The sequence below is a fragment of the Phyllobates terribilis genome, unplaced genomic scaffold, assembly GCF_046119375.1.
Source record: "Phyllobates terribilis strain yellow unplaced genomic scaffold, ASM4611937v1 Scaffold_2__4_contigs__length_985480577, whole genome shotgun sequence".
NCBI classification, from domain to species: Eukaryota; Metazoa; Chordata; class Amphibia; order Anura; family Dendrobatidae; genus Phyllobates; species Phyllobates terribilis.
In genome coordinates, this window is record NW_027362762.1 from 638,415,054 (window position 1) to 638,991,769 (window position 576,716).

Here is a 576,716-nt window from a genome sequence, read left to right on the forward strand (position 1 = left end):
TCCTCTAGGGACAATCTTCTGATAAAACACTGATATTATTGACACTACAATAAGCAGCCTAGTCAGTGACACGTCACTGGAATCAAGGTCTCTACTATTATATTATCTTCTGCTATCATGCTGTTCTCAGGATAAATAGCAAAAAAATCTGCTGACAGATTCCTTTTAACAAAAATTTGAATACATAATTTGTATGTTTTAGCATGTAGAAAAAACATTGTACCCCATCTGCTTCCTTTATTCTTTCAGCAGTTGCTATTGCTTTTAACGTGGTTGTCTGGCCTAGAATGATAAGTTTGCAGTCACTCTGTGTGATTGCAGACTTGTGAATCCTCCCAGCGTATGCACTGTGCACTTTGAGGATTCGCCATTGTCTGCACCGGGAATGGCAGTCAAGTATGCAATATGCATACTCCAGGGCAGAACCCGTTTAGTGGGCGCAGCCTCGCTCAATACACTTGTATTGAGCCAGGCCGCGGCCAATAGGTGGCCGCAACCACTAGACTACATGGGGCGCGGCCTGGCTCAATATAAGTGTATTGAGCGAGGCTGCACCCACTAGACGGGGCCTTTAAGCTATTACAAAGCTTTTGCTATGCTACTGTAGAAATAAATAAATCACAAAGCCATGCAGTTTTAATGATTACTTATCTTTATATTCTTTAAGGAAAATTCAAATACACATTAAATAGAAATTGTGCTTTAAATAAAAGTATTTCAAACTGTACAAAGCAGGTTCAGTTAACTTTGCTGGTACAATCTAAACTAGTAAAGTAGTTTAGAGACTAAAATGTGCTTCATCCATAAGTAGGCCTTTAATAGTAAGTGGGTTTATAAGCAGAAGATTTTGTTGCAGAAATCTCCATCTATCTGTGAAGGGTTGTTAAGGCAGCAAGAACATACTTTTCTGCAAACTTTATGAATAGAACAGTCACTGAAATTTCTCCAACTAAATCTACCACGTGTGAATCTATCCTGAGGTAGAAACTTGCCCCTGGAGAATAGCTAAAACATATTTTGTTGTCTGACATCAGGATAGGAGCGTGCTTTTGCGGTGACTTATGAAAAACATGAAGAACATACTGGCAAATAGAAAGGTAAAGTATATAATACAGAAGTTTGGCAACAAAAAAAAACTTTTATGACAGAATGGTTCAAGAAACTTGACATAAGGAAAGTTATTATTTAAACACGATAGTTGTTTCAGAGTTCTCTTTTTTTCCATTTTTTTAAACATCATTTTTATGTTTTTGTATCAGCTTACTTTACATAACATTTCACAGGCAAATATAATGAAAATGATCTAGGTAAGCATTATTGTACTACAAAGACAGTGTGAGACACTACAAAATGTAATACCAGTGATAAAGTTCTTAATACCTTCATAAAAACAATACAATAAAAACGGTATTCAGCACTATGCTCTTAGTTCTGTTTTGATCAGGACTACATTTCTTGGGTCTTTTATGTCACCTGATCCTGAAATAGCCACCTCTTAAACTCCTCATCTTCACTGAGAGGTTGCTGCAGTGGCAGAGGTCATGGAAGTCCTCATATTTTCTTCACATAATAGATGCCAAGTTTATTGTATACATAATAAGAAACTCATCCATCGATACACTCCAGGGAGTGGCCCATACATTAGATGAAAGGGGGAGGGATAATGGAAATGAGAAGGACAGTTGGAAGAGGGACCAGGAATTAAAAGATAGAGGACACATTATGGAAGGCTAGTTGCTCGACCCTTGATTGCTAAAACACGACGTGGAAGACATGGAGTAAGACCAGGAACATAGACCCAAAGCTTGACCCGGCAGTCACTGAAAAAGAAAAGGGGTATTGTCATTATAACTCGGAGAGAAGAAAAATCAGTGCAGAGATATCCTGGTGTAAGTTTGGTCATATTAGTCTGAGAAGATCATGATAGGTACCCGTGATTAAGTGTGACTTTCTTTCTGAAAGATTAAGGGAATAGTTGACTCGGCTGCTATCATAAAGCCCACACACTTCAGCTGAGAAGGCAATGCAAATACTTGACCAACTCCCCAAGGCTGAGTTAACACGATGCGGTTTTAATGCATTTCCGCAGCCTTTTTTCCGCTGCGAAAACGCATTAAAACCGCTTGGTAATAGGTCTGCCATGTTCCCCAATGATAATCCGCATGTGCTGTGCACATGATGCAGAAATTTCCGCTGCGAATTATCATTGCGGCACAAACCGCAGCACAACCAATTCAGGTGCGATTTTGTGGCGAAATCGTGCCCATTGAGTTGCATTTAATCGCAGCAAACCCGCATGTATAATAACTATACATGCGGATTTGCGGCTTTTCAATGTAAATTGGCTGGTACCCGAATTGGGAGAGGAGACAGCTACTCCTCTCATCCGACCGCTGCTCTGGCTGATAACAGCGAGAGCACCGTGGGTGGGAGAAGCAGCATGTGCCACCGCCAGTGAAAATAAGAATAAAAAAGTGAAAATGAAATAAAAAAATCCTTATACTCACCTGTCCGGTGGCCCCCGGTGTCCTCCTTTGCGATGTTGTCCCGTCGGTGATTCACTGTACACTACTGGGCGCAGGCTTGCGCCCCACAGTGTACTTACAGGACCTCCGGTGACATCACTGATCACCTGATGGTCACGTGACCATGAGCTGATCGGTGATGTCAGCGATCACCTGATGGTCATGCGACCATCAGGTGATTGCTGATGTCACCGATCAGTTGATGGTCATGTGACCATCAGGTGATCAGTGGCGGCAGCAATCAGCTGATGGTAACATGACCGATCAGCTGATGCTTAGCATGGGAACATTCACAAGAATGTTCCCACGCTCTCTAGCTCACCGGGGCTCATCAGCTGATCTTCAGCTGATGAACCCTAGTGAGCCCTTGCAGCACTGTATACTGACAGGGGGTGATTTTACACCCCTGTCAGTATACAGTGCTGTATTCTACAGCAGTGACATCAGTGATGGCTGATGTCACTTCTGTAGAAGTGACACAGATCGTCGTGGGACACTCGCCGCTGATCGTGGACTACGTCGTTGACGGTGGACAGGTGAGGAATATTGTTTGTTTTTTTATGTTTTTTTCAGGAGATCGAGGGCTTCGCGGGGGCATGTAATAAAAAAATGTAGAACCGTGTTTTTTTTATTTCATTAAAATATTTTATTCTGGTCGTGTCTTTTATTGAAAAAGCAGCGACCACTTAACCACGCGGTTAGTAATGGAGGCGTCTTATAGAAACGCACATACCCTTATTAGAAACTGTGATAGTGGATCGGGGAATGATCTGTGATGCAAGAAACCAACAAACCAACAAACCAAATTCAGTCAGAAATATATACATAAAAATTTTACACCAATCAGCTGATGATAGAAAGAATATGGAAGATAGGAAATCATGATTACAAGGCTAAAAATAAGTTACATAAAAAATATATTCATGTATCCAATACATTTTCTTAAGGGGGTTTTTCACTACTTGGACTTCCCCTTCAAAAATGCTGTATTCTCCACTGTAAAATAAGCTCCTACATTACTGGGCTCAGTATAATTGTTGATTAGCTCACTTCACTTTATCCCTCCTACCCCCTTCCTTATGTCTTTGTCCATTGTCGATTTGTCTGTTTTTTTTTTGTTAATAAGCATTGTTTTCTTTAATCACTTGGAAAGGTTTTGTAACAATAAATGGAAAGCCTTGAAACAAAGGTGGGAGAAGAGACTGGTGCTAGGGCCCATTTGTCCCCTCAACTTCTCGAGCTTATTACTTCATTGTCAACCAGTCATAGGATAAAGAAAGTCTTCCCAGCTATAGGAATGTTGGTTTCCATTCAATTATCAGGCTACAATGTAACGTGTTATTTGTATTATTGTATTGTATCATTCTATTTTATAATTCAATAAAAATTACTGTTAAAAAAAAAAGCTCATGCATTGGCACAGTTGCAGTAATATTGGCACCGGATCTACCGGCGCTTGCGTGACATTATTATGCCACTTGAGTGCTGCAACTACCGATCTCTCCGTCATTCGAGCAAAGCAGGCCATTTGTGGCCGCAGCACTCACCACACATAACAATGTCCCAGCACCGACATCACAGCAGGTGACTATCGGTTTTTGTTTATTTTATCCTGGGAAATATACTATATAAGGTGGAGTTGTTCATGTAGTGTACAACAGCTTTTAATATTTCCCTTCTCACCTGGATGCTGTATATATATGACGGGAATTGTTACACATTGCATTAATAGGGCTGTCATGACCTTTAACTTCTCCAATAGAAGTGAAGTTGTCCATATTCCATACTTTGAGAAAACCTGCTCGGCATCCACTGAGCATCATGGGCCGTCCTGTTACAAAGCCCAAAGCACAGACCCAATCTCTATGTGCATTAGGAACTTGCTGTTGAAAAAAAACAAGGCTTCATGACTTCAACTTGTCTAACAGTAGTGCAGCAGCTGATAATGCTTCTTTACAGTGAGAAACATTTTTTACATAAAACAGGTAAATTCATAGTACACATGACAATAATACACTTTTTTATTCTATCTTATTTATTCTGGGGACAGAAATGAAAATGTCTGTAAAGTGCTGTGGAATATGGTGGCGCCATATAAGTGAGTAAAATAAATAAATAAATAATAATAATAAATATATATAAATAATAATAAATCTCAGAATTTGGGAAAATCTGTCTTCACTGAATACAGATCTTACCCATGAATTGAGAATGAAAGATCGATCCAAGAGGAGAAAGAAGCAGATATATCTGATAAAATATCATACAAAGTTGCTTCTTTTCATCTGTACTCTTGAATAATAATAGTAAAAATTGAAGCAACAGTTACTATTTAAGGCACAAAGTGAAGGAAACATTCAGCACAAACTAAAGGTCCATTTATATTTACCAATCGGCGGTTGTTAACAAAGGCAGACCGCTTCTGTAGTGAACCGTTTCATGTGCATAGGCTGCCATTGCTCTTGGCTGCACAGGTCCTGCTTAAAGGGGATATCTGGGACTTTAACAAAAATGGCATGTTGTTGCTAACAGAGGCAACTACCAGCCTGTTGTACCCGATGCCGGTCATTGACCGCTCCTGCCAGAGATTCAGCTGCTCCCTGTTAACAGACCAGTGGTTTCTCTTCCGGTTGACAGGACGGGACTACCGTCAAGCATGACACCAGAAGTCCCGCCCTGTCAACCGGAAAAGAAACTGATGCTCTTGGATCCAACTGAGGCTGTTAATCGGTTAAATGCCACTGTCAATTAAGGTCATAGAGTCCATGTTTTAGCATTAAAATGAGAAGTAGCCATTGAAGGGAATTTATTACCAGATCTTTGCTATCACTCTGAGAGCAATATGATGTAGGGGAAGAGACCCTGATTCCAGGGATGTGTCAGTTACTGGTTTGCTTGTTTTAGTTTTGATATAATTCTTATTATTTATTATTATAGCACCATTTATTCCATGGCGCTTTACATGTGAAAAAGGGGTATACATAGCAGAAACAATTACAAAAATCTTGAACAATAACGCAACGGCAAACTGGTACAGGAGGAGAGAGGACCCTGCCCGTGAACGCTCACAGTCTACAAGGGATACTCACTGTTTTATCAACAGGAGATCATAATTAGAAGACTGGTAAGCTTGCTGCTCATATTTATGAGTTCTTTATAACCTTGTCTCCACCACTGATTATACACTATGAATAGGTAGAAAGCTGCCAAAGATGGTGGTGTTGGCAGGGTTATACAGCACTTAGCATTCAGAGAACTGGTAAACATGCAGCAGACAAAACACTGATTTTATCAAAACAGCAGCAATCAGCTCAGTAAGTAATACATTGCTGAAATCAGCGTCTCTGTCTCTTCATCATGCTACTTTCAAATGGGTAAGCAAAAAATCTGGTAAGAGATTCTTTTTAATAACTGCTTCTCATTTGAATGCTAAAAACAAAACTAGTCCTGTGTTGGACACAATGACCTCAATTCATCACACTTCGAAATGTCTCAAAAGTTTTGTGCAACTCGAAGTTGTGCAAAAATGTTGCGAATTTTTGTGTTTTCATCATTTAATGAATAAGATGCATGTTAAGAATCTCATCTCTCAAGCAGGTTCATCAGGTAGTAATCTGTAATGGCTTCCAATTAATGACTGTGTCTCATCAAGAATTTATTTGTGGAATCACCTGCCCTTCAGAAAGTGTTTGTGACCCTCAGATTAGATATGTTTTGCAGAAGCAGTGTAGACAGTTTCATACAATGCTGAGACCTACTCTACAACTGTTCTAAACCAGAATCACTCAAATAAGTTAAGAGAAAGAACAGTCCATCATTACTTTAAGACATGAATGTCAGTCAGTCTGGGAAATTTTTTAAAACCTTGAATGTATTCTTAAGGACTGCCCATCGAAAAGAAGACCAAGAATTACCTCTGTTGCAGAGGATAAATTAGCAAACCGAAAACTGATGGCACCTAAAAAACTGATGCCCAGACATCAAGCAGCTGGCACATCTCAACATCAACTACAACCAGAGGAGCCTGTGAAAAGTAGGCTTTTATGGTCAAATTGCTTGAAAGAAGCCACTACTGAGGACCACAAACTAGAAGAGCCTTGTTTGGACCAAGCAACACAAAGACTGCACATTGCATTAGTGGAAATCTGTAGTGTGGTTTGATGAGTCATAATTGTAGACTTTTGGTACCAAACACCATGTCTTTGTTAGATGCAAAAGTTGAGTGGAAAGTTTCTGCATGTGTGTGTGAGGGGATTGTTAGTGACACTGTTGGTGATTTATTTCGTATTAAAAGGCAGTCTTACCCAGTATGGGTACCACAGCATTCTGCAATGACATGTCTTCCCATCTGGTTTGTGCTTTGTGAAAACATAATTTGTGTTGCAACAGGATAATGACCAAAAACACACCACCAGGCTATGAAAGGGCTATGTGACCAAGAAGGAGAGGGATAGAGTGCGTCAGATGAAATGGCCTCCAGAGTCAACTGACCTAATTGAGATGGTATAGGAGGAGTTGGACCGCAGAGCAAAGCCAAAGCAGCTAACAAGGGATGAACACCTGAGAACTCCTTCAAGATTGTTGGAAAGCTATCTGATGAAGTTGCTTGAGAGAATGCTGTGGGTGTGTAAAGCTCTCATCAAAGTAAAAGGCAGTTACTTTGCAGAAGTATGATACATTCTGGTTTGTTTCTTAACTCCTTGTTTCCATAAGTTTCTTCATGGTTTTACTTTTTTTTACTTCTTTCAGTCTGAATCTACAATGTGCACATTTTAATAAGAACAAGGAAAACCACTGCATGAACAGGTGTGTTCAAACTTTTTACCTCACACATCTGTTTTCATGAAAAAAACTACAGTATGTCCATAAAGGAAAAATATACTGTACATACAGTTAGGTCCATATATATTTGGACAGAGACAACATTTTTCTAATTTTGGTTCTAGACATTACCACAATGAATTTTAAACAAAACAATTCAGATGCAGTTGAAGTTCAGACTTTCAGCTTTCATTTGAGGGTATCCACATTAAAATTGGATGAAGGGTTTAGGAATTTAGGAAGTCTGAACTTCAACTGCATCTGAATTGTTTTGTTTAAAATTCATTGTGGTAATGTCTAGAACCAAACTTAGAAAAATGTTGTCTCTGTCCAAATATATATGGACCTAACTGTATTTGTACTCTGCAAGCCAGTAGATAGAAAATTATTAAAATTTGAGAGTCCTCAGTGGTTGATACCTTTTAATGGTCAATTGAAATGATGGTGACAAATAGCAGCTTTCAAGACTACTTAGGTCTCTTCATCAGGCTGGTATAACACAAAATCTAAAGATAGGAATCTCAGCACCACAGAAAGGGTAAGAGACTATAGGTCTTGCTGCAAGTGATATTTATTTTGATCTGGCAAGGAGTCAAAACAGATATGGTCCAACGTTTCTATGTGGTGCTGAGGTTCCTATTTTGATGAGTCTGGACCATGAGTTCCTTTCTTGAGGACACTACATTCAACAACAGTGCTGCCGATCTTCCTCCTCCTATCACAAAACCTGAAGAGTCACATATTTATACTCAACAGGACACAGGAATAATGCAGCAAATAAGACAAATGAGGTGAAGTAGAACTATTAATATAGGAAGGGGAGAAAATGGCAGTAAATATTGGAGCCGTTCATAGGTAAGGAGTGTGAAATTTTATTGTCCTCTGATTGAGGTCTGGTCCAGGGTTGTGATGCCTCCAAATGGCTTGAGGAGCACATTTCTTAATTGATGTAGAAAGACAAAAATCCATGCAACATTCTCATTCCTGCTCTGAATGTTTCAAAGGTCATCATAAGTTTGTACTCCCAGACTCTTCTGTCTCTCTGAGATGTGGAGTTACCTTTCAATACCAGCAATTTCATGTCCATGATGCTCTGATCAGAGCTACAAAAATGTTGCGAGGGTGCCGATGGGCGGTTTTAACGGCCAACCTCCCTGCTGGTGCACTGTAAACGCTGCTGTCACAAATTGATAGCGACATTTAACAGGTCACGCAAGGAGCTTTACTCCGTGTGCAGATGTTAGAGGCAGATGATGGCTTAATATAATAGCCATCATCTGCCAGTAGAGATTCAGGCTCAGTTTCTGAGCTCGTATCAATGTTAGGGAGATGACATATGATGTACAGTTAGGTCCAGAAATATTTGGACATTGACCGTATCTTCATGATTTGGGCTTTGCATGCCACTACTTTTGATTTAAAATTAAACAACTGATATGCAACTCAATTGTAGAATTTCTAGTTTAATTAAAGAGGTTGCACAAAAATATTCTGTGAAACATTTAGAAATTGCAATCATTTTTCTACAAAGCCTCCTTATTTTAGGAGCTCAAAAAGCAATTGGACAAATTATCTTTACCATAAATAAAATGTTCATTTTTAATACTTTGTTGAGGATCCTTTGCAGGCAATGACTGCCTGAAGTCTGGAAACCATGGACGTCACCAAATGTGGGGTTTTGACCTTTGTGATGATTTGCCAAGCCTTTACTCCAGCTGACTTCTGTTGTTTGTTTATGGGTTTTTCTGTGATTGACTCGACCATTGCAGAATATTCCAATTCTTTGCCTTAAAAATCCCCTGGGCTGCTTTTGCAGTATGTTTTGGGTCACAGTCCATCTGTACTGTGAAGCACCGTCCAATCAACTTTGCTGCATTTGGTTGAATCTGAGCAGAGAGTATAGTCCTGTAAATTTCAGAATTCATCTGGCTGCTTATGTCTTCGGTTACATCATCAATAAACACTAGTAACCCAGTGTTATGCACACGCCCGGGCTGAGCGGCGTGTGCGTGTGATTGTAGTGATTCCACTGGACCGTGCCGGAGAGTGAATGCCTGGAGGGGCGTGACTAAGTATTCACCCGATCCGACCAGGGTCGCACGACGGCATACGACGCCAGTGCACCAAGGAGGAACCGAGCAGAGGGACCAGGTGCTACTCCAGGACAGACCCCGGACACGGCTGTTGACCCACACAGGGGAATACAGGAACAGGCTGGTAGGCTGGCACACAGACTGGAGGGTATAGGCAGGCACGACTGGTATGCAGGCAGGCGGGTATGCAGGCAGGGGGGTAAAGGCAAGCACAGCTAGAGTGCAGACAGGGAGGCACTAGCAGGTAGGAACACAGGCGGGATAGGACCCAGTACACACCGGGACTCAGAAACAATACAGGCAGAGGGTTACAGGCAAGCACAGCTAGAGTGCAGACAAGGCTGAGCAGGGAGGACAGGGCTCTGTTCACACGGAACAGACAGGAAGGGAAAGACAGAGCCAGATACTCACACAGTACTTGCAGAGACAACAAGCAGGAGTTAGGTACGAGTTCAGACTCTGCAGAAAAAGGAAGGGAACGGACATAGAGGCAAAACAGGTAAAGGACAGGAGAGAGTTCAGACTGGAACTGAGTGTACGGAGGAGACCGACACTGCAGAGGGATACAGGAGCGGGTCTGGGAATACGGCCCCCAGAGAGGCGGAACGAACAGGCAAGGAGCGTGTTAAGACAGGACAGACCAGACACAGGAGCGGGTCTAGGAAATCGGCCACTAGAAGGCGAGAGGAACAGGCTAGGAGCGAGTACAGACAGGTCAGACAAGATACAGGAACGGGTCTAGGTAATCGGCCCCTAGAAGGCAGGAGGAACAGGCTAGGAGCGTGTTCAGACAGGACAGACAAGAGAACACAGAAAGGACTCAGTTCAGACACGGGAGCTGATACCGCAAAGCAGGAGACATACAGGACTCAGTTCAGACACGGGAACTGATACAAAAAGCAGGAGACAAGAGACGGGACCTGGCACCTTCAGAGTGCAAGCACACACTGAAGGAAAACACTATGCTCAGGCAGGGATAGAAGGGAGCTGCTGAGCTATATACCAAGTGTCAGACAGCAATAGGCTGAGGACGCACAAGGGGTGTGACCCACAGCAGGTACAAAAAGCAGGAAGTGATCGGGCGCCGCCCTTAAGCAGCAGAGACAGACACAAACAGACAGCATGGAGGGAAGCCAGAGAGACATTCCGGACAGGAGATCAAGTGCGCGCTCCTGCACAGTGGGAAATGGACCACTATGCAAGGACGCCGCCAGGTATGTTACAGTACCTCCCCCCTTACGCCCCCTCTTCTTCAGACCTGCCAGAATCTTCCGCAGGGAATTCGAGGACCAGTCGTTCACTGGGTTGGAGGGGGACAGAGACTTGAGGGTAATCTCTGCTTCGAGGTACATCTTGTCAAGCTCACAGGAAAAAATAGACGGGTTATCAGGTACATAATGAGGAAAAGTCACTGTCTCTTTGTTATCTGGTGGTACCCCGGAGGATTCAGGAAACAACTGGAGGTCCTCCGCCGGGTCAGAAGAGTGCAGAGGCTCAGAGAAAACAACTGCTTCAGAGTACACTAGGTCGGACTTACTGGAGGAAGCAGGCGAGGTATCGGGTACCGAGTATAGGAAAGTCTCTGTCCATTCACCACCAGGTGGCACCCCGAAGGGTTCTGAACACAACTGGAGGTCCTCCGCCTGGTCGGAGGGGTGTAGAGACACGGGAGTAACCTCTGCTTCGGAGTACACTAGGTTGGACTCACTGGAGGAAGCAGGCGAGGTATCGGGTACCGAGTATAAGAAAGTCTCTGTCCATTCACCACCAGGTGGCACCCCGAAGGGTTCTGAACACAACTGGAGGTCCTCCGCCTGGTCGGAGGGGTGTAGAGACTCGGGAGTAACTTCTGCTTCGGAGTACACTAGGTTGGACTCACTGGACGAAGCGAGCGAGGTATCAGGTACAGAGTATAGGAGAGTCTCTGTCCTTTCGTTACCAGGTAGCACCCCGAAGGGTTCAGGAGACAACTGGAGATCCTCCGCCTGGTCGGAGGGGTGTAGAGACTCGGAGGTAACTACCACTTTGGGGTACCCATTGTCAGGCTCACAGGACGAAGCGGACAAAGTATTGAGTACCGGGTGTAGAGAAGTCTCTCTCCATTTGTCATCGAGTGGTATCCCGGAGGGTTCAGGAGGCAACAGGGGATCCTCCGCCAGGTAGTAGAGGTGCACAGACTCTGAGGTAACCACAGCTTTGGAGCATCCTTGGACATGCACACCGGTTAAAGAGAAAGAAGCATCTGATGCCGGGTGCAGGAAGTTCTCCTGTGTGGAGTCTGGATGGGCAGAAGTCTCTTCGGCCAGGAGAACTGGTGCACTACCCACGCACATTACCCATTGGGGTTTCTCCGGGATACAGGGAGATGAAGCTTCAGTAGGGACTTCAAGGTTGGGGTCAGGAGGTCTCAGGGAGGACAGACCCTGGCGTGACGGCTTGCCTCTACGTCTAGCACGTCTGGACTGCCTCTTGAGGTTGAGAGAAGTATTCCGGAAAGCGTAGTCACCCTGTGAGGATTCTGGGTGGGCAGTAGTCTCATTGGGCTGGAGGACTATTGCGCTACCCACACACATTACCCGTCGGGGCTGCTCCGGGATATTGGGAAGTGAAGCTTCAGCAGGGGCTTCAGAGTTAGGGTCCTCGAAGACCATACGAAAGGCCACCAGGAAGGCCTGCAGGTCAAGGATGACAGGATCCCATGCTTCCCATAGGGGGGTGACCCATTTCAAGGCATCACCCGCTAGGTAGTCAATCATAAAGGCCACTTTAGCCCAATCGGAAGGAAAATAGAGAGGGTAGGCCTTAAAGTGTAGCATGCATTGCTCCACAAATGCACGACACTGTCTTGGATCCCCATAGTAACGTGGCGGATCCGCAGGAACGAGGGCTGATAGATCCATCTGGACGGGTGCGTAACTCGCCTGGAACTCAGCTAAAGGGGGAAAAAAATTTATTTATTTTATTTTAATGCATGTATTCGCTGGAAAAACTTCTCAAAGAGCGAAGGCCGTGGGGCTCAACGGGAACCATGGCCTGAGCATGCTGTTATGCACACGCCCGGGCTGAGCGGCGTGTGCGTGTGATTGTAGTGATTCCACTGGACCGTGCCGGAGAGTGAATGCCTGGAGGGGCGTGACTAAGTATTCACCCGATCCGACCAGGGTCGCACGACGGCATACGACGCCAGTGCACCAAGGAGGAACCGAGCAGAGGGACCAGGTGCTACTCCAGGACAGACCCCGGACACGGCTGTTGACCCACACAGGGGAATACAGGAACAGGCTGGTAGGCTGGCACACAGACTGGAGGGTATAGGCAGGCACGACTGGTATGCAGGCAGGCGGGTATGCAGGCAGGGGGGTAAAGGCAAGCACAGCTAGAGTGCAGACAGGGAGGCACTAGCAGGTAGGAACACAGGCGGGATAGGACCCAGTACACACCGGGACTCAGAAACAATACAGGCAGAGGGTTACAGGCAAGCACAGCTAGAGTGCAGACAAGGCTGAGCAGGGAGGACAGGGCTCTGTTCACACGGAACAGACAGGAAGGGAAAGACAGAGCCAGATACTCACACAGTACTTGCAGAGACAACAAGCAGGAGTTAGGTACGAGTTCAGACTCTGCAGAAAAAGGAAGGGAACGGACATAGAGGCAAAACAGGTAAAGGACAGGAGAGAGTTCAGACTGGAACTGAGTGTACGGAGGAGACCGACACTGCAGAGGGATACAGGAGCGGGTCTGGGAATACGGCCCCCAGAGAGGCGGAACGAACAGGCAAGGAGCGTGTTAAGACAGGACAGACCAGACACAGGAGCGGGTCTAGGAAATCGGCCACTAGAAGGCGAGAGGAACAGGCTAGGAGCGAGTACAGACAGGTCAGACAAGATACAGGAACGGGTCTAGGTAATCGGCCCCTAGAAGGCAGGAGGAACAGGCTAGGAGCGTGTTCAGACAGGACAGACAAGAGAACACAGAAAGGACTCAGTTCAGACACGGGAGCTGATACCGCAAAGCAGGAGACATACAGGACTCAGTTCAGACACGGGAACTGATACAAAAAGCAGGAGACAAGAGACGGGACCTGGCACCTTCAGAGTGCAAGCACACACTGAAGGAAAACACTATGCTCAGGCAGGGATAGAAGGGAGCTGCTGAGCTATATACCAAGTGTCAGACAGCAATAGGCTGAGGACGCACAAGGGGTGTGACCCACAGCAGGTACAAAAAGCAGGAAGTGATCGGGCGCCGCCCTTAAGCAGCAGAGACAGACACAAACAGACAGCATGGAGGGAAGCCAGAGAGACATTCCGGACAGGAGATCAAGTGCGCGCTCCTGCACAGTGGGAAATGGACCACTATGCAAGGACGCCGCCAGGTATGTTACACCCAGCGCCATTGGAAGCCATGCATGCCCATTCTATCACACTGTCTCCACCATGTTTTACAGAGGATGTGGTGTGCTTTGGATCTTGAGCCGTTACAAGTCTTCTCCACACTTTCTTCTTCCCATCATTCTGGTACAGGTTGATCTTAGTTTCATCTGTCCAAAAAATGCTTTACCAACCTGGGCTGGCTTCTTTAGATGTTTTTTTTTATAACATCTAATTTGGCCTTTCTATTTATAAGGCTGATTAATGGTTTGCACCTTGTGATGAACCCTTTATATTTGCTCTCATGAAGACATCTCTTTATGGTAGACTTAGATACTGAAACACCTACTTCCAGGACAGTATTCTTCACTTGGGTGGATGTAGTGAAAGGGTTTTCTTCACCATGGAAAGGATTTTGCGATCATCCACCACTGTTGTCTTCTGTGGATGTCCAGGCCTTTTGGAGTTGCAAGTAAACAATGGTGCAGCGGTCTCAGGGAGCGCCAAAGGAATACTGGACAATTTAATAGATGGCAACCGACTTTTATTCTTCCTCCAATACCACTGCCACAACGCGTTTCAACGGTCTAAGCCGTCTTCATCAGGTGGGGTAAAAGGAAGAATAAAAGTCGGTTGCCATCTATTAAATTGTCCAGTATTCCTTTGGCGCTCCCTGAGACCGCTGCACCATTGTTTACTTGTGAAATATCTCCATACGGAGCCAAAGCGGCAGGAGCAGCCTGGTCTATTTGGATGTTTGAGGACCTGCGGTTATCCAGCCACCGGGTTAAACTACTGAGGACCTGCGGTGACGTAGTATCTGGTCCAGCAGGATCGTGTGACCACTTGAGGAGCACGGAGTTGCGAGGCAAACACCGACAGGACGGTACTACAAATTGAGGCGACCCGGAGCCTCATTAATCACACGCTTAATCTTGGTTGTGTAGACGTACACAACCATCACAGGTGAGTGTACTGGCACTTTTTAAATTAATTAAATAGCCCTGTGAGTCTACACATGCGCCCTTTCTTTTCTTTTTATTTTGGAGTTCCCAAGCTCACCAGTGGCCTCTTTTTTGCAGAGTGTACCAAACCATTGATTTGGTTACTCCTTAGATTCCTGCGATCTCCCTGATTGATTTCTTCAGCCTTATGATGTTCTATTTTTCTTTTATTGAGAGTTCTTTTGACCGCATGTTGTGGATTCACAGCATCATCTGCCCAATGCAGATACAACACCTAGAATCAGCTCTAGACATTTTACCTGCTTAACTGATGATGGATTAATGAGGGAATAACCCATGCAGCCCATTAAGGAACTTTTGGGATTATTGTCCAATTACTTTTGGTCCTTTTAAAAAGAGGCAACTACATATTAAAAAGCTGTAATTCCTAAATCCTTTTCCCGCACTCCAATTAGGATGTGAATACCCTCAAATACCCAGTGTGAGATATGTAAAGATTGACACTTTGCTCTCATAATCACACACAGCTTTGCAGTGAGATGCAAAAAGTAACACCTTTGCAAAAATAAATGAATGCAAAAGATGTCACTTATGGCTAGTTATTTTCTCAAGCCAGGAAACACACTTTCTCAGACTAGCCTTCATTTCAGTATTTTTTTTTAGAAGGAAAAATAGAACTCGGGAGACTTAAGCTGCCCTCCTGGTTTGTAGCGCGTCAAGAATGCAAAAAATAAAACGTATAATTACATTTACAGGCAGCTGGAAAGTGTACCTAGAAGAATTGAATCTGATTTGAAGGAAAAGGGTGATCACACCAAAAATTTATGTGATTTAGATTTCTGTTTTGTTAGTTGATAAATAAACTAACACTATATCTATTTTTGAAAGCACTTTCACTTTGCAGCAATGTTTCCACATCCACCTTAAATCTTTTGCACAGTACTGTAAATATTCAGTGCCTTGAAAAAGTATTCATACTCTGTGAATTTTTCCACATTTTTTCATGTTAAACCCACGAACTTAAATGTATTTTATTGGGATTTTATGAGATATATCAACGCACAGTAGCAAGTATTTGTGAAGTGTAAAGTAAATGATACGATTTTATAAATATTTTAAAAATCTAAACCTGAAAATTATGATGTGCATTTGTATTCAGCCCCCTGTATTCTGATGCCCCTAAATAAAATCCTGAGTGACCAATTGCCTCCAGAAGTCACATAATTAATTAATTGCACACAGGTGGACTCAATTTACTTTCAGTATAACTACAGCTGTTCTGTAGGGCAGAACAGCTGTCCTGGGGCAGGATGGAGACACATGGGGCCAGGATGGGAGAACATATGTGGCCTGGGGGCAGTATGGAGACACATGAGGCCAGGATGGGAGAACATATGGGGCCTGGGGGAAGGATGGAGACACATGGGGCCACGAAGGGAGAATACATGGGGTCTAGGGGCAGGATGGAGACATGACGCGCCCCTGGGCCTGTGTCGCGCTGCGTTGCGCACGCGGGAGCTTACCCGGAGCCGGATCTCTTGAGGGTTGTAGTCTCGTGGCGGTGATCCGGTCCGTGCCCAGGGAGTCAGACTAAGTGGCGCTGTATCAGCGGTAGATGTAGGACGACTACGCCACCCGTTGAATGCAGCTATGGAGCTGCCGCTGCAGGGCAGACCGCTGAGGCCGGTGGTAGGATAGTGCAGCGTAGATGGTATAACCCCCAACGGGAGGGGTATGGCCTCAGGGCAGCCGACGTGGATGATGGGGGTAGCAGGAATCACTCAGAGACGATGCGGTGTGATTCAGGGTCTTTACTGGTAACAAAGATAGACCCTCCCGGAGTACTGGCTAGCGATCGGGGCCTGGTCAGTCCTTGAGCAGATGGGATCTCCCCTGGCCAGGCGGAGTTGTAGGCCTCCCAAACTGACTGTACTCTTCTGGCTACCTTGCTAGAGGCGGGTATAAGTAGCCCACGTCCCTGAGTGTACTGTGTGGTGCTCACCCGTATGGCCGGTGACTCGGGGCCTTCTAGTAGCTTCCGCTCCATGACGGCGGTGCTGGTCCCATGCGTGTGACCGTGCCTTCGGGTTTCTTGGCCAGAGGACCTGAAATCCCCTGCCTGACGGATTCTGCTGCTGGGTAGGAGTTAGTCCCCACAGCCTCGGACTCCGGGTCCGGTAAGAAATCTTCTCAGTCAGGGCGAGCTCTGCAGCTGCCAGCCCCTGACTCCTTGTAACACTGCTCCCACAGAGCTCCTGTTGTTTCTTCCTATGCTGCTTCTCTTCTCGACTTCTGGCATGGCCCAGGAGCTGGGCCCAGCCGGAGCCACAGCTCCCTGTCAGCCCTCCTGGCTGCACTCTCCCTCTGAACTCTCTCACCGTGCCTCAGCCCCAGGTTTTCATAGGGGAAGTTCTTCCCCTCCCAGGACTGGGCAGGAGGTGTGGCATGCATAGGATTCCTGACCAAGAGACCTCCCACCTGCTCTCAGACATAACATTGCCGTTACTGTGGAAACCAGACCCCTGGGGTGCCACAGACACATGGGGCAAAGATAGGAAGACATATAGGGCCAGGATGGAAGAAGATATTGGGGCGGGATGGAGACACATGGGGCCAGGATGGGAGAATATATGGGGACAGGAATGAGACATATGGAGGCAGGATGAGGACATATGGGGCTAGGATGGGGACACATGGGGTCAGGATGGAGACAGATGGGGCCAGGAATGAGACACATGGGGCCAGGATGGGGGATCTTATTACAAGAAGAGACCAGGATGTGGAACATTATTATTACAGGGACTAATTAAGGGATATTATTACTGCTGTGATGTATTTTATTTTTGAGGATTCTGTTTTCAGTGGGGATCCTGTTACAGTGCAGAGCAATATTATATCGCTTTTTTTCTTCATCTGGTGTAGTGGAGAAGTTAGGGAAAAATTGGGAAATGTGCTCTGAAAGCGGTGCTTTAGATAACTGTGTGTTATTTTCTGCAAAGATGAGTTCTGGCTGGAAGAAATGATGGCGGTCTGCGCTGGATGAAGAAATGCGAAGATGAGTATCTTCAACTAGAGACGTCACTGGTGAGTCAATGTTACCTGTACACTTACACTATACACCACATACTATATCCAGGGTCCTATGTATAATGTCACGGGTGATCGCTTTATTAACTGTACACTGAGACTATATACCGAGCTCCTGTGTAAAATGTCACTGGTGATCACTGTATTACCTGTACACTTACACTATATACAGGGCTCCTGTGTATAATGTCACTGGTGATCACTGTATTACCTGTACACTATATATTACATACAGAGCTCCTGTGTATAATGTCACTGGTGATCACTGTATTACCTGTACACTATATACTATACACTGAGCTCCTGTCTATAATGTCACTGGTGAGTTACTGTATTACCAGTACACTATACACTATATACAGAGCTCCTGTGTATAATGTCACTGGTGAGTCGCTGTATTACCTATATATTTACACTATACACTTTATACTATTCACAGAGCTCCTGTGTATAATGGCACTTATGATAATATTAGTATTGTGTTTTTTTATTAATGATCAATATTGTAGTATTCGGTCACTATGTTGTGGTAATATATGATCTGGTCATTGTGTGGTGGTATTTGTTCCTTGAAAGTGGTATTCTTCGGTCACTATGGTGGTAATATGTGGTCTGGTCATGGTGTGGTGGTATTTGTTCCTTGTATTTCGTATTATTCGGTCACTATGTGATGGTAATATGTGGTCCAGCCATGGTGTGATGGTATTTGTCCCGGTATGTGGTATTATTGGGCATTTTATAAATGTATGTGGCTCAATCTCATAAATAAAAATAAGGAAAACTATACCTAAAAAGAGTATTGGGTATTTTAAGACATTTTTAATAGGTTAGAGTAGAGTATGGCCCTGCCAAAAGAGTCTACCTTGTCGTGGTGGCAGGCTTAAAAAATCTTTTGGCCAAAGCAAAAGCTTATGGCTATGTACAGTACAGACCAAAAGTTTGGACACACCTTCTCATTTAAAGATTTTTCTGTATTTTCATGACTATGAAAATTGTACATTCACACTGAAGGCATCAAAACTATGAATTGACACATGTGGAATTATATACTTAGCAAAAAAGTGTGAAACAACTGAAAATATGTCTTATATTCTAGGTTCTTCAAAGTAGCCACCTTTTGCTTTGATGACTGCTTTGCACACTCTTGGCTTTCTCTTGATGAGCTTCAAGAGGTAGTCACCGGAAATGGTTTTCACTTCACATGTGTGCCCTGTCAGGTTTAATAAGTGGGATTTCTTGCCTTATAAATGGGGTTGGGACCATCAGTTGTGTTGTGCAGAAGTCAGGTGGATACACAGCTGATAGTCCTACTGAATAGACTGTTAGAATTTGTATTATGGCAAGTAAAAAGCAGCTAAGTACAGAAAAACGAGTGGCCATCATTATTTTAAGAAATGAAGGTCAGTCAGTGCGAAAAATTGGGAAAACTTTGAAAGTGTCCCCAAGTGCAGTTGCAAAAACCATCAATCACTACAAAGAAACTGGCTCACATGAGGACCGCTTCAGGAAAGGAAAACCAAGAGCCACCTCTTCTTCTGAGGATAAGTTTATCCGAGTCACCAGCCTCAGAAATCGCAGGTTAACAGCAGCTCAGATTAGAGACCAGGTCAATGCCACACAGAGTTCTAGCAGCAGACACATCTCTACAACAACTGTTAAGAGGAGACTTTGTGCAGCAGGCCTTCATGGTAAAATAGCTGCTAGGAAACCATTGCTAAGGACAGGCAACAAGCAGAAGAGACTTGTTTGAGCTAAAGAACACAAGGAATGGACATTAGACCAGTGGAAATCTGTGCTTTGGTCTGATGAGTCCAAATTTGAGATCTTTGGTTCCAACCACCATGTCTTTGTGCAGCGCAGAAAAGATGAACGGATGGACTCTACATGCCTGGTTCCCACCGTGAAGCATGGAGGAGGAGGTGTGATGGTGTGGGGGTGCTTTGCTGGTGACACTGTTGGGGATTTATTCAAAATTGAAGGCATACTGAACCAGCATGGCTACCACAGCATCTTGCAGCGTCATGCTATTCCATCCGGTTTGCGTTTAGTTGGACCATCATTTATTTTTCAACAGGACAATGACCCCAAACACACCTCCAGGCTGTGTAAGGGCTATTTGACCAAGAAGGAGAGTGATGGGGTGCTACACCAGATGACCTGGCCTCCACAGTCACCAGACCTGAACCCAATCGAGATGGTTTGGGGTGAAGTGGACCGCAGAGTGAAGGCAAAAGGGCCAACAAGTGCCAAGCATCTCTGGGAACTCCTTCAAGATTGCTGGAAGACCATTTCCGGTGACTACCTCTTGAAGCTCATCAAGAGAATGGCAAGAGTGTGCAAAGCAAAAGGTGGCTACTTTGAAGAACCTAGAATATAAGACATATTTTCAGTTGTTTCACACTTTTTTGTTAAGTATGTAATTCCACAAGAGTTAATTCATAGTTTTGATGCCTTCAGTGTGAATGTGCAATTTTCATAGTCATGAAAATACAGAAAAATCTTTAAATGAGAAGGTGTGTCCAAACTTTTGGTCTGTACTGTATGTGATATGGTGTTTGATGGGAACTACACTGCTCAAAAAAATAAAGGGAACGCTCAAATAACACATCCTAGATCTGAATGAATGAAATACTCTCATTGAATACTTTGTTCTGTACAAAGTTGAATGTGCTGACAACAAAATCACACAAAAATCATCAATGGAAATCAAATTTATTAACCAATGGAGGCCTGAATTTGGAGTCACCCCCAAAATTAAAGTGGAAAAACACACTACAGGCTGATCCAACTTTGATGTAATGTCCTTAAAACAAGTCAAAATGAGGCTCAGTATTGTGTGTGGCTTCCATGTGCCTGCATGACCTCCCTAGAACACCTGGGCATGCTCCTGATGAGGTTGCGGATGGTCTCCTGTGGGATCTCCTCCCAGACCTGCACTAAAGCATCCGCCAACTCCTGGACAGTCTGTGGTGCAACGTGACGTTGGTGGATGGAGCGAGACATGATGTGCTCAATCGGATTTAGGTCTGGGGAACGGGCGGGCCAGTCCATAGCTTCAATGCCTTCATCTTGCAGGAACTGCTGACACACTCCAGCCACATGAGGTCTGGCATTGTCCTTCTTTAGGAGGAACCCAGGCCAACCGCACCAGCACATGGTCTCACAAGGGGTCTGAGGATCTTATCTCGGTGCCTAATGGCAGTCAAGATACCTCTGGAGAGCACATGGAGGGCTGTGCGGCATTCAAAGAAATGCCACCTGACACCATTAATGACTGTTAGAACCCTCCTGTTAGTTTTTTCTATCTTGTGTTTTGCGGTCACGTGTCCATCTGCCTTTATATTCCAGCTCCGCCCTTCTGGCTGTGCTGGACTTCAGTGTTGTTTGACTGTTCTGCTAGCCTGGTGCTTCGGTGCCTATCTCTGTCAGTTTGCTTGGTCCTCTGGGACCTCTAGTACTTTTTGTCAGTTTGTCTTTTGTGTTCTGCAACAACTTCTGTTTAGGAGGTGTCCCATTTTTGTCCCAGTCTTTAGTACTTTTAGGGACTCCTCCCTTATTTCTATAGGTCTTCGTTCAGACTAACCGAGGACAAAGGCGGGTCTGTTCACAAGGAACAGGCAGCCCACTACATCGTAGGGATTCAGCTTAGTCTTACTGTAGGGACAGCTTTCCCCTATCTTTCCTTAGTACTTGTTGCAGATCATAACACTACCCACTGCCAAACCGGTCATACTGAAGGATGTTGCAGGCAGCGGATCGGTCTCCACGGCATCTCCAGACTCTCTCATGTCTGTCACATGTGCTCAGTGTGAACCTGCTTTCATCTGTGAAAAGCACAGGGCGCCAGTGGTGACTTTGCCAATCCTGGTGTTCTGTGGCAAATGCCAAGCGTCCGGCACGGTGTTGGGCTGTGAGCACAACCCCCATCTGTGGACGTCGGGCCCTCATACCACCCTCATGAAGTCGGTTTCTAACCGTTTGTGCAGACACATGCACATTTGTGGCCTGCTGGAGGTCATTTTGCAGGGCTCTGGCAGTGCTCCTCCTGTTCCTCCGTGCACAAAGGCAGAGGTAGTGGTCCTGCTGCTGGGTTGTTGCCCTCCTACGGCCCCCTCCACGTCTCCTGGTGTATTGGTCTGTCTCCTGGTAGCGCCTCCAGCCTCTGGACACTACGCTGACAGACACAGCAAACCTTCTTGCCACAGCTCGCATTGATGTGCTATCCTGGATGAACTGCACTACCTGAGCAACTTCTGTGGGTTGTAGAGTCCATCTCATGCTACTACGAGTGTGAAAGCACAACCAACATTCAAAAGTGACCAAAACATCAGCCAGAAAGCATTGGTACTGAGATGTGGTCTGTGGTCCCCACCTGCAGAACCACTCCTTTAATGAGGGTGTCTTGATAATTGCCAATAATTTCCATCTATTGTCTATTCCATTTGCACAACAGCATGTGAAATTGATTGTCAATCAGTGTTGCTTCCTAAGTGGACAGTTTGATTTCACAGAAATTAGATTTACTTGGAGTTATATTCTGTTGTTTAAGTGTTCCCTTTATTTTTTTGAGCAGCGTATTAATGTGTGATTGGTGAGGATGTGGTGCGGAAGTGGAATTTTCCAAAAGTGGGAGGTGGGACTGTGGAATGTTCGAGGGGTGGAGGCGGAGCTAGGGTGAAGCCTGGGCAGAGTCTCAAGGGGGCCCGAAAATTTTGCCAGTATGGGCCCCTGAAATTCCTGGTGGAATCCTGGATCCACAGCTAAGGTGGGAGAATCTGTCCACAGAGCAACTATTAGTTGTATACTCAGTGTCGGACTGGCGTGTCTGGGGCCCACAGGGTAAATTGACCCTAGGGGCCCACCCTACACCCTATATGCAAATATCTGTAAGCAGTTATCCCTGTTATAGTGGAGCATCGACTGGAAAACACAGGCGGCTCCTGCACATCTAACGTGCGCCATCATATCTGGGATGTACAATTACGGTAGTTTGCATTAAAGGGGTTCTTTTGTTAATACAAGTTATCACCCATCCATGGGCTCCACAGATTAGGTAGGTGATAACTAGAGATGAGCGTTGTTCTACTCGAACTGTTCGCCAATCTCAAATTCGAGCTGTTTTGGGCGGTGTTCGAGCCGTTCGGCGAACACGAACAATTTGAGAAAAATTCGGCTGTTCGAGGTTATGTTCGATAACTGTTCGTGCACCAAAATCATAACTGGATTTTTTCTCAGTAATGATGAAAATTAATGTTAATATGCAGTTTGAGTGTACAGCGGGGTGGGGGGAGGGGCAGGGGATGGATCTCTGCAGGAACAATGAAGATCTCCATTTTTTTTTCTCTTTCCCGCATTTACAGTGGGGAGGTGCAATCTGTCAGCCTATCAGCAGCGCACACACGGAGCGAAGTGCTTTTTTTCACACAAGCAAGGGCATGTGTTATTGGCAGTGTATGTCACATGTCCTTGCCCTATAAGACCAAGCCATTTTCCCCGTTGCCACCATTTTCTCACTGCTGCAGCTGCGTGTTAGACGGCACCGCTGTTGCTGTGTGCGCTATACCTTGTTAATTTCAAGCCAATTTTCGCACAAATATACAGATAGCTTGGGAGTAGGGAATAGTTGTGATTGCAGTCCTTTTAAGGACTAGGTTACAGCATTTCCTACGACTTTTATCAGGGAGGTCTGTGCTCTTAAATAGATCGGTTGTGGGAGTAAAGACTAATTGTAATTGCAGTCCTTTTCAGGACCAGGTTACATGAGTTCCTATCAGTTTTTGCCAGGCAGGTCTGTGCCAGTGCTGTGCAAGTTTTTTTCACAGCATTTGGTTGAATCTAGCAAAGCTAATCCTTTTTGGCCTATTGCAGAGTGTGTTAGTCAGTGGAGTAGCCTATCTGTGTTGCAAGATATACCACCTGTGTATAGAATACCAATTTTTTTACTGCACCTAGTGAAGTAAAATCTTTTGGGCATAGCATCATTCTATTAGTCCATCTATACTGACCTCCATCAGGTTGCAAATTAAAACTAATTTTTATCTGCATATACAGTACCTCTGAAAAAATATTTGGGCTTCTAGCAGTGTGTGGGACTTGTTCTATTAGTCCATCTATACTGACCTCCATCAGGTTGCAAACTGAATATATTTTTTTCTGCATCTACCTCTGAAAAAATATTGGGCTTCTAGCTGTGTGTGGGTCTTGTTCTATTAATCCATCTATACTGACCTCCATCAGGTTGCAAATTGAATATATTTTTTTCTGCATCTACCTCTGAAAAAATATTTGGCCTTCTAGTAGTGTGTCGGACTTTCTCTATTAGTCCATCTATACTGACCTCTATCAGGTTGCAAACTGAATATAATTTTTTTCTGCATCTAGCTCTGAAAAAATATTTGGCCTTCTAGTAGTGTGTCGGACTTTCTCTATTAGTCCATCTATACTGACCTCCATCAGGTTGCAAATTAAAACTAATTTTTATCTGCATCTACAGTACCTCTGAAAAAATATTTGGGCTTCTAGCAGTGTGTGGGACTTGTTCTATTAGTCCATCTATACTGACCTCCATCAGGTTGCAAACTGAATATATTTTTTTCTGCATCTACCTCTGAAAAAATATTGGGTTTCTAGCTGTGTGTGGGTCTTGTTCTATTAGTCCATCTATACTGACCTCCATCAGGTTGCAAACTGAATATATTTTTTTCTGCATCTACCTCTGAAAAAATATTTGGCCTTCTAGTAGTGTGTCGGACTTTCTCTATTAGTCCATCTATACTGACCTCCATCAGGTTGCAAATTAAAAATAATTTTTATCTGCATCTACAGTACCTCTGAAAAAATATTTGGGCTTCTAGCTGTGTGCGGGTCTTGTTCTATTAATCCATCTATACTGACCTCCATCAGGTTGCAAACTGAATATATTTTTTTCTGCATCTACCTCTGAAAAAATATTTGGCCTTCTAGTAGTGTGTCGGACTTTCTCTATTAGTCCATCTATACTGACCTCCATCAGGTTGCAAACTGAATATAATTTTTTTCTGCATCTAGCTCTGAAAAAATATTTGGCCTTCTAGTAGTGTGTCGGACTTTCTCTATTAGTCCATCTATACTGACCTCCATCAGGTTGCAAATTAAAACTAATTTTTATCTGCATCTACAGTACCTCTGAAAAAATATTTGGGCTTCTAGCAGTGTGTGGGACTTGTTCTATTAGTCCATCTATACTGACCTCCATCAGGTTGCAAACTGAATATATTTTTTTCTGCATCTACCTCTGAAAAAATATTGGGCTTCTAGCTGTGTGTGGGTCTTGTTCTATTAGTCCATCTATACTGACCTCCATCAGGTTGCAAACTGAATATATTTTTTTCTGCATCTACCTCTGAAAAAATATTTGGCCTTCTAGTAGTGTGTCGGACTTTCTCTATTAGTCCATCTATACTGACCTCCATCAGGTTGCAAATTAAAAATAATTTTTATCTGCATCTACAGTACCTCTGAAAAAATATTTGGGCTTCTAGCTGTGTGCGGGACTAGTTGTATTAGTCCATCTATACTGACCTCCATCAGGTTGCAAACTGAATATATTTTTTTCTGCATCTACCTCTGAAAAAATATTTGGCCTTCTAGTAGTGTGTCGGACTTTCTCTATTAGTCCATCTATACTGACCTCCATCAGGTTGCAAATTAAAACTAATTTTTATCTGCATCTACAGTACCTCTGAAAAAATATTTGGGCTTCTAGCAGTGTGTGGGACTTGTTCTATTAGTCCATCTATACTGACCTCCATCAGGTTGCAAACTGAATATATTTTTTTCTGCATCTACCTCTGAAAAAATATTGGGCTTCTAGCTGTGTGTGGGTCTTGTTCTATTAGTCCATCTATACTGACCTCCATCAGGTTGCAAACTGAATATATTTTTTTCTGCATCTACCTCTGAAAAAATATTTGGCCTTCTAGTAGTGTGTCGGACTTTCTCTATTAGTCCATCTATACTGACCTCCATCAGGTTGCAAATTAAAAATAATTTTTATCTGCATCTACAGTACCTCTGAAAAAATATTTGGGCTTCTAGCTGTGTGCGGGACTTGTTGTATTAGTCCATCTATACTGACCTCCATCAGGTTGCAAACTGAATATATTTTTTTCTGCATCTACCTCTGAAAAAATATTTGGCCTTCTAGTAGTGTGTCGGACTTTCTCTATTAGTCCATCTATACTGACCTCCATCAGGTTGCAAATTAAAACTAATTTTTATCTGCATCTACAGTACCTCTGAAAAAATATTTGGGCTTCTAGCTGTGTGTGGGACTTGTTGTATTAGTCCATCTATACTGACCTCCATCAGGTTGCAAACTGAATATATTTTTTTCTGCATCTACCTCTGAAAAAATATTTGGCCTTCTAGTAGTGTGTCGGACTTTCTCTATTAGTCCATCTATACTGACCTCCATCAGGTTGCAAATTAAAACTAATTTTTATCTGCATCTACAGTACCTCTGAAAAAATATTTGGGCTTCTAGCTGTGTGTGGGACTTGTTGTATTAGTCCATCTATACTGACCTCCATCAGGTTGCAAACTGAATATATTTTTTTCTGCATCTACCTCTGAAAAAATATTTGGCCTTCTAGTAGTGTGTCGGACTTTCTCTATTAGTCCATCTATACTGACCTCCATCAGGTTGCAAATTAAAAATAATTTTTATCTGCATCTACAGTACCTCTGAAAAAATATTTGGGCTTCTAGCTGTGTGCGGGACTTGTTGTATTAGTCCATCTATATTGACCTCCATCAGGTTGCAAACTGAATATATTTTTTTCTGCATCTACCTCTGAAAAAATATTTGGCCTTCTAGTAGTGTGTCGGACTTTCTCTATTAGTCCATCTATACTGACCTCCATCAGGTTGCAAATTAAAACTAATTTTTATCTGCATCTACAGTACCTCTGAAAAAATATTTGGGCTTCTAGCAGTGTGTGGGACTTGTTCTATTAGTCCATCTATACTGACCTCCATCAGGTTGCAAACTGAATATATTTTTTTCTGCATCTACCTCTGAAAAAATATTGGGCTTCTAGCTGTGTGTGGGTCTTGTTCTATTAATCCATCTATACTGACCTCCATCAGGTTGCAAACTGAATATATTTTTTTCTGCATCTACCTCTGAAAAAATATTTGGCCTTCTAGTAGTGTGTGGGACTTGTTCTATTAGTCCATCTATACTGACCTCCATCAGGTTGCAAACTGAATATATTTTTTTCTGCATCTACCTCTGAAAAAATATTTGGCCTTCTAGTAGTGTGTCGGACTTTCTCTATTAGTCCATCTATACTGACCTCCATCAGGTTGCAAATTAAAACTAATTTTTATCTGCATCTACAGTACCTCTGAAAAAATATTTGGGCTTCTAGCAGTGTGTGGGACTTGTTCTATTAGTCCATCTATACTGACCTCCATCAGGTTGCAAACTGAATATATTTTTTTCTGCATCTACCTCTGAAAAAATATTTGGCCTTCTAGTAGTGTGTCGGACTTTCTCTATTAGTCCATCTATACTGACCTCCATCAGGTTGCAAATTAAAACTAATTTTTATCTGCATCTACAGTACCTCTGAAAAAATATTTGGGCTTCTAGCAGTGTGTGGGACTTGTTCTATTAGTCCATCTATACTGACCTCCATCAGGTTGCAAACTGAATATATTTTTTTCTGCATCTACCTCTGAAAAAATATTGGGCTTCTAGCTGTGTGTGGGTCTTGTTCTATTAATCCATCTATACTGACCTCCATCAGGTTGCAAACTGAATATATTTTTTTCTGCATCTACCTCTGAAAAAATATTTGGCCTTCTAGTAGTGTGTCGGACTTTCTCTATTAGTCCATCTATACTGACCTCCATCAGGTTGCAAATTAAAACTAATTTTTATCTGCATCTACAGTACCTCTGAAAAAATATTTGGGCTTCTAGCAGTGTGTGGGACTTGTTCTATTAGTCCATCTATACTGACCTCCATCAGGTTGCAAACTGAATATATTTTTTTCTGCATCTACCTCTGAAAAAATATTTGGCCTTCTAGTAGTGTGTCGGACTTTCTCTATTAGTCCATCTATACTGACCTCCATCAGGTTGCAAACTGAATATAATTTTTTTCTGCATCTAGCTCTGAAAAAATATTTGGCCTTCTAGTAGTGTGTCGGACTTTCTCTATTAGTCCATCTATACTGACCTCCATCAGGTTGCAAATTAAAACTAATTTTTATCTGCATCTACAGTACCTCTGAAAAAATATTTGGGCTTCTAGCAGTGTGTGGGACTTGTTCTATTTGTCCATCTATACTGACCTCCATCAGGTTGCAAACTGAATATATTTTTTTCTGCATCTACCTCTGAAAAAATATTGGGCTTCTAGCTGTGTGTGGGTCTTGTTCTATTAATCCATCTATACTGACCTCCATCAGGTTGCAAACTGAATATATTTTTTTCTGCATCTACCTCTGAAAAAATATTTGGCCTTCTAGTAGTGTGTCGGACTTTCTCTATTAGTCCATCTATACTGACCTCCATCAGGTTGCAAATTAAAACTAATTTTTATCTGCATCTACAGTACCTCTGAAAAAATATTTGGGCTTCTAGCTGTGTGTGGGACTTGTTGTATTAGTCCATCTATACTGACCTCCATCAGGTTGCAAACTGAATATATTTTTTTCTGCATCTACCTCTGAAAAAATATTTGGCCTTCTAGTAGTGTGTCGGACTTTCTCTATTAGTCCATCTATACTGACCTCCATCAGGTTGCAAATTAAAAATAATTTTTATCTGCATCTACAGTACCTCTGAAAAAATATTTGGGCTTCTAGCAGTGTGTGGGACTTGTTCTATTAGTCCATCTATACTGACCTCCATCAGGTTGCAAACTGAATATATTTTTTTCTGCATCTACCTCTGAAAAAATATTTGGCCTTCTAGTAGTGTGTCGGACTTTCTCTATTAGTCCATCTATACTGACCTCCATCAGGTTGCAAATTAAAAATAATTTTTATCTGCATCTACAGTACCTCTGAAAAAATATTTGGGCTTCTAGCTGTGTGCGGGACTTGTTGTATTAGTCCATCTATACTGACCTCCATCAGGTTGCAAACTGAATATATTTTTTTCTGCATCTACCTCTGAAAAAATATTTGGCCTTCTAGTAGTGTGTCGGACTTTCTCTATTAGTCCATCTATACTGACCTCCATCAGGTTGCAAATTAAAACTAATTTTTATCTGCATCTACAGTACCTCTGAAAAAATATTTGGGCTTCTAGCAGTGTGTGGGACTTGTTCTATTAGTCCATCTATACTGACCTCCATCAGGTTGCAAACTGAATATATTTTTTTCTGCATCTACCTCTGAAAAAATATTGGGCTTCTAGCTGTGTGTGGGTCTTGTTCTATTAACCCATCTATACTGACCTCCATCAGGTTGCAAACTGAATATATTTTTTTCTGCATCTACCTCTGAAAAAATATTTGGCCTTCTAGTAGTGTGTCGGACTTTCTCTATTAGTCCATCTATACTGACCTCCATCAAGTTGCAAATTAAAACTAATTTTTATCTGCATCTACAGTACCTCTGAAAAAATATTTGGGCTTCTAGCTGTGTGTGGGACTTGTTGTATTAGTCCATCTATACTGACCTCCATCAGGTTGCAAACTGAATATATTTTTTTCTGCATCTACCTCTGAAAAAATATTTGGCCTTCTAGTAGTGTGTCGGACTTTCTCTATTAGTCCATCTATACTGACCTCCATCAGGTTGCAAATTAAAAATAATTTTTATCTGCATCTACAGTACCTCTGAAAAAATATTTGGGCTTCTAGCTGTGTGCGGGACTTGTTGTATTAGTCCATCTATACTGACCTCCATCAGGTTGCAAACTGAATATATTTTTTTCTGCATCTACCTCTGAAAAAATATTTGGCCTTCTAGTAGTGTGTCGGACTTTCTCTATTAGTCCATCTATACTGACCTCCATCAGGTTGCAAATTAAAACTAATTTTTATCTGCATCTACAGTACCTCTGAAAAAATATTTGGACTTCTAGCAGTGTGTGGGACTTGTTCTATTAGTCCATCTATACTGACCTCCATCAGGTTGCAAACTGAATATATTTTTTTCTGCATCTACCTCTGAAAAAATATTGGGCTTCTAGCTGTGTGTGGGTCTTGTTCTATTAATCCATCTATACTGACCTCCATCAGGTTGCAAACTGAATATATTTTTTTCTGCATCTACCTCTGAAAAAATATTTGGCCTTCTAGTAGTGTGTCGGACTTTCTCTATTAGTCCATCTATACTGACCTCCATCAGGTTGCAAACTGAATATAATTTTTTTCTGCATCTAGCTCTGAAAAAATATTTGGCCTTCTAGTAGTGTGTCGGACTTTCTCTATTAGTCCATCTATACTGACCTCCATCAGGTTGCAAATTAAAACTAATTTTTATCTGCATCTACAGTACCTCTGAAAAAATATTTGGGCTTCTAGCAGTGTGTGGGTCTTGTTCTATTAGTCCATCTATACTGACCTCCATCAGGTTGCAAACTGAATATATTTTTTTCTGCATCTACCTCTGAAAAAATATTGGGCTTCTAGCTGTGTGTGGGTCTTGTTCTATTAATCCATCTATACTGACCTCCATCAGGTTGCAAACTGAATATATTTTTTTCTGCATCTACCTCTGAAAAAATATTTGGCCTTCTAGTAGTGTGTCGGACTTTCTCTATTAGTCCATCTATACTGACCTCCATCAGGTTGCAAACTGAATATAATTTTTTTCTGCATCTAGTTCTGAAAAAATATTTGGCCTTCTAGTAGTGTGTCGGACTTTCTCTATTAGTCCATCTATACTGACCTCCATCAGGTTGCAAATTAAAACTAATTTTTATCTGCATCTACAGTACCTCTGAAAAAATATTTGGGCTTCTAGCAGTGTGTGGGACTTGTTCTATTAGTCCATCTATACTGACCTCCATCAGGTTGCAAACTGAATATATTTTTTTCTGCATCTACCTCTGAAAAAATATTGGGCTTCTAGCTGTGTGTGGGTCTTGTTCTATTAATCCATCTATACTGACCTCCATCAGGTTGCAAACTGAATATATTTTTTTCTGCATCTACCTCTGAAAAAATATTTGGCCTTCTAGTAGTGTGTCGGACTTTCTCTATTAGTCCATCTATACTGACCTCCATCAGGTTGCAAACTGAATATAATTTTTTTCTGCATCTAGCTCTGAAAAAATATTTGGCCTTCTAGTAGTGTGTCGGACTTTCTCTATTAGTCCATCTATACTGACCTCCATCAGGTTGCAAATTAAAACTAATTTTTATCTGCATCTACAGTACCTCTGAAAAAATATTTGGGCTTCTAGCAGTGTGTGGGACTTGTTCTATTTGTCCATCTATACTGACCTCCATCAGGTTGCAAACTGAATATATTTTTTTCTGCATCTACCTCTGAAAAAATATTGGGCTTCTAGCTGTGTGTGGGTCTTGTTCTATTAATCCATCTATACTGACCTCCATCAGGTTGCAAACTGAATATAATTTTTTTCTGCATCTAGCTCTGAAAAAATATTTGGCCTTCTAGTAGTGTGTCGGACTTTCTCTATTAGTCCATCTATACTGACCTCCATCAGGTTGCAAATTAAAAATAATTTTTATCTGCATCTACAGTACCTCTGAAAAAATATTTGGGCTTCTAGCTGTGTGCGGGACTTGTTGTATTAGTCCATCTATACTGACCTCCATCAGGTTGCAAACTGAATATATTTTTTTCTGCATCTACCTCTGAAAAAATATTTGGCCTTCTAGTAGTGTGTCGGACTTTCTCTATTAGTCCATCTATACTGACCTCCATCAGGTTGCAAATTAAAAATAATTTTTATCTGCATCTACAGTACCTCTGAAAAAATATTTGGGCTTCTAGCTGTGTGCGGGACTTGTTGTATTAGTCCATCTATACTGACCTCCATCAGGTTGCAAACTGAATATATTTTTTTCTGCATCTACCTCTGAAAAAATATTTGGCCTTTTAGTAGTGTGTCGGACTTTCTCTATTAGTCCATCTATACTGACCTCCATCAGGTTGCAAATTAAAACTAATTTTTATCTGCATCTACAGTACCTCTGAAAAAATATTTGGGCTTCTAGCAGTGTGTGGGACTTGTTCTATTAGTCCATCTATACTGACCTCCATCAGGTTGCAAACTGAATATATTTTTTTCTGCATCTACCTCTGAAAAAATATTGGGCTTCTAGCTGTGTGTGGGTCTTGTTCTATTAACCCATCTATACTGACCTCCATCAGGTTGCAAACTGAATATATTTTTTTCTGCATCTACCTCTGAAAAAATATTTGGCCTTCTAGTAGTGTGTCGGACTTTCTCTATTAGTCCATCTATACTGACCTCCATCAGGTTGCAAATTAAAACTAATTTTTATCTGCATCTACAGTACCTCTGAAAAAATATTTGGGCTTCTAGCTGTGTGTGGGACTTGTTGTATTAGTCCATCTATACTGACCTCCATCAGGTTGCAAACTGAATATATTTTTTTCTGCATCTACCTCTGAAAAAATATTTGGCCTTCTAGTAGTGTGTCGGACTTTCTCTATTAGTCCATCTATACTGACCTCCATCAGGTTGCAAATTAAAAATAATTTTTATCTGCATCTACAGTACCTCTGAAAAAATATTTGGGCTTCTAGCTGTGTGCGGGACTTGTTGTATTAGTCCATCTATACTGACCTCCATCAGGTTGCAAACTGAATATATTTTTTTCTGCATCTACCTCTGAAAAAATATTTGGCCTTCTAGTAGTGTGTCGGACTTTCTCTATTAGTCCATCTATACTGACCTCCATCAGGTTGCAAATTAAAACTAATTTTTATCTGCATCTACAGTACCTCTGAAAAAAATATTTGGACTTCTAGCAGTGTGTGGGACTTGTTCTATTAGTCCATCTACACTGACCTCCATCAGGTTGCAAACTGAATATATTTTTTTCTGCATCTACCTCTGAAAAAATATTGGGCTTCTAGCTGTGTGTGGGTCTTGTTCTATTAATCCATCTATACTGACCTCCATCAGGTTGCAAACTGAATATATTTTTTTCTGCATCTACCTCTGAAAAAATATTTGGCCTTCTAGTAGTGTGTCGGACTTTCTCTATTAGTCCATCTATACTGACCTCCATCAGGTTGCAAACTGAATATAATTTTTTTCTGCATCTAGCTCTGAAAAAATATTTGGCCTTCTAGTAGTGTGTCGGACTTTCTCTATTAGTCCATCTATACTGACCTCCATCAGGTTGCAAATTAAAACTAATTTTTATCTGCATCTACAGTACCTCTGAAAAAATATTTGGGCTTCTAGCAGTGTGTGGGACTTGTTCTATTAGTCCATCTATACTGACCTCCATCAGGTTGCAAACTGAATATAGTTTTTTCTGCATCTACCTCTGAAAAAATATTGGGCTTCTAGCTGTGTGTGGGTCTTGTTCTATTAATCCATCTATACTGACCTCCATCAGGTTGCAAACTGAATATATTTTTTTCTGCATCTACCTCTGAAAAAATATTTGGCCTTCTAGTAGTGTGTCGGACTTTCTCTATTAGTCCATCTATACTGACCTCCATCAGGTTGCAAATTCAAAATAATTTTTTTCTGCATCTAACCCAGCCAATAGTTTTGGCCTAATACCACAGTTTGGCCACTCAGCTCTGCTCGGTTACCATCCATTGTTTTTATGTGCAAACAACTCCAGAGTTGTGAATTAGTTAACCACCAAAATGAGTGGAAAAAGGCCTGCTGCTGGTGGAAAGGGGAATCGGCGTGTTGGGAAGGGGAAAAAAGGTTGTGTCCGTGGGGTAGGTGTTAAAGCAACAGTAACATCTGCAGAAGAAAGACCATCTTCCAGCCAAACTAAAATGTCTACTTCTTTTAGCGGACAATGTGATAAGATCCCTTTCTTACGGCCACGCCAATCGCTACAAATTCCAGATGAGGCACAAAAACAGCAGGTGCTTCAACGGATATCAAGTGCTCCTTTAAGTGGGCTCTCCTCCACATCAACTTCAACATCACAAATACTCCAGTCCTCAAAGGTGTCACCCAAATCGCACTTGCTTCCTCACAGCTCCCAAATCTCCAGCTGCCCGTCTGAGTATGAGGTAGAACAGATGGTTGAGTCTGCAGAGCTGTTTACTCATACTATAGCCTGGGAATCAGAGGTCGACTCCAGCGCTTCTGTGAATCCAGACGAGGAAATGATCTGCACTGATGCCCAGAATCTTTATGAGTCGGATCCAGGACCAGACGCAGAAGGTTCTGACCATAATGTAGACCCTCATTCCCAAACTGTAACTCCTGTTGGTGGAGACAATGAGGAAGACGATGATAAGACTCAAATACCTGATTGGAGCGACAACTTTAGTTTTTTGTCAGGGCAGGAACAGGTTGGCTCTGAGGACGACGGGTGTGATAACGCACAGGGTGATGATGATGAGGTCGGAGATCCCACTTACTGTCAACCCACAGTCAGCCAAGAGATGAGGTCAGCAGAGGAGGTGGAGGAAGATGCTAGTGACGACGAGGTCAGGTTGCGCCTTCCTGGACAGAGACGTAGTACTGGAAGCACGTCAACAACTGCATCCTCAAACACAACTCTGCCTCTCACCACAAGTCGTGGTGGCTCTTCAGGTCGCATGGGTGCTAAGCCTTGCATAGCCTGGGCATTTTTTCAGATCGATAAAGATGACCCAACTCGTGTTATCTGTAACATTTGTCAGCAAAAGCTAAGTAGAGGCCAAAAAATACATAGTTTGAGTACTTCATGCATGAACCGGCACATGGACATGAAGCATAAGTTGCAGTGGGAAGCTCAGTGTGCTACAATGCGGCCTAGCCGGCCGGGCCAACCACCGTCTGCCATATCTTGTGCATCCGCGGCCTCTTCATCCTCTGTGACTGGGGGGACAGCAGTCACACCTGTTTTGGGGCGCAGACCTGCCACCTCTTTACCCGCAACAGCCAGCGTGATTGGCAGGTCATCATTTTCTTTGGAGGTGGTAACACCAGCTGGTGTTGAGCGCTGTCCGACATCGATAGCACCACCTTTGGATCAAGGCAACCTAACATGTCCGCCTGCATCTTCCTCACAGACCGGCAGTTTGCCGGGGACACCCTTATCAACCCCGTCTAAGCACAATAGCCAGCCCTCGGTCCCTCAGATGTGGACAAGTAAAAGACCATTTCCTCCTAGCCATGAGAAAGCTAAGAGGTTGAATTTCACCATCTGCAAGCTCTTGGCTACAGAAATGCTGCCTTTCCGCCTGGTGGACACAGAGGATTTTCGAGACCTTATGTCCGTCGCAGTGCCCCAGTACCAGATGCCCAGTCGGCACTACTTCTCAAAGAAAGGTGTGCCTGCGCTCCACCAGCATGTCGCACACAACATCACCGCTTCTTTGAGAAACTCTGTGTGTGACAGGGTGCATTTCACCACAGACACTTGGACGAGTAGGCATGGACAGGGGCGTTACATGTCGCTGACTGGGCACTGGGTAACTATGGTGACAGCAGGACAAGGGGCTGCTGTCCAAGTCTTGCCGTCCCCACGAGTTGTGCATCAATCCTCTTTATGTCAAAGTTCCTCCACTGCTTCTGCCTCCTCAACCTCCTCTCGGTCTTCCACCTGCACCCAAAGCCTGTCTGGTCATGCCACAAGCTTTCTAACTGCGCAGAAGGGATCCTGCACACCTCCTTACTATGCTGGCAGTAGGGCTCAACGTCATCAGGCGGTTTTTACATTGAAATGTCTGGGAAATGTGAGTCACACAGCTGAGGAGTTGTGGTCAGCTCTGGAGAACCAATTTCATGAATGGTTGTCTCCACTGGACCTGAAACCAGGGAAGGCCGTGTGCGACAATGCTGCAAACCTGGGTGCGGCCCTTCGCCGGGGCAATGTCACACACGTGCCTTGTATAGCTCACGTGTTGAACCTGGTTGTCCAGCAATTTTTAGCCCACTATCCCAGACTAGATGGCCTTCTGCAGAGGGCACGGTCGCTGTGTGCTCACTTCCGCCGTTCGCATCCCGCAGCTCAGCGACTTACATCTCTACAGAAGTCGTTGGGCCTGCCACTTCACCGGCTAAAATGCGATGTGCCTACCCGGTGGAATTCAACTCTGCACATGTTGCAGCGACTGTGGCAGCACCGACAAGCCCTGGTGCAATACGTTCTGACGTATAGCCTGGGCCAACGAGATTCAGAGGTGGGGCAAATCACGCTGGAGGAGTGGTCTCAGATCAGGGACCTATGCACCCTTCTGCACAGTTTTGAAATGGCGACGAAGATGTTTAGTGCTGACGATGCCATTATCAGCATGACTATTCCGGTGATTTACATGCTGGAGCACATGTTAAACAGAATTCGGAGTCAGGTGGTGGCACAAGAGGAGGTGAAGGAAGTAGAGGAGGAGGAGTTGTATGCGGAAGGGCTAACATCTGCAAGGTCCAGAAGGTCGGCAGCACCAAGGCGGCAGGCATGTGAGGGTGGGGGAGATGGTTTTACCAGGGCGCATGGTAGCAGCCAAACTAGTGAGGAAGGTGCAGGAGCCCAGGAAGAAGTGGAGGACGAACTGATGGAAGACTCATCAGATGAGGGAGACCTTGATCACATTTCTGTTGTGCGAGGTTGGGGGGAGAGGACAGAGGAAGGAAGCATGATTGTTACCTCGCCACCAACACAACAGGGACTTGGTGCTCCTGGATGCGCAACACACATGAGTGCCTTCTTGCTGCACTACCTGCAACATGACCCTCGAATTGTGAGAATTAGAAATAATCCTGACTACTGGGTTGCCACACTGTTAGATCCCCGGTACAAAAGTAAATTTGCAGAAATTATTCCTGCCATAGAAAGGGATGCACGCATGCAGGAGTATCAGCAGAGACTGTTGCAGAATCTTACATGTGCTTTTCCACAAAATACCAGTGGTGCACGTAGTGAATCTCACAGTTCCAACTTGCCAACCGTGGGACCGTCAAGTGTTCAGCACTCAAACCGTAACAGAACCACAGTATCTGCTGGTAACATCAATTTTGCGGAATCATTTCACCACTTTTTTAGCCCATCCTTTGCAAGGCCACAGGAGACAAGAAGTCTGACACATAGTCAACGCCTAGAGACGATGGTACAGGAGTATCTCCAAGTAAACATTGAAGCCACGACTGTGTCACTGGACCCTTGCTCTTTTTGGGCTTCCAATCTGGATAAATGGCCGGAGCTAGCCACTTACGCCTTGGAGATCTTGTCATGCCCCGCAGCCAGCGTTCTGTCTGAACGTGTGTTCAGCGCTGCTGGTGGTGTGCTGACAGATAAGTGCACGCGGCTCTCCACTGATAATGTAGACAGACTCACGTTCATAAAGATGAACAAATCATGGATCCGAAACGACTTTTCTACCCCTGTGTCATCCTGGGGAGAGTAAAAGCTTGATGATTGGTTAAAATCACCCTACCAAACGTTTTAAGCTTTCAAATTACTAATCATGTTTATCTGTATCTTGACTGGAAAATAATTTGGGCTTTGTAGCAGTGTGCAGCACTGATCCTATTAGGCCATCTATAATAAGCTCCACCAGATTTAAAATTAAAAATAATTTTTAGCTGCATCTAGCCCGGAAAATAATTTTGGGGCTCCGAGATGCGCAAGACACATAAGTGCCTTCTTGCTGCACTACCTGCAGCATGACCCTCATATTGTCAGAATTCGAAGTAATCATGACTACTGGGTTGCCACACTCTTAGATCCCCCAAACTTTTCGATCAACCTTTTCATTTTAATAAAGACCAAAAAAATGGTCATTTTTGAAATTATAAGCATTAGCAGGTTGTTAGAAACTGAAATCAAACAGTTTTCAACTCAAAACTTTATTCTAGGTGATGTTACATTTTCACATAGGACCCCTTGTTCGAAAGGAGCTTCTGAACTCTCTCGTCCATTGAATTTGTCAGGTTTTGGATGGTTTCTGCTTCAATTGTTTTGCATGAGGACAGAATACCCTCCCAGAGCTGTTGCTTAGATGTGAACTGCCTCCCGCCATCATAGACACTCCTTTTAATGATGCTCCAAAGGTTCTGAATGGGGTAGAGGTCAGGGGAGCATGGGGGTCACACCATAAGTTTGTCCCCTTTTATGCCCATATCAGCCAGAGATGCAGATGTTTTATGTGCAGCATGAGATGGTGCATTATCATGCAGAAAAATGATCTTGCTGTGAAATACACGGTTCTTCTTCTTGAACCATGGCAGGAAGTGCTGTTTGAGAAAATCCACATACATTATGGAGTTCATCTTTAGCGCCTTCAGGGATCCTAAAGGGGCCGACAATCTCTCTCCCCATGATTCCAGCCCAAAACATTACTCCACCTCCTCCTTGTTGGCGCTGTAGCCGTGTTTGCGTGGGGTGTCCATCAACCAGCCATCCTCCACTCCATCCATCTGGACCATCGAGCGCTGCACGGCACTCATCCGTGAACAAAACAGTTTTGAAATCAGTCTTCATGTAATGTTTGGCCCACTGGAGCCGTTTCTGCTTGTGTGAAGTGGATAGAGGAGGTCGACAGGATGGCGTATGCACAGCTGCAAACCTCTGAAGGACCCTGCATCTTGTTGTTCGGGGGACGTTGGAGGCACAAGCAGCTTCAAAAACTTGTCTGCTGCTATGACAAGGCTTTTTTGCCGCTGCTCTTTCAACCTGACGTAATTGCCTGTAGGAAAGAGTCCTCAATTTGCCCTTATCAGCACGCACACGTGTGTACTGTGAATCAGCTATATACTTCTTGATTGCCAAGACACTTCATCCTGATCATCGCACAATGTTGATTGTAGTCATGCCTTGACCTAAACACTCCACAATTTGTTGCTTCTCAGCAGCCGACACATCCTTTTTCTTTCCCATTTTGGCAGAAAATGTAGGCTGCTTAATAATGTGAGAGAGCCTTCTTAAGTAGTCTTGCCTTTCATTGGACACACCTGCCAAACTAATTAGCACAGGTGTCTGCAATTGCTTACAGTGATATAAAGAGCCCTGACACACATCACCATCAATGAGTTTAACTGACAAACAAACAAATTCTTCCCTTATCACTCCTAAACACTTTTTGCATAATAATTTGGAACGCGGTGTACATGTGCTTTTCCACAAAACACCAGCGGTTCACGTAGTGAATCTTACAGTTCTAACTTGCCAACCGTGGTCTGTATGGAATTGTTCAATAAAGGGCCCAAAATTAAGATAACATAGATGGGAGAGGTCTCTATGAATAGGAATTCCTAAGTATTTGATACCCTGTGAGGGCCAGGCAAAGGGAAAGTTGGACTGGATGGAATCCTATATGGATTTGGGGAGGGAGACATCGAGGGCCTCAGACTTCGCTGCATTGATTTTAAAATTTTACCATGTAACAAAGTGATCTATTTCAGCCATAACAGCAGGGATGGATATATGTGATTGAGTGATATATACTAGGACATCATCAGCAAATAGAGAGCACTTGTACTCGGTGCCTCCCACCTCAATCCACCTAATATTGGGGTTATGGCGAATTGATGAGAGCAGGTGCTCCGTCACTAGGATGTATAAGAGAGGGGACAGAGGACATCCCTGCCTTGTCCCATTGGTGATTGTGAAAGGTGATGAAAATGTTCTGACGCACCCCCTGGGCCTTGGGATACCCGGAGCCGGACCCTTTTTGGTGGATGCTGGTGGTTGTAGTCTTCGTGGCGGCGACCCGGTTCCGTGGCTCAGGGCGGTCAAACCACTATTTATGTGGTTTTGATGTTTAAATGTCCGACTACGCCACAAGTGGATTGCGGTCAGAGTGAACCGCCGCTACAGGGCAGACCGCTGAGGCTGGTGTTGTGGGTGCAGCAGAGCGTAGCATAACTCCCCACGGGGGGAGTATAGCCTCAGGGCAGTGTATGCGGAGGATGGGGGTGATGGTGCAGGGCAGCAGCAGTAACGACACGGAGTCAGTGATGCAGTCCAGGGCCTTTACTCACAGTTCTTATTATCCAGACCACGTCTGCAGGTAACGGCTGCCCACGTCGTACTGTGCTCACCAGGTGAGGGGCTCAGACAACTCCCAGATAACTTTGGAGCACTTCACAGGACCCCCTTTGTGTGTCCTTTGTCTGGCCTTTCTTACCAACACTTCTGTCCGGCTGCCTCGGGCCTCCTCTTGGTAAACTTGGCGCCAGTTTCCCTGACCCTATGTGGTGCCTTCCTAGCGGGTGTAGCGAGGGGCTGCGCCACATAAAATGTCAGAGCCTCCGGTTTCTAGCTGAGGGTCGTTTCCTGCCTCCACTAGTTCGGGGACCGGTCTCCCCCTTTGGCCTGACCCCTCCACGCAGGTGGATTCGGGCGTGCGGTGGCGACTCGCCCGTCCGCACCCCTGGGATCCCTTCATTCCTCGTTCCTGGAGCCTTCTCCGCTCCTCTTCCTTCCTTCTCCCTCTTCCAGGCCTGGGCCTCTGTTACTAGGCCCGCCTCCGGAGCAGAGCTCATGCAGAGCCCCTGCTCCCTGCCACTTCTGCTCAGACTTCTCTGCACTGAACTAAGATGGTGCCCACCTTTTATACTCCCTTCTCAATGCACCCAGGAACTGCTTCCTCCCTGCTCCTGCACTACAGGGTTCCCCTTCCTCAGTGTTCCCTCCCCCCACTCCAGCCAGGGACAGGGACTGTCGTGCCCATCTCAGGGGCATATTGGTCGCCCTGCCCCACGGCAATGTGGTGTAATGCATGCAGGTGTCGGGTCCTGATCCACACTCCATCCTTACCTGAGAGTGAGATATCACACCTCTGGGTGAGGTGCAATACGTCTGTAGCAACCGAGCCCTCAGGGTGCTACAGTTCCATTTATCTTCAGCCTAGGTGACGTATTGCGATACAGGGCCGTGATTTTGGCTATAAAAGGGTCCCCTAGACCCCTACCCCAAGCTTTTTAAGAGAATCATATATGGCGTGCCAGGAGACTCTATGGAATGCTTTCTCAGCATCCAACGAGAGTATCTAATTACAAATTTTTAACTGCATCTAGCCCAGGAAATACTTTGTGCCTAGTAGCAGTGTCTGCTAGTCAGCGGATTATCCCGGCTGTTAAGCAAGCTACACCACCTGTAGTTTAGACACTTAATTTTTTCAAAGGAAATGCTTCGGGACCATGGGATACTCAGTGAAGAGCATCAGGAGGCACCCCAAGGCATAGGGGCTGGGACTGGCAGTAGGATGCCTTGCGGTGGACAGCTGAGCTCGATCCTTATAAAAGCTTTTTAACTGCAGCAGCTTTAGTGGACGCTACTGGAGCTGGAATTACGCGGCTGCTGGCATGAGACTTGCCCTCCAATAGATCCTTGTAAATGGATTTAAAGTGTATTCATTCAAATTAGAGAGACAATTTAAATTAAAAAGCTTAGAGCTGCCTCCACCACAGGGGGGCTCGCTCGACCCACCAGCGAACAGGCACCAGTATTGGGAGAGGGGGGCTGGCCATCAGGGTTCACCGCGGCTCTGGCACAAACCCGGCGACACGGAGGTGGCACGGGCAGGAGCGGACTGGCCGTGTCGGCTTCTCACTTTTTGGATTTTAGAAGGGCATGACATGCCTATATCTGTGTCTCCCCCTCCTTTTACTCCTCCACCTCTTTTATTTTCGCATGACTATATGTACTTGTCACTTTTCCATGTGTTAGTTGTGTCTTCTGAGCAGTTTGTCAGCTTTTGGACACCTTTGAAGGTGTTTTCTATGTGTTTCTATGTGTTTTTGTTTGCCTGCCATTGGTTTTAACGGTGTTCGAAGGTGTTCGACGAACAGTTCGATGAACAGTTCGGCGAACACACGGGTGTTCGACGAACCGAACCGAACTCGAACACTACGGGGGTGGCTCAACACTACTCAACACTAGTGATAACTTGATCATTTAGGTCCAACCTTTGGAAAGCACATGATTGGAACTATGGGGAAGTTTTAACCCTGACAAGTCACTTTTATCCTCATTTTAAAATGCAGCGACAGGTGGGACGTCTAACGGCAGCTGCATTCATCCTCTTAGGCTTCCAGAAAAAAACAAGAACAGCACTCGCAGCTACTGAGGGAATGAATGGATCAGTGGTCAAGTCGCACATGCCGCTCCATGCTAATTGGGATAAAAGTCACATTCGGCCGATCTGTGCAGGTCCCAGCAGTCAGACCCTTGCCAATCAATAACTTATCACTTATCCTGTGGAAAGGTGATTACTTGTTTTCACCGGAGAACCCCTGTAAGTGCATCTCTGTCGCTGTGTTCCAAGTATTTAATCTTTAATGGAAATAAAAAATCTTCCCATATATAAGGGAGAAATACCACCACACCATGAACAGACCACATATTACCACCACATAGTGACCGAACAATACCACATACAAGGGACAAATACTGCCACACCATGACTAGACCACATATCTCCACCACATAGTGACTGAATAATACCACATACAAGGAAGAAATATCGCCACACCATGACCAGATTACATATTACTACCAAATAGTGACCAAATACTACAATACTGATCATGAATACAAACCACAATACTAACAACACTGTTATTACAACCAGTGACATTATACATAAGAGCTCTGTTTATAGTATACAGTGCACAGGTAATACAGTGATCACCAGTGACATTATACGCCTGTATATAGTGTCAGTGTACAGGTAACGCAGTGATCATCAATGAAATTGTACACAGGAGCTCTGTGTATAGTGTCAGTGTACAGGTAATACAATGATCACCAGTGACATTATACACAGTAGCTCTCTGTATAATGTACAGGTAATACAATGATCACCAGTGACATTATACACAGTAGCACTGTGTATAGTGTACAGGTAATACAGTGATCACCAGTGACATAATACACAGGAGCTCTATATATAGTGTCAGCGTAGAGGTCATACAGCGATCACCAGTGACATTATACACAGGAGCTCTGTATATACTGTCAATGTACAGGTAATACAGTGATCACCAGTGACATTATACACAGGAGCTCTGTATATAGTGTCAGTGTACAGGTAATACAGGGATCACCCGTCACATTATACACAGGAGCTCTGTATAAAGTACAGGTAATACAGTGGTCACTAGTTACATACAGAGGAGCTGTGTATATACTGTATAGTGTAAGTGTACATGTAATACACTGACTCACGAGTAAAGTCTCTAGGTGGAGTCCTTCAGCTTTTCTTCTTCAACTGGCACAGACTGCTATCACTTCTTCCAGCAAGGACTCGTCTCTGCAGAAAATAACATACAGTTATCAATAGCTGATCGCTCCTAGATCACATTCCCCACTTTTTCCCCGACTTCCACACTACACCAGATGAAGAATAAAAGCGACATAATGCCGCCCTGCACAGTAACAGGACCTCCCTTTTGTCCCACCCCCATAGAAAACAGTTTCCTAAAATGTAAATTATATTACAGAAGTAATAATGTCCCTAATTGGACCCTAAAGTAATTATATTCCCAACTTGTCACCATAAACTATGTATGTTCCTCAATCAATCCCCCAAACAGTAATTAAGTCCCCCAGCCTGACCCCCCCATGTCCCTTGTCCAACCACGTGGCCCCCCATGTCCCTTGTCCAGCCTGGCCCCCCATATATCCCTCCTGGCCCCCATGTGTCCAGCCTGCTCCCTATATATCCATACTGGCCCCCATGTATCCTGTCTGCACTCCCCCATATATCCATCCTGGCCCCCATGTGTCCAGCCTGCCCCTCCCCCCATATATCCAGCCTGCCCCCCATATATCCATCCTGGCCCCCATGTGTCCAGCCTGCCCCTGTATATCCATCCTGGCTTCCATGTGTCCAGCCTACCCCCCCCATATATCCATCCTGGCTACCATATGTCCATCTTGCCCCCCATATATCTATACTGGCCCCCATGTATCCAGCCTCCCCCCATATATCCATCCTGGCTCCCATGTATCCAGCCTGCACTCCCCTATATATCCATTCTGGCCCCCATGTGTCCAGCCTTCCCCTCCCCCCATATATCCAACCTGCCCCCCCCATATATCCACCCTGGCCCCCATGTGTCCAACCTGCCCCCTGTATATCCATCCTGGCCCTCATGTGTCTAGCCTGCCCCCCATATATCTATACTGGCCCCCATGTATCCAGTCTCCCCCCATATATCAATCCTGGCTCCCATGTATCCAGCCTGTACTCCCCTATATATCCATCCTGGCCCCCATGTGTCCAGCCTGCCCCTCCCCCCATATATCCAGCCTGCCCCCCATATATTCATCCTGGCCCCCATGTGTCCAGCCTGCCCCTTGTATATCCATCCTGGCTTTCATGTGTCCAGCCTGCCCCCCATATATCCATCCTGGCCACAATATGTCCATCTTGCCCCCCATGTATCCATCATGGCCTCTATGTGTCCATCCTGGCCCCCATGTGTCTATCCTGGCCCCCATGTGTCCAGCCTGCCCCCATATTTCCATACAGGCCCCCATGTATCCAGCCTCCCCCCATATATCCATCCTGGCTCCCATGCATCCAGCCTGCACTCCCCCATATATCCATCCTGGCCCCCATGTGTCCAGTCTGCCCCCTGTATATCCATCCTGGCACCCATGTGTCCAGCCTGCCCCCCCATATCCATCCTGGCCCCCATGCATCAAGCCTGCACCCCATATATCCATCCTGGACCCCTTGTGTCCAGCCTGTCCCCCCATATATCCATGCTGGCCCCCATGTGTCCATGCTGACCCACATGTGTCTAATCTGGCCCCCATATATCCATGCTGCCCCCCATGTGTCCAGCCTGCCCCCCATATATCCATGCTGGGTCCCATATATCCATGCTGGCCCCCATGTGTCCAGCCTGCCCCTCATATATCCATACTGGCCCCCATGTGTCCAGCCTGCCCCCCATATATCCACCCTGGCCCCCATGTGTCCAGCCTGCCCTCTGTATATTCATCCTGGCCCTCATGTGTCCAGCCTGCCCCCCATATATCCATACTGGCCCCCATGTATCCAGTCTCCCCCCCATATATCAATCCTGGCTCCCATGTATCCAGCCTGCACTCCCCCATGTATCCATCCTGGCCCCCATGTGTCCAGCCTGCCCCTCCCCCCATATATCCAGCCTGCCCCCCATATATCCATCCTAGCCCCCATGTGTCCAGCCTGTCCCTTGTATATCCATCCTGGCTTTGATGTGTCCAGCCTGCCCCCCCATATATCCATCCTGGCCACCATATGTCCATCCAGCCCCCCATGTATCCATCCTGGCCTCTATGTGTCCATCCTGGCCCCCATGTGTCTATCCTGGCCCCCATGTGTCCAGCCTGCCCCCCATATATCCATACAGGCCCCCATGTATCCAGCGCCCCCCCATATATCCATCCTGGCTCCCATGTATCCAGCCTGCACTCCCCCATATATCCATCCTGGCCCCCATGTGTCCAGCCTGCCCCCCCATATATCCATCCTGGCCCCCATGCATCCAGTCTGCCCCCCATATATCCATCCTGGCCCAGCATGTGTTCAGCCTGTCCCCCCATATATCCATCCTGGACCCCTTTTGTCCAGCCTGTCCCCCCATATATCCATGCTGGCCCCTATGTGTCCATGCTGACCCCCATGTGTCCAATCTGCCCCCCATATATCCATGCTGGCCCCCATGTGTCCAGCCTGCCCCCCATATATCCATTCTGGCCCCCATGTGTCCAGCCTGCCCCCCATATATCCAGGCTGGCCCCCATGTGTCCAACCTGCCCCAACATATATCCATGCTGGCCCCCATGTGTCCAGCCTGCCCATCCCATATATCCACGCTGGCCCCCATGTGTCCAGCCTGCCCACCCCATATATCCATGCTGGCCCCCATGTGTACAGCCTCCCCCCCATATATCCATGCTGACCCCCATGTGTCCATCCTGGCCCCTCCATATAACCATGCTGGCCACCCCCATATATCCATGCTGGCCCCCATGTGTCCAGCCTGCCTTCCCCTCTATATATTCATGCTGGCCTCCAAGTGTCCAGCCTACCCCCCATATATCCATGCTGGCCCCCATCCCATTCTGCATCTACACAAAAAAAAAAAAAGATTCCAATTACCCTTCTGCGCTACCGGCGACGTGCAGTGTCCTCTTCTTCTTAGATCCGGTGTGCTTGTCTTAAAATGGCTGCCGACCTAGCAGAGGCCAGCGGCTGACTTGAGTGCGCACATTGCAGCCGGCGCTTTACAGTGACGTCATACGCTGGCGACGTCAGCTTCATTGAGACGTGCGTCGCGGCGGTACAGGTAATGAATGCTGCATGCGCACGTCCCTACATATGCTCTGTCTGTGCTTTTAAAGGGCCTGTGCCCTTAAAAAACGCAAGTTTTTTTAAAAAATTCTTCGTCCCCCTCTTGTCTGCAGCAAGGGCCTACCAGGGATTTCCCCGATACCCCGCCAGGCCAGTCTGACCCTGTGTATACTCTGCAAATCTGGCCTTTATGAAAGAGTGATAGGAAGAAAGCCATTTTTGAAAGCAAGCCATGAGAAGTCCTGTTTGCAATTTGCAAAAAGCCATGTAGGAGACACAGCTGCCATTTGGAAGAAGGTGATCTGGTTATATGGAGACTAAAGTAGAACTTTTTAGGCTAAATGCAAAATGCTATGTGTGGTGGAAAACTAACACAGCACATCACTCTGAAAACACCACCCTCACCTTCAAACATGGTGATGGCAGCAGCATGCTGTGGGGATGCTTTTTCCAGTAGGGACAGGTAAGCTGGTCAGAGTTGATGGGAAGAAGGAAGGAGCGATATACAAGGAAATCCCAGAGGGAAATCTCTTAGATTCTGCCAAAGACTTGAGACTGGGGTGTGGGTTCACCTTCCAGAAGGACAACGACTCTAAAATTACTGCCAGAGTTACAATGGAATGGTTTGAAGCATAGCTTATTCGGTTTGAAGCATAGCTTATTCATGCGTTTGAATGGTCAAGTCAAAGTCTAGACCGAAATCCCATTTAGAATCTGTGGCAAGACTTGACAATTGCTGTTCACAAATCCTCTTCGTCCAATGTCACTGAGCTAGAGCTTCTTAAAAGAAGAATGGCCAAAGAAATTCAGCCTCCAGATGTGCAAAGCTGGTAGAGACATACCCCAAAAGAATTGCAGCAGTAATTGCAGCGCAATGTGGTCCTATAAAGAATTGACTCAGGGGGGCCAAATACAAATGCAAGTCACAATTTTCAGATTCCTATTTTTAAAATACCGCATTTTTCGGACTATAAGACGCACTCCCCCCAAAAAAATTTTGGAGGAAAGCGGGGGGTGCGTCTTATAGTCCGATATACATAAATACTGTGGCTGTGGGTGGTGGGGAATGTGGGGGAAGTGACAGTGGCGGAGTAGCGGTGCACAGGAGGCAGCAGCCGCCTGCGGCAGCCTACATTGTGCCCGCTACTAAAGAAAATGACTATTCACTGCTCCCCACCATATGGACCCTATGGGCGTGGGGAGCAGTGAATATTAATTTTCCTTAATAACCGGCACACTGTGCCCATAGCGCGGCTCCTGGTATGTATGGCATCCTTCATCCCTCATCCCAGTATGTATGGCATCCTTCATCCCTGTATGTATGGCCCCCCTCATCCAGGTATGCTTGGCACCCCATGATCCCCATCACACTGTACAGAAATAAAATAAAATTTCATACTCACCTCCTCTCTCCCCTCATGCCTCATCCCTGTATGTATGGCCCCCCTCATCCTTGTATGCATGGCCCATGGGTGTGGTGAATATTCATAACCTTTAATAGCGGGCACACTGACAGCCAAGCGCAGCAGGAGCCGTGCTGCGGCTACAGTGTGCGTGCTATTAGGGAGATGAATGGTCACTGCTCCTCACGCATGCAGTCCCAGCGCGGGGAGCAGTGACTATTCTGGCATAGAGCTGGACACAGCACTAAAGGAGAGAGGAGGTGAGGATGAAAGTTTCTTATTTTTCTGTGCAGCGTGACGGGGATCAGGGGGTGCCAAGCATACCAGGATGAGGTGGCCATACATACAAGGATGAAGGGGGCCATGCATACAAGGATGAGGGAGTCCATATATACAGGGATGAGGCATGAGGGAGGGCATACATACAGGGATGAGGCATGAAGGGGCTATACATACAGGGATAAAGGAGGCCATACATACAGAGATGAAGGGGGCCCTACATACCAGGATGAGGTGGCCATACATACAAGGATGAAGGGGGCCATGCATACAAGGATGAGGGAGTCCATATATACAGGGATGAGGCATGAGGGAGGCCATACATACAGGGATGAAGGATGAGGGGGGCTATACATACAGGGATGAAGGGGGCCATACATAACAGGATGATGGGGCCATACATACAGGGATGAAGAGTGCCATACATACCAGGAAGAGGAATGAAGGTACCATACATACCAGGAAGAGGGATGAAGGTGCCATACATACCAGGATGGGTGTAAGGGGGGCCATACAAAACAGGATGAAGGGTGCCATACATACCAGGAAGAGGGATGAGGGGGCCCTGCATACCAGAATGGGGGATTGGGGTGCCATGCATACCAGGATGGTGGATTGGGGTGCCATGCATATCAGGATGGGGATGAGGGCCTTGTATAACAGGAAAGAGGGGACCATATATACCAGGATGGGGGATATTAACAGAATTGGGGGACATTACCCCTATAACAGTGTCAGCAGCCGACCCCCTCCTCCTTAACAGGGCATCATGACCACATTTTTTGCTTAAATATTTTTTTTCTATTTTCCTCCTCTAAAACCTAGGTGCATCTTATGGTCCGGTGCGTCTTATGGTCCGAAAAATACGGTAATTAGAAAACTATAATTTCCTTTACACTTTACAAACACTTGCTAATTTGGGTTGGTATATCAAATAAAATCCCAATACAATATGTTGAAGTTTGTGGGTGTAAAGTGAAAAAATGTGGAAAAGTTCACGGGGTATTAATACTTTTTCACAGCACTGAATATGTATAGATTGTGTGAATGCTTCTTGTTCTATCAACAAGAAGCATGTTTTTTTTCTTGTAATTTTTCCTTGCTTTTTTTCCTTCAACATCGGGCTGCTAAGCTCTTTTTTGCAGATTTATCCATGAAGTTGTTACAACAGCTAATTAACTATAATTCTGTCACAGTTCTATGATAGCACTGGAATATAAAGCAAGGAGAGGTAAGTATGCAGCTGTGGAATTTGCATTTACCCAAGGCATGGGCTGTGTTCCTGTTCACCATGCCAGCATAGGCAACAAGTTTTAAAGGGAATTTGTCAGCAGGTTTTGCTATGTAATCTGAGGATATCATGAGGTAGGGGTTGAGACACAGATTTCAGCGATGTGTCACTTACTAGGCTGTGTGTTGTTGTTCACATGCAATGAAGGTTTTATCACCAGGACATTATCACTGGTGGTCATGTGAGCCTCCTCCTTTGATATGCAGCTTACTGTCCATTCACAATGTACACAGAAAACAATGGTGCGGGTGGGGGCAGCTTTCTGAGCTCCGCAACATCTAAGAACTCTGATTGTATCACAACTGCTGCACCCAGTAAACTAAGTTACAAATCACTGGAATCAGGGTCTCTTTTTCCACATTTTCTACATTATATTGCTCTCAAGTGAGGTAGCAAAAACTTGGTGACAGATTCCCTTTAAATTCCGCAACATGAATTAAAAACAACGAGATTGCACTTTATTTTTCAAACAGCCATGAAAATAAATATCTACAATAAATTTGCCACATGTGAATTTTCCCAAAGACAAATCAAACTGTACACCATAAATTGCAGTATAATTCGTGTTACTTTGCAGCATGAGTTTTTTTCTATGTGGTGTTTAGTCACACACAAAGTTTTTACAGATGAAACTCATTCTGCTTCACGTATACCAGCTTTGGAACTACAGTTGAAACCAGAAGTTTACATGCACTATATAAAAAGACACATCTGCATGTTTTTCTCTATCTGACATGAAATCAGAATAAACCTTTCCCGTTTTAGGTCAATTAGGATTACCATCATTTTTAATATTTCCAAAATGCCAGAATAATGAGAGAGAGAGAGAGAATGTTTTAAGGCATTTTCATTACTTACTGCAAAGTCAAAAGTTTACATACATTTCATTAGTATTTTAATTCATTGCCCTTAAACCGAATGACTTGGGTCAAACATTTGGGATATCGTTCAACATGTTTCTCACAATAGTTGGTCGGAATCTTGGCCCATTCCTCATGACACAACTGGTGTAACTGATCCAGATTTGTAGGTCGCCTTGCTCGCACCTGCCTTTTCAGCTTTGCACATACATTTTCAATAGGATTGAGATCAGTGCTTTCTGATGGCCACTCCAAACATTGACTTTGTTATCCTTAAGCCACTTTGTTACCATTTTGGCAGTTTGCTTCGGGTCATTGTCCATTTGGAAGACCCATTTCCGCCCAAGCTGTAACTTTCTCGCTGATGTCTTGAGATGTTGCTTCAGTATTGCCACATAATCTTCTTTTCTCATGATGCCATCTATTTTGTGAAGTGCACCAGTCCCTCCGGCAGCAAAACAACCCCACAACATGATGCTGCCACCCCCGTGTTTCACAGTTGGGATAGTGTTTTTAGGCTTCCAAGCTTTTCCCCTTTTCCTCTAAAAGTAATGATGGTCATTATGCCCAAAAAGTTCAATTTTAGTTTCATCAGACCACAGGACATGTCTCCAAAAATTAAGGTTTGTTCCTGTGTGAACTTGTAAACATTAATCTGTTTTTTTTATGTTTCTTTTGGCATAATGGCTTCTTCCTGGCAGAGTGGCCTTTCAGCCCATGTTGATACTGTACTCGTTTCACTGTGGATATCGATGCAATCTTACCAGCTTCCGCCATCATCTTCACAAGGTCTTTTGCTTTTGTCCTTGGGTTGATATGCACATGTCGGACCAAAGCACGTTCATCTCTGGGACACAGAACCCGTCTCCTTCCTGAGCGGTATGATGGCTGGACATTCCCATCTTGCTTGTACTTGCATATAATTGCTTGTAAAGATGAACGAGGCACCTTCAGGTATCTTGAAATTGTACCCAAGGATGAGCCAGACTTGTGCAAGTCCACAAGTCTCTTCCTGATATCTTGGCTGATTTCTTTAGACTTTCCCATGATGCTACACAAAGAAGCAGTGTGTTTCAGATGTGCATTAAAATACATCCACAGGTGTGTCTCTAATTAACTCAGATGTTGCCAAAAAACCTATCAGAAGCTTCCAAACACGTGACATCATCATATGGGCAGTCCAGAATTGTTTAAAGGCATAGTGTATGTAAACTTTTGACTTTGCAGTAAGTAATAAAAATGCCTTAAAAGATTCTCTCTCATTATTCCGGCATTTGGCAAATATTAAAAATTATGGTAATCCTAATTGACCTAAAACGGGAAAGGTTTATTCTGATTTCATGTCAAATATCAAGAAAAACATGCATATGTGTCTTTTTATATAGTGTATGTAAACTTCTGGTTTCAACTGTATAAACTGCACTGAAGTACTGCAGCAATTTATGCTTACGCTGTTGTATAGGTTTGTCATGCAACAAAGCCTAGATATTTGTAGAAGTTAGTTGATTACAAAACTTACCTGTATGAGCTCATGACGTTGAATATCCCATTTCTTAACACCATTGTCTCTGGAACCACTGCATAAGATGTTATCCTGCACTGCTAAGCACTCAATGCCATCATAATGCGGAGGTTCCAAATTATAAGTAGGAGATATGCTGCCACCCCATGCAGACGGTATGACAAACATCTGAATAAAAAAAAATATTGTGTCAGCAAATCAAAGCTACATATCACAGCAAGAAGTGAACATGTTCATACTGTATGTAATCCTAAAGTAAATGGAGACATTACAAAAGAAAATATGTTCTTTGGAAAAAGAGGAAAAGCTGGATTAAATAGAACTGGAACCGCTTAATAAACTGGATATATATACGAGTTAGCTATCTCTCCTGACTTCCCCCCGGCTGCTCATGTGTATGGGGTTATTCGGGAAAATATGGGGGGTCTATTCATCTATTCAAGAGAGATAGTAAGCCATTGACAGACGCCTATGCAGCTACTTATCTTCCTTGAAAACAAAAGGATCAGGTTTTGAAGTTACAGCTTCTCAATCATTCTTTCCCCCTACATCCTCTGTCAGGGGAGAATTAGGAGACCGTTATACATATCAGATGGTCAGCGAATCCTGTTGAAATTAAGAGCTTTGGAAGGCTTTCATCTAAACTGTATGAGGGTCATAAGCTCTGAAGATGAGTAGATATAATCATAGAAGTGACGCTGAGTCACTTCTCACGGACAAACCGTGAGTCAGGGTAGTAAAGGAGTCCAAGGTCAAGAGCCAGGAGGGTACGCCATAAACAGAGGAAAGAGACAAAGGCATAGTCAGGTAACGGTCTGAGGTCAGAATATCAGGAGGATAATAGATCAGAGCAAAGGGACTAGGCAAAATGGATGGTAAGAACGAGGTCCAAGGCCAGGCAGCAAAAAAGATCCACAAGCAAAGCAGAAGGCACAGAGAAACAAACCACACAGAGCTGAATCTACATTTGGCAAAGATCAGGGACTGAAGCCCAGATCGCTGGAATTGGGACAGGGAACCCCAGAAGGCTGCACCGAACCTCCCAGTCTTAGATTGGAAGGCCAAGCTGTCAATCAAAACAGACAGCTCAGTACGTCCCTGCACCAGACTGGATGACTGAGCTATCAATCAAAGTACTGACAGCTCCTGCACGCCCTGCACCAGAATGGACAACTGAGCTGTCAGTAACTGCATCCCAGACACACTGAGGGGTGGAATCAATAAGATTATCAGTCATCCAATGTAAATAAAGAAAGATAACATCATTCACTGACAGTATGTACAGATAAAAATAATAATGAGGAATTGTATCATAAAGTCAATAAAATGGTAGTCCCAAAAATAACATTCATTACCTATGCGCAGGATATATATGACAACTGGGACTGATTGCTCAGAACTCCAACAATGCTAACAATAGTGGTCAAAAGTAGTAACTTTTTATGGAACAACGCCTTTAAGAAGCTTTTTCATAAAACGGGAAGCTAAGAGGACATACTATTTAGGAATGTTCTAATTGGAAAACATTCATTTGTTTGACTCAAATTTTTATGTTATATTGCATTTAAAAAGAATCTGACACATGATCCATGCTGCCCGAACTGCAGGCAACTAGAATCAGAGAACGGTTTCCTTCATTACAAACATTTATGACGTCCCGGGAAAGAGGTGAATAGGGAGACTTGTTATAGAGGCAGGTCCTCACTGGCTTCTTCCACCCCACTCAGCTACACAGACACCCTCCATTTACACATATAAGAGATCTGTCAATCAAGTAAAATAGTGTGGGGCGAAGCCAGCGGGGACCTGCCTCAGTGACATGACTTTCTAGTCACCCTGTCCCCGATCCCCATTTTCAGTTATGTTTTCACTGAAATTAGAAAATAAAGAGAAAAAAATAGATGTCTTGCAATAAGGATGTCGTTCCATGTTACTATACTGTATATTTAAAAAAATAACAACATGCTGTTTTTTTCACACAGAGACCTCGTAATTGGATATCACTTCCTGTGGTGTAGAGATCAAAATGAACACATTTGATAAATATGTTGCTTTAAGATATTACTTTAAAGTTTGTAACAAATTACTAAGAATTTTATATAAAAGGCAAGTCCAGTTTTGTTGTTCCTATAGTGTTTTTTTCTGGTCAGTAGCATTTTTTTCCAGATATTTTCTGAATCATTGACCAGATGCCAAAAAAGGAAAAATACAAGGATAATGAACAATTGGTCACCAAAAAAACTTGCAAGAGAAGTTATTAAAATTATTTGAAACACCTAGGTTTTTACGTGCATTTTAAAATGCTGAAAAACAGTTGAAAAGACCCTTTTAGGATTATATACACATTTTGAAGAAACTCGTAGATAATGTTTCCTTACACTTTCGTTTAATTAGTAATAGACTTCCCTGGTTCATAGAACATAGCAAGGCCGTTAGATGTTTCACCATATTCCCCCAAATGTTTGTTGCTCAGTACGCTATCAGTCATTAACACTGTTAGGCTAGGGTAACAGCAGTGTATATTCTCTCATCCAATTATGCTAGTCACACTCTGTGCAAATGCTGATCATAGCTTGACCAGAGTGTGAGCTTAGTGTGCTTCAATTTTCTCGGATGAGCCAAAGATGGAAAAATAATTTCTTCATCTTCTCCATTCTGTCAGTTCGTGAAAATCAGACTGCACTCAGACTCATTGACTTGCATGGCCAAGTGTGATCCGAATATCAGATCAAACTTGGGCATGCAACAATAATTTTCTCATTGCGTGAATTGAATTAACTTTTTGTAGACCAGGTAATAGTTAATTAGTGTCTGGAGAAATTGCATAAGTTGGATTGTTGCACATTTTAAAGACTGTAACGTTCAGATGTGAAATTTGGATGATAAAGAAACAAGACAGAAAAAGAATCAATGCCTTCGAAATGTGGTGCTGGAGAAGGATATAATCAATACCATGGATGGCAAGAAGAACAAATAAATTAATTTTGGAACAAATGAGGCCAGACATATCATTTGAAGTTGAAGCAAGAATCACAAAGCTATGACTTTCCTACTTTGGACACATCATACGAAGAGAACAATAACTGGAGAAGGACATCATGGTTGGAAGAATAAAAGGAACAAGGTGGAAAGGAAGACCAGCTACCTGATGAATTGATACTATCAAGATAGCAACGGAGAAGACCCTGGTGGACCTATATTGGCTTGAACAAGATCGATCTTCATACAGAGCCTTCATTCATGAAGTTGCATTGGCTCAAGACTAAGCCGAAGACCGTTAAACAATATATTATTTTACATGTAACTTGATGAACAGTTTGGCGCTTGATCTGGCATTCATGTACTGATTTGGTCTCAACTAAACTGTGATGTGTAAAATGTGTCATAAAGGGTTTTGCTACTTTCTAATTATTCTTACATATGTGCAGCAATCTTTTTACTGATATAATGGAATTACTACAGCAGCTCCGATGTCCTGGTTTGAAAGATGCTGCTTCCATTCAGGTTGACGCTTTGGTCCAGGACATGGTCTTTGATAGAGGACTATGAGACCAGACCCATTTGTCCAATAAAACTGCACACGGAAATAGGAACTAGCGATGGCGTACTGCCATACAATGTTATTAAATGACTACCAACATAAAGAGCATAAATTCCTAAATAATGATCTCCGGAGAAACACCTGAGTTATAGAAACCATCAATAAAAAAAAAAATAATAGATGTATATAGCCTCTAAAATTTTTAGACTTTATTGAAAATTACCAATAAAAACAGAATATTACCTCAACAGAGTATCATAATGGAGGACCACATAATGCATTTATATAATTATGTCTAGTTTCCATAAAATAAATCACAAACAGTCCATGTACCTATTTTATATAGTATTCAACAACATTCAAAGATCAACGCCTCAGTGGCTACCTTATGTATATACAATGATTAAAAAATAAGGCTCATTTAAACTGATAGTACTTTATATATTTATTTAATGCAGGAAAATAACAATGAAAAGCTTACATATGTTGCAGACTGGTGTGATATGTGGTCCCTGTGCCCCGACGTATGTTTCACCCTTGCTTCATCAGTGGGCGTGATTTTTTCATCTTTGTATATACATAAGTTAGCCATTGAGGGGTTGATCTTTGAATGTTGTTGAATACTATATCAAAACAGGTCCTTGGACTGTTTGTAATTTAATATTATGGAAACAAGACATAACTATATAAATGCATTATGTGGTCCTCCATTACGATACTCTGTCAAGCTTATATTCTGTTTTTATTGGTAATTTTCAATAAAGTCTAAAGATTTTACAAACTATACACCTATTGTTTTGTTTTTTTGGTGGTTTCTAATATTATTAAATGAGTCTCATCACATGTCCGTCCATTGATCCAGACCGAAAAATACTGAAACAACAATTTTTGAAATGAGGACATTGCCACTGCTCTAATAATTTGTAAAAATAATTAAAAAGTGGCTAATTATTTCAGCTACCTTTAATCAGGGTAGGGCTACATGGCGAATTATTCTGCCATTGAAGTTCGCTTAGTGTCACTGCTACATTGCAGTGTTATAGAAGTGAGTGGGGTAGTACTGAAACACCTATACTACTGTGCCCGCAACAAGCAAATAATCAGACTTGGTTGAATTTTTGGTGACTTGCTTGTCGTGGTAGTCTAAGTGTCATAATGCGACGCCATCCACTTCTATAGTGACAGTGACTCCCCGGCGCCTGCGCAATAGAAACCTGCAGCACAGTGCACAGGCAGACGGGGCCGGGATGAAGCAAAGTGCACTCTATGTGAGCAGCACTTTGTGCATGCCCGGCAAAAGAGGGAGCGCAGTGCACGTCACAGGGTCTGTCACAGGGTCCTGCAGGGGAGGGGGGGATATGATAATTAAGCATATAGGCATGGATTTGGGGAAATAATAAGCACATAGGCGGTGATTGCTTGGCATCCCTTGGACGCCAAGAATGTACAAAATAGAATTGATTAAACCACTTTTCTTTGCAATCAGACCTCTACTATGGACCATACAGGTATGTATAGATTTACTTTCCTATACCCTGTATGACCATAGTAGGGGTCTGATAACTCCAAAGTGGTGACAGATTCCCTTTAATGCTTCCCTTGATGCACTGCCTTGATCAATTCCCAGGCTTTCCAGTAGCAGAGGAAGAGACTGATTGGCTGAGGAAGCTGGGCAATAAGGGAAGAGCTAACTGGCCACAGAGATGTGTAGGCTACTCCATTGAAGGCTGCAGAGAGCCTGACATTTGAGAGAACTGAAAAGTGGCACAGAGTGAGTGCTGACAGCCCAGCAGCTCTCTGTGTGAGGAGAGGAGATAACCCTGGTGCAGTATCCCAACTGCAAACCAGCCAAGTTACCAGGAGATATCCACATCTTCCTGGTCTTCCACAGAAAAGGACCTGCCACCCCCACTCCCAGTTATTTAGCTGCAGCCCCAAGCTGGATCTGGGGTTGATCACAGAGTTGCTGCATCAAGGAATAAGTAGACATTGCTGGGATTTGCAGTTCTATTACTGAGGGATTCATGAGAGAACTGTTGCAGAGGGTTGTGTAATGGTATATTGCACCAACAATTCCAAGTGTGCCAACCTCTGTGACAGTTAGAGGCACCAAGGGATGGCACAATGCAGAAGGGCATGCATGAAGGAATGATGAGTAAGTAAATGAAGTATATATATAAATAAAAAGAAGATGCAATAGTCAAAGGTGAATGATACCAGTAATAACAATAAGGTACAAATATATACAGTATATAGTGGCACCAGCTATAATTATATAGCTTATTGATTATAAGCAATATGCATAAATGAAGATAGTAATGCAAGACATCCAACATATATAAAGTAGTGACTGGAATCACATACAGCAGAGAAAAGCACCCAAACTATACAGGTGCATTTCACAAAATTAGAATATCATCAAAAAGTTAATTTATTTCAGTTTTTCAATACAAAAAGTGAAACTCATATATTATATAGAGTTATTACAAACAGAGTGATCTATTTCAAGTGTTTATTTCTGTTAATGTTTATGATTATGGCTTACTGCCAATGAAAACACAAAAAGTCACAAGGTCCCAGAGTTTCAATTTTCATTTGGAAATCAAGGTCCCAGAGTTTGGAGGAAGACTCGAGAGGCCACAATCCAAGCTGCTTGAGGTCTAGTATGAAGTTTCCACAATCAGTAATGGTTTGGGCAGCCATGTCATCTGCTGGTGAAGGTCCACTGTGTTTTATCAAGACCAAAGTCAGCGCAGCCGTGTGCCAGGAAATTTTAGAATCCCTTTGCTTCCCTCTGCCGACAAGCTGTTTTTGGAGATGGAAATTTCATTCTCCAGCAGGACTTGGCACCTGTCCACACTGCTAAAAGGACCAATACCTGGCTTAAAAACAACAGTATCACTGTGCTTGATTGGCCAGCAAACTCGCCTGACCTTAACCCAAAGAGAATCTATGGGGTATTGTCAAAAGGAAGATGAGAGACATCAGACCCAACAATGCAGATGAGCTGAAGGCTGCTATCAAAGCAACCTGGGCTTCCATAACACCTCAGCAGTGCCACAGGCTGATCGCCTCCATGCCACGCCGCATTGATGCAGTAATTGTTACAAAAGGATTCCCGGCCAAGTATTGAGTGCATTTACTGAACATACATTTCAGTAAGCCAACATTTTGGATTTTAAAAACATTTTTCAAGCTGTTGTTATAAAGTATTATAATTTACTGAGATAATGACTTGTGTTTTCATTGGCTGTAAGCCATAATCATCAACATTAACAGAAATAAACACTTGAAATAGATCACTCCGTTTGTAATGACTCTATATAATATACGAGTTTCACTTTTCGTATTGAAGAACTGAAATAAATTAACATTTTGATGATATTCTAATTTAGTGAGATGCAACTGTAATTTAATCAATGTTACAGCATGGTCAAATGCATGGTGTTACGGGTCCGGGTGGTGGAAACTCTGTGCTTCGGTGCAAGGAGGGACCAGAGGGGCGTAACTAAGTGCCTACTCGGACCGACCCAGGTCACACGGCGCCTTAGTCGACTCCGTGAACCAGGGAGGGACCGGGAAGGTGAACCAGGTGCTACTCTGGGACCGACCTTGTGTGAGAGCAGGTGACTCCCATGGGTCAGATGACAGGAGCTAACCAGTACAGCGGATGAGCACGGCAGGAAGGCTGGCGGGTGATCCGGGTAGATAAGCAGGCGGGTACGGCGGATAGCCAGACAGGTGCTCCGGGTAGGCAGGCTGGTGGGCACGGCAGGTAACTGGCAGGTGCTCCAGGTAGGCAGACTGGTGGGCACGGCAGGTAACTGGTGGTGCTCCGGGTAGGTAGGCTGGCGGGCACGGCAGGTAACTGGCGGTGCTCCGGGTAGGCAGGCTGGCGGGCACGGCAGGTAACTGGCAGGTGCTCTGGGTAGGCAGGCTGGCGGGCACGGCAGGTAACTGGCAGGTGCTCCGGGTAGGCAGGCTGGCGGGCATGGCTGATAGACAGACTGGCGGGCAAAGCTGACAGGCAGCGGGACCTAAGGGCTGAAGAAAGTATTAGCACACAAAACAACAACTTTGCACAGGCACCTCCATTTTGGAGGAGGTGCCTTATAAAGGGGAAGTCCTCGGCCATTGGCAGGGGACTCTTTAGGACTGCGCGCGCGGCTCCTTTAAGAGGGAGGGAGCGCGTGTGCGCCCGAAGCAAGGTGCCCAGGAAGTGCGCGCCACAGCAGCAGCAGGAAGACGCCGGACCGGGACCGCGGCGGTGAGGGGAACGGCGTCTCTGCCCGGCAGGAGGCAGAGACGCTGATGCTACAGTACCCCCCCCCTTTACGCCCCCTTTTCTTTAGGCCCGCAAGATATTTTTTAAGAAGATGAAGGGCATGAATGTTCTCCCTGGGTTCCCAAGACCTCTCCTCTGGGCCAAACCCCTTCCAATCCACAAGAAAGAAAGTCTTTCCTCTTACCCTCTTGGTGGCCAAAATGTTCTCTACCTCAAAGACGTCCTCAGCGGAGACTGGAGCTGGGGTGGTACCTGGATCGTCAGAGAAAGAATTAAGAACAACTGGTTTGAGTAGAGATACATGAAAGGAGTTGGGAATCCGTAAGGTGACCGGGAGTTTCAGCTTGTAAGCCACGGGATTAATTTGGTTCAGAACCTCGAACGGACCGATGAACCGCGGACCCAACTTATAAGAAGGTATCTTGAGATGGACATATTTGGAGGAAAGTCAGACCTTGTCTCCCGGATGGAATAGAGACGGATGCAGACGTCTCTTATCAGCATGTTTCTTCATCCGCTCGGAGGACAGAAGAAGCGCAGATATAGTGTCTTCCCAAATAGCGGAAAATTCGCTGACGAGAGACACTGCGTGGCAGGATTGTCCACTGAAGAGGAGACGGGGGTGTTGACCGTAGACCACAAAAAACGGGGATTTAGTAGAAGACTCGCTCTCATGGTTGTTATAGGAGAACTCGGTCCAGGGCAGGAGCTCAACCCAATCACTATGGTGAGCGTTGACAAAGTGCCGAAGAAAGTTGGTAAGGATCTGATTGATACGTTCCACTTAACCAGTGGACTGAGGATGATAAACAGAAGAGAAATCCAAAGAGACATCCAGCAGCTTGCACGTGGCTCTCCAGAAGTGAGAGGTGAGTGAACAGCGCGATCCGAGACAATGTGGAGGGGTAGGCCATGAAAACGGAAGATGTGATGGATGAAGTCCTTAGCCAGCACAGACGCAGACAGAAGACCAGGCAGAGGGATGAAGTGGACCATCTTAGAAAAGCGGTCGGGGGCCACCAAAATGACAGTACAACCGGCAGAAACAGGGAGATCCGTAATGAAGTCCATTGCAATGTGTTGCCACGGAGCGGAAGGCACGGGAAGAGGAAGGAGACGGCCGGCTGGAAGGTGCCTGGGAACCTTGTTAGGGGCACAAGAGGAACAAGCCGCGACAAAGTCCGCAACATCCTTGCGCAGGGAAGGCCACCAGTAATGTCGGGCAACGAGCAGAAAGGTCTTCCTCTGGCCAGCATGACCGGCTAGTTTGGATGAATGGCCCCAGAGTAGAACCGTCTTCCGATCCGGAACCGATACAAAGGTCTTACCGGGTGGAAGATGAGACAGGTCAAACGGAGCAACAGTCATTACTTTGGAGGGGTCAATGATATGTAGAGGCTCCTCCTCTTGGTTGGAAGACAGGAATGAGCGGGATAGAGCGTCAGCTTTAATGTTCTTGTCCGCCAGGCGGTAGTGTAGAGTGAAGCAGAATCGGGCAAAGAATAGAGACCACCTGGCCTGACGTGGATTTAGTCTTTGGGTGTTCTGCAAAGAATCGAGGTTCTTATGGTCAGTGTAGATGACCACCGGTTGCAAATCCCCCTCAAGCAAATAGCGTCACTCCTCCAGTACTAACTTCATGGCCAGCAGTTCTCGATCTCCTATAGAGTAGTTGCGTTCGGACGAGGAGAAGAGCTTGGAGAAGAATCTGCAGGTCACCATATGCCCGGCCGAGGATTTCTGGGTGAGCACTGCTCCGGCCCCAGAGGAGGAGGCATCAACCTCCAGGAAGAACTGCTTGTTGCAATCCGGACGGTGTAGCACAGGAGCGGAGGAGAAGGCTTGTTTAAGGGAGACAAAGGCCCTCTCCGCTTCGGAAGTCCATTCCCTGGGTTTTGCTCCTTTACGGGTGAGCGCAGAGATGGGAGCAGTCCGGGAGGAGAAATGAGGAATGAAGAGCCGGTAATAGTTTGCGAAGCCCAGGAATCGTTGAATCGCCTTCAACCGCTCCGGTCTGGGCCACTTTAAGATGGCAGAAACCTTCTTGGGATCCATCCGCAGATCAGTCTTGGAGATAATATAACCCAGGAACGGCAGAGAGGTCTGCTCAAAGAGGCATTTCTCGTATTTAGCATAAAGGCGATTCCTCCGGAGCCTCAGCAGAACCTGATGAACATCCCTCCGGTGTGAGGGCAGATCCGGAGAGAAAACCAAGATTTCGTCCAGGTACACCACCACGCAGGAATACAGGAGATCTCAGAAGATGTCGTTCAGCAGCTCCTGGAAGACGGCTGGAGCATTACAGATACCAAAGGGCATCACGCGGCATTCGTAGTGACTGTCCCGGGTGTTGAATGCCGTCTTTCACTCGTCTCCCTGGCGAATCCGGACCAAATTGTATGCCCCACGAAGATCTTCGCACCTTTAAGGCGGTCAAACAGCTCCGAGATGAGAGGCAGGTGGTACTTATTTTTGATGGTAATCTGGTTTAGGCCCCTGCAATCGATACAGGGACTTGGAGAGCCATCTTTCTTCTTGACGAAGAAGAATCCTGCTCCAGCCGGGGAGGTAGATTTCTGGATAAATCCCCTAGCAAGATTCTCCTCTATGTACTCAGACATGGCACGGGTCTCGGCCAGCGACAAAGGGTAGATTCGCCCGCGGGGAGGAGTAGCACCAGGTACCAGGTCGATGGAGCAATCATACGTCCTATGAGGTGGTAGTGTCTCCGCTTTCTTTTTGTCAAAGACGTCCGCATAGGACCAGTAGGGCACCGGTAGACCAGGTAGATTAGCCGGAGTAGATAGGGGTCGAGCAGGACGAACCAGAACCCGACAGGACTCATGGCATTCCTGACCCCAACGGAGCACTTCACCAGATCTCCAATTCAGGATGGGCTCATGTCTTTGTAACCAGGGTAGACAAAGTAAGAGGGAGTGAGAGAGACCGGACAGCACATGAAAGGAGATCTTCTCCGAGTGCAGCATTCCCACCTGAAGGGTTACAGGCTCAGTGACAAGCAAGATGGTTTCTGGGAGAAGCTTCCCATCCACAGAGGCAACCACCAACGGTTCAGCCAGACATACGGTAGGAATCTGATAACGCTCCACAACGGCCTGTTGAATGAGGTTCCCAGCGGCTCCAGAATGCAGATGGGCAGTCTCGAAGAAGCGGGTCTCACCACTGGAAATGGAAACAGACAGAGTCAAGGATGGAGAGGATTTACTCTTGCCTAGGACGACCTCTCCGAGCGGTCCTAGACACTGGATTTTCCCGGCCTCACTGGGCAGGAACGGATCAAATGCTCGATACTGCCACAGTAGAAGCAACTCCCCTCGGCTCGGCGTGTCTCCAGGCGAGACTTGACCATCTTGGTTTGGTCAATATGGATAGGCTCTGGTGAACATGCCCGGGGGATTGCTGGTTGGGAGGCTGGCCTTTGGAATGTTGGAGAGAGACGCGGAAATCTTCTCTCCCGAGTCGGCTCCTTAGCACGTTCTAGAAAAAGAATGTCAATCCGAGTAGCTAATGACACCAGGTCGTCCAGAGTGGAAGGGATGTCACGACTGCCAAGCTCATCCTTGATCCGTCCAGAAAGGCCCTCCAAAAAGGTGGACACCAGGGTCTCATTGTTCCAAGCAAGTTCAGATGCGAGGGTTCGGAAACGTACGGCATACTGGCCCACAGTGAGACTCCCTTGGCAGAGACGGAGACGTTAGGAGGCAGTAGAAGATTTTCATCCGGGCTCATTGAAGACCTTCCAGAAGGCAGCGAGGAAAGCCAGAAGATCAGACACCAGGGGATCCCCTCTCTCCCACAGAGGGTTAAGCCATGCCAATGCCTCTCTGGTGAGGTGAGACATGATGAACGCCACCTTGGCCTGGTCGGAGGTGAACTAGTGTGCCAGGAGTTCAAAGTGCAGCGTGCACTGATTTATGAAGCCCTGAAATAGGACGGGGTCACCACCAAAATGTGGAGGTGCAGAGAGCCGGGATCCAAAGCCAGGTGCCACATCGCCACTGGGTTGTGGTGCCGCTGGAGCGGGTGCTGCTCGGTTAGAGACGGACACAGTCGGGGTGGACAGAGCGTCCAGGCGGGAGTTGACTGTCCGCAGATAGGACAGGATAGTATCCTGTTGGGATCTCTGGCGAGAGACCTCTTGGTACAGGTCTGAGAGCAAAGGAGCCTGGGGGCCACCGGGTTCCATGGCCTGTGCAAACTGTTACGGGTCCGGGTGGTGGAACCTCTGTGATTCGGTGCAAGGAGGGACCAGAGGGGCATAACTAAGTGCCTACTCAGACCGACCCAGGTCATACGGAGGCTTAGTCGACTCCGTGAACCAGGGAGGGACCGGGCAGGTGAACCAGGTGCCACTCTGAGACCAACCATGTGTGAGAGCAGCTGACTCCCACGAGTCAGATGACAGAAGCTGACCGGTACAGCAGATGAGCACAGCAGGAAGGCTGGCGGGTGATCCGGGTAGATAAGCAGGCGGGTACGGCGGATAACCAGGCAGGTACTCCGGGTAGGCAAGCTGGCAGGTAACTGGCAGGTGCTCCAGGTAGGCAGACTGGTGGGCATGGCAGGTAACTGGCAGTGCTCCGGGTAGGCAGGCTGGTGGGCACGGCAGGTAACTGGCGGTGCTCCGGGTAGGAAGGCTGGTGGGCACGGCAGGTAACTGGCAGTGCTCCGGGTAGGCAGACTGGCGGGCATGGCAGGTGCTCCGGGTAGGCAGGCTGGCGGGCAGGACTGTTAGACAGACTGGCGGGCAAGGCTGACAGGCAGCGGGACCTGAGGGCTGAAGAAAGTGTTTGCACACAAAACAACAACCTTGCACAGGCACCTCCATTTTGGAGGAGGTGCCTTATAAAGGAGAAGTCCTCCGGCCCCTTTAAGAGGGAGGGAGCATGCGTGCGCCCTACGCACAGTGCATGGGAAGCTGCGCACGGTGCGCACCACAGAAGCAGCAGGAGGGGAGCAGGAAGACGCCAGGCCGGGCCTGCGGCGGTGAGGGGAACGGCGTCTGCCCGGCAGAAGGCAGAGACGCCGATGCTACACATGGTACCAACCAAAGGGAGACTCTTAGTGCCTGGCCGACTCAATGCATATTTCACACAGCGTGCTTCATCAGGAGTGATTAATGTTGTATTACAACAAACAACACTGTTCCTTTTTCATTTCCCTGGATTTTTTTACAATTTAACCTTGGTACAATAAACCTGTTAAGTTGTTTTGATCCTATCTCTTGTGATTGCGTAAGCAGTCTGAACTGGAGTTTCCCTAGTTGATCCCTGGCAGAAGGGGGAAAACCTCATGGAACCTATAGAGCTCCCAGCAAGATTCAGGTGGAGGCAGTGCACCATATTCAGGTGAGACATATCACACACATTGCCTACACAGTCAGCTTAAAAGGGTGTTAAAGTGGAGGCACTGTTCAAGACAGGAACAATTGTCATGGAGAATTTAACTGAAGTACAAGCATCCACATGAGATGGGAGAGCATAATAGAGGAATACAGTTTTGCAGTATGTGGTGAACTCACTGATGGTTACGATTAAGACGTACTGCAGATCGGGAACCAACTTCTTGAAGTTGTCTATTTCAGAGTGGTAGACAGACAGCAGGGTGAAGGGAGTCAATTCTCAGCAAGCCTGATAACTACTGAAAGTATCTTGAAGAAGGAGTACTTCCCATCAATCATAACTGTACTATTAAAACATGGGTGGCAATAGAAGATCACCTGACATGTGAGGCCTACAGCAAAGATTTTGTCTTTACAGTCTTGCACACAGACTAGGAGGCTTAGTGGGTGTTTACCTCCTCTCCCAACTCAGGATGAACATGAAGTAACTGCAACGATTATTCATGCTGTGGTGGCAGCCATGGAGCTACCATCATCTGAGAACCTTCCCAAGTGTCACCCCTGCTCCAGATGGTGAACAAGAGCATGACACTTGGAGGGATGTTGCCCTGCAGTATCTAGAAGAATGGCAGTGCAGCAATGCCTTGAAGAAGCTGAGAATTGTGTAGTCTAAAAGGTCCTGCTATGGAAGTGGTACAGGTTCCTTGGCGAAGTCAGCCATATGCGACTTATCATGATTAATTGACTGCACTAGAAGATGCTTTTGGGTCCACAAAGGACGCCACAGACCTCCGATATAAATTCAACACCACCTACACACGTATTTTTAGGATTTAGAATCACTACATCTGACCACCATTCTGGTGGGGACTCAGGTCCAAATTTTTGCATCGGGGCTCATAGGATTCTAGTTATACCACTGTCAGCAACACAACTATCCAACCAATTATTCTATTAGATCACATGCCCATGACCACAACATTCCTAGGTCTACTAATACACAAACATACAGTACAGACCAAAAGTTTGGACACACCTTCTCATTTAAAGATTTTTCTGTATTTTCATGACTTTGAAAATTGTACATTCACACTGAAGGCATCAAAACTATGAATTAACACATGTGGAATTAGATACTTAACAAAAAAGTGTGAAACAACTGAAAATATGTCTTATATTCTAGGTTCTTCAAAGTAGCCACCTTTTGCTTTGACGACTGCTTTGCACACTCTTGGCATTCTCTTGATGAGCTTCATGAGGTAGTCACCAGAAATGGTCTTCCAACAATCTTGAAGGAGTTCCCAGAGATGCTTAGCACTTTTTGGCCCTTTTGCCTTCACTCTGCGGTCCAGCTCACCCCAAACCATCTCGATTGGGTTCAGGTCTGGTGACTGTGGAGGCCAGGTCATCTGGCGTAGCACCCCATCAATCTCCTTCTTGGTCAAATAGCTCTTACACAGCCTGGAGGTGTGTTTGGGGTCATTGTCCTGTTGAAAAATAAATGATGGTCCAACTAAACACAAACCGGATGGAATAGCATGCCGTTGCAAGATGCTGTGGTAGCCATGCTGGTTCAGTATGCCTTCAAATTTGAATAAATCCCCAACAGTGTCACCAGCAAAGCACCATCACACCTCCTCCTCCATGCTTCACGGTGGGAACCAGGCATGTAGAGTCCATCCGTTCACCTTTTCTGCGTCACACAAAGACATGGTGCTTGGAACCAAAGATCTCAAATTTGGACTCATCAGACCAAAGCACAGATTTCCACTGGTCTAATGTCCATTCCTTGTGTTCGTTAGCCCAAACAAGTCTCTTCTGCTTGCTGCCTGTCCTTAGCAGTGGTTTCCTAGCAGCTATTTTACCATGAAGGCCTGCTGCACAAAGTCTCCTCTTAACAGTTGTTGTAGAGATGTGTCTTCTGCTAGAACGCTGTGTGGCATTGACCTGGTCTCTAATCTGAGATGCTGTTAACCTGCGATTTCTGAGGCTGGTGACTTGGATAAACTTATCCTCAGAAGCAGAGGTGACTCTTGGTCTTCCTTTCCTGGGGCAGTCCTCATGTGAGCCAGTTTCTTTGTAGCGCTTGATGGTTTTTGCAACTGCACTTGGGCACACTTTCAAAGTTTGCCCAATTTTTCGCACTGACTGACCTTCATTTCTTAAAGTAATGATGGCCACTCGTTTTTCTTTACTTAGCTGCTTTTTTCTTGCCATAATACAAATTCTGACAGTCTATTCAGTAGGACTATCAGCTGTGTATCCACCAGACTTCTGCACAACACAACTGATGGTCCCAACCCCATTTATAAGGCAAGAAATCCCACTTATTAAACCTGACAGGGCACACCTGTGAAGTGAAAACCATTTCCGGTGACTACCTCTTGAAGCTCATCAAGAGAATGCCAAGAGTGCGCAAAGCAGTCATCAAAGCAAAAGGTGGCTACTTTGAAGAACCTAGAATATAAGACATATTTTCAGTTGCTTCACACTTTTTTGTTAAGTATATAATTCCACATGTGTTAATTCATAGTTTTGATGCCTTCAGTGTGAATTTACAATTTTGAAAGTCATGAAAATACAGAAAAATCTTTAAATGAGAAGGTGTGTCCAAACTTTTGGTCTGTACTGTACATCAAAGAAACCATGATTTGTAAGGATGGGGTCACAAAACCTGTGAGGGATGAAGACAAGTGTGTGTCCCATCTGGGGTGCCAAATGTAGAATCTGCAGAGTTTTGGGATGCCAGTTAATATTAATTAACAAGAGCTACTGGATCTTTTTTTTTTTTTTTTTTTGTTCTATACCTTACTTATACTTATACTCCTGTATATCTATCACAAATTGTATAACTGCTGAAGTATAAAAGTATAAAATGCATCTGGATAGGTGTGAATGAGAGTGACTGTTGTGAGTGCGGCAGATTCTATGCCTTGTTACCTTGGATTGATGTTGCCCTGATTCAGTTACATGTGGAGTAAATGGAAGATAATCCTGGAGCAGAGTGCTATTTTGACATGACCTGGTCATAAGTTTGTGTATCATTCAGACACAAAGGGGCATATGTTGAAAGCCAACATGGAAAGACGGATTTTGGTAAGACCTTACCTGTAAAATCCTTTTCAGCGAAGGAAGGAAGGGAGACACAGATCCATTACTAGTGGGTAGGCAGAGCCCCACAGGATAGTTCACCTCAGATTAGAAAAAGTGACGACCGGCCCCTCCAGCTTAGGCTCCTCCTACTCCCATGTCCTTCAGTCCGTACACAAGCTAAGGAAGAGCAGACAACACCAGCGGAACAACACAACCCCTTCCGAAAATTCAGAAATGCGAGAGAACAGGTTATGCATATAACAGAAAAAACACACAGTCCCAGGCACTTGCTCACTGGACCTGACAACTGCGATGAGCTGGCAAATGCTGGAACAGAGCCCTAGTGCGCCGACCCCCGCCCAGATGACCACCATCAGAGAGGAGTCGCGCAGCATCTGGAAAGGCAATAATACACTTCTGCCATGGGAGGGTGCTGTGTCTCCCTTCCTTCCTTCGCTGAAAAGGATTTTACAGGTAAGGTCTTACCAAAATCCATCTTTCAGCAGCAGAAGGGAAGGAAGGGAGACACAGATCCATTACTAGTGGGACGTCCCAAAGCAGTCCAGAACTCAAGGGTGGGAAACAGTGGCAGAATCGCCAACACCCCAACAACTTAGGCAAGCGCGCAACAAGCGCCAAAACTAGATAAAGAGATAACCTAAACCACCGCCGCCTGCAGGACCCTGCGTCCCAAGGCCACATCGGCGGAAGCACTCACGTCCACTTTATACATTTTAGTAAAAGTGTGAACGGAGCGCCAGGTAGCTGCCCGGCAGAGCTGCGCTGCCGAGGCCCCCTGACGAAGAGCCCATGATGAACCAACAGCTCTCGTGGAATGAGCTCGAACCTTAACCGGACAAGGCTCGCCCTTGAGCCGGTACGCCTCCAGGATAGCAGAACGTATCCACCGAGCTATAGTATCCTTGGAAGCCCGCTGACCACGCCGACGACCAGCAGGAATCACAAAAAGAGAGTCCGACTTCCGAAACCCTTGCGTGATAGCAAGATAGAACTTCAATGCCCGCACCAAATCCAACGAGTGCAAGGCCCGCTCCTTTGGATTCTTCGGATTCGGACAGAGAGAGGGCAACACGATGTCCTGATTGACGTGGAAACGCGACACCACGTTAGGCAGAAAATCGCCACGGGTACGAAGCACCACGCGATCCGAGAGGAACTCCAGAAAAGGGGGCGAGCAAGACAGTGCCGCCAACTCAGAAACCCTTCTCAAAGAGGTGACTGCCACCAAGAAGGCCACCTTCCAAGAAAGCAAGTAGAGCGTAGCTGAATCCATTGGCTCAAACGGCCCATGCTGAAGAGCCTCCAAGACTAGATTGAGCCACCAAGGAGCCACAAACGCCCTCCGAGGCGGAAACTGACGTGCAACTCCGCGAAAAAACGAACGCACATCCCTGCGCGAGGCAATAGCCTTCCGAAAAAGCACGGATAGTGCAGATACTTGACCCCGCAAGGTACCAACCACCAGACCCTTAGCCAAACCACATTGCAGAAAAGCCAAGAAGTTGGGAATGGAAAAAACCCTCGGGTTCCTTGACGATTCAGAACACCATGAATAGAAGGCCTCCCAAGTTCTGTGATAAATCCTAGTCGTAGCTGGACCTCTGGCCGCCCGGAGGGTGGCAATGACCTCGGCCGAAAACCCACGACGGGTCAAGATCTCGGTCTCAAGTGCCACGCCGTCAAACGAAGCGACTTCAGGTCCGGATGGTGAATGGGCCCTTGGGTTAACAGGTCCGGGAGAAGAGGCAGTGGAAACGGAGGCGCCGCCAGAAGAGATACCAGCGTTGAATACCACACCCTCTGCGGCCAATCCGGCGCCATCAAAATCGCCGGAATTCGTTCGAGTTTGATCCGCCGGATCACCAGAGCAAGTAAGGATACCGGCGGGAACACGTAGATCAGCTCGAACTGGTCCCACGGGGCCACTAGAGCATCTACCGCCACAGCCTCCGGGTCCCTGTACCTGGACATGAACGTCGGAATCCTGGCGTTCAGCCTGGATGCCATCAAGTCCACCTGGGGAGTCCCCTAACGGGAGCACAGCAGTGTAAAAACTTCTGGATGAAGACTCCATTCTCTGGGATCCACCTGCTTGCGACTGAGGAAGTCCGCCGTGATATTCAGCACTCCTGGGATGTGAATCGCGGAGATGGCTGGAACCCTGGACTCGGCCCATACCAGGATCCGAGAGACCTCCATCATGAGTCTGGAACTCCTCGTCCCGCCCTGATGATTGATATACGCTGTCACATTGTCCGTCTGAATCCGGACCGGCAGGCCGCTCAAGGGGACCGTCCAATGTCGGAGGCAGAGAAATATCGCTCTCAACTCCAGGATGTTGATCGGCAGAGACGACTCCTCTGATGACCAGACCCCCTGAACCCAGAGATCGTTCCAAACCCCCCCCAGCCAGTCAGGCTGGCATCGGTGGTAATGACCGACCACCGTGGGAGGAGGAAGGATTTCCCCAGGGATAAAGCCTTCGGACATAACTACCATCCAAGAGACTCTCGCACCCTGCGGGAGATACCGACACAGCGATCTAGCGAAGCCGGCGATCGGTACCAACGGGTCAGAATAAGATTTTGGAGACCCCGGGAATGAAATTGTGCAAACGGTACCGCTTCCATTGCTGCCACCATCAGACCCAGAAGGCGCATACACTTCCGAAAGGACATCGCCATCGCCGACCTCATATCCTGGACATGGTGACGAAGGTTCGCTTGTTTGTCCGGAGGCAGGGATACCACTGCTCATACCGTGTCGAAATGCATCCCCAAGAACAGGATTGACTGCGACGGCTCCAATGACGACTTCTTCCAATTGACCAGCCACCCGAAGTCCTCCAGGTGCTGAAGGGAGAGATCGCGAGCTGTCACCGCTTCCTCCGCTGTGGGTGACACAATTAACAGGTCGTCCAGGTATGGCAGAATCGTAACTCCTTGCCTTCGAAGGAGCGCCATGAGCGGCGCCAGAATTTTTGTAAAAACCCTGGGCGCCGAGGCCAACCCGAATGGTAGGGCCACAAACTGGTAATGGGCCTGACCTATGGCGAAACGCAGGAAGCGCTGGTGAGCCCTGCCGATAGGGACATGCAAATAGGCGTCGCGGATGTCGATTGACACCAAGAAATCGTACTGCGACAGGGCCGCCACGACAGAGCGAAGAAACTCCATACGGAATTTCCGGGTCCGGACATGAACATTCAAATCTTTGAGGTCCAGAATGGGGTGAAACTTGTCCTCCTTTTTGGGAACCACAAAAAGGTTGGAGTAAAACCCCCTTCCCCGGTCCTCCGGCGGAACCGGAACCACCACACCCTGCTGCAGAAGAGAGTCGACCTCCCGCAGCAGTGCAGCAGCCAGCTTGGGCTCGGACGGGATGCATGACTGACGAAATCTGTCTGGGGGTCGAGAATGAAACTCTATGAAATAGCCTGCCGACATAACCCGCGTCACCCAGGCGTCCGATACGTTGAATGCCAAAATCGACCCGAATTGAAGCAGACGACCTCCCACCCGAGAGCCCTCGAGAGGGTTCCTGGCGTCAGTCCGCCTTAGCGGGCTTTTTGTCAACCTCTCGTTTGTCCTGACGGAAATGTTGTTTCCAGGGTGTACGGGATTTCTGGGTGGTCTTCTTTCCGGAAGATGAGGGACAACCCGATCTCCAAGAGGGCTGACCGAACCGTCCCCTGGGCCGAAAGGACCGACGACCACTACCGGCACTTGACTTGCCAGACGTAGAAGCCGCTGCTTTCCGCTGCGGCAAAGCCGAATCCTTGGCCTTGGCCTTAGCAATCAGCTCCGTGAGGTCCGAACCAAAAAGCTGACCGCCCTTGTACACCAGACTCAGCAAACCTTGTTTGGATACCGCGTCTCCAGTTCACTGTTTAATCCACAGTGCTCTCCTGACTGTGACGGCCGAGGATTGAGCCCTGGACAGAACCGAAGTAGTATCCTGCACTGCGTCCCTGCCATATCGGGCCGCCTCTTCCAACAGCTGGAAAAGCCTTTCCACCTGAGACAGCGGAGTCCCATCTTGCCACGCTGTCCGCAGCTGATCCAATCGGTTGGGACTTAGCTGATACCCAATGACCCAGGAGGTCAGTCAGACTGTCAATGGAGCGTGTGAGCGCTTCCACTTTAACATCACTGAGGCCCCCGACCAGTGTCGAACGTGACGCCGTCGAAGACCCCGGTGTATCAGATACGCGTGACCGATCCTGAAGCGGACCAGGAGAGAGGTCTGCGCCCCCTGGTCCCTGATCCGACATGACCCCACACAGTTGCGAGCGTCGCGGATAAGGCGGTAATAACCCATTACAATGGGTAAAGTAACCGAGGATGTGTGATTCCGCTACCACAGCCTGTTCCTTCACAAAAGCACTGAAGGGTTAAAGCTCCTCCATAGAGGGAGAGAGCTACCCCAGCTGCCTGCAGAGCAAAAGTTAACCTAACAGACTAGGGAGATGCAGGAGGCGCTGCACGTGGTAATGGACGCCGGACGAAGGACCCGGAAGAAGAAGAAGAAGGGGCCGGACAGCTCCAGCGCGCGCTTTCCAGGCGCTTCCTGCCTGAGGATTAGATGACAGGCAGCAGAGAAGCACGAAGCCACGCCCCCCCGCCGTCGCACACCAACGGAGCCCGCGCTCCCCCGTCCCTGCTCCCCTGCTAGCAGAGAGATCTTCAAACGCCGAATGCAGCGGTGATATCCCCTGTAACGGACAAAACAGCAGTCACCACTTGTACAGTAACAGCGGCTGCCGCAGCAGCCGCTGAAGCACTCAGAACTTGATGAGCACTTACCCAGCTGAGCGCCACAGGGACCCCCAGGGATGTGTGGCGCCGTGGCCCTTTGCTCCCCCCCACGGCGGAGCGCGCAGGGACCCCACAGAAGGGGTGTGCGTCTCCGCCAGGGAGCGCCCTGTATCCCCCGGGGCCGGCAGGCTTCTGCGGGGACCTCCTTAGGGGGTACGCAGATCCGCCAGGGGAGGGTCAGGGGTCCCAGCAGCGCCGAGACCCCCTGAGACCTCTAGACCACGGGGGGTCCAGGTCTCCGGAAATGTAAAATAAAAAATTCTTCTGAGGAGCTGCAAAGGCAGCGACTATCCTCTGCGACCTCAAATTTTAAACTGAAGGACATGGGAGTAGGAGGAGCCTAAGCTGGAGGGGCCGGTCGTCACTTTTTCTAATCTGAGGTGAACTATCCTGTGGGGCTGAGCCTACCCACTAGTAATGGATCTGTGTCTCCCTTCCTTCCCTTCTGCTGCTGAAAATGTATATATCAAAAGTACACTGAGCTCACAATTGAATCCATAAATTCTGGTTAACACCAAAGACCTACATCTAAGAGACCATGAGCTGTAAGGATGAGGTCATAAAACCTGTGAGGGATGAAGACAAGTGTGTGTCCTGTAGTGTGGTGCCTTTTGTTCTGTTGATAGAGTAAAGAGACCACCTACATGCGAGATGGACATCTTGTCTGGCCTCTTGGAAGGTACATAATCCATTGTGATGTTTGGATCACAAACCATTGTTCTTGATGGACATCTTGACTGCAGCCTAAGGCTATGTGCCCACGATGCAGAAATGAAGCAGAAAATTTCTGCAGCGTTTCTGCATCTCCCTTGCCAGAAAAAACGCATGCGTTTTTCCTGCAGAATACATGAGTATTCACATGCGTATTCACATGCGTTTATGCATGCGTTTACGCATGAGGACTACAAGCACTTTCCAGGCGATAGCATCACTTGGAAAGTGCTTGACAACTAGGTCACACTATATAAATCCATGCAAACCGTAAAAAATAAAGCTATACTTACCGATCCCCCGCCGCGTGTGCTGCCGCGTGTGTTGTCGCGCTCCTTCTGGGTTGCCGGCATATCGCGAGACAGCCTGCGGTCACATGACCGCGACGTCATCTCAGGTCCTGGAAGGAGAAGCGCTGCAGGGGCCGTCGGACAGGTGAATATAAACTTTATTTATTATTTTATTCTTTTTTTCACAGGTACAATGGTACCCAGGTCTGGATGAGAGTCTCCTCTCCTCCAGAACTGGGTACCATCCTCACATAGAGACGCATGATATCCGCGTGTACAAATGTACAGACACGGATATTATGCGTCTCAATGCAAGTCAATGGCGGCAATTCCGCTGTGCTTTCACAAAATTAATGAACATGCTGCGGATTTATGAGCGCTGCAGAAACGCTGCGCAAAAATCCGCAGCATGAGCATTGACATTGCGGAATGCCATTGGGGACCATGGGGTGCGGATTACCATGCGTTTTTGATGCGCTTCCGCTGTGGAATTTCCGCAGCGGAAACGCATGAAAAACGCATCGTGGGCACGCAGCCTAAATGGAATTTGAACCTGTCATCATGCCTTTTTAACACAATGACCTTTTGGCTATATACAAGGACGCCATCTGCAGGAAGATGAAGACCACTACCATCACGTTTGACCCTTGAGACTCTATCTCATCCATTCTGGACCTAAGAACGCCACCTATAGACAATACTCCCGAGTGGATCTTTTCATAGATTTCAAAACAATTTTACTCCCAAAATCAGATCACACCCAACTGTGTCCCCAATCTCCCTACTCAACAGTGGTTATAGGTTTCTTACAAAATGTTTAGCCTTTTTTACATGCTCACTGGGACACTGAGAATTCAGAATTTTTTTATATCACAGTCTCATTGACATAAGCACCAGAATTGTGATGAATGGTCATAACACTCCAAATCTGCACAAGCCAGGGATGTCCATTATCACCCATATAATTTAACTAATCCATGAACCATTTTTGTACCATGTGCAACCTCTTCTCAATAGCTAGAATCCACAAATACACCTACCAAATACCACGTTAACAGCATTTGCATGTAATGTATTATTGTCAAAAACCCATGGGTTTCATTACCCTCTTTGCTACAGACACTGGTACACTTTAAGGCTAGTGCCATACATTAGACAATAGGGGCCTCATTGATGAGATGACAGGACCTTCCACAATGTGGGAGGACCTATCTTTAAAAATGGCGGAGTTTGCTAATCTCTTATAACTCTAGCAACCTCTTCCGGTCTACAATACGTCAAATAGATTGGAAAAATGAGTCAACTTTCTCTACTATTCGTTTATATGGAAGAGGGCACCTACGAATACTATACACATTTTGCAACAAGCTAAATTAAATGTGGGACTCAACTTTTCCAACATTTGGAAGTTTAATATAGCAGCACTAATGAGCGTAGACACTAACACCTTTCCAATTTATTTTTGTTCTTAATATTCGTAGCACATTCAATGAACTGGAATCAGTTTATAAAAATAAAAAAAAACATTTAAAATAAACTTTTACACTTTCTTACAATAGGCTCCTAGTGTGACAGATGCCACCACTGTGTGCATCTGAAGCATTTGTTTAACATATATTTCTAAGTGTAAAAGATATGGGGTTAGTCTGCAGGTTAATAGCATTATTACGCTGGCCAGAGCCGGCACGTAGCCTAAAGCTGCAGGGAGAAAAAGAACTTTATTCCCCAGCAGCGTTCCCGTTTCAGTCACGGGGACGTCAGCGGCGCAAAATCAGTCACCGCTCTGAAATTCAGAGAAGCGGCTGTAACCATGCCCCCAATTGGCACTGGCTCTGCATTAGGGCCGACTATCAGTCAGGGCTGGGGGCACGGTTACAGCCGCTGCACTGTATTCTCAGAGTCATGACTGAATTTGCGCCAGCGCCGCCCTTGTGACTGAAACGGGAATGCTGCTGGGGAGAATAAAGTTCATTTTCTACACGCAGCATTAGGCTATGTTCACACATGTTGGGTTTTTCAGCGTTTTTTGCTGCAGATTTTTATGCAAATTTTCAGCTGCGTTTTGTAGTACCAGCAAAGTCTATGAGAAACCAGAATTCTCTGTTCACACATCTTGTTATTTTTTTCCTGCATATTTTGTGCCTTGGTTGGGTTTTTTGAAAATAAGCATATCACTTCTTTCAGCGTTTTTCCAGAGTTTTTTCAGCATTTTTTCACCCATAGGAAGTAATGGGTGGTGAAAAAAACACTGAAAATACACATCAAAAACGCAGAAGAGTTTAGTGTTTTTTCAGCGTTTTTGATGGAAAAATAGAATGGGGTTCTTTTTTTTCACAGAACTTTATGTACATGCATAAATAGAGACAGAAGGACACTGTAAAAAAACGCTGAAAAAACCCACAAAAAATGCGGCAAAACATGCGTTTTGACGCAGCTGATTTCCTGCCAGAGATAAGTTTTGCTGCAGATTTGTGAAGTAAAAAAACCCCAACATGTGTGAACATTGCCTTAGGCTAAGTGCTCCACTCCCACTAGTTAATTTTAAAGCAAATCATGAGTTTTAAGTTAAAAAAGTCACCATTTTTGTATTTTTAGAGGTCTTTGCAGTATCTGGATTATCAACGGAGTTATGACAATGAGAAAAGGTTTTTGTTTTCCAGCAAAAAAAACAACCACATACCGGCATGTGGGAATCAGTGGTACAGTTCACGCTTATCCCTGGTGCCAGGCTGCTGGAGGAGACCCTCATCATTGTTCCCTGCTCATGCTGAGATCAGCGCAAGCAGGGGACAATGTTGAGAGTAGTATTCAGCCCCCGCTGTCTACATCAAGTGTAAAAAGAATTAAATTTAAAAAAAGCACTTATACTCACCTTAACACCTAATCTACTGAAGCCCTTGTTCCCTGTAAAAAAAAAAAAAATAAACAACAATATCGCTCACCTGTCCGAAGTGGCAAGATTCCATAATGTCCCACGCCGCAATCCATCACTGCGATATTTGGTTTACACCCTGATTAGGTGTAAGGTGAGTATTTTCATTGTTTATTTTTTTCCGCATTTTACAGGGGACACAGACTTCAGAGGATTAGGCGTTAGGCTGCGCGCCCACTATGCGTTTTTTAAGCATTTCCGCAGTGTAATTTCCACTGCGGAAACGCTTAAAAAACGCTTGGTAATAGGTCTGCAATGGTTCCCAATGATAATCAGCATGTGCTGTGCACATGCTTTGGAAATTTCCGCTGCGGAATATCATTGCGAAAAAATCCGCAGCACATCCATTAATTTTGCGAAATCGCGGCGTTTTAGCCACCATTGACTTGCATTGGACAGCATAACATACGCATGACTACACGTACACATGCGGATATTATGCGATTCAATGCGTGGATGGTATCCGGGTCTGGAGAAGAGGAGACTCTGATGCACCCCCTGGGCCGTGGGGTACTCGGTGACGGGCTGCTCGTGGCTAGGGGAGATGTCACAGTGGCGGTGACCCGGTCCGTGACCCAGGGCGGTCATTCAAAAGGGGTTTATTTATAGGGGATTTTTAGTTTATATATAAAGTTTGTGACGCCACCTGTAGTATGCGGCAAAAGGGAGCCGCCGCTGCGGAGCGGATCCTCTGGAGCTGAAGTTAGTGCAGCAAAGCTGGTGTGGCTCTCCACAGGTAGAGCTTAGCTCCAGGTCAGTGTAGATGTTATAGGTGGTGCTGGGCGTTGTAGTGCAGGGGTGATGGCGCAGATAATAATCACAGAGACAGTGGGGTGCAGTCTTCCGAGTTTACTCACAGTTGTTAAGTTCCTCAGGTTGCACTGTCCAGCTTACAGCCTCCCACGTCGCGCTGCGTTCACCAGGCGGGGGTTCAGCAATCTCCCAGGTGTTTCAAAAGTGCCTGACAGGACCCCGTTCTATGTGCCTTCCTCACTCGTCTTCCTGCGCTGGCTCTCGCCCTCCTGCCCTGCGCCTCACAATCAGTGTCCCAATCCGGTAGCCTCGGGTCTTGTCGGACGACCTGCAGTCCCCTGGACCCTCTGTGGCCACCTTTTCGGCGATCTAATTGTGGTTGTGGCCACTGCACCCTGCAAGTACAGCAGCCTCCGGTTTTTAGCTGAGCCTTGTAGTTCTCCACTAGTTTAGGGGCCGGTCCCCTCTGTGGCTCGATCCCTCCACACCAGGTAGATTTGGGCGTACTTGTGGCCTCCAGCACTGCCTGTACCCCTAGGATCCCTTCCTCCTCTTGGAGCCTTTCTTCCTTCTCCTTTCCTCTCTTCTTTCCTTCTCCTCCTGGGCCTCTCTGCTAGGCCCGCTCTGGGGCAGAGCTCGTGCAGAGCCCCTGCTCCCCTCAGACTGATCTCTCTGACTCCTCTGTACTCCCAAGATGGTTCCCCTTTTATACAACTTCCTTTCCTGTGCTCCCCTGATCTACATCCTCCACCCACACCCACTACATGGTTCCCCCTCACTCGGTTCCCCTCCACTCCAGCCAGGGACCAGGGACTGTGCTCTCCCTTAGGAGCAATCTCGCCCTGCCCTACTGAAGTGGACGTGTTGGATGCAGGTGTTAGGGTCCCGGGCAGCACTCTATCCTTACCTGAGAGTGGGATACCACACCTCTGGGTGAGATGCAGTACCTCTGTGGCAACTGAACCCTCAGGGGCGCCACAACTCTCCTCCAGACCCGGGTACCATAGTACCTGTAGTTAAAAAAGAATTAAAATAAAAAATAAACATATATTCACCTTCTGATGGCCCCCTGTCTGCTCCCGGCGGCGCTGCTGGTTCTTCGGCTGCTTGCGGTGGTAAAAGGACCCTCCATGGCGTCATTTAGTCATGTGACAGGTCACGCGACTGCTGACGTCGGCGGTCGCGTGACCTGTCACATGACTAAATGACGTCATGGAAGGTCCTTTTACACCACCGCGAGCCGCCGAAGACACCGGACGCATTGGAGAAGGGGGGCCATCGGAAGGTGAGTATAATGTTTTCTTTTTCTTTTTCACCATTTTTTTTTTTTTTTTTACTATTGATGCTGCATTTGCAGCATCGTAACTTGGTCACACTATATAAATCCATGCCGGTTGCATGGATTTATATAGTGTTAACAAGTTGTCAAGCACTTTTCCAAGTGATGCTAAAATCGCTTGGAAAAGCGTTTGACAACCATCATGCGAAATCACATGTTCAAAATGCTTCACAAACTCTTCTACCTGGCAGAAAAAACGCATTTAAAATCCGCATGCCTTTTTTATGCCAGGGAGATGCAGAAACGCTCAGGAAAAATCCGGAGCATTTCTGCTTCGTGGGCACATAGCCTTAGGTGAGTATAAATTAGTTTTTTATTTTTAAATAAATGTGTTAAACAGTGTGGACTTTTATTTCAAATAAATGATTTTATTCAGGCTCTGTGTTTATTTACAAACTTTTACTATGGGGTTAGTAATGGGGCGTCTTATGGACGCCTCTCCATTTCTAACTACTGGGCTTAATGTCAGCTGCAAATACAAGGCTAACATGATCCCCATCCCTATTACCCCACTTGTCACTGCACCAGGGCAAGTGGGATGATCCAAGGCTAAGCGTCAGATTTGGTGCATCTTATTGATGTGCCATTTCTGGGGCCACTAAGGTCTGATGTTATTAGCCTCAGGGGGGGCCAGGATCCATGGCCCCCTCCCTGGTTATTAACAGCAGCCTGAAGCTGTCTGTTTAGCCTTTGCTGGTTGTCTTTGTGTGGAGTATGTCTAGTGTAAGGTCTGTGTGAAGTTTCTTTACAGTTTGTGTGTAGTATTGGTATGAGTTATGTAAATGGTGAGCAGAAGGGTCTGGTCTGTGTCTTAATTTTTGGGGGGTCTGATCTGGGGGCCAAATTTATTAATAGGTCTTTTCTAATGCTGGAACTCATTTAAATATCTCATTATGATTCTGAATACTTTAAGGAGATGATTTTATTAAGGGATTTGGTCTGGGCTATCAATTAAATTAGTAGAGTCTGGGGTCTGAATTAATATAGTGGTCTAGTCTAAAGTCAGAATTATTTTTGGAGCCAGATCTGATGTCATTTTATAACTGCAATATTGACTCAAAAGCGAAGAATTGACTTCACATAATTTACACAGAGCAATATTAATTTTGTCGAATAAGAAACCATAAGAAAAAAATAATTACCTTCACATAATGATCTTTGGATCCTGTGATAACTAAATCCTGTTTATTGGCTGTGCTACTGATTGTCAAGCACATAACTGGTGCCATGTGTCCAGATAGTTTCCCTACGAATTGCAACCTACAAAAGTGTGAGAAGAAAATACAAAGATTTAAGTTGATTCTTCTGCTTTTCTATAGCCGTATGGCCTATTTAGATAGACCGATTGCTCTTAAGAACCGTCGTTCAAGATTATCGATTTGTCTAAACAGACTGGCAAACACCCGATGAACAAGCAATATGTTTGTTCACCGGATGCGATTATTTTTTAAGCAAAATGATTTTTAACCCCTTAGTGACAGAGACAATTTTGACCAAGCCTCATTTTTCAAATATGACACATGTAACTTAATATGGTAATAAATCTGTAACACTTCAACATATTCCGGTAATTCTGAGAAAGATTTATTGACACATTGTAATTGTATAATAATGGTAAATTTAGGTGAATACGTTTTTCTTTGTCAAAATATCTGGAATTTAACAAAAAAATTAGCAAGTTCCAAATTTGAATGCTTATACCTTTAAAGCAGGTAGTCATTCCACACAAACTAGTTAACAACCAATATTTCTCATACTTTGGGTCAGCATCATTTATCAAGCTAACTTTTATTTTGTTAGAGTGTTAAAAGTGTTAAAATTAAGCAGAAATTTTTCATTTTTTCAAGGAAATTTACAAATCCTATTTTTTTTTATGTACCTTTTCAGTTGTGAAGTAATTTAGAGTGGTCTATATATTTCAAAACCCCCTTAAATGAGACCATTTTAAAAACGGCTATTTTCAAAATATTCAAAACTAAGCTGTCAGGAAATGTGTTAATTCTTCAGGTGTTTCACGGAAATTAATGCAAAGTGGAATGAAAAAATGTAAACTTATATTTTTTGCAGTAAGATATTGTTTGGACACACCAGGGCTCAGAAGGGAATTAGCACTATTTGATATTTGGAATGCAAATTTGGCTGAAATAGATTGTGGACGCCATGTCACATTCCCAGAGCCCCTGAAGTGCCAAAACAGCAGAACCTCCACACACACACTTTTTGATACAACACTCCTCAAGAAATTCATCTAGGATTGTAATGAGCATTTTGAGCGCACAAGTTCTTCCTAGAACTTTATAATAGTGGTGCTTGAAAATGAAAAATTATATTCTTCCAGTAAAATTTGTTTTAGCCCAAACCTGTAATTTTCACTAGGGGTAATAAAATAAAATTTACTCCAAAATTTCACCTGATTTGAGAATACTGTTTGCACACATGCTGGGACTCGGAAGGGAAGGAGCGCCATTTGGGTTTTGATTCGCAGATTTTGTTTGAATTGATTGTTGGCACCATTAGCAGAGTTCGCTGATGTGCTAGAACAGCAAAAAAACAAACAAAGAAAACCAACAAGTGACTCCATTTTGGAAACTGCACTGCTCAATTAATTCACCTAGGGGTGTAGAGATCATTTTGAACTCTCAGGAGCTTCACAGAAATTTAGAACGCGGAAATAAAAAAAATTACAATTACGACTAAAATAATATTAGCTGCAAATTTTTCATTTTCACGATAGGTAATAGGTAAAAATGCACCCCACTATTTGATACGCAATTTCTATGGTGATACCCCATATATAATTGGAAACTACTGTTTGGCCAATGCAGGGTTTAGAAGAAATTAGCGCTATTTGAGTTTTTCAGCGAAGGTTTTGCTGGAATTGTTTGTATGTGCCATTCTCAGAACCCGTAACATTAGAAAATTCCCAAAAGTGAACCCACGTTGGAAATTACATTCTTCAATTGATGCATCTACGGTACACTGACTATTTTGACCAAACAGTTGTTATAACTCTCCAGTATCCACTCTATACTTTTTTTATAGAAAATTGCAAATATGCCATTTTAGTGTCCTATACATTGTGTACAGGTGTTTCTGGAGGCAATCCCCCTCTAAATTGTTAAGTGGGTTTCTCACAATAGAAATTCCATACATGTGGGTGCTAATGCAGTTTAGGCACACTGATGTGCTCAAAAGGCGGATGGCATTTGAATTTGGGAGCATATATTCCATAGAATTTTATTTGGGGGAGGAACCAAGTCACCTTTCCAAAGACTTTGAGCTATGTGTGATCTGGAACCCCTCATAGTTATGTAGACATCTTGCAGGATCAGTTAAAGATTGTATTGATAATATTTTGATCTAAATAATACATTTGATCATTTAACAAAACCATTCACTATAAGGAGGCAGATGGAAACACTTTGGACTCCATCTGGCCTCTGTTCTGGCGTCTGCATCTTTTTAGGCATGAAAAAACTGTGAACGACTGCACTTTTGTGCACTGCAAACACATCACGGAACAGAGTCCAGACAGAGTTCAAAGTGTCTAAATCTGCCTTATTACAGTGAATGGTTCCATCAGGGTTTAGCCTGAATCTAATTTTTTGGCGACTGAGATAAAAACCCCAAGGTAAGTGCTCAGCATAAAGCACAGAGTAAATGTGAACCGAGCCTTAGGCTATGTGCCCACGATGCAGAAATCAGATTTTTTTCCCAAGAGTTTCTGCATCTCCCTGGCAGAAAAAACGCATGCGGATTTTACATGCGTTTTTCTGCCAGGGACAAGCGTATGTCCCGCGTTTTTGACATGCGATTTGGCATGCGGGTTGTCAAGCGCTTTTCCAAGTGATTTTAGCTCCATTTGGAAAAGTGCTTGACAACTTGGTCACACTATATAAATCCATATAGTGTGACCAAGTTAATAGTTAAAAAGAATGGTAAAAAATAAAAAATAAACATTATATTCACCTTCTGATGGCCCCCGGTCTCCTTCTCCGGTGCATCCGGTATGTTGGGCGGCTCGCGGTGGTCTAAAAGGACCTTCCATGAAGTCATTTAGTCATGTGACAGGTCACGCGACCGCCGACGTCATGGAAGGTCCTTTTAGACCATCGCGAGCCGCCGGGGAGCCAGGTTGCATCGCTAAGGAGACCGGGGCCATCAGAAGGTGAGTATCATGTTTATTTTTTTTATTTTAAATTCTTTTTTTATTACAGGTACTATGGCACCGGCGTCTGGAGGAGAGCCGCTGCGGAAACGCTTAAAAAACGCATCGTGGGCACACAGCCTTATACTGATTTTCAGTAGGCAGAATAAACAAATAAACAGCAGTTGAAGAATTATTCTGAGACATAGCTTTGTAGTTTTTTTTTCCAACAGGAAGTATGAGAGCTTGTTTTTTTTTTGCAGCATTACTTGAAGTTTTTATTGATGCGATTTAGGGCTACATAACATTTTTTGATCGCATATTCAGATTTTTCAGATGCTGAGTAAGAAAAAACTGAAAAAGGACAGAAATAAAAAACAATGTCACAGAAAAAAGCAGCTGTGCTTACCAATAGAAGCTCACAATATTAATGCACTGCAGAACGCAGTGTAGGACCCCATGATAAAAGGCAGAGATAGCACACATGCAGTATACTGATAAAATGACAACTCACACATCTACCATTCATGGGGGAAGTAGTATTCTAGTATTCTAAATACAGAAGGATAGGGCTTGTATAGGATACCAGTCACACAGATAAATGTAGGCCACTATACTGGCTTACTGGCTAATAGTGACGACCATACTATCAGATCAGCCGGGCTGCCCAGCATTATATACAGTGCCTACAAGTAGTATTCAACCCCCTGCAGATTTAGCTGGTTGACACATGCGGAATTAACTTGGCATTGTGACATTTGTACTGTAGATCAGCCTGGAAGTGGGAAATGCACTGTAGCAAATTTTGTTTTTGTTTTTTTTTGTTTTTGTTTTTTTTAAACGTTAAAAGTTAATTCAGAGTGTCATTTATTATTCAACCCCTCAAACCACAAGAATTCTGTTTTGTCCCCCTAAAGTATTAAGAAGTAGTTCAGGCACCAAGAATAATGAGCTTCACATGTGTGGATTAAAGATCTCTTTTGCCAGCCTTTTCTGACTATTTAAGACCCTCCCCAAGCTTGTGAACAGCACTCAGACATGGTCAACATGGGAAAGACAAAGGAGCATTCCAAGGCCATCAGAGACAAGATCGTGGGGGGTCACAAGGCTGGCAAGGGGTACAAAACCCTTTCCAAGGAGTTGGGCCTACCTGTCTCCACTGTTGGGAGCATCATCCGTAAGTGGAAGGCTTATGGAACTACTGTTAGCCTTCCACGGCCTGGACAGCCTTTGAAAGTGTCCTCCCGTGCAGAGGCCAGGCTTGTCCGAAGAGTCAAGGCTAACCCAAGGACAACAAGGAAGGAGCTCCCGGAAGATCTCATGGCAGTGGGGACATTGGTTTCAGTCAATACCATAAGTAACATACTCCACCGCAATGGTCTCTGTTCTAGACGAGCCCGTAAGGTACCTTTACTATCAAAGCGTCATGTCAAGGCTCGTCTACAGTTTGCTCATGATCACTTGGAGGACTCTGAGACCGACTGGTTCAAGGTTCTATGGTCTGATGAGACCAAGATCGAGATCTTTGGTGCCAATCACACACGTGACGTTTGGAGACTGGATGGCACTGCATACGACCCCAAGAATACCATCCCTACAGTCAAGCATGGTGGTGGCAGCATCATGCTGTGGGGCTGTTTCTCAGCCAAGGGGCCTGGCCATCTGGTCCGCATCCATGGGAAGATGGATAGCACGGCCTACCTGGAGATTTTGGCCAAGAACCTCCGCTCCTCCATCAAGGATCTTAAGATGGGTCATAATTTCATCTTCCAACAAGACAACGACCCAAAGCACACAGCCAAGAAAACCAAGGCCTGGTTCAAGAGGGAAAAAGTCAAGGTGTTGGAGTGGCCTAGTCAGTCTCCTGACCTTAACCCAATTGAAAACTTGTGGAAGGAGCTCAAGAATAAAGTCCACATGAGACACCCAAAGAACCTAGATAACTTGGAGAAGATCTGCATGGAGGAGTGGGCCAAGATAACTCCACAGACCTGTGCCGGCCTGATCAGGTCTTATAAAAGACGATTATTAGCTGTAATTGCAAACAAGGGTTATTCCACAAAATATTAAACATAGGGGTTGTATAATAATTGACCCACACTTTTATGGTTAAAATTTAATAAAATTCAACTGAGCAACATAACTTTTTGGTTTGTAAGATTTATGCTTCTGTTCATAAAACCTACTCTCGTTTGCAGTTTGAAGGCTCTAACTTATTTGCATCTTATCAAACCAGCTAAATCTGCAGGGGGTTGAATACTACTTGTAGGCACTGTAACTGCACCCCACAGGGAACTACTACACATGCCTGTGTGACTGTCAACCGATACAAGCATTATCCGTGTGCATTTAGAATACTAATAAACAAAGCAGCACACTGTAACGCTAGGTATGCAAACATGAAATATATGAAATTTGAATAGCATTATTGCTCTAGAAAATAGAAATAAATGAGAAATCTTAGTGCATAAATCGGCCAATTCATGTGTACCGGTAGCCACGTTAAGGCGTTTCTTATCATACCGGGAACCTGCCTGGGTGAACTCCTCTCTAAGAGACAAAAGTCTGCTTGTGTGTGGGAAAGCATGATCCTGCTGCAATTATAACCGCCTGTGGCATAGAGGTGGAGTGACCAGTCAAAGCCTAGACATATAAACAGAAAAGACTGACCGGCACTTCCAAAACAAAAAATAGGTGTGTACAGGGGCTTACTAGGAGCAGCTACCTTCATATATAATTATAATAATATATATTTTTCTGTTTTAGTTAGAATACTAGGCAGCCCACTCTCCATAAATCATAGATGTGTGGAAGGCTGCTTTATCAGTAATTTGCACCAGTGCTATCTATGGGAGCCTGCTGCACCCTGCAATACATTAGTATTGTGACTTGTTAACAAATCAAGGCAACAAGTATTGAGACAGAAACTCATTGCGAAGGAAGGAAAGAAGAATCCAAAAATATTATTTACAGTGCATTGAAAAAGTATCCATAACCCTTTCATTTTTACAGATTTTTTTTTACGTTACATCCAAAAACTTAAATGTATTTTATTGGGATTTTATGTGACATGCATTTGTATGCAGCCCCTTGTAGTCTGATACCCCAAAATAAAATTGTGAGTGATCAATTGCCTCCAGATGTCACATAATTAGTAAATTGCGTTCAACTGTGTGGATCTGTCTAATTTATTCTCAGTATAACTACAGCTGTTCTGTGAAGACCTCAGAGGTTTGTTTGAGAACATTAGGGATCAAACGACACCATGAAAGTCAAGGAGCACACCAGACAGGTCAGGGATAAAGTTGTGAAGACGAGTAAAGCAAGGTTAAGTTATAAAACAATAGCCCAATCTCTGAACATCTCATGGAGCACTGTTCAAGCCATCATCCATGTTTCCCTTTTATTTTTTTCTGTGGTGCTCTATTGGATATTTCACAAAATGTGACACCCACAACTTGTCTGATTGATGCTTCATTGATCCAACATTCTATCCCTTATGGAAATTGGTCACTTTACAATATGTCTTAAATAAGCATTGTAACCTTCAGTGTGCATTTGAATACTTTATTGACCAAATCCTATACTGAAATGGTAGTGGATATTGATATATGCTAGATTAGATATTCTTTATTGAACAAAGCATTATGTATTACTAATTTAGGAAGATTTTGTTTACTACTTGTGACATGATAATAGGATGATTTATCCATATTATACAGAAGTATATATAATTAATTTTTTTCTTTTTTTCTTTATTTCTTATACTATGTTTGTATTTTATGTCAGAAAGTTTGAGAAAGACCCGTAATGTAGGGTTGAAACGTCACATTGTATGGATTGCCTTATAAATAAAATTTCATCTGTTTGAAATCTAAGCGTGCCGAGTACTTTACACCATTGTTTGTACGGAGTGGAACTCTTACTCGAACACCACACCCTGAGAGTGCCATATATTCATTTCCAAGAATTGCAATGTACTGATAAGAATCGGATGCAATAAGGATGATTCGTATGGAATACAAATGCACAAAGCATGGGCAACAAACAAAGAGAATTGGAACTACTAACGCAGGAAAAGGAATATGATGTCATTGGAATCACTGAAACTTGGTGGGACGATACACATGATTGGAATACAAGGCTAAAAGGATACAACTTATTTGCAAGAAGCAGACTTGATAAACGAGGAGTAGGTGTTGCATTGTATGTTAGAAAAGCGTATATCTGCAGAGAGATTGAAGCAGAGACTGGGAGTTCTGTGGAAACTGTTTTGGTAAGAATACAAGGAGAGAACAACGGAAAGGACACCATTGTAGGCATTTACTACAGGCCACCTGGGCAAGCTGAAGATATGGATGAACTCTTTATGTATCAAATGACCAAGTTCTCCAAAAAATATGACGTAGTGGTCATGGGAGATTTCAACTATCCAGACATTTGTTGGGAATCTCTCTCAAGTAAAACTAACAGGTCAAGCAAATTCTTATCCTCTCTTGCTGACAACTTTATCTTCCAAAAGGTAAGGGAGAAAACAAGGGGATCTGCTACTTTGGATCTAATCCTTATAAACAGGGATGAAATGGTTGAGGAGGTAAAAGTGGCTGGGACCCTAGGAGGCAGCGATCATGCTATTATAGAATTTTGGATAACTAGAGGAGGAAGACATGTGAAGACTCAAACTTCAAGGTTAGATTTCAGAAAGGCTGATTTTAAGCGACTCAGAAAGAGAATAGGAGGGATCCAATGGCTGGATGTCCTTAAGGACAAAAATGTCCAGGAAGGATGGGAAATTTTTAAAAATGAGATTCTCAAAGCACAATCGTTAACAATCCCGAAAAGTAGGAAGAATTAGAAGCATTTAAGGAAACCAGGATGGATGAACACAGAACTTAAACACATGCTAAAAAGAAAGAAAGAAATGTTTATCAAATGGAAAGAGGGAGGCATATCTAAAGAAGATTATAATGCAGTTTGCAGAAACTGCAGGGCATGTATCAGGTTAGCTAAAGCTGACAATGAATTAAGGCTTGAAAGAGATGTCAAAAGCAATAAAAAAGGATTTTGGGGGTATGTCAAAAGTAAAAGAAAAGTCAAAGATGCTATAGGATTTTTACAGGATGAAAATGGTGAAATGGTAAGAAAGGATGTTGAGAAGGCCAAACTTTTTAATTCCTATTTTGCATCTGTTTTCTCTCAGAAAGAAAATGTAACATCAACTGAACTTCACTGTCCTATTAAAGGAATAGAAGAATCCAGGTTATCTGTAAACAGAAAGACTGTGAGGGAATATTTAGCTAACATAAATGAGTTCAATTCTCCAGGTCCAGATGAATTACACCCCAGAGTACTGAAGGAGATCATAGAAGAAATTTTAGAACCACTCTCCATAATCTTTGAAAATTCTTGGAGAACAGGAGAAGTCCCAGAAGACTGGAGAAGAGCAAATGTTGTTCCTATCTTCAAAAAGGGGAAGAAGGTGGACCCAGGGAACTATAGGCCAGTGAGTCTGACTTCTATACCAGGAAAGATCTTTGAACAAATTATTAAACAACATGTATGTAAGTACCTGGATAAGAATGAAGTGATTAACCAGAGTCAGCATGGGTTTGTAACTAACAAGTCATGTCAGACTAACTTAATTTCCTTCTATGACAGAATCACTGACTGTGTGGATCAGGGAAATGCTGTAGATATAGTATATCTTGACTTTAGCAAAGCATTTGACAAAGTATCTCACACCATCCTTATTGAAAAAATTACCAAGTATGGAATGGACAAGGCAACTGTTAGGTGGATTCATAACTGGCTTAGTGATCGGACTCAAAGAGAGGTCGTAAATGGCTTCACATCCAGTTGGATGAATGTCTCAAGTGGGGTAACACAGGGCTCTGTCCTGGGACCTGCATTGTTCAACATCTTTATCAATGATTTAGATGAAGGAATTGAGGGTAAACTGATTAAATTTTCTGATGACACAAAGCTAGGAGGGATAGCTAACACTAGAAAAGAGAGAGGATTCAAAAAGACCTAAATAAACTGGAGCAGTGGGCAGTAACTAACAGAATGTTTTTTAACAGGGAAAAATGCAAAGTATTACATCTGGGCAATAAAAATGAAAAAAGCATATACAAAATGGGAGGAATAGATCTAAGCAACAGTACATGAGAAAAAGACTTAGGTATACTAATAGATCATAGACTAAACATAAGTCAACAGCGTGATGCAGCAGCAAAAAATGCAAATACAATTCTGGGATGTATTAACAGAAGCATACAGTCTAGATCACGTGAAGTCATTATCGGACTTTACTCCTCATCTGGAATACTGCGTCCAGTTTTGGGCACCACATTTTAAAAAAGACATCGACAAACTGGAGAAAGTTCAGAGAAGAGCGACCAGAATGGTAACCGGTCTGCAAACCATGTCCTATAAGGAACGGTTACAGGATTCGGGAATGTTTAGCTTGCAAAAAAGAAGACTGAGAGGAGACTTAATAGCTGTCTACAAATATCTCAAGGGCTGTTACATTGAAGAAGGATCATCTTTATTCTCATTTGCACAAGGAAAGTCTAGAAGCAATGGGATGAAACTGAATGGGAGGAGACACAGATTAGATATTAGAAAAAACTTTTTGACAGAGTGATCAATGAGTGGAACAGGCTGCCACGAGAGGTGGTGAGTTCCCCTTCAATGGACGTCATCAAACAGAGGCTGGACAGATATCTGTCTGAAATGATTTAGTGAATCCTGCTTTGAGCAGGGGTTTGGACCAGATGACCCAGGAGGTCCCACTCCCCTCCAACTCTACCATTCTATGATTCTATAAATCCATTTTTTTGCACACTAATACACTTTAATAGGCAAATCTCATCCAAAATAAGGTAAAGAATAGTGCGTGCTGCAATTTTTTTTTACATGGACACTTAGCATGTGTGAAAAATTGTCGTCTGAACAGCCCTATTGAATTACATTGGTTAGCGTGACGCCGGATTACTATTCGATTATAACACAGAAAACAGGCGTCCGTATAATACGGTCGCCTGAACAAGCCCTTAAAACGTAAATTTTACCACATAGTTTACTTTCATTGCAGCATTTTGCATTGGTATTTGTGGACCAAAACTAGGAGTAGGAGTTGGTTTATATTAAGTTGTATTCATGGTTTTGACTAACAAATATTAATGCAAAATACTGGCCAAATGTGCATGCATGAAAATGGCTTAATACTGAAATTAACCTCTTTGTGATCCGCCTTTAAAGGTGGTCATTTGAAGATGTTATTCTTCCATGCTGTTTTGTAAACGGCACTGAGGAATAAGTGTAAAGTGCGCCAGATGGGTGGCTAACACCTTGTGGCATTGGTCCTGATTGGTTTTAAATGCCACTGTCAATTGCGATAGAAGAATCTAGATGGTTAAAAGAGGGAGAAGGTTCCCTCTTTATCCTTATCGCACCTACACAAAAACAATAAAATATGTAGAAATATAAAAAAAAAAAAAAAAAACACAACACAAAAAATACAACAAAAAATCATGCAAAACTGCTTTGCCACTAAAAACACAGCTTTTGTGAAAAAACAAAAATAAAAAGTACACACAATTGGTATTACTACATCCTGAACAACCTGGACTACAAATCTACCAAATTATTTATTCTGTACAGTGAACATACCAAAAAAGTAGCTTTGTCATCATACCGACACATAAAAATAGAATAAAAAGTCATATGTAAAAAATGGTACCAATGAAAACATCAACTCGTTCTACAAGAACACTTTCAAAGTTTTCCCAATTTTTCGGACTGACTGACCTTCATTTCTTAAAGTAATGATGGCCACTCGTTTTTCTTTACTTAGCTTCTTTTTTCTTGCCATAATACAAATTCTAACAGTCTATTCAGTAGGACTATCAGCTGTGTATCCACCTGACTTCTGCACAACACGACTGATGGTCCCAACCCCATTTATAAGGCAAGAAATCCCACTTATTAAACCTGACAGGGCACACCTGTGAAGTGAAAACCATTTCCGGTGACTACCTCTTGAAGCTCATCAAGAGAATGCCAAGAGTGTGCAAAGCAGTCATCAAAGCAAAAGGTGGCTACTTTGAAGAACCTAGAATATAAGACATATTTTCAGTGGTTTCACACTTTTTTGTTAAGTATATAATTCCACATGTGTTAATTCATAGTTTTGATGCCTTCAGTGTGAATGTACAATTTTCAAAGTCATGAAAATACAGAAAAATCTTTAAATGGGAAGGTGTGTCCAAACTTTTGGTCTGTACTGTACGTATCAAGGGGAAAACAGGGTACCCAGAATCTATTGTAACTAAGGCGGGAAGCGGGTGTAAGATTGTATTCCTGAGAGGACCACCTGTCACGGTCACGGTAGAATTATGGGTAGGCCCTGCTCCTTACTGTGAAGCTGGCACTTAGGATCTCTCAGGCTGTATAAATTGTATTTTGTGGTTGTTGGCTGTTGTGGCCCATATCTTGTTTTAGAAGTGTAATACTGTCATTTATAGTAAGTTATAATAAGAGAAGTTCGATTGGTATCATATCGGAGTCGGAGTCAATTCATAGCAGCGCCGTATCTCACTCACTTCCACATATGACTGGCGTTACAGTCATTACACAGTCGCCCCCGGCAACGGTTGTTGTTGTATTGACTATTGTGGACAACCCGGCTGCGATCCGGAGGATAAAGCTACCTTTACTGTGTGAGTTTTTGCTAAATAAAGCAGTTTAAGTTGGACTTTCCTTGGGTCACTGCCTCATTACAGCACAGTGCGAACACCGCCGCACTACAATACTTAACAATTGCTCATTTTGCCTTTCTACCCAGCTACCCTTCTTGGAGTGTGACTGTTTGAGGTTGCGGACAGGTGTCTTTTATACTGATAACAAGTTCAAACAGGTGCCAGTACTACAGGTAATGAGTGGAGGACAGAGGAGCCTCTTAAAGAAGAAGTTACAGGTCTGTGAGAGCCAGAAATCTTGCTGGTTTTCAATTGACCAAATACTTATTTTCCACCAAGATTTGAAAAAAATTTTTTTCCAAATCAGACAATGTGATTTTCAGAATTTGTTTTCTCATTTTGTCTCTCATAGTTGAGGTCGACCTATGATGTCAATTACAGGCCTCTCTCATCTTTTTAAGTGGGAGAACTTGCACAATTGGTGGCTAACTAAATACTTTTTTCCCCACTGTAGTTCAATGAAACACCTGTGGCATCAAAATACTCAACACACCCCCATATGAATTTCTTGAGGGGTTTAGCTTCCAAAATAGAGTCACTTGTGGGAAGCAGATGCTGTTCTGGCATGTCTGGGTCGCTGCAAATGCGAAATGGCATCCACAATATATTCCACTCACATTTGCGCTACAAAAAATTAATAGCGCTATTTCCTCTCTGCCATGAGCCCAAACAATAGATTTTGACCATGTATTGTTTATCTTTACTTTCGGAAGAAATTGATTAACAAATTATGTGGACAATATTTTCCTTTTACCTCTAGTAAAAATTTCAAATTTGAGGCTAAAACATGTCACTGGGAAAAATGTAGTTCTTCACATTCACGTTCAAATGCTATAAAGTTTTGTGAAGCATCTAAGGGTACTAAATAGAGATGAGCGGTGTTCGACTAGAACTGTTCGCCAATCTCAAATTCGAGCTGTTTTGGGCGGTGTTCGAGTTGTTCGACGAACCCGAACGATTTGCAAAAAATTCGGCTGTTCGAGGTTATGTTCGATAACTGTTCGTGCACCAAAAGCGTGTCCTGCATGTCTGGCGCTATTTAGAGCACCAATCATGCAGGGATTGTCTGCCACTCACTGTAATGCCACAGCCATGGTGGTTGTGGCATTACAGTGATTGCCCAAATCGATGGGAACAGTGCCAACAGTGAAACATGAAAAGCCGGCAATTCAGCAGCGGCATACACCTGTACCCGACAATTTAGAACCGAAAGAATAGAGCTTCACACATAGATTAGATAGATATAAACATGTCAGCCACATATATACGAAGTACAGTGAAAGTGCTGCTTACTGTACTTGTCATTTAGCGTAAAGAATTTATCAAAAAAAATAATAGTGTTTTCATGCACCGTCTCTTTAAAAAAGCCGGCCGGCAATTCAGCAGCGGTACCCGACAATTTATAACAGACAGAATAGAGCTTCACACATAGATTAGATAGATAGAAACATGTCAGTCACATATATATGAAGTACAGTGATAGTGTTGGTTACTGTACTTGTCATTTAGTATTAAAATAAAGGATTTATTATTAAAAAAATTGGCGTGGGGTTCCCCTTAATTTTAGGCTCTAGCGGAGGTGAAGCAGACGGCTGGGGCAGATGTTTGAAGCCTGGGAAGGGGGTAATACCCACGGAGCTTCCCAGGCTACTAATATCAGCCCCCAGCTGAATACATAGCCTTTACTAGCTATTAAAATGGGGGACCCCCCAAAAAAAATGACGTGGGGTCCCCCCTAATTTAATAGCTAGCAAAGGCTAGGCAGACAGCTGGGGGCTGATATTAATAGCCCAGGAAGGGAGCCATGAATATTGGCCCCCTCCCAGGCTAGAAACACCAGCCGTCAGCCGCCCCAGAAATGGCGCATTCATAGGATGCGCCAATTCTGGCACTTAGCCTCGCTCTTCCACGCTGCCCTGGTGCGGTGGCAGGGGGTAATAGGGTTGGGGTTGATGTCAGCTTATAATGCCAGCTGACATCAAGCCCAGGTTAGTAATGGAGAGGCATCTATAAGACACCCCCATTACTAACCCCATAGTCAAAGTTAAAAAAAACACAAACACCCAGAATAAAGTCCTTTAATTGAAATAAAGACACAATCCTTTATTGTTCTAAATTAAACCATACTTACCGTCACGCCCATTCCAGCTGAAGCCAACGATCTCCTGCAATAAAAGAAAAATAATAAAGCAACCTCATCCTTACCTTTCCATGGTTCCCACGACAGCTTCAGCTCTGCTACATCGAGATGACAGGCTGGACCGCAGCAGAACGCTGCCATCCAGCCTCTCATCCCGCAGACACTGAGAAGCGCAGGCTTGCTTGCGCTGCTCAGCGTCTCTCTGTGACGACATCCAGATGAGCCGAGTTCATGTCCAATGAACTCGGCTCACCTCATGCACGTCACTGACAGCGTGGGAAAATTCTCACGCTGAAGCGGTGAGTGCAGGAGAATTCTCCCACGCTGTCAGTGACGTGCATAAGGTGAGCTCATGTCCAATGAACTCAGCTCACCTCCTGCACGTCACTGACAGCGTGGGAGAATTCTCCTGCACTCAGCGCTTCAGCGTGAGAATTCTCCCACGCTGAAGCGCTGAGTGCAGGAGAATTTTCCCACGCTGTCAGTGACGTGCATAAGGTGAGCTCATGTCCAATGAACTCAGCTCACCTCCTGCACGTCACTGACAGCGTGGGAGAATTCTCCTGCACTCAGCGCTTCAGTGTGAGAATTCTCCCACGCTGAAGCGCTGAGTGCAGGAGAATTTTCCCACGCTGTCAGTGACATGCATGAGGTGAGCCGAGTTCATTGGACATTAACTCGGCTCATCTGGATGCCCTCACAGAGAGACACTGTGGAGCGCAAGCAAGCCTGCGCTTCTCAGTGTCTGCGGGATGACAGGCTGGATGGCAGCGTTCTGCTGCGGTCCAGCCTGTCATCTCGATGTAGCAGAGCTGAAGCTGTCATGGGAACCATGGAAAGGTAAGGATGATGTTGCTTTATTATTTTTCTTTTATTTCAGGAGATCGTTGGCTTCAGCTGGAATTGGCGTGATGGTAAGTATGGTTTAATTTAGAACAATAAAGAATTGTGTGTTTATTTCAATTAAAGGACTTTTTTCTGGGTGTTGTGTTTTTTTTAAATACTTTACTAGAAATTCATGGTGGTCATGTCTAATATTGGCGTGACCCCATGAATTTCGGGCTTAGGGCCAGCTGATAATGCCAAGCTGGCCCTAAGCCCTTTATTACCCAGTGAGCCACCGCATCAGGGCCCTGGATGAGTTGGGTACAGCGCCAGAAGATGGCGCTTCTATGAACGCGCCATTTTCCGGGGTGGCTGCGGACTGCAATTTGCAGCGGGGGTGGCCCAGAAAGCTTGGGCCTCCCTGCGCTGCGGATTCCAGCCCCCAGCTGCCTAGTTGTACCTGGCTGGACACAAAAACAGGGCGAAGCCCCACGTCAATTTTCTTTAAATTATTTCATGAAATAATTAAGAAAAAAAGGGCTTCCCTATATTGTTGTGTCCGGCCAGGTACAAATAGGCAGCTGGTGGTTGGGGGCAGCCCGTTCCTGCCTGCTGTACCTGGCTGGACACAAACATAGTGCGAAGCCCCACGTCAATTTTTTTTAAATTATTTCATGAATTTCCTGAAATAATTTAAAAAAATTGAAGTGGGGCTTCGCACTATATTTGTGTCCAGCCAGGTACAGCAGGCAGGAACGGGCTGCCCCCAACCACCAGCTGACTATTTGTACCTGGCCGGACACAACAATATAGGGAAGCCCTTTTTTTCTTAATTATTTCATGAATTTCATGAAATAATTAAAAAAAATTGACGTGGGGCTTCGCACTATATTTGTGTCCAGCCAGGTACAGCAGGCAGGAACGGGCTGCCCCCAACCACCAGCTGCCTATTTGTACCTGGCCGGACACAACAATATAGGGAAGCCCTTTTTTTCTTAATTATTTCATGAATTTCATGAAATAATTAAAAAAAATTGAAGTGGGGCTTCGCACTATATTTGTGTCCAGCCAGGTACAGCAGGCAGGAACGGGCTGCCCCCAACCACCAGCTGCCTATTTGTACCTGGCCGGACACAACAATATAGGGAAGGCCTTTTTTTTTAATTATTTCATGAATTTCATGAAATAATTAAAAAAAAAGTACGTGGGGCTTCGCCCTATTTTTGTGTCCAGCCAGGTACAACTAGGCAGCTGGGGGCTGGAATCTGCAGCGCAGGGAGGCCCAAGCTTTCTGGGCCCCCCCCCGCTACAAATTGCAGTCCGCAGCCACCCCGGAAAATGGCGCGTTCATAGAAGCGCCATCTTCTGGCGCTGTACCCAACTCATCCAGGGCCCTGGTGCGGTGGCTCACTGGGTAATAAAGGGGTTAGGGCCAGCTTGGTATTATCAGCTGGCCCCAAGCCCAAAATTCATGGGGTCACGCCAGTATTAGACATGACCGCCATGAATTTCTAGTAAAGTATTTAAAAAAAACACAACACCCAGAATAAAGTCCTTTAATTGAAATAAAGACACAATTCTTTATTGTTCTAAATTAAACCATACTTACCATCACACCCATTCCAGCTGAAGCCAACGATCTCCTGCAATAAAAGAAAAATAATAAACCAACCTCATCCTTACCTTTCCATGGTTCCCACGACAGCTTCAGCTCTGCTACATCGAGATGACTGGCTGGACCGCAGCAGAACGCTGCCATCCAGTCTGTCATCCCGCAGACACTGAGAAGCGCAGGCATGCTTGCGCTCCTCACTGTCTCGCTGTGACGGCATCCAGATGAGCCGAGGTCATGTCCAATGAACTCGGCTCACCTCATGCACGTCACTGACAGCGTGGGAAAATTCTCACGCTGAAGTGCTGAGTGCAGGAGAATTCTCCCACGCTGTCAGTGATGTACATGAGGTGAGCTCATGTCCAATGAACTCAGCTCACCTCCTGCACGTCACTGACAGCGTGGGAAAATTCTCCTGCAATCAGCGCTTCAGCGTGAGAATTTTCCCACGCTGTCAGTGACGTGCATGAGGTGAGCCGAGTTCATTGGACATGAACTCGGCTCATCTGGATGTCGTCACAGAGAGACGCTGAGCAGCGCAAGCAAGCCTGCGCTTCTCAGTGTCTGCGGGATGACAGGCTGGATGGCAGCGTTCTGCTGCGGTCCAGCCTGTCATCTCGATGTAGCAGAGCTGAAGCTGTCGTGGGAACCATGGAAAGGTAAGGATGAGGTTGCTTTATTATTTTTCTTTTATTGCAGGAGATCGTTGGCTTCAGCTGGAATGGGCGTGATGGTAAGTATGGTTTAATTTAGAACAATAAAGGATTGTGTCTTTATTTCAATTAAAGGACTTTATTCTGGGTGTTTGTGTTTTTTTTAACTTTGACTATGGGGTTAGTAATGGGGGTGTCTTATAGACGCCTCTCCATTACTAACCTGGGCTTGATGTCAGCTGGCATTATAAGCTGACATCAACCCCAACCCTATTACCCCCTGCCACCGCACCAGGGCAGCGTGGAAGAGCGAGGCTAAGTGCCAGAATTGGCGCATCCTATGAATGCGCCATTTCTGGGGCGGCTGACGGCTGGTGTTTCTAGCCTGGGAGGGGGCCAATATTCATGGCTCCCTTCCTGGGCTATTAATATCAGCCCCCAGCTGTCTGCCTAGCCTTTGCTAGCTATTAAATTAGGGGGGACCCCACGTCATTTTTTGGGGGGGGTCCCCCATTTTAATAGCTAGTAAAGGCTATGTATTCAGCTGGGGGCTGATATTAGTAGCCTGGGAAGCTCCGTGGGTATTACCCCCTTCCCAGGCTTCAAACATCTGCCCCAGCCGTCTGCTTAACCTCCGCTAGAGCCTAAAATTAAGGGGAACCCCACACCAATTTTTTTAATAATAAATCCTTTATTTTAATACTAAATGACAAGTACAGTAACCAACACTATCACTGTACTTCATATATATGTGACTGACATGTTTCTATCTATCTAATCTATGTGTGATGCTCTATCTTTCTGTTATAAATTGTCGGGTACCGCTGCTGAATTGCCGGCCGGCATTTTTAAAGAGACAGTGCATGAAAACACTATTATTTTTTTAAATAAATCCTTTACACTAAATGACAAGTACAGTAAGCAACACTATCACTGTACTTATTATATATGTGACTGACATGTTTCTATCTATCTAATCTATGTGTGAAGCTCTATTCTTTCTGTTCTAAATTGTCGGGTACAGATGCTGAATTGCCGGCCGGCTTTTTTAAAGAGACGGTGCATGAAAACACTAATATTTTTTTTAATAAATCCTTTACACTAAATGACAAGTGCAGTAACCAACACTGTCACTGTGCTTCTTATATGTGTGACTGACATGTTTCTATCTATCTAATCTATGTGTGATGCTCTATTCCTTCTTGTCTAAATTGTCGGGTACCGGTGTATGCCGCTGCTGAATTTGCCGGCCGGCTTTTTTAAAGAGAGTGTCTTCTGAGCAGTTTGTCAGCTTTTGGACACCTTTGCAGGTGTTTTCTATGTGTTTCTATGTGTTTTTGTTTGCCTGCCATTGGTTTTAACGGTGTTCGACGGTGTTCTAAGGTGTTCGACGAACAGTTCGACGAACAGTTCCTCGAACATCCCGGTGTTCGACGAACCGAACCGAACCCGAACACTACGGGGGTGGCTCAACACTAGTACTAAATAGGTACCAACCAAACCCCTGGATAAATCCTTAAGGAGGTCAGTTTCCAAAATAGGGTTACTTGTGGTGGTTTCTACTGTTTTGGTACCTCAGGGCTCTGTAAGTGCGGCGTAGTATCTGCTCTTTATATTCTAGTCAAATTTATGCTCCAGAAATCAAATAGCACTGTTTCCCTACTGAACTCTGTGCCATGTGCCCAAAGAGGAGTTTTTTTTTACCATATATGGGATATTGCCAAGTTTGGGAAAAATTGCGTTTTACATTTTTGGGTCCATTTTCTCCTATTACCTTTTGTGAAAATTAACTATTTGCGGCTAAAGCAATAGTTAAGTATAAAAAATGTAATTTTAAATTTTTTCATTCAACTTTGCCCCAATACCTGCGTAGCACCTGAAGGGTTAACAAATTTCCTGACAGCAGCTTTCAATAATTTGCGTAATGAATTTTTTAAAATGGAATCACTTTTCAGGGTTTTCCAATATCCAGGCCTCTCAAAGTCAATTAAAAACTGAATAGATGTATACAAAATAGAATTTATAAATTCAATTGAAAAAAAAAATTTAAATTGCTGCTACATTTTAACCCTTCTAACATTGTTACAAAGTAAAAGAACATTTAAAAATGATGTTGACATACAGTAGATATATGAGAAATGTTATTTATTAACTATTTTGTGTCGTATGACTATCTGGTTTAAAGATATAAGCTTTCAAAAGTTTGAAAATAACTAATTTTTCTACATTTTCATCAAATTTCAGACATGTTCATAAAAAAACCTCAAAAAACATATTAACCTAAATTTACTGCTTAACATGAGGTACAATTTGTCACAAAATCACTGCGCTATGTTTAGACATAATGTCAAAGTTATTACCACCTATAATTAATATATTATTATTATTATAATTACCACACACGACAGATTTGAAAAATAGGGCCACGTCATTATAGTCAAAATTAACTCCATCACTAAAGGCTTAAAATACTGTATATAATTTTCTCAATCAAATTTTGATCATGTGCACTTCAATAAAACATAAGCGTACAATACAAGAATTATACATTTATATAAGCAATAGGCTTTGGAAAGCAATTAATCTGTGAACAAGCTTTCTATTCATTACAAAACTATTAATGTTAGAGTAGACTTACCTTCCCAGGTCCCAAGCTCTCACTGCATTTCCAGCTGCTACATATAATGTCGTCCCCCCAGGATTCAGAGCGATCTGATTAATTTGTAGCTCAGCCTGACTGCTAACAGAACGTAGACTTAAGCCTGAACATGGGTCTCCAGAGACCACCTGTCCCGAAGACCTGTTGAATGGCACAAAGTCATTATTATTATTTCTTCTTTTTTGTCCTCTAATTTTTATTAAGAGCTTATAAGAACTACATTAGCAGGGAAAATGAACAGAAATTCAATATAAAAAAAAAACTAATAACAAGAACCAGCAGAATAGCTAGGAGAAACAAAATGCAGTAGCCAAACTGAAGTTTAAAGGGAAAAGGTTGAGGGAGAAAAAGAAAAAAAAAGAAAGATATACACCAAGTATCAGACAGTAATAAACAAAACATCTCCTTGTAGTGCACTCAAATATCAGGGGAACAGGTGAACTGCATCCAGTAAAGTCTTTTCTTGTTTGACTACACAGAGCAACTTGTAGCAAAGGTCTGCATAAAGTTCTCCATACACACAATTTTACGAAACACCTGTTTTTTCTTTAGGGCCGAGCTCTACTTCCCTCCCTTGCGGCTGTCACCCTTTATTGTGCTCCGCGTTGGGTCTTACAAATGGCCAGGCGTTCCTCAGTGACATAATCTCCCACGGCCTTTTAAGGCCCCCTTGGACAAACTCCTTTGTGTGAGAATTGAGACTGTAATGTGTTTGGTTTCTATCTTTTCGAGTTTGCTACCATCCAGTGTCTTCTGTTGCTGTCATCTACTCAGACTCATGTGATTTCTACAATTAGCACCTACTTCTCCTGAAGACTTGTTGGTTAACTTACAGTGGCTTGCAAAAGTATTCACCCCCCTTGGCTTTTTACCTATTTTTTTTATTTTACAACCTGTGTTTAAATATTTTTGTAATCCAACTTGTTGTGATATATCAGTACTAAGTAGTTTAAGTTGGTGAAGTGAAATGTGAAAAATATAGGCAAAAATTACATTTATGGGATAAAATAAATAAAAATATCTATTCACCCCTTTTGCTATGAAGCCCCTAAAATTTTTTGGTGCAAGCAATTACCGTTATAAGTCATATGCTTAGTAAAAGGAAGTTCACCTGTGTGCAATCTAAGTTTCTCATCGTCTGTCAGCACATACACACCTTTTCTGAAAGGCCACAGAGACTGAAACACCATAAAGAGACACCACTAATGAAACAACACCATGCAGATCAAGCAGATCTCCAAACAAGTCAGGGACACATTTGTTGAGAAGTACAAGTCAGGGTTGGGTTATAAAAAAAAAAATAACCCGATCTCTGATGATCACCCCGGAGCACCATCAAATCCATTATCATCAAATGGAAAGAACATGGTACCACAACAAACCTGCCATAAGAGGGCCGCCCACCAAAACTCTCAGCCCGAACAAAAAGGGCATTAATTCAAGTGGCAGCACAGAGACCAAAGGTAACCCTGAAGGAGCTGCACAGTTCCCAAGCAGAATCTGGAGTATCTGTCCATATGCCCACAATAAGCCATATAGGAGGCCTTTAATGGAAGAGTGGGCAGAAAAAAGCCTTTACTTACACGCAAAAATTGTAAGGCTCGTTCTGAGTTTGCCAAAAGACATATAGGAGACTCCCCAAATGTATGTAGGAAGGTGATGTGGTTAGATAAAACCAAAATTTAACTCTTTGGCCACCAAGGTAAACACGATTTCTGACGCCAAATCAACACAGCTCATCAACCCAAGAACACCATCCCCACAGTGATACATGGTGGTGTCAGTATCATGCTATGGGGATGTTTTTTGACAGCAAGGACAGGGAAAATGGTCCAAGTTAAGGGGAAGATGAATGGTGCAAAATACAGTGATATTCTTGAGCAAAACCTATTTCCGTTTGTCAGTGAGACTGGAACGGTGGTTTACCTGCCAACAAGACAATGATCCTAAGCATATTGCTAAAGCAACACTCCAGTGGTTTAAGGGGAAATGTGTAAATGTTTTGGAGTGGCCTAGTCAAAGCCCAGACCTTAATCCAATTGAGAAACTGTGGTCAGACTTTAATTTTGCTGTTCACCATAAGAAACCATCTAACTTGAAGGAGCTGGAGCAATTTTGCCTTGAGGAATGGGAAAAATCCCAGTGGCCAGATGTGGAAAGCTCATAGAGACTTATGCAAAGGGACTTGCAGCTGTAATTGCCGCAAAAGGAGGCTCTAAAAAGTAGTGACTTTAGGAGAGTGAATAATGCACAGTGAAGTCTTCAGTTATTTTGTCCTATTTGTTGTTTGCTTCACAATAAAAAGAAAGTTGTAGGCATGTTCTTTACATGAACTGATGCAAACCCTAAAAAAACAGTGAAATTCCAGGTTGTGAGATAGCAAAACATGAAAAATGCCAAGGGGGTGAATACTTTCACAAGTCACTATAACTATTGCAGTAAAAATTATGAACTGATATTTAGAGACAAATTACTATGCTGAATTCAACTATGCAACCACATGTATTTCTTCAAATATTCAGAGCAGTTAGTTAACTCTCCACTTACTACCTGCTAGATAATCCATAGTTTGCAGCAAGTAAATTGTGCCATTGCATCATCCCTGACAGACCTCCCAATGGATCTGCTGTGGTTTCACGGATCAGTTCTTCAATTCCAGAAAATAGTGAAATAGCAAATAACCACAACATTGGATAGAGATGAAATGATGGCTTACCACCTAATACAAATGCGAGATATGTGAATAGAGTCATTATCTTCTGAATAATCAGTCCAATAGAAAATCTGTAAGAGCAGGGAAACACTGCCATATAATTCATGCGAGGATCATCTCTCACTGCACGGACAGGCCTGCACTTCTCCTGATCTGAACATGACAGCATGATGGATTTCTATGCAGCTGTCAAGGTAAGGTCAGCAGAGGTGCCGGCCAGTACGTGTTTTATGATGCGATCCTCCCACGAGAAATACGGCAGTGTGTCTCTGCCCTAACAAAGTAACTGGTGTCTTTGTAAACATCACAGTTTACATGGAGTAGAGTGGATAAAGCTGATCGACAAGGTACCTATGTTGATAAGAATGGAATAGAAAATAGATTCACTAGACTGAATCTGGAGAAAGCTGTCGTTTGTAGGGCGAAACCCTGGGTCAGGCTGCAAACTCTGCATCTGCCACGAGGTGGATTGATCCATGCCTTTGTTTTTATTATATAAAGAGCTGTTTTTAATCACTTTTGTAAGAGTATAAAAAATACAATTTATACTGTTCATTCAGTTTAGTGGATCTGTCAATTGGATTTATTCACTCTATTTAAGCTGAACTATGCCGTTTATGATGATACCGGCTGCTATGTTAATGATTTTCTACTGGACTGATGATTCAGAAGATAAGGACTCTGTTTGCATTGTCTCTCATTTGCATTAGGTGATGAGCCTTTATTTCATCTCTCCTAATGTTGTAGTGTGGTGGTTGTTATGAAATTATATTTAGAAACTAATAGCTACACTGCATTCATCTTTGCAAACTCTTGTGATTTCTACAAACCCTCACACATGCTGGTTAACCCTTTATTTGCTACCTGCTGGTTAACCAATCATTTGCGGTAAGCATCGCTAAATGTTATTGGAGACTGATCACATTAAGCTATTATCTTCTGTGGCTTTTACTACCAAGATCTATGTACTGCTTCAGATCTGCCATTTTCTGCTTTATCAGTCCTCCTAGTTCTGTACGTTCTGTTATGTCCTGTGTGTTTGCCTGCCATCCAGCATAGCCTTCTGTCCAGGTCCTTATTGTTCTACATGCCTGCTGTGCCAACACCCGTAGTCCACTTGTTCACCCTGGCTTGTGGCTAAATGAATTCTCCTCACTAGGTGAGCCTAACAAATTTTAGTACCTTTTTGGAATATTATTTCTATGATGGTGGCTCAGATGATCTCCAGCTTGCTAGGGGCAAATATTATATACATTAAGAAGAAAAGAATTGGTAATACATTTTTGGATGAAATTATGTGAGGGGTTAAGGTATAGAAGTTAAATTAATTCATTTTTCTGTATTGCATTTACCCATGAAAATTGATTAACATTTTCAACTCTTTCCTACCAATAATTTTTTGCTTTTTGATTTATTCTTCCCCACCATTCAAGAGTCATTTTATTATTCAATCTGCATAGCCGAATGAGGTCTTGTTTTCTGCAGCAAGAGTTGTATCTGTTTTAATATCACTATTTTGTATATATACTCCACTACATCAAAATTGCAACACCAAGAAGTCGAGGAATTTTGGAAATCACATGATCAATGGACATCTTAACGATATGCAATTGATGAGAAATGGAAACAACATTTTCCAAACATCTTGATTCATTTAGTAACGTGCATGATTGCCATGTGCTGAAAGATGTGCACTCACACGCCTTGGCACACTATCAATGATGTTACTAATGGTTGCTGTCCTCACTTTGTACTTTATTATTTATATATATATTGATTGTAATTTTTATGATATTTATATTTTTTCCAATAAAGAATATTTTCTCTATTTTCCATTATATGTGTCTGTTTGGAGAATATTTATCAATAGATTTTATTATCACCTATTTTGGAGGGAAAGGCTTCTCCTCTCCCCCATTGCAACTTCTTTCTCCAGAATAGATCTTTTTGGTTTTGTTGTTACTAATGGTTGTCTGGAGAATATTCTGCCATGCCAAATGCATGTGGGCACAAAAAATCATCAAGATCTGCTGTTGGCAGCTCCATGTGCAATTGCCAACCAATGACATCCCAGATGTGCTTGATGGGAGACAAGTCCGGGGAAGCTGCATGTCCTGTTAGCATGTTATGATATGCAGGCTGCTTACAGTAGCCCAAGCGACATGCACCCTGGCATTGTAGTGTTGAAAAACAGCTCCTGGGACATCTTGGGGAAATGGTCACACCATTGTTTACATGATTTATCCATTCTGCACTGCAAATGAAATTGGATGTTACATATCAAAGCTAAGGCATCAAACAGTATTTACACAAACCATTAGAAGAAATTTGTAAGACATGAGGCTATGGGCCAGACATCGATCTGTAGGTGTTATATCGACCTCACGACGATGCTCTCAAAGGCTATCATTGCAGAGACAGCAATGAAGGCTGGAATGGAGGCCTGTCCTCTTCAGTCTCTCTTTTGTCTTTGACACAATAATAGTTGGACACTGATCCGGAGACCACGTGGGCACAGCCACAAAGAGGTCTTTTTGAGGGAGCGACACACCGGTGCTACTCCTGGGATTATGGTCTAGAGTGGTATAAAGTACAGTAACCAGACCCCTCTAGTTTTCATTCAAGGTATGTTAACAGCTCGGTATGTTAATCAGCATTAATTTGCCCGTGGAAATAGTATTATTGCCATTTCACCAAAGTGTCCCAAGGACCATCTTTCAACATGTGTTTTTCACATGGCTCCTGTGAGCAGCCTACATGGCCTAAACATGGTACTATGGCCTACAGCATCTCCAAATTTGTCTACCACTGAGCACATATAGAATGTCATTGGTTGGCAATAGTAAAGGGGATCTGCCAGAAGATCTTGATAATTTTAAATATACATATTTATATGCACATTGTATAAAATGGTCTCTAACTTGCCACAAATCAGGAAAAAACAGGTTGTTTGTTTGACCTACAGCCGTTATTGTATGCTTGAATAGTATATAAGGTAATATAAGGTAATAATAACAGTTTTCAAGTAAGTTTGCACGACTCACATCAATGTCCGCACACAACGTGCAGAGTCACGAATATCCCATACGCGTACACAGGAAGCAGATGCTGTGAGCACCAATCCAGAGTTTGCACAGTGCTTCACAGATACCACATTGTGAGGATGGCCACGGAGAGAGCTAATCTCTTGACCTGTCACCAGGTTCCATAGCTTGCAAGTACGATCTAAAAAAACAATAATAGAGGAAAGAGATATCAAAAAGGTTTGTTTTATTAATATTATAAGAAAATGAAAGAAAAAGTAACATGGTTGATTGCAATAGGTCTTCATTTTTATAAACAGAAATCGCTCCATAATGCAGTACATCCACATGCAGCTGTTAGAGGCAGACCATGGCTTAGCCATTATCTGCTGGGTAGGAGGCGAGCTCAGCCCAAGAGCCTGCTCCATACAGCCACTCCCGACTTGCGGCATACATTTATGGTGGATGTCAGTAAGGGGTTAAAAAAAAGAACCTATGTGTAACTACATAGCAATGTAGCATTTTAGGGTTGTATTTTTTTCAGAGGTGAATAATTACGAAAAATCCCCAAAAATCCAAAAAAAGATATGGTTTTGCAAGTGTTTTACTAAGGGTGTTAGCCAAGTGCCCTGTGTTCTTTACATGCATTGATGCTTGTTTACTTGCCGCAGGGTGCATGCGCATTATGTTTTACTAGATTAATGTAATAAGTGCACACTTTCAGGTTACAGAATATTAGTTAAAGAGGTAGGGGGTGTATTAAACCTTTAAAAAAGGTTAATTTTTAGAATAACTGTTTTACTAGTACAATTTTAACAATTTTACAATTTAAGTAGAATTCATGCCACACAATTACTGCTGTCTATTGCCGCAAGTTATTTTCCACATGTATTCGTGCCAACCAATGTAGCATTCTTGGTAATGTTTTTTTTCGCCAAGAATGATACTGTTTTACAACAAACATACATTTTTTTAACATTATACACACATTTTTACTTTTTGCATACTGTTTTAATACTCAAATTTGGGAACCATACACACTACACATATACTGTTACAGCATTTTTATGCCATGTTCCTTATTTCTAGCATTTGTTGTTATGTGGTCTTTTTTCGGCAGAGTGCAGGGAACAACATATCATTGGTACAACCTAAGAAGTCGCACAGGGGCCCAAGAGGTAAGGGGGGCCACTTACACTTCCAAAGCAGGTGTAACTGTGCATTATGATGAGCTATTGAACTGCAAAGGGTCCATGTATTGTTCTTCCACAATGGCCTTCTTCTGTCTCTGTCACCACTGGCAGATTAATTAATGTGCTTTAATGAAAAATGTGCAAACAATACTAACATTTTAAGGTATGTGCACATGACCTCTTTATCAGGCAGGTCCGCTTCATTAAATCACCTGAAAAAAAACAAACTAAAATGCTAAAAAAATGAACATATGCTTTTATAAGGAAAAATGACTTGCTGTTCATACATTCAGTCTTTTGTGCAGATAACTGCTTCAAAGACAAAAAGTGGTTAAAGAAGTGATCTGACTATTCTTCAGGCATTTTCCACTTGGAAGATTCTCTATACTTTACAATACAAGTTAATGAGAAGTCTCAGAAGATGCTCAGACATAATTTTGAGCGTTTTGTCTGTTTTTGTTAGCAGCTTTCACATTGTTGAATCAGGTTTAAAAAGATGTCCAGAAAACAGCGTTAAAAAAGACGTCAAAAATGCTCTTAGGAAACAATCTAAAAAGTGCTAAAAAGACAGTTCAGGACAAACCTCCAACATTTCCTTAAGAGTCTTTCTCTTAAGACGCTGGTTCAGCTGGTTCGCATGCCTTGAAAAGACGTTTTGTGCATGTAGCCTTAACCACTTAACGACTGCTGATACAGCTTTTAACGGCGGCAGTTAAGGGGCCTTATTCCTCAGCGATGCTTTTAAACAGCGCTGAGAAATAAGTCAATAGCACCCCCAGCTTCGGAAAATCTCTGAGGTCTCAGCTAACGGGAGTAGCGGAGACCCTGGAAACATGATCAGAGCCGGTTTTTCGGGTCCGCTGTCACATGATTCCATGGCGATTATTGGAAAAAAAAGGCAGTTTGATTTTAAAAATAATTTCTCTCTTCTTTGACATGATCTAACATGTCAGAAGAGAGAGAACTGATGTCCCCAAAGTACCTTAGTACCCGTGACGCCATCCCCCGGCCATCCTTCTGTTACCAAAGCAACATGGCAGGAGCATGTGCAGTGCAACCGGCAACAACAGGGATTTTTTCTATTGGTCCCTGACTTTTGTTCACTGTGACAGAATCTATCAGAGATCAAAAGCCCCATATTTGTCACTCCCCTAGTCAGATTAAATTTTTTTGCATTTAGGTAGGGTTCACGCTTAGGGATAGGGTTGGGCTCAGGCTTTAGGGCTGGGCTTAGGCTTTAGGGTTGGGCCTAGGCTTTAGAATTGGGTTTTAGGGTTGGGCTTTAGGGCAAGGTTTCAGGGTTAGCGTTTGTTCAAAGTAAAAAAGAAATTGAAATAAAAAAATAAAATAAAAAAATTACTAATGTTACATTAGGTGTTAGATTAGGTTTTTTTTTTTGTTAGGCATTCGTATAAAGTAAAATAATGGCCTGCAGAATGTTTACCGCGGAGCAGGCGTAAACCCTGATTTGCTCCAGCAGTTCCAGAAGTGAATCCGAATTTGCTTCTGAAGCAGATCATTTTTCAGACAGTGACGACTCCTCTTCCTCCATGGGATCCCATAGCCCAATGGTAGTGGAATCAGTCGTCACTGCTGAAGTATCAGAGGAAGGGCCAAATTCCGCAGTCCCTCCTCCATTGTATCCCGACAATGCATTTTCCACTCAATTTTTTCAGCAACCCCTGGAATAAAATTAGATGTCACCAATTTTACGCCCTACAATTAATTGCCCACCAAACAATTTATATGCCTGACAATATATTTCCCAAAAACCCACATTCTTTCATTCCCGTTCATGGATCCCCACAAATGTCCCTTAAATAAAAAATCTTTTGGGTTTTACCCTCAACATGGGTTTAGGGCAACAAATTCTGTCTACTTGACCCCTGTATTTGCAGCTGTCATGTCTCGAGCCCGTTATGATAAAGCCCTAATGAGATTCCTTCATTTTAATGACAATTCCCAAGCCACTCCAAGAACTGACCCCAACTGCGATCGCCTCGACAAATTGAGACCCCTAATTTCCCTCCTAACAGTTTAATTTCTAAATTCCTATACCCCAGAGCAAAATGTTGCAGTCGACAAGTCCCTCATGAGTGTCAAGGACCATATGTCATTCCACCAATTCATCCTCTCCAAGCGCGCCAAATATGGTGTAAAATTGTACAAAATGTGCGAGAGCTCAACAGAGTACACGTGAACCTTTCTAATATATGAAGGTAGGGACCGCCAAATAAATCCACCAAACTGCCCCCAGACAATTGGAATCCCAGGTAAAATTGTCTGGGAACTAATGATGCTATTTCTTCACCAAGGGTATCACATGTACACCGACAATTACTACAAAAACTACTGCAATAACATTTCAAGTGTGTTCCTCAGAACGTATAAAAAAGATTCAAATGCAAATTGTAATTTTTCAAACTTTTGTTGCATCAACTGCATAAAAAATGCACTCACTTCCTCCCTAGATAAACGCAGGAGGGTACAATTTACAAAAAAGACATTTATGGGGGGTTTTCTATTGCTCTTGAACCACACAGGCTCAATAATATGACAATGTATTCCAAATAGAGACAAATTTGTGTTCCAAAATTCACATTGTGCCCCTTCTGTTCTGAGCCCGGTCGTTTGTCCAAACAGAACTTTTTGACTACATGTGGGGCATTTCCACACTCCTAAGAACATGGGCAACAAACTGTGGGATTCACTTTTTGGTATTACCTGTTGAAAAAAGTGAGAAATTTGGGGACAAAGCAAGATTTTTTGTGAAAAAAAAGAACTTTTTCAATATGAAGACCTAATGTCATCAAATTCTGTGTAGTGCTCACTATACCTCTGGATAAAATCTTTGAGGGGTGTAGTTTCCAAAATGGTATCACTTGTGGGGGGTTTCTGCAGTTTAGGCATCTTAGGGGCCCTGCAAATGCGACATAGTGTCCGCCATCTCTTTCAGCCAAATTTGTGTTCCTAAATTCAAATATTACTCCTTCCGTTCCGAGCCCTGCCGTTTGTCCAAACAGAACTTTTTGACTACATGTGGGGTAGTGGTATCACCTTGCTCGTAAGAATGTGGGTAACAAACTGTGGGGTCCACTTTTTGGTGTTACCTTTTGAAAAATTGAGAGAGTTGGGGCTAAAGCAAGATTTTTGTGAAAAATATGAAGACCTAATAGTTAGTAAATTCTGTGTAGAACCTCTGGGTTAAAATGCTCACTGTACCCCTGGATGAAATCCTTGATGGGTGTAGTTTCCAAAACAGGGTCACTTTGGGGGATTTCCACTGTTTAGGCATATCAGGGGCTCTCCAAACGCGACATGACGTCCACTCTGGATTCCAGCCAATTTTGCATTCAAAATGTCAAATGGTGCTCCTTTCTTTCCAAGTCCTGCCATGCGCCAAAACAGTAGTTTCCCCCCACATATAAGGTATCGGTGTGCTCAGGAGAAATTGCATATCCAATTTTGGGGTCCATTTTCTCTTGTTAACTTTGTGAAAATAAAATAAGTTGGGTCTAAAGTAAGATTTTTTGCGAAAAAAAAAAATGTTCAAACGTTCATTTTTTCCTTCTACACTGCTTCAGTTCCTGTGAAGCACCTGAAGGGTTAATAAACTTCTTTAATGTGGCTTTGAGCACCTTGAGGGGAGCAGTTTTTAGAATGGTGTCACTTTGGGTATTTTCTGTCATAAAGGCCCCTCAAAGTCACTTCAAATGTGATGTGGTCCCTAAAAAAATGGTTTTGCAAATTTTGTTGTAAAAATGAGAAGTCGCTGGTCAACTTTTAAGCCTTCTAACTTCCTAACGAAAAAAAAATATGTTTCAAAAATTGTGCTCATGTAAAGTAGACATGTGGTAAATGTTATGTATTAACTATTTTACGTAATATAACTCTCTGATTTAAGATCATAAAAATCAAAAGTTTGAAAATTGCGAAAAATTTCCAAATGTTTGCCAAATTTCCGATTTTTCCACAAATAAATGCAAGCTGTATCAAACAAATTTTACCACTGTCATGAAGTACAATATGTCACAAAAAACAGTCTCTGGAATGCTTGAACGGATCCCACTGATACTGATTTATTACCTCACAAAGTGACACTGGTCAGAATTGTAAAATTTGGCTTGGTCATTAAGGTCAAAATTGGCTCTGTCATTAAGAGGTTAAGTGTGTAGGTCTGCTTTGGCACACCTGTTTAAATTGTCAATGCAGACACATATATGCTACATCAACTTTACGGGTTTTGCCTTTCACATGAACTCTAGCTAGCATTTCTGGTTGATTTCATATTTCTCTAGAACTTTCTAAGTGTATTAACCCCTTAGTGACGAATCAATTTTGACCTTAATGACCAGGCAAAATTTTTTAAATCTGATCAGTGTCATTTTATGTGGTAATAACTCTCAAATGCTTCAACGTAACACAGTAATTCTGAGATTTTTTTTCGTGACACATTGTACTGTATGGTAGTGCTCAATTTAGGTTGAAGATATGTATTTATATGTGAAAATATCAGAATTTCGGAGAACATTTTTAAAAATTCGCAATTTTAAAACTTTCAATTTTTATATCCTTAAATCAGTCAGTCATGCTGTACAAAATAATTAATAAGTAACATTTCCCATATGTCTACTTTATATCTGCATCATTTTTCAAGCGTCATTTTATTTTGTTAGGATGTTAGGCTACGTTTCCACGATGAGCTTTTGGGTGAGTTTTTGCTGTTGCAGATTTTCTGCTGCATTTTTGTACCTATTAAGTAAGATAAGTTACTTGCAAGAACTCACCAAAAACTCATAGCTGGTACATAGCCTTAGAAGGGTTAAACGTTAAGCAGCAATTTTTCAAGACAATTACAAAACCTATTTCTTTAGGGACCTATTCAAATTTAAATTGACTTTGAGGGGCCTAAATGTTCCAAACTCCCTAAAGTTGATACCATTTTAAAAATTGCACCCCTCAAATACTTCAGAACTGTTGACAGGAAATGTTTCAACCTTTCAAGTGCTACACAGGAAATAATGCAAAGTGGAATGAAAAAAAAATAATTTTTTCCTCAAAAATGTTGCTTTAACTGAAATTTTTTAACTTTTACAAGGGATAGCACATGTAGTCAGAAACCTCTTTTTGGACAAACGGCAGGGCTCAGAAAAGGAGGAGTACTATTTGAATTTTGGAACACACATTTGGCTGAAATAGATGGCGGGAACCATGTTGCATTTACAGGGCCACCAAAGTGCCTAAACAGCAGAAACCCCTCATATGTGACCACATTTTGTAAACTACACCCCTCAAGGATTTTATCAAGTGGCATAGGGAGCATTTTGAACCTACAGGTACTACACAGAATTTTATAACATTAGGTCATCATATAATAATAATTTTATTTACATAGCGCCAACATATTCCATAGCACTTTACAGTTAAGCGGGAACATGTACAGATATAAATAAAATACAAAGTAACACATAGTTCAACAGTTACAGGAGGAGTGAGGGCTCTGCGCGCAAGCTTACAATCTATAAGGATGTAGGGGGGGCACAATAGATATAAGTGCTTCTCACTAAATTAGAATATCAAAAAGTTAATTTATTTCAGTTCTTCAATACAAAAAGTGAAACTCATATATTATATAGAGTCATTACAAACAGAGTGATCTATTTCAAGTGTTTATTTCTGTTAATGTTGATGATTATGACTTATAGCCAATGAAAACACAAAAGTCATTATCTCAGTAAATTAGAATAATTAACAAAAAACACCTGCGAAGGCTTCCTAAGCATTAAAAAGGTCCCTTAGTCTGTTTCAGTAGGCTCCACAATCATGGGGAAGACAGCTGACTTGACAGATGTCCAGAAGGCATTCATTGACACACTCCACAAGTAAGCCACAAAACATCATTGCTAAAGAAGCTGACTGTTCACAGAGTGCTGTATCCAAGCATATTAATGGAAAGTTGAGTGGAAGGAAAAAGTGTTCTAAGAAAAGGTGCACAAGCAACCGGGATAACCACAGCCTTGAAAGAATTGTTAAGAAAAAGCCATTCAAAAATTTGGGGGAGATTCACAAGGAGTGGACTGCTGCTGGAGTCATTGCTTCTAGAGCCACCACACAAAGATGTATCCAGGACATGGGCTACAAGTGTCGCATTCCTTGTGTCAACCCACTCATGACCAATAGACAATGCCAGAAGCGTCTTACTTGGGCCAAGGAGAAAAAGACATGGACTGTTGCTCAGTGGTCCAAGGTGTTGTTTTCAGATGAAAGTAAATTTTGCATTTAATTTGGAAATCAAGGTCCCAGAGTCTGGAGGAAGAGTGGAGAGGCAAAAAAATTCAAGCTGCTTGAGGTCTAGTGTGAAGTTTCCACAATCAGTGATGGTTTGGGGAGCCATGTCATCTGCTGGTTTAGGTCCACTGTGTTTTACCAAGACCAAAGTCAGTGCAGCCATCTACCAGGATATTTAACAGCACTTCATGCTTCCCTCTGCCAACAAGCTTTTTGGAGATGGAAATTTCATTCTCCAGCAGGACTTGGTACCTGTCCACACTGCCAAAAGTACCAATACCAGGTTTAAAAACAACAGTATCACTGTGCTTGATGCCACCAGACCCAACAATGCTGACGAGCTGAAGGCTGCTATCAAAGCAACCTGGACTTCCATATCACCTTAGCAGTGCCACTGATCGCCTCCATGCCACGCCACATTGATGCAAAAAGAGCCATGACCAAGTATTGAGTGCATTTACTGAACATACATTTCAGCAGGTCAACTGAGTATGTAATAGCACAGTATAAATGTGAGCCAAGCCTTATTCTGATTTTTGGGAGGTAGAATGAATAAAAAAAGAGAAGTACGAGAATATTCCTTATTTTTGTTTTTTCGTGGTTCACCGTGCAGCATTAGTGATATGACGGCTTCATTCTTCGGGTCATTGCGATTACAGTGATACCAGATGTATATATATTTTTTTATGTTTTGCTGCTATCACACAGTAAAATTGCTTTCCTATAAAAAATACAGTTTTTTTCATCGCCATATTCTGAGAGCTGTAACTTTTTTGGCAAACAGAGCTGTATGAGGGCTTATTTTTTTGCGCAATGAGTTGGAGATTTGTTTGGCACCATTTTGGGGTTAATAACATTTTTTATTGCTGTTTATTTAGATTTTTTTCAGATGCAGAATGAACAAAAGAAAAGCAATTCACTTATTGTTTATAGATTTTTTTTTTTGCCCGGTTCACTGTGCCCAAAAGTGATGACTAATTAGATTTTTGGGTCAGTACGATTACAGATTTTTATAGTTTTTTTTTGCTATTTTCTATGGCTTTGCTATTTTTACACACTAAAAACAATATTTTCCAAAAATGAATTTCTTTTTGCATCGCCATATTCTGAGAGCTGTAACATTTTTTTTTCCCGAATGAGCTATTTAGAGCTTGATTTTTGTGGGACAATTTGGCATTTTCATTTTTACCAATTTTTTTAACTTATGACTTTTTGATTGCATTTTATTCAATTTTTTGTTTGGCGGTATACACTGTGTTCCAAATTATTATGCAAATAATATTTTCTCAGATTTTCCCAAATTACCTATATGAATTGCAGTCATTGTAATTTTCCAGTCAAATAACTATTAGAGTACAATTGAAAGGTTTTTGTACAAACTGCCTATGATAATAGCATATTTTTAAAAAAATAAAAAACTCAAACTGCACTCAAAATGCATGTTCCAAATTATTATGCACAGCAGAGTTTTCAACCTTTTCATTTTAATAAAGAACAAAAAAATTGTCATTTTTGAAATTATAAGCATTAGCAGGTTATTACAAACTGAAATCAAACAGTTTTCAACACAAAACTTTATTCTAGGTGATGTTACATTTGCACATAGGACCCCTTGTTCGAAAGGAGCTTCTGAACTCTCTTGTCCATTGAATTTGTCAGGTTTTGTATGGTTTCTGCTTTAATTTTTTTGCATGAGGACAGAATACCCTCCCAGAGCTGTTGCTTAGATGTGAACTGCCTCCCGCCATCATAGACACTCCTTTTGATGATGCTCCTGAGGTTCTCAATGGGGTTGAGGTCAGGGGAGCATGGGGGCCACACCATAAGTTTGTCCCCTTTTATGCCCACAGCAGCCAGAGATGCAGATGTGTTATGTGCAGTATGAGACGGGGCATTATCATGCATGAAAATGATCTTGCTGCGGAATGCACGGTTCTTCTTCTTGAACCATGGAAGGAAGTGCTGTTTGAGAAACTCAACATACATTATGGAGTTCATCTTTACCCCTTCAGGAATCCTAAAAGGGCCGACAATCTTGTTAGCGCCGTAGCCGTGTTTGCATGGGGTGTCCATCAACCAGCCATCCTCCACTCCATCCATCTGGACCATCGAGATCATTTCATGCATGATAATGCCCCGTCTCATGCTGCACATAACACATCTGCATCTCTGGCTGCTATGGGCATAAAAGGGGACAAACTTATGGTGTGGCACCCATGCTCCCCTAACCTCAACCCCATGGAGAACCTCTGGAGCATCATCAAAAGGAGTGTATGATGGCGGGACGCAGTTCACATCTAAGCAACAGCTCTGGGAGGGTATTCTGTCCTCATGCAAAACAATTAAAGCAGAAACCATCCAAAACCTGACAAATTCAATGGACGAGAGAGTTCAGAAGCTCCTTTCGAACAAGGGGTCCTATGTAGAGATGAGCGTTGTTCTACTCGAACTGTTCGCCAATCTCAAATTCGAGCTGTTTTGGGCGGTGTTCGAGCCGTTCGGCGAACACGAACAATTTGAGAAAAATTCGGCTGTTCGAGGTTATGTTCGATAATTGTTCGTGCACCAAAATCATAACTGGATTTTTTCTCAGTAATGATGAAAATTAATGTTAATACGCAGTTTGAGTGTACAGCGGGGTTTCGGGGAGGGGCAGGGGATGGATCTCTGCAGGAACAATGAAGATCTCCATTTTTTTTTCTCTTTCCCGCATTTACAGTGGGGAGGTGCAATCTGTCAGCCTATCAGCAGCGCACACACGGAGCGAAGTGCTTTTTTTCACACAAGCAAGGGCATGTGTCATTGGCAGTGTATGTCACATGTCCTTGCCCTATAAGACCAAGCCATTTTCCCCGTCGCCACCATTTTCTCACTGCTGCAGCTGCGTGTTAGACGGCACCGCTGTTGCTGTGTGCGCTATACCTTGTTAATTTCAAGCCAATTTTCGCACAAATCTACAGATAGCTTGGGAGTAGGGAATAGTTGTGATTGCAGTCCTTTTAAGGACTAGGTTACAGCATTTCCTACGACTTTTATCAGGCAGGTCTGTGCTCTTAAATAGATAGATTGTGGGAGTAAAGACTAATTGTAATTGGAGTCCTTTTCAGGACTAGGTTACATCAGTTCCTATCAGTTTTTGCCAGGCAGGTCTGTGCCAGTGCTGTGCAAGTTTTTTTCACAGCATTTGGCTGAATCTAGCAAAGCTAATCCTTTTTGGCCTATTGCAGAGTGTGTTAGTCAGTGGAGTAGCCTATCTGTGTTGCAAGATATACCACCTGTGTATAGAATACCAATTTTTTTACTGCACCTAGTGAAGTAAAATCTTTTGGGCATAGCATCATTCTATTAGTCCATCTATACTGACCTCCATCAGGTTGCAAATTGAATATAATTTTTTTCTGCATCTAGCTCTGAAAAAATATTGGGCTTCTAGCTGTGTGTGGGACTTGTTCTATTAATCCATCTATACAGACCTCCATCAGGTTGCAAACTGAATATATTTTTTTCTGCATCTACCTCTGAAAAAATATTGGGCTTCTAGCTGTGTGTGGGACTTGTTCTATTAATCCATCTATACAGACCTCCATCAGGTTGCAAACTGAATATATTTTTTTCTGCATCTACCTCTGAAAAAATATTGGGCTTCTAGCTGTGTGTGGGACTTGTTGTATTAGTCCATCTATACTGACCTCCATCAGGTTGCAAACTGAATATATTTTTTTCTGCATCTACCTCTGAAAAAATATTGGGCTTCTAGCTGTGTGTGGGACTTGTTCTATTAATCCATCTATACAGACCTCCATCAGGTTGCAAACTGAATATATTTTTTTCTGCATCTACCTCTGAAAAAATATTGGGCTTCTAGCTGTGTGTGGGACTTGTTCTATTAATCCATCTATACAGACCTCCATCAGGTTGCAAAGTGAATATATTTTTTTCTGCATCTACCTCTGAAAAAATATTGGGCTTCTAGCTGTGTGTGGGACTTGTTGTATTAGTCCATCTATACTGACCTCCATCAGGTTGCAAACTGAATATATTTTTTTCTGCATCTACCTCTGAAAAAATATTGGGCTTCTAGCTGTGTGTGGGACTTGTTCTATTAATCCATCTATACAGACCTCCATCAGGTTGCAAACTGAATATATTTTTTTCTGCATCTACCTCTGAAAAAATATTGGGCTTCTAGCTGTGTGTGGGACTTGTTCTATTAATCCATCTATACAGACCTCCATCAGGCTGCAAACTGAATATATTTTTTTCTGCATCTACCTCTGAAAAAATATTGGGCTTCTAGCTGTGTGTGGGACTTGTTCTATTAATCCATCTATACAGACCTCCATCAGGTTGCAAACTGAATATATTTTTTTCTGCATCTACCTCTGAAAAAATATTGGGCTTCTAGCTGTGTGTGGGACTTGTTCTATTAATCCATCTATACAGACCTCCATCAGGTTGCAAACTGAATATATTTTTTTCTGCATCTACCTCTGAAAAAATATTGGGCTTCTAGCTGTGTGTGGGACTTGTTTTATTAGTCCATCTATACTGACCTCCATCAGGTTGCAAACTGAATATATTTTTTTCTGCATCTACCTCTGAAAAAATATTGGGCTTCTAGCTGTGTGTGGGACTTGTTCTATTAATCCATCTATACAGACCTCCATCAGGTTGCAAACTGAATATATTTTTGTCTGCATCTAGCTCTAAAAAAATATTTGGCCTTCTATCTGTGTGTGGGACTTGTTCTATTAGTCCATCTCTACTGACCTCCATCAGGTTGCAAACTGAATATAATTTTTTTCTGCATCTACCTCTGAAAAAATATTTGGCCTTCTAGCTGTGTGTGGGACTTGTTCTATTAGTCCATCTATACTGACCTCCATCAGGTTGCAAATTGAATATAATTTTTTTCTGCATCTAGCTCTGAAAAAATGTTGGCCTTCTAGCAGTGTGTGGGACTTGTTCTATTAGTCCATCTATACTGACCTCCATCAGGTTGCAAATTCAAAATAATTTTTTGTCTGCATCTACCTCTGAAAAAATATTTGGCCTTCTAGCTGTGTGTGGGACTTGTTCTATTAGTCCATCTATACTGACCTCCATCAGGTTGCAAATTGAATATAATTTTTTTCTGCATCTAGCTCTGAAAAAATGTTTGGCCTTCTAGCAGTGTGTGGGACTTGTTCTATTAGTCCATCTATACTAACCTCCATCAGGTTGCAAATTCAAAATAATTTTTTGTCTGCATCTACCTCTGAAAAAATATTTGGCCTTCTAGCAGTGTGTGGGTCTCATTGTATTAGGCCATCTATACCAAGCTCCACCAGCTTTTCAATTAATAATAATTTTTCGCTGCATCTAGCCCTGAAAATAATTTTTCTTCCCAATAGTGGTAGCAATAGAAATATGGGGCGCGCTCCTGGCTTACAAAAATATACGCTTCATAACAAAAAACACCAGCTTAGCGCACTGCATTAATAAGATGGCATCATCGTCTCTCCCAGTGCTAGGCCTACTACCCAGGCTAGCATTCCTGTGCCTAAAACACAATGTATGGGTCCGCGCTAGCCACTATGCTGAGGGGTCTAAAGCTGCTGCTAACGCTTTATAACAATTCAATTGGCAGATTTTCACAGAGCTCTTCCACAATGCCCACCCATCGGGACAACAGTTGCCCACCTTCCCTATGGGATCTAGTGGCGAATAGTTGATGCCATTAATCAGAGCGTCAGTTGCCCCGTCGACGTGGCAAGCATACGGTAAGGCATGGGAAGAGTGGACACGACTAGTAGCAGGCAGACGGGTTGACCAATGTGAACAAGCCAGAACACAAGTCACCATAGAATTTCTCCACCAGCTAATGATGAGGGGCATATCAGGGGCGTCAGCGCAGCGGTGTCTGACCGGAGTAGCATTTCACTTCCAACTACTGAATTGGGGAGATGTGACAAAGATTCATCATCAGACAATCCATAAAAGGGTGGAAAAGGGGTCAGCCAAGTCAGGAGTGTAGACGTCCCGTCCCGTGTCACTAAAACTGATTTCTCACATCATATCCCTAACACCATTAACATGACACTCACAATTTGAAGCAACACTACTGTCTACTGCATTTGTGATCGCCTTCTTCGGGGCGCTATGCATAAGCGAATTAGTCCCTCAATCCAAAATTAGCACCAGTGGAGGCTTATTACACCAGGACGTAGTCATAGGCAATAATGCAATACGTCTACGCATACACAAATCGAAAATGGTGCCAGCGGGCAGGGGCACTTGGGTACTTCTACAACCCACAAACGGTACACTGAGTCGGGTAACAATAGTAAAACCATATCTAACCATCAGATCACAAAGTAATTTGTTCCTATCACACATTGATGGGACGCCATTATCAAGATACCAGTTTCAAGCTATATTTAATAAATGCATAACATCGGCAGGGAACCACCCCAAAGATTACGGGACACACTCATTCCGCATAGGCGCGGCCACAGAAGCAGCAAGAGCAGGACTGTCAGAAACGGAAGTTCAGAGGATAGAGAGATGGTGATCCACGTGTTTGGCAAGATACATAAGACCGGACTTGTTATCCTAACGTGGTTTGTTTCTTTTACAGGTGACGCTAAGCCAACAGTGTGGGTGATAGGCCACTCGTATATATATTGGGCAGATTAAAGGGCGAAAGTCCGCCCAGGCGGGAGGAAATTAGAGTTTCATAACACATATTTCAACTGGAGAGGTATTAGAGGCCTGCTATGGCCACAGGTACTAATGGAGGTAATCAAGGTAGGGAGAGAGGCAAGATGTCTGGTCATCTTAGTTATACAGGCCGGGGGAAACAACCTAGGTCATCACAAGAGCGCATAACTAATGGCAATAATGAAACTAGACACTGAGCGCTTCAGAGAATTTTTCACAAAACTAGCTATAGTATGGTCAGAGATTGTGCCGATAGCGGTATGGCAAGGTGCGCGAGACATCACGGCCATCGAACGGACAAGGCGGGTAATAAATATTCGGATGGCAAAATTTACAAGAGACAGAGGCGGTGTAGTGGTACGACACCGACAACTGGAAGGAGATAAAGCAGGCCTCATACGGCCCGACGGTGTTCACTTAATGGATATTGGACTGGACATATTCCTGTCAGGACTCCAGGACGGAGTGGAACAAGCGTTAAGAGTGATGGGTGGGGGTCAGAGTCCTGCATACGAGTATGCAGGATCCTCCGTGGCCTGGAAATAGAAAGGACATGTTGGAGAGTTACACTTGTTGGCCAAGTTGCCGGAGTGGAGACCCAGGGCATGCTGCAACAAGCTGAATTATTTTAGAAATAAAATGTCTTTCTAATGGAATGAGTATAAAGAGTTAATAAAGCTGTGACCGATCCTCACCCATCCAGTTGTAAGAGTTACATTATTGTATTGTCAAGGAAAGGGGGGCGGTAGGGGGGCTGAGCGTCTGGGTTTGGTTGGGGGTCCCCACAGTCTGCCTAGGCTAGATGCATTTAAAAATTCTTATTAGATACACAGGCGGTGCAGCTTGCTTCGCAGCTGGGCTACTACGCCCAAAGTATTGCCTAGGCTAGATGCAGTTAAAAATTCTACGCTGACTAGCAGACACTGAAGATTTGGAGCAGACCTCTGAGTAAACAGCTCTTCAGACTCAATCATCTGTGTTACCCCAAGCCATAGTGTATGTAGTTTCTTACAGTTAAAAGGGGGGGGGGAGCGACCCAACCCACCTGGAATTGACGATGCCAACGTCACGTAAGACACAGCAAGGGGACTCCAAAAAGAGTTTCCATTTTTTCCCAAAATTGTGGCACAGACACCACTTAACCCTAGAACGCATACCTGGGGCCTCGCAGTCCCGCCCTGTTAATTGTTTTCTATTTTTCTGCAAGATTACTTTAGTTAGAATTTTGAAACTCTAGGTATTCTTCATGTATATAGTTGTTTGTCATTTGAGTTTGAGTTATTCAATGTTATTTGCACACGGGCCTAAAAGGCCCCAGGTATATGAAAGTGTAGATTTTTATGGTCATGCGTTCTAGGGTTAAGTGGCATCAATTGCCCCACAGTTGCTTAAAACGGTTGGTGAGGTGATATTACCAAATCCTCAAGCTTTTAGCCTCCTAAGGATAACACAGGATTAGAAAAGTCCTTGCGAATCCATGATTTGTTCATCTTTATGAACGTGAGTCTGTCTACATTCTCAGTGGACAGCCGCGTGCGCTTATCTGTCAGCACACCATCAGCAGCGCTGAACACACGTTCAGAGAGAACACTGGCTGCAGGGCATGACAAGATCTCCAAGGCGTGAGTGGCGAGCTCCGGCCATTTTTCCAGATTGGAATACCAAAATGAGCAAGGGTCCAGTGACACAGTCATGGCTTCGATGTTCACTTGGAGATACTCCTGCACCATCCTCTCTAGGCATTGACTATGTGTCAGACTTCTTGTCTCCTGTGGCCTTGCAAAGGATGGTCTAAAAAAGTGGTGAAACGATTTCACAAAATTGCTGTTACCAGCAGATACTGTGTTACTGTTACGGTTTGAGTGATGAAGACTCGACAGTCCCGCGGTTGGCAAGTTAGAACTGTGAGATTCACTTCGTGCACCACTGGTGTTTTGTGGAAAAGCACATGTAAGATTCTGCAACAGCGTCTGCAGATACTCCTGCATGCGTCAATCCCTTTTTATGGCAGGAATTATTTCGGCAAATTTACTTTTGTACCGGGGATCTAAGAGTGTGGCAACCCAGTAGTCGAGATTACTTCGAATTCTGCAATCTGAGGGTCATGTTGCAGGTAGTGCAGCAAGAAGACACTTATGTGTCTTGCGCATCCAGGAGGACCAAGTCCTTGTTGTGTTGGTAGCGAGGTAAGAATCATGCTTCTTTCCTCTGCCCTCTCCCCCCAACCTCGCACAACAGAAATGTGATCAAGGTCTCCCTCATCTGATGAGTCTTCCATGCCCATCGCCAGTTCATCCTCCACTTCTTCCTCGGCTCCTGCACCTTCCTCAACAGTTTGGCTGCTACCATGCGCCCTGTTTAATCCCTCTCCCCCACCCTCCCATGCCTGCCTCCTTGGCGCTGCCAACCGTCTGGACCTTGGAGATGTTATCCCTTCCGCATACGACTCCTCCTCTACTTCCTCCACCTCCTCTTGTCCGACCACCTGACTCTGAATTCTGTTTAATGTGTGCTCCAGCATGTAAATCACCGGAATAGTTATGCTGATAATGGCATCGTCGTCAGCACTAAACATCTTCGTCGCCATTTCAAAACTGTGCAGAAAGGTGTGTGGCGCCCCTGAGGGTGCAGTCACCACAGAGTTACTGCATCTCACCCAGAGGTGTGGTATCTCACCCTCAGGTAAGGAAGGCGTATGGCTCGGGACCCTAACACCTGCATCCAACACATACCCGCAGTGGGGTTAGGGCGAGATTGCTCCTAAGGGAGAGCACAGTCCCAGGTCCCTTGCTGGTAGGAGGATCCTATGTAGTGGGTGCTTAGGGGAGCAGCTTAGGGGAGCACATGACAGGGAGAGTATAAATAGGAAGCCATCTTAGAAAGAGCAAGCCAGTCAGAGGAGGAAAAGTGACAGGAGCAGAGGCTCGGCATGAGCTCTGCTCCGGAGGCGGGCCTAGCCTGGGAGGCCCAGGAATGAAGGAGAGAAGAGAGGAGTGGGAGCAGGAAGGCTCCAGGAACCGAAGGGACCCTAGGGCTACGGGCCGTGCAGAAGGCCACCTGTACTCCCGCTGCTACCAGGAGGTAGAGGGGTCAGGCCAGATAAGGGGAACCGGTCCCTCAACTAGAGGAGAAACAGCAAGGCTCAACTAGAAACCAGAGGCTGCAGCATTTCATGTACTGCAGGCAAAAGTCCACACCAGTCTCACTAAGAAGGTAGCCACATAGGACCCAGGGGACGGAACACAAGTCGCCCGCCAAGGCCCGAGGATACCGGATAGAAGTGTCACTGGGTGTGAGGTGCAGGGAGAAGGCCAGAGAAAGGACACACAGAAGGGGGTCCTGCTAAGTACTCCGGAGCTATCTGGGGGTGGACTGAGCCCCTCACTGAGTACGCACAGCACGACGGGTGAGATAGCTCTGGTACCTGTAATCTGGACTGCAACAACTGTGAGTAAAGATCTTGGGACTGCATCACACGGACTCTGTGTTCATTACTGACTCCCTGCACTACAACCACCATCATCCACCCACACTGCCCTGAAGCTACACTCTTCCTGTGGTGAGTAATAATACCATTGCAGCAAAACCACCAGCTTCAGAGGACTGTTCCGCAGCGGCGGCCCCTTTGGCCGCACTCCACAGGTGGCGTAGTCGGACATTATAAAATCCATATATACAAATTACCGTTGGATTGACCGCCCTGGGTCACGGACCGGGTCACCGCCACAGTGACTACAACCCCCAGCGTCTACCGGCCCGGCTCCGGGTACCCCACGGCCCAGGGGGCGCGTCAACTTCATAGGTCCCTGATCTGAGACCACTCCTGCTGTGTGATTTGCCCCACCTCTGGATCTCGTTGGCCCAGGCTATACGTCAGAAACTATTGCACCAGGGCTTGTCGGTGCTGCCACAGTCGCTGCAACATGTGCAGAGTTGAATTCCACCGTGTCGGCACATCGCATTTCAGCCGGTGAACTGGCAGGCCCAACGACTTCTGTAGAGATGTAAGTCGTTGAGCTGCGGGATGCGAACGGCGGAAGTGAGCACACAGCGACCGTGCCCTCTGCAGAAGGCCATCTAGTCCGGGATAGTGGGCTAAAAATTTATGGACAACCAGGTTCAACACGTGAGCCATACAAGGCACGTGTGTAACATTGCCCCGGCGAAGGGCCGCACCCAGGTTTGCAGCATTGTCGCACACGGCCTTCCCTGGTTGCAGGTCCAGTGGAGACAACCATTCATGAAACTGGGTCTCCAGAGCTGACCACAAGTCCTCAGCTGTGTGACTCACATTTCCCAGACATTTCAAAGTAAACACTGATGCCGTTGAGCCCTGCTGCCAGCATAGTAAGGAGGTGCGCAGTTAGAAAGCAGGTGGCATTACCAGACAGGCTTTGGGTGCAGGTGGAGGACCGAGAGGAGGTTGAGGAGGCAGAAGCAGTGGAGGAACTTCTAGATAAAGAGGATTGACGTACAACTCGCGGGGACGGCAAGACTTGGACAGCAGCCCCTTGTCCTGCTGTCACCATAGTTACCCAGTGCCCTGTCAGCGACATGTAACGCCCCTGTCCATGCCTATTCGTCCAAGTGTCTGTGGTGAAATGCACCCTGTCACACACAGAGTTTCTCAAAGAAGCGGTGATGTTGTGTGCGACATGCTGGTGGAGCGCAGGCATACCTTTCTTTGAGAAGTAGTGCCGACTGGGCATCTGGTACTGGGGCACTGTGACGGACATAAGGTCTCAAAAATCCACTGTGTCCTCCAGGCGGAAAGGCAGCATTTCTGTAGCCAACAGCTTGCAGATGGTGAAATTCAACCTCTTAGCTTTCTCATGGCTAGGAGGAAATGGTCTTTTACTTGTCCACATCTGAGGGACCGAGTGCTGGCTGTTGTGCTTTGACGGGGTTGAGTAGGGTGTCCCTGGCAAACTGCCGGTCTGTGAGGAAGATGCAGGCGGACATGTTAGGTTGCCTTGATCCAAAGGTGGTGCTCTCGATGTCAGAGAGCTCTCAACACCAGCAGGTGTTTCCACTTCCCAATGAACTGACGACCTGCCAATCACACTGGCTGTTGCAGGTAAAGAGGTGGCAGGTCTGCGTCCAAAAACATGTGTGACTGCTGTCCCCCCAGTCACAGAGGATGAAGAGGCCGCGGATGCACAAGATGGGGCAGACGGTGGTTGGCCCAGCCTGCTAGGCCGCATTGTAGCACAGTGAGCTTCCCACTGCAACTTATGCTTCATATCCATGTGACGGTACATGCATGAAGTACTCAAACTATGGATTTTTTGGCCTCTACTTAGCTTTTGGTGACAGATATTACAGATAACACGAGTTGGGTCATCCTTATCGATCTGAATAAATGCCCAGGCTATGCAAGGCTTAGAGCCCATGCGACCTGAAGAGCCACTATGACTTGTGGTCAGAGGTGGAGTTGTGGTTGAGGATGCAGTTGTTGACGTGCTTCCAGTACTCCGTCTCTGTCCAGGAAGGCGCAACCTAACCTCGTCGTCAATAGCATCTGTGACGCCCCGCTGCGCTTGGTATCACAGATCCTAGAAGAGTGTATTGATGGAATCCTCCACAAGAGGCCCCCATAAACATTCACACATCTCCACCTTCCACCTCAGACCAGCAGAGGGAGCCCGTTAGGGATATAAATAGGGAAGGTGGAGCTAGGCAGTTCAGTTCCTCTGAAGAGTTCCTGCAGTAGAGAAGCCTAAGAGAGGTCAGTCTGCAGTGGAGCTCAGTCTAGTCTAGAGAACTCAGTTAATAGTTCAGCAGTGGAGCACGAGGCTCCTGCTAGCTAGATTCAGGGAGCCCAGATAGAGCTTAAGGTGTGCCGGCGTCATAAGATCGGTGAAGCGCGGCAAGCTGCCGTTAGTGTGTATAGCCTATTGAGGGCCCGAGTAGGCCGAAGGCGAGTGGCGAGTTAGTACATAAGGGGCAGAGGAGCTTAACCAGCTCACCCCGAAGCATTTACCGGACACCGGATCCGAGCTTACCGGGATCTCTATGACCCAGTAAGGCATAACCGGAATCCCTGGAGAACTACAAGTCCCAGGATCGCTAAGGTGCTGATACGTAACAGAGCCAGGAGACGCTTAGGCCCCGCATACTGGGAGCGTGAACTTCAAGAGAAGGCCCTACCACAAGGTCAGCCAGCGCAGGACAGAGACAAAGTTAGGCCTAGCTCCAGGCAGGTCAGAAACTTACTGCGCAGAGGCAAGAAACAGGAGGCCCTACACCCGCTCATTGGGGAGGATCCTGATATGCACCCTTCACTCTACAGTGCTCCAGGATGTGCCTGAATTTCCTCCAGTAAAAGGTACGGAAGTGACTACCGTGTCCGTTTCCGTTCTTGCTCTGACCCAGCTGGGTCTCGCCTGTCCTGCATTCCCCCTGCATACGCTGCCCTGAGACCTAGCTCCACCTGTGGGGAGCTATACCATCGAGCTGCCTTATCACGGGCCTCAGTGGACTGCTGCAGCGCTGGTGCTTCTCACCAGATACCACAGGTGGTGTCACAAACTCTTATAAAATTAACAATTATCCACCCTTTTAAAGAGTGACCCCAGGGTACGGGCCAGGGAGCCGACCACCGCGACATCCCAAAGGCCAGGCAAAGGCCCGGGTGACCTCATCGACTGGCTGACTGTGGGTTGACAGTAAGTGGGATCTCCAACCTTGTCATCATCACCCTGTGTGTTATCACACCCGTCGTCCTCAAAGCCAACCTCTTCCTGCCCTGACCGAAAAGTCAAGTTGTCGCTCCAATCAGGTATTTGAGTCTCATCATCGTCTTCATCATTGTCTCCACCAACAGGAGTTACAGTTTGGGAACGAGGGTCTACATTATGCTCAGAACCTTCTTCATCTGGTCCTGGATCCGACTTATAAAGATTCTGGGCATCAGTGCAGATCATTTCCTCGTCTGGATTAACAGAAGCTCTGGAGCAGACCTCCGTTTCCCAGGCTATAGTATGAGTAAACAGCTGTGCAGACTCAACCATCTGTGTTACCCCATACTCAGACGGGCAGCTGGAGACTTGGGAGCTGTGAGGAAGCAAGTGCGATTGGGGTGACACCTCTGAGGACTGGAGTATTTGTGATGTTGAAGTTGAGGTGGAGGAGAGCCCACTTAAAGGAGCACTTCATATCCGCTGAAGCACCTGCTGTTTTTGTGCCTCATCTGGAATTTGTAGCGATGGGCGTGTCCGTAACAAAGGGATCGTATCACATTGTCCACGAAAAGAAGTCGACATGTTAGTTTGGCTGGAAGATGGTCTTTCTTCTGCAGATGTTACTCCCCCCCCCACCGCGGGGGGCTCGACCCACCAGCGGACAGGCACCAGTATTAGGAGAGGGGGGCTGGCCGTCAGGGTCCACCGCGGCTCTGGCACATACCCGGCGACACGGAGGTGGCACGGGCAGGAACGGACTGGCCGTGTCGGCTTCTCACTTTTTGGATTTTAGAAGGGCATGACATGCCTATATCTGTGTCTCCCCCTCCTTTTACTCCTCCACCTCTTTTATTTTCGCATGACTATATGTACTTGTCACTTTTCCATGTGTTAGTTATGTCTTCTGAGCAGTTTGTCAGCTTTTGGACACCTTTGAAGGTGTTTTCTATGTGTTTCTATTTGTTTTTGTTTGCCTGCCATTGGTTTTAACGGTGTTCGAAGGTGTTCGACGAACAGTTCGACAAACAGTTCGGCGAACACACGGGTGTTCGACGAACCGAACCGAACTCGAACACTACGGGGGTGGCTCAACACTAGTCCTATGTGCAAATGTAACATCACTTAGAATAAAGTTTTGAGTTGAAAACTGTTTGATTTCAGTTTGTAATAACCTGCTAATGCTTATAATTTCAAAAATGTCCATTTTTTTGTTCTTTATTAAAATGAAAAGGTTGAAAACTCTGCTGTGCATAATAATTTGGAACATGCATTTTGAGTGCAGTTTGAGTTTTTTATTTTTTTAAAAATAAACTGTTATCATAGGCAGTTTGTACAAAAACCTTTCAATTGTACTCTAATAGTTATTTGACTGGAAAATTACAATGACTGCAATTCATATAGGTAATTTGGGAAAATCTGAGAAAATATTATTTGCATAATAATTTGGAACACAGTGTAATGAAAAAGCGACTTTTTTGGCGTGTTTCTTAATAATTTTTTATGGTGTTCACCATACAGAATAAATAACATAACAGGTTTATAGTTTGGGCTATACCAATTAAGTATAAGTTTTTGTTTATTTTTTGTTTTAATGCAAGTGCTGTGTTTATAGTGGTGAAACGAGTTTTCATCATTTTTGTGTGCTTTTTTTGTATGTTTCTTTACTTTTTTACACATTTTATGTAACTTTTTTTTACTTTTTCACTTAGTCCCACTGTGAAAAATGATGAGGGAATAAGGCCCCTGAATGAGCTTCGATACGCATTAGAACATTTTTGCAAGGCTATGCGCCCACGATGCGTTTTTTAAGCGTTTCCGCAGCGGCAAAAACGCTGCAGAAACGCTTAAAAAAAGCATGGTAGAAGGCCTGCCATGATCCTTAATGATAATCCGCATGTGCTGTGCATATGCAGCGGAAATTTCCGCTGTGGATTATCATTGCGGAAAAAACGCAGCACTACCAATTATTTTGTGGAAGTGCTGCGTTTTCGCCACCATTGACTTGCATTGGAACGTTTGGATTCCGCATCACTGCATCTGTAGATGCGCATTCCATGCGTTTCAATGTGCGGATGGTACCCGGGTGTGGAGGACAGGAGTCTCTCTTCCGGACCCGGGTACCATAGAACCTGTAAAAAAAAGAATAAAATAAAAAATAAATATTACCTTCTGATGGCCCCCGCTGAGCTTATCTTCACTTGCTGGCAGCTCGCGATGGACTGAAGGACCTGTGCTGACGTCATAGTCATGTGACGGCAGGTCCTTCAGTGTACCGCGAGCTGCCGGAAAGCCAGGACGGAGCGAAGCAAGACTCCGGGGGCCATCAGAAGGTAAGTATAGATTTATTTTTTTTATTTTTTTTACCATTCTTTACGGTCCACTATATAAATCCATGCCGTTTTCATGGATTTATATAGTGTGACCAAGTTGACAAGCACTTTCCAAGTGATGCTAAAATCGCTTGGAAAGGGCTTGACATCTCGCATGCGGAAATGCATGTGAAGAACGCTTCACTTCCGCATGTCCCTGGCAGGAAAACACATGTACAATCTGCATGTACAATCCGCATGTACAATCTGCATGTACAATCCGCATGTACAATCCGCATGCGTTTTTTCTGCCAGGGAGATGCAGAAACGCTCAGGAAAAATCCGGAACATTTCTGCATGGTGGGCACATAGCCTTAAGGACAAAAACATTATACTTGCATCCAAAATGTATGATAAACAAATACTTGCCATCGGTATGGTAGCATGAGAGACAGAAAACCCGCACCATGACTAAAAATGTAGGAGCCACATTGAGCAGCATCATTGACACTTCTGGCACCAGCTGTTTCAGCAGTGCTAGTACCAAACACAAGTCACAATTGGCCTCCTTTTCCTCTTGCAAGCGAATCAGTGGGGATGAAGCAAGAAGTGTAATGGAATATATACTCATCTCATTCACAGCAAGATGCTGTAGCCTCTGACAGTGAAAGCATTGACTTGAATCATTGTTTTACACAGTCCACCTCTTCCACTGCCATAACATTCAATGTTGTGCATAGCAGTATTTCCATTCCGTTAATTACTGTTTTTGTTCGGCCCCTTAATTCCCTCTAATGCACAGCCCCCTGGTGGCTACTGAATATATTTAATCAGAACAGCTTCACAGTTGATTTATTGGAAGAGATGACCAGTCAGCCTTTAAACTCGGATGACATGGGGCGGGAGGAGATGGAGGACATGATTCTAATGCTAAGTATTGTTGCTGACTCTGTAAGTTATTGTGATATGGGCACTGTCAGTGGTAGTAGCATTCTGAGACATGATGTCTCTGTGGGAATCAGGTGGGTTGGCAAAGAGATCTGGCCATTTTTCACATAGAAACATCTGTGAGCTAAGTCATGGATAATGCTGATGATAATTGGTAATCAAATCGATGTGCCAAAGAGGTGATGTCATCAGAGGGGGAGGGTAGTGGAATCAGCATTAAAGAGAAAAGCCAACGTCCAGCCAACAGATCTTCAGGGGAAAGGTTTCCTTATTCTGTAGTAAGCAGGGGATGGGATTGTAGCGACAGTTGTTGGTGTAGGAGGCTCAACAGTGCTTGAAAGCTCTGGTAGTAGCAATTCCTATGTGCAGACATCTCAGGAGTGGGATTTTTTTTCTACGTTGCTGGATGACAAATCTATTGCAGTGTGCAGGTCATGTTGTTGAAACATAAGCAGGGTACATCCTGGCACACATCAACTATGAACTACATTATTACTTCAGCACATGAAACGACAGTTTAATTCCTCTGGGTCAACCTCAGCTGAGTTTTCGTTATCTTCCACGACATTCTGGATATCCCAATGGACCAATTCCTGGATCAAATCCGACCAAGTGTCGGTGGCCCGGTATTCGATCCGTTGAAGCTGGCACAGCTCCTGTAGTTGCAATTTCCTGTTGAGGCAGTATATCCACTGTGGTCCTCTTCCCAAGGCTGAGCTGGCGGGGTTGGACATGGTCGCGTCCGAAACCTGCTGTGTATGCCTCACCTATGGTCTGCTGGGTCTGCCTATATGTCTCCCTGGTTGTGGAGCCCTTGGACAGTCTCTACGAACACCAGTCTGCTGCAGTTACCCCAGATCAGCTGGGCTGAGTAGTATCCCACTGCTGCCACCAAGTGTGGACACATGAGGGTCAGTGGGTGCTCTCATTCGCTGGCCTGACTGTCTTTAGAAAGACCACACATGCCAGGGCTCATCCCACTGAATGCCCGTAATCCTTCCTCATGGGCAGAATACTACTCAGACAACATAGGGTGAGGGTAACACACTGCAGTAATACTTTATTGGATCCCCAAGAGTCAATAACATATATTACATTCCCAGCAAGTACACAAGACGGTGCAAATGACCGTGGAGTCTCACCCTTTCGCTGGCTCCCGGGGATTAGAACCTCTATGACTTCAGGGCATCCAGGACCCACTACCCCAACCAATAGCACCCCGCTTTTGGCAGGCACCCACAGAGAGGAGGTAGCAGCAAGCTTAGGAAGCTGACCGAGTACAGTGAGGTATATGGCCAGGTGAGGTTATTGTCCCATCCTAGGTTCTCCAAACGTCTTCATGGGTTCAGTGATGGGCAGTAGAGCAGATCAGTATTCCACCAGCTGGAGCCATGGTTCCTCGACTGATGACTTGTGGAGTCTGTCTGGAGACAGAGGCAGGCCCCTTTTATATCCCACAGCTCTCATATAGGGTATTCTTCCACAGGATTGAGGGAGGGTGAGGGAGGTAATCTCCCATTGTTCGATTAGACTGCATATTTGTCCTCCAAGTTGTGCAGACTAGTACACTGCAAAGGGGCTGATGCAATATGTAATCAGCAGGCATTCCACAAATTAACATACAACAAGGGTCATGACAGTCTCACATGAAACAATGGCTCATGTCCCTTGACCTACTGAACAAAGTAACAGTACACAAGGTTCAATGAACAGTCTCACATGAAATAATGGCTCATGTCCCTTGACCCACTGAACAAAGTAACAGTACATTTGGCATAATTAAGAATAATTTACCCGTGCAACTGTAGCCAGATTGACACTGTGTTGTCACAGCATTAAATTAAAAATAACACAATATCAGTACTTAAATGCACATATAGCTAATTCATACGTCAAAAAGACCAGAAAAGATACAATCTATTAATCTATTCTGGTCTTTTTTTCCTTAAGGGTTAGTTTTTTTATGTGCATTGAGGCATTGATATTTCATTTATTAACTTCATCCACTGTAGCATCTTATTGTTTTACTATTTTCCACTTTATATTCTCTTATCAGAGACTGGGATTCTTTTCCGTATTAAATGTTTTATACTGATAGATTTAAAAGGACTCTGTCAGCCCAAATTGTCAGTATAAGTTAAGCACTAAGCCTTGTAGGGGATACAGCATATATACATTTATTTTTAGTGTTCTAATTGCTGCCTCTGTTCTGCAGAAACTGACATTTAATCAAATATGCTAATTAGGGTGCTCGCTCAGTGCACCCTTGGTTTGACCAAAAGGCTCAGCACACTGTTCCGCCCAGAGGCTTTGCATTTCTCCACCTCCCTCACTGTTAAATGACGTGGTTTGCCTGAGCTTTGCTTGCAGACAGTGCTCCCTCCAGGCAAGCCAGTGCTGTCAATCACCAGCGAGAAATCCGCGGGAATGCAAAATTAGTGGCTTCTGCCAGCATCTGCCTTTGTGGAGCGGGCTCAGCTTCTGATTCTACACTACATACCCTAAAAAGCTCTATTACTTATATATTCATGTTGGAGAATTACGGGGCTAAACATTTTTAACTGTTGTGTTTATTTTAAATATTTGTGTTTTATTTTTTTACAGTTTTTTAGTCTTCTTAGAAACTAGGGCCGGGCTTGATAGGAGTAGTAACATGGCAGACAAAGGGGCTTTCAGAAGGCCCCTGGCTGCCATGATTACCCATCAGCACCACACTGGGTTGCAGGGACCAATGGGAGTCGGAAAGAGATCAACTCACCTACCTCTTCCTAACGCCTAAATGCCACTGTCATGATTGGAGGTGACATCTTTGAATTGACCATATGGCCACGGCCCCACTATCAGTATTTGGTCACTATTCGGTCATTTCGGTATTTTTTCTCAGGAGTGGGAGTCAAAATCAGATGAGGAACAATCAGAGAAAAGGTATAACAGAAACAAGTCACCAATTCTGCATTTATCACCCACTCCTGGTTTTGGCTCCCACTCCGGAGAACAAATACTGACCGAATACTGACCAAATACTGATAGTGGGAGTGTGGCCTTATACTAAACCTTGGTCAATACCGGTATTAACCTTTGATCATGTGACCTTTTGGTCACATGGTCCGAGACTTTATGCACGCCAACAGATACACGTCTGTGTACTGTGGTGTTCGTGACCGCGAGACCTGAGGTCATGTGACCTTCCATTCCAGGACCTTTCTGATGTACATAGGGCATGCGCACTACCATCTAGCGCTTACTCAATGGGCTGAAACTTTCACACACGTGAGCGTCCACACTACTAATGAATATATTGAGATGCTGCATCTCACTCCTCGCAGCTGCAAATATTTTGGGAAATTGTTTCCCTATTTATAGGCTTGGATAAACCATTTGCAACAACACCCCTGATGAAGCCACAACTCTAGTGGTGATATGCATGGGGATTTCCCTCCCCACTGTCCTCTTTGACACCCACATACAGGTGAGTATCTTTTGATGCCAACAATAGGTGCTTATTTACCTTCATGTGCCATTATTTTTCTTGACACCCACATATAGTGTCTATCTTTTTATGCCAACAATAGGTGCTCATTTGCTATTATATATACAGTATATATCACTATTTTCTAATGTTGTGCTTATGACTATTGCTTCTATGTGTCTTGACTGCAGTTCAGACAGTCTAACTTTTCTATTGAGTACCTATATGAATTTATATGTGACATGTGGTATCTTAGGGGGTGTCTTTTATTAACCCCTTCCTGACAATTGAAGTATATATACATCATCATCTGGAAGAACTTCCTGACCAATGCAGTATATATATGCCATGGTGATCGCCCACGCACAGGGGGGTGATCACCACTTTGTGTCAGCTGATTCTGACAGCTGCCATCCAGGACTCAGTGCCTGCACCACTCCCAGCACTTTAACCAGATAAATGCAGCGATCGCAGCATTTAGCGTGCAGGCAGAGGGGCTGGCAAAGGTAAGAAAGCCCCTCTGCCCTTGGATAGGAGACTCCGCGACGCCATCGCTGGGCCCGATCGTTGCCATGGTGACCCAATGTCATGAAGACATCTGGGTCACCAGAGCTAGCAAAGGTGCTAGATCATGCACAGTGCATGATCTAACAAGTTTGCCTGTGCAGCACTGACAGTTTATGAGGCATAGGAATGCTGCTGCATCCCTATGTTTTATAAGCGATCTGGCTGAAAAAAGTGAAAGTTCCATATATACTGTATATGTGTATGTATGTATGTATATATATACATATATATATATATATATATATATGTGTATATATATATATATATATATATATATATATATATATATATATATATATATATATATATTATAGTAAAAACCACAGTCTCCTATGAAGCTCAGCCTGTGGCTAGGCTTCACAGTAGAACCAACATGGCAACTGCAACCCACAAAGGTGCCGAAGGGTGGCTGGAATGAATGATCAAACAGGATGGGGGTGTGAACATTTAGTGGGGTATCAGCAGCAGTCGGTGCTAGCTTCAGTCGCTGCAGTTAGAGGAGGACCCCAGCACGGGGGTCCCAAGGAAGCACTGCACAGATCATACAAATGCCAAACAAATGTTGCCCTTGGTTTGATTAAAGTCCAGAAACATTGTTTTGCAAGGCACCACTTGCTAACCACTAATCAACTGTGCTGCCCAATAATACAAAAGTATCAGATAATTCATTCAATATCAGGTTTGACATTTTATCAGTCTCTTTTCTCACCTTTTGAACCAGTAAATAATAATTCTTCAGTAGCATCTACGCAGAGTACAGGTTTTGTATGCCCTTCCGCAACAGCTATACATTGGAGCGGGGCTGTTCTGGACCCTTTAACACCGCCTACAGGTGTAATCATTCCCCTGTATGGCAGAAAATATAAAATATTATTATACCTAGAGCAATTAAATAAAAAAATCAACTCTATCTTTAGCAACATTTTTAGGCTAATGCTACATAGCAATTTGTTTCACTTGACACTGAAAACCAGTGACACTTTGCAACATTTGAGCTAATGAATAACTAGGGTGTCACACTGCTACTTGCGACACATATGTTTCACACAACACATCTGCCACAGATGTCAATACAACTCACATTAGACTTATAACTTCTTGGAAACTTGGCGGTTTTATTAGGCCTCCTTGACAAGTCTGTCTTTAACACCTTCGCGACCTTGGGATTTTCCGTTTTTGCTTTTTCGTTTTTTGCTCCCCTTGTTCCCAGAGCCATAGCGTTTTTATTTTTTGGTCAATATGGCCATGTGGGGGCTTATGTTTTGCAGGAAGAGTAGTACTTTTAAACGCCATTACTGGTTTTACCATATCGTGTACGGGAAAACGGGAAAAAAATTCCAAGTGCAGTGAAATAGCAAAAAAAATGCAGTTCCACAGTTGTTTTTTTTTTTTTCTTTCCACGTTCACTGGATGCTAAAACTGACCTGCCATTATTATTCTCCATGTCATTACGAGTTCGTAGACACCAAACATGTATAGGTTCTTTTTTATTTAAGTGGTGAAAAAAAAATAAAAAGTTTGCTAAAAAAAATTTAAGAAAATGGCGCCATTTTCCGAGACCCGTAGCGTCTCCATTTTTCTGGATCTGGGGCCGGGTGAGGGCTTATTTTTTGTGCGCCAAGCTGACGTTTTTATTAATACCATTTTGGGGTAGATACGATGTTTTGATCGACCGTTATTGTATTTTATTGCAATGAAGCGACGACCAAAAAAAGTAATTCTGGCGTTTGGAATTTTTTTCTCGTTACGCCGTTTACCGATCGGATTAATTCTTTTTTTATATTGATAGATCAGGTGATTCTGAACGCGACGATACCAAATATGTGTATGTGGGGTTTATTTTTTATTATTTTATTTTGAATGGGGCAAAAGGGGGGTGATTTAAACTTTTATATTTTTTTAATATTTTTAAAAACATTTTTTTAAGCTTTTTGCATGCTTCAATAGTCTCCATAGGAGACTAGAAGCAGCAATTACCTGATCGCCTCTGCTACATAGAGGCGATGAGCAGATCACCTCTATGTAGCAGAAATGCTCCTGTACTATGAGCGCCGACCACTAGGTGGAGCTCATAGTAATCTTTACATGACAACCACTGGAATCTGCTGCAGACCCCGGGTTGTCAAGATCACCCATCGGTGACCTGCGATCACGTGACGGGATCACCGATGGGCCGGGCTAATGCCGCGCTTCCGGCGCGGCGATGTTAAATGCCGCTGTCAGAGATTGACAGCGGCATTTAACATGTTAACAGCCGCGGGTGGATCGCGATTCCACCCACGTCTGTTGCGGACACTTGTCAGCTGTAGTAATCAGCTGACATGTGCCTGGTTCAGTGCGGGCTCAGCGCCGGAGCCCTCACTGAACCGGGGGTGATGGCCTGGGGCGTACTAATACGGGCCAGTAAGGGGTTAAACATATATGTGTAAGAAATGCTACCTGTGTCATCGTGTGTTTGTTTTTACCATCAGTGTGCCATCTGTGTTTTTTACGGATGGGTCAATAAATAAAAAAATTACAAAGGTTCTCTTACACTTTGCAATTTTATACACGTTCAGCACATTGATGCCATCTATGTGGTATTTGTGTTTTTCACGGACCCATAGACTTGTATTGTCCCTTGTCATCCATGCTGCTGGAAAAAAAATGGACATGTCTCCATTTGGTTTGCACGGACACACGGTCCATGTAAAAACAGCATAGGTTATAATGGGTATATGTAGTATGCGTGAAATTAACAGATACCACACGTACTGGAAACACGGATATGTGAAGGAGGTCTAACTTACAGCAAAATCAGAGCTCTAAAATAGCGACTTGTCAGAGAATTGCTGTCGCACCACACATATCGCCATATAACCTTAGCCTAGGCATCAGCTCCCTCCTGATCTCTCAAAAACAAGATCTGGAAGCCGGGACCCAATACACAAAATATATATCTAACATCTGCATTTTTACAGTTCGGAATATTGGATCTTAGTTTTAATAGGTCAGGAGGGAGCTGATACCTATCGATGATTGCTCAACACAATTTTTTTTTTCAATGTGTACATTTCTTTGAAATAAAAGTCTCTGAAATATAATTTTAAACATTTTCTGGTCTGCCTTAAATTATTTAAGGTTATTATAGAGGAGCTTTTGTTGTATTTTTTTTCAATTGGTACTGCTTCACTAATTCTGCAACAGATTAATTAGAGAGATTAGGCTTCTTAACAATTTTGAGCTTTATATTTTTAAAACATTTAGAGAACCATGTATCATTTCCTTTACACTTTACAAATACTTGCTACTTTGTGTTGGTATATCACATAAAAGCCCAATAAAATACATTTAAGTTTGTAGGTGTAACATTAAACAATGTGGAAAAGTTCATGGGGTATGAATACTTTTTCAAGGCACTGTAGTGTAAATGTAAGGCAGGGAGCTAGCCAGGGAAAGAGGGAAGAGGACAGAGATGTATTTTTTTAAATGTCAGGATTGCTCATGTAATATAATCATCTGGGCGGTCCCTGTTTTATTCTTCTGTGACGTTGTAAAACATCACTGCATAGTAGAGCTCCTGCACACATTGAGGAGCCAGGGAGCCATTTGTCAGGGAGTCAGACACAGCTTGCACCTGGCACACAAGGAAGACTTAATTCATGTCTACCTTCTCAATCACAGTATACACAGCGCTGAACAAGAGCTGTGTATACAGGTTAGGAAGCAAAGTGCTGTGTATACAGGTTAGGAAGCACTGGTCCTTCTTCCTCCTTTGGATCCAGAGATCATGTTATCTCTAGATGTAGGGAGCGAACATGAGCTGCTGCATTCTAAGAAGCCCAGACAGCTCTTCTGTGCAGAGAAGAAACTGATTTTCTCCTGCAACTGGGGTTAATATACCAGCCCAGCTACAGGGGAAATGAGCAATAAAAGAAATGTGTTCAAATACTCCCCACAAAGTAAATGAAAAAATAAATAAATAAAAAAACATGATGAAAAATAAATTAATAATAATAAAAAAAGACAATCGCGGTTTCTAGCTACACCCTTATTGAGAAAAAAAATATGTGTAATATATAAAAATTATTTTCAGGTATTAAATATTCTTGGTATAATTCAGCAGTTCTCCAGGTTCATGAGGGGGTAAGAACATTGTCTATTTCCTCTCTGGAGGATGGCCCATCTCTACTGCAACAATTAAATATGTTATGCTCTAACTCTCAAGCTCCTTCTTCTATCAGTTGGGAAAAAGTATATGACAATGATTATTATTGACATTCTGCAATGTTTGGTTTAAATATGGGATTATATACTTGAGTCTTCCTTACAAGATCATATAAGGATATTCTTGGTTCTTTTGTTCTATATGGGCATACGGATTACAAAATGGTTCCTAACTGGATTACTCCCTACTTTTTTAAGCATTACAACTGTCGCTGAGCGTGATATTTCTTCATCGTTTAAGGATTATTATAAAAACTAAAAGCTTCAAGATTAGTTCCTCTTCAAGGTTTCGACCTGGGATCTTGTCTTTATTCCTGGATTAACATCTATCCATTCTAAAAACATTCAAGCTAATTCAAACCGAACTTTCTCCCCCCTATAGGGTCTGGATTGTATTCCAGACCAAGACACGGGTACAATAAGCGACTAGTTGAAACAAGGTCTATTGTGTCTACTAATATGCCTTTTTTTTCTTTTTTTAACTGGACTTTTACATGATGCTACTATATCTTTGGTTTTATTACTCTTACATTTTATTAATAATAAGGTTTAAGCGTCATCATATTTTATTGTTAAGCAATTCCAAGGCAATATTTTGCATGATTGTCTTTATTTTTTCCCCTATCTTTATAGGGGGAATCCTTTCCCTCCTCACTTCCTACCCTTTTATCCCCTTTTAATAAAAATGTTTTTCTTACCCCCCCCATCCAAATTCCCTACCCCGTTTTCCTTTTCCCATTCATGTTCCCTTAATATTGTGTTAATTATTGTGCTTTAGTCTAATCCAGTTTAAAATGTGTTTAGCAGAATACCGTGGTCATAAAAAATATAAAATTTAAAAAGATGTAAAAAAGAATTTTGCATTTTCTTAATATTTCCCCACAATATCAGCAAAAAAGGCAATAAAAAAGGACACAAAAAAGGGTATAAAAATTACATAAAAATTAAGCCTGAAATATTGGAAAAAAAAAAAGAGTCAAAAATGTTTTTTACATCCAAGCGAGAATGTTTTTTTTTTAGAGCCATTAAAAGAGTATGTACAATATAACTTGTAAATGTACCTGATAGGAACTGGGGAAAATAGCCCGGTCATGAACTAGTTAAGTAATATAGTGAAAAGCACTGTGGAGGCATACCTCCGTAACCATATAAAAGGGCTGTATAAATGTATGGGGGCCATATAGGCGGCAGTTTTAATATATGGAGGCCACATAAGGGAGCAATATTAGTGCATGGGGGTCACGGCCAACTGGGAGGACATGCTTAGACAATAGGTGTATAATAGAATTTTATGCAGATATTGTATGTTTTCTAAATATTGAAATATGTAACAGAAAACATTTGAAAACATTTTTCCTTATACAGTAGTTACATTACACTGAAAGCACAAATGGCTTTTGTCTGTTGTAATGGAGATAATGAGTACAGATGTCATTTAAGGCTAAATCAATACTCTTGCACAAAGGACAACCTAAAAAAATGTTTTGATCGTCTTAAATATGATTATATGAAATACCTGGACATATCTGAAAAAAATGAGTCACCTTCCTCAGACCTGTAGAGAAAGAGCAATTTAAAAAGAAAGTTAATATATGATATAAAGAGAGGTCAAATGTAAATAGGTAACGACAGTATAAAGTGTGTGGACCTCAGTTTCTTACTTATCCAATACATTCCCAGTAGACTGACTGCTTGTTAGACGGGAGAAGACATTCTTGTCATTACGTAGACGCATTGGAGGTGATGAAGGAGGTATCAAAGGGGAGTCCGGACATCTAAAAAGTAAAATAGCAGGATATCAATAGAGAAAATGTAACTGGACTTGAGTAAATAATTGCGTCAAGTTTAATTAGATGAAACATAAGCATGTTTAAAGGGAATCTGTCAGCAGGTTTTTGACATGTAATCTGAGGACAGCAAGATGTTGGAGTTAAAACTGAATTCAGTGATGTAATCTGTAATTCAATGATCTGTTCAGTGAACAGAATTCAGTGATGTGTCACTTATCAGGCTGTGTGCTGTTGTTTACTAACAATGAAGGTTTTATCACTAGGACATTACCATTCTTGTGACTAGCTGCCACATGCCAAATTGTCTGACTCCGCCCTTCCTGTGATAAGCAGCTCGCTGACCATAGACAATGTACATAAAGAACCAGGTGTGGGCGGAGTTAGCTTTCTCAGCTCTGCTGCATTCTACATGGTGGGCCATTTATATGGATACAACTTTATTTTTTTCAAGGGAAGAGGGTCATGTGACACATCAAACTTAATGAGAATTTCATAAGAAAAACAATGGTGTGCTTGGTTTTAACGTAACTTTATTCTTTCATGAGTTTTTTACAAGTTTATGACCACTTATAAAATGTGTTCAAAGTGCTGCCCATTGTGTTGGATTGTCAATGCAACCCTCTTCTCCCACTCTTGACACACTAATAGCAACACCGCAGAAGAAATGCTAGCACAGGCTTCCAGTATCCGTTGTTTCCCCCTCCCATATACTAATGTGCCACAAACAGGAAGGTGATATCACCAACCATTCCCATTTAATATAGGTGTATCCATATAAATGGCGCACCCTGTACATCTAAGAACTCTGTTTCAGAACTGCTGCACCCAGTAAACTAAGTGATACCTCACTGGAATCAGGGTCTTTTTTTCTACATTATGCTGCTCTGAGATGAGGTAGCAAAAACCTGGTGACAGATTCCCTTTAATGAACACCAATATACTGTATAACATAGAACGCCTACAAAAATATACATATATTAAAAAATATTGAGAAATTTCCATATTAGTAAGCACCTTATACTAATATGTGTAGAGTGAATAAGCGATACTTTTTACAAGCTAGATAACTCCTTAATCTTTATAACTATACTAAACTTATTAAGTTATAGTAAAACAGGCAAATACAGAACAAATTTTTACCACACAGCAAAGTAACATTTATAATACCATAAATATTGTTAATACTTTATGCCAAATCAATAAAAGTTTGAGACAAGAATAGGGCTACTAAAGTGTGAGTCTCAGCAATAGTATTGGTATGTACAGTAGGGCACAGATTCAGGGGTCAAAAAGAGCATGCAAGATTACAGAGCAATATTGTATGTTGAGATCGCTGGAGGGTTTGACCTAGGCTTGTCCAACTCTTGTAGATAACTTGTAAATTCTTTATTGTTACGTCTGTCAAAGGCCACAGGCTCAGAAAGGCTACATTGGACAGACTTAGGCACAAGCCACTCTGTCTGGCCGATTTCAGAGAAACCTCAACCTTCAACCCTTGCACCCCTGTACAGGGATCTGATCTTACAACCAGGTACAGTGCAGGAAGGGTCAACAAGCAGGGTCGTAGCCAAGAAGTCACGTCAAGGACAAAATCAGGAGGCAAGCAGGTAGTCAAAATTCAAGCTCGAGTCAGAACACGGGAAATACAAATCAGTGCACAGGAGCCAAGCTAAAGAAACTAATAACTGGCAGCTAGAAACTGCTGGGGTTTATATAGAAGGGAACACTGCCCGAAGCTCACAGCAGACAGCTAACTACCTATCAGCTCACTGCAGCAAGACACAAGTGTATAGCAAAGGGAGAACCTAAACACCTGCCAGAATCCAGCAGTGACTATAGTGTTTGTGCGGTGCTGTGTAGTGATCAGGGCAGGGGATACAGCTGGGTGTTTGGACACAGATGTGACATTTATATTACAGCAACAGCCTGGACAACATAATCACTTCCGCTGTCATATATCAAATAAAACATAATTTAAGGTAGGTAATGGATAAACACCCAGGAGTCAGGTTATTGGGCACCTTCAGAATGGACACCCTAATACCAGCAAGATTAGTCCGTTAATACACAAAATGACTATAGACGAAACCAGAGGTGTACAACCTACATGTCACTCAGGGGCGAGGTGCTCAGGGCTACATGTCACTAAGGGGCGAGGTGCACAGGGCTATATGTCACTCAGGTGTGAGGTGCACAAGGCTACTTGTCACTCAGGTGTGAGATGCACAGGGCTACATGTCACTCAGGGGCGAGGTGCACAAGGCTACATGTCACTCAGGGGCGAGGTGCTCAGGGCTACATGTCTCTAAGGGGTGAGGTGTTCAGGGCTACATGTCACTCAGGGGCGAGGTGCACAAGGCTACATGTCACTCAGGGGCGAGGTGCTCAGGGCTACATGTCACTCAGGTGTGAGGTGCTCAGGGCTACATGTAATCAGGGGCGAGGTGCACAGGGCTACATGTCACTCAGGTGTGAGGTGCACAGGGCTACATGTCACTCAGGAGTGAGCTGCAAAGGGCTACATGTTACTCAGGGGCGAGGTGCTCAGGGCTACATGTCACTCAGGTGCGAGGTGCACAGGGCTACATGTCACTCAGGGGCGAGGTGCACAGGGCTACATGTCACTCAGGGGCGAGGTGCACAGGGCTACATGTCACTCAGGTGTGAGGTGCTCAGGGCTACATGTCTCTAAGGGGTGAGGTGCTCAGGGCTACATGTCACTCAGGGGCGAGGTGCACAGGGCTACATGTCACTCAGGTGTGAGGTGCACAGGGCTACATGTCACTCAGGAGTGAGGTGCAAAGGGCTACATGTTACTCAGGGGCGAGGTGCTCAGGGCTACATGTCACTCAGGTGCGAGGTGCACAGGGCTACATGTCACTCAGGTGTGAGGTGAACAGGGCTACATGTCACTCAGGGGCGAGGTGCACAGGGCTACATGTCACTCAGGTGTGAGGTGAACAGGGCTACATGTCACTCAGGGGCGAGGTGCACAGGGCTACATGTCACTCAGGGGCGAGGTGCACAGGGCTACATGTCACTCAGGTGTGAGGTGCTCAGGGCTACATGTCTCTAAGGGGTGAGGTGCTCAGGGCTACATGTCACTCAGGGGCGAGGTGCACAGGGCTACATGTCACTAAGGGGCGAGATGCACAGGGCTACATGTCACTCTAGGGCAAGGTGCACAGGGCTACATGTCACTCTAGGGAGAGATGTACAGGGCTACATGTCACTCAGTAGTGAGGTGCACAGGGCTACATTTGCTCAGGGGCGACATGTAGCCCGCAACACCATTTTGAGAGGCCCCAACCATTTGGTCATTGACTGTTGGGGTCTTGTAATTCTCATGTATTTTCCATGTAAGAAAGAAGTATAAAGCCAAGTAAGCACTAATAGTGTAATGTGTGGTGGCTAGTGTTGAGCGATACCTTCCGATATCAGGAAATATCGTATCGGATTGGATCGGACCGATACTCAAAAAGTATCGGATATCGCCGATTCCGATACCGGAAACCAATGCAAGTCAATGGGACACTAATATCGGAATGAAAATAAACCCTTTCTTTCCTTGTAGGTTAATTCTACATGAAGTAAAACAACTAAGAATAATGTAGAATGTATGCGAAAAGCCGGCAATTCATCAGCGCATACACCGGTACCCGACAATTTACAACAGAAAGAATAGAGCTTCACACATAGATTAGATAGATAGAAACATGTCAGTCACATATATATGAAGTACAGTGACAGTGTTGGTTACTGTACTTGTCATTTAGTGTAAAGGATTTATATAAAAAAATAATAGTGTTTTCATGCACCGTCTCTTTAAGAAAGCCGGCTGGCAATTCAGCATCTGTACCCGACAATTTAGAATAGAAGGAATAGAGAATCATACATAGATTAGATAGATAGAAACATGTCAGTCACATATATATGAAGTACAGTGATAGTGTTGATTACTGTACTTGTCATTTAGTGTTAAAATAAAGGATTTATTTAAAAAAAAATTGGCGTGGGGTTCCCCTTAATTTTAGTCTCTAGCGGAGGTTAAGCAGACAGCTGGGGCAGATGTTTGAAGCCTGGGAAGGGGGTAATACCCACGGAGCTTCCCAGGCTACTAATATCAGCCCCCAGCTGAATACCTAGCCTTTACTAGCTATTAAAATGGGGGACCCCCCCAAAAAAATGACGTGGGGTCCCCCCTATTTTAATAGCTAGCAAAGGCTAGGCAGACAGCTGGGGGCTGATATTAATAGCCCAGGAAGGGAGCCATGAATATTGGCCCCCTCCCAGGCTAGAAACACCAGCCGTCAGCCGCCCCAGAAATGGCGCATCCATAGGATGCGTCAATTCTGGCACTTAGCCTCGCTCTTCCCACTGCCCTGTAGCGGTGGCAGTGGGGTAATAGGGCTGGGGTTGATGTCAGCTTATAATGCCAGCTGACATCAAGCCCAGGTTAGTAATGGAGAGGCGTCTATAAGACACCCCCATTACTAACCCCATAGTGAAAGTTAAAAAAAAAACACAAACACCCAGAATAAAGTCCTTTAATTGAAATAAACACACAATTCTTTATTGTTCTAAATTAAACCATACTTACCATCACGCCCATTCCAGCTGAAGCCAACGATCTCCTGCAATAAAAGAAAAATAATAAAGCAACCTCATCCTTACCTTTCCATGGTTCCCACGACGGCTCCAGCTCTGCTACATCGAGATGACAAGCTGGACCGCAGCAGAACGCTGCCATCCAGCCTGTCAACCCGCAGACACTGAGAAGCGCAGGCTTGCTTGCGCTCCTCAGTGTCTCTCTGTGACGGCATCCAGATGAGCCGACAATGAACTCGGCTCACCTCATGCACGTCACTGACAGCGTGGGAGAATTCTCACGCTGAAGCGCTGAGTGCAGGAGAATTTTCCCACGCTGTCAGTGACGTGCATGAGGTGAGCCGAGTTCATTGGACATGACCTCACCTCATGCACGTCACTGACAGCGTGGGAAAATTCTCCTGCACTCAGCGCTTCAGCGTGAGAATTTCCCCACGCTGTCAGTGACGTGCATGAGGTGAGCTCATGTCCAATGAACTCAGCTCACTTCATGTACGTCACTGACAGCGTGGGAGAATTCTCACGCTGAAGCGCTGAGTACAGGAGAATTTTCCCACGCTGTCAGTGACGTGCATGAGGTGAGCTGAGTTCATTGGACATGAACTCGGCTCATCTGGATGCCGTCACAGAGAGACACTGAGGAGCGCAAGCATGCCTGCGCTTCTCAGTGTCTGCGGGATGACAGGCTGGATGCCAGCGTTCTGCTGCGGTCCAGCCTGTCATCTCGATGTAGCAGAGCTGAAGCTGTCGTGGGATCCATGGGAAGGTAAGGATGAGGTTGGTTTATTATTTTTCTTTTATTGCAGGAGATCGTTGGCTTCAGCTGGAATGGGCGTGATGGTAAGTATAGTTTAATTTAGAACAATAAAGAATTGTGTCTTTAGGACTTTATTCTGGATGTTGTGTTTTTTTTAAATACTTTACTAGAAATTCATGGTGGTCATGTCTAATATTGGCGTGACCCCATGAATTTCGGGCTTAGGGCCAGCTGATAATGCCAAGCTGGCCTTAACCCCTTTATTACCCAGTGAGCCACCGCACCAGGGCCCTGGATGAGTTGGGTACAGCGCCAGAAGATGGCGCTTCTATGAACGCGCCATTTTCCGGGGCGGCTGCGGATTGCAATTTGCAGCGGGTGGGGCCCAGAAAGCTTGGGCCTCCCTGCGCTGCAGATTCCAGCCCCCAGCTGCCTAGTTGTACCTGGCTGGACACAAAAATAGGGCGAAGCCCCACGTATTTTTTTTTTAAATTATTTCATGAAATTCATGAAATAATTAAGAAAAAAAGGGCTTCCCTATATTGTTGTGTCCGGCCAGGTACAAATAGGCAGCTGGTGGTTGGGGGCAGCCCGTTCCTGCCTGCTGTACCTGGCTGGACACAAAAATAGGGCGAAGCCCCACGTATTTTTTTTTTTAATTATGCGCCAATGGATGCGCCAATTCTGGCACTTAGCCTCGCTCTTCCACGCTGCCCTGGTGCGGTGGCAGGGGGTAATAGGGCTGGGGTTCATGTCAGCGCCAGCTGCCATGAAGCCCAGGTTAGTAATGATGGGCGTCTATAAGACACCCCCATTACTAACCTACAAAGTGTTAAAAAGAAAAAACACACTACACCCAGAAAAAAATTATTTATTTGAAATAAAACACACAATTTTATTAAATTCTTAGTTTACTAAAAAAAAATAGTTACCTGTCCACGTTCCTGCGCTGATCTCCCATGCACAGCTGTCACATCTGGAGATGGTGACAGCTGTGCATGGCTGCTGTAAGCTCACGCTGCCGGGAACACGTCCGCTCCCGGCAGCGGGAGCCACTGACTGAGGTCACCGGAGTGCATTCAGGCAGCGCAGCTCCGGAGACCTCCTTTACGGCACTGCTGTACCGTGGGAATTTCTCACGATACAGCAGGGCCGTAAAGGAGTTGACCGGAGCAGCGCTGCCTGAACTCCGGTGAACCCGCTTATGCAATGACGGGGCTGCTTTACGGCCCCGTCACTCTAGCGGCGGCAGCGGTTCAGAGCGGTCACATTCTATGTGGCTGCTCTGAACTGGAGATCTTCGTGGGACACTCGTGGACTACTACGGAGGGGTAAGGATAAGGTTGTGGTTTATTATTTTATATTTTATTACAGGAGATCGATGGCTTCGGGGAATTAGGTGTCTAGGTGAGTATAGGTGTAGTTTTTTATTTTTTACTTTATTTTAGGTGGCGATCAGCGGGGACAGGTAATGTATAAACTAATTTATTGTAGGCAACCACTGGCCACCAATGACATGTATTTAACATTTATTGGGGACACAGTAGGGCAATTTAAATAGCAGGATCAGGCTGATGGGAACTGCTGCTCCCATCAAGCTGATCCTGCTGGCACGAGTGGACGGGGGACAGACATAGGCCGATGGGAGTAGTAGTGTCACATCGGCCTATGTCTGCCTGCACGCACACACCCGCACACATCACACAGACACCGTGCACACCCGCGCACATCGCACAGGCACCGCGCACACCCGCACACATCGCACAGACACCGCACACACCCGCAGACATCGCACAGACAACGCACACACCCGCACACATCGCACAGACACCCACACACACCAATCATGACGGGTCTGGGAGGTGAGGCTGACCTGTGCGACCGTGGGAAAGTTCATGTGAGTTCATGCAATGCAGTCAAGCATGAACTCACATGAACCCTCTGAGGGCACCGCGGCGACTTCAAATGAACAGCTGATCGGCATCACCTGATACCGCAGTTGTTCATTTGAAATAACCGGCGGGAAAGCGCAGCACAGAACGGGAAAGCCGGCGGTGAAGTCTTTTCACTGCCGGCTTCCCCGCCCAGGTCCTTCGCTCCCCGCTCCTTGGTGCTGCGCTCCCCGCCCGGTCCTAACTTACGATCGGGATGGGAGGTGGCGAGGGGAGCGGAGGATCGGGGTGGGAGGCTGCGGGGAAGTAGTATGGGGTTGTGTGATTGTTTAAAAGCCGGCGGCTTTTTACCGCGCGCCGGCTTTTAAACAATCAGGAGAATTCTCCCACGCTGGGATGGCATTCTGATGACAGGCTGGATCGCAGCTGAGCGCTGCCATCCAGCTTGTCATCCTTCAGAGAAACGGCAGAGCACAGGCATTATGGGAACTTCCGATTCCGGTATTCGATATTGTAAAAGTATCGGAATTAAGTATCGGAATTCCGATACCGCGAATATCGGCCGATACCCGATATTTCAGTATCGGAATGCTCAACACTAGTGGTGGCATATCTGGAACCTCCTAATACTGTTATAATGAGAGTCTCATGACCCATGTGTGACATTCCAGAAAAGAATAGTTGAGGTGGAAAGGTGGCCATACATGTGCATGACTTTTTTTCAATGTAGCTTAGGAGTGGTGTCACACTGAGTTGTTTCAGCAACTCACATTACCTTCAATGGACAGAGATTTATTTGTGGTCTCTTCCTTTCTGGAGTACAAAAAAGAGAGTGCTCCTCTTCTCTGCTTCTCAGGTTCACCTACTTACCAGAATGCGCTTCAATCTTGATGATTGGTCTGAACTGTCCCAAGTTCTCTCAGATGCTGCAAGCAGAGGCACCGTTGAATCTACAGCATCGGAAATGAAGTTGTCTGTATCAAGCTAAAGAGCAGCGCTTGCAAGCTATACTGTAAAGAGCTTGCAAGCTCTGCCCTTCATGCCTAGGTGTCCGGCAACCATTCACAGACTGCAGAGATAACTTAGGGAACTAACTGTACTCTATAGAATTAAAAATCCCTCCATTCTTTAGAATGGAGATGATTTTTAATAACATGCAAATTGCAAAGTTGCTTTTTGCAATTTTATTTATCAAGCTACACTGCCCCCATAACGTTGTTAGTGATGCAATGTGCATCACTATCACGCTTTTTTCACTAAAATTGGTGCTAATATAATGAGTATATAGCATTTTAAATACTTATATCCTACCTGTTCGTTTTAGTCATAGGGGTGTGATCCTGGTATTCAGTCAGGGGCGGCGCCCACGTATTTGAATTTTGCTCCTGGCTAGCACTGATATAAGTGGGGCACTTGCGCAGTTTTACATCACCAGCCTCGGCTCCCTGTGCATGTGCGGTGAGGCTGTGTAGTTCACAGCTGCACTGCGCATACACTGTGACGAGCGACTTCCTGCGTATGCACAGTGAAGTTCCCAGCTTCACTGTGTGTGGTCGGAGCCGATCGTCACAGTGCATGCGCAGTGAAGCTGGAAACTACACAGCCTCACAAAGCACGCAAAATTCAAATACGTGGGCGGTGGCAGCCCTGACTGAATACCAGGCTGGTGCACGAGGTACGGGCCTTCCCAGGCCGCCTGAAGCTTGTCCTGGTGTATGGGGACCAGTACCCACACCCTTTGACCCACTTGGTAGGTCCTCTCACAAGCATTCTTGTCGTACCATTGCTTCTGGTCGTCCTGGGCTTGCGTCATATTGTCGTGAACCAGCTGAGCCAAGGTCTGCATTTTGTCACGGAAGCACACGACATATTCGATGACCGACACTCCAGAGGTAGCAAAATCCCCTTCCCAGACCTCCTTCACCAGAGCCAGTGGGCCCCGCGCACGCCGGACGTACAGGAGCTCAAAGGGGGTGAATCCCCATCCTCCCAGTCGCGCCCGTGGGAGTCAACCCACATCTTAAGCACCTGCTTCAGGGTGCCATTGAACTGATCGCACAGGCCGTTGGTCTGTGGATGGTACGGGCTGGTCACCAGATATTGCACCTGTATTTGCTTACAGAGGGGCTCCATTAGCTGCGACATGAACTGGGTCCCCCGGACGGTGAGCATTTCCTGGGGAAAACCCACTCGGGAGAAAATCTCCAGTAAGGCGGTGGCCACCTTGTCGGCCCGAATGGATGATAAGGCTACCGCTTCCGGGTAACGGGTGGCATAGTCTACTACCATCAGTATGAAGCGTTTACCAATCCACAGACACCTTCCTTCAATGATGGGCAGAGTTACAAATGGGGCTTTGTGGCACCGCCCTGCCTTCCCCATCCTCTGACAGGTGTCACACAACCGGCAGTAAGCAGTCACCTCGTTCCCCATCCTTGGCCAGTAGAAATGCTAGGCTAAACTGGCCTTGGTCTTAGTGATCCGTAGAAGTCCGGCCATCGGAATCTTGTGCACCATCCACAACAACTCCAAACTGAACGGATAGGGTACCTCTAACTGTCGGTCCCTGGGCCACACCTCCGGTGAATCTCGCTGGACCATTACCCGGTACAGCCATCCTTGGTCCCAGACCACCCCCTCGAGGTATGAGTCTGAGGGAGACTGTGTGCCGCCTGCTCCTTAAGACCTTTAAGGCTGTCATCAGTCTCTAACACCGCCTGAAACCCCTGACTGAATAGACGAAACTGCCACGTCTTCTGTTAGTTCCTCGGGACATGTCTCCTGGCCTCCGTCTGACCCGGCAGACGCTTGGTCGGAAGGGGAGAAGCCGTGGGACTACTGTGAGGCACCTGGGGCCCGGGTGCCCCCACTGCACGTTACAGCGGCCATGGCCGCTGGGAATGCAGGTTGCGCCCGCTTCTCCTCCGCTTCTGACCAAGCCTCCAGTCTAAACAGACTACTCTGGCCCTCTGACATCCCGGTTGTGGGGGAACCCTGCCATGCAGCCTTATCTGGGAGCTCTACCTCTACTGGGACTGCCCCACCCTCCATGGCATGCTCCTCTTCCGCAGCTGTTTGCCCCCTGTCTGTCCCCTCTGTGACGACCTCACAGGACAAACTGTTCCAGCCTGCCGGCTGGCCACACTCTAATGCCTTATCACAGCCGACTTGATTAATCTCCTCCCCCCTGAGGGGAGAGGGACACAGTACGTCACCCACCCCCACATCCCCATCAGTAAGCAGGTTAATAACCTTAGCAGCAATAGGGGTGGACATGACGTTGTCTGGAGAGTTAGGATGTGAGGGTTCAGTGGCCACATAGTGGGACAAAAGCCGCCCAAGTCTCTCCCAAGTAAAACACTTGTGGAAATGTTCAGAGTTACTCCCACTTCCCGCACTGGGAGGTCCTCCGGGCAGTTCCACAGAAACTGCTCAGTCGCGATGAGCTCCTTCAGCTGCTGGACGGTGGTGAGCTCCAGTCCTGTGGTCCATTGATCAATGTCTCTCAGTAGCATGTGATCGACCCAGCTGTCTGCAGGACCCCCCTGCAGACTCCAGAGCTTCTTCTGGTATGACTCAGGGGTCAAGTTATACTGCCAGACCAAATCCTGCTTGATGTCCTCATAGCTCTGGGTGGTCTCACTGGGCAGGTACCCAAAGATTTCCAAGGCCTTACCCCTAAGGTGAGGGGTTAAAAACTTGACCCACTGGTCCTCAGGCAGATGGTACTGACAGCGGGTTTTTTCAAATGCCAGCAACAAAGTGTCCAAGTCCCCTCCTTTGTCCATCAGGTGTTATTATCTGCTACAAGAACTAAGGAAAGAAAGGGAATCTGTCCCTACAATAAGACTGAGCTGATTCCCTACGTTGCAGCGTGCGACCTGTTCCTTGTGAACAGACCCGCCTTCGTCCTCCACTAGTCTGAACGCAGACCTATAGAATAAAGGGAGGGGTCCCTAAAAGAACTAAGGACTGGGACAAAATTGGACACCTCCTAGCAGATGTTGTAGCGGAGCAAAAAGACAAACAGACAAAAAGTACTTAGAGGTCCAAAGTACCAAACGAACTAGAGAGATAGGTACAAAAGCACCTGGCTAGATAGAGAGTAAAATAACACTGAAGTCCAGCAAAGCCAGAAGGGTGGAGCTGGAATAAATAGGCAGCAGGTCACGTGACCAAAATAGAAAAAAAGCTAACAGGAGAGTTCTAACAGCAGGGGGAAGTACTCCGCCCGTAGCTTCGGGACTCAGATTTCAGGGGACTCGGGAGTGCCTGCGACCAGCAGCCGGAACTGGAGCCGAAGTATATTTAACTGGTGCTCGCACTCCAGCTGACGTTCTGCTGCAGCTGTTGCCTCGCGATGTTCCACTGCAGCTGTGAGGGTCTTATAGGTGGCCTTGTCTCCAGCCATGAGTCTGGCCAGGGCAGCTTGCACAAGGTCATCCAAGCCTGCCTGTCTGGGGGGATGGTCAGGTGGTGGGCGGTCCACTGCGGGACAGTCCGCCCGAGACTCTCTCTCTGGGGGGCCTGAGTTGGACTCCCCTTCTCTTAGAGCGACATCGTCTTCCACCTCCTCAACACCATCCGTAGTATTGGCCATCTCTTTGATTTTGGCCCTGGTGCCACTAGCCTTCCTTGCACTCTATGGTCACTGACAAGGAACTGCAACCTGATGCACCCACACACCTTACAGTATTTGCACCTTACAGTACCTTACAGCACCTTACAGTATTTGACTGTCTAGTGCTGAGCTGATCTTAAGTCCCCAGCAGCAAAAGCTAATACTGGCAGTCTGTAGTGTCCGTGAGTATGAATTCGACACTCACACACACTATTATCTCGATCTCAATTCTACACGGACATCCCCTGTCCACACAGGTACAGGAAGGCAACAGGGAGTGAGAAGAGGAGGCCCACACAGTCACTGACATGGCACCACAGTCAGCCACAACCCTGAGAGGCTCCATCACTAGCTTCAGTGAAGCAGAGCCTGGTTGGCCTGGGAGAGCTGCCACCAGTTTCTATTAGACATAACGGACTTATATCGGGCTAGAAACCTGCCGTAGTGTGTTCGTTGGACCGAACAATGGACGAGGTATGTGGATCGAGATAAAAGAGCAGCCCAAGGTTAAATTATATATTTAATTGCCTTAGGGGTGCACTAGACAAACACTATATACATAAGGGTTATACATACACAATGGTCAGAGTTGCAAGTACAATAGTAGTGGTACAACAAGTATAAGCAGAACTTAAGAGTCAATTACCAGTCAGATGAAAAGGCCTGGCTTGTGGGGGAGGGCTGCCACATGGGAGGCTGTGGGCCCTCTCTTGATGAAAGGACTCCTTCCTCACGACGTGACGTCACGGCCTCCCCAGGAAGGAAAAAGACAATGGAACCAGGCCAGCCGGAGCTTTAACCCCTCTGGATCACTCCCACTCCTGCCTCCTGGCTGGACTCAAATCTCCTTCCCCTGGTCTCTCTCAACTACAAACTCTAAAAACTAAATTGGGCTATACCTCTTTAATGGGCGGTCCTAGAGAGTCGGTTCTGGTCTCATCGGATTCAGCCGGGCCCCTGCTACACATGGATACCAAGCACTGGGGCCCTAAGGCTGTGCCGGGTATCTCCTTTTCCCTACACGCTAGACTGTGTTGAAAGCCTGGACTATATTCTCCCGGTTCGCGTGTTTCCAAAAATCTAGTTTGTTTGTTACTGGGGTATATCGTATTCCCATAAATCGATGTTGAATTATAGTACCTTACACAAAAGAAGCACATGGCCAGGGGAGGGGCCGCCCTGTGCCACTCACAGCTGCTGCAAGGTAATTGTCACTCACTGTCACTCAGCCCCCTCTGTTCTGCTTGCTGCAAAAGGTGTCGAATTACACTGTGCATTGGAGTTCTCTATAAAACCCACCAAACAGTGCACAGTGATTGACATATTGAATATTCTTCACAACCTGCACCTGTTCTGCCCCTTATTCCTCTAATCCCCAGCATTCTGGGGGCTAAGGAAGGTATTGCATCATAACTACTTCTTCTAGTTAATTTATTGGAAGAGCTGAATAGCTAACTTTTGTAATCGGATGACTTGGGGCTGGAGGAGAGGATTCTTGGCACTAATGGCTTTGTAAGACATGGTAGCAGGGGCACTGGCAGTGATAACAGAAAATCTCTGTGCCTGGGCAAGTCTCAAGGTGGGAATCGGGCCAGTGGGTAAGGAGCTCAGAACAATTTACACACAACTGTTGAGTCAGAGGAGAGGATGACAATGATAATGAGGTTTCTGTGGTGGACAAGACCTGTGAATCAGATTGGGGTGCTGAGGAGGTGATGTTATCAGAGGAGGATGGTATTGGCCTATGCAAGTAGTGTACTTGGTTGGTGTCATCACCATAATTATCAATCACTAATACTGCTTGTTCTACTCTGAATATTCCTCATAATCCGTTGCACTGCCAGATAAGTATCAAAGTTTGTGACTCGAGGAAACAGGAGGATGCTCTTAGGCAATTGAGTGCTAACTCAACTTCCACATATTCAAGTTGCTTTGATGCAGTCACTGCCGCTGCCTTTCAAGAAATGATGGAATGCAGTCAGCCTTAGTTGAAAATACCCAATGTGACATGCAGAAGTAGTGCTGTTGCTTCAAAAGCATATAGCAACTATTAGAAGTAACACAAGCACAGGAGACAAGAAGTGTTGTGCTCCGGAAGCATCCAGCAACTAGAGGGGTTAACACAGTCACAGGAGACAGCGAGTGTTTAGCAGAGCCCCAGGGGGATTGTGGGGAAGTTGCGTACTGTCTGGCTGGAGCGTAAGAGAAAGGTGATATGTGATTTGTATGTCACAGAAGGCAAGGGAACAGAATTCAGGTCAGTAGGGAAGCTAAACACAGGTCAGATAGACTCCCTGAGCTAACAATGCGGAGTATTATCGGGCAAAAAGATAAGGACTGCAAGGAATCTGTCATAGGGATCATCTCACTCATCAAACCCCCCCCCTCCATCTCCATGCAGGATAAAGAATGCTGTGTACTATTGAATCCTTGTGAAGGAAAAGCCTGTGGTTGAGTATGCATAGAAGTGTGCTGCTAAGAGATCTAATCTATGCTGAATTATGCTGCTGAAGAGACTGTAATACTGTGCCTTGTGAAGAAACTACTGTATTGTTACTGGAGCCGGTTGCTAAAGAAACTCAGACTGTACTGTAATGAAGATTGCTGCTGTAATATCCCAGAATTGCACTGGTCATGCTTCAGATTAAATTCCACTGTTAAACTGTTGAAAAAGACTCTTGTCTGATCTGTCTGGTCAGCAATTGAATCTATCGTGTGCCTGAGAGAAGCTGCAGCCTATGGTCGCCCTGAGTAACGGTTCCCCCAGGATTCCAAAGAATTCATGAAACCCGTCTCGCCCTATCTGAACCTAGCAGTGTGCGTGTAACATTGGTGGCCCGTATAGGGAATCCTGAGCGGAAATTAGCGTGTAGAGGGAGAAGAGGAAAAGTGTCTGGAAAAACACAGCAGCACAGCACCTCAATTCAACTCTGCTATACCAGTTAAAGGGGACTAGCCCTAAAGAAAACTCACTAGCAGCAATGGATGTGGAAATACAAATGGACAGAATTAGTGAGCTGCTTCTTCAGTTAACCTGTGAAGAATTGAGAACAGTAGCAGAACATATAAAGATGTCAGAAGAACAGATTTCTAAAACACAAAACTGCAGGCAACTGTTAGCTGCATTAATGCAAAAATAGATGAGCTGGGGGAGAAAGAAGCTGAAGACATCATGGGGATGTTCCTCCAGGAGCTAACACAGTTTCTAACCAGGATGAAGTTGGAACGATTGAGGGACGATATCTGCCAGCTCTACTTGGATGACAATGTGGCACACAGTAAAACCTTCTGGGAACACGTTCAACACGTGAGGACCTTATTACAGCGGTATCAACAACACAGAGTTAAGTTGACCCCCAAGAAGTGTGAAATGTTCAAAAGGTAAGTCCGATTTCTAGGGAAAATTGTGTCTGGAGAAGGATATACCATGGACCCAGCAGAAATCGCTCCAGTACTGGCCTTAAAAGACAAGCGGCCCTCTACTGTCGGGGAGTTGAGGCAGATCTTCGGATTCCTCTCCTACTATTGTACTTACCTTCGGAACTTCTCCAGGATTGCCGCCCCGCTATACCTCCTCTTGGGGGGTGACGACAAAGTCAACAACACCCATGGAGAAAAAGAAGAACGCGGGTAGGACTGGGCTTAAAAGAAACAACGTCGTTTCGTTCCAACAGCCCATTCTTTGGACAGCAGACCACCAGGTGATATTGGAAGAACTAGTACACTACCTGGTAAAACCACCCATTTTGGGACATCTTGATTTCAACTTACCATTTGTTGTTCATTGTGACTCTTCTCAAGTTGGACTGGGAGCTGCCCTGTATCTGCACCAAGATGGAAAATTGAGAGTCATCGGTTACGGTTCTAATACGTTGACAGATGCCGAGAAGAATTACCATCTACATTCCAGAAAATTGGAGTTCCTGGCATTGAAATGGGCTATCTGTGAACGATTTAGAGATTATCTCTACTACAGCAAAGAGTTTGAGGTATACACTGACAGCAACCCTTTGATCTAGGTCCTCACTACAGCCAAACTGAATGCAACGGGTCAGAGATGGGTCGCTGAACTAGCTGACTTCAATTTCAGCATCAAGTACAGGCCAGGAAAATGCAATACGGGTGCTGGCGGATTGTCAAGAATGTTACTAGAGCCTGAGGAGTTCATGCAAGAATGCTCAGAGGAAGTCAGTCTGGAAACAATTAAGAGCACTACCCAAGCAGTACAAGCTTATCAAGAAGAAGACACACCATTGTGGTGTCCGTTGACGGTGGAAACCACCATAAAAGAGCGAGAACAAGATCACTCCCTGTCCATTCAACAACTACCAAAAGGAAAAATCTGTAGAGCACAACGGGAAGATCAGATATTTGGTAGAATATTACTTTATGTGGACCAAAATCAGTGTCTAAGTAAACGGGAGAGAGATAATGAGTCACCAGCAGTATCTGTTTTAATTAAAGAATGGACGAGGCTCTACCTCAGTGAAGATGGTATCCTGTATCGTAAAGGAGGACAAAACCGGCAGTTGGTACTATCCAGAGTATTCCGTAGGTTGGTCTTCAAAGAACTCCATGAAAACATGGGACACCTGGGAGTGGAAAAGACAACCAACTTGATCCGTGAACGTTTCTTCTGGCCGTACATGCAGAGAGATATTGAGAGGTACGTGACCAGGGAGTGTGGGTGTCTGAAAGATAAACGTCCCAACACATCAACCCGGGCACCTATGGGCAACATCCAAACTACGTATCCATTTGAGATGGTCTCAATAGACTTTCTACATCTCGAGACGTGCAAGGGTGGTTACGAATACATATTGGTGGTGGTGGACCATTTTACTCGATTTGCCCAAGCATATGCCACCACCAATAAAGCTGGTCGAACAGCGGCAGAGAAGAGCTTCAATGAGTTTGCTTTGAGGTTTGGGTTCCCTATGAGGTTACACCACGACCAAGGAAGATAATTTGAGAACCAGCTCTTTGCCAAGCTAGGAAAGTACTGTAGAATTCAGAGATCCCACACAACGCCATATCACCCTGAGGGTAATGGACAAGTGGAACGATTTAACCGGACATTATTGTCGATGTTGTGCACTTTAACAGCTGATGAGAAGAAAGACTGGAAGAGTTCTCTGTCAAAAGTGGTGCATGCCTATAACTGTACAAAGAGCGATGCAACAGGTTACTCACCCTTCTTCCTATTGTATGGACGATCGCCAAGACTGTCAATCGACATCATGTTCAATACTCCAGTGTCAGAGACTTACAGAACGTATCTGGAGTACATTCGGAAATGGAAGGAACAGATGGCACAGGCATACAGTATAGTGTTCAAAGTGGTTACGCAAGGACAGAGCAAGAGTAAGGAGTACTATGATCGAAAATGTTATGGAGCAGAATTGGCACCGGGAAGCCGGGTGCTAGTGAAAACGTACGTGAGAAAGGTGGTCCAGGAAAACTTCGTTCGTACTGGGTGTATGTGGTCGTAAAGAGGAAAGCCGATGACAGTCCAGTGTATGAAATCTGATTGGAAAGAGGGGACAAGAAAACCAGAATAGTCCATAGGAATTTATTACTACCCTGTGATTATCTCCCACCACAACAAGACTTCCCAGAAGCTGACCGACATCGACCGAGATCGACTAAGGGACCACCACAGACTGAAGCTCCGGAGGTGGATAGTGACCTTGAAAGTTCCGATGAGGAAAAGCACACCTTGTATTTCTCGGACAGGCAATGAGAGGGACATACCATCCTCAAGAGTGTGACCTAAGTCCCGAGGCTCCAGAGTTTGTACCAAGGAGTACAGATGAAGTCCAATTCAGATCTGATGATCGAACACCGGTCACTGAAGAGAACGATCGACACTTAGGAGTAGCAGAATTACCAGACCAGGTAGAAACGGACGATTCAAGGGAAGTACAGGAACTTACAGAGGCAGTTCCAAGATCATCTGAGGAAGTATGAGAAATGAGAGCGGCAAAAGAAACTCCTGTAACTGAAGAACCCGTGGTACTGAGGAACAACCCACCAGGAGGATGTCGACTTGAGAAGTGAGGAGGCCCGTGATGCTGATGTACGAAACACTTGGAGAACCGAATCAAGTGCCAAGGACTGTCGACTGGAAACAGGTATCTCTGCCTGCGAACCAGGTAAGCCCACTTGAGTGGTATTCACCACCGAGAGACAGTATGGACAGTGTTACCTGGTGGAAAGACTTGTTTTGGCCTAGTGAGAGAGAGTGCTGATTGAAGACATACGAAAAGCTCCAGTGGAAGAGATGCTGATTGTTTTAATTGTGTTAATTGTTTATTTCTTACAGGAGTCCTACAAAAAAAGGTCATAAGATTAGGTTATCAATGTTTATAAATGTTATACCAATTTGACAATGACAAATTTATATATATAGTTACTAAGCTTTCACCATTGTCTCAGAATTGGTCAGATTGACCAATTAAGACGAAAGGAGGGAAGAGTGTGACATGCAGAAGTAGTGCTGTTGTTTCAAAAGCATCCAGCAACTATTAGAAGTAACACATGCACAGGAGACAGGAAGTGTTGTGCTCCAGAAGCATTCAGCAACTAGAGGGGTTAACACAGTCACAGGAGATAAGGAGTGTTTAGCAGAGCCCCAGAGGGATTGTGGGGAAGTTGTGTACTCTCTGGCTGGAGCGTAAGAGAAAGGTGGTGTGTGATCTGTATCTCACAGAAGGCAAGGGTACAGAATTCAGGTCAGGAGGGAAGCTAAACACAGGTCAGATAGACTCCCTGAGCTAACAGTGCAGAGTATTATCAGGCAGAAAGATAAGGGCTGGAAGGAATCTGTCATAGGGATCATCTCACTCATCAAACACTCCCCCCTCCATCTCCATGCAGGATAAAGAATGCTGTGTACTATTGAGTCCTTGTGAAGGAAAAGCCTGTGGTTGAGTATGCATAGAAGTGTGCTGCTAAGAGATCTAATCTATGCTGAATTATGCTACTGAAGAGACTGTAATACTGTGCCTTTTGAAGAAACTACTGTATTGTTACTGGAGCCGGTTGCTCAAGAAACTCAGACTGTACTGTGATGAAGTTTGTTGCTGTAATGTCCCTGAATTGCACTGGCCGTGCTTCAGATTAAATTCCACTGTTAAACTGTTGAAAAAGACTCTTGTCAGATCTGTCTGGTCAGCAATCGAATCTATCGTGTGCCTGAGAGAAGCTGCAGCCTATGGTCGCCCTGAGTAACGGTTCCCCCAGGATTCCAAAGAATTCATGAAACGCACCTCGCCCTATCTGAACCTAGTGGCGTGCGTGTAACACCAACCACCATTATTTCTCACAGAAATATGTACTCAGTGCACTCACTTGCAGGAAAACTTGGACTGCTCTCTCTACTGGTCTTTGAACTTCAAAGTGCACTGCACTGTAGACACCTGGAGTAGCAACTATGGGCGGGGGCAATACATGAGTTTTATGGCAATTATGGCAATTTAAAAATTATGAGTTTTTAAGGCAATTAACATATTTAATTTAATCCCAGAGGATTATTGCAAGGTTTATAAGGTTGTAAGTATTAGAGTTGGACCGTCCCAAATAAGGTCACCATGAAGTGATGGGATGGCTTTTACAATTTTATTTTTTTTATCAAAATTATGTTAACTAAGCACCCTATATTATTTTCATGCAGTATTGGTGTTTATTTGCTTATTATATTTTTATCTTGGGTTTTTTCATTAACATAAAGTGCCTAAAGGTTCTTCCATGCTGCTGCTTGTATGCTACAGAGAAATAAGAGCAACAATAAATCTCCCTGCGTAGTGTGCAATGTGTAAGAGACATCTTAGCAGCTATTCTCCTCTACCATATCAGAAAAAATGAAAAAGTAGAGAATTAGAGTTGGAGTTGCAAATGTGAAAATTGGTGATAAATACAGAATACAAGTTAAATAATGTGCATAAATGGTGCTATTCCTCATGTACACACAAGCTAGCCTATTTTGAAAAGTTCCCTGAAATGACAGATACACTTTAATACGCAGATTCCACACCCCATTCCATTGTAAACTTTGAATCATTTATTTCACTTTATTTTTGTTTTGTGCCATTACCTGAGCTGTACTCTGTCATAAGATTTTCTGCGTGTCAAAGGTGATGTGTTAGAGCCTCGGGACTGTCTTGGGCTGCGGGAAAAACAAAACATAATGTTACATGTCAAATGCTTGAAATAAAGGCAAAAGTTGTCTATAAACAATTATTTGATGAAAAAAGGTGTAAGAATGATAAAACCTGACAGTTCAGTCTCTGTACTGTTGAATCGTGTAGGTGACAAAAGTATAAGATTGGGGTGCCAAGGGCCCACAGGTAAATTTGATTCTGAGGATTCACTCTCCAGCTACAAACGAATAATGCAGGACCCTTTAAGATAGTGCACCACATCACCTGTGATACGGAGGCAGTCTTTTATCACGCTAGCTGCCCATGTGACCTTATTTATATAGGCATGACCACAAGACCCTTTAAAATACGTGTCCAAGAACACATTAGAGGTATTAAGAATGCGACTAGTTCTCAAGACCCTCATCCGTTACTCCACACCGGGATGACGCGGGCCGTGTCGTGTTGCTGTAGTGATGGGAGGTGACGGCGTTGTCATCTCTCCCATCATGCGATTTGCTGTGTGTGACATCCAACAATCACTTAAATAGTACCTACCTATTAAACACCTCCTGACGAAGCCAAACAGCTGAAACGCGCGTCGAGATGCTCGTATATCCCCTCCTGCACTCCCATTTACTTTCGCTCATATACCATGTCTCAAGGTATTGCTTTTCATTCATATACCATTTTGTATTCTATACTCCTTATATCCTTGTACAGTGATGGCTGTATGGTCTTTTTTGCTATCTTATACATATACTTGGCACATATTTTCTTATTGCTGATGCATCCACCTGAGCACTGTCATATCTATTCTAATTCTAATTTTTTTTATTGTATCCTGAACTAGTTTGCATGTACCCAACCTATATATCTTGTCTAGATTTTGTAGGTATATTGATTCTGCCTATATAGGCCTGATTGTACCTTTCTACAGTTATTATTCAATATTGCATTGCATATATTTATATACCTAAATAACTTCTTCTTAGGTCTATATATGTTATCTATTAGTGGAGCATAGTGTTATGGGGATGTTTGTCTCCTTCTTATAGGGACTATTAGATCTTTTTCGCTATAAATTTTAGCCGTACTTCTCCCTTTCTTCCAAGATTGTATTATATTATTGTTATTATTATATATATATGTAATAAACTTTATTATTGTATTTAATTCCCCCTTGTCTTTGGGTTCTTCTACTGTCCCCCATATGAGACTTCCAGAATCATTTTTCCTGATATTTCCTCTGTCTGGACTTTGGAGAAACTTCTGTCTAAATACAGGACCTTTGTTCACAAGTTGAAGGTTGACCATTCTCTATACATGGGAAGAGTTAGGTGGCTGCATCTACTTGCAGTCACATCTTAGCCAAAGTATAAGGAGAAGGCAATGAGGGGGGAATTGGTTGACTCCTACTTATATGATAGGCGAGCATACTAAAAATGGCATTTACAGTGGCTTGCAAAAGTATTCACCCCCCTTGTCATTTCTCGTGTTTTGCTACCTCAGAACCTGGAATTTTCATTTTTTTAGGGTTTGCATCAGCTCATGTAAGGAACATGCCTACAACTGTGAGCATTTGGTTTTCTTTTTATTGTGAAGCAAACAGCAAACAGGACAAAATAACAACAAAGAGACTGTAAAAGCCAAATGATGCAAAACTTTTAATGAAACCCAATTGCAAAAATTATTTTTAGCACCAAAATATATGCATTTACCAGTGCATGTACCAATGGACAACGATTTCAGCAGGGCTGTTCCACTTTGTAGACCTTTTTATCCTTACGTATTACAAATTTATTGAGTGGTAAACGTTATTCAGACTGTGACCACTTTTTTGTGTGATGTGAACAACAGTAGTACTTACTTGAACTTTTTCCACATTTAAGGGATTATGGACTTTCCTTTGGTTTTTCTGTTGATGCTCATTGTAATTGTAATTTTTGGCTTGTAATACTCTCCCAATTAACATCAATATTGTTATATATTGGTTTTCAAAATGATAAGATGTATAATTTCCTACTTTTTATGTAAGGCCCTATTCTTCAATATTTCTAGCTGCCATTCTTACATTTTCCCTAACCTAGAGAAGTTCTGTTGTGTGCGTCTGGCCATTGACCTTTGTATAGGGAGGGCGATTATCATAAATCTGATAAACAGCTTTGATAAATAACACTTACAAGGTATTTCCACGTGCTGGGAGGGTAAAACTGTGTGAGCCTCTGCCCCGCAGAGAAGTAGTAGAAAATCCTCCAATGTCCTCTAGGATATCAGTCAATGATGCCAAAGACTTGGTAATGTTTTTGGAAGAGGCTTCTAACAATGGGCTTATTGACTCTGCAGACACAGCCTTCAATTGCCATGAAAGGCGAGGTTCTCCCTTAAAACACAATGAAAGAAAATAGAGACAAAATACATTTCAAAATTCCAAGACAATGTTATGCATAACTAATCAAGAAAACTTGGCACCGAGAACATTCAGAAGCTGATCATTTTTTAACATGTTTCCATGAACAGAATGAAAAATCCTAAAACCCTAAAATCAAAAAGTTTCATCCACACTTCCTCAGAGGCTGAGGGATGCAGGACGGACACCAGCACATTGTTCAGACCAGTAAGTTTCTAAATAGATTAGATTCTCCTACCTTCCCACTATATAAGTGATGATTTCTTGTTTGCATATAATTGGTGCTATCCTTCAATATAGTGGTAGTGGCATGGTTGATCATATAAGAGCAATACTCCAATTTATTTCAGTAGCTATGGAATGTCATTATGCATAAGCACTTTAGCAAATTATTATTATATTTATACTAGCTATTGAACCCGTTCTATGCCTGGGTGGCGAGCATTTTTATTGGTATATGGTGTCCCATGCTGGTGTGTGCTGCCCTCCTCCTGGTATTTGTGCTGCCCCCATCCTGTCCCCACCATCCTATCCTGGTACGCATGGCACCCCTCATCTCCAATCCTGGTATGCATGGCACACCTCATCCCCATCCTGGTATGCATGGTACCCTTCATCCCTAATCCTGGTATGCATGGCACCTCTCACCCCCAATCCTTTTATTCATGGCACCCCTCACCCCCAATCCTGGTATGCATGGCACCCCTTATCCCCAATCCTGGTATACGTGGCACCCCTCACCCCCAATCCTGGTATGAGTGGCACCCCTCATCCCCAATCCTGGTATGCATGGCACCCCTCATCCCCAATCCTGGTATGCATGGTACCCCATCCCTCATCCCTATCCTGGTATGTATGGTATCCCTCATCCTGGTATGCATGGTACCCCATCCCTCATCCCCATCTTGGTATGCATGGCTCCTAACCGAATCCAGGTATGCATGGCACTCCTCATCCCTATTCTAGTATGCATGGCCCCTCATCCGAATCCTGGTATGCATGGCCCCTCATCCCCAATCCCGGCATGCATGTCACCCCTCATCCCCAATCCCGGTATGCATGTCACCCCTCATCCCCAATCCCGGTATGCATGGCACCCCTCATCCCCAATCCCGGTATGCATGGCACCCCTCATCCCCAATCCCGGTATGCATGGCACCCCTCATCCCCAATCCCGGTATGCATGGCACCCCTCATCCCCAATCCTGGTATGCATGGCACCCCTCATCCCCAATCCTGGTATGCATGGCTCCCCTCATCCCCAATCCTGGTATGCATGGCTCCCTCATCCCCAATCCTGGTATGCATGGCTCCCTCATCCCCAATCCTGGTATGCATGGCACCCCTCATCCCCAATCCTGGTAGGCATGGCACCCCTCATCCCCAATCCTGGTATGCATGGCATCCCTCATCCTCAATCCTGGTATGCATGGCACCCTCATCCCCAATGTTGGTATGCATGATACCCCTCATCCCCAATCCTGGTATATATGGCACCCCTCATCCCCAATCCTGGTATGCATGGCTCCCTCATCCCCAATCCTGGTATGCATGATAACCCTCATCCCCAATCCTGGTATGCATGGCACCCCTCATCCCCAATCCTGGTATGCATGGCTCCCTCATCCCCAATCCTGATATGCATGGCACCCTTCATCCCCAATCCTGGTATACATGGCTCCCTCATCCCCAATCCCGGTATGCATGGCACCCCTCATCCCCAATCCTGGTATGCATGGCACCCCTCATCCCCAATCCTGGTATGCATGGCTCCCTCATCCCCAATCCTGGTATGCATGATACCCCTCATCCCCAATCCTGGTATGCATGGCACCCCTCATCCCCAATCCTGGTATGCATGGCTCCCTCATCCCCAATCCTGATATGCATGGCACCCCTCATCCCCAATCCTGGTATGCATGGCTCCCTCATCCCCAATCCTGATAGGCATGGCTCTCTCATCCCCAATCCTGGTATGCATGATACCCCTTATCCCCAATCCTGGTATGCATGGCACCCCTCATCCCCAATCCTGGTATGCATGGCTCCCTCATCCCCAATCCTGGTAAGCGTGGTACCCCTCACCCCCCAATCCTGGTATGTATGGTCTCCTCACCCCCAATCCTGGTATGTGTGGTACCCCTCACCCCCCAATCCTTGTATGCATGGTCCCCTCACCCACCAATCCTGGTATGCATGGTCCCCTCACCCCCCAATCCTGGTATGTGTGGTACCCCTCACCCCCTAATCCTTGTATGCATGGTCCCCTCACCCCCCAATCCTGGTATGTGTGGTACCCCTCACCCCCCAATCCTGGTATGCGTGGTACCCCTCACCGACAATCCTGGTATGCATGGTCCCCTCACCCCCCAATCCTGGTATGCATGGTCCCCTCACCCCCCAATCCTGGTATGTGTGGTACCCCTCACCCCCCAATCGTGGTATGTGTGGTACCCCTCACCCCCCAACCAATCCTGGTATGCATGGTCCCCTCACCCCACAATCCTGGTATATGCATGGTCCCCTCACCCAACAATCCTGGTATGTGTGGTACCCCTCACCCCCCAATCCTGGTATGCATGGTACCCCTCATCCCTTTCACACTGTACACACATACAAAAAAAATAAACAGTTATACTCACCTTTCTTCTCTGTACTCCAGCGCTGCTGCGTCCTGTTCTGCCAGAGGCCGGGGGAGGAGTGCAGTGACGGAGCACCGTGATGTCCGGCGCCATTTTGCTGAAGACACACTGTAAATGTGACTTCAGTAAAATGGCGCCGGATAGCGCTATGCGCACGCGCCGATCCAATGCCTCACTCCTGCCCCGGTCTCCGGCAAAGAGAGGCGCCCGGCAACGCTCCTCCCGGTCAGGTAAGTATGCAAGTATGGCGCCGGAGATCGCGGTATGCGTTCAGTGCCTACGCATACCGCAATCTCCAGCGCCATACACCTTCTCTTACCTGTAACGGCTGGATGCCTGCTTCTGTCTGGAGCCAGACTGCGCGACACGCATGCGCAGTCTATCGAGGCTTCAGACAGAGGGAAGCATCCCCGGTTATATTACAGATTGATTGATCCATAAGCAAGATATATTGTATAATTGGATTGTATTCCTCTTATTCTCCCCTTTTGAACGTGCACATACACTTTAGCAGCACAATTAATTTTCTGTGGAGTTGAATCATCTCTTGATTAGTATTAGTGTTGAGCGAGCACTAAAATGCTCGGGTGCTCGAAGCTCGGGCCGAGCTCACTGTGATACTCGGGTGCTCGACCCGAGCAACGAGCCCAATGTTAGTCTATGGGAGACCCGAACATTTTTGCGGCGGCTCCCCCGGCAGTCTGTAGAAAGCCTAAAAAGTGCCCAAAAAGATAGTGACAGTGCTCAAAAGACATGGGGACAGCATGGGGATCGCCCCTGGAAGCATTTCTGACCCCCAGGTCACTGCTGTCAACAACGTGGTCAGAGGTATTAAGCCACTTTTACAGGCTCACAATAAAATGTTCAAAAACGAAAGTGAAAGTGCTTTCCTGTGAAATATGTTAACTCCTTAACGACCATGGGTCTTTCTGTTTTTGTGTTTTCCTTTCTTGCTCCCCTTCTTCCCAGAGCCAGAACTTTTTTAATTTTCGTTCAATATGGCCATGTGAGGGCTTATTTTTTGCGGGACGAGTTGTACTTTTAAACACCATCACTGGTTTTACCATATCGTGTGCTGGAAAATGGGAAAAAAATTCCAAGTGCAGTGAAACTGCAAAAAAAATGCAATTCCAAAAAGTTGTTTTTTGGGTCCTTTTTTTACCACGTTCACAGATTGCTAAAACTGACCTGCCATCATTATTTTCCAGGTCGTTACGAGTTCATAGACACCAAACATGTATAGGTTCTTTTTTATTTAAGTGGTGAAAAAAAAATCCAAAGCTTGCTAAAAAAAAACAAAAAAATGACGCCATTTTCCGAGACCCTTAGCTTCTCCATTTTTCGAGATCTGGGGCCAGGTGAGGGCTTATTTTTTGCGTGCCGGGCTGACGTTTTTATTGATACCATTTTGGGGTAGATCCGATGTTTTGATCGCCCGTTATTGCATTTTATTGCAAAGTTGTAGCGACCAAAAAAACTTAATTCTGGCGTTTAAAATTTTTTTCTCGTTACGCCGTTTACGGATTGTATTAATTCTTCTTTTATATTGATAGATCGGGCGATTCTGAACGCGGCGATACCAAATATGTGTATGTGGGTTTTTTTTTAGATATATATATATTTTATTTTGAATGGGGCGAAAGGGGGGTGATTTAAACTTTTATATATTTTTTATTTTTTTTCTTTTTTTAAAAACTTTTTTTTTACACTTTCTGCTTGCTTCTATAGTCTCCAGAGGAGACTAGAAGCAGCAGTTGTCTGATTGCTTCTACTGCATACAAGCGATGAGCAGATCGCTTGTATGCAGGAGAAATGCTCACTTGCTATGAGCGCTGACCACTAGGTGGCGCTCATAGCAATTGAGACATGACAACCACAGGCGTCTGCTGCAGACTCTGAGTTGTCATGCCCACCCATTGGTGTCCCGCGATCACGTGACGGGGTCACTGATGGGCGGGGCTTAGGACTCCCGGAAGCCCGAGTTAAATGCCACTGTCAGAGATTTAACATGTTAACAGCCGCGGGTGGATTGGATTCCAATAATCAGCTGACATGTGCTCGCTTCAGTGCGGGCTCACCGCCGGAGCCCCCGCTGAACCGGCCTTCCCGACCTGGTGCGTACTATTACTGACCAGGTCGGAAAGGGGTTAAGGAACATCCTTTCCAGGGTAAAGACTTGTGTATAAGGTAAAATAAATAACCAAAAACAAAAATACTCCTCCACACCTTGGGCTATGTTCACAAGTAGCATTTTTTATGCGTTTTTGCACGTTTGTATTGCTTTCAACCGTGACAAATGCATTCACCGGGAAATGTCATTTTAACATTTTACAACCTTATCTGGCCATGTGCTGTGTGACACATGCATACAGTGCTAAAAAGACATGGGAACAGCATGGGGAAGACCCCTGGAAGCATCTCTGACACCCAGGTCACTGCCTAAAAGTGTGCCCATCAGAAGTGATCCTTGCCGCATCAGAAGATGCAGACTTGCAACTATCCCAGTGCAAGTCCTTGTCCCAGGGCCGTGTTCAATTGTACCTCCCCCATAACTTGCAATACAAGCGCAAGTATGCAGCCTGCCACCCACTCACCCCCAGGCTGCAATACCATACTGCTAGCTTGCTTGCACTTGAAATTGGGCCTTTTAGGCATGTGGAGGTGGAATCTGGCCACCACGTCATGGCTGTGTCGGTAGCCTGGTATTCATACTCAGTCTCCAGCCGCCCGGCGGCTGGGTGTCCACGCTTGGTCCCCAGCCACCAGGGGGCGGCCAGGTGTCCATACTCAGTCCCCAGCCGCCCCGCTGCCGGGTGCCCACACACAGTCCCCAGCCGCGTGGGGGTGGCCGGGTGTCCATAAACGGTCCCCAGCCGCCCCTATTTGTCCCGGTGCGCCTTATACACAAGCACGCATACCAAAACATTACCTGTGCCCTCCCCAGTGCATTTAGTGGGAAGGACAGCCTAACCACAAACACGTGGACAAGTGAATGTGGCCAGGAATGGTCCATCTCACTGACGCCTTCACACTGGGTTAATATTGTGGAAGCCGGGACACAGTTGGACACTGGGATGCAACACGTCCTCCAGACATAGAGGATTGCGGGTTCTGGGTCAATCAGGCTTCAACACAAAATTCAGAAGGTAGACAGCAGCAGTGGTCGGCCTCCTACACAACGAGTAAATTATTCATGATCATGAGGCCATCCACCTCCTTAGCTTTCTGTTCCTTGGAATGCAAGCGCATGTATGTAGTAGCAGCTAGGCCTGAGGTGGTCAGCGTTTTGGCGCATATTCTACCTCCTTCGAGGATTGCTGGATGTTTTCCTGCTACTATCCCAGTTCTATGACTCCCGTTAAAACAAAGCTTCAGGTGATGAATGATGGATGAGGTGGTGGCAAAGGAGAAAGAGCAGGAGGAACAGGGACCATTCACATCAATATCAGGCCAGCCAACCACACATGTCTTGTAGGATATGTTTCTGTATCAAAAGGAGCGGTTCAGCTACACAGTTATAAGGCATACAGTGAATGCAATGCCTACCAAAAATTTCGAGGCACTCCAATGCCCCTTGGAAGTGACATGGAGGTCAGAGGGCCTTAACTAAACCGTTTTTTCCATTTATAGCAACTGGGTCTCCTGTACACTGTTGGCCTAAGCAGGGAATGGAAGGCTTTCCAAAAATTATTAGGCACTGCAATGCCCCTTGAAACACACGTGGATTACAGTGTATTAAAAACCTTCTACTCATTATTGGGGAGTGGGTCTCCCTTAGTGTTCGCCTATGCTTTGAAAAGCAAAAGCTGACAAAAATTAGGAGGAAATGCAATGCCCGTTGCAAGAGTCGTGGAGGTTAGAGGTAATTAAAAACAACATGTCAATGCCCCTTGGAAGAGCTGTGGAGTTCAGAGTGGTTTAACAAGACGGTTTTAATGCCCCTTAGAAAAGACGTGGAGTTCAGAGTGGTTTAACAAGACAGTTTTAATGCCCCTTGGAAGAGATGTGGAGGTCACAGTAGCTTAACAAGATGGTTTGAATGCCCCTTGGAAGAGACGTGGAGTTCAGAGTGGTTTAACAAGACAGTTTTAATGCCCCTTGGAAGAGTGGTGGAGGTTACAGTGGAATAAAAAGACAATATCAATGCCCCGTGGAAGAGACGTGGAGGTCACAGTAGCTTAACAAGACGGTTTTAATGCCCCTTGGAAGAGTGGTGGAGGTCGCAGTGGAATAAAAAGACAATATCAATGCCCCTTGGAAGAGTGGTGGAGGTTACAATGGAATAAAAAGACAATATCAACGCCCTGTGGAAGAGACGTGGAGGTCACAGTAGCTTAACAAGACGCTTTTAATGCCCCTTGGAAGAGTGGTGGAGGTCGCAGTGGAATAAAAAGACAATATTAACGACCCTTGGAAGAGACGTGGAAGTCACAGTAGCTTAACAAGACGATTTTAATGCCCCTTACAAGAGCCATGCAGTACAGCATATTAAAAACATTATTCCCATTATTGGGGAGTGGGTCTCCAATAGTCTTTGCCTATGCCTTCCAAGCAAAAGCTGCCAAAAATTAGGAAGGGGGAACTTGCAATGTCCCTTACAAGAGCCATGCAGTACAGCATATTAAAAACATTATTCCCATTATTGGGGAGTGGGTCTCCCATAGTCTTTGCCTATGCCTTCCAAGCAAAAGCTGCCAAAAATTAGGACAGAGGAACTTGCAATGCTGGCAACATGGACCACGGTCACCCTGGTGGTATAGTGGTCGTGGAGGCTGAGGATAAGGAGAAGAGCAAAAAACAGCCAAAATGAGGAAGCGTATACCCATGTGTGGGTGTGAAGCGATGCATGGGAATACACCTCCCGAAATAACACAGTGGATTTGACTTTATGTTACTCTGCTGTCATTTGGTGGTGATGAGAAGTCTGGCCCAATCCAGCCCTTGTTCATTTTGATAAGGGTCAGCTTGTCAGCATTGTCAGTTGACAGGCGAGTGCGCTTATCAGTTATAATTCCCCCAGCGGCACTAAAAACACGCTCCGATAACACGCTAGCGGCAGGGCAGGCCAGGACCTCCAAGGCATACAGAGTGAGTTCATTCCAAGTGTCCAGCTTGGATACCCAATAATTAAAAGGCACAGAGGAATCACGGAGGACGCTGGTACTCCCTCACCATCTTTTGAAACTTTCCACTCCTTGTGAGAGTACCCTGCGCCTCAGGGCCTGTAAGCTGGGCAGGTCTCAGAAAACTGTCCTAGAACATTGACAGTGTTCCCCTGCCTCTGCTGGATTAGAGTTGCGTCTCTCTCGCCTGTATGCCTTAGTTGGGCAGCGAACTGTGACCTCTGCCGCTACCGTGTTCAGATGGGAATTTTTTTAATAGTTCTGCAGCAAGGGCCTTCTGGTACTGCCCCATTTTTGTAGACCTCTCCAACTCAGGAATAAGAGAGTGAAAGTTCTCCTTGTAGAGGGGGTCTAAAAGTGTCATCAACCAGTAATGACTGTCACCCAACATTTTGACAATGCGAGGGTCACGGTTAAGGCAGCGTAACATAAAGTCAGCCATGGGTGCCAGACTGGTAACGGGCAAGACTTCCGTGTCCTCACCAAGATGACGACTGATAGTGTTGAGCAATCACTAAAATGCTCGGGTGCTCGAAGCTCGGGCCGAGCTTACCGTGATACTCGGGTGCTCGACCCGAGCAATGAGCCAAATGTTAGTCTATGAGAGACCCGAGCATTTTTGCGGCAGCACCCCCGGCAGTCTGTAGAAAGCCTAAAAAGTGCCCAAAACGATAGTGACAGTGCTCAAAAGACATGGGGGCAGCATGGGGATCGCCCCTGGAAGCATTTCTGACCCCCAGGTCACTGCTGTCAACAACATGGTCAGAGGTATTAAGCCACTTTTGCGGACTTACAATAAAACGTTCAAAAACGAAACTGAAACGGTTTTCCTGTGAAATATGTTAAGGAATTTCCTTTCCAGGGTAAAAACTTGAGTATAAGGTAAAATAAATAACCAAAAACAAAAATACTCCTCCACACCTTGGGCTATGTTCACAAGTAGCATTTTTCATGCGTTTTTGCACTTTTGTATTGCTTTCAACCGTGACAAATGCGTTCACCGGGAAATGTCATTTTAACATTTTACAACCTTATCTGGCCATGTGCTGTGTGACACATGCATACAGTGCTGAAAAGACAAGGGATCAGCATGGGGAAGACCCCTGGAAGCATCTCTGACCCCCAGGTCACTGTCTAAAAGTGTGCCCATCAGAAGTGATCCTTGCCGCATCAGAAGATGCAGACTTGCAACTATCCCCGTGCAAGTCCTTGTCCCAGGGCCGTGTTCAATTGTACCTCCCCCATTCCTTGCAATGCAAGCGAAAATATGCAGCCAACCACCCACCCACCCGCAGGCTGCAATACCATACTGCTAGCTTTCATTTGAAATGGGGCCTTTTAGTTTGGAGGAGGCCGAAGCTGGCCACTACCTCATGGCCGCTTCGGCAGCGAGGTATCCATACTCTGTCCCCAGCCGCCCGGCGGCCGGGTGTCCACGCTCGGTCCCCAGCCGCCAGGTGGCGGCCAGGTGTCCATACTCGGTCCCCAGCCGCCCTGATTTCTCCTGTCACCTTCCCCCACACTTTTCTTAGCCTGGCCTGCTTTAGGGCAGCATTGGACGAGCCCACCAGAGAACCAGACTCCTCCGGTGGGCCCTGGCTTCTCCATCAGGGGAGTTGAGAGTGCCTAGGTGAGGAGCATGATGATGATGATAGAAGTTAGCATCTGCTTTGTTTTCTTGGAATGCAAGCGCATGTATGTAGTAGCGGCTAGGCCTGAGGTGGTCCGCGTTTTGGCGCATATCCTACCTCCTCCGAGGATTGCTGGATGTTTTCCTGCTACTATCCCAGTTCTATGACTCCCGTTAAAACAAAGCTTCAGGTGATAAATGATGGATGAGGTGGTGGCAAAGGAGAAAGAGCAGGAGGAACAGGGACCATTCACATCAATATCAGGCTAGTCAACCAGATATGTCTTGTAGGATATGTTTCTGTACCAAAAGGAGCGGTTCGGCTACACAGTTATAGGGCATACAGTGAGTGCAATGCCTACCAAAAATTTTGAGCCACTCCAATGCCCCTTGGAAATGACATGGAGGTCAGAGGGCGTTAACTAAACCTTTTTTTCGATTTATAGCAACTGGGTCTCCCGTGCACTGTTGGCCTAAGCAGTGAATGGAAGGCTTTCCAAAAATTATGAGGAACTGCAATGCCCCTTACAAGAGCCATGTGTGGCACCCCAGGGGTCTGGTCACCACAGTAATAGAGATATTACGTCGGAGAGCAAGTGGGAGGTTTCCTGGTCAGGATCCCTTAAACATGCAACATCCTCCTGCCCCAGTCCTGGGAGGGGAGAATTCTGCCCTTATAAACTGGATCTGGGGCGGGGTTGAGTGAGTCAGAGAACAGTCAGAGTCAGAGTGAGAGCAAGGGAAAGTAACAGCAAGGAGCTCTGTAGGAGCTAGGAGCTAAAGACCAGGGGCTGGAAACTGAGCAAAGCTCGCCCTGGCAGAAGACAATAGGAACCGGACACAGGAGTCCGAAGCTGTGAGGACTTATATATCCAGCAGCAGAAACCAGCCAGCAGGGGATTTCAGGTCCTCTGGCCATAGAAGCCCGGAGGCTCAGTCACAAACAAGGGACCAGCACCGCCGTCGTGGAGCGGAGGCTAACAGAAGGCCCCAAGTCACCAGCCATACGGGTGAGCACTACACGGTACACTCAGGGACGTGGGCTACTTCTACCCGCTTACAGCAAGGTAGCCAGGAAGAGTGCAGACAGACGGGGAGGCCTACAACTTCACCTGGCCAGGGGAACTCCTGCTTGCTCACAGACTGACCAGGCCTCTTATGCTAGCCAGTACTCCCGGGAGGGTCTACCTTATAATCATCAGTAAAGACCCTGAACTGCACTGCAAAGACTCTGAGTCGTTCCTGTTGCGCTCGTGCACCATCACCCCCATCATCCACACTCACTGCCGTGAGGCTATACTCCTCCCGAGGGGAGTTATCCCATTCTATGCTGCGCACACAACACCAGCCTCAGCGGTCTGCCTCGCAGCGGTGGTACTCCCTGACCGCAATCCACGGGTGGCGCAGTCGGACAATTAACCTCAAAACCTAAGAAAGACTGCCACTGGTTTGACCAGCCTGAGCCACGGGACCGGGTCACCGCCACGGAGACTACAGACCCCAGAGACCCGGCACCGGGTATCCCACACACATGTACACACGGCCCAGGGGGCGCGTCACATGCAGTACAGCATATTACAAACATAAGTCCCATTATTGGGGAGTGGGTGTCCCATAGTATTTGCTTATGCCTTGCAAGCAAAAGCTGCCAAAAATTAGGACGGAGCAACTTGCAATGCCCCTTACAAGAGCCATGCAGCACAGCATATTACAAACATAAGTCCCATTATTGGGGAGTGGGTCTCCCATAGTATTTGATTATGCTTTCCCAGAAAAAGCTGCCAAAAATTAGGATGGAGCAACTTGCAATGCCCCTTACAAGAGCCATGCAGTACAGCATATTACAAACATAAGTCCCATTATTGGGGAGTGGGTCTCCCATAGTATTTGCTTATGCTTTCCCAGCAAAAGCTGCCAAAAATTAGGACGGAGCAACTTGCAATGCCCCTTACAAGAGCCATGCATACAGCATATTACAAACATAAGTCCCATTATTGGGGAGTGGGTGTCCCATGGTATTTGCTTATGCTTTCCCCGCATAAGCTGCCAAAAATTAGGACGGAGCAACTTGCAATGCCCCTTACAAGAGCCATGCAGTACAGCATATTACAAACATAAGTCCCATTATTGGGGAGTGGGTGTCCCATGGTATTTGCTTATGCTTTCCCAGCAAAAGCTGCCAAAAATTAGGACAGAGGAACTTGCAATGCTGGCTCCCTGGTGGTATAGTGGTAGTGGAGGCTGAGGATAAGGAGAAGAAGATTAAACAGCCGAAACGGGGAAGCGTATACCCATGTGTGGGTGTGAAGCGGTGCATGTGAATACACCTCCCGAAATAACACAGTGGATTTGACTTTATGTTACTCTGCTGTCATTTGGTGGTGATGAGAAGTCTGGCCCAATCCAGCCCTTGTTCATTTTGATAAGGGTCAGCTTGTCAGCATTGTCAGTTGACAGGCGAGTGCGCTTATCAGTTATAATTCCCCCAGCGGCACTAAAAACACGCTCCGATAACACGCTAGCGGCAGGGCAGGCCAGGACCTCCAAGGTGTACAGAGCGAGTTCATTCCAAGTGTCCAGCTTGGATACCCAATAATTAAAAGGCACAGAGGAATCACGGAGGACGCTGGTACGATCGGCAAGGTACTCCCTCACCATCTTTTGAAACTTTCCACTCCTTGTGAGAGTACCCCGCGCCTCAGGGCCTGTAAGCTGGGCGGGTGTCAGAAAACTGTCCCTGAACATTGACAGTGTTCCCCTGCCTCTGCTGGATTGGAGTTGCATCTCTCTCGCCTGTACGCCTTGGTTGGGCAACGAACTGTGACCTCTGCCGCTAGCGTGTTCAGATGGGAATTTTTTTAAGAGTTCTGCAGCAAGGGCCTTCTGGTATTGCCCCATTTTTGTAGACCTCTCCACCTCAGAAATAAGAGAGTGAAAGTTCTCCTTGTAGCGGGGGTCTACAAGTGTCACCAACCAGTAATGACTGTCACCCAACATTTTGACAACGCGAGGGTCACGGTTAAGGCAGCGTAACATAAAGTCAGCCATGCGTGCCAGACTGGTAACGGGCAAGATTCCGTGTCCTCACCAAGATGACGACTGACCATGCTCTCCTCCTCCTCCCCCCTGTCCTCAGGCCACCCACGGTGAACCGACGGTATGACACTTGTACAGGTACTACCGTCTACAACGCATGATATCAGCTCCTGTTCTTCCTCCTCCTCCTCTCCCTCATTGTCCCCTAATGCACGTTGGGATGAGATGAGGCTGGGCTGTGTGTAATCGCCCGCTACGGCTTCTTGATCCATCTCATCATACTCTGGCTGCAATGCCTCCTCTTTAATTCTCTGCAGAGAGCGTTGCAAAAGACAGACAAGTGGGATGCTGACACTAATGATGGCGTCATCGCCACTCACCATCTTGGTGGCCTCCTCAAAGTTTGTCAGGATGGTACATATGTCAGACATCCAGGTCCACTCCTGAGGTCTTATGTGTGGAGTCTGACCTGAATATCGACGGCCTTGTTACAGCTGGTACTCCACAACTTCTCTCTTCTGCTCACAAATCCTTTGCAACATGTGGAGGGTAGAGTTCCAACATGTAAGGACATCACACACCAGTCGGTGTGCCGGAAGCTGCAAACGCTGCTGCAACACAGCAAGGGCGGCGGAAGCTGTAGCCGACTTGCGAAAATGAGCTGACAGGCGGCGTACTTTCACGAGCAGATCTGGCAACTCGGGGTATGATTTAAGAAGCCACTGAACCACGAGGTTAAGCACATGAGCCAGGCATGGTACGTGTGTGATCTCACCTCGCCTCAGAGCCGCCACCAGGTTACGGCCATTGTCACACACGACCATGCCGGGATGTAGGTTCAGCGGTCTCAGCCACAGATCTGCCTGCTCTTTCACAGCTGTCCACAAACTCACAAGCAGTGTGAGGTTTATCACCTAAGCTTATGAGTTTCAGCACAGCCTGTTGCCGCTTGGCGGAGGCAGTACTGCAATGCTTCCAGCTTGTAACTGATGTGGTGATATCTGAGATGGAGGCTGAACATGAGGAGGAGGAGGAGGAGGATGCGCAGGAGCTGTACACTGTGGGGGCAACTCTGACTGACATAGGGCCCGCAATCCTCGGTGTGGGGAGGATGTGTTCCGTCCCAAGGTCCGACTGGGTCCCGGCTTTCACTATGTTTACCCAGTGTGCCGTCAGAGAGATGTACCGTCCCTGGCCACAAACAATTGTCCACGTGTCCGTTGTCAGGTGGACTCTCCCAGTAACTGCGTTGTTGAGGGCACGGCAGATGCTTTGGGACACGTGCTTGTGTAGTGCGGGGATGGCACACCGGGCAAAATAGTGTCGGCTGGGGACCGAGTACCGAGGGACGGCCACCGCCATAAGATTGCGGAAGGATTCCGTCTCCACCAGCCTAAAAGGCAGCATTTCCAATGCAAGCAGTCGTGAAATGTGCGAATTTAGGACTGTGGCCTGTGGGGCGTTAGCTGCGAATTTCCGCTTTTGTTCAAAGGTCTGGGATATGGACAATTGAACGCTGCGGTGGGACGTGGACGTGGACGTTGATGCTGTTTCTTGAGAAACTGCCATAACAAGTGAAGACTGAGAGGAGGGGGCATCTTTACATACACAACAGTGGAAGAAGCAGTGGTGACACACGCTGACACTGGTCGTGGACCCTGGGTTTCGCCCCACAAAGTCGGGTGCTTTGCTGCCATGTGCCTGATCATGCTGGTGGTGGTCAGGCTGGTAGTTTTGTCACCCCTGCTGATGCTGGCATGGCAGGTGGAACATATGGCCTTTTTGGGGTTATCAGCAGAGTCTTTAAAAAAATTCCAGACTCTGGAAGACCTACCGCTTGTACTGGCAACGTCCCTCGTGTTGGTGTTACGGGGAACGGTTGCCTGCCTTCTGTCTGCGGCCACCACACTGCTTCTTCCTGCCTGTTGGGGTACTCTGCCTCCCTCCCCCTGTGTGCTGCTGGCCTCACTCTGCATGTCCTCCTTCCACGTTGGATCAGTTACTAGATCATCCACCACCTCCTCCTCTTCCACTTGCGCACCACGATCCTCCTCCTCACTTCCTGGCAATTGTGTCTCGTCATCGTCCACCTCTTGTGAAAGATTGCCAACGTCGACTTCCTGTGGCCATGGCTGTTCAAATATTTGGGCATCGCAACATGGGATTTCCTCTTCCACCACTTCAAGCGTATCAGGCGAGGGGCCCAAATATGGAAATGGACCAGTGAACAGCTCTTCAGAGTGTCCAAGTGTGGGATCACTTGCTGTCTGATGACACTCGGCATGGTGGGAGGAAGGAGCATCAGGGTGAGGAGGATATGCGGTCGAGACTCACGGCTACTAAGAGTTGACCGTGTGGAAGACAGACTGGAGGTGGTGGTGCCCAGGTAACTGGAAGTATTGTCTGCTATCCAATTAATAACCTGTTCACACTGATCAGTTCTTAATACTGGTGTTGTTCTGTGCTTCCCTAGTAATTCGGTCAAGAAGTGGGAGCGAGAAGATGTGGCTGTTGGTTGTGGCACATTTTCACCTTGGCCACGGCCCCGTCCTCTGCACGAACCATCACCAGAACGTCCACTTCCACGTCCCCTGCCACGCGCCTTGCCCATTGTAAATGAAGTAAAATAGCTTACACTTGCACTATCAATGGAAAAAGGGTAATAAAGAGTAGATTAGAACCGTGGAAGAGGAAAACCACAGTTATTGTTTACTGGGGTAATACCACGCTTTTTTAAATAGAGATATTTGCGGCTGAACAGTGAGCGACACACTCAAACTGCTTTTTTTTTAGATACCAAAGGCCCAAAACTGGATAGTACAGCGATTTGACCCGTGGAACTGCGAAACCACACTGGGATGTCGGGCCTACACAAGACTATTTTCAACAAATATATTTTTGTGTCACAACAGTCAGGAGACACTACTGTTTTTCTTTACGGAAAAAACTACCAAAACCTGAATAATAGAGATTTTTTACCGTGGGATGGCAAAACCACAGTTATTGTTTACTGGGGTATACCACACTTTTTTAAATAGAGATATTTGCGGCTGAACAGTGAGCGACACACTCAAACTGCTTTTTTTTAAGATACCAAAGGCCCAAAACTGGATAGTACAGCGATTTGACCCGTGGAACTGCGAAACCACACTGGGATGTCGGGCCTACACAAGACTATTTTCAACAGATATATTTTTGTGTCACAACAGTCAGGAGACACTACTGTTTTTCTTTACGGAAAAAACTACCAAAACCTGAATAATAGAGATTTTTTACCGTGGGATGGCAAAACCACAGTTATTGTTTACTGGGGTATACCACACTTTTTTAAATAGAGATATTTGCGGCTGAACAGTGAGCGACACACTCAAACTGCTTTTTTTTTTAGATACCAAAGGCCCAAAACTGGATAGTACAGCGATTTGACCCGTGGAACTGCGAAACCACACTGGGATGTCGGGTCTACACAAGACTATTTTCAACAGATATATTTTTGTGTCACAACAGTCAGGAGACACTACTGTTTTTCTTTACGGAAAAAACTACCAAAACCTGAATAATAGAGATTTTTTACCGTGGGATGGCAAAACCACAGTTATTGTTTACTGGGGTATACCACACTTTTTTAAATAGAGATATTTGCGGCTGAACAGTGAGCGACACACTCAAACTGTTTTTTTTAGATACAAATGGCCCAAAAGTGGATAATACAGAGGTTTGAACTGTGGAACTGCAAAACCACACTTGTATTTCTCGGGCCTACACCAGACTATTTTCAACAGATATATTTGTGTCTGAACAATCAGGAGACACTATTTATTTTTTACGGCAAAAAATGCCAAAAGCAGGATAATAGAGATTTTTTACTGTGGAACAGCAAAACTACAGTTATAATTTACTGGTGTATACCAGGCTTTTTAAAATATATATATATTTGCGGCTGAACAGTGAGCGACACACTCAAACTGTTTTTTTTAGATACAAATGGCCCAAAAGTGGATAATACAGAGGTTTGAACCGTGGAACTGCAAAACCACACTTGTATTTCTCGGGCCTACACCAGACTATTTTCAACAGATATATTTGTGTCTGAACAATCAGGGAGACACTATTATTTTTTTTTTACAGCAAAAAATGCAAAAAGCAGGATAATAGAGATTTTTTACCGTGGAACAGCAAAAGCACACTTCTGTCTCTCTGGCCTACACCAGACTATTTTCAACAGATATATTTGTGTCTGAAAAATCAGGGAGACACTATTATTATTTTTATACAGCAAAAAATGCCAAAAACAGGATAATAGAGATGTTTTACCGTGGAACATCAAAACCACAGTAATAATTTACTGGTGTATACCAGACTTTTTTAAATATATATATTTGCGGCTGAACAGTGAGCGACACACTCAAATTGTTTTTTTTAGATACAAATGGCCCATAGAACTGCAAAACCACACTTCTATTTCTCTGGCCTACACCAGACTATTTTCAACAGATATATTTGTGCCTGAAAAATCAGAGGCACACTTTTTTTTTTTGGGGGGGGGGGACACCAAAAGGTTAATAAGATGGGTATTTATACATTGTGAAGGAGGAAAAAAAAACACTGTCTGATCCGGAGCGACTGTGTCCAAGATGGCGGCGCCCGGTTTTAAATACTCGAGGTGACGCTGTGCGGCCAGCCAATCACTGTAATGCCCACAAACAACATGGCTGTGGCATTACAGTGACTGGCTGGCAATCCCTGCATGTTCATTGGCTCTGTAAAGAGCGCCAAACATGCAGGGCGGAGACCCGAGCTCCCGCCCGAGTAACCCGGAAATGCTCGGTGCTCGCCGAACATCCCGAGTAGCGTGATGCTCGGGCGAGTACCGAGCAGTGTCGAGCATGTTCGCTCAACACTAATTAGTATCATTTGGTGGGTCATCAATTTCTGATATATATGGTCAGTGTAACCTCTTGTACTGGGTCTGTAGCCCATAGCGTCCCTCACACAAGAGGCATCTGTTTTTATTTTATTGTTCGTATGTTGATTCTATGTTCAATAAAGGATACATTTTTGTACCAATATCTTTAAGTGTCGGTGACTGACTACTTAGCCCCTGTTGGTTTGATACTATACTGAGTGGTACAACTTTGACATATGACTACCTGTGAGTTGATTATTATTTTGGACAACCACTATAATTCAATTCATGAGAAATCTTGAGGTTTCCTAGGATTTTAATATGTCATAGGTTTGTTATTACTTATATTAGGTACTAGATAAAGAAAAAAACTGGGCTATAAAGTAAAATAGCCTCAAAGTCATTGAGTAATTGGTCAAACAATGCAAAACAATAAATAGATGTCATGTATTTCAACCTCAAACTGTGGTCTTCATCAAACATTTTAAAAGTGGGTTTTTGCTAGTCATATTGCTTGTAATATGAGTATACAAAAAGGGTTATTCAGCCTTTTCAAAATGATGGTTTATTCACAGGCTATGGCATCAATATTAGACCAATGGTGGTGCGACCACTGATCAGCTATTTGAGGATGCTATGACATTCGTGCAAGCATCACTTAAACATATAAAGACATCAGGAATTATTACAACTCTGATGCACAATACCTTCTGATCTCTTGAATAGTGTTGAGCCACCCCCGTAGTGTTCGAGTTCGGTTCGGTTCGTCGAACACCCGTGTGTTCGCCGAACTGTTCGTCGAACTGTTCGTCGAACACCTTCGAACACCGTTAAAACCAATGGCAGGCAAACAAAAACACATAGAAACACATAGAAAACACCTTCAAAGGTGTCAAAAAGCTGACAAACTGCTCAGAAGACACAACTAACACATGGAAAAGTGACAAGTACATATAGTCATGCGAAAAGAAAAGAGGTGGAGGAGTAAAAGGAGGGGGAGACACAGATATAGGCATGTCATGCCCTTCTAAAATCCAAAAAGTGAGAAGCCGAGACGGCCAGTCCGCTCCTGCCCGTGCCACCTCCGTGTCGCCGGGTTTGTGCCAGAGCCGCGGTGAACCCTGACGGCCAGCCCCCCTCTCCCAATACTGGTGCCTGTCCGCTGGTGGGTCGAGAGAGCCCCCCTGTGGTGGAGGCAGCTCTAAGCTTTTTAATTTAAATTGTCCCTCTAATTTGAATGAATACACTTTAAATCCATTTACAAGGATCTATTGGAGGGCAAGTCTCATGCCAGCAGCCGCGTAATTCCAGCTCCAGTAGCGTCCACTAAAGCTGCTGCAGTTAAAAAGCTTTTATAAGGATCGAGCTCGGCTGTCCACCGCAAGGCATCCTAGTGCCAGTCCCAGCCCCTATGCCTTGGGGTGCCTCCTGATGCTCTTCACTAAGTATCCCGTGGTCCCGAAGCATTTCCTTTGAAAAAATTAAGTGTCCAAACTACAGGTGGTGTAGCTTGCTTAACAGCCGGGATAATCCGCTGACTAGCAGACACTGCTACTAGGCACAAAGTATTTCCTGGGCTAGATGCAGTTAAAAATTTGTAAGTAGATACTCTCGTTGGATGCTGAGAAAGCATTCCATAGAGTCTCCTGGCACGCCATATATGATTCTCTTAAAAAGCTTGGGGTAGGGGTCTAGGGGACCCTTTTATAGCCAAAATCACGGCCCTGTATCACAATACGTCACCTAGGCTGAAGATAAATGGAACTGTAGCACCGAGGGCCCGGTTGCTACAGACGTATTGCACCTCACCCAGAGGTGTGATATCTCACTCTCAGATAAGGATGGAGTGTGGATCAGGACCCGACACCTGCATGCATTACACCACATTGCCGTGGGGCAGGGCGACCAATATGCCCCTGAGATGGGCACGACAGTCCCTGTCCCTGGCTGGAGTGGGGGGAGGGAACACTGAGGAAGGGGAACCCTGCAGTGCAGGAGCAGGGAGGAAGCAGTTCCTGGGTGCATTGAGAAGGGAGTTTAAAAGGTGGGCACCATCTTAGTTCAGTGCAGAGAAGTCTGAGCAGAAGTGGCAGGGAGCAGGGGCTCTGCATGAGCTCTGCTCCGGAGGCGGGCCTAGTAACAGAGGCCCAGGCCTGCAAGAGGGAGAAGGAAGAGGAGCGGAGAAGGCTCCAGGAACGAGGAATGAAGGGATCCCAGGGGTGCGGACGGGCGAGTCGCCACCGCACGCCCGAATCCACCTGCGTGGAGGGGTCAGGCCAAAGGGGGAGACCGGTCCCCGAACTAGTGGAGGCAGGAAACGACCCTCAGCTAGAAACCGGAGGCTCTGACATTTTATGTGGCGCAGCCCCTTGCTCCACCCGCTAGGAAGGCACCACATAGGGTCAGGGAAACTGGCGCCAAGTTTACCAAGAGGAGGCCCGAGGCAGCCGGACAGAAGTGTTGGTAAGAAAGGCCAGACAAAGGACACACAAAGGGGGTCCTGTGAAGCGCTCCAAAGTAATCTGGGAGTTGTCTGAGCCCCTCACCTGGTGAGCACAGTACGACGTGGGCAGCCGTTACCTGCAGACGTGGTCTGGATAATAAGAACTGTGAGTAAAGGCCCTGAACTGCATCACTGACTCCGTGTCGTTACTGCTGCTGCCCTGCACCATCACCCCCATCCTCCGCATACACTGCCCTGAGGCTATACTCCTCCCGTGGGGAGTTATGCTACGCTCTGCTGCACCCACAACACCAGCCTCAGCGGTCTGCCCTGTAGCGGCGGTTCACTCTGACCGCAATCCACGGGTGGCGTAGTCGGACATTTAAACATCAAAACCACATAAATAGTTCCGCCACTGGTTTGACCGCCCTGAGCCACGGAACCGGATCGCCGCCACGAAGACTACAACCACCAGCATCCACCAAAAAGGGTCCGGCTCCGGGTGTCCCAAGGCCCAGGGGGTGCGTCAGAACATTTTCATCACCTTTCACAATCACCAATGGGACAAGGCAGGGATGTCCTCTGTCCCCTCTCTTATACATCCTAGTGACGGAGCACCTGCTCTCATCAATTCGCCATAACCCCAATATTAGGTGGATTGAGGTGGGAGGCACCGAGTACAAGTGCTCTCTATTTGCTGATGATGTCCTAGTATATATCACTCAATCACATATATCCATCCCTGCTGTTATGGCTGAAATAGATCACTTTGTTACATGGTAAAATTTTAAAATCAATGCAGCGAAGTCTGAGGCCCTCGATGTCTCCCTCCCTAAATCCATATAGGATTCCATCCAGTCCAACTTTCCCTTTGCCTGGCCCTCACAGGGTATCAAATACTTAGGAATTCCTATTCATAGAGACCTCTCCCATCTATGTTATCTTAATTTTGGGCCCTTTATTGAACAATTCCATACAGACCACGGTTGGCAAGTTAGAACTGTAAGATTCACTACGTGAACCACTGGTGTTTTGTGGAAAAGCACATGTACACCGCGTTCCAAATTATTATGCAAAAAGTGTTTAGGAGTGATAAGGGAAGAATTTGTTTGTTTGTCAGTTAAACTCATTGATGGTGATGTGTGTCAGGGCTCTTTATATCACTGTAAGCAATTGCAGACACCTGTGCTAATTAGTTTGGCAGGTGTGTCCAATGAAAGGCAAGACTACTTAAGAAGGCTCTCTCACATTATTAAGCAGCCTACATTTTCTGCCAAAATGGGAAAGAAAAAGGATGTGTCGGCTGCTGAGAAGCAACAAATTGTGGAGTGTTTAGGTCAAGGCATGACTACAATCAACATTGTGCGATGATCAGGATGAAGTGTCTTGGCAATCAAGAAGTATGTAGCTGATTCACAGTACACACGTGTGCGTGCTGATAAGGGCAAATTGAGGACTCTTTCCTACAGGCAATTACGTCAGGTTGAAACAGCAGCGGCAAAAAAGCCTTGTCATAGCAGCAGACAAGTTTTTGAAGCTGCTTGTGCCTCCAACGTCCCCCGAACAACAAGATGCAGGGTCCTTCAGAGGTTTGCAGCTGTGCATATGCCATCCTGTCGACCTCCTCTATCCACTTCACACAAGCAGAAACGGCTCCAGTGGGCCAAACATTACATGAAGACTGATTTCAAAACTGTTTTGTTCACGGATGAGTGCCGTGCAGCGCTCGATGGTCCAGATGAATGGACTGGAGGATGGCTGGTTGATGGACACCCCACGCAAACACGGCTACAGCGCCAACAAGGAGGAGGTGGAGTAATGTTTTGGGCTGGAATCATGGGGAGAGAGATTGTCGGCCCCTTTAGGATCCCTGAAGGCGCTAAAGATGAACTCCATAATGTATGTGGATTTTCTCAAACAGCACTTCCTGCCATGGTTCAAGAAGAAGAACCGTGTATTTCACAGCAAGATCATTTTTCTGCATGATAATGCACCATCTCATGCTGCACATAAAACATCTGCATCTCTGGCTGATATGGGCATAAAAGGGGACAAACTTATGGTGTGACCCCCATGCTCCCCTGACCTCTACCCCATTCAGAACCTTTGGAGCATCATTAAAAGGAGTGTCTATGATGGCGGGAGGCAGTTCACATCTAAGCAACAGCTCTGGGAGGGTATTCTGTCCTCATGCAAAACAATTGAAGCAGAAACCATCCAAAACCTGACAAATTCAATGGACGAGAGAGTTCAGAAGCTCCTTTCGAACAAGGGGTCCTATGTGAAAATGTAACATCACCTAGAATAAAGTTTTGAGTTGAAAACTGTTTGATTTCAGTTTCTAACAACCTGCTAATGCTTATAATTTCAAAAATGACCATTTTTTTGGTCTTTATTAAAATGAAAAGGTTGATCGAAAAGTTTGGGGGATCTAAGAGTGTGGCAACCCAGTAGTCATGATTACTTCGAATTCTGACAATATGAGGGTCATGCTGCAGGTAGTGCAGCAAGAAGGCACTTATGTGTCTTGCGCATCTCGGAGCCCCAAAATTATTTTCCGGGCTAGATGCAGCTAAAAATTATTTTTAATTTTAAATCTGGTGAAGCTTATTATAGATGGCCTAATAGGATCAGTGCTGCACACTGCTACAAAGCCCAAATTATTTTCCAGTCAAGATACAGATAAACATGATTAGTAATTTGAAAGCTTAAAACGGTTGGTAGGGTGATTTTAACCAATCATCAAGCTTTTACTCTCCCCAGGATGACACAGGGGTAGAAAAGTCGTTTCGGATCCATGATTTGTTCATCTTTATGAACGTGAGTCTGTCTACATTATCAGTGGAGAGCCGCGTGCGCTTATCTGTCAGCACACCACCAGCAGCGCTGAACACACGTTCAGACAGAACGCTGGCTGCGGGGCATGACAAGATCTCCAAGGCGTAAGTGGCTAGCTCCGGCCATTTATCCAGATTGGAAGCCCAAAAAGAGCAAGGGTCCAGTGACACAGTCGTGGCTTCAATGTTTACTTGGAGATACTCCTGTACCATCGTCTCTAGGCGTTGACTATGTGTCAGACTTCTTGTCTACTGTGGCCTTGCAAAGGATGGGCTAAAAAAGTGGTGAAATGATTCCGCAAAATTGATGTTACCAGCAGATACTGTGGTTCTGTTACGGTTTAAGTGCTGAACACTTGACGGTCCCACGGTTGGCAAGTTGGAACTGTGAGATTCACTACGTGCACCACTGGTATTTTGTGGAAAAGCACATGTAAGATTCTGCAACAGTCTCTGCTGATACTCCTGCATGCGTGCATCCCTTTCTATGGCAGGAATAATTTCTGCAAATTTACTTTTGTACCGGGGATCTAACAGTGTGGCAACCCAGTAGTCAGGATTATTTCTAATTCTCACAATTCGAGGGTCATGTTGCAGGTAGTGCAGCAAGAAGGCACTCATGTGTGTTGCGCATCCAGGAGCACCAAGTCCCTGTTGTGTTGGTGGCGAGGTAGCAATCATGCTTCCTTCCTCTGTCCTCTCCCCCCAACCTCGCACAACAGAAATGTGATCAAGGTCTCCCTCATCTGATGAGTCTTCCATCAGTTCGTCCTCCACTTCTTCCTGGGCTCCTGCACCTTCCTCACTAGTTTGGCTGCTACCATGCGCCCTGGTAAAATCATCTCCCCCACCCTCACATGCCTGCCGCCTTGGTGCTGCCGACCGTCTGGACCTTGCAGATGTTAGCCCTTCCGCATACAACTCCTCCTCCTCTACTTCCTCCACCTCCTCTTGTGCCACCACCTGACTCCGAATTCTGTTTAACATGTGCTCCAGCATGTAAATCACCGGAATAGTCATGCTGATAATGGCATCGTCAGCACTAAACATCTTCGTCGCCATTTCAAAACTGTGCAGAAGGGTGCATAGGTCCCTGATCTGAGACCACTCCTCCAGCGTGATTTGCCCCACCTCTGAATCTCGTTGGCCCAGGCTATACGTCAGAACGTATTGCACCAGGGCTTGTCGGTGCTGCCACAGTCGCTGCAACATGTGCAGAGTTGAATTCCACCGGGTAGGCACATCGCATTTTAGCCGGTGAAGTGGCAGGCCCAACGACTTCTGTAGAGATGTAAGTCGCTGAGCTGCGGGATGCGAACGGCGGAAGTGAGCACACAGCGACCGTGCCCTCTGCAGAAGGCCATCTAGTCTGGGATAGTGGGCTAAAAATTGCTGGACAACCAGGTTCAACACGTGAGCCATACAAGGCACGTGTGTGACATTGCCCCGGCGAAGGGCCGCACCCAGGTTTGCAGCATTGTCGCACACGGCCTTCCCTGGTTTCAGGTCCAGTGGAGACAACCATTCATGAAATTGGTTCTCCAGAGCTGACCACAACTCCTCAGCTGTGTGACTCACATTTCCCAGACATTTCAATGTAAAAACCGCCTGATGACGTTGAGCCCTACTGCCAGCATAGTAAGGATGTGTGCAGGATCCCTTCTGCGCAGTTAGAAAGCTTGTGGCATGACCAGACAGGCTTTGGGTGCAGGTGGAAGACCGAGAGGAGGTTGAGGAGGCAGAAGCAGTGGAGGAAAAATGACATAAAGAGGATTGACGCACAACTCGTGGGGACGGCAAGACTTGGACAGCAGCCCCTTGTCCTGCTGTCACCATAGTTACCCAGTGCCCAGTCAGCGACATGTAACGCCCCTGTCCATGCCTACTCGTCCAAGTGTCTGTGGTGAAATGCACCCTGTCACACACAGAGTTTCTCAAAGAAGCGGTGATGTTGTGTGCGACATGCTGGTGGAGCGCAGGCACACCTTTCTTTGAGAAGTAGTGCCGACTGGGCATCTGGTACTGGGGCACTGCGACGGACATAAGGTCTCGAAAATCCTCTGTGTCCACCAGGCGGAAAGGCAGCATTTCTGTAGCCAAGAGCTTGCAGATGGTGAAATTCAACCTCTTAGCTTTCTCATGGCTAGGAGGAAATGGTCTTTTACTTGTCCACATCTGAGGGACCGAGGGCTGGCTATTGTGCTTAGACGGGGTTGATAAGGGTGTCCCCGGCAAACTGCCGGTCTGTGAGGAAGATGCAGGCGGACATGTTAGGTTGCCTTGATCCAAAGGTGGTGCTATCGATGTCGGACAGCGCTCAAGACCAGCTGGTGTTACCACCTCCAAAGAAAATGATGACCTGCCAATCACGCTGGCTGTTGCGGGTAAAGAGGTGGCAGGTCTGCGCCCCAAAACAGGTGTGACTGCTGTCCCCCCAGTCACAGAGGATGAAGAGGCCGCGGATGCACAAGATATGGCAGACGGTGGTTGGCCCGGCCGGCTAGACCGCATTGTAGCACACTGAGCTTCCCACTGCAACTTATGCTTCATGTCCATGTGCCGGTTCATGCATGAAGTACTCAAACTATGTATTTTTTGGCTTCTACTTAGCTTTTGCTGACAAATGTTACAGATAACACGAGTTGGGTCATCTTTATCGATCTGAAAAAATGCCCAGGCTATGCAAGGCTTAGCACCCATGCGACCTGAAGAGCCACCACGACTTGTGGTGAGAGGCAGAGTTGTGTTTGAGGATGCAGTTGTTGACGTGCTTCCAGTACTACGTCTCTGTCCAGGAAGGCGCAACCTGACCTCGTCGTCACTAGCATCTTCCTCCACCTCCTCTGCTGACCTCATCTCTTGGCTGACTGTGGGTTGACAGTAAGTGGGATCTCCGACCTCATCATCATCACCCTGTGCGTTATCACACCCGTCGTCCTCAGAGCCAACCTGTTCCTGCCCTGACAAAAAACTAAAGTTGTCGCTCCAATCAGGTATTTGAGTCTTATCATCGTCTTCCTCATTGTCTCCACCAACAGGAGTTACAGTTTGGGAATGAGGGTCTACATTATGGTCAGAACCTTCTGCGTCTGGTCCTGGATCCGACTCATAAAGATTCTGGGCATCAGTGCAGATCATTTCCTCGTCTGGATTCACAGAAGCGCTGGAGTCGACCTCTGATTCCCAGGCTATAGTATGAGTAAACAGCTCTGCAGACTCAACCATCTGTTCTACCTCATACTCAGACGGGCAGCTGGAGATTTGGGAGCTGTGAGGAAGCAAGTGCGATTTGGGTGACACCTTTGAGGACTGGAGTATTTGTGATGTTGAAGTTGATGTGGAGGAGAGCCCACTTAAAGGAGCACTTGATATCCGTTGAAGCACCTGCTGTTTTTGTGCCTCATCTGGAATTTGTAGCGATTGGCGTGGCCGTAAGAAAGGGATCTTATCACATTGTCCGCTAAAAGAAGTAGACATTTTAGTTTGGCTGGAAGATGGTCTTTCTTCTGCACCTACCCCACGGACACAACCTTTTTTCCCCTTCCCAACACGCCTATTCCCCTTTCCACCAGCAGCAGGCCTTTTTCCACTCATTTTGGTGGTTAACTAATTCACAACTCTGGAGTTGTTTGCACAAAAAAACAATGGATGGTAACCGAGCAGAGCTGAGTGGCCAAACTGTGGTATTAGGCCAAAACTATTGGCTGGGTTAGATGCAGAAAAAAATTATTTTTAATTTGCAACCTGATGGAGGTCAGTATAGATGGACTAATAGACCAAGTCCCACACACCGCTAGAAGCCCAAATATTTTTTCAGAGCTAGATGCAGAAATTTTTTTTATTCAATTTGCAACCTGATGGAGGTCAGTATAGATGGACTAATAGACCAAGTCCCACACACTGCTAGAAGCCCAAATATTTTTTCAGAGCTAGATGCAGAAAAAAATTATTTTTAATTTGCAACCTGATGGAGGTCAGTATAGATGGACTAATAGACCAAGTCCCACACACCGCTAGAAGCCCAAATATTTTTTCAGAGCTAGATGCAGAAAAAAATTATTTTTAATTTGCAACCTGATGGAGGTCAGTATAGATGGACTAAAAGACCAAGTCCCACACACCGCTAGAAGCCCAAATATTTTTTCAGAGCTAGATGCAGAAAAAAATTATTTTTAATTTGCAACCTGATGGAGGTCAGTATAGATGGACTAATAGACCAAGTCCCACACACCGCTAGAAGCCCAAATATTTTTTCAGAGCTAGATGCAGAAAAAAATTATATTCAATTTGCAACCTGCTGGACGTCAGTATAGAAGGACTAATAGAACAAGTCCCACACACTGCTAGAAGCCCAAATATTTTTTTCAGAGCTAAATGAAGAAAAAAATTATTTTTAATTTGCAACCTGATGGAGGTCAGTATAGATGGACTAATAGACCAAGTCCCACACACTGCTAGAAGCCCAAATATTTTTTCAGAGCTAGATGCAGAAAAAAATTATTTTTAATTTGCAACCTGATGGAGGTCAGTATAGATGGACTAATAGACCAAGTCCCACACACCGCTAGAAGCCCAAATATTTTTTCAGAGCTAGATGCAGAAAATTTTTTTATTCAATTTGCAACCTGATGGAGGTCAGTATAGATGGACTAATAGACCAAGTCCCACACACTGCTAGAAGCCCAAATATTTTTTCAGAGCTAGATGCAGAAAAAAATTATTTTTAATTTGCAACCTGATGGAGGTCAGTATAGATGGACTAATAGAACAAGTCCCACACGCTGCTAGAAGCCCAAATATTTTTTCAGAGATAAATGAAGAAAAAAATTATTTTTAATTTGCAACCTGATGGAGGTCAGTATAGATGGACTAATAGACCAAGTCCCACACACTGCTAGAAGCCCAAATATTTTTTCAGAGCTAGATGCAGAAAAAAATTATTTTTAATTTGCAACCTGATGGAGGTCAGTATAGATGGACTAATAGACCAAGTCCCACACACCGCTAGAAGCCCAAATATTTTTTCAGAGCTAGATGCAGAAAAAAATTATATTCAATTTGCAACCTGCTGGAGGTCAGTATAGAAGGACTAATAGAACAAGTCCCACACACTGCTAGAAGCCCAAATATTTTTTCAGAGCTAAATGAAGAAAAAAATTATTTTTAATTTGCAACCTGATGGAGGTCAGTATGGATGGACTAATAGACCAAGTCCCACACACTGCTAGAAGCCCAAATATTTTTTCAGAGCTAGATGCAGAAAAAAATTATATTCAGTTTGCAACCTGATGGAGGTCAGTATAGATGGACTAATAGAATGATGCTATGCCCAAAAGATTTTACTTCACTAGGTGCAGTAAAAAAATTGGTATTCTATACACAGGTGGTATATCTTGCAACACAGATAGGCTACTCCACTGACTAACACACTCTGCAATAGGCCAAAAAGGATTAGCTTTGCTAGATTCAGCCAAATGCTGTGAAAAAAACTTGCACAGCACTGGCACAGACCTGCCTGGCAAAAACTGATAGGAACTGATGTAACCTAGTCCTGAAAAGGACTCCAATTACAATTAGTCTTTACTCCCACAATCTATCTATTTAAGAGCACAGACCTGCCTGATAAAAGTCGTAGGAAATGCTGTAACCTAGTCCTTAAAAGGACTGCAATCACAACTATTCCCTACTCCCAAGCTATCTGTATATTTGTGCGAAAATTGGCTTGAAATTAACAAGGTATAGCGCACACAGCAACAGCGGTGCCGTCTAACACGCAGCTGCAGCAGTGAGAAAATGGTGGCGACGGGGAAAATGGCTTGGTCTTATAGGGCAAGGACATGTGACATACACTGCCAATCACACATGCCCTTGCTTGTGTGAAAAAAAGCACTTCGCTCCGTGTGTGCGCTGCTGATAGGCTGACAGATTGCACCTCCCCACTGCAAATGCGGGAAAGAGAAAAAAAAATGGAGATCTTCATTGTTCCTGCAGAGATCCATCCCCTGCCCCTCCCCCCGCCCCGCTGTACACTCAAACTGCGTATTAACATTAATTTTCATCATTACTGAGAAAAAATCCAGTTATGATTTTGGTGCACGAACAGTTATCGAACATAACCTCGAACAGCCGAATTTTTCTCAAATTGTTCGTGTTCGCCGACCGGCTCGAACACCGCCCAAAACAGCTCGAATTTGAGATTGGCGAACAGTTCGAGTAGAACAACGCTCATCTCTACTCTTGAACTTTTGCCTGACAACCATTTGAAAGAGTTAGGATAAGTCATCAGTATAAGATTTGTGGGGGTCTAACACCTGACACCAATATTAATCAGGTCTGGAGGCCAGATATAAACAGTGAATGAAACTTAACCGCCCAGCTCTTCACTGTGTTGTAGCCGTTGCCAAGAATTGAAGCTAAGTTCCATTTCTATTCAATAGTGAACATTTTGTGCTGTTCAGCTCCATTCACTGCTTGTATACAGAGCTGATAACAGCTGATCTGATATTGATGACCTATCCTAATAATAGGTCATCAATATTGTAAACCCAGAAAACCCATGTAACAATCTATTGTCCTAAAGCACGAAGGACTGCACAAAGGCACCTTCTCTAGCTAGCTGTCTTTCAGCCAGACAAAGGATAGTGAGGAGGAGGGGAGCAATGGATGATCTTGGGAAACAAATATTTCTTTATACATTTCTCAGTTTTTAATTGTAATATTGTAATTGTAACATATTGGACCTGCAGTTTTAGGATGGACAGGAGTCCACATTGGGAAGTAAAGTCAAAGTTTAATATATACAACAAATGCAAGACACATAAGTGCAAATCACCCCCCTCTCTCCATTCACCAGTTAAAAATATACTTAAAGAAGACCTAAAGGTGGACTCAGCTTCCTGAACAATAAGGGTATGTGCACACGATGCAGAAATGAAGCAGAAAATTTCTGCAGCATTTCTGCATCTCCCTGGCAGAAAAAACGCATGCAGATTGTACATGCGTTTTTCCTGCAGAATACATGCGGATAAACATGCGGATTCACATGCGTTTCCGCATGTGGATTGACAAGCGCTTTCCAGGCGATTTTAGCATCACTTGGAAAGTGCTTGACAACTAGGTCACACTGTATAAATCCATGCAACCGGCATTCACTCCATTCTCCCTCGCCGGCAACTTTGAATTGAAAGACCTGCCGACGTCAGCGTCACATGACCCGGCACATGATTCTGACGTCAGCGCAGGTCCTTCAACTCACTGCAAAGTGCTGGGAACCAAGCAGGAACGTTGCGCGGGCCGACAGAAGGTAAGTATATATTTATTTTTTATTTTATTCTTGTTTTACAGCTATTTTAATGGTACCTGGGTGTGGATGAGAGTCTCCTCTCCTCTACACCCGGGTACCATCCGCACTTTAGAACGCGCCAATAGAGCAAGTACAAATGCAGTCTTGCGGAATTGGCGCGTTCTAATGCAAGTCAATGGCGGCGAAAACGCAGCGTTTACGCAAAATTAATTGACATGCTGCGGATTTTTGAGCGCAGCGTTTACGCTGCGGAAAAATCCGCATCATGGGCACAGCACTTGCGGATTTCAATTTGGTAACATTGCTGCCCTTCTACCATGCTTTTTTAATGCGTTTCCGCGGCGTTTACGCAACTGCAAAACCGCCGCGGAAACGCATTAAAAACGCATCGTGTGAACTCCGCCTAAAGCTTATAACCTGGTAGGCCTGTTTTGTCTCTTTGGAAGGGAGAGCTGGATTCCCTTTGGAGAGACTCCCCACGTGACCCTGATGAATCTCTGGCATGGCAAATGAATTTTGCCCTAGAATAAAGAAATGATGGGACAGTTATGTATCAACTCTATGGGAGATCCCTTTATACTGCTTTTTCATTCAGTCTTTCCTCTCCCTCCTCTATTACATGTTATAACTTTGATACAAATGAGATGTACATTTTTCATTGGTTAGTATTATAGATGATGAAATCGATCTACGGTTAAGTGACTTACAATAGAATTTCTTGAAATTTGCATGAGCTGGCAAATTAAAAAAATTGCAATTGGATTGGAGCAGATCACAAAAAAAATACCTGGTGCTATTGCACACATTGCAACAGCCAGAAAATGGTCTTACACAACCTCAGCAGTAGCTACGGGCTTCCACATAATGCCTTGCAGCTATTACTTCACATGGATTACATGGTTTAGCGCAACCAATCAGGCGAAATTATTAATGCTATTATAAAAGACAAGGCTCGAAAAGCAGAAGCAATTTTATGGTTTTACAGACTAGGGTTAGGAGCTCAGAGCATGCAGCACATCATTGGAGAAAGGGTTAGAACTGATTAAAGAGAGCATGTCATCAGGATTTAGCAGTATAAACGAAAGGCATAGCTATAATGGCGCTGTGATGCTGATTAATATGATACCTGTTGTGAATGGATCCGCTGAGTGGTAGTTTACTACTCACCGTATGAAGTTTTCAGGAAATGATGTCTTGTGTGCTTCGGGGGGCGGGATGCGTGGGCAGGGCCTTCTTGCCCGTCCCCCCACCAGTCCCCTCTGTTTCTTAGGCAGATCCCTGATTATTCAGTGACCTGCCTCCTTTTTAAAATTCAGCACCGCCTCCATCATTGTGTGGGAGCTGGTGTCCTGTGTGCCGAACTTCAATAAAATGGCGCCAGAGGCGGTGTATGCGCAGATCGAGATTTTGGCTCAACTGAAGTGTGGGGACCATTAAACAGTGTGGGAGCTTCTGGGGGGCCATTATACAGTGTGAGGACTACTGTGGGGTTTACAGTGGCATGTAAAAGTTTGGGTACCCCTGGCCAAAAGTACTGTTATTGTGACTTTAACCCCATAGAGAATCTATGGGGTATTGTCAAGAGGAAGATGAGAGACACCAGACCCAACAATACAGACGAGCTGAAGGCTGCTATCAAAGCAACCTGGGCTTCCATAACACCTCAGCAGTGCCACAGGCTGATCGCCTCCATGCCACGCCACATTGATGCAGTAATTGATGCAAAAGGAGCCCCGGCCAAGTATTCAGTGCATTTACTGAACATACTTTTATGTTTTAAGTATTCTAATTTACTGAGATAATGACTTTTGTGCTATCATTGGCTGTAAGCCATAATCATCAACATTTACAGAAATAAACACTTGAAATAGATCTTTGTAATGACTCTATATAATATACGAGTTTCATTTTTTGTATTGAAGAACTGAAATAAATTAACGTTTTGATGATATTCTAATTTAGTGAGATGAACCTGTACTTTCAAAAGGGGGTGCTACTAGGAACTAATCACGCAGGGTGCCAAAAATTTTGCATAGATCCAGTTTCCTTATTGTAATTTTCAAAATGTAAAAGATGAAGATATATATATATATATATATATATATATATATATATATATATATTGCCTAAAATACAAAGGAAATGTGTCATCTTTAACTTGCTTTTTAGAGATCATTTAATCTTGAACCAAACTTTTACTTGCCACTGTATTATACTCTGTATAGCGGGAGCAGTGGGGACATCACACTGTGTATAGGAAGCAGTGGGCCCATCATACTGTGTATAGGGGTGCTGTTGGCCTATCATACTGTGCATAGGGGAGCTGTTGGCCCATCATACTGTGTATAGCGGAGCTGTGGGCCCATGATATTGTGTATAGGGCAGCTGTAGTCCCGTCATACTGTGTAAAGGGGAGCTGTAGTCTCGTCATACTATGTATAGGGAATCTGTGGGCCCATCATACTGTATATAAGGGAGCTGTAATCCCATCATACTGTGTATGGCGAAGCTGTGGACCCATCATACTGTGTATAGGGCAGTTGTAGTCCCATCATACTGTGTAGAGGGGAGCTGTAGTCTTATCATATTGTGTATAGTGGAGATGTGGGCCCCTCATACTGTGTAGAGGGGAGCTGTAGTCTTATCATACTGTATATAAGGAAGCTGTGGACCCACCATACTGTGTATAAAGGAGCTGTGTGGGCATTATCCTGCGTATAGGGGAGCTGTGGGCCCATCATACTGTGTATAGAAGAGCTGAGGGGGTATCATAGTGTGTACAGGGGAGCTGTAGGCCCATCATACTGTGTATAGGGGAACTGTGGGGGCATTATTATGTGTATAGCAGAGTTGTGGGCCCATTGTAATGAGTATAGAGAAGCTGTGGATGACGGGTCCATCATACTGTGTATAGGTGAGCTGTGGGCACTTCAAACTGTGTATAGGGGAGCTGTGGGCCCATCATACTGTGTATAAAGGAGCGGTACATGGGGGTGCTCAGGGAACATTATTAAATGTTAAATAGGCACTTAAGAAGCATTAAAGGTGCACATTATCACTTTCTAGGGGCAAAATGTGGAGACTGTTTTCAAGCGCATTCGCATAGGGCATTAATATTTTCTAAGAAACTATTTTACCATCTAGAGTACACAAAGGAGATATTTTACTTTCTAAGAGGCACAATGGTGGGCATTATTACGCAGGGCAGTAAGAGGAGCGCTATTATTGTGCGAAACAGCAGGTGCAGTAATAGGGTCAGATACGGCAGCAGCTCAGTATTGGGGTGACAGCGGGATGAAGAGTTTGTGCAGGTGAGGAATAGATGGGGATGGTGCTGGAAATGTAAGAAGTCAATTGTGTCTATTTTGTAATCTCTGTAGACAAATTGTGGTTGGAAGAAGATGTTATTGTGGTGTGGGCAAGATGGAAAAGATGGGAAAAGTGAACGACTCCATAAGAACGAACATCAGCTGTAAGTCACTATCTGTAACTGTGCTGTAATCACTTAAATGTTCTGCAGGACCGGTATCTACCACTATATGGTAATATCAGTGTTGGTCTTTGTATAGAGATTTATTTTCAGTAGTATCATGGTGATCGGCTAATGTTCCGATTATGGTGTGCCACTGTAGTTATAATCAGGGTTACCTGGTTAGGGGCCTACTCAGATGTTTCACCTCCTTTGAGCTGTACATCTAGTTACACCTTTGCATGATACACTCCTTTATGGCACCTTTTCCGGGTGCCTGTCATTTTAAGTGTACAATTTTTATCATTCTTGATGCTCTACAAATCAGAATGGCAATTTACGATAAGTCCCCTCACTTTCAGTAATATTTTTCCTATTGAAGAAAAATATTGAATCCAAGACTAGTCGGTCAGACAATGTGTGTTTCCTGACTTATGAGACTGACAAGGCATACATAAGTGACATCTTTTGGCATTTCTATTTGTAAACGTTTTTTCGTATCTTATAATGATCTATAAAAAATTACAAAAAATGTTTAACCTTTTGCATAACTGTTTTTACTAATTCAATTTAACAACTAAACATCCCATAGCAATACTGTTACTGTATGTTCCTTCCTTTGTAGGCATGTACCTAAACAGCAATTTGGATTTTTAGGGTTAAGGACTTTTTTGTCAGTTGGTGGGGAGAATTAAGAAAATTAAAATAAATAACATGTAAAAAAAAACTATAAAAAAAGTTTACATTTTTGCTAAACTATTTTAATAATCCAATATGGCAACCATAAACCTCATGACTACACTGTTTGCTGTTGCCACAATTGCGAGCTGTGTACCCATGTGGCATTTATTCATTTTGAGTAGGGGGAGTTAATCTGCTTAATCAAAAATCCTTAAATAAATTGAAACAGTTAACTGTGCATGTCTGTTTTGGCACACCAGCTAATGTTAGCAAATTGGAGACACGTACAAGCCACATTGATACTTTTGGATTTTGTAGGGTCATTGTTGCATTATACTTTTTGGCTGTCATGTACACCCTATTCTACATTTCAGGTTGGTAACAAATTTTATCAGCGTTGGATAATTATGGTTAAATAATATTTATATTTGTGGCCAAAATTTATAGTAAATGAAAAAGCAACAGGACAATGGAAATGGTAGTCATTAGGCTACGTTTGCATGATGAACTTTTGGTGAGTTTTTGATGCTGCAGATTTTCTTCACCCATTAAGTAAATAGGTTACTTTCATTTTTTTTTCGAAAATACGCAGCATACAAAACTAACAAAAAGCTCATTGTGGGATTGTAGACTGAGAGGAAAAAAAAAAAAGATAAAATATCTGAAAATGTATGACCAGCTAGCAGCAGCACCACTGGCACTTGCAATCTCGGCTGTAGAAGTAACAAAGAAAGGTCAAAACTTTGTCTCCATTGTGACTCTCAAGTACATTAGTGAGAGACAGAAACACAGATGCAAACAACACAGTGAAGATAAATCTAATCCCAATGGACCCATGTTATTGCATATAGGACTAATAAAGAGAACGGGCCATCATCTTGTAACAGTAAAGGAAAGGGGGGATTGCTCCTCTGTGAAGCAGAGAAACAAAAAGATGGCCACACTGTTATGCACACGCCCGGACTGACTGGCGTGTGCGGGTGTTGTGGTTCCACTGGACCATGGACCGGAGAGTGCCTGGAGGGGCGTGACTAAGTATCTGGCCGATCCGACCAAGGTGGCACGACGGCATACGACGCCAGTGCACCAGGGAGAAACCGGGCAGAGGGACCAGGTGCTACTCCAGGTCAAACTCCGGACACGGGGGTTGACCCACACTGGGATTACTGGAACAGGCAGGTTAGGCTGGCACAGACTGGTGGATGTAAGCAAACACGGCAGGTATGCAGATGGGTGGATACAGGCGAGTATGCAGGCAGGGAGGTACTGGCCGAAAGGACGGGCTGGAGCACAGAAAGGTTAAGACCCAGTACAGACTGGGTCACAGAACCGCAGATGCGGTAGACAACCACAGCAGAGAGGGAACGCCCGAAGCGGTGGGCAAGAACAGAGCAGGACGGGGCTGCCGGAGCAGCGGGCACAAGCAGGGCAGGACAGGACTGCCGGAGCAGCGGGCACAAGCAGGGCAGGACAGGACTGCCGGAGCAGCGGGCACAAGCAGGGCAGGACAGGACTGCCGGAGCAGCGGGCACAAGCAGGGCAGGACAGGACAGGACTGCCGGAGCAGTGAGCAAAAGGGTCAGAGCGGAGCAAGGCTGCCGGAGCAGTGAGCAAAAGGGTCAGAGCGGAGCAAGGCTGCGGAGCGGTAAGCAAAGGAGTCAGAGCAGACTAGAACCGCCGGAGCGGTGAGCAAAGGAGTCAGAGCAGGCTAGAACCGCCGGAGCGGTGAGCAAAGGAGTCAGAGCAGGCTAGAACCGCCGGAGCGGTGAGCAAAGGAGTCAGAGCAGGCTAGAACCGCCGGAGCGGTGAGCAAAGGAGTCAGAGCAGGCTAGAACCGCCGGAGCGGTGAGCAAAGGAGTCAGAGCAGGCTAGAACCGCCGGAGCGGTGAGCAAAGGAGTCAGAGCAGGCTAGAACCGCCGGAGCGGTGAGCAAAGGAGTCAGAGCAGGCTAGAACCGCCGGAGCGGTGAGCAAAGGAGTCAGAGCAGGCTAGAACCGCCGGAGCGGTGAGCAAAGGAGTCAGAGCAGGCTAGAACCGCCGGAGCGGTGAGCAAAGGAGTCAGAGCAGGCTAGAACCGCCGGAGCGGTGAGCAAAGGAGTCAGAGCAGGCTAGAACCGCCGGAGCGGTGAGCAAAGGAGTCAGAGCAGGCTAGAACCGCCGGAGCGGTGAGCAAAGGAGTCAGAGCAGGCTAGAACCGCCGGAGCGGTGAGCAAAGGAGTCAGAGCAGGCTAGACTGAGTAGGGGGGACAGGGCTCTGTTCACACGGAACAGACAGGAAGGGAAAGGCAGAGCCAGACACCCACAGGGTACTTGCAGAGAAGTAGCGAGTGGACCACAAACTCACAAACGGGAGTACAGAGACAACAAGCAGGAGTTAGGTACGAGTTCAGACTCTGCAGAAAAAGGAAGGGAACGGACATAGAGGCAAAACAGGTAAAGGATAGGAGAGAGTTCAGACTGGAACTGAGTGTACGGAGGAGACCGACACTGCAGCGGAATACAGGAGTGGGTCTGGGAATACGGCCCCCAGAGAGGCAGGACGAACAGGCAAGGAGCGTGTTCAGACAGGACAGACAAGATACAGGAGCGGGTCTAGGTAATCGGCCCCTAGAAGGCGGGAGGAACAGGCTAGGAGCGTGTTCAGACAGGTCAGACAAGATACAGGAACGGGTCTAGGTAATCGGCCCCTAGAAGGCAGGAGGAACAGGCTAGGAGCATGTTCAGACAGGCCTGGAAATACAGCCTCCAGGATAGGCAGACAAGAGAACACAGAACAGGACCTGGCACCTTCAGAGTGCAAGCACACACTGAATGAAACACTATGCTCAGGCAGGGATAGATGGGAGCAGCTGAGCTATATACCAGGTGACAGACAGCAATAGGCTGAGGACGCACAAGGGGTGTGACCCACAGCAGGTACAAAAAGCAGGAAGTGATCGGGCGCCGCCCTTAAGCAGCAGAAACAGACACAAACAGACAGCATGGAGGTAAGCCAGAGAGACATTCTGGACTGGAGATCAAGTGCGCGCTCTTGCACAGTGGGAGATGGACCACCATGCAAGGACGCCGCCAGGTATGTTACAGTACCCCCCCCCCTTACGCCCCCTCTTCTTCAGGCCTGCCAGAATCTTCCGCAGGGAATTCGAGGACCAGTCGTTCACTTCAAGGAGATCACTTCCACTGTCCACAGGAAAAACTGATCTCATCTGGTTAGCTAGGATGCTACCTCCTATCCAGCCGTCCTCAGCAACAGACGAAACGGGTGGAGTACCAGGAACAGCACACAAGGAAGTCTCTCTCCACATATTTTCAGGTGGCACCCCAGAGGGTACAGGAGACAACTGGAAGTCCTTCACCGGGTTGGAGGGGGACAGAGACTTGGGGGTAATCTCTGCTTCGAGGTACATCTTGTCAAGCTCACAGGAAGAAATAGACGGGTTATCAGGTACATAATGAGGAAAAGTCACTGTCTCTTTGTTATCTGGTGGTACCCCGGAGAATTCAGGAAACAACTGGAGGTCCTCCGCCGGGTCAGAAGAGTGCAGAGGCTCAGAGAAAACATCTGCTTCAGAGTACACTAGGTCGGACTCACTGGAGGAAGCAGGCGAGGTATCGGGTACCGAGTATAGGAAAGTCTCTGTCCATTCACCACCAGGTGGCACCCCAAAGGGTTCTGGAGACAACTGGAGGTCCTCCGCCTGGTCAGAGGAGTGTAGAGACTCATGGGTAACCTCTGCTTCAGAGTACACTAGGTCGAACTCACTGAACGAAGCAAGCGAGGTATCAGATCCAGGATATAGGAAAGTCTCTGTCCATTCACCACCAGGTGGCACCCCGAAGGGTTCTGGAGACAACTGGAGGTCCTCCGCCTGGTCAGAGGGGTGTAGAGACTCATGGGTAACCTCTGCTTCAGAGTACACAAGGTCGGACTCACTGGACGAAGCAAGGGAGGTATCAGATCCAGGATATAGGAAAGTCTCTGACCATTCACCACCAGGTGGCACCCCGAAGGGTTCTGGAGACAACTGGAGGTCCTCCGCCTGGTCGGAGGGGTGTAGAGACTCGGGAGTAACCTCTGCTTCGGTGTACACTAGGTTGGACTCACTGGACAAAGCGAGTGAGGTATCAGGTACAGAGTATAGGAGGGTCTCTGTCCTTCCGCTACCAGGTAGCACCCCGAAGGGTTCTGGAGACAACTGGAGGTCCTCCGCCTGGTCGGAGGGGTGTAGAGACTCGGGGGTAACTACCACTTTGGGGTACCCATTGTCAGGCTCACAGGACGAAGCGGACAAAGTATCGAGTACCGGGTGTAGAGAAGTCTCTCTCCATTTGTCATCGAGTGGTATCCCGGAGGATTCAGGAGGCAACAGGGGGTCCTCCGCCAGGTAGTAGAGGTGCACAGACTCTGAGGTAACCACAGCTTTGGAGCATCCTTGGACATGCACACCGGTTAAAGTGGGTGAAGCATCTGATGCCGGGTGCAGGAAGTTCTCCTGTGTGGAGTCTGGATGGGCAGAAGTCTCTTCGGGCAGGAGAACCGGTGCACTACCCACGCACATTACCCGTTGGGGCTTCTCCGGGATACAGGGAGATGAAGCTTCAGTAGGGACTTCAAGGTTGGGGTCAGGAGGTCTCAGGGAGGACAGACCCTGGCGTGACGGCTTGCCTCTACGTCTAGCACGTCTGGACTGCCTCTTGAGGTTGGGAGAAGTATTCCGGAAAGCGTAATCACCCTGTGAGGATTCTGGGTGGGCAGTAGTCTCATTGGGCTGGAGGACTATTGCGCTACCCACACACATTACCCATCGGGGTTGCTCCGGGATATTGGGAAGTGAAGCTTCAGCAGGAGCCTCCGGGTTAGGATCATCAAAGACCATTAGAAAGGCCACCAGGAAGGCCATTAGGTCCAGGAGGATCGGATCCTGTGTTTCATATAGGGGGTTGATCCATTCCAAGGCATCACCCGCCAGGTAAGACATAATGAATGCCACCTTAACCCGATCGGTGGGAAAACATAGAGGGTAGAACTTGAAGTGTAGCATGCATTGCTCCACAAATGCACGACTTTGTCTTGGATCCCCATAGTAACGTAGCGGATCCGCAGGAACGAGAGCAGATAGATCCATCTGGACGGGTGCGTAATTCGCCTGGAACTCAGCTAAGAAAAAAAAAATTTTTTATTTATTTATTTTAATGCATGTATTCGCTGGAAAACTTCTCAGAGAGCGAAGGCCGTGGGGCTCAACGGGAACCATGGCCTGAGCATGCTGTTATGCACACGCCCGGACTGACTGGCGTGTGCGGGTGTTGTGGTTCCACTGGACCATGGACCGGAGAGTGCCTGGAGGGGCGTGACTAAGTATCTGGCCGATCCGACCAAGGTGGCACGACGGCATACGACGCCAGTGCACCAGGGAGAAACCGGGCAGAGGGACCAGGTGCTACTCCAGGTCAAACTCCGGACACGGGGGTTGACCCACACTGGGATTACTGGAACAGGCAGGTTAGGCTGGCACAGACTGGTGGATGTAAGCAAACACGGCAGGTATGCAGATGGGTGGATACAGGCGAGTATGCAGGCAGGGAGGTACTGGCCGAAAGGACGGGCTGGAGCACAGAAAGGTTAAGACCCAGTACAGACTGGGTCACAGAACCGCAGATGCGGTAGACAACCACAGCAGAGAGGGAACGCCCAAAGCGGTGGGCAAGAACAGAGCAGGACGGGGCTGCCGGAGCAGCGGGCACAAGCAGGACAGGACAGGACTGCCGGAGCAGCGGGCACAAGCAGGGCAGGACAGGACTGCCGGAGCAGCGGGCACAAGCAGGGCAGGACAGGACTGCCGGAGCAGCGGGCACAAGCAGGGCAGGACAGGACAGGACTGCCGGAGCAGTGAGCAAAAGGGTCAGAGCGGAGCAAGGCTGCCGGAGCAGTGAGCAAAAGGGTCAGAGCGGAGCAAGGCTGCGGAGCGGTAAGCAAAGGAGTCAGAGCAGACTAGAACCGCCGGAGCGGTGAGCAAAGGAGTCAGAGCAGGCTAGAACCGCCGGAGCGGTGAGCAAAGGAGTCAGAGCAGGCTAGAACCGCCGGAGCGGTGAGCAAAGGAGTCAGAGCAGGCTAGAACCGCCGGAGCGGTGAGCAAAGGAGTCAGAGCAGGCTAGAACCGCCGGAGCGGTGAGCAAAGGAGTCAGAGCAGGCTAGAACCGCCGGAGCGGTGAGCAAAGGAGTCAGAGCAGGCTAGAACCGCCGGAGCGGTGAGCAAAGGAGTCAGAGCAGGCTAGAACCGCCGGAGCGGTGAGCAAAGGAGTCAGAGCAGGCTAGAACCGCCGGAGCGGTGAGCAAAGGAGTCAGAGCAGGCTAGAACCGCCGGAGCGGTGAGCAAAGGAGTCAGAGCAGGCTAGAACCGCCGGAGCGGTGAGCAAAGGAGTCAGAGCAGGCTAGAACCGCCGGAGCGGTGAGCAAAGGAGTCAGAGCAGGCTAGAACCGCCGGAGCGGTGAGCAAAGGAGTCAGAGCAGGCTAGAACCGCCGGAGCGGTGAGCAAAGGAGTCAGAGCAGGCTAGACTGAGTAGGGGGGACAGGGCTCTGTTCACACGGAACAGACAGGAAGGGAAAGGCAGAGCCAGACACCCACAGGGTACTTGCAGAGAAGTAGCGAGTGGACCACAAACTCACAAACGGGAGTACAGAGACAACAAGCAGGAGTTAGGTACGAGTTCAGACTCTGCAGAAAAAGGAAGGGAACGGACATAGAGGCAAAACAGGTAAAGGATAGGAGAGAGTTCAGACTGGAACTGAGTGTACGGAGGAGACCGACACTGCAGCGGAATACAGGAGTGGGTCTGGGAATACGGCCCCCAGAGAGGCAGGACGAACAGGCAAGGAGCGTGTTCAGACAAGATACAGGAGCGGGTCTAGGTAATCGGCCCCTAGAAGGCGGGAGGAACAGGCTAGGAGCGTGTTCAGACAGGTCAGACAAGATACAGGAACGGGTCTAGGTAATCGGCCCCTAGAAGGCAGGAGGAACAGGCTAGGAGCGTGTTCAGACAGGCCTGGAAATACAGCCTCCAGGATAGGCAGACAAGAGAACACAGAACAGGACCTGGCACCTTCAGAGTGCAAGCACACACTGAATGAAACACTATGCTCAGGCAGGGATAGATGGGAGCAGCTGAGCTATATACCAGGTGACAGACAGCAATAGGCTGAGGACGCACAAGGGGTGTGACCCACAGCAGGTACAAAAAGCAGGAAGTGATCGGGCGCCGCCCTTAAGCAGCAGAAACAGACACAAACAGACAGCATGGAGGTAAGCCAGAGAGACATTCTGGACTGGAGATCAAGTGCGCGCTCTTGCACAGTGGGAGATGGACCACCATGCAAGGACGCCGCCAGGTATGTTACACACACAAGTTCAAAATTGTAAAGAAGTAAGAAAATTCCTTTATTAACACATGTAGTAAACACAAATTACAAAGATAAATGCGGACGACAGAGTAGACACAGAGTGCTGGATCCACATGAATAAAACAATGTTAAAAACTGTGACACAGCGCCCGAAAGGTCAGCCTATATAGCAAGTGGAAATATAAGGGGGACAGCAACAGGGTCACATGTATTAATAAATATATACCACCCATCAAGAATACCTTTTCCAAATTGTACCCCCAAAACAATAATATCCCATCACAATCAAAATACCCAGAAACAAAAGGGTTAAAACCCTTATACAGATGGAAGTAATACAAACAATTGGTCATAAATAAGCTAAAATAGCTATGTACCTGGGTAAGGCCACCAGACAGGCTCTGCTACCGTCACCCCGACGCACGTTTCGGTAGGAAAACCTTTTTCAAGTACATTAGTGGGATGGAAATAGAGGACGTACTGGAATAAGAGTCACAACACTTGTCTCAGTCACAGCAAAGTGATGTTACTACTGACAGCAACACTATCAGCTTGAGTTAGTGTTCTGCCGCATGCCTGCGCTCCTCAGTGTCTCTGAAGGATGGCATGATGGATGGCAGCGTTCTGCTACCATCCAGCCTACCATCTCAATGCCGTCCCAGCGTGGGAGAATTCTCCTGCTCAAGCGGTGACGTCATTTGCCGACACCGTATGCGCAGGAGAATTCTCCCACGCTGTCAGTGACGTGCATGAGGTGAGCTGAGTTCATTGGACATGAACTCGGCTCATCTGGATGCTGTCACAGCGAGACACTGAGGAGCTTCACTGAGGAGCTTCTCAGTGTCTGCGGCATGGCAAGCTGGATGGCAGCGTTCTGCTGCGATCCAGCCTGTCATGTCAATGTAGCAGAGCTGAAGCCGTCCTGGGAACCATGGAAAGGTAAGGATGAGGTTGGTTTATTATTTTACTTTTATTGCAGGAGATCGTTGGCTTCACTTGGAATGGGCGATACGGTAAGTAGAGTTTAATTTAGAACATTAAAGAATTGTGTCTTTATTTCAATTAAAGGACTTTATTCTGGGTGTTTGTGTTTTTTTTAACTTTCACTATGGGGTTAGTAATGGAGGTGTCTTATAGACGCCTCTCCATTACTAACCTGGGCTTGATGTCAGCTGGCATTATAAGCTGACATCAACCCCAGCCCTATTACCCCACTGGCACCGCTACAGGGCAGTGGGAAGACCGAGGCTAAGTGCCAGAATTGGCGCATCCTATGGATGCGCCATTTCTGGGGCGGCTGACGGCTGGTGTTTCTAGCCTGGGAGGGGGCCAATATTCATGCTATTAGTAGCCTGGGAACCTCCGTGGGTATTACCCCCTTCCCAGAAAATGCCTGGAATTTAATGAAAAACAAGGTTCAAGAGACACGACCCAGCAACATCAACAATCTAAAGGAGGTGCTGAAGACACTGTGGGTAAACATGGACTCCACATACTTAGCCAGCCTTGATGAATCCATGCCTAAACGACTGCAGATGGTGATAAAATGTAAGGGTGACATGACAAAATACTAATTGTAATAAAATATCCACAATAGAACACTTGAATCCACTTGAATATTAAGATTTTGTGGTTTCATTGAACTTGTAAAGATTTTTTTTGCCGGCACTGTAGATACACGTTTCTGCTTATGTATCCACAGTGAGTCCATCCAATTTACCCCTGGCTCACTGTCTTTGTCTCCCCACCTATGTGTTTTATAAATTATTTTATGATCTTTTAATCAATTCCATTTCTGATAATAATGAGTTTCAAAAATACATGTATCTTTATGGAAAAGACAGCAATAAAAGAAAGACATGGATAAATAAAAGACATGGATATTTCGTTCTTACCTTCCACTTAAAGTCATCATGGCTATTGGAGCCTTTCATTGAGAAAGATTGAGATGCACTAAAATAAAGAAAGTTTAGATTAATAATAATATGATAATATTTGCAGTAATAAAAGGACATTATTCCCAAATGAAAAAATGACTTGTAAAACATTATAATTTGTTGCATACTTTAATTTTCCATTTATAAGGTAATACAATTACTTTAACCTAAAAATGTTGTAGCATAACAATGTAGAGCAAAAACAAAGATGTGTACTTTATATATCGCTGAGAATATGCAGCTCGTTATGAAAATTGAAGACAGACACATGTGTATCAAGTATACCCTACAAACCAAACCAAAGAATACAGCAGAACTCTGAATGCGCGAAGATACGGCAAACATTAAATGTGTAACATTGAAAGTGCATTACTGCTATACAGAGTATATGAATAAATAAATGAAGGTACCTAGTGCAAAAATTGGCCAATTCCTGTGTGCCCACATTTCTCTAGAAGGACCCCAAACCAAATATTTATCAAACATGCCTCTTCCGGGCTAAATGCCTAATCAACTCATCAAGTATAACCTATAATCCTAACGTGTTAATCCTGTTAATGCTTTAGGGAAAGGTAATTACACAATTTTAACATATTTCGAATTCAGAAATAACAAGTATGTTCATTTTCTTAAAAAAATGTTAACATATTTTCTTTGGGGCGGGGGGTGGTAGAATAGGAGTCATTTAAACTGTATTTTTATATATATATATTTTAATTTTTTATTAATTTTTAGCTTTCTCGGGATTTGAACCCATGATTTCTTAACCACATATGCAATACACCAGTCATTACGGCGGCGATACCAATGATGTGCATTTTTGTTTTAAATTTATATTTTTACATTATAATACATCTTTAATAGGAAAATATGTTTATTGTAGGATATTTTTTTCTCTTTTTTTTATATTTTATCATTATTTTTACTTTTTTATTTGGTCACAGGGGAACCAAACTTCTATGAGCTTAATCATTGAAGTTTGATGATATTAAATACTATAATACTCCTCTGCATTATAGTATATAATACTATAATGCGCGCCCCCGGACATGACTGCTGGGTGAGTGGTGCGTGACGTGGCTCGCGATGTGCACATGTGCCGCTCCCGCAGTGCTACTGGCTGATCGCTGGTCACGTGTTAGACCACGTGCCTGATCACCAGGTCTATTAAAAGGTCCTGTCTGCACAATGATGTACCTTCCCTTGAGAAAGCCTTGTATGCTCAATGCGAGACGCGCGTTGGGAAGCGAGGTACGCCTACCACCACTACCTTTTGGGGCGCCTGTTTTATTCCGGGTAAGCAGTATACTATTATAATATTGCCAACATTGAGACTTGCCACTCAGGTCTTTTTTTCGGTCATATACCAAGTGTGGTGAACCACTAGGTTTATTTGGCTATTTAGTATACACAAGTCGGCCCTGTATAAGCACAAAGCAAAGAAACTTGCTGAAAGACTAGACACTGCCAGAATCAGCTGCAATATACCAACTCCAGAAGTATAATCAAACAAAGAGAAACAGAGGAGCTAAATGGTAGAAAACAGTGAATAATTTTGTTATATCAAAAAGTTTAACATCACATCATAAATAATTGGATCATAGCATAGATGAACAGAGGTGCATGATGTCAGAAACACACAGCACCCATTAGCACGCAAAACCATACCCACTGCATGGAGATGTAACCAGTGGGATTAGGAAACCATATGGATGGTTAACTTGGACACAGTGAGCCCACGGGGCCTGAATGAGGCTTTGGGCTTTGCCTCGTTTTGTAATTTGTACGTTCAGTTCTCCTGCTGACTCTGTGTTACATTTCTGTGGCATTGTTATTTTATTTTATTATATTTTTTTAACAGCTTTTCTTCCTCTTACAGAATATTTTTTTTTAATATATATCTTCCATTTAGCATACACTATTGAGGAATTGATGTACGCTCTTACATGGGCCTCTATTTGGAATTTTATCTACCTTCATTATTCTACTATGATACCTTGGGATGAATTTCCTTATACACACCCGGAAAATCAATATCTACCATTGTGATGTGGACTACATATCAGACTTATATGGTTGTCATTCTCCGTTTTGTTTTTAATATATGTAATATGTACAGATCTAGATTAATGCTGGCTGTGATGACACTTATTCCTGTTTTGGCCACTACCTCTGCTCCTGGCGCTGTGCGCATGCGTTCCGGCGGACTCCCTCGCTTGCCGCATGCCCGGCTATCTTCTGCCTCCCGCTCTGTGCGCAACGCGCATGCGGCGGGACGGCCCGGGCGTGCGTGCCAGTGACCAAGCACCGACTGCGCATGCGCCACTTATAGCGATATATTCATGCTTTTTGCTGCTATACTTTACCTGTGGTCATGTGCTGTGTCACATGACCACACCGGGGATGTATTTAAAGGTCCTTGTATGCATGATTAGACCAGCCTCTTGAGAAAGCCAATAATCCTCAGGCGAAATGTGCGTTGAGGCTTTTCTACCACAGATCTCTGTCTTCCAGCACCCTTTGGCCCTTTCAATTTAATTCCTGGTAAGGTTTCTGATATTTTATTTGACTATGGGCACATTCTAATGTTGCCGCAGACTGCTGCTTATAAATGCATACTATTCTTGCTCATAGCCTGTATTTATTTACTCTGTTCACCTTACTCAGGTTTCCTAATCCCACTGGTTACATCTCCATGCAGTGGGTATGGTTTTGCGGGCCAATGCGTGCTGTGTGTTTCTGACATCATGCACCTCTGTTCTTCTATGCTATGATCCAACTATTTATGATGTGATGTTAAACTTTTTGATATAATAAAATAATTCACTGTTTTCTACCATATAGCTCCTCTATTCCTCTTTGTTTGATTATTTGGCTATTTGCCCACCTTTAATCCCTGTGCCTGGCCTTTCTTTGTATGGTACTTGCTATTTGGGTTCCAGATATCATGACGCCCCACCTGTCTCTGTACTCTTATATCTTTGCACATGTCTGGTATTTATAATCTTTATGTATGTATTACCTTATATGTATTTAATAAAGATTTACATGTTTTTAGTCTTAAAGCTTAAACTCCTTTTTTTTTCTTCTGCTGTCTCCCATGTATTTTGGAGTGGTTCAATTGCGGTGACACACACACGTTTTCTCGTGTGGATGTATTCACTAGCAGTATGTTCTTTGGGATTTTGATTAATAATAGAACCATGCAGTGGTCACTTGACATCTGGACATAATATATGATATGACGAATTGACACATGAAGTATTATTTATTAGACTATATGCACTAGTCACTTTTTCTGTCTAGAATTATACTATATACAGGTGCATCTCACTAAATTAGAATATCATCAAAAAGTTAATTTATTTCAGTTCTTCAATCCAAAAAGTGAAACTCCTATATTATATAGAGTCATTACAAACAGAGTTATCTATTTCAAGTGTTTATTTCTGTTAATGTGGATGATTATGGCTTACAGCCAATGAAAACACAAAAGTTATTATCTCAGTAAATTAGAATGATTAACAAAAAACACCTGCAAAGACTTCCTACGCGTTTAAAAAGGTCCCTTTGTCTGTTTCAGTAGGCTTCACAATCATGGGGAAGACTGCTGACTTGACAGATGCCCAGAAGGCAGTCATTGACACACTCCACAATGAGGGTAAGCTACAAAAGGTGATTGCTAAAGAAGCTGGCTGTACACAGAGTGCTGTATCCAAGCATATTAATGGAAAGTTGAGTGGAAGTAAAAAGTGTGGCAGAAATAGGTGCACAAGCAACCAGGATAACCGAAGCCTTGATAGGATTGTTAAGAAAAGGCCATTCAAAAATTTTGGGGAAATTCACAAGAAGTGGACTGCTGCTGGAGTCATTGCTTCAAGAGCCACCACACACAGACGTATCCAGGACATGGGCCACAAGTGTCGCATTCCTTGTGTCAAGCCACTCATGACCAATAGACGACGCCAGAAGCGTCTTACCTGGACCAAGGAGAAAAAGACCTGGCCTGTTGCTCAGTGGTCCATGGTGTTGTTTTCAGATGAAAGTAAATTTGCATTTCATTTGGAAATCAAGGACCTAGAGTCTGGACAAAGAGTGGAGAGACCACAATCCAAGCTGCTTGAGGTCTACACTGTGTTCAGAATTATTAGGCAAATGAGTATTTTGATCACATGATACTTTTTATACATGTTGTCCTACTCCAAGCTGCATAGGCTTTAGAGCCAACTACCAATTAAGTAAATCTGGTGATGTGCATCTCTGTAATGAGGAGGGGTGTTGACTAATGACATCAACACCCTATATAAGGTGTGCTTAATTATTAGGCAACTTCCTTTCCTTTGGCAAAATGGGTCAGAAGAGAGATTTGACGGGCTCTGAAAAGTCCAAAATTGTGAGATGTCTTGCAGAGGGATGCAGCAGTCTTGAAATTTCCAAACTTTTGAAGCGTGATCACCGAACAATCAAGCGTTTCATGGCAAATAGCCAACAGGGTCGCAAGAAGCGTGTTGGCCAAAAAAGGCACAAAATAACTGCCCATGAATTGAGGAAAATCAAGCGTGAAGCTGCCAAGATGCCATTCGTAACCAGTTTCGCCATATTTCAGAGCTGCAACGTTACTGGAGTATCAAAAAGCACAAGGTGTGCAATACTCAGGGACATGGCCAAGGTAAGAAAGGCTGAAAAACGACCACCTTTGAACAAGAAACATAAGATAAAACTTCAAGAATGGTTCAAGAAATATCTTAAGACTGATTTCTGAAAGGTTTTATGGACTGATGAAATGAGAGTGACTCGTGATGGGCCAGAGGCTGGATCAGTAAAGGGCAGAGAGCTCCACTCCGACTCAGAAGCCAGCGAGGTGGAGGTGGGGTACTGGTATGAGCTGGTATCATAAAAGATGAACTTGTGGGACCTTTTCGGGTTGAGGATGGAGTGAAGCTCAACTCCCAGACCTACTGCCAGTTTCTGGAAGACAACTTCTTCAAGCAGTGATACAGGAAGAAGTCAGTATCGTTCAAGAAAAACATGATTTTCATGCAGGATAATGCACCATCACATGCATCCAACTACTCCACAGTGTGGCTGGCCAGTAAAGGTCTAAAAGAATAAAAAATAATGACATGGGCCCCTTGTTCACCTGATCTGAACCCCATAGAGAATCTATGGTCCATCATAAAATGTGAGATCTACAGGGAGGGAAAACAGTACACCTCTCGGAACAGTGTCTGGGAGGCTGTGGTGGCTGCTGCACGCAATGTTGATCAAAAACAGATCAAGCAACTGACAGAATCTATGGATGAGTGTCATCATAAAGAAAGGTGGCTATATTGATCACTAATTATTTTGGTTTTTGTTTTTGCATGTCAGAAATGATTATTTCTAAATTTTGTGCACTGATATTGGTTTACCTGGTGAAAATAAACAAGTGAGATGGGATTATATTTGGTTTTTATTAAGTTGCCTAATAATTCGGGACAGTAATAGTTACCTGCACAAACAGATATCCTCCTAAGATAGCCAAATCTAAAAAAAACCCACTCCAACTTCCAAAAATATTAAGCTTGGATATTTATGAGTCTTTTGGGTTGATTGAGAACATAGTTGTTGATCAATAATAAAAATAATCCTCTAAAATACAACTTGCCTAATAATTCTGCACACAGTGAAGTGTGAAGTTTCCACAATCAGTGATGGTTTGAGGAGCCATGTCATCTGCTGGTGTAGGTCCAGTGTGTTTTATCAAGACCAAAGTCAGTGCAGCCATCTACCAGGAAATTTTAGAACACTTTATTCATGCTTCCCTCTGCCGACAAGCTTTTTGGAGATGGAAATTTCATTCTCCAGCAGGACTTGACACCTGTCCACGCTGCCAAAAGTACCAATAGCTGGTTTAAAAACAACAGTGTCACTGTGCTTGATTGGCCAGCAAACTCGGTATTGTCAAGAGGAATATGAGACACCAGACCCAACAATGCAGACAAGCTGAAGGCTGCTATCAAAGCAACCTGGGCTTCCATAACACCTCAGCAGTGCCACAGGCTGATCGCCTCCATGCCACGCCGCTTTGATGCAGTAATTGATGCAAAATGAGCCCCGACAAAGTATTGAGGGCATTTACTGAACATACATTTCAGTAGGCTAACATTTGGGATTTTAAAAACAATTTTCAAGCTGTTGTTATAAAGTATTCTAATTTACTGAGATAATGACTTCTGTGTTTTCATTGGTTGCAAGCCATAATCATCAACATTAACAGAAATAAACACTTGAAATAGATCACTCAGTTTGTAATGACTCTATATAATATATGAGTTTCACTTTTTATATTGAAGAACTGAAATAAATTAACTTTTTGATGATATTCTAATTTAGTGAGATGCACCTGTATATAATGCTGCTAACATACAGTATCTATGCACTGGTCACTTGACAATTTGATACAATAAATGTTTTGATGAATGATGCATGAGGTATTATTTATTGGACCATATGCACTAGTCACTTTATTTATCTATAATTATACTGTATATATAATTAGTAACTTAGAGTCCTACCTCAGCATTTGGTCTTTGATAGAGTTTAATCCAGAGATTAATAAATACCTCAAGAATTAGGTGATTTATGACGGAAGAATCATGGATATAGTGTATTGATTAAGTGGAGGTATCTGTAAGACATCTAGAATCGGGTGCTGATCTGATCGAGGATATATTTTACATATATTTTTACATTTTAATATAACTAATAAAAGAATATATTGTTAAATATTATACGTGTGTGTGCCATTTATAGGATTGTATAGATTGTACAGATTGTATAATCTGAAGGCTCTGCAAGATGGAAACAAGCCATGGATGTCCTAGCTTCTACTGACTATAAACTGCTCATTTAGCACATGAAGTGACATCTCCTGCTCATTTGCGAAAAATAAGTCATCAAGTTGCCTTCCTCCCCTTTCTTTTCAAGCTCATATTTCTGTCATCCAGGACACATTCTCAAATAGTACCTGGTTGGTTTCATCATCATCATTATTATCATTGTCCACCACTACTGTCTGTCGTAATTCGAGTACTCTTCCTCTTCTTCTCTATCGCACTGTCAGGTAACCATCCCTGATTTTGCATAGAGGAAACAGGCACACATTCTCAGTAATCCACCTAATTGCCAAATAAACTCTACTTGGTCAAATTGCTGGTGGTATAGTCCGTTCCGTACTCTCTAGTGGAATCTGCTATATTTCGAGAAATGATGGTGTGCGCTGAGCCATGCTGAAAGATATCCATTATTTCTCGTAGAAAGGGTGCCTGCTCTGTGCTCTGACATGCAGGAAAACATAAGTCACTCTCTTGACTTAAAGGGGTTTTCCCAGGAACAAAAGTTCATTTTAAAAATTGGCTGTCTCTGACCGTGTACGGAACATACCACATCTCCTGGGCAGGGGAGGAAACAAAAGAGTATACAGACATTACAGCAGGGGTCACAGAGGATTCATATTGTGGGGTAAAATATTGTTTAAAAATAGGCAATGAAATATTTTACCTCACTAAATGAATCCTCTGTGATCCCCTGCCGTAATGTTTCTATTGTCTTTTGTTTCCTTCTCTGCCCAGGAACTGTGGTGTAGCATACCTGGCGGCGTTCTTGCATGGTGTTCCATCTCTCATCATGCAAGATCGCAAACTTCATCTCCCGCCCAGCTTCCTGGTCTGGCTTCTTTCCTTGTGCTCTGCTCTGCTCCACTTTGGCTGCATAGGGCGACGCCCGCTGAACTTCCTGTTTCTTGTACCTGCTGCGGACACGCCCCTGTTGCACCTTCAGCCTATTGCTGTCCATCTTTGGGTATTTATACCACCTTCTTCCTCAAGATGGCGCCTGAGCATTGTTTCTTGTCAGTTGGCTTTTTGTCTCTGACATGCCAGGTCCTATCCTGTTTTCCTGCCTGTTTTCCAGTTCTGTGTCTGAACTGTGGTCTGTTCTTGTGAACACCCTTCTTGCCTGTTCTTTCGCCTTCTAGGGGCCGTATTCCTAGATCTGCCTGTCTGTGCCTTGCGGTATCTGTTCCCGTCTGAACAGAGTCCTGTTTGTGTCTCTGCCTTGCGGTATCTGTTCCCGTCTGAACAGAGTCCTGTTTGTGTTCCTGCCTTGCGGTATCTGTTCCCATCTGAACAGAGTACTGTTTGTGTTCCTGCCTTGCTGTCTCTGTTCCCGTTCCTCTGTTCCCTGTTGTCTGTGCCTCGTTTCTACTTTAACCTTGTCTCCCTTTTCCCTCTATGTCTGTTTTCTGCGTCTTTCTGCAGAGTCTGAACCCGCTCCTAAATTCCTTCTCGTCGTCTCTGTACCTCTGTTGTGAATTTAGTGTACGCTCGCTACTTCTATGTAAGTACTGTGCGTGCTTCTGGTTCTGCCTTTCCTTCTCTGTCTGTTCTTTGTGAACAGAGTCCTATCCCCTTGCCTTGTTTACCGCTCTGCGGTGTCCGCTCTGCTCCTGCTTAGCTTGCCGCTCTTGCGGTTTCTGCTCTGCTCCTGCCTTGTTTACCGCTCTGCGGTGTCCGCTCTGCTCCTGCTTAGCTTGCCGCTCTTGCGGTTTCTGCTCTGCTCCTGCCTTGTTTACCGCTCTGCGGTGTCCGCTCTGCTCCTGCTTAGCTTGCCGCTCTTGCGGTTTCTGCTCTGCTCCTGCCTTGTTTACTGCTCTCTGGGTCCGCTCTGCTCCTGCTTAGCTTGCCGCTCTTGCGGTTTCTGCTCTGCTCCTGCCTTGTTTACCGCTCTGCGGTGTCCGCTCTGCTCCTGCTTAGCTTGCCGCTCTTGTGGTTACTACTCTGCTCCTGCCTTGTTTACTGCTCTGCGGTGTCCGCTCTGCTCCTGCTTAGCTTGCCGCTCTTGCGGTTTCTGCTCTGCTCCTGCCTTGTTTACCGCTCTGCGGTGTCCGCTCTGCTCCTGCTTAGCTTGCCGCTCTTGCGGTTTCTGCTCTGCTCCTGCCTTGTTTACCACTCTGCGGTGTCCGCTCTGCTCCTGCTTAGCTTGCCGCTCTTGCGGTTTTCACTCTGCTCTTGCCTTGCTTGCCGCTCCTGCGGTTTCTGCTCTGCTCTTATCTTGCTTACTGCTTCTGCGGTTTCCGCCCTGCCCTGCTTCTGCCCGCTGCTCCGGCAGTCCTGTCCTGCCCTGCTTGTGCTCGCTGCTCCTGCAGCCCCGTCCTGCTCTGTTCTTGCCCACCGCTTCGGGCGTTCCCTCTCTGCTGTGGTTGTCTACCGCATCTGCGGTTCTGTGACCCAGTCTGTACTGGGTCTTAACCTCTCTGTGCTCCAGCCCGTCCTTTCGGCCAGTACCTCCCTGCCTGCATACTCGCCTGTATCCACCCATCTGCATACCTGCCGTGTTTGCTTACATCCACCAGTCTGTGCCAGCCTAACCTGCCTGTTCCAGTAATCCTAGTGTGGGTCAACCCCCGTGTCCGGAGTTTGACCTGGAGTAGCACCTGGTCCCTCTGCCCAGTTTCTCCCTGGTGCACTGGCGTCGTATGCCGTCGTGCCACCTTGGTCGGATCGGCCAGATACTTAGTCACGCCCCTCCAGGCACTCTCCGGTCCATGGTCCAGTGGAACCACAACACCCGCACACGCCAGTCAGTCCGGGCGTGTGTATAACAGCATGCTCAGGCCATGGTTCCCGTTGAGCCCCACGGCCTTCGCTCTCTGAGACGTTTTCCAGCTAATACGTGCATTAAAAATAAATAAATAATTTTTTTTTTTCTCTAGCTGAGTTCCAGGCTATTTTCGCACCCATCCAGATGGAGCTTTCTGCACCCGTTCCTGCGGATCCGCCCCAGTACTATGGGGATCCAAAACAAAGTCGTGCATTTGTGGAGCAATGCATGCTGCACTTCAAGTTCTACCCTCTTTCTTTTCCTTCTGATTGGTCTAAAGTGTCATTTATAATTGACTACCTAGCGGGGGATGCCTTGAAGTGGGTCACCCCCCTATGGGAAGCTTGGGATCCTATCGTCCTTGACCTGCAGGCCTTCCTGGTGGCCTTCCTAATGGTCTTCGATGACCCCAACCCTGGAGACCCTGCTGAAGCTGCACCTGCTCCCGCGGATCCACCACGGTACTACGGTGATCCAAAACAATGCCGTGCGTTTGTGTGGCAATGCTTGCTGCAGTTCCGGTTCTATGCTAATGCCTATTCTTCTGATCGGGTTAAGGTGGGATTTATAATGTCCAACCTAGCGGGTGATGCCTTGGAATGGATCAACCCCCTATGGGAAGCACAGGATCCTATCGTTCTTGACCTACAGGCCTTCCTGGTGGCCTTCCTTTTGGCTTTCGATGAGCCTAACCCTGAAGCCCCTGCTGAAGCTTCACTTCCCTGTATCCCGGAGCAGCCCCGACGGGTAATGTGCATAGGTAGCGCACAAGTTCTCCTGCCCGAAAAGACTGTTGCTTGCCCTGAATCCACTCAGGGTGACTACACTCTCCGGAATACTGCTCCCAACCTCAAGAGGCAGTCCAGACGTGCTAGACGCAGAGGCAAGCCGTCACGCCAGGGTCTGTCCTCCCTGAGACCTCCTGACCCCAACCTTGAAGTCCCTACTGAAGCTTCATCTTCCTGTATCCCGGAGAAGCCCCAGCGGGTGATGTGCGTGGGTGGTGCACCAGTTCTCCAGCCAGAAGAGACTGCTACCCATTCAGAGTCCACACAGGAGAGCTTCCTGCACCTGGCATCAGATTCTACACCTACTTTAACCAGTGTGCATGTCCAAGGATGCTCCGAAGCTGTGTTTACCTCCGAGTCTGTACACCTCTACTACCTGGCGGAGGACCCCTTGTTGCCTCCTGAATCCTCCGGGATACCACTCGATGACAATTGGAGAGAGACTTCCCTACACCCGGTACCCGATACTTCGTCCGCTCAGTCCTGTGGGCCTGACAATGGGTGCCTCAAAGTGGTAGTTACTCCCGAGTCTCTACACCCCTCTGACCAGGCAGAGGACCTCCAGTTGTCTCCAGAACCCTTCGGGGTGCTACCTGGTAGCGAAAGGACAGAGACTCTCCTATTCTCTGTACCTGATACCTCGCCCGCTTCTTCCAGTGAGTCCGACCTAGTGTACTCCGAAGCAGAGGTTACCCCCGAGTCTCTACACCCCTCCGACCAGGCGAAGGACCTCCAGTCATCTCCTGAACCATCCGGGATGCTACCTGATAGCGAATGGACAGAGACTCTCCTTTACTCGGTACCTGATACCTCGCCCGCTTCTTCCAGTGAGTCTGACCTTGTGTACTCCGAAGCAGAGGTTACCCTCGAGTCTCGGTATCCCTCCAACCTGGCGGAGGACCCCCAGTTGTTTCCTGAATCCTCCGGGGTACCACCACATAACAAAGAGGCAGTGTCTTCTCTACACCTTGTACCTGATACTTTGCCCATTTCATCCTGTGAGCTTGACAAGATGTACCCCAAAGCAGAGGCTACCCCCGAGTCTCTGCACCCCTCCAACCCGGCAGAGGACCTCCAGTTGTCTCCTGAACTTTTTGGGGTGCTGCCTAAAAATAAATGTAGAGAGACTTTTTTGTGTGCTGTTTCTGGTACTTCACCCGTTTCATCTGTTGCTGAAGATGGCTGGATGGGAAGTCGCATCCTAGCCATCCAGATTATAAGACCAGTTTTGTCTCCTCCTGTGGACAATAGAAGTATTCTCCTTGAAGAGAGGGATTGGCCCCCAAATTCCCTGCGGAAGATCCTTGCAGGCCTGAAGAAGAGGGGGCGTAAGGGGGGGGGGGTACTGTAGCATACCTGGCGGCGTTCTTGCATGGTGTTCCATCTCTCATCATGCAAGATCGCAAACTTCATCTCCCGCCCAGCTTCCTGGTCTGGCTTCTTTCCTTGTGCTCTGCTCTGCGCCACTTTGGCTGCATAGGGCGACGCCCGCTGAACTTCCTGTTTCTTGTACCTGCTGCGGACACGCCCCTGTTGCACCTTCAGCCTATTGCTGTCCATCTTTGGGTATTTATACCACCTTCTTCCTCAAGATGGCGCCTGAGCATTGTTTCTTGTCAGTTGGCTTTTTGTCTCTGACATGCCAGGTCCTATCCTGTTTTCCTGCCTGTTTTCCAGTTCTGTGTCTGAACTGTGGTCTGTTCTTGTGAACACGCCTCTTGCCTGTTCTTTCGCCTTCTAGGGGCCGTATTCCTAGATCTGCCTGTCTGTGCCTTGCGGTATCTGTTCCCGTCTGAACAGAGTCCTGTTTGTGTCTCTGCCTTGCGGTATCTGTTCCCGTCTGAACAGAGTCCTGTTTGTGCCCCTGCCTTGCGGTATCTGTTCCCGTCTGAACAGAGTACTGTTTGTGTTCCTGCCTTGCTGTCTCTGTTCCCGTTCCTCTGTTCCCTGTTGTCTGTGCCTCGTTTCTACTTTAACCTTGTCTCCCTTTTCCCTCTATGTCTGTTTTCTGCGTCTTTCTGCAGAGTCTGAACCCGCTCCTAAATTCCTTCTCGTCGTCTCTGTACCTCTATTGTGAATTTAGTGTACGCTCGCTACTTCTATGTAAGTACTGTGCGTGCTTCTGGTTCTGCCTTTCCTTCTCCGTCTGTTCTTTGTGAACAGAGTCCTATCCCCTTGCCTTGTTTACCGCTCTGCGGTGTCCGCTCTGCTCCTGCTTAGCTTGCCGCTCTTGCGGTTTCTGCTCTGCTCCTGCCTTGTTTACCGCTCTGCGGTGTCCGCTCTGCTCCTGCTTAGCTTGCCGCTCTTGCGGTTTCTGCTCTGCTCCTGCCTTGTTTACCGCTCTGCGGTGTCCGCTCTGCTCCTGCTTAGCTTGCCGCTCTTGCGGTTTCTGCTCTGCTCCTGCCTTGTTTACCGCTCTGCGGTGTCCGCTCTGCTCCTGCTTAGCTTGCCGCTCTTGCGGTTTCTGCTCTGCTCCTGCCTTGTTTACCGCTCTGCGGTGTCCGCTCTGCTCCTGCTTAGCTTGCCGCTCTTGCGGTTTCTACTCTGCTCCTGCCTTGTTTACCGCTCTGCGGTGTCCGCTCTGCTCCTGCTTAGCTTGCCGCTCTTGCGGTTTCTGCTCTGCTCCTGCCTTGTTTACCGCTCTGCGGTGTCCGCTCTGCTTCTGCTTAGCTTGCCGCTCTTGCGGTTTTCACTCTGCTCTTGCCTTGCTTGCCGCTCCTGCGGTTTCTGCTCTGCTCTTATCTTGCTTACTGCTTCTGCGGTTTCCGCCCTGCCCTGCTTCTGCCCACTGCTCCGGCAGTCCTGTCCTGCCCTGCTTGTGCTCGCTGCTCCTGCAGCCCCGTCCTGCTCTGTTCTTGCCCACCGCTTCGGGCGTTCCCTCTCTGCTGTGGTTGTCTACCGCATCTGCGGTTCTGTGACCCAGTCTGTACTGGGTCTTAACCTCTCTGTGCTCCAGCCCGTCCTTTCGGCCAGTACCTCCCTGCCTGCATACTCGCCTGTATCCACCCATCTGCATACCTGCCGTGTTTGCTTACATCCACCAGTCTGTGCCAGCCTAACCTGCCTGTTCCAGTAATCCTAGTGTGGGTCAACCCCCGTGTCCGGAGTTTGACCTGGAGTAGCACCTGGTCCCTCTGCCCAGTTTCTCCCTGGTGCACTGGCGTCGTATGCCGTCGTGCCACCTTGGTCGGATCGGCCAGATACTTAGTCACGCCCCTCCAGGCACTCTCCGGTCCATGGTCCAGTGGAACCACAACACCCGCACACGCCAGTCAGTCCGGGCGTGTGCATAACATGTGGTATGTTCCATACACGGTCAGACACAGACAATTCTTTTAAAATTAACTTTTGTTCGTGGGAAAACCACTTTAACTATGAGGTCTATAGTGCAATGCACTGTAGACACCTGGAGTAGCTAGTATAGGCAGGGACAATACATGAGTTTCATAACCCACTGGTTGAATGTTTTCAGAGACAGTGATGCACCACCACAACCAGTACAAGTGACAATATCTCTGCAACCACAGGCAGTGGTTATCTGTCTCCTTCTACAGCTCTTCCGCATCCTAATATACAGACATGGCCAATCCCCATCAGACACAGGGCACCATTTTAATTCCATACACCAACCTAATTGTTTTGTTTTACAGCTTAAAAGCATGGGTGACAAAAGACATACAGCGGATGAATTGCTGCTATACGCAGCTGCATTAACGAGTTACAACGTCCAGAAAATCCTGGCTTCCTCATGGTCAGGCGAAGTAACTCACACTCCCTGCATGGCACACATCTTGAAACTAACACATCTTGAAAGTGTCAGCCCATTGAAACCATTCTCATGTGACGAGGTATGCCCTCTTGGCTTTGCAACAACAAAATGGTCTTCCATAGTACCACCTGATTTGAAATGTTGCAACCTGCTGAAATTTGATGCTGCATATATTGAAGCGTCTGTCTGAGAAGTATAAAGGGGTGACATACTACATCATTCAGCAGCTAAACTGGTACATGGGTCATTTTGAGATCTGCCATAGGCAGCTGATGGGGGACACAGCTGATGAAGTCCTTCATGGAGGTCAAAAAATTTGTCAGTAGGGACAAGTGTTGAGTCAAGGATGTCACCTCCTTAGATTTATCCTAGAAAAAACATTTACCAGAATACAATAGGGAATGGAGGACGAGCAGCAACTTTCTCATGTTCATCACTGCTCTGTGTCAGTTGGGGACCCTCAAGGTCTATGAGTCATGTTGCGGGATTTAGAACCAGAGGAGAAGCATGCCGGTGTAGACGTGTAATAGTGGGGAGGACGTAGCCTTCCTTTGGCACTGATGTAGTTAAAAGAGAATGTTCCCGGAGTTAGACCTCTCTGAACTGTTGTTAGTCCAAGCCAAGGGGTTAGCTGCAGTGGTCCAGTTAGTAGTTTAGGGGGGAACTTAGTGCCATGATCAGACATTGAGTGTGTCTGGAGCATAGTTTAACATAATGCCTTGTGGGCTGCAGTACTTTTAACCAGCCACAAGATGCCACTGTCCCGAGCACAGTTGATAGTGCAAGTCTGCTAGCAGGATTGCAGACATGTATGACAGTGAAGAGTCAAGTGTGTGTGAGGGCAGCCCATAGAGGCTGGGCACTTTAGGAAATCTGTGGTGAGTTTCCAGAAAGAACTCAGTGAGAATTTGGACAGTGAACCTTACGGACAGCCTAATATAGTGGCTACTAGGGTAGACGGGAGCTCCGTACCCTCAGACAGTGGGATCACCAGTGTGAAGATCTCCCTACACAAGAGTCCTGTTAGCCGGCCAGAGAAATTCAACGGAGGTATTGAGGACCAGGGGCACTTTCAGTCTGCAGGCAGCAGAGGAATATAGGACTCCAGGCTAAGACATGGGGGAGATATGGGATCCAGCTATACTGTCGCTGGTGAGGAAGATTCTCTTGGGTTAGAGAATAGAGTCATAGAGATGCTTCACTTAAAGAGGGAACCAGGGCTGAAGATGTTCCCAGCGCCTGTGAGGGTGATGGCAACCTGTCGGGCCTTATCCATTGTATCAGTAAATACTGTATATATTCCTCTTCCTCAAGTAAAGTCCCAGTTATGGTTAAGAACCTCTGAATTTATTGCTGCCCTGGTCCCAGAAGAGAAATGCCTGGAGACAGCCGATATCGGATGGTCTGAAGTAAGTGGAGAGCACCACATACACAGCCACACATCAGAGGGAGGACACGTATTGTTTGTAGGGTGCCAGAGCGAGCAGGGGCTACAGCTCTGGCACCCTACATTTGGCGTAGTCAGCAGGATGCGAGCTCCTCGCATAAAGAAAACGGGGAAGAGCCGACCCAGAACACTGATGAGAAAGTGTTGGAAGACATGCGGCCCAAGATGGCGGCCAGAAGCATGGATTCCAAGATGGCGACAAAGGCAGTAAAGTACAGAAGAAGAACCACCTATCATGAGAGTGGACGGCGCCGGAGACCACAAAAAGATGCCTAGCCCCTACGCGTTCCGGCCAAGAGAAGGATGGGCCCAGCAGTGAAGATGCGTCCCAGGATGGGACGTTCAGTGAAGAAGATGGCACGGCGCAGAGCACAGTCCGGCCCAGTGAGTATCAGCTCGTCAAGAGAAGGGGCGTGGCTGAAGGCGGAGCTGCCGGGAGTGATGTGTGATACGACGGTCGTGTCAGAAGCCCGGCCCAGAAAGAGGAGGAGTCGGACGCGCAGGAAGCGCATCACCGGTAAGCAACCAGCGCCATTTTCTGTCCAGCGCACAAGGAGAAGGAGGTGTAGAAGTGGACGCTTCAGAAGGATGGCAGCCGAAGGATCCAAAAGCTTGATGGGGATGAGGGATGAGGAGGATATCCTTGAGATCGCTACCCCAGGGGCCGCAGCCGGAAGCCACCCACCCACGGGCGCTGCCCGTGAACCCATGCCACTACCACTGGTGGCCGTCCAATGGTCCACCAGGCCTCAGCCCGAGGTAGGCCTGCTCGTCCACGAGTTTCGAGTGTGGTGCTGGAGCCAGATGCCGGAAGATGCTCCCCCCTCGGTGGAGGATGAGACACATACCGGCGGAGCCGAAGAAGCAGCCGCAGCATGGCCTGGTGAAGGTGAGCAGTGTATACCCTTGTGGCTGGACCAGCGCGCGACGCCCATAGCAACAACCCCCAGGGTGACGGGAGATACTTCCAAGCCCGAAGGTGGCGCGATGGAGGCGAGGCCCCCAAAGAGAAAATTCCCATGCATCAACAACTGGTGGCAGATGGCGATGGAGGCCCTAAACACACTTCCACCGAAGCGCCACTCCGAGCCTAGTCGCATACAGTTGACAACGAGCAATCCCCCAATGATGCCACGGGAGCACTGGCAGTGGACTGATACTTTCTTGCGAAGCTGGCTGGAAGGGTCCAACGCGGTGCAGAGGGAGTTGGTGGATGCTTCCCAGACCTGGGGGAGGGTGACGGAGTTCAACCTGATAAAAGGCTACGGGTTCCTGGAAGAAGAGTGGACCGGTGACGAGGTATTCTTTAGTCAAGACATCGTCAAACGAAGCTACCTGCCTGCTCATCTCCACAACCTGCACGTGGGAGACATAGCTTACTTCGTAAAGTGCGAGTGTACCCGGGGGTGGTACGCGGCTGCTCTTACTCGGTACTACGAGTGGGAAGATATCATCAAAAGAGATGAGGAGGTCTTCCAACGAAGAGCCAGGAGAGAGGCTCTACAGCGTTGGGCTAGGGAAGCCCCCAAGGGATTCCTACCCCCGCCCAAAGCACGTAGTCCTCAGGAGGAGGAACAGAGGAGACACCCATGGGAGGAGTCTGAAAGTGAAGAGGAAGACTTCACGAGCTGGGGGGCAGCTGACTCTCCTAGCGAGGTGCACACTGCCAGCTTCCCACCAAAATACCCGAGGAGGCTGAGGGATCTGGTCAGAGGACTGCTGGGAGCTCACAAGCTGCTACCAGTCACGTGGTCCACAATTTCAAGGTCACCAGCTATGGCTCTACTTAAGTCAGCTGCGGCAGCGCTACGTCCTTGGATGAGGACCCTGGGCCCAGCATGTACCCTTACCAGCCTTGGAGGTGGAAGAAACAGCCTTCATCTACAGCATGGGCCGCCTTCATAAAGGCGCGGAACGAGGCCCAGAAGAAGTGAGCATTTCTGCCAAAAGGTCCGTTGACCTTCCTGTTTCTTTAAAAATAGGACCCACTGGTGGTGGTTCTGTTAGAATCTATGTTGTTTTACTATCGGCCATCTTGTTGTGGTTTGCTGGCTTCTAGTCATTTCCTTTGGTGCTGGGTTTCTTGGTCACGTGATCTCTGCACCCTTTATTACTCATCACCTGGTTCTCATTCCCCGCTGGACATCAGTGTTGTAACGCTTGTGCTCTGGCTAAGTAGCCTTGTTTAGTTCTTCTAGCTTTGGACTATTGTTATCCTGGGACTTCTTGTTCCACTAGTTTTGTTTCATTTAATTTTCGTTTCTGCAACTAACTTTTCTGTTAGGAGGTCTCCTGCTTTTGCTCCCAGTCCTTAGATCTTTTAGGGACCCCTTTCCCCTTCCTACAGATCTTCGTTTGAGTTCAGTGCAGGAGTTTCGGTGGGGCTATTCATAAGGAATAGGGCACCCACCCCAGCATAGGGTAAAGCTGAGTCTCAGTGCAGGGACAGCTTTTCCCTCCTATTCCTTAGTTCTAAGTTGCAGTACATAACAGTATGTCCAGCTGTGTTTAAAAAAAAAAAAAAAAGATTTTTTTTTTTCTTTTTCTTCTCCTCTCCTCTTCCTGGATTTTCTTCAGTATGGTTACCATCAAGGAGCTTGCTCAACGCTTGCAAGGGTTGACTCTGGAGGTTGCCGATCTTCAGTAGTACGTGAGTAAATACCCTGCAGAACGCTATGAAGAACCTAAGGTAGGATTACCTGAGTGTTTCTCTGGGAAACGACAGGATATTTTTCATTTAAAAATGCTTGTTTGTTGTATTTTCGGCTCAGACCTAGATCTTCTGGTAGTGAACTACAGCGTGTAGGAATTATTATGTCTCTATTGCGTAAGGAACCTCATATCTGGGCGTTTTCCTTGTCTCCTGATGATCATTGTCTGAGGTCTGTGGAGGCATTTTTTGATGACATGGGTTTTCTATATGATGATCCTGATCGGGTTACATCAGCTAAGGCAGAGCTCAGACGTCTCAAACAGGGTTCTCTTGATGCTGAGAATTATTACACCCTGTTCAGACGAGGGCCGCAGAGGTCAGGTGGAACGACCCTGCACTCAAGTTTCAGTTTCTGGCAGGCTTGATTGAAAGGGTTAAAGATTTGCTCATTGTATTCCCTGCACCTGATACTATGCAAGTTGCCATGCAGTTAGCTATCCGTGCGGATAGAAGGTTGAGGGCTAGACAAAATGAGAAGTTTCCTGTATTGCTGGATTCTGTTTCTCACCATATTCCTGCCGATACTGGGGAACCTATGCAGGCCGGGGCAATGTCATACCGTTCCAAGGAGAGGGACAGGAGGTTCTCTGAAGGACTTTGCTTGTATTGCGGTAAGGCTGATCATTTTTTAAAACAATGTGAGGTTCGCTTAAGGAAAGAAAAAAAAATGGTCAGTAGAAATAACACTCCCGTTCGCATTGCGCTTTGACGTTCTTCTGGGGTGTTTTTTTCTGGTAATAGCACCGGTCAGGGTCGTTTGATTGAGTTTCAGGTTATGGTGGATTGTGGTTCTGCACTTAATTTGATAGATCAACAATTTCTTGAAAAGTATAAGTTTGATTCTGAACCTTTGTCATCTCCTTTTCCTGTGGTGGCGATTGATAATACTCCCCTGGAGCATGGGAGCATTCTTCGAAAGGTCACTGGGTTTCCGCTTACTATGAATATGGAACATGAGGAGCAGATTGACTTATTTGTACTTGCTAAGTTGCCTTCCCCGGTCATCCTGGGGTTGCCCTGGTTTAAAGTGCATAATCCTTTGCTGGACTGGTCGTCTGGTTCCATAAGATCCTGAGGTCAGGGGTGTTATGGTAAGTGTTGTAATGTTCACATTGCGGCTGTTGTGAAGGGGGAGTTACCTGAACCCATTCAGGATTTTTGGAGGTTTTTTTCGGAGGTGGAGTCAAAGCTTTACCACCTCATAGAGATTACGATTGCGCTATTGACTTCGTCCCTGATGCTAAACTCCCAAAGAGTCGGTTATTTAATCTGATAATTCCCGAGAGGGAGGCTTTGAAGGAGTACCTTCAGACTAGTTTAGCTGCAGGTCACATAAGACCCTCTAAGTCTCCTGTTGCGGTTGGGTTCTTTTTTGTCAAAAAGAAGGATGGGGGTCTTAGGCCATGTCTGGATTTTCGGGAGATTAATAAAATCACTATGCGCAATCCTTACCCATTACCACTTATTCCGGATTTGTTTAACCAATTGACTGGAGCTAAATGGTTTTCTAAGATTGACCTTCTTGGGGCATATAATTTGCTGCGGGTGAAGGACGTAGATGAATGGAAGACAGCTTTTAACACCCCGGAAGGTCATTTTGAGTGTTTGGTGATGCCTTTTGGGCTTACTAACGCTCCTGAATTTTTTCAAAATATCATCAATGACATTCTGAGACCCTTGATCGGTAGGAGCGTTATTGTTTATCTGGATGAAATTTTGATTTATTCATCGGATCTTGAGTCTCATTGGCAGAGAGTCGGCAAAGTTCTTCAGATTCTGAGAGATAACACTCTTTGCTAAATTGCAGAAGTGTCAGTTTGCTGTCCAGAAAATTAGTTTTTTGGGTTACTTTGTCTCTTGTGATGGTTTTGAGATGGACCCGGTGAAAGTTCAAGCTGTGCTAGAGTGGCCGAGGCCTGAGGGTTTAAAGTCCGTACAGAGGTTTTTGGGGGTTGCCAATTATTACAGGAAATTCATAAAGAATTTCTCTGTCATCGCTAAACCCATTACTGATCTCACCAAGAAGGGTGCTAATACAGTCCAATGGTCCACTGAGGCTATTGAAGCATTTGAATATCTCAAGGAGAGGTTCAGCTCTGCTCCTGTTCTTATCCAGACGGATGAGACCAAGCCATTTTTTGGTTGAGGTGGATGCCTCATCTATAGGCGTAGGGGCAGTTCTGTCCCAGGAGGGTGAGGATGGGGTGCATCCCTGTGCTTTCTTTTCAAAAAAAATTTCTGAGACAGAGCTCAACTATGATGTTGGGAATTGTGAGTTGTTGGCTATTAAACTCGCGTTCGAGCATTGCCGACATTTTTTGGAGGGGGCTCGACATCTTATACAGGTTTTCACTGATCATAAGAATTTGATCTATCTGAATGCCCGTCAGGCTAGGTCGGCACTGTTTTTTGCCCGGTTCAATTTTACCCTAACCTTTGTCCCGGGGACAAGGAATGCTAAGGCTGACACTTTGTCTCGTAGTTTCTCTCCAGCAGTGAATGCCGAGAGGGTGGAGTGTATTTTACAGAAAGGGGTGGTGGTGGCCGCATTGGATTCTGAGTTGGAGAATAGCATCCTAGGTGCTCAGAGTGCGGCACCAACTAACACTCCGTGTGGTAAATTGTTCGTGCCTAGAGCCTTGAGGAGAGCGTTGTTTGTTGAATGTCATGAGTCTTGGTTGGCGGGTCACCCAGGGATTTCGGAAACTAGGAAGTCTATCGGTCGGAGTTTCTGGTGGCCAGGGTGGCAAAGGGAAGTCATTAAGTGGGTGCGTCAGTGTTCTGTGTGCGCTAGGTCGAAGGCCTCTCACGCTCCGGCTGCGGGGTTGCTATGCCCCTTGGAAGTTTCTAGTTCGCTATGGACGCACCTTGCCATGGATTTTATCACCGATCTGCCTTTATCGGAGGGTTTTTCTGTCATCTAGGTTGTTGTGAACCGGTTTAGTAAAATGTGTCCTCTGGTTCCGTTCAACAAGTTACCTTGCGCCAAGACTCTTGCTAAGGCTTTTGTGAAGGAGATTGTTAGGCTCCATGGTATTCACATGGACATTGTTTCCGATAGAGGACCACAGTTTGTTTCTCGCCTTTGGCGTGCTTTTTGTCATGGGCCTAAGACAGATTGAAAATTCATTTGCCATTTTCGTCGGGGTATCATCCAGAGTCCAATGGACAGACTGAAAGGAAGAACCAGGATGTCGAGAAGTTTTTGAGATGTTTTGTGGCAGACAATGAGGTCAGAATTTCTGCCACTTGCGGAGTTTGCCCTTAATAATCATACTTCTTCCTTGGCTGGTTGTTCTCATTTTTTTTGTTGTACTGTCAGGTATCCATCTTTTGGTCCAGTTTACAAAGTTGGGGCTGCTGTACGGGAGGAGGACAATTTTTCTGGTGATTTGGAGAGGGTTTAGACCAGTGTATGTCTGAACCTTAAAGAAGCTAACAGGAGATCAAAAAGGTATTTTGACAAAAAAAGAAAGGAGTCCTTGCTTGCTGTTGGGGATATGGTTTGATTGTCCTCTAGGAATCTTCGTTTGAAAATTCCTTCTAAAAAACTGGGGCCTAAATTTGTGGGTCCTTTCAAAGTGGTTCAGATTGTCAACTTGGCAGCGGTGAGGTTGGGCATTCCCTCATCCTGGAGGATTAATTCTGTGTTTCATGTGTCGTTACTTAAGAAGGCGGACACGCCTGATAAGCAGGTGAAGCCTACTGTTCCTCCTGTTGATGAGGACGGTGAATTTGAGATTTCTCGCATTTTGGATTCCAGGTGGCGTAGAGGAAGATTACAGTATCTTGTGTCCTGGAGAGGTTTCGGCTCCGAGGATAATTCCTGGGTGAAGGCCGAGGATGTCTCAGCCTCAAGGCTAATTAAGGCTTTTCACAGGAGATTTCCCGGTAAGGCTCAGCCTAGAGGATCCAGAGGATCCTCGTTAGAGGGGAGGTACTGTTAGAATCTATGTTGTTTTACTATCGGCCATCTTGTTGTGGTTTGCTGGCTTCTAGTCTTTTCCTCTGGTGCGGGGTTTCTTGGTCACGTGATCTCTGCACCCTTTATTACTCAGCATCTGGCTCTCATTCCCCTCTGGACATCAGTGTTGTAACGCTCGTGCTCTGGCTAAGTAGCCTTGTTTAGTTCTTCTTGCTTTGGACTATTATTATCCTGGGACTTCTTGTTCCACAAGTTTTGTTTCCTTTAATTTTCGTTTCTGCGACTAACTTTTCTGTTAGGAGGTCTCCTGCTTTTGCTCCCAGTCCTTAGATATTTTAGGGACCCCTCTCCCCTTCCTACAGATCTTCGTTTGAGTTCAGTGCAGGAGTTTCGGTGGGGTTATTCATAAGGAATAGGGCACCCACTCCATCGTAGGGTAAAGCTGAGTCTCAGTGTAGGGACAGCTTTTCCCTCCTATTCCTTAGTTCTAAGTTGCAGTACATAACAGGTTCTTACCAGGGACTGCTTCCCAATGAGAGCGGATCAAGCTATGTTAGCCTAAGGGCCAGAAAAGTAAGAGGACTGTTTCCCTACCTCCCAGGCCAAGGAGGCCTCAAGCAGCATTGAGTTGTGTGCCTATGTGAGCTGCTCTCTTTTAGTTTTACTTTCATTTTTATTGCGCCTTTTTTTGCTGGAATTTGCAGCGCTGAGGCACACCTTGAGGATGGATATCCTCTAATCATAAGAGACTTGCGGCCTAGCGGGAAGGACCGGTGACCCACGCTAGGGCCAAGAAGGAAGAGACTCATGGGGTGTTCCCTGTGACTGTGTGCCTCAGAATGCAGCCCTCGAAGGAGATTGAGGGCTATTGGTGTGTTGACCTGTCTTAATACTATGGACATGGACACTGTGTTTCCAGGGTCCTTACCAAGAAGGACCGGTACTTCTGAGAAAAGTTGAATGTTATGACAATGGACTGTCTGAATTGCTGTTCCGGGGCCCTTAACCGAGAAGGGCCAGTCTCCCACACAAGAAGAAGACTTCAGGACCAGTCTTATGCTAAAATGTTTTAGTAATGTGATATATGCTATGAGTGTTAATGTGTGATTTATTGCCTGGTATGGTCGAGGTCGACTATCATTAAAGTATGGGGCAATGTAATAGTGGGGAAGGACGTAGCCTTCCTTTGGCACTGATGTAGTAAAAAAGAATGTTCCCAGAATTAGCCCTCTCTGAACTGTTGTTAGGCCAAGCTAAGGGGTTAGCCGCATTGGTCCAGTTAGTAGAGTAGGGGGGAACTTAGTGCCATGATCAGACATTAAGTATGTCTGGAGCTTAGTTTAACATAATGCCTTGTGGGCTGCAGTACTTTTAACAAGCCACAAGATGGCACTGTCCCGAACACAGTTGATAGTGCAAGTCTGCTAGCAGTATTGCAAACATGTATGACAGTGAAGAGTCATGTGTGTGTGAGGACAGCCCATAGAGGCTGGGCACTTTAGGAAACCTGTGGTGAGTTTCCAGAAAGAACTCAGTGAGAATTAGGACAGTGAACCTTACGGACAGCCTAATATAGTGGCTGCTAGGGTAGACGGGAGCTCCGTACCCTCAGACAGTAGGATCACCAGTGTGAAGATCTCCCTAAGCAAGAGACCTGTTAGCCGGCCGGAGAAACTTAACGAAGGTATTGAGGACCCGGGGCACTTTCAGTCTGCAGGCAGCAGAGGAAGATAGGACTCCAGGCTAAGACGTGGGGGAGATATAGGATCCGGCTATACTGTCGCTGGTGAGGAAGATTCTATTGGGCTAGAGAAAAGAGTCATAGAGATGCTTCACTTAAAGAGGGAACCAGGGCTAAAGATGTTCCCAGCGCCTGTGAGGGAGATGACAAACTGTCGGGCCTTATCCATTATATCTGCCTGTAAATACTGTATATATTCCTCTTGCTCAAGTAAAGTCCCAGTTATGGTTAAGAACCTCATGTCCTCTGAATTTATTGCTGCCCTGGTCCCAGAAGAGAAGTAAGTAAGTGAAGTAAGTGGAGAGCACCACATACACAGCCACACATCATAGGGAGGACACGTATTGTCTGTAGGGTGCCAGAGCGAGCAGGGGCTACAGCTCGCCAATGACTACCTCACTGAGGCACCTTACAGACGAGTACATGGAGTTTGCACAGGAAAGGGACAAAGTTGACAGTCAGTGAAAATGATGATGATGACAGCGCTGGCCATTACAACCAATCATTGCAGCGAGGTGTTGAAAATGAACCAATGGTCATGCTGGGGAGCATGGCAAGCTATATGCTGAAATGCTTGAGTGATGACAGTTGTATTGTTACCATCAAGCAAAGAATATCCAGTCTTTTAGATCCTTGCTATACATGCAAAATGAGGAAATATTTCCAGGCTTCCGAAAGGCAGTCCAAATTGGTTTATTACCAGGATAAGCTATGTTACTTGCACTGCGAAAGATTTGATGAGTGGACACCTGCCCATGTCAGCAGTGAGGCTACAAAAAGTAGCCAAAACAGAAGAAGAGCAGAAGCAACATCTACAGTATACAACCCCTGGCAAAAATTAATGAATCACCGGGCTCGGAGGATGTTCATTCAGCTGTTTAATGTTGTTGAAAAAAAGCAGATCACAGACATGGCACAAAACTAAAGTCATTTCAAATGGCAACTTTAGGGCTTTAAGAAACACTAAAAGAAATCAAGATGAAAAATGTGGTACTCAGTAAGGGTAATTTTTTTCAGACCAAGCAGAGGGAAAAAATTATGGAATCACTTAATTTTGAGGAAAAAATTACGTAATCATGAAAAACAAACACACAAAAGAACACTCCAATACATCACTATCCAAAATATCAATGTAAACTTGGACATTTATTGAAGATGTAATGACAGCCATCTCCCCAGTGCCTCTACCTGACATGCAGCCCCATATCATCAATGACTGGAAATTTACATGTTCTCTTCATGTAGTTATCTTTATAAATCTAATTGGAACGGCGCCAAACAAAAGTTCGAGCATCATCACCTTGCCCAATGCAGATTTGCGATTCATCACTAAATATGACTTTCATCCAGTCATCCACAGTCCACGATTGCTTTTCCTTAGCCCATTGTAACCTAGTTTTTTTCTGTGTAGGTGTTAATGATGGCTTATGTTTAGCTTTTCTGTATGTAAATCCCATTTCCTTTAGGCGGTTTCTTACAGTTTGGTCACAGACATTGACTCCAGTTTCCTCCCATTCGTTCCTCATTTGTTTTGTTGTGCATTTCCTGTTTTGGAGACATATTGCTTTAAGTTTCCGTTCTTGACGCTTTGATGTCTTCCTTCGTCTACCAGTATGTTTGCCTTTCAACAACCTTCCCATGTTGTTTGTATTTGGTTCAGATTTTAGACATAGCTGACTGTGAACAACCAACATCTTTTGCAACATTGCGTGATGATTTACCTTCTTTTAAGAGTTTGATAATCCTCTCCTTTGTTTCAATTGACATCTCCCGTGTTGGAGCCACGATTCATGCCAGTCCACTTGGTGCAACAGCTCTCCAAGGTGTGATCACTCCTTTTTCGATGCAGACTAACGAGCATATCTAATTTGATGCAGGTGTTAGTTTTGGAAATGAAAATTTACAGGGTGATTACATAATATTTCCTCAGAATTGAGTGATTACATAATTTTTTCGCTCTGCTTGGTCTGAAAAAAATTACCATTACTGAGTACCACATTTTTTTTATCTTGATTTCTTTTAGTGTTTCTTAAAGCCCTAAAGTTGCCATTTGAAATGACTTTAGTTTTGTGCCATGTCTGTGATCTGCTTTTTTTCAACAACATTAAACAACTGAATGAACATCCTCCGAGCCCGGTGATTCCATAATTTTTGCCAGGGGTTGTATTTGACATGATGGACCAAATGCTTTATCAGCCATTCCGTTAACTGGACACACTTCAGGAAACAGAGATTCACCAGCTGGACAGCCAAGTTTGGTGATATCTAAACTATGTCTTTTCTCTGGCAGATACCCTGAGTCCTGATCCCATGGACCCCTAGGTCAGCAAATTGGTCTAGTGGCAAGAATTGGTCTAGTTTGCTATGGGCATACTGTCATTTTTAGCCTCCAGTGAAATGTCAGAGAGGGTATTTAGTGTGCAGATGGCTTCGTCACACCCAAGTAGACCAGTTTATCCACCACAAGTATGGAATACCTTACATTTGTCAAACTGAATGAGGCTTGGATTAGTGACAACTTTCATTCAGCTACGATTGATGCCAATGAGTAAATTGACCATACCATCTGCTTGCCTGATTATCCATTCTCGGTCTTCCACACAGTTTTGCTACACAGTTTGGTTGCTGTCAGTAATGGTGGTCAATGCACAGCCGATCATCTATTCCCTGTCCATAATGTCACCTGTAGTACTGCTGATGCTTGAGCTGCTATTTGTCCACTTACACAGCCTGACATCTCCATACTTTCCCGTCATAATTCTTTATGATGTTGTATGATGTTGCTTCTTCAGCAACACATCTCTTCAGTCCACTTTAAAACACTCTAGTACAGCTGCCATGGCTGCTGTTGCTGGCCCTACCCTGACAGACATCTCCTTGCTTGCCCGTCATTAATTCTCTTATCTTCTGCTGCTAATACTATCAAAAACACATCAGCCACACATTTCCTGGATCCCCACTGTTATCTATAGCAATATACTGTTCTGCTTCTGCTGGAACAGCCATGGCTGGTCCTACACTGCCAGAAACAGTAATTTCTGAAAGTGTTGGCACCCTTGAAATTGTTCCAGAAAATGAAGTATTTCTCCCAGAAAATTATTTCAATTACACATGTTTTGTTATACACATGTTTGTTTCCTTTATGTGTATTGGAACAAAATAAAAAAACAGAGAAAAAATGCAAATTGGACATCATTTCACACAAAACCCCAAAAATGGGCCAGACAAAATTGTTGGCATCTTTCCAAAATTGTGGGTAAACATCTTTGTTTCAAACATGTCATGCTCGTTCAAACTCACCTGTGGCAAGTAACAGGTATTGGCAATATGAAAATCACATGTGAAACCAGATAAAAAGGGGAGAAGTTGACTCAACTGTTGCATTGTGTGTCTGTGTGTGCCACACAAAGCATGGAAAACAGATAGAGGAGTAGAGAACTGTCTGAAAACTTGAGAACCCAAATTGTTGAAAAAGAACAATCTTAAGGTTACAAGTCAGTCTCCAGAGATCTTAATGTTACATTGTGCATGGTGCGCAACATAATCAAGAAGATTACAACCCATGGCACTGTAGCTAATCTCCCTGGATGTGGACGGACTGGAAAAATTGATGAAAGGTTGCAAAGCAGGATAGTCCAGATGGTGGATAAGTTTCAAAGAAATTCAAGCTGTCCTGCAGGCTCAGGGTGCATCAGTGTCAGCATGAACCTTCTGTCGACATTTGAATGAAATGCTATGGCAGGAGACCCAAGAGGACCCCACTGCTGACACAGAGACAAAAAAAAGCTGGACTGCAATTTGCCAAAATGTTTGTAAGCCAAAATTCTTCTGGGAAAGTGTCTTTTGGACAGATGAGATCAAGCTCGAGACTTTTGATAAAGCACATCATTCTACTGTTTACCGAAAACGGAATGAGACCTACAAAGAAAAGAACACAATACCTACAGTCAAATATGGTGGAGGTTCAAAGATGTTTAAGGGTTGTTTTGCAGCCTCTGGCACCGGGTGCCTTGATTGTGTACAAGGCATCATGAAATCTGATGATTACCAACGGATTTTCGGCTGCAATTTAGTCTCCAGTGTCAGACAGCTGGGTTTGCATCCTGGGTCATGGACAATAACCCCAAACATACTTTAAGAAGCACCCAGAAATGAATGGAAACAAAGTGGTGGAGAGTTCTGAAGAGGCCAGCAATAAGTCCGGATCTAAATCCCATTAAACACACTTGGAAAGATGTTAAAATTGCTGTTGGGGGAACGCATCCTTCAAATATGAGAGACCTGGAGCAGTTTGCAAAAGAAGAGTGGTCAAAATTCCAGTTGAGAGGTGTAAGAAGCTTGTTGATAGTTATAGGAAGTGACTGATTGCAGTTATTTATACCAAAGGGTGTGCATCCAAATATTAAGTTAAGGGTGGCAACAATTTTGTCCGGCCCATTTTGCCGGTTTGGTCTGAAATGATGTCCAATTTGCCTTTTTTACTCTGCTTTTTGTGTTGTTCAAATACACATAAAGGATTACAAATGTGTATAATAAAACATGTGTAATTGCAATAATTTTCTGGGAGAAATACTTAATTTTCTGGAACAATTTCAAAGGTGCCAACACTTTCACCATGACTGTATCTCCTTGCCTACCCCACCATAATTCTCTATTATGAGGCTTCTTCCTCTGCTGCTGCTACTGCTATTACACAGTTACGCCAGCGACAAATTTGGATGCACACTGCGTTTTATAGTGCTAGACTGTACTGTTGCTGGGAAATGTAATCTCTTACATAAACATGATACAACTCCCAAAGTAGGGAAATATTTTTGAAAAACTTGTTGACAAGCCATTGCTTCTTCAGTTTGAAAACAACTAGCCTGTTGCTGCTCCCTTATGAAAGGGCATAAGAAGACTTATATGCCATACAAAGCTCTTGTGGGAATTTAAATATGCAAATAGCAGACAGGAACGCTAATGCCTGTTGGAGAATAGCAACCCTTGTGGAGAGGGCCGTCTTAGAACTCTTCACAAGGAATAACTCTACCCCATAAATCACCTGTCAGAGGCTGCTCATCCAGCCAAACCGTATCTTCTGCTATGCATTGATGAGGGGTAAGCATCTCAAAACATATGTCTGCAAATAGAGTTTCTGGTTTGACTTCTTATCCTAAGTCATGGCAAAGCCTTTTAAAACATTGATACTGACTTTTAGGATTGCTACTAGTGATGATCGAGTATGTTTCATTAACCTTTTCCGGCGAGCATGCTCGGGTGCTTGCCGAGTATTTTGCCATGCTCGGGCTTTCTTTTTCTTTTATTGCCGCCGCAGCTGCAAGTGTCATGGCTGTTAGACAGCCGTGACACATGCAGAGATGGACTGATGGACAGTCAATCTCTGCATGTGTCACAGCTGTCTAACAGCCATGACACTTGCAGCTGCGGTGACAATAAAAGAAAGCCTGAGCACAGGCCATCCACTTAGGTGTTTTGTTGTGTGAATCATATTTAGTAATCTTTAGAGTTTATATAGTTTTGTCATACTCTACCAGTAATTCAGCTCTAAGGTTAGCTAAAAGAGAAAGAAATGGGGTATTAGTATCAATGCTGGAATGCGTTTGCTGTTGAACTTCTAGAATTTGGATAATCTCACTTAATTCTTCAATTTTTGTGTTCCTTTGTTTCTTATGTTTGAAAGATATTTGGGTAAGAACACCTCTTAATATGCTTTATGGGCATTCCATATGTTAAAAATCGACATATCTGGGTGATCTTCAGACTCAAAGAAATGTCTAACATTAGATTGCATTTCTAAGCTATATTTTTAAATCTGCATAAGATATGTATTATTCATCCAAGTTCTGGAAGTGAAGATTTAGGAAGGTTTAGTAAGAAAAGGGAAGGAGTGTGGTCTGATAAAGTTGCTTGAGCAATTCAAATTCTAGTTATGGTTTGCAGAGTATAGTTAGTAAAAGGTAAATTCTAGAAAAGTATCAGTGATGTTGAGAATAATATGGACATGTATATTCCATATACAATGCATGTTTACACCTAAAAACAACAAACAATTCTACTGTGAACAGTCAAGAGGAAAGAGTTAAAATAGGACCTTTACTCTGAAAGACGGAGTGAAGAGTTTTGTCAGGAATAGCATTGAAGTAACCAGAGAATAAAAGTCTATCCTGTTGTATCAAGAAGAAAAGTTGTTTTTTATTGGGAGTGTTGGGAGTATAGCTATAAATTATAGTAAATTGGGCATTATTTATAAGGCAGCTGAAAATATGGAATCAACTGTTAACATCGGAGATTTCAGAGATTAGAGTAAAATTAAGGGAGTCTCTAAATGCTATTAACACACCAGCTTTTTACAGTTGTTAGCTTGAAATATGTGGGAACATTTGGGGTGAGAGCATTTGATGTTATAAGGGTATGTGCACACGATGCAGAAATGCTCAGGATTTTTTCCTGAGCATTTCTGCATCTCCCTGGCAGGAAAAAACGCATGCGGATTGTACATGCGGTTTCCTGCCAGGGACATGCGGATGTGAAGCGTTCTTCACTTTCATTTCCGCATGCGGGTTGACAAGCGCTTCCCAAGCGATTTTAGCATCACTTGGAAAGTGCTTGTCAACTTCACACTATATAAATCCATGCAACCGGCATGGATTTATATAGTGTGTGAATGTCAAAAAATAAAAAATAAATATATACTTTACCCTCTGATGGCCCCCGGTGTCTTGCTTCGCTCGGCCCCGGCTACCGGCAGTGAAGACTGAAGGACCTGCCGACATCAGCGTCATGTGACCCGTCACATGACTCTGACGTCAGCGAAGGTCCTTCTTCATTCAACCGCTAAGTGCCGGGAACCAAGCAGGAGCGCTGCGCGGGCCGTCAGAAGGTGAGAATATATATATTTTTTATTTTATTATTATTTTTTTAATGGTACCTGGGTCTGGATGAGAGTCCTATCATCCACACCCGGGTACCATCTGCACATTAGACCGCATGGAATGCGCATCAACATATACAGTGATGCGGATTCCATGCGGTCTAATGCAAGTCAATGGCGCCAAAAAAGCAGCGTTTCCGCAAATTTAATTGACATGCTGCGGATTTCTGAGCGCAGCGTTTACGCTGCGGAAAAATCCGCATCATGAGCACAGCACATGCGGATTTCAATTGGGGAACATTGCTGCCCTTCTACCATGCGTTTTTAGTGCGTTTCCACGGCGTTTACGCAACTGCAAAAACGCCGCGGAAACGCATTAAAAACGCATCGTGTGAACTCAGCCAGAGTTGTTAATTTTTGTTTCTTATTAGCAGATGATATCTGCCTGAAACTTCAGCATCTCCTTCCAAGCTACTGAATTCTTGTGAGGAATAGTCAAATGGAGAACAATAGTATATATACAATATATGAAACAATAAATAATAACAAAGTAATAGATGTGTACTCAAACCAATAATAACCTACAGTATAATAAAATAAAGTTAAAATGCACACCAGTATAGAATATATATATATATATATATATATATATATATATATATATACAGTATATACACTGCTCAAAAAAATAAAGGGAACACTCAAATAACACATCTTAGATCTGAATGAATTAAATATTTTCATTGAATACTTTGTTCTGTACAAAGTTGAATGTGCTGACAACAAAATCACACAAAAATCATCAATGGAAATCAAATTTATTAACCAATGGAGGCCTGGATTTGGAGTCACCTCCAAAATTAAAATGGAAAAACACACTAAAGGCTGATCCAACTTTGATGTAATGTCCTTAAAACAAGTCAAAATGAGGCTCAGTATTGTGTGTGGCCTCCACATGCCTGTATGACCTCCCTACAACGCCTGGGCATGCTCCTGATGAGGTTGCGGATGGTCTCCTGTGGGATCTCCTCCCAGACATGGACTAAAGCATCCAAGCATCCACCAACTCCTGGACAGTCTGTGGTGCAACGTGACGTTGGTGGATGGAGCGAGACATGATGTTCCAGATGTGCTCAATCGGATTCAGGTCTGGGGAACGGGCGGGCCAGTCCATAGCTTCAATGCCTTCATCTTTCAGGAACTGGGGTCTGAGGATCTCATCTTGGTACCTAATGGCAGTCAGGCTACCTCTGCCGAGCACATGGAGGGCTGTGCGGCGCTCCAAAGAAATGCCACCCCACACCATTACTGACCCACTGCCAAACCGGTCATGCTGAAGGATGTTGCAGGCAGTAGATCGCTCTCCATGGCGTCTCCAGACTCTGTCACATGTGCTCAGTGTGAACCTGCTTTCATCTGTGAAGAGCACAGGGCGCCAGTGCCGACTTTGCCAATCCCTGTGTTCTGTGGCAAACGGCAAGCGTCCTGCACGGTGTTGGGCTGTGAACACAACCCCCATCTGTGGACGTCGGGCCCTCATACCACACTCATGGAGTCGGTTTCTAACCGTTTGTGCAGACACATGCGCATTTGTGGCCTGCTGGAGGTCATTTTGCAGGGCTCTGGCAGTGCTCCTCCTGTTCCTCCTTGCACAAAGGCGGAGGTAGCGGTCCTGTTGCTGGGTTGTTGCCCTCCTTCAGCCCCTTCCACGTCTCCTGGTGTACTAGCCTGTCTGCTGGTAGCGCCTCCAGCCTCTGGATACTACGCTGACAGACACAGCAAACCTTCTTGCCATAGCTCGCAATTGATGTGCCATCCTGGATGAGCTGCACTACCTGAGCAACTTCTGTGGGTTGTAGAGTCTGTCTCATGCTACCACGAGTGTGAAAGCACAACCAACAATCAAAAGTGACCAAAATATCAGCCAGAAAGCATTGGTACTGAGATGTAGTCTGTGGTCCCCACCTGCAGAACCACTCCTTTATTGGTGTCTTGATAATTGCCAATAATTTCCATCTATTGTCTATTCCATTTGCACAACAGCATGTGAAATTGAATGTCAATCAGTGTTGCTTCCTAAGTGGACAGTGTGATTTCACAGAAGTTTGACTTACTTGGAGTTATGTCCTGTTGTTTAAGTGTTCCCTTTATTTTTTTGAGCAGTGTATATTTTATTAGAGTACAAAACATGACAAAAATGAAAGTGAGATGATTAAAAACAAGTCATGATCGGCATGGAAAAGACACCACAGAGACAATGAAGGTAGAATGATGGAAACAATAATGGTATGCAGGATGGAAATCACTTCTATATACAATAGTGACCAATTACAATGTGCCAAATCAGCAGTACATGTGGTATAGAAATATGTAAAGTTTGTAATTTTTCAATGTTGAATCACCTTTCAAATACACACAGGATTTAAAAGTGCTTGTGCAAGCGCAAAAGAAAGGGACTGATGCAGGAGCAAGGTCACCTGGAGATCATGAGTAGTAATGCCTACAGTTTTAAATAAACCACCAGTCCATGTGGAGTGTAACAAAGTGCCTAGTGCACAAGCAAACAGAACAGCCCACCACACCTCTATCATTAATAGAGATGAGCGGTGTTCGACTAGAACTGTTCGCCAATCTCAAATTCGAGCTGTTTTGGGCGGTGTTCGAGTTGTTCGACGAACCCGAACGATTTGCAAAAAATTCGGCTGTTCGAGGTTATGTTCGATAACTGTTCGTGCACCAAAAGCGTGTCCTGCATGTCTGGCACTATTTAGAGCACCAATCATGCAGGGATTGTCTGCCACTCACTGTAATGCCACAGCCATGGTGGTTGTGGCATTACAGTGATTGCCCAAATCGATGGGAACAGTGCCAACAGTGAAACATGAAAAGCCGGCAATTCAGCAGCGGCATACACCTGTACCCGACAATTTAGAACCGAAAGAATAGAGCTTCACACATAGATTAGATAGATAGAAACATGTCAGTCACATATATATGAAGTACAGTGACAGTGTTGCTTACTGTACTTGTCATTTAGCGTAAAGGATTTATCAAAAAAAATAATAGTGTTTTCATGCACCGTCTCTTTAAAAAAGCCGGCCGGCAATTCAGCATCTGTACCCGACAATTTATAACAGAAAGAATAGAGCATCACACATAGATTAGATAGATAGAAACATGTCAGTCACATATATATGAAGTACAGTGATAGTGTTGGTTACTGTACTTGTCATTTAGTATTAAAATAAAGGATTTATTATTAAAAAAATTGGCGTGGGGTTCCCCTTAATTTTAGGCTCTAGCGGAGGTTAAGCAGACGGCTGGGGCAGATGTTTGAAGCCTGGGAAGGGGGTAATACCCACGGAGCTTCCCAGGCTACTAATATCAGCCCCCAGCTGAATGCATAGCCTTTACTAGCTATTAAAATGGGGGACCCCCCCAAAAAAAATGACGTGGGGTCCCCCCTAATTTAATAGCTAGCAAAGGCTAGGCAGACAGCTGGGGGCTGATATTAATAGCCCAGGAAGGGAGCCATGAATATTGGCCCCCTCCCAGGCTAGAAACACCAGCCGTCAGCCGCCCCAGAAATGGCGCATTCATAGGATGCGCCAATTCTGGCACTTAGCCTCGCTCTTCCACGCTGCCCTGGTGCGGTGGCAGGGGGTAATAGGGTTGGGGTTGATGTCAGCTTATAATGCCAGCTGACATCAAGCCCAGGTTAGTAATGGAGAGGCGTCTATAAGACACCCCCATTACTAACCCCATAGTCAAAGTTAAAAAAAACACAAACACCCAGAATAAAGTCCTTTAATTGAAATAAAGACACAATCCTTTATTGTTCTAAATTAAACCATACTTACCGTCACGCCCATTCCAGCTGAAGCCAACGATCTCCTGCAATAAAAGAAAAATAATAAAGCAACCTCATCCTTACCTTTCCATGGTTCCCACGACAGCTTCAGCTCTGCTACATCGAGATGACAGGCTGGACCGCAGCAGAATGCTGCCATCCAGCCTGTCATCCCGCAGACACTGAGAAGCGCAGGCTTGCTTGCGCTGCTCAGCGTCTCTCTGTGACGACATCCAGATGAGCCGAGTTCATGTCCAATGAACTCGGCTCACCTCATGCACGTCACTGACAGCGTGGGAAAATTCTCACGCTGAAGCGGTGAGTGCAGGAGAATTCTCCCACGCTGTCAGTGACATGCATAAGGTGAGCTCATGTCCAATGAACTCAGCTCACCTCCTGCACGTCACTGACAGCGTGGGAGAATTCTCCTGCACTCAGCGCTTCAGCGTGAGAATTCTCCCACGCTGAAGCGCTGAGTGCAGGAGAATTTTCCCACGCTGTCAGTGACGTGCATAAGGTGAGCTCATGTCCAATGAACTCTGCTCACCTCCTGCACGTCACTGACAGCGTGGGAGAATTCTCCTGCACTCAGCGCTTCAGTGTGAGAATTCTCCCACGCTGAAGCGCTGAGTGCAGGAGAATTTTCCCACGCTGTCAGTGACGTGCATGAGGTGAGCCGAGTTCATTGGACATTAACTCGGCTCATCTGGATGCCCTCACAGAGAGACACTGTGGAGCGCAAGCAAGCCTGCGCTTCTCAGTGTCTGCGGGATGACAGGCTGGATGGCAGCGTTCTGCTGCGGTCCAGCCTGTCATCTCGATGTAGCAGAGCTGAAGCTGTCAAGGTAAGGATGATGTTGCTTTATTATTTTTCTTTTATTTCAGGAGATCGTTGGCTTCAGCTAGAATGGGCGTGATGGTAAGTATGGTTTAATTTAGAACAATAAAGAATTGTGTGTTTATTTCAATTAAAGGACTTTTTTCTGGGTGTTGTGTTTTTTTTAAATACTTTACTAGAAATTCATGGTGGTCATGTCTAATATTGGCGTGACCCCATGAATTTCGGGCTTAGGGCCAGCTGATAATGCCAAGCTGGCCCTAACCCCTTTATTACCCAGTGAGCCACCGCATCAGGGCCCTGGATGAGTTGGGTACAGCGCCAGAAGATGGCGCTTCTATGAACGCGCCATTTTCCGGGGTGGCTGCGGACTGCAATTTGCAGCGGGGGTGGCCCAGAAAGCTTGGGCCTCCCTGCGCTGCGGATTCCAGCCCCCAGCTGCCTAGTTGTACCTGGCTGGACACAAAAACAGGGCGAAGCCCCACGTCAATTTTCTTTAAATTATTTCATGAAATAATTAAGAAAAAAAGGGCTTCCCTATATTGTTGTGTCCGGCCAGGTACAAATAGGCAGCTGGTGGTTGGGGGCAGCCCGTTCCTGCCTGCTGTACCTGGCTGGACACAAATATAGTGCGAAGCCCCACGTCAATTTTTTTTAAATTATTTCATGAATTTCCTGAAATAATTTAAAAAAATTGAAGTGGGGCTTCGCACTATATTTGTGTCCAGCCAGGTACAGCAGGCAGGAACGGGCTGCCCCCATCCACCAGCTGCCTATTTGTACCTGGCCGGACACAACAATATAGGGAAGCCCTTTTTTTCTTAATTATTTCATGAATTTCATGAAATAATTAAAAAAAATTGAAGTGGGGCTTCGCACTATATTTGTGTCCAGCCAGGTACAGCAGGCAGGAACGGGCTGCCCCCAACCACCAGCTGTCTATTTGTACCTGGCCGGACACAACAATATAGGGAAGGCCTTTTTTTCTTAATTATTTCATGAATTTCATGAAATAATTAAAAAAAAAATACGTGGGGCTTCGCCCTATTTTTGTGTCCAGCCAGGTACAACTAGGCAGCTGGGGGCTGGAATCTGCAGCGCAGGGAGGCCCAAGCTTTCTGGGCCCCCCCCCGCTACAAATTGCAGTCCGCAGCCACCCCGGAAAATGGCGCGTTCATAGAAGCGCCATCTTCTGGTGCTGTACCCAACTCATCCAGGGCCCTGGTGCGGTGGCTCACTGGGTAATAGAGGGGTTAGGGCCAGCTTGGTATTATCAGCTGGCCCCAAGCCCAAAATTCATGGGGTCACGCCAGTATTAGACATGACCGCCATGAATTTCTAGTAAAGTATTTAAAAAAAACACAACACCCAGAATAAAGTCCTTTAATTGAAATAAAGACACAATTCTTTATTGTTCTAAATTAAACCATACTTACCATCACACCCATTCCAGCTGAAGCCAACGATCTCCTGCAATAAAAGAAAAATAATAAACCAACCTCATCCTTACCTTTCCATGGTTCCCACGACAGCTTCAGCTCTGCTACATCGAGATGACTGGCTGGACCGCAGCAGAACGCTGCCATCCAGTCTGTCATCCCGCAGACACTGAGAAGCGCAGGCATGCTTGCGCTCCTCACTGTCTCGCTGTGACGGCATCCAGATGAGCCGAGGTCATGTCCAATGAACTCGGCTCACCTCATGCACGTCACTGACAGCGTGGGAAAATTCTCACGCTGAAGTGCTGAGTGCAGGAGAATTCTCCCACGCTGTCAGTGATGTGCATGAGGTGAGCTCATGTCCAATGAACTCAGCTCACCTCCTGCACGTCACTGACAGCGTGGGAAAATTCTCCTGCAATCAGCGCTTCAGCGTGAGAATTTTCCCACGCTGTCAGTGACGTGCATGAGGTGAGCCGAGTTCATTGGACATGAACTCGGCTCATCTGGATGTCGTCACAGAGAGACGCTGAGCAGCGCAAGCATGCCTGCGCTTCTCAGTGTCTGCGGGATGACAGGCTGGATGGCAGCGTTCTGCTGCGGTCCAGCCTGTCATCTCGATGTAGCAGAGCTGAAGCTGTCATGGGAACCATGGAAAGGTAAGGATGAGGTTGCTTTATTATTTTTCTTTTATTGCAGGAGATCGTTGGCTTCAGCTGGAATGGGCGTGATGGTAAGTATGGTTTAATTTAGAACAATAAAGGATTGTGTCTTTATTTCAATTAAAGGACTTTATTCTGGGTGTTTGTGTTTTTTTTAACTTTGACTATGGGGTTAGTAATGGGGGTGTCTTATAGACGCCTCTCCATCACTAACCTGGGCTTGATGTCAGCTGGCATTATAAGCTGACATCAACCCCAACCCTATTACCCCCTGCCATCGCACCAGGGCAGCGTGGAAGAGCGAGGCTAAGTGCCAGAATTGGCGCATCCTATGAATGCGCCATTTCTGGGGCGGCTGACGGCTGATGTTTCTAGCCTGGGAGGGGGCCAATATTCATGGCTCCCTTCCTGGGCTATTAATATCAGCCCCCAGCTGTCTGCCTAGCCTTTGCTAGCTATTAAATTAGGGGGGACCCCACGTCATTTTTTTTGGGGGGGTCCCCCATTTTAATAGCTAGTAAAGGCTATGTATTCAGCTGGGGGCTGATATTAGTAGCCTGGGAAGCTCCGTGGGTATTACCCCCTTCCCAGGCTTCAAACATCTGCCCCAGCCGTCTGCTTAACCTCCGCTAGAGCCTAAAATTAAGGGGAACCCCACGCCAATTTTTTTAATAATAAATCCTTTATTTTAATACTAAATGACAAGTACAGTAACCAACACTATCACTGTACTTCATATATATGTGACTGACATGTTTCTATCTATCTAATCTATGTGTGATGCTCTATCTTTCTGTTCTAAATTGTCGGGTACCGCTGCTGAATTGCCGGCCGGCTTTTTTAAAGAGACAGTGCATGAAAACACTATTATTTTTTTAAATAAATCCTTTACACTAAATGACAAGTACAGTAAGCAACACTATCACTGTACTTATTATATATGTGACTGACATGTTTCTATCTATCTAATCTATGTGTGAAGCTCTATTCTTTCTGTTCTAAATTGTCGGGTACAGATGCTGAATTGCCGGCCGGCTTTTTTAAAGAGACGGTGCATGAAAACACTAATATTTTTTTTAATAAATCCTTTACACTAAATGACAAGTGCAGTAACCAACACTGTCACTGTGCTTCTTATATGTGTGACTGACATGTTTCTATCTATCTAATCTATGTGTGATGCTCTATTCCTTCTTGTCTAAATTGTCGGGTACCGGTGTATGCCGCTGCTGAATTTGCCGGCCGGCTTTTTTAAAGAGAGTGTCTTCTGAGCAGTTTGTCAGCTTTTGGACACCTTTGCAGGTGTTTTCTATGTGTTTCTATGTGTTTTTGTTTGCCTGCCATTGGTTTTAACGGTGTTCGACGGTGTTCTAAGGTGTTCGACGAACAGTTCGACGAACAGTTCCTCGAACATCCCGGTGTTCGACGAACCGAACCGAACCCGAACACTACGGGGGTGGCTCAACACTAATCATTAACATTCCGGGTGCTTGACAGCCTGAGCAGGCATGAGGATAAATGCAGCTGAAGAAAAAGTTGGCACTCCGTCCTCCAGGGTGAACTCTTGTTCTTTATTCAAAAATCATGTGCATAGACAACATTTAAAAATATGCATCAGAACATCCTCTTATGCGTTTCGTAATGATGTTCTAATACGTATTTTCAAATGTTGTCTATGCATATGATTTTTGAATAAAGAACGAGAGTTCACCCGGGAGGACAAGTTGCCGACTTTTCCTTCAGCTGCATTTATCTTCATGCCATTGTTATAACACCAATAGAGAATAAATTAGAATTTAGTCACATAGAATTTACTAACCTTCCATCTGACATCTGACTCAGTTCTGAAGCTTCCTCGTCTGTGCTGGCATAGCCGTTCTCTGAAATAAAGTATTATTTTCATGAACCAACGTCTAAATTACTTAGTTATTATAAGTTAACTAAATTATCTAGTTTCCATACCCAAACAATCATTTCACAGTTGCAAAACAATCCTACTTTTAATGAGAATGCTCTGTAAATTAAAATAAAAGGATAGCTAGACTATACAGTGATTAGGGATTCCAAATATTCAGAGGTGCATTCTGACTAATGTAATATCAATAGTTAATAGCAGCTGGGATTTTTAATAACACATGAACTGCATATAATTTCCATTTACTCCTCAAATAGCAACAGATATTGGGTTGGGTGTGTAGGACATATAGGGTCCTAGGATTTCCTCCCAGCAGCAACTACATTCTACTCAGTTCAGTGATGAAGTGATTATAATGTTGTGTCCCGGCATTTGATGAGGGCTCTGGAGCTGAGCCTGCATCTTTTCTGGCACATGACAGCTGATTTGATCATCTGCCATGCGCCCTTAATAGCCGCAGGTGGAATCGCGATCCACCCAGAGCTGTTAACATGTTAAATGCCGCTGTCAATATCTGACAGCGGCATTTAACACGATCGCGCCAGAAGCGTGTCACAAACCCCAAAATCATGTGACAGGGGCACCGATGGGTTGGCAAGACAACCAGGGATGTGCAGAAGACCCCTGTGCTTGCCACTGCAGATCTGCTATGAACGTCGGCTCGTGGCCAGCGTTCATAGCAGATGATGATTTCTGCTACACATAGCAGGGCTGAAGCCCTGCTATGTGTAGCACAAGTGATCAGAATATCCCAGATTCTAGTCTCCTAAGGGGACTATTGAAGCAAGTAAAAGTGTAAAAAAAATGTTTTAAAAAATATTTAAAAAAATCTAAAAGTTCAAATCACCCCCTTTTGCCTCATTCAAAATAAAACAAGAAAAAATACACATATTTGGTATTGCTGTGTTCAGAAATGCCCGATCTATCAAAATATAAACTAAATTAAATGGCGTAACAAGAAAAAAAAATCAAAACGGCAGAATTACTTTTTTTTGGTCGCCGTAACATTGCCTTAAAATGCAATAAGAGGCGATCAGAACATTGTATCTACCTCCAAATGGTATCAATAAAAACATGAACTCGGTGCGCAAAAAAATAAGCTCTCACCCAGCCCCACATCCCAAAAAATGGAAGCGCTACAGGTTTCGAAAAATGGTACCCCCCTTTTTTTTTTTTTTTTTTTTTTTACAATCTTTGGATTTTGTTTTTACCACTTAAATAAAATTGAACCTATACATGTTTGGTATGTATGTAACTCGTAATTACCTGGAGAATCATAACAGCAGGCCAGTTTTAGCATTTAGTGAACATGGTAAAAAAAAACATTTGTGGAATTGCGCTTTTTTTGCAATTTCAACGCACTTAGAATTTTTTTCCTGTTTTGGAGTACACTATATGGTAAAATCAATGGTGTTCAAAAGTAAAAATCATCCCGCAAAAAACAAGCCCTCACACAGTCATATTGAAGAAGTACACTATATGGTAAAATCAATGGTGCTCAAAAGTAAAACTCATCCCGTAAAAGCGAGCCCTCACGCAGTCATATTAATGGAAAAATAAAAAAGTAATAGCTCTGCAAAGAAGGGGAGCAAAAAACAAAAACGCAAAATCCCAAGGTCGTGAAGGGGTCAATGTTCACAGATTCTATAACAATAGAGTCTGCATCACGGGACTGGGGCATAGAAAATGTGGTGACTATATTCAAAAAGGGGACAAAATCTGAGCTTAGAAATTATAGGCGGTTAAGTTTAACCTCTACTGTGTTTCAAGTCCTGTAGGCTACATGTCCCTCAGGAAATGACTAATACTAAATACTAAGAAAAACAGACAAACATTAACCCTCCGTCTTCATTATTTGTATAGGTCCAAAACCTTTACTTTGAACCCACCAACCTACATCAACAACTATCATCTCTACGAGTTTCTTCGTCCCTATTATGACGACTCATCAGGAGATATTTGCTGATAAGCAGCCACTATAACATTACAGACTCTCATAGCTTCATTGCTATTTCAGAGACTATCATTAAAACCTCCTAAAAATAAATGTGTGTGTGGAGTCAAATGTTGGGAAAACTCATCCCCTTAAATGCTGTAAGCTATCATGTAAGCATCGGTAATCACCACTGAGTCGATTCACCATGCAGTCTCTTCTATCTTGCCTAGCCCTTTAAATTATTTGCAGGATAGATAGCACAGACTTGGCAACAATCCATTATCAGCTACAACAAAAGATCAGCTTTGATTTATATTCTGCAGTAATGGAAAAACAAATGGGTTTAATACTGCGCTGCCGTGTAGAAAGGATGAGGGATACTAATCCAGTATAAGTGGTTTAGTTTGTCAATGCGTTTCAAAGTGTACAAACTTCTTCCTCAGGACAACCACTATAGAGATACATTCAGCAGAAGCTGGTAAAAAATGGACACAACATTTGAAAAAAGGCGTGTGGAAAAAGGGGTCAGGGAGATCATATGACCATGGAGTGACATTTCACCCCAGGCCTCAGGTATAGATCACATGTTGCAGCTAAAACAAACATTAATTGTACAAACACTATAATATAACACAAGTTGTCTAGTCCGTTTGCATCATATGTCACATCACGTTAAATGTAACAAAACGTGGGGATTAAAGAATGTATGGAAATATCCAAAATAAAATGCATAAATTCGAACCTGGCGGTTCATGTTCTTTTCAACCTATTTTAGTGGTGTGGAGTGTGAGTTCATTCATGCATATCACACTCAAAGTTAAGGTTTTGGTTAGTTCATGGGACCAATGCAGAAAAATACAGGCTGTTAGTAAAATTAAGGATGCTGTCATATAGAAAACAGGTGAGTCAATCTTGGGAGACATGCTCATTCATTTCATGAAAATATATCACAAATCACATCAGGATTGATTTATATTCTGTTCATAGCATCATAGCTGTCTGGATGGATCTCATCCTCTCAGACAGGTATCATTATCCCATATAAGAACATCACCTGACCTAATGTGTAATTTAGGAAAAGTATCCTCTTAGGTGTGCAGTCGCTCTAATTCATAGCAAGAGTATCTGCTCCTATCGACAGATTGCCCTATCGTCCCATATACTTGGAGTGCATACTGCAATGGTGTACCTAGTACATGCAACTCAGCCTGTTGGCTAATGTTTGAGGGCTTGCAGGAGTAGATATTACCATTATATAAACCTTGACGCTCCCTATGTTGCTGACCGTGAAGGGAGAGGCGCACAAAGGGTAAAACCATAATATAGGAGACAGTAAAAACAATAGGTTTGCTCACTTTGGGTGGTTGTGTGACGATACAACCACTATAAAGGTTTAGACAGCCAGCTGCCACTGTTCTGCGGCTGGGAGAAAGATCCGCCATAGGGAAATTACCAAAACAGAAAGAAGTCTCTTGCTGCGATATTTTTAGAAGGTTCTTTATTGCCTAATACGTGTTTCAATGCCGTACTAGCATCTTTATCAAGTGTAAAAAAACCAACAGCTTATCTGTTCTTCGTAGCATTTATAAGTAATTTCCTGAGGGACATTTAGCCTACAGAACTTGAAAAAATTTTGCGCACTTGTTGTAGTATATCTCTTTAAGGTTGTTTATATGTAAATTATTTCAAAGTTAAGTTTTAATTCCTTTTTCAGTGCGTTAAAAGATACCTGGGGATTTTTCAATAGGTTTTGTATCAGTGATATTTAACCTTTATTCCCTTCCCGACCGATGCAGTATATATACGTCATGTCGATTGACCGCGCAGTGCATGATCTAACAAGTTTGCCTGTCAGTGCAGGGCTGACAGTTTTCATAGCATAGAAATGCTGCTGCATCCCTACGAGCGATCAGCCTGCAAAAAGTGAAAGTCCCATAGTGGGACAAAGTGAAAAAGTAAAAAAAAGTAAAAAAAAAAATGAAAAAAAAATTGTAAAAATATTTTTTTTAAATATCACAAAATAATAATAAAAATATACATATATATTGTATCCATAAAGAAATAATTTTATGTAAAAAACAAAAAAAGTACACATATTTGGTATCGATGCGTCTGTCCCACTAGTTAACCCCTTCAGTGAACACCGTAAAAAAAAAAATTAATAAAAAACAAGGCAAAAAGTTATGCTTTATCATGATACCGCCGAACGAACAAAAAGTGGAATAAAACGCGATCAAAAAGACGAATGTATGACAGCTGTCAATCATAAAAACCCAATATAATTCTAGTATCGCTGTAATTCCACTAATCACTTATACCGCACGAGGAATGGCGTAAAAAATAAATAAAACCAATTCTTCACCTGCTGTTGATTTGTTCATTCTGCCTCCCAAAGATCACAGTAAGGCTCGGCTCACATTTATCCTGAACTTTGCACTGAGCGTTTACACCGGGGTTTCTGTGTTACTCTCTGAAATACGTGATTCAGACAGAACCCCCGGTGGAAGATTCCCTATAATGAGGCAGATGGAGGCACTGTGGATGCCGTATGACCTATGATCCGGCAGTGTCCGTCTTTTTATTAGGCGTGCATAAAAGTGCTGTCGGCCACAGTTTTGTACACTTCTGAAAAGACGGATACTGCTGAACAGAGGCCCGACAGAGTTTAGAGTAACTCTGCTGCCTCATTATAGTGAGTGGATCCCTCGGGGGTTTCTTCTGAATCACGTCATTTGGAGATTTAGATGGAAACCCCAATATAAGTGCTTAGCGTAGAGCGTCGGATAAATGTGATCCAAAATGTTATGTAAAATGTTCCTAACAAAAGCTTCAAAGCAATCCACAAAAAAAAGCAAGTCCCCACACAGGTCCGTCATCTGTTATCGGAAATATAGGGGGGCTTCCACGTTACTGATATACAAAGGCTCTGGAAAAGCGCAATGGCTCCTCGCTCCCCAAAAGAAATTCAGCAAATTCTGCACTCCCAAATCCAAATTCCGCCCCTCCCTTCTGAGCTCCACAGTGTGCCTAAACCAGTTAGCGTCCACATGTTTGCCTAATTTACAGGTGCCTGTCTACAGAAGCATGAGCTGGGCACAACTTAAACAAGAAGGCAGCGAGGAAGCGCTAATATCTTATAGGGAAAAAAACAAAATCTGTAAGAAACAAATAAGAATAGCAAAAGAGGAGACAGAGAGACTAATTGCCAAGGAAAGTAAAACGAATCCCAAACTGTTCTTTAACTATATAAACAGTAAAAGGATTAAAACTGATGGCGTTGGCCCATTGAAAAATAACCTGGGTAAAATCATAGAGGGCGATGAGGGTAAAGCAAACCTACTCAATAGCTTCTTCTCCACTGTTTTCACAAAAGAAAACAATTTATCGGAGGAAATGCAAAGTGATAAAGTAAACCCTCCGCTAAATATCACCCACCTAACCCAGGAGGAAGTTCAGAAACGCCTAAATAATATCAAAATAGACAAGTCACCAGGCCCAGATGGCATACACCCCCGGGTACTAAAAGAATTAAGTAATGTGATAGACAGGCCGCTGTATCTTATATTCAAGCACTCTTTATGGACAGGGACTGTCCCACTAGACTGGCGCCAAGCAAATGTGGTACCAATATTCAAAAAGGGGTCTAAAAGTGACCCTGGGAACTATAGACCAGTCAGCTTAACGTCTGTTGTGGGTAAATTGTTTGAAGGATTTCTTAGAGATGCTATTGTAGAATATCTTAATGATAATAACTGTCTAACTCCATATCAACATGGATTCATGAGGGATCGCTCCTGCCAAACAAACCTGATCGCCTTCTACGAGGAGGTGAGCTCACAGCTGGACCAGGGAGAGTCAGTGGATGTTGTATACCTTGACTTCTCCAAAGCGTTTGATACCGTGCCACACAAAAGGTTGGTATATAAAATGAGAATGCTTGGTCTGGGGGATAATGTGTGCAAGTGGGTAAATAGCTGGCTGAGTGATAGAAAGCAGGGGGTGGTTATCAATGGAGTAAGCTCAGGGTGTGTCAGGGTTACTAGCGGGGTGCCTCAAGGGTCTGTCTTGGGCCCTATATTATTTAATATATTTATTAATGATCTAGTGGAAGGGTTGCATAGTAAAATAGCAATATTTGCAGATGATACTAAACTTTGTAAAGTAGTTAATACAGATGAGGATAGGGCACAGCTACAGGAGGATTTAGATAAATTGGGGAGTTGGGCCAAAAAATGGCAAATGGGGTTCAATGCCGATAAATGTAAGGTCATGCACATGGGAAAGAAAAACAGCAGTCACCCATACATGTTAAATGGGAAACCGTTGGGGAAATCTGACATGGAGAAGGACCTGGGCGTCTTGGTTAATAGCAAATTAAATTGGAGTGCCCAGTGTCAGGCAGCAGCTGCGAAGGCAAATAGAGTCATGGCATGCATCAGAAGAAGAATAGGGACATATGATGAGAACATTGTTCTTCCTCTGTATAAAGCGCTGGTAAGGCCGCACTTAGAATATTGTGCACAGTTCTGAGCTCCGGTGCTCAGGAAAGACATATTGGAGCTAGAGAGGGTACAAAGGAGGGCGACTAAGGTAATAAAGGGAATGGAGGGACTAGAATACCCAGAGAGGTTGTCAAAATTAGGCCTATTTACATTGGAAAAGAGAAGGCTTAGGGGAGACCTCATAAACATGTATAAATACATCAGGGGGCAGTACAGAGATCTCTCCCATGACCTGTTTATACCAAGGATGGTGACAAAGACGAGGGGGCACACTATGCGTCTGGAGGAAAGGAGGTTCCTGCACCAGCATAGAAGGGGATTCTTTACGGTCAGAGCCGTGAGACTCTGGAACTCTCTGGGAGAGGAAGTGGTGATGTCCAACTCACTTAAAGAGTTCAAGAGAGGCCTGGACGCCTTTCTTGAGAACAATAAAATTACATCTAATGCTTAGTTAATTAATCCAGGGATTTAATCTGACTGCCAGATTGGTGTCGGGAAGTGAATTTTTCCTCAATGATGTAAATTGGCCTATACCGCATGGTTTTTTGTTGCCTTCCCCTGGATCAACGCTGCGGAATAGCTGCAGTGCACAAGAAATAGGCTGAACTGGATGGACGCTTGTCTTTTTTCGGCCTTATAAACTATGTAACTATGTAACTATGTAACAACGTACTGGTCACTACAACGTACTAGGCACTACAACATACTGGTCACTACAACGGCAGTTTGCAATTTTCACTCCGCAACATCTGTTGCTGCTTGTTTCTGGAAAATACCCATGGAGTCAAAATCATCACTACACGTATAGATAAATTCCCAAAGGGGTATCATTTCCAAAATGTGGTCACTTGAGGGGGGATTCTGCTATTATATCACTTAGGAGCTCTGCATATGGAGTCAGCATACTATTCTATAAAAATGTGCGTTCCAGGAGGCAAATAACGCTCCATCGCTCCCGAGTCTTGCTGAGTGGTTAAGCTGTACTGTACAGCCACATATGGGGTATTTCTACATTCAGCAGAAATTGTGGGACAACTTTTGGTGCCATTTTTACCCATTTCCCAGTATAAAAATGTAAAATCTGGGGCTAAAACAAACTTTTGGTGGCAAAAATGTAATTATTTTTTTCTTCACTGCCCAATGGTATAAAATTCTTTGACCCTCCTGTGGTGTCAGTATGATCACTGCACACCTAGATAAACTCATTGAGAGGTGTAGTTTGTAAACTGGGATCTCTTATGGAGGATCTGCTGTTCTGGCACCTCAGGGGCTCTGCCAATATGACATGGCACCCTTAAACCAGTCCAGCAAAATCTGAATTCCAATATGGTGCTTCTTCCCTTTGGAGCTTTGCACTATGCATCAAAAGTACTTTTCGATAACATGTAGGGTATTGGTGTACACAGGAAAAATTGTACAATAAATTTTGAGGTCCATTTTCTCCTGTTACCCCTTTGAAAATAAAAAAATTAGGGCTAAAAAACGTTTTTGTGGGAAAAATGGGATTTTTTTATTTTCACGGCTCTACATTATAAACTTCTGTGAATCACTTGGGGGTTCAAGGTGCTCACCACACATCTAGATAAGTTCCCTCAGGGGTCTAGTTTCATAAATGGGATTACTTGTGGGGGGTTTCCACTGTTTATGCACATCAGGGACTCTACAAATGCGACATGACGTCTGGTAATTATTCCAGCAAATTTTACATTCCAAAAGTCAAATGGCGCTCCTTCTCTTCTGAGCCCTGCCGTGCGCCCATACAGTTGTTTTCCCCCAATATGTGGTATCGGCTTACTCAGGAGAAATTTTACAGCAAATTTCATGGTACAATTTCTCCTGTTACCCTTATAAAAATTCAAATTTTGGGGCTGAAAACCATTTTTACGGTTCAATGTTATAAACTTCTGTGAAGCACCTGGGGGTTCAAGGTGTTCACCATACATGCTGCATGCTGTGCGCCCAATCAGTGGTTTTCCCCCACACATGGGGTATCGGCATTTTCAGGAGACATTGCACAACAAAGTTTGGGGTCCACTTTTTCCTGTTACCCTTGTAAAAATAAAAAAAATTGGGTCTAAAGTAACATTTTTGTGAAAAAAAAGTTAAATGTTCATTGTGTTCTTCCACATTCCAAAAATTCCTGTGAAGCACTTGAAGGGTTAATTAACTTCTTGAATGTGGTTTTGAGCACCTTGAAGGGTGCAGATTTTAGAATGATGTCACTTTGGGGTATTTTCTGTCATAAAGGACCCTCAAAGTCACTTCAAATGTGATGTGGTCCCTAAAAAAATGGTTTTGTAAATTTTGTTGGAAAAATGAGAAATAGCTGGTCAAAGTTTAACCCTTATAACTTCCTAACAAAAAAAAATGTTGGGTCCAAAATTGTGCTGATGCAAAGTAGACATGTGGGAAATGTTATTTATTAACTATTCTGTGTGACATATGTCTCTGATTTAATGGCATAAAAATTCAAAGTTTGACAATTGCAAAATTTTTTACAATTTTCGCCAAAGTTCTGATTTTTTCGCAAATAAACGCGATTCATATCAAATAAATTTTACCACTTTCATGAAGTACAATATGTCCCGAAAAAATATTCTCAGAATCAGTGGGATACTTCAAGCCTTCCAGAGTTATTACCTCATAATGTGACACTTGTCAGAATTGTAAAATTTGCCCTGGTCATGAAGGTGAAAACAGGCTCGGCGATGAAGGAGTTAAATTGGGTAAAATCCTTGAGGATTTACTAATAGATTCTGACCTGGAGTATCTCAAAAAGAATAACCTCATGACCCAGCACCAACATAGATTTATGAGGGATCGGTCCTGTCAAACTAATCTGATCAGCTTCTATGAGGAGGTAAGTTCCAGACTGGACAAGGGAAACGCACTGGATATTGTCTAGATGGACTTTTCAAAGGCATTTGATATGGTGCCACACAAAAGGTTGGTACATAAAAGGAGAGTAATGGGACTAAGGGAAAATGTCTAACTGGGTTAACAACTGTTAACAACAGTGAAAAGAAACAAAGGGTGGTTATAAACCCTTTCGCACCAGAGCCTGTTTTCACCTCCTGATAAGGCCAATTTTTTCAATTCTGACCAGTGTCATTTTATGTGCTAATAACTTTGGAACACTTCAATGCATCACAGTGTTTCTGAAATAGTTTTTTGTGACATATTGTACTTCATGTGAGTGGTAAATTTATATTTTTTGTAATTATTTGTGAAAATATAGGAATTTTGGCGAAAATTTTGCAATTTTCAAACTTTTTACACCCTTAAATCAGATAGTTGTATCACACACAATAGTTATTAAATAACATTTCCCATGTCTAATTTACATCATCAACATTTTTGAAACATATTTTTTTTCTTAGGAAGTTAGAAGGGTTAAAAGTTAATCAGCAATTTCTAATTTTTACAACAATATTTTTTTAGGAACCAAATGACATTTGAAGTGACTTTGAGGGGCTTAACCAAAAGTGACTCCATTTTAAAAACTGCACCCCTCAAAGTGCTCAAATCTACATTTGAGACGTTTACTAACCCTTCAGGTGCTTCACAGGAATTAAAGTAATATGGAAGGAAAAAATGAAAATTTTACTTTTTCCCACAAAAATACTACTTTAGCCCCAAATTTTGCATTTTCTCAATTGTAACAGGAGAAAATGGACCAAGAGATTTGTTGTGCAATTTCTCCTGAGTACGCCGATACCACGCATGTGGTGGAAAACTACTATTTGGGCGCACGGCAGGGCTTGGAAGGGAAGGAGCACCAACTAACTTTTTCCATCATGAAAGGTAAATTGCTCATGCCTATGTCCATTTTTTCAGTTCCTCTGTGCTCACGGGACCAGCACTTATTGATTCCGGAACAACAAAGAATTTTATGGACTTTTCTCTAGCCAAAAGGCTGAAAATTCCTTAAGTTTCTTTGCAGACGCTCTTGAAGCTAACGTCCATGAATGGCTCAACAATTACAGGTGGTCGTATCCAATTCCGGACAGTGAAAATAACTCTTCAGATTGGTGCACTACACATTGAGGACATTTATTTTTTAGTTTTGCCACTTTCTGATGCACTGGTGCTTTTGGAACTTATGGCTACACGCTCCAGTCATTGACTAATCATTCGACCAGATTGCCCAGTGGGAATTATCTTGTCTTCAAATTCTGCCTCAACTACCTTCTCCAAAATTCTGTTCTCTAAATTTTCTGCCTCCTATCAGAACTTTGCAGGTGTTTTCTCGAGGCAAGGGGCCAAGGAAAACTGCAAGGAAGACGTGACTGAGTATGTCAGGAGTATGTCCATGATTCTGCCTCTGTTTTCCAACTTGCCATCTGCAGGTCGTCCTCTGGTCCTCAACAGGTCCTCTTTAGCAGTCAAAACGGTTCCTGCTTCTACTTCTGATCTATTCACTGAGTTTGAAATCAATCAAGATCACGAATGTGAAATGATTTGTAGCCCTGAGGAGAGATACTGGGTGCCTAAAAAAGAAAGAGATGCTTTTATCCTGCTCAAAAGAATTCATGCTAAGCATCTTCTTTCTGCTGTCACTGGCTCATCTGAGAGGGGCCCTAAGAGGGGGTCCAAGTACTACAGTCTTTTAGCAACAAGAGATCCATCAGAAGACAGCTATGACATCACATGCTCAGGACTTGTGTCATTCATAGCCGGAGCCCTTGCTGCCGGACAGAGAGCGCGCCCTGTACATCGGACTTCTTACCTGAACACTGGATTTTGAACTTATCCTTCAGCACAAGAGAATAATTCCCCATGTCATCTGTGGAAGGAACATGTATACTGTCTCTACAGGACCAACTGTTTGCAGTTTCCTCTGCAGCACCATCTCAACAGTGAGTTTTGTAATCATATACAGTGGTGTGAAAAAGTGATTGCCCCCTTCCTGATTTCTTATTCTTTTGCATGTTTGTAACACTTAAATGTTTCAGATCACAAAACAAATTTAAATATTAGTTGAAGATAACAAAAGTAAACACAAAATGCAGTTTTTAAATGAAGGTCTTTATTATTAAGGGAAAAAGAAATCCAAACCTAAAGGGCCCTGTGTGAAAAAAATATTGCCCCCCCCCCCCTTTAAAACATGAATTAACTGTGGTTTATCACATCTTTGTGAAGCTGAGTTCAATTTCCCTAGCCACACACTGGCCTGATTACTGCAACAGCTGTTCTCAATCAAGAAATCACTTAAATAGGACCTGCCTGACAAAGTTAAGCAGACCAAAAGACCCTCAAAAGTTAGACATCATGCTGCGATCCAAAGAAATTCAGGAACAAATGAAAAACAAAGTAATTGAGATCTATTATGCCATTAAAGCAGAAATATACAGTACAGACCAAAAGTTTGAACACACCTTCTCATTTAAAGATTTTTCGGTATTTTCATGACTTTGAAAATTGTACATTCACACTGAAGGCATCAAAACTATGAATTAACACATGTGGAATTATATAGTTAACAAAAAAGTGTGAAACAAGTGAAAATATGTCTTATATTCTAGGTTCTGCCTAAGTAGCCACCTTTTGCTTTAATGACTGCTTCGCACACTCTTGGCATTCTCTTGATGAGCTTCAAGAGGTAGTCACCGGAAATGGTTTTCACTTCACAGGTGTGCCCTGTCAGGTTTAATAAGTGGGATTTCTTGCCTTATAAATGGGGTTGGGACCATCAGTTGTGTTGTGCAGAAGTTAGGTGGATACACAGCTGATAGTCATACTGAATAGACAGTCATGTGATCAGTCACTTGAGGGGGAGGTAAATGGTCAGCTAGAGCACACTCCCTGGACATTCTAGCAATGCAGCAAGCCACTGCATTACAACTGTTAGAATTTGTATTATGGCAAGAAAAAAGCAGCTAAGTAAAGAAAAACTAGTGGCCATCATTACTTTAAGAAATGAAGGTCAGTCAGTCTGAAAAATTGGGAAAACTTTGAAAGTGTCCCCAAGTGCAGTTGCAAAAACCATCAAGCGCTACAAAGAAACTGGCTCACATGAGGACCGCCCCAGGAATGGAAGACCAAGAGTCACCTCTGCTTCTGAGGATAAGTTTATCCGAGTCACCAACCTCAGAAATCGCAGGTTAACAGCAGCTCAGATTAGAGACCAGGTCAATGCCACACAGAGTTCTAGCAGCAGACACATCTCTACAACAACTGTTAAGAGGAGACTTTGTGCAGCAGGCCTTCATGGTAAAATAGCTGCTAGGAAACCACTGCTAAGGACAGGAAACAAGCAGAAGAGACTTGTTTGGGCTAAAGAACACAAGGAATGGACATTAGACCAGTGGAAATCTGTGCTTTGGTCTGATGAGTCCAAATTTGAGATCTTTGGTTCCAACCACCGTGTCTTTGTGCGACGCAGAAAAGGTGAACGGATGGACTCTACATGCCTGGTTCCCACCGTGAAGCATGGAGGAGGTGTGATGGTGTGGGGGTGCTTTGCTGGTGACACTGTTGGGGATTAATTCAAAATTGAAGGCATACTGAACCAGCATGGCTACCACAGCATCTTGCAGCGGCATGCTATTCCTTCCGGTTTGCGTTTAGTTGGACCATCATTTATTTTTCAACAGGACAATGACCCCAAACACACCTCCAGGCTGTGTAAGGGCTATTTGACCAAGAAGGAGAGTGATGGGGTTGCTACGCCAGATGACCTGGCCTCCACAGTCACCAGACCTGAACCCAATCGAGATGGTTTGGGGTGAGCTGGACCGCAAAATGAAGGCAAAAGGGCCAACAAGTGCTAAGCATCTCTGGGAACTCCTTCAAGATTGTTGGAAGATCATTTCCGGTGACTACCTCTTGAAGCTCATCAAGAGAATGCCAAGAGTGTGCAAAGCAGTCATCAAAGCAAAAGGTGGCTACTTTGAAGAGCCTAGAATATAAGACATATTTTCAGTTGTTTCACACTTTTTTGTTAAGTATATAATTCCACATGTGTTAATTCATAGTTTTGATGCCTTCAGTGTGAATGTACAATTTTCATAGTCATGAAAATACAGAAAAATCTTTAAATGAGAAGGTGTGTCCAAACTTTTGGTCTGTACTGTATGTCACACAAAATAGTTAATAAATAACATTTCCCACATGTCTATTTTACATCAGCACAATTTTGGTAACAAAATTTTTTTTTGTTAGGAAGTTATAAGGGTTAAAAGTTGACCAGCGATTTCTCATTTTTCCAACAAAATTTACTAAACCCTTTTTTAGGGACCACATCACATTTGAAGTGACTTTGAGGGGCTTTTATGACAGAAAATACCCCAAAGTGACACCATTTTATAAACTGCACCCCTCAAGGTGCTCAAAACCACATTCAGGAAGTTTATGAACCCTTCAGGTACTTCACCGGAATTTTTGGAATGTGGAGAAAACAATGAACATTTAACTTTTTTTTCACAAAAATGTTACCTTCGACCCAAATTTTTTTATTTTCACAAGGGTAAAAGGAAAGAATGGTCCATAAAATTTGTCGTGCACTTTCTCCTGACCACGCTGATACCCCATATGTGGGGGAAAACCACTGTTTCGGCATATGGCAGTGCACGATAGTGAAGGAGAACCATTTGACTTTTTGAATGTAAAATTTGGTTGAATAATTAGCGGACGCCATGTCGCGTTTGGGGAGCCCCTGATGTGCCCATGAACTGGAAACCCCCCCAGAAGTGACACCATTTTGGAAATTATACCCCTCAGGGAACTTATCTAGACATGTGGTGAGCACCTTGAACTCCCAAGTGCTTCACAGAAGTTTATAAAATTGAGCCGTAAAAATAAACTTTTCACATTTTTCCCACAAAAATGTTTTTCAGCCCCCAATTTTGCATTTTCATAAGGGTAAGAGGAGATATTGCACCATACCATTTGTTGTGCAATTTCTCCTGAGTAAGCCAACACCCCATATGTGGGGGGAAGCCACTGTTTGGGCGCACGGCAGGGTTCGGAAGGGAAGGAGCGACATTTGACTTTTTGAATGTGAAATTTGCTTGAATAATTAGCGAACGCCATGTTGCGTTTGGAGAGCCCCTGATGTGCCTAAACAGTGGAAACCCCCCATAAGTAACCTTATTTTGGACACTAGACCCCTCAAGGATTTTATCAAGGGGTATAGTGAACATTTTGAACCCAGAGGTATGACACAGAATTTGATAACATTAGGTCAACATATTGAATAAGTTGACAGTAGCCTTGAGCACAAGTGCTCGCTACTTGAGTTTGCATCGGGGACTCGGGCATGTATCGCAGGTGCTCGAGTGACATGCTTGAGTCCCCGCCCCGCATGTTTCATGGTTGTTACACATCCAAAAACAAACATGCCGGGATTGCCCATGCATAGCAGGCAATTCCTGCATGTTTTTTTTTGGCTGTATAACAGTCGCAAAACATATGGGGTGGAGACTCGAGCATGTCACTCGAGCACCCGCGATACTTGGTGCATACCCGAGCACCCTATGCAAACTCAAGTAGGGAGCACTTACAATCAACACTGGTCGCCATATCGTCATCATTTTTTTTTCTTTACTTTTGAAAAAATCCGAACCCCAACACAACCCTAACCCTAACCGTAAACCTAATCCTAACACTAACACAACCCTAAACCAAACACAACCCTAACCTTAACACAGCCCTAACGCTAACACAACCCTAACCCTGACCCAACTGTGGCACCCTGCTGTGCACAGGTACCACAGGACCAAGGGTGCATGGACGGACTTCTCCACAAGAGGCCCTCATTACATACAAACACCTCCACCCTTCCACCTCATACCACCAGAGGGAGTTCGTTAGGGATATATATATATGGAGGGTGGTGCCATGCAGTCAGTCAGTCAGAGATCAGTCAGACAGAGAGAGTCTGAGAGCGTGCTGATGCTGAGAGCAGCGAAGAAGCAGCGCGTCTGCTGCTGAGTTCTGAGGGTCCCGAGTGTGGCCGAAGGCAAGAGGATAAAGGAGAGAGGAGTTGAGGGGGCAGAGGAGCATCATAGGCTCACCCCAGTATACAAAATGGACACCGGGTCCGCGCCTACAGGGTCCCTTTATACCCAGTAGGGATCACCGGCATTCCAGGAGGACTACAGGTCCCTGGACGACCTGAAGCTAGACCCATTACAGGACCAGGAACCACAAGGCCCCAGCGTCCAGGGAGAGTGGTTACCAGCAGAAGGTCCTACTACCGAGCGACAGGTGAAGGAACAGCATGACACATAAGCTAGGCCCAGTTGCAGGCTGGCCAGGAGCATACAGAGAGGCAGACACGGACCAGGAGGCCTTATACCCGCTCACTGGGGAGAAGTGCTGAAGTGCACCCATCCTACTGAGTACCCTGGACTGTACCTGACATCCGCACCAGTAAAGGTATTGAAGCGAATCCCCTGTTTCTGTCAGTTACTCCTGCTGCGCCATCCGCCTGCACTACAAGCCCCAGCATCACCACCACCAAACTCAACACTGCCCCGGGGGCCCGCTCCACCTGTGGGGAGCAGAAACACCTCAGCTGCCATCCCATCACCCCCCGGAGGTCTGCAGCAGCGCTAGTAAACCTTACCAGGTACCACAGGTGGCGTCACGAACTATTTACTTTATCTTTATTTTCTATCCAAGTTACAATTCCCCCTTATTTGGTTGACCGCCCTGGGCCACGGGCCAGGCCAGCCACTGTGACATATCCCCCACCGGCATCCATAGGCCCGGCTGCCGAGTACCCCATTGCCCCGAGGGGGAGCGTCACAACCCTAATCCTAACCCAACCCTAACCCTAACACAACTCTAACTGTAACACAACCCTAACCCTAACACAACCCTAACCCTAACTGTAACTCTAATCCTAGAGTTTATTTTTTACGCCGTTCCTCGTGCGGTATAAGTGATTAGATGATTTTGTTCTTCTATGCGATTACAGCGATACCAGATTCATATCGGGTTTTTATGTTTGCCAGCTGTCACACACAAAAGATGCTTTTTTTTGCAAAGACTAGTTTTTGCAATATTTTTCCATATTTCGGCCGACATAGTCTTGTAATGGCTTGTTTTTTGCGGGACAAGTAGACGTTTTTATTGGTACCATTTTCGGGCATGTGACTTTTTTTATCGCCTTCTATACCGATTTTTGGGAGGCAAAATAAACAAAAACCAATAATTCAGGATTTTTTTTTTTTCTTATGCCGTTCAGCGTGTGAAATTGATAAGGCAGCTTTATTCCTCAGGTCAGTACGTTTGCAGTTATACTAAATTTATATCTTTTTTTATGTTTTGGTGCTTTTACACAATAAAAACAATTTTATAGAAAAAGTAAAAATTTTTGCATCTCTTTATTCTGAGAGCTATAACTTTTTTTAGTTTTCGGCTGATGGAGCTTTATGGAGCTTGCTTTTTGAAGGACAAGATGACGTTTTCAGCGGTATCATTTTTATTTATATTTGTCTTTTGATCATGTTTTATTCCACTTTTTGTTCGGCGGTATGATGATAAAGCATTGTCTTTTGCTTAGCTTATTTTTTTTTTTTACCGTGGTCACTAAAGGGGTTTAACTAGTGGGACAGTTTTATAGGTCAGGTCGTTCCAGACGCGACAATACCAAACATGTGTAGCTTTATTGTTTTTTTTTCATAATAATATTTATTCATGGGTACAGTATATATATATATATATTTATATATGTATATGTATATATACATATATATATATTCACTTTTTGTTATATTTTTACATATTTTTTTCCACTTTCTGATACTTTCTTTCACTTTTACGCTTTGTCCCACTATGGGACTTTCATTTTTTGCAGGCTGCATCCCTGTGCTATGCAGGCTTTCAGCTCTGCACTGGCACATGTTAGAAAGATCGTGCAGTGTACATGATCTATCTAACTTCCTGATGCCTGGTGACCCGGATAATGATGACATCGGGTCACCATGGCAACGATCGGGACCCTGCACTGTCAGCCTCAGCCTGCCTCGGAAATGCTGTGATCGACTTCGATTGCAGGATTTCGGGGGTTAATGTGCCCGGAGCGGTGTGGGACCGCTACTTGCGCAGAGTACCGGGTGTCAGCTGTTTGAATCAGCTGACACCCGGCAGCAATCACCCCGCACAGCTTCTGTGCGAGCGCGATCAGTGAGTCGTAATAATACATACCTGGTCATTAAGACCCAGGTCACAGAGATGTATTATTACGCCTCACGTCAGAAAGGGGTTAAACACTGCATTTTGTGATTACTTGTGTTATCTTTGTCTTATATTTAAATTTGTTTTGTGATCTGAAACATTTAAGTGTGACAAACATGCAAAACAATAAGAAATCAGGAAGGGGGCAAACACATTTTCACACCACTGTACATATGTATATATATATATATATATATATATATATATATATATATACATATTTATATTTATATATATATATACATGTGTAAGTAACAAATGGAATTGTGTGTGGTCTCACCATTTTGCAAAGACTGGCATTCTGATTTCTCCAGCAGCATTTGACTTTGTGAAAAACCAGTCATGTCTGTCTGTCGAATTCGTTCCTCCAATATTCGTATCTGCGCCTCCTTTTGGGCAACCTGCAGACCCTTAAAAACATTTAAAAAAAAATAAGAGGAATTAGCATTCTAGTAATCTATGTCCTAAAGGAGAAAGGAAGTAAATATATTTCATGCTTTCAGTATCATCCTTTGGTTATAATAGATGTTTTTACACAATATTAGAGATAATTGTTTCATTTCAATGAAGGAGAAGAACTGAACCCAAATCAAGAAATTGTTTTAAGCAGTTAGAACTGCCTAATATTTGCATGTCAGCTTCGAAGAAAATAGAGGGAAGCAATTTTTGCATTTAATGCATTTTTTGTACAGAAAAAGCTTTGATTCTGCATTTAAATATGCAGCTGCGTTTTTTGTATGCATTTTTTCATACTCCCCACAGAAGACAATAGAGAAAAATCACACCAAAACCCACACAGTTCTACAGCAACTTTAAACGCACAGTTGTTATGAGTTTCTATGAAGTCACATTGACTTTGCTTGGACAGTTAAAAGTGGTTATAATGGTGGACTTATCTAAGTGAATTCGCTAAGTACATTCCTGACAGCTTTCAAAGAGAAGGGACTCACATGCCCCTTTCAACTGACAGTCTATCAGGTCGAAGAATCAGCCATCTTTACAGAGAGGCTGTCATCTCCAAACCGCTAATTAAACCATTTATACATCTACATGTGCATCTCACTAAATTAGAATATCATCAAAAAGTTCATTTAAAGTTCTTCAATACAAAAAGTGAAATTCCCAACAGCCAATGAAAACACAAAAGTCATTATCTCAGTAAATTAGAATAATTTAGACTTTTGTGTTTTCATTGGCTGTAAGCCATTATCATCAGCATTAACAGAAATAAACACTTGAAATAGATCACTCTGTTTGTAATGACTCTATATAATATATGGGTTTCACTTTTTGCATTGAAGAACTGAAATAAATTAACTTTATGATGATATTCTAATTTTGTGAGAAGCACCTGTATACATTGGACTAGCTACTATAAAATCATATCTGCAGTATACTCCCCCTCAGTTTGCATACTGAACATTTTGCCATATCTTTCTTGACAGCACTGCCTGAATTCAATCGGGAGATATGCACCTCTATAAGGACAATGTAGGAGCTCAGCAGTTCTTACACATTACTGGCTCTCAACACTAGCTCCTGTCTGCGGCGGCTATTGTATCTACAGTACACTACAGCAGACAGGAGACAGCAATGACAGCCTGCAATGACACTGTGCGCACAGCTGGGCTATGGCACAGTGTTCGTGCAGAAGTGGAAATCAATAATTGAGTGCTGTCAATCAATATATGACAAAAGTGCTCAGTATAAGTGGTTTATTTGGCATTTGGGGGTGAGAGACTTCCTCTATAGGTTTAGGGGGCCAACCAAACTTTTCAGGTACTTTTGAGTTGCCCATGAATCCTCTACTGAACTGGCCAGCTTCATCTATTCCTCTAGGCATTCTACAGAGAGCATGGTGGTAAAGACATAAGGGGGACTGAACCACCAGTAAGAAATCAAGAAGCAGAAACTATACACTGGCTCTATATTAAGAGATTGACTGTATTTTGGACCTTTGGCAGCACGGATTCTCAATCACCACATTCCACATTCAATTGCAAGAGTTACATCAAGGCAACAGGTTTGTAATGTCATTAACTGTGATAGATCTGGTGCAGGTTAATGTGGAAAAAAGTTCAGTTCAGTTTTGTCCAGTGAGTTTTGGACTGTTTGCCATGCTTCCTCACATGTAAAGCTGGAGGGGGGTCTATTTGTAGACCTAATAAATGTTAGTCTCTGACTTCCAGTCACCTACAAGTTGACTGCAGCATCTATAGAAACCCTTCTGGCAGGTCTCAGATTCCTTCTCTTACCAAGCAACCTGTGGTTAGAAGGGAAGATACCACAACTCAGAAGTTGCAGGAAAGATGCCAGACTCTGCAGGGAAAGAAGTGAAGTCGAAACCACTAAAAGCAGGAAGATACAGGAGCTAATTGGTTTAGGGTTGTATGAGGAGAGGATGAATAGAACTTTAAAAGGGGGACTTTGTCGATATCACGCTCCAATAAAGAGCCAAATGGCGAATGGCGGGATGGATGGGAAGCACTGTGACTAAGGAAAGATTAAAGGGGCATCCCTGAATCTTGCCCTGTGCAACACTGAGCTCCCTGATGTCCCTAGATGGGTTCTTTCATCTTTCACCCCGTGCGGTGATCACGTTCCTAATCCCTGTCTTGCTCTAAGCACGGTCCTGGCTAGTGTGTGGGGTAGCAGGAATGCTAGTCCTGCTCTATAATAAAACCACAAAGGGAGTCAGACAAGGGTAAAGAAAACAGCAATCACTCTCAGTGCGCCCAGACTAAGGGACGGTGTATAACGGGAGAGGAAGAGTGAGATAAACCAAACTGGACGATAAGGAGAAGTATAGCATCAAACTTCCAAACAGCAATCTCCAAAGATGACTCCAAAACGGCTTCTCAATCCACTGTTCACAACTCCCAAACAAACTCCAAGGTATAGCAAGCTATCACTGGCAGCTAATAAAGCTAAGAGGTGAGTATTTATACCAAAGGGGAGTGGAGAACTACAAACAGCTTAGACAACTCAGGGCGAATAGCTGAAGGAGACAAACAGAACTGTTTAACCCTTGCAACAGAGCCAGGAAAATCTGCACAGCTTAACCTTTGCAACGCCAAAGCAAAGGAAATCTGCATAGCTTAACCTTTGCAACATCAGAGCAAAGGAAATCTGCACAGCTACCTGGAAGGCAAAGAAGATTCATCCAGTGCAGGTGAACGAATAGCCAGATGCCGCGATCTTCTGACCCCTGAACTAGAGGAGACCACTCTCTGGTCATGAAGTTTCGTGCCTGGCACATGTCATTATTTACTTAGACACGATCTTTAGCGCTGACAAGCTATACAACGGTCCAGCTAGATGGTGCTTGATGAGAAGTTTGCAGTCGCTCGGCTTTGTCAACTGAAATAGTTTGGGCATAAGAAGAAATCAATGTATCGTTGCAACTAACTTTGGCACAAAACAATCTCACTCCTTTTAATAAAAAGTTGCAGTCTTGAGATAAAATACTGCACCTACGGCTAAATGCCCAACAGGAGCTTGTTGGCTCTGAAGGGCACTGAAGATTTTTCTCAAATAGTACAATTCACGACGAGTGCTCCATTTGCAGGAGGCTCTCACTCAGTGCTCCATTATTTCTGCTGCTCAAAACAGCTGGCCAAAGTGGCCAGTCGCTTTTAAAATTAATGTAGCTGTTTGTATCAACATCTTTAAAGTATGTTTTTGTGCAGATATTCTTTCCTCTTAAAAATAATGTGAGATCCAAAAAATTGATAGTTTCAGGATTAACAAAGGGTGTAAAAGAGAGACCCCAAACGTTTCCATTCAGAAACTCAGCCGGACCAACAAGTTCAGTATCCCAAATAATGATCAAGTCATCAATGTACCGTTTATAAAGAATGATGTTCACAAAATAAGGGGAGTTATAGATATATATTTTTTCGAAGAGACCCACAAAAAGATTAGCGTATGTAGGTGCTATTTTTGACCCCATCGCTGTACCTGATACCTGATGATACATTTTATCTCTGAAGGTGAAATAATTAGTGTTCAATATAAACGACAACCCTTCAAATAAAAAATCCCTTTGTGTAACCGTAAGCCTATTATCTAAGTCTAGGAAGTGCCTAAAAGCCGCCAGACCAATTGTGTGTTCTAATTTAGAATATAAAGCTGCTACATCTAAAGTGATGAAAGTATAAGTATCTTTCCATTTGACCTCTTTTATTAAATTAATCAAATGTGTGGAGTCCCTAAGGAAGCTATCCAAATGCAATAAATGTATTTTCATAATTTTATCAATGTATTCGGACAATTTACTCGTTAGCGAGCCAATACTTGAAATAATGGGTCTACCAGGGGGATTTTTTTGATTTTTATGTAATTTGGGTAGAGTGTAAAAATATTGTAGGCCATAAAAACTCTCAGAATAAGGACATCATTATTCATTCAGCAGACAAAGGGTGGGGGGGGTATTGTTATACAGGATTATGATGATTAAGTCAAAGAAGCCTACAATATTTTGTCAGATACTAAATACTATAAAAATATTTATATTGATCCCTTCTTTGATTTAATTAAGGAATATACTACAAGAATCAAGCAGGCCTTTGCTAACAAGAGCATTAATGAAACAGAGAAAAAATTCCTGACTATTAGGAGTCCAAACACCCCCTTTTTTTACACTCTACCCAAATTACATAAAAATCAAAAAAATCCCCCTGGTAGACCCATTATTTCAAGTATTGGCTCGCTAACGAGTAAATTGTCCGAATACATTGATAAAATTATGAAAATACATGTATTGCATTTGGATAGCTTCCTTAGGGACTCCACACATTTGATTAATTTAATAAAAGAGGTCAAATGGAAAGATACTTATACTTTCATCACTTTAGATGTAGCAGCTTTATATTCTAATATAGAACACACAATTGGTCTTGCGGCTTTTAGGCACTTCCTAGACTTAGATAATAGGCTTACGGTTACACAAAGGGATTTTTTATTTGAAGGGTTGTCGTTTATATTAAACACTAATTATTTCACCTTCAGAGATAAAATGTATCATCAGGTATCAGGTACAGCGATGGGGTCAAAAATAGCACCTACATACGCTAATCTTTTTATGGGTCTCTTCGAAAAAATATATATCTATAACTCCCCTTTTTATGTGAACATCATTCTTTATAAACGGTACATTGATGACTTGATCATTATTTGGGATACTGAACTTGTTGGTCCGGCTGAGTTTCTAAATCTTCTGAATGGAAACGTTTGGGGTCTCTCTTTTACACCCTTTGTTAATCCTGAGACTATCAATTTTTTGGATCTCACATTATTTTTAAGAGGAGAGAATATCTGCACAAAAACATACTTTAAAGATGTTGATACAAACAGCTACATTAATTTTAAAAGCGGCCATTACTCTAAATGGATAAAAAACATTCCAAGAAACCAATTCTATAGGATTAGAAAAAATTGTACTCACAAAGATGACTTTATAGTACAATCTAGCACTCTTGCTAACAGGTTTAAAAACCAGGCTTACCCCGGTAATCTTATCAAAAAAGCATATCTGGAGGCTTTAAATATAGAAAACAGGGATAGTCTATTGATAGATAAAGAAAAAATTAAAAATACCAAGGAGAGTAATTATTCCTTGAATTTTATAACTTCCTACAACAAATCTCATGGACAAATACGAAAAATACTAGAAGATAATTGGAAAATTCTTCTAGATGATCCCATACTGAAAAAGATCTTGCCTAAAAAAACGGGTATTACTTTTAGGCGTGCCCCCACACTAAGAAATATCATAGCTCCGAGTAGGATAAGGAATACGACAAAGAGGAATTGTATGACTCCTATAACATCCTTTTTGGCAACAAAAATTGTCTATGTTGTAAAAGTATTACACATGGTCTTACTAACTTTCAATCAAAGACTAATATGGAGATTTTTGAGATCAATAAATATCTCACCTGCAATTCTACTTTTGTTATCTATCTAATAGAATGCAGTTGTAACAAACAATATGTGGGGAGAACGATACAGCCTCTCCACCTACGCCTAAATTCCCATAGGCATAATGTTCTTAAAGGGTTTCTTAAACAAGGTCTTTCTAGACACTGCACAATGGTGCAAAAATAAAGATTTTTTAAGTCTAAAGATCAGCCCTATTGATCAAATTCCCGAGAATAATCCTAATAGACTCCAAGAACTAAACAGAAAGGAAATTTATTGGATTTACAGACTGAATACTCTTAAGCCCTTTGGTCTGAATGATGTCTCTGAAGTTTTTTTTATAGTTAATATTGTTTTTTATATATACACACATAAATCTGTGTTTTTACATTCATCATAGTTTTTACTGACACACATATTGTGTTCCTCTAAAATCCTGCACGCCATTATAAATAGTCCCTCTTTTATGGTTTCCTTTTTGGAGCAGTACAACTCGAACCCACACCGTAGCGCTCTGCTGGTTGCTACAATCACACACCTCTCTCCTTCTACGCCACCGCACGTCAGGTGATTCACTACCTGTCTGTGTATCTACTTTATCTGTGCCGCACCCTCTGCACTACATCGCGGCGTCTTCTTTGTGGTCCTATTACTACACATTAAGTCTCTATGTCACTACATGATATAGGTCAGATAACCTGTTCCTTGTACTATTCCTCCGTTGATAGAGGTTATTACTGGCTATTTTTTGCATGGGGGTACTTTTTATTTTGTTTCTTCGTTTTCCATCTCCCTTTATGGATCGGGTGTATCCTCATTAGAGATTTTAATGTTATATATATATTTATATTGTTCTTATCTAATGTGAAGGCTTACTTATTAGTAAGTAATATTCCTTTCATGTATTTACTCCATTTGACTGATACATTTGACTATTCTGTATATTGATTATTTATACATCTCTACACTACATTATCTGTAATACGTGTCTTAATACATGTTTTTTATACTCCTTTTTTATATTGGTGACACTCATTGATAAAGTTTTGTTGAAGTTTTTTGCACACGGCCTCAGGTGCAAAGGTTATGTTGTTTTTTTCTGCTCTTCCTTTTTGAACACACTTTTTTTTTTTTTTTCACTTTATGTCTGTATATAAATGGAGTGCTTCAGTGCATACATTGATATATCTGTTGGTGCCCTGATGAAGGGGTGTGGAACACCCAGAAACGCGTAGGCATTTACCAATAAACAAGGATTTTATTACATGTTCCTGACTTGGGGATCTTTCAGCGGCGCGGACGTATATCTCTACCTTTACCGCCTTTGGATTTATTCTGGTCCTCTGGGACACCTATTGGAGATCCGCTGCAGCTGCTTTTTATACGTGATGGTAGTTGTGTCCTCACACAACCCAACCAGGTGAGAACCACCTTTTTACTATTATTCCCTATGCCTACAGGTGTAACCCTATTGGGCTTTGCGCTCTCTCTCTCTTTGTATTTTAAGCTCTAATATTTATTACAATTAGTCTGTTAGTATATGTCCTAGGATCCCCTGCACAACTCCTTCAGACCTGTGTTGTCTTGGGGCAACTCTCCATAGTATGGCCAAACATTCCAAGTAAAAATATCTAAGGCGCCAGGTATCTTTCTAAATCAACGTCTTTATTAATTACAGCAAATAAAAAATCTGCAACATTTCCGCTACTAACGGCCTATGTCAAGCCAGATCATGTTACCCTTCTCTTGACGTGACTTGACAAAAGCAGTTCATGGCCGAAACGTCTCAGATTTTGTATGTTCTGTAATTAATAAAGAAGTTTAATGAGGAAGATACCTGGTAAATTTTACTTAGTGGGTTAATATATGTCTGCCTACACCGCTCTGCTACAATTCTTGGTACTCTATCATAGCAGTGTGTGCATTTATAATTATGCCTGAAATAAATGTTATGCCTCTTAGGCTATGTGTCCGTGGTCAAGAATAGCTGCGTTCTACATTACAAGCACAGCGGATGGGATTTATAGAAACCCCATTCCCACTGTGCTTCTATTTAACACTGCGTAAACTTACGAGCTGCAGCCTAGTAATTATCTGCTATCGTCTCTCCTGAGTAGTTTCATCCATAACCATTCATTAGATGCGGTAAATCCGCATGGTTCACTGAACACATGCGGATTTACTTGTGTTCAATAGAACTCAGCATTTTGGACACAGCGAAAATAAGCTGTTTCCAAAACTCTGCTATTCCTGATCGTGGGCACATAGCCTAATTTTGCCTCAATGTCTTACTTCTAATGTGTGTACATTGGACACATCAGGAGGCTTAAAAGAAAATGAATATCAAGAGTCCGATTATTGAATTGAGTTGACTGTCTGAAATACACTGATAAATGAGTCGCAATAGTGATCTAAGCCAACTGCATGTGGTAAGTAATAAATCAGAGGCCCAATAATGGACCCTGGCAACTGCATACACATGGATCAACAGCACTCTAGAATAGACACACCAGGGCCCTGATGGTGGACTCTGGCAACATAAAGTGCATAACGTTAAACAGCACCCGAGGCCTGGTGATAATCTCTTGCCACTGCACATGTAAGATAAGACGCAGAACATTTGAGTCCGAGGTATCACTTCCATTGCTTACATCAATGTTGCAATAAAGCATATTGGTCTGTGTCACTACAGCGGTGAGGCATGCACTGGGTGTATGGATCGCATTGGTGAGGCATGAACATTTCCCCAATTTCACAACTTAAAAGAACCTGTAATGAAAAATTTGCCCTATCAATCTGCAGATATAGGGTTAATCTGCAGACTAATGGCGTTCTGACAGCATATGGTGTTGTCATTCAGACCCTTGCTGCCGGGAGGAAATTAACTTTATTCCCCCGGCAGTGTTCGGCGTTCAATCACAGGAGTGGCGCCGGCACAGTTAACATTAGAATCTGTAACAATATAATTGGGATTACATGCGTAAGACCTAGAAGAACTGAGAAAAAAATCTTTATTTCTTATTAAAGATTCTGTTGACTCTTGGATTTGATGTAAGAACAAAAAATCTGCATTTTTTACCTCAGGTAAGAAACAAGCATTGCCTGATTTAGGAGGAGAATATACCATCAGGAATTCCTTATAGTTCACAAGTTTTATTAAAGTAACATGGGATCCAAGGGGAAACGTTTCTCCTTGCAGAGAGTAACATGACAAGCATGCCAAGATGAGGAGACTTTTAAAGCCACAATGCTCCTCTGGGAAATATGCAAATTGTCTCTTCAGAGAGGAAGAGGACTAGAACTTTAGTGCCACCTATAGGAAGTAGCAATCCGAAAAGCCAATATCAACTCTCTAACAATCCTTGTCACATAACTTAGGATAAAAGCCAGAACCTCAATTTGCAGACACTGTGTTTCGGGGTACTGCCCCTTGTCAGTGCAAAGTGTGAGATATGGTTTGGTTGAGTGAGAAGCGTCTGACTTGTGTCCAAGGGGTAACGTTTCTCCTTGCGGACAGTGACATGTCAAGCATGCCAAGGTGAGCAGACTTTTAAGACGCAATGCTCCTCTGGGAAAGATGAGAAATGTCTCTACAGAGAGAAAGAGGACTAGAACTAGTGTCACCTGTAGCAAAGTGATTGGCAGGTGTGGGAAAAAAAGCTGCAAAGTAAGAAAGCTTTCATAAATAGGAGTGCTAATAGTTTATTTTTATCAATTAACAAAATGCAAAGTGAATGAACAAAAGAGAAATCTAAATCACATCAATATTTGGGGTGACCACTCTCTGCGTAAAAACAGCATCAATTCTTCTAGGATTACAGCCAGGTGTATGAGTAACCAATTATATCAAACCAGTGATAATGATCAGCATTTTCATATGAACAGTAGATTGACTGACAGTCGTTAACTGAAACAGAATTAGCTGTGTGGGAGGCTTAAAACTGAGTGAAGAACAACCAAACTCTGCTACAAAGGTGAGGTTCTGAAAGACAATTTTATGCCATAGGTCATACACTGTGCACAGAAACAAGACACAAGGTACATGAGTTAGGTCTTGTTCAAGCAAAGACCTCAAAAATGAGTTCAAGCGCGTTTAAAGAAGCACAAAAAATGGGCAACATTGAATATTGATAAAATAAGTAAAGTGAAAACATTAGTGCCCATGGGGATAGGTAATACTGAAAGCTGCTGACAGAAAATCAGTCCTGTGTGGCAAATCTGTAGAGAAAGATGATCAGATAAAAACTGGATACAGGGTACGATAAAGGGGAACTGAGAGCTCCTCAAATCACGTAGGTTGTGGACACTGCAGGACTTCAAAGCTTCTTACTTTGACGTCACACGCTACTCCAGCATTCTCCCACTCAGATACCAGAGACGCTACCGGCCAGAGCACCCTGGTCGCAGAGACTTATTATACAGACCAGAGGACTCACAGTGTCTTGCTGTGCCATGGCCATTTCTAATTGCTTCTGGATACAGGATCCCTACAGTGGACACCAGTACACACAGGAGCACTCAGAGGTACAGGGATGCCCTCCATCCTCCAGTGAACTACACCAAAGACGCTACATCAGCAAACTGTAGGTCTTCTTTTTGTAACTCCTTCTTATGTTTCACAAGCATGATTGTTAGCTGAAATGCTAGGTCTGCGGTGGTAACTATTTGTAGCATTAGAAACTGACACTTTTTAATAGAAAGAGATAGGTGAATTATTTATATTCTATATGAAAGATCTATAGCCCGAATACCAGATTTGAGGCGTCAGCAGACACACAACAAATTGTTCTTTCTTCTATTTATAAAGGGGTATTTTCAAAAATACCTGTGTGTAAATTTGAATTTCCATGATTTTTAAGGGATTATCTGAGCAATTCTTATTGATATATTTAACATGTCCATCCACTAGCTGTTTAGCGCTACAGTATCCAGTTTTTATCTGTTCAACATTGAATATTGTTGGGACTCAGATACATCCACATACTGTTCAGAAAAGTCTGTCCTGAAGTGGTCTTTATGGAAGAGTGGCAGTCAAAAGGCCATACCTTCGACATAGAAAAAAAGACAAGTGACTCAACTATGCAGGGATTGAAATGAATAAAAATAGCAGCTCTGAACTAAACATTTAAAATGTGAAATATTTGGAACAACTTCCCTGCTGAATTACACTGTGTGCAAGTTTACCTAGAAAAATTGATGCTGTTTCTAAGGCAAAGTGAGGTCACACCAAATATTGATTTGATTTAGATTTCACTTTTGCTCATTCACTTTGCTTTTTGTTAATTCATAAAAATAAACTTTTAACGCTATGTTCACATGTTGCATTTTTGAAGCGCTTTTTTTCTGCAAACAAAACCTTCTCTCATAGAAGTGAAAATGCTGCATATAACACACAGCTTATTGCTGTGTTTTTGAGGTTTGCTGTGATTTATTAGTGCACATTACATGTGTGATTTGTCTACAGTACATGCTTAATAAATTTAGTTTTAGTCACCAAAAGCGCAGCAAAACATGCTGCAAAAGCGCAGCAAAATCTGTTATTTGTACGTTGCAACATTTTTTCCTCAGCTGTCCAAACCTTTTGTGCAGTACTGTACACCCACATACCCGCATACACTGTAACCCAACTCTTTTCACCTTTTCTATAGACGCACGTAGGAAGTTCTCAAGAAGATGACGGGCTTCTGTCAGGGAACAGGAACTTATAACAACTGAGGTGTCTGTCGAGTCCAGATCTTCCTAAAAAACATTTAAATGAATATTCATGAAAAAGTATTCTTAAGCCTATTTAAATGATCAGAAATGTTCTACATTAATTTTCGTAATTATATTCATCATTCTTTTTCAATTTTTTTTATATATACATATTTTATACAGTACAGACCAAAAGTTTGGACACACCTTCTCATTTAAAGATTTTTCAGTATTTTCATGACTATGAAAATTGTACATTCACACTGAAGGCATCAAAACTATGAATTAACACATGTGGAATTATATACTTAACAAAAAAGTGTGAAACAACTGAAAATATGTCTTATATTCTAGGTTCTTCAAAGTAGCCACCTTTTGCTTTGATGACTGCTTTGCACACTCTTGGCATTCTCTTGATGAGCTTCAAGAGGTAGTCACCGGAAATGGTTTTCACTTCACAGGTGTGCCCTGTCAGGTTTAATAAGTGGGATTTCTTGTCTTATAAATGGGGTTGGGACCATCAGTTGTGTTGGGCAGAAGTCTGGTGGATACACAGCTGATAGTCCTACTGAATAGACTATGTAAGGTAGCGCTATTCATCACGCTGGGGGCACTCGCTTCACCGGGTCAATCAAAGCACACATGCAACGTCTTTCCGGCAATTCACAGTACAGCAGTTTATTACATCTAATAAACCGGTCATAACATAGTCCATCTCAGTAGCTCGCCGACATGTTACACATAATATCCCAGAGCCTTTCTAGTGACAGACATGCCCACTTGGCTCCAGATACAGCCTTCAGCAAGGTAACAATATCAATGTCCACATCAAGCAGCGTTTTTACCTTTGCCAGGTCGTAGCTGCTTCAGTCCGCTTGATTCTGCCACAGCTGTGGCTTTAAGGATTCCCAGATGGGGCCTCCGGGCCACATACCTTCAAAGGCTACTGGTATCTCAAACACAGGGGGATCCAGCCTCAGCCTTCCAGGCTTCACCAGGCCTCTCTTTCTAGGCCTCACCAGGCCACTCTTTCTCTACCTGTTTCAAAACTACCAGGGTTTATATATCCTTTTGTGCACACAGGACCTGTGAGGATGTCACAGTCACGTGATCAGTCACCTGAGGGGGAGGTATATGGTCAACTAGAGCACACCCCATGGACATTCTAGCAATGCAGCAAGCCGCTGCATTACAACTGTTAGAATTTGTATTATGGCAAGAAAAAAGCAGCTAAGTAAAGAAAAACAAGTGGCCATCATTACTTTAAGAAATGAAGGTCAGTCAGTCTGAAAAATTGGGAAAACTTTGAAAGTGTCCCCAAGTGCAGTTGCAAAAACCATCAAGCGCTACAAAGAAACTGGCTCACATGAGGACCGTCCCAGGAAAGGAAGACCAAGTCACCTCTGCTTCTGAGGATAAGTTTATCCGAGTCACCAGCCTCAGAAATCGCAGGTTAACAGCAGCTCAGATTAGAGACCAGGTCAATGCCACACAGAGTTCTAGCAGCAGACACATCTCTTCAACAACTGTTAAGAGGAAACTTTGTGCAGCAGGCCTTCATGGTAAAATAGCTGCTAGGAAACCACTGCTAAGGACAGGCAACAAGCAGAAGAGACTTGTTTGGGTTAAAGAACACAAGAAATGGACATTAGACCAGTGGAAATCTGTGATTTAGTCTGATGAGTCCAAATTTGAGATCTTTGGTTCCAACCACCGTGTCTTTGTGCGACGCAGAAAAGGTGAACGGATGGACTCTACATGCCTGGTTCCCACCGTGAAGCATGGAGGAGGAGGTGTGATAGTGTGTGGGTGCTTTGCTGGTGATACTGTTGGGGATTTATTCAAAATTGAAAGCATACTGAACCAGCATGGCTACCACAGCATCTTGCAGCGGCATGCTATTCCATCCGGTTTGCGTTTAGTTGGACCATCATTTATTTTTCAACAGGACAATGACCCCAAACACACCTCCAGGCTGTGTAAGGGCTATTTGACCAAGAAGGAGAGTGATGGGGTGCTACGCCAGATGACCTGGCCTCCACAGTCACCAGACCTGAACCCAATCGACATGGTTTGGGGAGAGCTGGACCGCAGAGTGAAGACAAAAGGGCCAACAAGTGCTAAGCATCTCTGGGAACACCTTCAAGATTGTTGGAAGACCATTTCCGGTGACTACCTCTTGAAGTTCATCAAGAGAATGCCAAGAGTGTGCAAAGCAGTCATCAAAACAAAAGGTGGCTACTTTGAAGAACCTAGAATATAAGACATATTTTCAGTTGTTTCACACTTTTTTGTTAAGTATATAATTCCACATGTGTTAATTCATAGTTTTGACGCCTTCAGTGTGAATGTACAATTTTCATAGTCATGAAAATACAGAAAAATCTTTAAATGAGAAGGTGTGTCCAAACTTTCAGTCTGTACTGTATATTCAACATATTTATTAGTTAGGGGATGTTTTAATAAGCTTAAATCAGCTGAATTCTCCATCTACAACACCAACTAACAGATACAGTAAGTGGAAAAGTATCTATATGGGCATTAAAAGTGCTCGTAACTCCGTAGCTCCCAACAATCCGGGATTCAGCGGGACCATCCCTCACTCTCCCCGACTTCCCCTCACTCTCTTCTCTGTGCGACGTCTTCATCGCTCTGTAACTCCTCCTTGGGAAGGGAGGGAATGGCATCTCTCAAGATGACAATTAACTAAATAAACAATTTTCTTCTTTGATTGTGATCCCCAGGAATCAAACCCACAGCCTTTATCATTGCAGGCAGAATCTAAAGTGACTCCATCTGCCTCGTGAGTGAGTGGTTCTGTGGGGATTTTGTCTGAATTGTGGCTTTTGGGATGTACACGGAAACCCTGATAAATGTGAGCCGAGCCTTGTTCCGATTTTTGGGAGGTAGTATGAACATATAGACAGCAGTTAGTGATGAGCGAGCATGCTCGTTTAACCCTTTAAATGAGCATGCTTGGGATCTCGCCTGTCAAACAGGCTATCACTGAATGTGTCACAGCTGTCTAACAGGTGTGACACATGCAGCCGCGGGGGCTGTTACCGAAATGACGAGCACGCCGAAACTGCTCGGCGAGTATCAGAGCGTGCTCGTTTAAAGGGTTAAACAAGCACACTCGCTCATCACTAATAGCAGTACAAGAACAGTTCTTATTTTTATTTTTGCGCTGTTCACCATGCAGTATAAGTGATAAGGCAGATTTATTCTTCGGGTCAATGTTATCACGGCAATACCAGACTTTTATCTGGTTCACATGTTCAGTATTTGGTCAGTATTTTACCTCAGTATTTGTAAGCCAAAACCAGGAGTGGAACAATCAGAGGAAAAGTATAATAGAAACACGTCACCACTTCTGTATTTATCACCCACTCCTGGTTTTGGCTCACAAATACTAAGATAAAAAACCTCACCAACTGCTAAATGTGTGCACATAGCCCTAAAATGCTTTTTTATTAAAAGAAAAAAATAAGTTATTTCGTCACCATATTCTGAGAGCTGTATCCTTTTTATTTTTTGGCAAACAGAGGTGTGTGACCGCTGCTTTTTTGCACGACGAGTTGCAGATTTTTTTTGGTACCATTTTGGTGTGAATAACATTTTCTGATTGCTTTTTATTCAGATTTTTCAGACATAGAGTGAACAAAAATCAGCAATTCCGTTATTGTTTTTATATATATTTTTTGCGCCGTTCACCGTGTGGTAAAAGTGTCAATTTTTTCGTTGGGTCGGTACGATTACAGCGATACCAGATTTATATAGTTTTTTTATGCTTAGCTACTTTTACACACTAAAAACAATATTTTGCAAAAATGAATTTGTTTTTGCACCGCCATATTCTGGGAATTGTAACTTTTTAATTTTTTTGCCAAATGAGCCATAACAGGGCTTGGTTTTTGCAAGACAATTTGGGGTTTTTATTTATACCATTTTTTTACATGTGACTTTTTGATCGCTTTTTATTCAATTTTTTTTGTGTCAGTATGATACAAAAGCGACACTTCTGACGTGTTTTTTTTTTACGGTGTTCACCATAAGGAATAAATAACTTGCCAGTTTTATAGATTGGGCCAGGGCGCGACAATATCAATTATGTGTATTTTTCCGTTTATTTTTGTTTTATCACAAAGGGTACGTTTTTAATGGTGAGTCGACTTATGTTGTTTTTTTGAGCGCTTTTTTTGTGTTTTTTTTTTTTTACTTTATTACATACATACTATCTTTTTAATTTTTGACCTAGGCCCACTCTGCATAAGATCTGTCATTGTCTCACTGGCACAGCCTGTGAGACCCTGCTTATAGATGGATTTTACAGGCCACTGTACCGTGGGGTCATCAGTTGACCTCAGGGTACCATGGCAACGACCAGCACCCACGATTATGATTGCAGGTGGTCGATCCTGTCAAATCCTGTTTAACCCCCTTTTATCCACTTCGATACCGTTGTCGCAATTTACAGCAGTATTTAAGGGGTTAATCGGCCCCGATCGGTTCCGGTACTGGCCGGGGCCGATACTGCAGGGTGTCGGCTGTCATGTGCAGCCGTCACCAGCGGGAATTTTGGGCATCGATATTTATTTATTCCCGATTGCCATTTTAAAACAGTGATAAAGGAATAAGACCCCTTAATGACCACTGTTTTAATGTGTATCAGGAGTGGTTAAGGGGTTAAAATGAGCTCTGGAGGTAGATTCTCAGGGAGACCTATGTCTGGCCCATAATTCTTAACAGCTCATTTACATATTAAAAAAAACATGGATGTCTCTGGAGTAAAATATCAGATTACAGATATAAAGGTATTATTTTATTCAACTTTCTATGACCTACATGCCCATGTACATGGCTTAGGAGGGTTGATCCTACTAACGGATTTCCTTTAATACCTAAAATAACAAACAGATCAGGTACATACCCTACTCAGGTCCAGCCCTAGCTCCCATCACTGATTGGGTATCGATGTTTTGGCTACAACGTTGATGTCACGTCTACATTGTGCATTACCACTGCAGCCAATCACTGAGCTCAGCAGCTTGTGGAGTCCACCTTGGCAGAGCTGCTGAGAACAGTGATTGGCTACAGCGCTGATGTGCACTGTCATTGTGCTGTCACTCCTGTAGGCACCAAAACCTGAGCAGTGCCAGAGATCCAGCAGGACCCGGGGAGGGTAAACTCCTGCTCTTTTTGTTACTTTAGGCATTTTAAAGTATTTGGTGTCCAGTTTCCTGAAAGTGGAAAAGCCATTAGAACAAATGAAACAATGTTTGACATCTGCTAGAAGTTGACAATGAAATGTGTGGACAAAATACAATTATCTATTTCAATTAGTTTCAGACATACTTTGGTTTCCTCCATTTGAACAATTATTGCCTGGCATTCCTGAATGCTGTCGTTAATATAATCAATATTTGCTGCCAAAGCTTCCAACTCCTCTGCTATATCTTGCTGTGTCTGCTGTTCCCCACTGCTTTCTTCTGGGGGAATGACTGGTCGACTTAGCAGTGCGTCTTGAAGAAGTGAAAGTTCCTCACGTTTCTTGAACACATGATAAAAGAATCAGTTAGAAGTGGAGCAGTAAAGTGAACAGAAAAGACATTGTTAGATGGCAGCTAGGTCATATAAATCTAAGAGCACAATTTACCAATAAAGCAAACTAATACCGATGTTTTACTGCTCTAAAGATGCTCTTATATATGTATAACTCAGGATTTAAAGGAGCAATCCTCCCATCAAAGTTTTTATCCTGTTATTATATTACAATCATCATATTATATAGAACTGTATACTTACAATTGCTTATTTTGCCTTTCTACCCAGATAATTCTCCTCTTTTCTCTGCTCTATGTAGAAACAGGAAGTCTCTTGTCCCTGCATTTATCATTCCCCTCTTTAACTCCTGACCAAGCTGTTCCCTCCTCCCCCTGCTGGGGACTTTGGAGTGACTTATACAGGGAAAATTGACCTCCTGTTTCTACCCAGAACTTAGAAGGATTCAGCTAGTCAGTTTTTAATCATGTGATGTCATAGGCCTAATGGACAGAGAAGAATTAACAGAATAGAGGGACAAAATGAGCAATTGTAAGTATACAGTGCTATATAATATGATGATTGCAATAAATTAATAGGATAAAAACTTTGATGGGAGGAGGAGTGCTTCTTTACGTATACAATCTAAATATCGTCTCAAATAAGTATAAATATGATGTACATAAGTCAAAATAAAAACAACATAAGATTGTTTTAGAGGTGTAGCTGATTAGTTAAAATTAGTTAAAACAAGCACTGATATAATGCACATTATGAGACTCACGTGAGACTCGCTGAATAATATATTTACCCCTCCACTCTACTATGAGATAGGATAGGAATTACAAAAATGCAATGAAGAAAATACTACAACATGGTTAGCCTTTAAAGGTTTCTTTAAATGTGGTAATAAAAGATGCAATGTTTGTATTAAAGGGGAGAGGAGACAGACCTTTAATGTACTGCATGGTGCTAGTCACAACATTGAATCGTTCATTAATTGCGACACACACCATGTGGTATATTGTAAGACTTGTAACATCAAATCTATTGGCTGCACAATTAGTTAAAATAAAATGGTGAACATAACTCCAATATTAATGGCAAAAACCTGTCCTATTCGGGAGCCGTTAAACACTTTGTAGAAATGCACAATGCCAGCACTGAGCACTTTGTCCTTTACGGAATACAGAAGGTTAATTGTCCGCTAAGAGGTGGTGATTTTCCAGAGACGAGTACTTTGAGAGAATCCTTTTGGATTTTAAAACTGAACACCAGATATCCAACCGGTATGAACGACAAATATGATTTGTCATTCATATATTATTATTTTGTATATTCTATATAAATTGCTCAATTATTAACACAGGTGATAAAAGAAAGGCATTACCACATGCATGCAATGGATTGTTGCTGATGTTGTAAATAGTTCCCAGGTTTCTTTTAGTATTGACTATGACTAAGGGCGGCGGTACGCCAGAAACCCGTCAGATCTTCAGAATGGGACGGCACGGTGCTGATTACTGATGCTTGTTGTTTAACCAAAATGGAATAAAAAAATATATTTTTTTTTACAAAAGGACTTTGGATGTGTTTTTCTTGTTTTTGATACAAATATCCTAGTTGATGGTCTGCCACTACAAATGGCACTCCTTTATCCTCGGGCTGGAACCTATGCAGGATTACAGATGTGGTAAGCCCCAACTTCTCTATTCGTGCATCATTATTCTACTGCAGGCAGGGGACATACATTAGTGATTCCACTCCAGGAGTGGGAAAAACAAACTTTAATAAAAATGTTTCTATAAATTATGCATTACAAGTAAAAGTATAGTAAAGCAAACGATAAGTTGAAATATCATCAGGTTATTCCACTCACTCGCAGCAGCCTTTCCATATCGTTCTCTAGATTGAGTAGAGTCAGTCTCTGTAAAACAACTTCGTGAACTCTCTTTTCCAAAGTTTGCCATTTCATATGCGCAGCCTTGCTCAAAGGAAGACGCGGTCTACCGGCTTTTCTCCTGCTGTAAATTGAGCAAAGAATATATGAGGTTTTATTAATAGTTAAAGGGAATCTGTCACATCGGAGAATGCTCTTTACATAGGGATAATCAGCAGGTAATTAGCGTTACAATGCTGTCTGGTCGCCTTACTGAAAATGTGGCTACAAGAAGAAAATGACCTTATTTCCTCCCAGAAGCCGTCGGTTTTTACCGTTCACAGTACGGCCCCATGACTAAAAGACGACAGCTCCAAAAAGGAAATGTGTTTATTTTCTGAGAACATTGGGGCAAAACTACTATGACAGTCTAACAGTATAGACGAAATGAAACAGTCAGAAGATGCCACATCGGTGGCATCACATTGGTGGCATCACATCGGTGGCATCAAACTGGTGGTATCACATTGGTGTATGCTGTTTGCTCAATTTGACGTGTCATTGTCACACGTTAGTCTCAGTTTCCTATTTCATGCCACCTACAAATACAAGTAATATATACAAATGTCTTGTTGCTATAAAGTGGCACACAACGCTAATGCATCTGGTGCGTCTTAGAGTTCGAGGTCTCTTTTCTATACATTTTTACAATGCGTTTAACAAACAATATTTGTTCTTTTTGGCACAATTAATTTCTTAATGTGTCTACAACCATTTGTGCCAGAATTTTTGCGCACTACTGTCAATATTCTGATATAGCAGTAATAGAAAATTTACACCAATATTTTGGAAAAATGTGTAGACCAGGCGTAAAGACTGCTTGCCTTGTAGTAATATTAGCCAGTTCTATCTGGGGCTGGAGGAGAGGACAGCTGGACCCCTTATCCTGTCACTGACACACGGAAAACACAACAAATGTTCTGTGACTGTAAAATCACACAACCAATAACTGCATTAGAAAACCATAGCAATTTGTAGTAAACCATGTGGGAAAACACAATACTGCCGTGTGAAATCCAGCATATTTAGTCCCAATGTAACTAATAAATAAAATAATTATAATATTAGTGCTGTCACCTGACTGCGGGACTCCAATTAGCTAAAGGCCCCGTTTCTCCTACTGTTGTTTTGCGGTTCCATTGGCGTACGATGCTGGATACAGTTCGTGAACTACAATCTTGTTCTGATGACGCGGTGCTTGACAGTTCTACGCCTGAGTCTGGAAGTGATGACATGTGACTGACAGAACGATCTGGAGCTGGCCTAGAAAGACGCCTTAGCGTGGACACCTAGGGAAAATTATTCATAATTAGAAAGTATGGAAAATAGATATATGTACTGAAGATACATACACAGATGATACTGGAGAATATAAGCATTTTATAGTGTTGCGCTTGAGTATATAGAATCTCCCATTCTAAATCATAGGAACTGCCATATTACATGTACATTTTTTAATAAAATATTGTTAACAAAAGATTGCTGATGATTTGTCCAGAAATTTTGATTCCTTCTTCTTTTTCTGCAAGTCCAGCCGTCCTGAAAATAGCTTTGTGTAGCTTCATGTACTCTTTCCGTCTACCCTTGATCCGTTGTGGCTCATTTAGTTTGTTCTTGTTGGCGTCTTTCAACATGTCCACTCTTGGTTGAAGATTTTTGATCTTTAGGTACGCTTTCCTGATCTTGCCCCTCAAATGTTTGTTTTCTATCTCTGCATATTTCTTTTAGTAATAAAGTGCTTTGTCTGCTTGAATGGCTTTCTTTAGTATTTTACTGATGCTGTCTGCATCCTGCTTGTTACCTTTTGCCATATATCTTTCTTCGACGATCTTTAGGGTCTCTTCTGCCCCTTGTTTATTGTCTTACTGGCTTCTTCAGTAATAATAGTCTTTATATGTGTCTATAATTCCTCAGGCTTTTTTTCATCCATGTCCAAATATGTACATTGGTTGTGCAGACCGTTCCAAAAAACATTAGGTATATTTGTCAAATCGAAGTTCAAAACAACCTGTTGTCTAGGCCGTGCGAAGCTTGACTCTAGTCTTTGATGTCAAAAGTTCATGATCAGTTCCACAGTTAGCACCTGGCCTTGTTTTCATGGTTATGATCAATGACCTCCATCTTAGGCGAATACATATGTAGTCAGTTTGATTCTTATAGGCCCCATTCGGTGATGTCCATATGTAGAATATCTGTGTGTGATTTTGGAAGAAAGTGCTTATGATGAACAGTTGATTTGTTGTCAAAAGTCAATGAGTCTTCCTCCAGCCTCGTTTCGTTCACCAAGTCCAAAGTTTCCAACAACAGTTCCATGTTTGCCACTTTGGCATCCAAATCTTCCATGATAATGAGTAAGTCTTGTTTTGGTGTCTTGTCAACTTCCACTTGAACTTGATGGTAGACTAGTTCAACGTCCTTCTCTTCGCCATCTGTTGTTGGTGAGTAAACTTTAATAACTGTGACATGGATTGACACTCCTTGTAGTTGTATCGAGAGGACTCTATCATTGACTACATTGTTCTTTAGGACAGTGCTGGCTAATCTTTGGTTAAGAATAAAAGCGACACTGTTTTGTCTTTGGTTATCGTTGCTAGAATAGTAGACCCAATGTTTATTTGACTGAAAATGTCTGGATTAAGTACATCTTAATTTGACAATTCCGAATAAGTTGAGTCCTGTTTTGTCCATTTCAGCTTTAAGGATGTTGAGTTTGCTTGGGTTTATGGTTCGTACAGTCCAAGTTCTGAACTTTATGATATCTCTGCAGCTTTAGAACTTCTCTTTTGAACAAGTGACATCAGCACCAAGACGACCTTCCAGCTTTACTATTGGAGCGTCATGAGCATTGATCATACTCAGGTTGACCATTAGCTCTTTCCCAGTAGCTTGTTGAGTGCCTTACGATCTAGTGGTGCATCTTCCATCACTATATCAAATTTCTTTAGTTGTGCTCTCTATCAAGTTTTCTTGGCATAATACAAAAGTAGATTGTCAGGTCTTTCTTCCGCACAGTAATGTGGCACCCGTAAAGGAGCCACACTGAATCAGTTGTATGTTGTCAATACAAACTGCCTCATCACGCAACGTCCTGCTGCCGATGAAGGGGTTGGGCAACATGCTTAGTCTGGTACCTCAATTGAAACCTGTCCACATGGGGTGTCGCTGATGGCAAAATGCATTGCCGATGGCATAGCTTTTAACATCACTGATGTATGCATATACACACAACTGATACACAATGCAAACATCAAAAACAAAATCCTCCACACATATAAGGCATGACATGGGGATCTAAATTGGAAACTAGTAGCCCCAATTGTGTTTTCCCTTTAGTCTGCTCATTGGATGCTGTGATATGTCATCCCGCAGGACAGACAGAACATTCATGAATAATATTGATTGGATGATGCATACACCTCCTAATACTTGAAAATAACACTCCCCCATCATGAGAAGTAGAAACTTCAGGAACTATCCATAAACATTTTCCCTCTGCTGCCAGTGCCATCAACAGGAAAGTAGCAACAACATCTGACAAGCCATCTGTGCTTAAAGGGAATCTGTCAGCAGGATTTCACCCCTTAAAATATTAATATCTGCATGTAGCTCTTTCAAAGATAAGTCCAGCAATACCTATAGATGGCCAGTCCATTCATCCAGCATTGAGAAATTAGCATTTTAATTCATATGTAGATGAAACTGAAGAGCTATGGTAAATCTGAAGCCTCTGTCACTATAGCTCTATTTCAACACCCAGCACGGCCTCCTTCTCCTGCTTGATTGAAAGCCTCTATGTTGTGTGACTTCAGGCCAAGGAGCCATCAGTTAAACAGGAGGCAGTGGCGCTGGGCAGGGAATAGAGCTTGAGTGATAGAGGCTTCAAATCTACAGTCTCATTTGCATATCAATTAAAACATTGGTTTTTCAGTAATGGAGGAACAGACTAATTATGTAAAGGTAATGGTGTGATAAGCATCTCGTACCCACTAATGCTTCACAGAATTCTACAGGGTGGGCCATTTATATGGATACACCTATATTAAATGGGAATGGTTGGTGATATCAACTTCCTGTTTGTGGCACATTAGTATATGGGAGGGGGGAAACTTTTCCAGATGGGTGGTGACCATCGTGGCCATTTTGAAGTCGGCCATTTTGGATCCAACTTTATTTTTTTCAATGGGAAGAGGGTCATGTGACACATCAAACTTATTGAGAATTTCATAGGAAAAACAACGGTGTGCTTGGTTTTAATGTAACTTTATTGTTTCATGCGGTTTTTACAAGTTTATGACTACTTATAAAATGTGTTTAAAGTGCTGCCCTTTGTGTTGATTTGTCAACGCAACCCTCTTCTCTCCCTCTTGACACACTGATAGCAACACCGCAGAAGAAATGCTAGCACAGGCTTCCAATATCCGTTGTTTCAGATGCTGCACATCTCGTATCTTGATGGTATGGGTGGTATATGGGGTACAAAGATAGTGGGGCCATTCTTCATCAATGGAAACCTCAGATGGATGCCTTCAGATGACCCCAAAGATAAAAGTCTAAGGGGGTCAGATCGGGAGACCTTGTTGGCCATTCAACTGGCCCACGACGACCAATCCACTTTCCAGGAAACTGTTCATGTAGGAATGCTCGGACCTGACACCCATAATGTGGTGGTGCACCATCTTGTTGGAAAAACTCAGGGAATGTGCCATCTTCAGTGCATAAAGAGGCTTCATTATATTACATTGTGAATGTGACTTCCGGTCCACACATACACCCCTGTGTACACCAACTAGTCTGAGTTGAGGTTACGTGATCCAGAAGAGGACCGGAGCGACGCTGAAAACCAGGCAAGATGGCAAATATTAAAGGGGTGGTCCGGAGGTCAAAGAAATTTTAATAAAAACCCCTGTCTATTTGATGCTGTAATCTAAACTAATTTCTAACATACCTGCATTAAAATTTCCCTACACTACATAACAGCTATTGTATTAATTTCCCCTACTTCCTGTGTGATGATGCTTCATTTGTCATTGTGCGATGTGCACAATCACAGCGTGCGCTCTCTGTTGCCGGGTCAGATCTGCAGTAACGAGCCTGCAACACAGAGGAAAGTGCACTGTCAGAGCGCGGTGTCAGGGTACCTAGAGTTCAGAGATCAGTGCCATCCCTGCAAGTGACAGCCCCTGCCCCCTGTTCTGATGATGCTTCATTTGAGTATTCCAGAATGCACTGGGGTTCTCAAAAAAAGCGTCATTGTAGTAGAAGGCAGTAAAATATCAAAAGAATTCTTGCAGGATGTGTTATTAGTGAGGAAAGACTGCCATCTGCTGGCCAGGCAAAATCAAGCGGAACCAAGTTGTGCTAGAAAATTTGAAGGGAGAGTTCATTCAGATGCCGGCCCTTGTCAGGTGACCCACAGGAGGGATTTCTTGGATATAAAAGCGCTGCGCGCCAAACCGCAGGCAGATTTGGTGCCAAGCAGGAGAGCAGAGCAGACGTGCTCTAGAGGTGGTGCAGAGCCGAGCGTGACAGGTATCAGGAGGAGGCCCACATCACCTTATTGTGGGACACTGTCTCACAAGGTCCAGACCCTTCACAGAAGTGCCTCAAGTTCTGCATATGATCATCAGGCACTGGACTCGTGCTCGGCATTGACTAATATTCTGGAACCTGACGTCGCTTATCAAGAGCCGAGGTCAGGACCCTCTTGCCCCAAGCCTGATAGACTAATATCGACAGTCAAGCCAAGAAGAGCTGAGAGAAGACTGCGACACGAGAGGCGCGCCGCAGTAGCGAAGGAATAGCACGAGTGAGCAGGGCCGTCACTTCCAACTTTCACCTACAGTATTGGGGACAGTTGGGATTAGGGCTTCAGGTTGGGAGGGGGCCGGTTGGTGCATGGGAGGCTCAACGGGACTTGATTGACTATATCCGGAAGAGACTTGCGGCCTAGCTGGAAGAACCGATGACCCCCGCTAGGGCCATATAGAGAGAAAGAGAACTTACATGGTGACTTCCACGACTTGGTGCATCACATTACAGAAAAAAACTTTACTGTTACTTGCTGAAAGATTCCTTTTGTTGTTTCAAGTTACTGTTGATTTCCATTGTTACTAACCCCTTTAAAATAATTGTTATATATAAAGTGGTTATATCAACCCCTGACTGTTCCTGCCTAGTTGTCTCTGTGCATTGCATTCCGGCACCTGTGTTACATTATCACACAGGAATTATGGAAAAAAATTCAATAGCAGTTAGTGTAGTTAGGGACATTTTAATGTAAGCATATTGGAAATTAGTTTACATTACGGCTTTAATTAGATAGGGATTTAGATTAAAATTTCATTGACCTCTGGACCACACCTTTAAGTATTTTAGTTCACCTACTCTACATTTCAATGCTCAAAAATGTACGCTGCAAACAAGCCGTTACACTCTAGAGAGGAATGGAAAGACTGCCTGCTTGAATGAGTCCTTGTGGCTGTAATTAATTACTTAGGTAAAATAGTCCAGTGATTTTAGCTGTATCTTTTATTCTCTATTTATCAAGCACTTAATGCTTCAAAAACAAGGAAGAGACATGCCTGATAGTGAATATACGGTAGCTAATAATCAGTATACCATAGATAAAGGTGTTGTCTGAGATATTTATATAATTTGTCAGAGAGTCTAACATCTGCAATCCTAACAGTCTGTAATGTGCTCACTGTCAGGAATCTGCTGTGTCTACAATTCTGGTGCTTGGGAAAGTAAGTGACTGCTCATATTTGATATGAATGGTCTGAATTGAGAGAAAAGGAAGAGTGGTCAATACATGATTGCAAGTATGCAAATCACATATGAGCGGCTATCTGATAAGCGCCGGGAGTGTGAAAACTGCGGAATCCTAACAGTGAGCTCATTGTACATTATTAGGATTCTGAATTTTAAACTCCTATACCAATTACATAAATGTCCCAAAAAAACTCTCTGATTTTTAAATACAGAACAGAATCTTGAATCTACACACAGAGGTGCAGATCCTAAGAGGGTTTTTAACTATTGGAGCTATGCTTACATTAATTATCTGTGATTTAGTGCTGTTATACAAAAAAACATGAAAAGTTCAAAGTCGATGAATTATTACGGCCCACTATCTATCGATATAAGGATTGTTACTGACCTCCTGTGTCTTTCGCCTTAGCACCATTTCTTGTTGTCGCTTCTGGGATTCTAGAGCTCTAATCTGGAGCTGTAAATTTAAACAAAAATATTCAGATTTTTTACTTTGCTTCAATAATGTATAAAAGCTAGGTATGCCATTTGTCAGGATAATGTTTTTCCTCTATATTCATAAGCTCAGAAAAAGTTTGCAACACATTTACCAATTTTTCCCATAAAATATAACCTGATGTATACCAACAAAGTATCAGTGTGTCTGCCTAAATTTTCTTTTCTTACAGTATGCAATAGTGCAGTCAACTATGAAGTTTTATATAAAGGCATCTCAAAAATATTGCTGCATGATTTATAATTTTGTATAATAGGAGACTATGAATGACATACAGATGTAGCAAAGGTTACCATAACTCACAATGCAGCATCTTGATAATTTGTCACAGAAAGATATCTCACTTTAGAGGAATAAGAAAATGTAGCCATTAGTGTTGATCGAGTATGCCTGGCGAACAGGCTATCTCTGCATGTGTCACAGCGGTCTAACAGCCGTGACACTTGCAAGTGCGGCGACAATGAATGAAACGACGAGCACGCCAAAATACTCGGCGAGCTCGCCGAAAGGGTTAATGGGGCATACTTAATCAACACTACAAGCCATTTACCAATGGTTAAGTCTCGAATTACACTTTTTGTGTGGTATGATATCCCACTGATGAGTCAAGATAACCTTTGCTAAACCTGTATGCCTACGAATTGGCAGATATATATTTTTTTAAACTTCTGTATGCTTTTGATTACAGCCTTCCAAAACATATTACACTGAGCTTAACAGTTTGAATATTATCTGTGTTTTTGCAAATGTACAACCACTGTAATCATACACAGCTTGTTCTTACCTCCTGCCTCCGCTGTTCCTTTTTCAGCTGAGAAATCTCTCTGTTTCTCTTAGATTCCACAAGTTTTCTTCGCTGTTGCTCCTCACGCATCTGTTTCACAAGTACAGCCTAGAAATTAAGATGATTAAAGTGTACATGTCATTTCATCAAAACAAGAAATAAATGCATAGGCTAAGAGCCCCTAAGATGCTGCAAGGTTAACAGTTATCCACGCTCTTTCAGTGGGTGGTTACTTATCCTAAGCAGTTTGCCAAATACATACTGTAAGGCTACATGCTCACGATCAGGAATAGCAGCATTTTGGATGCAACGTATTTTCGCTGAATCCAAAACGTTAATTTCTATTAAAATGCATGTGTTTAGTTAAGTATGTGGATTTACCGCATCTAATGACAGTCTATTGGGGAATTCACATGCTGCATCTTGTAAACCCGCACCGCAGGTGGTTTTAAGAAGCGTTAAATAGAAGCACAGTGGGCAGTGGGCATGAGATATGTCTAAATCCATCCACTGTGCTTGCAATGTAGAACACAGTGTTTTGGACGCAGCGAAAATACGCTGCGTCCAAAGTGTTGCTATTCCTGATAGTGGGAACATACCCTAACTTCCGCTCTTACTGTAGTCACTAATGAGATGCCAGCTCTAAATACAGTAGAAACCCCTCACAAATGTCTTTCCTTGGTGACAACTGACCAACAAAGACGTACACACCGAAAAAGACACTGAACCAGATTATCGCCTCACTAATTTGTCTTCATAAGATACAGTACTCACTGAATTAAAATTGGGAGCAAGTTTTATTAACACACCTGAAAATTTTGTGGATTTTGAATTATTGCAAGTAACTATTGATGTCTTACAGGGCTTTTCCCAGAATAGGAATATTTTTACAAAACATAAAATCTGTATAACTATTGTTAATACACACCACACACCCTTAATAAAGTTTATTTCTAGTACCTATGTCGGTTTTAATTTCCATCTGCCCCTCTGTGCATCCAGGTTCACAGAGCTGAATGGGTAATCCCAGTCTTATCTGCTAAACCTACTTTTCCCAGCAGCACACTGCTTCTTCTCAGTGCAGCAGGCCCCTTCCTCTGCTCTCCTGTGTACTTGCTCATAGAAATAGATAATTAGATAGATCTCAATATGGGGAATTCTTATTTATATAAAGTAACCATTGATATTTTTTAATGTAGTGACTGTGACTCACTAGTTTTCCCTGCAAGCACAGAAGATATGAGCATAGGAAAGCTTAACTGTGCTACAAAAGATCTCTAAAGGCAAAGAAAATGCCATGAGAGGGTATGGCGGATATTTTATTAAACAGGATCATAGATGTAACTTTTTTACATGAATTAGACAAGGCCATTCAGTGTAAGTGCAGCTGGGACAATTGATATCAGTGGGATCTTCAGCATAGCAAAGCTGAACTGTGCTGCACTACAACCCACCCGTCAAATATGTTATTAGATAGGGTCATTGGGTGCAAGTAACATGATTGACCGACAGCATAAGAACTACTAGAGGATAGGTTCAGTGGCAATAGAGGGTAGAGAGTCCTGGGCTCATCATTAGGTGATAGCTGCAAATCAATAAAGATTGAAAAATAAGTTGTATAAGACATATAGGGCCTTTATGTGCTACTTGACTCAAACATGGACCTTAGAAATAAAGGAGCACTTTGTGGGTATTTCGGCATTCTATGATATTCATTGAACAATATTTAGTTTTAGACAAGTTATTGTTTTTATTTTTCAAAGGAATAATAGTAGTAAAAGTACCCCTTAATTTGTTACACAATTCCTCCACAATGCGTCAATATCCTATATGTGGTCATATGCTATTGTTTGGGTGCAAGTCAGGGCTCACAAGGGGAGTATCACCATTTGGCCTTTGGAGTATGGATTCTGCTGCAATGATTTTTGCCCACTATGTCACCTTTGTAGAGCCCCTGAAGTAGTAGCACAGTGTAAAACTTCCAGGAGTGACCCAGTTTTGTAAACTACAACCCTCAAGGCAATTTTCAAGTGAATAATGAGCATTTTGACCCATAGAAGATTTATAGAAATAAGTGTGCAATGCATTTTGCACAGCGAAAACGTAAATTTTTCCATAGATATGCCATTTCGGTGCCCAGACGCGTTCACTGTATTACAAATATATTTATAGTTATGAATGTACCTAACATCAAATACATATCTAGGGAGAGGGGCTGACGGAGCATGTGCACAAGGAGCATTTAGCAGGGGGAAGGTGAGAAGATCGGCACTATCTATGGCGTAACAGAGAGCCATAGAAGATGCAGACTGCCCGAGGTCCAGATTGTTCTGACTTCAAGCAGCGTGATCACATCACTTCACATGCTGATTGTGCCGGAAGCAGAAAGATAGAAAACATCCTGTGGTCAGCACTTGGCGGTGCTATGTAGTGATGTTACTATGCTGCCTTTGCCGAGAGCAGAAAGATAGAATACATCCTGTGGTCTGCTTGTAGCATGCAGTGCTATGTAGCGCCATTACTACAATGCCTGTGCCAGGGATCAGGAAGAAAGGCGACTCCTGGATGCCATGTGGGAGCGGAGTGAGGAACGTTCAATGTTTGTTTGTTTCTTATTGGCACTGTGGTATGGGAAATATATTTAAGTGGCATATAGGGGGGGGGATACTACTAAGTAGCGACACAGAGAGGGATAAATATTGGAAAATATTACTAAGTGGGGATGCAAAAGGGGAAATATTGGTAAGTGGGGGTACAAATAAGGGAATATAACTAAATGGGGGCATACATAAGGGACAATTACTAAGTAGAGTTTCAAATGGGGAATATTGCAGATGCAAATGGGGGAATATTACTAAGTGGGGATATAAATGGGGAAATATTTCTAAGTGGGGTTACAAAAGAAGAATATTGCGAATTGCAAGTGCAAATGGCAGAATTTCTAAGTAAAGGCATGAACAGGGGAATGTTGTTAAGGAGGCATGCTATTGGGGAATATTGCTAAGCAGGAACGCAAATGGGGGACACTACTATGTTCAAGTATAAACAGTAATATTAATACTGTGTGGGGGAAATTGTTACAGTGGGGAGGCACAGAGGGAGCACTATTACTGTGTGTGGGGGACTAACACCCTGTGGGGGCATGTAAGTGACATTACCACCATGTGGGGGTAGTAATACCAGGTGGTTTCTGTTGACTGAAAAAAAAAGAGTTATGGCTATTGGAGGAAGGGGAGAAAAAAGTGAAAGTGTAAAAATGAAAAATTGCCCAGGATTGATGGGGTTAAACATTTCATTATCACAATTTATTGCACAGTTTCATTTAGCCATTGGGGTTTTTCTCTACTTTATAATGTGCTAATTCCAATAATGTAAATACTGTTCACAAGAATAGCTGTTCTTTTCAAATTCCCAAAATAAAAAATAGCTAATGTTTTTCAATAAAATGTATGTATCTAAAAATCCTGCAATTGAGAAAACACATACCACAAAAAAACAGCTCTCATATGTTTATTGAGCTATTAAAAAGTTACGCTTCTCAGAAGGCTAGGATGGGAAAAGGAATAACGAGTAATAAAGGTATAGGAGAAGTTAGTTATAAGTAGGACCCCAATATTGGAAAGAAACTTTTAATTATTTTTTCTATAGAAAGATCTTTCATTATTGTGATACACAATAAAAATTAGATTGTGGTTCTGTAAAAGACAGGAAAATCTACGTAAATGCTGAGATGAGAGGATCAGTTGAAATTCGAATTTGTCAGCTTCACCAAATTTTCCCCAAAAATGTAATTTAAGGTGAATAAAATTTCTCAATACTGCAAAGTTTTTAATTGCCCAGAAAATACATGCATAATACTCAAAGATCTCCAAGGACCATATTAATTTCCTTTAGAGCACTTAAATGCAAACATAACATTATTACTGTCTAAATAACCTCAATCTGTCTGGCTATAAGAAAACAGATGGTATCATTTGGTAACTAACAGCCTATTTAACAACACACTACAGTATCAGTCTTTTTAAGCTAGTTAAAATTTAAATTGAAAAATGGTCCAAAAATTATTCCTTGTAGGAGTTTTTACACAGGTGGTGCAAACAGAAGAAGATATGTTTTTTCACAAGGTGTGGTATAAAGATTATCCCTGTATTGGGAGTATGAAAAGCTTTGTTCTTTAGTAAATGAAGAAGCGATAGCTTTTCACAAATCATTCAAAAATGATCCATTTCATTTAGGGTGAAAAAACAGATGTGCTGTTTTTAAAGGAAAGAAGCAATAGCTTCTCAAATAGAAGTGAAACAATTATCCCTTTTGGGAGCCACAACAGGTTTGCTATTGCCAATCATTAATCAAATTCATCCGCTTTTTAAAAGGGGAATATCGACTACCTTTCAAAAAAATAGCTGTATTTAGGGAGGTTTTTCAGCTTTGTGTACCCTCCATCATTCTTCTGAATCTGTGGTAGTTTTCCTCTATCATTCTTCTGAATCTGTGGAAGCTTTCCTCCATCATTCTTCTGAATCTGTAGTAGCTTTCCTCTGTCATTCTTCTGAATCTGTAGTAGCAATTCTCTATCATTCTTCTGAATCTGTGGTATGTTTCCTCTGTCATTCTTCTGAATCTGTGGTAGGTTTCCTCTGTCATTCTTCTGAATCTGTGGTAGCTTTCCTCTGTCATTTTTCTGAATCTGTGGTAGCTTTCCTCCATCATTCTTCTGAATCTGTAGTAGCTTTCCTCTATCATTCTTCTGAATCTGTGGTAGCAATTCTCTATCATTCTTCTGAATCTGTGGTATGTTTCCTCTGTCATTCTTCTGAATCTGTGGTATGTTTCCTCTGTCATTCTTCTGAATCTGTGGTAGGTTTCCTCTGTCATTCTTCTGAATCTGTGTTAGGTTTCCTCTGTCATTCTTCTGAATCTGTGGCAGCTTTCCTCCATCATTCTTCTGAATCTGTGGTAGCTTTCCTCTATTATTCTTCTGAATCTGTAGTAGCTTTCCTCTATCATTCTTCTGAATCTGTGGTAGCTTTCCTCCATCATTCTTCTGAATCTGTAGTAGCTTTCCTCTATCATTCTTCTGAATCTGTGGTAGCTTTCCTCCATCATTCTTCTGAATCTGTGGCAGCTTTCCTCTATCATTCTTCTGAATCTGTGGTATGTTTCCTCTGTCATTCTTCTGAATCTGTGGTAGCTTTCCTCCATCATTCTTCTGAATCTGTGGTAGCATTCCTCTATCATTCTTCTGAATCTGTGGTAGCAATTCTCTATCATTCTTCTGAATCTGTGATATGTTTCCTCTATCATTCTTCTGAATCTGTGGTATGTTTCCTCTGTCATTCTTCTGAATCTGTGGTAGCTTTCCTCCATCATTCTTCTGAATCTGTGGTAGCTTTCCTCCATCATTCTTCTGAATCTGTAGTAGCTTTCCTCTATCATTCTTCTGAATCTGTGGTAGCTTTCCTCCATCATTCTTCTGAATCTGTGGTAGCTTTCCTCTATCATTCTTCTGAATCTGTGGTATGTTTCCTCTGTCATTCTTCTGAATCTGTGGTAGCTTTCCTCCATCATTCTTCTGAATCTGTGGTAGCATTCCTCTATCATTCTTCTGAATCTGTGGTAGCAATTCTCTATCATTCTTCTGAATCTGTGGTAGCTTTCCTCCATCATTCTTCTGAATCTGTGGCAGCTTTCCTCTATCATTCTTCTGAATCTGTGGTATGTTTCCTCTGTCATTCTTCTGAATCTGTGGTAGCTTTCCTCCATCATTCTTCTGAATCTGTAGTAGCTTTCCTCTATCATTCTTCTGAATCTGTGGTAGCTTTCCTCCATCATTCTTCTGAATCTGTGGTAGCTTTCCTCTATCATTCTTCTGAATCTGTGGTATGTTTCCTCTGTCATTCTTCTGAATCTGTGGTAGCTTTCCTCCATCATTCTTCTGAATCTGTGGTAGCATTCCTCTATCATTCTTCTGAATCTGTGGTAGCAATTCTCTATCATTCTTCTGAATCTGTGATATGTTTCCTCTATCATTCTTCTGAATCTGTGGTATGTTTCCCCTGTCATTCTTCTGAATCTGTGGTAGCTTTCCTCCATCATTCTTCTGAATCTGTGGTAGCATTCCTCTATCATTCTTCTGAATCTGTGGTAGCAATTCTCTATCATTCTTCTGAATCTGTGATATGTTTCCTCTATCATTCTTCTGAATCTGTGGTAGCTTTCCTCTATCATTCTTCTGAATCTGTGGTAGCTTTCCTCTGTCATTCTTCTGAATCTGTGATATGTTTCCTCTATCATTCTTCTGAATCTGTGGTAGGTTTCCTCTGTCATTCTTCTGAATCTGTGGTAGGTTTCCTTTATCATTCTTCTGAATCTGTGGTAGGTTTCCTCTGTCATTCTTCTGAATCTGTGGTATGTTTCCTCTGCCATTCTTCTGAATCTGTGGTATGTTTCCTTTATCATTCTTCTGAATCTGTGGTAGGTTTCCTCTGTCATTCTTCTGAATCTGTGGTATGTTTCCTCTGTCATTCTTCTCAATCTGTGGTATGTTTCCTCTGTCATTCTTCTGAATCTGTGGTAGGTTTCCTCTATCATTCTTCTGAATCTGTGGTATGTTTCCTCTGCCATTCTTCTGAATCTGTGGTAGGTTTCCTCTGTCATTCTTCTGAATCTGTGGTAGCTTTCCTCTGCCATTCTTCTGAATCTGTGGTAGCTTTCCTCTATCATTCTTCTGAATCTGTGGTATGTTTCCTCTGTCATTCTTCTGAATCTGTGGTAGGTTTCCTCTATCATTCTTCTGAATCTGTGGTATGTTTCCTCTGCCATTCTTCTGAATCTGTGGTAGGTTTCCTCTGTCATTCTTCTGAATCTGTGGTAGCTTTCCTCTGCCATTCTTCTGAATCTGTGGTAGCTTTCCTCTATCATTCTTCTGAATCTGTGGTAGCTTTCCTCTATCACACATCCCTCTTTAATTACATAGAGCAGGGAAAGGAATTTAACAGAATCTGTCAACAGGTTTTTGCTACCTTAATGGACAGCAGCATAATGTAGGAAAACAGACCCTGATTCCAACGATTTATCACTCAGTTGAATGGTTGCTGCATTTGTGACACAATCAGATTTTTTAGATGTAGTATATAGCAAAGCTGAGAAGACTTACCCTGCCCACACCACAGCTTTCTGTGTACACTGTCTATTGACAGTGAGCTGCTTATCACAGGAGGGGTCGTGGTCAGTCTAACAGGTACATGAGGCTTAGTACAGGCAGTGATAATCACTTATTAATAAAACCTTCATTATAAGAAAACAAAAGCACACAGTTTAATAAGTGACACATCCCTGAATTCAGTGTTTTAACCACTACAGCATGCTGTCCTCAGATTACATAGCAAAAACCTTCTGACAGACTCCCTTTTAAAGGGAACCTGTCAGAGCATGACTGCACAACTGCAGACAAGAAGGTTCTTCTCCGAAATGCTGCCGCCATGCTCCAGTTGATGAAAGGTCTTTCCCATTTGTGTACATAGGGAGATATCTATTAAACAACTGGATTGAGGCAGAGAGAATTGGGGCATGGCAGCATTTCAAAGAAAAATATACCTGGCTGCAATAGTGCAGCCATGCTCTGATTTATGCCACCTGCAGTTCGCTCAGCATGAATCTAGTGTCACATAGGAATAATAAACAGCTATCCCTAAATCAAAGAAAACTAGCTGGCAAATCAAGACTAATCTGCTTTCTGAGTCTGTTTCTTTCAGTTATTTTTATCCAGCTGTTTATACTACTTAGCTCAGTCTTTTCATGGGATTACTTAAGACCCCAATTGGGTTATATACTCCAACATGCCACATAGAGAAATATGTTTAAGATATTTGGGGTAACTTCAGTTAGGGTAAAACAAGTTGCGGTATATGCTTGGTCAAAAACTGCATGGGCTGTGGTATCCAAATTGGTATTCAATGGTATTCAAATTGCCCATTAAACAATTATTTCATTTTGGAGGCGAACAGTTGTTTCCCCCAATATACCAGGATGCTGATGGTCCTGGTTGTATAGTTGTTCCAACCGCAAAATCAAATAACTCTTTAACAGGCAATATGAAAACCACCGTGCCACGTGGCCACTGCGAATCTTGGATGCTACTGGTCACATCGATGAGAACGACGTGTTTGGCCTTATTCTATTCTATTTTCAATTTAAGTTGAAATACCAATTGCAATTAGTTTTATGGGATTTACATTAACTCTTGTGAGGGCATAAAATGGTGAAATTAAAAATCAAAATTAGTATGCTTACCCTAACTATTTTCACTTATTCCTGCTCAGTCGACTAGTGTTCTCCATATATAATTGTATGCAATGTAATTTTGCCATTGATGTCACTAGCAATAAGCTGTAACTGTGACTTTGCCACAGACCATAGATTTCTAGTACTGAAAAAAAATTACACCATACTAAGCAAATCTCTTTTCAAATGGAATTTGGCTGAAAACGCGCTGTACTGTATTTTACATTTTGGGAGTTATCTATGACATCAAAGAATCATTGTGACTGGATTTCCTTTGTAAGCTCTATATACATGTTAAATAATATCCTCTTGTCCAGGATCCTACCTTGGCTTTTTTCATGTCACTAAGTTCTCCCTGTAGCTTGCGTAACTCTCGCTCATAGCGTGACTGATTCTTGAGAAGACGTGCGTGCTCCCTCTGAGCTAACTGTAACTTCTGCAGGTCTCTGTTCATCTCTCGCAATCGCTTCTCATAATCAGCACGGATCTTATTAGCTTTCTCTTCCGTATAGCACTCCATAGAGCCTGTAGGATCAACGGTCTTGATATGTATGTGGCATATAGTAAGCATGGTAGTATGTAATGAAATGGTCAAAAATAATCACTGTGGGTTGCAGTTTAAAATAAATGAAAAGCACAGTACAAGGTTACATTAATATGGATTCCAAGAAATAAAATATCAATGGAGATATGTCGGGTTTTAAATACGGTATATCCCATACTAAGCTCCCGAAGCACACGATCCCTCTCGAGTTGTGTGTCTCGAATTCGACTTTGGAGCTGCTGAAGTTTCTCCTCATATTGAAGTTTGAGTGTCTGGAGCCGTCGTTGACTTTGTTCCAGTTCTTCAATCAGACGCTGTTTAATTTCAATCTCGCAGGTCAGGTCCGCTAGATCACCTCCAATTGAACCTGAGGCATTAAAAACAAACAATTGTAGCACCTTCATTGGATAGTTATGAAAAGTAAAAATACCATAGCTCTTTCTCACCTTTCTCCTCAGGCTCTGAATCAGACTCCGCATCGCTCTCCCTACTGTCCTCACTTTCTTCATCATCACATTCACTCTCTTCTTGTTCATCTTCCTAAAAAACATTAATACATTTTATTACATTTATTTTTAAAAAACAGGTAAGACTATGTTCACGTCTGTGTCTCATATAAATGGCAGAAACCAATGGACCCAATTAAAGGTCAATGGGGTCCATTGGATACCAGTGGTATCTGTCCTATCGACAATGCACTGTAGTTTATATAATAAAGGGAAATCATGATAAAGGTCTGAACAAAGCCCTAAATGCAAATGAGTCACAGTGTTATAAAGGCAGGAAAAAAGCTGGATCCATTTAATGGCATTAATTTTATTAATAGCCCAAAACCATTATGATTATCTTAAATGAAAATATGATTATAAATAAAAAACATTGGTCCTGGATATCTGTCATTGTATAAATTCTTGTATATATAATTACTGTAGTAATACTGCAGAACATGCTAAAAAGCCTACCACTCATACAAGGCACCAAATTACACGGCAAATAACCCATTCCTTTCTTCTCATGTTCAAATTTATTCCCCCCATTTTCTTTAACTGGTGTTGAGCTCTGTAGAAGGCAGTGAATGAGGTCACAACCAAACTCTTACAGAATTCCTAACTACCTAAGGTTCCTGGCTTTCATCGCACCTGCGTACGTCCAGACTGGACCAAATGGAAATGAGGGTGCTGTGTTGCTGCAGTAAGGGCAGTGGAGTTGGTCAGCCAAACCTCCGACTCCAACTCCTCAATTTCCATGACACCGACTCCCTCATACATGGCTCATGTGTAAGTGATAAATTCACTGTAGCACAGATTCATCTCAGCTAAAAGTCTAGACCCTTAGATCAGGAATAGGACAGACATTTATAGGACCTTTCATAACTTTCCCAAATTCTTATGAAAAAATATTCCCCACAAACTGCATTGAACTACTGTACCCAATTTATTGTATATTTTAGGAGTCGGTATCGGTCCATTTTATACTGACTCCACCAAAATGGGTTCCGCCTCCGCCTCCACCTCCACATCTCTGCTTCCTGCAGTAAGGGCTGCACTGTTAAATTCCCATGAAGGGGGGTGACCGTGTGCACAAATCAAGGGATGTGGTTTTAGTTGTGTGATAGTATTATGTCCTACCCAGCCCCTGTGACATGCTATAGCAAGCAAGAGAGACAGATTCCAGAGTGGACAGGAAGAACATTTAAAGAAATAAAGATATTACTGCCATGTTGTCTAAGGTTATGTGCACATGCCATCTTTTTTTAGGTACGCTCTGGAAGCGCTCAATAAATGTTAAAAAGAATAAACATATGCACTACAATGTAAAAACGACTTGCTGTACATATGTTCAGTCTTTTGATTGTCTTTCAACCACTTCACATTTGAAAAAATGTGAAGCGGTTAAAAGAAATGACTGGTACTTCTTCAGGTGGCTTCTGCTTGGAAGTCTCTCATTTATTGATATGAACAAGTCTACCCAAAAAATAAGGCCAATGCAAAAAACAACCATCCATTTCAAATATTTAGCTGCCTAATATGCTAAAATGTGTTCCATTTAACTGCAATCCAGCTGCAATTCTTTGTTTTTAAGCTTTTTCGGTATCAAAATATGTAGTCTACATAACTTTTTGTCCATCAAAAAAAATGAATAGCAACAGGATATGTTTTTTTTAACATTGAAGTCTACGAGGAAACAAATTATAATGGATGGTCATCTGTTATGTCATCCATTAGTAAATCCATTTTTTAAACACTGCACATGCCCAGAACACTAGACGTCTTCAGATAAATGGATCCGTTAGAAACAGAGCAAAACCAAACCCAAAGTGTGCATCCATTTTTGCTGCTTGTAACAGATCCAGTTTTGTTTTTTTTTAGTACTGGATCTGCTACAATTGGATGACAACTGGAGAAGTCAGCTTAGCCTTACTACAAGCAGGGAAAAACAGCGATATCAGATCACCAAGTGCGGAAAAATGCCTTTATTAGGGTGCGGTGCACGGAGACTCCAGACTGACTTCTGGGCGATGAATGCAACAAGAGAAGGGCAATAAATCCAGAATATGCATCACATTTATTTCAGACATTTATCTCAAAATTAAAAACAAGTTGAGAAAAAGAGAAGGGGAGAGACCCGCATAGACCCGGTGTCTTTCTCCCCCTCTCTTTTTCTCAACATGTTTTTAATTTTTTCCTTTTTTTTAATGGCTGAAATAAATGTGATGTTTTAACATACTAACTTATTTTTGCTGTGGATGCTTGATTTATTCCCCTTCTCTTATAGCCCTAGTACACCAGCCTCGCCAGGTCTAAGAGATGTATTTAATGATCTACAGTACAGACCAAAAGTTTGGACACACCTTCTTATTTAAAGATTTTTCTGTATTTTCATGACTATGAAAATTGTACATTCACACTGAAGGCATCAAAACTATGAATTAACACATGTGGAATTATATACTTAACAAAAAAGTGTGAAACAACTGAAAATAGGTCTTTTATTCTAGGTTCTTCAAAGCAGCTACCTTTTGCTTTGATGACTGCTTTGCACACTCTTGGCATTCTCTTGATGAGCTTCAAGAGGTAGTCACCGGAAATGGTCTTCCAACAATCTTGAAGGTGTTCCCAGAGATGCTTAGCACTTGCTGGCCCTTTTGCCTTCACTCTGGGGTCCAGCTCACCCCAAACTATCTCGATTGGGTTCAGGTCTGGTGACTGTGGAGGCCAGGTCATCTAGCGTAGCACCCCATCACTCTCCTTCTTGGTCAAATAGCCCTTACACAGCCTGGAGGTGTGTTTGGGGTGATTGTCCTGTTGAAAAATAAATGATGGTCCAACTAAACGCAATCCGGATGGAATAGCATGCCGCTGCAAGATGCTGTGGTAGCCATGCTGGTTCAGTATGCCTTCAATTTTGAATAAATCCCCAACAGTGTTACCAGCAAAGCACCCCCACACCATCACACCTCCTCCTCCATGCTTCTCGGTGGGAACCAGGCATGTAGAGTCCATCCTTCACCTTTTCTGCGTTGCACAAAGACATGGCGGTTGGAACCAAAGATCTCAAATTTGGACTCATCAGACAAAAGCACAGATTTCCACTGGTCAAATGTCCATTCCTTGTGTTCTTTAGCCCAAACAAGTCTCTTCTGCTTGTTGACTGTCCTTAGCAGTGGTTTCCTAGCAGCTATTTTACCATGAAGGCCTGCTGCACAAAGTCTCCTCTTAACAGTTGTTGTAGAGATGTGTCTGCTGCTAGAACTCTGTGTGGCATTGACCTGGTCTCCAATCTGAGCTGCTGTTAACCTGCAATTTCTGAGGCTGGTGACTCGGATAAACTTATCCTCAGAAACAGAGGTGACTCTTGGTCTTCCTTTCCTGGGGCGGTCCTCATGTGAGACAGTTTCTTTGTAGTGCTTGATTGTTTTTGCAACTGCACTTGGGGACACATTCAAAGTTTTCCCAATTTTTCACACTGACTGACCTTCATTTCTTAAAGTAATGATGGCCACTCATTTTTCTTTACTTAACTGCTTTTTTCTTGCCATAATACAAATTATAACAGTCTATTCAGTAGGACTATCAGCTGTGTATCCACCTGACTTCTGCACAACACAATTGATGGTTCCAACCCCATTTATAAGGCAAGAAATCCCACTTATTAAACCTGACAGGGCACACCTGTGAAGTGAAAACCATTTCCGGTGACTACCTCTTGAAGCTCATCAAGAGAATGCCAAGAGTGTGCAAAGCAGTCATCAAAGCAAAAGGTGGCTACTTTGAAGAGCCTAGAATATAAGACATATTTTCAGTTGTTTCACACTTTTTTGTTAAGTATATAATTCCACATGTGTTAATTCACAGTTTTGATGCCTTCAGTGTGAATGTACAATTTTCATAGTCATGAAAATATAGAAAAATCTTTAAATGAGAAGGTGTGTCCAAACTTTTGGTCTGTATTGTATGTAGTTTGTATTGTGAATACTGGTGACAGAACCGCTTTAAGACCTTCCAGTGCCTTGGGTAATAATATACACCATCCCTCTTTATCTGTGGAGAAAGTAATAAGCTTAAAGAAGCACTCCCATGTTTAGGGGTAACATTTCTCCTTACGGAGAGTGACTTTTAGGATTGCTACTTCCTGTAGATGGCACTAGAGTTCTAGTTCTCTGCCTCTCTGAACAAACAATTTGCATATTTCCCAGAGGAGCATTGCGGCTTTAAAAGTCTTCTCACAGTGACATGCTTAACATGTCACTCTCTGCAAGGAGAAATGTTACCCCTTAGATATCGGTCTGACGCCTCTCACCCAGCCAAACCAGAACTCACTCACATTTTGCACAGACAAGGGGCAGTACCCCGAAACACAGTGTCTGCAAATTGAGTTTCTGGTTCTGGCTTTTGTCCTAAGTCATGTGACAAGGCTCGTTAAAGGGTCAATATATAGCACTAGAGTTCTAGTTCTCTTCCTCTCTGAAGAGACAATTTACAAAAACAGGTATAATTCTTTTGGGGAAACAATCACCTACACAGTCATTCCACTACTTCCATATGTAAAAAAAAGTCCTGACAGGTTTCTTTTATTTGTGGGAATAACCAATCCCGTTATATGTGGGTAGCACACAGTCCTTAACTGTATATGTGTTATTGTCAAATAAGATTTTGGGGGAAATTTAATTGGCAAACACACTGGCTATTTTCACAATTAGAGACGCGGGAGCACTTGATTTACAGCACAAAATAAGAATAGACCTTTTTACTTCGACTGTGTAAATAAGACCCAGGACTGGGTCGAAACGTTACCTACTGTATATCGCTTTGATATCCTGGTCTTTAAGTTTTTTTGAACATATGTCTATCTGCACGTGGTTTTCCAATAAAAGAAACTGCATTTGAAATAAGAGTGTGCGTTGAATATTCCTGACTAGGTGTTCCAGTGGCTGAGGGCCTCCTTCCGCTTGCAACCCCTTCCACTACTGTCTGCACGCCAGTTCTGCTTACCCCTATGAGACCGTTTAGTTCGGGTTGGGAGATGCATAGCCAGTTTGGGAATCATGGATCATGGATCTCACAAGCTTCTCAATCACTGATCAAAAGTTTTTGTAAATGATTAAAAAAATACTTCTAGTTTGAATCAATAGGTATACTCATTTCGGGTAATATCAAATTGATTCAGGAAGATGTCAGTAGTAAAAGTGTGACTGCCTATGTTTCTAATTTTGTCCGGAAAATAAATTTTATAGAACTACATGCAGTCAGATCCAGGTGTCATATACTACTACCTTCCAATTGTCTACTCCGTTAATGTTTGCAGACAGGGCAAATACATGACTGCCGGATCAGACTACACACAATAGTAGAATTTACATGTTTAAAGGGTTGTCCAGGAACTATAAGAATTAGGCTAACTGCAGTACAATCAGCTAAAAAAGTTTATGATAACTCACTTGGTAACCTCTACTGCTAAAGAGCTCATCCTCTAGTGGTCAGAACTGGTCTCTTTATTTTCTTACATGGAGGATGAGCTACACATCATGTGACTGCTGCCCGCTCAGGCTGATTCTTGCACATACGGCACATTCCTGCTAAGGTCACTGATTGGCTGCTTTGGTCACATGGATGTAGCGCTCGTCACTACTGCAGCAAAAAATAAATAAAGACTGTCACGGATTACCAGAGCAGCAGCATCGGCATGGCTGGGGATGTAACCGATGAGTTATGTTGTATTTTTCACACACAACCTGTTTATATGCTGTAGAAAAATAAAAGGTTTCAGTATTTTAATTCACACCTCTCTTACCGCTTCTCCTTCATTTTCATCTGTTTCTTCACTGTTTTCATAGTGGCGTTTCTCTCTTTTTTTAATATTCTTTACTTCAGAGCTGTGATAAAAAGAAGAAGACAGTAGGTAGTAAAAACACGTTTTGGCTGTAGGACAGGGTCAAGAGAGTCATTCAGTTATTATAGAGGATGTGAGCTATATGTCACTGTCATTGCTGCGGCCAGTGATTGGCTGCAGTGCTCATGGGATTTAGGAAGGGATGCCATCACTGCAAAGACTCTGGATGGACTGTGCACTAGAGTAAGATTCGGCAAATTCATTAACAGGCGTGCACCACTTAATGAACTTAGAGCATCTTTCAGCCGTGCACCGCTGCAAGAAATGTACTTTGGTCAGGAACAAGAGAACATTTTTGACAGAAATTATGATGAGTCTGTCGATTGTGCTCGACTGTGCCCATTCCTGATAAAGCTCCACGCACTGTTTAAAAATTTGGCTAAGCTGGCGAGGACTGGCTAAATATGCCCGAGTTGCAAAATTTTTACATAACTATAACTGGCGCAAAAATTTTGCAAACATTCTAACAGTTTTACGATACAATTTTGCCAAAAATTGTTTGATGAATGGGCCCCTATGTATTTAATGTTATGTCATGTGTCGACCTTAGCAGCTGTTATGTCAGGTTAGAGTATGTGTCACTGGATTTTGAAGTATAAACTGAGTACCTCCTCCAATTGTCACTTTTTTCTGTGTTCCTCCTTTCCAAAGTTATGCACACCAGTAATAAACGTGTTCAATGTGCAAATCACCCTTCAACCAAGTAGTTATATCCCACAAAACTTCTCTGTGGACAATTGCTTTTTCTCTTCTATGACAATGGCCAATCAAAACTCTGGAGCATCATATAGGGAAAAAAGTACAAGCTCACAGAGAGGGTCAGAGCAGCTATCGGGCTCAGTGTGTTCTCCTGAAACGAGAATTCTCTCACCTGAACAAAGAGAATTCTTTAGTTGCCATGTCCCTTCCTGCTACTGAAGTGCAGGAGAATAGCAGCGCTGGCTAGGTGAGCACTGGAGAAAAGCAGCACAGTGTATCATCTGTATTATACTTGGGTCAGGCTCCTCAGCGCTGCTACTCTCCTGCACTCCAATAGCAAGAACAAAAGCCGCGACTGCAGAGTTCTCAGAATATTTACTTGAGACACATCTCGTCTCAGGAGAACACACGAAGTCACGCTGCAGCTGTGACCTTCACTGTGGGCTTTTGCCTTTTCCCCTTTTTGTATTGCTCAGGTGAGAGCCTCTGCCAGTTTCTGATGCCTTAACAATAATTTCATCATCTGTGCAATACTAAGGAAATTCTGAAAACATGTCATGTTGGGGGCTATGAGGGCTGGAGTTTGGAAAATATTGATATAGCACCTATGAATACCATATGGTACATCTACAGCAACAACAACATAGTGCAGCATAAAATATTTCCATTGCAACAATAAACAGATACCACAATGCAGAACAATATACTTCCCCAGTATTGCCAAACAAAAAACATATTGCAGCACAAAATACTTCCCCAGAAATGCCAAAAAACACTACAGTGCAACACAAAATACATTTCCAGTAAAGGCAAACTGCAGCACTACAGGGCAGGTCAACATACTGCCCCAGCAATGCCAAATACAACAGTACAACACCAAATTTCTGCCCAGAAGTGCCAAACAAATGCCACAATGAAGCGCAAAATACTGTTAGAACCCTCCTGTTAGTTTTTTCTATCTTGTGTTTTGCGGTCACGTGACCATTTGCCTATATATTCCAGCTCCGCCCTTTTGTCTGTGCTGGACTTCAGTGTTGTTTGACTGTTTTGCTAGCCTGGTGCTTCGGTGCCTTTCTCTGTCGGTTTGCTTGGTCCTCTGGGACCTCTAGTACTTTTTGTCAGTTTGTCTTTTTTGTTCTACAACAATTTCTGTTTAGGAGGTGTCCCATTTTTGTCCCAGTCCTTAGTTCTTTTAGGGACGCCTCCCTTAATTCTATAGGTCTTCATTCAGACTAGCCAAGGATGAAGGCGGGTCTGTTCACTAGGAACAGGCAGCCCGCTGCATCGTAGGGATTCAGCTTAGTCTTACTGTAGGGACAGCTTTCCCCTATCTTTCCTTAGTTCTTGTTGCAGATCATAACAAATACCCAGCCAAGAGCATCAAGTACCACAGCACAGCATAAACTACTTCTCTAGAAGGGCCCAATAAAATAGTGCAGCACAACCTACCTCACCAATAGAGCTGATACCATGATGCAGCACAAAGCAACTCCCCAGTTGCCCCATACAAATATCACCATGAAGGGCAAAGTACCTCCCCAGCAACGCCAAACAAAAAACACAGCTCAGCACAGCATGCCTCAACAGTGCAGCACAGCATGCCTCAACAGTACAGCACAGCATGCCTCAACAGTGCAGCACAGCATACCTCCACAGCGCAGCACAGCATGCCTCCACAGTGCAGCACAGCATACCTCCATAGTGCAGCACATCATACCTCCACAGTGCAGCACAGTATATCTCCACAGTGCAGCACAGCATGCCTCCACAGTGCAACAGAGCAACCTCCACAGCCCAGCACAGCATAACTCCACAGCGCAGCACAGCATACCTCCACAGCGCAGCACAGCATACCTCCACAGTGCAGTACAGCATAGCTCCACAGCGCAGCACAGCATACTTCCACAGCGCAGCACAGCATGCCTCCACAGTGCAGCCCAGCACAGCATAACTCCACAGCGCAGCACAGCATACCTCCACAGCGCAGCACAGCATACCTCCACAGTGCAGTACAGCATAGCTCCACAGCACAGCACAGCATACTTCCACAGCGCAGCACAGCATGCCTCCACAGTGCAGCCCAGCACAGCATAACTCCACAGCGCAGCACAGCATACCTCCACAGCGCAGCACAGCATACCTCCACAGTGCAGTACAGCATAGATCCTCAGCGCAGCACAGCATACTTCCACAGCGCAGAACAGCATACCTCCACAGTGCAGTACAGCATGCCTCCACAGCGCAGCACAGCATACCTCAACAGCGCAGCACAGCATACTTCCACAGTGCAGCACAGTATACCTCCACAGTGAAGCACAACATAACTCCACAGCGCAGCACAGCATACCTTCACAGTGCAGTACAGCATGCCTCTACAGCACAATACAGCATACCTCCACAGTGCAGCATAGCATACTTTCACGGCAGCAGTAGACAAATAACATAGTGCAACATTAATTATATCCCAAGCAATGCAAACAAATACCAAAGCAGCATTTTCTCCATTTGTCAGCCCCAGTGCTAGACTAGGATTAAAAAGCAATCCTAGCACACAAACCCAGCGAATTATATACAATTTTACCTATGTCACCATCCCCATGTGAAAGATCACCAAAAATAGTGGTGGACAATACATAGAGCATATGTTCAGGACAAGAAGGAAAAGAAAAAATGGAACCCAGAAACACCCAATTACACAAGAGAGAATAGTAACAGCACATGATGCTATGTAAGGAATCCCAGCTGCGTGCCTAATGGTGTGCTGCCATCCATTGTAACACCAAGCAGCTTCTCCAAAGGTAAACAGTAAGAGCGGCGGCTCTCCATAAATCAATGAGAGAAAGGTATTGTAGTCCAATATGCAACACCTTATCTTACATCACAACCGTTTTCAATCATATAGCACATATAAATACCATATGGTGACATCACATGGGCAGGACAATACCAATGATATCTCTGTCCATGTACTACGAAGTACAAAGAATAACAGTGCATACAGTAAAGACTATCATCAGAGCACAGACCAGTGTGACAGTGGTAGATAGTGAAGCTACAGACAGGCAGGGAAAAGTTTCCTAATAAAGCAGCAATGTGTCCCCAGGACCAGTGTGAACTCACTCCACAACACTAAAAATTGTATCTTTTCTGAGCTGCTCAGAACAGACATGTCACTTCTGTGCTGTGGAGCCACTAGGTTTGTCAGGAAACAGCGGCAACCTTTTAGTGATATTTATCGCCTATTAATGAAAGCACTTTCCTTGCTGTTTTTTTTAATGACCTATATTTAGAATTGAGTTTACTTTTTATTTTACTAGTAATATATTAAAATAAAAAGCAAGGGTAATTTTTTGTTATAGTTCCTCTTTAAACAGCAGTGATCGGAGAAAGCTCTGGCTGCTGCTGTTAAATGATGGGTGCCATAGCCTACATTCTCCTGGCTATGATGTGGGCCCAGCTGTAAAGCCCGCCCCATCCATGGCCACCCAACATGTGACGTACTTCTATGTGACATGTCTGGAAAGGATAAGGAATTGGGGTTCAATAATAAAAAAAAAATTCTTTATATTGCATAAACATAAAGCAATATTAGAAATGGCAATAATATGATTGCAAAAGTAAACATTTTCTTTGAATATGAGGCTTTGGTTGGATTTGGAACGAACACCGAAGGTTTATGTTCTTTAGCAGTTACTCTGAATTTCTTCATTCAATTTTAGAACTATTCTGAATAAATGAATGAATGAAGTGCACTCAGAGATGTTGTACAGAAATGACCACTTGTCAAAGATATCTACTGCTTGATAAAATCATTAGAATACTGCTATCAGTTTATAACAGCAGCTATCAACCCTAAGGACAAAAGCATCGAGCTTGACGAAATCCAACTACATGATCCTTCTCGTCCCCAATATCTGCTATTTGAGAAGAGTCAAGAGGCTCCATACACATTAAATGGTCGACCAGTGGATCTGAAATCAGCATGGTCCTCTGGTATGAATCTCATGTGTGTTGCCACAGACCTACACAAGAATGGACATATGACAAATGTTATACAGGACCTTTTGACTGTTCATGTGATGAATATTAGATTATTGTGCTTATTGCTTAGTTGTTTTGCTTCGTTTGGTAGACCATCATGGGTGAGCACCTCACCAGTCATGTAGATTAATGCATTCTACAGCTCCTTTTGTGTTCAATGTTTTAACATTAATCATTATTAGCCAAAAGTAATCAAGTTTTATTTTAATTTTACACATCTTTACAGTATGCTTTTTATTGTAAATGGTGAAATACAGCACAAGTCCGTGCTAGAATTTACCCTCCTTTCTTCATTATACTTTGTACTTCCTCCTTTGCTCTCCGAACGACATCATTAACCTGAGCCTCAAATGAAGGTGTGGGGGGTGCAGGTCCGGACAGTACGGGGCGTGAGCTAGCTCTTGACAGACTGCGGCGCAGAGATTCATTCATGGCTTCACTTTCAACCAAACGAGTCCTGGGTAGAGAAGAATATGATCAGGTATGGCGATGGTATGAAAATTACTAGATGTGTAATTATTATAGTACGATTTTTGTACAACCTGTTCACTTGAATGTAATAAAAACTAAAACCTGTAGACCATGGGACAGTGTGACATCAAAACTAAAGAAAACCTTATAAAACTTTGACATCATCACACAGCTTCCGCATTATAGTTTTTAAGAATTAGAAAGTGTGATTATAATATTGATAAGGGCTCGCTCACATGAGCATATAACTCGGACGAGTGCTCTCTGATAGTTTATCGGATTACACTCAGACCAATGTTATACTATGGGACACTGCAGATCTGTATTTTTTTCACACATAGAGTCTGTCTCTGTAAAAAATCACAGCATGCTGTGAGTGGCTCCATAATATAAGATCACACGCACACATTCAAGTCTATGGGTATGTGTAAAACATCGGACTGCATTCGGACAACATCCATGTGCAGTCTGATTCTCAAACAATGGAGAAGATGGAGAAATCAAGTTCACCATCTTCACTTCACCTGTGCTATGATGCTTTCATCGGAGAGAATTGGATTATACTATGTTGACACTCTGATCAAACTCGGATCAGAGTTCCATTGGAATGTCATTAGCATAATCGAGCAGATTTTCTCACATGAGAGAATCCACACTGGTGTCACCCCGGTCTAGGGAAAATAATCAATACAGCTACTATAATCTATAAATTACCCATGTGTTCTATTACTTGTTATATATTGGGGGGGTGGCCCCCTCCTGGGATCAGCATCCTTATCCACCCATATTTCCAACACAAGGTTTTAATTGCGAGCTATGGCTGGTTTCCTTTCACTCTCCATTCAGATGAGGCCTGATTTGGCACATGGAGAGGTAGGATGTTGGTGAGACGAACCATCCATATTTAGGGACACCTTAACGTGGTTGGATGGCTTTTGCACCCTATGATCAAAAACACTAACATTTTTAATGTTTATAGCAATAGTGAAGTTTATGTAGCCATTAATCGCAGTGTGCTGACGCAACGTGTATCATAGAATCGTAGAATGTTAGAGTTGGAGGGGACCTCCACGGTCATCGTATCCAACCCCTACTCAATGCAGGATTCACTAAACCATCTCAGACAGATATCTGTCCAGGCTCTCCTTGAAGATTTCCATTGAAGGAGAACTCACCACCTCTCGTGGCCGCCTGTTCCACTCATTGAGCACCCTCACTGTCAAAAAGTTTTTTCTAATACCTAATGTAGCAGCTGTATCAGTTGTAAGTTGTACTGGACAGCCCGCCTGATCTAATAATGGTGTAAATCAGCAAGGTGCTCATCATGGAGCCATGGAACTGGCACCTTTTCTCAGAGAATTTGGTTTTGATTTCCTTCTCAGTGAATTGCAAAATATAGCAGGGCATCAAGAAAAATGTAGATTCTTGGTTGTTTTTTCTGAAGACTGTTGAGCAATTTTTCAAAAATTTCCAATTGGGATGACAATATTGCATGTCTGATTTTAGTTTGTATGTGAGAAGAGCCCTGTCCAATTGAAATTATTGATCCCAATAATCAAGCCCACTATACACATTAGACTAATGCCTGCCAAACCTTTCGATATTGTCTGGTTCGGCCAACAATCTAATGTGTATGGGAGCCTCGCACAATTTTTTGTTGGGGGAACTATCCAATTAAGGACTGTCTCTTGGAAATAAGCCTCAAACTGACGTGTCTGATGATGGCTCACTCATAGACTAAATGAGCTCTCCTATGTATGGGAGAACCGTCTGAGATAGCTGTCGATCAAACGATCGACTGAACCAACAATCAGCTAACTGCCATCTAATGTGTATGGTCGGCTTTACTAATGATCATTGTTCTTGTGTACAAAAGTCATTTTCTTTTTCCTACCCTTGATCTCTTAGTTGATTCAAGAACATATGTTTTTTTTTTTTAGAAAAGCAAAAAGAAATCCTCTGTGTTATCATGGTCAAAACAATTATCGAATGTGTATTGTGAAAACTGATTACTGAATTGTGGTTTCCAACCAAAAATCACTAAAGAAATTACTTCAAGAGAGAGACTACAGCACTAATCTACTTTGTCAATATATAGCAGCAAAATAAAAGAAATGGGCACCAACCTAGTAGTTGTAGACTAGTAGACTTAAGGTGCTCAAGAGGGAAAGGTAGGATAATGACCATGTGGCACTACACTATAAGGGTGAAGGGTAATGTCATACAGACGCTTGGCGGAGTTCTCCACAATAATAACACATATGAGAGAAAAGATGACATACTTTACAAAGTGGATTGGACTTTTGCATTCTAATGTATAACTACCTCAGCTCTTCTATCTCATGAATGTAGTTCTGTATTAGAGTCTGGATTTCTTCATTATTGTCACCTAAAATTGAAAAAAAATGCAAAGTCGTAAATTTAACCACAGTATATTAATTTGTTTCTAACAAAATAAAAAAAGACTAAACACAGTGGATAAATAGTATTTTACAAAGGAAGACATTTACAATCACCCCCTCTGCTCCAGCGGTCCTGCCACTGATGTTGCTATGTATTAGACTTGCTATTGATGTAAAAGTCATTTGCTAAACATCTGTTGCACATTTTCAAGTTCAAATTTTCACTTCTACATAGTTTCACTTTCGCTTAGACTTTATTCACACGACCGTATATTGGGTCCGAATGAAAAAAACTGAGAGCACTCAAACCAATATTATTCAATAATTAAAGAGATTTTCCAGTACTTTTTCATTGATGACCTATCAATGAAAGTCATCAATGGGATAAGTCATCAATGTCTGATTGGTAGGGGTCCAACACATGGCATCCTCGCCGATCACCTGTTATTAGTGTCGTCGGCCACCAGCCGGAACCGCTCGATTTCAGAGCTACTCCGTCTTCTGGTAGGGGCTGATTGATTCAAATCAATAGGGGGTGGATGTGTAGTACCCTGTTGAGGCCACTACCAGAAGACGGAGCAGCTCCACAATCGGGCAGTTCCAGCCAGAGGAGGTACCGGGTGTCAGACCCCAATCAATCAGACATAGATTACCTATCCCAGGGATGGGTCATCAATGAAAAAGTAGTGGACAACCTCTTTAATTCAGATGACCAATTTTTTTTCACAGAACAAACTTCTGCAGGAATAAATCACAGCATGCACTAGTGTCTTCAGTATTTTGGATGAAACTCATCTATTCAAGTCTATGGAGTGCGCAAAGCAATTGGATACCATATGGATCAACTGTATAGTATCCCATTTTTACAGATACTTTGCATTTCTTTAATAGAGGAAACTGGTTTTGATCTTGTAAATTTTAAAAACTGCTGATGTATAAAAACGGATGTCATAAAAAATGCATATTGGTGACAATGAGAATATATTTTTCCTGGGAGAAAATTGGACAATTTTCTATATACTTGTGTGAACTTAACTTAGGGTTGCAGTCACACTGCAAAATCATTATGAACGAAAGCTCCTACCCTGATAATCGTTCAGTCTAAACAGACCCAACAAACAATCAAAGCACTCATTCATCAGGTCAAATGATCTATAGGGTTGCATAAAAAAATCATCGTTCTCGGCAGCGTATCAGCTTGTGAAAATAGGGCAATAGGTTGCCAAGAACAATAACAGCCCATGCACTCCAAACCATCTATTAGGGATCACTGTGTACATGCACCCTGCCGTACATGGATGTCACAGTCAGGATGCACATGTATGGAGCGGGCTCAGGAGCTGTGCCCACTCTATACAGGGAATATGCCAGCTGTAATACATAGCCGGCATCTGCCTATAACAGAAGTGCTCTGCGCTTGCTGCAATTGCTGCTGTTTAACTATTTAAATGCTGCTATCAATCTCTGACAGTGGAATTGCCATTTTGGTACTTCTCTGAAGCTCAGCAATAAACTGAGCTTCAAAAGAAGCTGCGATTTATACTATGTACTGCAATATGGTATTGGTATTGCAGTATATAGTATAAGCGATTAAAGGCTAAAGTCTCCTAGAGAGGGAAAGGAATGGAAAGCAAAGGAAAGAAAGAAAGAAAGATAACATTACTGGTATCACCACATGCATTAGGCTGTGTGCCCACGATTAATTTTTGGTGCATTTTTGACATAGCGCATTTTCACTGGGTTGAAAACGCAGCATTCCAGCATAGTGGATAGGATTTATAGAAATCTCTTGCACATTGAGCTTCTTTTTTACCTGCGGTGCACATTTCAAATCCACAACATGTCAATTTCTGTCACGAGTACGCTGAGTTTTATGTTCACATTTTTCCTGCAGACTTGCATTAGAGGCGGAAAATCCGCATATACATTTTTAGTGCGTTCCCATGGAGGAGATAAACGCAATAAAATTGCATGTAACAAAACACACTCAAAAACACAAGTAACCTAATTTACTTAATGGGTGCAGAAAATCAAATCATCAAACACTCACCAAAAGCTCATCGTGGGAACGTAGCCTTAAAGTTTGGTCTACCAAAATATTAAATTGTTTAAAATAAATGCTGAACGCAATAAATAAATAAATGAATAAATAAAACCGCCAACTTTGCATTTTTTTTAGTCACCCCTGTTAGCCTAAAAATGCAATAAAAAGTGATTGATATATTGGATGTTTCCCCAATAAAAACATTAGCTCAGCAAAAAAACACGCTCTCACAGCCCCATTAATGGAAATTAACAAAAAATACTGCTCAAAACATGGAGGCATCTACAATTTTTTTTTTTTTTTTTTTTTTACAAATTTCAGATTTTTTTTTCCCTAGTAAAATTTAACAAAAGCCATAAAGTCTGGCATAGTCATAATACTGACCTTAGGAGTCATGCTTCCAGGTCATTTTTACTCTACAATGAATGTTGCAGAGACAAAACTCAAATCAGAGAACGAGTAATAAAATGTTTATTAATCATGTAGCAATTACTTACCAGCCCTTTGTAATAGGCGGGCAGCCTCTTGTCCAGCCATGCGAGTGACGCGAGCATTTATGGCTCTAATGGCTTCTTGTAAAGCGGTAACACGGAGACGCAATGATGCATTCTCACTACGCAGCATGGACAACTCTTCACACATGTCACTCAGAGCATCGGAACCGGGCACACGGTGACCCTGGTGACAAAGTAGTAGGAATTATTACGTTTTCCTATTAACTGTCTTTATCTGCAAACTTGTTAAAAATTATCTTCCACCAATATAATTGCTACTTAGTAATCTGGGAAATCTATGAGTCACAATGGCATCCACTACCTGCAACTTTAAAAGAAACCTGCCTCTTGAGAAAGCCCATAATATCGGGGCGAAACGCGAGTCGAGGCTCCTTTCTGGTCACTTGGTGCCTTGAGTTTACCCTGCTCCTGGTCTGCCTGTCACCTTTTTTCTGCTGGCCCTCCCTTATTTGTGACTGGTAAGCGGCATTTGAATGAATTTTTTTTTACATTCTATGCATACCTGCACACTTGTGCGGATACTCTCTACTTATGGTATATCTTATATGCTCGCTGCTTACCACTCCCCTTCTTTTGGGGGGGTTTTTGCTACACATACTCTCTATATATGCTACCATGTACTGTATTTTGTAATTTGTTATTTACTCTGTGTCGCCACTGTTGTGGCTTTTTTACTATTGTGTATCTAATAAAGCTATACTGGTTTTATGCCTATATAAACTCTGTTTCTCCTGCTATATTCATATTTAAAAGAAACCTGCCACATTGCATTATACATGCAGATCAATCTGTGATCAGCACATTATAGACAATGTATAGAGAAAGGGAAGCTGAGCAGAATAACATAGGCTTGTTTGCAAAGTTTCAGTAAAACTTGCATTTTGTTCATTGAAATCCCAGGTGTATGATTATTAGTCCAGTGGGAGGTCCTACTCAGTGACTGACAGCTATCTCTACATGCACAGTTATACAGGGAAGACAGGCAATCAGTGTATAGGACCACCCACTGGACTTAGATGCAATAAAGCAACAGAGATTTCAATTAATAAAATGCAACATTTTCTAAAACCTTTTCCACAAAAACGTATATAAACCTGATCAACTCCTACTGTTCTATCACATCCTTTCTGCTGTTCAGATACCATTTTTAATATAACAGGTTCCCTTTAAAACATTGAGGCAATGATTGTACAATACTTTACTGACACTTTTGGTTGAGATGCTTCCTCATCTTTCTGTGACTATGAATCTCATTGCTAATATGTACACAGCAAAATTTCATATTTTACAATGACACATTTTGAGGGTACGCGCCAATGAAGATGCCAAAATGGCATTGCCTTATAATTTCAAAAGATTTCCATATAAGCTACTCTGTATTCTGGCAATCCATAGCATCAGTCATATTCAGAAAACATTCTGACATTTGTAAAAAAAAATATTTTGGTTGACGCCACTTACGGAGACCCAGAATATTTTTTTATTTTTAGATAGATGCAGCTGTATGAGGGATTTTTATGTGTATGACAAGCTGTAGCTTTCATGTATATCATTTTGGGGTACATATAATGTTTTGATTCCTCTCTTTCTAAGGGAAGGTGCGGTGACCAAAAAAAATGTAATTCTGATGGTTAGATTTTTATTTTTTTTTACTTTACAGCATTTACCGTATGGGATAAATAATTTTGCAGATGAGCTGAAACCAAAAAAGTTTTTTTTTTTCTATTTTATTACTTTTAATTTCTTTATTTTAAACTGGGGAAAATTTTCTTCAAAAACTGTGTTCAAGTGTGCCTAGAAGAATTGATGCTTTCATAGAGGGTAAAGGGTAGTTACAACAAATATTGAATTTATTTAGGTTTCACTTTTGTTCATTTATTTTGCACTTTGTTAATTCATGAAAATAAACTAATTAATTAACACTTCTATTTTTAAAGCATTCTTACTTTGCAGCTTTCTTTCCACACCTGCCTAAATCCCATGCATGTGCAGATATACAGAGCAGACTCAAGAGCTGAGCAAGTGCCGGCTGTTTTTATACACCCGGCATCTGCAAGTAACAACAGATTACATGTAAATTTTGCTGTCAATCTCTTGTTCGATTGCTCATTATTTCCTTTTCCCCACAACATGATTACAAGGTGCCATGACAGCCTGGGACCTACCGAAGTCCCCATGTGTGAAGACCTGGGGTGTTCTGTGGGTGTAACGCTACTCAGACAACACATGGTGAGGGCAAAACAGCGTGGCAATACTTTATTGAACCAGGCCGGAATCATGTAGAATCCAAATCTGTGTATCTTTAGGTAAAATCCAAGCTTCCCAGCTGATGTTCTCAGAGAGTCTGATCCTTGACTCTCCCTGTAAAGTCTCTTTCCAATTTCTGTTCCAAGTCTGACTCCTACAGAAGCATATCTTCTATTTAAGTACACATCCACAGGTCAAGGGGTTAGGGAGAGAAGCCTCATGTCTCATTGTTTGAGATAATCAATTTACATAGTTGGTATACATTGGGCTCTTCAAATCAACATTCATCTGGCTATTAGTATAATACGTAATTATCATATCAGCAAACAACATTATTTCCAAACCCAAGAGGAGATAACAATCAGGGTTATACAAATACTGGTCTGTTCTTATTGACTATACACAAATGCAGGTCTCCAGTTGATTAGGAAAGTCTAAAGCCCCCGTCTCACATAGCGAGATCGCTAGCGAGATCACTGCTGTGTCACAGTTTTGGTGACGCAACAGCGACCTCACCAGCGATGTCGCTATGTGTGACACTTTGCAGCGATCAGGCCCCTGCTGTGAGGTCGCTGATCGCTGCAAAGTGTCCTGGACCATTTTTTGGTCGTTGCCCTCCCGCTGGTCAGCACACATCGCTGTGTGTGACCAGCGGGAGCAGCGATCAGGCTGGTAACCATGATAAACATCGGGTTACTAGGGGCACACGCGCACTTAGTAACCCGCTGTTTATCATGGTTAGGAGCCTGCTAAAGTGAGCGGTAACCTCCCGCTCACTGTAGCAGAGTGGTAACCATGATAAACAACGGGTTACTAGGTTCGCGTGTGCCCCTAGTAACCCGATGTTTATCATGGTTACCAGCCTGCTCCTGCTTCAGCAGGCTGGTAACCAGGAGCAGGACATCGTGGAAAGATTCTTTCCACGATGTCGCTGCTCCCCTGATCGTTGGTGAGCCTGCCTGTTTGACAGCTCACCAGCGACCACATAGCGACGCAGCAACGATCCCTGACAGGTCGGGATCGTTGTAGCGTCGCTAAGTGTGACGGGGCCTTAACTGATCTGTAGGAGCCAGAACTAATAATGGTTTGTAGGGGATCAAATACTTATTTCTCACTGCAAAATGCAAAAAAATGTATCTAATTTATACAATGTGATTTTCTTGATTTTTTTTTGGATATTCTATCTCTCAATGTTAAAATTAACCTACCCTTAAAATTATACATTGTTCATGTCTTTATCAGTGGGCAAACTTACAAAAACAGCAAGGGATCAAATAATTATTTCCTTCACTGTATATGTTGTAGTAAAAATGATCAATGGCAATCGTAGGTTCAAGTCCTCTAAGAAGACTAAAAAAAGTAACAAAACTGTTCTCAAAAAATTAAAAAAATTAGTCATACCTCTTTTTCCTAATAAAATCTCTTTAAAAATTGGTATTGTCTGATGTATCAAAATCTAAAACTATTGACTCAAAGGATACACGCCATAAAGCAAAAGAAAATGAATTGCTAAAATTGTCGTTATTTGGATACCACAGCTCTTCCCAGTCACTATTCTTTGATGGAGCTGTGCTGTGCAGATCATAGTTGAGCAGTTACGGCCGCCGCTGACACCAGTAGCAGCTGATCGGCAGGGATTGCTGGGTGTCACATCCCCACCGATCAGACATTCATGACCTAAAGATAGGCCATCATTGTTAAACTCCCGAAAAATTCTTTTAAAACTTATTTATTTGGGGAAAGCAACAGCTTTGAGGTGATCCAAACCTTGTATGCAAATATCAGCTGTCAGTAGAGAAATTGCCATCTGAGAAAAAAAAGAACCTCATCCACAACTACCACAAAAGACTTCAAGCTGTCATTGATGTTAGATGGGGCAATACATGGTATTAAGAACTTGGGTATGTGAACTTTTGATCCAGATCATTTGGATGTTTTTGGTTGTCATTAAGATTTAGAAAGAGAAAGCACAGTAGTTTGACAATAAATTGCTTCACCCAAACAATACCCATGAGTGGAGAAAAAGTTTTTTTGTTATCATTCATATTCTCTGAAACAAGGCCAAGAAAGGAAAAATTCTACTGGGGTATGTAAACTTTTGAGCACAACTGTAGCTTTCCCCTTTGTAGGTCCTTCCCCTTAGTTGTCTCTGAGCTGGTGGGTGGAGACTAGCTGCTATGATGTCTCCTGTATACAGCATACACAAAGAAAAGGATTTATGCTTTTTCATTCTGCAGGACATGTTTAGAAGCAACAGCATGGATGATATTACATGGCAGAACTGAGCAGTACTGCTGTGAATCCTCCTCTGGGGTAAGTTAAAATCACTTACTCCTCCTACCCCATCCCATCTCAGTACACATATGGAAAAAATATATATCTTTGTACCGTGTTAGCTAGTAGATAGAAAAATATTTAGATTTGAGAGTCCTCAGGGGTTGATACCTTTTAGTGGCTAACTGAAATGATGGTAACAAATTGCAGGCTTTCAAGACTACTCAGGTCTCTTCATCAGGCATAGTATAACACAAAATCTGAAAAGTCACATATTTACACAACAAGACACAGAAATAATGCATTAGATGAGACAAGTGACGTGAATCAGAACTATCATTATGGGAGAGGGATAAACAGTTGTGGAAGTAAATATTGAAACAGTTCATAGATAAGGAGAAAGTTTTATTGTCTTGTGATTGAGGTCTTGTCCATGATTGTGATGCCCCCACAAGGTCTGAGGAGTACATTCCTTAGTTGAAATAGAAAGACATAAATCCATGATACACATTCATTCCTGCACTGAGTGTGTCAAAGTTTGTCATTAGTTTGTATTCCCAGACTCCCCTGTCTCTCTGAGATTTGAAGTTACCGTTTAATACCAGTAATTTCATGTCCATGATGCTGTGGTCAGGGATACAAATATGTCTGGCCACAGGTGCATCTATTCTTTTTTCTTTTATTGTGTGGCAATGATAATTCTTCCTTCTTCTAAGTTTTTGTCCTGTCTCCCCTAGATACAGACCCCCAGTTGGACATTTGGTACATATAATTAAGTACACCACATTAGATGTGATGTAGCTGAAAGGTCCTGGGATCTTGTAGTCCTGATGTGAGTTGGGGATCTTTATCTTGTCCGTGGTCAATATAAATGGACAGGTTTTACACATTTTCTGGCTGCAGGGATATGTTTCTGTAGCTTTTGGAGAGGATAGGGAGCTTCTGACAATGATGCGTCTTAGATTTGGGGCTGCCTAAAACACAGATCTGGGGGGTCTGGAAATATGGATTGTAATCAGGCATCTTTCTGTAGTAAAGGTTGTAGTTTCCGTGCAGCTCCCCTTAGCACCTCCAGATTTGGATTGTAGGTGACTACTAGAGGCACCCGGTTGCTTTCTTTTTTAGTTTTGTAATTTAAGAGGTGATTACTTGATATTATATTCTGGTGGCTCTTGTAATCTGGTTCTCAATTGTTCCTGGATGGTAGCCCTGATTCAAAAAGGTCTTTCTGAGGCCACCAAGGTGTTTGTCTCTATCCATAGGGTTGGAACATATCCGATTGTATCTGATGGCTTGGCTGTACACAACAGAGTTTTTTTTATGTGTTTTGGATGAAAACTGTCCCATTTAAGGTATGTTGGACGATCGATGGGCTCCTGGTACAGGGATGCCTCTATTTCATTGTTTTGTAGCTTAATGATGTTGTTCACAAAGTTAATTTCAGTACAGGAGTAGTCGAGTGTTAGGTTGATGGTAGGATGAAATTGATTAAAGTGTTGATGGAACGTATTTAGCTGTTGCTCAGACTCCGTCCAGATGATTAAAATATCATCAATGTAATGGTAGTGGGCCAGAGGCTTGATGGGACATGAGGACAAAAAGTCCTTTTCAAGTCAAGCTTGGCCATGAAAATATTTGCGTACTGTCGAGCCATTTTACTTTCCATCACTGTACCAGTCTCCTGTAGATATATGTTGTTATCAAATTCAAAGTAATTGTGGGTGAGGATTAATTTTGTAAGTTTCACCACAGAATCAGCATCAATTCCAGTATTTTCCATGAAGACTTTGCAGGAATTTAATCCATCTTGGTGAGCGACATTAGAGTACAAAGATTCCACATCCATGGTGGCCACAATGGTTCCTTCTGGCAGAGGGCCTATTGCTGCTAGTTTATTCAGTAGGTCAGTTGTGTCCTGAATGTAGCTGGGTGTATCCTTTAGGGTTTACGAATACCCTCTACCCATCCAGAAACTTGCTCAGTAAGGGTGCCCACACATGAAATAATTGGTCTGCCTGGATTTCCAGATTTGTGGATTTTGGGAAGCATATAGAATGTCCCTATTCTTGGACTCTCGGGTATTAGGTCTTCGGCTCTTATGGATTCATCAGGTAGACAAGATATCAATTTGTTTAGTTCCTTGTAGTAGTCCTGTGTAGGATCAGACTCCAGTTTTTTGTAGTAACGCATGTCCATCAGTTGTCTGTTTGCTTCCTTCATGTAGTCTGATGTGTTCATCATGACTATTGCACCCCCCTTGTCAACGGGTTCCATGAAACACTGGAGCAGTCGGCAGATCACAAACTGTGGGAGACCGATGGGAACAGTGAGGATAACAGATGAAGATGCCAGAATGTGAGTATAAGACAGGGGGCAGGTGACTAAATTATATGCACACCAATTTCTTGGCCAAAATCCATATCATCATTAACTAATTAGACTACTATAAATGTGTTGAAAATTATGAAGTTTTGGGCCACAGTACTGGAATTTGGCAACATTGGAGTGTTGATATTTTATATAACATTCCCACTTCCTGCATTGCTATAACCCGGTGACACTTTTAGGCCATTCTTAAGTTTTTGCATTAAAAAAATATCCAGGGACGACCTGATATTTTAGTGAGTGGGCAGTCCATCTTATTTTGATCAAGACAGATTTGATCTGTTTTTTTTAGTGTGAATAAGAAGTTCAAGACATAGTAGGGAAGGAGTGTAGAAAGATAAATGACTAATAGGTAGGCTAAGAAGCAAATTTCTCTGATAAGATATATTAAGAGTTTCTTATATTAGCTTGTACTATTGACTAATGCAAAGTTTGCTGGAACAACAGCAACCATATAAACATGCACAACTTACAGTTTTGTACTCTTGTAGCTCAAGTCTTAGCCGTGCTAGCTCCGACCTCAATGCCTGCACCTGCTGTACATTCTGTTCTTGATTTGCTGTTACGCGGTTCTTTATGTTACGAGCTCGGTTTGCATATTTTAATGTATTCAGCGTTTCCATGAAATCACGATCCGATGGAGAAACACAAGCTATCATCATGGTTTGACTGAATTTGTAAGGAAAAAAAGATCAGTTAACAAGACTGGTCAATGAAGGGAAAAAAAAGTTTTAAATCGAGGGGACTATAAAATGTTATATATTAATTGTTTTTAATGAAATGGTGTTGCTGCTTAACCCCTTGGTGCCAATTATGCCCTTAATAACCAAGCCAATTTTTACAATTCTGACCACTGTCACTTTATGAGGTAATTACTCTGGAACGCTTCAACGGATCCCCCTGATTCTGAGATTGTGTTTTCGTGACATATTGTACTTCATGATTGTGGTAAAATTTCTTCGATATCACTTGCGTTTATTTGCGGGGAAAAAAATGGAAATTTGCCAAATTTTTGAAAATGTTGCAATTTTCACACTTTGAATTCTTATGCCCTTAAATCAGAGAGATATGTCACACAAAATAGCTAATAAATAACATTTCCCACATGTGTACTTTACATCAGCACAATTTTTGCAACATCATTTTTTTTGTTTTTGTTAGGAAGTTATAAGGGTTAAAAGTTGACCAACGATTTCTCATTTTTCCAACAAAATTTACAAAACCATTTTTTTAGAGACCACATCACATTTGAAGTGACTTTGAGGGATCTATATGTCCGAAAATATGCAAAAGTGACACCATTCTAAAAACTGCACCCCTCAAGGTGCTCAAAACCACATTCAAGAAGTTTATTAACCGGTCACGTGCTTTACTGGAACTGAAGTGATGTGGAAGGAAAATAAGAACATTTAACTTTTTTGACAAAAATTTTAATTCATACCCCAATTTTTTTTATTTTCACAAGGGTAACAAAAGAAAATGGACCACACAATTTGTTGTGCAATCTCTCCTGAGTATGCCGATACCCCATATTTGGGGGAAAACCACTGTTTGGATGCAAGACAGGGCTTGGAAGAGAAGAAGCACCGTTTGATGTTTTCAACGCAAAATTGGTTGGAATCTAGAGCGGATGCCATGTGGCGTTGGGAGAGCCCCTGATGTGCCTAAACAGTGGAAACCCCCCCACAAGCGCGGAAAATACACAAATTTTCTCCTTTACTCTTAATACTCTTTTACTCTTACACAACTTCACCAGATTAGGACAAACTTTATTAATTTGTATAATTTATACTGGGTAAGATCCCGTTACGCTTTTCTGCTCCCCAGCTTGTGTATAATATTGATTGCTTATTATTACATTTTATTAGGTAGTGACAAAGACAGAAACGCAATTCTGAAGTTTTGATTTTTTTCTCTTTACGGAAATTATTTATCGGCTTAATTACTGTTATATTTTTTTAAACATTGGACTTTTACAAATGTGGTGATACCAAACATGTTTTCTTTCTTTTTAATGGAGGAAGGGTGATCTGAATTTTTTACTCTTTTTTAATTTTTTGAAGATTTTTTTATCTTTTTTTATTTTTAAAAGTCCTGCGATTGTTTGGTCGCTTGCACTATATACTTAAATTTTACTGTATTATATAGTGAAACTCTCGGTCTCCTATGGTGCTCAGTTTCAGAGGAGGTGACCGAGATGACAGCGATTGGGATCTTCAACTTGTCAGCAGACCTCAGCTGCAATAGTACCATTGGTCCCCAAGATTGCGTTAAGCCAGTGAGAGCTGGTGCACACAAGCATCGGCACTCTTCCATATAAATGCAGCTGTCAGAGATTGACAGCGGCATTTAAATGGTTAACAGCAGCGAACAGAAGAAGTCTAGAGCTCGTGGCTCTTAGAGACTGATGCTGCCTATAAAATATATCTGGCAAAAGCCAGGTATCAAGAGAGCCCAGCTCCAGAGCCCCCTCCACACAAGCGGACCCTTTCCAAGGACGTTAATTCACGTCCTAATTAGTGATGAGCGAGTATGTTCTGTTAACCCTTTTGGCGAGCATGCTTGGGTGCTCGCCCAGTTTCTTCAGCGTGCTCGGGTGTTATGTTTTAGTCACTCCGTGCACATGATTTGTGACTGTTTGACAGCTTTAATACATGTGAGGAATGCCTAATAAACATGCATTCCTCACATGTATTAAAGCTGTTAAACAGTTGCAAATCATGTGCACGGCGTGACTCAAACACAACACCCGAGCACGCTGGAGATACTTGGAAAACACCCAAGCATGCTCGTAAATCTCGAGTAACAAGCATGCTCGCTCATCACTAGTCCTAATATTAGAAAAGGTATAATTTATTATTTCTCTGAAAAAAACAAAACAAATGCAGCATTGTAGAGGAAACCTGAGAGCTGAAACATGCTGCCCATGGATCAGGCAGCATATACTGTATCAGACAATGGCTGTATGATTTCATTAATGCACATTTGACACTAAGGCGTTTTGGAGAAAAAACATATTTTAAAAGCTGCCGGGGACTGAGCCACATAGGAGACTTGTCGTAAAGGCGGGTCCCCAGCGCCTTAACTCCACATGCTCGGCTAGAGTAACTAGTCTCTCCCTGTGTGAAAGTATATGGAGAGACCTGGGACTGTGAGTCATTGGCAGAGGGCATGGAAAGGCCGCCAGAGACCCGCCTTTCTGACTAGTCTACCATGTGGTTTGGTCCCCGGTGGCTTTTAAAGTAAGCTTTTACTTGAAACATTTGACAGTCAAATATATATGGCTGAAATCGTATAGAAAGTAGCATGGATCTGCTGTCAGGTTCTTTAAAGTAAAGCACTGTTCCCTATAATAAGGGAGCCAGCCTCTCAGTATTTCATGCTGCCTGCAGGTTAGTCCTATTATATGCAGCAATATGGATAACACAAACATATATACTTTTGCAACTTTTATGCTGCTTCTTTCTGTAAGCAATGTTCAAGCCTGTGGGTAAAGCATAGACATAGACAACATAGAAAGTAGTTTCAAGGTAGGGAAGCATAATGGATTTCAAAATTGTGTTTCAGATGCAAAATATAGCTGATAACTTATTTGTTCTACTGTATGTCCTATGCACTCTGCATGCAAGATATTGTATTTAAGTGCTAAGAAAGAACTTTGATTACCTGTTACCACCCAGTGAGTCCTGGAGTAATCGGGTCAGTTTGGAATCTCTGTAGGGAATATGAAGCACTTTCTTACTCTGGTCTCCCAAGGCACTGATAACATTCCCCAGCGCAAGCTGTTAAAAGACAGAGCCACAGTGCAATCTTTGTTAAAGTAACTCACACATATAAAAATTGTTAGCATCACATCCATACACTCATTGCAAGAAACTTACTATGTAAAATGTAGCTGGCAAAGAAGAAGACTGAAGTGGTAATAAACTGTCTCAACTGTCTCCACAGGTTCAGACCTGCTACTGTTAGATTGCAGGAATAAGAGCTTTAACCCTGCACCATAAAGTTATAACGGTGAAGTAAACTTACAGTGCTTGGTCATTATTGGGTACACAACTTATGTATGTGTTTGAGGGCAGGTTATTAATTATACCTTACATTGGAAGCTGCCGAAGATTGTTGATCTCTACCACTTAAAATATATGTATTCAGGGTGTGAGTAGTGTGAGATATATGGCCTGTGTATGAGAAGCTTGTTATGTACTGTATACAGTACAGACCAAAAGTTTGGGCACACCTTCTCATTTAAAGATTTTTCTGTATTTTCATGACTATGAAAATTGTACATTCACACTGAAGGCATCAAAACTATGAATTAACACATGTGGAATTATATACTTAACAAAAAAGTGTGAAACAACTAAAAATATGTCTTATATTCTAGGTTCTTCAAAGTAGCCACCTTTTGCTTTGATGACTGCTTTGCACACTCTTGGCATTCTCTTGATGAGCTTCAAGAGGTAGTAACCGGAAATGGTTTTCACTTCACAGGTGTGCCCTGTCAGGTTTAATAAGTGGGATTTCTTGCCTTATAAATGGGGTTGGGACCATCAGTTGTGTTGTGAAGAAGTCAGGTGGATACACAGCTGATAGTCCTACTGAATAGACTGTTAGAATTTGTATTATGGCAAGAAAAAAGCAGCTAAGTAAAGAAAAACGAGTGGCCATCATTACTTTAAGAAATGAAGGTCAGTCAGTGAAAGTGTCCCCAAGTGCAGTTGCAAAAACCATCAAGCGCTACAAAGAAACTGGCTAATATGAGGCCCACCCCAGGAAAGGAAGACCAAGAGTCACCTCTGATTCTGAGGATAAGTTTATCCGAGTCACCAGCCTCAGAAATTGCAGGTTAACAGCAGCTCAGATTAGAGACCAGGTCAATGCCACACAGAGTTCTAGCAGCAGACACATCTCTTCAACAACTGTTAAGAGGAGACTTTGTGCAGCAGGCCTTCATGGTAAAATAGCTGCTAGGAAACCACTGCTAAGGACAGGCAACAAGCAGAAGAGACTTGTTTGGGCTAAAGAACACACGGAATGGACATTAGACCAGTGGAAATCTGTGCTTTGGTCTGATGAGTCCAAATTTGAGATCTTTGGTTCCAACCACCATGTCTTTGTGCGACGCAGAAAAGGTGAACGGATGGACTCTACATGCCTGGTTCCCAACGTGAAGCATGGAGGAGGAGGTGTGATGGTGTGGGGGTGCTTTGCTGGTGACACTGTTGGGGATTTATTCAAAATTGAAGGCATACTGAACCAGCATGGCTACCACAGCATCTGGCAGCGGCATGCTATTACATCCAGTTTGCGTTTAGTTGGACCATCATTTATTTTTCAAAAGGACAATGACCCCAAACACACCTCCAGGCTGTCTATGGGCTATTTGACCAAGAAGGAGAGTGATGGGGTGCTATGCCAGATGACCTGGCCTCCACAGTCACCAGACCTGAACCCAATTGAGATGGTTTGGGGTGAGCTGGACCGCAAAGTGAAGGCAAAAGGGCCAACAAGTGCTAAGCATCCCTGGGAACACCTTCAAGATTGTTGGAAGACCATTTCCGGTGACTACCTCTTGTAGCTCATCAAGAGAATGCCAAGAGTGTGCAAAGCAGTCATCAAAGCAAAAGGTGGCTACTTTGAAGAACATAGAATATAAGAAGTGGAATTATATACTTAACAAAAAGTTTTGATGCCTTCAGTGTGAATGTACAATTTTCATAGTCATGAAAATACAGAAAAATCTTTAAATGAGAAGGTGTGTCCAAACTTTTGGTCTGTACTGTTTGTATATAGGTTATGATTTGAGGGCTCAGTCCTGCCAAGTCAAGGCTTTTGTCCCGACTTCCTCTCACTCTCACTCTTCTTCATCGCTCCGTAGCTCCTCTTCCAGGGGTGAGGCCAGCAGCTCTGCACTTACAGTATTTAAGTAAACAATTCTCTTCTTGTGATCTGGTCTCTCCGGAAATTGAACCCCCATAACATTACCATTGCAGTCAGCAGCTAAACTGATGAGCCACAGCCTGCACTAATCAGCTTAAGAGAATTTGGTATACTTGAGCTGCAATGCAGGCTCTGACATCGCAGGCAGATCAAACTGGTACATAAAAATATACTGCTATGTATAGATGTATCTCTATGTACCTGTATTCTACAGGGAAAATAAAAGCAAGACTCTTTTCTTCCTACAAAATTTAATTTGCTGTCCGTGAGAAAAACAGACAGCACTTGGACCAATGTTATTCAATGGGGCAGTATAGATGAGAGATTTTTTTCACTGCCCAAATCTGCGTGTGAAAAAAATCGCAGCATGCACTAGTTTCTTCAGTGTGTTGGATGAGACTCACCTATGCAAGTCTATGGATGAATGAAAAATATTGGATGCCATACAGAGTATAGCATCCAATTTATAACACAGAAAAGGGTCTTGTAAAATGATTAATAGCTGCAGTTATAACAAAAACTGATTGCACACAGACTGCACACGAATGATAAGTGAGAAAAAAATTGTCCCACTTTTCTGGATGAATGATTTTTTTATACGCTTGTGTGAACCTACCCTGAGTCAAGCTTTTTCTCCGGATCCTTTTTTTGCAGCAGTTCTGTTTTTCTGGTCCTACAAAAACTTGTGTGAACCTAGGCTAGTCTTTAGTATTACATTTCTAGTCTGGTATAAAGGCATATTTCTTTATTGTTTACATGGCTAATATTTCCAGTCTTTTTGTACATTATTAGTGTAGATCAATATTCCTAAGCCTCGGTGCAGTCGTTTCTGTCTGTGCTGCTCACCTCAACAGTGGTTCAACAATATGTGATAACAGATCATATATGATGTATAAATGATTGAAATGTACAGTATTATAACCCAGTACACTGTTGTCGTGTTATTGTAAAATGACCGCTTATAATGCCTTCAGATATACAGTAGTTGGGAAGGATCAAACACTTGGAAAAGTATTCGGCCCCTTAATTGACTACTATCATACTATATATTTTTGATTGCCGCAACATTGCAATAAAATAATATAAAAGGCGATCAAAACCTCGCATGTACCCCAAAATGGTCTCAGTAAAATGTCAGCTCAGGGTGCAAAAAATAAGCCCCCACACAGCCTCAGATCCTGAAAAATGAGTAGGTTACGGGTCTCTGAAAATCGTGACAAAAGCAAAAAATGTTTTTTGAAAAATTTCTGTATTTTTTTCACCAGTTAAAAAAAAACTGGACATGTTTGGTATCTACGTACTCGAAATGACCTGGGGAATCATATTTGTCAGGTCAGTTTTACCATATATTGAACATGTTAAATAATAAAAAAACATTATGGAATTGCATTTTTGTTTGCAATTCCGTTGCACTTGGAATTTTTTTCCTGTTTTCCAGTACGCTGTGTGACAGAATGAATGGTGTCATTCAATAGCACAACTCTTCCCGCCAAAACAACCCTCATATGGCTATTTATCTGGAAAAATAAAAAAGTTATGGCTCTTGGAAAAAGGAGAGGAAAAAACGAAAACGGAAAAACAGATAACCACCCGGGGAGAAGGGGTTAAAGACCTACATTACAGACCATGGGTAACAAGGCAGGTTAAAGCCTCTGAATGCAGATTTTCAAGGACAACATTTGGAAACTGGAATGGAGGAAGAAGGAGGGGGAGTAGATTCCAGCACAACCATATAGTAAAAAATGTGTAAACTTTATTTCAATTTCTTAAAAACAGTTTTAAAAGAAGCTGACGCGTTTCTGGCACTGAGTGTGCCCTTAATCATAGGAATTTGGAAAACTGATTGCCTTTTTTGTAGTTTGAAATCAGATTAGTAGATATGTGAGCAATAGTGTCAGACATGCTTATGGCCCCAATATGTTGTGTTCTTGGGAAAAGCATTGTATTATACTCTGGGTAATTTACCAGCTTATTAGCTGCAGAGACCTGCAAGATCAGTGAAATTGGGAGTCCAGTGTATTCATGATCTTGAGACTCACCCTGCCACTAATTTACAATGTTCTCCCTATCTACAGTACAAGGGAAATAGCTGTAAACCAGCTGCTTTAAAGAGTACTGAAACTAACAAATAGTTGGTTTAGCCAGAATGTAACATTTTACCCCAGGAATGACTTTAACTTACAAAAAAAAGCAAAAAATAAAACTCTGTTTCAAAAGGAGCCCCGACGGGCACATAAAGTATGAAGCTTGTTAGACAAAACCGGTCACACTAAGTGCATAAACTTACCAGTCCACAATTGATGGAGATTCCTTCCCTGGCTCTCTCTCCAGTTGCCCCAGTTCTTTTCAAACGCTCAGAACCAGCCAGATCCACAAAATGAAACTTTGCAGTGAGTGTTGTATACTCCAGCGATGGTGCATCTGCCTACAAAAGAAATAGCTTTAAGGGCGCAGTCAGACAGCCGTTACACATGGACGAGGATCGCATCGCAATACTCGGAATGGCCGGCGGTTCTCCTGACCCGAGCGTGACAGCTGCATAGAAATACATATAACCTACATAAGAAACTAGGAGTGATAAAGCCAGTATAACATCTAATAAACTTTATTACGTATGTATACAATAAAACATGACAAACACAATAACATGGAGATGCTAAAACAGAAGTATTACCAGGGTATTACTGTGCAAGAAACATATTCATCACAACTCGATTACACAAAATAGATTAATAATTTGATATATCTCATACACATAATGGTGGTGTGTAGCTCATAGTCCCTCCTGCATAATCTGCATAGAGAAAACCGCAGAGAATGATAGAAGAATTAGAAACGTGCGACCCACAAACACCTACAAGGGTCTCTCTATCAACAAAAAGAAACAAAATTCTCCCCCTGAGTATGAAGCAAAGGCTAAAAATAAGAATCTCGAGGTAATTAAGCTATCACTCCATCCACTTTCAGAGACACAATGTGAGCTGCTTAAATTGGGCTTAAATTTTGTACCGCCTAATAGCTTTGATTTTTTTAGTCATGAAAGACGTACATTTATTTTGCCGTAAATTAATATTGAAGAAGCTACATAATCATCCTGACCCGAGCTCTGGCCTGAATAGTGTGATGGAGAAGCAAGCCTTGGCAGCATTGGAAGAATTACTCAGGGAACAACAACCTGAAGTGGTAGGTACAGTTCCTCAGTAGGTTATACCAAGGTCACTTACCTTTTCCTCCTTGTCTATCTGTCCACAGGGTAGAAATATTTAGCAGGATTTGAATGATAATAGAGGATTTGAATGATATGCCTGGCGGTATCTGTGGGGACAATCTTACAGCTCCACAAAGAAAAGCTCTGGGAGAACTTCAATTACTGGATGATGTGGTCATTAAACCGGCAGACGAGGATGGGAATGTGGTGATGTGGCCGACTGAGAAATACGAGAGAGAAGCCTTTTGCCAATTGAGGAATAGGGATACCTATCGGGTACTCTCTCATAATCCCATTGTGACCTTTACCCATAAATTGGAGGTGATTTTGCAAAATGCCTTTGAGTCGGGTATTATTCCCAAGAAAATTCTGGATGGACTGCTGCCCAAATATCCTAGGGTGGCGACCTTCTACCTTTTACCAAAGGTGCACAAGGATACCACAAATCCCCCCACCACCCGGTCGTCCTATTGTCTCTGGCATAGGAGGGCTGTGTGAAAATGTCTGTAACTTTATCGACCATTATCTAAAACCTTTGGTTTTGAGACGCTGCCCTCCTATGTCAGAGAGACAACTGTTGTCCAAAATGTGTAGAAACCAGCTACACCAAAGCTACTGTTTGAAGAAGTCTGTCTAGAAATGGTCTTCATGGAAGAATTTCCTTCAAATGGAAATAAGGTCAAACAAATGCTGAGCAAATTTACTCTAATCAAATATATTTTATTCAAATTCTACTCAAATTTTACAAACATCCATAATCTCCAGAATATGGATTTTTTGTAATTCATTCTGTGCAAATTTAGCAAAAATGGCACTCATTTGAAGGCCATTTTGCTGAGCCATAGAAAGCTGGCAAAAAGTTAAAAAACTAAAAAAAAAAGTAATACTTACCTCACCGCTCACCTCTCCGGTCACCTCAGCAGCTTGCTGTCCTCCATATGGTCTTTGGTGTCTCATTTAACCACGCGCCGAAACCTCATGCTTCTTCGCATTAAGCCGGGACTTATAGCCACAACCAATTCTGCGATGTCTGTGCACATGCTTGTTTTAAGGTCACAACATCATGACTTCACAAGGTGCGTGCGCCGCATCCTTATTGACGGGCACTCTAAGTCACATCATGAAGTTGTGATAGAAGTAGCGACCTAGCATGAAAAGGTTTCAGCACGCAGCAGTGATAAAAGGCGCCGATGAACATGCAGGGGACAATGAGTAGCGAGGGTGACCAGAGACTATCACGTTTTTTTTTCTACATCTTATTTTTAATACACTCTGTGATCTCTCCAGACCCCAGAGCATATTAAGGGACCAGACCCAAGATGCTGCTAATCGAATTTCCCGGTAAAATCTGCACAATTTGGCAGACATGAATCTCATCAGATACGCTCATTTTTACAAGAAAGTACTGAAATATACATGAAAACATTGCAACTGGGTGCAGAAAAATGGCAGCAGGTGCTATGGACTGATGAGTCAAAAACATAAATATTTGGCTGTAATTTTTTGGCAGTTTTTTCACCAAAAGGTTAAAGAACGGTATAATAATGAATGTCTACGTGCAACAGTGAAGCAGAGTGGAAGTATTTTTGCAAACTTGGGGCTTGGGGCTGAATGTTAGCAAATGGAGTAGGGAATTTGGTCAAGATTAAAAGTAACCTTTCACGAGGTTTTCCCAATATGAACTAAGACCAACACCTTTAATGCCCTCCCTCTGCATGCAGATTCAAAAAATTGCTTTTACAACACCCGCTCTTACGGCATGGTCCGATGGATGTTGTTGGTCTTGGTTCTCTATCCCTGCAATCGCCGTCCTCCTGCCCTGCTTCATGTGGATGATGCATCCTACGTCACCCACACAGGGCATCCAATCTCACTCCTGCACAGGTGAACTTCGTTCTGCCCTGCTGAGGGCAGAACAGAGTACTGTAATATTCATGCACTGGCATTACTTCCGGGTCATCAGTACTCTTTGGCCTCTCCCAGCACATGTGCATTACAGTACTGTGCTCTACCCTTCGGTGTGGAAAACTATGGTGGTGAGCCTAAGACCAGGGCCGGCTCTAGGTTTTTGTGGGCCCTGGGCTAAAGGAGTCTCAGTGGGCCTCTTTAACACATACCACGATTCATGATGCACAGATACCGCAGAGAAATATATATATAGTACAATGCCAAAGATTTCACTTCTTACATTACATGACAGATATCTATTGTAAATTCCACAAGCTCAGAAACCGGCGAATCGCTGCATACAGAATACTGGCCCCCATAAAATGCTCCATACAGGATACTGGCCCCCATATAATGCTCCATACAGGATACTGGCCCCCATATAACGTTCCCTACAGAATACTGGCCCCCATATAACACTCCATGCAGGCTGTGCCCCCACATAATGCTCCATGCAGGCTGTTCCCCCACATAATGCCTTATGCAGGCTGTTCCCCCCACATAATGCGCCACGCAGGCTGTCCCCCCTTATAATGCCCCATGCAGGCTGTTCCCCTCATATAATGCCCCATGCGGTATGTCACCCCCCCCTTATAATGCATCATGTAGGATGTCACCCCCCCCTTTATAATGCCCCATGCATTATGTCACCCACCCTTATAATGCCCCATGCAGGGTGTCACCCCCCCTTATAATGCCCCATGCAGGATGTCACCACCCTCTTATACTGCCCCATGCAGGATGTCACACCCCCCCCTCCCTTATAATGCCCCATGCCTCCATACATTAAAAAAAAATCAAATACTCACCTCACTCCTCACCTGCTGCGCTGCTCAGCTCCGGACTCCAGCGTCGCCGGCGTCTTCCCGCTTTGCGCTGTGACGGCTCAGGAGAGAGCGCGGTGGAAAGACCGGAGCTGCTGCGGAGGCACGGGGAGAGGTAAGTATTGTTTCGCTGGCTGCCGGGGCTCTGAGCAAGCGGGGGGAGCGGGCGCCGACACCGCTCTCCTCCGCTCACGGGTCCCATAGCGCGGCGGGGTGCCCAACAGCGAGTGGGCCCCCCCACATGCTCAGGGCCCCGACATTTGCCTGGGTGCGCCGGGTGCTGACGACGGCCCTGCCTAACACCACAGATGTACGATGCTCTGTTAATCCCTCCATCAGTATGTTCTGCTGTTATCCACCAGACTATAAGATGCTATTCTGTATAGACCTAGCATTAGCATCAGGACATGTCCTAACTAGAGTAACCTCATGTGACTATCTACCCTACTCAGTCTCAGATCATGCCCATCACTCTGTGGCTCTTGATGGATTCCCCCTAAACCCATTAAGTGCATGAATCCTTTCTAATTTTCCCTCTTTCCTCCAGGGTTCCTCTACTCGGATCTGTTGAACCTTTTTTTTCCGCCAAAACAGTATGGATGCCACAATTTTGCAGTTATGGGATGCCTTCATGGAATTTGCATATGGGGTTCTTCCCACAGCAGTAAGGGTCCTGAGAAGAGTACATGCAACCAAGGAAGTGGAAGTGGATGCCTCAATTTTGCAGGTATGGGATGCCTTCTTGGCCTTTGCTTATGGGATTCTTGCCCCAGTGGTAAGGGTCCTGAGAAGAGTAGATGCATCAGAGGAAGTGCAGCACTATGAAACAGTGTTGTGAATTGAGATTCAGTTCCTCAAAAACTATACAGCAGAAACTAGATGCCATTGAGCAATTATGCTTATTCCCTCCTGGGTAGAGATAGGGAACAGACTAGGTTTTTATATATGAGACAGAAATTCTTTGAAACAGAGGAGCTGAAAATGCATATTCAGTCCATGACCAACAGCAGTGTTTGTAGTGTGAATAGTTGCAGAGAAGAGCTTGTTATGCTTACAGCTGACAAACAGTTAACCAGCAAACAAGAGGATAGTTTATGTCACTGTCAGTAGCATGTAAAGCTCCATAAACTAGTTCAATAGCCTATAGCAGAAGAAAGGTTAATCAGCAGGTCTAAGCCAGAAGGTAGAAGCAGATTGTAGAAACACCAGATGTTTTCAGAAGTTATAGCCAGCTGAGATAACTAATGAAGCACATAGTAATTGAGTACTAGCTTACTCAATACTCAGCCACAAATGGGTTTCAGAGTCGGCCTTAAAATGGCTTGGGTGATGTCAATGGGGGCCACCGGGCAACTAGTAAAACCCAATATGGACAACAGGAAAGAGCCGAAGCCACAGTAAAAGGATATATGAAAAGTATTTGGAATGTTTTAACATTGAAGGTTGTTTCTTTTATTTAGACCTACTGTACATATCGTCTCAGAGACCCAAATTTGTTTTTTATAAAAAAGAAGCTTGCAATGGAAGATTTGAACCCCCTTTCTAGATTCTCTTTAACCCCTTTCTGACATTGTGCGTAATAATGTGTCCCTGTGCCCTGGGCCTTATTGGCCAGGTACGTATTATTACGCCATGGCGATCACGCCCGCACACATGCTGTGCGGGCGCGATCGCCGCCGGGTGTCAACTGATTCTGACAGTTGACACCCGGCACTCAGTGCCAGGAGAAGTGCCTGCACCGCTCCCGGCACTTTAACCCCTAAATGCTGTGATCGCTGCAATTGCAGCATTTAGCGAGCGAGCAGAGGGACAAAAACCCCTCTGCTCTTGGATCGGAGACCCCACAGTGCGGGGTCCCGATCGTTGCCATGGTGACTCGATGTCGTCAGGACAACATCCAGGTCACCAGGCACCAGCAAGTTAGTTTGATCATGCGCAGTGCATGGTCAAACTAACTTGTGTCTCCAGCACTGACAGGTTATAATGTATAGCAGTGATCGTAAAGTGCTGCGAAATACAGTATGTTGGCGCTATATAAATAAAAGTTATTATTATTATCCTGCACTGCTATGCATTAAAACATCGATCAGACTGCAGACAGTGAAAGTCCCATACTGGGACTAAGTAAAAAAGGTGAAAAAAAAAAGTTAAAAAAAAGTTGTAAAAATATTTTTTTAAAATAAAAAATATATAAATATATATTTATATATTGTATCCATAAATAAATATTATTATGAAAAAAAACAACAATAAAAGTACACATATTTGGTATTGCCGCATTCGACCGACCTGACCTATAAAACTTTCCCTTTAGTTAACCCCTTTAGTGAACACTGTAAAAAAATAAATAAAAACAAAGCACTGTTTTTTGCTTCAAAATCATACCGCCAAACAAAAAGGGGAATAAAACACAATCAAAAAGATGAATGTAAATAAAAATGGTACTGCTGAAAACGTCATCTTGTCCAGCAAAAAACAAACCATCATACAGCTCCATTGGCCGAAAAATAAAAAAGTTATAGCTCTCAGAATAAAGGGATGCAAAAAATTTTTTTTCCTATAAAATAGTTTTTAATGCGTAAAAGCGCCGAAACATTAAAAAAAACATAGAAATGTAGTATCGCTGTTAACGTACTGACCTGAACAATAAAGCTTCCTTATCGATTTTACCACACGTGGAACGGCATAAAAAAAAAAAAAAAAAACAATTCCTGAGTTGTCGGTTTTTATTTATTCTAGCTCCCAAAAATCGGAATAGGAAGCGATCAAAAAATGTCACATGCCCGAAAATGGTGCCAATAAAATCGTCAACTTGTCCAGCAAAAAACAAGCCCTTACATGACTCTGTTGACTGAAATATAGAAAAATTATAGCTCTCAAAATATGACGATGCAAAAAAAAGTCAAAAACTAAAAAAGGGTTTTTTAGTGCGTGACAGCAGCATCTGAATCTGGTATCGCTGTAATCGCACCGAGCTGAAGAATAAAGTTGTCTAATCACTTACCCCACATGAGGAACAGAGTAAAAAATAAATAAAACCAATCCTTCACCTGCTGCTGATTTGTTCATTCTGCCTCCCAAAGATCGCAGTAAGGCTCGGGTCACATTTATCCTGCCCTCTGCGCTGAGCGCTTACACTAGGGTTTCTGCGTAAATCTCTGAAATACATGATTCAGACTCAAACCCCAGAGGAAGATTCCCTGCAATGAGACAGATGGAGGCACCGTGGACACCGTCTGGCCTGTGATCCCACGGTGTCCGTGTTTTTATATGGCGTGCATAAAAGTGCCGTTGGCCACAGTTTTGTGAACCTCTGAAAAAACGGACACCGCTAAACAGAGGTCAGACGGAGTCCAGAGTAACTCTGCTGCCTCATTATAGTGAATGTATCCCTCGGGATAGGGTTGGGGTTGTGTTAGGGTTAGGATTAGGGTTCTGTTAAGGATAGGATTAGGGTTGTGTTAGGGTTGTGTTGGGGTTAGAGTTGTGTTAGGGTTAGGATTGTGTTAGGATTAGGGTTGTTAGGGTTGTGTTACGGTTAGGGTTGTATTAGGGTTAGGGTTGTGTTAGGGTTACGGTTAGGATTAGGGTTGTGTTAGGGTTGTATTAGGGTTGGGTTTAGAGTTGTGTTGGGTTTGGGATTTTTTCAAACGTAAAGAAAAAAAATGATGACGATATGGCGTCTAGTGTTGAGCACAAGTGCTCTCTACTTGAGTTTGCATCGAGTGCTTGGGTATACACCGAGTATCGTGGGTGCTCGAGTGACATGCTCGATTCCCCGCCCCGCATGTTTCACAGCTGTTATACAGCCTGCCATACATGAGCAATCACCGCATGTTTTTTTTTTGGGTGTCTAACAACCGTGAAACATACAGGGCGGGGACTCGAGTATGTCACTCGAGCACCCGCGATACATGGTGTATACCTGAGTACCCGATGCAAACTCAAGTAGCAAGTACTTGCGCTCAATACAAATGACAACATATTCAATATGATGACCTAATTTTATCAAATTCTGTTTCGTACCCCTGGGTTCAAAATGTTCACTATACCCCTTGATAAAATCCTTGAGGGGTGTAGTTTCCAAAATGGGGTCACTTGTGGGGGGTTTCCACTGTTTAGGTACATCAGGGGCTCTCCAAACCCGACATGGCCTCCTTTCCTGATTCCAGCCAATTTTGTGTTCAAAAAGTCACACAGTGCTCCTTCCCTTCTGAACTCTGCCGTGCACCCAAACAATGTATTTTCCCCACATATGGGGTATTGGCATACTCAGGAGAAATTGTACAACAATTTTTGGCGTCTATTTCTCCTCTTACCTTTGTGAAAATAAAAAATTGGGGCTAAAAGATCATTTTTGTGGAAAAAGTTAAGTTGTTTTTTTTTCACGGCTCCATGTTATAAACTTTTGTAAAGGTCCTGGGGGTTCAAGGTGCTCACCACACATCTAGATAAGTTCTTTGAGGGGTCTAGTTTCCAAAATGGCATCACTTGTGGGGGGTTTCCACTGTTTAGGCACATCAGGGGCTTCCCAAAACGCGACATGGCGTCCGCTAATTATTCAAGCAAATTTTACATTCAAAAAGTCAAATGGCGCTCCTTCCCTTCCGAACTCTGCCATGTGCCGAAACAGTGGTTTTCCCCCACATATGGGGTATCGGCGTACTCAGGAGAAATTGCACAACAAATGATATGGTGCAATTTCTCCTGTTACCCTTATGAAAATGCAAAATTGGGGGCTGAAACATTTTTGTGGGAAAAATGTGAAAATTTTATTTTTATGGCTCAATGTTAGAAACTTCTGTGAAGCACCTCGGGGTTCAAGGTGCTCACCACACATCTAGATAAGTTCCCTAAGGGGTCTAGTTTCCAAAATGGTGTCACTTGTGGGGGGTTTCCACTGTTTAGGCATATCAGGGGCTCCCCAAAGGCAACATGGTGTCCACTAATTATTCAAGCAAATTTTACATTCAAAAAGTCAAATGGCGCTCCTTCCCTTCTGAGACCTGCCGTGCGCCCAAACAGTGGTTTTCCCTGACATGTGGGGTATTGGCGTGCTCAGGAGAAATTGCACAACAAATTTTGGGGTTCATTTTTTCCTGATACCCTTGCAACAATAAAAAAGTTTGGGTCTAAATTAACATTCTTGAAAAAAAAAAGTTAAATGTTCATTGTTTTGTTCCACATTCCAAAAATTCCCGTGAAGCACCTGAAGGGTTAATAAACTTCTTGAATGTGGTTTTGAGCACCTTGAGGGGTGCAGTTTTTAGAATGGTGTCACTTTTGGGTATTTTCTGTCATAAAGGCCCGTCAAAGTCACTTCAAATGTGATGTGGTCCCTAAAAAAATGGTTTTGTAATTTTTTTTGGAAAAATGAGAAATCGCTGGTCAACTTCTAACCCTTATAACTTCCTAACAAAAAAAATGTTGGTTCCAAAATTGTGCTGATGTAAAGTAGACATGTGGGAAATGTTATTTATTAACTCTTTTGTGTGACATATTTCTCTGATTTAACGGCATGAAAATTCAAAGTTTGAAAATTGCGAAATTTTCACAATTTTCGCCAAATTTCAGATTTTTTCACAAATAAATGCAAGTCATATCAAATACATTTTACCATAACCATGAAGTACACTATGTCAAATATGTCATGAAAAAACATTCTCAGAATCAGGGGGATCCGTTGAAGCGTTCCAGAGTAATTACCTCATAAAGTGACAGTGGTCAGAATTGTAAAAATTGACCTGGTCATTAACGTGCAAACAACCTTCAAGGTTAAAGGGGTTAATGTAAGCAGAGAGAAAGAGGATAAAGTCTCCCTCTGGTGGCTCAGTGCCTGAAAGAAGGCAAAAAAGACATCTGTGAAGTCTAGGTAAAGAGCAGTCAAATTTCAGGCAATGGAGGTAGAACAGAGTTTCAGAGAAAGTGGTTGACTTAGAGCTTTAATGTAATTTTGAAAACAAGATGACACCCATTGGGTAATCTATTAGCCTGAAAAAGTCCAATAGTCTATGGAAGTATGAAAATCAATCAATAAAGCCAAAAAGTGGAAACTCCCATATGTGATAGAGGTAAAAAGTTTTTTTTTTTAATTTAACAAATATTCAAGAAACATACACAATAAAAACACTTTAAAAGGGAGAAAACTACTGCAAAAGGCAAGTCACAGGTAAATAAAGATTAAATCATCGATTGGTGTTATTAGAAGTGCAAAAAGAATCCATTTGGAGAAAGCTGCTCAAAATCATCAAAATCATAAATAAATAGATAAATTACCCCACAAAAAATATAGGTGATTAATAAAATTATAAGCAAACTATTGCACAATGTCCCTATCAAGTATAAATGTTAAATTAATTATTCAGATTACAAATGTGCAACTATAACAAATCTATGTGACTAAATAACAAAAGTAGAGCAAAAATTGTACATCTGGCTCCCCCATCTAGTGGAGCCAGATGGAACTGCAGTCAAAATGTAATTATGCAATAAATGATAGTGGCTGTAGATCTAAGTGTCAATGCTTCTCTCTGAAGAAGCAACTACGCGAAACACACGTTAGAGGGGTGCAAGTCCTGGTAAATATAATGTCCTTATGATTGGAAGTGTTTTACTATGAGCCTGTAAAAGTGGCTTAATACCTCTGAACATGTTGTTGACAACAGTGACCTGGGGGTCAGAAATGCTTCCTGGGGCGATCGCCATGCTGTCTGCCTAGCCTTTGCTAGCTATTAAAATAGGGGGGACCCCACGTCATTTTTGGGGGGGTCCCCATTTTAATAGCTAGTAAAGGCTAGGTATTCAGCTGGGGGCTGATATTAGTAGCCTGGGAAGCTCCGTGGGTATTACCCCCTTCCCAGGCTTCAAACATCTGCCCCAGCCGTCTGCTTAACCTCCGCTAGAGACTAAAATTACGGGGAACCCCACGCCAATTGTTTTTTTAATAAATCCTTTATTTTAACACTAAATGACAAGTACAGTAATCAACACTATCACTGTACTTATTATATATGTGACTGACATGTTTCTATCTATCTAATCTATGTGTGATGCTCTATTCTTTCTGTTCTAAATTGTCTGGTACCGGTGTATGCTGCTGATGAATTGCCGGACGGCTTTTTTAAAGAGACAAAAACACTTATTTTTTTTTAATAAATCCTTTATTTTAACACTAAATGACAAGTACAGTAATCAACACTATCATTGTACTTCTTATATATGTGAGTGACATGTTTCTATCTATCTAATCTATGTGTGATGCTCTATTCTTTCTGTTCTAAATTGTCGGGTACCAGTGCATGCCGCTGATGAATTGCCAGCCGGCTTTTTTAAGGAGATGAGTGCATGAAAATCGGAGGGCACTAGTGTGTTCCAAGTGCCCTGCTATGTTTTTCATGCACCCTCCTATATACCCTGCATGCCTGTCTGCCTATATATTCTGCCTGCCTGACGTTTAATTGAGCACCGTTCCCATTGATTTGAGCAATTTTTGACCTTCTGCAGACCGCCGGGGAGGACCACCAGAAAAATGCTCGAGTTTCCCATAGACTTACATTGGGCTCGTTGCTTGGGTCGAGCACCTGAGTATCACGGCGAGCTCGGCCTGAGCTTCGAGCACCCGAGCATTTTAGTGCTCGCTCATCACAATTATTTAACTGTTTATACGTTAAAGGGACATTGTGCAAGTGTTTGCTTAGAATTTTGTTAATCACCCATATTTTTATGGGGTAATTTATCTATTTATTTATAATCCTGATGTAAATTTGTGTCAAGCAGCTTTCTGCATATGGATTCAGTCTTTCTGCACTTCTTATAACACCAGTCGATGATTTAATCTTTATTTGCCTGTGACTTTCCTTTTGCAGTAGTTTTCCCCTTTTTGTTTTTATTGTGTATGTTTCTTGAGTATTTATTAAATGAAAAAAAAACTTTTTACCTCTATGACATATGGGAGTTTCCTCTTTTTGGCTTTATCCATTCCGTAATCTGGTTGGATGACAAGTCACTGACATAAGCAAGTACCAAAAGAACCAGTGCATTTGAAGGTGGTAAAAATAACAAAATAATGTCCTCAATGTGTAGTTCTCCAATCTAAAGAGTCCTTTTCTCACCAGGAATTGAGGAACTATTCATGGAAAATAGCTTCAGAGGCATAGGCAGAGAAACAAAAGGAATTTCAACCTTTTAGTCAGAGAGAACGCAATAAAATTCTCTACAGCTTCATAATCAATGAATTCTTGTCCCGTGTATGCAGAAGAAATAAAATAAAGGGACACAGGTATAAGCAATTTATCTTTAGTGGAGGATGGAGTTAACCCAAAGATCTTCTTCACACAGGGCCTGAAGTTTCTCTATTTTTCCTTCAGTTTGGAACAATGTATGTGAGAATGATCTTTTTCACCAAAATATAAACAATGTCCTTCAGTAAGGTGAGATGATCCTTCAGCTGATAACAATGTCTTACATCAGATTTGTATGGGTTTTGGTACAAACACACTGGAACAAGGTTTTGAAGACACTCTGGAATATGGGATATGATCACCAGGACTTACAGGAAGAGGAACAAATTTTAAGCTAGACCAGTAATCAACTGCAAATTATTAATCTCTCCACATATACTTTGACCAATATTGAGAGGTCGGTATTACAAAAGGGATTGACCTTTTGCCTATGATACCTGTTAATAAATTTACTTTGTTCAAGGATCTTTACCTGTTTTGTAGGAAAATCATCTTTAAAGTTATTTATAATAAACCCGACCTGTTGTCTGAATTCTCCTCTCCGACTGATAGACAAGTCCTTTTGGACTTGTTAGAATTGCTACAGGAAAACCAGGTTAATCAAGGTAGGCCCAAATTCCCACACCGGTTACCTTCTAAGACCTTACCGTCATCTATGGTCCCTGCAGTCTCATCCTTTTTCGAGGTTATGAAAGATGAGATAAAGAGGATGCCCACCAATAACATTTCTTATCAGAACTTGACCCCCCACAGAAAAACGTGCTCTCCTTAATATCCAAAAGAATCAGGAATTTTTGATTAAGGAGGCAGATAAGGGGGGCAATATTGTTTTGTGGCCTAGACATTTATATATCGCTGAGGTTCAGAGACAACTTGGTAACAACAATTATTATCTTAAGCTCCTCTCCGATCCTACAGATTTTTTCTGTCAAACTGGAACACTTATTATTTAGGACTTTCGCTATGGGTATAATAAACAACAAAAGGAATATACTGTATGCTTGTTAAAAAGCCAATAATACCAACTTATTACATCTTGCCCAAAGTTCACAAAAATTTGAAAAGCCCCCTAGGTAGACCAATTGTGTCGGGAATTGGAGGTATCTGTGAAAAAGCTTATATTTACATTGATTACTTCTTACAACCACTTGTCTCTAACCTGCCCTCTTATCTCAGGGATTCGTCCCATCTGATCCCGATCTTGGACTGCTTGAATCTACCTGACAAAATTCTACTCATAACCATTGATTTTGAATCGCTGTAATCGAATATAGCGCATAAAGATGGACTGGCAGCAGTGCTATATTTTTTGGACTCTATGAGTGGAGATAACCGTTTACATTATTCTTTTATTGTGGACCTCCTTGATTTTGTGCTTACCCACAATTATTTTGTTTTTGATTATACTTTCTATCGTCAGATTTCCAAAACTGCCATGGGTGAGCAATGTGCGCCCTCCTTTGCCAACCTATTTATGGGATGGTGGGAGGGCGCACATGTGTACCCTACACCTGAATTTACCAAACATGTCTGTAAATGGTTCAGTTTTATAGACGATATTTTTGTAGTTTGGACAGGGACTGAGAGGCACTTATCTTCATTGATAGACTAAATAAAAATTACCTCAATATATCCATCTTACCTTTCATATGTCTCCCACTGTAGTTACTTTCCTGGATTGGGAGATTAAGGTGATGGGTAATTCCCTGATGACCAAACTATACAGAAAGGTGACGGCAACAAACAGTCTCCTCTACAACCAAAGCTTTCACCCAAAAAATCTAAAGGACGGTATACCAGTGTGACAATTTTCACGGGTCAAGAGGAACTGTTCGGTGTCAGAGGACTATAAAGTTGAGGCCAGGAATCTAATGTCTCGATTTTGCGAAAGAGGATACCCGAAGTCGGTGGTACCCAAGGCGCACCAGAAGATCTTTGTTAAACCATGAGAATTATTTTTACAACCTCGTGTGAAAACAGAAGACTCACAAATCAGGTTCATCACCAGGTTTAACAACCAGTGGAAAGAATTTGATAGTTTGTTCCGTCAACATTGGAGTATTCTCAAGACGGATAACCGACCTACACCAGCAGATGACATTGCTCCCCAAACTATCACTGATTGTGGAAACTTCACACTAGACCTCAAGCAGCTTGGATTGTGTGCCTCTCCACTCTTCCTCCAGAAAATGAAAATTGGAACTCTGGGACCTTGTGAAGTGTGTCAATGACTGCCTTCTGGACATCTGTCAAGTCAGCAGTCTTCCCCATGATTGTGGAGCCTACAGAAAACAGACTAAGGGACCTTTTTAAACACTTAGGAAGCCTTTGAAGGTGTTATTTGTTAATTATTCTAATTTACTGAGATAATGACTTTTGTGTTTTCATTGGCTGTAAGCCACAATCATCAACATTAACAGAAATAAACACTTGAAATAGATCACTCTGTTTGTAATGACTCTATATAATATATGAGTTTCACTTTTTGTATTGAAGAACTGAAATAAATTAACTTTTTGATGGTATTCTAATTTAGTGAGATGCATCTGTATATTCATTTACCTGCATGTAGTAGGTTCTTTGTCACCTCAGTTATTATACCTGAACCTGTGTCTGTGATTTTCTAGGGCAATTTTTTGCCTATTTTAAATGTTTTTATCTTTTGTGTCTGTGGCTGTTCACATAATCACACAAGTTTGAAGCAGTCTGTCTATGTGGGCTGAGAGGATTATACACAGCCCGGACAATCTCTGTTGGGGTAGTGCAAGTTGTATAACCAGTACAGATAAGTATTCCATATCCAAAGACAAGGGTGTTGATGCCGCTACACCTTCAAAATCCATGGTCTGATTATTTTGCTATGTTCTCACCTAGAGAGATGGATTATCTAAACTGCAGGTCAGGGTGAACAACACAGACAAAAGGCGATGGCACACTGGGCAGGACTTGCATGATGGGATGTAGAACAGTAAGGATAAGAACAGAAGGCAGACCAGTGGAGTAGGAAATACCAGAAGACACAGAGCTAGGAGTGTAGACAAACACCGGAAGTTATGTAGTCAGTTCAGAACCAGCATCAACATTTATAGTGTGAAAAGTTCCAGAGAAGCTGATCGTTATGCTTACAATAAACAAAGGATTAATCTGCATGCCTGAGTCAGGAAGTAGATGCAGATTGGTGTTCAACTCTTAACTGGACATATACAAGGCCGATAGATTGGGTCTACAGATTCGCTGCTGGCCATTGAAATGGGCTGGCAGAAAAACATCGTAAAAGCTAGGTTCAAAGTCAAAGAACAAAGACAGAACTATCAGGCAGAGGCAAAGGTCAAAACAATCTGAGGTCAGTAAATATACACAGGTTCAGTGAAACAGAGATATAGGGGCAGAACCAGTGCCAGGTATAACCTTTAACTGGCAAGTGGAGGCAGGGACTAGAGTTTTGTATATTGAGAGCACCGCTCAAGGCTCACAGAAGGAAGTTAATGAGAACCATGTTCAGAAATTAATGACCAAGATCCATGCCAGGATGGCACCACAAGTCCCATAAATCAAATAGAGCAGCTGCATTGTGTAACGGGTCTGGGAGGCGGAACCTCTGAGCTACTATACAAGGGGGCAGTCCTTGTAAGGGAGCGGGTGGCGACCAGGCAGGCAGTCACAGCAGGTGACCGGGACAGTCTCTGGAAGAACGGGCAGGAGATCACGACAAGTGACTGGGGCAGTCTCTGGGTGAACGGGCAGATGGTCACGGCAAGTGACCGGGACAGTCTCTGGAAGAACGGGCAGGAGATCACGGCAAGTGACTGGGGCAGTCTCTGGGTGAACGGGCAGGTGGTCACGGCAAGTGACCGGGGCAGTCTCTGGGTAAAGGGTTGGTACGACCTGTGGCGGCTGATGGTAGACTTGAGCTCCCAGGTGAGCAGGCGAGAGTCTCTGGATAAACGGGTGGTCACAGCATGTGACGGCGGAGCCTCCAGGAAGACCAACAGACAGGCGGCAGATGAGCGCTCCCAGGAGAGCGGGCAGAAGTCTCTGGACAGGCGGGTGGTCACAGCACGTGACGGCAGAGCCTCCAGGTAGGCTAGCAGACAGGCAGCAGATGAGCGCTCCCAGGTGAGCGAGCAGGAATCACTGGACAGGCAGGTGGTCACAGCATGTGACGGCGGAGCCTCCAGGTAGACTAGCAGGCAGGTAGCAGGTGAGCGCTCCCAGGTGAGCGGGCAAGCTGGTCCATAGACAGACTGACGGGAGTAGGAAGGCAGACCGTCGGACCTCAGGCAAGCAGGCAGGTGGCTGGTGTGCGCTCCCAGGTGAGCGGGCAGGCTGGTCCTTAGACAGACTGACAGGAGTAGCAAGGCAGACCGTCGGACCTCAGACTAGCAGGCAGGTAGCAGATAATCAGGCAGGAATCTGGCAGGTAACTGGCAGGTAACTGGCAACGGGACCTGAGGGCTGAAGCAGAGTAGTGAACAGTGCAACAACATTGCTCGGGCACCTCCATTTTGGAGGAGGTGCCTTATATATGGTAAAGTCCTCCGGCCATTGGCCGGGGACTCCTTAGGACGGCGCGCGCGGCCCCTTTAAGAGGGAGGGAGGGCGCGCGCGCGCGCCCTAAGCACAGTGGCCGGGAAGGAGCGCGCGCTGCCAGCAGAGCGGGAGAGGGACGCCAGGCACGGAGCAGAGCGGTGAGGGGAACAGCGTCCCTGCCTAGCAGAGGGCAGGGACGCCGGCACTACAGTACCCCCCCCCCCTTTAGGCCCCCCCATTTTTAGGCCAGATAGAAATTTAGCTAGGATGAGAGGGGCATGGATGTTCTCCCGGGGCTCCCACGTTCTCTCCTCAGGACCAAACCCCTTCCAATCTACCAGAAAAAAGGTCTTTCCTCTTACCCTTTTGGTGGCAAAAATGTTCTCTACCTCAAACTCGTCCTCAGCAGAAACCGGAGCAGGAGGCGTACCTGTAGACTTGGAAAAAGAGTTAAGCACCACGGGTTTGAGGAGAGACACATGGAAGGAGTTAGGGATCCGTAAGTTGGCCGGGAGTTTCAATTTATAGGCCACCGGGTTGATCTGACTGATGACCTCCAGAGGACCGATGAACCGAGGCCCTAACTTGTAAGAAGGTATCTTGAGTCGAACATATTTAGATGAGAGCCAGACTTTATCTCCTCGACGAAATTGTGGAGGATCCAGGCGTTTTTTGTCAGCGCGGATGACAGAAGGAGTGCGGACCGGGTACTCTCCCATATGGAGGAAAATTTGCTAACGAGAGATTCCGCAGCCGGGTTGTCCACAGAGGTGGAGACAGGAAAAGGAATCCGAGGATGCTGACCAAAGACTACAAAAAATGGGGATTTGGAGGAGGATTCGCTCTCGTGATTATTATAAGAGAACTCGGCCCATGGTAGGAGATCCACCCAGTCAGAATGGTGGGCATTAACGAAGTGCCGGAGGTAACTGGTCAGGTTCTGATTGATCCGCTCCACTTGACCATTGGACTGTGGGTGGTAAGCGGAAGAGAAGTCCAGGGTGACGTCTAGTAGTTTACAAGTGGCTCTCCAGAAACGTGAGGTGAACTGTACCCCACGATCCGACACGATGTGGAGGGGCAGGCCATGAAGACGGAAGATGTGGCGGATAAAGTCTTTAGCCAGCTCGGGTGCAGACGGAAGGCCTGGCAGGGGAATAAAGTGAGCCATCTTGGAAAAGCGGTCAGCGACCACCCAAATGACCGTACAACCGGCAGAGACGGGAAGATCTGTTATAAAGTCCATTGCTATATGCTGCCAGGGGGCAGCAGGTACAGGAAGCGGAAGGAGGCGTCCGGCTGGCAGATGTCTCGGGACTTTGTTGCGGGCGCAGGACACACAGGCAGAAACAAAGTCTATTATGTCCTTGTGCAGGGTAGGCCACCAATAGTGCCGGGCAATAAGCTGGAGGGTCTTTTTCTGACCGGCGTGGCCAGCTAGTTTAGACCAATGGCCCCAGTGTAGGATCTTCTCCCGATCAGGTACTGAAACAAACGTCTTACCGGGAGGGAGACGATTTAGACTCACGGGAGCCACCTGCATTACTCTGGCGGGATCGATGATATGTTTAGGTTCTTCCTCGAGATCGGACACCAGAAAGGATCGGGACAAGGCGTCTTTGACGTTTTTGTCAGCCGGGCGAAAATGAAGAACAAAATCAAAGTGAGCAAAAAACAAGGACCACCGGGCTTGGCGCGGGTTAAGTCTCTGGGCATGCTGGAGGTAAGCCAAGTTCTTGTGGTCAGTGTAAATTATTACCGGATGAAGAGCCCCCTCGAGTAGGTAACGCCACTCCTCCAATGCCAGCTTGATGGCCAATAACTCTCGGTCTCCTATGGAATAGTTGCGCTCAGAAGAGGAGAAGAGTTTGGAGAAGAAGCCACAAGTTACCATTCTCCCGGAAGATGATTTTTGAGTAAGTACCGCTCCGGCTCCAGAGGAGGAGGCGTCAACTTCCAGGAAGAACTGCTTGTTGCCGTCCGGGCGATGCAGCACCGGGGCGGAAGAGAAGGCCTGTTTTAGGGAAAGAAAGGCCTCCTCTGCTTCGGGCGGCCACTCTTTGGGATTAGTACCCTTACGGGTGAGCGCGGAAATTGGGGCAGTCCGGGAAGAGAAGTGCGGGATGAAGAGGCGGTAATAGTTGGCGAAGCCCAGGAACCGTTGAATAGCCTTCAACCCCTCTGGTCGGGGCCATTTCTCGATGGCAGACAGTTTCTCAGGATCCATTTGTAGGCCGGTCTGAGAGATAATGTAGCCCAGAAACGGAAGCGAGGTCTGCTCAAAGAGGCACTTCTCATATTTAGCGTAGAGATGGTTCTGCCTGAGCCTGAGCAGGACCTGACGAACATCCCTCCGGTGAGTCTGGAGATCCGGAGAGAAGACCAAGATGTCGTCCAGGTACACCACTACGCAGGAGTAGAGAAGGTCCCGGAAGATGTCATTGACCAACTCTTGAAAGACGGCAGGAGCGTTACAGAGGCCAAAGGGCATTACCAGATATTCATAGTGGCCGTCCCGGGTGTTGAATGCCGTCTTCCATTCATCCCCCTGACGGATACGAACCAGGTTGTAAGCCCCACGGAGGTCCAGTTTGGTGAAGATTCTAGCCCCTCTCAGACGATCAAATAACTCCGGAATGAGCGGAAGGGGGTACTTATTTTTCACCGTGATCTGGTTAAGGCCTCTATAGTCTATACAGGGACGGAGAGAGCCGTCCTTCTTTTTTACGAAGAAGAAGCTTGCTCCCGCCGGGGAGGTAGACTTCCGGATGAATCCCCTGGCCAGATTCTCCTCAATATATTCGGACATCGACCGGGTCTCAGCAGCGGATAATGGATAAATACGCCCACGGGGAGGAGTAGTACCGGGTAACAAGTCGATAGGGCAGTCGTATGGTCTATGAGGGGGTAGTGTCTCTGCTTCCTTTTTATTAAAGACATCAGCATAAGACCAATAAGGAATCGGAAGTCCAGGTAGATTAGCTGGGGTAGGAGAAGGACGGACGGGATGGACGGGAACCAGACAGGTCTTATGGCAGTCCTGTCCCCAGCGAAGGACTTCCCCGGTCTGCCAGTCAAGCACGGGTGCATGTCTCTGGAGCCAAGGTAGACCTAGCAGGAGGGCGTGAGAGAGTCCAGGCAGAACATGAAAGGAGATACTCTCAGAATGCAGCATTCCCACTTGCAGAGTAATGGATTCGGTGATGAGTTGGATGGGGCGTGGTAAGAGACCCCCATCCACGGCAGCAACAGACAAGGGTACAGCCAGAGGTTTGGTGGGGATGCGGTACTTCTCTACCAGGGACTGTGAAATAAGATTCCCGGCTGCTCCAGAGTCCAGTTGGGCTAGTTCGAAATAACGGTTCTCCCCGCAGACGATTGAAACTGACAGCAGCAGAGATGGAGAGGATTTATTCTTGTCTAGGTCGACCTCTCTGAGCGAACCTAGACACAGGCGTTTCCCGACCTCTCTGGGCAGGCACGGATCCGGTGCTCCTTACTGCCACAGTAGAAGCAGCTCCCCTCGGCACGGCGTAAGTCCTGACGGGTTTTGACCATCTTGGTCTGGTCGGCCTGCATAGGCTCAGGAGAGTGTACCTGGGGAGAGACGGGTTTCTGAAAAGTAGGAGCTAGACGTGGAAACCTCCTCTCACGGGTGACCTCTTTGGCACGCTCCTGGAACCGTAGGTCAATCCGGGTGGCAAGAGTTATTAGGTCATCGAGAGTGGTAGGAACGTCCCGACCGGCAAGTTCATCTTTAATACGCCCGGACAGACCCTCCCAGAAGACGGATACCAGAGCGTCATTATCCCAGGCCAGCTCCGAGGCAAGGGTACGGAACCGTATGGCATATTGGCCCACGGTGAGACTTCCCTGACGGAGGCGTAGCAGAGACGATGCGGATGAGGTCTTCCGTCCGGGTTCATCGAAGACTTTCCGGAAAGCCGTGAGGAAGGCAGGCAGGTCGGACACCAGGGGGTCTCCTCTCTCCCATAGAGGATTTAGCCAGGCCAGGGCCTCCCCGGTGAGATGGGACATGATGAAGGCAATTTTGGCCCGGTCGGAGTTAAACTGGTGGGACAATAGTTCAAAGTGCAGGGTGCACTGATTAATGAAGCCCCGAGCCTGGGCGGGGTCGCCTCCGAAGCGAGGAGGTGCAGAAAGCCGGGGTCCGGGGTAGGATACCATGGTATTGGTGGGCAGCGGAGCTGCCGGGTTGCGAGTCATGGCACTGGCGGTGGTTGCTGGTGGAGCAGTCAGAGTGTCCAGGCGAGAATTGACATTCTGCAGGTGACCCAGGATGGACTCCTGTTGGGACCTCTGACGGGACAGTTCATGACAGAGGTCCGAGAGCGAGGGAGCTTGGGTGCCACCGGGTTCCATGGCCCGAGCAAACTGTAACGGGTCTGGGAGGCGGAACCTCTGAGCTACTATACAAGGGGGCAGTCCTTGTAAGGGAGCGGGTGGCGACCAGGCAGGCAGTCACAGCAGGTGACCGGGACAGTCTCTGGAAGAACGGGCAGGAGATCACGACAAGTGACTGGGGCAGTCTCTGGGTGAACGGGCAGATGGTCACGGCAAGTGACCGGGACAGTCTCTGGAAGAACGGGCAGGAGATCACGGCAAGTGACTGGGGCAGTCTCTGGGTGAACGGGCAGGTGGTCACGGCAAGTGACCGGGGCAGTCTCTGGGTAAAGGGTTGGTACGACCTGTGGCGGCTGATGGTAGACTTGAGCTCCCAGGTGAGCAGGCGAGAGTCTCTGGATAAACGGGTGGTCACAGCATGTGACGGCGGAGCCTCCAGGAAGACCAACAGACAGGCGGCAGATGAGCGCTCCCAGGAGAGCGGGCAGAAGTCTCTGGACAGGCGGGTGGTCACAGCACGTGACGGCAGAGCCTCCAGGTAGGCTAGCAGACAGGCAGCAGATGAGCGCTCCCAGGTGAGCGAGCAGGAATCACTGGACAGGCAGGTGGTCACAGCATGTGACGGCGGAGCCTCCAGGTAGACTAGCAGGCAGGTAGCAGGTGAGCGCTCCCAGGTGAGCGGGCAAGCTGGTCCATAGACAGACTGACGGGAGTAGGAAGGCAGACCGTCGGACCTCAGGCAAGCAGGCAGGTGGCTGGTGTGCGCTCCCAGGTGAGCGGGCAGGCTGGTCCTTAGACAGACTGACAGGAGTAGCAAGGCAGACCGTCGGACCTCAGACTAGCAGGCAGGTAGCAGATAATCAGGCAGGAATCTGGCAGGTAACTGGCAGGTAACTGGCAACGGGACCTGAGGGCTGAAGCAGAATAGTGAACAGTGCAACAACATTGCTCGGGCACCTCCATTTTGGAGGAGGTGCCTTATATATGGTAAAGTCCTCCGGCCATTGGCCGGGGACTCCTTAGGACGGCGCGCGCGGCCCCTTTAAGAGGGAGGGAGGGCGAGCGCGCGCGCCCTAAGCACAGTGGCCGGGAAGGAGCGCGCGCTGCCAGCAGAGCGGGAGAGGGACGCCGGGCACGGAGCAGAGCGGTGAGGGGAACAGCGTCCCTGCCTAGCAGAGGGCAGGGACGCCGGCACTACACATTGTTGTACCAGGTTGCACGCAAAGAAGGTACAGTGTTGTCCGGTGATAGAAGCAGGGTGAGCACAGACATGGATGTAAACGTATCCTCCTCTTACGAAGGGACTCTGGATATTTTGGACTAGGTTTTTCAGGAATAGGTTGCTGAGACCTCCAGATCAGGTTGTTGTCATTGATATTGTTAGCAGAAACCAAAGATCTTCCTTCTGGCCCATAACATTTCTAATGTACAAGACATTACAATGATCCTCTCACAACCCAAGAATCAAGGGGTTTTGTACCTCATCCTTCAAACTGCTTTTGTTCAACCCAGGAGGATTACTAACAAAGTGCACTGAGAGTATGTTTTAAGCAGGGAAACAATCTGAGTATACGGAAGGAGGGTGCAGTTTTAAATGGAAGGCTACTGAATTAATGACCTCAGTTGAGTTTGATATTGTTGTAATGGTATCTATCACCTTGTACACAACACTAAAGCTTTGCCCATTTGTCTCTTATTAGCAGAAGAGGTCTGTCTGCCCCTCTGACCCCTGCTCGGGTTTTTTTCTAACCTTGCATAAGATAAGCTTCAACTTATTTTTGGATTTTCTGACCTAATGAGTATCCAATTTGAAGACTGAAAAAGTACCAAAGTAAGGGTTGTACCCTAGATTACAGAAGAATGGAAAAGTCTTAATGGACTCATGATAGCGATGGCAAACTCAGCAAAAAGTAGATATTCCACGCAGTGAGACTGATGATCAGAGACATAAAATACCAGATAATGCTCTTCTTGAACCTTTACAATCTGGCTTACAGTCTACTGAAACTACCCTTAAAAAAAAATCCAAATTTAAGACAAACAAGGGGTTAATGAATCTGCAATTTGGGCAACCTAACAATAAATAATCATGGCTATATTTCAAAATAATACCAAAAACACAAAACCAATCAAGTAGTTTATAAATCCATTTTATTGAACATATTTCAACAAATTAAGGGAGAAAAAGGAGAAGCTAGAGAGCAACACTATATGCGTCAGAAACAACAGGAGGAGATGGGATATTTTGAAACTACCCTTACTAAAGTCTCTAACAGCTAAATCTAATGGTCACTACTCCCTGTTGATTCTCCTGGATCTCTCTGCAGCATTTGACACTGTGGATCACCAGCTCCTCCTCACTATGCTTCACTCTATTGTGCACAAGGATACTGCTCTCTTTTGGTTCTACTCTTACCTCTCTGACCTCTTCTTCACTGTATCTTCTGCCGACTCTTCTTCCTCTCCTCTTCCCCGTACTGTTGTGGTTCCTCAATGTTCAGTCCTTGGCCCCCTCCTCATCTCCCTATATACTGGTATTATTGGACAAACCATCAGTAGATTAGATTTTCAGTACCATCTATATGCTGATGATACCCAGTTATACACATCGTCTCCTGACTTCAGTACTGCATTACTACAAAACACCAGTGATTTGTTTTTCTGCTGTCTCTAACATCATGTCCTCCCTCCATCTAAAACTGAATCTGTCAACAACTGAACTCCTTGTGTTTTCTCCCTCTACTAACCTACCTGTGCCCGATATTGCCATTTCAGTGTGTGATTCTACCATTACTCCCCAGCAGCACGCCCGCTGTCTTGGGGTTATATTTGACTCAGATCTTTCCTTCACTCCCTAAATCTGATCACTCGCCCGCTCATGTCACCTACACCTCAAAAACATTCAAAATTCCCTTGAATGCAATACCCAGGGCAACTTAATTAATTCTCAATACCCACAGTTTTAAGGGTGTCCTAAAAACTCATTTCTTTAAACTGAGGTATCACCTCACCTCACTTATGTAACTATTCCCGTTTTGCCCTTCCAAAATTTCCTCCAAATCTGGTCCCTCATAGCATCTGTTTACACAACCTCCATGCACTTAATAGCACTCTGAATCTGTACTTATACAGACACTCGCTGGTGATTGGTTCATGCAGCTTTATTTGAATACCCTATATATTACAGTGAAGGAAATAAGTATTTGATCCCTTGCTGTTTTTGTAAGTTTGCCCGCTGAGAAAGACATGAACAGTGTATAATTTTAAGGGTAGGTTAATTTTAACATTGAGAGATAGAATATCCAAAAAAAAATCAAGAAAATCACATTGTATAAATTAGATCTACCAATGTTTTGGTTGTTTTGTTATTTTGACTATTTTAATGTTTACTAATAAATTATTAAATTTTAATAAGAAGGGTCTGTATATGATAGCCTAATTCTACAGTAGATACAGTACATAAGATTTTGTGGTCGGCGGTAACAGTGACTTTATGTTTGGCACCTTTAAGGAAGTGGCACCATTTTTCAAAGCGCCACTTGATTGCCAACAATTTATGCTTAATGATATCCTAGTTTCTCTCAGCAGGTAAAAACATTTGTGATAAGAAGGAACATGGAAAGATTATGTGAGAGACGGAGTATGACCAGGTAGCTTCAACTCCAACCTCTGGGGCATCTACCTCCACTACAAAAGGAGGTCAGAATGGGTCAGAACATACCAATACAGTGTCAGATAAAAAACACTCCTTTAACTCAAAGAAGGCAAATACTGAGTGGTTTAGCTATCTTTGAAAATGTTCTAATACATTTACAGTTAATTAGCAAACCCAAGAAAGCAGTGCAAAGCTTTCTGAGATTTAGATTTAACCCAGTCCTTAAAAGCGTAGACCTTAAAAGGCTTAAAATACATGATATACCCCAGGAAGTTTGCTTCTTAAGCTGGGAAAACACATTTTTCACGTTTTAAAAATAAAGAATTGTCTCTGAGTCTTTGAAGCACATTACAAACATGTAAGATGGGTGTAATCTGGTGGAAAAAGATAAGAAATCATTGAGATAGCAGGCTGAATACAGACAACTTATATCTCAATATATGTCATTAACCAGATTTTGAAAAAAAAAACAGTTGGGGCATTACTCAGTCCAAAAGGCATCATAAGCTACTCATAGGGACCCTGTCAAAAGTGTGTCATAAGTGACAGACAGTCACCCTGCAGTTGGTTGCAGGAGATCTTTTCGTTTGGCATTACAGACAACTTCTTAGAAGCTGTATCTCTAGGACTCAGTGGCTACCTTCCTCTGGATAATTAACACCTTGGCTTGGGTGTATAAATACCTGCTGTGGGCCAGAGGGAGGTGCCGGCAATATTCATTACTCCTTGGGAAGGCTAGAGCAAGAGCAGTACTTCTTCCTCTCTGGTGCTAGAGGACGTGTGCGCATTTGTCTGGAGTCAACTAAAGCTAAGCAATTTTTTTGTTTGTCCACCCTTGTTGTCGTTAGTGTTCAGTGGGGATCGACTAGTGCTCACCCCCTCCCTTCCCTAGGCTGAGTTTAACACCAGGGAAAGACAGGGCGAGGTACACGTGCGGCGATTGGTGAAGAACCAATATAGGGACATTAGTGGAGACAGGGTGACACTAGACCAGACTAGGAAGTCTCCAATCCCCCCTTTCCCTAGAGTCCGGGCTCCCTTTCCCTCTTCCCTTTGTGTTGCACTTAGTCTTTCCCACACCTTGGGTGACAGATCCTCAGGTGTATTAAATGCTGTCTTCAACTCATTCCTTTCCCTGATACGGATCAAGTTAAATGTTTCCCCCAGAGATCATGTTTTTTGAACCAAAAGCTTCCAACAGCTAGTTATAGAGATCAGGGATAAGTGGCAGAGAATCTTATTTCCCATTAGTCAATACATGGTCTTAGACCACCATCTTTTTTACCAACAAAAAAAAATCTGCCCCAACTGGTGACGTGGAAGGTCTGAAGAACAATTTTTTCAGACTGTAGTCTTTTGTGACCTGACGTTCCGTAGCTGAAAAATTATTTATTCTGCCTTGTAAAGACAGGAGTTTGGTACCAGATGATGGAAAAATCATAAACTCTGTATGTGGGTAATTTTACAGTCACAGCAGAAAAAAAAAAAATCCAATTATTTGACGTAAATCACTGAGTAAGGCTTTTGACAAATTCAATGACATATATTTGTTCTCACATTCCAGCGTACAATATCACTGTGGTGGCTGTCATTAACTCGGTTATATCTACATGCCCAAGATCGCTGCCACAGACAGGTTTTCCAGAATAAAGAACGAAATAGACTCATATTTTAGGTACCAATAAGCAAACAAGCCTCCATGATGGAGATATCGATATCCTTCACCACATACTGAGAAGGGAATTATCAATAGGAGTGACTTTCATAGGAAAATATAATTTGGCAACAACAAAATTTGCCGCAGAACCACAATCAATAAAGGCCTTAAGCCATACAGATTTCTAGATGGCATAAACAAACAGGGAGCAATAATTTTGCAGGCTCCTATGAAAATACTTGTGTGCCTAGGTGAGCATCCCCAGACCCAACTAGGCTCTAATGCTTCTTTGGCAGGGGTTGTCTTGGCCATGAATATATCAGATATCTGCACTCTCCAAAGTAGCTACATAAATCCTGCTTTAGTCACTTGACCCCTTGTTGATTGAACCAAGTCATCCTAATCTGAATGGCTTCCTCAGTAAAAATAGGTGTTGCACAAATCTTGATCAACCGCATTTTGATCAATATTTTTAAGCTAATTATACTGGTTCTGGTACAAAGTGATTCTGTTTGTGGTAGTGTGACAGGTTATAATACGGCATCAATAGATAGGTTTTGTGAAAACCACTCCATTTAGCAGGTCCCAGTGGAACCCTGGCCTTCATCCTTTAACCCCTGTACAGGGACCTGGACTTACATATAGCCCCCTGGGTTGGGTCCATGGGATGGATGGTGACCAGTGGAAGAGATAGGCAGAAACGGAGCACAAAAGCTAGGTCTATACCAGAGAGGTCAGAGAACAAAGACAGAATTGTCAGGCAGAGGCAAAGATTAAAACAACCCAAGATCAGCAATTATATGACACACAGGATCAGGGCAGTAGAGGAATAGGGAGGGCAGCAGAGTGATAAGTACAACCTATAACTGGTAACAGGAGGCGGGAAGCTAGAGGTTAATATAGTTAGAGCCCCACCCAAGATTCACAGAAGGTAGTCAATGAAAACCATGCCTGTTCAACACCATAATTCGCAGAAATTAAACAGAGCTGCGGCATTGTTGCCCCGCATCACCTTCAATGAAGACACCGTCTCCTGGTGATAGAAAAAGAAGCAGTGGGAATGAGCACAGACATGAATGTAGCACATGGTAAGTCCAAAGCCTTGACATTCAAATACAGTGGGTACGGAAAGTATGCAGACCCCTTTAAATTTTTCACTCTTTGTTTCATTGCAGCCATTTGGTAAATTCTAAAAAGTTCATTTTTTTCTGATAAAAGTACACTCTGCACCCAATCTTGACTGAAAAAAAACAGAAATGTAGAAATTGTTTCACATTTATTAAAAAAGAAAAACTGAAATATCACATGGTCATAAGTATTCAGACCCTTTGCTTAGTATTGAGTAGAAGCACCCTTTTGAGCTAGTATAGCCATGAGTCGTCTTGGGAATGATGCAACAAGTTTTTCACACCTGGATTTGAGGATCCTCTGCCATTCTTCCTTGCAGATCCTCTCCAGTTCCGTCAGGTTGGATAGTGAACATTGGTGGATAGCCATTTTCAGGTCTCTCCAGAGATGCTCAATTGGTTTTAGGTCAGGGCTGTGGCTGGGCCAGTTAAGAATGGTCACAGAGTTGTTCTGAAGCCACTCCTTTGTTATTTTAGCTGTGTGCTAAGGCTCATTGTCTTGTTGGAAGGCGAACCTTTGGCCAAGTCTGAGGTCCAGAGCACTCTGGAAGAGATTTTCATCCAGGATATCTCTGTACTTGGCCGAATTCATGTTTCCTTCAATTGCAACCAGTCATCCTGTCCCTGAAGCTGAAAAACACCCCCATAGCATTATGCTGCCATCACGATGTTTCACTGTTGGGATTGTATTGGGCAAGTGATGAACAGTGCCTGGTTTCTCCACCCATACCGCTTAGAATTATCACCAAAAAGTTCTATCTTCGTCTCATCAGATCAGAGAATCTTATTTCTCATAGTCTGGGAGTCCTTCATGTGTATTTGAGCAAACTCTATGTGGGCTTGCATATGTCTTGCACTGAGGAGAGGCTTCCATCGGGCCACTCTGCCATAAAGGCCTGACTGGTGGAGGGCTGCAGTGATAGTTGACTTTGTGGAACTTTCTCCCATCTCCCTACTGCATATCTGGAGCTCAGCCACAGAGATCTTGGGGTTCTTCTTTACCTCTCTCACCAAGGCTCTTCTCCCACGATTGCTCAGTTTGGCTGGATGGCCAGGTCTAGGAAGACTTCTGGTGGTCCCAAACTTCTTCCATTTAAGGATTATATAGGCCACTGTGCTCTTAGGAACCATGAGTAATGCAGAAATTCTTTTGTAACCTTGGCCAGATCTGTGCCTTGCCACAATTCTGTCTCTGAGCTCCTTGGGCAGTTCCTTTGAGCTCATGATTCTCATTTGGTCTGACATGCACTGTGAGCTGTGAGGTCTTATATAGACAGGTGTGTGCCTTTCCAAATCAAGTCCTATCAGTTTAATTAAACACAGCTGGACTCCAATGAAGGAGTAGAACCATCTCAAGGAGGATCACAAGGAAATGGACAGAATGTGACTTAAATATGAGTGTCTGAGCAAAGGGTCTGAATACTTATGACCATGTGATATTTCAGTTTTTGTTTTTTAATAAATTTGCAAAAATTTCTACACTTCTGTTTTTTTCCAGTCAAGATGGGGTGCAGAGTGTACTTTAATGATAAAAAAATGAACTTTTTAGAATTTACCAAATGGCTGCAATGAAACAAAGAGTGAAAAATTTAAAGGGGTCTGAATACTTTCCGTACCCACTGTATATGGCCATTCAAGTGAATCATGTTAATGGAGGCGGATTAATTATATTCTTGCTTGATGCCAATAAAAAGTTTGATTCCACAATTCAAATCAAAGGATGGGCTTTGGACCATTGTTTACCAAATGAGTAAAATACCTGTATAAAACCTGAGTGGCATGAGTGCAAGTCAATGAGTATGTCTCTGATAGCTTCCCATTATTTTGCGGCATGCATCAGTGCAGCTTATTTTCTCCAGTGCTGTATAAAATAAGCTATGGAACACTTTGTGGCTCGCATCCACTGCTCCCCAAAGCTCCAATGGTTTATTCAGGGCTTGGTACAGACAGAATTAGTTTATATATAGTTCATACTATACACTATTTACAAGATGATGTGTAATAACTTCCAGTAGTGCTAAGTACTATAGATGATTATGGCCAATTTTCAGGCCTTAAAATAAACTGGAACATGGTTTATTTTCTCCTCATTGATTTGATGACTGTGCCTAGACAGATCTCCCTACTCCAACTAATTACGTAATTCAATTATTTAAGGATGCAGTTATGCAGAGTTTTAGACAATTTTTTGTAGCCTCATTTAAATGATCCTTATTCCAAAATATAAAAAACTGCCCCCCCTCTTGTTTCTTATACCAGGGTGTAATAGCGGCCATTAATACTATTGGCTCCCCACGATCGCGTTGAAGGGGTGCTAGTGGGCTGAGAGAGGCAACCCCCTACTTCTCACAACCTTCTAAATGACGTGATCACTATTGATTGCTGCATTTAGATGATTAAACAGCCAGGGAAGGTGCTGGCACCTACGCTACCTGTTACAGCAGTAGTTCAGCTGTCACTTAAGCAAAGCGCCCGGTGGCAATGGTGCAGGCACAGCTACTGTGCCACACCATTGTCATGATGTACCAATACGTAGGAAGTATTTGAAAAACATGAAATACCAGTAAATCATATGTATAGAAGGGATTAAGTTAACAGATACAATGTGAAAAAAAATTAAATATTCCATATTACAAAGGTACTCTCATGAAGGCAACACACACACTGCAACATGGGTCCACACTGCAGACTTGTTGACATTGAGCACTAACAAACTACTATAGAAAAACATCCACCAGACTATACTATTTTTATTAAATGGCTTACAGATGAGACATGAATGTCTATGTTACAGGTAGCAAAGTTAAGAAATGTTTAATTACTCACTGGACAAGAATCTGAAACACGCGTTTGATGCAGGTGAACAGTAAATATTGCATGAGAACGTGAGCTCTGAGAGTTCATTTGAGTGCTGGCAGTTGTACGAGACAGAGCACCTTCCTTCAGGAGTTGGAGAAGCTGAAATAGAAAAAATCCAATTAAATTCATCAAAAAATACATAAAAGTCAATCATAAAAATAACAGTTGAGCTGGAAATAATAATAGTACTATGGTTGAAAAAATACATTTGTCCATCAACATTAACTGAGGGATGGGAAAGGATAAAGAGAATAGGGTGAAGGTATAACAATAATTAATGCATTAGTCAGTCAGAAGAGAAAGGTTTTCCCTTCTGATCCTGAGTGTCAATCAACTAGATCAGCATTCAGAACAAGAATTTTATACATTTACATAAGGATGTACTGTATGTCGCCTTATTCAAAAGAAATACAACATCTAAGCCTTTTTTTGAAATTTTTGATAGTTCCCGCAGTGACTGGCTTTTGAGGTACTAGAACCCTTAAAACAGATGGTTAGTGATTATAAGGGGCCTAGATGCTGGAAAACTCCCAAAAGTGATACAATTTTAAAAGTGCACCCCTCATAGACTTCAAAACCACTTCAGGAAGTTTGTAATCCATTCAGGCAAATTACCACAAAGAAGAATGAGAAAATTAAAAATTTAATTTTTTTCCATTAAAATGATGATTAAATCCCCAAATTTTTCATGTTTACAAGGTGTAATAGGAAGACCATGTAAAGTTTAATGGACCAAATAATTTGTTTCACAATTTCTACTGAATCCATATGTAGTCAGAAAGTTATTTTTGGATACACGGCATTGCTTGGAAGGGTTATTTGGAACACAGATTTTGCTGGAATAGTTAGCAGATACAAACTGTAGAGCCCATGAGGTGCCAGAACAGCAGAAAACCCTCAAAGTGACCCCCTTTTGTGAATTACAGTCAAGGAATTCATCTAGGAGTGTAGTCAGCTGTCAGCAGATATTGCACCTAATTCTGTAGCATTATGTCACGAAAAATTATATGTTTTCCATTAAAATGTTGCTTTAGCCCCACATTTTATATTTTCACACAGGGTAATAGAAAAAATGCATCCCACAAATTGTTTTGCAATTTCTCCCAAATGCGACTGTGACGATACATCCTATAATCTTAATAAACCAGACAATTAGATTTGTTAAGTCAAGAGAAATACACTATTATCTTTTTGTTGACTTGTGAATGTATGTATATTTATGTGCCTGGTCAATAAGAACAGACCAGTATTTGTTTAACCCTGAATATTGTCTCCTCCTGGGTTTGGAAACAATGATGTTTGCTACTATGCTAATTGCACATTATACTAAGTCAGTTGAATGTTGATTTAAAGAGCCCCTGCTATACCAGCTATGTAAATTGATTAGCTCAAACAATGAGACCTGGTGACTCCTGCACCTTTACCTCTAACCCCGACCTGTGACTGATGACCTTGCACAAATTTAATTATAAACAGGGATGTCTGTAGTGCTGCAAGCAGAATCAAGGAGAATCAGAAAGGAGAATGAGAGACATCCTTCAGGATAGTAGATAAAATGCATGGCGGCTTCATCCAAAGAGACACAGATTTGGATTCTACATGATTCCAGTAAGGGTATCGGCCTTGACTGGAAAGATACCGATCTGCTCCACTGACCATCAGAGAGCCCATGGATACATTTGGGAAAACCAGGTTGGGAAAATGAAGTCACCTGGCCCCATGGATATGTTGTTTGGGGTTGCCAGGAGGGACCCACCAGTCGCCTGGAACTCATGGAGACATTTGGAGAAGACAGATTGGGACCCGCCGGTCACCTGGCCCCATGGAAACTCACGGAGAGGCCAGGGTGGGACCCTTGGGTCTCCAGCCCTTGTATCTCGATGGACTGCTAGCTTCCTAAGATTGCCGCTACCTTCTCTCTGTGGGTGCCCACCTGAAGTGGGGGTACACTGGTTGAGGTAGTTGGCCCTGGAAGTCCCAAAGTCGCAGCTGTTCTATCCCAGGTGGGCGGAGCGGAAGGGTGAGACTGTGTAATGTTGCACCATCTTGTGTATTTGCTGGGACTGTTCTATGTGTTTATTGTCAGTTTTGTGGTTCAATACAGTAATGCCACGCTGTTTTACCCTCACCCTGTGTTGTCTGAGTAGCGTTACACCCACAGAAAACCCCGGGTATTCACATTCGACAATACCTCATTATGTGGTCTGAAATTACTGTTTGGGCACACTGCAGGGCTCAGAAGGGAGGGAGCGCCATTTGACTTTTGTAGTGCAGATTTCACTACAATAGTTTGCGGGCGACATTTGTAGAATCTGAGAAATGTCAGAGAGGCAGAAAACCCGCAAAGTGGCTCGATTTGGAAGTGCCAAATACATTGTGCCCGGCCTCTTTTTATGAAGAAAAGCACTTTGCAAATTCTTAAATGAGTTCTCCATGTCACAGAAGTGCCAAAAATGTGGATGCTAACTGCAGTTTTTGCCCACTGCAGGCAGGGCTTAGAAGGGATGTGAGGTCATTTTGCTTGATTGTTTTTTGTGAGCCTTTAAAGGGATCTGTCACCCGGTTTTTGCCACCTAAGCTGAGAACAGTATGATTTGGAGCAGAGACCATTATTCCAGGGATATACATATCACTTACTGACTTGCTTGTTTTAATTTTAAGAAATTACCCATCAAAAAACATCAAAAATGTCACTTTTTCATCATATTGACATGCAAAACATAAAAATAAAATAAAGAATTCATAGATAAAAAAATGGTAGAACTAAAAATGGCATCTCATCCATCATACAGCTCTGTCAACGGAAAGACAAAAAAAAGTTATGGATCTCAGAATATGGAGGAAAAAAACATTATTTTTATTGTGTAAAAGTAGCATAACGTAGCATAACGAAAAAATCTATAAATCTGGTATTGCTGTATTAGTATTGACCCAAAGAATGAAGCCGTCTTGTAACTTATACCGCACAATGAATGGCGTAAAAAATATAATAAAATAAAAACAATTCTGGTACTACTGTTCATTTGTTCATTCTGCCTCTCAAAAATCAGTATAAGGGCTCATGCAGACGTTCATGGAAGTCGGTCCGAGCATGGACCACAATGCAAAGTCTGTCTGCGGGTCTCCCGACCCATATGTGACAGCCTCATATATGCCTATGCGCACTATATACCAAGGAACTGTGCTATACATAATAAGGCTATATTCCGGTATCCATGTGACGTGTCAGTGTGCGGCTCAATATTTTTCTTGTATAGCACACAGACCCGTTGAATATGTCCTATTCTGATCCTCAAAATCGGATAGGAACAGGACATGCTCTTGTGGCACCCCAGGGGTCCGGTTGCCACAGTGGCATTGCCTCCCTCAAAAGAGGTAATGCCATGCCTGGAAGCAAGCATGGATCCCCTAGTCAGGTATACTAAACATGCAACACTTTCCTGGCTGCAGACCAACAAGGGGAGCCACTCCCCTTTGTAACTGGGATCTGGGGGTGGGGTTAGTTAGTCTTAGTGTCAGGAGTTGAAGCGAGGACGTCGAGGAGAGGCGCTGGGGACTGGAGCTGCGCGGCAGCTCACCCCAGAAACATCAGCACAGAAGAACCGGACACCGGAGTCCGAGGCTGTGGGGCACTGAAGGCCCAGCAGTAGAAACCGGAGGGCAGGAGACTGCAGGTCTCCTGGCCCCATCAGACACCCGGAGGCTCAGCAGTACCGCAGGGTCCAACACCGCCACGTGGGAGTGACGCGCCAGCAAGGCCCGAGCTGCCTGCCATACGGGTGAGCACAGAAACGCCGCACTCAGGGACGAGGGTCGCCACACCGCTACAAGCAGCAGGGCCAAAGAGTTTAGTGGAAAGGGTAGGCCTCCAACTTCATCTGGCAAGGATTCTTTACTTGCTTCCAGGCTGCCTGGGCTTCCCCTTCTAGCCAGTACTCTAGTCCCGGCTTGTTTAATCACCACCAGTAAAGACCCTGGGACTGCACTTCCTTGTCTCTGTGTTTCTTGCTGCACTATCAACCCCTGCACTACAACGCCCAGCACAACCTGCAATATCTACACTGCCCTGGAGCTAGCTCTTCCTGTGGAGAGCCACACCATCCCTGCTGCAGTAACATCAGCTCCAGAGGACCTGCTCCGCAGCGGCGGCTCCCTTTAGCCGCATTCCACAGGTGGCATCACGAACTCTATAAAAACTCTATAAATCCCCTATATATAACCCCTTTTATTGACCGCCCTGGGTCATGGACCGGGTCACCGCCACTGTGACATTCCCCCAGCATCCACTGGCCTGGCACCGGGTACCCCACGGCCCAGGGGGCGCGTCACTCTAAGTCTCACAGATCTCATTCTCGGATCCGTGATTTTCACTGATATGTGAATGGATCTATGAAACTCTGAGTCTGTGTGCTGACCTTTAAAAAAATCTGGTAACACACGGACATTTCACACAAATGTGAGAATGTGGCCTATGTGAGGTAGTTTTACAAACAACAGAATTACTCCAAGTCATACAGTATAATGAATAAATACTTACAGCCAGTGACAGCTGACGTCTCGTCTGATTAGAGACGCTTTCTGTTGTTTCTTCTCCATCTGGTCAGACCTTCATGTCAACATCTCCCAGCCACGACTCGTCTTGTCACACTGATCACCGCAGCCCTGAAAATAACAAGTTCACATATCTTGTCTACATAGATTTGTCTCCTGAATAGAAAATACCCCATACTGCGCCCACACAAATATGTACCCCAATATTAATACGCTATTAGTCATGTGCCATTCTAAATATAAAGTGATAAGCCAGCGCTTTGCCCCTCCATACCCATAATCTCTGCATCCCAATAAATTAACCAGTCTCTGTGACTCTTCCCCAATTCATTTAAAGGCTATGTGCACACAGTGTGCTTTTGTTGCTTTTTTTTCCCACACAAATTTGTTGGGGAAAATATGCAATGTTTTACAGTACAAGCAAAGTGAATGAGATCCCTGAAGTCTCATGCACACGTTGCTTATTTTTTTCCTTGCTGATTTTCAGCAGATTAAAATCTGCATAATGTCAATTCTTGCAGCGTATTTCACACATACTAATGAGTGGGGGAAAATACACAACAAAAATGCATGTAAAAAAAAACGACAAAAATACGTATTTTATGCAGCTTTTTCCCGCCAACATTTCTGCTGCAAATTCTGAATGTGTGCTCAAAGCTTTAGTCCCTGTCCTGCGCCCCCCCACACATATTAATTATAAGTCCCTGATAGAATCATAATAAATTAGAGGGTGGGAAAAGATATTATCAGGGTCTTAAAATGAAATGGGGGGTGTGGGATGTGAGAAGATGCTATCAGGTAATAATTCAATCTTCCATTAATAATGTCCTGCATACTGGGCCCCTTCCTGGGATATCTTCCAACCTGGCCTCCTTCTTGGCATAATGCCCCTTATCCAGGTCCCCTTCCTGGTATAATGTGCCTCATCCTGGTCCCCTTCCTGTGGTAATGCGCCCCATCTTGGTCCCGTTCCTTGGGTAATGCGCCCCATCCTGGTCCCCTTCCTGGGTTAATGTGCCCCATCTTGGTCTTCTTCCTTGTATAATGTGCCCCATCCTGGTCCTCTCTAGGGATAATGTGCCCCATCCTGGTTCCCTTCCTGAGATAATTTGCCCCACCCTGGGCCACTTCCTAGGATAATGTGTCCCATCCTGGTTCCCATTCTGGGATAACATACTCCTTCCTAGGATGATATGCCCCATCTTGGTCCCCTTCCTAGGATAATGTGCACATTAATGGTATAATGTGCCCCATCCGTGTCACCTTCTAAGGATAATATACCCCAACCTTGGCCCCTTCCTAGGATAATGTTCCCCATCCTAGTCCCCTTCCTGGCATAATGTGCCCCACCCTGGGCCACTTCCTAGTATAATGTGCCCCATCCTGATCCCCTTCTTGGTATAATGTGCCCCATCCTGGTCCTCTTCCAGGGGTAATGTGTCCAATGCTGGTCTCCTTCCTAGGATAATGTGCCCCATCCTGGTCCCCTTCTTGGTGTAATGTGCACAATTCTGGTCTCCTTCTTGGTATAATGTGCTCCATCTTGATCCTCTTCCTGGGGTAATGTGTCCCATCCTGGGCCTTTTCCTGGGATAATGTGCACCTTCCTGGTATAATGTAACCCGTCTTGGGACCCTTCCTAGGATAAAGTGCCCCATCCTGGTCCCCTTCTTGGTGTAATGTGCCCCATCCTAGTCCTCTTACTGGGGGTAATGTGTCCAATCCTGGTCCCCTTCATGGGATAGTGTTACCTGTTGTGTTCTTCTCCAACACATGACAAAAAAATAAATGATTATTCTCACCTTCCCCCATGCTCCCATGTCACGTGGTGTCCTCTTCTACAGCCAGTGCAGGAGCTGCCAGCTGACTTCGGCATCACCGCCATGAGGCATGATGTCACTGCCATGCATCCCCCGTCAAGGGCAAGTCAACGTCAGCTACCGGCTTCTGATTTTCTAACAGCATGTATTGCAGCGCAGAGAGCTGGCAGGTCCCCAACGCTGCAACACATACCAGTTGAAATAGTCACTGGTGCTGGCAGGGCAGCAGCACCGGAGATATGTCCGCCCCTGCTTATTAGGTTGTGGAGTGATTGGTCGCATTTTTGTGCCTAAAAAGATGGAACACCTCCAGAACATAGGTCAGAAGTCCAAAGTGACTTTATCAGCCTCATTATAGTGAGTGGTTCTATCAGGGGATTTACTCTCAAACACATTTTTGAAAATTTAGATGGAAACCCCGATGTGAGTGCTCAGCCTAGAGCACATGATAAATATGAACCAAGCTTTATATTGAAAGTGGTTAAAACTGTTATGTACCCCCAAATGCTACCAATAAAAAATTTAAATCATCCCACAAAAAAACATGCCCCCAATCAAGTCCATCATCTGTCAATGGAAAAATAGGGGGTTTCCACATTACTGGTAGCACAAAGGCTCTGGTAAGGTGGCATGGCTCCCCCCAAAAAACAAAACAAACAAAAACAAAGCAACAATTCAGCAGAACCTATGCTCCCAATCCACCTGCCCCCTGCCTTCCCTGCTGAGTCCCGCAATGTACCTAAACCATAGTTATTGTCTACATGTTTGCCATTACTGTAGTGAAAAGAAGCCACTTAACAATTTACAGGGTCCGAGTCTCCAGAAGTACAAGCTGGGCATAATGTATGAGCATTAAAGGGGTTTTCCCATGAAGAAGAGTTCATTTTAATCAATAGATCTTTCTTAGAATAATAATAAACTTCCACAATTGGATGTGTATAAAATGTTCCTGTGCTGAGATAATCTTATAAATGTGCCCCTGCTGTGTACTGTGTAATGGCTGTGTCTGACCGTACAAGAACATGGTCTGTTCACATCTAATTGTGGAACTTATTATTATTCCAGGATCTATTGATTAAAATGAACTCTTGTTCGTGGGAAAACCCCTTTAAAGTGGCATATGCAAAATTTTCACTCTGAAACACCCAGTCCATGTTTTTTTCTGGAAAGAAGTAGTCGCTAGATCTGTAGATCAATTCACTGAGAGTGTAATTTCCAATATGTTGATGTTTTTCTGCTGTTTTGGCTTGTCGGGGGCTCTGCAAATGGTGTCTGCAATCAATTACTGCACAATCTGTGCTCCAAAAGTGAGAAAGCGCTCCTTCCACTCCAAGCCATGGAGTCTGTCCAAACAGTAGTTTCCGCCCATGTATAGAGTATCACTGCATTCAGGAGAAACTGAGTAATAAATTGTGTGTTCCAAATTTACCCATTACCCCTTGTAAAAAAAAAGAAAAAACATTTGCAGCAAATATAACAATTTAGTGCTAAAAATTTGGGAGAATTTGTAGAACAAATTATTGGGTTCATCTTCTCCTACTACCCTTGTGAAAATAAAGAAATTTAGCCTAAAGTAACATTTTTGTGGAAAAAATATCCTTTTTTATTTTGGGTTATAATCTTTTGTGAAGCACCTGTGGGTTCCACAATGGTGTCAACTGTGGAGGGTTAACCGTGTTTTGGCATTTATTACAGCAAAAATTTCTCTCCAAAAATCAAATAGTACTTCTTCTCCTACAAGCCCTGCCTCAAGCCAAATCAATCGTTTTTGACTGCATATAGGATATTGATTGATGCGTGTAAGAGAAATTGAGTAGTTAATTGTGGGGTTTATTCTTTCCTATTACCCCTTATGAAAATAAAAAATTTGGAGCTAAAGCAATATTTTAGTGGAAAAAATATATATTTTATTACAATTTGCATTAATTCTTTTGAAGCATCTGAAGGGCTAACAAATTTTCTGACAGCAGTTTTGAATACTACAAAGGGTGCATTTTTTAAAAATATTAATACTTTTTGGGTTTTCCAATAAATAGGTCCATCAAATTCACTTCAAACATGAATAGGTCTGTAAAAAAACAAGATTTGTTATGTTTAACTGAAGAAATGTAAATTTGCTGCTAAGCATCTTTCAAATTTGCTTCTAACATCCCAACAAAATAAAAGATTGCTTGAAAAATGAGGCCGATATAAAGCAGACATACGTAACATTTTATTTATTAACTATTTTGTTTGCTATGACTATCTGCTATAGGGGTTGAACAATTCAAAGTTTGAAAATTGCAAAACAAATGTAACATTTTTACTAAATTTCAGATAATGTCATAAATAAACACAAATTTTGTCAGCCTAAATTTACAAATATCATAGAGTACAGAATTCCAAAATGATTACCATATAAATTGACACATGTGAGAATTGAGAAATAGGGCTTGGACATTAAGGGGGTTGTCCACTTTTCTGGACAATTTTTTTTCTTACTTAAATGCATGCAATCAGGGCTAAAAATCATTTTTTCAAATGGTGTTCTTACAAATTTGAACTGTTTGCCTCCTATACCACTGTATTACACTATCTATTGCTGGCAGCAGATACCCTAAGGCCAGATCCCATGGACTTCTGGATCAGCAGATTTGATCAGTGACAAGAACTGGCCCAGCTTGCTATGAGCATACTATCATGTCCAGCCTTTAGTGTACTGTCAGAGATAGCATTATGCGCACCCAGAGGCTTTGTCACACCCAAGCAAACCAGTTTACCCTTGACAAGCTTGGAACAACTTACATTTGTAAAAATGAATTAGACATGGATCAGTGCTAACTCTCAATGATTACATTGGCTGTACCATCTGCCGGCATTGTCTGTCTTCTACACTGTTCTGCTGCTGCCAGTACCAAAGGCCCATGCTCAGCCAGGCATCTGCTCCCTGCCCATCATCTCATCTGATAAAAAAAATAATCAACATAGCTAATATAATCTATAAGTTGCCAATATTGCTTAGCCTGATTAATAATTCTGTTCATCATTGGTATGTACTGTACGTGTACTGCATTGCACACGTCTTTGTTCAAGTGCACAAAACAATAAATTAGAGCACAGACTTCTACTCTATGACTTAAGGACAGATGCTGACATTTTAGCAGTATGCTATCAGTGGGAAAAACAAGATATGATACCTAACAAAATAAAAGAAATGATGCTACAGAGCAAACTTTCCAGACATCTTAGGCCACTTCCTCAGGCATAGTACAACAACGTTTCTGAAGAAACACAAATATATACACAAAAAAAAAAATGCAGAGGCATGGCACACAGACAGCTGAAGGACATTTAATACTACACCAAATTGGATGATGACTCAACTCCGAAATATATGAGGGAGTTGAAAAGAGTCATCAGAGGTCTGTGTTCAGATTCCACATACCTTCTTTAACTTTATACCTGAGAATCCCAGGATAGTAATTTTCTATATGCTTCCCAAGATTCATAAGCCAGGGAGGCCAATCATCTCAGGGGTGGGGACACTCACTGAAAAAATCTCTGGGTGGGTAGAAAATGTCCATAAGTCGCTGGTAGGGAAGACAGCCAGCTATTTACAGGACACCATGGACCTTTTAAGAAAGCTATCTACAATAGGTCCTCTCCCTAAGAGTGCCAACTTAGCCACCATGGATGTGGAATCCCTATATTCAAATATCCCACATGAAGATGGACTATCCACCTGCCAAATGTTACTTGAAGCTAATGGGATCCCTTAGGAGTCTATATTAACACTCACCAGATTTATCCTCACACATAACTTTTTCTCTTTTGGCGAGTAGCAATAGCTACTGACACGCCCCCTGGGCAGCGTGGGGGCCCGGTTTTGTGGGATGCTGGGGGTTGTAGTCACCGTGGCGGCGACCCGGTCCCGTGGCTCAGGGTGGTCAAACCAGTGGCAGTCTTTTATGGGGATTTTATGGTTTTAATGTCCGACTACGCCACCCGTGGATTGCGGTCAGGATGAACCACCGCTGCAGGGCAGACCGCTGGGGCCGATTGTGTATGCAGCTGTGGTCGTGTAACTCCCCACGGGAGGAGTGCAGCCCCAGGACAGTGTAGTAGATGGTGGGGGTGATGGTGCGGGCGTCCCAGCACTAGTAGTGCTGTATGCGGTGAGAAAGCACAAAGACAAGGTATTGCAGTTCAAGTTCTTTACTCACAGTTCTCATCCAGGTCACTTATGCGCAGGTAGGACCTCCCGAGCCATGCTACGTCCACCAGGCAGGGGGCTCGATCAACCCCCAGGCAATTCCGGAGTGTGGCACAGGACTCCCTTCTATCCTTTCGTCAGCTGTGCCCCACCAGTGACACTACTTCTGTCCAGCTGCCTCGGGTCTTCTCCTGGGAGGACTGGGTGTCCACTTCCCTGACCCTATGTGGTGTGCCTTTCTAGTAGGTCTAGTGAGGGGTCGCACCAGTAAATGGTCACAACCGCCGGTCCTTGGCTGAGGATTAGTCGCCTCCACCAACTTGGGATCCGGTACCCTGTTCTGCCAACCCGTCACCCGCAATCTCCTGGGTCCTTAGGGTTCCTTCTGCTTCCGTGTCTCTGGGCCGCTCTTGGTGTTCTGTTCCTTCTTACTTTCCTTTCTGTTCCTTTCTGTTTCCGTTCCTCTCCTCTGGCCTTCCTCCTAGGCCTGCCTCGTGGAGCTGGGCCCAGACTGAGCCACAGCTCCCTGTCAGCCTTCTCTGGCTGAACTGACCTTCTTCTCTCCTCCTGACTCAACTGACCTTCTTCTCTGAGCACTGTTCTAAGATGGTGCCCACCTCTTATACCTCCCTCTAGTGTATGAGCCCAGGTGACTTGCAACCAATGGGCTCCTACCTATGCCCAGAAACCGTCCCCTCCTGCTCCTACATCACTGGGTTTTCCTCCCCCCCTCCCCACTCTAGCCAGGGACATGTTCTGTCATGCCTGCATTACTGTACTAATGGGAGCACCGTTGAGCTGTCCCCCGGAAATGGGGTGTGTGTGAAGCATGCAGCTAACTGAGTCCCGGTCCACACACCATCCTTACCCGGGAGTGGGATATCACACCTCTGGTTGAGGTGCAATACCTCTGTAGCGACCGAACCCTCGGGGCGCTACACTACAACGCTCTGAAACTGCTATGGGCAGCAAAATAGCACCCCAGTATGTCAACCTTTTCATGGCTAAATTGGAAAATGACTTTTTAGCATCCTGCTCCATGAAACCTTTGGCCTATTTCCATTACATCGATGACATCTTAATAATCTGGACTGAGTCTATACAAGAACTTCTAACATTCCAAGACAAATTCAATACATTTCATCCAACCATAAACTTAATATTGGACCACTCAAAAAGGGAAATCAACTTTCTGGATACCACCATAAAAATTCAAAATGGTTCAATGCAGACATCGACGTATCGGAAATCAATTTACCATCCCACATACCTCAGAAGGGACAGCTTCCACTCGAAACACATTAAAAAGTCCATCATCTAATGCCAGGCCTTTAGATATAATCATATCTGTTCCAGCCCAAAGGAAAGGGATGAACACTTAACCCATCTAAAAAAGACATTTTTAAACCAAGGTTACCACCCCACCTCCATTGATGATCAGATCATTAGAGCCACAAGGATTCCTAGAAGTCAATTACTTCAATACGGAGAAAAAGAGGAAAATAATCGTGTACCTCTGGTGGTGACCTACAACCCACAGCTTGAGGTACTGAGAAAAACTGCTAAAAAACTTCACCACATCTTACACAACGATAATCGGCTAAAACAATAAAAGACCCTCCCTTGCTGTGCTACAGGCAACCTCCAAATTTAAGAAACATCATGATCTGAAATTCAATGCCCTCGGATACACCAAGAGGAACTTTTCCTAGCAATGTGAAGAGCTGCAAAACCTGCACTGATATACAGGCCAAAGACAGGATACAGATACCCACCAAACAGCAAGACTATAATATTCCTACGACATTCACATGTTCCTCTTCCAATGTGATGTACTTAATTCTGTGCACTATATGTCCTATTGGGAGTCTCTATGTGGGAGATACAGGACAGAAACTGAGAGCAAGGATGAGGTCTCATCGCCACACAATTAAAGATAAAAGTGTCACGGTTCCACCCCTCACTATGTCTGCGACTCAGTTGCTGACAGCTCAGCCGTCCAATCTTGTACAGTGGCGTGCTGGAGCTGTCAGTACTGTGATTGACAGCTCAACTGTCCAATCTGGTACAGGGGCGTGAAATAGCTCAGTGTGGTGATTGACAGCTCAGCTGTCCAATCTGAGACTGGGAGGCACTGGCTATCTTCAGGTGTTCATTATCCCAGGTGAATGCCTGGCTACTTAACTGAGCTGTTTGTCCTAGATCTCTGCCAGACGTACATTCAGCTAGTGTGTAGTTTGTTCTCTGTGCCTTACGTTCTGTTTATTGATCTTCTGTTGCCTGACCTTGGACCTTGTTCTGACCATCCGACTGTTTAACCCCTCCTGCTCTGATCTGCTGTCCTCCTGGAATTCTGACCAACGGTACTACACCTTTGCCTCTTCCCTCTTCCCTCTGGTTATGACGTACCCTCCTGGCTTTGACTTCGGACTCCTTGACTATCCCGTCTCATGGCCTGGCTGTGAAAAGTGACTCAGCGTCACAAAAAGATAAACCATTTGCCGGTGGCCAAATTTTTCTGTGGTCCAGGACACGACATCAACAATATGAAAGTTGTCATATTAAAAGGTAACTTTAAATCACAAAAACACCGAAGCGTTTGGTAATACAAACTTATTAGAGTCTTTGATACCCTCCACACAGGAATAAATCTGTCAGAAGGATTTATGACTATGATGTACAATACATAGTTATATTGTGGTATAAAATCTGAGGAATCTGCTCCAGAGACAGTGAGGGCACCAGGCCTCTGATCTTACATGGATATTGAGACCATAAACCTTTCAAACCACTAATCTAATCCAATGAAGGATTCACTAGCTAAGCTCAGTTTGTTTGTTTATTTAAATGTCCATTTATTAAGCCATGCCTCTGCCTTTTTTTGTGCGTATATTTGTGTTTCTTCAGAAACACTGTTATATCATACCTGAGAAAGAGGCCTAAGACATCTTGAAATTTTGCCTTGCAACATCATTTATTTTATTTTCGTTAGGCATTAAAAGGTATCATAACTACAAGAGTATCTTGTATTTCCCACTGAGAGCAATGTATTTTCAACTGGCTAACACGGTACCAAACCTTTTTTTTTTACCAGAATGAGAACAGATGTTTCTCTCTTGGACATAAAAATCTCTTTATCTATGCTTTTTTAATTGCAAATGGCCATAATATCGGATCGCACTCAGACCAATGTTATGCTATGGGGTCGTGCACATGTCCGATTTTTTCCTACGACTCCACATGCCCGAGTTGGATCCGATATTCGGATTGCATTTGGCCATACAAGTCAATGAGTCCGTGGAAACTACTGGGCTGCACTTGGATGACATCTGAGTGCGGTCTGATTTCCATAGACTAAAAGAATGGAGAAGATGGAGACATTTTTATCTCTATCTTCTCCTCATCCAAAAGAATTGGTGCACACTATGATCATGCTCTGATCAAACTGTAATCAGAGTTTGATCAGAGTGTGATTTGCATAATTGACTGGATTCTCTTTGATAAGAGAAAATATGCTGGTGTGACCCTAGCCTTATTCTAGATATATTTCTGCTATATTGAAATCACCTGTGCACACCAGATCTTTGCTATGAGCACAGATTTCCACATGAAGTGATGGAGAAGTGGTGGTGTCCAGCAGCCTCGGTTCCCTTAGCAAAGCAGCCTCAACATGAAGATCTACAGCACGGATCTTACCCATCTCTCCTTTCTTCCTTCTCTATGGGTCTTACTTTGGGGATTTTGGCTACAAGAGATATTGCCGATTTCTCTCACAGGTGATTCTTTAGCTTTACGGATGTTATTAAAAGCACTGTTACAGATCGATTTAATTCCACTATGAAGGTGTGATCTGCGTGCATGTAGGTGTGTGTGGACATCTTTCCAGAGGGGATATAAGTTAGGGGAGCACAAGCCATTGTAGAAGATACTGTCTGAGGCAGTTTGCAGATTAACGTAGTAAACAGGAATAAGACAAACAGAAAACTGTTATATGAAAAGAATATATAGTCACGTCCCACCTCAGCCTCAGAATTAACACTGCGAGTGCTTGCTCCACTGACGTAGATTCCACCACTGGCATCTTCATGGATGCGGATATTGGATTTTCGATGACGAGCATCTGGGTCACGGGAGATATCAAACAAGTCCAAAATCTCTTCATTATATAACTAAGCAAGAAATGAAGAAATAAAATCCAAAAATAAATCTAAAGGAAAAAATGAGACAATAAAAGTAATAACTACTGCATGTGTCATGTCAATGAAAAAAAAAGAATATGAATTAGGCCAATCAAACCCAATGGAAGCCAAGATGAAACTTTTAACTCCTTAGTGACCAGGTTATTTTGGGACTAGATGAGTTTCTATATATCTGTAGCTCTTGTTTTTTTATAGAAAGAGTTGTACTTTTAATAGCACAATTTTGGGATATATATAATTGATTAATTGTCTGGGAAAAAAAAAATCATAATTCTGCCATTTTAGAGTTTTCAATTTATACCCTTCAGCGTGCAATATAAATAACATGATAGATCTACTCCGCAGGTCGGTATGATTAGCAGGGGCGGACCTACCGCCCGTGCAGCCGGTTCATTGAACGGGGGCCCCGGAGGGAGAGGGGCCCCTCCAGCCTCCAGCAGGGCTGCCATCAGGGCATGACTGCCTTGACTCCAGCATGGGGCCCGGGCTGTTGGGGCCCTCTCGGAGCCCCGTTGGGGCCCCCCTCTTGTGCGTCTCCTCATGGGGCCCCCCCGCAGGACCCCCCGCCGTCACATGACCGGAGATGTCTCTGCGCTCAGCATGGTTCCCCGGCCCCATGCTGAGCGCAGGGACATCTCCAGTCATGTGACGGTGCCGGCACAATACTTACCCCTCCCCATTTCTCCGCAGCGTCTTCTGCGTCCTCTGACTGTGAAGTCTCAGGTCAGAGGGCGCGGTGATATGTTTACAGCGCGCTATCTCTCCTGAGCTGTCACAGCGGGAAGATGCGGGCGATGCTGTGGAGTCCGGATCAGCATCAGGTGAGAAGTGAGGTGAGTATTTGATTTTTTTTTTATGTATGGGGGCATGGGGCATTATATGGTGGGGGGAGAGTGGGTGTGACATCCTGCATGGGGCATTATATGGGGGGTGGTGACATCCTACATGGGGCATTATATGGGGAGTGACATACTGCATGGGGCATTATATGGGGGGGGTGACATACCGCATGGGGCATTATATGGGGGGGGTGACATACCGCATGGGGCATTATATGGTGGGGAGAGAGTGGGTGTGACGTCCTGCATGGGGCATTATATGGGGGGGTGACATACTGCATGGGGCATTATATGGGGGGTGACATACTGTATGGGGCATTATATGGGGGGGTGACATACTGCATGGGGCATTATAAGAGGGGAAGGGGGGAAAGTGACGTCCTGCATGGGGCATTATAAGGGAGGGGGTGTGACATCCTGCATGGGGCATTATTTGGGGGTGGGGGTGACATCCTGCATGGGGCATTATTTGGGGGTGGGTGGTGTGTGACATCCTGCATGGGGCATTATAAGAGGGGAAGTGGGGAAGTGACATCCTGCATGGGGCATTATAAGGGAGGGGGGGTGACATCCTGCATGGGGCATTATAAGGAGGGTGGGTGTGTGACATACTGCATGGGGCATTATAAGGAGGGGGAGTGTGACCTCCTGCATGGGGAATTATAAGGGAGGGGGTGGTCTGACATACTGCATGGGGCATTGAAAAGGGGGGAAGTGACATCCTGCAAGGGGCATTATATGGGGGGGGGAGAGGTGACATCCTGCATGGGGCATTTTATGGGGGGTAGAGGTGACATCCTGCATAGGGCATTAAAAGGGGGGTGTCATCCTGCATGGGGCATTATAAGGGGGGAAGAGCCTGCATGGAGCGTTACATGGGGGCCAATATTCTGTATGGAGTCTTAGATGGGGGACAGTATCCTGTATGGAGCGTTATATGGGGACCAGTATCCTGTATGGAGCATTATATGGTGCCCATAATACTGTATGGAGGACTATACTGTCCGGTCTGCACTGTGCGCTGTGAGGATTCGCCGGTTTCTGAGCTATTGTAGAATTTACAATAGATATCGCTCGTGTAATGGGGCATTATAAGGGGGGAACAGCCTGCATGGAGCGTTATATGGGGGCCAATATTCTGTATGGAGCGTTATATGGGGGTCAGTATTCTGTATGGAGCGTTATATGGGGACAGTATTCTGTATGGAGCGTTATATGGGGGCCAGTATTCTGTATGCAGTGTTATATGGGGACCAGTATCCTGTATGGAGCGTTATATGGGGACCAGTATCCTGTATGGAGCATTATATGGGGACCAGTATCCTGTATGGAGCATTATAAGGGGGTCAGTATCCTGTATGGAGCATTATATGGTGCCCATAATACTGTATGGAGGACTACACTGTCCGGTCTGCACTGTGCGCTGTGAGGGTTCGCTGGTTTCTGAGCTATTGTGGAATTTACAATAGATATCGCTCATGTAATGTAAGAAGTGAAATCCTTGTCCTTGTATTATATATATATTTCTCTGTGGTATCTGTGCATCATGAATCATGGTATGTGTTAAAGGGGCCCACTGAAACTCTGTCGCCCAGGGCCCACTAAAAACTGGAGCCGGCCCTGGGGGTAAGTATAACAGGTTTTATTTTTTTTTAATACAATTAATTAACTAGGAGTGGGGGGAATCAGAGATGCACAGGGGGGGTGAGAGATGCACGGTGGGGCCCTTCATGCCCCCTATGAAGGGCAGGGGAGGGGGCCCAAAAATTCTTGCACAGGGGCCCACTACAGTCTGTGTCCGCCCCTGATGATTAGTGAATAAATAATAAAATAAACACTTAAAAAAAGGTTGGGGTCACATTCCTCCTACCTGCCAGAATCTCCAGTGCCTCTTTTGATTAGCAGGCCCTACTGCTCATCATCATTGAGACAACGTAGGACGTCACGCCAGGCCTACTAATCAGAAAAGGCACTGGAGAGGTCAGCAGGTAGGAGGAGGTTCAGGCTGTGTGCCCACTATGCGTTTTTCAAGCGTTATTGCGGAATTTCCGCAGCGAAAACGCTTAAAAAACGCTTGGTAATACGTGCCCCATGGTCCCCAATGATAATCCGCATGTGCTGTGCGCATGCTGCGGAAATTTCCGCTGCGGATTATCATTGCGGAAAAAAACGCAGTATGTCCATTAATTTTGTGGACACGCAGCGTAATTGCCGCCATTGACTTGCATTGAATCGCTTAATATCCGTATGAGCACATGTGAACAAGCGGACATTATGCGATTCTATGTGCGGATGGTACCCAGGTTTGGAGAAGAGGAGACTCTCCTCCAGACTCTGGTACCATAGATCCTGTTAAAAAAATAATTTAAAATAAAAAATAAAGATTATACTTACCTTCTGATGGCCCCCAGTGTTTTCTCTGGTGCGTCTGTTGTATGGGTCGTGGTGGTGTGAAAGGACCTGCCATGACGTCATTTAGTCATGTGACAGGTTATCGGCGGTCGCGTGACCTGTCACATGACTAAATTACGTCATGGCAGGTCCTTTCACGCCACCGCGAGCAGTGCAAGAGAGCGGACGCAGGAGAGAAATGACCAGGGGCCATCGGAAGGTAAGTATAATCTTTATTTTTTACCATTCTTATTCTTTTTTTTAACCATTACTTGGTCACACTATATAAATCCATGCCAGTTGCATGGATTTATATAGTGTGCCCAAGTTGTCAAGCACTTTTCCAAGTGATGCTAAAATTGCTTGGAAAAGCGCTTGATAACCCGCATGCAGAAATGCATGTGAAGAACGCTTGACAAACGCTTCTACCTGGCGGGAAAAACGCATGTACAATCCGCATGTACAATCCGCATTTACAATCCGCATTTACAATCCGCATGCATTTTTCCTGCCAGGGAGAAGCAGAAAAAATCAGCAGCATTTCGGCATCGTGGGCACATAGCCTCACAGGGCTCCAATTTGGTACTAAGGATGACCGCGGCACGAGGATCCTGGGAATCTTTTTGCTGAACTCTAGTTTAGTAACTCCTGAAAGGATTTAGTTCTTTTTACTGACATAACACAAATGCTCTGCTATCCTTTTTTTTTACTTTTCTGATAGTATAACCTACAGTGAATCTTACATGTTGTACACAATACACTACTGCAGTTACATAATAAAACTCTCAATCCTGCGACACGCGGCATATGGTATCTCTACCTTTCTTATTTGTGCCAAATCCACATACGTACATTATACCTACTATCTCAACATTTGCTTGATGTGCTTTTGTGATGTGTGCACTTTGCTTGTGTGACATGCGTACATAATGCTTGTGTGGGCTGTGCTTGTGTGACGTGTGCATAATACTTGTGTGATGTGCGCACTGTTCTTGTGTGACGCGTGTATAGTGCTTATGTGACATGTGTGCATAGTATGTGTATGACATGTGCGCTGTGCGTGTATGACATGTGCATTTTGCTTGTGTTATATATGCTTAGTTTGTGTGATGTGCGCTGTGCTTGTGAGACGTGTGCATAGTGCTGGAATAGTGTGAAAATTGTAAAATGCTATTTATTGCAGTGATTCGGCCTTAGTAAAATACAGTATATGAATTGCATTGCAGGGTGTGGGATTTATACTGCAGGGAGGTACACAATGTTAGGCAGGCGCTACACAATGTCTTTGACTGAGACACTTTGTGGGTCCAATGATCATGTTGTGCTGTGGTCCCTGTCAACAAAAAGAGGAGCAGCAACGGAGAGCTGGCGCAGGAGCAGGGTAGGGTGAGCATTGTTTTCTTTGGTATTTTTTATCTGCAAACTATGGGCAAATGAAAATTAACTGAGGACAACCTGTTTAATGAAGCAATAAGGGGCATGACAAAGTAAAACAGTACTTGTTGAACCTTGCATTCTACACTGTTATTTTTCATTGATTGCTGGGTGAAGGATAAAATAAATTGTATATGGGCTTGTGGGGTTTGTGTGTCAGAGCAGCCTTCTAGTACCAGTCCTGTTAATGACTGACCGCAATTAGAGTTCATGAGAACTCAGTCCGCGCTGTGGAAAATTGCCTCACTTGGCTGCTCTCAGAGGTAGACACAGGAACAGTTATTTTTCTGGTTTATTTAAAATGTGGTATAAACCAGAGCGGAGGTTAACAAAATAAACATGGTCTTTCTGGCATAACGACAATGCAAAAGATAGCGTACAGCATAGTCCTTATACATGTGGGATTCGCACGCTCAGGATACAACAGGCTTGAGCTCTCACTGGAGTACTACACTGGAGTCTTTCCTGTCTCCAAACACACCACAGAAAAAAAACCTCAGTGGCTGGACATTTTAACTTGCCCAACCATACCCAGAGGTGGAGATATGGTGAGTAGGCGTCTGGCCCATCTCTTATACACCTACTCACAAAAAACCCAACCCTGCCATGGCTGATTAACCCCTAAGCACAAAACAAGCTGGAGAGAAACTTCAGGGTTTCGCATCACGGAAGATAACAATCTTCATGATACATACAGTACAGACCAAAAGTTTGGACACACCTCATTTAAAGATTTTTCTGTATTTTCTTGACTATGAAAATTGTACATTCACACTGAAGGCATCAAAACTATGAATTAACACATGTGGAATTATATAGTTAACAAAAAAGTGTGAAACAACTGAAAATATGTCTTATATTCTAGGTTCTTCAAAGTAGCCACCTTTTGCTTTGATGACTGCTTTGCACACTCTTGGCATTCTCTTGATAAGCTTCAAGAGGTAGTCACCAGAAATGGTCTTCCAACAATCTTGAAGGAGTTCCCAGAGATGCTTAGCACTTGTTGGCCCTTTTATCTTCACTCTGCAGTCCAGCTCACCCCAAACCATCTCGATTGGGTTCAGATCTGGTGACTGTGGAGGCCTGGTCATCTGGCGTAGCACCCCATCATTCTCCTTCTTGGTCAAATAGCCCTTACACAGCCTGGAGGTGTGTTTGGGGTCATTGTCCTGTTGAAAAATAAATGATGGTCCAACTAAACGCAAACCGGATGGAATAGCATGCCGCTGCAAGATGCTGTGGTAGCCATGCTGGTTCAGTATGCCTTCAATTTTGAATAAATCCCCAACAGTGTCACCAGCAAAGCACCGCCACACCATCACACCTCCTCCTCCATGCTTCACGGTGGGAACCAGGCATGTAGAGTCCATCCGTTCACCTTTTCTGCGTCGCACAAAGACACGGTGGTTGGAACCAAAGATCTCAAATTTGGACTCATCAGACCAAAGCACAGATTTCCACTGGTCTAATGTCCATTCCTTGTGTTCTGTAGCCCAAACAAGTCTCTTCTGCTTGTTGCCTGTCCTTAGTAGTGGTTTCTTAGCAGCTATTTTATCATGAAGGCCTGCTGCACAAAGTCTCCTCTTAACAGTTGTTGAAGAGATGTGTCTGCTGCTAGAACTCTGTGTGGAATTGACCTGGTCTCTAATCTGAGCTGCTGTTAACCTGCGATTTCTGAGGCTGGTGACTCGGATAACTTATCCTCAGAAGCAGAGGTAACTCTTGGTCTTCCTTTCCTGGGGTGGTCCTCATGTGAGCCAGTTTCTTTGTAGCGCTTGATGGTTTTTGCAACTGCACTTTGGGACACTTTCAAAGTTTTACCAATTTTTCGGACTGACTGACCTTCATTTCTTAAAGTAATGATGGCCACTCGTTTTACTTTACTTAGCTGCTTTTTTCTTGCCATAATACAAATTCTAACAGTCTATTCAGTAGGACTATCAGCTGTGTATCCACCAGACTTCTGCACAACACAACTGATGGTCCCAACCCCATTTATAAGGCAAGAAATCCCACTTGTTAAACCTGACAGGGCACACCTGTGAAGTGAAAACCATTTCTGGTGACTACCTCTTGAAGCTCATCAAGAGAATGCCAAGAGTGTGCAAAGCAGTCATCAAAGCAAAAGGTGGCTACTTTGAAGAACCTAGAATATAAGACATATTTTCAGTTGTTTCACACTTTTTTGTTAAGTATATAATTCCACATGTGTTAATTCATAGTTTTGATGCCTTCAGTGTGAATGTGCAGTTTTCATAGTCAAGAAAATACAGAAAAATCTTTAAATGAGAAGGTGTGTCCAAACTTTTGGTCTGTGCTGTATCTCCCCTCACATACATTTTCAGCGACCCTGTCACAGTGTATACTGTATGTATAGTGACAATCCCACTTACCTCTAGAAATTGTGCACTGACTTTAAATATGGGTACCGGTAGTCCATTTGCACGAGATGCACCTACATGCTCCTGGATTGTCCCAAATAGCTGACGGACAGCGCGAGGAATGATACCAAGCTCTGTTTCACTAACCATAAGATCAAAGCCACTGCCCATTGTATGTGTTTTTCCAGCACCAGTCTGAAATCATTAAAATCATGCAAACATGACACTGTTAAAAAAGGCAATAAAACAGGCATACAATTAAATAGAAATGACAGATATAAAGTAGAGAAAAAAAATGTCCATATTTACCTGACCATAAGCCAGAACTGTAGCATTGTAGCCCTGGAAGCAACCCTCCACCAAACCACGTGCACAAGTATCGTAGACTTTGACTTGTTCAGTTTCTATGTCAAACACATAATCATAAGTGAAGGCCTTGTCCTTACCCAAAAGTACCTGGGGTTCTCCTGGGTAAACCCATGTGCATATATGGCATCCTTCAGCCTGTTCTTTATTGCTTTGAGGACGAATCCTAAATGAATCAGTAAAAAAGAAATTTATTAGCAAAGTGTAACATTATAAAATTAAAGACTTGGCCACATTTTCTTTTTCTTTTCAAGAAAAAGAGTCACCAGAAAATGACCTATTGTGTAAAAAATATTTTTTATGTTAAATGTATTTTTAATATTAGTATTTTTTTCACATCACTATCTATATTTAAAAATATCATTAATTTTGCAATTTTCATACTGGCTACTAAATCTAATATTAGACTCAATTGAACATTAAGCAGCAACAGACGAGCTCTGACACATTTATTTCTACACGGTAGCTTTCTAGGCATGCTCCGATCTAGACAAAGTCAGTGTGAATGGAGGGGGAGTAGGTGAGCTGTGACCATCACCTATTGTGAATGGTGGATCCTGTGTTATTTACTATATTACAGGTGTTACACTTCATTGTAATCATGTTTGTAATGATAATGACTGCTGAAAAGTAATCTGTACAGAAAAGAAATATCAGTCTAGTATGAGCATTCACTGCCAGTGTCAAAATTGCAAGTTTACTGATTTTATTTTTTTAATATACAGTACAGATCAAAAGTCTGGAAAGACCTCTTCATGCAATGGTTTCCTTGTTCTTATTGCAATTGCACATTCAGACTGATTCAGGCAGCAAAACAGTGAAGGAACGCATATAAAGATCGATTGTTCTCAGTGGGAGAAACCAAATAATAATCTTCTAATAAGTGATGTTACAAAGCAAGCTTTCCAGACTTCTTGTAACCACTTATTTTTGTTAGTCATTAAAATGTATCATAACTACAAGATTGTTATTTTGTTTCTCCCACTGAGAACAATCAATCTTTTTTCAACAGGCTAACATGGTACCAAACCTTTTTTTTCTTGGAACACATATAGAAACAAGGAATAACTTGTCCATTCCACTCTCCCCCACATGTCTCCCCTCTCCCCGCCACGATGTCCTGTTTGAAGCAATAAAGGACGATTTTAATCATAGGATTTGGTGAGTGCTGCCTTTCTTTTTTCTATTCTTCATGAAGTTTGATGTACTTGGCTACTTACTGCCCCACCTTATGAATCCCTGGAGTATTGACTTGGCACCTGTCCACACTGCCAAAAGTACCAATACCTGGTTTACAAACAACAGTATCACTGTGCTTGATTGGCCAGTAAACTCACCTGACCTTAACCCCATAGAGAACCTATGGGGTATTACCAAAAGGAAGATGAGAGACACCAGACCCAACAATACAGACGAGCTGAAGGCTGCTATCAAAGCAACCTGGGCTTCCATAACACCTCAGCAGGGCCACAGGCTGATCGCCTCCATGCCACGCCGCATTGATGCAGTAATTGATGCAAAAGGAGTCCCAACCAAGTATTGAGCGCATTCACTGAACATACATTTCAGTAGGCCAACATTTCGGATTTTACAAACATTTTTCAAGCTGTTGTTATAAAGTATTCTAATTTACTGAGATAATGACTTTTGTATTTTCATTGGCTGTAAGCCATAATCATCAACATTAACAAAAATAAACACTTGAAATAGATCACTCTGTTTGCAATGACTCTATATAATATATGAGTTTCACTTTTTGTATTGAAGAACTGAAATAAATTAACTCTTTGATAATATTCTAATTTTGTGAGAAGCACCGGCATATGCACTAACAAACTTTAGTTTACTCTTTTTTAAGTCCATAGCAAGGGTTGGGCTAGGCACCCTCCTGTTGCCGAAGCATAGGTAGAGGCTGTCTTTCTCCCGACTTCCCCTAGGGCTGCCACTCCAGTGTTGGCCAAGGGTGCACAATGTTGTAGATATGCAGGAAACTTCACACTCTGAATTGCAAAAGGTCATGGTTGTAACTAACGCACACTGAAGACACCCAATCTATGAAGACACCCAGTATATGGAGACCTATACAAAGGGGTTATCTGGGACATCGCATATTTTTCTCTATGGGGCTAAGAACTTACAGCCAGGTAGTTGGCTACCTGGCGCCACCTCAGAGCTGTCAAGGACAGCTGCTGACGACGATTCTGTGGCTTCCAGTGATGTCATGTCGACAGAGCATCTTCTTCTCTTCAGCTCTGCACAGTCAATGGGACATCACTACCAATGTCTTACTGATTGACAGCCACTTCCTAACTGCAGGGAGCAGGCGGTGAATCAGCATGACATTGGTAGCAACGCCCCGTCGACAGACCAGAGTGGAAGAGAAAGATTCTTTGTTGACATGAAGTTAAATGAAGCAGGAGAATCACCAGAAACAGTGGTCCATGACTACAGAGATGAGCACCGGGCAGAACAGGCAAGTAGTTAGCAACTATCGGCCTGTAAGTTCTTAGCCTCATATGGAAAAATAAGCAAAGTCCCACACAACCCCTTTGAAGACAATCCTCCATGGGACAAAATTATACAAAGTAGCTCATATCTAAAGCATCTCATTCAGCCAACTGGTACCCAACTCTGTACTAAAGAGCAGCAATAAACAGAAACACTGCTGTCTACAGACTTGTCTCATCATTTTACCACATAATGCACTGAAAAACGACAAAATAAATTTCAAGTACGGGTAAATGGTTAAAAAAAAATAGGTTTTGCTGTTATAACATTCATTGAGCACTAAAAATGACCGGACAACATAATCTTTCAGGTGAGTATTATTACGACGATACCAACTTTGAAAATTTTTTATTTTGCTGTTATTGGTGTAAAAACATTTCACATTTTAAAAAAATATATATATATTTTTTGAGACATGTTATACTTTAATTTTTATGGCTATTGAGCTGTGTGAAGACTTGTTTCTTGTGTGGCGAGTTGTTTTCATAATTATCATTCCGATGTTTTTATAGCAAATTTAGAGGAAGGTTTCCGAACCAAAAATGGCAATTCCGTAGTTTAATTTTACTTTGTAATAAGGGCAGTTTTTCTGTGAGGAGATGATGGTCAAATTTATTTTTAGCAGCATAGATTTGGAAGTAGTGACCGCCTCTACAGTTGGCCGATCTCTCCTCCCCTCAGTCTAAGCGCTTATTTATAATGGCCAATTATTGGGATTGAGCGTTCCTGTGAATGCTTGTTTACATAATTGTTTCCATAATTGGCCAGGCTGCCAAGCACACCAGCAAACAAACAAATTGTTTATTTGTTGGGTAGCATGATTTTTAAGCTTGTTTATAAATCATTGTTTTCGGTGGTACATGTCCTGTGTTATATAGACAGGTCAAATTCATATGTTATATCATTCAATAGTAAGTGTGACAAAGAAGAGTAAACAATTTATGCATAAAAAATATTTTTCCCATATTAAAATTATAAAAAGTGTCTAATTAACTTAATTACCTATGTCCAAAACATCTGTATACATAATATACAGTGGCTGGAGAAAGTATTCACCCCCCTTGGCATTTTTTGTGTTTTGCTACCTCACAACCTGGAATTTCACTATTTTTTTTGAGGGTTTGCATCAGCTCATGTAAGGAACATGCCTACAACTGTGAACATTTGGTTTTCTTTTTATTGTGAAGCAAACAACAAATAGGACAAAATAACTGAAAACTTCAGTGTGCATAACTATTCACCGCCCCTAAAGTCAGTACTTTGTAGAGCCTCCTTTTGCAGCAATTACAGCTTCAAGTCGCTTTGGATTAGTCTCTATCAGCTTTCCACATCTGGCCACTGAGATTGTAGCCCATTCCTCAAGGCAAAATTGCTCCAGCTCCTCTAAGTTAGATGGTTTCCTCTGGTGAACACCAATCTCAAAGTCTGACCACAGATTCTCAATTGGATTAAGGTCTGGGCTTTGACTAGTCCACTCTAAAACATTTACAAGTTTCCCCTTAATCCACTCGAGTGTTGCTTTAGCAGGATGCTTTGTGTCATAGTCTTGTTGGAAGGTGAACCTTCATCCCAGTCTCAAATCACTGACAGACTGAAACAGGTTTTGCTCACAAATATCCCTGTAGCTTGTACCATCCATCAACTCTGACCATTTTCCCTGTCCCTGCTACCGAAAAACATCCCCACAGCATGATGCTGCCACCACAATGTTTCATTGTGGGGATGGTTTTCTTGGGGTGATGAGCTGTATTGGTTTGGTGCCAGACATAGCGTTTACCTTGGTGACCAAAATGTTCAATTTTGGTCTCATCTGACCACAGCACCTTCCTCCATACATTAGGGGAGTCTCCCACATGTCTTTTGGCAAACTCAAAACGAGGCTTACAATTATTTGCTGTAACTAAAGGATTTTTCTGCCCACTCTTCCATAAAAGACACCTCTATGGAGTGTACGGCTTATTGTAGTCCTATGGACGAATACTCCAGTCTATGCTTGGGAACTCTGCAGCTCCTTCAGGGTTACCTTTGGTCTCTGTACTGCCTCTTTGATTAATGTCATCCTTGCCTGGGCTGAGAGTTTTGGTGGGCAGCCCTCTGGCAGGTTTGTTGTGGTACCATGTTCTTTCCATTTGACGATTATGGATTTGTTGATACTCCGAGGGAATCATCAGATATTGGGATATTTTTTCATAACCCAACCCTGACTTCTACTTCTCAACAACTTTGTCCCTGCCTAGTTTGGAGAACTCCTTGATCTTCATGGTGTTGTTTGGCTAGTGGTGCCTCTTGCACATGCCAATTTTTAGTTATTTTTTCTGTTTGATTTGTTTATTCATGCCTATATTTTTATCACTTCACCAACCTAGACTATTTATTGATGATGCATCACACACAAATCAGATTACAAAATATTTAAACACAGGTTGTAATGTAACAAAATAGGTAAATAGCTAAGGGGGTGAATACTTTCCTCATACATCCCACCTGTCTGTCCATACCTTATGGTGACCGCCATTTATCGGTGTCTGACCATCCTCCAAGTGCATGCCTGCACTGGCTTCCCCTGCGCTCGGGTCATATGATAGTTACAGGCCAAATTCCCAAAGTACATCACCTGGAGGCCGCCTGTTTTTCTAGTTATGATCTATCTATTATCATAAACCTCTTGGCGTCACAGCTAGTTTTGGCCTGTATGTCTGACAATTTTTTTTCTTCACTTTTCTCGTCTCGTTCCAGGTGCCATAACTTTTATATTTTTTAGTTTTTTCCAGGATGAGTTTTATTTCTCAGTGGCATCATTTTGAGTTTACATCCCTTGTTTATTTTTTTTAATTATTATTTTTTTGAGCAGATATGAACAAAAAAACATTAAATCAGGAATTCTTTTTTACATTTTATTTTTTTCAGAGTTCAATGTGTAGTATAATTGACATGATAATGGCATTCTGCAGGTCGATACTTTTACAATGATACCCAATTTATAACTTTTTTTTATGCTTTACTACTTTTTCACAAGAAAAATTACTTATTTCAAAAAGTCACTTTTTTCAGTTCTTTTTCATTTTCTCTTTAGCGAACTTTAGTGGGGATTGTATTTTGTATAACAATCTGTAGATTTCAATGGTGCATTTTGAAATACAAATGAATTAAAAAAAAATGGCAATTAAGGCATAGTTTTCCATATTTTGCTTTACAACATTGACCATTTAGGATCGAAATGAATAGTTTTATAGTATGGGTCATTAAGAATGCGACAATTCCAAATATGCAATGTTTTTGCAGAGAGTTAATTAAAACAGTGATTTTACGATTTCATAATACAAGGTGAGTTGAGTGAGGCCAGACACGTTTGCGTTTAAATGTGGCCAAAAATATGCAAATTGCATACTTGTGGTCATATGACTGCCCATTCCCAGCGACAGCACTGGAGAATCCTGACAGCATGCATTTTGCACACTATGAGGATTCACAAGTCTGCAGTCACACTGACGAATTAAACCCCAAGTCTGAAGAGCGTGGTAAAAGTGGTGTGCGCATCGCTACAAATCTTACCTCAATCGAAGACTGAAGTTAACTTTGATGCAGAAAGTACGCCACAGCTCATAATGAATTAGACGAGTGAGCATCACCACGCCCCGTCCCACCTATTTTGGCAGAGCTGGCCAATGTTGAAAATATATATAACTTTTTGAAGCCTTTACACCAATTTTGTGGCATAAAAGCTTAATTAATTGAGGCATATGTATTTTATCCTTAATTACCTCTGACTTTCTTTTACAGTTGATTCTTTTTCTCCTACATATTCCTCTACAATATTCATGGAAACTGAGCATATACCACTCAGCTGAGATCAGACAGCCGGTGGGAAACAGAAAGTATGAATACATTTTTGAAATACAGTATCTGAATATATATGACTTGCTATTAAACCCAATCTACGCCCGGGTGGTGAGCATTATTGTTGGTATATGGTCCTCTATCCTGGTATGTGCTCCCCAATTCTGGTCCCCCATTCTGGTTTATGCTCCCCCATCCTGGTCCACGCTCCCCCATCCTGGTATATGTTCCTCCATCCCCTGGTCCCCCATCCTGGTATATGCTCCCCCATCCTGGTATATGCACCCAATCATGGTATATGACATCCTGGTATATGCACCCAATCATGGTATATGATCCCCCATCCTGGAATATGCTCCCTCATCCTGGAATATGCTCCCTCATCCTGGTATATGCTTCCCCATCCTAGTATATGCTTCCCCATCCTAGTATATGCTCCCTCATCCTGGCATACGCTCCCCAATCCTGGTATATGGTCCCCCATCCTGGTATATGGTCCCCTATCCTGGTATATGCTCCCTCATCCTGGTATATGGTCCACCATCCTGGTATATGGTCCTCCATCCTGGTACATGCTCCCTCATCCTGGTATATGCCCCCCTCATCCTGGTCCCCTATCCTGGTATACGTTTCCCCATCCTGGTAGATGCTCCCCCATCCAGGTCCATGCTCTCACATAGTTGTATAAGCTCTCTGCCATCCTGGCATATGCTCCCACATCCTGGTATATGCTCCCCAATCCTGGTCCCCCATCCTGGTATATGCTCCCTCATCCTGGTATATGATTTCCTATCCTGGTAAATGCTCCCTCATCCTGGTATATGGTCCACCATCCTGGTAAAAGGTCCTCCATCCTGGTATATGCTCCCCCTCATCCTGGTCCCCTATCCCGGTATACGTTCCCCCATCCTGGTCCCCTATCCTGGTATATGCTCCCCCATCCTAGTCCATGCTCTCACATCGTGGTATATACTTTCTGCCATCCTGGTATATGCTCCCCCATCCGGGTATATGCTCCCCAATCCTGGTCCCCCATCCTGGTATTTTCTCCCTCATCCTGGTCCCCCATGCTGGTATATGCTCCCCAATTCTGGTCCCCCATCCTGGTATATGCTCCCCAATCCTGGTCCCCCATCCTGGTATATGCTCCCTCATCCTGGTATATGATTTCCTATCCTGGTAAATGCTCCCTCATCCTGGTATATGGTCCACCATCCTGGTAAAAGGTCCTCCATCCTGGTATATGCTCCCCCTCATCCTGGTCCCCTATCCCGGTATACGTTCCCCCATCCTGGTCCCCTATCCTGGTATATGCTCCCCCATCCTAGTCCATGCTCTCACATCGTGGTATATACTTTCTGCCATCCTGGTATATGCTCCCCCATCCGGGTATATGCTCCCCAATCCTGGTCCCCCATCCTGGTATTTTCTCCCTCATCCTGGTCCCCCATGCTGGTATATGCTCCCCAATTCTGGTCCCCCATCCTGGTATATGCTCTCCAATCCTGGTCCCCAATCTCCTTCCATCCATAAATTTAAAAAAAAAAAAAAACTCCTACTCACCTTTCCACCGCTCCCCTGCAGAATGTCGCCTACATTATTTAAATAAAATGGCGCCGGAATCAGCACGTGCACATACCGCGCTATCTGGCGCCATTTTGTTGAAGACACCAATCTCCGGAGAGGCCGGAGGAGGAGTATGGCGCCTGAGTCAGTGACTGCACATAGCGCGATTTCCGGCGCCAAAATTTTTTTTTCTTAACTCTTACAAAAAAAAGCAATACAAAGCCACAGAAAAAAACAACTAAAATCAATATCAACTACAGTTGGTGTGCATGCTAGTTAAAAGTGACTGTACACAGTTTCTTCATATCTTGAGTAATCCTTTTTGTGAAGGGGGAATAATTGTTTTTTAAAAAATACAAAAGAAAATTCCTCAAAATGCAGACGTTTAACTGCAAAGGTCTACCTCAACATGTGTGCATTTCAAAACCATCCATTTTTTTGCATATGTTTTACGAATCAAACATTAAATGTGTACAAGCCACACTAATACAGTGCCTTGTTGTATGCGTTGGCCTTTTGGATATATAACGTATTTTTCGGACTATAAGACGCACTGGACCATAAGACGAACCCCAAATTTTAGGGTGGAAAATGGGAAAAAAAAATATTTTTTATAAGATGGGGGTCCGTCTTATAGTCTGAATAGGTATCTTACCTGGGGGGGCGGTGGAGCTGGGGTCACAGGAGGCAGGGTCCTTCAGGAAGCTGGCGGAAGTGGAGGCATGCTGGTACCTGGTGGCTGGGGGCCTGGTGCTGGGGGCCTGGTGCCCTGGTACCTGGGGTGCTGGGGGCCTGGTGCGGGGGCCTGGGGTGCTAGTGCGGGGGCCTGGGGTGCTGGTGCCTGGCCTGGGGTGTGGGTGCCTGGCCTGGGTGCTGGGGGCCTGGGGTGCTTGTGCGGGGGCCTGGGGTGCTGGTGCCTGGCCTGGGGTGCGGGTGCCTGGCCTGGGGTGCTGGTGCCTGGGGTGCTGGGGGCCTAGGGTGCTGGTGCGGGGGCCTGGGGTGCTGGTGCGGGGGCCTGGGGTGCTGGTGCGGGGGCCTGGCCTGGGGTGCTGGTGCCGGAACAAGAGGTGAGGCAAGCCGGTATCTGGCTGGGGGCCGGGCCTGGCCGGGTACCAGGGCCGGTGTATTGCTGTGAGCGGAGTTTGCAGAGCAGAGTGAGCGGCTTCCGGTGGCCGTGGCCATGTTCCTTAAGATGTGCTCTACAGGAAAATGGCCGCCGACTCGGCAGAGAGCATGCGCCGGCTCCGGCGGCCATTTTCCTGTAGAGCACAGCTTCAGAAACATGGCCACGGCCACGGGAAGCCGCTCACTCTGCTCTGCAAACTCCGCTCACAGCAATACACCAGCCCCGGTACCCGGCCAGGCCCGGCCGCCAACCAGATACGGGCCCTCCTCACCTCTTCTTCCGCCGCCGCCCTGCGATACCGCTCCACCACCACCGGTAAGTTGCGTTCGGACCATAAGACGCACCCCCTATTTTCCTCCCAAATTGGGGGGAAAAAAAGTGCGTCTTATGGTCCGAAAAATACGGTATATACTTAGAATTTCTTATCTTGTCATAAGGGGAATTTGCTGAAAAAATAGATGTTTTTTTTAATCTATACATTTAAATGTGCATGTCTGTTTTTGCACGTGTTTTACTAGCTCAACTTGAAAACCATACATGTCACACGTATACTGTGGCCTACAGCCACTTTTCGCTTTCTGTAGGTTTATACCTACCTAGTATTTATTGTTAAGTCCTTTTTGTCAATAGTTGAATAATTGGGGTTGAAATGATTGTCAAAAATTAATTACAGTCTTGTGCAAAATGTATGGTAAAATACAAAGTGGCAATGACAATGAACAAGGTAGTGTAAAAGAAAAAAAAACATGGCCAAGAATGTAGGAGCTACTAGCACCACCACCACCGGCACCAGCCGTCTAGGTAGTATTACTACCAAGAGCAGGTCACAATTGGCTTTCTTTACTTCCAACATAGATAATTGTGGAGATAAAGTAGAGGGCATTATGGAAAATAAGGCACATCAATTGTCTCAGTCACATCGGTATTGATGTCACCTCTGACAGTGACACTATCAGTAAGCGTTCTGCACACAACGTTCTGTTTAATTACAAATGACTAACAACAATAATTTTTGGACTTGTTTTTTTATTTTAGAGAACATGAAAAGTCTATTAGTGTTATTAAATCGGCTGATGATTACTAGCAGATTACCATCCATCTCTATCGTGAGATCACTTTGGCTTTACTAAGGCTGTAATTGTTTTAAATAGCTTAAAAGGGAGTGCTAGGAGACCTCAGAGTATTAAATATGTCTTTTCAGGGTCATTGTAAGCTTGTGATTTGCCGCAAATCACATTTCCTAGTACATAAAATATTTGAACATGCTGGTGTCCCTTGGCTATTCTCTTACATTACCATACACCTTGGGCCATGATATTATGCATTCCAGCTCCTTATGAACCATTTAAAGGGAACATGTCAGCAGAAATAATGCTATTAACCTGCATATATGCGGTTAATCTGCAGGTTAACAGCATTATTATGCTGCCCGGCACCAGCACGCAGCAGAATGCAGCAGGGAGAAAATGAACTTTATTCTCCCTGCCAGCATTCAAGTTTCAGTCATGGGGCGGGGACGCCGTGGGTTCAGTCATCGCTCTGAGAACACAGAGTGGCATCTGTAACCGCACCCCCAACTGACACTCCCTCTGCATTGGGGCTGTCTATCAGTCAGGGCTGGAGGCGTAGTTACAGCCATATACAGTTCATTTTCTCCCCGCTGCATTTGGCTGTGTGCAGACGCCGGGCAGCATAATAACGCTGTTAGCCTGCAGATTAACTTCATATCTACAGGTTAATAGCGTTATTTCTGGTGACAGGTTTCCTGTAAGTCACTTTTTTAGATAATTTGTTCACCGTCTGCATTCGTCCATGAGTATGACATTATACAGAAATTTCCTGTTATGTGTCATGTATTGTTTTGTATTATTATATTCCTCTTTGACGCTTGAAGATAATTTTTATTTTCCACAGTGCAGTTTTTTAATTGCTGAGTCTTAAACTGAATCATTATAAGTTGTAGCACCATATCCCAAGCTACGGATTTTTTACTTACCATGATTGATCTCCCACTTTGTTTGTTGAGCACATTATCTGTTACCCTAAATATCTTATACCCGTTAATACTTTCTGAAACTGTAGTATGTTTTTGTATTTATATTTAGCCTGATGAATGGTCTGTAACCCAAAATCATGCGCTCACAAGAAAATATATTCATAAATGCAGAGAGTCTTGTTTGGATCTGGAAAAACTGCAATAAATAAGTTTTGACATAAACCTGCTTATTTTGGAGTGATGTTCATTCTCTTTCATTATGTTATGAAGCTAACTGAGCAAATGGTCAGCTCAACTGAAACATGCATCCTTGCTCTAGTTATGTTTTCTAGGAGTTCTGCTACCTGGATTTGTACACACATGGTCAAAATTGTTGGTATCCTTCAGTTAAACTAAAAAAAAAAACCACATTGGTCACTGAAATAACTTGAACTTCAATAGAAATTTACTGAATATTGACTGATAAAGTTATAGCTTCTGAATTGTGATTCAACAGAAAATTTAAAAAAAAATCCCTAATGAAAACGGCCTTGACAGAAATGATGGTAACCATAGAAGATTCAAAATAATTTGACCATAGGGATATGTTAAACTCAGGTGTGTCCTATAATTAGCATCACATGTATCTACAAACTTGTAATCACTCAGTCTGCCTATTTGAAGAGTGAAAAGTAGTCACTGCGTCGGCGACCGATCTTTGCCACATAAGAACAGTTGATCTGCCCACACACTCTTCTGGCACTGAATTCAACTTTGATCCAGCAGACCTATTTTTAAAAAAAAAACAGAATAATCAAATTGAATAAGTGTACTATGGAGAAAGCATGTGATACTTTATCTAATTGCATGGCAGACACTATGTTTCTGGGATTGACGCTAGATTACCTGATTGTAGTTGACAAGGAGTTGCAACAAATGATACAATGTAACTGCTGGTGTTGGATGTGGTTCCTGGCTGTGGTTTTGTAAAAGACTCCCTGCATAAAGATATACCCACATCTGTGGTTCAGGTCATCATCCACAGGTCAAGGGGAAGGTGTGATGAGATTAACTCACATTGTTTGAGTATTTAAACAATCTACCTAGTTTGTCCTACACTGCTCTGCAGGTCAACAAGCCACGCGAACCCACACAATGGTCAATCAACATATTAACAAACATTGATTGTTCAATGACCCTGCATCCCTGTCTTGTAAAGATAGCAGACAATAATCTCTAGTAGCTGATATAAGAGGTAAGCAGCAGCCATTCATCAATTCAGAAACAACAGTTCAATAGTTAAACATTCAAACAACAGTCTATGTCTCTGGGCCTACTGAATTTACGTCTGGCATAATTAAGATTAAATGCTGTGTATAATATAAAATGGCCATCAGTAGGAGACAAGCAGGACAGGGAATGGGAGAGTCCATCAAGGTAGCTTCTCTGAACAATTTCAAGAGTGCTGCATCCCTCTGTAAGACTTTTAACAGCTTTTAACTTTTCCAAGTCAGTTAAATCTCTATTTTGGCCCATTTTGCCTGAGTAAAACAAGCTGCCTAATAATTCTGCACACCTACACAAAGGGTGATGATTTCCTTAGGCCACATCCCCTCCCCTCATTACAGAGATATACATCATCTGATATTATTCATCCAATAAGCGTTCAGGGTTATACAGCTTGGAGTTGGAAAATCTGCATAAAAATGATAATATGGTCAAAATATTAATTTGCCTAATAATTCTACACATAATGTATAAGCTACCACATATGTGTACATGGTATAGGGGTCTTATATTAATTGTTGGGTGATTCCCACTGTTTATACTTATTAGCATGTGCAGAACAAAGCTCGCACCCGATGTCGGGCTAGCCACGTTTTATTTGTTTGCTATGTACTGTGTAAGCAATTTTTGGGATGTGAGCATTGTTGTGCGATGGGGTGTTTTAAAGTTTTCTATGATCAGTCATCGTGCCTTAGAGTGCCAACCTCTGAAGCAAGGTAGAACTATATACTCTTTTGGGGTTAGTCCATCTCAAAGTGAGCAGAATGTTTATTGAATTGAATAATACTATTGGGTGATGTATAATAGAGTCCCAAGTGATTATTTCAGTGATTGTAGTGCAGATTCCTAGAGTATGTTACTAATGATTGCTATATAGAAGTAATTCACAACACTACTGTATATTTCTTGTCAGACATTCCCTATACTATCATTTTATTGATTTATAAAGTCCCCTTGACCTGTATCAATCTTTTATATAAATAAAAATGTAAATGTTCGTTTGTTCAATATCTTAAATCTCCGAAAGTTCTTCACCGATTGCTTTGAAATTTTGACACAACGTTGCATTCGAATACACGCATGTTTTTATATACCTACTATGTTTTTATATACCAGCTGTTGTAAGGATTTGCATGAAGTTGTGACGAAGAATATGATACATGGACCTTGCGGTACACTGAATCCAAATTCACGATGCATGATAGACGGAAAATGCTCTAAGCGATATCCTCGAGCATTAGTATCCAACACAGTTACAGGAAACGATGGATATCCTTTATACAGAAGATGATCAGCAGAAGATGGCGGTAAATTAGCAACCATACAAAAGCGAAATGATGACATCGAAGTAGATAACCGGTAGGTTGTTCCATATTCGCCTTTACAATCAAAAACATACAAAGCGCACATAAACGTGGAATACTGTAACTCCATTAAATCGATCAAATACATTTGTAAGTATGTGAATAAAGGCAGCTACATGGCAGTTTTTGGCGTGCAACCAGATGAAGTGATAGGAATGCGGTCATACATATCGATGAAATCGTACAGTATCAGGCTGGAAGATACATAAGCAGCAATGAAGCTGTATGGCGAATTCTTTCATTTCCCATACATGAACGAAGTCCAGCTGTTGTTCACTTAGCAGTACGTCTAGAAAATGGACAACGCATGTATTTCACAGCTGCAAATGTGCAACCAGTAGCCCTGAATCCACCGGCCACAACGTTAACTGTTTTCTGCATTAATGACGCGTGCAACACGTCACATCCCAATCAAATTCGTGCATTGTTTGCAATCGTATTGACCGCCTGCTCTCCTTCATCTCCAACAGAGTTATGGGAGAAATATAAATCACACATTACTGAAGATATTTTCCGTCCAATATGCAAGGAAAATTCAAATATGAACATGGATTTTACAGCAGAAATCTACAATGAAGCATTGATAATGATTGAAGATTTGTGCTTAGAAATCGCAAACAAAGTTCTCAACCAATTGGAAATGCCATCACTGAATCGATCTGCTGCTGCTTCGTTCGATGTAGAAGCGTCGTGAACAAAATTACAACACGGGTGATCTTTTGTCATATGTGCAATCAAATATTGCTAAGCTAACGCTTGAGCAAAAAGGCATTTACGATCAAATAATGCCGACTATCAATAACGGAGTTGGAGAAATCTTCTTCTTAGATGCGACAGGAGGAACTGGTAAAACATTCCTAATTAGATTGATTCTGGAAGCAATTCGATCCCAAAATGACATAGCCTTAGCTCTTGCGTCGTCCAGAATAGCTGCGACATTGCTACCAGGTGGAAGAACTGCTCATTCCGCTTTGAAATTGCCATTGAACATTGAAACTCCCACGTGCAACATTTCCAAAGCATCCGGCATGGGAAAAGTATTACAGAAATGCAAACTTATTGTTTGGTATGAATGGACAATGGCGCACAAAAAATCGCTAGAGGCTCTTGATCGATCATTGGAAGATTTACGTGGAAGCATCAGACCATTTGGGAACGCATTAATATTGCTTGCAGGAAATTTCAGGCAAACATTACCTGTAATTCCTCGATCGACACCAGCGGACAAAATAAATGCTTGCCTGAAGTACTCTACTTTGTGGTGACACGTAAAGACGATAAAATTAACTACAAATTTGCGTGTCCAGCTGCAAAACGATCGATCAGTTGAAAAATTCTCACATCAATTGCTGGAAATTGGGAACGGAAAGTTGCCGGTTGATCTGACCTCAGGACGAATTTCATTGCCTCATAACTTCTGCAATTTAGTGACGTCAAAAGAACAATTGGTTGAAAAAATATTTCCCAATATTCAAACCAATTATAAGAATCACGATTGGCTGAGTGAACGAGCTATTCTTGAGGCCAAGAACAAAGACGTCTGTGAAATTAACAATATTATTCAGTCTAACATTCAAAGCAAGGCAGTCCCATACAAGTCCTTCAACACTTTTGTGGAAGCAGATGAAGCAGTGAATTAGCCAACAGATTTTTTGAATTCACTCAATCTGCCAGGGATGCCACCGCACATACTGCAATTGAAAACTGACGTGCCAATAATCATGTTGCGAAATATCAACCAGTCAAAGCTTTGCAACGGCACGCGGCTTGCAGTAAAACAATTAATGAGCAAAGTCAATTAATAAGCAACGTCGTTGAAGCAACAATCTTGACAAGATGTCCTCATTCCTCGCTTTCCTATGATTCCAACGGATATGCCATTTCAATATAAGAGATTGCAATTCCCAATTCGATTAGCATTTGCAATCACCATCAACAAAGCTTGGGGCCAATCTTTAGAATTGTGTGGTTTAAATCTAGACACGGATTGCTTCTCACATGAACAATTATATGTTGCGTGTTCTAGAGTCGGCAAACCAGACAATCTCTATATCTACTCAGACAATGGAACCACAAAAAATACTGTATACCCACAAGCATTGTGAAATGAAACATTTTAGAAACGTGAGCTTTCTCTTTTCTTTCTTTTCCATTTAACCAGACTGGGCCACAGCAACGCGTGACTGGGTACAGCTAGTATATTAATATTATCTACAATAGTGGCATACATTGTGCATATTTCACAGAGTGGATTTTGACTGCAGCATTCATTTTGGTGTAATACATTATGGATGATTGGACTTCCATATTTGCTACATATTTTACCACATTCTGCATGGTTACTTTTCCATTTTATTTCCTACACCATTCCTGACTCATCTAGAACATATTGTTGGCATTTGCATTGTAGGTATTCTAATTATTCTTTTTAAGGATTGACATTAAAAGTGAAGCTTTACAGGGTTTGTTTTTCTTTTGTAAGCAAACTCAAGTAATTCTTTTATTATGCGGAAATCCATAAATTATGCCAAAATATTACCAATAAAAACTGCAGCTCATTACACAAAAACAAACCCTCATATAGCTACATCAACAGAAAAATTAAAATGTTATGGCTCTCAAAACTGATGACTAAAAAAATATTATTAATTTTTTTTCCCTTTGCGAAAGTTCTATTACATAACTACTATATAAAGTGGTGTGAAAAAGTGTTTGCGGCCTTCCTTTTTCACACAGGGCCCTGTAGGTTTGGATTTCTTTTTTTCCCTAATAATAAAGACCTTCTCTTAAAAACTGCATTTTGTGATTACTTGTGTTATCTTTGTCTAATATTTAAATTTGTTTTGTGATCTGAAACATTTAAGTGTGACAAACATGCAAAACAATAAGAAATCAGGAAGGGGGTAAACACTCTCACACCACTGTACTATATAAATAGGGTATCACTGTAATAATATCGACCATACTATGCATCTCTATATTTATTATGTAACAGTATAAAAAATATACAAAATACAACGCCAGAATTTCAGTTTTTTTGGCCATCTCTCCTACAATAAAGATTTTAAAAAAACTGATCAAAAAGTCATATGTGAAAACTGTATCTTGATAACAAAAAAAACATATCATCATACAAATCTGTGCATGAAAGAAAATTAAAAAGTTTTTAAACTCTGAATATGATGTCCCAAAGATTATTTTGTGTGTGTGAGCAAAAGTAGCAGTGGCAGAAAAGACAATTTTCATATTTCCCTGAGGAGCATTGCGGCTTAAGTCTCCTCACCTTGACATGCTTAAAATGTCACTCTCCGCAAGGAGAAATGTTACCCTTGCAGTCAGACGCCTCTCACCCAGCCAAACCATATCTCACCCTTTGAACTGACAAGGGGCAGTGCCCCGAAGCACAGTGTCAGCAAACTGAGATTCTGGTTCTGACTTTTAGGATTGCTACTTCCTGTAGGTGGCACTAGAGTTCTAGTTCTCTTCCTCTCTGAAGAGATAATTTGCAAAAGTAGCAAAAACATAAAAAAGTAGATAAATTTGACATAATCATAATCGTATCGACCCGCAAAATAATTTAATATTGTTAACGTCATTATACAGAATAGTGAACAGAAGGTCATTTCATCTCCCAAAAAGTGTAATAAAAAAAAGCTATGTTTTTAGATGTCTTGCGGGAGAGATTTTATGATGTCTAGCTGTGATTACTTTTTAAAATCTTCAATAAACTTATTGTGAACTAAATAATAATGATGGAATAATGTAAAGCTGATGGCTCTCAGAATACATCTTTTTTTATTTATTGTGCAAAAGTATAACATAAATAAAACTATATCATTTGGTTATCACTGTAATTGCAATAACCACAAGAATAAAGTGAACACATTTTAATTTGCGGCACATGAAAACAGTAAAATATAAGACATAAAAAATCAAAAGCAGAATGGCTGTATATATTTATTCTCTAATTTCTTCACATTATTTTAACCCCTTCCACACACAACTTTTCAGACAGTATTCTTGAACTCTGTCTCATAAGGGCCCATTTACACAGAGCAACCAGCGGCATTAAACAACTGTTGGTCGGTAAATATTTCATGATTGGCAGTTGTTTTATAGCCAGGCAGACCAAAGTAATCTGTAAAAGAATACTTGTTCATGATAATCTTTCTGTGGCCGGTCCCCCTGAATGCACTATAAAAGGGAACCTTTTTTTCTAAGATAAAGAGTAAGTCAAATAAATTCTACTTAATTCTATAAGACTTAAGTAAAGAGTGTAGCATAGCCATTTTTGGGTGTTTCCATAGCCCCAGTACCATTGATCAGCTCCTTAGGTGATGTATTGTTTCTCATCTTGCTGACGGACTTTTCTTTTGGGTTCAGTCTTAAGAATTTTTTTCTCTACGCGCAGATCTGTCTTTCAGTACTATGTCGACAGTGATGACACCCAATTATACACATCCTCTCATGACACCACTTCTGTCCTTCTTCAACACACCAGTGACTGTTTGCAGCTGTCTCTATCATGTCCTCTCGCTGAATATTTCAAATCTGATCTTACTGCATTTCAGCTTCCTACTAACCTAACTAATCCTTATATTTCCATTTCAGAGTGGTTCTACCAGAACACTTAGGCAATATGATTGCTATATTTGGGTTATATTTGACTCAGATCTTTCCTTCACACCCCGTATCCAATCACTCACACACACCTGTTACCAACAGCTCCAAAACAAGTATGTTCCAGAATCCACTCTTTTCTTGTGCTACACCAACTTTCTCGAATATACAAAAAGAGCAAGAAAGAGACACACATGGGTGTATGTTATATATGAGAATGACCTATATTAACCCAATCATGGACATATTAGAAGAATGTGACCAACTAATGATAAGAAACAAGAGAAACACACTTCGAGATTGGTCAAGTATATCATAAAAAAATATTTATTAGATTTTAAGAAGCATAGGTGATGAATCACAGAACACAGGAAATATTAAAAACAATGCGGTGGAGGGGCACCAATAGAAGGAGGTGCAATGAATAACATCAAATATATAATCTACAGTACATTAGACATCCATCTATATACGCTGCTGAATAAAGTTTATATAAGTAAAGTGTGAACTTTATAAAAGTGCCTAACAGTATAATAAAGTGCAGATATTGTATGCTGATAGATAATGCCAAGTGGCAGATGCCTATGAGTCAAGTCATGAATGAAATAGATTAGTCAGGTAAGGTATGAACTAGAGATGACATAACGTATATAATATACAGTATATTAGACATCCATCAATATACACGGCTGAATGAAGTTTATGCAGGTAAGGTGTGAACTTTGCCCCTCCACGGCATTGTTTTTAATATTGCCTGTGTTCTGTGATTCATCACCTATGCTTATTAAAATCGAATAAATATTTTTCTATGATATACTTGATCAACTTTCTCGAAAGCACTATCCCAGACAATCAGGCTAATTTCCAATGTTGAGATTTTTACATAAAAACAGATAATTTTAGGAAAGTCTATCACATAATATCATAATTGAGCTTTTCTCTGTTTCACCCTATGTACATTTTCCCTTAAAGCCTAGTCCCTCAGAACACTTGCCCTCACTCTCAGCCCTTCTTTCCATATACAGATACTGACTGGTGAATGGCGCATGCAGCTTTACATATAAAACCTTAAGAAATGGAAAAAGATGGCTTGACCATGAAAAACATGCCTATTTCTTCATAGATTTTAAGTTCTCGCTTAAACACTTGACTAATGTGTTGTTCCGTAATGTCTGATACTGTTTCTACATGTAATGTGCTGTCTTGCCGCTCTATATTACTACTATTTGTATGGGCCGCATGCTTTTCAGGGTTAGAGCGTTGGGGCTGAGGGAAAAGTTATAGTTGTTGTTTTTTTTAAATGTATTTTTAACCCCTTAAAAACGTAACTTGTTTTTCCTTAAATGCTATGGGCACTCTTGGGGGTATTTTTTTTAAGTCCATTTATTTTTGGCTGCTAAGCATTTCACAGTATTTTTTTTTTTAGAAAACTTTTGGGTTTTCTAGCCATCATCCGGGTTCTTCAGGTGTAGCAAGACCCATTGTTGAGAAAAGTCCCATCATACAAAGTAAATGAACAACAGCCTACACTACCAGCGTTGGTATATACACTGCTGAAAAAAATAAAGGGAACACTTAAACAACAGAATATAACTCCAAGTCAATCAAACTTGTGTGAAATCAAACTGTCCACTTAGGAAGCAACACTGATTGACAATCAATTTCACATGCTGTTGTGCAAATGGAATAGACAATAGATGGAAATTATTTACAATTATCAAGACACCCTCAATAAAGGAGTGGTTCTGCAGGTGGGGACCACAGACCACATCTCAGTACCAATGCTTTCTGGCTGATGTTTTGGTCACTTCTGAATGTTGGTTGTGCTTTCACACTTGTGGTAGCATGAGATGGACTCTACAACCCACAGAAGTTGCTCAGGTAGTGCAGCTCATCCAGGATGGCACATCAATGCGAGCTGTGGCAAGAAGGTTTGCTGTGTCTGTCAGCGTAGTGTCCAGAGGCTGGAAGCACTACCAGGAGACAGGCCAGTACACCAGGAGACATGGAGGGGGCCGTAGGAGGGCAACAACCCAGCAGCAGGAACGCTAACTCCGCCTTTGTGCAAGGAGGAACAGGAGGAGCACTGCCAGGGCCCTGCAAAACAACCTCCAGCAGGCCACAAATGTGCATGTGTCTGCACAAACGGTTAGAAACCGGCTCCATGAGGGTGGTATGAGGGCCTGACGTCCACAGATGGGGGTTGTGCTCACAGCCCAACACCATGCAGGATGCTTGGCATTTGCCACAGAACACCAGGATTGGCAAAGTCACCACTGGCGCCCTGTGCTCTTCACAGATGAAATCAGGTTCACACTGAGCACATGTGACAGAGTCTGGAGACCCCGTGGAGAGCGATCTGCTGCCTGCAACATCCTTCAGCATGACCGTTTGGCAGTGGGTCAGTAATGGTGTGGGGTGGCATTTCTTTGGAGGGCCGCACAGCCGTCCATGTGCTCGCCAGAGGTAGCCTGACTGCCATTAGGTACCGAGATGAGATCATCAGACCCCTTGTGAGACCATATGCTGGTGCGGTTGGCGCTGGGTTCCTCCTAATGCAGGACAATGCCAGACCTCATGTGCCCGGAGTGTGTCAGCAGTTCCTGCAAGATGAAGGCATTGAAGCTATGGACTGGCCCGCCCATTCCCCAGACTTGAATCTGATTGAGCACATCTGGGACATCATGTCTTGCTCCATCCACCAACGTCACGTTGCACCACAGACTGTCCAGGAGTTGGTGGATGCTTTAGTCCAGGTCTGGGAGGAGATCCCACAGGAGACCATCCGCAACCTCACCAGGAGCATGCCCAGGCGTTGTAGGGAGGTCATACAGGCACGTGGAGGCCACACACAATACTGAGCCTCATTTTGACTTGTTTTAAGGACATTACATCAAAGTTGGATCAGCCTGTAGTGTGTTTTTACACTTTAATTTATTTTGGGGGAGACTCCAAATCCAGGCCTCCATTGGTTAATAAATTTGATTTCCATTGATGATTTTTGTGTGATTTTGTTGTCAGCACATTCAACTTTGTACAGAACAAAGTATTCAATGAGAATATTTCATTCATTCAGATCTAGGATGTGTTATTTGAGTGTTCCCTTTATTTTTTTGAGCAGTGTATAATAGCATGCACTGCGTGTCCTTTTTATGTCTGCTACGTACGTATCTATCATATTTCATAGCTTGCTGAGGAATAATATTTAAAATGAGATCTGTCATCAGGCTTTTGCAATTGCTTGGGTCTGTAGTCCCTTCTCTCTTCTCCTAAACAATCTTCAAAGCTGATTTATGAACAAATCAAAGCTTAAAGTGGTTGTCTGAAAGACAAAAAAAAGACAATTTAAGGCATGGATGCAGTTAAAATAAAAACCGATGGCATACTCACCTTCCAGTGCCCCTCAGATCCAGTGAAACTGCTCCAGAGGTCTGTGGCAGCCAATCACAGCTGACTAGGAGATGTTTTCTGACTTCCCAATGGAGCTGCCGAAGACCTCTGGAGTGGCATGCGCTGGATGCACGGGGTGCTGGAAGTTAAGTATTCCATGATTAATTATTTTAAGAGCATCCATGTCTCTATTTTTTTTCTATATATGACAACCACCTCCTTAAAGCACCACTCCAGCGTTTCCTTTAATATCAGCGCTACATTGGTGCCACTAATGTATATTCCCTGACCCTAGTATTATACTTACCAGCCGACATCTTCTCTTCGCGGCACCACTCTGCTCCCCCGCTGCCATCTTGATCACAACTTCTGACTGCGCAAAAGTCAGAGGTAAAGGTCACAAGCTCTCAATGCAAGTCCATTGGAGCACGGTTCTGGCTCTCATAGACTTACATTGAGTTGTTACTCGTCCAGCAAACACTGGAGCGATCCGACAGGTCACAACCTGCGGAAGATCGACCGAAACGGTGCTGATAACAGATGAAGATGGCAGCTGGTAAGTATAATACTAGGAGCAGGGAGCTTAGATTAGTAGCACCACTCCAGTGTAAAATAAAAAAAATCACTGGAATGCTATTTTAGGCACAATATACTACCTTATGAGGCTTCTAATAAAGCACTGTATTATGGGGATATTCACAATCCCCTTGGAGTATCATGGATCATGTAATTATATTTTCGTGTCAGATTCAAGAAAAATGTGAAAGAAAAAAGCCTCTATATAAAACTGGAGGCATATAGAAGTACAGTACAGCCCCATAGACTGCTAGTGATGCTATTAATATACTGGAGTGCATAGCCCGCCATCTAATATGTAAGGCCAACTTTCCATCATTAAAGTCTTCCGATTTTCGGCAGAAGATATCAATCAATTAATTATAGTCTGCTATTCACTTATTTACTGGTTTCCAATAAAATAAATAAACCAATCCAATCATTTACATTTATGGAGGCACAGGCAATTTAATGCACTTAAAGGGGCAGTTTGTAAATGTTTGAAACTTTCCTACAAGCAGAAATGCAGTGAAAAAAATAAAGAAATAAATATATATATATACAGTACAGACCAAAAGTTTGGACACACCTTCTCATTTAAAGATTTGTCTGTATTTTCATGACTATGAAAATTGTACATTCACACTGAAGGCATCAAAACTATGAATTAACACATGTGGAATTATATACTTAACAAAAAAGTGTGAAACAACTGAAAATATGTCTTATATTCTAGGTTCTTCAAAGTAGCCACCTTTTGCATTGATGACTGCTTTGCACACTCTTGGCATTCTCTTGATGAGCTTCAAGAGGTACTCACCGGAAATGGTCTTCCAACAATCTTGAAGGAGTTCCCAGAGATGCTTAGCACTTGTTGGCCCTTTTGCCTTCACTCTGCGGTCCAGCTCACCCCAAACCATCTCGACTGGGTTCAGGTCTGGTGACTGTGGAGGCCAAGTCATCTGGCGTAGCACCCCATCACTCTCCTTCTTGGTCAAATAGCCCTTACACAGCCTGGAGGTGTGTTTGGGGTCATTGTCCTGTTGAAAAATAAATGATGGTCCAACTAAACGCAATTCGGATGGAATAGCATGCCGCTGCAAGATGCTGTGGTAGCCATGCTGGTTCAGTACGCCTTCAATTTTGAATAAATCCCCAACAGTGTCACCAGAAAAGCACCCCCACATCATCACACCTCCTCCTCCATGCTTCACGGTGGGAACCAGGCATGTAGAGTCCATCCGTTCACCTTTTCTGCGTCGCACAAAGACACGGTGGTTGGAACCAAAGATCTCAAATTTGGACTCATCAGACCAAAGCACAGATTTCCACTGGTCTAATGTCCATTCCTTGTGTTCTTTAGCCCAAACAAGTCTCTTCTGCTTGTTGCCTGTCCTTAGCAGTGGTTTCCTAGCAGCTATTTTACCATGAAGGCCTGCTGCACAAAGTCTCCTCTTAACAGTTGTTGTAGAGATGTGTCTGCTGCTAGAACTCTGTGTGGCATTGACCTGGTCTCTAATCTGAGCTGCTGTTAACCTGCGATTTCTGAGGTTGGTGACTCGGATAAACTTATCCTCAGAAGCAGAGGTGACTCTTGGTCTTCCTTTCCTCATGTGAGACAGTTTCTTTGTGGCGCTTGATGGTTTTTGCAACTGCACTTGGGGACACTTTCAAAGTTTTCCCAATTTTTCGGACTGACTGACCTTCATTTCTTAAAGTAATGATGGCCACTCGTTTTTCTTTACTTAGCTGCTTTTTTCTTGCCATAATACAAATTCTAACAGTCTATTCAGTAGGACTATCAGCTGTGTATCCACCAGACTTCTGCACAACACAACTGATGGTCCTAACCCCATTTATAAGGCAATCCCACTTATTAACCCTGACAGGGCACACCTGTGAAGTGAAAACCATTTCCGGTGACTACCTCTTGAAGCTCATCAAGAGAATGCCAAGAGTATGCAAAGCAGTCATCAAAGCAAAAGGTGGCTACTTTGAAGAACCTAGAATATAAGACATATTTTCAGTTGTTTCACACTTTTTTAAGTATATAAATCCACATGTGTTAATTCATAGTTTTGATGCCTTCAGTGTGAATGTACAATTTTCATAGTCATAAAAATACAGAAAAATCTTTAAATGAGAAGGTGTGTCCAAACTTTTGGTCTGTACTGTATATATGTATATATAAATATATATATGATAAGTTATTAGGGCACCCAGTTTCTCCATCAGCAATGCATAATTCACATTTTGTACATCACTCACACAATCACTGCAGCCAACCAATCCCTAACCTCCAAACTGCATTATTGAAGGGGTGGGCTCTTCTGATTGACTGACTGACAGTTCATGCCGGCACTGTCATTGCTGCTGGACCGAACTGTGAGCTCCCAATATTGCTACATGAGACAGCTTTGTGTCTGCAGCATCAGAAGCCCAGTGGAACTGAAGCTGGCAGGGAGCAGGAGCTGATATTGTCTTCCAGCGTAAGTGGAGGGCGTTCAAGATCAGTATGAAACAGCTAGTAAGCACTATGCATGTTCAGACAGCAGCGGTGGCCGGTCTCCTAGACAACAAGCAGTAATCAATAAAATAAAAAAGTAAAGATGTAGGGAGAATGGGGTCAAATTTTAACAAATAGATTGCAAAGTTGCCTGTTTTTGCAAGCTGTTTGCTAATTTAGACATCTTAAAAGATGAATAACCCTTTAACAGGTGAATAATAGTTAATTTTTCATTTTAGCTTTTAAATATTTAACATAGTTTTTTTCATTCAATAATAAAATTGATGAAAAAATAGGCAATACAATATTATATTGATTTGAATATTAACCCCTTTACCCCTGAAGGCTGTTTGCACATTAATGACCAGGCCAATTTTTACAATTCTAACCACTGTCACTTTATGAGGTAATAACTTTGGAACGCTTCAACGGATCCCACTGATCCTGAGACTGTTTTTTCATGACGTATTGTTCTTCATGATTGTGGTAAAATGTATTTGATCACTGGCGTTTATTTGTGAAAAATCGGAAATTTGGCAACAATTTTGAAAATTTCACAATTTTCAAACTTTGAATTTTCACGCCCTTAAATCAGAGAGATATGTCACACAAAATAGTTAATAAATAACATTTCCCACATGTCTACTTTACATCAGCACAATTTTGGAACCAAATTTTTTTTTGTTTGGAAGTTATAAGGGTTAAAAGTTGACAAGTGATTTCTAATTTATCCAACAAAATTTACAAAACCATTTTTTTAGGGACCACATCACATTTGAAGTGACTTTGAGGGGTCTTTATGTCAGAAAATACCCAAAAGTGACAGCATTCTAAAAACTACACCCCTTAAGGTGTTGAAATCCACATTCAAGAAGTTTATTAACCCTTCAGTTGCTTCACAGGAATTTTTGGAATGTGGAAGAAAACAATGAACATTTTTTTTCATAAAAATTTTACTTTAGACCCCAATTTTTTTATTTTCACAAGGGTAACAGGAAAAAATGGACCCCAAAATTTGTTGTGCAATTTCTCCTGAGCACACAGATACCCTATATGTGGGGAAAACCGATGTTTCGGAGCATGGCATGGTTCAGAAGGGAAGGAGCGCCATTTGACGTTTTGAATGTAAAATTTGCTTGAATAATTAGCGGACGCCATGTCGCATTTGGAGAGCCCCTGGTGCGCCTAAACTGTGGCACCATTTTGGAAACTAGTGACACCATTTTGGAAACTAGACCCCTCAGGGAACTTTAGATGTGTGGTGAGCACCTTGAGCCCCCAGGTGCTTCACAGAAGTTTTTAACATTGTGCCGTAAAAATAAAATTTTCAAATTGTTCCCACAAAAATGTTTTTCAGCCCCCAATTTTGCGCTTTCATAAGGGTAACAGGAGAAATTGAACCAAACCATTTGTGTAATTTCTCCTGAGTAAGGTGATACCCAATATGTGGTGGAAAACCACTGTTTGGGAGCATGGCAGAGCTTGGAAGGGAAGTAGCGCCATTTGACTTTTTGAATGTAAAATTTGCTTGAATAATTAGAGGATGCCATGTCGCGTTTGGAGAGCCCCTGAAATGCCTAAACAGTGGAAACCCCCCACAAGTGAAACCATTTTGGAAACTAGACCACTCAGGGAACTTATCTAGATGTGTGGTGAACATCTTGAACCCCCAAGTGCTTCACAGAAGTTTCTAAAGTGGAGCTGTGAAAATAAAAAAAATCAATTTTTCCCGCAAAAATGTTTTTAACCCCAAATTTTTTACTTTCAAAAGGGGTAAAATGAGAAAATGGACCCCTAAATTCGTTATGCAATTTCTCCTGAGCACACAGATACCCCATATGTTGTGGAAAACTATTGTTTGTGCGCATGGCAGGCTCAGAAAAGAATGAGTGACATTTTGGAACGCAGACTTGGTCTGTGGATGTCATATCGCGTTTGTGCCGAAACAGTGGAAACCCCACACAAGTGACCCCATTTTGGAAACTAGTCCCCTCAAGAAATTTATTTAGATGTGTGGTGAGCACCTTGAACCCACAGGTGCTTCACAGACTTTTGCAACGTGGATCTGTAAAAATGAAAAAAATATATTTTTCCCACAAAAATGTTGTTTTAGCCTCCAATATTTTCATTTTCACAAGGATAGCAGGAGAAAATGAACCCAAAAATTAGTTGTGCAAATTCTCCTGAGAACACTGATACCCCATGTGTGGTCAAAAACTACTTTTGAGGCACAGTGCAAAGCTGCGAAGTGAAGAAGCGCCATATTGGAGTTCATATTTTGCTAGGCTAGTTTGACAGTGCCATGTCACATTGGCAGAGCCCCTAAGGTGCCAGAACAGAGCAACTCCTTATAAGAGACCCCATTTTACAAACTACACCTCTCAATGAATTCATCTAGGGGTGCAGTGAGCATGTTGACACCACATGTGCCTCACAGAATTTTACACCATTGGGCGATGAAGAAAGATAATTACATTTTTACCACCAAATTTTGTTTTAGCACCAGATTTTACATTTTCACACTGGGAAATGGGTAAAAATGGCACCAAAATTTGTCACACAATTTTTGATGAATGTAGAAATACTCCATATGTGGCTGTACAGTACTGCTTAGCCTCACGGCGAGACTCGGGAGGGACGACGGAACACTATTTGCCTCCTGGAGCGCAGATTTTCCTAGAATAGTATGCAGACTCCATATACAGAGACTCTAAGTGCTAGAAGAGCAGAATCCCCCCTCAAGTGACCCCATTTTGGAAATTATACCCCTTTGAGAATTTATCTACAGGTGTGGGGAGGATTTTAACTACATGGGTGTTCTCCAGTAACAAGCAGCAGTGGATGTTGTTGGGTGAAAATTGCAAACTGCCATTGCAGTGACCAGTACGTTGTGCCCAGCTCATGCTTCTAGAGACATGCACCAAAATTAGGCGGGCTCTAATTATTACAGAAATGCCAAACATGTGGATGCTAACTGCGGTTTAGGTACACTGGGGGGCTCAAAAGGGAAGTGGGCATTTGTATTTGGGAGCACAGAATTTGCTGAATTTCATTTTTTTAGAACGGGGGAGGGCAAAGGCCATTTTGCTTTTCCAGAGCTTTTGTGCTACTAGTAACGTGGAAGCCTCCTATATTTCCATTAACAGATGAGGGACCTCAGTGGGGATTTGCTTTTTTTGTGGATTGAGTCGAAGCTTTTATTGTGATCCAAAATGTTATGTAAAATGTTCCTATTTATCCTGTGCTCTCCGCTGAGTTTTTCATTTAATCTCCAAGTGACATAATTCAGATGAAACCCCTGAGGGATCCATTCACTATAAAGAGGCAGCAGAGTTACTCTGGACTCCGCCTGGCCTCTGTTTAGCGGTGTTTTTTTTCAGATGTTCACAAAACTGTGGCCAACGGCACTTTTATGCACGCCTAATAAAAAGACGGAATCACAGGCCAGACGGCATCCACAGTGCCTCCATCTGACTCATTACAGGGAATCTTCCGCCGGGGGTTCTGTCTGAATCACGTATTTCAGAGATTTAAATGGAAAACCCCGTTGGAAGTGCTCAGCGCAGAGCATGAGATAAATGTGAGCCGAGCCATACTGCAATTTTTGGGCGGCAGAATTAACAAATCAGCAGAAGGTGAAGAATTGGTTTTATTTATTTTTTACATCATTCCTCGAGCGGTATAAGTGATTTGACGACTTTATTTTTCGGGTCGGTGTGATTACAGCGATACCAGATTTATATCAGGTTTTTATTTTTGCCTGCTGTCACACACTAAAAGCTCCTTTTTTTTTGCAAAAACTAGTTTTTGAATTGCCATATTTTGAGAGCTATAATTTTTCCATATTGCTGCCAACAGAGTCATGTAAGGGTTTGATTTTTGCGGGACAAGTTGATGTTTTTATTGGTACCATTTTCAGGCACGTGACATTTTTTGATCGCTTTCTATATACCGATTTTTGGGAGGCAGAATAGACAAAAAACAATTCAGGAATTGTTTTTTGTTTTTATTCCGTTCCGCGTGTGGTAAAATTGATAAGGCAGATTTATTCTTCGAGTCAGTACGTTTAAAGCAATGCCACATTTATATAGTTATTTTTATGTTTTGGTGCTTTTACACAATAAAAACTAGTTTATAGAAAAAATATTTTTTTTTGCATCGCTTTATTCTGAGAGGTATAATTTTTTTATTTTTCGGCTGATGGAGCTGTATGACGGCTTGTTTTTTTGCGGGACAAGATGACATTTTCAATGGTACCCTTTTTATTTACATTCGTCTTTTTGATAGAGTTTTATTCCACTTTTTATTCGGCGGTATGATGATAAAGGTATAGGTCCTGGTATAGGTCAGGTTGTTCTGGACGCGGCGATACCAAATATGTGTACTTTTATTGTTTTGTTTTTTTCATGATAATATTTCTTTATGGGTTAACTGATGATGTGTTGGTGCCATTTTCTTTCATATGTACAGTATATCTATAATATAACCGGGGATGCGTGTCTCTGTCTGAAGCCTTTATAGACTGCGCAAGAGCGACACGCCTGCGCAGTCTGGCTCCAGATAGAAGCACGCATGGAGCCGTTATACAGGTAAGAGGAGTGTATGGCGCCGGAGATCATGGTATGCGTAGACACTGATGCCATGCATACCAGGATAGGGATGAGGAGTGCCATGAATACCAGGATGGGGGTGAGGGAGCCATGCATACCAGGATGTGGGGGGCCATGCATATCAGGATTGGGGGTGAGGGGTGCCATGCATACCAGGATTGGGGGTGAGGGATGCCATGCATACCAGGATTGGGGGTGAGGGATGCCATGCATACCAGGATTGGGGGTGACGGGTGTCATCCATACCAGGATAGGCATGTGGGGGGGCCATGCATACCAGGATTCGGATAAGGGGCCATGCATACCAGGATAGGGATGAGGGGTACCATGTATACCAGGATAGGGATGAGGGGTACCATGTATACCAGGTTAGGGGATGATTGGCCCATGCATACCAGGATAGGGATGAGGGGTACCATGTATACTAGTATAGGGATGAGGGGTACCATGTATGCCAGGATTGGGGATAAGGGGCCCATGCATACCAGGATAGGGATGAGGAGTGCTATGCATACCAGGATAGGGGTGAGGGAGCCATGCATACCAGGATTGGGGATGAGGGAGCCATGCATACCAAGATTGGGGATGAGGGAGCCATGCATACCAGGATTGGGGATCAGGGAGCCATGCATCTCAGGATTGGGGATGAGGGAGCCATGCATACCAGGATTGGGGATGAGGGGTGCCATGCATACTAGGATTGGGGATGAGGGGTTCCATACATACCAGGATTGGGGATGAGGGAGCCATGCATACCAGGATTTGGATGAGGGGCCATGCATACCAGGATAGGGATGAGGAGTGCCATGCATACCAGGATGGGGGTGAGGGGTGCCATGCATACTAGGATGAGGGATACCATACATACCAGGAAAGGGATGAGGGATGGGGTACCATGCATTCCAGGATAGGGATGAGGAGTACCACACATACGAGGATTGGGGGTGAGGGGTGCCATGCATACCAGGATTGGGGGTGAGGGATGCCATGCATACCAGGATTGGGGGTGAGGGATGCCATGCATACCAGGATTGGGGGTGAGGGGTGCCATGCATACCAGGATTGGGGGTGAGGGGTGCCATGCATACCAGGATTGGGGGTAAGGGGTGTCATGCATTCCAGGATTGGGGGTGAAGGGTGCCATGCATTACAGGATAGGGATGAGGGGTGCCATGCATACCAGGATAGGGATGAGGGATGCCATGCATACCAGGATGGAGATGAGGGGTGCCATGCATACCAGGATAGGATGGTGGGGACAGGATGGGGCAGCACAAATACCAGGAGGGGGCAGCACATACCAGCATGGGAGACCATATACCAATAAAAATGCTCGCCACCCGGGCGTAGAACGGGTTCAATAGCTAGTATATATATATATATATATATATATATATATATATATATATATATGAAAGAAAATGGCACCAACATATCATCAGTTAAAGAGAATACCTGTTGTTTAAGAGTATACCTTCGCAATTAAAATGTAAAAAATATTTTTACAACTTTTTTTCACTTTCTTACTTAGTGCCACTATGGGACTTTCACTTTCTGCAGTCTAATCACTGCTATAAGGCATTGAGGTGCAGGATCACTGCTATGCCTTATAGCTGATAGTCCTGCAGACACCAGATACTTAGATCATGAACTGAACATGATCTAACTATCTTGCTAGTGCCTGGTGACTCGGATGTCGTCATGACATTGAGTCACCATGGCAACGATCGGGAACCCTACGATGACGTCGCGGGGTCTCCTATCCAAGAGCAGAGGGGCTTTTGTCCCTCTGCTTGCTCGCTAAAAGCTGTGATCACAGCATTTAGGGGGTTAAAGTGCAGGGAGCGGTGCGGGCAACGATCCTGGCACTGAGTGCCGGGTATCAGCTGTCAGAATTAGCTGACACCCGGTGGCAATTGCGGCCACGCAGCCTCTGAGCGGGCGTGATCGCCGAGACGTACAGTACAGACCAAAAGTTTGGACACACCTTCTCATTTAAAGATTTTTCTGTATTTTCATGACTATGAAAATTGTACATTCACACTGAAGGCATCAAAGTTATGAATTAACACATGTGGAATTATATACTTAACAAAAAAGTGTGAAACAACTGAAAATATATCTTATATTCCAGGTTCTTCAAAGTAGCCACCTTTTCCCTTGATGACTGCTTTGCACACTCTTGGCATTCTCTTGATGAGCTTCAAGAGGTAGTCACCAGAAATGGTCTTCCAACAATCTTGAAGGAGTTCCCAGAGATGCTTAGCACTTGTTGGCCCTTTTGCCTTCACTCTGCGGTCCAGCTCACCCCAAACCATCTCGATTGGGTTCAGGTCTGGTGACTGTGGAGGGCAGGTCATCTGGCGTAGCACCCCATCACTCTCCTTCTTGGTCAAATAGCCCTTACACAGCCTGGAGGTGCGTTTGGGGTCATTGTCCTGTTGAAAAATAAATGATGGTCCAACTAAACGCAAACCGGATGGAATAGCATGCTGCTGTAAGATGCTGTGGTAGCCATGCTGGTTCAGTATGCCTTCAATTTTGAATAAATCCCCAACAGTGTCACCAGCAAAGCACCCCCACACCATCACACCTCCTCCTCCATGCTTCACGGTGGGAACCAGGCATGTAGAGTCCATCCGTTCACCTTTTCTGCATCGCACAAAGACACGGTGGTTGGAACCAAAGATCTCAAATTTGGACTCATCAGATCAAAGCACAGATTTCCACTAGTCTAATGTCCATTCCTTGTGTTCTTTAGCCCAAACAAGTCTATTCTGCTTGTTGCCTGTCCTTAGCAGTGGTTTCCTAGCAGCTATTTTACCATGAAGGCCTGCTGCACAAAGTCTCCTCTTAACAGTTGTTGTAGAGATGTGTCTGCTGCTAGAACTCTGTGTGGCATTGACCTGGTCTCTAATCTGAGCTGCTGTTAACCTGCGATTTCTGAGGCTGGTGACTCGGATAAACTTATCCTCAGAAGCACAGGTGACTCTTGGTCTTACTTTCCTGGGGTGGTCCTCATGTGAACCAGTTTCTTTGTACCGCTTGATGGTTTTTGCAACTGCACTAGGGGACATTTTCAAAGTTTTCCCAATTTTTCGCACTGACTGACCTTCATTTCTTAAAGTAATGATGGCCACTCATTTTTCTTTACTTAGCTGCTTTTTTCTTGCCATAATACAAATTCTAACAGTGTATTCAGTAGGACTATCAGCTGTGTATCCACCAGACTTCTGCACAACACAACTGATGGTCCCAACCCCATTTATAAGGCAAGAAATCCCACTTTTTAAACCTGACAGGGCACACCTGTGAAGTGAAAACCATTTCCGGTGACTACCTCTTGAAGCTCATCAAGAGAATGCCAAGAGTGTGCAAAGCAGTCATCAAAGCAAAAGGTGGCTACTTTGAAGATCCTAGAATATAAGACATATTTTCAGTTATTTCACACTTTTTTATTAAGTATATAATTCCACATGTGTCAATTCATAGTTTTGATGCCTTCAGTGTGAATGTACAATTTTCATAGTCATGAAAATACAGAAAAATCTTTAAATGAGGTGTGTCCAAACTTTTGGTCTGTACTGTATCTATACCTGGTCATTAAGGCTTAAGGCTCAAGGCACAGGGACGTATAGATACATTTCGAGTCATACAGGGGTTAAATATGCTAACATATAGTGTAAAAAGTTGAATATTTTGTATCAATTCAATTACAATTATATAAATGAAGAAGAATACAGAATAAGGATTTGATATATGAATGTCATGATAAATTAAAATGTGTATTAGGACATACAGTATTTAGATGTACACATTCTTTAAATTCTATGGTTTCATGTACTAGGAGATAATAAAACATCTGGCCCTTAGAAGGCAGTGTCGTAACTTGAAGCCTGTGGGCCCCAATGCAAAATCTCCAAAAAGGTCCCCAACTATCATAGGTTTTTAGTAGTATTGGTCTCCCCATATGTGACAAAGGGACCTTTTGGCACTACAAAGTCAGATGCGACTGTAACCCTTGCCCCCATTGTAGTTACATCCCTGTTGGAAGGTCTTAAAAGTAGGTGAATAGAACCTCAGATTAACAACAACACATAACAAATTATACTATGGCATTATATATTTAAAATAAATTAATACAATTCCTTAATTGCTGAGTTTGCTAATAGGATCAACCATCCTAAACCATCTATATGGACATACAGGTCATAGAAAATTGAATAAAATGACCCTGATATCTCCGATCCGATATTTTATTCCAGAGAGATCCATATTTTTCGTAATATTTAAATGAGCTGTTAAGATCTATGGGCCAGACATAAATCACCCTGAGAATCTGTCTCCAGAGCTGGTCAGAAATTAAAGTGGGTATTACCAGTGTGAGACATGCTTATCTTGTATGGTGGGCTACAATTGTCACATACCTCCAGATCTGAGAATAGACAAGGTGGAGGTGTTGGGTGGCTCCTTTCATCACAATGTGCTTTCCATGTTTTCCTCCTGCTACCCTCACTTATGTTTCCGTCCTCTGAAGTCCACACCGTTAGATTCTTCAAACCCTACTCCCTGTGGATTTAGGTTGTGTACTGCCCTCTGGGATCCTCTCATCAGTTTCTAGATCACTTTGCCACCAGACTTCCACACTTTCTGTCCTGTGACATTCCCATTCTCATCATGGGGGACTTTAACATCTCCATTGATGATCTGCTCTCCCCATCTGCCCCTCATCTTCTTTCTCTAACCTCCTCCTTTGGTCTATCACAGCTTACTAACTCTCCTACACATGAAGACGGGAATACTTTGGACCTGGTCTTCTCCTGGCTCTGCTCCGTGCACGTCTTTACTAACTCCTCTCTCCCGCTCTCTGACCACAAGCTTCTTTTCTTCTCTGTCAAGAACTGTCTCCACACCCAGGACACACCCACTTATCACACATACAGAAAGCTACGTGCCATCAATACCCAGCAGCTTATGAACAATATACAGTCATCTTTAACTCCCATCTCCTCCCTCTCCTATCTAGACTCAGCATTGTCATATTATAAAAATACATAGCAGAGTGCCCTGGATGAAGCAGCACCAGCTACATGCAGAAAGACCCGACACAAACAGCGGCAACCCCGGTACACGCTGCAAACACGTTTTCTCCAGCGTTGCTCAAAGTGTGCAACGCTGTGTAGACTTCATCCACTGAAAGTTCATGCTCAAAACTTATAACTCTGCTCTCCGTCTTGCAAATCAAGTCTACTTTGCCACCCTCATCATATCACTAGCCAACAATCCAAAACAACTCTTCGAAACCTTCCACAGCCTCCTCAGCCCTAAAGAACAGGGCACGGTCACCAACCTCAGCGGTGACGATCTAGCCACATATTTCCTACAAAAAAATCAACCAAACCCGTTAAGACATTTTAGCACAATCCCCCCAGAGCCTGGATCCACTTCCCTCCCACACCTCAAGCTCATTTTCCAGCTTAGAGCCTGTAACAAAAGAAGTGACCAGGCTCCTTGTCTCTTTTCGAACTGCACCAGTGATCCTATTCCATCCCATCTCCTCCAGTCCCTCTCCCCAGCTGTCACTATCTAAAATATTTAACCCCTCTCTTTCTTCTGGTATCTTTCCCTCTTCATTCAAACATGCCATCATAACTCCTTTACTTAAAAACCATCCCTCGACCAAAACTGCGCTGCTAACTACCGACCATTCTCTAATCTTCCCTTATCTCTAAACTCCTGGAATGCTTGGTCCACTCTTGTCTAATCCGCCATCTCTCAGATCTCTCTCTTCTTCACCCTTTACAATCTGGTTTCCGCTCTTTACACTCAACTGAAGCTGCTTTTTCTAAAGTCTTTAATGACCTATTAACAGCAAAATCCAATGTCCACAACTCCCTGCTGTTTCTCCTGGATCTCTCAGCCGCATTTGACACTGTGGATCACCAGCTCCTTCTCACTAGGCTTCGCTCTATTGGCCTCAAGGATATCATTCTCTCCTGGTTCTCCTCCTACCTCTCTGACCGCTCCTTCACTGTATTTTTGCTCTCACTCCTCTCCTCTTCCCTTTACTATCAGGCTCCTCAAGGCTCAGTCCTAGACCCCTCCTTTTCTCTATACACAGCCCCTATTGGATAAACCATCAGCAGATTTGGTTTCCACTATCATTTCTATGCTGATGACACCCGATTATACACCTCTCCTCCTGAGATCACCCCTACCTTAATACAAAATACCAGAGATTGTCTGTCCGCTGTCTCTAACACCATCTCCTCCCTCTATCTGAAACTGAATCTCTCCAAAACTGAACTTTTCATGTTTCCTCCCTCTACTAACCTACCTATACCCGATATTGCAATGACCTTGGGTGGTTGAACCATAACTCCCAAGCGGCACGCTCACTGTCTTGGTGTCATATTTGACACAGAAATTTCCTTTATTCCCTATATCCAATCACTCACTAGCTCGTGTTACCTGTATCTTAAAAACATCTCCAGAATCCGACCTTTTCTCACCTTTGAAACGCCAAAAACACTTACAGTCGCTCTAATTCACTCTCATCTGGACTACTGCAACGCTCTCTTGATCAGTCTCCCTCTAACCAAACTTTCTCCTCTCCAATCCGTCCTAAATCCGGCAGCCAGGGTCGTATTTCTGTCCAGCCGCTTCACAGATGCCTCTACCCTGTGCCAGTCAATGCTGGTTGCCCATCCGCTACAGAATACAATACAAACTTATCTCTCTCATTCACAAAGCTCTACACAGTTCTGCACTGCCCTATGTCTCCTCCCTCAGTTTATCTCCCTACACGTGCCCTCCGTTCTGCAACTGATCTAAGACTAACATCCTCCATAATCCGAAACTTGCACCTCCGTCTCCAAGACTTTTCTCATGCTGCGCCAGTGTTCTGAAATCCACAACCCCAAACAATACAATTAATATCTAGCCCCCCTGTTTTTAATCCTACTTTAAAAACACACCTCTTTAGGCAGGCCTATCACCTCAACTCACTAACTTAACTCTCCCCTGTTCCCTCCTTCTAAATGTTAATCATAATTTTCTCCCTCCTATTCATCTGTCTCCACATCCTCCATGCACTTAATAGCACATGGTAACTGCACTTAGACAGATTCTGGCTAATGACCTGATCAAGAAGCTTTATATGAAAACCGTTATTTATTATAATGATGGCTGGACCGTACATAACAGCACGTTCTACCTATTGTGTCCCCCTATTTCCTTATAGATTGTAAGCTTGGAAGCGGAGGCCTCACTCCCTCTGAAAGTGTTGAAATATTTCTTACTGTATATTGTTTTTAATGTCTGTACATGTTCCCGCTTACTTGTAAAGTGCTACGGAATTTGTTGGCGCTATAAAAATAAAATTATTATTATTTATTATTATATCAGGAGAGTAGACTGTCAGTCAGTACAAGTCTCACACTGGTAATGCCCTCTTTCATTTAAAATCAGCTCTGGAGGCAGATAGTCGGGGAAGATCTATGTCTGGCCCATATATCTTAATAGCTCATTTAAATATTACAAAAAATATGGATTCTCTGGAATAAAACATCGGATTGGAGATATCAAGGTATCACTTGATTCAACTTTTTATGACCTCTATGTCTATATAAATGACTTAGAGGAGGGTTGAATCTACTGACAGATCCTTGAAAGAAATAAAAAAATGTTATGTACCCCCAAACGGTATCAATAACTTCAACTTTTCCCACAAATTAACAAGCCCCCATTCCAGTTCATCATCTGCCAACAAAAAATAGGTTTCTACATGACAGGTAGCACAGAAACTCTGTATAAGCAACAATCTAAGGACATACTGATATGGAATTTAGATTGTGAGCTCCAAAGCGGACAGTGATGAAGACGTGTAAAGCGCTGTGGAATTAATTGTGTTAAATGAATAAAATAAATAAAATGGCTCCCCTCAATAAAATCCAGTGAAATCTGTACTCCTAAATCTAAATGGGCCGCTCACTCCTGAACCCCACAGTGATCTTAAACCGCAGTTATCATCCACATGTTTGACACTGCTGTGGTGGGACGAACCCACTTAACAATTTATGTGCTGCGTTATCTCCAGAAGCACAAGCTGGGCACAATGTATGGACACTAAATTGGCATGTTTGCAATATTAAATCTGCAAAATCTGCTGCATGCTTTTTTTCTGGATTATACGTTAGACCAAAATAGTCACTGTACCTGTAGATGAATGCATCAAGAGGTCTAGTTTTCAACAGTTTTGTTTTTTTCTGCTGCTCCTGAAAGCTTAGGGCAAATGGAGCCCACAAACTATTCCTTTCTTCAGAGCCCTCCAGTGTGACAAAACAGTAGTTTCAGATGATAAATAGGGTTTCACCAAACTTGGTAGAAATTGCACAATAAACTAGGTCTATTTTCTACTATTACCCCTTACTGAACAATTTTCTGCTAACACAACATATTAATGTAAAAAAATGTATTTACTTATTTTCATGGTCCAATCTTATAAAATTCTGTGAGGCACATTTGTGTTCAAAGTTCTTACTACACCTTTTCAGCAGTAATACCTATAAGTGGTTTAATGCTAAATAAGGTACAACAAATAAGAAAATCCGAAAAGAAAATGAAGTAAAAGAACATGACGCACCCCTGGGCCTTCGTCGCGCGGCATCGCGCGCACGGGAGCTTACCCGGAGCCGGATCTGTTGAGGGTTGTAGTCTCGTGGCGGTGACCCGGTCCGTGCCCAGGGAGTCAAACTGAGCGGCGATGTATCAGCGGTAGATGTTGGACGACTACGCCACCCGTTGAGTACAGCTAAGGAGCTGCTGCTGCAGGGCAGACCGCTGAGGCCGGTGGTAGGATTGTGCAGCGTGATAGTATAACCCCCAACGGGAGGGGTATGGCCTCAGGGCAGCCGACGTGGATGATGGGGGTAGCAGGAACCACTCGGAGACGGTACGGTGTAGTTCAGGGTCTTTACTGGTGACAAGGATAGACCCTCCCGGAGTACTGGCTAGCGATTGGGACCTGGTCAGTCCTTGAGCAGATGGGATCTCCCCTGGCCAGGCGGAGTTGTAGGCCTCCCAAACTAACGATACTCTTCCGGCTACCTTGCTAGAGGCGGGTATAAGTAGCCCACGTCCCTGAGTGTACCGTGTGGTGCTCACCCGTATGGCCGGTGACTCGGGGCCTTCTAGTAGCTTCCGCTCCACGACGGCGGTGCTGGTCCCATGCGTGTGACCGTGCCTTCGGGTTTCTTGGCCAGAGGACCTGCAATCCCCTGCCTGACGGATTCTGCTGCTGGGTAGGAGTTAGTCCCCACAGCCTCGGACTCCGGGTCCGGTAATAACTTCTCAGTCAGGGCGAGCTCTGCAGCTGCCAGCCCCTGACTCCTTGTAGCACTGCTCCCACAGAGCTCCTGTTGTTTCTTCCTATGCTGCTTCTCTTCTCTACTTCTTCTCTACTTCTGGCATGGCCCAGGAGCTGGGCCCAGCCGGAGCCACAGCTCCCTGTCAGCCCTCCTGGCTGAACTCTCCCTCTGAACTCTCTAACCCTGCCTCAGCCCCAGGTTTATATAGGGGAAGTTCTTCCCCTCCCAGGACTGGGCAGGAGGTGTGGCATGCATAGGATTCCTGACCAAGAGACCTCCCACCTGCTCTCAGACATAACATTGCTGTTACTGTGGAAACCAGACCCCTGGGGTGCCACATTCCCCCCTAGTGAAATTTAGTACTCCGGGACTAAACATATTTTTAGAAAAACATAACAAGGTATAAACAATAATAATACAATAAGAAAAACACATAAAGATGGTTACGGCGTGTCCGCAACCGGGTGCAGTTTTTGAAGAAAAGCAAGGTGTCCATTTCACCAAAACAGGGAGACGTAACCAGGTAGGGGTCTGTCCTGCCCCGAGTCCTTAACAGTCTTTAGTCCGTCCTGGGTTACGCTCCAACTATGTACAAAGGATTCCCGGTAAATCCACCAAAGACTCCCATAAATTACTAGAAACACATAATTATTTACAGGATATGGCCGCTCTCAGTCCTCGGCCAGTGGGGATAAGGAATGGCTGCTCACAGTCCTCAGCCTGGTTTAAGATAGGGGCACATGGGGAACAATTCACTAATCCCAACGGGGACCATATTTTAATTAGCAGCAGTCCTTGTACCCTTACGGGTAACTATTTACAGCTCTTTATTCACGCTACTTCCCTTCAGTAGCTATGTCCTCTTTGTGCTCCCTCCTGAGGGTAGTCCTCAGACCCGTCCGGGTCCTCTTGGCTTTCCTCGTATTGGTAGTACTGCAGCTCCTCCTCGGTTAGCTGGGTTAGTATCTCTGCGACAGTCCTCCTCCCAGGTGGCCAGGACTTTACCTCCCTTTGGGCTGCCCCGGTTAATTGGGCCACCAGGATGCTCACTTTTTGCTCCTCTGTGAGGGGGTACACCTGGAAGAGGCTATCCAGCTTTTCTCTAAAGTCATGCAGGGTATGTGACTCCCCTGAGTACTGGGGTAGCCAGGCTGCCCCCGGGATATAGGGCATGGTGAAAGGCATGACCGCAACAGCGGTGGCGCTGGCGGGGGTTGAAGCGGTGAAGCTCTCCTCTGTATCCGGCATCCTTCTCCCCCCTAGTGGACCGTGGCCTACCTTGCGATGATCCTCTTCCGTAGGCCGCGGCTCCGCAGTGGATCGTCAGGGTTGAGGACCTTCCGTCGCGCTCCTGTGACGTCGGCGTCTGCTGGGCTCCTTCCAGGACCTTACGCAACGTCCGGACGTGAGGCGGGGCTTCAGTTCTCGCGCGCTTTCGGAGTCCACGCCCCTCTTCTTCCCGCGCGGCGTCCTCAAGATGGCGTCCAATGGCGGGAAAACTCCACGTATGGCGGGAAGAAGGCTGAAGATGGCGCCGGATGGCGGGAAAACTCCACCGATGGCGGGAAGGAAGCGGAAGATGGCGCCGGATGGCGGGAATCTTCACCACAGGTAAGTTTGAACAGTCTTTTTCAGGCACGCAGTACCCGGTGGTTGCGGGCACGAAATCCTGCCGACTACGCCAAAAGTTGACGCACCCCTGGGCCTTCGTCGCGCGGCATCGCGCGCACGGGAGCTTACCCGGAGCCGGATCTGTTGAGGGTTGTAGTCTCGTGGCGGTGACCCGGTCCGTGCCCAGGGAGTCAAACTGAGCGGCGATGTATCAGCGGTAGATGTTGGACGACTACGCCACCCGTTGAGTACAGCTAAGGAGCTGCTGCTGCAGGGCAGACCGCTGAGGCCGGTGGTAGGATTGTGCAGCGTGATAGTATAACCCCCAACGGGAGGGGTATGGCCTCAGGGCAGCCGACGTTGATGATGGGGGTAGCAGGAACCACTCGGAGACGGTACGGTGTAGTTCAGGGTCTTTACTGGTGACAAGGATAGACCCTCCCGGAGTACTGGCTAGCGATTGGGACCTGGTCAGTCCTTGAGCAGATGGGATCTCCCCTGGCCAGGCGGAGTTGTAGGCCTCCCAAACTAACGATACTCTTCCGGCTACCTTGCTAGAGGCAGGTATAAGTAGCCCACGTCCCTGAGTGTACCGTGTGGTGCTCACCCGTATGGCCGGTGACTCGGGGCCTTCTAGTAGCTTCCGCTCCACGACGGCGGTGCTGGTCCCATGCGTGTGACCGTGCCTTCGGGTTTCTTGGCCAGAGGACCTGCAATCCCCTGCCTGACGGATTCTGCTGCTGGGTAGGAGTTAGTCCCCACAGCCTCGGACTCCGGGTCCGGTGATAACTTCTCAGTCAGGGCGAGCTCTGCAGCTGCCAGCCCCTGACTCCTTGTAGCACTGCTCCCACAGAGCTCCTGTTGTTTCTTCCTATGCTGCTTCTCTTCTCTACTTCTTCTCTACTTCTGGCATGGCCCAGGAGCTGGGCCCAGCCGGAGCCACAGCTCCCTGTCAGCCCTCCTGGCTGAACTCTCCCTCTGAACTCTCTAACCCTGCCTCAGCCCCAGGTTTATATAGGGGAAGTTCTTCCCTTCCCAGGACTGGGCAGGAGGTGTGGCATGCATAGGATTCCTGACCAAGAGACCTCCCACCTGCTCTCAGACATAACATTGCTGTTACTGTGGAAACCAGACCCCTGGGGTGCCACAAACATATCAATAATATTTATTTAAGCAAATCAAAAATAAGATAAAATCAGATAAAAATGGGAGAGTGGAACAAAGAAGCCCACTTTAGGTGGTGAAAAAAAAATCAGAAATTTGTAAAATAAAATAATTTTGCTTTTGTAGCCATTTTCCAAGACCCATAACTTTTTCATTTTTCAGGATCTGGTGCTGTTGATGGCTTATTTTTCGTACACTAAGCTGCCATTTTTATTGATACCATTTTGGGGTATAAACGATGTTCTCACCGCCTCTTATTGCATTTTATTGCAATATTGTGGCGGCCAAAAAAAAGTATAATTCTGGCGTTTTGATGTTTCTCTTGTTACTCCTTTTACAGATCGGATTAATTTATTTTATATTTTGATAGATCGGACATTTTAGAATGCAGCGATATCAAATGGGTGTATTTTTTTTTATTATTGTTTTATTTTTAATGGGGCAAAGGGGGGGAGATTTGAACTTTTGTGGGGGGGGGGGGGGTTTCACTCTTTGCTGAATGCAGTGAGTTCCCTTAGGAAACTTGAAGCTGTGATCATCCGGACACCTGTGCTATACATAGCAGGGCTATAGCACTGCTATGAATAGCAGAAATCACAATCTCCTATGAACGTCGGCCACTGGCCAGCATTCACAGGAGGCTCGTAATGACAGGCACAGCTGTCTTGAGAACTCATAGGTGCATTGTGATCATGTCACTGGCACACCGTTAGGAGCGTGGAATGATGCGCTACCCACAGTCACTTGTTAAATGCCTCTGTCAGTGATTGACAGCGGCATTTAACTGTTTGTTAGAGGCAGTTAATGGCTGATTAAAACAGCCATCAATTGCAGGAAAGATGCAGGCTCAGCATGTCCCGCATCAAAGACATCAAAGAATGAGACTGAAACGGAGAAGATACAGATTAGATATTAGAAAAAACTTTTTGACAGTGAGGGTGATCAATGAATGGAACAGGCTTCCACGAGAGATGGTGAGTTCTCCTTCAATGGAAGTCTTCAAACAGAGGCTGGACAGACATCTGTCTGAGATGGTTTAGTGAATCCTGCATTGAGCAGTGGGTTGGATACGATGACCCTAGAGGTCCCCTCCAATTCTGCCTTTCTATGATTCTATGATTCTAAGGGGTTAATGTCTCTATTATCTCCTGTCTTTCCTAATTTAGATTTTCTTTAATGTTATCGTATACACTATATTTATTGGGGCATCTATCTTTTTCTCATCTCAAATATGAATAACTTAAATGGGTTACCCACTACTCCATTGAATGGATCATTATCATTGGAGTGGTGATGGGGCCGACTCCTATTTATCACAGTTGCCAAGACGTCTCATGAGCCAAACTACTAATGGTAAAATGCATTAAAAATAAAATTACCTTCCTATTAGTTTTCCATGGCGTCGTGTGCTGCCTACAGTGATTCGAGTGAGACCATGATTCATCTGGCGTCATCATGACGTGTCATGACATCATGTCATCGCGAAGCATACTGGGTGTTTTTCTCACCAAGCATTAAATACACTCTGGGATCTGGAGGGTTCCCAGAGCATTATAAGGCACATTAGATTCACAAAGAATACATTTTATGCTATTTACATTTTCTGCCAAAATGTATGCAAAGTGCCGAATTTGAATTTGCAGATTTACTCATTGGTATTACAAATGATATTATTATTATTTTTAAAGCACCATTAATTTCATGGTACTGTACATGTGAAAAAGGTTACCATACAGAATACATATAAAAATTACAATGAAGGACCTGCGGTGACGTCATTGAGTCATGTGATGGGTCACATGACTCAGTGACATCATGGCAGGTCCTTCACAACAGCGCGAACATTGCAAGAGACCGGACGGCGTGGACAAAACACAGGGAAGACATCGGAAGGTGAGTATAAACTTTATTTTTTATTTTAAATTCTTTTTTTTACAGATTCTATGGTACCCAGGTCAGGATGAGTCTCCTCTCCTCCAGACTTGGGTACCATCCGCACATTAGAACGCGCCAATTACGCAAGTACAGATGCAGTCTTGCGGAATTGGCGCGTTCTAATGCAAGTCAATGGCGGCGATTAAGCTGCGTGTCAGCAAAATTAATGGACATGCTGCGTATTTTTGAGCGCAGCATAAACGCTGCGGAAAAATACGCAGCATGGGCATTGAAAGTGCGGAATTGCATTGGAGACCCTGGGGGAAGGTTTACCAAGCGTTTACGCTGCGGAAATTCCGCAGCGTAAACGCTTGAAAAACGCATTGTGGGCACATAGCCTAATACATGCTCTCTTGGTATCTGACCCCGGAACTTTTGACTACCCTGCCTCACAGCATGTTCGTGAGTAGAGACTAGCATCACACATTATACACAGTGTACCAAATTTTTTGGAATTGGGGTTGTATATTAAATATATACACATTATACAATGGGGAAAATAAGTATTTGATACACTGCCCATTTTGCAAGTTTTCCCATCTACAAAGAATGGAGAGGTCTGTAATTTTTATCGTAGGTACACTTCAACTGTCAAACACAAAATCTTAGAAAAATCGAGAAAATCACATTGTATGATTTTTACATAATTATTTTTCATTTTATTTCATGAGATAATTATTTGATACAATAGAAAAACAGAACTTTTGTTTGCAATTACATAGGTCAAAATTTTCCTGTAGTTCTTGACGAAGTTTGCACACACAGCAGCAGGGATTTTGGCCCACTCCTCCATACAGATATTTTCCAGACCTTTCAGGTTTTGGGGCTGTCGCTGGGCAACATTGAGTTATAGCTCCCTCCAAAGATTTGGGTTCAGGTCGGGAGACTGGCTAGGCCACTGCATGACCTTCAAATGCTTCTTACGGAGCCATACCTTAGTTGCCCTGGCTGTGTGTTTCGGGTCATTCTCATGCTGGAAGACCCAGCACGACCCATCTTTAATGCTCTTACTAAGGGGAAGGAAGTTGTTGGCCAAAATTTCACGATACATGACCCCATCCATCACCCATTCAATACGATGCAGTAGTCCTGTCCCCTTTGTAGAAAAGCACCCCAAAGTATGATGTTTCTCCCACCAATGTTCTTGGTTGGGACAGTGTTCTTGTGGGTTGTACTCATCCTTCTTACTCCAAACACAGCGAGTGGAGCTGATTCCAAAAAGTTCTATTTTGGTCTCATCTGACCACATGACCTTCTCCCATGCCTTCTCTGTATCATCCAGATGGTCAATGGGGAACTTTAAACAGGCCTGGACATGTGCTGGCGTGAGCAGGGGGACTTTGAGTGCCCTGCAGGATTTTAACCCATAACGGCGTAGTGTGTTACTAACGGTAATGTTTGAGACCAGCTCTCTTCAGGTCATTGACCAGGTCCTCCCGTGTAGTTCTGGGCTGATTCCTGACCTTTCTCAGAATCATCCTTACCCCACGAGGCGAGAGCTTGCATAGAGCCCCAGACCGAGGAAGATTGACAGTCATCTTGTGTTTCTTCCATTTTCTAATAATTGTGCCAACAACTGTTGCCTTCTCACTAAGCTGCTTGCTTATTGTCCTGTAGCCCATCCTAGCCTTGTGCAGGTCTACAATTTTGTCCCTGGTGTCCTTAGACAGCTCTTTGGTCTTGACCATGGTGAAGAGGTTGGAGTATGATTGATTGAGTTGTGGACAGGTATCTGTTATACAGATACAGGTGACGAGTTCAAACAGGTGCAATTAATACTGGTAATGCGTGCCGAGTAGGAGGGCTTCTTAAAGAAAAACTAACAGGTCTGAGAGTCAGAATTCTTGCTGTTTGGTACGTGATCAAATACTTATTTCATGCAATAAAATGCAATTAAATTAATTTAAAATTGTACAATGCGATTTTCTTGTTTTTGTTTTTAGATTTTGTCTCTCACATTTGAAGTGTACCTACGATAAAAATGACAGACCTCTCCATGCTTTGTAGGTGGGAAAACTTGCAAAATCTGCAGTGTATTAAATACGTATTTTCCTCACTATATATATATCTATTTATATATATAGATATATATATATATAGATATATATATCTATATATATATGTATAGATATACAGTGGGTACGGAAAGTAATCAGACCCCTTTAAATTTTTCACTCTTTGTTTCATTGCAGCCATTTGGTAAATTATAAAAAAAAAAAAAAAAAAAATTTCTCATTAAAGTACACTCTGCACCCCATCTTGACTGAAAAAAAACAGAAATATAGACATTTTTTGCAAATTTATTAAAAAAGAAAAACTGAAATATCACATGGTCATAAGTATTCAGATCCTTTGCTCAGACACTCATATTTAACCCCTTTACAACCCAAGGTGGGTTGCACGTTAATGACCAGGCGAATTTTTACAATTCTGACCACTGTCACTTTATGAGGTAATTACTCTGGAACGCTTCAATGGATTCCCCTGATTCTGAGATTGTTTTTTCGTGACATATTGTACTTCATGATTGTGGTAAAATTTCTTTGATATCACTTGCGTTTATTTGTGAAAAAAACGGAAATTTGTCAAAAATTTTGGCGAAAATTTTGAAAATTGTACAATTTTCAAAATTTGAATTTTTATGCCCTTAAATCAGAGAGATATGTTACAAAAAAAGTTAATAAATAACATTTCCCACATGTCTACTTTACATCAGCACAATTTTGGAACCAACATTTTTTTTTATTAGGGAGCTATAAGGGTTAAAAGTTGACCAGCGATTTCTCATTTTTCCAACAAAATTTACAAAACCATTTTTTTAGGGACCACATCACATTTTAAGTCACTTTGAGGGGTCGTTATGGCAGAAAATACCCAAAAATGACACCATTCTAAAAACTGCACCCCTCAAGGTGCTCAAAACCGCATTCAAGAACTTTATTAACCCTTCAGGTGCTTCACAGGAAAAAAATTAACAATGAACTTTTTTGACAAATATGTTATTTTAAACCCAATTTTTTTATTTTCGCAGGGGTAACAGAAAAAATGGACCCCAAAATTTGTTGTGCAACTTCCCCTGAGCACGCAGATACCCCATATGTGGGGAAAAACCACTGTTTGGGCGCACGGCAGGGTTCGGAAGGGAAGGAGCGCCATTTGACTTTTTGATTGTAAAATTTGCTTGAATAATTAGCGGACGCCATGTTGCGTTTGGAGAGCCCCTGATGTGGCTAAATATTGGAAACCCCCCCACAAGTGACCCCATTTTGGAAACTAGACCCCTCAAAGATTTTATCAAGGGGTATAGTGAACATTTTGAACCCAGAGGTACGACACAGAATTTGATAACATTAGGTCATCAGTTGTCATTAGTCTTGAGCGCAAGTGCTCGCTACTTGAGTTTGCATCGGGCACTCAGGTATGCACCATGTATCGCGGGTGCTCGAGTGACATGCTCGAGTCCCCACCCACATGTTTCACGGTTATTAGACACCCAAAAAAAAAACATGCGGGGATCGGTCGTGCATGGCAGGCAAGGATTTTTTGGCCGCGAAGCATATGGGGCGGAGACTCGAGCACCCGCGATACTCAGTGCATACCCAAGTACCTGATGCAAACTCAAGCAGAAAGCACTTGCGCTCAACACTAGTCGCCATATCGTCATCTTTTTTTTTTTTTTTACTTTTGAAAAAAATCCCAACCCTAACCCTAACCCAAACCTAACCCTAACCCTAGCACAACCCTAACCCGGGAGTTTATTTTTTACGCCGTTCCTCGTGCGGTATAAGTGATTAGACGTCTTTATTCTTCGAGTCGATGCGATTACAGCGATACCAGAATCATATCGGGTTTTTATGATTGACAGCTGTCAGACACTACAATTTTTGGTAAAATCTAGTTTTTGCAGCCATATTTTGAGAGCTATAATTTTTCCAGATTTTGGCCGACAGTCATGTGATTGCTAGTTTTTTGCGGGATGAGTTGACGTTTTTATTGGTGCCATTTTCAGGCACGTGACATTTTGTGATTGCTTTCTATTCCGATTTTTGGGAGGCAGAATAAACAAAAAACAACAATTCAGGAATTGTTTTTTTTTTTAATTTTTTTATGCTGTTCCGCGTGTGGTAAAATTGATAAGGCAGCTTTATTCTTTGGGTCAGTACGTTTACAGCGGTACCACATTTATATCATTTTTCTGTGCTCTGGCGCTTTTACACAATAAAAGCGATTTTCTAGAAAAAAATATTTTTTTGCATCGCTTTATTCTGAGCGCTATAACTTTTTTATTTTTCGGCTGATGGAGCTGTATGGCGGCTTGTTTTTTGCAGGACAACATGACGTTTTCAGCGGTACCATTTTTATTTACATTCCTCTTTTTGATCACGTGTTATTTCATTTTTTGTTTGGCGGTATGGTGATAAAGCATTGTTTTTCGCTTCGTTTTTTATTTTTATTTTTTTACAGTGTTCACTAAGGGGTTAACTAGTGGGACAGTTTTATAGGTCAGGTCGTTCCGGATGCGGCGATACCAAATATGTGTACTTTTATTGTTTTGTTTTTTTTCATAATAATATTTATTGATGGGTACATTATATTTTTATTTTTGATGGATTTTTTTTTATATATATATATATATATATAAAAAGGAAGCGCAGCAGCACTCCATTATGGCCAAGATACATAAAGACAATAAAACCATTTAATTTAAACTGTGTTATTACTCAATAAGCTTTACTTACAAAAAATGGAGGTTCTTAGCGCATAAATTGGCCAATTCATGTGTGCCCATCAACCGCTGCAAGGTGACCTCCCATCTGATGGGTACTACTCTGCCTACATGCCTCTCTTGGGCTACAAGCCTATAACTCTGGACAGAACATGTCACTTCTGGGCTAAAACACCTACAATTTAAATGGGCTGGTAGAATAGAATATACATCACCTGCTGGTTAAATGGGGGGAGTGCAAGGTCAAGCAGGAGGCAGTTCCCACCTCCTATAGTAATATGTTAAAAAAACTGACCAGCACATCCCAAATGTGAACAGGTGCAAGCTGCAGAAACTGCATAAGATATATAAAAAGGAAGCGCAGCAGCACTCCATTATGGCCAAGATACATAAAGACAATAAAACCATTTAATTTAAACTGTGTTATTACTCAATAAGCTTTACTTACAAAAAATGGAGGTTCTTAGCGCATAAATTGGCCAATTCATGCGTGCCCATCAACCGCTTATATATATATATATATATATATATATATATATATATATATATATTTACAATTTTTTTTCTATTTTTTTCTTTCACTTTCTGATACTTTTTTTTTACTTTTATACTTTGTCCCACTATGGGACTTTCACTTTTTTTATTCTGGTCGCCTGCATAGCACAGGAATGGAGCACCGCCTCTGTGCTATGCAGGCTGTCAGCACTGCACAGGGAGAAGATTGTTTGGTCATGCACTGCGCATGACCAAACTATCTTACTGCTGTCTGGTGACCCGGATGTTATCATGACGACATCGGGTCGTCATGGCAACATCCGGGAAGCCGCGGCAGACAGCGCTGGAGGCCGGAAGAGGACGTGAGTATTGTGATCACCTCCCCTTGCGATTGACTTCGATCGCAGCATTGCGGGGGTTAATGTGCCGGGAGCGGTGCGGGACCGCTCCCTGCACATAGTACCAGGTGTCAGCTGTGACAATCAGCTGACACCCAGCGGCGATCGCGCCTGCACAGCCTGTGTGCGGGCGCGATCGCCATGACGTACTATTCCGTACCTGGCTCTTAAAGCCCAGGGCGCAGGTATGGAATAGTACGTCATGGGCTTTAAAGGGGTTAAGTCACATGCTGTCTATTTCCTTATGATCCTCCTTGAGATGGTTCTACTCCTTCATTGGAGTCCAGCTGTGTTTATTTAATCTGATAGGACTTGATTTGGAAAGGCACACACCTATCTATATAAGACCTCAGAGCTCACAGTGCATGTCAGACCAAATGAGAATCATGAGCTCAAAGGAAATGCCCAAGGAGCTCAGAGATGAATTGTGGCAAGGCACAGATCTGGCCAAGGTTATAAAAGAATTTCTGCATTACTCAAGAGCACAGTGGCCTCCATAATCCTTAAATGTAAGAAGTTTGGGACCACCAGAAGTCTTCCTAGACCTGGCTGTCCAGCCAAATTGAGCAATCGTGGGAGAAGAGCATTGGTGAGAGAGGTAAAGAAGAATCCCAAGATCACTGTGGCTGTGCAGTAGGGAGATGGGAGAAAGTTCCACAAAGTCAACTATCACTGCAGCCCTCCACCAGTCGGGCATTTGTGGCAGAGTGGCCCGACGGAAGCCTCTCCTCAGTGCAAGACATATGACAGCCCGCATACAGTTTGCTCAAAAACACATGAAGGACTCCCAGACTATGAGAAATAAGATTCTCTGGTCCGATAAGACGAAGATAAAACTTTTTGGTGATAATTCTAAGCGGTATGTGTGGAGAACACCAGGCACTGCTCATCACCTGCCCAATACAATCCCAACAGTGAAACATGGTGGAGGCAGCATCATGCTATGTGGGGGGTTTCATCGGCATGGACAGGACGACTGGTTGCAATTGAAGGAAACATGAATACAGCCAAGTACAAAGATATCCTGGATGAAAACCTCTTCCAGAGTGCTCTGGACCTCAGACTTGGCCGAAGGTTCACCCTCCAACAAAACAATAACCCTAAGCACACAGCTAAAATAACAAAGGAGTGGCTTCAGAACAACTCTATGACCATTCTTGACTGGCCCAGCCAGAGCCCTGACCTAAACACAATTGAGCATCTCTGGAGAGACCTAAAAATGGCTGTCCACCAACGTTCACCATCCAACCTGATGGAACTGGAGAGGATCTGCAAGGAAGAATGGCAGAAGATCCCCAAATCCAGGTGTGAAAACTTGTTGCATCATTCCCAAGAAGACTCATGGCTGTACTAGCTCAAAAGGGTGCTTCTACTCAATACTGAGCAAAGGGTCTGAATACTTATGACCATGTGATATTTCAGTTTTTCTTTTTTAATAAATTTGCAAAAATTTTTACATTTCTGTTTTTTTTTTCAGTCAAGATGGGGTGCAGAGTGTACTTTAATGAGAAAAAAAACAACTTTTTAGAATTTACCAAATGGCTGCAATGAAACAAAGAGTGAAAAATTTAAAGGAGTCTGAGTACTTTCCATACCCACTCTATATACCGTATTTTGTGGAATATAAGATAAGTCGTACTTTTCCCTCCCCAAATTTGGGACGAAATTGTGTGTCTCTTATAGTCCGAATATAGCTTACTGGGGGAAAGGTCACAGGAGGCGATGCTGCCGGCCCTGGGCTGAGAGGAGGGGGTGTCCAAGCGCTGGGCTTCAAGAAAATGTTGGCGGTGCGAGGCAGGAGTGGAGTCCCTGCACTGCACATTGATCTGTCGGCTGTGGCCTTCAGGAAAATGACCGCCGTAGGCAACACATGCGTCACTGAGCAGAGATCTCAAACAGCGAATGCTCCGCCTCCAGCGGTCATTTTCCTGAATCCTACCGCCGGGATATCAATGTGCAGAGCGGGGACTCCACTCCTGCCTGCACCGCCGGCATTTTCTTGAAGCCCACGGCCGGGATATCAATGGCTCTTGCCTCGCACCGACGGGACATCCCATCCTCCGTGCCCAGGGTCTGCAGCATCACTCCACTCTTCCTGCTGCCGGCTTCCTGCATTGGCGACCCTACTTCCTGTGACCCTGCACCACCGCCCCTGCATCCTGGTAAGCTAAATTTGGACTATAAGACGCATCCCCATTTGATACATTAAAACATTTTCTTCCTATTTTTCTACTCAACATTTGGGGTGCATCTTATATTGAATTAAATACAATATACATTTTTGTTACATATACAGTACAGACCAAAAGTTTGGAAACACCTTCTCATTTAAAGATTTTTCTTTATTTTCATGACTATGAAAATTGTACATTCACACTGAAGGCATCAAAACTATGAATTAACACATGTGGAATTATATACTTAACAAAAAAGTGTGAAACAACTGAAAATATGTCTTATATTCTAGGTTCTTCAAAGTAGCCACCTTTTGCTTTGATGACTGCTTTGCACACTCTTGGCATTGTCTTGATGAGCTTCAAGAAGTAGTCACCGGAAATGGTCTTCCAACAATCTTGAAGGAGTTCCCAGAGATGCTTAGCACTTGTTGGCCCTTTTGCCTTCACTCTGCGGTCCAGCTCACCCCAAACCATCTCGATTGGGTTCAGGTCTGGTGACTGTGGAGGGCAGGTCATCTGGCGTAGCACCCCATCACTCTCCTTCTTGGTCAAATAGCCCTTACACAGCCTGGAGGTGTGTTTGGGGTCATTGTCCTGTTGAAAAATAAATGATGGTCCAACTAAACGCAAACCGTATGGAATAGCATGCCACTGCAAAATGCTGTGGTAGCCATGCTGGTTCAGTATGCCTTCAATTTTGAATCCCTAACAGTGTCACCAGCAAAGCACCCCCACACCATCACACCTCCTCCTCCATGCTTCATGGTGGGAACCAGGCATGTAGAGTCCATCCATTCACCTTTTCTGCGTCGCACAAAGACACGGTGATTGGAACCAAAGATCTCAAATTTGGACTCATCAGACCAAAGCACAGATTTCCACTGGTCTAATGTCCATTTCTTGTGTTCTTTAGCCCAAAAAAGTCTCTTCTGCTTGTTGCCCGTCCTTAGCAGTGGTTTCCTAGCAGCTATTTTACCATGAAGGCCTGCTGCACAAAGTCTCCTCTTAACAGTTGTTGTAGAGATGTATCTGCTTCTAGAACTCTGTGTGGTATTGACCTGGTCTCTAATCTGAGCTGCTGTTAACCTGCGATTTCTGAGGCTGGTGACTCGGATAAACTTATCCTCAGAAGCAGAGGTGACTCTTGGTCTTCCTTTCCTGGGTGGTCCTCATGTGAGACAGTTTCTTTGTACCGCTTGATGTTTTTTTCAATTGCACTTGGGGACACTTTCAAAGCCCAATTTTTTGAACTGACTGAACATCATTTCTTAAAGTAATGATGGCCACTCGTTTTTCTTTACTTAGCTGCTTTTTTCTTGCCATAATACAAATTCTAACAGTCTATTCAGTAGGACTATCAGCTGCGTATCCACCTGACTTCTGCACAACACAACTGATGGTCCCAACCCCATTTATAAGGCAAGAAATCCCACTTATTAAACCTGACAGGGCACACCTGTGAAGTGAAAACCATTTCCGGTGACTACCTCTTGAAGCTCATCAAGAGAATGCCAAGAGTGTGCAAAGCAGTCATCAAAGCAAAAGGTGGCTACTTTGAAGAACCTAGAACATAAGACATATTTTCAGTTGTTTCACACTTTTTTGTTAAGTATATAATTCCACATGTGTTAATTCATAGTTTTGATGCCTTCAGTGTGAATGTACAATTTTCAAAGTCATGAAAATACAGAAAAATCTTTAAATGAGAAGGTGTGTAAAAACTTTTGGTCTATACTGTATATATATATATATATATATACACACAGTGCATTGTGAAAGTATTTGGCCCCCTTGAACTTTTCTACCTTTTACCACATTTCTGGCTTCAAACATAAAGATATAAAATTCTAATTTTTTTGGGAAGAATCAACAACAAGTGGGACACAATCGTGAAGTGGAACGAAATTAATTGGATATTTTTAACTTTTTTAACAAATTAAAAACTGAAAAGTGGGGCGTGCAATATTATTCGGCCCCTTTACTTTCAGTGCAGCAAACTCCCTCCAGAAGTTCAGTGAGGATCTCTGAGTGATCCAATGTTGTCCTAAATGACTAGTAATGATAAATAGGATCCACCTGTGTGTAATCAAGTCTCCGTATAAATGCACCTGCTCTGTGATAGTCTCAGGGTTCTGTTTCAAGTGCAGAGAGCATCATGAAGACCAAGGAACACACCAGGCAGGTCCGAGATACTGTTGTGGCGAAGTTTAAAGCCGGATTTGGATACAAAAAGATTTCCCAAGTTTTAAACATCTCAAGGAGCACTGTGCAAGCGATCATATTGAAATGGAAGGAGTATCAGACCACTGCAAATCTACCAAGACCCGGCCGTCCCTCTAAACTTTCATCTCAAACAAGGAGAAGACTGATCAGAGATGCAACCAAAAGGCCCATGATCAATCTGGATGAACTGCAGAGATCTACAGCTGAGGTGGGAGAGTCTGTCCATAGGACAACAATCAGTCGTACACTGTACAAATCTGGCCTTTATGGAAGACTGGCAAGAAGAAAGCTATTTCTCAAGGATATCCATAAAAAGTCTCGTTTGAAGTTTGCCACAAGCCACCTGGGAGACACACCAAGCATATGGAATAAGGTGCTCTGGTCAGATGAAACCAAAATCAAACTTTTTGACCACAATGCAAAACGATATGTTTGGCGTAAAAGCAACACAGCTCATCACCCTCAAAACACCATCCCCACTGTGAAACATGGTGGTGGCAGCATCATGGTTTGGGCCTGCTTTTCTTCAGCAGGGACAGGGAAGATGGTTAAAATTGATGGGAAGATGGACGGAGCCAAATACAGGACCATTCTGGAAGAAAACCTGTTGGAGTCTGCAAAAGACCTGAGACTGGGACAGAGATTTATCTTCCAACAAGACAATGATCCCAAACATAAAGCAAAATCTACAATGGAATGGTTCAAAAATAAACGTATCCAGGTGTTAGAATGGTCAAGTCAAAGTCCAGACCTGAATCCAATCGAGAATCTGTGGTAAGAGCTGAAAACTGCTGTTCACAAACGCTCTCCATCCAACCTCACTGAGCTCGAGCTGTTTTGCAAGGAAGAATGGGCAAGAATTTCTGCCTCTCGATGTGCAAAACTGATAGAGACATACCCCAAGCGACTTGCAGCTGTAATCGCAGCAAAAGGTGGCGTTACAAAGTATTAACTCAAGGGGGCCGAATAATATTGCATGCCCCACTTTTCAGTTTTTAATTTGTTAAAAAAGTTTCAAATATCCAATAAATTTCACCCCACTTCACGATTGTGTCCCACTTGTTGTTGATTCTTCCCCAAAAATTAGAATTTTATATCTTTAAGTTTGAAGCCAGAAATGTGGCAAAAGGTAGAAAAGTTCAAGGGGGCCAAATACTTTCACAATGCACTGTATGTATATGTACACACATATATATATCTACAATTATTCCCTGAGGAAGCCGAATTTCAGCTATACACGTGGGAATTCTTTTGTCCCTCGTGGGGATTCTTTTGTCCCTCACGGGGATTTCTTGTATTACTTTATTCCTTGTATTTAATAAACTGGTATTTATTAAATGTGTCAATTCATATTTTTATTACTGGTATTGCTCATGTGATATCTGATGCTGTGCTATTTTTTCCACTACTGTTAATATTTTCTGTATGTCTGCATTTGTTTGTCACATGCTTTCTTAAACAGCCCCAGGTGGTCTTTTATTTGGATATTTATTGATATTTCCCGTTCAGGAGTCTATTGTCTCATTATTTGAGCCCAGACTGTTATTTTCACTGTGGCACATTGGTTTGTGCATGTTTTTAATAGGTTTTAATCTGTATGTAGTAGGTGTTTTTTGCATTACTGAATACAATTATTACATTTCGGCATGTGCCTGATTAGGCATAGGGCCTTTTCATTTCTCTAGGGATCACTCAGACGACCATATAAATCAGACTAGTACAATCCGATAAAAAAAAGGGATTGCACTCAGACCAATGTTATTCGATGAGGCAGTGCAGATCTGCGTATTTTTTTCTCCACCGTATTCAGAGTTGGAAAAAAATCGCACCATGCTGCAATATGACACCGAAATCGAGTGCAAAAAAAACGGATGCCATACGGACCATCAGTATAGCATCCAATTTTTAAAGATACATTGCAATTCTGTAAGATGATAAACTGTAAATGGCCCTGTAGATGATTAACCCCTTCACCTTCACCACCTTGCGATTTTCCATTTTTGCGCGTTTCAGTTTTTGCTTCCCTTCTTCCAAGAGCCATAACTTTTTTTCAATATGGCCATATGAGGGCTTGTTTTTTGCAGGACAAGTTGTACTTTTGAATGACACCAATTGTTCTTTGTAACATACCTGGCGGCGTCCTTGCATGGTGGTCCATCTCCCACTGTGCAAGAGCGCGCACTTGATCTCCAGTCCAGAATGTCTCTCTGGCTTCCCTCCTTGCTGTCTGTTTGTCTGTTTTGGCTGCATAGGGCGACGCCCGCTGAACTTCCTGTTTCTTGTACCTGCTGCGGACACGCCCCTGTTGCACCTTCAGCCTATTGCTGTCCATCTTTGGGTATTTATACCACCTTCTTCCTCAAGATGGCGCCTGAGCATTGTGTCCTGTCAGTCGGCTTTTTGTCTCTGACATGCCAGGTCCTATCCTGTTCTCCTGCCTGTTTTCCAGTTCTGTGTCTGAACTGTGGTCTGTTCTTGTGAACACGCTTCTTGCCTGTTCTTTCGCCTTCTAGGGGCCGTATTCCTAGATCTGCCTGTCTGTGCCTTGCGGTATCTGTTCCCGTCTGAACAGAGTCCTGTTTGTGTCCCTGCCTTGCGGTATCTGTTCCTGTCTGAACTGAGTCCTGTCTATTTCTCCTGTCTTGCAGTATCTGTTCCCGTGTCTGAACTGAGTCCTGTCTATGTCTCCTGCCTTGCGGTATCAGTTCCCGTGTCTGAACTGAGTCCTGTCTGTGTACTCTTGCCTGCTGCCTTTCCTGGAGGCTGTATTTCCAGGCCTGTCTGAACACGCTCCTAGCCTGTTCCTCCCGCCTTCTAGGGGCCGATTACCTAGATCCGTTCCTGTATCTTGTCTGTCCTGTCTGAACACGCTCCTTGCCTGTTCGTCCCGCCTCTCTGGGGGCCGTATTCCCAGACCCGCTCCTGTATCCCGCTGCAGTGTCGGTCTCTTCCGTACACTCAGTTCCAGTCTGAACTCTCTCCTATCCTTTACCTGTTTTGCCTCTATGTCCGTTCCTTTCCTTTTTCTGCAGAGTCTGAACTCGTACCTAACTCCTGCTTGTTGTCTCTGTACTCCCGTTTGTGAGTTTGTGGTCCCCTCGCTACTTCGCTGCAAGTACCCTGTGGGTATCTGGCTCTGCCTTTCCCTTCCTGTCTGTTCCGTGTGAACAGAGCCCTGTCCGTCCTGCTCTGACTCCTTGCTCACTGCTCCGGCAGCCTTGCTCCGCTCTTACCCTTTTGCTCACTGCTCCGGCAGTCCTGTCCTGCCCTGCTTCTGCCCGCTGCTCCGGCAGTCCTGTCCTGCCCTGCTTCTGCCCGCTGCTCCGGCAGTCCTGTCCTGCCCTGCTTCTGCCCGCTGCTCCGGCAGTCCTGTCCTGCCCTGCTTCTGTCCGCTGCTCCGGCAGTCCTGTCCTGCCCTGCTTCTGCCCGCTGCTCCGGCAGTCCTGTCCTGCCCTGCTTCTGCCCGCTGCTCCGGCAGTCCTGTCCTGCCCTGCTTCTGCCCGCTGCTCCGGCAGTCCTGTCCTGCCCTGCTTCTGCCCGCTGCTCCGGCAGTCCTGTCCTGCCCTGCTTCTGCCCGCTGCTCCGGCAGTCCTGTCCTGCCCTGCTTGTGCTCGCTGCTCCTGCAGCCCCGTCCTGCTCTGTTCTTGCCCACTGCTTTGGGCGTTCCCTCTCTGCTGTGGTTGTCTACCGCATCTGCGGTTCTGTGACCCAGTCTGTACTGGGTCTTAACCTTTCTGTGCTCCAGCCCGTCCTTTCGGCCAGTACCTCCCTGCCTGCATACTCGCCTGTATCCACCCCTCTGCATACCTGCCGTGTTTGCTTACATCCACCAGTCTGTGCCAGCCTAACCTGCCTGTTCCAGTAATTCCAGTGTGGGTCAACCCCCGTGTCCGGAGTTTGACCTGGAGTAGCACCTGGTCCCTCTGCCCGGTTTCTCCCTGGTGCACTGGCGTCGTATGCCGTCGTGCCACCTTGGTCGGATCGGCCAGATACTTAGTCACGCCCCTCCAGGCACTCTCCGGTCCATGGTCCAGTGGAACCACAACACCCGCACACGCCAGTCAGTCCGGGCGTGTGCATAACATTCTTCCATATTGTATACTGGAAAACGGGAAAAAAATACCAAGCGCGATGAAGTTACAAAAAAAGTGCCATTTCACAGTGGTTTTTTTATTTACTATGTTCACTAAATGCTAAAACTGACCTGACAATATGATTCCACAGGTCAGTACGAGTACGTAAATACCAAAAATGTATAGGTTTGTTTATAAGTGGTGAAAAAAAAATCCAAAATTTATAAGAAAAAAAATAGCATTTTCTGAGACCTCCGAAGCGTCTCCGTTTTTCATGATCTGGGGCCGGGTGAGGGCTTATATTCTGCACCCTGAGCTGACGTTTTCATTTTGGGGTAGATACGATATTTTGATTGCTTGTTATTGCATTTTATTGCAATGTTGGGGAGGCAAAAAGTACTGTAATTCTGGTGTTTCGATTTTTTTTCTCATTACGCCCTTAACCGATCTGATAACTTTATATTTTGATAAATCAGACATTTCTGAATACAGCGATACCAAATATGTGTATTTTTTTTAATTGTTTTATCTTGAATGGGACAAAAGGGGGAGGTTTGAACTTTGGTGCTTTTTTTTTTTATTCTTTACTGGCTTCAATAGTCCCCTTAGGAGACTTGAAGCAGGTGATTGTCCATTCGCCTGTGCTAGAGACAGCAGGGCTTCAGCCCCGCTACGGTATGTGTAGTAAAAATCATAATCTCCTATGAATGCCGGAACAGGTCGGCATTCATAGAAGATTCATAATGACAGGCATGGAGTTCTTCTGCAGACCCTTGGCGGTCATGACAACCCATCGACACCCCGCACTCACGTGACGCATGTTAAATGCCGCTGTCAGTGATTGACAGTGATATACGACATCTGGCTTTTTGGTGTCTGTAAGACCGTGTTCACACGTACCATAAATACTGTGAAATCCCATCCACTTTGCTTAGAGACTTAAACGAAGCAGAATTTCTGTGCAAACAAGCAACAAAATAAACAAAGCATTACGCTACATGTTGTATTGTGTGTGTGTAAACTGAAAAAAACGCAAGGAAAAAAATCCTGTTGCATTTTTAAGTGCAGAATCAAAGTTTTTCTGTACTATTAAAAAAGCTTTAAAAATGCAAATTCACATCTGCACCAAAAACGCATCAAATACGGGGGAACACGCATAAAAGAGACGCTGAAAACATGCAATAATAAAACTCGATGCGTACCCGAGCACCCCGATGCTCACTAGAATAGCAAGCACGCTTACTCGCCACTACTATTAAAAGTAATAAATAAATAAGATTAGATAAAGTCATCTTTATTAAATTGCTGCATATCTTTGAAAAGATACCCTGGAATTAACAGATGACTACACTGATTAGTCAATTACGCACTTTAGAGGCAACCCTAGTGACATGACTCTGCAAAAATATTTTAAGAAAAATAATTGACATATGATTTCAAATGAAAAACATGAAAACTATGAAAGGGTAATAATAAACCCATTCTATTCTAGCATGACAACCACATGAAACCACATGCATCACATGTTCTAAGACACACCTATGGCTCCCTTGTTTGTGATCCAACTACCATTTCAAATTTTTCAAATTTATTAAGAAACTCCTTCTGTAAATCATATACACTACCTGATAGTTTGTCCTACAACTTCTCAAGAAGAAAGGAATTAATTAGGGAATTCCTATCGTCATGTGTCCTACTGACACTATCTTCTGAGGCTAATGCCTCTCTAACCATAGATCTCCCGCAAGATAAAGCACCAGGCCCAGACAGGTTCACTTACCAAATTATCAGACGTTTGGTTCTTTGTTAACCTCCCACCTTAGTGCTTCATTTAACTGATTTCCTTACTATCCTCGTCCAATACTCCACTCATAGATTACTCTTCTATCTAAGCAGGACATGGACCCTAAGTGCTAACTATATGTAGATTGCCCTCCTCAATTTGGACCTTTAAATTTTCTGCAAAACATTGGCCAATTGCCTCTTAATATGGCTTCCTCAAATGACTCATAAGGATCAAGTGGGTTTTATCCCATGAAGGCAGGAAGGTGATAATACAAGGAGGATTATTGATCTAATGGATGCAATGAATAAAATAGGAGGAGAAACCATCTTATGTCTAAACGCAGAAAAAGCATTTGATGGCTTGGGATGGTGTGCCGCTGAATCAGCACTCACGGACAAGCCATGAGACAGGGTAATCAGGAGGTCCAAGGTCAGATACCAGTAGGGCTTGTAGTACAGGGGGGCAGCACAAAGGCATAATAGTCTGCAGTCAAATGCCAGGAGGGTATGTCAAGATAAGGGGATAAGACAAACAGATAGTCAGAGGTCAAGTCTGGGGTCAGGTACCTGAGGTCAGAGAGCGTCAAAAGGGATAACACACATGAATAGTCAAACCAAATCCAAGGTCCAGCAACAAGATCCGGAAATCACACACATAGCAAAGGACACACATCACCAAGCAAAGATACAGCAGACAATGGTTTGCTCAGAGTTAGCTAGCAAATTAACCAGAATGGCAACCACCTGGAGGAAAGCCGGCAGGCTAGGCCAGATTGAGCAACAGGGCCATCAATCAAACTGCTGAAAGCCCAGCACTCCCCAGCCTCAGATTGGACAACTGGGCTGTCACTCACAATACTGACAGTCCAGCACACTCCAGATGCTATAAGGCGGCTAAGCTATCATTCACAGGGTCCCTAGGCCACAGTGAGTGATGAAACCGTGACAGATGGTCTTTAATGTTTGCAACGCTTTAACTCTTTGGCCGCTCCAATCCCATTATAATGGCCTTAAACAGCTTATATTCCTCCCCTTCTGCGTCTACTAAATTCCCTCATACCACTTCACAACCAATATATATAGCAAATGGAACCAGGCAGGGGTGCCTATTATCCCCATTGCTATTTGTTTTATGTACTGAACCCTTAGCAGCGGCAATTAGGCAAAATGACAACATCCATAGTATTAAAATACAAAATAATTGAAACTCTCTTTTTGCAGACGACATCTTATTGTCATTGATATAACTCCACATTTTACTTAACAATTTACAAGCCTTACTGTGATCTTATGGGGTTTTATCTGGATATAAAGTACATAGTACAAAGAGGGAAGCGCTAATGCTGAAGCTCCCATATAACCTTTTAAACACTCTAAATACTAATTTTTATTACCAATGGAGGGCCTCCTCAGTAAAATATCTGGGATTTAATCTAACAACATCTTCTTCGAGAATGCTTTAATGAACCTGTCAGCACGATTTTGTAATGTAATAATACTCATTAAACTGATACATTGGTGAGGAAATCCGCTTTGTGGTTCTTCTTTAATCACCATTTGCAGTTTTCTCCTAATTTCTCCTAATTAGATTTCGGTGCACAGTGGCCGGACTGTACACGGGGTCTTCTCCCTGTCTGTGATTCTCCAGCCCCTCCGTCTGCCTCCGGGGAGAAGACCCAGTGCACAGTCCAGCCCCTGTGCACCGAAATCTAATGGATTAGACATGGGTTATTCCATATTTCGGATTTAGTCAATTTTAAGACTATAGAACTATTACCCTTCTCTGCATTACAGAGTATTTTTCAAATGCCATAGCAATGTTTCAGTCAATAGCTCCAAATTAGGCACTATATTCAAGCATTATTTAGTTCTTTCAAAGTCTTGACCCCCCACATCTTTTGAACGATTAAGCAGATCAGAGATTTCTACTAAAAGACTAATATCTGACATTTATAAACTTTTCATTGACCCCACTCCAACTGTGCAAAAATGTGACTAATTTCTAAGCTTTTTTCTTCCTGGTAAAACTTGGCAACTAAAGCTATGTTCCCACATGTTGTGTTTTTTTTCAGTCAGAAATCTGCAGCAAAACTTATCTCTGGCAGGTCAAAAATGCATGTTTTGCTGCGTTTTTTGATGCGTTTTTCAGCATTTTTTTCACTGTTCTGTCTCTATTTATGCATGTACATAAAGTTCTGTGAAAAAAAAGAACCCCATTCTATTTTGCCATCAAAAACGCTGAAAAAACACAGAAAAAATTTACCTGCGTTTTTTGTTGCATTTTTTTTCACCACCCATTACTTCCTATGGGTGAAAAAAATCTGAAAAAACACTGAAAAAACGCTGAAAGAAGTGACATGCTCTATTTTCCAAAAACCCAACCAAGGCACAAAATACTGAACAAAAAAAAATCATGATGTGTGAACAGAGAATTCTGGTTTCTCATAGACTTGGCTGGTACTGCAAAACGCAGCGTGCGGGAGCATCGCCTAATTTGGACGAAGGCAGCTAAATCATCTATTTGCTCAATAAATACAAAGAAAACTAATACAAACTTGTTTTTCTGGTATCACAACCCCTCTCTTCTTCATAAACTTAATGCAAATATTTCAGACCGGCTGTGTAGGGGAAGTACTGGCCTAGATACAACTACCATCTTTGGACTTGTACCTCTATCCAAATTTTTTGGGTGGTGGTTGAGGACCAATGTCTAATTTCCCTAAAATGCACATGCCAAATGGGAGTAATCTCCACCCTGACTCTGGATCTATTTGTGGACTGAGGATTCACCTCGGATTTGTATCTGATCAAAACTAAATTCTAGTGACTATCAATCTATTTCCTAGTACGAAATCTCAGAAAGGTCAGTACTCAGTTTATATACAATTCATATGTGCTAATAGTTTTTAATATTTATTAGTATTATACATTTAGGCACATTTTGATGGATTAATGTGATATCGTGCAGCAATTGGACTTTGGGACAGGAGTACCTAGTGATTTTTTACATATAATTTAGCATAAAAAATATTTAAAAAACCTGTTTAAATGGTTATTCCCAAGTTAGGAAGTTATCCCCTATCCTCTGAATAGGGGATAACTTTCCAATCGCTAGGGATCCAACCACTGGGACCCCCCACGATCCCGAGAACTGGAGCTCTGAAGAGCACCATGTGAATGTAAATGTCTCTGTGGTCGATCATGCGCACTGCTGCCCCATTCACATGTGGCTCTTCAAATAACGTCTTTCATAGAATCATAGAATGGTAGAGTTGAAGGGGACCTCCTGGGTCATCTGGTCCAACCCCCTGCTCAAAGTCTTTAATAGAGAGATGAGTGACATGACCAAGTAAAGCAAAATTCACTGATCTTGGGGTGGGGAGGTGTTATATTACCGTATGTGGGCTGGTGGGGTTTCTGTATCAGGGCTGCTTTCTGTCCCTGTCCGGCCCTTACACAATGTCTCACTTTTTTTTAATTAGGGGTTGTATTTTAAAATAACATTTTTATTGGAATGAATTAATTTCAGCCTAGTGGTTCAGCCCTCCAAGACAGTCACGGTCTCTCATGTGACCCCTCTTAAAATGTAATTAACAATCCCTGTCCTAAGATAAGGTACATTTTATATACAGTACAGACCAAAAGTTTGGACACACCTTCTCAATGAAAGATTTTTCTGTATTTTCATGACTTTGAAAATTGTACATTCACACTGAAGGCATCAAAACTATGCATTAAAACATGTGGAATTAAATACTTAACAAAAAAGTGTGAAACAACTGAAAATATGTCTTATATTCTAGGTTCTTCAAAGTAGCCACCTTTTGCTTTGATGACTGCTTTGCACACTCTTGGCATTCTCTTGATGAGCTTCAAGAGGCAGTCACCGGAAATGGTTTTCACTTCACAGGTGTGCCCTGTCAGGTTTAATAAGTGGGATTTCTTGCCTTATAAATGGGGTTGGGACCATCAGTTGTGTTGTGCAGAAGTCAGGTGGATACATAGCTGATAGTCCTACTGAATAGACTGTTAGAATTTGTATTACAGCAAGAAAAAAGCAGCTAAGTAAAGAAAAATGAGTGCCCATTATTACTTTAAGAAATGAAGGCCAGTCAGTCTGAAAAATTGGGCAAACTTTGAAAGTGTCCCCAAGTGCAGTTGCAAAAACCATCAAGCGCTACAAGGAAACTGGCTCACATGAGGACCGCCCCAGGAAAGGAAGACCAAGAGTCACCTCTGCTTCTGAGGATAAGTTTATCCGAGTCACGAGCCTCAGAAATCGCAGGTTAACAGCAGCTCAGATTAGAGACCAGGTCAATGCCACACAGAGTTCTAGCAGCAGACACATCTCTACAACAACTGTTAAGAGGAGACTTTGTGCAGCAGGCCTTCCATGGTAAAATAGCTGCTAGGAAACCACTGCTAAGGACAGGCAACAAGCAGAAGAGACTTGTTTGGGATAAAGAACACAAGGAATGGACATTAGACCAGTGTAAATCTGTGCTTTGATCTGATGAGTCCAAATTTGAGATCTTTGGTTCCAACCACCGTGTCTTTGTGCGACGCAGAAAAGGTGAACTGATGGACTCTACATGCCTGGTTCCCACCGTGAAGCATGGAGGAGGAAGTGTGATGGTGTGGGGGTGCTTTGCAGGTGACACTGTTGGGGATTTATTCAAAATTGAAGGCATACTGAACCAGCATGGCTACCACAGCATCTTGCAGCGGCATGCTATTCCATCTGGTTTGCATTTAGTTGAACCATCATTTATTTTTCAACAGGACAATGACCCCAAACACACCTCCAGGCTGTGTAAGGGCTATTTGAACAAGGGGGAGAGTGATGGGGTGCTACGCCAGATGACCTGGCCTCCACAGTCACCAGACCTGAACCCAATCGAGATGGTTTGGGGTGAGCTGGACCGCAGAGTGAAGGCAAAAGGGCCAACAAGTGCTAAGCATCTCTGGGAACTCCTTCAAGATTGTTGGAAGACCATTTCCGGTGACTACCTCTTGAAGCTCATCAAGAGAATGCCAAGAGTGTGCAAAGCAGTCATCAAAGCAAAAGGTGGCTACTTTGAAGAACCTAGAATATAAGACATATTTTCATTTGTTTCACACTTTTTTGTTAAGTATATAATTCCACATGTGTTAATTCATAGTTTTGATGCCTTCAGTGTGAATGTACAATTTTCATACTCATGAAAATACAGAAAAATCTTTAAATGAAAGGTTGTTTCCAAACTTTTGGTCTGTACTGTACATAAAAAGATTTATAGCTGCTCAAGAATTAGAAACACCGTGCTGGCTAAAAAAAAATTGGTGACACTCAAGGAAGACATTGTGTATCATGGAAACCTAGTTGGCTTTCACACTGGTTCTCACCTGCAAAACAACAGTAAGACTATTAATACTCACCATTACCTTTGGGCAAGTAACAACTCTGGGGGTCATATATATACTGATGCAGCCCTTCTAATCCTCATTTTCTCTTTGGTAAAATAGCAGATAGAAGCTTGACATAGAAGAAACGTAATAGCACTAGGATATACCACATAAGCAATATGGCTCACCAGCATCCACTGGAGCGGTTACTGATATACTGGCATATACATTACAAAAAGACCCCCTCATGGATTGATAAGTGTGGTCTATGTACTAGTGTCAATAAAAGAAATACCATTGTTAATGTTGAGCTGCTTTGCTTTTATGAATATTTACAGTCTAAAGGGAAGACTCAACTAATTTCTCCAAGCACTGCATGGACTAGAGGCACAAGACTCAGATGTCCCCATGTCATCTTTAGGGTTGGCTCACACTGACGTATATTCTCTAATGCGAGAGAATTGGGACGATTATGCTATAATGACACTCGGCTCGAGCTCTGTCAGAGTTTGAGCCGATTATCATCTGAGTGTGAGTCGATTATCATCTGAGTGTGAGCCGATTATCATCTGAGTGTGAGCCGATTCTCTCTCATGAGAGAATCGTAGCACAGGTGGGAGAAGATGGAAAACTTAATTTCTGCACATCTGAGAGCAGTCTGATTGTTTCACACGCACCCATAGACTTGTATGGGTGCGCATGATCCGAATATAGGATGCAATTGCAGCATAATACGGTTTATTCATGCCGAATCGGATACATCGGAGAGCACTTGATCGTGTTACACGGCCGTGTGAGCGTACCCTTAGCATACATTCATTTCCTTTCTAGGCATATCTAATATATATCTAATGAAAACATTGGTATTCCTCTCTCTGGGATTGTGGAATTCATATACCAATGTTCTGACTTAGACTTACCTATTTTCCCTCAAGATTCAGCATAAATAGCCAATAATTTTTAATAAATTTACTGTAGGAGAGGTCATAATAATGTTTCCTAGAAGTTCCGTAACTAAAAAAGAGTTTGTGATTAAGTGTCAGCCCGATCTCTCTTAAGTGACAGGGAGCTGAAATAATCATTCAATATGACAAAAATGCTTATCACAGAGCTCAAAGGGCTGTGGTAATCAATTAGAAACAACTGCAAGCCACTTCCTTCCTGCAACCAGGCTGTTGGAAACCCGTGATTGCTGACGTCACAAGCTTTCAGCCGTCTGATGGGAGAGAGTAGCATGCTGGGAGGGCATGATACTGTATGTGTCCTCCCAGCAATCATCTGTGAGCAGATAATAATAATAGTAATTTTTATTTTTACAGCGCCAACGTATTCCGCAAGCACTTTACAATTTTATATCTGCTAATAATGATCTAAGGGCCAGCAGACATTAGATCACTGCTATCTGTGTACTGCTCACATAGGAATTCTGAGATCAAACAAATCACGATAAGTAAAGAAAAACAGAAAATAAAAAACTATTTTTGCTGCAGTCAATGTAATTGTGGGTGGGCTACAGGGGTTTGCTTCTATCACGTATTATGGATGAGTTTAAAGAGTCTGTCACTATCACTCTTACTATAGAGAGTGGGGAGTTGCGGGTTTCCTGCTGTTAATGAACATGGTTAACGTGTATGAGAGCATCCCTATATGCGGTGAATGGGCATGTGAAGGCATTCATGTGTGTGGATAATATGTGTAGTAGAACACCTACTGGTTGTGTGTGATGAACATACGAGTGTGTCCATGCACAAGGGAAAGTGTATGGGAGTGCAAACATGTACGTTCTATGTTCCTACATGTGCATCCCTGTTTGTAGTGAGTACTCTGTATAGGGCATCTGTGGCTGCCTCTATGAAAGGGACATTAAAAGGAACCTGTCACCTGAATAAATGCTGTTAATCTGCCATATGTAGTTGTGTTGGTGGCAATTTGATGTCTTGTGTTGGTGGTAATTACTTCTTCATTTTTAGGGCTTCAGATAATTAAAGAGGTTGTCCACTACTTTAGCACTGAAGACCTATGTTTAGGATAGGTCATCAATGTCTCACCGGTCAGGAGGATCCGACACCTGGCACCCCTGCCAATCAGCTGTTATCGGTGACAGTGGCAACAGCCACCGGCCAGAAGTATTCACTTGCAGAGCTAAGTAGAGGTATCTTCACAGGTTACCTTCAACTCTAAATGTGTTTATTTAAAGAGGTATTCCCATCTCCAAGATCCTATCCCAATATGTAGTAAGTGTAATAATAATAATATTAGCAAATACCTCCAATTAGAAATGTAGAATAGTTTTTGTGATTTGCTGAGTCTCTTTCCTGATGTGCAGGCATTGCAAGGCCTTAGGTATCCATGGTTACGACCACTAGCAGCTAGCTAACTAACTGTGACTTTATCAGTGGACGTAACCATGGATACCTAAGGTCCTGCAATGCCTATACATGAGGAAAGAGACATGGAGAATCAAAAATACTATACTACATTTCTAATTGGAGGTACTTGCTAATCTAAGAATGCACTGAACTTTAGGGGTGTATAGTAACCAATGATATCAAACAAGTTAAAATTGAAAATGGTCAGCATTCTCACATGCAGGTTCAATCACAGTCATTTAAAACTGGGTGAGGAACAGCCAAACACTGCTATAAAGGTGAGGTTCTGGAAGAGAGGTCATGTCCCAGTTCATACATCTTGGCAAAACTGAGCACAGCAACAAGACATGAGGTAGACTAGGGATTTGGTCAGGAATAATAATAATAATAATAATAGTGTCTTCAATTACGAAAAATACAGCCTGACGCTTATTGGTCATGCATTACCATCAGGGAGGCTCTTGAATGGTTCCAAATGTATTCTGCAAAAGGACAATGACCTCAAACATACAGCCAATGTCATTAAGGAGTATTTTTAGAAAAAAGAAGAACACGGAGTCCTGGAAGTGATGATATGGTCCCCACAGAGCCCTGATCTCATTGTAAGGAGGTGGACATATTGCTTGCGTTTCCCCCTTGAAGAACAAGTGTTATTGTAATGTGAAATGGGAATTGTGACTTGCGTTAGTAATGCTGATAATGTGTCTTGTTTGACAGTAGGGACAGCAAGAGTTAATGTTTGGGACTAGCTCAGAGTGGGAGGGGCTAAGATGAAGGGAAATATTCAGTTCCTGTCAGGAAGGCAGAAAGGGCCCAGTGTGCCTAAAGAAAAGACCTAAGGTCTAGTGTGAGCAGTGCCGCATGACGTGGGTGTCCCTTAACCGAGAGACGAGAAAGAGACAGAGGATAGCGAGATCCTGAGCGGAGAAGTAGAAGAGAAGAGAGTGAAGGAATAGAGTGATGGGAGACGGATCTTGGGTCAGGACGCCTAGCAATACGGCCTAGAGTTTATAAATTACAGAGGTAACAAGCCTAAATGGGACAGAGTATGTAAGATGAATAGAGTGCCCCGGGCGGGAATTCCAGAGCATCAGAGACAGGAGAGATAAGTAACGGACATAGTGGCACAGTAGCTCCCCCAAGGGGAAAAAGGACGGCGAACCGCAGGTTGAGAATAGGAGTCTTACAAACTGGACTGTAATACTGAGCTGGGCTGTGGTGAAGTGAAGAGGAACAGTAAACATAGAGAATAAGTGAGTTAAGAGGAAGGCATTAAAACTGTGTGAAAAATGCACCGTATTGGAAGGAAACGTTCATAAAGTTGTGTACCCGCTACTACAGTATATAGTTCCCTACCAAGTTCTCATTTAGTAAAAAGTTTAATTTTGAATGGTGGTCTGTGAAACATCTGGTCCTGGCAAATCAAAGTCATCGGTTACATGTGGCCTGCACGGGCATAATGCCCTCACAGCACAAGTGCATACACCAAGCAAGGATCCCCACCTTCATGTAACGTGCCAGGGCGCAAGAGACGAGTACCTCGCCCACGGCTAAAACCGCGTGCCCCGTTACATCGTCATCATTGAGTAAGTCTCGAATTACATAAAGAAGACAAGGATTTGCACATTATTATACTATATACTCTGCCTATGGGGGTGCATTATACTATAGACTGCCTATGGGGTGCATTATATTACAGAAGGTCTATGGGGTGCATTATACTATAGACTGCCTATGGGGTGCATTATATTACAGACGGTCTATGGGGTGCATTATACTATAGACTGCCTATGGGGTGCATTATACTATAGACTGCCTATGGGGTGCATTATACTATAGTCTGCCTATGAGGGTGCATTATACTATAGTTTGCCTATGGGGGTGCATTATACTATAGACTGCCTATGGGGTGCATTATACTATAGTCTGCCTATGGGGTGCATTATACTATAGTCTGCCTATGGGGTGCATTATACTATATACTCAGCCTATGGGGGTGCATTATACTATAGTCTGCCTATGTGGTGCATTATACTATAGACTGCCTATGGGGTGCATTATACTATAGTCTGCCTATGGGGTGCATTATACTATAGACGGCCTATGGGGTGCATTATACTACAGACGGTCTATGGGGTGCATTATACTATAGACTGCCTATGGGGTGCATTATACTATAGTCTGCCTATGGGTGTGCATTATACTATAGACTGCCTATGGGGTGCATTATACTATAGTCTGCCTATGGGGTGCATTATACTATATCCTCTGCCTATGGGGTGCATTATACTATAGACTGCTTATGGGGTACATTATACTATAGTCTGCCTATGGGGTGCATTATACTATATACTCTGTCTATGGGGGTGCATTATACTATAGTCTGCCTATGGGGTGCATTAAACTATAGACTCTGCTTATGGGGTGCATTATACTATAGACTGCCTATAGGGGTGCATTATACAATAGTCTGCCTATGGGGGTGCATTATACTATAGACTGCCTATGGGGTGCATTATACTATAGAGGCATATGGAGGTACATTATACTATATGGAGGCCTATGGAGCTGCATTATACTATATGGAGGCCTATGGGGGTGCATTATACTATATAGAGGCCTATCTGGTGTATTATACTATATGTAGGCTATTTATACAGTGTGGGAGATAATGTGGGGTCTTTGCACAGTATCGGGGCCTTCATACAGTGTGGGAGATAATGTGAGGTCTTTGCACAGTGTGGGGGCCATCATACAGTGTTGGAGCCATCAGTTTGGAGGCTACCAAGGGGTCAGTATACTGGGTGGTGGGTACTATACAGTGAGGAGGAATTATACTGTGTATAAGAGAGCATCATACTGTGTAGAGGGGAGCTGTACAGGGGGAGACTCAGGACATTATTAAATGTTAAGTGGGTACTTATCGTTATTGGGGAACTCAAATCATTATGACTGTCAAAGGGGCACACAGAGGGCATTATTACTTTATATGGGGAACTGTTTTCTATTGCACTTGCACACGGCATTACTATATTCTAGAGGTTTGTTTTACCATCTAGACTAGATGGTACACAGTAGGTGCAGTAATAGGGACACATACAGCAACAGAGGCTCAGTATTGGGGTATCAGAATGATGAGGGGTTTGTGCAGGTTGGGAATAGATGGGGACAGAGCCTGAAATGTAAGGAGTCAAATGTGTCTTTGTTGTAATCTCTGCAGATGAGTCCTGGAGAAGTTGTCGTATCGGTCTGGGCCAGATGGAAAAGACGGGAAAAGTGAACAATTTAATCAGAAAGAACGTCAGCTGTGATCTCTTATATGTTCTGCAGGACCGGTATCTATCAATATATATTACCATATGTCAGTAATATCAGTGCTGGTCTTTGTATAGAGATTATTTTCAGTAACAGCGCGGTCATCTGCTGAAATTCTCCTACATCCACTATCTGGGTGCGCCACCATAGTTGTAATCAGGGTTACATGGTTAGGGGCCCATCAGAAGTTTTGTCCTCCCTGAACCAAAACCCTAGCTACGTTTCTGCTGACAATACAATGGTTTTCATTTTCTTTCTCCCCATAGAGCTGCATATGATGAAAATCCCAGAGCTGGTACTCACCAGGACCAGCGCTGCCTCTTCACCACTGCCCGTTGGTATTCACCAGGTCCAGTGCTGCGTCTCCACCACTGCCCCTGTTGGTACTCACCAGTACCAGCGCTGCCTCTCTATCACTGCTCCTATTGGTACTCACCAGTAACAGCGCTGCCTCTCTATCACTGCTCCTGTTGGTACTCACCAGGTCCAGAGCTGCCTCTCTATTATTGCCCCTGTTGGTACTCACCAGGTCTAGCGCTGCCTCTCCACCGCTGCCCCTGTTGGTTCTCACCAGGTCCAGCGCTGCCTCTCTATACTGCCCCTGTGTTTATCTACTGGCTACACATCACAATAACACGTATATAAGAGTAATCCCTGGAACTATGTAGGATGAGGGCTGGCTCTAGTTGTCTTTCCATCAAAATCCCCTTTAAGTAAGGCCTCATTCAGATGTCTGATGTTCTTGTGCAAGTATTTCCCGTGGTTTTAGAACTCATACCTGTGATAGTCAATGGGGCCATTCACATATCCACGATTTTTCAAAGACCAAGCGGTACACAAAGAATTGCGGCGATATGTCCGATTTTTATCTGAGCGTCACATCAAAATAGGCAATGCATGTCTATGGGTCTGTGAAAAAAAATCGGACTGCACTCGGATGCCAATTTTCACGTACTTTCACATAGGAAAAGGTGGAGACGCATGTTTTTTTTCTTCACGTATGAGAAAAATGGATGACGCTCGAAACACACTATGATCAAAGTCTGATAAAAGTAATCAGTCCCTTTTTTCTTGTACGTGAGAAAAACGGAGTTCTGAACGAAGCCTAAGGCAGATGAGCGTGCCTGCTTACCGATAAAACTTTTTTCCTCCCTTCTTACGGATGGTAAAAAGTGGCAGAGCCTAAATCAGATTTACAATTCCCACCAAATCCAGAATTAATTTGACTAATTACCCAGTCCGAGTCTGGCATAGTGTGTTACAGTCCACCCGCTCCTGAAGTAGTAGTACGCTATGCAGTGGGAAGGTGTTAAAGGGGTTATCTACTTAGATGTTTTTTTAATTTGAGTAGAAAACCCCTGTTTTATTTTGTTATACTAGATTGGCATAATTACCCAAAAAGGTGATACCTCATCATCCCTCCCCCCACCACTTCTGATTCAGAGTTGCAGTCGATCTCTATCTCTTGTCCAGCTGCAGCACTGTCATCATGACGGCAGCTATCAATCACTGACTGAGTTGGGTCACTACTGCGGCCAAACACTGGCTGAGCGGTTATTACCTGCTTGTTGTGACCCGCCAAAAAGTTGAGACCAATGGAGGCAAAATTGCATTTTTTTCTACATTCTACCCCAAGAAGATTTTTGTTTTTCATTTTTCAGCACATTAGATGGTAAAATAAAACGACAAATCGGTCCACAACAATAAGCCCTCCTATGTCGACAGAAAGACCAAAAGACAAATCTCTTGGTAGATGGGGCCCCGAGAAACCTAAAACAATAAAAAATAACAACGGACAGGGTTAAAGGGGTTTTCCACTTTTAGAAACTCTGACCCCAAATGATTCCTGTAGTGTAAAACAGCAGATAATAATCACTCTGCCCCTCCCCCGACTCTGCACCATTGCTCTGGTCTTCGTTTTTTAGGCTGCAGCAGTGACGTCATGTTGACAGTTCACTTCAATGCTGCAGCCAATCATTGAGCTCTGTTGATGTACAGTTGAAACCAGAAGTGTACATACACTATATAAAAACATCCTCTCTCTCTCATTATTCTGGCGTTTGGCAAATATTAAAAATTATGATAATCTTAATTGATCTAAAACGGGAAAGGTTTATTCTGATTTCATGTCAGATATTGAGAAAAACATGCATATGTGTCTTTTATATAGTGTATGTAAACTTCTGGTTTCAACTGTAGATATCACTAGCCACTGATTTCATTGATTGGCTGCAGCGGTAATGTGTGCTCTCAATATGACGTCACCGCTGCAGCCAAAACACAGAAAACGGAGCAGTGGCAGGGAGCCGAGGGAAGAGAGGGTGAGTGCTAACTGTTATTTTACATTACAACATTGGTTTGGGTGGAAAACCCCTTTAATGACAGATCTGCAGTCACCAGGGGTCACATCTCTGCTGCAGGATGGAAGCTTCAGCTGTATGAACCTGGACCAGTGTAGACTGAGCATCTCCAGACTGCTGGGCATGGGGCTGCCACCCATCCATCATGAGGCTGTCACCCATCCATCATGGGGCTGCCACCCATCCGTCATGGGGCTGTCACCCATCCGTCATGGGGCTGCCACTCATCCGTCATGGGACTGCCACCCATCCGTCATGGGGCAGTCACCCATCCGTCATGGGGCAGTCACCCATCCATCATGGGGCTGCCACCCATCCATCATGGGGCAGTCACCCATCCGTCATGGGGCAGTCACCCATCCATCATGGGGCTGCCACCCATCCATCATGGGGCTGCCACCCATCCATCATGGGATTGCCACCCATCCATTAGGGGCTGTCACCCATCCATCATGGGGCTGCCACTCATCCATCATGGGGCTGCCACTCATCCATCATGGGGCTGCCACCCATCCATCATGGGGCTGCCACCCATCCATCATGGGGCAGCCACACATCCATCATGGGGCTGTCACCCATCCATCATGGGACTGCCCCCTATCCATCATGGGACTGTCACCCATCCATCATGGGGCTGCCCCCCATCCATCATGAGGCTGTCACCCATCTGTCATGGGGCTGTCACCCATCCATCATGGGGCTGCCACCCATCATGGGGCTGTCACCCATCCATCATGGGCCTACCACCCATCCATCGTGGGCCTACCACCCATCCATCATGGGACTGTCACCCATTCATCATGGGACTGCCCCCCATCCATCATGGGGCTACCACCCATCCATTCATCATGGGACTGTCACCCATCCATCATGTGACTGCAACCCATCCATCATGGGCCTACCACCCATCCATCATGGGGCTGCCACCCATCCATCATGTGACTGTCACCCATCCATCATCAGACTGCCACCCATCCATCATCAGACTGCCACCCATCCATCATGTGACAGGCACACAGCAGGGCACGCTCTGCAATAGCAGCATCCTCTGTCAGACTCCAGCCCCACCCAAACAGCACACCGACCCCCAATGAATGGAGAAGCAGAGCTCTCATGTCAGGAGCTGTCACCCTGCACCGATCGTTGCACAGCTACCCTGCGGCGCTGCACCGATCACTGCACGGCTACCCTGCTGCGCTGTAACGATCACTGCGCGGCTACCCCGCGGCGCTGCACCGATCACTGCACGGCTACCCGGCGAACTGCCATCCTGCCAACTCTATGATCTGCAAGAATCGCGACAGCCATGCGCATCCAGCTGATCATGACACTGCCCCTTACCTCAATGCCACCCTGACGCTGCAGTCTCCTTGGCTGCTCATGCTGCAGCCTGCGTGCCCTCCGTAGCACAGGAGCTCACACAATGGGCAGCTGCTGCCATCCGTGCGCCGGCCTTATCCCGTGCCCATGTCCGCTCTGTGATGCCATAGTCTTCCCAGGCAGAACAATAGGTAGAGGGAGGACACAGAGCCGGCTGCTCCCAGACCAGACAGCGCACACCCACCCACAGGCTGGGAAGCTGCACACACTCCTCCGGGGGCGGGCCTTCCACTCTGTGGGCTCGGGGGTCCTGGCTGCTACAGCAATGAGGGGGAAAGGTGAGGACAGGCCGGGGAGCAGAGGCAGAATGCTGACAGAAAGTGGCGCCATTTGGAGGAGTAAGAAGAGGAGCTGGTGCTGAGCGTGCAGGGAAGCAGATAGGCTGTGCGGGTCACCGAGTCACCTAATGGGGGTTATTCATGATGAGGGTCTTCAGTAATGACCGCAGGCTTCGCCTCCATCACTGGGCAGTGAAGCTGAACTGCATGTTATTGGTGCAGTCAGCAGCCTTCCTTCATATGATGGCGGGCTATAGTCCCCTCATGGAGACCCTATCTGCAGGCCACTATAGAACTAAAGGAACAGCCTCTAGCTGGATGGCAGAGGGCTGGGGCCCGCACCGCACCCCATTGGCACACCCATGCCAACAACTGGTCAGCCATGACTGTGCGTTAGTCAGGGGCGGACATATCATTGGTGCAACCCCTGCACCCGGGGCCATTTGTGCCTGTAAATCAGTTGGGATGGTGCATTCTGATCAGCTATTAGACTACAAAGGGCCCTTACATTGTTCATGCACAGGGGCCCCTCGTCTGTCTGTGTCCGTCAGTGGTGTTACTGGACGGGCTCATTCAGACGTCCATGATTTTTTACGCACACAAACACTGCTCAGACTTTCCTCAGGGGTTTCGTTCCCATCTTATCGTCAGTGTTTGGTCAGTCTGTCCGTCTTTACCATCAGTTTCATCTTTTATGAAGAAAAAAAATATATGACGGAGCAAACAGAGAAAATGAGGCAGCATCCGAGAGGCGTCCGATTTTCCTATGGCTCCATAGACTTGCATTGCTGAGTTTGATCCATGACTAGGATAAAATTTAGACATGTCTCTGTGATTTGGTGACGTATATACAGTACATAGGAAAAAGACATACTGGCAGTATGAATACCAAATGCAAAGAAGGGTGCTACATACATAAGTCATGGAAATAATGCTATCAAAGAGAAAAAGACAATATTTATAACAGTGGGCACACCTGTATAGAAAATAATTATTAAACCAAATCGACAAACCATGCTTAAAACCAATGAAAACCTAAATAGAAATATATCCCCTACAGTCACCATGATTATATAGAATATATATAGTTCTCTCCAGCATAAATGTATATACAATGTAATATGCTGAGATACCAAATATAGACACAATAATGGTAAATAAATTAAAGAAATATAAATAATTAGCAATGGCCATGCAACAATGCATCCATTACATACAGAATGAAGCAAAACATGCATACCTGATATCATAATAGCAACATATATACAAAATATTTATATAATAAAGTGCAAATGCATCCAATTACCGTATTTTTCGGACTATAAGACGCACCGGACCATAAGACACACCTAGGTTTTAGAGGAGGAAAACAGAAAAAAAAATTTAAGCAAAAAATGTGGTCATGATGCACTGTTATAGGGGAGGGGGATTTGCTGCTGACACTGGTATTGGGGTAATGTCCCCCAATTCTGTTAATATCCTCCATCCTGGTATGTATGGCCCCTCTTTTCTGGTATACGTGGCCCTCATCCCCATCCTGGTATACATGGCCCTCATCCTCATCCTGGGATACATGGCCCTCATCCCCATCCTGTTATACGTGGCCCTCATCCCCATCCTAGTATACATGGCCCTCATCCCCATCCTGGTATACGTGGCCCTCATCCCCATCCTGGTATGCATGGCACACCAATCCCCCATCCTGGTGTGCATGACACCCCTTGATCCCCCATCCTGGTATGCATGGCACCCTTTGATCCTGGTATGCATTGCACCCCTTGATCCGCCTTCCTGGTATGCATGGCACCCCTTGATCCCCCATCCTGGTATGCATGGCACCCCTTGATTCCCCCATCCTGGTATGCATGGCACCCCTTGATTCCCCCATCCTGATATGCATGGCACCCCTTGATCCTGGTATGCTTGGCACCCCTCCATCGTGGTATGCTTGGCACCCCCTGATCACCATTCACACTGCCCACAAAAAAAATAAACAATCATACTCACCATCTCTCTCCTCCAGCGCTGCGTCCCGCTCTACTGCCGGCACTTTCACTGTGTGAGCCGCGCATGGCGCCCCTGCCATGCGCCCTCACACAATAACTTCTCTGCTCCCCACGACAGGACTGTGCGTGGGGAGCAGTGACCATTCACTCTCTTCAATAACGTGTACACTGTAGCCGCAACGCGGATCCTGCTGCTCTCGGCGGTCAGTGTGCCCGCTATTAAAGACCATGAATATTCACTACAACCCATGGGAGTGGATTGTAGCGAATATTCATGAGCTTTAATAGTGGGTACACAGACCGGCTGCCACAGCAGGAGCGGCGCTGCAGCTACAGTGTGCACGCTATTAAGGAAAATGAATATTCATTGCTCTCCACGCCCATGGGCGTGGGGAGCAGGAAATATTCATTTTCTTTAGCAGTGGGCACAGCGTAGGCTGCAGCAGGCGGCTGCTGCCTCCTGTGCCCCGCTTCTCCGCCTCTATGGCTCCCCCCCACCACCCCACAGCCACAGAACATATGTTTGGACTATAAGATGCACCCCACACTTTCCTCCAAAATTTTGGAGGAAAAAAGTGCGTCTTATAGTCCGAAAAATATGGTAAGTCATGAGTGTACAAATGATATGTGAATAACAAAAGAAGAGAAGGAATATACAGATGTATATACAGTAGTGTTCAAAATAATAGTAGTCCAATATGACTAACCAGATTAATCACTGTTTTTGGTATAAATTATATTACCACATGTCAAACAATTTACCAGTTGGTTCAGTAGATTCTAAGAAAACCAACAGACTCAGCATTCATGATCTGCATGTTTTGGAGTCTGTGTATTTGAATAATTAATTGAAAGGGGTGTGTTCGGAATAATAGCAGTGTGGAGTTCAATTAGTGAGGTCAGTCATGTGAAGAAACAGGTGTGAATCAGGTGGCCCTTATTTAAGAGTGAAGCCAGCACATGTTGTACATGCATTTCTCCTTGAAAGCCTGAGAAATATGGGTTGTTCGAGACATTGTTCAGAAGAACAGCGTACTTTGAGTAAAAAGTTGATTGTAGTAGATAAAACTTATAAAGAAGTGTAGACAATGATAGGCTGTTCAGCTAAAATGATCTTCAATGCTTTAAAATGCGAAACCAGAAAGACGTGGAAGAAAATGGAAGACTATCATTCAAATGGATCGAAGAATATCCAGAAAGGCAAAGGCTCAGCCAATGATCAGCTCCACAATGATCAAAGACAGTCTCAAGTTACCTGTGAGTGCTGTGGCAGTTAGAAGACCCCTGTGTGAAGCTAATCTCTTAGCAAGAAGTCCCCGCAAATTCCCACAGTTAAAAAAAAGACATGTACTGAAGTGGATACAATTTGCCAAAGAACACATCAACAGCCTAAAGAGAAATGGAGAAACATTTTGTGGACTGATGAAAGTAAAATTTTTCTTTTAGGGTTCAAGGGCCCGAGACAGTTCATCAGACGACCCCCAAACTCTGCATTCAAGCCAAAGTACACTCTGACGACAGTGAAGCATGGTGGTGCAAGCATCATGATATGGGCATGCATACCAGGGATCATGGACCAGTTTGAATATATTAAAATATTTGAAGAGTTAATGTTGCCTTACGCTGAAGAGGATATGCCCTTGAAATGGGTGTTTCAACAAGACAGCGACCTTAAACACACCAGTAAATAAGCAAAATCTTGGTCCCAGTCCAACAAAATTGAGGTTATGGAGTGGCCAGTCCAATCCCCGAAACTTAATCCGATAGAACGCTTGTAGGGTGACATAAAAAATGCCGTTTCTGAGGCAAAACCAACAAATGCCCAAAAATTGTGGGACATAGTCAAAGCATCCTTTGGAATAACAGTTGACAGGTGCCAGAAGTTGGTTGACTCTATGCAACATAGATGTGAGACAGTTCTAAAAAACTGTGGGTATACAACTAAATATTAGGTTAGTGATTCACAGGAATGCTAAATCCTCAAAAAAAGAGTACATATTGTGAATTTGTAAAGACAAATGCTAACACTGCTATTTTTTAGAACAGCCCAGTGTTATTTTCTATAAAGTAATTAAAATTATATACATTTATCTTCATGCTTTGAATTAGAAAATAGTGTGTAATGTTCCCAATGCACTAGTATAAAGATTTTGTGCTTAACTCATGTTTTTGAACACACTGCTGTGAGAGCAGGATTTATACTTTATCTATCCTGACTCCATTTTGATTTTTGTACGTGTAACTCCTTGCTTTCTGAAATGGAGTTTGAGCCAGTATGTGTGTTTTCAGCTAAGAGGATTTTAGGAATGTTTTTGTCTAGAGCCTTAGAGATAAGGAAGAAATTAACTAGAAGGTAGAGAGATTCCTAAAATCCAAAAGATAGGTGCAGACAGAATTACCTTTAGCCAATTAGATTTATGTATGCTAATGCCAGCACATATGTAGAGATAAGCTGAGCCAATTATATTGCTTCAACGAATGTCCAAGAAATGTCTATATATATAAGTGACCGATGATGTAATAAAGACAGACCTTCCCTGATGCTCAAGAGTATCAGTGTAGTTCTTCCGTGCACGTATTTGAATTTTACATTTTAATTTGGAACAGGCAGAAGGTCTCAGAACATCCCACATTATGTGGCGACGACACTGCTATTATTTTGAACACAACTGTACACTGCTCAAAAAAATAAAGGGAACACAATTTGACTGGAAGTCAGTCACACTTCTGTGATATCAACCTGTCCAGTTATGAAGCAACACTGATTATAAATCAATTTCTCCTGCTGTTATGCAACTGGAACAGACAACTGGTAGAAATTATAGGCAATTAGCAAGACACCCCCTATAAAGGAGAGGTTCTGAAGGTGGTGACCACAGACCATTTCTCTGTTCTCATACTTCTTGGCTGTTGTTTTGGTCACTTTTTCATTTTGCCATTGCTCTCACACCTAGAGGTACAGTAGCATGAGGCGGTGTCTACAGTACAACCCACAGAAGTTGCTCAGGTAGTGCAGTTCATCCAGTATAGCACATCAATGAGAACTGTGTGTCAGTACAGTGTCCAGAGCATGGAGCAAATACTGTGCCATGAGACAGGCTAGTATACCAGGAGACGTGGAGGAGGCCGTAGGAGGGCAACAACCCAGCATCAGGACCGCTACCTCCTCCTTTGTGCAGGGGGGGAGCAATGCCAGAGCCCTGAAAAATTGCCTCAAGCAGGCCGCTAACATCCATGTGTCTACTCAAACTGTCAGAAACAGACTCCATGAAAGTGGTATGAGGGCCAGATGTCCACAAGTGGGTGTTGTGCTTACAGCCCAACACTGTGCAGGGCTATTGACATTTGCCAGAGAACACCAAGATTGGCAGATTCCACATTGGCGCCCTGTGCTCTGTCCTGTTCCCCCATAGATAATTACTATTCAGCTGTTTGGTTTGCATATCTTAGAAAATGAGTTCTGCATTTGTTTGTTATCTGCTAAATGTATTTTTTTGCTACATTGCCATCTGCTGGCCAGTATTTGTTTACCACTCACTCTTGTTCATTCAAATTAAGTTGGTTCAAACTGGGCATGGCTTTGCATGGCAGTTGGTGGGCACTTGCTCTTGGCAGCCATTTTATAACCAGAGTTACTGTGAGACAGGAAGCACTTACTGGGCTTGCAAAGTTATCAATTTCTGACCAGCAGCAACCGACATCAGCGGCTTCAGTGTAAGTTACAGGATTGTACCATCAAGTATTATTTCTTTATCCGGTTATTAATAAACCAAGTCTTAAATTGCACCCTCGCTGTGGTTCTACATTCAAGTCTGAGTCTGCGCTGGTTCTGTATGCTCTGTTTCTTGGATACGGAGGTAGGAAAAATCTCACAGTATCTTATCTATCAGCTACACCTCCAATAGCCTTAAGTGGAGACAGAACAGTCAGAAATTGTCTTAGAGTCCTGTCATCGTGTCTGCCTTATGCCTGCACACCAGAGCACAGCTGCATCGCACACAGGAATCTCCCTAGCAACAGGAAAGTCAGAGAGGGGCGCAGCACGTCGGCAATAATCTACATTTGCCTAGAAGTCTTCTACAAACTTCACCAAGACAGTTTCACATTTAAATTAACCCCTTGCTTGCACAATTAAAGAACAGTTTATGTATGTGCAGTTTCACCTCAGATCACACCTTTTAAAGAGACTTTCTGTGTTTTTACCTTAGACTGTTATAACAATTTACCATGAAGCAATGGTCACCCAGACTAGAAATCCCTCAGTTCACCCAAAATATTTTGGAAATCTTATTGGAGTGACCCATAGGAGCTGTGCACTAATTTTAGCACCCCAAAATCAAAATGGCTGAAAAATGTCCAGCGCAGTCTCCCGGTGCTGAAATACTGCAAGGGCACCCTGATTCTGAACATTATGTAGAGCAGGAAGCAGAACCCACACTTGCATTAGACAAAATCGCACGACCAATGCGCTCTCTCAAACTGACGCTAAAAGCCATTGAAAACTACCATACAACAAAAGATGAGCTCTGCGATAACCTGGAAGGTCTATGGGAACGAGTCGGGTTTTTAACACTACAAAAGTGATGCAGTGAGTTTACAAGACGCTATTAGACGGCTGAACACAGCTCACAAAAGATGCAAGAGACTGTCTGCAAAGTATGCGACAAAACCAGATAACTAAATAATAAATCGCAAAAAAACATAGTTTTCGTATTTTTGGAAGCATACAAGCCTGTAGAACACATAGCATACAGTGTGGTAAAACTTATAAAAACGTAAAAAGTAAAAATTAATCACATGATGCCAGCAGTGCTGTTTCAAATTCATATAGCCTCCCAGAAAAATGTGAAAAAAAGCTGTCAAAAATCGTATGCATCTTAAAGTGATATCATTGAAGGGGGGCTTAGCCTGACTGCCTATGAGGGCGGACCCTGTTTGGTTATGACAATGAGCAGCTGTGCTATGCGAACTCTCCTTCCTCGCATAAGAAGCTAATATTGATGCCTGTCCTTATGGGAAAATGCACTAAGACGATGGGTGCTTTATCCATACATTCTACTCTGCTAATGGTCTACATTGATATTTGTCAGAGGTAAGAACAGGTTTTTGGGTTGGCGTCTGCATCATCATTGCTGTGGTGTACTAGTGACGCGCCCCTGGGCCTGTGTCGCGCTGCGTTGCGCATGCGGGAGCCTACCCGGAGCCGGATCAGTAGAGGGTTGTAGTCTCGTGGCGGTGACCCGGTCCGTGCCCAGGGAGTCAAACTAGACGGCAGTCTATTAGTAGTAAATAGTTGATGACTACGCCACCCGTTGAGTGCAGCCAGGGAGCTGCTGCTGCAGGGCAGACCGCTGAGGCCGGTGGTAGGATTGTGCAGCGTGATAGTATAACCCCCAACGGGAGGGGTATGGCCTCAGGGCAGCCGACGTGGATGATGGGGGTAGCAGGAACCACTCAGAGACGGTACGGTGTAGTTCAGGGTCTTTACTGGTAACAACGATAGACCCTCCCGGAGTACTTGCTAGCAAACGGGGCCTGGTCAGTCTTTGAGCAGATGGGATCTCCCCTGGCCAGGCGTAGTTGTAGGCCTCACAAACTGACTGTACTCTTCTGGCTACCTTGCTAGAAGCTGATGTAAGTAGCCCACGTCCCTGAGTGTACCGTGTGGTGCTCACCCGTATGGCCGGTGACTCGGGGCCTTCTAATGGCTTCCGCTCCACGATGGCGGTGCTGGTCCCACGCGTGTGACCGTGCCTTCGGGCTTCTGGGCCAGAGGACCTGAAATCCCCTGCCTGACGGATTCTGCTGCTGGGTAGAAGTTAGTCCCCACAGCCTCGGACTCCGGGTCCGGTAAAGAATCTTCTTAGTCAGGGCGAGCGCTGCAGCTGCCAGCCCCTGACTCCTTGTAACTCTGCTGTTTCCTATGCTGCTTCTCTTCTCCACTCTCCTTGTCTGACTCTCCCTGCCTCAGCCCCGGGTTTTTACAGGGGAAGCTCTTCCCCTCCCAAGACTGGGCAGGAGGTGTGGCATGCACAGGATCCCTGACCAAAGGACCTCCCACCTGCTCTCAGACATAACATTACATTACTGTGGAAAACCAGACCCCTGGGGTGCCACATTCCCCCCTAGTGAAATTTAGTACTCCGGGACTAAACACATTTAGAAAAACATAACAAAGTATAACAATAACAACACAATAAGAAAAACACATAAGATGGTTGCGGCGTGTCCGCAACCGGGTGCAGTCTTTGAAGAAAAGCAAAGGTGTCCATTTCACCAACACAGGGAGACGTAACCAGGTAGGGGTCTGTCCTACCCCGAGTCCTTAACAGTCTCTAGTCCATCCTGGGTTACGCTCCAACTATATACAAGGATTCCCGGTAAATCCACCAAGGTTTCCTAAAAACAACTGGAAACACAAAATTATTCACAAGCAACAATACACAGAAAAACATAAATAAAACAATTTATACACTTTAAATTCTCCAGCGTGCGGGTAACTGGCCTCTAGTGGCCCGAGTGGACCTACGGAGCTGACTGTCTGGCCCTGAACTGCAGGGTGTAGGAGCTGTCAAGGGTAAACTGGGCAGCTGTCTACCGGCTCTTTGTCTCACTAGGGGTACGGCAGGCTCACTATAAGCAGAGGGTTGATTCTCCTGTTCTGCTTGTGTGGAGTCTTCTGCCTCCTGGACCGGCTGTTCTTCCAGCTCTACCCGTTGCTCCGTAGGTTCTTGGGATGATGGTTGGAGGAAGGTGAGTACGGGTACCACAACTGCACCATTGACTTGAGTCCAAGACTGAGGGAAGTCCCCGAGCACGGTACTAACCATATCTTCCCTTTCTTCCACGGGTCGATGGTCTTCTTGTTCCTCTTCAGGGTTCCTCAGTTGTTCGGGACACTTCTTCAGGTGGTCCCGGGATACAATGGCTGTGGTTTCCCCTCCGTCTTTACTGATGGTACAGACCTTCGGGTTCTCGTGGCTTGAGGGCAGTACGGTGTACGGGTCCTCCTCCCACTGGTCATCCAACTTGTGGAGCCGTCTTTTCCTCTTCAAGACCTGCTCTCCGGGTACCAGGGGAACAGCGGGAGCATACTGGTTGTAAGTCTTCTCTTGTCTTTCCCTAGCCTGACAGAGACTTCGCTCCACGCTCTCTTGTACTCTCCGGTACTGCTGCTGCCTCTCTGTGTCCCAGTCTGTTTCTGGTGAAGTGTCCTCAGGTGTCAGGACTCCCATTTCCAGGTCAACAGGTAACTTACCAGGTCTCGCCCTCATTAGGTAAGCCGGGGTACAGTTGGTGGAACCTACCGGGATGTGGTTGTATAGGTCCACCAGATCGGGCAACTTCTCAGGCCACAGACTGCGTTCTTCCAGGGGCAATGTTTTTAGCAGATCCATTACCACCTGGTTCATTTTTTCACAAAGTCCATTAGTTTGCGGATGGTAGGGTGTCGTCCTTATCTTCCGGCAGCCATACAAATTGCAGAATTCCTGGAAGACCTCCGCTTCAAAGGCAGGTCCCTGGTCCGTCAGCACTTGGTCCGGGTACCCATGTGGACGGCAGAAGTGCTGCTGGAAGGCTCTAGCTGCTGTTTGAGCCGTTAAGTCCTTGACGGGGACGACAACCAAGAACCGGGAGTAATGATCCACGATGGTTAACGCGTAGACGTAGCCACTTCTGCTTGGGGTCAGTTTTACATGATCCAAGGCTACCAGTTCCAACGGTTGCCGGGTGACGATGGACTGCAGGGGAGTCTTCTGGCTGGCCCGGTCCTTCCTTCTCAGATTGCACGGGCCACAGTCTCTGCACCACTTCTCGATGGTTCCCCTCATGCCTACCCAGTGGAACCGCTCGCGCAGCAGGAACTCCAGCTTTTTCCACCCGAAGTGTCCAGCTCCGTCGTGGTATGCCTCCATCACCATGGCTGCGTCTCTTCGTGGCACCACTACTTGCCAGAGTAGTTCATGCGTCCGGGAGTTGACCATTCTGCGGCACAACTTCCCCTTGTAAAGGAATAGTCGACTCTTCTCCGCCCATAGTTGTTTGGCTTCCTCCGGAGCGTCTGGTTCAAGTCGAGCCTCCGGCCGAGTCAGCATCTCCTTCACCAGTCGGACGGCAGGGTCGCTGTCTTGCGTTTCCGCCCAGTTGTAGTGGGGTAAGGGGTTCAACGTAGCAGCCTGTTTACCCCTTACCCGGTGGGAATACTGGATAGTCCCATGACGGTGGAACGCAGGGAGTTCAACTTCTTCCAGTCCCTCCGGATCTTCTCCTTCGTCCGGCAGGTTGGGCATCCTGGACAGGGCATCCGCGTTAGTATTGGAGCGTCCTGCCCGGTATTTGATTGTGAACTCGTAGTTGGACAGACGGGCCATCCACCTCTGCTCCAGGGCACCGAGTCTTGCCGTGTCCAGGTGTATCAACGGGTTGTTATCCGTGTATACGGTGAACCGGGAAGAAGCGAGGTAATGCCTAAAGCGCTCGGTGACTGCCCATACCACGGCCAGGAACTCTAGCTTAAATGAGCTGTAATTCTCGGGGTTCCTTTCGGTGGGTCGCAGTTTTCGGCTGGCATAGGAGATCACTCGTTCTCTCCCCTGCTGAATCTGGGATAGTACGGCTCCTAGCCCGATGTTACTGGCGTCGGTGTAGAGGATGAAGGGCTGGCTATAGTCTGGGTACGCCAAGATTTCATCCCCCGTGAGGGCCATCTTCAGCTGGCGGAAGGACTCTTCTTCTAGCTCTTCCCATTTGAAGGGCGGCTTCTGGTTCTTGGCCTTCCGGGACTGGCCTATCAGGAGGTCCTGCATAGGCGCTGCCTTTTTGGTGAAACCGGGAATAAACCTTCGGTAGTAGCCTACCAACCCTAGGAACTGCCGCACTTCTTTTACGCTGGAGGGGCTTGGCCATCCCTTAATTGCGGTGATCTTATCGGGGTCGGGAGCCACTCCGTCAGCGCTCACCACGTGTCCCAGGTATTGCACCTTTGGTTTCAGGAGGTGACACTTGGAGGGTTTCACCTTTAGGCCGTAACTCGCCAGAGCTTCGAACACCTCTGCCAGGTGTTTCAGGTGGTCCTCATAAGTTTTGGAGTATACGATGACACCGTCCAGGTACAACAGGACCGTCTCGAAGTTTCTGTGGCCCAGACAGCACTCCATTAATCGTTGGAAGGTTCCTGGGGCGTTGCACAGTCCGAACGGCATGCAGGTGAACTCGCTAAGTCCCATCGGGGTGGTGAATGCGGTCTTCTCCCGGTCCGCCTCTGCTACAGGAACCTGCCAGTACCCGCTAGTGAGATCCAAGGTAGAGAAGAAGTTAGCAGATCTTAAAGCAGCCAATGACTCCTCTATCCTTGGTAAGGGGTACGCATCCTTGTGTGTGATACGGTTGATTTTCCGGTAATCTACACACATCCTCATGGTGTTGTCTTTCTTTTTGACTAAAACTAGTGGGGCTGCCCAGGGGCTACAGCTATCCCGGATTACCCCAGCCTCCTTCATGTCTCTAAGCATCCCCTTGGCGTGTTGGTAATGTGCAGGGGGTACGGGTCGATACCTCTCTTTTATGGGAGGATGATCTCCCGTGGGGATGCGGTGTTCTACCCCCTTGACTCGCCCGAAGTCTAACGGGTGTTTACTAAACACTCTCTCATACTCTTGAACCACCCGATAGACTCCTTGTTTCTGATGTGAGGGAGTGGAATCAGTACCCAAATGTAGTTGCTGACACCAGTCCTCCATGTCTTTCTTAGAGCCGTTACCTTCCTCCGGGTGAGATGGAGGCAAGGGTTCCACAGATTGTATAGAATTTTGATTAGTGGTATATAATTTGGCTAGCGTGGCATACCGGGGCAGGTACACTTCCCTCTCCCCGATATTTATTATGCGAATGGGCACCCTCCCATGGCGTACATTGACCACCCCCCGTGCTGTCAAAATGGTGGGCCTACTGTCTGAGTAAACTGGTTCTACCATTGCCTGGTAATCTCTTCCTCTCAGACCAATAGCTGCCCGGCACCAAATCATCATTTCACTTTTTGGGGGCATGGCAATAGGAAAAGGGTCACACATTCTTACGCTACCAATCTCACCGCCGGAGAGTTCCACTTGTTGCCGTTGCATCAGTGCCCGGATCTCTTTCTGGAGCACCCGCTGCTCGCCGGAGCTGGCGTTCTTGGCAACCTGCTGTAAAAGGAAAATCACCTCTGCAAGACAATTTTCAATTACGTTAGTTCCTAGAGTTATTTTTGGGTGACTCTCATGTTTATCAATATCTACAATGATCAGTCCCTGTGCGGCCAGTTCGACTCTACCGATTTTGAGGGCCACCTCCTTAAATCCGATCTGTGGCACGGGCTGGCCATTGCTGGCGATGATACTCAAGTCGTCGTCAGGGTAGTGGGTAATATCCGAGTCATTCCAGTACTGCTTGAAGAGCACGTACGGGATGGTGGTGACCTGTGACCCGGTATCCAGTAGGGCACTCATGGGAATGCCATCCAGTACCACAGGCAAGACTGGACGTCCTCCCACATATCTGTCGCGCCAGTTCGATGGGCCTGGTGATCTTTTTCCTGGGGGTTGGCCCTCTACCCCAGGTTGTGCCCGTTTAAAGAACAGTACCTTTCCATATGTCCGGGTTGATTGCAGCGGCGGCAGATGGGTCGTCCGTCCTCGCTGTATCGGTCACTGGGTCTTCCTCTGGCCGGTGGGGTCCTCCTTGGTCGACGCCACGGGATGTCCTCCGGTCCGGATGCCAGCTGGATCTTCCCTGGGGTGGAAACCTGTAAAGACTGCACAGTTCGGGTTAGCGCAGCAACGCTCTTAGCTAGCTCTTGGACCTGATGGTGTAGGTCTGGAGCCGGGTCATTGTCCAAAGCCTGCGCATCAGCTCCCACAGGCCCTGCTGACAAGGGCGCCGCCTCCTGGTAGTAAGTGGTAGTGGGGCGTCTGTGGGTCACAACGCCACCTGGTGCCGGTTCTCGGAGCACCCGGATGGCTCTCTCCTTGAACTGTGCAAAGTCCAGATGGGGATCCTGTAAGGCCATTGCCCGCAACTGGGTTCGGTGGGCATTGCAACATAAACCCTCTATAAATTGTTCAGTCAACAGCCTGTCCTCGTTTCCCACCCCATCAGGGTCGGTCTGCTTTATGGCCCTCAGGGCCTCTTGTAGGTTTAGTGCATAGTCCCTTATACTCTCATGCGCTCGCTGCTTGCACCCGTAGAATCTAAGCTTAATCTCGGCTGAGGTGCGGGTATCAAAGGTGTCCTTCAGCCGGGTTAGTATCCCTGCGACAGTCTTCCTCCCAGGTGGCCAGGATTTTACTTCCCTTTTGGCTGCCCCGGTTAGTTGGGCCACCAGGATGCTCACTTTTTGCTCTTCTGTGAGGGGGTACACCTGGAAGAGGCTATCCAGCTTTTCTCTAAAGTCATGCAGGGTATGTGACTCCCCTGAATACTGGGGTAGCCAAGCTGCTCCCGGGATATAGGGCATGGTGAAGGGCATAACTGCAGCAGCGGTAGCGCTGGCGGGGGTTGGGGCAGTGAAGCTCTCCTCCGTATCCGACATCTTCCTCCCCCCTAGTGGACCGTGGCCTACCTTGCGATGATCCTCTTCCGTAGGCCGCGGCTCCGCAGTGGATCGTCAGGGTTGAGGACCTTCCGTCGCGCTCCTGTGACGTCGGCGTCTGCTGGGCTCCTTCCAGGACCTTACGCAACGTCCGGACGTGAGGCGGGGCTTCAGTTCTCGCGCGCTTTCGGAGTCCACGCCCCTCTTCTTCCCGCGCGGCGTCCCCAAGATGGCGTCCAACGGCGGGAAAACTCCACGGATGGCGGGAAGAAGGCCGAAGATGGCGCCGGATGGCGGGAAACTTCACCGATGGCGGGAAGAAGGTAGAAGATGGCGCCGGATGGCGGGAAACCTCCACGGATAGCGGGAATCTTCACCACTGGTAAGTTTGAACAGTCTTTGCTTTTCAGGCACGCAGTACCCGGTGGTTGCGGGCACGATCTCCTGCCGACTACGCCAAAGTTGACGCGCCCCTGGGCCTGTGTCGCGCTGCGTTGCGCATGCGGGAGCCTACCCGGAGCCGGATCAGTAGAGGGTTGTAGTCTCGTGGCGGTGACCCGGTCCGTGCCCAGGGAGTCAAACTAGACGGCAGTCTATTAGTAGTAAATAGTTGATGACTACGCCACCCGTTGAGTGCAGCCAGGGAGCTGCTGCTGCAGGGCAGACCGCTGAGGCCGGTGGTAGGATTGTGCAGCGTGATAGTATAACCCCCAACGGGAGGGGTATGGCCTCAGGGCAGCCGACGTGGATGATGGGGGTAGCAGGAACCACTCAGAGACGGTACGGTGTAGTTCAGGGTCTTTACTGGTAACAACGATAGACCCTCCCGGAGTACTTGCTAGCAAACGGGGCCTGGTCAGTCTTTGAGCAGATGGGATCTCCCCTGGCCAGGCGTAGTTGTAGGCCTCACAAACTGACTGTACTCTTCTGGCTACCTTGCTAGAAGCTGATGTAAGTAGCCCACGTCCCTGAGTGTACCGTGTGGTGCTCACCCGTATGGCCGGTGACTCGGGGCCTTCTAATGGCTTCCGCTCCACGATGGCGGTGCTGGTCCCACGCGTGTGACCGTGCCTTCGGGCTTCTGGGCCAGAGGACCTGAAATCCCCTGCCTGACGGATTCTGCTGCTGGGTAGAAGTTAGTCCCCACAGCCTCGGACTCCGGGTCCGGTAAAGAATCTTCTTAGTCAGGGCGAGCGCTGCAGCTGCCAGCCCCTGACTCCTTGTAACTCTGCTGTTTCCTATGCTGCTTCTCTTCTCCACTCTCCTTGTCTGACTCTCCCTGCCTCAGCCCCGGGTTTTTACAGGGGAAGCTCTTCCCCTCCCAAGACTGGGCAGGAGGTGTGGCATGCACAGGATCCCTGACCAAAGGACCTCCCACCTGCTCTCAGACATAACATTACATTACTGTGGAAAACCAGACCCCTGGGGTGCCACACTAGCACTACTGCCAACCACTCAGAGGCACACAGCAAACACCTTAGAGATGAGTGGATCATACACAATTCTAATTTGCCTGTTTGTGTGGATTTTTCATGGAAACTCGATTTGCAAGAAATTTCTCTGGAAATTTAATGCACTTTATTATGATCTGAAGTCTTGCTCCCTGTCCGCTGTCCCGTCCTCGGTGCCTCAGTCGCATTGCTTCTCCGGCCTGGTGTTCACTCTAGGCTGGGGCTTCCATCAGATAGCAGGCCCTGGAGGTAACTACGCATGTGCAGTGACCTCCAGGACCTGCAGCCAGAAGTCACAGCCCGGGGATGGGACTTCCAACTTCAGGCCCTGGAGCATGTGCAACAAACTTTGTTGGCTCCTGCATAGAATGAATGCCAAGGAAGACATGCAGCATGAAGGAGGACCAGACAGTTGGCAGGGAGCAGCTGGGGCATCTGGAGAGGTAACTAAACAGCAGAAGGCAAAAAAGAAAAAAAACATGCTCACTTCATCGCTCACCTTTCTCTCCATTCACACTGCTTCCTGCCATCTGTCTGGTTGCAATGCCAACTCGGCACTCACCTAGGCTGGGTTTTCTGGCCATGAGCAGCTCCTGGTGTTCACCACCGGGTCTTGCATCCAAAACTAGTATCCCAATGTTCAAGTTAGGCCTGGATCAGAATCCACTGCTGGCAGCAAAATTGCTGACCAATGATATCCCAAATGTGCTCTATGTGAGACAGTTCTTGAAATTCTGCAGGTCCTGGTAGCAAATTTAAGCCAATTAGGCTGCTCACAGTAGCATGAAATACTGTGTTGAAAAACTGTTCTGGGACACTTTGGAGACATGACCATACCACTGGTTCCTCAAACCAATCAACGTAATACTGTGCATTTAGTATACATGGAATAAAGACTTGGCTAGTTTCTTTTTGCCACTGGTCCAATCCACTGAAAAAAAAAGTCCATGGGATTGGGGCTCAGGGTATCTGCTGGAGAAAGGACACAGTCAAGGTATGACTGTTCAGCCCGGGTGTGTCTGCTGAAGTGCGTCAGGTTGGCACAGCAGCAAATAAAACATCTGGTTCATCATGTGAAACATGCTGTAGTTGCTGCTGCTGCTTTTGCTGTCTTGACTTGTTCTAGGAGTAGTGCTGGCACAGGCAAGGAGCACTTGCAGAGGGCAATCTCATGGTCAGCCAGTGAAGGTGTCTAAAAGTTTTGATGAGCAAAGAACACAACTTATCCTGGTAATACACCAATTAGACTCCCTTTCAGAAGCCGGAAAAAATGCCCACATTTTTCTTTTATAGTAAGGGTCGAAAAGCTTGGTTATCCGATACATATCCCTTTGCTTTTTGGTGACAAAACACTTGTCATCATTCAAGGATACAACTTTCAAATCCTAGCCAGCACAGGAGAGGGTCCAGTTGCGTCATTTTCCACATTCCACTGTGATGGTTGGTCATCAAAGAAACATCATAGAAAAAGATACAGCCTTACCAACACCATGTCAGATTACCAATGCACAAGCAGAATGCAACAAACCCCCATGATAAAGGCGGGGGCACCACAGGTGCAAAATACTGATGCAAACAGCCACTCACAAATCTACCATTTCATGGAGGGGGTGACTGTGTATTATTAAACATGCACACAGATGAAGCTTGCATAGGACGCCTGTCAGAAAGATACGTGTGATGCACAGTGTCTGGCTTACAGCCAATTGATGACGCCCATACTACTAGATCAGGCAGCCTGCCCAGCAGTATATAAGTGCACCCCACAAGACAGACGCCCCAGTTCATCCATTGGTTGGGTGCCTTTATCATGGGAATCTACTGCTTCACGATCTCATTTATGAACACCTGAGCAAGTGTCTTGGCATTTGGAAGTGCAGGCAATGCGACAAAATGAACCATTTTAATGAACCTATCTACTACCACCAAAACCAGTGTTTTGCCTTCAGAAACCGGTAGGTCAGTAATAAAAGTGTGTCCATGGCCTACTAGGGATAGGTAGCGGAAGAAGAGTACCAGACGGATGGGTATGCGAAACCTTAGAATGCACGCAAATACTACAAGCAGCTACGTGTTCAATTATATACCGTTGAAACCCCGGCTACCAGAAATGACGAGAGAGGAGGTCCGCGGTTGCCTTACCACCTGGATTCCCAGTAAGCACAGAGTTATGATGTAACTTTGCGGCGCAAATTAGATGGTACCAATAACTTTCCTAAAGGGCAGGAGTCAGGGGCATCCCCCTCAGCCTCCAACACTTCACCCTCCAGTTCAGGATATAATACCGAAATGACTACCCTTTTCTGTAATATCGGGACAGGGTTCTCATGGTCATCACCACCAGGGAAGCTCCAGGACAAAGCATTAGCCTTGACATTTTTGACCCCTGGACGAAAAGTGACAACAAAATTGAACCTAGTAAAAAACAGGGACCATCTGGCTTGCCTAGTGTTGAGATGTGTAGCTGACTGGAAATATGACAGGTTCTTATGGTCAGTAATAACAGTAATAGGGTGGACAGCCCCCTCAAACCAATGTCGCCATTCCTCGAACGCCAATTTGATCGCCAAAAGTTCCCTGTTACCCACGCCAATTCCTCTCAGCTGAAGACAATTTTTTAGAAAATAAGGCGCATGGACGCCATTTACCGGGGATGAACCCTGAGACAACACAGCCCCAACATCCGACGCATCAACCTCCACAATAAAGGGTTGAGAATCATCGGGTTGACTGAGTATAGGTGCAGTGGCAAAATGATTCTTTAAGGTAGGAAAAGCCTGGAGGGAAGAATCCGACCATTTGGAAAAATCAGACCCATTCTTAGTCATGTCAGTAAGGGGTTTCACTATAATAGAGTAATTTTGGATGAATTTCCGGTAACAATTAGTAAAGCCCAGAAAACGTTGTAGAGCCTTCAGGTTCTTGGGACATTCCCAGTCAAGGACTGCACGGATCTTCTCTGGATCCATCCGAAAACCTGAAGATGACAAGTACCCCAAAAACTACACCTCCTGAACAGCGAAAACACATCTTTCTAGTTTGGCATAAAGTTTGTTATCCCTTAATATTTGGAGAACCTGCTTAACATTCCCCCGATGAGTCTCAAAATCAGGTGAGTAAACCAAAATATCGTCCTGATAGACCACCACAAACCTCCCCACCAAATGATGGAAAATATAATTTATGAAATGCTGGAATACCGCAGGTGCATTGGTCAAACCAAAAGGCATAACCAGACTCTCTACATGCCCTTCCGGGGTATTGAACGCTGTTTTCCATTTGTCCCCTTCTCTGATTCTAACCAGGTTGTATGCTTCCCTTAAATCCTACTTGGAGAATACCTTAGCTCCCACAACCTGGCTGAACAAATCAGGAATCAGAGGAAGAGGGTATGGATCATGGATGGTAATTTGATTTCATTCCCGGAAATCTAAACAGGAATGTAGACTGCCATCTTTTTTTCTTCACAAAAAAGAACCCTGCCGCCATGGGCGAAGATGAGGGTCTGATATGTCCCTTCTCCAGACTTTCCGCAATGAAATCTTTCATGGCTTGTCTCTCAGGGCCAGAAAGATTATACAGTCTGGACTTTGGTAGTTTAGCACCGGGAGTCAGGTTAATAGGGCAGTCATAAGCATGATGAGGAGGCAAATCCTGACACCCCCACTCAGAAAAAACGTCCTCAAAACCAGACAGAAAAGCAGGTAATATTTCCGTAGACACAGTAGCAAGGGAAATCTCTAAACAGTTCTCATGGCAGTAATCTCCCCTTTCAATAATCTCCCTGGCTTGCCAATCCAACAACGGATTATGTTTAACAAGCCAAGGGATACCCAAGACAATTGGTGTGGGAAGATTGTCCAGAACATAGCAAGGGATCATTTCACAATGAACTGACCCCACCCTCAGTTTTACATTATATACAATCTGAGTAAATGCTTTCTGTGCAAGTGGTGCTGAGTCAATGGCAAAGATGGAAATAGGTTCAGCAAAAGCATAACAAGCAAGATCATGAGTTTTCACAAACTCAGCATCCACCATGCTGACTCCGGCTCCACTGTCAACAAACACAGAGATTTTCTCGGTTTTGCTCTCTAGCACTACCTCAGCTGTCAGGTCAAAGTGGGAACTGCAGTTTGGCCACAAATGCACCCCTTGTTTATCCAACTCCAGACTACCAAGAGGTAATCAAGTCTCCTTTTGTTTAGGAATTGAAGGACAGGTCCCAACAAAATGTCCCTTTTTCCCACAAAAAAAAACATAAGCCTTTTTTTCTTGCGAATCTCTGGGGAGATGTATGATATAGAGACACACCCTAACTACATGGGTTCCTCCACCTCCCCAAATACTGGCTCAACCCCAGACCGCTCCCCCAGCAGAGGTACACAACCCCGACAAGAAGTCCCCGGAGAAGGTGGTCTCGCCCGTCTATCAAGACGTATGGCCAACAACATGGCAGACTCCAAGGACTGAGTGGTTTCACATACTGCCAATGCATGTTTCAACCTTTCAGTAAGCCCCTCACAAACTTGACTTCTAAGGGCTGAGTCATTCCATGTGAAATCCGTTGCCCATCTACGGGATTCCAAACTACAGTACAGACCAAAAGTTTGGACACACATTCGCATTTAAAGATTTTTCTGTATTTTCATGACTATGAAAATTGTACATTCACACTGAAGGCATCAAAACTATGAATTAACACATGTGGAATTATATTCTTAACAAAAAAGTGTGAAACAACTGAAAATATGTCTTATATTCTAGATTCTTCAAAGTAGCCACCTTTTGCTTTGATGACTGCTTTGCACACTCTTGGCATTCCTCTTGATGAGCTTCAAGAGGTAGTCACCGGAAATGGTTTTCACTTCACAGGTGTGCCCTGTCAGGTTTAATAAGTGGGATTTCTTGCCTTATAAATGGGGTTGGGACACCAGTTGTGTTGTGCAGAAATCTGGTGGATACACAGCTGATAGTCCTACTGAATAGACTGTTAGAATTTGTATTATGGCAAGAAAAAAAGCAGCTAAGTAAAGAAAAACGAGTGGCCATCATTACTTTAAGAAATGAAGGTCAGTCAGTCCGAAAAATTGGGCAAACTTTGAAAGTGTCCCCAAGTGCAGTTGCAAGAACCATCAAGCGCTACAAAGAAACTGGCTCACATGAGGACCGCCCCTGGAAAGGAAGACCAAGAGTCACTTCTGCTTCTGAGGATAAGTTTATCCGAGTCACCAGCCTCAGAAATCGCAGGTTAACAGCAGCTCAGATTAGAGACCAGGTCAATGCCACACAGAGTTCTAGCAGCAGACACATCTCTTCAACAACTGTTAAGAGGAGACTTTGTGCAGCAGGCCTTCATGGTAAAATAGCTGCTAGGAAACCACTGCTAAGGACAGGCAACAAGCAGAAGAGACTTGTTTGGGCTAAAGAACACAAGGAATGGACATTAGACTAGTGGAAATCTGTGCTTTGGTCTGATGAGTCCAAATTTGAGATCTTTGGTTCCAACCACCGTGTCTTTGTGCGACGCAGAAAAGGTGAACGGATGGACTCTACATGCCTGGTTCCCACCGTGAAGCATGGAGGAGGAGGTGTGATGGTGTGGGGGTGCTTTGCTGGTGACACTATTGGGGATTTATTCAAAATTGAAGGCATACTGAACCAGCATGGCTACCACAGTATCTTACAGAGCATTGCTATTCCATCCGGTTTGCGTTTAGTTGGACCATCATTTATTTTTCAACGGGACAATGACCCCAAACACACCTCCACGCTGTGTAAGGGCTATTTGACCAAGAGGGAGAGTGATGGGGTGCTACGCCAGATGACGTGGTCTCCACAGTCACCAGACCTGAACCCAATCAAGATGGTTTGGGGTGAGCTGGACCGCAGAGTGAAGGCAAAAGGGCCAACAAGTGCTAAACATCTCTGGGAACTCCTTCAAGATTGTTGGAAGACCATTTCCGGTGACTACCTCTTGAAGCTCATCAAGAGAATGCCAAGAGTGTACAAAGCAGTCATCAGGAAAAGGTGGCTACTTTGAAAAACCTAGAATATAAGAAATATTTTCAGTTGTTTCACACTTTTTTGTTAAGTATATAATTCCACATGTGTTAATTCATAGTTTTGATGCCTTCAGTGTGAATATACAATTTCCATAGTCAAGAAAATACAGAAAAAACTTTAAATGAGAAGGTGTGTCCAAACTTTTGGTCTGTACTGTACGTTTCCATTGACCGATTCCCCTACTGAAGGTGACATAGCCTAGACTCAGCCAAGGCGACTAGGTCAGGGTCATCATAGATGAGGGCCAGAGCCCGAAAAACCCCTCCACAGACTGGAGACAAACCAAATCCTGCGGTAACAAAAACGCCCATGACTGAAGATCTCCCTGCAATAGTGAGATCACAATACCAACCCGTTGCTTCTCATTTCCGGAAGAATAAAGAAAAAGTTTAAAATACAGTTTGCAGGCCTCCTTGAATACAAAAAACTTGTCCCTATCTCCAGAAAACCTGTTCGGAAGGGCAACTTTAGGTTCAGGCTGGAAAGGCCTACCTGCAGAGACCTCCTCATTGGCGACCTGTAGATGCTGATGCTGCTGCTGTACCTCACCGCGGAGGTCATTCACCTCCAGAGACAGCCTGTGCAGTCGCTCTACAAGCTCTGCAGCTGAACCCATACCAAGGGAGAAAGGAAAAAAAAAAAGTCCACGCCCAAAAACACACAGAGAAAAAAAAAATGTCAGTTTTTTTTTTTCTTTTTCCTTTTCAAAATGTGCTTGGCCGGTGATAATGTTGCACAGGGTGTGGGAAAGACTTAGTGTAACACAGAGGGAAAGGGAGCCCAGACACTAGGGAAAGGGGGGAGTGGGGACCTCCTAGTCTGGTCTAGTGTCACCCTGTCTCAACTACCGTCCCTATATTGGCTCTTCACCAATCGCTGCACGCATGCCTCGCCTTGCCTTTCCCTGGTATATGGCTAAGTTTAGGGAAGGAAGGAGATGAGCACTAGTTGGTCTCCACTAAGCTCTATAGACAACAAGGGTAGACAAACAGGGGGTGATTGCTTAGCTTTAGACGACTCCAGCCAAATGCGCACACGACCTCAAGCTCCAGAGAAGACGAAGTACTGCTCTTGCTAAAGCCTCACAAGTAGTAATGAATATCGCCGGCATCTCCCTCTCAGACACACCAGGTATTTATACACTCAGGCTAAGGAGCTAATTAGCCAGAGGGAGGTAGCCTCTGGGTCCTAGAGACATCCAGCCTCTAAGAAGATGTCTGTAATGCCAAACGTAGAGATCTCCTGCATCCAACTGCAGGTCGACTGTCTGTCACCTCTAACACACCCGTGACATGTAGTGGTTGATGATAATGACAATGATGACACAAAAGAGGTAAGACAAGCAGCGTGAAGAGAAGGGTTAGGAGGACAATTTGGCCAATTTGCTTCTCTTAAATGAGCATGTGTTGATGGAGAGCAATAGGTCATAGTGTATTCAAACCTGGCTTATTTTCCTGTTGTAAAGCCTGCAGACTGCCAAAAATTTGTGAGCAATTTGCAAAAGAATTCCCACACTCGAGATGCCCATGTGTATGAGTCTCCACCACCACGACCAGAGCTTTCAGACACTGCTAAACTTCTCCAACCACATTGCATGCAGCATCACTTACTCCTGAGTCAACTGCAGAAGGAGCAGATTTTACCCCATGGGATCTGTTAGCCGCATGCTGCCTCAGCTGTGTATCACCAAGGCAAACATCCTTCTTCTCTGATGACATTACCTCCTCAACATCCCTATCTGGTTACCAGGTTTTGTTCACCACAAAATAATCTTCATTGACATCATTATCCATGACTCAGCAGACAGTTGCCTCTATGGAATGTCATGGGCTCCTTGCACCCCGCCTGATTCCCATCTTGAGATTTGCCCAAGCTCAGCATGTCACTGCCAGTGTCCTAATCATACAGCTCCTTCAGTATTCCTCTACAGTAAAGTGCTCCCACAGTCCCCCCACACACTGTATGATGGCCCCTTTAATATCATGGCTCTACAGTTCCCCCACACATTATGATGGTCTCCCACAATTTCCCCACACTAAGGGTACACCTACAGACTCCCACACATTATTATGCCCTCCGAGCACCCTATTCCCATTATTATTAGAACCCTACAGTTTCTCCACACAATATGATGTTCCCACAGCCCCTTACACAGAATGATGACCTCACACTCTATAATGCTCTCACAGTCCCCATAAGCAGTATGATGACCCTTACAGTCCCCACATACACCATTATACCACAACAGTCTCTCCACACAAAATATTATTCCCCCACAGTCTCCTCACATACACAGAATGATGATTCCTCAGTTCAAGGCACTCACAGCTCCCTACATGCACACGCACAGTACGCAGACATGCAAACACACAGTACGCAGACATGCACACACAGTACGAAGACATGCATACACACAGTACGCAGACATGCACACCCACACAGTACGCAGACATGCACACACACAGTACGCAGACATGCACAACCACAGTATGCTGACATATACACATACAGTACGCAGACATGCACACACAGTACGCAGACATGCACACACACAGTATGCAGACATGCACACACACAGTACGCAGATATGCACACACACAGTACGCAGACATGCACACGCACAGTACGCAGACATGCACACACGCACAGTACGCAGACATACACACATGCACAGTATGCAGACATGAACACACTACGCAGTAATGCACACAAACACGGTACGCAGACATGCGCTCACACACTGTATGCAGGCATGCACACACATGCACATGGTACACAGATATGCACACATGCAATATGCAGACATGCACAGACATAAACGTATACACAGATAGACACATACAGACATATGTACATATTTGAACACAAAATCTTAAAAACACATATAAAACAGATATAAATATATATACACATCATACACACTGACATACAGAGATTTTCACATCATACACACATTAGAAATATTTTTAATATGGGGATTGGGGAAGCTCACTCACCTGCCCCTTGGCTGGTTCCCGTCCAGCTCCACGGGTGTGTCACAGACATGGCCCTGGACCATCACGGTGGCCCACTTGCTGCTGAGGCCCTAACCGCTCCCCCAGCAGCTGTACAGGACCGCGGGCGCTGTTTGAGTGCTGTCACTTTCCAGACATGGCCGCTCACAGTGCACTGTCCGGCTGTGTCTGGTAGTAATGACGCGGCAAGGGCGACGCACAAGCACAATTAAAGGCGCAGTACCGACCCTGCCATGTCATTACTAGCTAAGCAGACACAGCTCACTGCGCTGCCATGTCTGGAAAGTGACACCGTTAAAACAGCACCGGTGGTCCTGCACAGATGCCGGGAAAACGGCCCGGGCCCCGACGACGAGTGGGCCCCCCTGATGTTCAAGGGCCCCGGCACTTGCCCGGGTGCTGACGCCAGCCCTGCCAAGGAAGAAACCATTGCTGAAGAAAAGACGTAAAAAAGGATGACTGATCTTTGCCAAAGAGTACCTTGACAAACCACAATCCTTCTGGGAAAATGTTCTGTGGACAGATGAAACTGTTGTAAGCAACAGTTTGTTTACAGACAGCGCAATGATGCTTATAAGGAAAAGAACACCTTACCAAAAGTTAAACGTGGTGGAGAATCCATAATGCTGTGGGGTTGCTTTGCTGCTTCTGGTACTGGAGGCTTTGACCGTATCACAGGAATCATGAAATCAGAAAATTATCAAGAGATTTTAGAGCGAAATGTCCTGCCCACTGTAAGAAAACTTGGTTTGAGTCGAAGATCTTGCAGCAAGACAATGACCCAAAGCACACACCCAAAAGTACACAAGAATGTTTGAAAAAGAAAAAATGGACTGTTATAAAATGGCCAGCAATGAATCCTGACCTCAATCCCATTGAAAATCTTTGGGGTGAGCTGAAATCTGCCATTGGGAAAAAGAACCCTGCAAACATTCAAGAGCTCGAACAAACTGCACAGGAAAAGTGGGAGAAAATACCACCTGAGAAGTGCAAGAAGCTTATAGATGGCTACAAGAAATGTTTGGGGGCTGTCAGCAATGCCAAAGGGTGTACAACCAAATATTAATTAGGGGTGGCTTTATTGCTGCACATGCTGTTTATTCTGTTTTTTTCTTTGAAATTGCAACATGGAAGTTGAAAAACAATGTTTTATTGCTGTATTACTTTGGACCACTAATTAAAAAATCCTGAGGATATAACTTTGGTACATATCCATTTATTTCTGAAGATATTGTACAGTCTATGAAAAAAATAAAGGGGTCCCAATAATGGTGAGCAGCACTGTAAGTTTATTGTTCTGTTTACATGTGGTTGTCCTGAAGAAGGAGTCAGTTGACTTCCACATTTAACCACTTTTAACAAATCTCGGTCCTTGGATCCTTGACTGGAAAATCAGCAGCACAGAGTAAATCCGCTTTCCTGGTATCTTGACACGCGTACATGCGTGACATATTGTGAGCCAGCTCTCTGGCTGTTGCAATCATCAATGTGAATCGTCAATGTGTGAAATGGTGCCCTTCATCTTTTGGCAATTTGCAAAAATCAAATCATATATTGTTCAATTTCACCGGAACATTCAAATTTCATGAAATTCAACTCTGAGTCAATTCGTAGCAGATTGATTCGATCATCTCTGTAGATTAATTTGTAGATTGTGAGGCTCGTGGGCAGGGTCCTCTCTCCTCCTGTACCAGTTGCTGACTCGTTTTGTTCAAGATTATTATAAGTGTATTTGCTATGTATACCCCTTTTCACATGTAAAGCGCCATGGAATAAATGGCGCTATAATAATAAATAATAATAATCTCTGTGGATAATCAAAGAACTTGGGAAGCTTAAACAGAAACTTAAAAGCTTATACTGGGAGAAGATATAAGGGATCTGAAACAACAAATGGCAGCCATGCCTACAGATCAAGACATGGGTCATTATATATAATGTCTTGAGGCCATGTAAAAAAAGGAAACTCAGTCTCTCAGTGCCAATATGCCTCAACTACCTGACTAAGTTTAAAGGATTGAAAGCAGTGTGATGTCTGTAATAGATAATAATCCTGAGAAACTGCTAGATGTCCTGTGTAGAATACATTTTTTTGTCAACAAAGAAGGCCATTATACGCTAATCACGAGATAAAGGCAATCTTCAATTTGGAGGCAGGCGCAAACAGCTACTTTCTGACCTCTTCAGAATGACTCTTATTAAAAGGAAAGCTTTAAAACATCTATTGGAAGTATTTCATGATAGATGCAGAGAGGTGGTACCCAGAGCTGGCCTTAGGCTGAACTGTGCCCTCTGCTAAATTGACCTTTGGTGCCCTCATCTCAATGTTTTCTTTTTAGTCGATTTTCCCTGAAAGCTATCTTTTATATCCTGGGAAAATCCAATTTAAGGCACTGTTCATATCTTCATTTTGTGTTTCGTTCTTCTACCACATGTTAGGAAAAAAGAAACAGAATTCATGTGTAATATAGATCTTTTACATAATGGTTACTGTTTGCGTTCTCTATGAAATGGATTCATTTTCTACATGAATTTAATTTATCCAATAGAAGAGTACAAATTGGGCCTCCATCACAAAGAGGCACCCTGCAAAACCCTACAAAGCGGCAGCTATGGCGGGCTGGACAGTCTGTAGCCGCCTGCCTTTACAAACCAGAAACTGTACTGATAATGCCACTCCAGCAGTTACTGAGGTCAGAAGTGTACAAGGGGCTTTGGTAACATCATGGTCTTGTGACCAAAGATCCTTCACCCAGCAGGAGTGTGAAGGAACTGAAAAGGAGTAGAGAGCCTGGAGGAATTCACAATCAAGTCATTGATCCCAGCTCCCCAGCAAGAATAGCAGAAAATAATTTCACTATAAGCACTCTACACTAAAAACCCACTCAGTGTCCTAAGGCTGCGTGCACACGATGCGTTTTTCATGCGTTTCCGCTGCGGAATTTCCGCAGCGGAAACGCATCAAAAACGCATGGCAATCCGCACCCCATGGTCCCCAATGGCATTCCGCAATGTCAATGCACATTGCTGCTGATTTTTCCGCAGCGTTTCTGCAGCGCTCATAAATCCGCAGCATGTTCATTAATTTTGCGGAAGCGCAGCGGAAGCGCCGCCATTGACTTGCATTGAGACGCATAATATCCGCGTCTGTACATTTGTACAAGCGGATTTTATGCATCTCTATGGGCGGATGGTACCCAGTTCTGGAGGAGAGAAGACTCTCACCCAGACCTGGGTACCATTGTACCTGTAAAAAAAGAATAAAATAACAAATAAAGTTATATTCACCTGTCCGGCGGCCCCTGCAGCGCTTACCTTCCAGGACCTGAGATGACGTCGCGGTCATGTGACCGCAGGCTGTCTCGCGAGATGCCGGCAACCCGGAAGAAGCCAGGACGAGCGCTACAGCACACGCCGGTGCATCGGGAGTGAGTATAGCTTTATTTTTTTTATTTTTACGGTCACACTGTATAAATCCATGCCGGTTGCATGGATTTATACAGTGTGATCTAGTTGTCAAGCAGTTTCCAAGTGATGCTATCGCCTGGAAAGTGCTTGTCAGTCCGCATGCGGAAACACATGCGTTAACGCATGTGGATACGCAGGTGAATCCGCATGTATTCTGCAGGAAGAACGCATGCACAATCTGCATGCACAATCTGCATGCGTTTTTTCTGCCAGGGAGATGCAGAAATGCTGCAGAAATTTTCTGCTTCATTTCTGCATCGTGGGCACATAGCCTAAGAGATGCTGACAGTAGTGCTGGGGGTGGGGGTGATAATAGCTAGGGGCTTCCTCAGTGATACCATGACAGTATTGAGCTCTGATTGGTAAAGAAACCCACTGACCGCAGTTCCAACATTCAGCTCTTTACTCGCTTTTTACATGTTGCAGGAGAGTGAGGAAGAGCATTGATGATTTTATCCCTTTATTCTGATTACTGTCCCTCCCCCATTAGAGACACCACTGTGCTTAAGGCAGAGGAAGGTGCTGAAGAAAAAACTATCACTGACACACTTCCCTCATAACTAGTGGCCCTATGGCCCTACTCGCCCCCAGTGGAGTTTGGTGGCTAGCTCCACATGCGATCGCACAGGTTGCATTTAGCTAAGGTGGCACATTATATAGCCTTAGAGATTCAGATGATAACTGGAACTTCTGCTAAATCTTAATAGGATTCCTACTCCGGAATGACCATATGCACTACTGCTTCCTCAAACACCAAAAGCCTTTTTATCGTTTGTAAGCATTGGAAGCCGAAGTTTCCTTTTGCCTTTCCCAATGCTGTGTTTTTATTGCTCACTCTATCTTGTTACTATATACACTGTGTGCACTATTATTATTAGGCATTTGTATAATAGAGAATGCGCACAAAAAAAACTATTGGAGTAACAGAAATTACCCACCAGATAATAATATATTATTAATGTATATACTATTTTATTGAAAAATAATATTTAAAATTGATTAAAATGCAAAGAGGTCAGCAAGAGAAATTACAAGATGAAGAGGAACAACAATACTATGACGAAATCCAAAAGGAGTGACACAACTGAGCCGATGCCACAATAATTCACAATCACAGTACAACCATGATCTATAAATATGATCTTAAAATAAACAAAAGGAATTGATGTAAAAAGTCCCAATTAAATAGTTGATATCAATATATATAACACTACAAATATTGTAAAGTAACTTTATCATACATAGTGATCCAAATCAATACAGACATGATGATAAAGTATGATTATAAGATGCTATCAACTATGTTCAGGAAATAATTCCACTGACATATCTCTCATGGGAATGAATAGCAGGCGACAATGAGCATGATCAATAATATGTACATAGCAAGTGTTTACCCATAACTGTGTAACCTCAGTCTACCCCATTTTTATCATTAGGCATTTGTATTTTTTTTATGATTAATTTTATTATTAAGCAACTACAATGCTGTCGGTCAGACTGAAATGATAATAAATCTGAAACCTGAATATTTAAGAAAGCAAAAGTGAGGTTTGATTTTGCTTAGGAGAATATCTGTGTGCAGAATTATTGGGAAACTATTTGTGTGCCGAATTGTTATGCAACTAAATGATAAATGTATATTTTCCCGTCTCAATTGTTTATTTTCATCTGTTGAAGAGAACAATAACCAAACAACTCAATGTGTAAAAATACATCTTAGATATTTAACAAAAATCTCAGTGACCCATATAGCCACCCTTCTTCTCACTAACAGTCATAAGGCTTTCATCCATTGAGTCAATCAACTTTTTGGCAGCACCAACCACAACCTACCAGACACTGTTTAGAGAAGTCCACTGTTTTCCTTCCCCATAAATCTCCTGTTTAAGAAGGACCCACAAGTACTCAATAAGGTTTAGGTCAGGGGACGAACAGGGCCATGTCATTATTCTTTCATTTTTAAAGAAAACCTGTCACCATGGAAATGCAGTTCAATCTACAGGCATTATGTTATAGAGCAGGGGGAGTGGAGCAGACAGCTTTTTTTTGTATAAGTGTGCATACAAAGATACCTGTCAGTCACTGATAGGACCGCTCACTGGATCAAAAATTACAGAAAGAACAGAGGATTAAATGATGAAAGCATGGGTCATAATGAGAATTTTCTCACAAAACTGTATAGCAATCCTCTCAGCTCCTTCTGATATAACACGATGCTTGCAGATTGGACTCCATTTTGATGGTGACAGGTTCCCTTTAAGGCCTTTACTGACTAGCCAAGCAGTTGAGTACTTCAATACATGTGATGAATCATTGTTGTAACGGATCCGGGAGGCGGACTGTAACGGGTCCGGGAGGCGGAACCTCTGAGCTACTATACAAGGGGGCGGCCCTTGTAAGGGAGCGGGTGGCAGTCTCTGGGTGAACGGACAGGGAGTTACGGCAAGTGATCAGGGCAGTCTCTGGGTAAGGGGTAGGTACGACCTGTGATGGCAGAGCCTCCGGGTAGGCTAGCAGGCAGGTGGTAGATGTGTGCTCCCAGGTGAGCAAGCGAGAGTCTCTGGAATAGCTGATGGTCACCGCACGTGACAACGGGACCTCCGGGCTGGCAAGCAGGCAGGTAACGGAGATGCGCTCCCAGGTGAGCGGGCAAGAGTCTCTGGAATAGCTGATGGTCACCGCACGTGACAACGGGACCTCCGGGCTGGCAAGCAGGCAGGTAACGGAGATGCGCTCCCAGGTGAGCGGGCAAGAGTCTCTGAGATAGCTGGTGGTCACAGCACGTGACAACGGAGCCTCCGGGCTGGCAAGCAGGCAGATAACGGAGAAGCGCTCCCAGGTGAGCGGGCAAGCTGGTCCATAGACAGACTGACCGGAGTAGTAAGGCAGACCGTCGGACCTCAGGCAAGCAGGCAGGTAGCTGACATGCGCTCCCAGGTGAGCGGGCAGGCTGGTCCTTAGACAGACTGACAGGAGAAGTAAGGCAGACCGTCGGACCTCAGACTGGCAGACAGGTAACAAGTATTCAGGCAGGAATCAGGCAGGTAACTGGCAGGTACTGGCAGGTAACTAGCAGGAAACTGGCAGGTAACTGGCAACGGGACCTGAGGGCTGAAGCACAGGTGAGACACAGGTGCAAACAACATTGCTCGGGCACCTCCATTTTGGAGGAGGTGCCTTATATATGATGAAGTCCTCCGGCCATTGGCCGGGGACTCTTTAGGGCGGCGCGCGCGGCCCCTTTAAGAGGAGGGGAGCGCGCGCGCGCGCGCCCTAAGCACAGGGGCCGGGAAGGAGCGCGCGCTGAGAGCAGAGCAGGAGGAGGACGCCGGGACGGAGCGCGCGCTGACAGCAGAGCGGGGGGAGGAAGCCGGGCACGGAGCAGAGCGGTGAGAGGAGCAGCGTCCCTGCCTAGCAGAGGGCAGGGGCGCCGGCACTACAGTACCCCCCCCTTTAGGCCCCCCCTTTTTTAGGCCAGACAGAAATTTAGCTAGGATGAGAGGGGCATGGATGTTCTCCCGGGGCTCCCACGTTCTCTCCTCAGGACCAAACCCCTTCCAATCTACCAGGAAAAAGGTCTTTCCTCTTACCCTTTTGGTGGCAAGAATGTTCTCTACCTCAAACTCGTCCACAGCAGAAACCGGAGCAGGAGGCGTACCTGTAGACTTGGAAAAAGAGTTAAGTACCACAGGTTTGAGGAGAGACACATGGAAGGAGTTAGGGATCCGTAAGTTGGCCGGGAGTTTCAATTTATAGGCCACCGGGTTGATCTGACTGATGACCTCCAGTGGGCCGATGAACCGAGGCCCTAACTTATAGGAAGGGATCTTGAGCCGGACATATTTGGACGAGAGCCAGACTTTATCCCCAGGGCGGAATTGAGGAGGGTCCAGACGTTTTTTGTCAGCGTGTCTTTTCATACGCTCGGATGACAGAAGAAGTGCGGACCGGGTACTCTCCCATATGGAGGAAAATTTGTTAACAAGAGATTCCGCAGCCGGATTGTCCGCCGAGGTGGAGACGGGAAACGGGATCCGAGGATGCTGACCGTAGACTACAAAAAACGGGGATTTGGAGGAAGACTCGCTCTCGTGATTGTTGTACGAGAATTCGGCCCATGGCAGGAGATCCACCCAGTCAGAATGGTGGGCATTAACGAAGTGCCGAAGGTAACTGGTCAGGTTCTGATTGATCCGCTCCACTTGACCATTAGACTGTGGGTGGTAAGCGGAGGAGAAGTCCAGGGTGACGTCCAGCAATTTACAAGTGGCTCTCCAGAAACGGGAAGTGAACTGTACCCCACGATCCGACACGATGTGACGGGGCAGGCCATGAAGACGGAAGATGTGGCGGATAAAGTCTTTAGCCAGCTCGGGTGCAGACGGAAGACCTGGCAGTGGAATGAAGTGAGCCATCTTGGAGAAGCGGTCAGCGACCACCCAAATGACCGTACAACCGGCAGAGACAGGCAGATCAGTAATGAAGTCCATCGCTATATGCTGCCAGGGGGCAGCAGGTACTGGCAGAGGTAGGAGGCGGCCGGCCGGCAGGTGTCTCGGAACTTTGTTGCGGGCGCAGGACACACAGGCAGAAACAAAGTCTATTACATCCTTGTGCAGGTTAGGCCACCAGTAGTGCCGGGTAATAAGCTGGAGGGTCTTTTTCTGACCGGCGTGGCCAGCTAGTTTAGACGAATGACCCCAGTGTAGAATCTTCTCCCGATCAGGTACTGGTACGAACGTCTTACCAGGAGGAAGACGATTTAGACTCACGGGAGCCACCTGCATTACTCTGGCGGGATCGATGATATGTTTCGGATCCTCCTCGAGATCAGACACCAGAAAGGATCGAGACAAGGCATCCGCCTTGACGTTTTTGTCAGCCGGGCGAAAATGAAGGACAAAATCAAAACGAGCAAAAAACAAGGACCACCGGGCTTGGCGCGGGTTAAGTCTCTGGGCATGCTGGAGGTAAGCCAAGTTCTTGTGGTCAGTGTAAATTATTACCGGGTGAAGAGCCCCCTCGAGCAGGTAACGCCACTCCTCCAATGCCAGTTTGATGGCCAATAACTCTCGGTCTCCTATGGAATAGTTGCGCTCAGAGGAGGAGAAGAGTTTAGAGAAGAAGCCACAAGTTACCATCCTCCCGGAAGATGATTTTTGAGTAAGTACCGCTCCGGCTCCAGAGGAGGAGGCGTCAACTTCCAGGAAGAACTGCTTGTTGCCATCTGGGCGATGCAGCACCGGGGCGGAAGAGAAGGCCTGTTTAAGGGAAAGAAAGGCCTCCTCTGCTTCGGGTGGCCACTCTTTGGGATTAGTACCTTTACGGGTGAGCGCAGAAATTGGGGCCGTCCGGGAAGAGAAGTGTGGTATGAAGAGGCGGTAGTAGTTGGCGAAGCCCAGGAAACGCTGAATGGCCTTCAACCCCTCCGGTCGGGGCCATTTCTCGATGGCAGACAGTTTCTCAGGATCCATTTGAAGGCCGGTCTGAGAGAAAATGTAGCCCAGAAACGGAAGCGAGGTCTGCTCAAAGAGGCACTTCTCAAATTTAGCGTAGAGATGGTTCTGCCTTAGCCTGAGCAGGACCTGACGAACGTCCCTCCGGTGAGTCTGGAGATCCGGAGAGAAGACCAAGATGTCGTCCAGGTACACCACTACGCAGGAGTAGAGAAGGTCCCGGAAGATGTCATTGACCAACTCTTGAAAGACGGCAGGAGCGTTACAGAGACCAAAGGGCATTACCAGGTATTCATAGTGGCCGTCCCGGGTGTTGAATGCCGTCTTCCATTCATCCCCCTGACGAATACGAACCAGGTTGTACGCCCCACGAAGGTCCAGTTTGGTGAAGATCCTAGCCCCCCTCAGACGATCAAATAATTCTGGAATGAGCGGAAGGGGGTACTTATTCTTCACCGTGATCAGGTTTAGGCCTCTATAGTCTATACAGGGACGGAGAGAGCCGTCCTTCTTTTTGACGAAAAAGAAGCCTGCTCCCGCCGGGGAGGTAGATTTCCGGATGAATCCTCTGGCCAGATTCTCCTCAATATATTCGGACATTGACCGGGTCTCAGCAGCGGATAAAGGATAGATACGCCCACGGGGAGGAGTAGTACCGGGTAGCAGATCGATGGGACAGTCGTATGGTCTATGTGGTGGTAATGTCTCTGCCTCCTTTTTATTAAAGACATCTGCATAAGACCAATAAGGAATCGGAAGTCCAGGTAGATTAGCTGGGGTAGGAGAGGGACGAACGGGATGGACGGGAACCAGGCAGGTCTTATGACAGTCTTGTCCCCAGCGAAGGACCTCTCCGGTTTGCCAGTCTAGCACGGGTGCATGTCTCTGGAGCCAGGGCAGACCTAGCAAGAGGGCGTGAGAGAGTCCAGGCAGAACATGAAAGGAGATACTTTCAGAATGCAGCATTCCCACCTGCAGGGTAATGGATTCGGTGATGAGTTGAATGGGGCGAGGTAAGAGGCCCCCATCCACGGCAGCGACAGACAAGGGTACAGCCAGAGGTTTGGTGGGGATGCGGTATTTCTCAACCAGGGACTGTGAAATAAGGTTCCCGGCTGCTCCAGAGTCAAGTTGGGCTAGTTCGAAATAACGGTTCTCCCCGTAGATGATCGAAACTGACAACAGCAGGGATGGAGAGGATTTATTCTTGTCTAGGTGGACCTCTCTGAGCGAACCTAGACACAGGCGTTTCCCGACCTCTCCGGGCAGGCACGGATCCGGTGCTCCTTACTGCCACAGTAGAAGCAGCTCCCCTCGGCACGGCGTGAGTCCTGACGGGTTTTGACCATCTTGGTCTGGTCGACCTGCATAGGCTCAGGAGAGTGTACCTGGGGAGAGATGGAGGGAATGACGGGTTTCTGGAAAGTAGGAGCTAAACGTGGAATCCTTCTCTCACGGGTGACCTCTTTGGCACGCTCCTGAAACCGTAGGTCAATTCGGGTGGCAAGAGTTATTAAGTCATCGAGAGTGGTAGGAATGTCCCGACCGGCAAGTTCATCTTTAATACGGCCGGACAGACCCTCCCAGAAGACGGAAACCAGGGCGTCGTTATCCCAGGCCAGCTCCGAGGCAAGGGTACGGAACCGTATGGCATATTGGCCCACGGTGAGACTCCCCTGACGGAGGCGTAGCAACGATGATGCAGATGAGGTCTTCCGTCCGGGTTCGTCGAAGACTTTCCGGAAAGCCGTGAGAAAAGCAGGCAAGTTGGACACCAGGGGGTCTCCTCTCTCCCATAGAGGATTCAGCCAGGCCAGGGCCTCCCCGGTGAGATGGGACATGATGAAGGCAATTTTGGCCCGGTCGGAGTTAAACTGGTAGGACAAAAGTTCAAAATGCAGGGTGCACTGATTCAAGAAGCCCCGAGCCTGGACGGGGTCGCCTCCGAAGCGAGGAGGTGCAGAAAGCCGGGGTCCGGGGTAGGATACCATAGTATTAGTGAGCAGCGGAGCCGCCGGATTGCAAGATATGGCACTGGCGGAGGTTGTTGGTGGATCAGACAGAGTGTTCAGGCGAGTATTAACATTCCGCAGGTGACCCAGGATGGCCTCCTGTTGGGACCTCTGACGGGACAGTTCAAGAGCGAGGTCCGAGAGCGAGGGAGCTTGGGTGCCACCGGGTTCCATGGCCCGAGCAAACTGTAACGGATCCGGGAGGCAGACTGTAACGGGTCCGGGAGGCGGAACCTCTGAGCTACTATACAAGGGGGCGGCCCTTGTAAGGGAGCGGGTGGCAGTCTCTGGGTGAACGGACAGGGAGTTACGGCAAGTGATCAGGGCAGTCTCTGGGTAAGGGGTAGGTACGACCTGTGATGGCAGAGCCTCCGGGTAGGCTAGCAGGCAGGTGGTAGATGTGTGCTCCCAGGTGAGCAAGCGAGAGTCTCTGGAATAGCTGATGGTCACCGCACGTGACAACGGGACCTCCGGGCTGGCAAGCAGGCAGGTAACGGAGATGCGCTCCCAGGTGAGCGGGCAAGAGTCTCTGGAATAGCTGATGGTCACCGCACGTGACAACGGGACCTCCGGGCTGGCAAGCAGGCAGGTAACGGAGATGCGCTCCCAGGTGAGCGGGCAAGAGTCTCTGAGATAGCTGGTGGTCACAGCACGTGACAACGGAGCCTCCGGGCTGGCAAGCAGGCAGATAACGGAGAAGCGCTCCCAGGTGAGCGGGCAAGCTGGTCCATAGACAGACTGACCGGAGTAGTAAGGCAGACCGTCGGACCTCAGGCAAGCAGGCAGGTAGCTGACATGCGCTCCCAGGTGAGCGGGCAGGCTGGTCCTTAGACAGACTGACAGGAGAAGTAAGGCAGACCGTCGGACCTCAGACTGGCAGACAGGTAACAAGTATTCAGGCAGGAATCAGGCAGGTAACTGGCAGGTACTGGCAGGTAACTAGCAGGAAACTGGCAGGTAACTGGCAACGGGACCTGAGGGCTGAAGCACAGGTGAGACACAGGTGCAAACAACATTGCTCGGGCACCTCCATTTTGGAGGAGGTGCCTTATATATGATGAAGTCCTCCGGCCATTGGCCGGGGACTCTTTAGGGCGGCGCGCGCGGCCCCTTTAAGAGGAGGGGAGCGCGCGCGCGCGCGCCCTAAGCACAGGGGCCGGGAAGGAGCGCGCGCTGAGAGCAGAGCAGGAGGAGGACGCCGGGACGGAGCGCGCGCTGACAGCAGAGCGGGGGGAGGAAGCCGGGCACGGAGCAGAGCGGTGAGAGGAGCAGCGTCCCTGCCTAGCAGAGGGCAGGGACGCCGGCACTACAATTGTCCTGCATAAAAATCATGGTTTGAAAGATGCAGACCTTTTTCTGTACCACTGCTTGAAGACAGTGACTTGGCAGTAGGTTTGGAAGTTGATTTTAAGTCCATCATCAACCTGAAAAGGTCCAACCAGGTTATATTTGATAATACCAGCCCATAGCAGTACTACACCTCCACCTTTCTGGTGTTTGAGTCAAAGTGAAGGTCTGTGTCCGTTACTGATCCAGCCACGAACTTCTGTCTTCAGATAATTCTTGGCCAAGTTTTGACGCTTCAACTTATATATCAAGTTCAGTTGTGATTGGGTTTCAGCCTTGCTTACCTTGGCCATGTCTCTGAGCACTGAACAGCTTGTAGTTCTAGGCCTTCCAGGAAGATTGCAGTTCTGGAGTATGACAGCAATGGAGGATAATTGGTTCCTGTTCGCGTCATGTTTTTCATTCTTCTCAATCTTTGGCAATTTGCCATTTACAACAAAACTTTTGATGATTCTGTGATCACGCCCCAATATCTTAACAATTTCAAGACTTGTAACACTTTTACTTTTCAGAGTTAGTTAAATCTCTTTTTTGGCCTATTTTGCCTGAGGACCACAAACTGCCTAATAATTCTGCACACCTTGATAAAGGGTGATGATATCCTTAGATCATACCGTCCATCATTACACAAAACACTCATTCAAGTTTCTACAGCGTGGAGTTGGAAAATATGCCTAAAAATGATGATTTGTTCAAAATACTCATTTGCCTAATAATTGTGCACACGGTATAGGCCAGGGCCTCTTCTGCTGATGAGCATCTCACCTGAGGCTGCAGTCTAAGGTGTATGTCACTGGGGGGCAAAATGCCTCCTCCTGAGAAATCAGCCTTAGTAACTCAGCAGAGCAGGTCACCGTGTGTGGAGGGGGCTCAAGAGCTGAGCCTGTTTCAAATGTGACAAAGCTGGCTGTGTTATATAGCCTTCAACAGCAGCTGCAACTGAGCTCTTATCGCTACTGTTAACCATTTAGATGTCACTGTCAAGCTCTGACATCAGCATTTCAATGGAAAGCACTGTCTCTCATCAGCCCCCAACATGATTTTGGAGAACAAATGGGTTAACATATCAGCCAGGAACCTGCTCAAGGCCTCCCTCGTTGCCATTTAGCCTCTCCTGTGAGCTTCATATGAGGTTGTGATTTTTATTGTATACTGCAATTCTGTTGTAGTACAGTATATAGTATAAGCCATCAAATGTTCGCAGGGTCAAGTCCCATAAGGGCACTACCAAAAATAAAGTAAAAAATGATTTTTTTCTTTAAATATATAAAATAAATATATGAAACTTTGAATCACCACCCTTTTTGTACACATGACAGTGTATGTATTGCACACTGCCTCAATTCAGCAGTCTGCAGTCGCAGAGAGTGACTGCAGACTTTTTTATTTCAGCCAGGACAGTCCCATTAACCCATATAGTAAATAGCATAAAAAGATATCAAAACCCCAGAATTTTCTTTGTCACCTTATGTCCCTAAAAAAATAAATAAAAAAAGCAATCAAAGTACCTTATGTAGCCCAAATTGATATAAATAAAACCGCCAGGTAAGCGCACAAAAAGAAGCTCGTACACAGCGACACTGACTGAGAGGTAAAAACATTACATTGGAAAATGGTACTCAAACAAAAATTTTTTTAACAAAGTTCGGAATTTTTTTTCACAAGTAAAATGAAAAAAAAAATCTCAATACAAGTGTGACATCACCGTAATTGTATTGACCTGGAAAATTATTATTATTATTATGCTTTGCTTATATAGCGCCATCATTTTCCGTAGCATTTTACAGAAATTATCATCACTGTCCCCAATGGGATTAACAATCTAAAGTCACTATCAGTATGCTTTTGGCATGTGGGAGGAAACCCACGCTAACAAGGGGAGAACATACAAACTCCTTGCAGATGTTCTCCTCCCTGGGGTTTGAACCCAGGACCCCAGCGCTGCAAAGTAACAGTGCTAACCACTGAGCCACAAAATCATGTTGACGGGTCATTTTTACAATACAGAAAAATTCTGTAAAATCAAGAACATCAAAACACAATATATTATTTTGCACTGCAGGGAGGACATCATTTCAGTTTTCACCTTAGGGAGCAGTAAAGCTAGAAACTACTAGCTATGGACCTATGGCAACTAAATAGGCATATGTTGGTTTTTATGATGTGTTATATGTCTTTATGTAGGCAGAGGAAACAAATATCAAGGGAAAAAGTGCAAGGCAAATATCCAAGATAAAAGCACATCTTTATTAATATAAGATAGCATGAATATCAATAAATAGAATTGGATAAGAATGTACACCATGCAAATTCAATGTTTACCACAAGATGGCAGTGTATAAGTACATTTGCAAAAAAACATAAGTATGTATGTACTGTCATGGAGAAACAATATAGCAAATGGAATAATGAAGTAAAGCCAAGGGATTCCCCCACACACATTCCAATGTAAGCCTGCAAGAAAGGCTGATAACCAGAGGCATACATAGAAATCATGGGGCACCATAGAAAAAGTCCAAATTGGTCTTCCCTGCCTAAAAAAAATAAAACATTCTGAGGAGTAGGTAGTTCCCCACAATCAGGAATAGTAGCGTTTTGGAAGCAGTGTATTTTTGCTGCGTCCAAAACTCTGCATTCTAATTACGGCACTTGTATTTAGGTACATGTGCATTTACCACATGTAATGTCATTCTATTGTTGAAAATACTAGCGTCTCCACTACAGAAAATGACATGCTGCGGCTCGTAAACCCGCACCGTGGGTGAGTTTACGCAGCGTTAAATAGAAGCACAGTAGACATGGGATTTCTATAAATCCAATCCACTGTGCTTGCAATGTAGAACGCAGCATTTTGGACGCAGTGAAAATACGCTGCTTCCAAAACGCGGCTATTCCTGATCGTGGGCACATACTCCAAGTGGAATCACAGTATATAGGCGCAGCAACAAAAAGGCACTATCTCTCAACTTTTGAAGACAGGAAAATGGACATGTCTTGTGGCATGTACATAGTAAATGTGCCTATACTCAAGACCTTTAGTGTTCTCATTCCTTTTATCGCCCTATAGATTTAAATTCCCCCAAAAATGCACTGTATGATATGAATTCCCCTACTGTGACCCCCACCCGCATAGTATGATGCCACCACAACCACCCACACAGTATGATGGCTCCCACAGCACCTCAGCACCAGAGACAGGCGCTCACACATTATAACTATACACAAATTCAAAAAGTTGTAAACATAGTACAAATCTCATGGACATAGAATAAAGTGCATATTAGTGAGAGATCAGCACATATAGCGCATAGCCTGACGAAGGCCCACACCGAAACGCGTGTCGGGGTACCCAATGTGGCCACAAGATAGTATTTTTGCCTTACATGTTACTCATGCGATATGTGGAATTGTTTAACCCATTCCACAAAGTACCACACTATCATATATTATATCAATCCATACCTCAAAATATAATTTAATCCATATATTACATTATAATAATCCATTATTTATGTATAATGTTAATCCTTTTTAACGTACAGTATCCATATTGTCGAATAATATATATAAAATAATCCACACAAAAGTCCAGAAAACACACTATCATTAATAATAGTAAATGGTTAAGAAATACGTGACTCCCCATTGCTATTTTCATAGCAGTGTCGTCGCTACATGAGAAATAGAGCGAAGCTCACAAGGTCATTTAAGCCCTTAGGCTTAGTATCTAAGGTGGTGATCCATTTTATTTATCTTTATTGTAATAATTTTTTAACATCTCCCCCTCATGTTCCAAAGTGGATTTTATCAATTCCGCAAAAATGTGAAATACGCCAATTGTAATTATGAAATGTTTGGTAATATTCTTTAATTTGGCTATTTTCTCCATTTCTTCAATTTTGGCAGCATTTTTAATGTCACATATATGTTCCATAATTGTTACACGGAACTCCCTAGAAGTTAGGACAATATACGTATATTAATTTACCAGGACAAATTGCCCAATAAGTCACCTCTGTTGACCGACAGTTAATGTACTGGAGGATATGAAAAGTTCAAGTATCTGTGGAGTCATGAAAATCAAATGTCCTGTCTACTTGGAGACAGGCTCCACATGAGCCACAGGGTAACAACCCCATTTTAGGCCAGATGCTAAAAATAATACTTGTGATGTTGGTGGTATATAGTGGCTCCATACAAGTATATAATTTAGTGTTTGAGATCTCCTTGGGGTTATAAGGGGTCTAGAGGGTATAACCCTATTTAATATAGGGTCTGAGAGTAGAATTTGCCAATATCTTCTAAACATATCCCCATACGTTGTGCCCAGCTTGTGCTTCTGGACACACGCACCCCGTAAATTGTTAATTGGGCTCTCCAATACAATAATGCTACAATAATGCCAAACATGTGGCTGCTTACAGCGGTTTAGGCATGGTGAAGCCCAGAAAGAGGGGGCATTTGGATTTGGGAGCGCAGATTTCACTGGATTTTATTTGAGGCGATGTTGGAGCCATGTTGCTTTTCAATAGTCTTTGTTCTAGCAGCAGTGTGGGAACCACTATATTTCCAGTGACAGATGATGGACCTGAGTGGGGCTGGTTTTATGCGGGATAAATTAAGATTTTTGTCAGTAACATTTTGGGGTACATAACATTTTTTGATCGCTTACAGTATAAGGTTGGAGCCAAGTGTCAGTGCTCTGTGCTCCAATCCTTTTGCTAGAGAGGTTCACAGCACAGCTGCGGAGGAGACGGAGAAAGTAATTTCTCCATCTCTGTAGACGACGTCCACGGGAATCGCACTGCACTCAAGTGATATCCGATTGCAGTGCGATGTTTCACACGCACCTATAGAGTTGTATAGGTGCGTGCAATCCGAATTTCGCATGCAATCGCAGCATGCTGCAATTTTTTTTTAGTCTGATCTTGATCGGATCGGAGTTAAAAAATAAACCGCAGATGAACACACAATCATAGAATAACATTGGACCGAATGCAATGTGATTTTTTATCGGCTTGCATTCGTCTGATTGTGCGATGTGTCGGTTCACCAGAGCGATATAATTGTGTAAACCTGTATCCGCACCAGTATAACACTGTATTTGTTGAAAGACTGTATATATATTTTGATGTAAGGTTTTAACTCTGTGTGAATGATTTAAAATGCATTGTATTACATGATTATATAGGGATGTAAGAATAAATAGTTACTGTATTGATTATAGGGAGTTCAGTGCATGCTGTTAGAGGGTAGTAACGATGAAATGTGCCAAACAACCAAAGGAGAGTTGCTGATTGGTTTAGCTCCAGTGTGGGAGGGGCTTAGTTACTGTGCTCAGGAGATTTCCCAGTAGTCATTTGAAAGTACGTGACAGGAAGAAGTGGTGTGGCCATCTTGGGGGTAGTCTGGAATATGTCCTGAACAGGAGAGGATGTGCTGGAAGGGAATTCAGCAGCATCTGCTTGTGAGAACACCCCACTGACACCAGAGAAGCGGCAGATTGGAGCGGAGCTTGCTCGCGACCGGAACCTGTCCAGGTTTGAGGATATTCCTGTCAGAAATGGTGTTATGAGATGATAAAGGCCAGGACCTACAGTGAAGGGGTGTTGGACACCGCTGAGGAATTAAGCCACAATCATAAATGGTACCGCTCACCGGTTGAAGGGGCCCTGCGGTGAGTAACTGTTCACGCATCACATATCATTTTGATGCCAAAATATTTAAGGCTGAAATATAATCTGTAGTTAGTTAGGTATATTGACTGCTTCACACAAAGTTTGTTGCTAATACCAGCGTCCAGAACTTTCAGATTCACTGGCACGGTTTCTGTTTGTTTAATAACTAAAAATCCCAATCCACTTTGAGGCGCCAACATGGCACACAATGGACTCCGGACCATACTTGAACTCCATTTTATTACAGGATAAAGTTTTTGCAGAGCATTTTAGTATTGGACAGTTACTCAACAGTGTAAGACTTTATTACAGCTAAACTGCCGTCACCGTAGTTTTTTTGGGTATCTTCAATACAGTTGAGGATGGACTGTTCCACCAAGTTTGCTGTAGACACCACAAGAAGGGAGAGGGAAATTTGGTTGGGGAAATAGAGGAAATATTTGTAAGATTGTAAACTTCAGTGTTGTACCGCAGGCTAGCCTTTACGTTACACTCATACAATTAATCCAATTCTCAGGGTGTAAAACGGCAATAGGTGGTCGGTTTAGACAGGCACACCAGCAGGCTAATCTAAAGAAAAATAGTGAACACAGATTGCTTAGGTGGCATGCTGTATAGCACAGAGGTTTCAGCTGTTGACTAATGTCTGAATAACATTTAAATGTTTTCTAGGGTAAAAATATTCACTTAAATAAGTAAAATAGTTATTTTGGGAACAAACTGTGTAAGAGTTGGTTTTCTCGCCCTCCTAACTGATGATTCACTATAATGAGACAAATGGAGACCTGGCAGTGTCTGTCTTTTTAGAAACAGTTAAAGAGCTTGTCCACTACTTTTTCATTGAAGACTTATCCTGTCTGACACCCAGCACCCCCACCGATCACCTGTTATCCGTGTCGGCTGTGGCAGCTGCTGGCTGGAAATATTCACTTGGGGAGCTGCTCCGTCTTCTGATAGTGGCCACCGCAGGGTAGTACAGATCCACCTCCTATTGATTTGAATAGAAGGCGGATGTGCAGTACTAAGCCTTAGCCTCTACCAAAAGATGGCCAGCTCCGCAAGTGAGTACTTTCGGCCAGCGGCCGCCACACCCGAAACCGATAACAGCTGATCGGCAGGGGTGCAGGGTTTCGGACCCCAACTGATCAGGCATTGATGACCTATACTAGGGATAGGTCATCAATGAAAAAGTAGTGGGCAACCTCTTTAATTACAGTTTTGTGTACCACTGAAAAGATGGACACCACTGAACAGAAGCCAGCCAAAGTCCAGAGTAACTGTGCATAACTCATTATAGTGAATGGATCCATTGGGGGTTCTCTCTGAATGACATATTTCAGAGATTTACACAGAAACCCAGGTGTGTTTAGCATAGAGCAGAGGATAAATGTGAACTGAGGCTTAAAAAAGATCCAAAATGTTATGTATGCCAAAATGCTACCAATAAAAGCTTCAATTTAACCCACAAAAAAACAAGACTCCACTCTGGTCCGTCATCCGATAACATAAATATAGTGGGGTTCCACATAATTGGTAGCACATAGGCTATGGCAAAGTGACACGGTTACCCCCAAAAGAAATCCAGCACTACAAACACCTATTTGCACTGCAAACCTCTATTAGCACTTAAACAATACTATACAGCCACATATGGAGTATTATCACATTCAGGAGAAATTTTGTATCAAACTATGGGGCCATTTTTACCTCTATTTCCCCTTGTGAAAATAGAAAATTTGGAGCTTAAACAATATTTTAGTGGTAAAAATGTAATTCTGTTTTGATCCCCGTACAATGGTATAACATTTTATGAAACATCTGTGGTGTCAATATGCTCACTGAACCACCAGATAAATTAATTGAGGAGTGTAGTTAAAAAATGAGGTCACTTATGGGTACTACTATTATGGCACCTCAGGGGTTCTGCCAATGTGACATGGCACCTGCAAACCATCCTAGAAAAATCTGAAATCCAATATAGTGCAAAGGTCTAATATTCACTTCTGAGCTTTGCACTATGCCTAAAAAGTCATTTCCAACCTCATATCGGGGATTCCTGTAATTTTTCATTTCCACAGCCCAATGGCAATTCTGTGAATTATGTGTGTGTTTAAAATGCTCACTCCTCCCTAGATGAAGTCCTTGAGGTTTGGCATTTCAAAAATCGGATGTCATACTGATGCTCTGTATGGCTTCCGATTTTTTTGTTGCACCCATCTGATTTTGAAGTCTAATCGCATCATACTGATTTTTTTCCTCATGCCAAATACAGCTGAGAAAAATACGCAGATCTGCACTGCCTCATTGAATAACATTGGTCCGAGTGCAATCCCTTTTTTCATTGGATTACGCTCGTCCGATTTATACAGTCTTGTAAGCAAGCCCTAAGGCAGTAAGTAGTCAGTTAATAGGACTAGAGGCTGCCATAATATCAATAGGAATATTGTTCGACAATAACAATCATTTTGAATTGCTACTATAAGTGCTATTTTCTGTAAACTGGAGCTTTGTCATGACATTACATTTTAATGAATTGGGTATATATTATACTTTGAACTTACAAAGGATTTTGATTGTTGGCGTTTCCTTATGAGCATCAATCAACTGTTTGATCAATGAAGGTCTGTCAATTCAGACCGCCACTGGTTAACAGCACTCTCTTAAGCAACACAACCTTCATTGTTTAGACAGACAAATATGAATATGTTTGTTATTTATGGCTGTACAGTCAGTAATTAGCACCTAGAGCCAGAGGTGTATCTAGGTTTTCTGGCACCCTGGGCAAGAGTTCAGTTTGGCGCCCACCCTTCCCCCCCAGCACATATGTGATTTGCACACTTAGTCATGTGGCGACGAGCTGCTCTCCCTAATTCTCTCAATGTTCAGTGAAAAACTGAGAGAAGCAGGAAGAGAAGCTAGTTGTCACATGACCGTAAGTATGAATGAGATGGCCATGTGACGACTGCTGGAACCAGCAAGCAGAGCTGAATCCTGACAGTGAGTATATTACACGCTGTTAGGATTGGCTACAGGGCTTCATTTTATAATTAAAGGGCTCATCCAGGTTTGAGATGAAAGTCTGCAGTCATTCTATGTGACCGCAGGCTTCTGAATTCTCACAGCGCATGCACTGTACACTTAGGATTCTCCCTTGCACAACTATGTGATTTGTATACTTATGGCCACATTACGACTAGACGTGTCCGGACTCACTCAATTCATTTTCATTGAGGCCACGCATGTCTAGTCAGCACGTGACCGCATGTATGTAAATCGCCGGCACCAGAGAATCCTGACAGCGTGCGGTGCACACTGTGAGAATTCAGAAGTCAGCAATCACATAAAATGACTGCAGACTCATCACAAACTTGGACAACCCCTTTAATGCTCCTAACATAAATAAAAATATATGAGAATTAGTCAGTATCACAAAAAACGTTTACATCCAGGTACCTGATACATGACTTTGTCGCTGGAGTTGTTCTCTTTCTTTTCTTCATCTTGTCCTGGCGCCATGATGACTTTTCTCATCCACAGCTCGTCTCTGCAGACTTCCATCTTCTCCGGTCTTCTGCACCACATCCTCGCACGATGCCCTTAAAGACAGCAGTGTCATTATAATGCTCCTAAATAAAAATATCTGCTATACGTTGAGCCCCTGAATAACTGATTGCCCCTCACTATATTCCCTGCACAAAATATGACTCTCACACTGTCCCTCTTATGGTACATGCTCTCCACACTGCCCTCTCCTTTCCATACTGGGCCCCCTCTTCACATTGTCCTCTCACACTGTCCCCTCTATAGGGCCCAGTCTCTATACTGTGCCCCCTCATTACACTCCCCCTCCTTGGCATACTATCCCTTCCTGGCTGTGCGCTTACACTCTCCACATGCTACTCTTGCATACACACACACACACACACACTACTCAGTCTTTATTCTGTGTCCACTCACGCTTTTCTCCCCCCCATACTGTCTCCTCATAACATTCCCCTCAATAGTCTCCTCACATTTTTCCCCCTCCCACTTTCAATACTGCCTCCTCACACATCCCCCCTGACTTATCATACATGCCCCCATCTCACTCCTTGCTTCACATATTATGTCTTCAAATTTCTCCTGCTTCCCATATTGTGTCTGCACCGAATCCTCCCTTGCTCCCTTGTGTCCTCAAATCATCCCCACCCCGTTACACTAAATCTCCCCACCCCGTTACATTAAATCTCCCCCACACAGTAAATCTCCCCCACCCCATTACACTAAATCTTCTAAATCCTCCCTCTCCTCTTATTTCAGCCGAAGACTTTGTCTCATTCTTCAAGCAGAAGATTGACACCATCAGACAAAGTTTTTGCCTAAAGCCCCCACCGCCCCTCCCCACACCTACTCAACCCTCCTCCAAAACTACATTCTCCACCATTTCTGAAGACCAACTTTCCTCCTTACTCTCCAAATCACACCTCACCACCTGTAAACTTGACCCAATCCCGTCCCACCTCATCCCAAACCTTACCACTATCTTCATCCCAGCCCTAGCCCACCTCTTCAACCTGTCACTAACAACTGGTGTCTTCCCCTCATGCTTCAAACATGCCTCAATCACACCCATCCTCAAAAGTCCTCCCTTGACCCATCCTCCGTGTCTAGCTATCGCCCCATATCACTTCTCCCCTATGCCTCAAAACTACTGGAACAACATGTCCATTCTGAACTGTCCTCCCACCTCTCCTCCTGCTCCCTCTTTGACCGCCTACAATCTGGTTTCCGACCGCACCATTCTACTGAAACTGCACTGACTAAAGTCACCAACGACCTTCTAACCGCCAAATCTAAGCGACACTACTCTGTCCTCCTCCTCCTGGACCTGTCATCTGCCTTTGACACAGTGGACCATTCCCTCTTACTCCAGACTCTTTCATTTCTCAGCATCACAGACTTGGCCCTATCCTGGATCTCCTCATACCTAACAGACCGGACATTCAGTGTCTCCCACTCACACACCACCTCTTCATCTCGCCCCCTATCTGTCGGTGTCCCCCAAGGTTCAGTTCTAGGACACCTGCTCTTCTCCATCTACACCTTAGGCCTAGGACAGCTCATAGAGTCTTATGGCTTTCATTATCACCTCTATGCTGATGACACACAGATCTACCTCTCTGGACCCGATATCACCTCCTTACTAACCAAAATCCCACAATGTCTGTCTGCTATTTCATCCTTCTTCTCTGCCAGATTTCTAAAACTTAACATGGACAAAACAGAATTCATCATCTTTCCGCCATCTCATTCAACCCTCCCAACTGACCTATCTATCAACGTCAATGGCTGCCCACTCTCCCCAGTCCCTCAAGCTCGCTGCCTTGGGGTAACCCTGGACTCTGACCTCTCCTTCAAACCACATATCCAAGCCCTTTCCACTTCCTGCCGACTCCAACTCAATAATATCTCACGGATCCGCACATTCCTAAACCATGAATCTGCAAAAACACTAGTGCATGCCCTCATCATCTCCCGCCTTGACTACTGCAACCTCCTGCTCTGTGGCCTCCCCTCTAACACTCTCGCACCCCTCCAATCTATCCTAAACTCTGCTGCTCGACTAATCAACCTGTCCCCCCGCTATTCCCCGGCCTCTCCTCTCTGTCAATCTCTTCACTGGCTCCCCATTGCTCAGAGACTCCAGTTCAAAACCCTAACCATGACATACAAAGCCATTCACAACCTGTCTCCTCCATATATCTCCGACCTAGTCTCCCGTTACATACCTGCACGCAACCTCCGATCCTCACAAGATCTCCTGCTCTACTCCCCTCTTATCTCCTCCTCCCACAACCGTATACAAGATTTCTCCCGTGCTTCCGCCCTACTCTGGAACTCTCTACCCCAACGTATGAGACTCTCGCCTACCGTGGAAACCTTCAAAAGGAACCTGAAGACCCACCTCTTCCGACAAGCCTACAACCTGCAGTAACCACCGCTCCACCACACCGCTGCACGACCAGCTCTACCCTCACCTACTGTATCCTCACCCATCCCTCGTAGATTGTGAGGGGTCCTCGCTCCTCCTGTACCAGTCGCTGTCACATTGTGTTCAAGATTATTGTAATTGTTCTTGTATTATACCCCTTTTTCACATGTAAAGCGCCATGGAATAAATGGCGCTATAATAATAAATAATAATAATAATCTTCCACACACAGTAAATCTCCCCCACCTCGTTACACTAAATCTCCCCCACAGAGTAAATCTCCCCCACCTCGTTACACTAAATCTCCTCCACACAGTAAATAGCCCTCCACACAATAAATCTCCCCCACACAGTAAATCTCCCCCACACAGTAAATACCCCTCCATACAGTAAATCTTCCCCAGCCCTGTTACACTAAATCTCCCTCACACACATTAAATAGCCCCCTCCCACACACACACACACACACAGTAAATATACCCCCCACAGTAAATATACCCCCCATACACATAGTAAATAACCCCCCCACACACAGTAAATATCCCCCTCCCACACACACACACAGTAAATACCCCCCTCCCACACACACACACACAGTAAATATACCCCCACACACAAAGTAAATACCCCCTCCCACGCAGTAAATATCTCTCTCCCACACACACAGTAAATACCTCCCTCCCACACACACAGTAAATACCACCCTTCCACACACACACAGTAAATACCCCCCTCCCACACAGACACAGTAAATATCCCCCAACACGCACACAGTAAATAACCCCCCCACACAGAAAATATCCCCACACACAGTAAATATGCCCCCCACACACACACAATAAATATTCCACCCCACACAGTGTATTTAACCCAACCCAGCATAAATATCCCCCACATACAGTAAACCCCCCCAACATCAAATATCTCCCAACCTTCCGTTACATTTACTCTTCGGTGTCTTCCACCTGTTTCTCTGGCGAGTGATGTCAGCTGCGTGATCACATTACCTGATCACGTTGCTGACGTTGCTCTGACCTGGAAGTCAGAGCTTCAATTGTACTCACATCTGAGAGACGCGAGTACAATCACCAGGAGCCGGCGCGCTGCAGCTTCTGTGAGCCGCCTGTCAGTTTGACAGCCAGCTCGTAGAACTTCAGACTCTCAGTCCAGGAGGCGACAGAATGCAGCTGTCAGGGGAGGCACATTGGACCGCTGCATTAGGCGGCCCGACTGCGCCCCCCTGCCGGCTGCGCCTGGGGCGCATGCCCCGGCTGCCCCCCCCAGATATGCCTCTGCCTAGAGCCATGCATTTGAATACAGGGTCATGTAAGAAAATAGAGTACACCTCCCTCTTGCCAAATTAAGCTCTAATGAACCTCATAGTTCTGAACTGTCCAGGTCTGCTATTGTTGGTTTCTGAAGGTTACCATTAACCTTGCTAAAATTAAGAATATATCTGGTTGTATCAAGTTATTGAAATGTTATTTCATTTTTTTTTTGCTTGACTTATGCCATTGTCGTCACTGAATTTTGGGTCTTCTATCCTTTGGATTACGAGCTCGGAGAGAATGAAGACACAGGACAGGATGTTTGTGTCTAAACATACTCTAAAAACTTAATTACAAAACACAGGGCTAATATACACCCTAAAGGCAGGAAACGGATTTGCCATATATGGTTCGATTATACAGTTTAGCTGAACAAGCGAAAAAAAGCTAGTTTCTGTATGCTTTAAAATATTTAATTAGACTTATCTAGTTAGCAAGGTCATTTCATCTTTCTGCAAGAACACATTATTGCTACAAGAAGAAACATCTGGCCAGGGAGAATCACTTTATCTTCTCCCAAGGACACGCTATTGATACAAGAAGGAACATTCATAGCTGTTGTTTTCACCTAAAATAACTGTCAGACTTATATAGCATAGATGAGGCCCTTAAACTTGAGCGACTCCATCTTCTGCTATAACATTCCATCCTTTTGTTCCTTCATTTATCAATACGAATTTCTATGTTTTCTTTTAGTACAACGGTGAATACACATTAAAAAAAGCTTAAAAACCAAATAAACCGCAAGACACATTAGCAAAACCTGTAAAATAGCTTGTACTATACCAGCCAACCACCCACCAATACCTTTAAACCAATTTGCGGGATTTAGAAAGGAAAATCTCTGTGTGGAATTATTGGCCAAAGTATCTGAACAGTTCACCCAAAAGTTTATCTCTTCCCATGAGACCGGGACAGCGAGAAAGGGTATGCTAGTGGACGTCACAGGGGCATGTGTACATATCCAACAATTAGCAATGGTCTGGTTTTGCTCCTTTAGTCCATCGATTAGAGCAAGATGGTGTCTAATGAATCTATTGTCGTCTCCATCCATGGTGCCTAACCTAGTCCATGCACCTGTGGTCGCAAGTATGCAGGTAAGTATAAACAATGTCATCATTCTTTGTCCGCTGGTTCTCCTAGTATCTTTTTGCAATGGGACGCGTGGATCCAGGTCTCTTTTCCCTCTAGCTTAACGGCTGTACTTGTGGTCAGCAGAACTTGAAAGGGTCCGTCAAACCGTGGATCTAGGCTTTTCCTCACGTGTCTTTTTATAACCACCCAGTCTCCAGGTTGCAGCGTATGGCTGCTAGAGTCTTGATCTGGATCTGGAAGAGAACTGAAGACATTATCATGTACTTGCTTAATCTTTTTGTGTAAAGCCCTCACATAGGAACTTAGCACATGGTTGTTCATTTCTAATGCTTGCGGATAGAAACACCCTAGGCTGGGTACGTTGCCAAACAATATCTCATATGGAGAGAGTCCAGTCTTTCTATTAGGCGTGTATCTTACTGAAAACAGAGCAAGTGGTAAACAGTCCGGCCATGGTTTTCCTGTCTCAGCCATGGCTTTCTGAATTTTTAATTTCAATGTCCCATTCAGTCTTTCCACTTTACCACTACTTTGTGGGTGATATGGGGTATGGAATGCTTGTTGAATTCCTAGAGCTGACATGACTTCATTCATTATTTCACCTGTGAAGTGTGTACCTCTGTCACTCTCAATTACCTCTGGTACCCCATACCTGCAGACCACCTCCGCAAGCAGTTTCTTTGCGGTTGCCGCAGCCGTGGCTTTGGCAATCGGGAAAGCCTCTGGCCATCCTGAGAACAAATCAATACAGACCAACACATATTCCCATGATCCTGACTTTGGCAGCTGAATATAATCAATTTGCAGTCTCTGGAATGGATAGAGGGGCCGGGGGGTGTGTTTGGGTGGTGTTTTAACTACTCTACCCTGATTATGTGTAGCACATATCATGCACCCTTGTACCAGGTTTTCAATACAGGTGGAGAATCCTGGTGCCACCCAATGTTTCTGCATCACACTCATCACACCCGTTTTAGATTGGTGTGTCGGCCCATGTAGTATCTGGGCAGCTGCTGGGTACAGTGCCCTTGGAAGGCATCGTCGTGTCCCTTTCCCCCATACCCCATTTGCTTCATTCAGGCATGCACCTTCCTTTAACCACTTATCAACCTCCTCCTTTTGAGCCTGAGCCTGCATTTGGGATAAGATGTCCTCCGACACAAAGGGGTTTTTAGGGGCACTTAACTGACGTACTGTTGACCCTTGTTACGGCTTACAGGCTGCTGTTTTTGCCGCTGCATCTGCCATCGCGTTTCCTCTGCTTACCTGGTCGGTGCGTCTGGTATGTGCTCTTACCTTTATGACAGCTAGTTGTTTAGGTAGTTGTAGCGCATCAATTAACTGCTGGACCGCATCAGCATTCTTAATGGGGTGTCCTGCTGCCGTCAGGAAACCTCTTGACTTCCATATTGGACCAAAATCATACGATATACCGAATGCGTACCTAGAATCTGTGTAAATGTTAACAATACTACCTTCCGCTAGTTTACAGGCCTCGGTTAGGGCCCTAAGTTCAGCTTCTTGAGCCGACTGGTGTGGGAGCATTGGTTCTGCCTTGATTACTGCATTGAGGGAGACAACTGCATATCCAGTATGGAAGGTACCTGAATCGTCCTGATGACGGGATCCATCTACAAAAAATTCAAAATCTGCATTTTGTAATTCATGTTCAAATACAGTAGGTAAACCTGCCGTTTCTTGTGCCATCATTTGTACACAGTCATGAGGAACTTACTCTCTTGGATCTTCCTTAAAAAGCACAGTACCTGACTCCTCCTTTAGATCCGAGAGAGGTAACAAAGTTGCTGGATTCAGGGTAGTACACCTCTGTAAAGAAACATTGGGAGGCATTAACAGTGCACATTGTAACCTGAGATGACGTGCTGCTGAGAGGTGAGCGGGTTGCACTTGATTCAATATAGTGTAGACATCATGAGGTGTTAGAACGGTGAGCGGGTGGTCAAGAACAATGTCTGCAGATTTATGAGTAATAGTCCAACAGCATGCAGAGCACGTACGCGGGATGGTGCACCTCTGGCTACCGCATCCAATCTGCCACTAAAGTAGGCAACAGGTCTCTGATTATCACCGTGTGTTTGAGTTAAAACTCCTGCTGCATGTCCAGCTTGTTCATGAAGGTACAGAGTAAATGGGAGCTCATAATTAGGGGTACCCAAAGCTGGAGCGGCCAAAATACGGTTCTTGAGAGAATAAAAACAGTCTATTGCCTCTGATGTTAGTACAAAAGGTGTTGGGGTAAGACAGTCATAGAGGGGCTGCATTAAAACAGAGACGGCATGAATCCACTGTCTGCAATAGGAAACAAGTCCAAGAAAAGTTCTGAGGGCTGCAACATTAATGGGGACGGTGAATGCCTGTACTGCTAGTTTACGTGCATTTGTTAAATGACGAGCTCCTGGTGTAATGCAATGTCCCAAAAAGGTGACTGAAGATTTACAAAACTGAAGCTTATCTTTCGATGCCTTGCAGCCAGCGTGATAGAGAAACAACATAAGCGATATAGTTGCACTATGACATTGTTTCCTGGAGGGGGCACAAATGAGCAGGTCATCGACATATTGCAAAACAACGATATGTGGTTCAGACCATCCCTCCAGTATTTCCTGCAGACTTGCAGTGTACATTGTGGGTGAATTCTGGGCACCCTGTGGCAACACTGTCCATGTATATTGATTACCCTGGAATGTGAAAGCAAACAGGTACTGGCAGTCAGGATGTAATGGTACACTGAAAAATGCATTTGCCAAATCGACCACTGAAAAACAAAGAGAGTTAGAAGGTATCTGTGACAGAAGAGTATGTGGGTTGGGCACAACTGGTGTTAGAAGTTCTGTGGCTTTGTTAACCAACCGGAGGTCATGGACCATTCTATATGCGGCTGGTTGTCCTGGCACGCTCTTTTTCTTTACTGGGAACAGGGGAGTGTTGCAAGGGGACTGGGTTTTGACTAGGACTCCTCTCTGTAGTAATTTTTGGACCTGCTGGGCTATGGCATTCTCCTGAGCCGAGCTAAGGGGATACTGCCTCTGTTGAGGCAAGATGGCTACTGGTTTTAATTTCACCATTACTGGTTGAACTCTTAACCTACCAACATCTGTTTTGTCTGAGTCCCAAAAATCATGTGGTACAGCCTGCTCCAATATCGGGGGAAACTCATTTGTCTCTTCTATGCTGGCAATATCTAGTGACATAATTTTGCAAAGGGTACTTGGTTTTAAACCTGGGGTCATGGTGACAGTGCCATCGGGATGATACTCAATATGTGCTTGTAATTGGGACAACACATCATTTCCCAAAAGGTTACATTGGCCTCGGGGCGATACCATGAGCTGGCTATGTACAGTAGCTCATTGAATTTGCAGGGGAATTTTCTTAGTGACAGGGAGCAGGACAGACGGGGAATTGAAGGGGGTGGCAATGACATGATGTGAAAAATCAGTGTCAGTGTATGGCCAATCACCTTGCGTAATTACTGAATTGTCGGCCCCCGTATCTACTTGGAAATCGATTTCATGTCCCCCTGGTAGGTTCACCTGCACTATACAACTGGGAGTTGGGGGTAAGGAGATGAGGGGGTTCATGTGCAAGCTACCCTCATCCTATGGGGGCGTTGTTTGGTCGGCTGGAGAACCCGTACTCTGAGCATTTTGATACGGGTTGGTCCTACAGTTCTTTCTAAAATGTCCTGGCTTTTTACATCCGTAACACAGTTTCTGTCCTCCTCCTTCAGTCCGTCCTCTGCCTCTGTTGTCTCTGGGGGTCGTCTCTACTATATGTATTCTGGCAGCTCTTTTTGCCTGCGCTATGTCATGTTGTGCCCCCTGAGCTATTCTAGCTAAATCTTCTGCCTTCACTGATCTCCAGTCCGGTCTACTTGCTTTTACCTTCTCTGCAATCTCTTTCTTTAGTCCATTCATGAAAGCACTTGCTAATACCCTCTCACTAGTCTTATTCCCGGGGTTGAATCCCATTTCTGACCAGGTTTTCTTTAGTGCATAGAAATAATCCTTAGGATCTTCCTCCTTTCCCTGCACTCTATCTTCTAGTGTAACTTGCTTTTCTGCTTGCCTGTCTTGACATGCTTTTACCAACGCTGCTGCGAATAGGACTCCAGCTGCTGCATCATTAGATTCTGCATCTACGGGTCCGGTCCTATTGGCATACTGTTTTTTTTTGTCTCATCTATCAACCTATCATAGCGGGCTTCATCTGCCAATTTTCCCTTAATTACCCCCTGCAGATCTATTCTAGTGGCATGGTACGTATCCTGTATGGTGGTGATCATTCTAGCGAAACCCATAGAGGACTGGGATGGGTCTGGCAGCTGGGAGATCAGTGCCAACTGCTCTGAAGGACTCCATGGTCTATACATTAACATTGTGCGAGCTTCCTGACCTGGAACCACTGCATCCCCCCCTGCTGCTGCTGCTGCTCCCGGTGCTCCTGGCACAACTACCGTCCTCATTGGGAATTGTCTAGCTGGGTGGGGTCTCGGTCCTCCACATGCCACACAGATGTCTACTGTCAAGGGATTCTGCTGTCCACATCTGGGGCAAACCCAACAATTAGGTTCCTGGGAATTCTGGTACTGGGGTGGGGGGTGACATTGGGAGCGGACAGGGAGGAAAATCTGTCATTCCAGTTTTTGTCAGTCTGTAACGTCCGTCTCCTAATTCTTCAATCTTTCCTTCAAAATAAGCGCATGCATTCATCCATACATCTACTGTCCCTAACAGACCCTTATCTTTCAGCCATCCATGATAGGAGTTAAAGAAGGATTTCCATTTCTCTCCATTCATCTCTCCATTCTCATTCATTCCCGCTTTACACAATATTTTGTCAATTCCAATCAGTGCCTGTTTCCCTTCTCTGCGTACCACTAAATCTTTGGCTATAATGCCTTCCTTGGCATTTTGGTTCCCCATTTTTTTTGGTTCTCCTCACCTAGAAGAGACTCCTCAGTCACTTAGACAATGGGCCACAAAGGTTTCTGAACCATTCCACTACTAGCCTCTCTAGGACTTATACGCCAACCAGAAAAACAGACCAAAAACATCAATCCCGGGACACATCCACAACACAATCATTGGATCCATACTTTCATTCTTAAATTCTCCAAAGGATAGAAGGCAGGACTGTCAATTTATCTGAGGGGATTCTACTGGTTCAAAGGGACCTGAGTAGAGATTAGCGTTGTTCTACTCGAACTGTTCGCCAATCTCAAATTCGAGCTGTTTTGGGCGGTGTTCGAGCCGGTCGGCGAACACGAACAATTTGAGAAAAATTCGGCTGTTCGAGGTTATGTTCGATAACTGTTCATGCACCAAAATCATAACTGGATTTTTTCTCAGTAATGATGAAAATTAATGTTAATACGCAGTTTGAGTGTACAGCGGGGCGGGGGGAGGGGCAGGGGATGGATCTCTGCAGGAACAATGAAGATCTCCATTTTTTTTTCTCTTTCCCGCATTTGCAGTGGGGAGGTGCAATCTGTCAGCCTATCAGCAGCGCACACACGGAGCGAAGTGCTTTTTTTCACACAAGCAAGGGCATGTGTGATTGGCAGTGTATGTCACATGTCCTTGCCCTATAAGACCAAGCCATTTTCCCCGTCGCCACCATTTTCTCACTGCTGCAGCTGCGTGTTAGACGGCACCGCTGTTGCTGTGTGCGCTATACCTTGTTAATTTCAAGCCAATTTTCGCACAAATATACAGATAGCTTGGGAGTAGGGAATAGTTGTGATTGCAGTCCTTTTAAGGACTAGGTTACAGCATTTCCTACGACTTTTATCAGGCAGGTCTGTGCTCTTAAATAGATAGATTGTGGGAGTAAAGACTAATTGTAATTGGAGTCCTTTTCAGGACTAGGTTACATCAGTTCCTATCAGTTTTTGCCAGGCAGGTCTGTGCCAGTGCTGTGCAAGTTTTTTTCACAGCATTTGGCTGAATCTAGCAAAGCTAATCCTTTTTGGCCTATTGCAGAGTGTGTTAGTCAGTGGAGTAGCCTATCTGTGTTGCAAGATATACCACCTGTGTATAGAATACCAATTTTTTTACTGCACCTAGTGAAGTAAAATCTTTTGGGCATAGCATCATTCTATTAGTCCATCTATACTGACCTCCATCAGGTTGCAAACTGAATATAATTTTTTTCTGCATCTAGCTCTGAAAAAATATTTGGGCTTCTAGCAGTGTGTGGGACTTGGTCTATTAGTCCATCTATACTGACCTCCATCAGGTTGCAAATTAAAAATAATTTTTTTCTTCATTTAGCTCTGAAAAAATATTTGGGCTTCTAGCAGTGTGTGGGACTTGTTCTATTAGTCCTTCTATACTGACCTCCAGCAGGTTGCAAATTGAATATAATTTTTTTCTGCATCTAGCTCTGAAAAAATATTTGGGCTTCTAGCGGTGTGTGGGACTTGGTCTATTAGTCCATCTATACTGACCTCCATCAGGTTGCAAATTAAAAATAATTTTTTTCTGCATCTAGCTCTGAAAAAATATTTGGGCTTCTAGCAGTGTGTGGGACTTGGTCTATTAGTCCATCTATACTGACCTCCATCAGGTTGCAAATTAAAAATAATTTTTTTCTTCATTTATCTCTGAAAAAATATTTGGGCTTCTAGCAGCGTGTGGGACTTGTTCTATTAGTCCATCTATACTGACCTCCATCAGGTTGCAAATTAAAAATAATTTTTTTCTGCATCTAGCTCTGAAAAAATATTTGGGCTTCTAGCAGTGTGTGGGACTTGGTCTATTAGTCCATCTATACTGACCTCCATCAGGTTGCAAATTAAAAATAATTTTTTTCTGCATCTAGCTCTGAAAAAATATTTGGGCTTCTAGCAGTGTGTGGGACTTGGTCTATTAGTCCATCTATACTGACCTCCATCAGGTTGCAAATTGAATAAAAAAATTTTCTGCATCTAGCTCTGAAAAAATATTTGGGCTTCTAGCTGTGTGTGGGACTTGGTCTATTAGTCCATCTATACTGACCTCCATCAGGTTGCAAATTAAAAATAATTTTTTTCTGCATCTAGCTCTGAAAAAATATTTGGGCTTCTAGCAGTGTGTGGGACTTGGTCTATTAGTCCATCTATACTGACCTCCATCAGGTTGCAAATTAAAAATAATTTTTTTCTTCATTTAGCTCTGAAAAAATATTTGGGCTTCTAGCAGTGTGTGGGACTTGTTCTATTAGTCCTTCTATACTGACGTCCAGCAGGTTGCAAATTGAATATAATTTTTTTCTGCATCTAGCTCTGAAAAAATATTTGGGCTTCTAGCGGTGTGTGGGACTTGGTCTATTAGTCCATCTATACTGACGTCCAGCAGGTTGCAAATTGAATATAATTTTTTTCTGCATCTAGCTCTGAAAAAATATTTGGGCTTCTAGCGGTGTGTGGGACTTGGTCTATTAGTCCATCTATACTGACCTCCATCAGGTTGCAAATTAAAAATAATTTTTTTCTTCATTTAGCTCTGAAAAAATATTTGGGCTTCTAGCAGTGTGTGGGACTTGTTCTATTAGTCCTTCTATACTGACCTCCAGCAGGTTGCAAATTGAATATAATTTTTTTCTGCATCTAGCTCTGAAAAAATATTTGGGCTTCTAGCGGTGTGTGGGACTTGGTCTATTAGTCCATCTATACTGACCTCCATCAGGTTGCAAATTAAAAATAATTTTTTTCTGCATCTAGCTCTGAAAAAATATTTGGGCTTCTAGCGGTGTGTGGGACTTGGTCTATTAGTCCATCTATACTGACCTCCATCAGGTTGCAAATTAAAAATAATTTTTTTCTGCATCTAGCTCTGAAAAAATATTTGGGCTTCTAGCAGTGTGTGGGACTTGGTCTATTAGTCCATCTATACTGACCTCCATCAGGTTGCAAATTGAATAAAAAAATTTTCTGCATCTAGCTCTGAAAAAATATTTGGGCTTCTAGCGGTGTGTGGGACTTGGTCTATTAGTCCATCTATACTGACCTCCATCAGGTTGCAAATTAAAAATAATTTTTTTCTGCATCTAACCCAGCCAATAGTTTTGGCCTAATACCACAGTTTGGCCACTCAGCTCTGCTCGGTTACCATCCATTGTTTTTTTGTGCAAACAACTCCAGAGTTGTGAATTAGTTAACCACCAAAATGAGTGGAAAAAGGCCTGCTGCTGGTGGAAAGGGGAATAGGCGTGTTGGGAAGGGGAAAAAAGGTTGTGTCCGTGGGGTAGGTGCAGAAGAAAGACCATCTTCCAGCCAAACTAAAATGTCTACTTCTTTTAGCGGACAATGTGATAAGATCCCTTTCTTACGGCCACGCCAATCGCTACAAATTCCAGATGAGGCACAAAAACAGCAGGTGCTTCAACGGATATCAAGTGCTCCTTTAAGTGGGCTCTCCTCCACATCAACTTCAACATCACAAATACTCCAGTCCTCAAAGGTGTCACCCAAATCGCACTTGCTTCCTCACAGCTCCCAAATCTCCAGCTGCCCGTCTGAGTATGAGGTAGAACAGATGGTTGAGTCTGCAGAGCTGTTTACTCATACTATAGCCTGGGAATCAGAGGTCGACTCCAGCGCTTCTGTGAATCCAGACGAGGAAATGATCTGCACTGATGCCCAGAATCTTTATGAGTCGGATCCAGGACCAGACGCAGAAGGTTCTGACCATAATGTAGACCCTCATTCCCAAACTGTAACTCCTGTTGGTGGAGACAATGAGGAAGACGATGATAAGACTCAAATACCTGATTGGAGCGACAACTTTAGTTTTTTGTCAGGGCAGGAACAGGTTGGCTCTGAGGACGACGGGTGTGATAACGCACAGGGTGATGATGATGAGGTCGGAGATCCCACTTACTGTCAACCCACAGTCAGCCAAGAGATGAGGTCAGCAGAGGAGGTGGAGGAAGATGCTAGTGACGACGAGGTCAGGTTGCGCCTTCCTGGACAGAGACGTAGTACTGGAAGCACGTCAACAACTGCATCCTCAAACACAACTCTGCCTCTCACCACAAGTCGTGGTGGCTCTTCAGGTCGCATGGGTGCTAAGCCTTGCATAGCCTGGGCATTTTTTCAGATCGATAAAGATGACCCAACTCGTGTTATCTGTAACATTTGTCAGCAAAAGCTAAGTAGAGGCCAAAAAATACATAGTTTGAGTACTTCATGCATGAACCGGCACATGGACATGAAGCATAAGTTGCAGTGGGAAGCTCAGTGTGCTACAATGCGGTCTAGCCGGCCGGGCCAACCACCGTCTGCCATATCTTGTGCATCCGCGGCCTCTTCATCCTCTGTGACTGGGGGGACAGCAGTCACACCTGTTTTGGGGCGCAGACCTGCCACCTCTTTACCCGCAACAGCCAGCGTGATTGGCAGGTCATCATTTTCTTTGGAGGTGGTAACACCAGCTGGTCTTGAGCGCTGTCCGACATCGATAGCACCACCTTTGGATCAAGGCAACCTAACATGTCCGCCTGCATCTTCCTCACAGACCGGCAGTTTGCCGGGGACACCCTTATCAACCCCGTCTAAGCACAATAGCCAGCCCTCGGTCCCTCAGATGTGGACAAGTAAAAGACCATTTCCTCCTAGCCATGAGAAAGCTAAGAGGTTGAATTTCACCATCTGCAAGCTCTTGGCTACAGAAATGCTGCCTTTCCGCCTGGTGGACACAGAGGATTTTCGAGACCTTATGTCCGTCGCAGTGCCCCAGTACCAGATGCCCAGTCGGCACTACTTCTCAAAGAAAGGTGTGCCTGCGCTCCACCAGCATGTCGCACACAACATCACCGCTTCTTTGAGAAACTCTGTGTGTGACAGGGTGCATTTCACCACAGACACTTGGACGAGTAGGCATGGACAGGGGCGTTACATGTCGCTGACTGGGCACTGGGTAACTATGGTGACAGCAGGACAAGGGGCTGCTGTCCAAGTCTTGCCGTCCCCACGAGTTGTGCGTCAATCCTCTTTATGTCATTTTTCCTCCACTGCTTCTGCCTCCTCAACCTCCTCTCGGTCTTCCACCTGCACCCAAAGCCTGGCTGGTCATGCCACAAGCTTTCTAACTGCGCAGAAGGGATCCTGCACACCTCCTTACTATGCTGGCAGTAGGGCTCAACGTCATCAGGCGGTTTTTACATTGAAATGTCTGGGAAATGTGAGTCACACAGCTGAGGAGTTGTGGTCAGCTCTGGAGAACCAATTTCATGAATGGTTGTCTCCACTGGACCTGAAACCAGGGAAGGCCGTGTGCGACAATGCTGCAAACCTGGGTGCGGCCCTTCGCCGGGGCAATTTCACACACGTGCCTTGTATGGCTCACGTGTTGAACCTGGTTGTCCAGCAATTTTTAGCCCACTATCCCAGACTAGATGGCCTTCTGCAGAGGGCACGGTCGCTGTGTGCTCACTTCCGCCGTTCGCATCCCGCAGCTCAGCGACTTACATCTCTACAGAAGTCGTTGGGCCTGCCACTTCACCGGCTAAAATGCGATGTGCCTACCCGGTGGAATTCAACTCTGCACATGTTGCAGCGACTGTGGCAGCACCGACAAGCCCTGGTGCAATACGTTCTGACGTATAGCCTGGGCCAACGAGATTCAGAGGTGGGGCAAATCACGCTGGAGGAGTGGTCTCAGATCAGGGACCTATGCACCCTTCTGCACAGTTTTGAAATGGCGACGAAGATGTTTAGTGCTGACGATGCCATTATCAGCATGACTATTCCGGTGATTTACATGCTGGAGCACATGTTAAACAGAATTCGGAGTCAGGTGGTGGCACAAGAGGAGGTGGAGGAAGTAGAGGAGGAGGAGTTGTATGCGGAAGGGCTAACATCTGCAAGGTCCAGACGGTCGGCAGCACCAGGGCGGCAGGCATGTGAGGGTGGGGGAGATGATTTTACCAGGGCGCATGGTAGCAGCCAAACTAGTGAGGAAGGTGCAGGAGCCCAGGAAGAAGTGGAGGACGAACTGATGGAAGACTCATCAGATGAGGGAGACCTTGATCACATTTCTGTTGTGCGAGGTTGGGGGGAGAGGACAGAGGAAGGAAGCATGATTGTTACCTCGCCACCAACACAACAGGGACTTGGTGCTCCTGGATGCGCAACACACATGAGTGCCTTCTTGCTGCACTACCTGCAACATGACCCTCGAATTGTGAGAATTAGAAATAATCCTGACTACTGGGTTGCCACACTGTTAGATCCCCAGTACAAAAGTAAATTTGCAGAAATTATTCCTGTCATAGAAAGGGATGCACGCATGCAGGAGTATCAGCAGAGACTGTTGCAGAATCTTACATGTGCTTTTCCACAAAATACCAGTGGTGCACATAGTGAATCTCACAGTTCCAACTTGCCAACCGTGGTCTGTATGGAATTGTTCAATAAAGGGCCCAAAATTAAGATAACATAGATGGGAGAGGTCGCTATGAATAGGAATTCCTAAGTATTTGATACCCTGTGAGGGCCAGGCAAAGGGAAAGTTGGACTGGATGGAATCCTATATGGATTTAGGGAGGGAGACATCGAGGGCCTCAGACTTCGCTGCATTGATTTTAAAATTTTACCATGTAACAAAGTGATCTATTTCAGCCATAACAGCAGGGATGGATATATGTGATTGAGTGATATATACTAGGACATCATCAGCAAATAGAGAGCACTTGTACTCGGTGCCTCCCACCTCAATCCACCTAATATTGGGGTTATGGCGAATTGATGAGAGCAGGTGCTCCGTCACTAGGATGTATAAGAGAGGGGACAGAGGACATCCCTGCCTTGTCCCATTGGTGATTGTGAAAGGTGATGAAAATGTTCTGACGCACCCCCTGGGCCTTGGGACACCCGGAGCCGGACCCTTTTTGGTGGATGCTGGTGGTTGTAGTCTTCGTGGCGGCGATCCGGTTCCGTGGCTCAGGGCGGTCAAACCAGTGGCGGAACTATTTATGTGGTTTTGATGTTTAAATGTCCGACTACGCCACCCGTGGATTGCGGTCAGAGTGAACCGCCGCTACAGGGCAGACCGCTAAGGCTGGTGTTGTGGGTGCAGCAGAGCGTAGCATAACTCCCCACGGGAGGAGTATAGCCTCAGGGCAGTGTATGCGGAGGATGGGGGTGATGGTGCAGGGCAGCAGCAGTAACGACACGGAGTCAGTGATGCAGTTCAGGGCCTTTACTCACAGTTCTTATTATCCAGACCACGTCTGCAGGTAACGGCTGCCCACGTCGTACTGTGCTCACCAGGTGAGGGGCTCAGACAACTCCCAGATAACTTTGGAGCGCTTCACAGGACCCCCTTTGTGTGTCCTTTGTCTGGCCTTTCTTACCAACACTTCTGTCCGGCTGCCTCGGGCCTCCTCTTGGTAAACTTGGCGCCAGTTTCCCTGACCCTATGTGGTGCCTTCCTAGCGGGTGGAGCAAGGGGCTGCGCCACATAAAATGTCAGAGCCTCCGGTTTCTAGCTGAGGGTCGTTTCCTGCCTCCACTAGTTCGGGGACCGGTCTCCCCCTTTGGCCTGACCCCTCCACGCAGGTGGATTCGGGCGTGCGGTGGCGACTCGCCCGTCCGCACCCCTGGGATCCCTTCATTCCTCGTTCCTGGAGCCTTCTCCGCTCCTCTTCCTTCCTTCTCCCTCTTGCAGGCCTGGGCCTCTGTTACTAGGCCCGCCTCCGGAGCAGAGCTCATGCAGAGCCCCTGCTCCCTGCCACTTCTGCTCAGACTTCTCTGCACTGAACTAAGATGGTGCCCACCTTTTATACTCCCTTCTCAATGCACCCAGGAACTGCTTCCTCCCTGCTCCTGCACTGCAGGGTTCCCCTTCCTCAGTGTTCCCTCCCCCCACTCCAGCCAGGGACAGGGACTGTCGTGCCCATCTCAGGGGCATATTGGTCGCCCTGCCCCACGGCAATGTGGTGTAATGCATGCAGGTGTCGGGTCCTGATCCACACTCCATCCTTATCTGAGAGTGAGATATCACACCTCTGGGTGAGGTGCAATACGTCTGTAGCAACCGAGCCCTCGGTGCTACAGTTCCATTTATCTTCAGCCTAGGTGACGTATTGTGATACAGGGCCGTGATTTTGGCTATAAAAGGGTCCCCTAGACCCCTACCCCAAGCTTTTTAAGAGAATCATATATGGCGTGCCAGGAGACTCTATGGAATGCTTTCTCAGCATCCAACGAGAGTATCTACTTACAAATTTTTAACTGCATCTAGCCCAGGAAATACTTTGTGCCTAGTAGCAGTGTCTGCTAGTCAGCGGATTATCCCGGCTGTTAAGCAAGCTACACCACCTGTAGTTTGGACACTTAATTTTTTCAAAGGAAATGCTTCGGGACCACGGGATACTTAGTGAAGAGCATCAGGAGGCACCCCAAGGCATAGGGGCTGGGACTGGCACTAGGATGCCTTGCGGTGGACAGCCGAGCTCGATCCTTATAAAAGCTTTTTAACTGCAGCAGCTTTAGTGGACGCTACTGGAGCTGGAATTACGCGGCTGCTGGCATGAGACTTGCCCTCCAATAGATCCTTGTAAATGGATTTAAAGTGTATTCATTCAAATTAGAGGGACAATTTAAATTAAAAAGCTTAGAGCTGCCTCCACCACAGGGGGGCTCTCTCGACCCACCAGCGGACAGGCACCAGTATTGGGAGAGGGGGGCTGGCCGTCAGGGTTCACCGCGGCTCTGGCACAAACCCGGCGACACGGAGGTGGCACGGGCAGGAGCGGACTGGCCGTCTCGGCTTCTCACTTTTTGGATTTTAGAAGGGCATGACATGCCTATATCTGTGTCTCCCCCTCCTTTTACTCCTCCACCTCTTTTCTTTTCGCATGACTATATGTACTTGTCACTTTTCCATGTGTTAGTTGTGTCTTCTGAGCAGTTTGTCAGCTTTTGGACACCTTTGAAGGTGTTTTCTATGTGTTTCTATGTGTTTTTGTTTGCCTGCCATTGGTTTTAACGGTGTTCGAAGGTGTTCGACGAACAGTTCGACGAACAGTTCGGCGAACACACGGGTGTTCGACGAACCGAACCGAACTCGAACACTACGGGGGTGGCTCAACACTAGACCTGAGCCAGACAACAATCTGTTGAATTACCTGGGGAGCCGACCGCTCGGGGGTGAGGGAGTCTCTTCTATGCAGTGATATAATTAGGTAGAATATAACAGTTATTCTTACCTTAGCGCTGTATATATCACCAACAGAGAGCTTCACTCGTCCCACGTCTCGGACCGGTCGAGCACCCTTGGGTAGATTAACTCAAGGTCCCTGTTCGAGGCGCAAGCTGTCGTCACTGAATTTTGGGTCTTCTATCCTTTGGATTACGAGCTCGGAGAGAATGAAGACACAGGACAGGATGTTTGTGTCTAAACATACTCTAAAAACTTTATTACAAAACACAGGGCTAATATACACCCTAAAGGCAGGAAACGGATTTGCCATATATGGTTCGATTATACAGTTTAGCTGAACAAGCGAAAAAAGCTAGTTTCTGTATGCTTTAAAATATTTAATTAGACTTATCTAGTTAGCAAGGTCATTTCATCTTTCTGCAAGAACACATTATTGCTACAAGAAGAAACATCTGGCCAGGGAGAATCACTTTATCTTCTCCCAAGGACACGCTATTGATACAAGAAGGAACATTCATAGCTGTTGTTTTCACCTAAAATAACTGTCAGACTTATATAGCATAGATGAGGCCCTTAAACTTGAGCGACTCCATCTTCTGCTATAACACCATCAGCAATGTACTGTTGCAATGTTATATTACACTCTTTATTTAGTTGTGCCTCATTGCACTGCCATGTGTGATACATATAATATAACTTTAAGTGTATGTGACAAATCTGAGTGAGACACTGCATAATAGATTATAGTTGGTAGTGATGTCAGATCTAGTGAACATATAGAACGTAAGCCTCAGGTCAATAAATGACTTATGCAAGATATCACTAGTTAGTGGCTCAGATGTTTAGTAAAAGTAATTATTTTACACTGTGTATTTTAAGAATAATTCATTAAGTTGCTGATGACACTGCTAGGTTAATGGCTATGGTGGGTATAAACATGTGTCTTTAACACCTCTGTAGCAGACAGAGAGTATATAAGCCAGGACATTCCTGCTAGTGGAGGTCAGACACACACAGTCGATGCAGGCCGGCAGAGGACACGAAGCTATATAGCACAGAAGAAACTCTTGTGTTACATAAAAATCATGGTTTTATTTTTTACCACTGCTTCAAGAAAGTGTCTTCTAAAAACTGCCTGCAGGTTTGGGAGATGATTTTGAGTCCATCTTAAACCTACCAACTAGCTTATCTTTAATAATACCAGCCCCTAGCAGTACCCCACCTCCACCCTGCTGATGTCCTGAGTCGAAGTGGAGGTCTGTGCCTGTTACCAACCCAGCCACAGGCTCATCCATCTGGCCCATCAAGAGTCACTCTTATCTCATCAGTCCATAAAACCTTTGAAAAATATGTCTTCAGATATTTCTTGGCCCAGTTTTGATGTTTCATCTTCTGTGTTTTGTTCAGTGGTGGTCAGGTTCCAGACTTCCTTACCTTGGCCATGTACAGTATCTGAGCACCAAAGACCTTGTGCTTCAGAGCACTGAAGTGTGGTGGTTGCAATTCTGGAATATGACAGCACTGGAGGATAATGGGTTCTAGTCACTTTACATTTAACTCGTCTCAAATTTTAGGCTGTTTTGTGCATCTTTTTTGTTTCAACATTTTTTTGCAACCCTGTTGACTATTTGCAACAAAACTGTTGATGGTTCTATGATCACACCCTAATATCTTAGTACTTTCAAGAGTGATGCATCCCTCTGTAAGACTTGCAACAATTTCGACTTTCCAGTCAGTTAAATCCCTTTTTGGTCTATTTTGCCTGAGGGAAATATAACATGACAGATAACATCTACATCACTTGTACTCAGTTATCACTATATGTTATCTGTGATGTTAAATAATCCTGCAGATAATATCTAATAAACCAAACCAGAAAAAAACGAAAAAGGAGCCCACAATATTACAAAAATATCAAAATTTTATTGGTTAATACATATATGAACAGACAGATACAGGAATCAGTGTGGAAAAAGAGGGAGGCAATAAAAAGCCGCAACAACCCTCTCCACACGGCAGACCCAATTCAGGACATCAAAAAGTATTCAAACCCATATAAAGAATATCCAGGTACATAAGAGATAACCACCACAAAAAAATGCACTGTACTCTATCCTCTCTATGGGATATACAGAGAGAGCGATCTGAAATTACATAGTTTATAGTAAAACATATCTGCAAAACTATCCACCCTGTCCTAACCATGCTAAATATGAATTCACTCATGTGCTAAAATATAGTTTATGTTGATTTATTAGAATCACCATTATGTACATACCAGGGATGTCAGGATAGCAGAGAACAGTCGGAGGGTGGCCAAGGAGTACTGCGTCCATCTGGGGTCAGCACGTGCGGAGCAGGGGTGCCCCGACATGCGTTTCGGTATTACCCTTCGTCAGGGGGCGTGTCTGTTCCCTCACTGTCACCTGCTTTTATCGGCGCCAGAGAGCTCCGCAAACAGGAAGTGACTCGCGCGTCACCATGGTGACCAGGACGCCGGCCGGCATCTGCGTCACGTGACAGCGGCGGGGAGGAGCTGCAGCCCCAGCGCCGCACGCCACTCAGAGAGAAGGCTTGTCGGCGCCCCAATCCTCACAGCACGCACGCATATGAGATCGTCTCCCACACTAAGTAGAAAGATGACAGGACAGAAAAAGAAAGAAGGAGAGGGGGGAAAAAAGGGGAAGGGGGAAAGGACAACAAGGGGAAGGGGTGCAGTGCGAAAAGTGAGGAAAAGGAAGAAAAGAGAGGGGGGGAAGAGGATAAATGATGGATGATATTTAATCCAGCCATGTCTGGCATCCCAGGTCATATACTTTACAAATGGCACACATATATATAATTAATATTATTATTTGTAAGACACATCTTGGACAAACTAGATAAATAATGACCATAACCAACTATGTAATCAGATGTGCATCACAACAATTATCCAGATATGCAGATACATACTATATTACATATCCGTACCTATATATATATATATATGCATATATATACATGTGAAATGTGCTAAAGACACACACATGTATATACATACCTCATGGCACAGACATTACAATATTTCATATACCCATTACATAAGAGACATCATATATGCTATGGAGATATATTGACCAGACAGTAACACCATTGTAATACAGATGTCAAAGTATATCATAAAAATAAATCAACTTTCTTATTTTGTCTAGTATTATCATCTAAGTTTACATTCATAATTAATAAAGAAGATCTTATTACTAAAGATATAATTATAATTTCTTCTTTATAGATCCAATTATTTAGTGTCTCCACCATGCTAGCTGTACTCCATGATCTCTCTTAGTCTTGTATGAGCCAAAACGAGGTAGTGCGTCTGACAGAGAAACTGTCCACAGGCCGGATCCAACAGACCCCCCAGCGTAGGAAGAAAAACGACCAAAGATGGGTAAAGACCTATTACGTGCAGGAAAAACAGTGAGTTAAAATCCTTTTAAAACATATATAAAGGTTAAAATATATACGGCCTCCACTCATTATGGCCACTATAAATAAAACTATGGCTAGAAGTTACATGTATAGCCATATTGTGGTAGGATACTGGGGACTAGAGGAAAGGAGAATAGCTGATGCTCTCATTCAATCCCTTCGGATGCAACGTGTTCAGGGTCCAAATCCAGCGAGATTCCATTTGGGCCAATTTTTGACCCATCTTACCCCCCCGTATATTAGGTATGATACAATCAATACCCCTTATTCTGAGCTTAGATGCATCACAGTTATGGTGGGTCTTAAAGTGACGAGGTAATGTTTTGAGGGTGGATGTGTCCATGTGGTCAGCCGCCGCAATGATGCCCAAGTCGTGCTCGCGGACACGCACCTTAAATTGGCGGGTGGTCATACCCACATATATGAGTCCACATGGACAGATGGCAAAATATATAACATGTTTAGTGTTACAGGTGATAAATCTATTAATCCTGTAGACTTTAGATCCGTCAGACTTAAAGAACGTGTCACAGCGTTCCACGTTTGGGCATGCAACGCACCGACCACAAGGGACACATCCACTCCTCCTGTTAGGGATATCTAAAAATGTAGTCCCCACTGACCCCTCATAATGTGAACGCACCAGATGATCACGTAGATTCTTTGATCGTCTAATGGTAATGGATGGTTTATCCGGGATGAATTTGGATATGATGTTATCTGCCCTAAGGATGTGCCATGATTTAGACAGTATCTCTCTCATCCGAGGGAATTGAGAGTGAAAATTGGTGATAAACCTCACTTTTTCTTGGTCATCCCTTCTATTTTTATTACCATAGGTCAAATTCTGCCGAGAAGAGGATTTAGCCCTATTGTATGCCCTCTTAATTGTGCGGCGACTATATCCTCTCTCAAGGAATCTCTCTTTCAATTCTAGAGCCTGTTTCTCAAATTCAACATCAGTGGAGCAGATCCTCTGGACCCGAAGGACTGCCCCACCGGTATCGATCTGAGCATATGCGTGGGATGTGAGGATGTTGCATGCAGCAACATATTAGTAAAAGTGAGTTTACGGAACAGTGTCGTTTGTAGGCAATTATCCTCATCCCTTGTAAGCGACACATCCAAGAATTCAACATGATGTGTGCTAGATTGATAGGTAAGATGTATATTAAAATTATTACCATTTAGTTGGTCCATGAATTTCTGCAAAGATATTGAAGAGCCCTGCCAGATCATGAAGATGTCGTCGATGTAGCGTGTCCAAAAGAGGACACGGCACATCGACTCATCACGATCCGACAGGTAGAGGTCCCTTTCCCACAGACCCAGGAACAGATTAGCATAGGCCGGCGCAAAGGCCGCGCCCATGGCTGTCCCCTGGGTCTGAAGAAAAAAGGACCCCTTAAACGTAAAGAAATTGTGTTTAAGAGAGAACTCCAATAGCTCCAAAATAAGCGATATCAGGGTATGTGGTAGAGCTGAAGTGCCCAGGAAGAAACTAACAGCGGAGAGACCATCTACATGCCTGATGTTGGTGTAGAGTGACTGTAAAAAACAAATAAAAATAGCGAAGGAGGAAACAGAGAGACGTATTGCTAGGGAAAGTAGATCAAATCCCAAACTGTTCTTTACGTATATTAATAGTAAAAGGATTAAATCGGATAATATTGGACCGATAAAAAGTGAGGAAGGCAAAATCATAGAGAAAGATGAGGATAAAGCTAATCTATTAAATAATTTTTTTTCGACAACTTTCACAAAGGAAATCGAACTAACAGGAGAAATGAGAAGCGACAAACTTAATCCTCCACTAAGTATGACAAATCTAACCCAAGCTGGGGTACAGAAACGCCTCAGTAACATTAAAATAAACAAATCACCAGGACCTGATGGCATACACCTACGGGTACTAAGGGAACTAAGTAATGTGATAGACAGACCGTTATATCTTATATTTAAGGACTCTGTTGAGACTGGGTCTGTGCCACTTGATTGGCGACAGGCGAATGTAGTGCCAATATTCAAAAAGGGAGCGAAAAGTGACGCTGGAAACTATCGGCCGGTGAGTCTGACGTCCGTTGTGGGCAAAATTTTTGAAAGCTTCATTAAAGAGGCAATTACGGAGCATCTTGATGCTAATAATCTTTTAATCCCGAACCAACATGGATTCATGAGGAATCGCTCCTGCCAAACAAACCTGATTGACTTTTACGAGGAGGTTAGCTCTCGAGTAGATCAGGGGGAACCAGTGGATGTCGTGTATCTCGACTTCTCAAAAGCGTTCGATAGCGTGCCACATAATAGGTTGGTATACAAAATGAGAATGATGGGGCTGGGGGAAAATGTCTGCAAGTGGGTAGCTAACTGGCTAAAGGATAGAAGGCAGAGGGTGGTTATAAATGGAATATACTCAGATTGGGTAAGCGTCACTAGTGGGGTACCACAGGGGTCTGTACTAGGCCCAATGTTATTTAATATCTTTATTAACGACATAGTCAACGGGATAAATAGTAAAATATCAATATTTGCAGATGACACAAAGTTATGTAAAACAGTTAATACAAAAGAGGACAGTGCAGACCTACAGAGGGATTTGGATAAGCTGGGTAGGTGGAGCATTAAATGGCAAATGAGGTTTAACGAGGAGAAATGTAAGGTCATACATATGGGAAGGAGAAATGGAAGTCACCAGTACTCACTGAATGGGAAATCATTGGGGAATTCAGAGATGGAGAAGGACTTGGGCATCCTGATTGATAGCAAACTAAATTGGAGTGCCCAAAGTCAGGCCGCTGCTGTAAGGGCAAACAGGGTAATGGGATGTATCAGAAGAGGTATAGCTGCAAAGGATGAGAACATTGTTCTTCCACTGTACAAAGCACTGGTCAGACCACACTTGGAATACTGTGCTCAGTTATGGGCCCCAATATATAGAAAGGATATACCGTAAATGAGCTTGAAAAGGTACAAAGGAGGGCAACAAAATTAATAAAGGGAATGGAGGGACTGCAATACCCAGAGAGGTTGGCAAAACTAGGACTATTCAGCCTGGAAAAGAGAAGGTTGAGGGGGGACATAATAAATGTGTACAAATATGTTAGGGGACAGTATAGAGATCTTGCCCGGGATTTGTTCAAAAGGAGGGATATTACGGTAACAAGAGGGCACTCACTAAGACTGGAAGAGAAAAGGTTTCAGCACCAGCATAGGAAGGGGTTCTTTACGGTAAGAGCAGTGAGAATATGGAATTCACTGAGTGAGGAGACGGTAATGTCAGATTCACTACACCAGTTCAAGCGGGGACTGGATGCATTTCTAGATACCAGGCAGATTTCAGCGTATACTTAAAAATAAAATAAAATAGTAGGTTGATACAGGGATTTATTCTGACTGCTGGTTTCAGAGTCGGGAGGGAATTTTTCCTCAGGTGAAGATTGGCCAAATCATTTGGGGTTTTTGCCCTCCTCTGGATCAACTTTAGCAATTACAGAACTAACAGGTCGAACTTGATGGACGCAAGTCTTTATTCGGCTTTACAAACTGTTACTATGTTACTATGTTACATCTGCAGTCACTAAGAAGGTATCCTCATCAATGTATAGTCCGTCCACCTTTTTAAACAACTCACCAGTATCCTTGAGGAATGAAGCCAGACATTCCACCAGTGGCTGCAGATGAGAGTCAATCCACCTATTCACATGTTCAAGAAAATTCCCCCTACCCGAAATAACGGGACGTCCAGGAGGGATTGCGGCATCTTTGTGGATCTTGGGTAGGAAGGTAAAGGGTGGGGATAGTCGGTTCAGTAATCATAAGAGCTGAGGCCAGTTCTTGAGTGATGGTTTCTCCCACTATGGCTCTATTAATAATGGTTTTCAACTCAGCCATGTATGAGATTAGAGGATTATACGTCAATTTTTTATAACAAATTTTATTATTTAATTGGCGACATGCCTCCCTCTCATACATGGGTTTTGGCCAGACGACAATATTCCCCCCTTTATTAGCAGGTTCAATTAGAATGTCAGGTAGGTTCTGTAATACATGTAACCTGTCACGTTCCTCTTTGGATAGATTGTCCCGAGAGACATGGCGGGGAATGGACATGAACTCATCCGCGACAATCTTCACAAAGAGATCCACATTAGAACACGCCGCAAGTGGTGGAAATTTCTTGGATCTAGGTCTAATAGACTCAGGAATCTTACCTCCTCCCCGCCGCTGTCATGTGACGCGGATGCCGGCCGGCGTCCTGGTCACCATGGTGACGCGCGAGTCACTTCCTGTTTGCGGAGCTCTCTGGCGCCGATAAAAGCAGGTGACAGTGAGGCAACAGACACGCCCCCTGACGAAGGGTAATACCGAAACGCGCGTCGGGGCACCCCTGCTCCGCACGTGCTGACCCCAGACGGACGCAGTACTCCTTGGCCACCCTCCGACTGTTCTCTGTTATCCTGACATCCCTGGTATGTACATAATGGTGACTCTAATAAATCAACATAAACTATATTTTAGCACATGAGTGAATTCATATTTAGCATGGTTAGGACAGGGTGGATAGTTTTGCAGATATGTTTTACTATAAACTATGTAATTTCAGATCGCTCTCTCTGTATATCCCATAGAGAGGATAGAGTACAGTGCATTTTTTTGTGGTGGTTATCTCTTATGTACCTGGATATTCTTTATATGGGTTTGAATACTTTTTGATGTCCTGAATTGGGTCTGCCGTGTGGAGAGGGTTGTTGCGGCTTTTTATTGCCTCCCTCTTTTTCCATACGGATTCCTGTATCTGTCTGTTCATATATGTATTAACCAATAAAATTTTGATATTTTTGTAATATTGTGGGCTCCTTTTTCGTTTTTTTCTGGTTTGGTTTGTAGATTTTTGGCGATGGAGCCTTATTACGTCCTTAATAGGGGTAGTATCGAATATGGTCATCATTTAAGTTTATAATATGTGATGTGATAATTGATATGATAGTTACTACCTGGTCATGATTAGTGTGTATTATAGATAATATCTACTGCATTATCTATTCTCAGAATTATGACTGTCATTTTAGTGTTACATAGAACTGCAGGTAACATCCATTATCATTATCTTTAAAAAATTTTGGGGGAGGGGGTGGGGTGGAGAGATGAAAAACCATAGGTTTTGAGGTCTTTTCTAACCCTACCAATGCTCTTAGCCCATACATTAAATTATTTCTAATAACGCCAATGTATAACCTAAGAATTATATGTGTACACTTAAGCACTTATACAAGCGTCCTATTTTAGGCCAAATCCCAGCATCCTACACACCCCTGCCATACCAGTTTTCTTCTAGAACAGGGGTCTCAAACACGCGGCCCGCGGGCCGCATGCGGCCCCTGAGGCTGCTTTATGCGGCCCGCAGGCACAGACCCCTTGACGATCCCGACCTGGTCCAGGAGGAGCCGCCGACAGCAGCGCTGAATTGCCGCACAGAGACTGTTTCCCAGCACTGCATTTCCAATGCCAGCCGCTGGCCAATCAGAGGCCAGCAGCTGATATCTGCGTGTCGGCGCAGCGAGTATGACGTCATTGCCATATGCAGATGTCAGCTGCTGGCCTCTGATTGGCCGGCGGCTGACATTGAAAATGCTGTGCTGGGAGACAGTCTCTGTGCGGCAATGCAGCGCTGCTGTCGGCGGCTCCTCCTGGACCAGGTCGGGATCGTCAAGGGGTCGGACTCTGTGGTGCCTGCGGGCCACATCTGCAGGAAGGCCGCCGAGGGAACGGAGGACAGGTGAGAATCATCTTTTTTTTTTTCTATTTTATGTGTGTGAAGAACAGCAGAGGGGGCACATAGCCACAAGAGGGGACCTGGATGGGGCACATAGCCACAACATGGGGACCGGGATGGGGCACATAGCCACAAGAGGGGACCTGGATGGGGCACATAGCCACAAGAGGGGACCTGGATGGGGCACATAGCCACAAGAGGGGACCTGGATGGGGCACATAGCCACAGGATGGGGACCTGGATGGGGCACAGAGCCTCAAGATGTGGACCTGGATGGGGCACATAGCCTCAAGATGTGGACCTGGATGGGGCACATAATGGGGACCTGGATGGGGCACAGAGCCACAAGATGGGGACCAGAGCCACAAGATGGGGACCAGAGCCACAAGATGGGGACCTGGATGAGGCACATTAGTACAAGATGGGCGCAAGGATGGGGGACGTTGCCACAGGATGGGGACCTGGATGGGGCACATAGCCACAGGATGGGGGATCTGGATGGGGCACATTAGTACAAGATGGGGACTTGGATGGGGAACATTACTACAAGATGTTTTCCATTATTACTATATGATGCTAATTGTAAGACAATATTACTGTATGTGGCCAATTGGGGGAAATAAAATTGTAAAAAAAATGAAAAATAAAATAAAGCATGAAAAAATATTGGGCACTAAAAATGCTGTTTTATATGTAAACTAAAGTAAACACAAAAAAGTGCACGTTTATTATCGCCACATCCATAACGACCCAAGCCATAAAAAAATAAACACGGCAAAAATGTTCAAAAGGTGTATACAAAAAAAATGGTATCACTAAAAATGTCACATTGAACAAAGAATGCGGCCCCCCAAATTCAAATTTTTTCCATGTGCGGCCCATATACCCAGCCGAGTTTGAGACCCCTGTTCTAGAACAATACTGGTTTGGCAAGTTCCATGTCAATTTTTGATCACATCACAGAACAACCTAGTTAAGGATTAATGCACACAACCATATTAAGTCACAGAAAGGGTGCCATTGAGGTCCAGGAACCATTTGCTGTACAAAAATCAGATGCTTATACAGTAGAGGTCTTTTCTGTTTAAACAAAAGTGTTTCTCCATATGCACAGAGCCTGTCTGTTAGTGCTCAGCAGCTGTATGATTCATGCTCAGGAGCTGTGCCGGTCTCATTAACGCTGAGTTCTATTTATGACATAGAAGGCTTTTACTTCATGGTGACTGCACTGCAGGGGCTGGCTGGCAAGGTTTGGTCTAGGGGGCAAGCATACAGCAGTGGCCCATGAGCAGCAGCACAGCCTCACTTCGAAGGCGCGGGACCAGCGCCGGACATGTAGAAATGCGCATGCGCCCCACAATCATAGCGCTTGCCGGGAGCAATATTCAAATACGTGGGCGACGCCAGCAGCGAGTGAATGCCACCCCTGACTGAATAGCAGGATCACACCCCTATGACTGAAGAGCAGGATCACACCCCTATAACTGAATAGCAGGATCACACCCCTATGACTGAATAGCAGGATCACACCCCTATGACTGAATAGCAGGATCACACCCCTATGACTGAAGAGCAGGATCACACCCCTATAACTGAATAGCTGGATCACACCCCTATGACTGAATAGCAGGATCACACCCCTATGACTGAATAGCAGGATCACACCCCTATGACTGAATAGCAGGATCACACCCCTATGACTGAATAGCAGGATCACACCCCTATGACTGAATAGCAGGATCACACCCCTATGACTGAATAGCAGGATCACACCCCTATGACTGAATAGCAGGATCACACCCCTATGACTGAATAGCAGGATCACACCCCTATGACTGAATAGCAGGATCACACCCCTATAACTGAATAGCAGGATCACACCCCTATGACTGAATAGCAGGATCACACCCCTATGACTGAATAGCAGGATCACACCCCTATGACTGAATAGCAGGATCACATCCCTATGACTGAATAGCAGGATCACACCCCTATGACTGAATAGCAGGATCACACCCCTATGACTGAATAGCAGGATCCCACCCCTATGACTGAATAGCAGGATCCCACCCCTATGACTGAATAGCAGGATCCCACCCCTATGACTGAATAGCAGGATCACACCCCTATGACTGAATAGCAGGATCACACCCCTATGACTGAATAGCTGGATCACACCCCTATGACTGAATAGCAGGATCACATCCCTAAGACTGAATAGCAGGATCCCACCCCTATGACTGAACAGCAGGATCACACCTCTATGACTGAATAGCAGGATCACACCCCTATGACTGAATAGCAGGATCACACCCCTATGACTGAATAGCAGGATCACACCCCTATGACTGAATAGCAGGATCACACCCCTATGACTGAATAGCTGGATCACACCCCTATGACTGAATAGCAGGATCACACCCCTATGACTGAATAGCAGGATCACACCCCTATGACTGAATAGCAGGATCACACCCCTATGACTGAATAGCAGGATCATACCTCTATGACTGAATAGCAGGATCACACCCCTATGACTGCATAGCAGGATCACACCCCTATGACTGAATAGCAGGATCACACCCCTATGACTGAATAGCAGGATCACACCCCTATGACTGAATAGCAGGATCACACCACTATGACTGAATAGCAGGATCACATCCCTATGACTGAATAGCAGGATCACACCCCTATGACTGAACAGCAGGATCACACCTCTATGACTGAACAGCAGGATCACACCCCTATGACTGAATAGCAGGATCACACCCCTATGACTGAATAGCAGGATCACACCCCTATGACTGAACAGCAGGATCACAGCTCTATGATTGAACAGCAGGATCACACCCCTATGACTGAATAGCTGGATCACACCCCTGTGACTGAATAGCAGGATCACACCCCTATGACTGAATAGCAGGATCACACCCCTATGACTGAATAGCAGGATCACACCCCTATGACTGAATAGCAGGATCACACCCCTATGACTGAATAGCAGGATCACACCCCTATGACTGAATAGCAGGATCACACCCCTATGACTGAATAGCAGGATCACACCTCTATGACTGAATAGCAGGATCACACCTCTATGACTGAATAGCAGGATCACACCCCTATGACTGAATAGCAGGATCACACCCCTAAGACTGAATAGCAGGATCACACCCCTAAGACTGAATAGCAGGATCACACCCCTATGACTGAATAGCAGGATCACACCCCTATGACTGAATAGCAGGATCACACCCCTATGACTGAATAGCAGGATCACACCTCTATGACTGAATAGCAGGATCACACCCCTATGACTGAATAGCAGGATCACACCCCTATGACTGAATAGCAGGATCACACCCCTATGACTGAATAGCAGGATCACACCCCTATGACTGAATAGCAGGATCACACCCCTATGACTGAATAGCAGGATCACATCCATATGACTGAATAGCAGGATCACACCCCTATGACTGAATAGCAGGATCACACCCCTATGACTGAATAGCAGGATCACACCCCTATGACTGAATAGCTGGATCACACCCCTATGACTGAATAGCAGGATCACATCCCTATGACTGAATAGCAGGATCACATCCATATGACTGAATAGCAGGATCACACCCCTATGACTGAATAGCAGGATCACACCCCTATGACTGAATAGCAGGATCACACCACTATGACTGAATAGCAGGATCACATCCCTATGACTGAATAGCAGGATCACACCCCTATGACTGAATAGCAGGATCACACCCCTATGACTGAATAGCAGGATCACACCCCTATGACTGAATAGCAGGATCACACCCCTATGACTGAATAGCAGGATCACATATCTATGACTGAATAGCAGGATCACACCCCTATGACTGACTAGCAGGATCACACCCCTATGACTGAATAGCAGGATCACATCCCTATGACTGAATAGCAGGATCACACCCCTATGACTGAATAGCAGGATCACATCCCTATGACTGAATAGCTGGATCACACCCCTATGACTGAATAGCAGGATCACACCCCTATGACTGAATAGCAGGATCACACCCCTATGACTGAATAGCAGGATCACACCCCTATGACTGAATAGCAGGATCACACCCCTATGACTGAATAGCAGGATCACACCCCTATGACTGAATAGCAGGATCACACCCCTATGACTGAATAGCAGGATCACATCCCTATGACTGAATAGCAGGATCACACCCCTATGACTGAATAGCAGGATCACACCCCTATGACTGAATAGCAGGATCACACCCCTATGACTGAATAGCAGGATCACACCCCTATGACTGAATAGCAGGATCACACCCCTATGACTGAATAGCAGGATCACACCCCTATGACTGAATAGCAGGATCACACCCCTATGACTGAATAGCTGGATCACACCCCTATGACTGAATAGCAGGATCACATCCCTATGACTGAATAGCAGGATCACATCCATATGACTGAATAGCAGGATCACACCCCTATGACTGAATAGCAGGATCACACCCCTATGACTGAATAGCAGGATCACACCCCTATGACTGAATAGCAGGATCACATCCCTATGACTGAATAGCAGGATCACATCCCTATGACTGAATAGCAGGATCACACCCCTATGACTGAATAGCAGGATCACACCCCTATGACTGAATAGCAGGATCACACCCCTATGACTGAATAGCAGGATCACACCCCTATGACTGAATAGCTGGATCACACCCCTATGACTGAATAGCAGGATCACACCCCTATGACTGAATAGCAGGATCACACCCCTATGACTGAATAGCAGGATCACATCCCTATGACTGAATAGCAGGATCACATCCCTATGACTGAATAGCAGGATCACACCCCTATGACTGAATAGCAGGATCACACCCCTATGACTGAATAGCAGGATCACACCCCTATGACTGAATAGCAGGATCACACCCCTATGACTGAATAGCAGGATCACACCCCTATGACTGAATAGCAGGATCACATATCTATGACTGAATAGCAGGATCACACCCCTATGACTGACTAGCAGGATCACACCCCTATGACTGAATAGCAGGATCACATCCCTATGACTGAATAGCAGGATCACACCCCTATGACTGAATAGCAGGATCACACCCCTATGACTGAATAGCAGGATCGCATCCCTATGACTGAATAGCAGGATCACACCCCTATGACTGAATAGCAGGATCACATCCCTATGACTGAATAGCAGGATCACACCCCTATGACTGAATAGCAGGATCACACCCCTATGACTGAATAGCAGGATCACACCCCTATGACTGAATAGCAGGATCACACCCCTATGACTGAATAGCAGGATCACACCCCTATGACTGAATAGCAGGATCACACCTCTATGACTGAATAGCAGGATCACACCCCTATGACTGAATAGCAGGATCACACCCCTATGACTGAATAGCAGGATCACACCCCTATGACTGAATAGCAGGATCACACCCCTATGACTGAATAGCAGGATCACACCCCTATGACTGAATAGCAGGATCACACCCCTATGACTGAATAGCAGGATCACACCCCTATGACTGAATAGCAGGATCACACCCCTATGACTGAATAGCAGGATCACACCCCTATGACTGAATAGCAGGATCCCACCCCTATGACTGAATAGCAGGATCCCACCCCTATGACTGAATAGCAGGATCCCACCCCTATGACTGAATAGCAGGATCACACCCCTATGACTGAATAGCAGGATCACACCCCTATGACTGAATAGCTGGATCACACCCCTATGACTGAATAGCAGGATCACACCCCTATGACTGAATAGCAGGATCACACCCCTAAGACTGAATAGCTGGATCACATCCCTAAGACTGAATAGCAGGATCCCACCCCTATGACTGAACAGCAGGATCACACCTCTATGACTGAATAGCAGGATCACACCCCTATGACTGAATAGCAGGATCACACCCCTATGACTGAATAGCAGGATCACACCCCTATGACTGAATAGCAGGATCACACCCCTATGACTGAATAGCAGGATCACACCCCTATGACTGAATAGCAGGATCACACCCCTATGACTGAATAGCTAGATCACACCCCTATGACTGAATAGCTGGATCACACCCCTATGACTGAATAGCAGGATCACACCCCTATGACTGAATAGCAGGATCACACCCCTATGACTGAATAGCAGGATCACACCCCTATGACTGAATAGCAGGATCACACCTCTATGACTGAATAGCAGGATCACACCCCTATGACTGCATAGCAGGATCACACCCCTATGACTGAATAGCAGGATCACACCCCTATGACTGAATAGCAGGATCATACCCCTATGCTGAATAGCAGGATCACACCACTATGACTGAATAGCAGGATCACATCCCTATGACTGAATAGCAGGATCACACCCCTATGACTGAACAGCAGGATCACACCTCTATGACTGAACAGCAGGATCACACCCCTATGACTGAATAGCAGGATCACACCCCTATGACTGAATAGCAGGATCACACCCCTATGACTGAACAGCAGGATCACAGCTCTATGATTGAACAGCAGGATCACACCCCTATGACTGAATAGCTGGATCACACCCCTGTGACTGAATAGCAGGATCACACCCCTATGACTGAATAGCAGGATCACACCCCTATGACTGAATAGCAGGATCACACCCCTATGACTGAATAGCAGGATCACACCCCTATGACTGAATAGCAGGATCACACCCCTATGACTGAATAGCAGGATCACACCCCTATGACTGAATAGCAGGATCACACCTCTATGACTGAATAGCAGGATCACACCTCTATGACTGAATAGCAGGATCACACCCCTATGACTGAATAGCAGGATCACACCCCTAAGACTGAATAGCAGGATCACACCCCTAAGACTGAATAGCAGGATCACACCCCTATGACTGAATAGCAGGATCACACCCCTATGACTGAATAGCAGGATCACACCCCTATGACTGAATAGCAGGATCACACCCCTATGACTGAATAGCAGGATCACACCTCTATGACTGAATAGCAGGATCACACCCCTATGACTGAATAGCAGGATCACACCTCTATGACTGAATAGCAGGATCACACCCCTATGACTGAATAGCAGGATCACACCCCTATGACTGAATAGCAGGATCACACCCCTATGACTGAATAGCAGGATCACACCCCTATGACTGAATAGCAGGATCACACCCCTATGACTGAATAGCAGGATCACATCCATATGACTGAATAGCAGGATCACACCCCTATGACTGAATAGCAGGATCACACCCCTATGACTGTGTGGCACCCCAGGGGTCTGGTTTTCCACAGTAATGTAATATTATGTCTGAGAGCAGGTGGGAGGTCCTTTGGTCAGGGATCCTGTGCATGCCACACCTCCTGCCCAGTCTTGGGAGGGGAAGAACTTCCCCTGTATAAGCCCGGGGCTGAGGCAGGGTGAGTCAGACAAGGAGAGTGGAGAAGAGAAGCAGCATAGGAAACAGCAGATTTACAAGGAGTCAGGGGCTGGCAGCTGCAGAGCTCGCCCTGACTAAGAAGATTCTTTACCGGACCCGGAGTCCGAGGCTGTGGGGACTAACTCCTACCCAGCAGCAGAATCCGTCAGGCAGGGGATTTCAGGTCCTCTGGCCCAGAAGCCCGAAGGCACGGTCACACGCGTGGGACCAGCACCGCCATCGTGGAGCGGAAGCCATTAGAAGGCCCCGAGTCACCGGCCATACGGGTGAGCACCACACGGTACACTCAGGGACGTGGGCTACTTACATCAGCTTCTAGCAAGGTAGCCAGAAGAGTACAGTCAGTTTGGGAGGCCTACAACTACGCCTGGCCAGGGGAGATCCCATCTGCTCAAAGACTGACCAGGCCCCGTTTGCTAGCAAGTACTCCGGGAGGGTCTGTCGTTGTTACCAGTAAAGACCCTGAACTACACCGTACCGTCTCTGAGTGGTTCCTGCTACCCCCATCATCCACGTCGGCTGCCCTGAGGCCATACCCCTCCCGTTGGGGGTTATACTATCACGCTGCACAATCCTACCACCGGCCTCAGCGGTCTGCCCTGCAGCAGCAGCTTCCTGGCTGCACTCAACGGGTGGCGTAGTCATCAACTATTTACTACTAATAGACTGCCGTCTAGTTTGACTCCCTGGGCACGGACCGGGTCACCGCCACGAGACTACAACCCTCCACTGATCCGGCTCCGGGTAGGCTCCCGCGTGCGCAACGCAGCGCGACACAGGCCCAGGGGCGCGTCAACTTTGGCGTAGTCGGCAGGATTTCGTGCCCGCAACCACCGGGTACTGCGTGCCTGAAAAGCAAAGACTGTTCAAACTTACCAGTGGTGAAGGTTTCCCGCCATCCGGCGCCATCTTCTACCTTCTTCCCGCCATCCGCGAAGTTTTCCCGCCATCCGGCGCCATCTTCGACCTTCTTCCCGCCATCCGTGGAGTTTTCCCGCCATTGGACGCCATCTTGAGGACGCCGCGCGGGAAGAAGAGGGGCGTGGACTCCGAAAGCGCGCGAGAACTGAAGCCCCGCCTCACGTCCGGACGTTGCGTAAGGTCCTGGAAGGAGCCCAGCAGACGCCGACGTCACAGGAGCGCGACGGAAGGTCCTCAACCCTGACGATCCACTGCGGAGCCGCGGCCTACGGAAGAGGATCATCGCAAGGTAGGCCACGGTCCACTAGGGGGGAGGAAGATGTCGGATACGGAGGAGAGCTTCACTGCCTCAACCCCCGCCAGCGCTACCGCTGCTGCAGTTATGCCCTTCACCATGCCCTATATCCCGGGAGCAGCTTGGCTACCCCAGTACTCAGGGGAGTCACATACCCTGCATGACTTTAGAGAAAAGCTGGATAGCCTCTTCCAGGTGTACCCCCTCACAGAAGAGCAAAAAGTGAGCATCCTGGTGGCCCAACTAACCGGGGCAGCCAAAAGGGAAGTAAAATCCTGGCCACCTGGGAGGAAGACTGTCGCAGGGATACTAACCCGGCTGAAGGACACCTTTGATACCCGCACCTCAGCCGAGATTAAGCTTAGATTCTACGGGTGCAAGCAGCGAGCGCATGAGAGTATAAGGGACTATGCACTAAACCTACAAGAGGCCCTGAGGGCCATAAAGCAGACCGACCCTGATGGGGTGGGAAACGAGGACAGGCTGTTGACTGAACAATTTATAGAGGGTTTATATTGCAATGCCCACCGAACCCAGTTGCGGGCAATGGCCTTACAGGATCCCCATCTGGACTTTGCACAGTTCAAGGACAGAGCCATCCGGGTGCTCCGAGAACCGGCACCGGGTGGCGTTGTGACCCACAGGCGCCCAGCTATCACTTACCACCAGGAGGCGGCGCCCTTGTCGGCAGGGCCTGTGGGAGCTGATGCGCAGGCTTTGGACAATGACCCGGCTCCAGACCTACGCCATCAGGTCCAAGAGCTAGCTAAGAGCGTTGCTGCGCTAACCCGAACTGTGCAGTCTTTACAGGTTTCCACCCCAGGGAAGATCCAGCTGGCATCCGGACCGGAGGACATCCCGTGGCGTCGACCAAGGAGGACCCCACCGGCCAGAGGAAGACCCAGTGACCGATACAGCGAGGACGGACGACCCATCTGCCGCCGCTGCAATCAACCCGGACATATGGAAAGGTACTGTTCTTTAAACGGGCACAACCTGGGGTAGAGGGCCAACCCCCAGGAAAAAGATCACCAGGCCCATCGAACTGGCGCGACAGATATGTGGGAGGACGTCCAGTCTTGCCTGTGGTACTGGATGGCATTCCCATGAGTGCCCTACTGGATACCGGGTCACAGGTCACCACCATCCCGTACGTGCTCTTCAAGCAGTACTGGAATGACTCGGATATTACCCGCTACCCTGACGACGACTTGAGTATCATCGCCAGCAATGGCCAGCCCGTGCCACAGATCGGATTTAAAGAGGTGACCCTCAAAATCGGTAGAGTCGAACTGGCCGCACAGGGACTGATCATTGTAGATATTGATAAACATGAGAGTCACCCAAAAATAACTCTAGGAACTAACGTAATTGAAAATTGTCTTGCAGAGGTAATTTTCCTTTTACAGCAGGTTGCCAAGAACGCCAGCTCCGGCGAGCAGCGGGTGCTCCAGAAAGAGATCCGGGCACTGATGCAACGGCAACAAGTGGAACTCTCCGGCGGTGAGATTGGTAGCGTAAGAATGTGTGACCCTTTTCCTATTGCCATGCCCCCGAAAAGTGAAATGATAATTTGGTGCCGGGCAGCTATTGGTCTGAGAGGTAGAGATTACCAGGCAATGGTAGAACCAGTTTACTCAGACAGTAGGCCCACCATTTTGACAGCACGGGGGGTGGTCAATGTACGCCATGGGAGGGTGCCCATTCGCATAATAAATATCGGGGAGAGGGAAGTGTACCTGCCCCGGTATGCCACGCTAGCCAAATTATATACCACTAATCAAAATTCTATACAATCTGTGGAACCCTTGCCTCCATCTCACCCGGAGGAAGGTAACGGCTCTAAGAAAGACATGGAGGACTGGTGTCAGCAACTACATTTGGGTACTGATTCCACTCCCTCACATCAGAAACAAGGAGTCTATCGGGTGGTTCAAGAGTATGAGAGAGTGTTTAGTAAACACCCGTTAGACTTCGGGCGAGTCAAGGGGGTAGAACACCGCATCCCCACGGGAGATCATCCTCCCATAAAAGAGAGGTATCGACCCGTAACTCCTGCACATTACCAACACGCCAAGGGGATGCTTAGAGACATGAAGGAGGCTGGGGTAATCCGGGATAGCTGTAGCCCCTGGGCAGCCCCACAAGTTTTAGTCAAAAAGAAAGACAACACCATGAGGATGTGTGTAGATTACCGGAAAATCAACCGTATCACACACAAGGATGCGTACCCCTTACCAAGGATAGAGGAGTCATTGGCTGCTTTAAGATCTGCTAACTTCTTCTCTACCTTGGATCTCACTAGCGGGTACTGGCAGGTTCCTGTAGCAGAGGCGGACCGGGAGAAGACCGCATTCACCACCCCGATGGGACTTAGCGAGTTCACCTGCATGCCGTTCGGACTCTGCAACGCCCCAGGAACCTTCCAACGATTAATGGAGTGCTGTCTGGGCCACAGAAACTTCGAGACGGTCCTGTTGTACCTGGACGATGTCATCGTATACTCCAAAACTTATGAGGACCACCTGAAACACCTGGCGGAGGTGTTCGAAGCTCTGGCGAGTTACGGCCTAAAGGTGAAACCCTCCAAGTGTCACCTCCTGAAACCAAAGGTGCAATACCTGGGACACGTGGTGAGCGCTGACGGAGTGGCTCCCGACCCCGATAAGATCACCGCAATTAAGGGATGGCCAAGCCCCTCCAGCGTAAAAGAAGTGCGGCAGTTCCTAGGGTTGGTAGGCTACTACCGAAGGTTTATTCCCGGTTTCACCAAAAAGGCAGCGCCTATGCAGGACCTCCTGATAGGCCAGTCCCGAAAGGCCAAGAACCAGAAGCCGCCCTTCAAATGGGAAGAGCTAGAAGAAGAGTCCTTCCGCCAGCTGAAGATGGCCCTCACGGGGGATGAAATCTTGGCGTACCCGGACTATAGCCAGCCCTTCATCCTCTACACCGACGCCAGTAACATCGGGCTAGGAGCCGTACTGTCCCAGATTCAGCAGGGGAGAGAACGAGTAATCTCCTATGCCAGCCGAAAACTGCGACCCACCGAAAGGAACCCCGAGAATTACAGCTCATTTAAGCTAGAGTTCCTGGCCGTGGTATGGGCAGTCACCGAGCGCTTTAGGCATTACCTCGCTTCTTCCCGGTTCACCGTATACACGGATAACAACCCGTTGACACACCTGGACACGGCAAGACTCGGTGCCCTGGAGCAGAGGTGGATGGCCCGTCTGTCCAACTACGAGTTCACAATCAAATACCGGGCAGGACGCTCCAATACTAACGCGGATGCCCTGTCCAGGATGCCCAACCTGCCGGACGAAGGAGAAGATCCGGAGGGACTGGAAGAAGTTGAACTCCCTGCGTTCCACCGTCATGGGACTATCCAGTATTCCCACCGGTTAAGGGGTAAGCAGGCTGCTACGTTGAACCCCTTACCCCACTACAACTGGGCGGAAACGCAAGACAGCGACCCTGCCGTCCGACTGGTGAAGGAGATGCTGACTCGGCCGGAGGCTCGCCTTGAACCAGACGCTCCGGAGGAAGCCAAACAGCTATGGGCGGAGAAGAGTCGACTATTCCTTTACAAGGGGAAGTTGTGCCGCAGAATGGTCAACTCCCGGACGCATGAACTACTCTGGCAAGTAGTGGTGCCACGAAGAGACGCAGCCATGGTGATGGAGGCATACCACGACGGAGCTGGACACTTCGGGTGGAAAAAGTTGGAGTTCCTGCTGCGCGAGCGGTTCCACTGGGTAGGCATGAGGGGAACCATCGAGAAGTGGTGCAGAGACTGTGGCCCGTGCAATCTGAGAAGGAAGGACCGGGCCAGCCAGAAGACTCCCCTGCAGTCCATCGTCACCCGGCAACCGTTGGAACTGGTAGCCTTGGATCATGTAAAACTGACCCCAAGCAGAAGTGGCTACGTCTACGCGTTAACCATCGTGGATCATTACTCCCGGTTCTTGGTTGTCGTCCCCGTCAAGGACTTAACGGCTCAAACAGCAGCTAGAGCCTTCCAGCAGCACTTCTGCCGTCCACACGGGTACCCGGACCAAGTGCTGACGGACCAGGGACCTGCCTTTGAAGCGGAGGTCTTCCAGGAATTCTGCAATCTGTATGGCTGCCGGAAGATAAGGACGACACCCTACCATCCGCAAACTAATGGACTTTGTGAAAAAATGAACCAGGTGGTAATGGATCTTCTAAAAACATTGCCCCTGGAAGAACGCAGTCTGTGGCCTGAGAAGTTGCCCGATCTGGTGGACCTATACAACCACATCCCGGTAGGTTCCACCAACTGTACCCCGGCTTACCTAATGAGGGCGAGACCTGGTAAGTTACCTGTTGACCTGGAAATGGGAGTCCTGACACCTGAGGACACTTCACCAGAAACAGACTGGGACACAGAGAGGCAGCAGCAGTACCGGAGAGTACAAGAGAGCGTGGAGCGAAGTCTCTGTCAGGCTAGGGAAAGACAAGAGAAGACTTACAACCAGTATGCTCCCGCTGTTCCCCTGGTACCCGGAGAGCAGGTCTTGAAGAGGAAAAGACGGCTCCACAAGTTGGATGACCAGTGGGAGAAGGACCCGTACACCGTACTGCCCTCAAGCCACGAGAACCCGAAGGTCTGTACCATCAGTAAAGACGGAGGGGAAACTACAGCCATTGTATCCCGGGACCACCTGAAGAAGTGTCCCGAACAACTGAGGAACCCTGAAGAGGAACAAGAAGACCATCGACCCGTGGGAGAAAGGGAAGATATGGTTAGTACCGTGCTCGGGGACTTCCCTCGGTCTTGGACTCAAGTCAATGGTGCAGTTGTGGTACCCGTACTCACCTTCCTCCAACCATCATCCCAAGAACCTACGGAGCAACGGGTAGAGCTGGAAGAACAGCCGGTCCAGAAGGCAGAAGACTCCACACGAGTAGAACAGGAGAATCAACCCTCTGCTTATAGTGAGCCTGCCGTACCCCTAGTGAGACAAAGAGCCGGTAGACAGCTGCCCAGTTTACCCTTGACAGCTCCTACACCCTGTAGTTCAGGGCCAGACAGTCAGCTCCGTAGGTCCACTAGGGCCACTAGAGGCCAGTTACCCGCACGCTGGAGAATTTGAAGTGTAAAAATAGTTTTATTTATGTTTATCTGTGTATTGTTGCTTGTGTATAATTTTGTGTTTCCAGTTGTTTTTAGGAAACCTTGGTGGATTTACCGGGAATCCTTGAATATAGTTGGAGCGTAACCCAGGATGGACTAGAGACTGTTAAGGACTCGGGGTAGGACAGACCCCTACCTGGTTACGTCTCCCTGTGTTGGTGAAATGGACACCTTTACTTTTCTTCAAAGACTGCATCCGGTTGCGGACACGCCGTAACCATCTTATGTGTTTTTCTTATAGTATTGTTATTGTTATACTTTGTTATGTTTTTCTAAATGTGTTTAGTCCCGGAGTACTAAATTTCACTAGGGGGGAATGTGGCACCCCAGGGGTCTGGTTTTCCACAGTAATGTAATATTATGTCTGAGAGCAGGTGGGAGGTCCTTTGGTCAGGGATCCTGTGCATGCCACACCTCCTGCCCAGTCTTGGGAGGGGAAGAACTTCCCCTGTATAAGCCCGGGGCTGAGGCAGGGTGAGTCAGACAAGGAGAGTGGAGAAGAGAAGCAGCATAGGAAACAGCAGAGTTACAAGGAGTCAGGGGCTGGCAGCTGCAGAGCTCGCCCTGACTAAGAAGATTCTTTACCGGACCCGGAGTCCGAGGCTGTGGGGACTAACTCCTACCCAGCAGCAGAATCCGTCAGGCAGGGGATTTCAGGTCCTCTGGCCCAGAAGCCCGAAGGCACGGTCACACGCGTGGGACCAGCACCGCCATCGTGGAGCGGAAGCCATTAGAAGGCCCCGAGTCACCGGCCATACGGGTGAGCACCACACGGTACACTCAGGGACGTGGGCTACTTACATCAGCTTCTAGCAAGGTAGCCAGAAGAGTACAGTCAGTTTGGGAGGCCTACAACTACGCCTGGCCAGGGGAGATCCCATCTGCTCAAAGACTGACCAGGCCCCGTTTGCTAGCAAGTACTCCGGGAGGGTCTGTCGTTGTTACCAGTAAAGACCCTGAACTACACCGTACCGTCTCTGAGTGGTTCCTGCTACCCCCATCATCCACGTCGGCTGCCCTGAGGCCATACCCCTCCCGTTGGGGGTTATACTATCACGCTGCACAATCCTACCACCGGCCTCAGCGGTCTGCCCTGCAGCAGCAGCTTCCTGGCTGCACTCAACGGGTGGCGTAGTCATCAACTATTTACTACTAATAGACTGCCGTCTAGTTTGACTCCCTGGGCACGGACCGGGTCACCGCCACGAGACTACAACCCTCCACTGATCCGGCTCTGGGTAGGCTCCCGCGTGCGCAACGCAGCGCGACACAGGCCCAGGGGCGCGTCAACTGAATAGCAGGATCACACCCCTATGACTGAATAGCTGGATCACACCCCTATGACTGAATAGCAGGATCACATCCCTATGACTGAATAGCAGGATCACATCCATATGACTGAATAGCAGGATCACACCCCTATGACTGAATAGCAGGATCACACCCCTATGACTGAATAGCAGGATCACACCACTATGACTGAATAGCAGGATCACATCCCTATGACTGAATAGCAGGATCACACCCCTATGACTGAATAGCAGGATCACACCCCTATGACTGAATAGCAGGATCACACCCCTATGACTGAATAGCAGGATCACACCCCTATGACTGAATAGCAGGATCACATATCTATGACTGAATAGCAGGATCACACCCCTATGACTGACTAGCAGGATCACACCCCTATGACTGAATAGCAGGATCACATCCCTATGACTGAATAGCAGGATCACACCCCTATGACTGAATAGCAGGATCACACCCCTATGACTGAATAGCAGGATCACACCCCTATGACTGAATAGCAGGATCACACCCCTATGACTGAATAGCAGGATCACACCCCTATGACTGAATAGCAGGATCACATCCCTATGACTGAATAGCAGGATCACACCCCTATGACTGAATAGCAGGATCACACCCCTATGACTGAATAGCAGGATCACACCCCTATGACTGAATAGCTGGATCACACCCCTATGACTGAATAGCAGGATCACATCCCTATGACTGAATAGCAGGATCACATCCATATGACTGAATAGCAGGATCACACCCCTATGACTGAATAGCAGGATCACACCCCTATGACTGAATAGCAGGATCACACCCCTATGACTGAATAGCAGGATCACACCCCTATGACTGAATAGCAGGATCACATCCCTATGACTGAATAGCAGGATCACACCCCTATGACTGAACAGCAGGATCACACCTCTATGACTGAACAGCAGGATCACACCCCTATGACTGAATAGCAGGATCACACCCCTATGACTGAATAGCAGGATCACACCCCTATGACTGAACAGCAGGATCACAGCTCTATGATTGAACAGCAGGATCACACCCCTATGACTGAATAGCAGGATCACATCCATATGACTGAATAGCAGGATCACACCCCTATGACTGAATAGCAGGATCACACCCCTATGACTGAATAGCAGGATCACACCCCTATGACTGAATAGCAGGATCACATCCCTATGACTGAATAGCAGGATCACACCCCTATGACTGAACAGCAGGATCACACCTCTATGACTGAACAGCAGGATCACACCCCTATGACTGAATAGCAGGATCACACCCCTATGACTGAATAACAGGATCACACCCCTGTGACTGAATAGCAGGATCACACCCCTATGACTGAATAGCAGGATCACACCCCTATGACTGAATAGCAGGATCACACCCCTATGACTGAATAGCAGGATCACACCCCTATGACTGAATAGCAGGATCACACCCCTATGACTGAATAGCAGGATCACACCCCTATGACTGAATAGCAGGATCACACCCCTATGACTGAATAGCAGGATCACACCCCTATGACTGAATAGCAGGATCACACCCCTATGACTGAATAGCAGGATCACACCCCTATGACTGAATAGCAGGATCACACCCCTATGACTGAATAGCAGGATCACACCCCTATGACTGAATAGCAGGATCACACCCCTATGACTGAATAGCAGGATCACACCCCTATGACTGAATAGCAGGATCACACCCCTATGACTGAATAGCAGGATCACATCCCTATGACTGAATAGCAGGATCACACCCCTATGACTGAATAGCAGGATCACACCCCTATGACTGAATAGCAGGATCACACCCCTATGACTGAATAGCAGGATCACACCCCTATGACTGAATAGCAGGATCCCCCCCCTATGACTGAATAGCAGGATCCCCCCCCTATGACTGAATAGCAGGATCACACCCCTATGACTGAATAGCAGGATCACACCCCTATGACTGAATAGCAGGATCACATCCCTATGACTGAATAGCAGGATCACACCCCTATGACTGAATAGCAGGATCACACCCCTATGACTGAATAGCAGGATCACACCCCTATGACTGAATAGCAGGATCACACCCCTATGACTGAATAGCAGGATCACACCCCTATGACTGAATAGCAGGATCACACCTCTATGACTGAATAGCAGGATCACACCCCTATGACTGAATAGCAGGATCACACCCCTATGACTGAATAGCAGGATCACACCCCTATGACTGAATAGCAGGATCACACCCCTATGACTGAATAGCAGGATCACACCCCTATGACTGAATAGCAGGATCACATCCATATGACTGAATAGCAGGATCACACCCCTATGACTGAATAGCAGGATCACACCCCTATGACTGAATAGCAGGATCACACCCCTATGACTGAATAGCAGGATCACACCCCTATGACTGAATAGCAGGATCACACCCCTATGACTGAATAGCTGCATCACACCCCTATGACTGAATAGCAGGATCACATCCCTATGACTGAATAGCAGGATCACATCCATATGACTGAATAGCAGGATCACACCCCTATGACTGAATAGCAGGATCACACCCCTATGACTGAATAGCAGGATCACACCACTATGACTGAATAGCAGGATCACATCCCTATGACTGAATAGCAGGATCACACCCCTATGACTGAATAGCAGGATCACACCCCTATGACTGAATAGCAGGATCACACCCCTATGACTGAATAGCAGGATCACACCCCTATGACTGAATAGCAGGATCACACCCCTATGACTGAATAGCAGGATCACACCACTATGACTGAATAGCAGGATCACATCCCTATGACTGAATAGCAGGATCACACCCCTATGACTGAATAGCAGGATCACACCCCTATGACTGAATAGCAGGATCACATCCCTATGACTGAATAGCAGGATCACACCCCTATGACTGAATAGCAGGATCACACCCCTATGACTGAATAGCAGGATCACATATCTATGACTGAATAGCAGGATCACACCCCTATGACTGAATAGCAGGATCACACCCCTATGACTGAATAGCAGGATCACATCCCTATGACTGAATAGCAGGATCACACCCCTATGACTGAATAGCAGGATCACACCCCTATGACTGAATAGCAGGATCACACCCCTATGACTGAATAGCAGGATCACACCCCTATGACTGAATAGCAGGATCACACCCCTATGACTGAATAGCAGGATCACACCCCTATGACTGAATAGCAGGATCACACCCCTATGACTGAATAGCAGGATCACACCCCTATGACTGAATAGCAGGATCACACCCCTATGACTGAATAGCTGGATCACACCCCTATGACTGAATAGCAGGATCACACCCCTGTGACTGAATAGCAGGATCACACCCCTATGACTGAATAGCAGGATCACACCCCTATGACTGAATAGCAGGATCACACCCCTATGACTGAATAGCAGGATCACACCCCTATGACTGAATAGCAGGATCACACCCCTATGACTGAATAGCAGGATCACACCCCTATGACTGAATAGCAGGATCACACCCCTATGACTGAATAGCAGGATCACACCCCTATGACTGAATAGCAGGATCACATCCCTATGACTGAATAGCAGGATCACACCCCTATGACTGAATAGCAGGATCACACCTCTATGACTGAATAGCAGGATCACACCCCTATGACTGAATAGCAGGATCACACCCCTATGACTGAATAGCAGGATCACATCCCTATGACTGAATAGCAGGATCACACCCCTATGACTGAATAGCAGGATCACACCCCTATGACTGAATAGCAGGATCACACCCCTATGACTGAATAGCAGGATCACACCCCTATGACTGAATAGCAGGATCACACCCCTATGACTGAATAGCAGGATCACACCCCTATCACTGAATAGCAGGATCACACCCCTATGACTGAATAGCAGGATCACACCCCTATGACTGAATAGCAGGATCACACCCCTATGACTGAATAGCAGGATCACACCTCTATGACTGAATAGCAGGATCACACCCCTATGACTGAATAGCAGGATCACACCCCTATGACTGAATAGCAGGATCACACCCCTATGACTGAATAGCAGGATCACACCCCTATGACTGAATAGCAGGATCACACCCCTATGACTGAATAGCAGGATCACATCCCTATGACTGAATAGCAGGATCACACCCCTATGACTGAATAGCAGGATCACACCCCTATGACTGAATAGCTGGATCACACCCCTATGACTGAATAGCAGGATCACATCCCTATGACTGAATAGCAGGATCACATCCATATGACTGAATAGCAGGATCACACCCCTATGACTGAATAGCAGGATCACACCCCTATGACTGAATAGCAGGATCACACCACTATGACTGAATAGCAGGATCACATCCCTATGACTGAATAGCAGGATCACACCCCTATGACTGAATAGCAGGATCACACCCCTATGACTGAATAGCAGGATCACACCCCTATGACTGAATAGCAGGATCACACCCCTATGACTGAATAGCAGGATCACACCCCTATGACTGAATAGCAGGATCACATATCTATGACTGAATAGCAGGATCACACCCCTATGACTGAATAGCAGGATCACACCCCTATGACTGAATAGCAGGATCACACCCCTATGACTGAATAGCAGGATCACATCCCTATGACTGAATAGCAGGATCACACCCCTATGACTGAATAGCAGGATCACACCCCTATGACTGAATAGCAGGATCACACCCCTATGACTGAATAGCAGGATCACACCCCTATGACTGAATAGCAGGATCAAACCCCTATGACTGAATAGCAGGATCACACCCCTATGACTGAATAGCAGGATCACACCCCTATGACTGAATAGCAGGATCACACCCCTATGACTGAATAGCAGGATCACACCCCTATGACTGAATAGCTGGATCACACCCCTATGACTGAATAGCAGGATCACACCCCTATGACTGAATAGCAGGATCACACCCCTATGACTGAATAGCAGGATCACACCCCTATGACTGAATAGCAGGATCACACCCCTATGACTGAATAGCAGGATCACACCCCTATGACTGAATAGCAGGATCACACCCCTATGACTGAATAGCAGGATCACACCCCTATGACTGAATAGCAGGATCACACCCCTATGATTGAATAGCAGGATCACACCCCTATGACTGAATAGCAGGATCACACCCCTATGACTGAATAGCAGGATCACACTCCTATGACTGAATAGCAGGATCACACCCCTATGACTGAATAGCAGGATCACACCCCTATGACTGAACAGCAGGATCACACCCCTATGACTGAATAGCAGGATCACACCCCTATGACTGAATAGCTGGATCACACCCCTATGACTGAATAGCAGGATCCCACCCCTATGACTGCATAGCAGGATCACACCCCTATGACTGAATAGCAGGATCACATCCCTATGACTGAATAGCAGGATCCCCCCCCTATGACTGAATAGCAGGATCACACCCCTATGACTGAATAGCAGGATCACATCCCTATGACTGAACAGCAGGATCACACCCCTATGACTGAACAGCAGGATCACACCTCTATGACTGAACAGCAGGATCACACCCCTATGACTGAATAGCAGGATCACACCCCTGTGACTGAATAGCAGGATCACACCCCTATGACTGAATACCAGGATCACACCCCTATGACTGAATAGCAGGATCACACCCCTATGACTGAATACCAGGATCACACCCCTATGACTGAATAGCAGGATCACATATCTATGACTGAATAGCAGGATCACACCCCTATGACTGAATAGCTGGATCACACCCCTATGACTGAATAGCAGGATCACACCCCTATGACTGAATAGCAGGATCACACCCCTATGACTGAATAGCAGGATCACATATCTATGACTGAATAGCAGGATCACACCCCTATGACTGAATAGCTGGATCACACCCCTATGACTGACTAGCAGGATCACACCCCTATGACTAAATAGCAGGATCACATCCCTATGACTGAATAGCAGGATCACACCCCTATGACTGAATAGCAGGATCACACCCCTATGACTGAATAGCAGGATCACACCCCTATGACTGAATAGCAGGATCACACCCCTATGACTGAATAGCAGGATCAAACCCCTATGACTGAATAGCAGGATCACACCCCTATGACTGAATAGCAGGATCACACCCCTATGACTGAATAGCAGGATCACACCCCTATGACTGAATAGCAGGATCACACCCCTATGACTGAATAGCTGGATCACACCCCTATGACTGAATAGCAGGATCACACCCCTATGACTGAATAGCTGGATCACACCCCTATGACTGAATAGCAGGATCACATCCCTATGACTGAATAGCAGGATCACATCCATATGACTGAATAGCAGGATCACACCCCTATGACTGAATAGCAGGATCACACCCCTATGACTGAATAGCAGGATCACACCACTATGACTGAATAGCAGGATCACACCCCTATGACTGAATAGCAGGATCACATATCTATGACTGAATAGCAGGATCACACCCCTATGACTGACTAGCAGGATCACACCCCTATGACTGAATAGCAGGATCACATCCCTATGACTGAATAGCAGGATCACACCCCTATGACTGAATAGCAGGATCACACCCCTATGACTGAATAGCAGGATCACACCCCTATGACTGAATAGCAGGATCACACCACTATGACTGAATAGCAGGATCACATCCCTATGACTGAATAGCAGGATCACACCCCTATGACTGAATAGCAGGATCACACCCCTATGACTGAATAGCAGGATCACACCCCTATGACTGAATAGCAGGATCACACCCCTATGACTGAATACCAGGATCACACCCCTATGACTGAATAGCAGGATCACATATCTATGACTGAATAGCAGGATCACACCCCTATGAATGAATAGCAGGATCACACCCCTATGACTGAATAGCAGGATCACACCCCTATGACTGAATAGCAGGATCACACCCCTATGACTGAATAGCAGGATCACACCCCTATCACTGAATAGCAGGATCACACCCCTATGACTGAATACCAGGATCACACCCCTATGACTGAATAGCAGGATCACACCCCTATGACTGAATAGCAGGATCACACCCCTATGAATGAATAGCAGGATCACACCCCTATGACTGAATAGCAGGATCACACCCCTATGACTGAATAGCAGGATCACACCTCTATGACTGAATAGCAGGATCACACCCCTATGACTGAATAGCAGGATCACACCCCTATGACTGAATAGCAGGATCACACCCCTATGACTGAATAGCAGGATCACACCCCTATGACTGAATAGCAGGATCACACCCCTATGACTGAATAGCAGGATCACACCCCTATGACTGAATAGCAGGATCACACCCCTATCACTGAATAGCAGGATCACACCCCTATGACTGAATAGCAGGATCACACCCCTATGACTGAATAGCAGGATCACACCCCTATGACTGAATAGCAGGATCACACCTCTATGACTGAATAGCAGGATCACACCCCTATGACTGAATAGCAGGATCACACCCCTATGACTGAATAGCAGGATCACACCCCTATGACTGAATAGCAGGATCACACCCCTATGACTGAATAGCAGGATCACACCCCTATGACTGAATAGCAGGATCACATCCCTATGACTGAATAGCAGGATCACACCCCTATGACTGAATAGCAGGATCACACCCCTATGACTGAATAGCTGGATCACACCCCTATGACTGAATAGCAGGATCACATCCCTATGACTGAATAGCAGGATCACATCCATATGACTGAATAGCAGGATCACACCCCTATGACTGAATAGCAGGATCACACCCCTATGACTGAATAGCAGGATCACACCACTATGACTGAATAGCAGGATCACATCCCTATGACTGAATAGCAGGATCACACCCCTATGACTGAATAGCAGGATCACACCCCTATGACTGAATAGCAGGATCACACCCCTATGACTGAATACCAGGATCACACCCCTATGACTGAATAGCAGGATCACATATCTATGACTGAATAGCAGGATCACACCCCTATGACTGAATAGCAGGATCACACCCCTATGACTGAATAGCAGGATCACATCCCTATGACTGAATAGCAGGATCACACCCCTATGACTGAATAGCAGGATCACACCCCTATGACTGAATAGCAGGATCACACCCCTATGACTGAATAGCAGGATCACACCCCTATGACTGAATAGCAGGATCAAACCCCTATGACTGAATAGCAGGATCACACCCCTATGACTGAATAGCAGGATCACACCCCTATGACTGAATAGCAGGATCACACCCCTATGACTGAATAGCAGGATCACACCCCTATGACTGAATAGCTGGATCACACCCCTATGACTGAATAGCAGGATCACACCCCTATGACTGAATAGCTGGATCACACCCCTATGACTGAATAGCAGGATCACATCCCTATGACTGAATAGCAGGATCACATCCATATGACTGAATAGCAGGATCACACCCCTATGACTGAATAGCAGGATCACACCCCTATGACTGACTAGCAGGATCACACCCCTATGACTGAATAGCAGGATCACATCCCTATGACTGAATAGCAGGATCACACCCCTATGACTGAATAGCAGGATCACACCCCTATGACTGAATAGCAGGATCACACCCCTATGACTGAATAGCAGGATCACACCACTATGACTGAATAGCAGGATCACATCCCTATGACTGAATAGCAGGATCACACCCCTATGACTGAATAGCAGCATCACATCCCTATGACTGAATAGCAGGATCACACCCCTATGACTGAATAGCTGGATCACACCCCTATGACTGAACAGCAGGATCACACCCCTATGACTGAATAGCAGGATCACACCCCTATGACTGAATAGCAGGATCACACCCCTATGACTGAATAGCAGGATCACACCCCTATGACTGAATAGCAGGATCACACCCCTATGACTGAATAGCAGGATCACATCCCTATGACTGAATAGCAGGATCACACCCCTATGACTGAATAGCAGGATCACACCCCTATGACTGAATAGCAGGATCACACCCCTATGACTGAATAGCAGGATCACACCCCTATGACTGAATAGCAGGATCACACCCCTATGACTGAATAGCAGGATCACACCCCTATGACTGAATAGCAGGATCACACCCCTATGACTGAATACCAGGATCACACCCCTATGACTGAATAGCAGGATCACATATCTATGACTGAATAGCAGGATCACACCCCTATGACTGACTAGCAGGATCACACCCCTATGACTGAATAGCAGGATCACATCCCTATGACTGAATAGCAGGATCACACCCCTATGACTGAATAGCAGGATCACACCCCTATGACTGAATAGCAGGATCACACCCCTATGACTGAATAGCAGGATCACACCCCTATGACTGAATAGCAGGATCACACCCCTATGACTGAATAGCAGGATCACACCCCTATGACTGAATAGCAGGATCACACCCCTATGACTGAATAGCTGGATCACACCCTTATGACTGAATAGCAGGATCACACCCCTGTGACTGAATAGCAGGATCACACCCCTATGACTGAATAGCAGGATCACATCCCTATGACTGAATAGCAGGATCACACCACTATGACTGAATAGCTGGATCACACCCCTATGCCTGAATAGCTGGATCGCACCCCTATGACTGAATAGCAGGATCACATCCCTATGACTGAATAGCAGGATCACACCCCTATGACTGAATAGCAGGATCACACCCCTATGACTGAATAGCAGGATCACACCCCTATGACTGAATAGCTGGATCACATCCCTATGACTGAATAGCAGGATCACACCCCTATGACTGAATAGCAGGATCACACCCCTATGACTGAATAGCAGGATCACACCCCTATGACTGAATAGCAGGATCACACCCCTATGACTGAATAGCAGGATCACACCCCTATGACTGAATAGCTGGATCACACCCCTATGACTGAATAGCAGGATCACACCCCTATGACTGAATAGCTGGATCACACCCCTATGACTGAATAGCAGGATCACACTCCTATGACTGCATAGCAGGATCACACCCCTATGACTGAATAGCAGGATCACACCCCTATGACTGAATAGCAGGATCACACCCCTATGACTAAATAGCAGGATCACACCCCTATGACTGAATAGCAGGATCACACCCCTATGACTGAATAGCAGGATCACACCCCTATGACTGAATAGCAGGATCACACCCCTATGACTGAATAGCAGGATCACACCCCTATGACTGAATAGCAGGATCACACCCCTATGACTGAATAGCAGGATCACACCCCTATGACTGAATAGCAGGATCACACCCCTATGACTGAATAGCTGGATCACACCCCTATGACTGAATAGCAGGATCACACCCCTATGACTGAATAGCTGGATCACACCCCTATGACTGAATAGCAGGATCACACCCCTATGACTGAATAGCAGGATCACACCCCTATGACTGAATAGCAGGATCACACCCCTATGACTGAATAGCAGGATCACACCCCTATGACTGAATAGCAGGATCACATCCCTATGACTGAATAGCAGGATCACACCCCTATGACTGAATAGCAGGATCACACCCCTATGACTGAATAGCTGGATCACACCCCTATGACTGAATAGCAGGATCACATCCCTATGACTGAATAGCAGGATCACATCCATATGACTGAATAGCAGGATCACACCCCTATGACTGAATAGCAGGATCACACCCCTATGACTGAATAGCAGGATCACACCCCTATGACTGAATAGCTGGATCACACCCCTATGACTGAATAGCAGGATCACACCCCTATGACTGAATAGCTGGATCACACCCCTATGACTGAATAGCAGGATCACACTCCTATGACTGCATAGCAGGATCACACCCCTATGACTGAATAGCAGGATCACACCCCTATGACTGAATAGCAGGATCACACCCCTATGACTAAATAGCAGGATCACACCCCTATGACTGAATAGCAGGATCACACCCCTATGACTGAATAGCAGGATCACACCCCTATGACTGAATAGCAGGATCACACCCCTATGACTGAATAGCTGGATCACACCCCTATGACTGAATAGCAGGATCACACCCCTATGACTGAATAGCTGGATCACACCCCTATGACTGAATAGCAGGATCACACCCCTATGACTGAATAGCAGGATCACACCCCTATGACTGAATAGCAGGATCACACCCCTATGACTGAATAGCAGGATCACACCCCTATGACTGAATAGCAGGATCACATCCCTATGACTGAATAGCAGGATCACACCCCTATGACTGAATAGCAGGATCACACCCCTATGACTGAATAGCAGGATCACACCCCTATGACTGAATAGCAGGATCACATCCCTATGACTGAATAGCAGGATCACACCCCTATGACTGAATAGCAGGATCACACCCCTATGACTGAATAGCAGGATCACACCCCTATGACTGAATAGCAGGATCACACCCCTATGACTGAATACCAGGATCACACCCCTATGACTGAATAGCAGGATCACATATCTATGACTGAATAGCAGGATCACACCCCTATGACTGAATAGCAGGATCACACCACTATGACTGAATAGCAGGATCACATCCCTATGACTGAATAGCAGGATCACACCCCTATGACTGAATAGCAGGATCAGACCCCTATGACTGAATAGCAGGATCACACCCCTATGACTGAATAGCAGGATCACACCCCTATGACTGAATACCAGGATCACACCCCTATGACTGAATAGCAGGATCACATCCCTATGACTGAATAGCAGGATCACACCCCTATGACTGAATAGCTGGATCACACCCCTATGACTGACTAGCAGGATCACACCCCTATGACTGAATAGCAGGATCACATCCCTATGACTGAATAGCAGGATCACACCCCTATGACTGAATAGCTGGATCACACCCCTATGACTGAATAGCAGGATCACACCCCTATGACTGAATAGCAGGATCACACCACTATGACTGAATAGCAGGATCACATCCCTATGACTGAATAGCAGGATCACACCCCTATGACTGAATAGCAGGATCACACCCCTATGACTGAATAGCAGGATCACACCCCTATGACTGAATAGCAGGATCACACCCCTATGACTGAATACCAGGATCACTCCCCTATGACTGAATAGCAGGATCACACCCCTATGACTGAATAGCAGGATCACATCCCTATGACTGAATAGCAGGATCACACCCCTATGACTGAATAGCAGGATCACACCCCTATGACTGAATAGCAGGATCACACCCCTATGACTGAATAGCAGGATCACACCCCTTGTATACCCCATAGTGCTCTGTACTGTATACATGGCCCCACATGGTGCTCCGTACTGTATACATGGCCCCGCAAAGTGCTGTGTACTGTATACACAACTCCGCATAGTGCTCCATACTGTATACACGGCCCAGCATAGTGCTCCGTACTCTATACACGGCCCCGCATAGTGCTCCGTACTGTATACACGGCCCCGCATAGTGCTCCGTACTGTATACATGGCCCCGCATAGTGCTCCGTACTGTATACACTGCCCCGCATAGTGCTCCGTACTGTATACACAACTCCGCATAGTGCTCCATACTGTATACACGGCCCAGCATAGTGCTCCGTACTCTATACACGGCCCCGCATAGTGCTCCGTACTGTATACATACTGTATACAGTATGGAGCACTATGCGGAGTTGTGTATACAGTACACAGCACTATGCGGGGCCATGTATACGGCCCATAGTGCTCTGTACTGTATACATGGCCCCACATGGTGCTCCGTACTGTATACATGGCCCCGCAAAGTGCTGTGTACTGTATACACAACTCCGCATAGTGCTCCATACTGTATACACGGCCCAGCATAGTGCTCCGTACTCTATACACGGCCCCGCATAGTGCTCCGTACTGTATACACGGCCCCGCATAGTGCTCTGTACTGTATACATGGCCCCACATGGTGCTCCGTACTGTATACATGGCCCCGCAAAGTGCTGTGTACTGTATACACAACTCCGCATAGTGCTCCATACTGTATACACGGCCCAGCATAGTGCTCCGTACTCTATACACGGCCCCGCATAGTGCTCCGTACTGTATACACTGCCCCGCATAGTGCTCCGTACTGTATACACGGCCCCGCATAGTGCTCCGTATTGTATACACGGCCCCACATAGTCCTACGTACTGTATACATGGCCCCGCATAGTGCTCCGTACTGTATACACAACTCCGCATAGTGCTCCATACTGTATACACGGCCCAGCATAGTGCTCCGTACTGTATACACTGCCCCGCATAGTGCTCCGTACTGTATACACGGCCCAGCATAGTGCTCCGTACTGTATACACTGCCCCGCATAGTGCTCCGTACTGTATACACTGCCACGCATAGTGCTCCGTACTGTATACACAGCCCCGCATAGTGCTCCGTACTGTATACACGGCCCCGCATAGTGCTCCGTACTGTATATATGGCCCTGCATAGTGCTCCGGACTGTATACATGGCCCCGCATGGTGCTCCGTACTGTATACATGGCCCTGCATAGTGCTCCTTACTGTATACACGGCCCCGCATAGTGCTCCGTATTGTATACACGGCCCCACATAGTCCTACGTACTGTATACATGGCCCCGCATAGTGCTCCGTACTGTATACATGGCCCCACATGGTGCTCCACACAGTATACATAGCCCCGCATAGTGCTCCATACTGTATACATTGCTCCACATGGTGCACCACACAGTATGCATGTCACCACATGGTACTCCATACTGTATACACCGCCCCGCATAGTGCTAAGTACTGTATACATGGCCCCGCATAGTCCTCCATACTGTATACACGGCCCCGCATAGTACTCTGTACTGTATACAAGGCCCCGCATAATGCTCCATACTGTATACATGGCCCTGCATAATGCTCCATACTGTATACATGGCCCCGCATAGTGCTCCATACTGTATACATGGCCCTGCATAATGCTCCATACTGTATACACGGCCCCGCATAGTGCTCCATACTGTATACATGGCCCCGCATAGTGCTCCGTACTGTATACATGGCCCCGCTTAGTGCTCCATACTGTATACACGGCCCCGCATAGTGCTCCGTACTGTATACATTGATCCACATGGTGCTCCACACAGTACACATAGCCCCGCATAGTGCTCCATACTGTATACATGGCTCCACATGGTACTCCACACAGTATACATGGCCCCACATGGTGCTCTGTACTGTATACACGGCCCCGCATAGTGCTGAGTACTGTTTACATGGCCCCGCATAGTGCTCCGTACTGTATACACAGCCCAGCATAGTGCTCCGTACTGTATACATGGCCCCGCATAGTGCTCCATACTGTATACATGGCCCTGCATAGTGCTCTGTACTGTATACATGGCTCCACATGGTGCACCACACAGTATACATGGCCCCACATGGTGCTCCGTACTGTATACACGGCCCCGCATAGTGCTCCATACTGTATACACGGCCCCGCAAAGTGCTCCGTACTGTATACATGGCCCCGCATAGTGCTCCATACTGTATACAAGGCCCCGCATAGTGCTCCATACTGTATACAAGGCCCCGCATAGTGCTCCATACTGTATACACGGCCCCGCATAGTGCTCCGTACTGTATACACGGCCCCACAGAGTGCTCCGTACTGTATACACGGCCCCGCATAGTGCTCCATACTGTATACACGGCCCTGCATAGTGCTCCATACTGTATACACGGCCCCTCATAGTGCTCCGTTCTGTATACATGGCCCCGCATAGTGCTCCATACTGTATACACGGCCCCGCATAGTGCTCCATACTGTATACACGGCCCTGCATACTGCTCCGTACTGTATACACGACTCTGCATAGTGCTCCGTACTGTATACACGGACCCGCATAGTGCTCCGTACTGTATACACGACTCCGCATAGTGCTCCATACTGTATACACGGCCCTGCATACTGCTCCGTACTGTATACACGACTCTGCATAGTGCTCCGTACTGTATAAACGGACCCGCATAGTGCTCCGTACTGTATACACGGCCCCGCATAGTGCTCCATACTATGTACACGGCCCCGCATAGTGCTCCATACTGTATACACTGCCCCGCATAGTGCTCCGTACTGTATACACGACTCCGCTTAGTGCTCCATACTGTATACACGGCCCTGCATAGTGCTCCGTACTGTATACATGACTCTGCATAGTGCTCCGTACTGTATACACGACTCCGCATAGTGCTCCTTGCTATATTTACGGCACCGCATAGTGCTGCGTACTGTATACACGGCCCCGCATAGTTCTCCGTACTGTATACACGGCCCCGCATAGTGCTCCATATTGTATATATGGCCCCGCATAGTGCTCCATACTGTATATGTGGCCCCGCATAGTGTTGCATACTGTATACATGGCCCCACGTAGTGCTCCGTACTGTATACATGGCCCCGCATAGTGCTCCGTACTGTATACATGGCCACGCATAGTGCTCTGTACTGTTTACATGGCTCCGCATAGTGCTCCTTGCTATATTTACGGCACCGCATAGTGCTGCGTACTGTATACATTGCCCCGCATAGTGCTCCGTATTGTATACACGGCCCCGCATAGTTCTCCGTACTGTATACACGGCCCCGCATAGTGCTCCATATTGTGTATATGGCCCCGCATAGTGCTCCATACTGTATATATGGTCCCAGATAGTGCTCCACACAGTATACATAGCCCCGCTTAGTGCTCCATACTGTATACATTGCTCCACATGGTGCTCCACACAGTATACATGGCCCCACACGGTGCTCCGTACTGTATACACGGCCCAGCATAGTGCTCCGTACTGTATACATGGCCCCGCATAGTGCTCCATACTGTATACATGGCCCTGCATAGTGCTCCATACTGTATACATGGCTCCACATGGTGCACCACACAGTATACATGGCCCCAAATGGTGCTCCGTACTGTATACACGGCCCCGCATAGTGCTCCGTATTGTATACACGGCCCCGCATAGTTCTCCGTACTGTATACATAGCCCCGCATAGTGCTCCGTATTGTATACACGGCCCCACATAGTCCTACGTACTGTATACATGGCCCTGCATAGTGCTCCGTACCATATACATGGCCCCGCATAGTGCTCCGTACTGTATACATGGCCCCACATGGTGCTCCACACTGTATACATAGCCCCGCATAGTGCTCCATACTGTATACATTGCTCCACATGGTGCTCCACACAGTATACATGGCCCCACATGGTGCTCCGTACTGTATACACGGCCCCGCATAGTGCTGAGTACTGTATACATGGCCCCGTATAGTGCTCCATACTGTATACACGGCCCCGCATAGTGCTCTGTACTTTATACATGGCCCCGCATAGTGCTCCATACTGTATACATGGCCCTGCATAATGCCTCATACTGTATACACGGCCCCGCATAGTGCTCCGTACTGTATACATGGCCCCGCATAGTGCTCCGTACCATATACACGGCCCCGCATAGTGCTCCACACAGTATACATGGCCCAGCATAGTGCTTCGTACTGTATACATGGCCCCACATGGTGCTCCACACAGTATACATGGCCCCACATGGTGCTCCACACAGTGCACATGGCCCCACATGGTGCTCCACACAGTATAACTGTCACGCCAGGTGTGGGAAAGACTTAGTACAACACAGAGGGAAAGGGAAAGGGAGCCCAGACACTAGGGAAAGGAGGAAGTGGAGACCTCCTAGTCTGGTCTAGTATCACCCTGTCTCCCCTAATGTCCCTATATTGCCTCCTCAGCAATCGCCGCCCGCGTGCCTCGCCCTACTCTCCCTGGCATATGGCTACGGCTAGGAATGGAAGGAGATGAGCATTAGTCAACCTCCACTAAATTCTATAGACAACAAGGGTGAACAAAACAGGGGAAATGGCTTAGCTTTAGATGAACTCCAAATAAGCACATGGCCTCAAGCTCCAGAGAGGACGAATTACTGCTCTTGCTAACCTTCACAAGTAGAAATGGATATAGCCGGCGACTCCCTCTCAGACACACCAGGTATATATACACCCAGGCCAAAGAGCTAATAAGCAATAGAGAGGTAGCAGCTCAGTCCTAAAGACAGCCTCTTATTTAAGTGCAAAAAAAAGAAGAAGCATGGACCGCACATCCAAAAATCATACATTTGATCTAATGCCTCTCGGCAAAAATATATATAACTGAACATGAGGTTCTTAGTTTAACATTCTGATCAGACTGTATGAAGCCCACTGCCACGTCACGGCAAACCTCGTAGTGGGTCCTAACATTTCCTACCTGAACGGGAGCGGAGCCGTGCGCCAACCACCGCCACAGCAACAATGCACCAGCAGGGCGGGCGCCCTGGTGCCTCACAGCACCCATGCTGCAAGACCGAGTCCCCATGACTCCAGGCCGCGCCGCCCCACAAGCACAAAACCACAGCAACAATGGCCGACACACTGCACCAACACCACATGAAAGGAGCATTGTAGCTCACCTTCCTTCCTCTTATTTAAGTAACTGTCTGCAATGTCAAACGTAGAGATCTCCTGCAACCCACTGCAGGGCGACTGTCTGCCACCTCTGACACACCCGTGATAATAATGGCCCCAGATTAAAATAATAAATGCTCACCTCTGCCATTCCAACACTGATCACTACCTACCTGTGGGCCCACGGGCAATCCCCTCATCCTTGTCAGCGCACGCGCCATTCCCCTTTCACTAGTGCTGTGGCCACTCTCCACTGCGTGTGCCCTCCCATCAGACCGCGCGCCCTCCCATCAGGACGCGCACTCTCCCATCATGCCACGCACTCTCCCATCAAGCCGCGCGCCCTGATGGGAGGGCGCTTGCAGAGGAGAGTGGCAGCGGTAGTATTGAGGAGATGGCTGGCGGCCAGGCGGCCCAAAACCTCTGCTGGAGGACCGGCCTGGGGGGCATTTTCCCCTCTGCCCCCCCGGCCCGGCCCAGCCCACTCCTGCTGCACTGTCATAGAAGCTGTGCCTGTGTGTTCCCTGTACCCTGTAGAAGCCTGAGTGTGGTTGATATCTGAGCTCACCACTCACTTAACAGACCATATGTGAACCTGTCAGAAGCAGCTGATTGTGGGGCTTCCTGGACAGTTTGTGAACCTCTCTGAATCTGCTGGACCATGTGTGAGCATTCTGGAGGCAACTGAGTGGCTCCTGAATTGTCTTCTGCTAAAGAACCTTCTACTAATGGAGGAGAAATGCATGTAGGACTAGTATACTAATCTGAACATGTGTATATGTGTTTGATGTTACATTTGAATTTGTCCTTTAATTGTCTCAGTATCTTACCTGAGCCAAGTGTACTAATGTGAACATGTGTATACTGTGATACTGTAACTCAGTAAGGACACTGTCTTCCGTTATACAGGCTAGTCATGTATTAGATCTGTGATAACTGAGAGGTCAGCAATATATGTGTGGAGATGTTTATCTATGAAAGCCCGCATCAGGGCCTGCTGACAATGAGGAAGGGGTGCCATTTGTGGTTTATCTTAGAGTGCCTACCTCCATATTTAATGACAAATAAAGTAGCACACTGTAACACTGAGTATATAGACATGAAATATGAATAGCATAACTGCTGTAGAAAATAGAAATAAATGAAAACATTTTTGAAAAATTTTTTTGCGCATGTAAATATGAAGTATGGAAAATGAATAGCATTACTGCTGTAAATAAATGAGAAATCTTAGCGCATAAATTGGCCAATTCATGTGTACCTGACAGCCGCGGTAAGGCGTTTCTCGATGTCAGAACCTACCAATGTGAATACCTCTCTAAGAGACCTCCGTCTGCTTATGTGTGGGAAAGACAGATCCTGATGCATTTAAAACCACCTGCGGCATGGGGGTGGGGGTGGAGTGCCCCTATTTCTTGTAGTGGAAGTGCCGTCATTCTCTTTGTTACTAGATTTAGCGTTGACTGAGCACTCCACCCCCACCCCCATGCCGCAGGTGGTTTTAAATGCATCAGGATCTGTCTTTCCCACACATAAGCAGACGGAGGTCTCTTAGAGAGGTATTCACATTGGTAGGTTCTGACATCGAGAAACGCCTTACCGCGGCTGTCAGGTACACATGAATTGGCCAATTTATGCGCTAAGATTTCTCATTTATTTACAGCAGTAATGCTATTCATTTTTCATACTTCATATTTACATGCACTAAAAAAAATTTTCAAAAATTTTTTCATTTATTTCTATTTTCTACAGCAGTTATGCTATTCATATTTCATATCTATATACTCAGTGTTACAGTGTGCTACTTTATTTGTTCATTAAATATGGAGGTAGCAGCTCTTAGTAAGCACCTGTTCACACCTATTTCTTGTAGTGGAAGTGCCGGAATTTTCTTTGTATCTTAGAGTGCCAACCTCTGGCAAGGCATGGACCTAAATTATGGTATATTACGGTTTTTTGAGGACTTATACCACTTTGACATAGTGTTAAAACTTACCCTATGTAATAATAATACTGAAGACTGACTCATATGAATCTGTGTCTCTACATACAGTAAGATAGATGAGATAGATCAAGGCCTTACCTACTGTATGTATGACTGATGTGTATTCTGATCGGGCATGTCATAATATAACCAATATAGATTCAGATTGCTCAGGTCTCTTTGAAGCCACGTGTGATATTTCTGTTACTGGCAAAACAGGGGGAATTCTGATTATTGTGCATCTGTTTAGAGAGTCCTGATGGTGTCAAAAGACCCCTCCCTAGCTTGCTGCCCTTCTGATCCCCCATTTTAATGAACTTATATGTCTATGATACTTTCATAGTCATAGTTATTCTGTTTTTAACTCCTTTTTTTGTTTTGACTCGTTATTAAGTGGTTCCTTTTTAACGCTTATCTAGGGGATACTATGATATTATGAGGTTTGAATATTTAATGTTTGGATATTCCACTTGGGCAGGAAGGAGCAATATTGGACTTTTCATGTGCAAATATGGCTGAAATATATTGTGGATGCTATGGCACACTTGCAGAGTCTCTGAGCTCTAACATAAGCAGATACCACCCACAAGTGACCACATTTTGTAAACTACACCCCTTAAGGAATTCATCTAGGCATATGGTGAACATCTTGAACCCATAACTGATGCATTTTTTTCTACCAAAATGTTGCTTCAGACCCTTTTTTTTTCCATTTATACAATGGTAACAGGAGAAATTGGACCACACAATTTGTTGTGCAATTTCTCCTGAGTACATTAATGCCCCAAATGTGGTAGGTATTTGGCTGGAATGCATTGTGGAATGCAATTTCCATATATTGTGGTCAGGATAAGGACACGAAGGACAAGAAGATACAGATTAAATATTAGAAATTTTTTTTTGACAGTGAGGGTGATCAATAGTTGAACAGGCTTCCACGAGAGGTGGTGAGTTCTCCTTCAATGGAAGTCTTCAAACAGAGGCTGGACAGACATCTGTCTGAGATGGTTTAGTGAATCCTGCATTGAGCAGAGGGTTGGACACGACCACCCTGGAGATCCCTTCCAACTCTAACATTCTACGATTCTATGAGTTGGATACTAGTGTCTAAGTTAACGACATAGACTTGATGACCATGGTCCAGTAGTGGGCGTACCAATTCCCACACAATTTTCCCACTCATTCCCAAGTCAGGGGGGAATTCAAGCCATTCAATCTAGGTTGTCTTCCCTATATAAACCCTAAATCTGTGCGTGTACCCTGAATTACTCTCAAAGAGTTTATACTCATATTGTGCAGTCTTACTGGGCAGGAATTTAATTTAATCTACAAATTAAGTAAATTATCCATAGTAAATAACTAAAAAAAATTAATAAAACGTGCAGGTTCCTTTACGACCTTGCAAGTTTCCGTTTATGCATTTTCATTTTTTGGTCCCTTTCTTCCCAGAGCCACTGTTTTATTTTTCTGTCAATATGGCCATGCGAGGGCCTGTTTTTTGCAGGGCAAGTTGTACTTTTGAACGAAACCATTGATTTTACCATATAGTTTACTGGAAAATGGGAAACAAAATTCCAAGTGCGGTGAAATTGCAAAAGAAGTGCAATTCCACATTTGTTTTTTTTATCATGCTTACTAAATGCTCAAACTGACCTGCCATTATGATTCTCCGGGTCATTAAGAGTTTGCAGATACCAAACATGTATCGTTTTTTTTTCATTTAATGGTAAAAAAAAGAGAAAAAGTTGCTTTCCAGCTCCAGAATGAATATAAAATGTTTTTTATTTGACAAATGCTAAAACAGCATGGCACTAGGCATAATACAAAAGAGAAAAAGCGATGCGTTTTAACACACTGTGGTATGAATCTAAGCCAGGGGTCTCAAACTCAGCTGGGCATATGGGCTGCACACGGAAAAACATTTAATTTGGGGGGCCGTTGAAGCGCCGGAAGGCAGCGAAACAGCCGTTGTCCCTTTTTTCCTCTCCCCCGCATACCCTTCGGGGTCTCAGTCCAATGCTGCACGCTGAAATGCTCCCCACACAAAAATAAAGGAATGTTTTAAAGAAGACTGGGTGAGTGCTGCCTTTCCTTCTATTCTTGCTTGTGATTGAACTGGTCCTCATCTTGCAGACATGGTCTCCCATCCAGGTCCCCCATACTGCAGACATGGTCTCCCATCCAGGTCCCCCACACTTCAGACATGGTCTCCCATCCAGGTCCCCCATACTGCAGACATGGTCTCCCATCCAGGTCCTCCACACTGCAGACATGGTCTCCCACCCAGGTCCCCCATACTGCAGACATGGTCCGCCATCCAGGTCCCCAATATTGCAGACATGGTCCCCCATCCAGGTCCCCCATATTACAAACATGGTCCCCCATATTGCAGACATGGTCCCCCATCCAGGTCCCCCATATTGCAGACATGGTCCCCCATAATGCAGACATGGTCTCCCATCCAGGACCCCCATCCAGGTCCCCCATATTACAAACATGGTCCCCCATATTGCAGACATGGTCCCCCATCCAGGTCCCCCATATTACAGACATGGTCCCCCATCCAGGTCCCCCATATTACAGACATGGTCCCCCATCCTGGTCCTTATCTTGCAGACATGTCCCCCATCCAGATTCCCCCATATTACAGACATGGTCTGCCATCCAGGAGCCCCATCCAGGTCCCCCATATTACAAACATGGTCCCCCATATTGCAGACATGGTCCCCCATACTGCAAACATGGTCCCCCATACTGCAAACATGGTCCCCCATACTGCAAACATGGTCCCCCATATTGCAGACATGGTCCCCCATCCAGGTCCCCCATATTACAGACATGGTCCCCCATCCAGGTCCCCCATATTACAGACATAGTCCCCCATCCTGGTCCTTATCTTGCAGACATGTCCCCCATCCAGATTCCCCCCATACTGCGGTCAGGGTCCCCGTCCCCATCCTCCCATACTGCGGTCAGGGTCCCCATCCCCCCATACTGCGGTCAGGGTCCCCGTCCCCCCATACTGCGGTCGGTCAAGGTCCCCGTCCCCCCATACTGCGGTCAGGGTCCTCGTCCCCCCATACTGCGGTCAGGGTCCCCGTCCCCCCATACTGCGGTCAGGGTCCCTGTCCCCCCCATACTGCGGTCAGGGTCCCCGTCCCCCTATACTGCGGTCAGAGTCCCCGTCCCCCTATACTGCGGTCAGAGTCCCCATCCCCCCATACTGAGGTCAGGGTCACCGTCCCCCCATACTGCGGTCAGGGTCCCCGTCCCCCCATACTGCGCACAGTGCCCCCCTGTGCTGTATTTCACATGACAGAGAAAAAAAAAAAAAAAGATTCTCACCTGTCCTCCGTTCCCTCGGCGTCCTTTATGCACCTGTGGCCCGCAGGCACAGACCCCGTAACGATCGCGGCTCTCTCCAGCAGCCGCCGACATCAGCGCTGTAGTGCAGTGTATTGCCGCGCAGAGACCGGCTCTCTGCACAGCAATACCAGTATCAGCCGTCGGCCTATCAGAGACCAGCAGCTGACCTCTGCGCAAGGCAGTGACGTCATACACCGCTGCGCTGGGACACAGATGTCAGCTGCTAGCCTCTGATAGGCTGGCGGCTGACACTGATATTGCTGTGCAGAGAGCCGGTCTCTGCGCGGCAATACACTGCATTACAACGCTGATGTCGGCGGCGGCTGGAGAGAGCCGCGATAGTTACGGGGTCTGTGCCTGCGGGCCGCAAGAAGCAGCCGGAGGGGCCACATGCTGCCCGCAGGCCGCGTGTTTGAGACCCCTGATCTAAGCTGATCTCTTCACAGATATACACAGATTAAATACATCAGTGCACCAATATGACAAAGGAATCACAATCACATGATTAAAACACATAAAGGTCCTAACACCAACCAACGCCCATTTAGACCAATGGAAAAGCTAATCACAATCACATGATTAAAAATGATTTATATGAAGACGAGATTTTGGGTAATATATTGCAAAAGGGGTGCAAAGTAGTAGCTAGGCGAGTGGCCACGTTGGGCAACATATTGTCTCCAATTTTATTTTTGTCCACTAAATCTAATAGTACTTGGTTAAATTGTAGGGGATTTTACATATGTGGGGGAAAACAGTGCAATATCTGTAAATATACAATAAAAACAAAAACTTTCAGCAATAATAGTAATACCATCACATTTAATATTAAACATTTTATTAACTGTAATTCCCCAATTTAATTTATGCTATCAGTTGCACATCATGTTGTAAAATATATGTCGGTTGTACTTCCAGAAAATTGAAAGTACGCATTGCCAAGCACCTGCATGATATCCTGAGTCCAAGTGTGATATGTAGAGGTAGTGCTGTTGCTTGCAAAGCATCCAGCAACTGTTACAAATAACACAAGCACAGGAGACAGGAAGTGTTGTGCTTCAGAAGCATCCAGCAACTAAAGGGGTTAACACAGTCACAGGAGACAGGCGAGATCGTTGAAGGGGTGGTGAAAGCGATCAGCCCAGGATTGAACCTCCGTAATATGCTAGAAATGAAGAGTCAATTGACCTTGCAACAGCTGCAGATGATTTTAAAAGGGCACTCTAAAGAAGAGAGTACTTCAGAATTGTTCCACCGACTCATTAACCTCTCACAGAAAAATAATGAATCACCCCAAAGTTTCTTGTTCAGAGCAATTGAACTGAAGGATAAAATGTTATTTGCATCCAGAGATGTAGAAGCGGAGGAGAGGTTTGATCCTGGACTAGTTCAGAAGAAGTTCTTGAGATCATTGGGAACGGGGTTAATCAGCAAAGACATCAAGTTGCAGCTGAAACAGTACCTAGAAGATCCTGGCATTCTGGACGAAGTCCTAATTGAAAAAATGAATGAGGCAGCTAGTTTGGAGTCAGAGAGCGAACAAAAGTTAAAGAAAGGCTCTGCTTCTAAAATCACCAAAATGAGTCAGCTGAAGTTGGAGACCCCCGGTGGCCAATCCAAAGATAATCATGGAGACCCTATAGTGCCACCTCTGAGAGGGAACCTTAAAGCACCAACAAAAGAGAGGACCGTTAGCACTGACTGGGAGGAAGTAATAGGAGATCTGCGAGCTGAGTTGATTGAGTTGAAAAAGTTGATTCGTTCCAGGCCAGAACCTGTATCCCTTAGACCCAGGAGTGAGTTCCAAAACAGAAGATACCCGACTTGTGAAGCGTGCCCTTCATCAAATCAGAGTATGGTGTGTGTCCACTGTCTAAGATGTGGTGAGGAAGGACATTATGCCAAGGAATGCCAATGGTCACGGTCGTTTGGGGTTAAAAGACAGGAGGTTGCCAGTGCGGGGCGACTGGTAGCTGCGACAAGGAGAAGGCCCCAGAAGCAAATCCAAATCTCAACAAACCCCAGAACGGTGCATGAGGTAAAATGGCTGCGTCAGTACTATCCCCAAGTGTGTTCCCATCTACAACAGCTGCAAGAGAGACAGGGGCATCAGTTACTTAATGCCCAGTGCGGAGGTCAAATGATGTACTCCTGGGAGGAGGATTCCTCGGTCAGTAAAGATAGCCTCATCAGCCTAATCGATGAAAGATGCTTTATACAGTGCCAGCTAGATGGACTCCTGGTAAAAGCACTGTGGGACCCAGGAGCCCAAGCGAGCCTATTAACTGAAGAATGGAGAAGGCGTTACTTGCCACATACCTGCCTTCGGTCGCTAAAAGAACTCTTAGGACCAGTGGAACTCCACGGCAAAGCCGTAAACCAGACCGAAATCCCTTTCATAGGCTGGATGGAAGTGACTTTACAACTGAGGACCACGAAGAACAGCAACACCGTTGGGCTTTTGGTACCTTTTCTCGTGTCCAGTGATCAGAACGTGGCAGAGGATCCTATCCTGGGTTATAATGTAATCAGTGAGATCATCACGAAACATAAGTCAGGGACGCTTGTGGTGGATGCAATTGCCACATCACTTGCCATACCCAACGCCATGTCGGAAAATGTGATTCATAGAGTAAAGAAAGCACAGAATACAATGGACCTAAAAGAAGTCAAGGTAGGCTGGCGCCCAACCATCATCCCTGCAAACCAAATGGTGGGGGTGAGGTGTGGAGTCCGGGTAGAACCGGGAAGAATAGTCCAGAAAAGACTGTTCATGCCAAAAGACTCCTCAGAACTTCCGGTGATGAATACTATGAAACACAAAATTAGACTGGATCCAAAGACTGTGTTAGGTCACATCGAAACCATTAAAACTGTATATCCAACCAGTGTGAGACCCGCCCAGGGGTCTACTGTGAATTCAGTCTCCCCACCAAGGAACAGGAGTTGACCAGGGGAGGGAATTGCACGACCCACCTTGGGGTCCTGGGATCCCCCAGTACCCTTGGAACACTTGTGTGCTGAAGATAGAGCGGTAGCAAAACAGATGCTGAGAGAAGAGTGTCATGCATTCTCCAAAGATTACTCTGATATAGGCTGTATTCAGTTGTTGCAGTTGAAAATCAATTTGAAAGACACGACCCCAGTAACCAGAAGTTACATGTCTGTGCCGAAACCATTACACCGTTAAGGGAAAGAATATTTACAAGACCTAATCAACAGAGATTGGGTTCAAAAGTCGAAGTCGTCTTATTCCTCTCCTATTGTTTGTGTTAGGAAGAAGGACGGTACGTTGAGACTCTGCTGTGATTACCAGGAACTAAACCGAAAGTCAGTACCAGATCGGCACCCGATACCAAAGATCCAAGATATGCTGGATAGCCTATCACGAAGTACCTGGTTCTCTGTCCTCAATCGGGGTAAAGCATACCATCAAGGGTTTGCTGAAGAGTCCAGTAGACCATTGACAGCATGCATCACACCGTGGGGGTTATACGAGTGGATCCGCATACCGTTTGGGCTCCAGCAGCTCAACCCAGGCACCTATGGGCAACATCCAAACTACGTATCCGTTTCAGATGGTCTCAATAGACTTTATACATCTCGAGACGTGCAAGGGTGGTTACGAATACATCTTGGTGGTGATGGACCATTTTACTCGATTTGCTCAAACATATGCCACCACCAATAAAGCGGGTCGAACAGCGGCAGAGAAGAGCTTCAATAATTTTGCTTTGAGGTTTGGGTTCCCTACAAGGTTACGCCATGACCAAGAAAGAGAATTTGAGAACCAGCTCTTTGCCAAGCTAGGAAAGTACTGTAGGATTCAGAGATCCCAAACAACGCCCTATCACCCAGAGGTTAATGGACAAATGGAGCATTTTAACCGGACATTATTGTCGATGTTGCGCACTTTAACAGCTGATGAGAAGAAAGACTGGAAGAGTTCTCTGTCAAAAGTGGTACATGCCTATAACTGAACAAAAAGCGATGCAACGGGTTACTCACCCTTCTTCCTATTGTATGAACGATCGCCAAGACTGACAATTGACATCATGTTCGATACTCCGGTGTCAGAGACTTACAGAACGTACCTGTAGTGTGTTTGGAAATAGAAGGAACAGATGGCAGAGGCATACTACATAGCATCCAAAGTGGTTACGGAAGGACAGAGCAAAAGTAAGAAGTACTATGATCGAAAATGTTATGGAGCAGAATTGGCACCGGGAAGCCGGGTGCTAGTCAAGAACCCACGTGAGAAAGGTGGTCCAGGAAAACTTCGCTCGTACTGGGAAGACAAGGTGTATGTGGTCGTAAAGAGGAAAGCCGATGACAGTCCAGTGTATAAAATCCGATTGGTAAGAGGAGACAAGAAAACCAGAATAGTCCTTCGGAATTTATTACTACCCTGTGATTATCTCCCACCACAAGAAGATTTCCCAGAAGCAGACCGACATAGACCGAGATCGACTTAGAGACCACCACAGATTGAAGCTCCTGTGGTGGATAGTGACCTTGAAAGTTCCGATAAAGAAGAGCACACCGTTGTATTTCTTGGACTGGCAAGGAGAGGAATGTAGCATCCTCAGGAGAGTGAACTAAGTCCAGAGGCTCCAGAGTTTGTAACAAGGAGTACAGATGAAGTCCAATTCAGATCTGATGATCGAACACCGGTCACTGGAGAGACCGATCGACACTCAGGAGAAGCAGAATTACCAGACCAGGTGGAAACGGACGATTCAAGAGAAGTACAGGAACTTACAGGGGCAGTACCAAGATCATCTGAGAAAGTACGAGAAATGAGTGCGGCAGAAGAAACCCCTGCAACCGAGGAACCCGTAGTACAGTGCATTGTGAAAGTATTTGGCCCCCTTGAACTTTTCTACCTTTTGCCACATTTCTGGCTTCAAACATAAAGATATAAAATTCTAATTTTTTTGGGAAGAATCAACAACAAGTGGGACACAATCGTGAAGTGGAATGAAATTTATTGGATATTTTAAACTTTTTTAACAAATTAAAAACTGAAAAGTGGCGCGTGCAATATTATTCGGCCCCTTTACTTTCAGTGCAGCAAACTCACTCCAGAAGTTCAGTGAGGATCTCTGAATGATCCAATGTTGTCCTAAATGATTGGTAATGATAAATAGAATCAACCTGTGTATAATCAGTTCTCTGTATAAATGCACCTGCTCTGTGATAGTCTCAGGGTTCTGTTTCAAGTGCAGAGAGCATCATGAAGACCAAGGAACACACCAGGCAGCTCTGCGATACTGTTGTGGCAAAGTTTAAAGCTGGATTTGGATACAAAAAGATTTCCCAAGTTTTAAACATCTCAAAGAGCACTGTGCAAGTGATCATATTGAAATGGAAAGAGTATCAGACCACTGCAAATCTACCAAGACCCGGCCGTCCCTCTAAACTTTCATCTCGAACAAGGAGAAGACTGATCAGAGATGCAGCCAAAAGGCCCATGATCACTCTGGATGAACTGCAGAGATCTACAGCTGAGGTGGGAGAGTCTGTCCATAGGACAACAATCAATCGTACACTGCACAAATCTGGCCTTTATGGAAGAGTGGCAAGAAGAAAGCCATTTTTCAAAGATATCCATAAAAAGTCTCGTTTGAAGTTTTCCACAAGCCACCTGGGAGACACACCAAACATGTGGAATAAGGTGCTCTGGTCAGATGAAACCAAAATCAAACTTTTTGGCCACAATGCAAAACGATATGTTTGGTGTAAAAGCAACACAGCTAATCACCCTCAAAACACCATCCCCACTGTCAAACATGGTGGTGGCAGCATCATGGTTTGGGCCTGCTTTTCTTCAGCAGGGACAGGGAAGATGGTTAAAATTGATGGGAAGATGGACGGAGCCAAATACAAGACCATTCTGGAAGAAAACCTGTTGGAGTCTGCAAAAGACCTGAGACTGAGACGGAGATTTATCTTCCAACGAGACAATGATCCCAAACATAAAGCAAAATCTACAATGGAATGGTTCAAAAATAAACGTATCCAGGTGTTAGAATTGCCAAGTCAAAGTCCAGACCTGAATCCAATCAAGAATCTGTGGTAAGAGCTGAAAACTGCTGTTCACAAACGCTCTCCATCCAACCTCACTGAGCTCGAGCAGTTTTACAAGGAAGAATGGGCAAGAATTTCAGCCTCTCAATGTGCAAAACTGATAGAGACATAGCCCAAGCGACTTGCAGCTGTAATCGCAGCAAAAGGTGGCGCTACAAAGTATTAACTCAAGGGGGCCAAATAATATTGCACGCCCCACTTTTCAGTTTTTAATTTGTTAAAAAAGTTTAAAATATCCAATAAATTTCATTCCACTTCACGATTGTGTCCCATTTGTTGTTGATTCTTCCCCCAAAAATTAGAATTTTATATCTTTAAGTTTGAAGCCAGAAATGTGGCAAAAGGTAGAAAGGTTCAAGGGGGCCAAATACTTTCACAATGCACTGCATCTGAGAAACAACCCACCAGGAGGATGTCGAATCGAGAAGTGAGGAGGCCTGTGATGCTGACAAATGAAACACTTGGTGAACCAAGCCAAGTGCCAAGGACTGTCGATTGGAAACAGGTATCTCAGCCTACGGACCAGGTAAGCCCACTTGAGTGGTATTCACCACCGAGAGACAGTATGGACAATGTTACTTGGTGGAAAGACTTATTTTGGCCTAGTGAGAGAGAGAGCTTGTTGAAGACGTACGAAAAGCTCAAGCGGAAGAGATGTTGATTGTTTTATTTGTGTTAATTGTTTTTTTCTTACTGGAGTCCTACAAGAAAAGGGTCATACAAGAAAAAGGTTTATAAATGTTATACCAATTTGACAATGATACATTTATATATATAGTTACTGAGCTTTCACCACTGTCTCAGAATTGGTCAGATTGACCAATTAAGATGAATGTCGAGGAAGACATTCAAAAAGGAGGGAAGAGTGTGACATGCAGAAGTAGTGCTGTTGCTTCTAAAGCATACAGCAACTGTTACAAATAACACAAGCACAGGAGACAGGAAGTGTTGTGCTTCAGAAGCATCCAGCAACTAGAGGGGTTAACACAGTCACAGGAGACAGGGAGTGTTTTAGTAGAGCCCCAGGGGGATTGTGGAGAACTTGTTATTGTAGGCTGGCTGAAGCCGAAGAGGAAGGTGGTGTGTTATCTGTATTTGACAGAAGGCAATTGAACAGGATTCAGATCAGGAGAGAAACTAAACACAGGTCAGATAAACTCCCTGAACTAACAGTGCAGAGTATTATCAGGCAGAAAGATAAGTACTGGAAGGAATCGTGTCATAGGGATCTTCTCCCTCATCAAATCCTCCCCCCTCCATCTCCATGCAGGATAATGAATGCTATGTACTAGTGAGTCCTTATGAAGGAAAAGCCTTCTGTTTATGCATTGAAGTGTGCTGCCAAAAGATTTAATCTGTGCTGAATTATGCTACTGAAGAGACTGACATTACTGTGCCTGCTTTATGAGACTGTACTGTAATGAAGATTGTTGCTGTAATATCCCTGAATTGCACTGGTCGTGCTTCAGATTAAATTCCACTGTTAAACTGTTGAAAAAGACTCTTACCAGATGTGTCTGTCAGTAACTGAATCTATCCTGTGCCTGAGAGAAGCTGCAGCCTATGGTCGCCCTGAGTAACGGATCCCCCAGGATTCCAACGAATTCATGAAACC

At 44.4% G+C, this 576,716-nt stretch overlaps 1 protein-coding gene across 3 annotated transcripts; it reads right to left on the minus strand.

Annotated features, from left to right (window-relative positions):
- Nucleotides 1–657: 657 nt before the first annotated feature.
- On the minus strand, nucleotides 658–456,836 carry KIF21B (kinesin family member 21B). 3 transcript variants are annotated; one of them, XM_073666617.1, is made up of 36 exons: nucleotides 456,574–456,836; nucleotides 382,448–382,670; nucleotides 382,151–382,333; nucleotides 374,914–375,063; nucleotides 360,299–360,430; nucleotides 330,207–330,344; nucleotides 325,646–325,761; nucleotides 322,453–322,648; nucleotides 315,056–315,236; nucleotides 312,438–312,501; nucleotides 309,922–310,098; nucleotides 304,794–304,884; nucleotides 298,958–299,051; nucleotides 298,690–298,878; nucleotides 298,293–298,492; nucleotides 289,685–289,792; nucleotides 288,793–288,861; nucleotides 282,711–282,922; nucleotides 281,574–281,718; nucleotides 279,509–279,703; nucleotides 274,097–274,198; nucleotides 262,818–262,947; nucleotides 256,080–256,136; nucleotides 244,817–244,877; nucleotides 205,268–205,325; nucleotides 161,676–161,875; nucleotides 159,447–159,518; nucleotides 139,345–139,458; nucleotides 139,200–139,238; nucleotides 134,187–134,323; nucleotides 105,340–105,520; nucleotides 99,562–99,723; nucleotides 79,927–80,044; nucleotides 51,638–51,808; nucleotides 4,209–4,408; nucleotides 658–1,820 (listed from the first exon to the last, which is right to left on the minus strand). In XM_073666617.1, exons 1-36 carry the CDS (start codon nucleotides 456,612–456,614, stop codon nucleotides 1,721–1,723), a joined length of 4,806 nt encoding a protein of 1,601 aa, XP_073522718.1. In that variant the 5' UTR covers nucleotides 456,615–456,836; the 3' UTR covers nucleotides 658–1,720. The 3 variants fall into 3 exon arrangements, with proteins under 3 accessions (XP_073522718.1, XP_073522720.1, XP_073522719.1); XM_073666618.1 differs by having other exon boundaries at nucleotides 660–1,820; nucleotides 304,803–304,884; nucleotides 456,574–456,835; XM_073666619.1 differs by lacking the exon at nucleotides 256,080–256,136.
- Between the last annotated feature and the right edge of the window lie 119,880 nt (nucleotides 456,837–576,716).

Coding starts and splice junctions, on each gene's coding strand:
- KIF21B (XM_073666617.1), bottom strand. CDS start 456,614: ATGAGCAGCCAAGGAGACTGCAGCGTCAGGGTGGCATTGAG. Junction 134,324..139,199: donor TTTTTTTCAGATATGTCCAG/GTATTTCATATA, acceptor TCTGCCATACAG/GGGAATGATTACACCTGTAG. Junction 4,409..51,637: donor AACGTCATGAGCTCATACAG/GTAAGTTTTGTA, acceptor TTTTTTCAACAG/CAAGTTCCTAATGCACATAG.